Here is a 576,716-nt window from a genome sequence, read left to right as displayed (position 1 = left end):
GAGTATATGTTAGACTCTGAAGGATAACTTTCAATTATATGTACATGTTCTTAGGTTTCAAAAAAGATATCCTATTAATTTACCACTAGTCCTAGAAGGCTTCTATTTATTTTATTTACTTTTTTTTTTTTTTTTGGCCGCGCAGCCCGTCAGGTTCCCTGACCAGGAATTGAACCTGCACCCCCTGCAGTGGAAGCGCCGAGTCTTAACCACTGGACCACCGGGGAAGTACCCTGGAAGGCTTTTAAAGGAGAAATAACTTACTTCAACATCCACCATTTACCACCATAGGCTAATTACTTTGTCATATTAATTTCTGTTACTTAGGCAACCCACGGGGAATAAGAGAACAAAGACTATTCAAATACTAAGCAAAAGGTATTCTGAAACATAACAGGCTCCACCATAAAGTTGACTTAAATGTATTTATGTAGCTGGGCTAGTAAAAAATGAAGATCTATAGCATCTCAAAATATGTATTTCTTATATTTTGATTTAGGCTCTGAGTCAAACTTCTTTGGATTATAGTGTTTTTAATTGAAAGAAAATGTGCTCTTTCCTTTCGTAGCACATGAAATTTACTTATCCTCATTGTTTGCTCATCATGTTATTCTTAAGGCAGTTTTCTGTTCTTTCATATCTTTCTGGATATCACTTCAAATAAAATAAATAAGCATCTCTTCATTCTTGTTCAAAAACACAGACAAATACCATCTGTTCCTTGAACTGTTCCAGGTACAGTGACCACCTATTGCTCTCCATCTGTCAGATGTTCATTTATCTACCTCAGCTGTGCTGCCAATGGATTCTACGTTTTAACACAGTGAAAATAGTTTTTTACACCTCATTTTATGTTTGGTAGAATGTGGAATTTTGATTTACAATAAAATATGAAACTATAAAACAGTGAATACTGTTTTCTAAGTTGACTTGGACATTTCAAAGGAGAATTTTCAAAAATGGTTGCAGCAGCATTGGCGTATGTGTTTAGTCTTTCAAGTGAATAGTTTGGATGTTAGCACTCATTTGGATGTATACCGTTCAGTAAGTTAAAATTTTAAAAGTAAATCTATTTTGTCGTTATAACTCATACAAGTAAATACTATAATAGCAACTATATTAAATAAACTTAAATAAAGTAGGCATTTAAGTAGCGAAATATTAGCATTGTCCACCCCCACTTTTTTTTTTTTTTTTTTTGTGGTATGTGGGCCTCTCACTGTTGTGGCCTCTCCCGTTGTGGAGCACAGGCCCCGGACACGCAGGCTCAGCGGCCATGGCTCATGGGCCCAGCCACTCCGCGGCATGTGGGATCTTCCAGGACCGGGGCACGAACCTGTGTCCCCTGCATTGGCAGGTGGACTCTCAACCACTGCGCCACCAGGGAAGCCCTGTCCACCCCCACTTTTAAGTAGCTTTTATTGTAACAAAAAATTGTAATTTTAGCAACATTCATATTAAAACCTTTTGCCTCAAAATTTAAATTAAATGAAGATAAAGGGGGAGAACCCCCCAAATCATAGGGCATTTGACCACAAATACTAGGGTTTTAACTATATATTAAAGCAATTCTATCTATTTGTCTTTAGAGTTGAAGAAGTTAGCTAGGAATGTAAAAAAAAAATTACAAAATACACATTCATAGAAGAAGTTCCACAAAAATGGCAGAATAAGAAATCCTGGCCCTTGTTACCCAACAGAAGCACCAATTTAAAAATAATATATGGATCAAAATAACTTTATGAGAAGTCTAGAATCTAGTTTAAAAATTGTTATACTTCAGATGAGCATAAAACCAAGAACAGCCACATTGAAATGAGTAAGAACAGCAATCTCACTTTACTTCCATCAGCCCCTCCCCAAGATAGCACCTGGGAGGAAAGAGAGAATGGAATAAGTCTTTTGGTGCACTGCCCTATGGGCCAGTTTCCTGTCTCATCTCACATGAAGGACTGATGGAATTGACATAGTTCAGAGGCCTAGATTCAGTTAAGAACAAAGCAAAAAGAGCAGGTGACTTATTGTGGCTGACATGGCTCTATGAGATGGAGGTGAGGCACAGAACCTGAGGCTTCTTCCCCAGGAGAGAGGGAGAGTCGTGGAGCATGTCTCCACCATCCCAATCTTTCACTTCATTGTCTGAGGGGCTCACTTCTGTCTTGCCTCACCAAGAGCACTGACAGACCCTGCATAGTTTGGTGGAGACAGCTAAGAACAAAGGGAAAGGGACAGGAGACTTGTGACTGGGAGGATTGTGTCACTGGGTCCCTTAGGACATCTTCTACATAAGGCTACTCTTTCAAGACCAGGAGACATAGCTGATATGCCTAATACATAGAAATAAATACAGAGAGTTAGGCACAATATGGACACAAAGGAATACTTTGCAAATGAAAGAACAAGGCAAAACCTCAGAAAAACAAATAAACAGACCAACCATTAGTAATGAAATTAAATTAGTATTAAAAAACCTCCCAATAAACAATAGTCCAGGACCAGACAGCTGTACAAGTGAATTCCACCAAAAATTTAAAGAGTTAATACTTACCCTTCTCAAACTATTCCAAAAAAATCAAAAAGAAAGGAATGCTTCTAACTCATTCTACAAGGCCAACATAACCCTGATAACAATACCAAACAAAGAACTACAAAAAAAAGAAAATTACAGGCCAATATCCGTGATAAACAAGAGATTTTAAAATCTTCAACAAAATATTAGCCAACTAAATTCAGCAATAACATTAAAAGGATCATACACTATGATCAAATGGGATTTATTCCAGGAATGCAAGCGTGGTTTAATATTTGCAAATAAAAGTGATACACCACATTAACAAAACAAAAGTTGAAAATCATATAATTATTTCAATAGATGAAGAAAAAAATTTGACAAAATTCAACATCCATTTATGATAAAAACTCTCAACAAAGTGGATACAGATGAAGCATAGCTCAACTTAATGTAGGCCGTATATGACAAACCCACAGCTAACGTCACACTCAACTTGAAAACTTGTTCCCAAGATCAGGAACAACAAAGAGTACCCACTATCACCACTTCGACTCAACATAATATTGGAAGTCCTAGCCACAGTAATCAGACAAGAAAAAGTGATAAAAGCATCCAAATTGGAAAGGAAGAAACAAAACTGTCACTGTTTGCAGATGACGTGACTATATATATAAAACCCTAAAGACCCCACCAAAAAACTATTAGAACTGATAAATGAATTCAGTAACATTGCAGGATACACCATCAATGAACAAATATCTGTTCTATTTTTGTACACTAATAACAAACTATCAGAAAGAGAAACTAAAAAAAATCCCATTTACAATTGCAACAAAAATAATAAAATACTTAGGAATAAATTTAACCAAGGTGGTGAAAGACCTGTACTCTGAAAACTATAAGACATTGATGAAAGAAACTGAAGATGACACAAATATATGGAAAATTATACCATGTTCACGGATTGGAAGAATTAATATTGTTAAAATATCCATACTACCCCAAGCAGCCTACCAATTTGATGTGGTTCCTATCAAAATACCAATGGTATTTTTCACAGAACTAGAGCAAATAATCATAAATTTTGTATGGAAACACAAGAGACCCAAAATAGTCAAAATAATCTTGAGAAAGAAGCTGGAAGTATTACACTCTCTGATTACAAACTATATTAGAAAGCTATAGTAATCAAAATAGTATGGTTCTGGCACAAAAACAGACACATATATCAATGACAAAGAATAGAGAGCCCAGAAATGAACCTTCATAAATACAGTCAGGTAATTTATGACATAAAAGCCAAGAATATACAGTGGGGGAAAAGACAGTCTTTTCAATAACTGTTGGGAAAAGTGGACAGCTACATGCAAAAGAAGCAAACTGGGCCACTTTCTTATACCGTATACAAAAATAAACTCAAAAAGGATAAAGACTCAAATGTAAGGCCTGAAACCATAAAACTCCTGGAAGAAAACCTAAACAGTATTATCTTTGACATCTGTCTTAACAATAATTTTTTTGATTTGTCTCCTCAGGCACTGGCAGCAAAAGCAAAAATAAACAAATGATACTACACCAAACTAAAAAGCTTTTGCACAGTGAAGGAAACAAGCAACAAAATGAAAAGACAATCTGTTGAATGGGAGAAGATATTTGCAAATGATGTATCTGATAAGGGGTTAATATCAAAAATATATAAAGAACTGACACAATTCAATTTAAAAAATAAACAATCTGATTAAAATATGAGCAGAGGACCTGTAAATTGGTGAAGCCACTATGGAAAACAATATGGAGGTTCATCAAAAAATTGAAAATTGAACTACCATATGATCTAGCAATTCTACTTCTGGGTATTTACCTGACAAAAATGAAAACAATAATCCAAAAGGATACATATACCTTTATGTTCATTGTAGTACTATTTACTATAGTCAAGATATAGAAGCAACCTAAGTGTCCATTGATAGATGAATGGATAAAAATATATAGACTGGAAAGAAAAAACAAAGAAACAAACAAATTAAACAGAAACAGATTCATAGATACAGAGGACAACCTGGTGGTCACCAGAGGGGAGGGTGGCAGAGGGTTAGGCAAAATAGATGAAGAGGTTAAGAGGTACAAACGTCAAGTTCTAAATAAATGATTCACAAGGATGTAATGTACATCATAGGGAGTATAGTCAGTAATATTTTAATAACTTTGTATGGTGACAGATGATTGCTAGACTTATCACAGTGATCAATTCATAATGAATTTAAATTTCAAATCACTAGGTTTACTCCTGAAACTAATATAATATTGTATGTCAAGTATACTTCAATAAAAAAATAAAAAGGAATTAAAAAACAGGCAAAATGACTGAAAACAGTGAAGTAAGTCAGAGAAAGACAAATATCATATGATATTGTTTATATGTGGAATCTAAAACAATGGTACAAATGAACTTACATACAAAACAGTGTCACAGATGTAGAAAACAATCCTATGCTTACCAAGGGGGAAGGGGGAGAGGGATAAATTAGGAGACTGGGATTGACATATACACACCACTATATAGAAAATAGATGACTAATAAAGACCTACTGTATAGCACAGGGAACTACTCAATTCTCTGTAATGATCTATATGGGAAAAGAATCTAAAAAAGAGTGGAGATATATATATATATATATATATATATATATATATATATATATATATATATATATATATATCTGATTCACTCTGCTGTACATCTGAAACTAACACAACATTGTAAATCAACTATACTCCAATAAAAATTTTAAAAAAGACTCAAAACTGTAAAAAGGACAAAGGTTATTATATAATAATAAATGGGTCAATTTACCAGGAAGATATAACTATAATAAATACTTATGCATCCAACATCAAAGTACCCAAATATATGAAGCACATTGTCAGAACTGAAGGGAGAAATAGACAGCAACACAATAATAGAAGATTTCAATACCAAACTTTCAATAATGGATAGAACATCTAGACAGAAATCAGTAAGGAAACAGAACTCGGACAACTTGCAAATAACTATTCTGTATAGATTTTGCTGGAAATTTTAAAAGCTTGAAATTACTTCATTTATGTTTCTCCTTTGTTTACTGTCATATTCCACACTTCTCTCCATGAAATCTACTTTAGTCTTATACAATAAAAGTTGTTTCTCACTATTGTTGGTGAAAGTAAATAGTATTATTAAGAACGGCAAGTCAGAGTACACACAGTTCATCAAGGAATTTTGTTCCACTAGTTATGTACTCTATTCAGAGTCAAATCAATGAATTCCTATCAAACACTTCAATGTTAGGCCACAGGTTATCCAATTTGATAGGAGACTCTATTGACCTCATAACAGCAGGAGTTGCAATATAAAAGACATTAGGAGTAAACAGACAGTAATGTTATATTGAAAAATGTCTTAAGTCTGCCTATAATACAGAATTAAAAAGAAATTCTGTTATATTTCTTTTAGGCCTAGGATGAAATTAAAACCCCAGGGAATTTCAATTTGGTTTCAGTATCCTTCAAGAATTATTTTTTAATTAAAAAATATGTATTTCCTTCAGATCTTATCTTTGTTGTTTTTTTTGTTGTTGTTGTTGTACACGGGCCTCTCACTGGTGCGGAGCACAGGCTCCGGACACGCAGGCTCAGTGGCCATGGCTCACGGGCCCAGCCGCTCCATGGCATGTGGGATCTTCTGGGACCGGGGCACGAACCTGTGTCCCCTGCGTCGGCAGGTGGACGCTGAACCACTGCATCACCAGGGAAGCCCCTTCAGGTCTTATCTTTAAACACTAAGTGAATCCTTGTTACTTCTCCCAGAAATATTAAATTCAAATAAAACCATTATCTTTTTATTATGAAATCTACAAAACAAATTCTTTCTCAATGGATAGGTAAGGGACACTGGTATACCTATAAACAAATGTCTTTTTCTTTAAATTTCCTGTTTTCTGTAATGTTTAAAGTCAAGATCAACAGTAGGTCAACGTTTCAGTAGATGAGTCTGTTTCAGACTTCTGTTCTTAAGCCCTTGGAAAATGTTTTAAAGGCATAAAATATTTTATAAGGGCATTGCCTGTAGGATGATGATTTATCCAAGTATTATATTCATTTGTCTAAGAAATGAAGTTGTTGCACCATCTTCCTCAATTTATGATCTTCAGTCTCAGCATGGGATGACTAGGAAGACAAGTGTAAGAGGTTAAAAAAATGGATTGAGGATATTAAATGTCATCACAAAGAAAACATAAGATTATAAATATAGTCTGAAACAGTATATATAGAAAGTTCCTATTGGACTATTAATAATGCTTTCCAAGAGGCAACTTAGTCACTTTTAAATCTTTTAACTATTTCTTCTCTGGTTGTCTTTATATCTCTAAATAATATCCTCACATTGACATGTTTTATGTTATCAATTTTATGCCTCATATTTTGATTTCATGTTATGCTGGCTTATTTACACTATCTCATCCCTTTCTTCATTTATTCATTTAAGAAATAGTCACTGTGTGGATACTGTGAGCCAGGTTGTGGGGATACAACAATTAATGAGACAGATAAGGTCCCTGTTCTCAAAGAGCATATGGCCTTGTGAGGAGAGAGATCAGCATGTAAATGAATTAATGAGAACATTCAAATGTTAATGGAGTGAAATGATAATAAAGTATCATAATGCTAGGAAAAAATGTGCTTGGAACCACGGTACCGCTTTACATGGACTGTCAGGGAATGTTCTCTGGGGAACAGATCTTGAGTTGGGACCTGGGTAGAGGGATTCCCCTTATGGAAATGGGCAGTACATTCCAGGTAGTAAGAAAAGCAAAAACAAAGGCCCTAAGGTGGGAATTTTCTATCGTGATTATAGTTACCTACTACATAAATTTTAACACATTTATATACTTAAGCAATTGTTTTTTTCCATTTATATTAGACTGCATATCTTCATTTTTCAATACATAAGATAATGACTTCATTGTTTCAAATCTCTTTTTCATCTTTTCCATTTTAGGGTTTTGTCATCTAAACTTTTGAATTGTTAATGTTAATAATATCTAAATTATGCTCTATAACCAAAACTAGTTGTTCAATTTTTCCATAAGTTCATTCTAAAATTCAAAAGGAAAACAATGTTTACATTATTGTGAGTAGTAAAATCTTGCTCTTTAAAGAACCAGTGGTTTGCCATGAGCTTTTTTCCTTTTGTGTACAGTTTTTTACTTTTCCTCAAGTTTCCCTTGCTTTTCTCTTTTCCTTGTATTATTTAGTTTATCATATTTTCATTTTTTAATCTACCAGTCAAGCATTATATTAACTTCCCTTTTTCTCTTGAGACTCTCTTCTGAATTTTTTCTGGCCTTGTTTGCCATCTAGATCTTTTATATCAATGTAACTATTATCTTGAGACTTTCTCTATTTTTCATATTTTATCCCCAAATTTCCTGAATCCAACACTTTTTTCTTTGTATCACTAGAATAGTTTGGACTACAAGTAACAAATCCATACCCAGATGACCTAAGTAATCACAAAAATAATCACCTCACACAAAAGAAGGCCTCAGATGGAGTGATTCTAGGGTTGCTTAACTCAGTAACTAAGTGGAAACAAGGATGTAATTACTTCCCATCTTTTTGCTCCGCCAGCCTCAGTGCATCGTTTTTGTCCAACTGTCTTGCTGCTGTCAGGATGGCAACATGGAAGCCACAATTCTAAGTGTCATACATAGGTATGGAAATATGCAGTCTCTTTTTTATTTCTCTATTTCAGGCTTAGGAAAACTTCCTTAGAAGCCATTATGTAGACTTCTGCTCTTGTCTCACTCCTAAACAAATTATTGGCAAGGATAATGGAATTAGTATGATTAGTTTAAATAATCAAAATTTACTTAGGTAGGAGTTAGGATCACTATTCCAAGATCATCTGGGAGAAAGGAAGGCACCAACCCACTCCTTTCCCCAACCTCAAAGTAAGAAGAATGGAAAGGTTGGCTATTGAAATGTGTCTGTTGCACTTTTTTTGTTTGTTTGTTTGTTTCTTGGTTTTTTTTTTTTTTTTTTTTTTTTGTGGTACGCGGGCCTCTCACTGTTGTGGCCTCTCCCGTTGCTGAGCACAGGCTCCGGACGCGCAGGCTCAGTGGTCATGGCTCATGGGCCCAGCCACTCTGCGGCATGTGGGATCCTCCCAGACTGGGGCACGAACCCGTGTCCCCTGCATTGGCAGGCTGACTCTCAACCGCTGCACCACCAGGGAAGCCCTGCTGCACGTTTTTTTGACTGAGACCTTTTATGATGGGGCCCACATTGCCTTAAAGAGTGTCCTAAGGAAAAGTGTGTGGAGGTAAATTTTTGGGGTCCCTGAATGTGTGAAAAAATCTCAATTTTACCTTCAAAAATATTGGTAATTGCTTACTTTTGGACTCCTAGAATGAAAAATTGCTTCCTCAGGACTTTGAAGGGATTGGTCTATGTCAAGCAGGTTCCAGTGATGAGACTTTTCATACAGAACTTTGTAAGTGATCAGGTTAATCCTCTGTAGGTTTTTAAGATATGCTCTTTATTCTTGGTGTGCTACAGTTTCATAATGTAGTGTTGTGTTTTGTTTTTTCATTCAGTGCCGTTCACCTTTGAATCTAGGGTCTTATGACCTACTTCCACTCTGGGATATTTGGTTTTATTGCTTAAATGACAAGTTCCTCCCACTTCTTTTCTTCATTCTCTCTTTCTGGAATTTCTTTTAATTACGTGTTTGATGGCATGAATCGGTCTTCTAAGATTTTTTATTTTTTATCTTTACTCTTTCATTTTTGCCTCTTTTTAATTGTTATGATTTCTGGGAGGCTATCTTCATTTCTTCATCTAATTCTCAGCTGAATTTTTATTTCAGTAATCATATTCTTAATTTTCATGATCTTTTTAATTCACTCATATTATTACTTTCTTACTGCAGAGTATTCTGTTTCAGGTATAGACATAATATCTCCTCCAGGCTAAACTGCATTTATACTAAAGTCTACTTGTCTCATTATTTACTATTAACAGACAGATAATGTATTTTTTGCATTTCTGAGTTGACAAAAGGATCAAGGGGAAACTTTAATGGCTCTGTTTCTATACAGAGATATTGACTTTATAAAGCCATTACTCCTTAGCTGACAAGATTAATTCAGGCAGAGTGGAGAATGATATACGCAAGGACCAACAACATATGACAGCTGGGATGTTGATTTCAGCAGTGTGATCTTGGGGACACCATCAAGATTTGCCATTGTCAAAATTGCAAAGATGCTGGATTTGTGTTGAGTGTTCACCTAGTTCTCTTTCTCTTTCCTATTCTGTCTTGACATTTTCCCAATTTTCTCCAAACACAAATTGGTCACTGCTCTCACATTACCTACACTGAGACTCTATTCCGGCCTGTCTTTCTTCAGAGTATGTCTAGTTTACTTATACTCTTCATCTACTAAATCTGCAAATCTGTAACATTTCAAAATTAGCTGATTAATTCATGTTTAGATGTGAATGATTAATGGTCTAAAGAGAGATCTTGAAAACTCAATAACCTTTAATTGGCATAACTGAGAAGGAAGAATATTTTTGAGAGTCTTTCCAGGGCCTCTTGTTTCCTCTAGGCAGAGTCTCAGAAGCTCTAACCCAGGCACATTAAAACAGTAATCAGCAAGTTAATGTCTTAATTCTGAAGGAGTTTATTATATACCTAAAATGATTTGCAAATGTATTCACTTGATATAAATCTACATATACATTATATAGATAATCATAACCATCCACTGTTTTTAGACAGAAGAGTATTTCTGTCTTTCCATGTTTTTCAAGATCCAGATACAAATTTTAGCCAATCTCTACACAATAAAGTGTTCAGAGACAAAAAATTAACAGAATTGTTATACCTCATATGTTCCTTCCTTCTCAGAAATATCTAATGTCATTTTGACTGCAACTTGAAGTCCTTTCTCATACTGACTAAAGAAATTAGCTACACACAAATGAGGGTGTTGTACTTGTTATATATTGATTACTGATTTAAGAATATACTTAGAAGCATATACCTGGTTTTTCAGTCTGATTATTGTAAACAAATTTGCAATATATGAACCACAGCTGCAATCTGTGTCTATCAGTTCAAGGCCACTACTATATTTATGCTGGACATGCTGCTTAACTTGTCATATCTTTTGCTAATCATCAGTAAAGCCTAGTACTGGATAAGACTTGTGTTTTGGGATATCTATTTAATGTTCTCAGCCTTTGTGATCATGCTGTATGTTTAGGTACAAACATCTACTATTCATGATGTCTTTTGAAGAAAAATATGTTCAGGCAAACACACACATCCCATACTCTATTTGAATACAAGCACAAAAAAAGGAGCTATTGTATAATTTAAAGAATAAGGACTTTGGAGTTGGACGTAGGCTTGAATTTCATTTTTGTAATTAACCAGTGTGTACATTTTAGTGAGTTTCTTACCTCTCTGAATTTCAGTTTCCTCATTAGCAAGAAGAGGGTATATTAGTAATCTTAATAGACTATGGCAATTAAATGAGATAATTTATTGATGATACTTTAGTCTTGTCAGATAGTAGATTCTTAAAATACCTAATTTTCTCCTTCTCTTCATTTCTCTTGGGTCCCGCTTGGAAGTCTTTTCTGGCATAGCTGTTACGCTGCTGCACGTGCATGTATACATAAATGTACACAATTATGCACATACCCAATTATGCACTTAGATTTATTGAGGGGGTTTGGTGAGTATAAATAATGATGCCTGAATAAGTAAGAAGACAGAAAAAGAAAATTTTCTTTAAAATGTTAGAATCAGTGACAAGCAGTAAAATCAAGGCTAAATATTAAATAAAAAACCAAGCTTTTCTATTACAATACAGATGTCACAGGTTTGTGCTTTGCAAAAATATCTAGGTTTTTGTCTTGGAATAACTTTTAACCTTGCACTCTATTTCCATACATAACCCATTTGTAGTTAGATGTTAATTTCATGCTTTAGTCCCTCTCTGTATAACCTGGGACAGCCCATTGCCTGTAATGGCTTTTAAATGCCTGTCATACAACTATAACATGAGAGGTTTTGATAAAGAGATCTGTTTGTTTCTAATTATAAGAACCAGGGAATATCAACAAAAGGTGGAAAGAGTATTTGTTGTTAGTATTATTGAAATAATATCAGTGTTATTAATGTTTTTTGGAAAGGTTGTCTTAATATCACTTCCAGAGAGATCTAAATCTAAAAATTATAATTATATATGGTATATAGTGTAGTGCTTAGTGGTATGCTATTTATAATTTTACATATATGTGTGTATTTAAATACTTAATTATTTCCAGTTATAATTTTATCCATAATGTGTGTGTGGAACTATTTTCTGATAACTCTTGTATTAAAAAAAACACATTAAGTAACTTAATGAGGTATTGATTTTGACTGATATAGTGGGAATTCCAGCTTAAGTTCAAACGATACTCATATCTGGGAATCAGACGTATATGGACATCTCTGGAGAACTGGTGGGACAATCATATGGAAATCCATTTTTATGGATAGTAATTCAGCCTAAGAAGATGGAATAGTGCTTAAAATATTTGACTTAGTACGAAAACTTAAAGTGAGGGTGAATTCTTCTTTGTGTATCAGCAGATTACTATGGAAAGTTGGCATTTTGAAGACTGCAGTGCAGCTCCTTTGGTGGAGACAAAGTGGAGATTAGATACCTTAAGACTGTAGGAAAGACCTTCAAAGCTCATGTCAACTTAGAAGCACTGGTGAAACAAACACCTGCGAGGAGCACAGTGAGCATGACATGGAGTGGACTGATAATTAGGAATGAATTTTAATTGATTCATTACATAGATTGAATTCAGTAGGGTATGACCAGGAAACAGGGATTTTCTCCTAACACCACCATGCAAACACAGTCTCCAGGATCAATCTTTCCTACCCCTTCTTGATATTCTGGAAAGATTTCATAGTTTTCAGTCATTTTCATTTCAAAATGAAATATAATGTAAATCAAAATTCTAATTTTACCTACAACTTAAGGTTTCTCTCCTTTTCTTAACTCAAGCTTAACCCAAAGCTTAAGAACAGGGATGGAAAGGAGAACCAAAGAGAAAGAGCGAGCGAGAGAGAAAACGCCTAGGCAAGCACCTGAGGTGAGGTGACTATTTAAGAATCACAGATTCATGCAGAAAATCTTCCTTTAGAATGACAATAGACTGGCATTTACAGCATACTTAAAAAAAATGTCCAGACATTTTCTGGTTAAATCATAAATTGTAACAACCGAAGTGCATTTTATTTCTTCTCAAACCATTTCTCCTGTGGCATTGTGCAAAATGATTTAAATGAGTGATAATGAGAGCAGGGGGTTTTCATCCCAGATGTTTAGAATGTATGTGTGAAAACATAAATAATATACCCTCATCCCTGCAAAATTGAAGTGTGGAAACTGAGAGGCTGGAGTGTTGATATAGATTGAGGTTACCCTGGAGGGAAATAAGATATGCTAATGAATATTTATGTTCTCAATAAATACGTGAAGGATTTCTACTATGGATATATAGCTAAAATTGCAGTACTGAACTCAGGTTAGAGGTAAAAAGGAATTGAAACATCTGAATATGTTCAACATTCAGTTGGAAATAGCTATTTTACAAGCACTCTATGAGCAGTTCGTTTAGAAAAATCTTAATGGTTAAAAAAAAGTTAATGTTGATGTCATGATGCAAATATATTTAAACTTTTGCTGTTTATTGGTAAAACTTTGAATTAAAACTATTTATTTTTCTTCTTTTAAAAATTATACATAATGATGTATGTTATACTAATTAGAAAAAACTTTTAAGAAAAAAATCTAAAAACCCTGAAACTACCATTTAGAAATAAAAACTATTGATAAATGTTTGATTGTTTTTAGTTTCTTTTTCTATGCAAATATAAATTTATATATATATTTTATAAACATGGCATATAAAATATATTTTTAATTTGAATTTTTTAATCACATGATTTTTTAATAAGAGAATGTCATAATTTTTTGTTACTATAGTGTCACAATAAAAATCCTTGCACATTTATCTTAGGTACTGCTATGATCTGAATGTTTGTGTCAAACTCCCCACACCAACAGATTCATATTTTGAAATCCTAACATCCGATGTGATGGTATTAGGAGGTGGCACATTTAGGAAGTGCTTCAGTCATGAGGGTGGAGCCCTTATGAAAGAGGTTCTACTAAGCTACCTAGCTCCATCTGCCATGTGAAGATACAAGAAATCTGCAACCTGGAAGAGGGCTCTCATCCAATTGCACTGGCACTCTGATCTCAGACTTCTAGCTTCCAGAACTGTGATAAATAAATGTTTGGTGTTCATAAGCCACCCAGGCTATGATATTCTCTTATAACAACCTGAACAGATTAAGATAGGTAAATACAAGTTCATCATTTATATATATATCTCTCTGATACAGGAGTATTTTTATTTTTATGTGATTCTTTATCTTATGATGAATTTTGCCATAACATATTTTGTCTAAAATTAACATGCTACCTTTGCTTTCTTTTGATTAGTTTTTGCAAAATATATCTTCTCCCATCATTTTAAGTTCAATATGTGTATGTGTGTATGTGTACATATGTTTGTGTATGCCTGTGAGTGTTTTGGTTGTTTTCCTTGTCAGCAGTGTAGAGCTGGATTTCGTTAAAAAAAATCTAACCCAACAATCTCTTTTTTTAATAGCTGGATTTAATCCATTTACTTATACTGGAGCTAATAATTATAGTTAATGATTAATACAATGGCTTTATTTTTGCAACTTATCTTGTGTTTTCTGCTTTTTATATTTTTTTCCTTTTCTTATTTTTCTCCTTCCCTGCCTTCTGCTGGATAGTTTCTTTTTATTCCTCTGTTAATTTAGAAATTTTATTCAGTTCAGTATTAATTTGGCATTTTATGTATATTAGATGAATTATGTATTAACTAATTCAAACAGCTCCATGAATTATATAGTTAGTATGTTAATTTTATCGGTAAAGGAAAATGAGCCCTAGAGACATAAAATAATTAGCCTAAAGTTACACAGTCAGTAAGTAAAAGAACCAGAATTCAACTCAAACATTTTTGCTCCAGAGTCTATGCTTTTCCCAACCACTGGGCTAAATCAGAGCCATGGAGCAAAATGCAGAGTTTTGGACAAGGCTATAGGATATTTTGTGACAATACTACATACCATGGTAGTAAATAACATACTAAGAAAGGCTTTGTTAGAAAGTGATGTTTGAGCAAAGACTTGAAGGGGGAGGAGAAACAATTTATACAGATATCTGAAGAAAGAAAATTCCAGGTAGGAACGAATACTAAGCCCTGTGGTGGCAGCCACAAACAAGGAGGCCTTGTGTCTGTGAGCAAGCAAGTTTTGAATGATGACAGCGAGCAAACAAGAGGCTAGGTCATGTAGAGCCTTGTAGGTCATAGGAGAAACTTTTGTTTTATTGGAACACAGGCACACCCATTCATTTGTGCATCATAGAACTGCAGAACAGAATGGTTCCAACCAAGACTATATGGATTGCAAGGCCTAAAATATGTACTATTTGGCTCCTTAGAAAAAAGTTTGCCAACCTCTGTTCTACTCCAAAACTGTTTGAATGAATGAAAAAAAAGCTCAATTTTCATACTTTATCATAAAATTATATTGTTATAGACCACATAATGTATATTATATAATATATACTGTGTGTATATTAAATACATAAATGTAATGTATATATATACACACATACAAATGTATATTGTAAATATAATATTCATTTCATGATTAGATGCATATTAAAATTATGTTATATAATATATAAATAATATATAATAGCATAACTATCTACACTATATAATTATATATAACTGTTTAACAATATGTAATTATAGCTCTGTATAACTTTTATATAATACATACATATATATGTGTGTATATTAAAAATATATATGTCTCTACCACTTTTGTTCTCCTTTCTCAGCTAAATTCTAAAATAGGAACTGTGCCTTATAATTTCTTTATTACTTTGTTCCCAATTTAACCTGGTGCTAAACTGTTTAATAAATACTTGAGTTGGCATAAAGTTGTTTTAGTTATAGTAATTCTTAACCTACTGACCTATTATAACCGTTTGCTCTTAAATTGGAGGCTTATGTCAGAGACCTAGAAGAAAGATATGAAATGGAGTAACATAGTGATTCAAATATAAATCAGTAAATTATTGCTGGAATTATATGTTTGCAGGATAAATAAACTGTCCTTTATGAGGTGTGCTTAAGCAGTCTCACAGAGTTAATGAACTTCTTAAAGTGCCTTGTTAGCAACAAATTGTTACACATAGGGAGTATCTAGCTTGATGTACTATTGAGTCAGAACTTTCTGTGTTAGATTTGTATGCTTCTTTTCCACAGGGGTTTTGGTCCATTTTAAAAGCTATGGACATTGATGGATTAAAAAGTACCATGGCCAATATTGCGTGAAACCATGTAGTCCCAAACTATATGCTACACTGAAGCTGCTTAAGGAAGTGTAACTCTTGTTTAAAAAGAAAATGTAAGTGAGAGAAGTGAAAACAACTTGGAGGAAGCTAAATCCACAAGTGAAGGGCAGTGATGTGTGTTGTTTGGAAAAATGTCTTTGATAATGTGTTCTGAGAGCAAAAGTCTATAGTAGAGTTATTTTAGAGCTAGCTGTCTCTTCAATTATAATTTGTCACTAGCTGTGTGGAAGTTTTAAGGTATCATAAACATTGCCTGACAGCACACAAAATTTAAAATCTCTACATCACACAGTGGACACTATTTGTATCAGTTTCACTTATCCAATGACTCCACAAACCATATAAATGATATAGTTCATAAATGCACAAATATTTCACAAGGGAACATGAAATACTAAATTTTTATTGTATCAGTTTAAATCTGTTCTACCTTATTATGTGGCATGGTGTCCATCTGATTGATACTCCAAGGTTGCTATGAAAAAAGATGGAAATTTAAATCACAACTTATAGGTTAGAAGTTACTGATCCAATTATTTCCTTGAACTACAAATGGTTATATGCAGGACCTTAGGTCTCCCACTCCTTTGGCATATGCATTTATGTATTTTGGGTTGAGTAAAACCCAGTGGTCTCCTCCAGTGCTTACAACGCTAGTACATTTTCTCCTTTGCTTTTATGTAAAAAATACTGCCTGAACATAGTCTGTACAGTTTGGTGAGAGAACACTCTTTCTGGTCTTAGACTTTGAACATGAACTGTCAGCTCTGGATCCTATGTTCTTATATTCCAATTTTTATTAACAGTTCTGTCAGGCATGTAAATTTAAAATTTTGTAGAAAAATTGAGGCTGAGGAATGAGGGTGGGAATTGACAAGGGATTTGTAATAACCTTATTACTGGGAACAAAAGACAAAAATCATTTTTCTTGTTGAGGAATTGTACCCTTTTTTTCTGGAAACAGATGTGAGATTTATTATTTTTTTTACCTTAGGAAACAAAAAATAGAAAGCACTTTTCTTAATAAGTCTAGGGGTATGTGGGGAAAGAAATGCTGAGCCTCAGTATACAAGAAAGAAGAGGGAACTAATACATATTGAGAATTGAATGTTCATGACACTGATAGAAGCTTTAAACACATTATCATACCTTAAATTTTTTTTTTATTGAGTAGAGTTGCTTTACTATGTGGTGTTAGTTTCTGTTGTACAACAAAGTGAATCAATTATATGTATACATATATCCACTCTCTTTTAGATTTCCTTCCCATTTAGGTCACCACAGATCATTAAGTAGAGTTCCCTGTGCTATATAGTAGGTTCTCACTAGTTATCTATTTTATACATAGCAGTATATATAAAACATTATCATATTTAATCATTACAAGGACTTTACAGATCCAAGAACTGAGCTTTAGCTATATTAATGACATTCTCCAATTCATCCCATTATGCTTTGGTCTGCAACTATTAGAATTTATGATTCAAACTTACACAATAAAAATTCACATTGCATGAAATTCAAAGCTAAGGGTGGGCTTCAGTGTTGACAGCTTCACTGAACCAAATATGTTATCAAGGACTCAGGCTCCTTTGGTCTCTCTGTGCAGCCATACACAGTTTGGGTTTCAACCTGAGGCCAGTTCTCTCATGGTCATAAGATGCCTGCCAATAGCAATGGAGCATACTTCCTTGTTCACATGCAAGGGGAGTGACAGAGAACATTGTTTTTGGAGGCTCTCCCAGAAGAGGAAGGCAGACTTTCCCAGAACCTTCCAACGGGACAGCAGTCCTTTCCTTGAATTACATCTCATCTAATCCCATCATCACAGAACCCAATAAATCTCATCACTAGTCAAAGAGATGAGATGATCTTTAGTGGGGTCAGGCCCACCTCCAGGAGCTGGTGGTAGAATCAGTTCTCTTGAAAGTCAGGGACTGAATGGGATGGAGTGCATAAAGCATTAAGTTAAGTTCTGTTAGAGCCAGATGGCAGAATAGGAAGCCCCAAAACTTCCTTCCCCCACAGAGACACACCATTAACAGAACAAAGGATAAAGTCACATGGTCAATAGAGGAAGAAAAAGCATTTCACGAAATTCAACACACTTTCTTAAAGACACTCAACAAACTGTGAATAGAAAAATTTATGTTAGTATAGTAAAGGCCATAATAAGAATAACCCACAGCTAGCATAATCTAAATGGTGAAAATGTGAAAGCTTTTCCTCTAAGATCAGGAATAAGGCAACGATGCCCATTGTTACAACTTCTATTCGACATAGTACTGAAAGTCCTAGTTAGAGCAATTAGGGAAGAAAAAGAAAAAATCATCAAAATTGGAAAGTAAGAATTCAAATTATTTCTGTTCACAGATGACATGATTTTATATGTAGAAAACCCTAAAGACTAGCAACAACAACAAAAGCCTGTTAGATCCAATAAATTAATTCAGTAAAATTACAAGATATAAAATCAACACATAAAAATCAATTGCATTTCTATATAATAAAAATGAATAATCCCCAAAGGAAATTAAGAAAACAGTCCTATTTATAATAGCATCTAAAAGCACAAAATAGTTAGGTATAGACTTAACCAGGAGGTGAAAGATTTGTACACTGAAAACTTCAAAAATTATAAAAGAAATTAAAGACAAATAAATGGAAAGACATTCCATGTTCACAAATTGGAAGAATTAATATGTTTAAAATTTCCATGCTACCCAAAGTGATCTACATATTCAATGCAATCCCTATCAAAATTCTAATGGACGGGCTTCCCTGGTGGCACAGTGGTTGAGAGTCCGCCTGCCGATGCAGGGGACACGAGTTCATGCCCCGGTCCAGGAAGATCCCACATGATGCGGAGTGGCTAGGCCCGTGAGCCATGGCAGCTGAGCCTGCGTGTCCAGAGCCTGTGCTCTGCAACGGGAGAGGCCACAACAGTGAGAGGCCCACGTACCGAAAAAAAAAAAAAAAAAAAGTTCTAACGGCATATTTCATAGATAGAGAAAAAACAAGCCTAAAATTAATATGGAATGACAAAGGATCCTGAATAGCCAAAAGAATATTGATAAAGAATAAAGCTGGAGACCTCACACTTTCTGACTTCAAAACATATGACAATACTGTAGTATTCAGAACAGTGTAGTACTGGCATAAAGACAGACATATAAACTAATGGAATAGAATAGAGAGACTAGAAATAAATTTAGGTATATACAATCAAATAATAGTCAACAAGTGCCAAGACTACACAATGGGGAAAAGACAATCTCTTCAACAAATGGTGTTGGAAAAGCTGGATATCCACATGCAAAAGAATAAAACTGAACTCTTATATTATACCACACACAGAATCAACTCAGCATGGATTAAAGACTTAAAAGTAAGGCCTGAAACTATAAAACTCCTAAAAGAAAACACTGTGGCAAAGCTTCACAAGATTGGTCTTGGCAATGATTTATTAGACATGACACCAAAAGTGCAGGCAACAAAGGCAAAAATAGATAAGTAGGACTACTTCAAACTAAAATGTTTTGCACAACAAAGGAAACAATCAACAGAGTGAAAAGGTAACATACTGAATAAGGGAAAATATTTGCAAACTATACATATATATATATATATATATATATATATATATATATATATATATATATATATATAATAAGAGGCTAATATCCAAAGTATGTAAGAAACTCCTACCACTTAATAGCACAAAAACCAATAACCCAATTAAAAATTAGGTAAAGGACTTGGATAGACATTTCTCCAAAGAGGACATACAAATGGCCAAAAGGTATATAAAAAGATGCTCAATAACACTAATTATCAGGTAAATGAAAATCAAAACCATACAGAGATACCACCTCATATCTGTTAGGCTGGCCATTATAAATAAAAGTAAAATAACAAGCCATGATGTGGGGAAATTGGAACTCTTGTGCACTCCTAGTGGCAAAATAAAATGGTGTAGCCACTATGGCAAACTGTGTGAAGTTTCTTCAAAAAGTTAAAAATAAAATTACCATATGATCCAGCCCTATATCTCATTTCTGGGTATATTCCCAAAGAAACTGAAAGAGATATTTGCTTTCTCATGTTCATTGCAGCATTATTCACAATAGCCAAGATGTGGAAACAAATTAAATATTCATTGATAGATGAGTGGATAAAGAAAATGTGGTATGGGGCTTCCCTGGTGGCGCAGTGGTTGAGAGTCCGCCTGCCGATGCAGGGGACACGGGTTCGTGCCCCGATCCCGGAAGATCCCACATGCCGCGGAGCGGCTGGGCCCGCGAGCCATGGCCGCGGAGCCTGTGTGTCCGGAGCCTGTGCTCCGCAACGGGAGAGGCCACAGCAGTGAGAGGCCCGCGTACAGAAAAAAAAAAAAAAAAAAAAAAAAAAGAAAATGTGGTATGCACATGCAACAGAATATTACTGATCCTCAAAAATAAGAAAATCCTGTCATATGCTACAATATAGATGAAACTTGAGGACATTATGCTAAGTGAAATAAGCCAGTCAAAGAAGGATAAACACTGTGTTATTCCAGTTATATGAGGTATCCAAAGTAGTCAAACTCATAGAAGCAGGAAGTAGAATGATGGTTGCCTGGGGCTAAGGGGAGGGGGAGATGGGGAGTTGTGGGTTCGATGGGTATAGTTTCATTCATGCAAGATGAAAAAGTTCTAGGGATTTGCTGTACAACAATGTGTATATAGTTAACAATACTGTACTGTACACTTAAAAATTTGTTAAGAGGGTAGATTTCATGTTATATGTTTTTTACCACAATAAAAACAAATAAAAAAACAATTGAGTCCTGTTGAAAGGAAGAACAGAGTTAGATTCTGGGTAAGTTAAACAATCTACTCTATTAAAACAGGATCTTTGACTCCTGAGGAAACAAGACTATTTCAGCAACAGAGGCTGGGATGTGTTGGCCTATGACAACTAGTTTTCATTTAAAATAGAAAGCTTACTTTAGGAAAAAGGAATGTATGTTATATAGAGCATAATATTATTAACTACCATTTCTTAAGTACATGTCAAATACTTATCTAAGCTCTTTATGTGTAACCTAAAATGACCCTCACAGCAATCTTTTTAAAGTAGGTACAATTATGTTCATTTACTGATACAAAAATTAAGAGCAGAAAATTTAAGCAACTTGCTCCAGCTAGGGTGTGGAAGAATTCAAACACAGCAGCATAATTACAGAGTCCGCTCTCTAAAAACACGTGAGAGAAAAATCCAAAGAGGGCTCCACTATGAGAAAAATCTATGTTAGAGTTAGCCTGCCTTACATGATTGACAAAATCACTATAGCATCTCAAAAGCAATAAAAATATTAACATTGATTCACAGCATCTTGTGCGATTGCTTGAAGATAAAGGGAGCAACTAGAATCATTAATAATGTTCATATTTTGTCTCTCCTGATGCGACTCAAACATACGCTCTTCTTCTTAACTGTTTGTGTGGTATGCTCTTGACTTCCTGACAGAAAAATGTGAATTCTATTGTCCTTAGTTAATGCAGAAACAATTAGAGACCTAATGTTTGCACTCTTTTCTTTTAACTTCTGCCTACTTTGACAGACACAAAGTATTATTAAATACTTGAAGAGGTGGCCATAAATCATTTAAGGTAATAAGCTACTCTCCACAGAAAGTTCAGCTCTGTATCTTTTTAGAAGAAACTGGGAAAATTATCTTGATTGACTAGTACTAGCAGATTCTCCAGGGTATATTTAATCTCTTGGGTTAAATATTTCTTTTGTGCACTATGAGTAGCAGCAAGCCTGATGTTTTTCATCTCCATTTTTACTTTAGATTCCTTCCCTTCACATGTGACATGCTAAGGGTTGTCACCTACACTGTGGTGCAATCATAAAGAATCTGTAGTCATTTTCCTGTGTCACCCTTCACCTTATTATCATGTAAGGGCTGTAGTTGTGCAACATCATGATTTTCAAGGTCAAACTCTTCATTTTTCTCCTCAACACTATATTAAATTTTTACACATTCTTGGTTTTATTCTTGAATTATTTAAAACAATATATTCTAAGTTCCATTAAAGTCTTAAATTTCAAGTGTGCCAAGTCATGGTATCAAAGAATTTGAAAATAATATATTCAAATTGTATTTTCTTATCATTTCCCTTTTCCACATAGTTTTTCTTACCCATTGTCCTGAGAAGAAATTTTAATGTTTGCTTTTTTATGCATAATTTTCCCTTAGGCTGTTTTTTTGTTAGTCCATGGAATAATTTGAATAATCAGTGAACATTCTGAAAAGTGAAAGTTTTGTCTATTGAAAGGGGATGAATTTAAATGGACTATCCAGGTCTAAAACTCTAAGAACTATAATCTTGGACTTTCTCCAAAATTATCCTCTTGTCAGCATTACAAGGAACCATTTACTTGACTAATTTACCATCTATGCTTCCAAATGTGAGTTTCAAAATCCTCTTTATTTTCTTTAACTTTTCATTATGGGGATTTTCAGACATATACAAAATTAGAGAGAATAGCAAAGCAAAGTCCCCTGTATCCATTACCCAGTTTCAACAATTAACATTATCCCAAATGCTTTTAAACTTTCCACTAATCTCCATTTTTTTTCTTAGCACACGCTTTAAAGTAAATCCCAGACATCCTGTCATTTCGCCTGTAAATAATTCATTTACATAAAGCTCTTGCTAAAAAGTAAGAATTGTGCAAGAAAAACATTCAAACGAATATGAAAATCACAGCTGGGACTTCCCTGATGGCGCAGTGGTTAAGAATCCTCCTGCCAACGCAGGGAACACAGGTTGGATCCGCGGTCTGGGAAGATCCCACATGCCGTGGAGCAACTAAGCCCGTGCGCCACAACTACTGAGCCTGCACGCCTAGAGCCTGTGCTCCGCAACAAGAGAAGCCACTGCAATGAGAAGCCTGCTCACCGCAACGAAGAGTAGCCCCCATTCGCGGCAACTAGAGAAAGCCCGCGCGCAGCAACAAAGACCCAACACAACCAAAAATAAATAAACAAAAATTAAAAGAAAATCACAGTTATCCCTCTAGATATGCTCAAGTAGTAGAGAGTGAAAAGCAGCACTGGCAAGCTTCTAGTTCCCTTGAGTTACAATCCTGACTCAGACACATTAACAATAGGATTTCAGTCATGCACCTTCACCTCTGTGTCCTCAGTTCGTATTTCTTTTTTTAAAAAATTAATTAATTAATTAACTAATTTTATTTTTGGCTGCATTGGGTCTTCATTGCTGCCTGTGGGCTTTCCCTAGTTGCCGCGAATGGAGGTTACTCTTTTTTTGTCTTTTTTTTTTTTTTTTTTGTGGTACGCGGGCCTCTCACTGTTGTGGCCTCTCCCTTTGCGGAGCACAGGCTCCGGACGCGCGGGCTCAGCGGCCATGGCTCACAGGCCCAGCCGCTCTGCGGCACGTGGGATCTTCCCGGACCGGGGCACGAACCCATGTCCCCTGCATCGGCAGGCGGACTCTCAACCACTGCGCCACCAGGGAAGCCCTGGAGGTTACTCTTCGTTGCAGTGCATGGGCTTCTCATTTGCGTTGGCTTCTCTTGTTGCAGAGCTCAGGCTCTAGGCTCATGGGCTTCAGTAGTTGTGTCTCACAGGCTCTAGAGCGCAGGCTCAGTAGTGTGGCGCATGGGCTTAGTTGCTCTGCAGCACGTGAGATCTTCCTGGACCAGGGCTCGAAACCGTGTCCCCTGCATTGGTAGGCGGATTCTTAACCACTGCACCACCATGGAAGTCCCTCAGTTCTCATTTCTAAAGTGGAAATTTTAAAATGTCTTTTACCTCAGAGACAAATACTGGGTTGTTATAAGGATGTAACATACAGAGAATGCAAACTGACTTTGTAGACCTCAAATACAATGGCACCTTTTATAGAAAGTTAGCATAAAAGCAGTGAATAAATATGTGTCACATGGAAGAAAAAGTCTGTAAAAAATGAATTAAAGACATTATCTGTACAATGTCAGATTGTTGTATGAAATGTATAGAGTTGAGTCACTTCACCAAGTGTTTTGCTCAACTAATGTTGAGCAGGTAGCTATTTAGCAATCGCAATTGAATGTATAGCATATATAAAGTATACATTTAGACCATTTGACATTTTAGTATTTTGCCAGTAAAGCACCATATAATTGACAGACATTTCCTTTCTTCATTTAGAGGCTTTATCATTATGTAGTAATAGCAAGAAAAATACTCTATTTTCACACTACTGCTTAGGTTAAATGTCAGATCTTTGCATCTCATCTGCAACCTGTGTGTTTAGGGCATTTTTGCTGCCTAACATGGTGACTAATTGGATCTCCTCACATGAACTTTTGTTGATCACTTGTCATTCATGGTGACTGCAGTGATTTACTGTTTGCAAGGAATTATATTTTTCCTTAAATATTTTTTTTAAAAGTAAGAATATTTTGGAGTGGTTAAGTTAAACTTGGTTCAATTAGACACAAAAAAACTGAATTTTGTCTTTGGAGAGTACCATATCTTGTGGCTGCGAGGGATGCAAAGATGAAAAAGCCATGGTCACTGCCCTTTAAGAGCTTGAAATTCCATCATAGAGAAAAACATGCAAAAAAAGAGATCTGCTGCTAGACAGAATAAAATATATACTTTAATAGAGGAACAAATAAGCAAGGACAGAGGAAGGAGCTATTAAGACCAGAGGAAAAGAAGAGTGGGAAAGAAACAAAATGTTAGACTAGTAGGTGGCAGTTTGTGTCAAGAGATTAAAAAAAATCAAATATCACACTCTTGACCCGAGATACCACTAAAAAAATGCATGAAATAAGTATGAAGTCTAAAAAAAAAAAATCAACATAGGTTTTTCCTTTCTTCTTTTTATTTACAACCTCAAAAGAAGGTTGATAATATGTAGCATATTTGTAATTGATAATAGAAAAAATCTACAAATAATAAGAAAAAAGAGGGTTTTAATCAGCAGTTTTGCTAAATGCACTATGTAACATTGTAGAATTAAACAGTTTTTGTGGGGAGAAAATGGCATAGAATTACAATAAGCTTTTTAGTCAAAGCAGCTGCTCTCGTGGTTTGTGTGAGTGTTCCTGAATTCACACAACCCGGAGAGCTTACTCTGGCGCCACCGTGGTCGCTCTCGTCTCATCACACTGCAATACTCAATTGTCTGTACAAACCGTGAAAGGTTTACAGCAACTAATAAATGGAGCTGATCAGATTTAATGCCATTGCTCTCACACTCTAGTGCTATGTAACAAACTGTGTAGAACCTCAGAATTTATTTTTTCTGTTTTAAAAATGCTTTTGGGGAATCTTTGAGTGTATCACAGCAGCATAGGGAGGATGTGTTGTGGAATTCCCATTGCTGTGAGGGCTGGTGAGAGATACATCTACACCCAACACTTTAAAGGCGCATACTTTATGCTTCTGTCCTTGTAATGCACACCCCCTGGCTATAATGGGAGAAGGGGCCTCCTTTGCCCTTCACTCAGATGCTCCCCTAAGCGCAGGCTTCTTCCATGGAGAAGCTCTGGATCTCCCTGGGGCCAGCACGTTAGACACTTTCCTCTACAGTACCCTCCTCAGGCCAGCTGGTACCTAAGTGGAGTGGGGCATGAATGGTGTGCAGTGTCTGTTTTTCCCTTGGCCACACATTCTTTGGGACCATCCTCAGCTTTCTGGAACTTCCCTACAGTGCTGTGTGACATACAGATGAAGCACATCTCTCTCCCCAGCCATCTTCATAGCTCCATTGTCCTAGACAGGGAAGGGAGGATCATGCTTATCATACAGATAGTCAATTGATTTCCATTCAGTGTGAGTCATGTTTGCTTTAATTGGGACATAATCAATGTCCATTCTACTAAGACAGTCAGTATGCTCTTTGATGAATTGCTTTTAATTTTGCTCTGACAGTTTGTTGTAGATTCTCAAAGGTGATATTACCTTTTTCATTTAAAACTGGAAATTCTATATCTATAGCCACATAACAACATACTGACATTAAATCATACTCATTTGAAAGAGTATAATACTAACTTTTTGAATTCTCCATGCCAGCTTCTATATTGCTCTAATCAAAGAAGCTAATGTATAAAAAGTTACTAATAAAAGATACACAGTCAGAGAAAAAAGACCGTTCAACTGAAAAGTGAATTTCTATCTAAGATGGAATTCTGGTGATTAAAATTGAATTACTAAGAGCAGATTTAAGAGTGGGTTTCAAGACATCATTTAGAGTTGAGACAAACTTGTTTTCCACTTCAATTTTATTTAAGAATTAAATTTTTCATTCAGTAACAAAATCACAAAAACAAACCACTTTATAAAGAGAGTATGAAAGATATTTAATCAAATCATAGTGGCTAATAATATAGCCATTATATATTATAGCTAATAATATATACATTATTTCATTTACTCTCATTTTACACAACTGAAAAGAAGTAAACAAACCATATTGCTAGTTAAATAATCTGGGAAACATTTACATAGATGCTACCTACATTTAATGTTATTATCTGAGTAGAGGATTTTAAATTTGAAAGAAGTGTAAGAAATCATCTAAGTGAACACCTTTACTTTACAAGTGAAGAAAAAGTTGTTAAGAGATCTTAAATAATCTAACCTAATAACATAGCAAGTAAGAAAGACATAATTAATATCTGGTTTCTTGACTCAGGCATTACTCATCTAATTTCTACCATATAATTCACAACTCTTTTTCTTATCTGTTTTAAATTACTGTGATTATATTATTTTCTTTGATATATTTATTTGAGTTTTTTAATTCATTGAGAAACCTGGTATATTCTCTAAACCAGAAAACCAAATGGTGTTTCATTAATTCAACATGTATTTGTCACATCCCTACAAGACAAAGCCCTAACTTTACAGAACTTATGCATACTAGGGAACAGGATAAACAAGGAGAAAGCAGGCAATTACACTGGAGCATAATATATGATACAGTAAGCTTATCATACATTGTTATGAGTACAGAGTAGGAACACAGCTCAGTGGTGGACAGAGGTGGGTGGGTCGTATAATGAGGTTGATTTCAAACTGAGCCCTGAATGATTAGTGGTTGTTACCCCCGCAGTGAAGAAGAATAGAAAAAGCATGTACCAGGATTAGGGAGCAGAGTGTGGAAAGGCTCAGAAGTGAGACTGTGCAGTACTTTTAGTTTCAAGGATGTGCTAGGAGATTGATTTTCCTGAAGCTGAGTGAATGACAAGAGAAATGAGTAGAGAAGTATGCAAGGGTCAGATAATATTTGGACTTTAAACTGAGGGAAAAAGAGATCTGTTGAAGGGGCTTCAGGAGGGGATACAAAGTTCACTCTGAAGGGCAGAGACTGGCACCACTGTGGTTAGGGCAGTCATCTTGCTATGTGACATCCTGCTTTCAATTGTGTGATGGCTTCCATTTCCTTAGGACAGAGTCTAATCTCCTTACACAGTTTACAGGGATTTGCTTCTGTTTCTTCTACCTTAGTTCCAAATTTCAGCTGCACTGGAACAGAATGACTCATGCTAAGAAGTCTGGCTTCTGCGACATTGAAAATTCTCAGTATGTCAGTATGTTACAATGCGGCTTCTTACCTGGGACACTTCTCCTCTTCTTCTTTGTCCAAGCAGCACCTACTCATAATTTAGATTTCAGCCCAAATGTTACTTCCTCCAGGAAGCCTTTCCTGAAATCACACAGTCCTACTCTAAGCTGGTTTTAATCTACTCTGTGTCTTCAAGACCAACCATACTATCACTGTCATATCATTGTCATCCATAATATGATTGAATGAAAATGCTTGTGTTCTTAAAAAAAATCAAATGTGAATAATATGTGTGTGATATTATATGAAATAAGAATAATAAAGCCGACATTGTTGGAAACAGAAGTTGTGACTGCAAATTTTCTTATCTTTTTCCTCGCTGGCTATAACCTCTGCTCAGTAAATGCTTGTTGAATAAATAAATTGGTATAAAGCTGGGGCAATGAGACTAACATGAGGTGGTTACATATGTGATGTAACCAAGGGAATAGCAATGTCATTGGAAGGAAGTGGATGGTCCCTAGAGCTACTAAAGAGAAACGGGGGGGAATTCCCTGGTGGCAAAGTAGTTAAGAATCTGCCTGCCAATGCAGGGCACATAGGTTCTACCCCTGGTCCAGGAAGATCCCACATGCCGCGGAACAACTAAGCCCGTGCACCACAACTACTGAGCCTGCGCTCTAGAGCCCATGAGCCACAACTACTGAGCCCATGTGCCTAGAGCCTGTGCTCCACAACAAGAGAAGCCACCACAGTAAGAAGCCCATGCACCACAACGAAGAGTAGCCCCCACTTGCCGCAACTAGAGAAAGCCTACGCACAGCAATGAAGACCCAATGCAGCCAAAAATAAAATAAATATTTTTTTTTTTTTTTTTAAAGAGAGATACAGGGGAAGAATTGACTGAACCAAGGGATCGGTAGTGAAGGATAATGGCAGAACTGTGGCTGACCTTCAGGTTAGGCTTACACAGTGGCTTGATGGGGTTACCAGTCACTGAAATAGGGAACCCAGAGGCAGAGTACTTATGGAAGGTCAACATGAAGACTACAGTTTTATTCATGTTGCATTTTTAGGCTGAAGGATCTACAAGTAGAAATAAGCTCAAGACTGTGGTAGGTGGGTCTGGAGCTCCTCAGGGAGATTTGGATAGAGAGGTGTGAGTCATTGGCATAAGAATGGCAGGGGAAGTGTGTAGAGTGATAGGAAAGAGCTGAAAATGCAACCCTGAGGAACAGAAATGTTTTACGATTGGGAAAAGAATACTGAAACTACAAAGGTGCAGAGAGATAATAAGAATAATAATGGTTAACATTTGTTGTAGGCTTACCGTATACCATAGATGGTGCCAAGTGCTGTATCATTTAATTAATCCGACAATACAATGAAGTATATTACATCCCTATTTCTCACCTTGTCTTTCACATTTCACAACTATCAAAATAATGTATGCTTTTACAAAATTCACAATGATATAAATACATAATTAGAAGGTAACTGTATTATATAACCCATTCTGCAAAATAACTTTCAGTAAAGTTTAGTGCATATCCCTCTAATTTTTCCTTCTCTCTGCATATTTATGTTGTGATTGATAATTCTTTTTTTTTTTTAAAGATTGTGTTACCTTTGTGCAACTTAATTTTTCCAGATGATCACAACTGGTTTACTTTATATTTTAAAACAGTTGCCGGTATTTCATCATATGGATACAATAAGCAGTCCAGGTAATGCTGCAATGAGTAATCTTTACAGTGAAGAAAATTAGGCTTATAGGGAAAAATAGGTTTAGAGTAAAATTGTCAAGGGAAATGGCTAATAAGTGGTGGAAGCAGGACTCAGAAGAGAGAAGCCAAATAAATATCAGATCACAGAAGCCCAAAGATGTCTGGAGAATATGTCAAGAAATGTGGGGATATTAACAGTGCAAATATTCCAGAGATTAAGTAATATTTAGCAAGAATTTGTTCGTGACAACAACTAATGCCTGGTGAGCACAACTTTAATGGAGCAAGTCAGAGGGCAGGGTTGAGGGTGAGTGGAGGATGACCAAGAGGAGATGGTGACTTTAAACAGCCTTGTCAATGAGTTTAAAGGAGAGGAGATAGGGTGGTAGTCAGAGGTTTATGAGGTTGAAGAACCCCATAAACAATAACATTAAAAAATATATATAAAGCCATTTTGATAGCTCATCAAAATATTTTTCTTTGATTTGTAGTTGGATGAATATGGAAACATCAGAGAAGATGGGTGATTATGTGCCTAAAAGCAAAAATCATACTAAACAAATGTGCATCACATACCTTGACCTGTATATACGAGTCACCAAAGTATGTGTATGATTGAAGCAACTCTGATTTCTTCTTTCTTAAAAGCTTATTGTGAAACATTTAAGACATAGAAATAGAAAGCACATTATGAGGTAACCCTTATATCCACTGATATACTAAAAAATAAAATAGAGCCAAATTACTTAAAGCCCCATGATGCCCCTCTTTGATTTTATCTCCCTGCCTTCACCTGAACAGTTACCAATGTCATGAATTTGGTGACTCCTCTGCAGGAGATAAACTAAGAATACATTCTCATTGTGTCATTTTCATGGAAAATGACAGCTAATAGGGATTAGTATAATGTTGATCTATTATTTGACACTATGATAAATTCTCAAGTTTGAGTAAGTTTAAAATATACTTTTATACAAACAGTAAAGTGAATTTTAGAAGGTGGTTTAAGGAATACAAGCTAAGTAAGTTTTCATGTAAACCAGACAGCCTGAGCATTATCATAAAAGATAAAGCTTATGAGCTAAACTAAAGCTCTTACTTTGACTGATGTTCCTAATTTCATGCCATTTCCTTATTCTCATGGTGTCTAATATGGTATTTTATGCTCAAAATGATTTTATTCTGGGGTTAAGCATCGTAGGCTGAAACACCAGTCTTCCTTGTGAATGCTGCAGTTCACTTGGTGGAAAGGCAGTGCTGTTTATACAGGTGAGTCTCTCTGTAATACAGGTCAAGGCACTGGGTAGTGGTGTGAGATGAGAAGGGGACAGGATGGTACATAATTCCAGAAGCACATCACCAGATGGTAATAAAGTTCATTGCTTCTCCACATGGTACTCCTTACGCATCCAATGACTTAAATCCTGGTCACATTAAAATCACTCTGTCACCAGAGTATAGCTAACCATTTCCTATAGGACAGGAGTATTTGGTCTTGCAAAGATTTAGCTTCAATAGTTTTTAGTGTTCAAAGTGAAATATTTCAGCTTTATGTTAATAAAGAGATGCAATTGTTTCTACCAGATTACTTTCCCCCCTCTTTTTAAAAGTCTCAATTACATTTTGATTCATTGACTGTTTTTGAAACAAATATACAGTTCTTGAAGCTCTGAAAGTCCCATTTCTTGTCTTTGGAGAAAAATAATTTTCAGTCTCATAATCACAAAACATCAAATCAACATAAACATCCATGGCAGCTCCTTTGAGACATGATTGTATCAGAGGTTAGGAAGTCAATACAATTAAGATTTAATCCTTTTCTTCAGGAAGCCCAAACACCTCCCGTAGATGCAAGTGGACACAGTTGTGCCTGCTGTTTCCAGGTCCTTTAAACCACAGTGCGCTTCAAAGGCTGGGATTATACTCAAAAACACATTTAACTCAAACATCCACTGAGTTTCTCTGAACTTCTTTTTTTTTTTTTTTTTTTTTTTTTTGCGGTACGCGGGCCTCTCACTGTTGTGGCCTCTCCCGTTGCGGAGCACAGGCTCCGGATGCGCAGGCTCAGCGGCCATGGCTCACAGACCCAGCCGCTCCGCGGCATGTGGGATCCTCCCGGACCGGGGCACGAACCTGTGTCCCCTGCATCGGCCGGCGGACTCTCAACCACTGCGCCACCAGGGAAGCCCTCTCTGAACTTCTAATTCTCCAACCTCTCGATTCCCTTGCATGAGACAGAACAATGTCCTAGAGCCTCTGCCTTCCCTACAAGAGTCGAGGCAATCACTTAAGATAGACCAGATAAATCAAACGACGGGCTTCCCAGGCTGCAGACATGCATAGTGAATTCCAGTGGAAAATGCCTTCTGAATCCACTGCTCCTATTACCCACACAGCTACCCCACAGTCCTGCAGCCCACTCTCCTGCAGACATTGGATCACATGACCTGACGGGTGCAGTGCCATCAGTATGAGCCTGGTCTTACTCACCAGCTCCTTCCCTTATTTCTTCCCTGCTTCTATTTCTGGTATTGATAAAATAGGCCCTGACTTCTACTGTTAAAGTTTCTTTCTTCCCCTGTGTAGGCAACAGACTTTTCAACTAAGCCTACCGGATAAAATATAGGCTATCTGGTTAGATTTGGATTTAATTTTTTTTAGTATAAATATATATCAATTATTTCATTGGACATATTTATGCTAAAAATTTTATTTGTTATTTATCTGAAAATCAAATTTATCTGAGTGTATTTTGTTTTGTTTTTTTCTAAATCAGGCAACCCTACATTCAACTGGCTTTAGATAGCCCAGACCCCACGTGACCACTGTGCTTTTGGTACCTGGATGTTAGTCAAGCTCTAGCGAGTTTGTAGCTCCCTCTGCTGGCAAGCCAGGCCACATCTTTGACTTGAGCTCCACTATGAAGTTGTGAGCAGGAAATAACGGATGGCAATGGAAGAAAGTATAAAACAATTATGGGGGATGGTGAGCAAATTTACTCATTTGAAACAGGGGGTATCTTGAAGATTTGAGCCATACATTTTTTCCCTCAGTTGTTTCATAGTTTAGGAATTATTACAGCCATATGAAGTCACTTATTTTTTAATTTTGAGGGCTCCCCTGGTGGTGCAGTGGTCGAGAGGCCACCTGTCAATGCAGGGGACACAGGTCCGTGCCCCGGTCCGGGAGGATCCCACATGCCATGGAGCGGCTGGGCCCTTGAGCCATGGCCGCTGGGCCTACATGTCCGGAGCCTGTACTCCACAACAGGAGGGGCCACAACAGTGAGAGGTGATGGGATGGTGAGTAAATCTATTCATTTGAAACAGGGGGTATCTTGAAGATTTGAGCCATACATTTTTTCCCTCAGTTGTTTCATAGTTTAGGAATTCTTACAGCCATATGAAGTCACTTATTGTTTAATTTTGAAATCATGACATCAGTGTTTTATTTCTTCTGTTCCACAATGAATATACATCAAACTATTTTAATATTCCTTTGTAACTTGGGTCCTAGAAAACCTGCAACTATCTCTAGAGTCCTGTCTTGTAGCTTCTGGAGGGTTACGGGATCAGAAGATAGAAGTAAGATATTATTTTCAGTGATTAGTGTTCTAGCAATAGACAATTTGAAAATTCTAATTGGAGAAAATTGCTAACAGGTTTTTTTCTCATTATGATGTTATTTTCTTATGTTTTGCCTCATTGTGAGAGTTGTTCAACTCTTTTTCCATAGTAACTTGACAGGCACATGCAGCAAAGTTGCTGAGGTGTGGGGAAGTATTTATAGTAAAAATGTCTTTTAACCTTTGCAACCAAGTAGTATGAAAATGGACAGCTAACAGGTTGACTAAGCCAAATCCCAGTTTTACAGGGCAGCACATCTTGGCCTGTGTATTACAGATGGCTTTCCATCTGGTGGCCAATACCAAGCTCCCCATCAGTTTCTTGAAATATGAGGAGAAACTTGCATAATCCAGTGAGCGGAAAACAGAAGGCCTGTTCTGGCCTATTCAGGGTATATTTTGCCTTGAATTGTAATTTTGGTAGACTCAGGAACAATGTTGGCTGGAGAAAGAAGAAAGATGGAGTCAGAAAATCTGCTCTCTGAGATGCTGCTGGGCTCCAGCTGCTTCTCCAGAAGGGCCTATACCTTTTTCACACAGTGTTGGCAGAGAGATGTGCCCTTAGGTCCTGGTGCCTGGCTGCATGCCCAGGCAGTCAAGGTGCAGCCTTCAGTGCTTAGACTGGTGGGAGAACATTCAGAAGTCAGAGAGTTCCTGGTCAACTTCTGGAGAAGTTTTTTATTGAGGACTGATGCTTGGTTTCAGATACAAGGCAATGTTCTAGCCACAAGGACAGCAACCAGAACCAGCAAAGCAGAATAACAGATGGCTAGTCAGCATGGAAGTGTCTGGGGCATGTTTTGCAGTTCAATCCCATGGACTGGGTACACCTGTGGGTCAAATATGAGGGAGTTCTGAGGTGCTGTGACTTAGGGGATATATGGGAGTGAGCTTCCGGCACACCATGTCCCAGGGAGTTTGACTGCTAAAGCTGAAGTGCAGGGGAGGTCAGTGGGGCGGCACAACTTGAGGGTCTGGGAGTTGCAGTGAATGGTCCACAAAAATCTCAGGTTTGAAGCATGATAGAGGAATAGCTGAGGCAGAAAATATTAGCTTATGTCAAGGGATGCAAACTGGCAGCCCAGCAGATGTTCCGGTGGCTTGCATAGTGTGGAAACAAACCAGAAGGTCTGAACGTTGAGTATGCTTTCAAAATTTGCCACAGTTACCAACACTCCCTGTGGCCTTACACAGGCTGCTTCACAGTTTAAGATACCAGCTGCTGGGTCCCTAATGCCATTTGAATTTGGAAACTCTGGTTGACACTTTACTTTTGTTTTGATTGATCTGGGAGGCTGAGAAGGACCAGAATCTTCAGAAGCAGCTAACACTGGATTCAGCTGTGAGAAGCTGGGTCAACCCGAGACAGAGAAAGTAAGGTAGCTGCGGACATCGTTAAAGAGAAAACTACTACTACATCAAAAGTACTATCAGGGCTTCCCTGGTGGTGCAGTGGTTGAGAGTCCGCCTGCCAATGCAGGGGACACGGGTTCGTGCCCCGGTCTGGGAAGATCCCACATGCCGCGGAGCGGCTGGGCCCGTGAGCCATGGCCGCTGAGCCTACGCGTCCAGAGCCTGTGCTCTGCAACGGGAGAGGCCACAACAGTGAGAGGCCTGCGTACCGAAAAAAAAAAAAGTACTATCAAAGACGTCTAACTATTCAGATACAGAAACTAGCTAAACTTCACTTCAATTGATGAAGCCTAGACCAGTCACTCTTAATTACAGGGAGCCAACAGACACACTTTGTAAGGATCCCAGGTTGTATTCTTATAACTCACTCCTCTTTTATAATATACTTATTTGAGTGGAAGTATACTAGATAAGCGAGCTTTCCAGGGATTGCACAACACCCAAAGTTCTATCTTATTTATTGGTTCATGGGACTATATCTAAAATAGCTTGAGAAAACCTGTTTTGGATGGTTGAGAAAAATTTAGCTGCTCCTAAAGAGATGCTAAAAGAATGCCCTTTAGGTTAAGGTACCAATTTGAAAATCCACAGTATCCCCGATAGTGGTCATTATCCCAAAGGATTCTGTTTGAATTTATAGACCTGTGTCCATCTGAAACTAGAAAAATGACCTTTGCAATATAACCCTAAAAATGATGCTTTTGCAAAAAAAATCCTCTAATAGTTCAGATAATTTAGCTACAGTATATTCTACAGTGGTGAGCTAAAAAGGAAGCAGAAAGTTGCCTAGCATAGGGTCTACATTGGTTCTCAATAAATATTTAGTGAAGAATAAATGAATTTGCAAAGAACTGAAACTCCACTCCCATCTTTAAACATTTTTTTTTCAAATCATGTGAGGATCGGTCCATGACTTACTAGAATGATTTTTTAAAGCACTCTTTGTATCAGTAAGAGTGTCATCTTAATAAGCCATCAACACGTATCCAGCTGGACAGTTTCAAGACTTTCTTCTACTATATAAATCCTCTTTAGTAAGCCAGAAGATAAACAGTTTGGAAAAGTCACATGAATGTTTGCAACTGTAGCCTGAGAGGAATTGAACCAATGGAAATCTAAGGAAAGTACTTTCAAAGGATGATTTAACTGGACTGCAGAAGAAATCCTAGAAAACCACTTTATAACATTCAGGCAAATGTCAAAGACAACTGGTTTGAAAAATCTAAAATATTTCTCTTGTATATTATGTGCACTATTTCCACTTTAAAAAATTCGCCTATAGTTGGAACATGTAGGGACTTTTTTTAACTCCACAAGTTTTACTTTTCTTCCACTTGGGGCCTCTGGAGCATTTGATGTGTGCTGAGCACTGGGACTATAGGCAGGGCAAACATACATATGGTTTCCATGTGCTTGTTGTATAAAATTGACTTCAAACTTTCATGAAGTTTAGCCAATTATGTTCCATTAGAACAAACCCAGGTCCTATTAGATGATTATTAACAGATATGGTGCAATAACAGCATTCTCAATATTTTGGAGAACAAAAATGAAAGAGATCCAAGTTTGAGCAGTTGGTATGAAAATATGTTATAACTGAAATTATATGCCTCAAAATAAGAGCAATGAAGCAGAACTGAATTTGTTCTTATCTACTGATGAGACACTAGCAACAGGGTGACATTTAGTCACAGACATGTTCACTGCCATTGACAAGCCTGGATACACTGCCTTTATTTAAGAAGTGGCAACTCTGGGAAATTCAGCAAAATAGTAGTTTTCCACATTTTTTTAACTGAAGTATCTTCACCCTGATAGACTCTTTAGTATTCATATTCGGGGGACTCATTTTAAGGGTGTTAGTGTTGCTTATAATAAACTGCTGCCCAGGGAGTGAGCACCCAGCTGCTGACTGTATTAAAAATAGCTGAGGTTCATATGCATCCAATCAGACCTTCACACACACACACACACACACACACACACCCCTCTTAAACCTTTTATGGAGTGTTTTTCCTTGAGGTGGTCCTTAATGATTATTTTAATCTAGTTTCACCTGCACAGCTATATTGGAACTATTGACACATAGAATTAAGTGATCCAGGCAAATCCTTTTAGGAAAGCCTTATTTAAAGGTAGAGAGCAACTTTGCAAAATAAAATAAAATAATGAACAATTAATTTAATATAGATCTGTGATATGAAATAATAATTTAAATAGTTATATATAATATGTATTATAAATTTAATAAAACCTGTCAGGCTAATAATATTTAATGTAATCACCTCCTTGAGTACATTTGTTTCTCTGAAAGAAGGGAGAGCAGTATAATCACCCTCGCTGTATCAAATGGGGTCTCTGGGAAGCATTTGTATCATCAGGAGGATAGCTGGATCAATTTCCCATTACTGGTTTCTGTGAAGGTGTGATATCACTGGTAACACAACACTAAGATGAAATGAGAATTTGTCAACTACATCTGCAACACCTAGTCTATGCAATGCTATTAAAGGCCATACTCTTATCTGTAGTACTACCTATATGTGAGAAAAAGAGAGAGAGAGAAAACAAACAAGATAAACCTCTGGAGGAAAGAATCTTGCCTATTAACTACCTCAATAGAGATCATTGTGACAATGACATTGGAATGAGGAACAACAGAAGGAATAAATATGTATGTAAATATAAAGCAACAATTGTCAAGCTTTAGTGTAAATTATGAATGCCTGAAAGGCTGGCCAGATGACATTTTGAGATCCCTCGCCAGGATTTCTGATTCAGTATGTCAGGGGTGGGAATTTACATTTCTAACAAGTTCCCAGGTGATGCTAATGCTACTGGCCTGGGGCCCACACTTTGAGAACCACTGAGAAATATTAGTTGTATAAAACAATGATGTCTTGTGGGGCTTATAATTTATATAGAGTTAAAATCCATGCATATATGGACAGTTATTTTGTGACAATGGTAGCCCTTCTGCTCAGCAGGAAAAACAGATAGTCTTTTCAATAAATAGTCTCAGTAAATGGTGCTGAGTCAACTGGATACTCATATAGGAAAAAAACAATGGTTGATCCCTTTCTTACACCAGGCACTAAATCCAGTCTCAAGTGATTGCAGGTCTAAATGTGAAAGGCAAAAGCAGCAAAACTTCTAGAAGGTAGTATGAGAGAATATCTCGGTCACCTGTTTAAGATATTCTTGAACAGGACACAAAAAACAGTATTCATAGGGGAAAATTTTAATTACATTAAAAATTTTAATTATGTTAATCAAAAGACACTATTAAGAGAGTAAAAATGCAAGCTACAGACTGGAAGAAGATAGTTGTAATATGTGTAACTGACAAGGAGCTCATATTCCGAATCTATAAAGAACTCCAACAATAATAAACAATCCACTATAAAAATGGGCAAAATTCTTAAAATGACACTTCACAAAAAGGTTATACAAATGGCTAAATATATAAAAAACTAGCTAACCTCAGTAGTAATCATAGAAATGCATATGAAAGTCACCATGCAATTCCCCTGTTCAAAATCAGAACATGGATGCAATTAAAATACAGTTAAAATGATGGACACTAGTAAGAACTTATGAGAATGGTGGCACAGTGAGAAACCTCATACACTGCTAGGGGGAAGGTGAAATGGTGCAATCATTTGGATATAAATAAGTTGGCATTGTTTACTGAATTTGAAAATGCATATCCCACAAGACCCAGCAATTTCATTCCTAGGTATGTCCATGTGCACTAAGAGACTTGTACCAACATGTTTATAATCATGAGTCCTAAGAGCCCCAAGTACAAAACAACCCAAATTTCCATCAACAGGAGAATCGATAAGTATGTTGTTTATAAAATGAAATTCCATGCATCATCACTGATTATGGATGAACTAACTACATGCAACAAGATAGGTGAATCTCATAAACATAATACTGAATGAAAGTGGCCAATCACAAAATTACATATGAATGATTACATTTAGTTAACTTGAACAAAAAACTAATTTGTAGTGCATCGCTCCTTAGTTTGTAAATTTGTAAAGAAAAATGAGGAAGAGATTACTTTCAAAATGAAGATAGAATGTCTTTCTTTGTTGGGAAGAGAGGCCAGCAGTTATGAGGGGAGGAGATGGGGTTATTTTGGATACCTGCAATGTTCTCTTCCTTAACCTGGGTATTTACACAGGTGTTTGTTTTGTAATATATCATTGAACTGTACATCTTGTTTTTTGCCCCTTTTCATATGTATACTGTATTGAACAGCAAATGGGATAAAATGCTTTAAAGCGTAAATCACTCACTCTATCCATTTTTAAATACCGCAGTAAAACAAATTGTCCTTTCAGGTTGCTTGAAAACACCTGAAGTCCTTGATTTACTTATTTTCTGATTATGATTTAATTAATCTTTTTGTTTAACTAACTTATTTTCATATTCTAGTTTCTACATTACTTTGTATTAATTTGGCAAAGTGAGTTAATATTGAAGGAGAATCGAATGCTCTGGTGTCATCTGGATAAACACCTTGTTTAATTCTTAGACGGCTTTACATATTTAATTCAATTTCAAATGTACAAGGGAGACAGAATAAAAGTAGGATCATTGCAGGACTGAATAGTTTGTAAGTATAACTGACCAACTCCAACGATGCTACTGCATAACAGAAGCTATTTAGATCATATACTGATATGTTAAAATGAACCTTATTTGAGGCAATTCTATTATTGATATATAATGAAAATATCATCACTAAATAGAGGTCACACCATACCAATGACCAACAAGTTTAATTTTATTTTATAAACTCCTTTCTAAAGATATAGTCTAGTATTTCCATCTCAGAGAACAAAATTAAGCAGTTGCATTTTAAGCACCTTGAAGGATTTGAGATTTAACCCTATTTGTAAGCTAACAAATTAGCTGGCCACAGTTTCATGGATGCACAACTCCTGAGTTAGAGATGAAAGACTCAGATGCAGAAAGCACTCTGAGCATCAGCTTATTTGGGGCTGGTTTCCTGAGCCCCAATTCCCACAAGCCTAAGAGAAGAGGCTCAGGTTATATTTGCATACACAGTGGGTGGCATTACAGGAGAGTAGCTCTGAGTTGAAGGAAACCAAATAAGCCTGCTTGCCCTTTGCTCAGGAAAGAGAGAGAGGGATACTATCTTCTAAAGCTCTAAGCAAACCTACCCTTCGTTCAGATGGAGGTACTATCTCCAGCTGCCAAGGCTCTTCCAAGGCTGTTCACTATGCATACAGCCTTGAAAGGATAGTCTTGAAAAAAGGATAGCTAGTGCCTTGCTCATAAGACATGCAGAAACACAAGACCCTGGGAGAACTGTCTCTCCATATTGGTGATGGCATTTTCTTCAGTTAGAAACTGAATACTGAATACTGGTCTAAACTGAATTTTTCCATTTTTTTGAAATGGGAACCAAAAGTTTTTAACAGTTCATGTTGCATTCAGAATGCTTTTGAGAGTCATAATCACATGAAGCCCTAGAAGGACCTTGAATACATATAGTGCATATATATATAATACACATACATCTACATCGTTTGTTTTCCACCTCCCCCATTTAAAATGTAAATTCCCTGAGGATAATGACTTCGTGTGTGTGTATAATTTATTTTCTTATTCTGGTTCCTACATTACTTTGCACTACTTTAATTAATAAAGTGGTATAGGTCTGCCATCCCTCTTCTTTCTCTTTGTCAACACCATCACCTTAAGAACAATAACAAAAAGTGTGTGCCTGTAATCTGAAGGTACTAAGAGTCATCAAATATGACAATGTTTTCTTATCTTCAAGACCACCTATCCATAGAATCTAGGACAAGGGCTCACACACAGTGGAGCTCAGTAAATATTTGTTGCATTGAGTTAACCTGAACTCAGGACCCCATTCGACAGTCTGTAAGCCAAAAGTTGCTCTTGGTGACATGCTTGCTCAGTAACATGCTGTCCTTTGAAAATAGAAAACACTGCTTTTTCTCAAACCCGTAGACGGTCATCTCAAGCTCAAAGACTTCTGCTCATTTATGATGATTCTTGTGTACAGATGTATAAAACTGAGGGAACCATCATACGCATCTCCAGAAATGTGTGTTTTATTATGAGATGAGAAGGAAGTCAAGGAGCACCTGTTTTTTCTTCCTCTGAGAACTGCCCCCACCCCGTGCTCATTTCCATCCTCTTCAACAGGAATTTAGCAGCCAGAGTTTATGGTCGAAATTCTATCCCTATAAGTTCCTCCGGAGACTGAATCATCAGCGCAATGCTTTGGAACCCTTCTGGTCTTCTTTACTAAATTCAACCTTTCTGTCAACAACAAAATGTGGAAAGGACACAGTGTTTCCGTACTCCTTCCACATCAAAATTACCTCCTACCGGAACTAGAAAATATATGTCACTGTGAATTACCATCTGCTACAGCTCCTCGCCGCCGGGCAGCGCCGGGGTCTCGCACACAAAGGGTGAGAGCGGGGCGTGGGGAGGCTGCAAGGCGTCGCTGCTCCGCCCGGCCAGGCCATGTCCGCCCGAGCGGCCAGCCCGGCAGTGGGGACCAGGAGCCGGCTCAACTTGGGGCTCGGGATATCTGAATGCCACGGAGACTGCGATGCTACCTAAACGAGTCAGGGAGAGAGCAGCCGAGGGCGTGCGCGAGCTGAGTGAGTGCTTACGTCGCAGCGAGATCTGTGCTGGGATAATTAGAGAGGAGTTAGGCTGAGCCGCGTTTTCTTTGAGCAGCGGCAGCCGCAGCCGCCGCCGCCGCAGCAGCAGCCCGGAGGGGCGCGCCCGACTGCGGCCGCCGGGCAGCGCCCAGGGTGAGGCCCGCGCCCCGCAGCCGCCGCCCCGCCGCGCCCAAGGTCCCGGCGGCTCCGGGCGCACAAAGGCGTCGGCTACCCGCGTGGCCTTCTGCATCCAGGCGTTCGATTCTCGCTCCCTTCCTTCTGCTCTCCCGAAGGCGAGAATGGCAGAGCCGGGCGAGAACCTGGGGCACCGGTGGCCCTAGCTCTGCTCCCCCCACCCCTCCTGCGGGGAGAGGAAGCGGGCTGCTCGCGGACGATGTGGTCAGGGCTGCTCCCCAGAGCGTCTTCTGCTCGGGTCCCAGCTGCCGTCCCTCTTCTCTGCTCGCTCCAACCCACCGAGAGGGGCTGATGCTGCTATCGCCGCCGCCGCCTCCGAAGCCGCGGCCAATGGATGCCAGGGAGGTCCGCCTCCGGGTTTGCTGGTAGGAGCCGGCTGCTCTTTCTTCTCTCTCGCTTTGGGGTGTTATAGAAAAGGTTTTACCCTCCACTCCCTTTTCCCACCCTCTCCTCCCCCAACCCTGCATTTGCAATGTACCTTCCCGGCGAGATCCCTCCCCCCAACCTCTCCGCAGCAAGTCCGTTGAAATAAAGGGCTAGAGGAAGGCAGAAGTTGGGGGTGGGGTTGAGGGGGGAGCCCACGCTGGTGCCAACGCCACCAAAACCCCTTCTGTTGCCTTATGAGATCACGGTGCATCCAGGAGGGGAGGAGGGAATGTGCGCTATCTGCAGAGCCTCCGCCTAACTGGATCACAGTCATTTTAAATGGAATCCCACAAATGTCTTAGAAATAGCATCTTTGAATAAGTAGAAGGAGAAATAAGCTCCTTCCCCCCCCCACCGTTTCTCTTTCTCTCTTTTTCCTTCTGGCAAAGACGCTCTCTCCCCCGCCCTGAGCTCCGAACTGAAGAGCCGCCTTATTATTAATCAGAATTTCCATCGTTATCCCTGGCAGGAGCATCCTTCAGTAGGGACCGCAGAAGCATCACAGTGCTGGGGCTGAGATGTGCATGGGGGCTGTTTCTGTTACATCTCGGAAGAGAACAGGACAACACCAAGATCAGCACCACCCGTGCGGGGTGCAGTTAGGGGTGTTTTGTTAGCAGAGAAAAAGGACAAGAAGAGGAGTGCTGGCCTGCCAGAGGTCCGCATCTCTTTGAAGGAAAGGGACAAGGGAACTAAAGTGGGACGTTGTTTTTAGGGGGTGGGCAAAGAAGTTTATATCCTTCATAGAAAAGGTGTGGGGAAGCAGGAGCAACAGGGTGCTTGACTGGACACCAAGACAAATCGTTTCCTGTAAAGAAGAGGAAGCAGGCAGCAGCGAGGTCTGGAGGCCAGCGTGTGGTAGTGACCAGGGCCAGCAGTGCGGTGGGACAGCCAGCAAGAGAAAGGCAGGGCTCAGGAACAAGCAGAACAATGACTCATTTACAGGCTGGTCTCTCTCCTGAGACCCTGGAGAAAGCCCGCCTGGAGCTCAATGAGAACCCAGACACACTGCACCAGGACATCCAGGAGGTGAGGGATATGGTCATCACCAGGCCGGACATTGGCTTTCTCCGCACAGATGATGCCTTCATCTTACGCTTCTTGCGGGCCAGGAAGTTTCATCACTTCGAGGCTTTCCGCCTCCTGGCCCAGTACTTTGAGTACCGGCAGCAGAACCTGGACATGTTCAAAAGCTTCAAGGCCACTGATCCGGGCATCAAGCAGGCACTGAAGGATGGCTTCCCTGGGGGCCTAGCCAATCTGGACCACTATGGCAGGAAGATTCTAGTCCTTTTCGCTGCTAACTGGGATCAGAGCAGGTAAGTCCTAAATCCGAACTGGTACTAGGGCTTATTTTACTCTCCCATTTTCCAGAATTTATCTTGAGTAGTGTCATAGTTTTACAGCTTTGACGTTACTGTTTATTTGGCTCGGGGCGGGGGGTGGGGGCGTGGGTGGGAAGAGAAACTGGAACTAAGAAATGCGTTTTTGGTGGGCACCCTGGGGGTGGGTGGGACTCTTATCTTTACCTTTGAAACTCTTACTTCACTAGCACCCGTTTTCTACTGCAGCGTTAGGTGCTTCATGAACCATATTATTGTGCTGTATGATCTAAATCATTCGGCTTCTAAATAAAGCTGCTAATTTTTTCAACTCCTAAATAAGTTTACTGTTCTGTGGAGAAATGAGTATGAGAATGGAGACAACTTTCCCTCCTTCCTCCTAAAGAAATTCTTTTTTTTTTTTCCTAAAGAAATTCTTAAACTGGATTCATCACCATCATCGTCCTCCACCTCTTCCTCCTCATCTCTCTCTTTAGTACTGCAGTTTTATTTTTTTTAAGACTACCCTGGCATTCAATCAAGATCAAGTAGTTTTATTGCTTGGAAACTTTTCTGCTTGGTGATGTGTAGATGAAGGAATAATATGATGTGTGTCACTTCAATAAAAAGGAAGAGTTGTCCCCTCTGTTGCTGAGCAAGCTGCCGACCCTGAAAATAAAGTCTGACTTGTGTGCTTGTTCTACACCTGTCACTAATCTAAAGAATGTGTTTCCTGTCTGATGTGACTTTTCATCATTTGGAAGGAAGTGAAAAATGTTCAGATCTGTCAGTTGGTAGACTTTTTGAGCTCTCTGGCTTTTTAATGGAGGAGAACTAATATTCTTACTTCATCTACATTACAATAGAAAAACACCAGACAATGACTCTTCTCCTTCCTCAGTTGGAGGAATTATTTTCTCAGATTGAAAGATATAAGAAATTATAAAAGACCTTTGTGTAAGGTAGTTTCAATTAAGTTTGAAGTTAAATAAATGTCATGGAACTTAAAAGCGTTACCAGAATTATGAATCATAAGAAGCTTGTTGTTAAAACATCGTATTTTTAGTGCGGTGAATGGTGATTTTTGATGCATCTGGTTAGTTTAAACCATCTCTGGAGCAACTTTAAAAGACTTTTACAGTTACTGAGAAATCTTATGGATCTTATAGGTCTCTAGATAGGCTTCTCAGAGTCTTGGGATTTTAGAAAGCAAATTAATATTTTTAACAGGCGTTTAACCCTTCAGATGGTCTCCTTTTCCCTGTAATTCTATGTTGAGAACTACTCCAATTATTTTTTTAGGTAAATATAAAGATAAACTACTACCTGAAGAATCATAAAGCTAAGAAACTCAGAGAGTTAGCCATTGAGGGGAATGGAGTTCTCTTTCTGTCTCTTACTTTGGTTAATTATAGAGATTTTACTCTACTCTTTATCAGGTAGCAAAGTTTAAAGGCTCGTGAAATGCCATTCTTTGACCACAATTTCTCTTTAAAAAGTTTTTATTTCATCTAAGAAGTACATTGTAGGGTTATGCAAACCAATTATTGTGTATATCAAAGTAGAAAAATTTTATTCAAGAAAGAACCTAGTATTTCATGAGTTAGACTGGAACTTAGTTTATTGAGTTGCCATGAAATGGGAGCTGTGGAAATTGTATATTTAAATATGTCTCAAAGTCTGTTAAAGATATCATTAGGGAAGCAGATTGCCCTTAGGGAGACATGAACATACATCAAACCTATTTTCATTTATTTCTATAACAGCTAATATTGACATTGATTTATAAACCTAATTAAGATGAAAGCCACTTGTAGTTCTCATGTATGTGGAAAGGTGATTATTTTGGACTTACTAAAGAAACTATGTTTTAGTTGTCTATCTCATGTTTTCATGTAAAGGATAAGTTACTAGTAATCAAAATATATCTCCCTGGAAATCTACAGTGGGAGGGGACTTAACTGATATTAATTAATTTCTTTAAATCTACACAAAATCTTAAATATTAAAACTTTGTACATGAGACATTAAAAATGAAAAGCCGGGCTTCCCTGGTGGTGCAGTGGTTGAGAGTCCGCCTGCCAATGCAGGGGACACGGGTTCGTGCCCCGGTCCGGGAGGATCCCACATGCCGCGGAGCGGCTGGGCCCATGAGCCATGGCCGCTGAGCCTGCGCGTCTGGAGCCTGTGCTCCGCAGCGGGAGAGGCCACAACAGTGAGAGGTCTGCGTACTGCAAATAAATAAATAAATAAATAAAATAAAAATGAAAAGCCATGTCCTGTAAAAATACCTTAAAGGGCCTATAGACTAATAATTGTGAATTCAATTTCTGTGGTTAGAAATGAACAGGTATGATCAAGAAGTTTTAGTACTTCAAGATCAAAAGGTATACAAGTTATTTGGAGCTTATGTAAAATTCAGTTGAGTTTCCTCCTTCTATATATATATTTTAAAAGTCCCTCCCTCCTTTTCCCTGCCTGCGCCCCCCTATCCCATATCTACATGTACATATACAAGGACTAGTGGATAAGCAGGTCCACCCTCTTGGCATCCTCTGTAAACCTTTATCATTGGGAGATGTGCCTAAGAACTGTCTCTGCCCTGCTCTGAAACCAGCAGGACCACTGCCTGTCTGATAGGGCCCAGAGTGTCACCAGCTCTTCTCCTGCCTTTGGCCTGAATCCCCTTCCTTCCTCCACTATACATTTTCAAGGCTTATCTGACTTGACTCCTACAGAAGTCTCTGCCACATTCCCTAGGTGTTTACCTTACGATTGCTCTTTTAGCTGGATATGTCACGTGCCAAATTCTCTTGCTTCTCATCCGTCCCCTGTTCTGTGAGTGAGGTGCTCTCACCTTCCTGCTCTGATCCCACCAGTCCAAACAACCTGGGTCCCTGGAGAAGACTGCACATCTGAACATAATTCTAACCACCTTCTAGAGTTGTTCAGTGAATTATCTGGATTTCAACAACTAAAAATAATAATAATAACACTATTAAAAGAGATAAAATAGGGCTTCCCTGGTGGCGCAGTTGTTGAGAGTCCGCCTGCCGATGCAGGGGACACGGGTTCGTGCCCCGGTCCGGGAAGATCCCACATGCCGTGGAGCGGCTGGGCTCGTGAGTCATGGCCGCTGAGCCTGCGCGTGGCCGGAGCCTGTGCTCCGCAATGGGAGAGGCCACAACAGTGAGAGGTCCGCGTACCACACACACACACAAAAAGAGAAAAAAATAGCATTGTTTTAAAGAAAGAATAGGTGGGAATTGTCCAGGATTGCACACGGAAATTCCAGAAATGAGGTAGAAGAAAATGTCCCCCTTTATTTGGATAACAGGTTATTTCCAACTTCCCAAAGGGAATAATCAAGATTTTTTGTGAATTTTGAAAAACTTTGTAAAGAGTTTTGTATAACAAAAAAAGACTAAGCCTCATGTTATTATAACAGCACCTGAACTAGAGTTAATGTTCAGTAAATGTTTGTTGAGTTGAATTGAATTATGCATTATTTTAAAAAAGAATTCTAAGCAGGAAGTTATCTGATATATACTTTCTCCTATATTGAATTTTTAGGACAGTTTTCTGTGCTTCTCAGGAGACTGGAAACAGTAAATGTGTGTGAGATGGTGACTATAAATAAAATAGTGTCTCTTCCTATTGCAATATGGTACAGGTCAGTTTCAGGTTATTGCAAATAACTGGACCATTTCCAAAGCCTTTACAAGAAATATGGAATCTTCAGGAGACTGAGGTATAATATTTACAGTGTACCCACCTTCTAATACAGCTAAAAAAATATTTGAAATACTGAAATGTCAAAATGACTTTCAGTGTGGTCTGTGGTTCTTTTTTAAAAAAACACAGAACAGGTTTCAGATGATTTGTTACGTTTATTGAGCAGGCTATCCTTGGCAAAGATTCACACAATTTTATCTTTTTTTTTCAAATCGTCTAACATAATTTCTGAAAACAAAAGTAAATTCCACAAAATTAAAAACAAACGGATTGTTACCCTGCAGCACTGTGATGCAGTAGTCCTCCGTATATTACATGCTGTCTTGCTTTCCTGAGTGACAGTGCCCTGCTTAGGACTCAGCGGATACCTTCAAATTGTCCACCTGATTTCATCAACAGAGTGTGATGATAATCTACCAAGAAGCTAGAATAGATTATACTACCTTAAGAAAAGGAAGTTTGGAACGAAAGTAGATTGTGGTCTAGACCCCAGGGCGTGAGAGCAGGTATCTGAGAAGTCGAAATTCACTGGCATGTAATTATTGGGAATATTCATGGGTAAACTGTGTTACCTGAAACATAATGATGACATATATTCTGATATGTGGCCTGTAATATGTCAGTTATCCTGTAAGTAATATTTTACCTTCTTAGACTTATAAATGACTTCTCTATACTTAGTACCACAAACAACCAATTGTAAACAAACAATTTATCTGGAATCTGGTTAACAACCATTAGAAAACAATTAAATACAGCGACGTTAAAATGATTCTAATATAGTGGCAATTCAGAAAGTACTGACCATCTTGTACCATGTTTGGCTTGTCATAATGGACATTGATTATCACTTATAGTACTGAAACTCTGAAAGGGCTCAAAGACTGATTGGTGAGACAATGCTATGATCCTCTAACTTATCCTGGAATTTGCCTTAAAAATGTACTGTTGTCAGTTTGTTCGTTCCTATTGTGTGGCTTTTTCATACAAAGGAAAATATTATACAAATGGCCAGCTATTTGAAGCTTCAGTTTTAATTATGACTATGCTCTCATTTATTAAAATAGTGTGGCAAATCTTCAAATGAAAGAAGGTTATGATGATGGTAGCTTAAAATTTTTAAAAAATAGCCATAGATTATACATATTTGCTTTATTCTCAGCCACAAAGCTTTACTCTCCTGTGGAAGTGCACTAAAATAAAATAAAATAAAATATAAAATAAAATAAAATGATTAGAAATAGATTAAAACAGACAAGGGCAATTAACTAGTTAATTAGGGAGAAACACTCTTACTTGATAATTTTAAAAACAAAAAACAAGCCAAAAAAGAGGATTAATTTTTTTGGACTGATTTTTCAAATCTTCTTGGCTCTGTTTATTAAAATATTTAAATATTTCTCAACTTTTTGTTTCTTGGTGTCATATATCCTGGCAGGGTCAGGAATCCTTACCTTCGAAATCCTAGAGGCACTGCTATGGTGTATTATGGCTGATTTTGAGATTAGGTCAATACTAGGAATGCAGGTGTGGGTTCCATGGGGTTTCTGTCCCAGCAGGGCTTCTGTATTGCTTCCTTATAGGGCTGCTCTTTAAACAAATACTCTGGGAACTGCAGCTTACTTTAAAATATGCCCTTGGTTCATACCATGGAAAATGGGAGAGAAAAAAAAAAATTGTCCTGAGAAACGTTAGCGAAATATTGGGACAAATCCCTTAAAAAAAATAGGACAGTCTCTAAAAACTAGGGTAATTATGCAGTAATTAGTGAAATAATCCTGAAATAACAGCAATGACCAAGAGTTCCAAACTTCAGCAGGATGTTGATTGGGTCTGGCCCAAACCAGGCTATTTTCATGTTTCAAATATGCAACTGTAAACAAAGTTGAAAAGAAGCAACAGATTTGATGTTACTAAAGTGCTCTGAAAGGATGTCTCAAAAAATGTGTAAAGATATTTTAAAACACGAGCCAACAATTAGTAAATTATTAAATTATCCTTAGTAAATTACTATATTTCCTCCATTCTGGGAAAAAGATTGAATTCTTTTACATCATTGAAGGCAGGTACATATATTTCATTAACATAGTAAGTGGCACTATTGACACAAGGGAAAAGATGTCCCCATACGTTGGTTGGGTCCTTACAACATCGAGTAAAATGAGTGAATAGAATAGTACTTGATTCAAATCAATGTTTTAAAAAGTATACTTTTTTCCAGCGTTTGCTACATACATGGACATTTAATAGGTGCTAGGTGCAAAAAATGACACATGACACATTCTTTGTACCATCAAAGAACATACAACCTCTCTGGGAAGAAAATACACTAAAAGCAAAATAACTCCAGAGAGGTCATTAAGTGCTAAATGAAGGTACTGCTTGTCTGTGCTGGAAGTTCAGGGCAGGGGCAGCAGGCTGCTCAGTGTTGTATAGAAAGAAATTCACCTGCTCGGGTAATGTAATTCAACCTTTTATTTTTTCATTTTAATTAATTATTTAATTCATTCATTCATGTTAAAACACTTTTATAGCATATGCTATGTGTCAGGCACTGTTCTAAGCACTTTATAAACATTAATTTATTAAATCTTTATCACATACATACAAGGTAGGTTCTGTTAATATCCACATTTTGCAGATGCAGAAACTGAGGCACAGAGCAGTTATTACACCCATAACCGCACAGCTAGTAAGTGAATTGGTCAAACTTGTTTTTTGTGTACAGATAGTTAACCAGCATAAATCTGGGAAAGACAATTAAATATAATTATTAAAAAAGCAAACTCTGGGGCTTCCCTGGTGGCACAGTGGTTGGGAGTCCGCCTGCCGATGCAGGGGACACGGGTTCGTGCCCCAGTCTGGGAAGATCCCACGTGCCACGGAGCGGCTGGGCCCGTGAGCCATGGCCGCTGGGCCTGCACATCCGGAGCCTGTGCTCCGCAACGGGGGAGGCCACAACGGTGAGAGGCCTGCGTACCGCAAAAACAAAAAACAAAAAACACTTAAAAAAAAAAAAAGCAAACTCTGATAATTAAAAATTCATCTATGTTTTAGAAAATCTTGATTAAACATCAGAATGTAGACCATTAAGCACAGAAATTTAAGTTGGTAGAATAAATATTCTGAAGGCAAAGACTGTATTAAACAGCTGAGCAAACACTTATTCTGCCCTGAGGAAGAGTTGCCTTTTCAATGTTTGTATTTTTCCAGTACAATTTTGTTTTATTTCATTTCATTTTATTTTGGCGGCAGCCCGTGCACATTTTTTAACCTTTTTTTTTTTCAAAGAATGACATTTTTCCTCTAGATGCTTCATTTACAAGGATTGTTTTGCTCTTATTCACCTACATTTCCACAGCAGTAAAATTAAAGCAAGGTTGAGACCACGAATCTGTGCCTAGTGATACAAACCAGACACTTAATTATTTTGGATTTCATATTTCCTCCAAGGTTTGTAGACTTAGCCTGTTCCCATCCTGACTTTTACAAACGTCTTGTTACTTTTCTTCCGCCAAAGCCCCTTGCTGGGACCAGGTTGGAGCTACCCTGGTACCTGGCCTGGCGCCATGTTGGTATCGACTTTCTGATCCATCTTCTGACACAGAGTATGCCACTGAGACATGAGAAAGCAGAACAGCTATTCATCAAACTCGGTTCTAGGTCTAGGCACCATAAGGAGTGGAGAGCACTGGGGTGTCAGAAAGACCCAGCTTCTCATCTAGGCTTCCAGTTTTACTCCCATAGTGATTTTGGACAAACTGTCTAAATTCTCTGAGACCTCATCTGTGTCCTCATCTCCAGAATAATAGGAACTAAGCCAGGCACAGAGACTTTGGGCTTATTTTGAGATTAAGATAATACATTTGAAATTGCTTTGGAAATCTTAAACGATTACACATATAGAGATATTGTTATTACTACTCAGTAATATAAAATACCTTGGTGAATTCATTGACTTTAGCACTAATGATACTCCGAGGCATTAATAAAAGTAATTCTTCTCCTTTGTCTCTTCCCCTAGCACCTTTCTAACACAAAGTGCTTCAGACATTAGAAAATGTGGCATAATGAAAACTGAGGGTTGGGGGCAGCCTTAATGAAGAATTTAATAATGGCTGATTGATTTAGTGACAGAGGGGAAACTGCTTGCTCTTGTGCTGCTCAGTGTGATGCCAAGATGCCAGTTTTTCCTTGTCAGGCTAAAAGAAAGGGCTGGAGAGTAGGAAGGAAATGGTCTGTTTGTGATTTAAGTTGCTCTTTGCGCTGATTGTAAGCTGTAGTAGGGGATGAGACGTTGTGAACCCCAGGAGAGAAGCATAGGTTAGGTAGCTCCCCAAAACCTTGTAAGGCCAGAGGCAGGAGAAGAAGCTTCCCTGCTCTTGATCACACTGGTACTAAATAGAATTTTTTATTTTTTAATTTTTTTTACATATTATAGCAGCTTTGACTTCTTTCAAGAGCAGTGGTCTACATAGTCCCAGTTGTACTGGTGTCATTATTTCATCCTCTCCAAGCTGATTTCAGGTTCAGCCTTCACCTAATGCTGCTTTGGGAAGCACAGTCAGGAGCCAAGAGCCCCATTAATGGGCTAGTTTATTGTTTATAAACATATAAAGGGAAGAATAGCAATGGTAGAGCTACTATAATTGGGGTGTAAACCCCAAACATGAGCTTGTGAAATACTTATTGTAGTGACGTCTAATTTGTAAAATACAACAGTTCAAAAATAGTTTCAAAGAGAATAATGAAAGTAGGATTCCTGAAGACAGAAAATTCATAAAATGCTCCATTTCTTTGGAAGATATTTTGCGGACTTTGGCAAGATCTCATGTAATAATGTTCTGCTTAGGAATAACCTGCTGAGCTGCTAATGGTAGTAATGTGACATGTTGGACAACAGAGGATTGGAGTGTCAAGAGTGGTTTTTTTTTTTTTGGCTGAGTTGGGTCTTCACTGCTGCATGCGGGCTTTCTCTAGCCGTGGCGAGCGGGGGCCACTCTTCGCTGCAGTCAGCGGGCTTCTCGTTTGCGGTGGCTTCTCCCGTTGCGGAGCACAGGCTCCAGGCGCGCGGGCTTCAGCAGTTCTGGCTTGTGGGCTCCAGAGCGCAGGCTCAGTATTTGTGGCGCACGGTCCCAGCTGCTCCGTGGCACGTGGGATCCTCCCAGACCAGGGCTCGAACCCGTGTCCCCCACACCGGAAGGCAGACTCTCAACCACTGCGCCACCACGGAAGCCCTCAAGAGTGGTTTTGACGTGCCCTTTGAATTCAGTTAGCTAAGATGTTTTTATGTTTCTTTTATTAAACGTATACACTAGTATAATTTATATAAAAATCACTTAATTCTCTTTTGGGAAGAAGATATTAAATTAAAACACCATTGTTAGATTTACTCTTGAAAACTTTGCAAACCTGCTTTTCTCTGTTGGTGATCCTGGGATTTGCCTTATTTTCTTTCCTTTGGAATAATAATATGTATATAAGTTTCTCTCTTGATTTGACACAGTTTTGGAAAAACCGAACTTAAAATGTGTTGCTCAAAACAAATTGCCTCCTGTTTTCAGCCCTACTGGTGCCACGGCTTATTCTTCATGCATACAGTGCATCATTCTTCCAAAGCTGATTTCAGATTCCACTTTTACTTAAGGCTGTTTGGTATTAATGCTATTTGTCATTCTTATAGGAAATGTAAGAATGATCATAATGGGGGGAAGTTCTAAATTGGATTGTTCTAATTTTTAATTTTCTTAACTGTGATATTATTATGAACTTCAGAAATTAAAGTGAATACTTTTTTAGAGGGGGCAGCTCTACATTTTAACCAGAACTATAGCCTTCCTGCTCCAACTTTCCCGTCTGTGTAGGCTTATAGGCTTTTGGTCACAATACCGTGTTAGGCCATTATATTTAAAAAGGAGATGAGCCAGCCATGAAGTGACAGATAAAGGTATTCAGTCATTCATATTTCACAGATTTAAAGACAAGTAACAGAGCTCTACAAAAAATTTTATCTCATGTGCTTATGTAGTATTTTGGGATGCCATAGCCTTAGACCTATAAATACCCTGTATACTTTCCAGAGATTTAAAAATAATCTCTTGATCCTTGCCTTTCACAGTAGTAATAAGCTATCTAAAGATTATCATTAATTTTTAAGTAAAATTTACAAGCAAATATTCTTCAGTTCTGATTATACCCTGCCTAGGGCACAATGTCTGTGGTTACCGATACGGTAAAAAGTGTGTTATGTGTGTATTCCAACCAACATTTACTGAACAGATGCTATATACCTAGCATTGTGCAAATGCTTTCACTTGAATCATGTCTTTGACTTCCCTTCCCATACCCCCTCCTCCCACCTTGCCACTGCCAGTGAGATGCAGTGAGATAATCATAGATACTCTCATTTAAGGGAACTAAGCCTCAGAATGATAAATCATTGACATGTCCAGGGCCACACAGCTAATGAGGGACAGGAAGAGATTCCTTCTTGAAGTCTTCTGACACCACGCCCTTTGCTTGATTAATGCTGGGACCCTAAAGAGATTCTATTCCAAACTACTGATTTTACAGATGAGGAAATGAAGCCCAGAGAAAGTGAGAAATTGCCTGAGGTTTCACTGTTAATTATTCCTTCCTTTCTGAACTACTACACTTTCTCCATTCGCCTCCAAATGCTTTTAGAAGTCAAAATAGAACTACTCCCTCACATGTGCTCACTGTCTCATGCATCTTCCTGGTGAACCCATCGCTTCCACTGAATCCCAATGATTTCCACTCCTAATCCACCCCTCTCCGCACACCACCTCTTCCCTGAGGTCAGGATTTCTTTCTCTCGCTTTTCCCAGATACCTCCACCTAAATGTCTGAGCAGAAAAGTAAACTTGAAATGCAGGCTGCTAAAAATGGAAAATTGTTAACATCTTCCATAAATTTACTAATCCCTCTTATAATGCTGGGATTCCCTCTTAGAGTAATTATCTCATTTTCTTCTCAGCTCAGATTGCATTACCTCCTTCACTTCCTTGAACGTAGGATTGGTATGCTTTTGATTCTGGAATTTTCAATCTTGAGCTCTCTCCTGAGTTTGGAATTTACTTTTTCAGATGTTTACTTGATATATCTTTCTGGGTATACTACATATTTCTCAAGTACAACAGGTACTATTCCAAATTCCACATTTCCAGCCATCCTCAACTGTATCCTCTTTTTGCACTATTTATTTTGATGAAAGATTTTTACCATCTAATCAGAATGAAGCTAGAATCTGTGTGTCATCTTATACTCTTCCCTCAATCTTAGCCCTCACATTTAATTAAGTACTAAATTTTAAAAAGTTTACCTCTAAAACACTTCTCAAATGTGGCTTCTTTTCTTCTTACTTCTGCTGCCTTCGTTGAGGCAGTGTCTTAATGTACAATTAGTGTCTTTGCACTCTAGTCTAGTTCCATTTTAGAAGAAAGTAAAGAGCATTTATGGGGTTTTTACAGTGTGCCAGGCACTGTGCTAAGTTGCAAGGTAGAAAAAGATAAAGTCTTGACCCCTAAATTTGGATGGTCTATGTAATAACAGGCAGGTACATTTTCCCTTTATTTTCATTGATTTCTCTTTCTTTCTGTCCATCCCACCTTTCCTTTTTTCTTTTCCTTTCTTTTATCTTTATGATATAAACTCAGTACAATTAAAATCTGTTGACACTTTCAATCATAACTGTTTACATATAATGTTGTTTATTGATGAAACTCCTTCAAATCTCATTCTCAAATTTTCCACATGTGAAGATATGAAATGTCAGTACTACTGAGAGCATTCTTGAGCCATTTAAAAGTACCATGCCTAGTTTTTAGGGTTGTTGAAATGAGATTTTATAAACTCATGGGAAGGCCTAGAAAGAAAGGAAAAGGTTTTAAAATATGAAACAAATTGTAGTATTTTCAAAAGCATTGGAATTTGTTTTGGTAGAATGCATGTTAAATTCTAATATGTCCCCTGAGTATAGCGAATAAAGTAAACTTCATCTTAAAAGAAGATTTTTTTTTTTTTTTTTTTTTTTTTTTTTGCGGTATGCGGGCCTCTCACTGTTGTGGCCTCCCCCGTTGCGGAGCACAGGCTCCGGATGCACAGGCCCAGCGGCCATGGCTCACGGGCCCAGCCGCTCCGCGGCATATGGGATCCTCCCAGACCGGGGCACGAACCCGTGTCCCCTGCATCGGCAGGCGGACTCTCAACCACTGCGCCACCAGGGAGGCCCTAAAAGAAGATTTTTAAACAAAATCATTTCCTTAAGATTCCTGATGTATTTTAAAAGGGAATTTTTAGTATGCTTCACAACTTTCTATAGCTTCTACAAAAGTGGTTGTCAGATTTAATGCAGCACTTTTTTGTTGCTGATAGGTACACACTGGTGGATATTTTGCGTGCCATCTTACTTTCTTTAGAAGCCATGATCGAAGATCCTGAGCTTCAAGTGAATGGATTTGTTTTGATCATAGACTGGAGTAACTTCACCTTCAAGCAAGCCTCTAAACTTACACCAAGCATGCTGCGCTTGGCTATCGAAGGCCTTCAGGTAATGATTTACAAATTACCCAGTTTCTCAGTGTCCCATGTTTGGCTGATCTGTGGTAGAACAACAGAAGGTCTTACTTAAGGAATAATAAAAGCACATTTAAAAAACTAGTTTTCAAGCACAAACACTAACTGGACAAAGGGTCATAGAAGAAAAGCTAGAAGATGTGGGCCTTTTTTTTTTTTTTTTTTTTTTTTTGCGTTATGCGGGCCTCTTCACGGTTGTGGCCTCTCCCGTTGCGGAGCACAGGCTACGGACGCACAGGCCCAGCGGCCATGGCTCACGGGTCCAGCCGCTCCGCGGCATGTGGGACCCTCCCGGATCGGGGCACGAACCCGTGTCCCCTGCATCGGCAGGCGGACTCTCAACCACTGCGCCACCAGGGAAGCCCGATGTGGGTCTTTTAATGAACAGAAGATTGTGATACTTGGCGCTGAGCCCTCACTATGTCTATAAGTGCCAGTGATGGTCTGGGATTTTTAGCTTGACAATCAGAACAAGCAACATCTTCTGGATTTTCATTATTAGCTATCTAGGCTTTTGTTTGTTTGTTTTTCTTTCCTTTTCTGTGTATAGTTGTTAATTAGCTAAATGTTTGCTTCATTGTTCCATTTAGTTGCCCGACAACTGTTGGAAAGCCAATCAATCAATATGTTTTTTGTATCTAAGATATGGAATCACTGTTTTGAATTACTTCTTTAGACTTAATTGGGGTTTTTCTTTTTTGCTCTCTCTTTTTTTTTTTTTTTTTTTTTTATTTTTTTTTTTATTGTGGAAGGGCCATGATGTGAAGTTGACAGAGGAATGGTGCATCTTCCAATGAATGACATTTAACTGGTTGGGAATTATAAAATGGAAAATCAGTTATTATTTAGTGAGTTGTTATAAACCTAATATCAATGATTTCTTTTTAAATTTTAAGGTGTCTTTAAGGTGTCTAAATTTTAAGGTCTCCTGCTACTTTATATATACTATTTATGGAATGAAATTTAAATTCTTAAAAAGATTTGCATATTAACTCTTAAGTGATGTTAGTCAGTATTTATTCTCAGTATGTTCAACATGCTTTTTAGAAGTTTGCAGCAGTTAGTTTTTATAACGTTTATCACTGAAAATATCACAAAATACCTAATTTTATCATTGTCATTCATTAGTTCAGGGTGCTAGATTTTTTTTTTTAATAGAACAACCAAAATTATCTAGATCTCTGCTTCACAGTAATTTCTGACTGTGTCTATAGGCACCTAAATTGAAGGATGATGGCCCCCTAAACAAAGGTCACTTCTCCAAGCAGCAGGACATCTTAACCAAATTGAATTCACAGTTTGGGTTTTGCCTCTGGAGTGAATAAGACACACTGATCCTTTTCTCTGATAGGCTTTCCCTGATGCAGGTTTCCTGACTTGCTCTTGGTGAGCCAGCCTTGCTCCTACCGTATCTTGAACTACACTTTCTTTTGAACTCCATAGAGACAGTTAATAAAAGTTGGGAGGGCATGGGGAAACACAGTGTTCGGAAATGTGTGTATCATGTAGAATCAGTCTTAATTCTGCCCTCCTGCCATGAGCGTGTAAAGTGTTCTTCACTTTATAGAGAAAATTGGTCACCACCAACCATATTACTTAACACAGAATGGTAACCTAGCCTTTTATAATCGTGATCCCAATTTAACTGGCATGAGGCGTAGTCTAGGCCTTCAGCATATGAAGAACTGGAGAACTCATATTATTTCCAAAAAATTGAAAAAAACAAACAACTCAAGGATAGACTCAATATCTCGCTGTTTGCTAATTTACACACTTTATGGAGTCATTTAATAGTAATATGATAAGTCCTCGATGGAGGAAAAAACTGACCACTTGGACATGTTTGGGAACTGCCCCATTACCCATGGCTTCAATCTGGACTTTTTTAAGTGCTGAGGGTCAGCCCAACAGGAGCTACAGTCACGTTAAACCTCTGTGCTTGTGTTAGAGAGGGAAATGGTCCCCCTCTCTGCAGGGACCTCAGCTGAACTGCCTTATCTCTATTCCCCATCACTGTCCCGATCCCCTTTCCTTGCTCCCAGGACCCAGACTGAGTAAGCAGGGTTGATTCCTCCTGCTTGCCAATTGGGAAGCCACTTAAAAGAAGGGAGCTCCTCCTGGGAATAAATTTGACATGTTACTAACTTTTAAACTCATTTTTTCTCTAGTTCAAATTAATTTTTAAATGCTCTATATCTATATCTGTGTCTATGTCTATATCGATATCTATAAACAATGGTGATTCTGAATTGGAATATAAGATGTGTTAAAAATGTTCCATTGTGACATGTGTGATTTCATATTTACTTTCATACTGAAGTAACGTTTTCTGACTTTTCTAATTAAGACTGTTTTATTTTGCACTTACTAGGTGAGAAATATTATTGTGTATTGATATGTTTCACGCAGAGCATGAATAAACTTTTTTTTTGAGATTAGTGTGAAACTGTAAAGTGTTTGAAGTAAAGACACATATGCACAATTTTAGATTGTTAAACACAACTATCGCCATCACTAAGACCACCACCGAAACCACAATAATAAGCCCCTTCCAATTAACTCAGTCAGGGAAATTAAGAGGTGAGAATATTTTTAATAACTCAGTGATAATTTATATCACTCTATCATTCTGCCATAATATGTTACTTTTATTTAGGCAAACAAAAAAATATCCTAGGGAATTAAACCAAAAGTAAGAAAAGCTACCAGTGGGTCTAGTGCAAGGGAGGAAACTTAATTTAATGATGTGTATTATTAAGGGATGTAACTGTGTTTTGAAGAGGGCCCATCTCTCTTCCTTTATACAGAGGTGACTGTATAACCTCTCTACCTGCATACACCAATCCCCTTTTTCCTCAAGTATTTTGAGTGACCCAGCTAGAGATAGCACCTTATACTTTGGATAAAAACACAGAGACCATTGTTGTAAGATCCACCTGTGATCACATTGGAAGGCGAATAGAGAGACACTGTTGAAGGATGGAAATGGGCTATAGAGGCAGAGAGACCTGGGTTTGGATGGCAGCCCTGCCACATATCAAATATTTGGGCAAATTACTTAACTTGTTTGGATGTCAATCTATTCATTTATACCAATTTTGAAGTATTGCATTAGAAATAATATACCTTGCACCTAGCAGGTGATATTAATGATCAAAGTAATTGATGTGGGTAAGCTCATTTTTCAAGTGGCATATTTTTCTGGATGTGTGCTGGTTTTCTCACAATTCAGTGACTACCTAGGCTGTGAAGACTTAAAGATGATTGACTTTGGGAATCTGAAAAATATCATATTTTGCTTTTAGTGCTCAGATTATAGATACACAGATTCCATGTTTAAAAAATCACTTACTTTGTCGTTAAATAGCATCTAGATATTTTCATGTTAGATGCCAAATAATATACTTTTTTCTTGTTGGAAGCCAAACAAAACATGAGATTTTTTTTCACCTGGTGAAAATTAATCTTTGTTTCTTTTGGGAGAAACTCCAGGCACAGTTGGAAAGGTGGTGATTGTGGAGATAGCTTTGGCCTTGAGGGAGGAGCAAGAGTTTGCTATGGGAATAAGGACAGGAAGAGCATTTTGGGCAGGGAAACTTTGGGGGAGGTGACTTGAACAAACAGCTATAAAGCATTGAAAGTATGTGATAAATCAGTTTCGATATGGCTAGAGTGAGAAATGAATGGAAACGAATGACCAGAGGTGATCTGGGAAAGACAGACTGAGACCTGGCCCTATGGGCTGGGGGAAGGCATGCTGTGTGGTTTGACCTGGGTACTCCAGACATGGGGACATTTGGGACAGGAAAGTGACCTGGTCACTCTTCTTCTTTGGAAAGATCTGTTGGGTAGAAGAATTGACTTGGATCAAAGGAGAGGGCTTAGATATAGAGAACACCCACACTACCCTGGAGGTACTTATATTGATCCCAGTTTGTAGGACAGATAATGAAACTTCAGGGAGTTTAAGACACTTACCTGAATTTTCTCAACTGACCTCAAGGCTTGAGTCCAGGGTGTCTGATTCCAAAGAATGAATGTCTTTCCTGAATCTTATTGTGTCTGGTTTTATGTTAATTTTAAAAATTATACAATTTTAAAGGTTACTTTCCATTTACAGTGATTACAAAATATTAGCTCTACTCCTCGTGTTGTACAATACATCCTTGAGCTTATTTTACATCCAATAGTTTGTGCCTCCCATGCCCCCTTGTTTCTGTTGTTTCCAGGGCTGTGCCTAAGAAAAAATGAGTAGCCTCAGGTTAAAGTAACTTTCCTCCCCCATGCCAAAAATCCTCACATTTCAGTACAGGAGAAATTTCTTTGCTGGGATAGTAGAGTACTAAAATAGTCACAAATGGCTGACCTTGCACTTTTTTGGACACCAAGTGGCAGAACAATTTTCTTCTTCCCAGTGAGTGGTCTCTTTGAGTGACTACCAACCTCCCAGTTCCCTGTGATTAAGGACAAGGGCAAGGCACTTTTCTGCTAGCCAAAGAGAACTTTTATCCTCACAACCACAAATTGGTAAGCCACTCATTATACCAATCCAAGGCAATTCTGTACACTTTCTCTTTGCAGAATCTTCATACATTTTTTTAAATGAAAGGCATAAAAGATTTTTTACCAACACAATGCAGCTTCTTGATAGATAAGAGGCAACATCAGATATATTTTGTGGAAATAAAGTATTCATTCTTAGTCAGAAGTAAAAGAAAAAGAGAAAATTGTCTTGCACCTTACAAGAATTTAATTGATTAGGGTAGTCATAGTAACAGGAAGCATCTTAGAAAATCAATACAAGATTAAGTGGATGTGACTGGTTGACTCTAAGATATCTGTCTGGGAAGCCAATTAAAACATGAAATGTTTGGAAATACCTAGAATGGCTTAGACTGAACTTATAATGGAGCAGTATGCTTTTATTATTTTTTGGTTGCTATTGCTCTATTTTAATATTTTTCTTATAAAATATTACCATTCTTAAAACTCTTCGGTAGTGAAAAACTCAAACTGTCTTATGAATCCAGAATCTCTTATTTGTGATTTTTAAAAACATATCCTGACCCTACCTTTGTTGTTTGTTGCCCTTTGGATGTATTTACCTGTTATTCCCCCTTGGCTCTGTTCTGCCGAGTCTCTGTGCTGTTGCTTTCACAATTTCACAGGAATCCTCAAACTCCGTCTGCTGAAAAGTACATAACGTAGTCAAGAGTTAGCTTGCTGACAAGGGGTTTGGCTGTAACAAAGAATTGAATAGCTCTTTGAATTGCTACCTAACACTCAGATGTAGGGCCATCACAAAGTACCTAAATCAGTGCCAGATATTGTAAGAGCCCTTAATAAATAGGACTTGTGAAAGAATAAAGAATATGTAATCAATTCACAGTACTTAATGCTGGCCCTTTCTTTTGACTCAAGGATCCAGTGTTACTAGCAGCCACCAATCTGCTAGCTCTGAGAGCTCTGGTCATTCATGTGAAAGGCAGAAAGTGCTGCCACTACAAATTCTGGCTCTGACTGTTTGGAAGCCCAGTCCTACCCAGGGGATCTTGCCAAAAACAGAGGCCATGCTAATGACTTGGAACATCCCTGTCCAGGGCTAGCGGGTGAGGAGCGCCATTAACTTCAGTCTAACGTTAGCTTATTCAGTCTTCCCGATCTTACCTACAGTTCCTGCTAGCTTTGAAATTGCACATGTGTGTGTACATGTGTGTGTGTGTAGGACAGTTATCGGAGAATATTAAAAAGGAAGTCAGTGAGATATTGAGTAAATTAGGCTTTCATAATAAGACAAAAGGACTCTGCTTTGCAACAGTGTTTTTTGCAATGGTTGTTAACCTGCCAGTAGTTTTCAGGCTTATAATGCTTCTGACAATAGCAGAAACCTCTTGCATGCAAGCTGCCTTGTAAATTTAAGGCGGCATGATGGTGCATTGATGGTAGAGGTCTGAAACGATACCTGTCTTTTTGAAAATGAACACACGGACTCATGAACTGTATTTATTCAGACAGCCTGGAGGTGGGAGCATTTATTTCCACATTTTGTATGCACAGTCAGAACCATGTTGAGAAACAGTGACAAGGGCAGTGTGTAAAAAAAAAAGTGACATTTTGTTCATCACATGCATAGCTGTCTGAACTAAGTGTGCTTCCTTTCAGTTGTTTCTTAACCTAAAACAAAATGAGTGAAAACCCTAAAGTTGCCTGATTTCATGGTATGAGAATGTGGCTTGGCTGAGAGGTTTAGTCCCCAGAAGTAGGACATTGGAAGTCTTTTTAAAATCTGACAATAGACATGTAAAAGCTATATATAATATTCAGTTCAGCAAGCAGGCTAAGGATTATATAAACTTTGCTAACAGGCCAGGTTAATTCTGCATATATATGTACATATATACACATAACACATACATGTACCTACATACATGTGTATGTGCATATATCTCACTATTTTTTCTTGCATTAAAATTGCTGGGGTTTTTTTTGATTAGCAGCTAAATCCATTTAAAATGTCTAGTTATAGGAAGTAGCTGTCAACCTTGGAAAAAAATTAAAGAGATGAATGCTCTAGACTTACTTAACATACACTTACTGAATTAAAGTAAGGCGTATCAGTAATTATCCATAAAATTTAATACCTGTACACTTTCAGCCACTGAAAAGGAGACTAGCTATCATTTTTCTTCTAATAGCCAAATAATTTAAGCAACAAAAGGGAAGGAAGCAAATAATCTTTCTGTTTGAGTCATTGAGATAATGATAAATGAAAGTAACTACCTATAATGAAAAACTGAACAAACCATGTGAGCTATTCTACATTTCATTTTATTGGCTATGTTAAGACAAGTCCTTAACTGGAGAACAAAAAAGATGAGTAACTGCAAGTTCTCTCTTATTCTTTTTATTATCAATGTAAATGCATCTTGATATATTCTTCTCTCCCAGTAGAACTTCATTTTTTTCACTCTCTTCAAATCAAAATGGCAAAATGTGAACATTCATTTATCTTTAAAAAATTAGTTTAGATACAACCTTAAAAAACAAAGGAATCTTGCTGTTTGCAACAATACGGGTGAACCTTGAGGACATTATGCTAAGTGAAGTAAGCCAGGCACTGAAATACAAGTACTGCATGATCTCGCTTGCACGTGGGATCTACAAAGTCAAATTCATAGTAACAGGGAGGAGAATGGTGGTTACCAGGGGTCAGGAGGTTGGAGAAATGGGGAGATGCTGGTCAAAGGGTACAAGATTTCAGTTATAAGATGAATAAATCCTGGAGACCTAATGGACAGAATGGTGACTATAGTTAATAATAGTGTGTTGTATACTTGAAATTTGCTAAGAGAGTAGATCTCAACTGTTTTTACCACACACACACACACACACACACACACAATAAAAGGTAATTATGTGAGGTGATAGATATGTTAGTTAGCCTAATTGTGGCAATTATTTTACAATGTATGTGTATACCAAAATATCATGCTGTATACCTTAAATATATCCAATTTTTGTCAATCATGTCTTGATAAAACTGGAAAAAATTAATTTAAGACCCCAGTGCTATCAGATTTTCCTACAGATGTTGATAAAACTGACATGCTTATCTTTCAAGTGTTTAGTCATTTCACCTTCATAAATGTACCCTCCTGGACATCTAAATCAAAATCTTTTGAAATCTCAAATTAAGGTGTCATTTTTGTTTTCTTAAGTTTGAAAATTCTGGTACCATATTGCCATAATCTTGGAGGTGAGTGATTCTTCTGCCCCATCCATGAGTAGCACTCTTGTTATATTCTCTTAAGATTGATCTGGAAATTAAAATACTCTTTATTCTTCATTTTAACTATTCTGAGGATTTGTTTTTAATGGGCTTAATTTTCTTCATATCAGCAATTGGAGAAGTCGCAATAAACTCATAAGAGGAATGCCTCCTTGTATTAATCCTGGGCTTCTATTTGATGCACAATTAAAAATAGTGTGTTTCTATGGCTTGAGGTCAACTGCATTTTGAAAGGCCTCAGTCAGTTGGAATTTTAAGATGTGGGTGAGTGTGAGGTAGTTATACAAGGTAATGATAGCTGCTGTAACAAACAAACAAAAATGTGTGCATTTGCTCAACCATCTCACAGTGAAATCAAATAGGGTGCTTTGATCAAGGTATGGTGCTTCTCCTAGTGAGTCAGTAACCCATGTTCCTTCCACTTTGTTGCCCTGCCATTTTCTATGTGTGGTTTCCCGGATCACTTTTGTCAGTTTCATTGCATTTCCTTATAAGGTGAAAAAGCATGGAGGATCACGTATGATACATGTCTATCGGCCAAACCTGAAAACAGTGTACATTGTTTATTTGAATTTGAATTCTTTTGGCTAGAAAACTCAGTCAAGTCGACACCCATAACTATAAGGGAGATGAAGAAATGTAGTCTGTGATTCTAGGAAGAACAGGAATGGTGGACACCTCGTCATCTCCTTCACAATGCTGATTCCCTAAAATACCTATGATGACTCTTCTATCAGCTCTTTATAGCATGTTTGCTTATGTTCTCTGAAAGGAAGAGGTGATAATTAGACAGTGTTTCAAGAAAGTTTTATTCCAACATTTAAGCACAAAGAAATAAATGCAGTTTTCCTACAATCCATTCTGTGTACTTATTGCAATCTCTGTACCCGACTAGCTTTGCATAGGTAGGGATGCTGGCAATTTCTACGTACGTGGGTCACTATAGCTATATCCCCATAACAAAGGTAACACAGCTGCGATTCAATCAGTTCAGTGCTCCTAAAATCCCAATTTTAAAAGGAGAAAAATAGTAAATCATCTTCTAGCGTCTTAAGACTACATGTAAGACAGCTATAGTGATATTTTTGTTGCTTTACCTTGAAAGTTAGAAATCCTCTGAATTGGGGATTTAATTTTCATAAAATGAGAATATGACTTTTTAAAAAATTTGAGATTACCTACCTTGAGAAACTCCCCAAAAAAGAACACTAGCTGCTGAAACACTGAAAGGATTTCACTGTAGAGTCTTGTTGCATAGGCTTAAAGACTGAAATCAATGTCAAATTTTAGGATGCAGAGTCCACCAGCTTTCACCATTTTGTCAATATCTATCAAGTGCTTTAAAAACCAGTAGAAGTTTTACTTATTGTTTAGTCATCTAGTGAAAACATGCAAAAAGTCAATATAATTTTAGTACATAAATTAATAAAGTAAAAGTTATACTATCAGTACCTAATTTTTCAATCATATTGTATACTATAAGGAATCCACTTTCCTCTTGAAGGTATTCTAGGAGCTCTTTATTTCCTGTTTTGACTTTTTCCTCTTGTTTATTAGGTCTGTATTAGAGCTGTCATTCTATAAGACTTTCAAATTTCATTCTTGTGTAATATTCGTTGTGTCTTAGATTTCCTTTCCTCAAGTCCTTGAATTCTTTTCTCTCTTTTTTGTTTTGTTTACATATATCTATCTATCTATCTATATATATATTTTTTTCCACCTGAAGGAGTATGAGGGAGGTAAAGTTGCAGAACACTTGCATTCTCTAAAGTGTGTTTATTTTTTCACATCGGTTAATAGTTTTGTCTAGATATATAAATATAGATTCAAAATAATTTCCCTCAGTACTTAGAAATCATTATTTTATAGTTGTTAGGCATCCATTATTTCTGATAAGAAGCCTGGATTCAGACAAATTTTTGTTACTTTGTAGGTACCTGTGAAAGATTTTAGGATCTTTTTTCATCTTTGGCATTTACAAGCATGCATTTGGGAGCAGATCTTCTTGTGTCTACCACACCTTAATGAATCCCTCAGTTAGAAACAGAAATATTTTTGTTATTCTTTCCTTTCAATTTTTCTCTGATCCCTTTTCTGGTATTACTATTGCGTGGACATTGTATCTGTGGTCTTAATCCTCTGTGTATCATAATGTTTCTGGATCACATGTTTTTGAATTAAACTTTTCATTTTTATTTTGAAATTAATGTAGCTTCACGTGCAGTTGTAAGAAATAGTGCAGAGAGATCTCATATATGTTTTCCTCAATGGTAACATCTTGCAAAAATATTGTGCAATCTCACAACCAGGATATTAACATCGATATAATAGGGGTGAAAGTCCTGGCTACGTACTCAGTCTTCTCTTACACATGACCCTGGTGGGAGCTGGGATACCTCGTCACAGCTTGATGAGGGTGCTTTCATCCTTTGCTGGTGTGGGTGGGAGTGAGATCACATGTTTTTGTTTTTGTTTTTTTCTTTTCCTCTAGTGCTTAGCTGGAGTAGAGTAGTTATTGCCTAAAAATTGTGTGTGTTGCTAGTATGCATCTTTCCTCGTCCTTTGGCCAGTGAGAGCAAGCTTTAGTTAAGGCTTTCTTGTCTGTGCCCGTTTCCAGTTGCCAGTTTCCTGAGCTATAAATCTGGTATATCTGAGGCAAAATCAAGCCCGGGGAATGTGCTAGTATTTCATTCTTTGGGTCCCAAAGTCTCTAGCTGGTCTGCCTTTTTCTTTTCACCATTTATAGTCTTCTTATGTTTGTTTTATGTATACTGCCCAAGTTTTTTAGTTATACTTAATGAGAAGAATAGGGAAAAGTATGATTTGATTATCCTGTCTTTCTGGAAGTGGAAGTTAGAACCACATGTATTTTTCATCTTCTAAAATTTTATCAAATATCTGATTTAATAAAGTTACTTTGCCTCATTTCATTTTCAGTGTTGTTGTAAGTTTCTTATAGTTTGTACCGTTTACTGTCATTTAAATTTGTGGAAGGAGGTGAGGAAAGTGTGCTTATTCAGTCTGCCTTATTGACTTGGAAGCTCCTTAACTCCTTAAAGCAACCATTTTCTAGTTTATGACCACAAGACAATAGAAATGAAGGTCATGAGCCATCATTTTTACCTATAGATAATGATCTAAGGGAGAAATTCTTCTTCTTCTATGTAGTAATAGCTTTTATTATTATGTTCTTTAAATCCCCAGAGATATTTTTCTAGTATTAAATGTGGAGTAAATTTATTTTCAAAAACCCAAAAATATTCCAAGAGATATACCCATAATTATTTGCAAATTATTATGAACAAAGACGCTAAAGCTTAGAAAACCAGGTTTATTTTCAAGTAAGATGAAATTCAGGCAGATAGGCAATTTTATCACTTGGTTTTAAAAGAAAACCTCAAAAAGATGCTACCAGTCAGACCACTGTCTCTCCTAAGATGGCTAAGAAAAGCACATTCTCCAGCATTTATTGTTTCTAGATTTTTTTGATGATGGTCATTCTGACTGGTGTGAGATGATATCTCATTGTAGTTTTGATTTGCATTTCTCTAATGATTAGTGATGTTGAGCATCCTTTCATGCGTTTGTTGGCAGTCTGGGACTTGAGGATATGGGGAAGGGGAAGGGGAAGCTGTGACAAAGTGAGAGAGTGGCATGGACGTATATAAATACCAAACGTAAAATAGCTAGTGGGAAGCAGCCTCATAGCACAGGGAGATCAGCTCTGTGCTTTGTGACCACCTACAGGGGTGGGATAGGGAGCGTGGGAGGGAGGGAGACGCAAGAGGGAAGAGATATAGGAACATATGTATATGTATAACTGATTCACTTTGTTATAAAGCAGAAACTAACACACCTTTGTAAAGCAATTATCCTCCAATAAAGATGTTAAAAAAAAAAAAAGAAAAGCACATTCTACCCCACGTAGGACAATGATGGGCTGCAACAGAACTGGTAAACAAACTACATTTAGTGGTATTTGAGGCCTACTGTCTCAACGGGGGTAGATAATCAGCATCATAATGGGTTACTACTATACGCTAAACTTAGAGCTATAATTTAGTCAGTGAAAGGAGGGTAAAAGCACTCTGCTGTAAATCATAACAGGCTGTTTTCTAGTTTCATAGATATTTAGATCTGGAAAGTGCCTTAACTCAGAAAAGAGCTAATGTGACTTCAATGCTGCATAGAAACCATCAAAGTAGGCTTAGGCTGAATTGAGCAGCACCACGGAGAGCTCCCAGAAATTCCATTGCTGCGGTTTGTCTTTTCCGCTTTGCAGTTCTGGTTTTCTCTTGTCATCACTGCCTTTAAAGTAAGCCCCTCTACCTCTTAGAATAGGTCACAGTACTCACAGAAGTAGAGGTTTCCTTCATTTTCCCTGAGTCTCATAGTTTCTATGTTTGAGTCAAGGCTACATTTTTCACGTGGTCCAAGGTTTTCCTTTTAAGGCTTTCCCTTTATTATTTAGCTCCTGTTTTTTTGGAATTGTTTACTGGAAACTCATGTATCGGCATTGGAATTAGAACTATTGGAATTAGAACTATCACCTCTCTTTGCTTTATTCTTGGAATCTTCCCATAAGTTATTTATATCCTAATTTGAAAAACACAAAAACATTCCTAAGTTGGATATAGGGTAAGAGAAATGACACTGTGATTTGTGTTTCATCATAAGGTCATGTAAGGAAGAAAGAGATTGTCTTCTTTCACCAACGAAAACTGCTAGGAAAGTCATGGTTTGATTATATGCTTTCTTCATAAAGAGGTATTTGGACAAAAATTATATAGGATATAGTTGAAAGCAGAATTGTCTCTCCCCTGACAAGTGCTAGAATAGGTCAGACTTTAGAAGCAAGCATTCCGGGGCTTAAGTCTTGTCTCAGCCACATCCAGATTTCAACTTTAGATAGACTACTTAACTGATCGCAGTCACTGTTACCACATATAAAATGGGAGTGATACCTTCCACCTGGTGTTATGTTGAGGATTAAACAAGATAACATATATGAAAGAGATTGGCATGATACCTAGTCAGAGAAGTCACTTGGTTACAGTCAGTCCTGACCATGCACTTCTTCCCTGCCCCATGCTGGAGAAGATAATATAAATAAACTATGTAATAAGAAGATTACATCTTTAGAACAAAATACAGTGGTTATATAATATAATTAATCAACCTAACTTGGCAGATCATGCAAAACTCACCAACTAAAATTAGGTGGGAAGAAAGTCTCCCACCTCCTTTTTCTGAAAACAATGCATCTTTTAAGAAATTAAGTGGGTAATTTTCTCTTTGAAGTTTATAGTCACTACATTTGTTCTTCCAAGTTGTAAGATAATGGTTAAATGTGATAATAAAAAGTATTGTGATTTATAACATGTGGAACTCGTTGGTTTGTTCTCAGGATGTAAGACTTTGGGGATTTTCACTCTTGGGAATATCACAAATATTTTCTGCTGAAATACATGAAGAGACTTGTTTTTACATGATTAATATCCATATCTCTCCTCACTGTTTTCAACTAGATGAAGACTCCCTCAATGGCAAGATAACAGTTCCACTAAATAACTCACCAGTTGGCTGGCAAGGAGGATCGTATCATTGGTCCTGGGTGGACTAAAAGCATGTTATAGACCTGCAACTCTTAAAACTTTCGTAGTGGTGAAATAGGATGAGATACTCATGGGAGAACATACACTGGAGAGTGCAATATCTAAGAAATGTGAAAGCTGCAGGGGAATTCGTAATCAAAAGTAGCTTAAGCTGCAGTTATTATAATGAGTGGCAAGGTTGGAGTGGCAAACATAAGGGCCTGGCCCTAAGGGAGCTATGGATATGGTTATTAAACATGGTGTTCCTATGGGAAAGAAAGATAGGAAGACAATAAATATTGCTTAAAGTATTAAACGAGGGCTTCCCTGGTGGCGCAGTGGTTGAGAGTCCGCCTGCCGATGCAGGGGACACGGGTTCGTGCCCCGGTCCGGGAAGATCCCACATGCCGCGGAGCGGCTGGGCCCGTGAGCCATGGCCGCTGAGCCTGCGTGTCCGGAGCCTGTGCTCCGCAACGGGAGAGGCCGCAGCGGTGAGATGCCCGCGTACCGCAAAAAAAAAAAAAAAAAACACACAAAAAAAACAAGTTAAATGAGAAAAAAGAGAAAAGGAATGAAGGCAGCTATCCGAATATAAAGTTAGAATATTATGCCTAGTTTCCTGACCTGAGATAGTTCTCAGACTCAGAATCCATGAGCTGAAGGAGAATATAGATCCTTGTGAGGAAGAACCCTGCAACACCAGGATGTTTCTATGGTGGATGATCTTTCAACTGCTAGGAGTAATGTTTGCAAAGAGTTTGTGATAATATGGGCAATGATTATTAATAATCTTAAGTGTGTGTGATAGAAACGAATGTATGAAAATATGATCACATTTATGTTAATAATATGTTAAACAAAGAGGAGAAGAAAATGCATTGGAATGTAAGCAATGATTATATGAGAGTGGTAGGACTGTGGAGAAATTTTCCTTTTCCTACTTTCTGCATTTTACCATTGGGAACATAGTATTTTTATCATAAAAATTTTATTTCAAATAGTCATGATATACAGTAGAAAATAAAGCAAATTATTTAACAAATAAGTATACAATGTGTCATGTTAAAAAGGTTAGCTTCTATTTTAAAGTGATATTAACATAGTCTGACGAGAAAATTAATAGAATCAGGCAGCTGCAGCTGCTCATCTTAAGAAAATTATGCAGTGCTAACTCATATAGCTGTGATGGGTCACATTTGGGAACCACAAAGAAAATTTACAGCAAGACCTAGGAAAACAGAGTCAGTGGAAATGTAAATATGCTTCAGAGTTAAAGATCAGACATGCTTTAAAAAGCATGTTTTATGAAGCTACCAGGCTGATATATAATCCAAAATATTATGCTAATATACCTGATATGAACTAACCAGTGTTTGGTAGGAGAAAAGAAGGAAGTTGAATTTTTAAACAGCCATCAATAAGCCCCATTTAAAAACATTTTTATGCAAATCTGAATAAGATAGCCATCGATGAATTAAGTAAAAGACAAAAAGTGGACATAAATTACACCTTATAGGACAATCATGCTTTTAAACAGTACATCTTATTTCTGCCTACCAGTCATATCCTTATATTATTAAAATTGGTTCTATAAATGGCAAAATAAAGTTTTACAGACAGAAACTGTTTAATAGTTCAGAAGAGGGAGTTGTGGTGTATGGACTAAAATGCTATAAATGTTTTATGTAAGAGTTAAAGATTGAGCATATCTTCAAGGATGACATGATTTGGTATATAGAGATGCATAGGGAGGGAAACAGTGCAGCTAAGTATAGAGTGAAAATTCATACATTGCATTTTGGATATGTTATAAGTCTAGGCAGTCTCATGTGACGAGTTGATGTAAGGTAGGCAAGAAAGATACACTGGAGAAATCTGATAGGTTGGGGTCAAAGTGGGATGGACTTTGAATTTAAACTGTATTTTATGAAGACTGGAGAATAAATGAGTATTTTAAGTCAGAGAACAAATCATGGAAAATGGCCAATTGAAAAACTAATGTGATATAATTCATTTGTTCATGACTTCAGCCCACCAATATCTATGGAGTGGGATAATCTTAAAGAAAGAAGTTGGAAAAGTGGGAATTTAGGAGACAATTTTATAGCAATCCAGCCCAGAGATGCTGAAAGTCCGCATTAGCTCCGGCCAAATGATATGAAAAAGAAGGGGAGGGTACTTTTTTCTGTGTCCTTTCCGATTCACATTTTTTTCCTATCCTCCTTTAAATCTTTGTTACCTCTCACCTTTGTTATCTCCAAAGATAAATCAGTGGCCCTGCCTCCAACTGGACCCTGTCCAGTTCCTCCTCAACATGGACGTGGTAATCACAGTTGTCTTTCTAAAACGTGATCTAGTCACCAGACACTCTCCCCCAGCCCATGTCTTTGCTCACATTGGTCTCTTTGAACAGACGAGAAGTAAGGGTTCTGGCATGCTCCATAGACCCAGAGCTTGTCAGGCTTACCTTAAATGAAACAAACCAGAGGTTTTGGCGAGGCAGCGGTTTGGGACCCAAATTAGAATGCCATCCGGTTTGCAAGGCAGAAATAGAGACACAGATGTGGAGAACAAATGTATGGACATCAAGGGGGGAAGGTGGCAGGGGTGGGGGGTGGTGGGATGAACTGGGAGGCTGGGATTGACATGTATACACTAATATGTATAAAATGGATAACTAATAAGAACCTGCTGTATAAAAAATAAATAAAATAAAATTCAAAAAAAAGATACTCTTAAAACATTAAATTAGTTGTTACTCATGGTAAAGCCTTTTGTGGAAAAGATTTTCTTGAAAAGGTTTATACTTTCATTTGCTCAAGATCTGATTATAAACTGTATTTATGATATTGAATGTACAAAAAAGTGCATTCTGTTTTATAAGACTTTTTAATGAATTAATTTTCTTCTAAAATCTGATCAAATGTTGGTAAATTATAAACAACTATTCACATATTTTAAATATTTAAGGGTTACAGATTCATGACTAGATTCTTCTTTTTCCTGTAGACTTTCTAGACTAATACTAAGTACAAGTGAATGGAAAACCAAGTATTAAAATAACAGAGAGCAACCTAATGTGATCTTTCTTATCTAATTAGGATGCTATTTCTTGGCATTTTATGTCATTCTGTATTGGGCTCTTGACCATTCTATATATATCTAAATGAGTTTCAGCAGGTACACAACACAGGAGCACATTCTATGTCAGATGCTGTCATGAAAAGTTTAGTGTAGAAGTGGCTAGAATCTTTAGAATCTTAGCATTTGAAGGAAACGTAGAAGTCACACAGACAATCTTATGTAAGAATTACTTCTGTGGTAGTCTTAAGAGATGATTCTGCAGCTTCCGTTTATACACAATCTGAGCCTGCTAGTGCAGCACCTCAAAAGGCAGTCCTTTCCATCTCTGAGTTTGGCAACAAAGCTCTTTCTTAAATTCAGCTAAAATCTACTTCTGAATCTTGCACCCATTGGTCCTTATACCAACTCATGAAGACAGGATCAATGCTACTGCACCTAGTACCTGGCCCTTTACATAACAATATTTCAAAAACATAGAGTGTTGTTCCTTTGAACATTTGGAGCTATCTGATATTTTTTATTTTATGATTTTCTTCTCCAAATACCAATGACCTGTTCCTCCATCCTTTCTCTCATGACAAAGTTTCTAAATAGTGTATCACTCTAGTTTCCTTCTTCTAAATCCAAAACATTTTTTTTCAGTTTATCCCCAAGTAAAAAAGTAATTACTCCACATGTGTTTGGATCAGTGTGGCAAATATTTCCCACCATTAGTAAAGTATATTATTAAATAGCCAAAGATGATGTTAACTTAAAATCGCAAATGCTCTGTAAAAGTGCGAGTAACATACTAAAGAGGGAGAAAGGAAAGGGCAGTTATATTTTACTTAAGGAAAGGAATAAGAAAAAAGATATCCGTAGAAGGTCCTGGAAGGATTTTGAGATAAGGGAAATACATCATTAAAAGCATTACATGCTGAGGGACAGTTAGGGGAAAAAACAGAGACGAATATGTACATGATGTACATGATGGGTATTAGCAAGTAGATTAATTTAGTTGTATATTAGCATTCATGAAAAAGTAAAGTAGGAAATAACGTTGCAAAAGTTAATTGATACCAATAGTATAAGGTCATGAATGCAACTCTAGAGTTCAATTTTTTTTCTGTGGGTGATCAGCCAAGATTTTGACTTGACAGGAAAAGTGTATTTTAATAGAAAATCTGGTGGACCTGTTATAAAGGATGGGTTAAACAGAGGGCAACCCTGTGTAACAGTTGCAACATGCTGTTGTTTCACTTAAGCATATCATCAACTGTACTTATAGCAAATACTGTCTGATGATGGAATTCACAGTTAACAAGGAACCTGTGTATTAAAACACAGATTGATGAGGCAGTTTTTGTTAAAACTACTGTGAGACTAGTTCTCATGAATCGTCTTACATGGAGAAGGTTTTGGACTTGGAGATGCATCATCCTCGCTTAGCAAAATGCTCATAACCTCCGTACACCAGACCTTTAGCGAGCCGTACAGAGAGCCGAGTCAAAGCTCTGTCACAGCTCTGCAACACCGACTGGGAAAAGGCAGGAAGTTACAGTTTATCACCATCACACTGTTGCCTTATAATATCCCAATGTCTCCTTTTATGTCATTTTTTTCTTATTTCTTTGAAATAGGCTTTTAAATAGGCTGTTAATAAAAGTGCGTACATTTAGTTCTTTTCTTGTTCAATTCTATCTGTGTCTGATCTTTGATCTCTCTCTGGTCTTTGATCTCATCTCTGGTCTTATGGAGCTATTATAAGAGACAGGTAAGAGACTGGATTCTTGAATTCTTTGCATAATATTTAATATCCAGTGGAGTCCCAGTGATCCAAGAACCTTATTTCAGGTTCTGTTTTAATGTTCTCAACACTATGGGAGAGAGAAGCAGGAATGAGTCATGTTGAAGTCAAGCTTTATGCCACCTAAAACTGTATGTTCTTCAGACTCATATATGACTGCTTAGAGAATTGCTCACTCCCCGCTAGCTAAGCATGAAAGTCAGCCCTATCTTCAGTAACATTTTCTTTAGATCTGCTTCCCTTTGTCTTTTTCATAGCTCCAAACTGGACTTTGCTGTCCAGGTAGTATTGGAGTGGAACCAAGGTGGGCAGATCCAAATGACAGCACATGCTTTCTTCTTCATGTTAATATCTGAGACTAAAACTTGCTCTACCAAGCTAGATGGAGTAAATCCTAGGGCCTTAACTGCTACTTTGCTTGCTATGCATTAGGATGGGGTTGAAATCATTAAGAAATCATGGAGAATCTTAATCTTACCTGAAAGGTTATCATTCAGCTCATCACAGAGTAGAGTAAGGATGAATTTCTGTTGTGTTAGGTGTCTCTATTAGGCCACCTCTAAAAGTTGCTTGTTTTCACAAGCAAATGCCAATTCTAATTCCAGCTCACATGTCTACTCACAAATCTGATGAACTTCTAAGTGACTATTCCCAGAAGATTTTCAGGGATTATAACTTCAAATTCTGCTCCTAAAACACTCAGGGATATATCTGTACTAACTAGTTCTACATATACCTTACTGCATTAGTCTCATTATTGAGAATCTTGGTCTTATTTTTCCTTCTTTTATACTTAACTCCATTTAAAAATATTATATCAAGATATTTACTTCTTCATAAAAATAAAAGAGCTTATAACTAAAAGTAAAAGACCTTTTCCCACTATTCACTGCCAGTATCTTATAGTCATCTTTTCATAATATTTACCCATGAAATTCTTTTTATTCCTTTAAAAATCATTTTTCTTTTAGCCCAGTCATTTTCTCTTCTAAGTTGTCTAATTGCTTTCTAGTTTTGCTGCATGACTATCATACTGTATTGTTTTTCAGTGAATTCCTGGTTTAAATCTACGTTTCTTGTTTAAAATCTCTTTCTTCTTGTTCTCATACCTGTCTGTATTGCCTCTATTTTATTCATTAGACTTTTAAATCCTTCAACTATTCTAAAAATGCTTTGAAATAATTTAAGTGATCATGTTTTTTTTCTCCACTCTGCTCACTATTTATGGTTTCATTTCCTCAAAAACATTCCTTTCCCATCATTGTAATGAAGCCTCAGGAGTAAGGGAGACAAATGCACATGCTCAGTCTGTCATTTTAAATCAGAAACTACTCACTTTACTTTAAAATAAAGTTTTGTATCATTGTAAGCCACCAAAATGCTCTCTGGTAAAACATAGAATATAACATTTTAATTTCAACTAAATGGCAAAATCCATGGGTGGCAGAGATGGTATCTTACTCACCATCACTAAGGGAATGGCAAAAAGTAGAGCTTAACGAATATTCCTTAAATACATGTATCATCAATAAAATGTGAAGCCCTTTTTTGCTTAAACTAAGAAAATGATAAAGGTGTGTGTTGGCTGTAGAGTGACTGAAGCAGTGTCACTGCTACAGGAGTATGTGCAGTATTTTCTTAGTATGATACTTAAGTTTAATATTCAAAATTTGGTCTCTTTCTCACTAATAGACAAAAAATTATAGCAGAGGGGACTAAGAAGTAGATTTGAAACTATGGTAGAGTCCATGCTCACCTTAACTAACAACAGTTTGATTAGATCTTTAATCCTTTAAATTTTTAAACTTTCTGTGTCTCAGTTTTCTCAGTTATAAAATTAAGATTATGTAATGACAGACTTGTCCAAGAGGCTATGGGCATTCTGTATATCATAAACACCAAAGGTTTATTTGTTGTCTGTTGTTTCTTTATCTATGTCAGAGTTTTGCTTTGTTTTTTTTTGCGGTACGCAGGCCTTTCACTGTTGTGGCCTCTCCCGTTGCAGAGCACAGGCTCCGGACACGCAGGCTCAGCGGCCATGGCTCACGGGCCCAGCCGCTTCGCGGCATGTGGTATCTTCCCGGACCGGGGCATGAACCCGTGTCCCCTGCATCGGCAGGCGGACTCTCAACCACTGCACCACCAGGGAAGCCCCAGAGTTTTTTTAAAAATTAATTATTTCTTAGTTGTATATTTTTTCCTAGTAATTTTTCTCAACCTTTAGATATGTATTTTTATTCAAGTTTGGAGTTTATTTTTTTCATGTTGGCATATTAATCTTTTCTTGCTTTAACAGAAACATTTCAAACTAACATTATTTGTCTTATGAAATTGAAAGGTATAAAATGGCAAGTTAATTTTCAGCTTTTTCTAGGGATGGAATTGTTTCCTTAAAAATAAACTTTTATTTATGTTTCAGAGAACAACATAGTGATATATTTGGAAAATAGTTTTAATTTACATCTTGAGAAGAAGTAGATTTTGTTCTTTTTGTGTCAAATTTATATAGCTACAGTAATATTAGATATAAATATTAGAACGTTGAACTGGTAGAGGGATAAACACATAGAAAAATGGAGCAAAATAGAGAACCTAGAAATAGACTTACACAAATATGCCCTTGTTTTTTACAGAAATGTGAGAGCTATTCAGTGGAGGAAGTATAGCTTTTTCAACAAATGATGCAGGAAGTAACTGGACATCCATAGGCAAAAAAATGAATCCCAACTTAAACCTCAAACTTTATGCAAAAATTAACTCAAAATGGATTATGGAATTAAATGTAAAACACAAAACTATAACTTCTAAAAAATCAAAGAAAATCTTTAGGATCTAAGGCTAGGAAAAGGTTTCTTAGACTTGATGTTGAAAGCACAATCTATAAAAGAAAAAAAAATAAATTGAACCTCATCAAAATTAAAGAAATATTTACTCTATGAAACACCCTGTTTAAAGGATGAAAAGACTGGCTGCAAGCAAGGAGAAAATATTTGCAAACCACATAAGCGAGAAAGAACTTTTATCTAGGAAACAAACAACTCTTAAAAAGTCAACATTTGAAAAAACCCTCCAATAATAAAATGAGCAAAGTAAATGAACATATATTTCACTGAGGAGGATATACAGATGACAAATAAGCACATGAAAAGATGTTCAACATTTTTGCGTGTAGGGAAATGCAATTAATACCACAATGAGATATCAGTATATACCTACCAGAATTGCTAAAATAAAAACAAAATTAAAAACAGTGAAAATACTAAATGATGGTAAAGATACAGAGAAACCAGATCTCTCATACATTCCTTGTGGGAATGTAAAATGCTGCAGCAATTCTGAAGATCAATTGGCAGTTTTCTATAAAACTAAACATGCAACCATATCACCCAGCAACTTCACTCTGGAGCACTTATCACAGATAAATGAAAACTTATGTTCACACAAAATGATACACACAAATATTCTTAATAATAGCCCCAAACTGGAAACAACCCAAATGTCCTAAAAGGAGTGAATGGTGGTACATCCATACCATGGCATACTACTTAGTAATAAAAAGGGGAAAAAATGACTATTGCTACATACAACAATTTTGAAGTATATCAAGGGCATTATGTAAATGAGAAAAGCCAGTCTCAAAAAGTTATATACTGTATGATTCTACTTGTATATAAAATTCTCAAAATAACAAAATTATAGAGATGGAAGATAGATGAATGGTTACCAGAGATGAAGGGTTGGGGTCAGGTTGGGTGTGACTCTGGAGAGGTAGCAGGAGGGAACCCTGTGGTGATAGATCATTTAGGCATCTTGAATGTGGTGAGTTACGCAGATGATACAAATTGCATAGACGTACATACAAACACACTCACAAATGAGTATTTGTAAAACTGATGTTATCTGAGTAAACTTTGTGGATTGTACAAATATTCCATTGGGCGCGGAAGGGGGAGTGGTGCAGGAGGTCTCTCTTTCAGTTTTGCAGCTTCCTATGAGTCTATAATTAAAAACTTAAAAATCAGCGAGTAAATAGATAGATACAAGTACCTTCTGAATGGTTAAAAAAGTGAAAATATTATAGAGTCTGGATCTCACCACCAACATCGTACCAATGTATATTTAAAACAATAAATCCTTGTTGAATGAGAAATAAACTTTTATTACCTCTTTTGAAGAAGACCATAGAATAACATTCAGAATAACATTTTTATTTTGCATCATTGAAAGAAGTAGAATAGTTTTTGCTGTTTTGTTTTGTTTTTGGTCAGATCTATATGGCAGAGACTATTGGAGAGATAAAAGCAACACTTTTTAAAGTAAAATCTACTCCTTTGCTAATATTTACTTGTAAAGGAATTTTTTGATGACTTTACCTAAAGGTGGGGGTTATTTTTTTAGAGTTAATACATAGAACTTCATGTGGAGCTTTCCATCAAATACATACATATGTACATGCATGAACACAGATAAGACTCATGTTAAAGCAATTGTAAGTAGATGATAGAAAAAAAGGAATATGATCAAAACCTGATCCAATGACAAACTACATGGATGGGGTGGGGAGAGTGTTGAAGTTGGAGAAAAGGTGTAGCTGTCTGTGTTTTGTCTCCAAAATCTCTGGAATCCACCTAAATTGCAACTCATGGTTGAGCCATGGACTATTCTAAAGATTTGAGAGTGAGTTTTTTAAAATTACACTGAACAAAATATCAGCCTAAATATGTCACATACTTCAATTTTTTAAATGACATGCATTGCCCCAGTCAGATTTACACGTTATATAAAATGGATATCTACCAGCTTTGTCACTAGTTCAGAATTGTTGTGTTCGCTTCAAGGGCAGGTGAAGGGCAAGGCATGCAATCTCTTCTACTCATGAATTGCAAAGAAGAGGTTGAAGCTATGGAGCTTTCTTAAACACATACATCCATGCATACAGCAATCATTGGAAATAACTTTTCAGGAAATCTGTGCTTTCTTGAGGATTTTCTGCAACTTTATGTGGCTGGGCTAGAATTTTATTTTATTTTTTATGTATATACCATGACTGAGATTATAGAAAGAAAGACCACAGATGTGTGTGGTTGCCCTGATATGAATGTTTGGACAAATAAAGATGCTTCCATATCTTGTTCATGCAAATTGGCAGACCAAAGACTAATATGAACTCTCCAGTTCCTGTGCACTCAAGGAGGCCTTGAGTGCATAGGAATGCTATGGGGGGACAGTAAGTGCCAATCTTTGACATCTCCACTCCGATGAAATGCACCATGGTGCAACAGCTTGTTGAATACAACTTCCCAAGGAGCTTTATTTGTAGGAGGAGTTTACAGCAATGTGAAAGCAAACTTCCAGGGAATAGCTTTGGATGATTATTACTGCCAATAAAGTCACAGAAGGTAAAGCAAAAGGAATACGAATCCTATACAGAGCACATGAATTTCCTGTAGCTTTAAGTAGAATCGTCTCAAAGTAACCAAAATCGATAAGTATCTTTGATTTTGTAATAAACACAAGGAAAGCACAGTAAAATATTTGAAGCATTGAATTAGAAGTTCTTTTTTTTAGAGGTACATTCATTATGAGTTTTCAGATTTTGGAGGCAGTGTGGGGGGCGGTGACCATCCCAAGCTATACCCTTGCTTCCTTCCTGTTGTAAAACTAACAGGTAAGAGAATGTAAATATTCCCAGATTAGCTAAACTGAGGAATCATCCTCCTTACCCCTGGCCTTGCAGGAGACATTCAGAGACTAAATGGGAGCTCCTCATTAGCAGTGTCAGGCAGAGGGGCTGCCTACACCGTGAGCCTTGGCTGCGCTGTTTTTCATATGTGCTTCTTTGAAGGACACGTGCCTGAACATCTTTAGAACCTCTCAAGCTATCTTTATAATCCACTGCCTCACCATCCATATGGACACCACATAGTCTTGGAAGGAGTTGGTAGAGCTAAAAATGTTCTGGCAAATGATTGGAAAACATCACACTGGCTTCAGTGACCTCTTCCCTCCAATGCCGGCAACATGATAGTGGTCAAGAACTTCAATTCGGGAGACAAATGTGTATTATTATCATTTTAAAATTTACAGGTGTCTGTAGTCTTTTAAAATGTTTTTCAGTGTATTCATGAATCTCCATTTTTTGCTCTGTTTCTGCTTTTCTATATCTCTACTCCAGTCTGAGTTATCCAAACTTGGGGACATCTCCACATGGCCTACTGCCACTTGAAATTCGACATATCACACTCCCCCTCAAATATAATCCTTTTCCTCTTTCAGTTTCTAGTACAAGTAGTGGTTTCTCAACTAACCAAGATTAAAATGTGCCAGCCTACTTTCAGCCATTCTCTTGTAAGCTCCCTCTTCTGTCTTCGCCATATTTCTGACGAGTGTATCTTGTTTTCTCTTTATAGTTAACACCTTAATATGGCTCACATTCAGCTTTGTAACCTGCAGAGTGCTAATAGGCTTGACCTCATGTGTCCATCCTCCCTTTCTCCCTACTTGAAATCAAGTAAAGTAGGACATTTTGCAAGGCTTCACCAAACGAATTGGGCAAGTGAAAACATAAAAATCACTGTTTCATATTCCAAGAAATGTGCACCAGAGACACCCAGGACTCTTATTCCATCCTTATCTCCATTAGTTCCCAAGTCTTACTCCAGCCCTGTCCCATCCCTTACCCTCACCACCTTATCCCTGCTGCGGGTGAGCATGTGGTAGGTGAGCATGATGGGAGGACCTGGTGGATGGATGTGTGTGTCACACATCACTTGGTCATTAAAAAACAAAACGACAAAACTAACACTCTAGTTGTTTTTGATTTTTAACCTGAGACAGAATGTCTCTACGTTAAAATGGTTGCACTAAAACATAAATATTAAAATATCAATTTCCATAACAAACTACACAGCCCTGCTAGATTAATGTTCCCACAGCATGACTGCAACATGCCACTCTTCTCAAGGAGACCTAGTGCAAGGTACACACGAACTCTTTTGTGAGACAGCTTGGATGGCTCAGGTGGACTGCGAAACCATCTTGCTGACAGCCATGCTGTCAACACTTCTTCACACTTACCTTCAACTGCAGACAAACAGTCCTGGCAACTGGATCCCAAAGGTGGCCCAGTCTCCCCGTGTCTAGTCCCACTGCTCCTTCTCTCTGAGATGCTCTCTTCCACTCACTCTGTTGCCTCATCTACAGCGACCAGATTCTCACTGACACCCTAAGATTTATTCCAAATACCACCTCTTTTGGGAGTTCTTTCCTCATCATTCCAACTTCTGTTCAATCTGTCATCCTTTCTCTCCTTTAAACCTTATAACATTTTGTGAACATTAGCTTTCCTTGGTTTACATTACTTATTCTCTTTACCAAAATATAAATTCCTTCAGAGTAAGGACTCTGCTTCATTCATATTCCCCTTACGTTTCTTAGGCTTGAGCAGTTTTCAGTAAATATTTGTTAGCATTAATCAATGCTTAGAGTTCTGTGTTGTCTTTGTATTGATTTTTAAAAAATATTTCTCTAAGTGTGTATGTGTGTGTGTGTGTGTGTGTGTGTGTGTGGTGTATGGTCATTTTGGAACATTTGAAAAATATAAAATATACAAAGAATAAAATAAAAGTCATCTAGTATTCTATTACACAGAGTTAACCAGGCCAATATTTGATGTATATTTCTATTTCTTTTCTTTTATATTCTTTGTTAAAATAAAGTTTTTTCCTGGGTTATTGACTAATATTATATTTTGATTGTTTTCTGTTATTAAGAATTCTTTGAAAATGCCATTTCAATGGCTCTTTAGTATTATATATTATAAATACACTATTCATTTATTCACTCTTTTGTTAAATAAATTTAAATTGTTTCTGGTGTTTTCCTCATTACAAAGTATGTACAAAACATTCAAGTACAGAAAATTTTGCCCCAATTAATGATAATTTCTTTATAATTTATTTCTAGAAATGGTATTAGGAGAAATAAAGTACATGCTTTGAGGTTTCTTTCAGGAATGTTTCACCAATTTCTATTTCCTTAACAGAATACGACAGATACTGTCTTGCCAAACCCTTGCAGCACTGAGTTTCACCATTACAAACAATCTTGGCCAGTTTCACCTGCCTGATGTAGGCAGGAGTGTCCTGAAATATTCACTTAAGGACTTCTGCCTAATTATTTTTATAATTTGCTCTTCTGAATTCCTCTGGCTGAAGTTCTGCTGCTTCATTCTCCTTTGGCAATTTTGAATATGAGAACGTCAGCACTTCTGAATGTGTGTTACTAAAGTAGTTTAAAAGTCAAGTGGGAGACCTAATTCATTATTGATATACTGTCTGGGGGTAAAACTAAGGCTGTCTTGCTACAGCTAACACATAGATTGAAGCCACAAGACTCAAGGTACAGGTCATAAAAAATTACTATATATTCTATTTTGATTAGAAATGGCACAATTAACTGTTAACTTTGCTTTGTGTTCAGTTTTAATAAAAGAACCTAGTGCTTTTATAAGGTGGTAGTTTTGACTTTGGGTTCTCTCCTGCTGTTATAGTTGATTGAAATTGGTACTTCATGGATTGTAAAGAGGTGTGAGAATAGCTTTGTTTCCTGTCCTTTTGGCTGTCTCACCTCCTGCATGTACCAGACATACACCAGCAGAGACTAACTTAAATAAGTCTTGTGTCTCCGTGTCAAGGCTCTGTAGCTGTGATTTATTTCAATCTGTTTTCAACCTTCTCTGACAGAAAAAATAGCTGGGGAGAATACCAACTTATTTTGCTCATGAAAGAGAAATCTTCTTGCTCATTCAGTTATGTGATGACTAAACATGCTACAAATTAATTTTCAGTGTTGGTTATACTTTAAGAAACTTTTTTATCTAAGTAGTGCTCTTTCGAGGAGGAATATTTTATATAATATCCTACTTTAAGTTGTCTGTATTTTACTGCACTCAAGATTCAGACATACCCTTCCATGTGCAAAGTTGATGGCACTGTGTCACCAGTGTAATTTGAGAGTTTTATCTAGATATAGGGATCTATCCACTGTAATGTACCAACATTGTGTTCCAGGGTTCCTCACAGGATGGGAAGGGTTGTACTTGAACCAAAGTTAACCAACACCAGATGATCAACTATAGGCACAAGAACACAATAATAAAACAGTGATTTGTCTGGAATTAGAATATACCTGAGATTTTGAGAAAGATTAGTCAGTTCCAGCCCACAAATTTCAGAGACCCTGATCATATAGTCATAATGTACTCTCGTAGGCTTTCTCTCCATAGTAATCCCTCTGGTCTATTTAATAATTCTGATTATGTGTCTGAGAGGGAGGGACAGGAATACTTTTGCTGACAGAGACATTTACCTAATAGGTACATGGATTTATCCCTGGAACCTAGAAGCCAAGAGTGTTACAGATTACCTCAATACATGTGTTCAAAACATAGCAGGAATAGGAAAAAAATGGAATAACATTTGTGTTTTTTCCTGTAGAATTAGTGTATAACCATTATTTACAAGTGATAATTTACTCGTGAGAGAGGAAGTAAGGTTATTCTTTGTAGATTTAGGCAAGCAAACTATACTGTATTTAAGATTTTTATAACGAAATTAAAAATTGGGAAATGATGGTCTACATTAAAATTACAACAATAAGAATATTACAAAATTCTCATTTTCATGTGAGCAGATGATAATCATGTGCCATCTTGGATGAGGAAAGGATCACTCCTTCCCTTTCTCTAGGCCTGTAGCTTTGTGAGCTGGAGCAGTCCTTGGCCACCACTGGGTTCTGAGTGACCCAGAGAAGTTTCCTCCTAGTCCTCTGGAGTGGAAGTTGGAAGACTCTCTCAGTCCAAGCCATCACCAAAGCAATGCAGTCAAATGCCTCTGCCTTCAAAATGCTGGTGTGAGACCTGCTCTCCCTACAGCACATATCCACTCACAGTTTAAAGGACATGATAATTTAATACCTTAGAATCCTATAGTAGTTTTCCTAGTTATTTGCATTGAGAAGACAGAACCCTCCATTGAGCCCCTCTAAGTTTTCTTTTATGTTCCCCAGAAAGGAGAATATCAGGCAACATCATTGCACTTGCACTTGGGCATCATTTCAAATTAACTTAAAAAAACAAAACAAAACAGAGAACACTCTCAGACAAAACTGAAAAAGAACAAAGCTAGCATATCTCTATAGTGGGAACTGAATTCTATAAAAGGAGAGTGACAGGGCAAAAGAGACATTATTAGGAGTCGTGGTGCCATAAAATCTTCTTTAGCCAAATATTGATGCATATAGGATGAAGGAAAGTGGCTATTTTTTAAAATAGAAATGTCATAAATGATATGCATTTGCCTTTGGGTAGAGCACATTCTGTTGATCACCCTTAATAGAAATTCATGTTGACACACTTGTATTCATGATAGACACTTTAAACAATAGCTGACATTTTGCCAGAGGTCTTAAAACAAACAGATACTGTAAAGTTTGCAAATGCAAATCTAAGAACATCAATTTTCAAATTTAAAAATTTAACATAAACTGTTATTTATATTTTTAGTGTGTATTTGGATTTAAGATTTTAACCTTTATAAGGGTAAAATCATTTCAAAATATATTCATATCTCAAAGATTTTTAATTCTAAAAAGAATATCACTTATTAATGGGAAATTAATGTATCTTATTTATCACTCTTTTAAATGATCCATCATGGTTAATCCATGTTTCTTAAAACACTTATTAAAATTAAGACTGTTTTCTGAGGAATCATAAAAATTTAAATCTGTAATTTACATGCATTTTGTTTCAGAGATTGCTCATCAAACAAAAAGCTTTGCTAAGTGCTTATTTTGGAATACAATGTGATATATCTTTGAAGGCTGACTTGTTTCCTGAAACAGGAATTCACTGGTCATTTTACCAACCATTCGCTTATTTTTTTCTCTTTTCTCTGATGACAAACTCTAAATGTTAAACAAACTGGTTGTAGAAAATGTTAATCATTATTGTTTCCCTACGTATCAGAGCAATTACTTCTTTTTGGTGAAATTTTGTTTCTACACAATTTTTTTCATCTAAGTTCCTTTATTTGATGCCTATCTGGATAGCATGAGGTTTTAATGGACAGTTAGAAGTTAAGAGGATGGAGATGAAGCATCCTCCTGCATGTGTATGATTTCAACGTAAACTCTCTTATCTCCATACCAGGGTCAAGATCCTTTGTTTTCAATATGTCATTTACATTCATTTACATATGGCTTATTACCAGTCATGAGACAGGCACAGAAAAAGACATACCAATTAGCTGATAATTAAATAGTTTCCTGCCTGTCTTCTTGTAGTTTGGCAGAAGGCACTAGTTTTGATAAAAATTTTTGTTTCCCTTGTGAAAGTAGTTGGATGACTTGCCTGGATCTGTCTGTCCACTATTGATGGCGCTAAATATATGGGATCACAACTATAGTTCCATTCTTTTCAGTTGCATACGCTGCGCAGGGTGCTAGTGGTAGGGAATGGGAGCAGGGCTTTGGAACTAGAACAAATGTGATTTCATACAGGAATCTTAACCTTCTGAAGATGGGTACAACATGTAGACAAATAGCTAATACAACATTCTAAAAGACGTATATGAGGTATTAAAATACTATTTTACCATCTAGAAAGAATACCCTCAATATACATATTTAGCAAAACATTCTACGGTTAGCACGTCAAAGCAGACCAATCGTTTTTTTTTTTGTTTGTTTTTTTTTGTTTTTCAGATACAAGATGAAATTTTACTCATGATGAAGAAATGAATCACTATAAACTAGACATTTTAAGAAGCTGCCACATACCACAAATATCATAAAATCTATACAAATAACATAATATTCTTAATAACTACTTAACACCATCTTTTATATCTTTTTTCTCTTCATCTTTCAATTGCATATTTTTTATGCTTTCTTTTCAAAGTTTTTATTTTAATTTTTTTAACATCTTTATTGGAGTATAATTGCTTTACAACGTTGTGTTAGTTGCTGCTGTATAACAAAGCGAATCAGCTATATGTATACATATATCCCCATATCTCTTCCCTCTTGTGTTTCCCTCTCACCCTCCCTATCCCACCCTTTAGGTGGACACGAAGCACTGAGCTGATCTCCCTGTACTATGTGGCTGCTGCCCACTAGCTATCAAAGCAGACCAATCTTAAGAAGTTTGAACATATCTGAAGGAAGTTAATGTTGATCCTACCTAAGGAACCAGTAGTACCAACTGCTACAATAATCACCTACTTTCTATACCTACTCATACTTTTAGAGAAAGTGATTATTGTGTATGTTGCACATATATGAGCCATTATAAAAAAAACTATTATCATAATTTCAGACTGTTAGAGTTTCATGTCATCTATATAAAACATAACTGAAAAGAAATGGAGGCATACCCTCAAGATGCTTAGAGTATTGCTTTTGTCTCTAGGTGGTAAGGTTATGAGTGACTTTTTAAAAATTATATTTTGGGCTTCCCTGGTGGCGCAGTGGTTGAGAGTCCACCTGCCGATGCAGGGGACACGGGTTCATGCCCCGGTCTGGGAAGATACCACATGCTACGGAGCGGGTAGGCCCATGAGCCATGGCCGCTGAGCCTGCGTGTCCGGAGCCTGTGCTCCGCAACAGGAGAGGCCACAATAGTGAGAGGCCTGCGTACTGCAAAAAATAAATAAATAAATAAAAAATAAAAATTATATTTTATTTTGTGTTCAAAATTTCTACAACAAGCATGTTTTATATTTATTCTAAAACATCATAAAATAATAGTCCAATATTTTCGATCCTAGTGTAACTTCAGAGGTAGAGTTGTAGAATTAAAGGTGTAATTTCTAGGTGCTGGTGCTACAATGTATCACTAAATGCATTTTGCCATAGCGCATATAGTAGTTGAAACTAAGTGCTACAAAAAAAGCGCAAGAAAAGAGGAAAAGAAAAACAAACATTAAAAAAGGCCGAATAGATTTAATTCTGAAAGGGTGAGTTACAAATGCAATTTTTGCCTCTGTTCACATTGAGGACAATTCTTAAACCCAGTTGATAAGTTTAAGAAGAAGTTGAGAAACCCTAGACAGTCTGGTTTAGGAGTCCTAGACAGTCTTACTTGTGAAACAAGACCAGAGTTTTGATGTAATAATAGAAAAGTTCATTTTCCTCACATTTGTGACCTCAACCTTTAATTACACCAGAAACTATATTGATTTATGTTCTCAAATCTGACAATTTACTCATAGTAGTATTAATCTTAATATACAATTTTTATATTTCATCAAAATCAGTTAAAAATTTGAGTTACATGCTAATAGTTCAGATTCTCTAAAATTTTTTTCTTGAATAGCTAGATATTTAGGGCAAACGTATTTTTTTTGGCTAGAAATATGTGAATAATTCTCTTATGTATATTTGGTAGGTATAAATACGTTTACCTCTCTATATGGTGCCCATGGTGCCAATGTCTATTGTGTTCATAGTGTTTATATGCTAATGAGAAGATCAAGGCTTTGCTTTGATTGAACTCGTTTTGCAGTTGTTTGCCATGGCAGTCAACTCTTAAGGAAACCCACATATTACATGCTGGAAGTACTTCCAAATACATCTTCTCCCAAAGAAGGATATTTATTTGAGTTTGTGGTCAGCAGAGGCTTGGAGCGATGCTGAATTCCACTAGAGCTCTGGTGGGTCAAGTTTCCATTAACTGAAGAATTCAGGCCAGACAATCTGTACCTCAAGCACAAGTGTTCTGCTCAAGGAAAAATGAATGGAAGTAGGTGAATTGGCAAAAGCTTTTGGAAGGTAGAAATTCTATTAACTCTTTTCAGTCCATTTTGGCTATATCCTCACTAATTGCAAAGCACTTATTTCCTTGTCTCCAGTGAAGAGCAGTGTGGCCAGAGGCAATGATCAACATACTGTATATTCTTAATATTTTGATTATTATTTTGTACTATGTAGTATTATTTAGGGCCAAACAATTGCCCAATAAACTATATTATAAAATTACCACCGTGGTCATTTCCACGTGTGTAAAGTGGGAGTTAATATGGTAGCTCAGCACCAAGAAGGTGGGCTCAATGAGTGGCACCAATGGTGAGCCATTAGCAGTCCTGTTAAATATTTTTCCCATGTTGCAGATAAAGAAATTGTAGCTCAGAGAATATAAATAGTTTACTTAAATAATAAATATCAGAATGTATTTCATTTAATAAATATTCATCTAGCTTACACACACATTCACATACACAGGTTTTCAAAATGCTGGGAGTATAAGGATGAATCAGGCACAGTCTGGATCAGCATTCAGTGCACAAAACAGAAATCTCTCTAGATAGTTCAAGGAAAAATGGATTTAAATGCAGTGAGAGAGTGCTTAAAACCTCACTGGAAGAGCAGGAGGAATGAAAATAACAGAGGACTGTGACTGATCTCTTGGTTTTGAGGTCACAACCCTGCAGATGTGATTCAGAGGTCAAGAAACTGATGTCTTCACCCTCTTACTGCTGATGTCCCAACAGACTTTTACTTTCCAAGGGTGGTAACTAGAAAGTGGAAGGTGATGTGCAGATACTACTGTAAACAATTGCTCTTCTAGAGCTTGCTTAGCAGCTGTCATTGCACAGGAAGGTGACTGCTGCCTCCTTTTAGTCCTTTAAATCTTATTCAAGTGCTTCTCATTGACAGATCTCACCTAGTCAGAACCCTAGCTAACATAGATTCCTGTTTTAGCCCTCCATCCCCTGCTCTGTTAGGTGGGATGTGAAGTAGGTGGAAATGGATGCCAGGCCCAGCACCAACAGACCATATGGAACACACAACCTCTGCACTCAAAGAGCTCACAATTTAGTAGTGGAGGCAGACAAATAAAGAGACAAATTTAGTATCTCACGGCAAGTGCAGTGATGGACTTAGGCACTGTGATGGTAGAGATGGGCTTTGATGTGAGAGCAGTGGGATGAGAAGACAGGAAAAGGATCAAAAGGGCTTCCTGGAAATGATGTTGCCTGAGCTAATTCTTGAGGGATTAGTAAGAGCAGATGGTACAAAAAGGGAGGGATGCGTATGGGAAGGAACAGAATCAACAAGTGATTAAACAGCATGTGAACATGAACGGACATGAAGGGGATGGGGGGAAGTGACATGGTAATAAGGAGTGGAATGGATGTAGTTAGTTTCGGATTTAACTGTGATCACACTGGCATCATATGGAAGGTGAATGTGAAAATATGAAGCTACACAGAGGTGGGGGCATAAATACTGCAAGACTTGAGGTGTGATCAGAAATAAAGGGGATCAGACTTCTGGTTTCCAGTTCCTAATATAAACAGCTTGGAAGTCACCACTCTGTCCTAACAAGGAAAAAACTGAACAGACTGAAAAATCAGCAACCATTCTTAGATCTATAAAAGTGGTGTGAGGGCACAGGGCAATCCCCTACCCCCCAAGATTAGAGAAACAGGTGAATACAGGGAGTCTTGGCTTATTGGGGCAGAAAGTCATGATCAGAAACCTACGTGGGAACCAATCTGGGGAAGGACAACCTGAATTGTTAATGATGAATTGCTGGAGGCTCATTGTATAAAATGCTGAGAGTTAAAAGTTCCAGAGAGAGGAGCAGGTATAGGGGGGCCCTCCCCACTTTTGTGAGATTTACCTCCAGGATTTTGACCAAGTTCTCACAGTAAATATTTGAGAAAAATCTCCTTATGTTTGCATCAGGAGGAGGGGAAAAGGAACCATTTTTACATATGCCAGAGCACTCTGCTCTTCTTATCAAGGCTTGCTCTCAGGAGAAACCAGGTAACCAGAACCTAACCTGCTGGGGTATTATTAGAGCTTAACTGACCTGCGGGGGAGAGAAACTCCCAACTTTAGTCTTCCACATGGGAAAAGGCAAATACCCAACTCCAGGTACTTTAGCCATCCTGCTCCACCCAAGCGGGGAGAAAAAAAATCAAGAAACACTTGTGAGTTAACAGTCCAGAGGCACATGATCATTAAAAGCCCAAGAGCTAATCTATTGGACTATAGAATGCTTTACCTTCCCCCACCTCTTACCATTTTATTACTGAAGGCCTTTACAATAGTTCCTTTTATCTGGTACAACATGCCTGGCTATCAAGAAAAAATTATAAGTCATAACTGAAAAAAAGTAGAAAACAAAATATAAAGAGACAGGGTAAGCATCTGAATGAGACATGGCAGGGATATTGGAATTATTAGACTGGGAAATTAAAATTATGATTAATATGCTAAGGGCTTTAATGAATAACTAGACAGCATGCTAAAACAGATGGACAATGTAAGCAGAGAGGAGGAAATCCTAAAAAAGAACCAAAAAGAAATGCTAGCGATCAAAAACTGTGACAGAAATGAAGAATGCTTTTGATAGGCTTTTTAGTAGACTGGACACAACTAAGGAAAGAATCTCTGAGCTTGAGGATATATCAATAGAAACCTCAAAAACTGAAATGCAAGGAGAACAAAGGGAAGAAAAAAAAAACAGAACAGAATATCCAAGAACTGCAGGGCAACTACAAAAGGTGTACCATGTGTATAATGGTAATACCACAAGGAGAAGAAAGAGAGAAAGGAAATGAGTGATATCACAGTGAGGAAAGGAAGGAATCAAGTATTATGTCCTTGCTTTGGACTTTGATACTTTGATATCTTTTTAACACAGAAGTAGTGTTAAGTCAGAATTTTAACCTAGGTCTACTTGATTGCAAAGTCAGTGCTTTCCTTTCTCTTTCACACTGCCTTAACTGTGATTTGGTACTGACCAAGTCATTCTGTATTTAAAGATGTGTCCAAGGAATCCATGGCATCATGTATAAGTTATGTGTTTACATGTGTATATTCTTTGTTCACAGTAGAAGAAGCATGACCTTCAAGTGGTTCTCAAAGTTTAAAAATCACTGAGCTAATTAAATTTGTTATAAAGCAGAAAAAATAAATTAAAAAAATGACAAAAAAACAACTATAAATGTTTGAAGGTGTGTTCAGCCATGTACTCATTAACAAGATCACTTTTGAATGATTGAGTATCCTGATTATTTTGAATACTTCCAATGACTGGGATCCCAGGCACACCATTGAATCATTGCATGCCTGTCTATGTGCTAGGGATTTTTAAATCATTGTCTGAAACAACTGGAATCCATTTGTTATTGGTTCTATCACTGCCTAATAAAAGCAACTTGTCCCTAAAAAAAACAAAACAAAAAACAAAAAAAAACAAAAACAAACAAACAAACAAACAAAATCACTGAGCTAAGACTTCTGGCTTAAAAACCTGATAGTTGGTGTTCATTCAGTTTTGTTCTAGAGATCAAATGCTCACTCAGGAGTATATTTTAAAAGTGTACTAAGTAGCTCTGCTTTAGGTAGTGCTGTAGGTTAAAAATTCTTAAAGATCTCCCTGCCACGAAGCACCAAGGTGTTGAATAAATCACAATGAAAATATATCTAGATGCTCTACTGAACTCTGGTGAACATAAAAAAAGTCCCAACAGAGACAAGCACAGGGAGTCTACTGGAAAGAAACAGAATAAGGGAAACTTGAGTGGTTCTGGAGACCAGTGTTGACTGTAGGAACCTAGAATTTTGGAGAGTAATGATTGCTGGGGGTGTGCGGTGGGCAGGAGAAGATGTGAGGCCTGCACACACTGAGGGCAAGTTGGGGACTGGATGTGAGAACCTGCATTCCTCCAGGTGCTGCATCCTTAGGGAAAGGTTGTGCTGGGAAAATCCCTGCTGGCCAGGAAACGTTTAAGGAACCTCTCTGCCTCTCCCATATCCAGGGATAGAACCTAGTGGGAGCTAATATAGATCTTGTCGGGAGAAAAGCATCCTCAAACTAGCTCTTTCAGGATTCCCAAGGATTAATATTAGCCAAATATGATCCACCATAAACAAGGTATCATGAACAAGGTCAGCAGAGATAACAAATTCAATCCCTCAAGGACCCAGAAACAAAATACCTCTGTGTAAAATGGTTATATTATGAAACAATGATATTAATGATGGAATTAAAATAAGCAAAGACCAAGCAACTAACAAATTAAAGTGTCACGAGAATCTATTTTACACCCACTAGATTGGCAGAAGTTAGAAAGATGGATAATGCCAAGTGTGGTATGTGGAGCAGCCAGAACTTTCCTGCATTACTGGGGGAAAGATGAGTATAAATTGATGCAGTTTGCTCCTAACAATTTTGTAAAGTTGGACTGTATACACTCTATGACTCAACGTTAACACTTTTAGATAAATACCCTGCACATACACCTGAACATGCACAAGAGACACTTCTGAGAATGAAGTCTGCAGAGCAGCTGTGTTGGTGATAACACATATATATGGAATTAAAAAAAAAATGTCATGAAGAACCTAGGGGTAAAATGGGAATAAAGACACAGACCTACTTGAGAAGGGACTTGAGGATATGGGGAGGGGGAAGGGTAAGCTGTGACAAAGCGAAAGAGAGGCATGGACATATATACACTACCAAATGTAAGGTAGATAGATAGTGGGAAGCAGCCGCAGAGCACAGGGAGATCAGCTCGGTGCTTTGTGACCGCCTGGAGGGGTGGGATGGGGAGGGTGGGAGGGAGGGAGATGCATGAGGGAAGGGATGTGGGAACAGATGTATATGTATGACTGATTCACTTTGTTATAAAGCAGAAACTAATAATAATAAAAAAACCCCAAAATTTGGAAAACAATGTGCAGGGACAGAAGAAAATAAACTGTGGTGTTCCATACAATGGTATGCTATACAATAGTGACAATGAACTATAGCTATGCACAACGTGTTTAAATTTCAAATACAATGAACCGCAAAAACACTGTTATGCGACCACATTCACTATGACATTTTTATAAAGCTTAAGTACGTAAAAAACTTAACAGTATGTTTTAAGGGATATATATATATATATATATATATATATATATATATATAGCAAAAATATAAAATATGCAAAATTAAAAAATAAATATAAGATTTATATATTTATAAACTTTATAAAATAAAATATAAAATATTGATATAAGCAAGAGAAATGCTTATATTTGAAATACAATGTGAAATTTTAAAATGTGGGGGAAATGAAAGAATATGTAAATACAGTGATCTTCAAGGTTACCAATTATATTCTATTTCTTAAGCTGAATGGAGAGCACATATTAGTATTCTCTTTATTGTATATACATTATTTATCTTCATTTTATATATAAAAATGTCATAAAAAAGTCATAATTTTAAAAGACACTGAATCATATATACATATATGATTCATATATCCCCTCTTTTTTGGATTTCCTTCCCATGTAGGTCACCACAGAGCACTGAGTAGAGTTCCCTGTGCTATACAGTAGGTTCTCATTAGTTATCTATTTTATACGTAGTATCAATAGTGTATATATGTCAATCTCAATGTCCCAATTCATCCCCCCACCATTTCCCCCTTGGTATCCATATGTTTGTTCTCTATGCCTGTGTACAGTAGAAACTAACACAACATTGTAAAGCAACTATACTCCAATAAAAATTTTTTTAAAAGTAACCTGCTATGTGGAAGTCAGATGTATTTTTTCATAGGAAAATAAAAGCACATTCAGCTGAAAAAATAAAAATTAAAAAATTAAAAGACACTATGTCTGCGTTTCTACCTGATTCATTTCTGTTTTGTAATACTCTTGATGAATGAAAGCTACAAATTTATAAAAGAAGTAAGACACTGACATAAAATAAGACACAGCTTATGAATGTATTTATTATTTGAAGTACTGTGGTTTTTTCATAGTGTGTTATTATCAAAGATAGAAATTTTGTTGCAGAAAATGTTTGTTGACTCTAAAAATCAATATATAAAATCACTAATTAATTTCTAATGCTCATAAGTGTCCCCTAAAAACAAGATAACTTAATGATGTTAAACCATGTTTTTAAATCTTTTGAATCTTTTTCAAGAGAAAATTTAAATTAAGAAAATAGATTTACAATTATTTCAGTTTCTTCTCTTTTGTTCCTGTTTATGTTCTCAGTAGACTCCAGATGTATGCCAATTATTATGATGCCTCTCAAGAGTCACTTCTAGTGGTACAGTTTTTTAAAGGAGACTTTTGTAGTCAGTTCAGCATGGAATGTTGAACCAGTAGCAAAATCTAAGTCCATTTACATAGAATCCATAGCACTGTCAAATGTTGTAACTTATTTGGCTTAAGGATTCTCTTCAGATTTTGGGGTGGACTTGAGATGCACCTATTTAGTCACAGAAAGGAGGAAAACACCTCTACATCACTTCAGATGCAAACCTTACATGGTTGAGTTCTTGCTGAAGAAGAGGCTGGCTTTGTGATAGCCCCGTTTTCCTCCTGTTGGGTGAGCTCAGAGGGTTTAACTTTCATTTAACTTGGCAAAATGCATGTGCAAATTTCTAACACTACAATTCCAGGTTTTTATTTTGCTTAAGCATGTTTCTTTTTTTTGGTAGTTGGAATAAGGAAAGGAGAGTGTTTATAGTAAAGTTGGTAATAAAATAAAGAGAATAAAGTGAGTTTTGATATCTGACCGTACTCACATTATAGATAACTACATTGAAATTTGATAAAACATTTTAATTTAAATACATTTTAATATACACTTATCTAACATAGATTCATTATTTGACAAATTTCTAAAGTCTTTTACTTATATTTCTTGGTCTATAATGACTGTTAGCAGTTTGCAGGCTTAAAACGTGGCACTCCTAAAAATGCTGAAATTCCTATCAACAACCTATTCTTGAGAAAGATGTGCTTTATTACATATTGCTTCAGTTTCTGTATGAAAGTTACAGTGATTAATTGCAGTAAGCTTCTTCCTTCTTTCTTCTCCTTAGCTATACAGATAATCATTTAAGCGTACGGAATAACAAATTTGTATACCATATGGCCTTCCCTAAACCTTCTCAGTGTTTTAAAGCGTGTTTTGATTTTTTTTTCCCCGCCATGTTACTCTAGGATAGTTTCCCAGCACGATTTGGAGGAATTCATTTTGTCAACCAACCATGGTATATCCATGCCCTGTATACCGTGATCCGGCCTTTCCTGAAGGAGAAGACTCGGAAAAGGGTATTTGTTTGCTTCTTTGTTTTTTTATTTCCTTTCTGCTCCCCCATTCAATAAATTATGATGCATACTGTATGTATAACATGTGCTGTGGTAAAATGTGTTTCTGTATTGAATATAACTTCAAAAGATAACATAAAAGATATTTTACAAAATGTAAAAACTTGTGATTAATTCTGAACAGTGTATCTGTGAAAGAAATACTTAAAAACTAGCTCTCTTGCTTTTCCACAAATGGGGAGAACATTTTAGCACATTCATTATATATTAAAGCCTCAGTTTAAAAGTAAAAAAATATATACCATGTTACTATATTGTTATTGGTACACTTAATTTCAAGTAATATACAGGCAAAAGTTATAACTTTTTATGTTATAAATAGGCATTAGTTATTTCTCAATATGTATTACATTGAATATAGTGAATTTTGTGATCTCTAATATAATTTTGTAGTGATTGTCTTGATCAATCACATATTTTAGAAAGAATACTAATGTGTAGAAATTTTAATATCTCTTTAAATTACGTTACTTGAATTCCAAGATTCAGTTTTATCCAACAATGAGGATATTCAAGGTATGTTCCAAAATAATCATTTTTCTGAGAATAAGAATATTTATATAAATTATTTAATGCAGTGCATGGCACATTGTAAATACCGAACACATTTATCACTCTTGATAATATTTTAAAATGTATTTTAATGTACATTATTTCATTTTATCCTCCAAACATCTCTGAAAAGTAAGCTTAATAAGCATCATCTCCTATTTCAAAGCTGAGGAAAGTAAGTCTTAGGATGGATAAATAACTTGCTTATTCATTTACACAGCTGTAAAGTTGTAGAGTTAACATTTGAATCCAAATAGCTCTGCATTTAGAGATATTTTTACCACTGTGCTGTGACCAATTTTCAAATGATTAGTTCCACAGTAAAATATAGTTACTTCTAATCCATATGGAAGATAATTTTCCATGTTTCTCATGAATGAGAAGGCACTTCAGGTATCTCAGTGCCATAAAAGCCTTACTGTGAGTGTGAAAGTGAAATCATTGTTAGTATGTGTTGGTGTCAAACATTTGTGAAGAGAGTTTTCTGTTTATGAATTTGTTGAATATGCTTTAGTAATTTAGGAGGAATAATTCTGTAAACAATTATAATTTATATTAGGAATTATTTCTACCACCAAGATTCATATTAATTTACATTTTATAATTTGGAAAAAGGTATTGATGTGCCTCAGAAAAAAACACTTTCAGCATTGTTTTATGAAGGGATGATCAGGTGATCCAAAATACCTGCTGGGGCTTTTAGCACAAATTGTACTAGTGAATGCTTTTGTAGTGTTCAAGCTATGCCACGTGTTGTTCTAAGTACTCTTGGTATGTTAATTCATTTAGTCCTTCCAAACAAAGCTATAGGGTAAGCATTGTTATCTTCCTCCTTTTATAGATGGGAAAATGAGGCATGGAAGGTGAAACCATTTGCTCTAAATCACAGCTAGGAGGTAGTAGAGCTGAAAATGTGGATGTATTGGGAAGACTGTTCCAGGTAGAGGGACTAGCAAAGGCAATGGTCCTTAGGTAGAAAGAGGCCTGGAATATTTGACAAACAGCAAGGACACCAGAAAAGCTGGAGACGAATGAGCTACTGGGGAGGATATTAGGGGACTGGATGGGCAGGAACATAGTGTGCCCACTCATAGAGGGTCTTGTACACTATTGTAAAGATCTGGGCTTTCAGTCAGAGTGAAATGAGGAGCACTTGAAAGACTTTGATTGCAGGAGTGACTGGTTGTGACATGATTTTGACATGATCTTGTTCTGTTGAAAAGACTGAAGAGTATCAAGTCTACAAAACAAGGAAAGCTCTAGGTTTGGGGGTTATTTGATGGAATTTGATGATTTTGACAATGCCTACAAGAATGCATTGCTAGCACTATTCCAGATGGAATTGAGGTATTTGAATTTTACCATTTTAATTAAAACTATATGACTTGGAAATTTTTGTATGAGAAAATAATTATAGATTGAAACACCTTTAATTTTTAAGTATATAATCAATGCACAATACAACGTTATTATATTTCCTTACTGGAATCCCAAGTGATTCAGCATTACAGTATTACTCAAACAACTTATAATACAGATGCTGTAAATCTATGTTCTGAAAAACTAGTAAAAGGAAACCTAGGAAAGAGTCGTGAATCCTCTTTTACAGTAGACATTTAACTCTTCATTTTCTTAAATTAAATCAGACTTTGAGTTTCCAACACACTGGGCTGATGGAAATGTCAACCTTAGGTGTCACAGGGGTCCCTTCTTCTCAAAATTTCACCAGTGTCTGGAATCTTTCATGTAGAGCCTAACTTCCCATCCATCATGGCCACTTTTGACATGCTCACTGTTCAAGCTAGTATTAGTTCCTTGAATTAAGGTCTGCTTCTGCTCCAGCAGAAGGAGATGCTTCAGCATCTTTACTGAAGCCAGAACCCAATGGCTAGTTTTCAATCCACTACCCTAGTGCACTCTTCAGCTGTGGGTCCTGCCACACCCCAAGAGCTGGCAGGAAACAGGTTTGTCACAAATTTCCACTTCTTCCTCAATCGTGGGCTTGCTATTATATTCCTTGCTAATTCTTAAAAATATTCTACCCTCTTTCTACCATAATTATGGTCAGCTACCATAATCTCTTCAATGGCACGGTTTAGGAAAATAAAATTTAAAATTTTTTTAAATTTAAAAATTCAGCCTAAGTATAATTGTAAGGTAATCTGAGGCAAAGGAGACCCAAAGAACCAGACTTCTTGCATGAAATGGATGAAGAAAAAATATACACGGGGAGAATATAGTAAAACTTCAACAAATGATGAGACAAATGTGTGCATGGCATATTCCAGCAGGGTGTGAGTAGTAGGAGATGTGCTCACAGAAAGAGTTCATAGAGGATCTTATAGGACTTACTCTAAGAGAAAGAAGAAGCCAGTGGGGGATTATGAGCAGACTAATGTGACCCGACGGATGTTTTAACATGGTCATTCTGTCTGCTGTGTTGAGAATAGAGTGTTGGTGGCAAGAGTGGAAGTCGGGAGAGCAGTTAGGAGGCAGTAACACAGTGTGAAGGATGATGGGAGTTGAGTTAGTGTTGTAAGGGTGGAGTTGTTCAGATGTTTGAATTCAGGATAGATTTTGGAGGTAGTACCAAAAGAATTTACTGACAACTTAGATTATGAGAGAAGTAAAAGATGAGTCAAATGTTTTGGCCTGAGAAACTAGAAGCATATTTGTATGATTAACTGACATTGAAAATAGGGAGGAGTTGATTTGGGGGAGAGAATTATAAGTTCAATCTTGGATATGTTAAGTTCCAGGTGCCCATTTACCATTTAAGTGGAGGTGTGACATAGAGAGTAGAAATACCAATATGGAGTTCAAAAGAGAGGTCTGGATTCAAAATATAAATTTTCAGTGTATGGACAATACTTAAAGCCACTAGACTGAATGACATCACCAAGGAGTGAGTATAGTTAGAAAAGAGAATAAATCCAAGAACTGAAGCCTGGAGCTCTCTGATGTTAAGATGCTGGGGAGGTGATGAATAACCAGCAAAAGAGTCTGAAAAAAACGTCTATCAAATAGAAGGAAACCAAGAGATCCTGGGAGAAATTGTTTCAATGAGGAGAGCCATCTACTATATCCAGTGCTGCTGAGAGTTTAAGAAAAATAAGGACAGAGAATTATTGGACACTGAATTTAGCAGTGAGAAGGATCTTGACAAGAGCTATTTTCATGCAATGGTGGGAGGCAAAGTCTATTTGGATTCGATTCAGGAAAAATGGGACAAAAGTACTTGGACAATGAATATAGATGACTCCTTTGATGAGTTTTGCAATGAAAGGAAGGAGAAAAATAGGATAATAACTGTAGGTAAGGTCAAGAGAGGTTTTATGCATCTGTATGGGGGGAAGGGAAGAGTAGAGTTGGCATGTTTGTTCTTTGATGGGAAAGATACAGAAGAGGAGGAAATTTGATGATGTGAGAGAGACAAGAGAGAATTGTTTGGGAAATATAACTGAGTGGAAGAGAGAATGAATTCCAGTGCACAGGTGGAGGGGTTGGCCTTTGTAGAATTTATTCTTCCATTGTGCTGGGAGCAAAGGCAAAGCATATGGACACAGATGCTAGTTGGTGGGTCTCATCTGGTTGCCCTATTTTTTCAGGGAAAGAGGAAACAAGGCCAAAGCTGAAAGTGATGTTGAGGGAGGAGGGAACAGGGTGTTAGTGAAAAGAGAAGTAGTGTGAATTCCACTTACTTTTCTAAGGATTTATTACCATAACTCTTGCATGACTTGAAAGATAAGGTTTCTGACATGAAGTAGTACCTCTAATGAAATAAAGGTTGTATACCTAATAAAGTAGGGATTTCAGGTGCTAGAACTTAATTTTCCCAGGAAAATTATAGGAGAGAGAGAGAGAGAGAGAGAGAGAGAGAGAGAGAGAGAGAGAGAGTGTGTGTGTGTGTGTGTGTGTTTTCCTGTTGTGCTCTGTAAGTAGGAAGGGGAAGGTGTAAAATTTGCAATTAACCTGATTTAACTTGGGGCAGACAGTATCTTCCACATCTGTAAGCCCCACATTATGTATTCCACCAGCCACTTGCTGTGATCATTTTGGCCAGTGACCCGCTCTCAGGTGCTTTTATACTCTTCCACAATTTGTTGAAATTATTTGTTGACTGGTGACTCCCATTCCTCTCATTTTATTTGATATAGACTAGTCTTTGTTTCCCAGTATATTTACTTCTGTGGATTCTAAAAGTATGGAAAGCAAGATGAATGTCTTAGCCTGTTTATCTTGAACCTGAAGTATGAGATTTCTAAGCCACTTATAAATTATAATCTTTAAATAAATATATAAGTTTATATGAGGTGACAAGAGTACTTTATCAGAGAAGACTGATCTGAGTCTTGAGATTGAAATGAAAGAAGAGGAAAGAGGTAGCAATTTATGGAGAAACAAATCTTGAGTATGTAGCTTAAATAATTCTCCAGTTTAACAAAAAGCTCTATGTAGACAATGATAAGAATAATTAACAGATGCACACAGCTTTACAGTTTCAACTCATTATTCCATTTCTGATTTGAATGATAACCATGGAAATCTCTAGCAGAGAAGATGCTGGCAACATTATAGAACTTGGTCCTTTGGGATGTGAAACTTCAGTCAACCTTTCATTGTGATGATGCTAATCTACTTTTATTTACATCACATACTTTGTATTATAAAACAGTAATTTAGTGGTTACAGTATTCTTATTTTTACTGAAGATAAAGAGAAAGCCATACTGGTGACAGCTTTTGGGATTAATAACTTGAATGGGCTCAGCAGTTGCTGAGTCCTTATGAGAAGAGTTTTTTAACAGCATTCATTATGCATGTCATCAGCTTTGTACAGCTAACACCAGGATAATGTGCAGATCAACGTGCACATTAGATTCTGCTCATGTTCCCAGCTATGAAGCAGGAAACTAAATTTCTTGTTCCAGTTCTTTAAACCAATAACCATCTGACCTTCTAGAAGCTACTTAAAATCCCTGAGCCTCAGGATTTTTATATGAATTATTAGGATTACAGAACCAGCCTTCCTGTTTCACAGAGTAGATGAGGGGCTTAAATATTTAAACAGACATGGGAAACTCTTGCTTTGGCTTTGCTATCCTCAATCCTCCATCCCCCCACCTCCCTCCCAGTTCCCAAAATCTGGGTGATATTTATTCTCCTCTGTGTGTTTTCTCCCACCCTCCTCTTGCATTTGTAGATATTTTTGCACGGTAACAACCTGAACAGTCTACACCAACTAATTCATCCTGAGATTTTGCCCTCTGAGTTTGGAGGAATGCTCCCCCCTTATGATATGGGAACCTGGGCAAGAACACTGCTAGACCACGAGTATGATGATGACAGTGAGTACAATGTGGACTCCTACAGCATGCCTGTGAAGGAGGTAGAGAAGGAACTCTCCCCCAAGTCCATGAAGAGGTATGCTGGAGGTCTCTGGGAAGTGGGCTGGGCCAGGGTGGGGACACCTGATACAACTCCAGATTTTATATTTTTCTGAAGTAGATATTTGGTGACATTTTAAAGCCTTTCATGCTCCTGTGATTGGATGTCTAAGGAGTTTCAAGTCAAAGGTAAATTCATTCAAGGTAACCTCAACTCAGTGTTGCTCCAAATTCACAATCTAGCTGGCCCCTTAGAAGTCAGCCAATCCAGTGGCTTTTCAAACTGTTCTTTAAGGTTCTGGTTGAGTGTCTCAGGGCAAGCAGGTAGGGGGTGGGGACAGTGCCCATCTCCACTGCAATGAGACTGACTATCTAAACAAATTTTTGAACTTCTGAGTAAGATTTCATTTGAAGGAATGGATCCATAGAGTGCACACACACACACTTCAAACACTAACATTCAAAGCTTACGTTCTTTTTTCAGCATCTCTGCCAAGTTTCTGTCTAGCCATTCCTTGGGCAAAACACTGTATTTCCCTGCAGCTTTAATCTTTACAGAATTCATTGTTGAGTCAGAATCTGATTTCCTGCTTTGACTCTCATAGTGTTATTAGGCCTGTTTTCTTTCAGTCAGTGGGTATTTATTCAACACATGCTCTGTAATAAAAACTTTCCTAGGCGTTTTGTATCCAATATGGGTAAAACATATGTCGAGGGCAGGGGGGTTGCCAGACATACATTCTGTAGCACACCAGAAGAGTTTGCATTCTGTAGCACACCAGAAGACATCTAATTCTTATGCTACCCCTGGCCACACCAGCCCAGGGTTCATTTGGATCACAAATATTATTTCTTGGTTCATTTCCTATCCTGGAAATATAGGAACCACAGCTCCTACAAGTCTCTCTTCACCTAATTCAGGGAGGACACAAGGGCATCTCCCATGTCATTGCAAACACTATCTTGCATCCTTCTCTGAGGAAAGCCTTAGGGTCATTTGGTCACCACTGACTCATGCAGTGGCATCTTTGAGACTGGCCTCTTTTATTTGCTGCTGCAGCTCCTGCTGTTCTTGGGGGGTGGAGTGTGATGCCTTTCTCTCCCCAGGCTGCTCCACAACTCCTTGGAGAGAACAGAAAGGCCAGGAACATCTTCAGCTTTAATTTCTCCACTAATTGACAAGCTTATCTTTAAATCAAGTTTGGGCTTTTCAACTCCCTCCTCTTAAAACAAGGCTTCCTAATTTGAGTTATATGCTCTTCTCACCAAAGGGGTTCATTGATGGACTCTCAAAGTGGTCTGTAAAGTGATAAAAGTTGTATTCAAAACTGTGTGTGTATATGTTTGAATGTATGTATGTATATATAGATATATAAATGTATATATAGTGGATTTTTTTTCTGGAGAGAAGGCATATTTCATCAAACTCTCAAAGTTGTCTAAGACAAAAATGGTTAAAAGTCATTGCCTAAGAATAGGTTCCTGCTGATAAAAATTAAAATTCTAACAGTGATAATTGTTACAATCTACCATTTTTATTATTTTTTATTTTTTTATTTTACTGTTGGCAGAAGTCAGAGGTTTTTTTTTTTTTTTTTTTTTTTTTGGCGGTATGCGGGCCTCTCACTGTTGTGGCCTCTCCTGTTGCGGAGCACAGGCTCCAGACGCGCAGGCTCAGCGGCCATGGCTCACGGGCCCAGCTGCTCCGCTGCATGTGGGATCTTCCCGGACCGGGGCACGAACCTGTGTCCCCTGCATCGGCAGGCGGACTCTCAACCACTGCGCCACCAGGGAAGCCCACAACCTACCATTTTTAATAAACTTCTCATGAGCTAGGCCCTTACTAGGTACCTTTTTTGGTAACATTCACTTATTTAATTCTCACAGCAACCTTGTTAAACAGATATTCGTATCCCCAAAGTCACATAGTTTATATGTAATGGAACAAGGTTCCAATCCATGAGGTACAGATTCTTTCATGTTGTTGATATAAATCTTGTCTACTCTTCTGTGACAGCATGACACAGAGTGCCCTCACTGTAGAACTGAGCTACAGGAGGATTTGGAGACTGCTCTCATAGGTGTCCCTTAGTCTTTTCCTTTGCCAGCTAGCAATGCTCATTTCCTTTAGTCCCTCCTTCTGTGACTTGTTAACTAATGTGGTCCCCTCCTCTGAGCACACCTCTCTCCATATCCTCTACAGCCTTAGCTGCATCCCCATCATCTACACTTCCTCCAAAACTTCCTACCTGCTCTCTTTGCCTCCACCTTTACCCTGCTCCCCTACCTTCCATTTATTATATTATCCATGTGGCAATCAAAATAATATTTTAAAAATGTAAATCAGATCATTTCACTTCTCTGCTTTGAATTTTTAAGTGACTGCTGATTATACAATGAATACAATCAACTCCATATCGAGACTTACAATATGCTGCATGTTCTGATCCTGCCTACCTCTCTCCTCTCAGTTTATTTACCTTTTCTCTCCTCCCCTACCTTTCAGACACAACATCCTTCTTTATTCTCCTTCAGCCTCCCCAGCTTGTTCCTATCCAAGGGTTTTTATTCTGGTCACCTCTGGCTGTAATATTCTTTTCCTCTATCTTCCAATGGCTGGCCCCAATCAAAGGTCATCTCCTCAAGAGGGTCTTTTGGTCTTCCTCAGTCACCAGGTCTTAATCAGCTCTACTTCCTACTCATTCTAGCCACTTCCTATCAATCACCTTCTTCATTTTCTTCATAGTTCATTATTAGTCAGTGAAATGATTGATTTTATTTAGTTATTTATCCCCCTGTCCTGCAATGTAAGCTTCAGGGAGACTTTAGTGGCTTTGTCTATCCTGTTTTCTTCTGAATCCTCAGTGCCTGGAGTGGAGCCTGGCACACAAACCATGCTCACTAGGCACCAGTTAAATGAATGAAGGAGTCCTCTGTTGTCTGTCAGTGGCCCCTTTTAGGTGCAGTGTTTAGAATTGTAGAGGTGACATCTAATGTTATCATTACTTGCATAGAGGTTCCAGAATTCTGGCTTTGCAGTGTAGACCTCTTTGGCTTCCTTTAGTTGCTGTTGTTGTCACTGTTGCTGCCATTCAGGCAGCCAAGGCACATTGCTGACTCATACTGAACCCCTTAAAACTAGTCTCTTTACTTATAGATCCTTATCCTCATAATTCTTTATTTCTGTGTTTAGCTTTTTCCTCCAAGCACATTATTTTAATTGACATCACCTTGTTAGATTTGGTTCAGGCGATCCACCTTTTGAAGTCTTTTTGGATCCTGATCTTCTTCTCCAATTAATTAGGACATTTTGTCCCCTGAAGACTTGGCTTACAGCATGATGACCTCCCCAACCCTGAGTTTCTTGCTTCTGACATGGGCTGATTGAAATTTCAGACATCCTTTGTTTGGTGTAGGTTTTGTATCATATGAAGCTTATATGGTTCTATTTGAAAACTCCTGAAGAATGAGATCAGGAAAGTTGTTTCACTTTATTTTTATCTTCTCTCTGGCAGGGGATGGCAGTTCCCCATCAAGGATGGGAGAAAATTGTTTCTAGGTTCCACCCTTCCTCCATCTCCTTTTCCAGTTTTATATCATTCTTAGATTGAGAGGGGAAAAATCATTCCTTCACCAAAGAGTTGTAGATAACTGTTCCTTTGGGTGAATTTAGCTACGTGTATAGCTAGAAGATTATGTTCTTCTGTGTAAATTTGTGGAGAGATAGTATAATCATGTGAAAGAATACAAACTTCACTAGAGAATGGGTTCCTTAAACTCGGGGAATGTCTTGTACCTTATGCCTCTAGGACCCAGGATAGTGTCTGGCACACAACAGTTGCAGTGAGCATCAACACTAATGTTGTCATGGTAATATGCACTTCCATTTTATTAAATAATATTCAACACCTATTGTTACTACATGCCAAACCCTACCTAATGCTTTGTATACATCAACTCCTTTGCTTTTTCTAAACAACTAATAAGGTAATACTACACCCATCTTATTGATGAGGAGACCCAGATACAGAGAAGGTAAGTAACTTCTACATTTCACATAGCTACAAAGCTACAATGCTAATGTTGGAACACAGGTAATAGTATTCTCTAAGTTATTTCCTTAACCACTACCATATGCTATCTGCCAGAGTTAATGCTGGGGGTTATGCATGCATTATTGCACTTGATCCTCAATATGTCTGTATGATGTAGGTATTATTTTCCCCATTTCACAGATAAGGGAACAAAATCTTAGGAAGTTTAAATAGCCTTCCCTTGGTCACAGAATTAATAAATAGCAGAAGGTGGAATTGGAATCCATTTCTGTCTAAAATCTAGTCTCTTAAACACTAAGGTATAGCACAATATTATAGATACATAATAAATGAATAAATGATACCTGGATAATTAAAGTTAAACTATAGGTTTTCATGAGGAAAAAAAGTTATTCATTGAAAGACAGTAGAGGTTGGAGACTGCTAAGATGTATTATGAATTAATGTTAGGTAACTTCCTCTATTGCAGTTGAAACAGACCAATTTATTAACAGTTATGATCCTGCACAAATAACCCTGTTGTTTTGTAAAAGAGAGCAAAAAAGAAAATCTAGACTAAAACAACAGTACACTTGGGGCAATTAAATATCAAAAAAATCTTAATCAGAAATTGTTTCTGCCTGGCTTGCTTTATTGAGGAATTGTTCTGCATATTGAGCCAGCAACGTTCATCATCCAACAATTCTGACACGTGTAGTGCATGTTAAAAGCAAACTAGGACATATATACACTACCAAACATAAAACAGATAGCTAGTGGGAAGCAGCCGCATAGCACAGGGAGATCAGCTCGGTGCTTTGTGACCACCCTAGAGGAGTGGGATAAGGAGGGTGGGAGGGAAGGAGACACAAGAGGGAAGAGATATGGGGACATATGTATATGCATAACTGATTCACTTTGTTATAAAGCAGAAACTAACACACCATTGTAAAGCAGTTATACTCCAATAAAGATGTTTAAACAAAAAGCAAACTAGGAACTTAATCCCAGGTTGGATAGTGCACTGTAATTTAAACTATTTTATTAAAATTGCCATATCCTCTAATAATTTTATTTTATTTAAAAAAATTTTTTAACCTCTTTATTGGAGTATAATTGCTTTACAATGGTGTGTTACTTTCTGCTGTATAACAAAGTGAATCAGCTATACATATACATATGTCCCCATATCTCCTCCCTCTTGCGTTTCCCTCCCCCCTCCCTATCCCACCCCTCTAGGTGGTCACAAAGCACCGAGTTGATCTCCCTTTGCTACGTGACTGCTTCCCACTAGCTATCTATTTTACATTTGGTAATAAAAGTAGTCAAGGAATGTAAGGATTTAAAAGTTGTGTGTGCATGTGTATGTGTATTTGTATGATGTGTGTTTTCATAGAACATTATGACAAATGCTTATATTGTAGACTCTGTGCTGTCTGAAGAGCTTTGGTGTGTACTTAATGAATATTATTAGGATATGCCTCAACATTTATATATTTAACTTTGTGAGAATTTTAAAATAAATGTTTTTGTGAAGAATTTCTTTCTCCACAGGATAAATTGCTTTATCTTCATCACTCTTCGCTTTGAATGCTTGATACCCATCTTCTTTCAGTATGGAAACTATTTATTGGATAAAAGTTAAGACATTGAAATCCTACTGTGTAACAGACTCTGTGACACGCATTGTGTTCACAGCAAGGAGAGAAACTGATAAAGTCCCTGCTCATGGAATTTATAGTCTAGTGGGTACTCATTGTCAAGTAACGCTCTAGTGCAGGACATTAAATGAACCCCTGTATATTTTAGCATGGATTCATCTTGGGAAACCAATTATTTCAGTTGAGTCTAAGAAAAATAGTGTTACAGGTCTAATTAGTAAGTGCTTTGTGCAATTGTCAATTGTGTTAAAATGTATTTTATTCATGTACTTTTTTCTAAGATAAATTATCATTTCTCCTTCTCCTTCTCTCTCTCTCTGTCTCTTTCTCTCTCCTGCACACACACAGACACACACACACACACACACACACACACACCCCACATTCAACTGCAGTCAGTCTCCATTCTGACATATGCATCTAATACCTATAATTGAGGTAAAATAGTGAAAATGACTTAGGAAATAAACCTCCTTATTTTAAAGTTCTCACCTTCCTTTTCATTCTCTCTTTAGAAATGAATTTAAGTTTATTTAAATGAAGGAGTCAATTTATCAGTTAATTCTGTCATTATTTTTGCTTTGATAATTAGTTACATTGCTGTTCTTTTCCATTAGCATGTGTGGCTGTATTTAGCTTATAGTCTTTCTTTTTGAAAATTAATGAGGTCTGCGAAGAGGCATATTGCCACAGCAATAGCCAAATGGTTGGCTATTGCAGCAGCAGGGGAAAAATTCATTATGGAGGAGAATTTAAAAGGGCAGCTGCTTCTTTAACGCCATAGCCGCTAAGATGGCAGCTTCCTGCCACCACAGTAGCACTTTTCATTGACTTTCCTCCTTCCAAGTTTTATGTTGTTTCCTAGTGAGGAACTGAGATATAATTCCCACCTGCTATCAAAGGCATGTGTAAGGGGTTTTCACATTATTTGCTTTCCTAATCATAAAGTGCTGCTGACTAAACAAGAGGGGTTTCTACTTTTCTTAAAGTTTTCAAGAGTAGGACGGATTTTATTCAGATGTCCTAGTGGAAAATTTAACAAAACTCATATTGAAATATTGATTTTTTCCTAATGTTCTCATTAAATATAAAAAATGATGGTTAAAAATGCACATTCCTGTTGAAGTCATTTCATAGAGCCCTTTCAGACAGGAATCAAGGCTCCTTTTATTTCTACTTCTTTTCTTATAACAATAAGTTCACTGTAATAATTCTCCCATTTGGTGATCTCTTGGAATACATCAGTCCTGTACTAGAAATTCTCAGACTCAAAGAAAAGTCTCTTGCTTGACCGTAAAGAAGAGAACTTAAGCCTATTATTGTGTATTTAGAATCCTCTGCTGTGCATTATTCTATTCAGAGGCCAGAGGGGATTGTTTCCTTTGATGTAAAACATCACCATAAATGTATCTCTCTAAATGTGCAGCATTCTCAGTTCATAAGTCTCTTGATGTAGAAGAAGTTAATCCGCATCCATGAGAGAAGTAATAAAGGAGAAAAGACAGAGAAGAGAACGTGATTGTTTGGCAGTAATGTACTGATATTGGCTTTATCATTTCTAGATCCCAATCAGTTGTGGATCCTACAGTGCTAAAACGCATGGATAAAAATGAGGAAGAAAACATGCAACCTTTGCTCTCTCTGGACTGATAACTTCTCTACCCTCCCCATGGATTAGAAATGGAAGGTACTTTTTTCAGCACCAGGGCCAGCGCTGTGGAGGAATTACCAGCTGGAAATTTATTTATTCACGTTAATGTAGCATAATATATAAGACATCAGGATTTCCCATTTGCCTGAACCATGGGTGCCCTGGTCTGGATTTTTTTTAAAAAGTCAATAATTTATTCTGTAAGTGCCAAGTTCTTTGTAAATACAATGTACTCTTCACGTCAAGTTTGTAAATTTTGGTAGTAACTTAAATTGGAAGATTGGCTTATGAGTCTATGCCAGTGATATGAACTATAACAAGAACAGAAAGGACACATAAACAATCAAAGATAATTAAATGTAGCCCTGTTTCCTATGAAGCCATATTTCAGCTATCATAGTGATTGTTTCATTGTTTTTCTCTGAAACTCTGTTCTACTCAAATGTACATTTAATGGGCACAGGGAACTAGATGATTCTAGGAAATTATTATGATAAATGTATTAACTGTCTAGTGATTTTCAGTTCACAGAAAACGTACCCTGGTGACTATCACTGGCCTTGCATTTGGGAGACAAGAAGTGGCAAATGACCTGGTAAACTCAACACTTGAACTCTTCTATGTTGTTTAATTCCTGGAGTCTTGTGAAAAAATATGTTCCCCAAATTAAGATGTGGAATTCTGAAAGAGAGTGGATTCTGTTTAAACTGATGTCTTCACAATATGTCCTTTAGTCCAGACCCCATTTTATCCCTGTCTGATGTACTTTAAGAAACTTTTTCCCCCAAAACCCTTTAATCAAGAAAAAGAGAACTCATACATGAATAGTAGTTGACAGCTAATTTTGAACATAAAAGTTGCCAAGTACCAATAAGGGGCTGATTTCTAATTCTTGTGCACTGGTTGAAAATATATATATATTCACACACACGTATATATTTTTACTGAGCTCTAATAAATCCTCGATGTGACAGGCTTACAAAATAAATCACACATATTCAATGGTCTTAGAGATGTTATAGATTACTGTATGCAATGCTAACTCTGGAAAACCACTTCCATTAAAGTTAATGAAAATGAGGTATTGTAAAACAGACTTTCAATGAACTTATTTAAGGGAATTCAATTTAATTTGTAATGCAATCTTGACTCTGCCATTTTAGTGAAATATATTTTTTCTTCAAAAAAACAACAGGTATCAACAAAGGCAGTAGGCAGTATCAGGTGATAGAGAGTAATATTGTTTTCCCCAAATTCAAGTTATTTTTCCTAATGATCCAGTAAGTACACATTTTCTTCTCAGAAAAGATTTTAAGAGCATATTGCATCCAGGAGAGATAATGAAATCTTCTGAGGGCATCTGAGATACTATATTATAGTATAAATCTAGATTTGGAATCCTTATGTTAAAGTTTTCAGTTCATAAAAATTCTGCAATGATAGCACATTTTTAAAAACTTTAACTTTAAATTTCAAATTCTAGTGTGAAAAAGCAAGATTTTTACCACCTTTTCAGAGTGGTAATTTTTGAGACTGAGGAATTAACATTAAACTATCCTTTTGAAAGAAAAATGTCTCAAGGAACTTTTGGAAACCAACAGAAATAAAGGTATGTAGCAGCCTTCATATACTTCTTAGTCAAAAGCTTTAAAAAGTCCAGTTCTAATTCTACAGCTAAGAATCTTAAAATCAAGATCAGTACATGATTCTGCAGTGTCACCAATGGACTGTCTAGTATTTGTAAAAATATATAAATATACATAAAAAATATGAACAAAAGATACCTTAAAAATGCTGACCTCCAATCAAATGCAGAAAAATAATGACTGTTGGTCCTTTGCTCCACCCATAAATATTACAGAGATTGGAATGCATTGGAATAAAAAGCCACAGCAACTCTTAATCTAAGAACCTAACCAATGGTGTTCTTGTTTTTGCCAACTTGACATACATTTTTTAGCGTTGGGCTTTATATACTATACAAGCAAGTGTTAGACAATATGATGCATTGGAATAAAATGGAAATGAAGTAAGTACAGAAGGCCAGTCAACTTTGCATTTTCACGAGTTTCATTTGATATGCACCATTTATTGCCAATTTTCAGAATTCTACCAGCTTCAGATGTCAACCAGCATAGCCAGCTTATTTTTCCCCCTGTCATAGGCTAGTGTCATATACAAAAATAACTTGGAAGGCATATTTTATGTGTATACCTACCCACTTATAAGTATCATTCACACTCTCTCCCTACCCCACATTTGGAAATTGCATTGGCATTGCTGCTTGACTGCTCTTCTTCAAATGAGCAATTGAGAGTTGGCTGGATTGTGTAAAATACTTTTAAATGAATGAACAAATTACAACAATTATGTGTTTTGAAATTGCTGTATCTAGTTCGGTCTGCCTATGTCTTTTCAGTCTGGAAAAAATTTTTCCAGTAATGTTTTTGAAGCTGCTTAGAGAACATTTGATCAACTTCATGAATTTTCCCCTCAGCACCAGCTAACTAACACTGTTTAGGAATTTTCTTTTTCCTCATGTGACTTTCTGTGTTATGTAGCTATGTCTACTGTTACATAACATAGTAAGTAAACACCCTTATATTCTTTCAATTTCATTGAGATAGTACATCCCCACTCACACACACACACGAACACTAGGCTGTTTGCTCTAATGATTTGCCTCTCTATTTTGAGAGCTATGCTTTTCTTTTTCAGTTATCTTGTTACTTAAAATTTGTAGGCATCAAAAAATTACCACGTTTGATTTGGAATAGGCCCATAATTCATTTACTTCCTTCACTTAGCTTGCCTTACCTTCTATTTCTTGTATCATTTCTTTTCTCCAGTGTTTCAGGGGCAGCTGCTTCCAAAGCTGGTTTAAAAATAAGTAACTTCCTTATGTTGTCAGTGATATTTGCACACATTTTTGACTGATATTTTAAAAGGAAGAGATTATCATAAAAATATATTCTAAGAAATATGAAGAAGTGCCTCTTTAAAAATGGAACAAAGCAGTGATACTAGAATATGGATTCTATTTGTTCTCTCTTCCAAAAAGTAAATACATGCATCTATTATATTATAAGGGTGAAATATAGCTATAATTTGAAGAAGGATACTTGAGGTCTTGCTTTGACTATTCTCGTATAGTATTGTCTTTATTGTGTAAGTTCGATACAGTAACTTCAACATGTTTCTGACAAACATGGCACTATGCTAAAACAATATACAAATATTAAATTGAGTGTTGCAAGCAAGTTTTTGAAGTGCATGCATGATTACTTTTATTTCATTAATAGTTTGCATAAATGTAGACAGAGACATTCCTTAAGTGTTTTCATATAAAATGCTTGTTTACTTTACAGTACTGAAAGTTCATACATTCATAAGCAAGAAAGCCAAGCAGCTGGGTTCTCTTTAATATTAACTAGGTCACATTGTTAAATTAAACATTTGAAGTTTCCGTAATATTTCTGAGGGAACAGAGGTCCCTCTAATGCATCAAGATAATGCAGAATTGTTTTAAACATCAAGAAACATGTTTACTACTCTTCACAAAAAGAAACTTTTAGAGCTATGGCAGTGTGTCTTCAGGAACAGACTTCCTTTTCATCTACAAATAACCCAAAAGCGTATGGATATGCTTATGGTCCTTTAAAGAAGTTATATCAAGAAAACCTGCTGAAAGGTTGTACAATCTTATGTTATTTTATGTAAGCGTCTAGCTGGTTTGGTTGGTTAATAATTTCTTTTGCTTCTTATTTGGTGTGTATTTATTAGTGATTACTTGAAAAATTGCCGCCAGTTGTATGAGGACATTTCAGAATGACTTTCAACACAAAATAAAAGGAGCAGAACTCTGGCACGATGTGTGAACTTTCAGATATGGTATTTACATTTTTTGCATTAATCAGCTAATAGGGAAATCTTCCATTTTATATGTGCTATATAGCTATATAGCCTAAGAATTAGTGATACATTTTAAATTTATGAGGCTGTTAGATCATGTAAGAATCAGCAGATTATCTAAAATATATTGGAACAAATGTGGAGGATTGGCTAAATATCCATTGTGTGTGTAATTATCTTTAGTAGTGAAAAGGATTTTGTTTTGTTTTGTTTTAGTTGAAAAAACTGTTTTCCAATATGTTATTGGAACTAGTTAACACTATTACTATTTGAAAGGGAGAAAATAATAAATACATAAGGAGGCTTGGCTTTGAAACATTATTATATCACTTTAATGGCTTAAAGCATATAATTTTTTTCATGAATTGAAGTTTTTATTTAGTAAATATCCATAGATTAGCCCGGCACATGGACATAATACTATGGAACTTATTCTGCGCTGAGCGTGGGAATTTATTCCCCTATACTGTAAGAGAAAAATATGAAATAGCAATGCACTGGACTGAAACACTTAAGTTGTACTATTTTTTTTAAAGGAGTGCAAATGATACTGTTGAAATTAAAAATAATTAGAAAACAAATAAGCATAGGTCTTAAATACAATAAATGCACTTTTATAGTAAATAGTAGACATTGTTACAATTCAGAAGGTGTTTGGTCAGTCAGTATTTGACTTAGTTTCAAATTTCATGCAAATATTTTTTTCCTTAATGATATCAATGCATTTATTCTGTCAAAATTAGTTCTTGTGGTGAATGAGAGGGACCTAGATAAGAAGCGAACAAACCCTAAACCATATTAAAAAATTGCAATGCATTATAATTGGTTATATATAACAGAGGTTCAAAGCTTTGTCTTGTTCTTAATTCAGTTTTTCAGTTTTCATATTTGTGTAAAATATAAATAAAACTCCCCAAACTAAGTAGTTTTGTTTTCAAAACAGACTAAATAAGATGTCTAAGAGGTAATTATACAGTCTTTGATATGAATACTGAGCACACTGTTTACTATTTGGCTCAACTACCTTTGACCTTTTGAGGGAATTGTTTATTCCAATACAATATTACAAATGGTATAACATAATTTTGAATAAATATACATTTTTGCTTTAAAAAAGCCGTTATTTTGCATATAGTAGATGTAGAATTTTGTAGTATGGATCTTTGCATCTGTGAAATGGAGATTTCTAAAATGTTATCTAAAAATGGGCAACAGTAACTATATTTTGAGAGAAATTGTAGTTAGCTATTTTGGTTAGGACACCTGAAATTTTCTGATACTTGTATGTTTGGGGCTAAAGGGAAAAACACAATTCATTTCATCAAAATTACATTTTCAATAGTCTATAACTTCTAGACAAGTCTTCAAAGGAGAGCTTGAAAGAAGAAGTAAGTTAATTTTTAAGTTGCATGGAGCAATGGGAATGATCAATAAGTAAAATAACTCACATTTTCACATTTTCATGTAATGTTATTGGATTAGACAAGGAACTAAATTCAGAAATTTGAATTATAAAAAACATTGATTTAAATTCTATAAAAATAATTAAGTAAAATTAAAAAATATTAAGTAAAATAAAAAAAAAATTTAGCCTGACTTGAAAAAAATGCTTACTTAATAAATAACACACTTGTATCTTCTGCGAGTTTTCCTCACCTGTGGATGAAAAACCATCTATGGAGGGGCAAGAGACCCCTAACTAGAATCCTCTATAATTGACTTCATGACTTTCTTTAGCTCAAATGCAGATGATTTTCCCGTGCACAGCTTTTGAGGTTATCAAGTCTCGTTATTGCCGCCTCTTTCTAAAGCTCTGTCAGGAGGAACCCAAGTTTCTAGCAGCTATTGCAGAAGCATCCTGAGTAGGAATAAAACAAGGGCAACCAGACAATACACAAAAAGCCAGAGATATGGTCTGCACTTCTTGTCACTTAAAAGTGCATTAAACTGTATTACTAATTCTAAATACAGAAAATGATTTCAAAATGTCAAGACTTTCTGATATCAAGAGTTAAACATTCTTAGCCCAAGAACAGAGGCCACGGGGACATGATGGGTAGGGCTCTGGTGTGTAGTCTGTCTGCACACAGCAGCGACACCTAAACCCTTATCTCTACGTATCACTTTTCTCTAAAAATAAAATATGCTCTTATTCCCTTTTTTCTAACTGGAAACATAAAAGTATCAGTTGGAAACTGTAAATGCTTAGTTGTCTTTTAAGAAAAAAATGCTATGTTATACCCATATAAACACAACTCACTCAGTTGCATAGGACTGAAATATTTGCATCCTGATTTATAAATCCTTCCTAAAAATTTAAAAACATATATAATAAGACTTTATTGCTAGAAAATTATTAAATGTTCTTTGTATCTGGGATTCGTGGGGAAGACTGGTAATATCCTTTCTGTTGAATTCATATATCTAAACATTTTATTTGGATGTTTAACGGACATCTCACATTTAACATTTACAAAACCAAACTTTTCTATCCTGAACCTGTTTCCTCTTTATAACTTTACCATCTCACTAAGAGTCAACCCTAACCTTCTAGTTTCTAGGGCTTAAAACTTTACAGTCATCATATCCCTCCTCTCTTGATCTCAAAACCACATCCAATCTGCTAGCTCATACTTTTAGCTCCTTTTCAAAGTATAGTATCCGCACTCTGACCACTTCTCTAACCTTCATCATCAGTACCTTGCTCCAAGATTTCATTTTCCACCTGGAATAGTTTAATAATCTGAAAACTAGTCTCCTTGTTTCTGCCCTTGCCCCCTAGAATCAATTTATGACACGTTAGTGAGGGTGAGCTCAGATGATTTCATTCTTCTCAAAACTCTCTGCAAGAGTGAAAACCACAGTCCTTATAACGATGGTTGAGGAGGATTGATATGAAGTTTGTAAGCACCAGTATCGCAGAAGAGCATATTTTCTGATTGGGCTGGCATCTTTACCTGTACGATGCAAATGTAATTGTTAACTAATTTCTTGCTTCTAAAGTTCTAGACACTATACCCTCTCACCCCTGACCTTGACTTTTCTTAGATCATCTCTTAAGCTTTCATCTACTCTTTATTGTTTTGCTAAACAGTCAGCCTTGCGCTTCCAGGAAATTGCCAAGCATTCCTCCACTTCAGAACTTTTACTCTCTGTTCCTTCTTCCTCTTTCCCCCAGATATCCCCGTAGCTTATTCCCTCATCTCCTTCAGATCTTTGCTCAAATGACACCTTCTTAGAACTCTCTGGATTTCCCTATTTAAAATCACATGGCCCTGTGGTTCTTCACGTATTTTTTTTCTGCTTTATTTCTTCTCCATAGCTTTTATCACCTTCTAATACATCATAAAGCTTATTTATTTTCTTCACTTTGCATTTTCCCCTAATGGAATATGAACTCCACACAGGCAGAGATTTGTGTCTGTCTTGTTTACTGTTGTATTACCAGTGCCTTGAATAGTGACTGGAATTTAGTAGCAAATCCAAAATGACTGCATGAATATCTTAAGTTGTTTCAGCAAGTTTTATTTTAGCCAGTAGTATACATTTAAGGAGAGTCCTTTTTTTCTTAATAAGAAATATTTTTTTAAAACTCATCATCAAAGTGGGAATTTTTACCTCTCTGATGATGATGGAGTCACGTGCTGAGAATTCTCTTCCCCCTTCTCCCAAATCTGGTCTCTACTCCAGGGCCTAAATTTTACATAACTGTTTGAGCTTTATCTTTGGAAGTCATCCTAAGATCATTAGATGTTGTGTCTATATATTCATGGCTTATATTTACACCTAGAGAGACTACAAGATACCTCAGATGAAAAGTCATTTTGAGCTCAAAACCATAGTAAATTGTTCTTTGTTGATTATCCTAGTTAATTCCAATTTTTAAAAATTGCAGGAAGTTAAAAGACCGTAGTTCTTCCACTATAGAAGACAGATCAAGAGAATATGCCTATATACTTACTTTTACTGGAAAGGAGAGGGAAAAGAGCAGGAAGAAGGAAAGAGATTATGATCACCCTTTCTCAGAAACAATTATAAATGAGGAAGTTTTTTGGTGTTTCTAAGAGCTTCCCATGATCTAGAAATCTATATATTACAACTACTTAATCCATGAGCCCTCTTAACAGAAGTCTTATATCAAATGAGTCTTATATTTGATATCTTTATACATTTCTTATAGTCCTGACACCACATGCCAGGAATTGATCAAACTCATATAGTCTAACTGGCTTTCCAACTTTTTCCCTTCTCTGTACTTTACTTGCAGGTATCATTTTCTGAACTTTACAATCACATTTTTTTTTGTCCTTAACTATCCCCATATTATTTTTTTTACAATTTGGACACACCCATAATTTTAGTAACCGAATATCTTAGATATTGATTCTTGGTGTGACAAGTTTCTGATTTTCATCCTTTGCAGTTTATCTTTTTGTTCTTGTTAAACCTATGCTATTCCTTTTCCCCCACTATACTTTTGTGCCTTTCCCTACATTGTAATAATTCAATCCTCCAGTTTTATAATTTCCTACCAGGACTTCTATTAAGAAGATACTGAAAATAAAGGATTGACAGGTGGTACTGAAGAAGGAACTATAACTTGAAAAATAAGGATAGATGTTTGAAAGTGTTTTCAGGAGACAACCAGTCTTTAGTGACTTTGTGATGTATAGTATGTACATTGGTACTCAGTAATGATCATGTTTCTTGTCAGTTACATAAATATATTGCAATCAGGGTTAATGGATAGTTTGGAAAACCTTCTTCTATAGAGAAGAGATTAAATGGCTCTTGCTCAGAAACAAGGCAGGATTTTCTTGTATTTCTATCCTTGACAGTATTTGCCTCTGTGGCAACATTTTTTGCCAATCTTCAAGAATGTGTTTAGCATCACTTCAGAAATAAAGGATTCAAGCTCAAGTATGCACAGTACATGGAAGATACTGTAATTCATGTTACCTTTTACTCAATTTTATTTTTTTCATGAATTATTTTTATGATTGAATCCTAACAATATGTTCTTTGATAAATTTATTCATTATATCCACTTTTTAATGGACTTAGAAATTTTACAAAATAGGTCACTGTTTATTATATTCTTAAACCCATAGTATTCATGTTTCATTTAATGTCTAGATTATTCATGTCTGTTTATTTCTGAGGACAAATGGATTTCTGTTAAATAAAGTGTCGCTAAATGAAATTTCAGATTCTAAAATGTGGATGTGCGTATATGCCCTTTCAATCTTTTCGTCATAAGCTAAATTTCTGTAAATTTAGAAGACATCATATCAAATAGCTATGAATAACTTTGTCATTAAAAATGGAGACATATGAAATTGGTGTTAGTATTTAGAAGTATAAAATATTTTTAAAGGGACTCTAAACATTTGTGGGCATATTGTAATGTTATTTTGAATTTATTGTTGACTTGATACAATATATTTGATGAGATTGTTATAAACAGCAAATCACTAGAAAGAACTTAGTGACTTCTGGAATGACAGAATGGTGATCCAAACCAGTGTCAGCTGTAAAGTCCTCCCCTTGAAGCAGTGGAATGGACTGGATGATGATTTCAGTTTATTTCATTTTTAACATTAACAAACATTAATTGAGCACTTTATCTGTCCCAGTTACTGTTCTAAGCTCCAGAGGTACAGGAGTAAACAAAACCAAACCTTTGTCTTTATGAGAGTCTTATTCTGGTGGAGAAGACATGCAAAAAGTAGATAAGAAAAATTATATACTGTCAGGTAGTAGTGTAAGTACAATGAAGACTTAGTTTAATTTGTGTGACCTCTGGCACTCTGTTTCCTCACCTGTGAAATGAGACAATACTTTTACCAAAAACATGAGCTAGATCTTGTTATAAATCCTCTTGTTAATTTGGCCCCTTACCTTTCATGGAAAAATACAATATAATCTATCATTATCCATGCTATTTGGGGGATGGCTATCAGGATTCTTCAGTTCATTTCTGCTCAGCACTGGCAGTGGTTGCCAGGGCTGCAGATGCTCACAGAAAATGAATCATACAACCTGCATTTCAGGGTCATCCAGAGGTGCCAGCTCCTGCTCAGTTTTGTCCCTTTTAAGGTAAATTCCATACTGCTTTAATTCATTATATGTGAAAAATAAACATCAATTTTCATCAGAAAAGGAGACAAAAAGAACGAAAAATAAATGAGCGCTGATAGACTGCACAATTTCATCTTTCCATTTAATCTGTTATTTTCCCGCATCCACAGGGAGAACCACAAACCCATGGTTTTCCTGAAAAGATTTGGGTGTATTCTATGTATCAGTATCACAGTTAAAGGGAGCTCCAACCATTGTAGATCCAGAGGTGTTAATTTAGGTAGAATTAAAAGGATTACTTCCTGCTGGTACGTGAAACTTAGAAGTTTTGCTTTTTATAAAGTAGTCACATTATAAAATAATCAGAGAAACTTGTGAGAAAGTTTGGACAAAGTACAAGACACCATGAATATAGATTATAACTCATCTAGGAGGAGCCGTGAGCAAATAAAAGTTTCACTTATGAAATAGAGAGAAAAACAGCAAATGACTTCCATCTTAGGGAAACATAGGGCTTCTCTATTTCTGTTCATACAGAAAAATCACTAAAGGAAAGTGTCTATATTAGGGCAGGCTAGATGCCATGTTAGTTAACTAATAGAAAAATTGAGTCTTCTTTCACATATTGACTTTCATAAAGGAATATTTCAGACCACCAACAATTGATTCATTAAATTTATGGCAAAAAAACCAGATAATTTTTACGATCATAATAAAACATTCTGTTTTTGAGAGCAGGAAAGTATTACCTATTTTGTGAGTTGATGTGCTTCTGAAGTCTTTATAAATTTATTTCCCTCATTGATTATATACTAAAGATTTTAGCCAGTCTCTAGAAAAAAAAGGTGGGTTTTTTTGGGGGGGGGTGGTATGCGGGCCTCTCACTGCTGTGGCATCTCCCGTTGCGGAGCACAGGCTCTGGACGCGCTGGCTCAGCGGCCATGGCTCACGGATCCAGCCGCTCCGTGGCATGTGGGATCTTCCCAGACCGGGGCACGAACCGGTGTCCCCTGCATCGGCAGGTGGACTCTCAACCACTGCACCACCAGGGAAGCCCAAATAGTGGTTTTTATACAACTTACATACTAAAATGTATTTGAAAGCAATTTTTCTAGTGCAAAGAATTTTAAAACTTATTTTGCCACAGTTGCTCTTTTGACAGTTAATGGATATTATAAACATGTTTTAACAAACTTTTCTCAAAAATAGTAAAACAAATTATAGATATAATTCAAGACTTTAAAAAAATCTAAGAATCTATAGCATACATATTTTTAACTTGGAACGATTATGAGGATATTTGGTAATTATTCAATATATTTGATTAATGAAGACTGCCAAACAGACAGTTGTTAACACCTAAGGAAAAAAGCAAAAATTTCTCATTATCCCTCAGGCATGGCCCTCCTCACCACAATCAAAAACTACCTCTCTTTTTGTTTTCCTTGAGAATAATAGATGCTACTAGAAGATCCTTCAGAGATTAAGTAATCCAAATTGCTAATTTTATTAGTATATAAATGGAAACCTATAACATCTGTCTTGCTAGAAGTCACACAACTAATTAAGGGAAATGCTGGTACTAGAATGAAGATTCAACCAATTTGGTGATACTTTTGTTGCTTTTAATAACTTCTTCCTTGCTCTCCTAATCCTTTTCTATTAAACTCTCTTCTGCGTATGTCCCCATTTCATTTTTTTCATTTTTTTCCCCATACTTTTACTGTGCTTGGAATTCTCCACCAGTATTATATTAGGTAAACATCTACTAACACTAAGAGCACAATATTCAGGGATATTAAAATTAGAAACAGACTGTACATATCCACTATGTCCAGCCTTTGAAAAGATCTTAACAATCAGTAGATGCGACATAAGCCCAGTCCTGCAGGAAGATGAAATTTTATCAGGCCTATGACTAAGAAAACAATAGTCACTCAGTGAAGCCAACTATCTTGTGTTTAGAAGCATGTGTTCCTTGATTTCAAGAAGAAAATGGGATGGGGAGCAGCTCAGCACAACTACTCAACTTAACTCTTGACTATCGTCTCTACATTTATCAACGATTAAAGGCAAATCAAAGGCCAGGAGGTTGGTGACATTTTCTATCATGATGGCTGCCAATCAACTATGTGTTCTGTGGGAGAGCTGTGGTACTGTTTGGGAGAGAGCTTCCCACAGGCATTTCCCCTACTGTGTTACCTTATTGTGAGCTTTTCTCATAAGATTTGCTATAAGAATTTTATGGGCTGGTATCTTTCACAGATTGGATTTTCTCAAATCTTAAGAAAAAAATTGGACAGAACTATAGATATTAATAAATTGGTTAATCTAAGTGTACAAAAATATTTAATTCAGTTCACTAAAAAGGAGTAAAAAGTTCTGTATCAGATTTTATCTGAGATTATCTCAGCATTGCTATTGTTGAGTTTGGAAAATGGTGGCTTTGGAGTTACTTGGCCATTATCATTTTATCTGACTTTTTAACTGCATTTTTATGTTTTTTTAAATAATGTGTGAAAATATGGTATTAGACCTATACTGAGAACATAAATGCTACACAGGTTCAACTATCTTAAAATAATGCACTTTAGAAAACCCATAGTAGGGCTTCCCTGGTGGCGCAGTGGTTGGGAGTCCGCCTGCCGGTGCAGGGGACGCGGATTTGTGCCCCGGTCCGGGAGGATCCCGGGTGCCGCGGAGTGGCTGGGCCCATGGGCCATGGCCGCTGAGCCTGTGCTCCGCGACGGGAGAGGCCACAGCAGTGAGAGGCCCGCGTACCGCAAAAAAAGACAAAAAACAAAAAAACCCTAAGTACTTATAATACTATTGTATTCTAAGTTGGAAGTAATCTAATTTAAATATATTTCTCTTTGGGAAACAGAATTATAATTAAAAACAGCATAGCTTCATACATCATACCGTGTATTATCCTAAATTTCAAATGCAAGCCCTTTAAAAGTCAAAAGACAAAGGACAAATTGGGAAAAATTTTCAACTCATATCACAGATATAGAGCTAAGTTCTCATGTATTAAAAGGTTTCTAGAAATTGATGAGAAAAAGAAAAACCCAATAGAAATATGGGCAGCTGATATAAACATATGGTTCACAGAAAAGAAAACATAGTATCTCTAAAAATATGAAAAGATGCTGTACCATGCTCAAAATGAGAGAAATAAAAATTCAGTGGGGCAGTTTCAGGGCACACTCTCTTTTGAGGAGGCTATGGGGAAATCAGTTCTTCCTCACATTGCTTTTACGATGGATGACAGTTTGGCAATATCTATCAAAACTACAAAAGGAAGTGTACTTTGACTCAGACATTCCACTTTTGGGAATTTATCCTTCAAACATACTTGCAGACATGAGAAATATTTCATAGGATCTATTTAAATGTATTTCCAAGGATATTCATAGGATAATTGTTTGCAAGAACAAAAAATTGGAAGAAAAAATGTTTAAAAATATATGTTATATCCATAGAAAGGATACTATACAGAGCTGATATAATCTGCTTAAATAAACCAGAATACTATACAAACCTAAAAAAATTGAGGAAACACTTTATGTACTAAAATAGAAAGATATCTAAGATACATTGTTCAGAAAAACAGCAAGGTACAGAATATTGTACAGAATATGTTATAGTTAATGTAAAAAAGTGGAGAAAGGAATAAAATAAATATACGTATTTGCTTGTATATTAAGGAAATGCAGAAAAATACAAAGGACTTAATAACATTTGTTGTCTGTTGGGGGAGTTGGAAATTGGGTAGATTGAGCAAGGGTGGGAAGGAAATTTGCACTTTTCACCTTTCCATGTTTTTTTTAATTGAAATTTGTGCATGTATTATTTATTGAAAAATCAAATAAAAACTTAAGAAATTGTTATTGTCTTAAGCCATTCTGACATTGCTAATAGTTTAAAAGTTTGTAGTACATATACGAAATAACAGAAGGAGTACCCATATATCCATACCTCGGCTTAAGATATAGACCATTACCAATAGTTTTAAATCCTCCTTCACGTCTCTACATGATGCCATCTGATTCCACTTAAAGATAACTATCCCAAATTATGTTGATTATTAATTTTATTTTCTCTATAGTTTTACCAATTATGAGTAGATATCTGAAAAATATAGCATTGCAAAGAGCAAGATTGGATTTTCTCTTCTTTGAATGGCAAACTCAGTTAAAGTTATCTGGGACTGGTATTTTCCTTAAGTAAATATTTATACCCTTAATAGCACATCCTCAATGATTTCAGGACTATTACAATTTTCAGTTTCTAGTTGAGTTGGTTTAAGCTATTGTACAGGCATACCTCATCTTATTGTGCTTTTCTTTATTAAGCTTTGCAGATACTGTGTTTCCTTACAAATTGAAGGTTTGTGTCAGTCGTGCCTGGAGCAAGTCTATTGGCTGCATTTTTCCAACAACCTTGTCTTACTTTGTATCTCTGTGTCACATTTTGGTAATTCTTGCAATATTTCAAACACTTTCATTATTATTATATGTGTTATAGTGATCTGTGATCAGTGATCTTTGATGTTACTACTGTGACTCACTGAAGGCTCAGATGATGGTTAGCATTTTTTAACAATAAAATATTTTTAATTAAGGTACATACATTGTTTTTTAGACATAATGCTATTGCATACTTTGTAGACTATAGTATAGTATAAACATAACTTTTATATGCACTGAGAAAGCAGAAAATTTGTATTACTGGTTGTATGGCAATATTCACTTTACCTCAGTTGTCTGGAACTCAACCCACAATATCTCTGAGGCATGCCTGCCTGTATTTCTTTTTCTAGAAATTTGATCATTTTCAATAAACTTTTCAAAATTTTTTGCATAAATTTTATATTAATCTCTGTTTTTTTAAGTACATATGCTGTATTTGTATTCACCTCCCCTTCCTACTCTTCATATTATTAATATATGTCTTTTTTATTAGTATTGCCATAGGCCTTTGTATATCAATAGTTTAGTTGAAACTATTGTACTTTTGATTCTTATTTCACTAACTCCACTGTATTATATTTTATTTGCCTTTTTCTTTGTGTTAAATTTTGTGGATCTTTTTTTAAAATAGGAATTCTTAATTTGGATTCTAAACTATTAAGTCTTTCTTATTTTCTAATATTAAAATTTTTGAAAGCTATGCATTTTTTTCTTTAAAAAAATATATTTTCTCTTTTTTTCCAAAACATCTTACATTTTTGCCTCTCACATTTAATCCTTGACCTCTGTGGGACTGATATTTGTACACAGTGAATGATGGAGACCAAATATTGCTCTTTCCCCATCAAGCATCTAACCTTAGTCTTAAATAGCCCTGACTTCATTTACTGTTGTGTGTTTCAAATGTTCCAGCCTCATACAGGGCCCCTGCTTTATCTCCTATACTTTCAGAAACTATTCAAGCCAAAACTTCAGATGAAACGGGAATGGCAAAAGATCCCAAGTCAATGGCCGTCTTCAGTCTTTGAAATCCTTCCTCAGATTCTCACACCTGTCTTGTATTTATCATCTGAGGATTTCCCTTATTTTCTTGTCAGTTTAGCATTATTTAAATAAAATTTTAAAGTATAGCATTTCTTTTTATTTCACAAAGGGAGGAATTGTCACAGTACCTACATATCAATAGTACAAGAAGTCTTTCAAATTGATTGCCATTTTAAGAACTTTTAACTCCAGCAGAATAAAAGCACTGGAATAACAAACCTAATTTAGTTTTTTAAGAAATATATATTCTAGGAACTTTGCTACTCCCTTTGTGATGTGTTTTTTATCACCAATACTCTTGGCATGTGCCTCAATGCAATGTGTTTCAATATTGTACATTAAAAGAAAGAAAAGAAATTATCAGTGTAAGAGGCTGAATATTCACTGATTTAAGAATAAATGTCTAGACATTGTAGATGCACATTAAGTCAGGTATTCTATTTTGGTTGGAATTGACAGTAACTTTTCTTAGAATCACAATTGTTTAGTCATTTATTCTTCTCTTGTATATAATTTATGTATTGGTCTAGGCAAAAATCTTCAGACTTTACCTGCTGCCTATGCACTTTTCCATAAGTTTAGACAGGATTTTCTGAGGTCATGTATATACAGAAAATATTCAACAAGGAGTCTGTCATTTCCCATGGATTCCTTCTGTTTAAATAATCACCTAGCAAAGATGAAATCCTCTCTGGATTATAGGAGGCAATGTTATGGAAAGCAAAATACTCTAGTGGGATTCTTTTGCCTCTACTTTTTCTAGGGTTCAGAACCTCCAGGTTGTTTCTAAAATAGTTTCTTGGTAAAATCATTTTATACCTTTTAGAATGGGTGTTCCAGAGTCAGAGGTGATGTCTTATAAGATTTATCATTTGTGGACCAACAAGAAATCATCACAATTTACTCAGAACCAAAAGTGATTTTTAGATTATTAAATAACTCTCTACAATTGCCTAGATAAAAAGATTCAAAGTGGGTATTAAAAACATAGATAGATTAAAACAACTCATACATATTAAAAAATCAGGGACAAACAAAAATAACCATGTCTGCCATGATGCCCTAGAATAATGGTTAGCACTGTGGCCCCTCAGGTCAGACACTGAGTTTAAGTCTTTAATGTAAGTTTGCTAGAGCTGCCTTACCAAAATACCAGAGACTGGGTGGCTTAACCAGCAGAAATGTATTTCTCACCCTCACGGAGGCTACAAGTCCAAGATCAAGGTGTCTGCATGTTTGGTTTCTTCTGAGGTTTCTCTCCTTGACTTGGAGATGGCTGCCTTCTCACTGTGTCCTTACATGGTCTTTCCTCTATGCACCTGCACCCCTGGTGTTTCTCCATGTCCAAATTTCTTCTTCTTATCAGGGTACCAATTAAAATGGATTCAAACCTACCCTAACAGCCTCATTTTAATTTAATTACTTCTTTATTAAAGACCCTATCTCCAAATGCAATCACGTTCTCAGGTACTGGGGTTTAGGGCTTCAATATATGAATTTGGCAGGGTGGAGAGCATGGGAGGATACAATTCAGACCATAATACCCTTGTTTGTTATTCACCAGCTGTGAGACATCAGACCAGTTTTTATTTTATTTTTTTACATCTTCTTTGTACCATTAGGATTGTTGTGATTATTAAAGAATAAGAAACCTGCAAAACACTTAGGATAATGCCTGGTAAATAGCAAATGTTAACTATTAGTGTTAATTATTACAGAATGGAAACTATGAATTTTTACATTTAGGTAAAAAATTATGAAATACAAACTTCTCTGAGGATATCAAGTATGTCTAGTGGGTTTACAGTGTACATGTATTCTATTTCCTTGTTGATCTTCTGTCTAGTCATTCTATCTATTATTGAAAATGGAATTTTGAAAACACCAACTACTACTGTTGAATTGTCTATTTCTTCCTTCAGTTCTGTCAGTTTTTCTTTCATGTATTTTGGGGCTCTACTATTACGTACCTGAAGGTTTATAACTGGTATGTAGTCAATGGATTGACCCTTTTATCATTATAAACTGATCTTAGTGTTAAGGAAAACATCTATAAGTGAAAGTCATAAACATTATTTGCCTCTTTTGCTCCAGATTTCTTCATCTTTTATATTTATATGTGTAGTAGCCTTTTCCTGACCTTGGAGCCCCATTTGAAGAGAGAGGTAACTACTATGGTGATTTGACCAATGTCTCCTGCTACATCCATCCTTATGTGCTCTTGCCACTAATAACTCATGCCCATCAATTGAGAATGCAGCTTACCAAGACAAATGAGGAATTGGAAAATACAGGTATCATGAAACTGAACTAGAAGCCAAAGGAGACCAAGGCTTCTCAGTGTGCGTTGACAGTAATTAAACAAAACTGAAAATTATGACAAAGAAGAGTCTCAAAATATTGATGAATATTGAAATAACATTGATTATTATGTTTGTTGTCAATACTGTCAGTAGTACAGACAGTAAAATGATTATTGATTGATTGCTAAAGTTACTAAGACACTGAATTATATTACTTTACCTTATTTATTACTTAATACATAGCTTATTCTACTTTTTAAATGCTCTTAATAAACATGGAAGAAGAGAGAACATATTATGTACCAAGTAATTTTTTTCTGTAAAGAAGCTATTTTAACTCATACTTCAGTTTGATGAAAGTAAAGACTTTGTGAAGATGAGTTCAGAGTAATAAATGGAAGAAGCAGGATTTTAAAACTTGGGTATCTAATGCTCAGGTTATTTCTACTACAACTGCCTGCTACTTAAAAATATCTTGACATTACCCCAAATTAATTTTATCAGGATATTCTGCTTTTTAGAGTTCTCATTAATAAAAATGTAACTTAACATATGTTATAAAGTGAAGTATATCAGTCATGTCATATATAACATGTATTGTGTAATCCAAACAGATTGTTTAAGTGCTATTGAAATAGATTTTGTCATTTCATTTATAATAATAAAAAAATCCTCTCTATTATGTTTATTTAGTGCAATGTGGTCTTCACCATTGACACATTTGCAAAATGTGTCAGTAAAAGGAAGGTCGAAGACACAGAAGATCTCATAAAACAGAACTATCTGCAATGTTGACATACTCTTAGTTCAAGGTAGTGACTAATGGTGTGAAAGTTCTGGTGGGCGTATGTCACTATTTCTATGTCAAAGGCAAAGCTAAGTGAAAAATAGAAGTGGACATTCTCATAAAGGAGATTCATGTATATTATCTCAATATGTATGTATATTATCTCAAGCTACTTGGAAATGATAATCAATAAATGACTTCCAATGTTCCTGATAACTGAGAAGAAATGTGGCATGTGTTAGATGTGTTAGTGCTTTTTGAAGATTGGGTTTTAAGCAAAAGTATTTTATAAAAGAAGAAAAATATGAGAAACCTATGCTCTGATGACTCACTATTCATGAATGTGTTTACTTAAGATACATATGATCTCCTTAGAGCAGAGAATGGGGACACTGGAAGGGTCTCTGGCTGTCTTCTTTTCACATGACAGGTTTGTTGAATGAAAAGAAAGTCATAATCAAGTGCTTACTCTTATTCTTATCTCTTTTATTTTATTTTATATTTATTTATTCTTTGGCCTCGCCATGCAGCATCCAGGATCTTCGTTCCTCGACCAAGGATCAAACCCACACCCCCTGCAGTGGAAACACAGAGTCTTAACCACTGGACCGCCAGGGAAGTCCTCCTCTAATTTTAGAAAATCCCTTACACTGATTCCATTTATCTAATCCTGTTATGTTGCTTTTTCCTTGAGATGACATAGTAAAAAAAAAAAAAAAAAGATGTTTAACAGATTTCTGGGAACACAAACAATTGAAACAAACCTTTACTTTGTTGATTATATTAACCATATGGCATCTATCAGTTTTCCAAGAGCAAATGAGAACAGAGATTTTAAAAAGAAAAATAAGTGAAAATAGAGACATGAGATATATAAAAACCATTTTGGTTGATTTTTAAAAAATTTTCCTGGATGGTCTCTCTGGAATAAGAAGTGAGAAATTACATAGACTGAATCATCTGATTCTGTCTGTAGCTAGATAAGTGATATTAGGAGTAGATCAGCTGGGAAACTGCCTATAAAGATGTTCCATATGGGACACAAAAACATTATTGACATAAAATGGAAAAAATTAAATTGTTCCTATTCTCACTCCCAAGTGGTGGAGATGTGGAACATTTCTTTGTAGCATAATATCTCAGTTGGGTAATTGTTGGGATTTTTGTTTGTTTGTTTGTTTTAATTTACATGACAGCAGAAATCTGACAGCCTGTCACAGTAAGTTGAAATTCTGAAAACAGATAATTCATGATGCAGTGTTTTTTTATGGGAAATTAATCTGAATTTTAAAGACTTTGCTATACCTCTCAAGTGATTTCTGAATAAAAAATAAATGCATAATAATGCTGAAAAGAAAATAGAAACTATAAAACAGAGTTATTTATTAATTTTTTAGACTGTAAATCTTGCTTTATCCAATTAAAGTGAATCAGTAAGTGAATCTATTTGATATACAATACTTAGAAAAGCAGGTCATTCATTTATAGCAATATTTATAAGCAACAAAATAACTAGAATGATCACAATATTTTTTAATCCTTTTAAATGCATAGCTGGGCAAGCAAGGAAATAAGGGAAATACTCAAGATAAGAAAGTAAAAGTATTGAAGTACTTGAATTATACTGGGTGGTGGGTTTGTGGAATGGAGGGGTGGGAAGTATGTGGAGGAGGTTACTATTCTACTTTTTTGGGGTTGTAAAAGTTTAATGAAGATTTGGGTCCAGGGAAAGGGCGGTGAATCGGAAATAAGATCCTGCACTAAGCTAGCCCCCTCCCAAAGGGCTATATTCTCATTAAAAGAGAAGGAATAACTACTCCATCAGGAAATCCACCTTCATAAGGAAACTTAATAGGTAGTAGTCTGGGCCATGGTGGGAAAAAATAAGTGTTTCCCCTAAGAATTCATAACTATGTGGATTTGTGGTTCCAGTTTATTCTATATGAGTGGTCCAGAAAACCATAATCAGAAATAACATTTAAATAGTAGTCTTAGATAGGGGTACCCCAAGAGTACCTGGCAGAAGCAAAAGCACAACCACTCATAAGCCAAACTCACATTTTACCTTCACTTTTAGGGGCATATTCTTGATGGGGTTCAGGACATGCTACTCCAAAATACGGCACCTAGCATATTGACTATTTTAAGCTGAAAGGGTTTGAGAAAACAGAAAAATAAGGGAGGTCACTGTGATCTTCCCCCTGCTCTCTCCTGGAACAGGTCAAAAAGCCCTCATGTGTGAGGTGACTGACTTATAGCCGGAGAAAAGGAGCATCCTTATCTCTGAAGACAAAGGAACACCAAGAAAAATCCTAATACAGTCTTTCTAAGTTTTCCCCATTTTACTACACTTCCCTCATACTCTTTGACCTATCATATTTCTCCACACTGTCTACCTAGAATAAAATACTCAGGTTTAACCATTTCTTTGGGTCTTCACTTCCTTATGAAGACTCTCGTGTCACATAAAACTTATATTAAATAAAGTTGTGTGCTTTTTTTCTTGTTAATCTGTCTTGGTCAGTTTACTTTTCAGACTGTTCCAGGAGCCCAAAGGGGATCGAGGAAAACTTTTTCCTTCCCTACCTTTGGTAGAGAAAATTTGAACATTCACACAATGAGATAGGTACAGAAATCCTTGATTAGTGTTGTTTGTATTAGTCAACAAATTGAAAACAATTTAAACATCCATCAAGAGAAAAATGAATATTTACATTGTGATATAGTCAACCCTAGAATATTATACAACAGTTAAAATAAAAGAGCTGGAGCTAAATGTATAAAAGGAAATTTGGAGTTGATAGCTATATTACAATGCCACTTATGTGGAATTTAATAATAAGAAAAGCAATAGTCTATTTGTATGAAGCAAAAGTATAAAAATATCATGTGTGGTGGTGAAAAAAAAACAAAAAAATAATTACCTGTGGGAAAGGAAACAAGGCACAGTGATCAAGCAAAGATTCACAGGGGCTTCAAATGTATCTGTGATATTATACTTCTTTTAAAAGAACAATATTTCTTTCAAAAGAATTATGTTAAAAGAATTTGTTTTAATTAATTTGGATTAATACCTGAGTCTTCATTTTATTATTAATTAAAATTTCCTGTATATTTGAAATATTCCACTATAAAAAAGAAAACAAAATGTTTTATCCTACTCACTAAATCAATTATTGGTCTGATAATTAAATAATTTTGATGAAAAACTTCCATTTTGTTAACTTGCCTAAATGGCTGATACGTCTCAGTGTTTTCCAGGCCCTGTAAAATCTGATTACATTATTCCCTGGTCCCACCTATGGAGAACATCATACTCCTTGGAAGCTGCCTGTAGGATAATGTTCACTCTTCCAGTGTTCCACTCAACAGGGTCAGGGAGGTCAAGCCTCATCAAATGATTAGTCTGCAAGGCTGTTGTTATGGACTGAATTGTGTTCCCCCAAATTTCATATGTTGAATCCTAACCTCCAGTATTACACTATTTGGAGGTAGGACGTTTAAGGAAGTAATTAAGGTTAATAAATTAAGTCATAACCTCGGGTCCTGATCCAATAAGACTGGTGTCCTTATCAAAGAGGAAAGGATGCCAGAGGAAAGATCATGTGAGGACATGGTGAGAAAGAGTCTTTTTGCAAGCCAAGGAGAGGTGTCTTGGGACAAACCAAACCTACCACACCTTGATCTTGGACTGCCAGCCTCTAGAACTCTGAGAAGATACATTTCTGTTAAGTCATCCAGCCTATGATATTTTGTCATGGTAGCCCTTGCAAACTAATACAGCTGTCATAGCACGGGAAGACATGAGATTGGAAGCCCAGAAGTAGATCGAAGACCAGAAGCAGAAAAGTGAGTTCATCTATTTACTAAAGGAGCCAAAAGAACAGCAAATGGCCACTCCAGCAAAGTTGTGAGTAGTGTTGGACTAGTTAAGATAGAGATCACTCAGAGTGTGCCATGGCCTTATTCAAACATCAGGTGATTGCCAACCTGGCTGAAAACTCAAGTGTAAACCCCATCTGAATGTAAAAATAAATTTTGTTTTGGTTATTGTATGAATGGGGGCTCTTTTTGCTTTGAGTTTTGCACTGTATTTGTATAATTCTAACACAATGCACTATGGACTCCAGCATACTAGTAAATACTCTATGGTTTAGTTCCCAAATACCTAATTTTAAGTCTATTCATAATTTTAGAAATCACACACAATGACAAAAAGGACAGACAAATAAACTAAAACAAACACCACAGCCAGGTTGTAAATAGGCCTTGCGTTCAATCAATTTCAAATAAGTTAGTGTTTGAGTTTTTAAAGTAACATTAAAGTAATAAAAAAATTACTGCCTTTTCTCAGACATGAGTAAATTTTTATCTTTATTCCTTTTGGATGATTAGATTGTACTGAACTGCAAGTTAAGATATGATATCAAGGGTTAGCCTAAGGAGAGTTAAGCCAATAGAATGACTAAAAATAAAAGAAATGAATGATAGTAGTGACAGCTAAAAGAACATTGGATTATTATGGAAACAGACAATGAATATAATACCTTTAATAATATGTCCCAGTTACTGAACCATTATCCTGCACCTGGTTCTATGGTCTGCCTTTTATATACCAGATTCCATTTAATTCTTAAAACCAACCTAAGGGGTAGGTACGAAGATTGGCCAAAATTCTCGGATGAGTAAACTGGGATTTAGGAACACCAATTAATCTGCCAAAGGACACATAGCTAGTAAGTGTTAGGATCTGAATCCAGTTCTGTCTGATTCATTAACCTATGTCTTTAACCACCACAACATACAAGGACAGACATTACTTTTAAGGAATTATAAAAGTCAATGTGAATGACCTTTTGCACATTGTCAACAAGGAGAGGCCAACAAAGCTCAAGACTGGCTCAGTTTTGCCCAGCATCATTTCAGGGCACTTTGTTCTCCAACTCATGTCTGCTGATGATTCAGGGTCCTGACATCGCCATAACACACCAATTAGAACAGAGCAGCAGGGCTTTCTCGGAGCTGAAGTTGACCCTCAAGGTAGCGTAGACCAGACCTATCCTCGGAGGACACCATAATCAGATTTGGGAAGTCTGGAAGGAGGCCAGGCCTTATATTCAGCAGGAGTGGGCTGGGATTCAGATGAAATAAAAGAAAAAGTCTGCTGTGGCAGTGGAAAATAACTATGTAGCCCTGGATTGCCGATTTAGCATAAATGCAGCAATGATTCAACTCTGAGTTGATAAACATGTTTTCCAAAGTGAAAGGCAGTCAGGATGCTGTTTCCAGCTTGGAGGGCTTCATTACTGAAAGGTTTCTTGAGAGAAGCCACTCAGCCCATGCCTCCATAATATTGGAGATGGATCAGTGCTAGGGGCACAGTTTTTCCTTTCGATGAAATGCAGACAAGAGGGAACTCTAGCAGTTGAACACAGCATAGTTTGAGGTGGGTCTTTAGCCTTACTTTTCTTATAGTTCACATAGTGACACAGCCCCAGTGTCATTTCAGGACTCTCACTGACAATAGGCATGCTGGAAGTGCTCACTGACTCATTGATATGGTCACCAGTATGTTCCCAATCCTGGGAGAAAATAAAAAGGATGAAAGACCCAGAATTTGAAAATCTGTCTGGCATTGTTTACTCTCGATCTACATGTGGAAAGAAATACAAAACATAGAGCATACCTCTGTGAGGAAGCCTCGTTAATAAGAATCTTCAGTATCAAATCAAATATTGTCATTGGTTTCTCCTATTTAAACTTTTTTTTTTTTTTTTTTTTGGAAATAGCAGACTTAACAGGAAAATCTTCTTTTCCTCTTGATGCTTCTCTGGGATAAAGCATTAAGGATGCTCCCCCCAAAAAAGTGATAATGACACTAAAGCAGGATTCTAGGGTAATGAGGTGGGAGAGAAATGACTGAGATTTTAGGAGAGAATTTAATATATAACAAAATAATTGTATTAAAGTTTTTCAAGGTATTTTAAAAAGATAACTATTTTGATATTGGGGAAAAAAGGAAGTTCTCTTTTTAAAAAATTAACTATGAGATCTATGTACAATTTTAATAAAAGCTCATCCATGAAACATGCAAAAAAAAAATGAAATGAAACATATAGCTACCAGGTAGGCACAAGGAAACTACCGCACCTCAGTTATTAACATCAAGTTTACTTTACAGGTTCTCTTTTATGTGCTGGTTCAACCCAAGTTCACCACCACTACCACCCCAGTCTTTAAAGAATTGCTTTATAATTCACAGGGGAGAAAGAGCCTTGTGCTCACAAGTAAACAAACTTCCAAAGTCTGTTTGAAAGGGGAAACTGGTAATGAGCGTTTGAAAGGAGTTCAGTTACATTTGAAAATAATGAAAAAGCAGAGTGTTTTTCAGAAGAAGAGAGTACAGTACACATCAGGGGTCCCCAACCCCTGGGCCGCGGACTGATAGCGGTCCGCAGCCTGTTAGGATCCGGGCCGCACAGTAGCAGGTGATCAGAGAGCGAGGAAAGCTTCATCTGCCGCTCCCCATCGCTTGTATTACCGCCCGAACCAACCCCCACCCCGTCCGTGGAAAAAATGTCTTCCATGAAACCAGTGCCTGGTGCCAAAAAGTTTGTGGACCGCTGTTATAAATTGAAGAACTCTACAAGGGGCTGATGGCGGTTCAGGGAAATAAACTGAGTATTAAAAATATTGTGTTCATGGAGTTTTCCACTTTTAGAATTTGTGACAGGAAATTCAACTGATTGATTATGCATGAGCTAATTGCCTTTTTTATTATCTAACACTTTCAGGCAGACTGAAGGTAAATCATTAAGTTAATTAAATAAATACACAATTTAATTGTGAAATATCCAAGTGGTATATCATTAGGCATTTGGCTATAGGTCTAGGGCTTGGAAGAGAAGTTGTGATAGAAATATAAATCTGATTTATATTCATGATTTTAAAGGAATAGGAGAAAATATAAACACTTAAGGAAAGAAGATAAATTCAAATATGTAGATAGCTTAGATCTGAGCCCTACAAAATTCCAGTATTTAAAGGTCTGGTAGTTGGCAAGTATCACTAGAAGGGGCTGCCTGAGAAGCAAGAAGAAAAATAGGAAAATGTTCTGTTAAAGAAAAAAAGAAAAGGAGGTGTTTCAAGAATAGGAAACTTTTGGTTGGCTTGTTGAATCTGCCTGAAAAATCAAACAAGTTTTCCTGTAACTTAACTATTTGGGTGGCATTAATTTCATTTACAAGAGCAATTTTTTTAGAGCTTTAGGGTCAGAATGCAGATTGGAGTAAACTGCAGAGTGAGCTGAATGTGAAGAAAAAAGCTGTAGAAAGCTCTTTTAAGAGAGGTTCTATAGTTTCATCTAGAGCTGTGATTTTCTTGTTTGGCTATAATGATAAAGGAAGGACAGGGAAATTAGTTACATCTGCAATGTGGTAACAGAAATAAATCTATGTAGAATTGAACCTGGGTAGGGAAAGACTTTAAGCCCGAAAGTCTGCTAGATATAGTAAAAATGAGTGATAATGGGCTGGTGATCTCAATGAGTTATATGAATAACTGCTTCAGGGGACGGAGGGAGGTACCCGGCAAGTGGCTGGAAGATTGGGATGTCGTGGTCAGAGTGGGATATCTGAAATGGGTACTTTGGGAGTGGTTGAGTTTCCTGAGATGGCAGAGTTCAAGTTATGATTGAGGGGGCAGGTGGTTTAGGTGAAGTGGAGGAGATCATTAGGAAGTTCAGAGAACACAGAGTCAAGATTGTTGGATGGTTTGTCCATGTGGCCATTGTATTCACCTGGATAATTAAAGCAGCTAAGGTGAAGATGAAGATTGTGCTGAAGTCTTCAAGGAGGACTTGGAGGGTGGAGGAGGGGAGAGTGCTGAAGCTGGATGATATGAATCTGAAAGTTCCAGAATAGGGGGATTCAGATACAGCTATTGGAAACCAGGAGGAAACAAATCCCACTGCCTAGCCCAATGCTTAAACATTGGAGGTGTGAGAGGGAAAACAAACAAACAGACAACAAAATAAAAACAACTTGTCTGAGTAGGATAAAGGGGAAATTGTGTTTTCTGGGGACATCTAGATTTCAGTTAAGGTCATTTTTGAATAACAGATAATTTAGGGGAATATCAGTGGTCACCATGGAAGATTTGAGAAAGAAGATTAGAGTGAGACATTGGGTCAAGAGAAAATCTGTTTACAGCATTGTGGGGATAAGAGTTGAAGAGATGATTGAATGATCTGAAAGGCTTGGACTCTGGGCAGTGACTATATAAACAGGGAAGAGAGATATCATATCCTTGGTTCTGATTGTGTCCTTAAGGCAGGTGATATGAACTGATGGAATCAGCTGCAATCTGGAAGCAAGGCCTAGCAATTGCAATGTAGGACCAGGGTTATAGTGGCTGAGTGTTGTCCGCTGTGGTGGGGATAACAATGCCAGCAGCAGCTGTCAGTGGCGCTTTACTGGGAGTCAAGTGATTCTTACTGGGGGACAGCTTGGGTTTATATGTTGGCAGCAAGTGTAAGTGGGTTCAGATAAATTTCTGCATTGTGTGGACATCCCAAAGGATTGATCAGAACTCTCCATGGCTTTCAAATGGCTGGGACCAAATACTTCTTGAGGCATCCTGTGGGGTCCACCACAACCACCTGTAGTGGTTGTCTCCTGGGATCTCCAGCAGCATGGGAGGAAGGTTTCAGCAAACACAGGCTTAGCACTATGATAAAATATCCGTTTAATTTTACATAGTGCAAAACATGATTTTTGTTATATACGGAACATAAATTGGAGAGATATTATTGTTAATACCTAGAGCATAAGTTTTGAGTTTGAAATGTAGTTTCATCACTTACTTAGAGAGTGACACAAAGACACTATCTTTTCTCAGGTTCAGGCTTCCTATCTTAAAATGGGAAAAAATTAACCTGTAGGAATGATCTAAGAAATAAACGCAAATATTGAACATATTCAAGATATATATCTATATATGTTTCACGAATATACTATTTGTATATGTACAAATTTTATATAAATGCATGTACATATATATACACACATATATATACATGTATAACCTTGTACAGTTTCTGATAAATATGAAACAAATATGTCTTATTTTAATAAGATGTTATTCAGAGGTGATAGTCAAATTATTTAACAATAAGTGAGGCAGAGGTAGAGAGGCTGCCTAACTAATGAGAATGCATATTGGCTAGTTTGTGGTATCAAACCTGTAAAAAGTTAATAAACAGAAACTTCAAGTAAATAGAGTTGGGAGGCCAGAAGGAAGGGCTTTCACACCTGAAAAGATAGTAGAGCGCAAAAGGAAGAAGAAAGACTCTTCCTTTCCTGGCAACAGCTCAGCCAATGAAAAGCATGAACTCTTCGTTTACTATAGCCCTCCCAACTTCCTTTTCCCATCTTCCCTTGCCATGGGGCCCTTGCACGTGGCTCACCATGGTTGCAGACCCCACAATGCAATTCTTTGCTTATTCGGTAATAAACCCATTTTTGCTGGAGAAATGGCTGGCAGTCTGTTTGTTTTAGATCAGTGAAGCATGCCATGATGAGTATTGGTTCTGAAGCTAAGTACATTGAAATAGCAAGAACAGCTGGACAGCAGTCCATTCTATCATGGCCTCGTGGTCTTGTGACTTTACTCACAATGGTCTAGCTTCTCATTTTTACCCACTGAATTAGTAATACCATAAAATGCAACAGGAAGTTTCCTCTACTGAAAATTAGGGTCATTATTTCAAATGTATCTCATTGTAGTATTTAAACAGATTTGTAAACTAGTCTTTATGAGTGTAGAAACAGTATTTCACCTTCTACTAACAAGTTAGAATTGTTGAAAACAAGTACATGTGTCCCTCAATATCCATAGGGGATTGGTACCAGGACCACAAAAAGATATGAAAATCCACTGATGCTCGAGTCCCTAAACAAAATGGCTAGTACAATTGGCCCTCTGTGAAACCCACAGGTTTCACAATCTCAGATACAAAGAGCTGACTGTAATAGCTAAAAGCAATTGCTTCTTGATGTCTGCTTTGGAGAGGTCAGTGTTTTGAGGAGTTGGTAGCATTTAATTTCTTAAGACCTCTCTTACAAATATGCTTATTTCATTTTATAACAACTTACTTTCTTTATGATGTGTGAGTCAGTATTTAAACATTTGTTCCGTCAAACTACTGTTATTAAACTAAGAAGAAAAGGGTAAGAAGATAGTCCTTTTTTCAAAAATCGAAATGTTATTGAATTATGTTGTATTTATGTTATATGTTAAAATAAGGAATTTAGACAATTTAAAAAAATCCAGATCTTCCTTCTCTCCCAAACCCTAAAACATCCAAGGAAAAATACTTAGAAAATTGAATCCAATGTTAAGATTTAGACTGAATTAATAAGTGGTTCTCCATAGCATTTGAGGTATGGAAACAATATATATCTATATCATCCCTGGAAATATTGGAAAGCTTTAAAAGAATTCTCTCCAAGCTTTGATTAAAATTTGTTGAGATTTATCCAGGGCATTATTTAATGACGGCTCAATTTTCATTTACGTTGTCCAAGTAGATATTTTTCAGGAATGTCATAGAGGGATATGTTGATTTATCCATTTCTATATGAATCTTTAGAGCTTATAATCCTGGACCTTGAAAAATAGGAAAATTTTATTTCTTCATCTCACTCTAAGAAAGTATTTATTTCTCCTGGAGTTTAGGATGTCATTCTAAGTTTTGATTAATAACACTTTTATATTGGTAAATAAACACTTTTATTTTATATAATAATTCTAAATAATTTTTGCATGTGGCATTATAATAAAATTGGTTCTTTGCTAATATCTATCAAGTTATTTAAAATAATTTATTGCCCTGATTTAAATGATTTGGTCCATGAGAAATTAAAGAGCTCAAGGCCAGTGCCTCAGCTAAGTCTGTATTTAATAAATATTTATTAAATGAAAAAAATAGGTTTTAATAACAATTACATTATTATTATTATTTTAAAATTTGCTCTTTAATTATAAGTACCTTTTTAAAAAGTTATTTTATCAAATAATGGGGAAATCACAATACTAAATACATACAACAAAACCAATCTAGGTAACTTGCATATCCACTCCTGCTCATTTCTGTAAAATAATATTACTGTAGGGCTAAACTCCTTTGGCTTCCTTTATGTTTCATCTTTTATTTATTTATTATTTATTAATTAATTAATTTTTTAATTTTTTATTTTTTGGGGTACCCGGGCCTCTCACTGTTGTGGCCTCTCCCGTTGCAGAGCACAGGCTCCGGACGCGCAGGCTCAGCAGCCATGCCTCACGGACCCAGCTGCTCCACGGCATGTGGGATCTTCCCGGACCGGGGCACGAACCCGTGTCCCCTGCATCGGTAGCCGGACTCTCAACCACTGCGCCACCAGGGAAGCCCCCTTTGTGATTCTTACAAATTGTTGCATGATTTATTTCTCCGTATGTTATCAAAATAAATAAAACCCATGGGCACAGAGAACTCACTGTTTCCTCTGCGACAAGCTTTTGTTTCAGTTCAACTCAGCAGGTACTCATTGGACATCTAAAAATTAGTGGGTGTTGCTAGGATATGAATATGAATGAGACAGTTTTTATCTTTGAGGGTCCTATAATCCGTGAGGGAGACAGAAGCACAAGTACCAGTGAGTGCCATGCAGCATGAAAAGTGGTAGAGTCATACAATGGGAGGACTGATGAGGAAGCAATTTTTTCTGAATAAGATTGGAAGGTTGGCAATCAAAAGAGAATTACAAAAAGCTGCAGATATGAGATAATGTTTGTGCCAGCTCTTGAAGCCTGAGAAAATCATTTTCCAGGTAAACTAATGGAGAAAGACATTCTATGGCCAGGGAAAAGCATGGTTAAAGTCATGAAGAGAGGACCTGTGTGTGATATATTTCTTGCTGGGCAATAGTGACCCACCAAGAATGGTTATAAAATGAAGTTTGGTTGGGACAGTGTGGAGGCAAGACAGGAAAAGAAAACTGTAATGAGCTTGCGGGGGTAAATGGGTCAGATGGTGCATGGGGTTAGGGAGGTGGGGAGCAGTAGAGGTACCCTTCCTGCTCTGGAAGGTGGAAAGCAAGCAGAGGCTTTTAAACAAGAAGCAGATAGGATCTGAGTTCAGATACAAATAAATCATCTCAATCTGTTTGTTCTTCCTTTCCTTGAATTCTTTTGCATTTTCCTCTTAGAGAAAACCTGCTTTTCATATGGCTATATTTTACTCGGAAGAGCAATTACCTGGCAGTACTCTCAAAGTAGAAGACTAAACGTGGGAAAATGGAAATGGGAGAGTAATTTATACAACCAGGAATGAAAATGAACGTTGAAAGTTCATGTTCTGTCGTTTGCCTCTTGAGGCTAGTAAATCTAGACACAAAGGATCAGAGTTGACACTTCTTATAGGCTTAAAGGATAGTAATATTGAGATTCTTTCACAGCACGGGATGCCTCTCATTGTGCTGCTCGTGAGACAAGTCTCTTCCTCTGGCCTTCCTGTGTATGCACCCCTCACACAGTCCTTCATAATGAATTGCAGGACCTAGAATTCACTATGCTTTCTTTCTTCTATGCCTTTTAATATGCCAATCACTAAAGTTGTCTCTCCTCCAATGTTTTTTTTTAAACTGGATAGTTCTTAATTATTCTTCAAGATTCAGCTCAAATATAATCTGCTCCAGGCAGGCTTCCCTGTACGTTTTGAATCTGGTTTAGACCTTCCCTTATGTATCTCAATGTCATCCTGGGTATATTTTGATATTACCACTTTTTCAATTGTATTGAAGTTGTTTAACTTTTTCCTGTATGAAACTGCAAGCTTTTGGTAACCAGGCACTGTGTCCTACCTCTATATTCTTAATGTCATATATTGATACTTAGAAAATCCCCAAACATTTGCTAAATCTAATGAAACAGAATGGAATGGAAGAAATGAATAGATTAATTGAACTTGATTTTTTTTGTAAAACCTACACAACAATTTCAACTTTTTCTTTCATGTTACATAACTGTCTTTCTTTCTTTCTTCCTTCCTTCCTTCCTCTTTCTCTCTCTCTCTCTTTCTTTCCTTTTAACTTGATTCTTATACAAAGAAAAGTAAAAATATGATAAAGTACTTCTCCATAACCAAGGCTGGGATGTTTCTAAGCCAGTAAATTTGGGTGGAGCATAAAGAAAGCAGGTTTTCTGGGCAGTTTCAGATTTAAACATGCACAAGTGCACATACAAGAAATGCATGAAATACATGATATGTATATGTATACTAATAATTCAAAGAATAATGTATTCCTTTTGGAATAGAATCTATTTTTTTCTCCAAATTCAGGAATAGGAAGGCTGGATAGCTTCCCCTGAAATAAATCAACTAATATTTGTTCAGCTGTAATGAACCATCCAGAAACCAGGACCTTTGGGCCATAAATCCACCACACTGTGAGCTTCTGAAAGCTAGAGACCATGCTATACTGATTCGTCTCATGACCTAGCACCATGTCTGCGTTGTAGCATATACCAAATAACTGGTTGGAAAGGGAAAAGAAAAGGAGAGTGTAAAGATGGTTTAAATATTGTTTCCTGGTTCCCTGCTTTATGACATTTCATATCTATATATACTTTTTAATATATCACTTGGGGTTTAACTAGGTAATCTGTATCAAAAAATTGATTTTCTTTCTCTTCTATTAATCAGTTTGGGGACTGGGAACTTGAATCTCAATCGAAAAGCAATTAGCGGCATTTTATGAAATAAATATAAGCTTAATCACTTTTGGGACTGTATAACTAAATAATGTGCCTTCAGGAAACATAAATACTTGAATATATATTTACTATTTTTCATCAAATGTTCTGAAGTGAAAAATGCTACTGTTCTTCATCCCAGATCATATGATACAATTATAATTCAGTACTTATTTGTGAAATAAGTAAACATAATACACTAAGTTTAAGTTTTGTTATTTTTGAAGTGGAGTAAGACTTTGTTTTCTCAAAACTCTAAAAGACAATAACTTCTTCAGGAAATGATTTATTGAACTGCTTTCTCTTATTAATTCATATTGACTTTTACCATTGCTCTGATGTGCTACTAAATTTGAGGTAGCTTTTATTATTTGATTAATTAATCCAGGGGTCTAAGCAACAGCTCATCATTACCCATAAACACCAAAGTTCCTTGAAGATTTTTTCAGGATATGTATGTCAAATCACTTGAAGATTTGATTGATGATATTTTCAGGTCAGGCTCTGTCTATGCCATTCAAAAGGATTGATGTGGCCCTAGACAATGTTCTGGGCCCCAGCGGCTGCTGGTCCACCTTCCCTGCAAGTACACACACCTTTACCACTGCCCTCCCTCCTCTCTGCCATAGAGTCTTCCATAAACTGCGGCTTCTCATCCTTAATGCTCTCTTCACCTGTATACTTAAAACATATCTGTGGGTTTTCTACGGTTGTGTAACAAATTACCTCAAGTTTAGCTGAAAACAACAGACAGTTTCCAAGGGTCAGGAGTCTGGGCACAGTGGCTGAGTGTTCTGCTTAGGCTCTCACAAGGTTGCAATGAGGTTATAAGTCTAGGATATGATTTCATCTAAGGCTCAGGGTGCATTTCCAAACTCACTGGTTGTTGGCAGAATTCCGTTCCTTGTGGCCATAGGACTGAAACCCTCTGTTCCTAGAAGTCACCCACCATTCCCTTCCACATGGCTATATCCAAAGCATGGCTGTTTGCTTCTTCAAGGCCAGCAGGAGTGTAGCTCTCCTGCTTTGAGTCTCTGAACTCTGGACTCACTCTGAAAGTGCTGACCTGATTAGTAGAAGCCAGCCCAAGAAAATCTCCCTTTTGACTAAAGTGAACTGATCAGGGACTTTATTAATCTGCAAGATCCCTTCACCTTTGCCATCTAGGCTAACCTAATCAAAGGAGTAACATCCTATCATATTCACAGGCTCCACCCACACTCAAGAGGTGTAATGCTTTGGAGGTCATCTTAGAATTTTGCTCACCTTACTTAGACATGTAATGTCATTTGGGTTAATCTTACCTGATCCTAACATTTACCCAAACTGTAATCTAATCAGGGATCATAGCTCAAAATCCTACAGTGCCTGGAAGCTTTTGTTAAGGAATAAGGTGATAGTGGGGAATGGTAGAGAATGTGATTTTTCAGAGAGCCTATGATCATCTAAAGAACCAAACTCTCCTCAGCCCTAACCAACGACTGTCTTGCAGGAATGCTGGCCCAGTGAGTCATACCTGATTTTTTTCAGATAAACCGGGTATCTAGATTTCTGTATGTATATGTGTATATGCCTGTGTATGTCTGAGTATAAAATCTTAAACGTTACTAATTAATTCAAATAATAAAAACACTCTCCAGGCCAATACCATGCAGAACAAATTAATATATTTGCAGGCAGGATTTGTCCTTGTGCTATCACTTTCAAATTTTTTCTTAAGTGATTATTTGTGCCACTAGTTTATTTGTTTTTTTAATACATTTGACCCCTCTAGGTGATAAGTGTTTGAGGTCCTGGATCATGTCTGTCTCATTCATTCACACACTTCAGCACCTAGCACAGTGCATGACACATAATATATGATCAATACATATTTGTTGAATGGATTAATAAATGTGAACATTGTGAGCTCTCTCAGTAAGGTAGATCTGGGTTAAAATTTTGATTCACCAACAGGGCTACTTAAACCTTGACAAATGGCGTAACATTTCTGATCTTTAATTTCATCATTTATAAAATGGGGTTATTCATAACTACACTTGTGAGGACTAACTAGAATAACAAATATAGATTGTTTAGCACAGAGGCTGCTCATGACGAGATGATTTCTTTTCTTAGGGAAGGCTCGTGGATGTGAGTACCATCTACATTTGTATAATTTCCATGTTTACCGTGGTGGATGTATTTGACCAAATTCACATGTTATATAGAAAGCTTACGTATTTCAGTCTACATACCTGGAAGGCATATGAATGTGACTAATGTATGTATATATATGTGTATGTGTATGTGTATGTGTATATGTATGTGTATGTGTGTGTGTGTGAGTGTGTCAAAGGCTGACGTGTTTTGGTTAAGGGAAAAGAAATGGAAAAGTATACTTCATGGGTCCTTGGCAGGAAGAGCAGAGAGCAAGGAAAGGTATTTTGCCACATGGAGAAGGAGGTAAAATGATATTGTATGCAGAGCCCCTTCTCTGTCTCCCACATAAAAACTGGAAAAGGAGATTCTCCCTATTACCAATAAATATTTTAAAAGGAAATGAAACCGAATTTGTTTCTAAGGCTTTATTCCACAAATGCTAACAGGAAGGGAAATCCTTATTATTCCTGGTGAATAAATTAATTCTGGATTTTAGTATTATGCTTTTTCCAGGAATAGTTAAGCATTATTTTTAAGTGGTCGATTATAGACAGTTTATAGTTCATTATTAAAGGGTGATAAAATGGAGGTATAAAATAGAAAACCTATGTCCTCCTTTAAAATAATGAATGTTCTTGTTAAAATGATCAGATAAACCCACAGTAGCAAGGGAAAAAAAAGCTACAAGAAGAATCCCAGCTGAAAGACCATTCCAGAATTTATATATATTCAATGTTATGGTCCTTATTTCATTTTTTAAAATTTTATTGTATCTACAATGAAAGCTATTTTATTGTGTTGTACATCAGAAAGAGGTGAGAATGTGCTTAAGGGAATTTGACCCAATTAGTATTACATTGCTGACCTTTAGTAAAGAATACACAAAATGAATTCAAGGGTAGGGTTAAAATAGATAGATTATATATCACATGTACTCTAAAGGTTCAAAAGTGTAAAAATTTTTACTTTGTGATTACAAGCATGTGCATTGTAAGATTTTACAATCTGAATTGCTCATAGCTGTGGGACATCATTTCAAAAAACCATCCTTAGGGGAGAAATATAGTCAAATGAAGCTGAACCATGTAACAAAATTAACAATATGCATTTGATAAGCAACTTCCTTCTAAATGTATTAATATCATCAGGGCTTATGTCTCCTAATGTCTGAAGAAGGTAAAACCTAGAAGAGTAAATTACTTCCACAGTTTTCCAATTTGCATTATTACAGAACTGGTGAAATTATTTTATAAATCACTAAGAAGATATTATCTTCATAGTCATTAAAATTGTTACATGGCTCTCTGGTGTATTTTTTAAGTGAAATTTTAGGTGTAAAGAAAGGAAAAAATTCTGGCTGAAAAATAGAGCTAAGCAAATTTCTGGGTTTTTTTTCTCAAGGTCAGGATAATTCAGTTTTTACCCCTTGGGAGTACTGCACTAGAGCTAGGCCATGAAGAATGATTCTGAGTACATAAAATAGAGCTGATTTGGAATTAAGAGATGCAGAGCTTAACACAGGTATACCTTATTTACATAGTAAACGTGTTCCTAAAACTATATATGCATGTGAACCAAGTGGGAAATGATTTATGCATATAAGTGGTAGTTGAACTGGTAAGTGAATAATATTGCCATGGAATATTTGTACCCATCTTAGCTCCAATTGAGTTGTCCAAATTTATCCCTTAGTCAATGCAAGAAGATGTATCTACAGTGACCCTTGTTTCACTCACAGTGGGCTTAGGAAATATCTTTGGCTACTCTAAACTACACATTATTTTGGAATCAAACTTCTGCGGTAAGTTTCTGAAGTTATTTTTATGGGGTGGCCTATCTGATCCTTAGTTCTGTTTTGGTGGCTTGAAAATGTGACAGTTACTCATTCCGCAGGGTCTTTGGATCAGATCATCCACACTTTTAACATCTTTTCATGTCTGCTCAAGATCCTGGCATCTGTTGCCCTACTCAAGGGCTTCAGAGGTTTTACTTCTTGCATCATTGTCTTTTCCTCTACTGGATCATTCACATCAGCAAACATATATGCTATAGTTTTCCCCATCTTTAAAGCAAAACAGTCAAAAAACCCTTGACATCATATTCCTTTCATATGCTGCCCAATACTTTACTGTCCTTTATCACAAATCTTTATAAATCTCTTTTAAAATATTTGAATTTTTGTGGGCTCCACTTGTTTAATTACCTCTTGAACTCATCCAGTCTTTTGTCTCCACCTCTCTACTAAAGTTACTTTTGTCAAGGTCACCAATAACCTCCATAGTTATAAATCCAAACTTCAGTCTTCATCTTCCTAGACTTTTCAGCAACGTTTGAAATAGTCTCTCTCTCTCTTTTTAATCATTGTCTTGCCTTCTGAAATACCAGTCTTGTTTACTTTCAATAGCTTTACGTGAATCTGATTCATCTTCTCCACAGCTAAACGTGTGTGTGTTTGTGCACACGTGCGTGCTTTTTATCTGTTCAGGATGGAAAGTAAGCTAAATATATGAAAAATCATACTATTAGACTTGGCTTTATCAGTACATAATATCTATATTGTAGAATTTCACTGATACTAAGAAAGTTTCTCTGCCTCAAAATATGTACATAAGCATTCATGATAGTGCTAACTTGCACTTCTAGAAATGTTCTTTGGGAATTGAAGATTTTTTTGGTCAGCAAGAATCTTTATAATACTCCTGGGAGACATTACTATTTGAACAGTTGATATTTTAAGGGGAATTATCTTGCTTTCTCAATTAGTGACAGTTAAGAGAGCCTGCTCTATGGGGACTAGAAAGAAATATGCCTCAGGTAGAGAGTATAATTATTAGGAAGGTGGGGAAAAGTAGCAAAGATAACTATCTATTTCACAATTTTGCTTAGGGCTGGCTCTGAAAAACGGTCTGTTATTGACACACTATAATTCTTCAACATTAAGCTACAGTTTTAGAGGGAAGACCAGCATCCATCTAAGAAGGCACTACTCCTGTGTTTACATAGCAGAGAGGAGAGGAGGTCCTGTCCTTTATTCTGTAATGGGTTAGAGCACTTCTTCCCCAAGACTCTGACTCTCATATTTCTCACGCTTACAAAAGCCATGATACCCTGGTAAAGGACTATGCTGCCAAGAACCGTGTCATAACTTCTCTAAATTTTGTGTAAGAAAAGGGGATAAATATTAAAGTGCCTGAGAAAGTCAACACTCTCCTTGAATTCAGTAAATTCAACCTGTACTGTAGTTTACTTAATACTTTTTTTCTGATTTGATCTTAAATTGACTCAATTTCTTTACATAGTCTTACCCTAAGAATTAAGGACTAAGTGATTGCTATAAAATTATTAATGTGAAAAGCCATATATAATATATAAGAGGGACAATTAAATACATTAAAATATGTAAACTGATAAATGATCTCCTTTGAAAGCAAAGAATATGTCATACTGCCCTTCAGCAAACATTGTGCTACAATATACTACATTTAAAATATTTTGAATTTTTTCACACGTTAAACTTTTAGATTAACATTTTCTTCAAAAATCTATGTTCCCTTTGACTGCTATTTATGAGTTATTTAGCTAAAAATCAATTAGCAGTGAAGCTGTGCATCCAAGCAATTGTAATTCCTGGATGTAACCACAACCAATCTCCACCACCATTTTTTTCTTTTTTTAATTTTTATTGGAGTATAATTGCTTTACAATGGTGGGTTAGTTTCTGCTTTATAACAAAGTGAATCCAGTATACACAAACATATATGTATGTGGCTTTTCCCCCTCACTTTTTACTGCTTTATCCTGAAGCGCACTTCCTCAATAAATCATGTACATGCAAATCCCTGCCTCAGGCTCTGCTCTGAAAAGTCCAAATAAAATTTCTGGGTGACCAGAAATTGTTACAGTTTAGACACTTTTGCTTGTGTTTCAGAGGCCTAACTGGGGAGTGATGCTAAGAATTAAACTGAGGCGATATGGTCTAGAGAACACTAACGTTTTGTTTATCTTGCTTTTATTTACTTATTTTAGATAACATAGCTGTTGAAAATTTTTAAGGTGGATGAGGTTTAGTTACTTCTTTAAAAACCTCATTGTTAAGTTATAATTAACTCAAATCTCAATCTAAATTCTACCACATATCAGATATGTATTAACTAAATATTGACTAGCAAGCACACATACAGTATGAAAAAATAAAATTAACTATTTGTGAAAACTTTAAAAGTATTCTATAACTTTACAAATGATAAAATAAATAAGGAGTAAAAATATTGACTTATTTTGATTACATGAAGAGTAATATCTTCTGGCCTACCAGGATAAAAGTGGCAATACTTAATAAATTTGGATACATGGACAGAGAAACAGTCTTAGGGAACTATGGTGAGTTTAATAGTGTATCTTTGGACTATCCAGAATATAACTGGAAAAATACATGCTTAGCTCAGGCAAGGATTATGAAAGTGGTGAATGTTTCTGGACTAAAATATTTTCTCCCGACTTGAATCTCTGTGAGTGAGCTCAGCTAGGTAAAGTGTGTGAAATGAGAAAGGAAGATTAAACCCTGGGAAATATTAATATTATGGGGCTGGGTGAACCTGAGGAGCCCAAAAGAAGATCGATAAAGAGCAGGTTCTTATGCCAGATGGAAGATATACAGAGAAAAGTGAGGCAGGAATCAACAGAGAAAAGATTTCGATGAGAAGATGTTTAATAAATTTAAATTCTCCAATGAGATTCTGATAAGAGTATAAAAGTGTCTTTTTAAAGGTGTATCTCAAGCAGTGACATATAGGATAATGTGACAGCCCATCTACACATTGATTCTAAGTATATTTGACCAGGCAGTAGATGATATCATAAGTTCTCTGGAATTTGCCATCTCAGAATAAGTTTTCTTTATTTAATTCTTTTTCTCATGATGTTACTTTTTGTCTGTGGTACAGATCCTTCCCAAACTCCTCTCCAATTCTTTCCCCAACATAGAGTTAAGTAGACCATTTGTGATGTCATATTTACTTTATTTTGTGCATTTTTCCCATTGTAATCCCATTATGATAAGGTGAGGGCCCACTGAGAGAATAACCTTAAAAGGTTTACCTTCTAAAACCTTACCATCATCTGGTTAAAATCCCAGTGTATTCTTGGCTTACTTCACTTCCCACATTTTACTGATAGTAGCTAACCCAGATAATTTCTCCATCAACTTATAATGGCCATTCAGCAACACCATCATTATAAACTAACCTGCTCAGGGATCATCTATAGTAGAAAGTGAGGCCAGGGAGCTCTTATAGCTTACCATTTTATTGCATTGCCTTAAGAGTCTGTCTTAACATGCAATATAGTGAGAAAGCCTTTGTCTAAGGCTCAGAGGCCCCAGATTTTAGTTCCACTTCTGTCACATACCTACTATATGCCCTTGTAGAGGTCTTATGATTAAGTTTCTTCATCTTTAAAGGATCAGAATAATACTTGTCCTACTGAACTGATAAGGTTGATTGGAGACTACCTAAAATAATGTGAAAAGACTTCAAAAACTCTAAAATACAGTAAAAAGTTATGTTGTTGTCATATGTGAAAACAGAAAGGAAGCAAGCAGAACCTGAATCTCCTATTGAAATTGCAGATATGCCCAAATATTTACGATAAGAAGCTGAAGGTAAACTAAGAAAAAACTTTTTCTTTTTATATTTACCCACTTTATTTTCAAGCCCCCAGACTTTGGAAAATGGTGTTCTATTTCAACTGCTAAGTAATATCAGCTTTTCAAATGCCACATATTTTGGGGGCTCATCCTAACACTCTTTCTGAGTCTTGCAATTCCTGTTTTGGCAAACTCACTAATAGAGTCAACATAAAAAATGAATATAAAGGGAAATGCAGAGCAGGAAAAAAATGATAAAATATTAAAGTCCAACATGTGTTTGCCCAAGGGCAGGAAAGCTTAAATATGTTAAATCTAAGCCTGCTGTAAGGCTCAACTGTATTTTGTAGAATCACAGATCAATAGCTCTAATATGCATTCTCTTCTGTACTCTTAAAAAAAATAGCCTGATTTATCAACTGATGGTCAAACTTATTGAGGAAGCAAAATAAATTCATTAATTATTTACAGTAAAACATCAGATCTAATACTAAGGGACTTTGTGAGGTCACCTCACCCCTCCCCTACTTACTGGCAGAAAATGCCCAAATATGTTCAAAGTACAATGATTTATTTACTGACTGGTGTTTCTATTCTTAGTTCAGAATATTCCAACAGATGTACATTCCACAGTCTTCCCCTGTAACATAACTCACATTCTGAGATCACTAAAAGTGTAACGGCCTACCTTGATTATTTTATTGAATTTACAATTATTATTGTTAACAAATCGGTAATTTGGTGTAATAACAACCAAATTTGCCTTATCTCTTCACATAATTACCAATAATTTTGTTACATACATTATATAATTAACATTTGTATGATGTAATTTTATGCCTGTAATTACCTTGTATTTAGTCAAATTTAAAGTGCCATAGATAGGTATAAAGGTCAATAAATCATTTACAAAAATTCACATTTGAAATTAATTTGATAAAAATTCTTTAAATAAAATATAATATTTAATGTTTAGTATTTAATACTTGTTTTGTGTTATGTAGCCTCATGTACTCTATGATTTATAAATATCTGTCTCTATCACCAGATTGTGATCCCCTTGAAGTTGGAGACTCTTTCATTCATTTTTGCATTTTTTTTCTGACTAACCATGCTTGGCACATAGCAGGTGTCACCCAAAATTATATTGAATGAATGAAGCAATCTTAGATGTTGTAACAGCTCTTCCCACACAATAAATATTGCAATCAGATGCCAATTTTCCCTGCACCTAATCTAAACCAAATATGGCAATAAATTTCCCTTTTGACATTGATTGTTCTAGGAATGACTATGTGATCCAGTCCGAGTCAGTAAGTTATAACGAGGCTCCACTAGGATTCTTCTGGGAAAGATTTTCTTTCCTAATGAAAGAGGTAGACATCCAAGTAGAATGTTATTTATTCTGCTTGGCCTTTCCTTCGTGCTTGGGAAAATAAGTGAAAATGTGAAACTATGGCAACCCCGAGGGCAAGACCTCCCTGTTAGTATGAGGAGGACAGCACAGCAAGCAGAGAGGGCTGGGTGCTGGGAAGACAATGCTCCATGAATCTTTTCACCTTTTTGCAGAGGCTGGACTTCACAACTGAACGGCAAAGAAACTAGAGATTGAGGGTTGCTCCAGGGAGATTTAGACATTCATCTTCCCTGCACTCAGTTGTTTACATTTTAAGGATAATAAAATCTTGGAACCCTCCCCTCCTCTTCCCTGAGAGGATTTGTTTACATTCCAGAGCAAAAAATAAGGGGCCTCTGTCTCTCCAGAGAGGAGAAGGGACAAAGGCACCAGCGGTCCTATGTAAGCTTTGAGACATAATTTCCATTTCCTCTCCTGTGGTGCAAACACTCCCTTGTATGCACAGGTGGCAGCAGGCTTCATAGTGTGTTGCCTTATGAAGAATTGGGAGATGGGGAACCCGTGCAAGATGCTCTGTGAAGAAGCAGTGTGTTCTCTGATCTAGAGCCCTCATATTTCCTGTAGGGGTGAATAAATACATATACACATAGACTGCCTAATACTGGGTATTTTAGAACATTTGGGGTTACTATATCAGTCCTGGAATCTCTTATGTGAGAGAATTAGATGTCATTATTTCTAAAAACATTTTTAGACAGGTGTTCTCTTACATATAGTTAAAGACATCCTAACTGAAACAGAATTAATCTACTTCTTACTCAGAATCATGTGGTGTAGCAGTTTTCTCTTGAACTTGTTTTAGGATTACTTTGAAAGGACCTCTATCTAATGTATGCCTGGTTTCCTAGTTAGGAAATCCATAATATTCAGCCGAATTGTACCCTCTGTTTACCCTATCTATAGCATCATGTTTAAAAATATAAAGTTTGTATTCAGATAGATCCAGGTTTTCATTCTAATTCTAGAATTTATTTGCTATATGATACTTAATCTCTGTTTTAAGCTTCAGTATCACCATTTGTAAAGTAAGCAACACAATATTTATATCATAGGGTTTTATAAGGGTTAAATGAGATAATTTATGTAAAGTGTTAAATAGAATGCTTGGCGTAGAGTAAGTGCTTAAAGCAGGTAATCTCAATGGGCGAAGTAGAAATTCAACCACCACTACAATCACTGAGAACAGTGTGTCAATGTATAATCTAGTCATATTTTTCAAATCGTAAAGGCTTAGCCCCCACTCCTATCACTCCCACAAAGGGAGACACTAAATTAAACTTTCAGGTGATAATCCCTACCAGCAGAAGTCTCCATTACTGATGGAAGTGTGCCATATAGCTCCAGTATACAGAACCAAAACAAATAGCAGAGAATCATGATATTAGTAAATCTGCTTTTTTTTTTTTTTTAGGTCCTCTTCAGCAGGATGATCTTTATACGTTTGTTGACAAGCATCATGCTTCCTCATGTTTCTTCTTCTTCCTATATCTTTCCCATTTGCCTTGGTTTCTAGACTGGTCTTCCTGTACCCTAACTGTGAATGCCTTCTAGTTTGTTAATATCTTTTCAAAATATAGTACAGAGAAATAACACCAATAGTTCCTCTCTAGGTAGCATAAACAATGAAGATCGTAAATCCTAGTATTTTTCTTCATCTGAATGTTTTGTTTCTGGAAGTATGCCTACAACTTCACATACTCTTTTAGCACTGCTATAGTAGCCACCATTGGCTCATACTATGCTTGTATCCAAGTTTTTTTCTTATAGGTCTTCTTTAAGCCAAGATCCTATAATGCACATTAGGAATAAATGTAGGCATTTATCTTTATTTTTGTCATATTTAATCTTACTAGTTTTAATTCATTATTCCATCTTATTGAGAAATTTTGTTCATGTTTGTTTATATTTTCAAAAATGTATTTCTGATTATATAAATAATACTAGTGTAGGAGAAAATTTATTGGAAATATAAATATAGTAAAATATTACCAAATGTTTTTCTCAAAACACATCAATAAAATTTACATTGCCTAGCTATACATCTTTCCATGTTTTTATGCTCATATATTTATGCAATTGCCTTAATAGGTCACATAGTTTTATTATCCTCTATTTTAAATGTAACTGTTTGAAATATATTTTGGTACTTTGTAAGGCTATGTCCCAGCTGTGTGTTATAATCAGCTCTTGCTTTAAAGACAAATCATCCTTAATTTACCAAGTTCAAGTTAAGAAATACTGAGAGACAAGAATCAGATATAGTGACTTGTAACACACACTAGAGCACTCTCTTCCAGACTGACATCACTCTATTAATCACACTGCTTGAACACAGATGTGTTTTCACATAATTAAGCTGTCTTTCAAAATATACATCTCCATCATGTCCACAACAAAGGTTTTCATTCAATCACTTATTCATTGATTAAATTAGCTTATGAAAATGGAACATGAGAAAAGTCTATATATTATGTCAAACATTACACTCAGGTCCACAGGTACAAATTGAATAAAAACATTCTATATCTTGAAAATACAGTTCCCTGGGAAAGAAAGATATTTATACAAATATCTCCGAAGTATTCAAATGTACAAAATTCCGAATGTATAAAAAGTTATGGGAGTTATTCATGTTATTTCAGATACTTTGATCAAATTTCAAATTGAATTCTGGATATAGCTTGGGAGCAGAAGATGGCTGAGTAAAGGATTTTAAACTATTATTACCTTTGAGCAGGAAGAAAATGAAACATAAAGATTAAAAACTCCATCTTTATTGTAATCCTAACCCTAACCTTTGAAGAATAACTGTCAAAAAATCAAATTTGGACCAAACTTAGGACACTACAATCTGCATATATACGACTATATCTGCAAATCTTGATCAATGAGTAGAGGTCTCCAAAATCAAACAGTAAGCCCTAGGTTGAGAGATCAATGATGATTGATTTAAGATGTCAAGGTCTGAGGTGTAGGTAGGCTAAAAAGTATATCTGAGATCCCTTAGCTGGTCAGGCAGGGCTGAATAACAGCCACATGGATAAACGATTTTGCAAAACGTGGGCTTTTATTTTGACAGCGTGAAGGATATATGTGTTTGCTAATCACCTATGCAGATGTTGATCACTATCAATGGAAGAGAAGTTTATGCTAATTTGTTCAGAACTCTATTATGAATCTAGTAGAATTTCTCATACTCTGGAGATGAGATATACCTGCAAGTAAGAATTCTGTTAAGGAGTTTTTGGGACAAAGTAATCACAACCAGGCTGATATGATTCTTTCCTACCCACAGTTTTAGCAATAGATAGCTTAAACAGAATTGCCTTCATTCAAAGATAATCATCAGAAAGCAGATCATATAGGGATCTTACAAAAGTATTTTAAGAAAAATGGTAGAAATGAACTTTAAAATCCAGAGTAAAAGGGACATGAGAAAACTTCTAGGAGGTATAGAAAAGTTATGAATCTTATTTGTAGTGGTGGTGACTTCAGGTGGGTATACATCTGTCAAAACCCACTTCCTACTTACACAGTGTCAACGTCAGTCAATAGAAAGTGCTTAGCATTTTCTTATTTCCTGAGCTCACAACCCTGGGCATAGGCAATGAGGTAGCTGATATTGGAAACTTACTCTTAATGAAACTAACATGTATAATGAAGAAGTTACTTGCCCATTGCCACATAGCTATAAGCTGTAAGAGACAGATTTGGGATTCAAAGACAGCCTCTATAACAATGGTGAGTACCTCCTACATATGACCCACAATCACCCTGTAGTTCTTAAAGGACACATTAAAACTAGCAACTGTCTGAACTCCCTGAGGAAAGAGACAATCTAAGCCTTGATCATACCTATTTTGTGCTATATTATCACAAAAATACTTATACAGTTATTATTTTCTCTGACATTACAGTTGAGAACTCCTGTGTAGATTAATTCTTGGTTTTATATCTAGGGTCTTGAGTTGTTTGGAAATTTAAAAAGAAATAACTTTTCTCAGTAGGTTTTCTAGAAGCCTGGGGGTCATATGTAATACATTCGTCATTTCTAGAGCCTTCAGTGCTTGGTCATTCTCTGCTAAAATATTTGCAGCTCAGATGCAACTTTGAATGGACATTTAGGTAAACAGAACCTCCTGAATGTTGGCATAAATCTCACTGCTTGGCACTGTCATGGGGACTGAGAGATACGCCAAGACTGTTAAATACATTTATTTGAAGAGAGTGCTTGGTTTTTGATCAACTGTTGTAGGAATAGAAGAGAAAACAGCCACGGCGTTTTGAAAAGGGAAGAACTGTAATCTCCTCCTTTGGGAAAAGTGACTAAGCTTGTGGGAGAGGTATCAGATCGAGGAGTCCAGAGAACAACTGCTTTAACCTGCAGGCTTTTTGGCAGCGGTGACAACAGACCACCTTTCAGAAGCAGACAAAAAATCAAATTTAGATGGTCTCTCCTGCGACAGGATTAGATCATATAGACAACAACAAATAGCAGACTTCTTTTTAAGGAGGGAGCACCTCGGTGTTTGAACAAGTAGGGCACCCAGCACAGCAAGGCTTGAGTTCAAACCTAATTCTCCTGTCTCAACAGCCTTATGACCATGAAAAAGTGGCATACACACTCTGAGCCTCAGTGTGGTCATCTGTACAATGATAATAACTTCCCTCTTTCACATCATCTAGTGAGGTAAGATACATGAAAACAAAGGGCAGTAAATGATTATACAAATGTTAATTGTCACTATATTTAAGATGGGTATCTGTGATGGGATGATAATATATTTCATTGCTCTTTCACATATATGAATTGGATTTTGGATTCTGGACCAGTATCTAAATTTACAAGCTGAAAATCAGATTTTATTCTTCAATATGTTTTTTTCATCCCATTTAAAGTTTTACAAAATTGCATCAAATACCTGCATATATTATAGTTTGTGGAGATAGAGTGTAATGACAAAACTAGAAGGTTTTTTCTACTCACTATTACAAGTAAATTAGATCTTGCTAATGATCATCGGATTCTGTATTGAGCACACTGATGACCAAAGATCAGTTTTGTTGCATAATTAATACTCAATTTTTATTATAGTTCTAACAAACACAATCTTTGAGAATTTAAAAATGTAGTAAGGCATTTCTGGTACTTCCCTGGTGGCGCAGTGGTTAAGAATCCACCTGCTAATGCAGGGGACACTGGTTTGCACCCTGGTCCAGGAAGATCCCACATGCCGTGGAGCAACTAAGCCTGTGCGCCACAACTACTGAGCCTGCGCTTTAGAGTCCGCAAGCCACAACTCCTGAAGCCTGCGTGCTTTAGGGCTCACGTGCCGCAACTACTGAGCCCGTGTTCTGCAACTACTGAAACTCGCGCGCCTAGAGCCCGTGCTCCGCAACAAGAGAAGCCACCACAATGAGAAGCCTGCGCACCGCAACGAAGAGTAGCTCCCGCTCGCCGCAACAAGAGAAAGCCCGCGCACAGCAACGAAGACCCAATGAAGCCAAAATAAATAAATACATAAATAACTTTTGAAAAAAAATTTAAAAATAAAGATGTATTAAGGCATTTCTAAAACTCACTTTTGTATCTATAAATTGAAGATCAGGAAAACTGGTTTCCCTATCTCAAAGAAATTCATGTACAACATTTAAGAATGAATCACGAACAAGTGTCTAAACTTAAACTTGAAGCTCTTCTCTCATTATTCAAAGAACATTTACTGTTTCCTATGTAACAGGCCCTAGAATTTTTCTTTATTATTAAAAAGTTTGGTTTTCTTGATGGTCACTAATATTTTTACAACTAATTTTCTTTTCCCTCAGAAATTGGAAAGCTTATAATCTTTATGTCAAATTTGAATTACCTAGCTTTACCAAATTTAGTCTTATAAAACTGTACTAAAAATCAAAGTTCTGCACCTTTAGATCTCCTACCTTGATCTGTTGTTAACAGCAATAATAATAATAACAATAAAACTAATAAATAACAATTATAGCTTTTAGAAACATGAATTCTTCAAAAACAGATGGAATCATGCTGTATAAATTGTGAAATTAAATCTATGATTCTATTCATACTGAGATTACATATAACTTCTATAAAGACAGAAAAGAAAAAAAAATCTATGAGTGTTTTGGTAAATTCAGATAACAATACACCTATCAGGACTTCTCTCCCAGGTGGTACTCTGCAGGGCCAATTGTATTCAGTCAACAGAATCATCAGATACTCAGGAAACATCAACTCCCTGCCAGGAACTCTCCAGGTACTGGGAATGCAGCAAGGAACCTGGAGGAAAATATTCTTACCCTCATGGATATTACATTCTAGGAGGATAAGGTGGACAATAAACTAATACTAGCAATTTGTTCGGGTTTTAATTATTTAATAAAATCAGCCAGTTTGGAGGCAGGTACTATGTGAACACTAATAACATGCAAACAACACCTTTTTCTTTTTTCTGCCTGGAAATTTCTCAGTGGCTATCTAATTTTGAAAGCCCCGCCCCGTTTATCTTTTCTTTGTTTCTTTCATGCCACATTTTTCTTTTATGTTTTCCAGAATAGCTAGAAGATGTTAACTACCTCTGAAGTATGAAGAGGACAAATAACTTGTCGAGGCAACACAGACACACCCATGTCCCCATATCTTAGCACTCTTACAGCTATGTGCGTATTGGCTTCCTAACAAGAAGTGGGTGCAAACCTGACAGGGTGACCAAGGAGATTTGCGTGGTGTGGAGGAGGAAAGAAAAACTTTCCTCCTACATGAGGAAGTTTCATGCTGCAAAGTCATGTGGCTCCAGGTAATGGACCCACTTGATAAAGTAGAGGTGATAAACAAGTAGGCATGGAATGAACAGCCCTCCAGTGAGAAAAAGCAGTAAAATGATTGTATAAATTTAAAGGAAAAAAAATTAACTCAATTGTTGAATCATAGAAGCACTGTGACATGTGATAAACCTCCTCTTTAGTTGTAAATTGTTTTCTGAGATGTTTCTTTATAATTCTGGTGAATATAGAAAATTAGATTGGATCCATTGCTACAGTGGTGACAACCTAAGAGGAATCAGTGCTTCCTTTGCTTTGTGGCCCGAGGGAGCACTCAGGAGGCAGACCAAAAAAAAAAAAAGTCAACACCACATGGCTCCTGACAGAAATATGCTTAATCATTGAAAGGTCCCAAGGACAAACTCAAGGAGAAACTCTTCTGAAGAAGACTGTTACCAAGATTCCAAAACCCATCCATTCTGTGAGTCTTGTGTGCATGATACAGGCCCCATGACTTCAGCTCTAGTGGTTAGAATCTACAAATGGTTGTTTTCTTAGCAGTTTACTTTACTGCCTTAGGATACTTCTCTCTAAAAATGACCCAGAAACTTTAAATATGAGTAATAGGAAATATTTGTTTCAAACTTTAACATTATTAATGCTACTTGTGCTCAGTATCAAAATAAAAACATTATTCAAGAAGCATCCAAAACCTGCAATAAGAACAAAAACTATCTAATTTACTATTATCCTATGGCAGCGTATTGCATGTTAGGATGAAATGATACGATTGACGCACTGAGCTATGATCAGAACTGGGCTGAGCAGGTGGTCCTGATTCTTGCCTGGGGTTTGGGTGACGGTGGCTCAAGTGTATCATTAGCAGTGTCCTCAGTGACATGAAGAATTACAACCTTTTTAATGAGTTAATTTTGGCCTTAATAACAAAGAAATTAATCGAAACTTTATGGATTATTTAATCTGTGCTCGTACTGTGCTTTACACGCATTTCTAATTTAATCCCAACAAAAATCTCATAAAATGGTTTTTATCATCATCTTGTTCAGATGAGGAAATGAAGAGTGAAGTTAAGCATCTCACTCTTTTATTTTTTTTTCCAGGACCTAAACATTTATTTGACCTTAGGATGATATAGAAAAAGTTTTAGCATTATCTGTGTCATATGGAGACATAAAACATTAAAACTTTTTATACATTCAAACCTGTTCACTTTTTTTTTCCTTTATTATTTCCAGGTTTCCAAAATGTCTTAAAATTTTTTTCCCAACTCTGAAATTATACGAATATTCTACTAACTTTTCTCCTAATATTTTAATTTTTTTACATTTAAGTCATTGTAGTTAGAGATTATTTCTATACATGATGTAAGAAAGGAATATGACTTTTTGTCCCATATAAAGCATCTCACTCTTATTTACAAGCTGGTAAGTGGTATAACTCAGCCCCTGAGCTTATGACCTAATCACTGCCAAACTGCTATATCAGTTAGCATACTATCTCAAATGATATGTAACTTATTTACATGTGTTTAATCCTATTATATTTTTAATGTCAGATATTATTTTTAAAAATCAAATTTGAATCTGATTTATGTCCTGTCTCTAATATATCCTAATATACCCTAATATGTCTGCCTTCCTATAGCTAATATGACTAAAGGACAGCATCCAGCCCAGCTTCTTTGTGTAAAAATGTTTTTTCTATGTTTGGAATGAATGACTCAGTCAAGTTCTCATTCAAGAAAACTTTATTGAGTGCATATTATGTGTATAGAAATATAAGGTAAAAAGTGAACTAGACACAGATCAGCCCTGAAGAATCTTTCACTCTAATAATGGAGATGGCAGGAATACAGCCAACATCACCACTCCAAATGAAATAAAAGACCAGGCTAGGGCTTCCCTGGTGGCACAGTGGTTTAGAGTCTGCCTGCCGATGCAGGGGACACGGGTTCATGCCCCGGTCCGGGAAGATCCCACATGCCGTGGAGCGGCTGGGCCCGTGAGCCATGGCCGCTGAGCCTGTGCGTCCAGAGCCTGTGCTCCGCAACGGGAGAGGCCACAACTGTGAGAGGCCCGCGTACCGCAAAAAAAAAAAAAAAAAAAAAAAAAAAAAAAAAAAAATCACATTTCAGTTCTGCTTGGAACAAGCTTGTCTTAGGCAAATCAATAAACTATTCTGAGCTTTATCCTGTTTGTCAAATTACTGGTTTATCTCTTCAAACTCAAAGTTTCTATACTCACAATATTTTTCTCTAGGCATTTAAAGCTATTCATAACTACTTTATTGTTTTTCAAATCAATATTATTTTATAAGTAAGAAATACAGGGACTTTCCTGGTGGCACAGTGGCTAACAGTTCAAGCTCCCAATGCAGGGGGCCCAGGTTCGATCCCTGGTCAGGGAACTAGATCCCACATGCATGGTGCAACTAAGAGTTCACATGCCACAACTAAGGAGCTGGTGAGCCACAACTAAAGAGCCCTGGAGCCACAAATAAGGAGCCCGCCTGCCGCAACTAAGACCCAGCACAACCAAACAAATAAATATTTATAAAAAAAGAAATGCGTAATAAGCAAGTTTCTTAAACATTCATTTTTTAAAAATTTAAGGTAACCAATCATTTCTGAAAGACAAAGTTTCTTGTTCCTGTCATTATCAAGTTGATGTTTCATTTACAAAACAATCTCCTCATTAAGTATCAGCTAGTATCTTGATTCTTTTGATTATTAATTTAATTACTAATATATTATATTATTAATCTACTATGGAAATATTGTGATTATTTTAATCTGGCTTGAGTTTTACCCTCTTAGATACGTGAAAAGTGTCTTTACGTACGAAAAAATTGGCCTGGTAATCAAAGAATAAAAATCTTTCACTCTGTTTCAAAATTATTTTCTCTATTTCAAAAGGCTGCTCATTACTTGACTAAAGGTGGTACCACTGAAATTAAATTTCAGAAGATGTAACTATGTTGTGGTCCCATTTTCTACTGTAGACATTCCATTTTATATAAAATGTGCTATTTTTGCCCATTTTACACGAAATGTAAAGCACGATTTCTATATTATTTCTCAAAATGTGCTCTAAGCAATGATCACACTAAATATGCTTTATTTTTATTCTGTTTTAGCATAATGTTGTAGCAGAAAGTAATAGGAAATAACCAATGAGACAAATAACATTTACCAATTCCCACTCAACAGATGAAAAAAATACTTTGTAATTGGATTTATAATAGCAAATTTCAGTAAGATGGATATTAACAACATGGATTTAAGTCATTTTCAGCCCTTTCATTTTGAGCAGCTTTAGCAGAGGTAAGTGGTCTAGCTAAGTCATTTTAGGCATACATGTGATAAGTTCTTCCCTCACTAGACAAGGGGTTAGTTACAATCTCTAATGGAACTGAATAAAATGAAATGTGAATGGGATTTATCAATTTCAAGCAAAGATCACTTTGAACTAAGCAGAACTAAAGACTGCTTTACATCAAAGGTGCAGTTTTAAAGCTGAGGGTGTTAATGATGTGAATCATGACCTTTTGATTTCTTTAAAATATTTTTATATGACTCATAATGAGATTAAAAGTGGGCATTATTTCCAGATATCTGAAATGTAGGCACCAGACTTTTGTTATTCAAAATGACCCATTGGAAAATCTTTGCCTAACCATCCTCAGAATTAAAGAAAGTAACAGTTACAAATTAAAATTTCTTCATCTCTCAAAAAAGTTTGCTTAATTTCCTCATCCACACCAAATGAAACTTAACTTGAAAAGAAGCAAATGATTATTAATTATAAAAGTCTGTGCATTATATTTCAGTCATCAAAAAACTTAACACTATACTGGCATTAGCAATAGAGTACTGACATTTGGAACTGTCAATTTCATTCAATTTGTTTTCTAGTTTCAAAAATAATTTTATTTTCTTTAAATGAATGTTATTCTGGTTCTAATAGAAACATGATGTACGCTGAGTTCCAAATCTTGACACTTCGTGGAAAATACATGGAACAACTACAAGAACAAAATAAATGAACAAACTAAAAAGGTCCAAAATCTTGTATCTTCAGCAAAACGTGGAAACAAAGAAAATGTGAAAACTCAAAACTAGATCTATGTGAAGCCAAAGGTATTCCTTTAAAAAAAAAAAAAAGACAAAAATCTACTTAACAAAAGTCCACAAAATTTAAGCAAGTTTTATATAAAAGAGGATTTCCAAATGATCGATAAATATATTAAAAGTTCTCAACATCATTGGTCATCAGGGAAATCCAATTTACAAGAGTGATGACGTATGACTACATACCCACTAGAAGTTAAAATGAACAAAATGACAATAGCAAGTATAAGCAAGGATTGAGGCAGCTGGAAATTTCGTACTCTGTTGTTGGAGTGCAAACTGTTACAACCAGTTAGAAAACTGTTTGGAATTATATACTAAAAATGAACATTCACATACTCTATAAGTCAGCAATTCACCTCTGAGCTATAACCGCCCCCCGACCCATGTACATATGTATGCAATATAAGAAACTAACAAGAATATTTATAGCAGTGCTATTACACTGGACAGAAACTGGAGATGTCCAAATACCCACCCACAACAGAATGTATAAATAAATTCTTTGGTATATACATACATGAATACTATAAAACAATGAAAATGAATAAACTGCTTCTTTAGAATGTAAACAATAACAATATGAATGAGTCTAACCTGTGTAATGATAATTACATAGAATAGAAACGATATAAAGATGAATAATTTATGATTTCATTTATATGAAGGTCAAAACAGTCAAGATATTTCTTTGATGATAAAGTCAGAATAGTGGTTATCCAGGGGATATTAACTTGATGAGATATGAATGAGGCTTCTGCGGCACTGTTAAGGTTCTATATCTTGACCTGAGTGGTGGTTTCATAGATGCCTCCAGCTCTCCACTCAAGATGTGTGCATAAAATACATCTATCTATATCTGTCTACATTAATAAGGAAGCTCTGTATATACTGACATAAACAAATAATTGAAGATACATTAGATGAAGAAAGGAAGGTACAGAACAATGTTTATGATAGGTACTGTTTGTGTAAGAGAAGTATCAAAATGAGAACATGCATTAGTTTACCTTTGTATTTTCATAGGATGAATAAACAAGAATCTGTCAATGTGATTAGCTGTGGGAATTAAAGGACTGGATGGGAAACTGAAGCAACAGGGATGGGGTGAGATGATACTTTCGATGTATACCTTTAATACCATTTTGACTTTGAGCAACATTAATGTATTCCCAATTTTAAAAATATTTTTTCATGAGTAGATGTTCCAAAGATGAAAAAATTGAATTGTTTGCTACATTTGCCCCTCAAAATTGCTGGAATTCACAGCTGTCTTGTCTTTTCTATAAAATAGTACCTCTTTTTTAAAGAATGTACTTTCCTTTCAGATCATCCCAACTCTGTCCATGATGGCATCAAATATATACAGATATACAAATGATTTGCCATTGAATTCTGAATATGAGAGGGAGAGAGAGAGTTCTTCTTTAAGCCAAGACATATGTTAATTGTTTTAAGATGCAGTAGTATTTATTTTGACACTGCCTTCACTAACTTACATTGCTGAAACACCTTCAGACGTTCTAACAAATGTTCAATTCTGTGGCAGTGTCTAGGGTACAAGAGTCAATTGGTGTTCTGTCTCAGCTTTACATTCAGAGCACTACCTTTTCACAGATATCTTACAAGCTCCGTGGGTTCTGATTCAATGGTTTGAAGGATATTCTGCTGTCACTGATTTATAGCAGCTCCATGAAGAGAACACAAAACAGTGAATTTTTTTAAAGCAAACATTTTTTTGCCAGTGGTGATGTTCCCATTTTTTTTGTGTTTGGCTCATGCCAGTCTGGCTTTCATTTGCTGCTTTAGCTCATGACACTTAGCAATGCTAGGTCTCCAGTTCAGAGCATAGCTGGACCATTTAATAACAAAACCAGAAGGAGTTTGAAAGGTCTTAACAATATTACTTTCCAAGGTACTTTCCTGTAACTTTCCTCACCAAAGATGAATGACCTTGTGTGGCAGGAACATTTGTTTTCATTTCGAGATGAAGAACTGAGGAACAGAGGAGATGAATGACCAGAGTTACTCTAGAATTAGAATCTGACATCAAGTTTGAGGACCCTTAGGCCACAGGGCTCTCTATCACAGCAGACTTGTTCTGAAAACACATCTGACCTGGAAACTCAGAGAGATCCTGAGGGACCCCTCCTGCTCAGAGGGATCCCAACCTCTTATTAACTTATTTAAGAGAGCTTTGGATGTAGTGGGGAAAAAAGTAAAATACCCTAATGACCTAATGAAAGCAGTTAGTTCTTGCTAAAATTTCAACATGGAGAACTGACTCAGAAATTGATGATCTTGAAGAGGGCACATGGCATGGAACTGAACATGGCTGTGTGAGAAACCAATAATTTTTTTTTGCTATTACCACTTTATTAACGTGTACTTCTTCTGAAATTTGTATGACTCTAATTATTAATATGCACTAATTCATCATTTATTTTGAGCTTTCCTTTAGAGTCTAAATGTGTTTTTGTTAGAATCTGTTTTTCTTACTTATTTTGTTAACCTGCATCTTTGGATGCATTGAGATTAATTTAAAGAGAGTTGTTTTCTTTTTATTTGGAGTCTTTCAGTGACTTTTGACATTTTTACAGTTAAACTGTGTGGAAAAATAAAAAGGTTTTTATACACACAGGGAAGCATCCACAGGAATTTCTAAATGTTTTATGGACATATATGATTATTGAAGGGGAACAGGTACAGGGTAGCAGCAGTATTGGCCTGAAAGGAATAGGACAAAGAGTGTTGTCTGAAAGCCTGTTCCTGGAAAATTGTGCTGTTTCCACATCTTAATGAGTGTGTAAATTACATAAGAAGTTGATGAAGGTGGAGACGTATATGGAGTCACACCGGCTGGTTTATATGCAGCAGATTAGAAAACAGAAGATTCCAGTTCTCAATCTAGTTCTGTTACTAGCTAGCAATCCCTTTGGCACTTCACCTAACATCTTTGAGATTCAGTTTCTTTATCTCTAAAGCAAATGAATGAAACTCTTAAGGTCCTTTTAGGCTCTCATGTAGAAAAAAGCAAGTCTTTGCACACAGGATTGCATTTCTAACACTGTTTATAATTTAAAAATAAATTTTGAGATGCTGGATAAAGTAGCCAAGATTTGTAATAGCACCCTGAGGACAAAGTTAAAGGCATTTGGGAGCTAGCAGACTAATGTTCTAGGCCTGGCTTTGATGCAGTTGGTGACTGGGCAAATTTATGCATTTCTATAGGGACTAGGTTTTTTTTCTGTATTGCCAATTGGGCTAGATTGTCTCTGAGTTTTCAATCAGCAATAATATTGGCTATTCTCTCTGATTTTTCCAGTAAAGTAACTCAAAGAAATAATATGAGTCCCTCAATATACAGTTTTAGTTTCCACAATATTTCCATGAGGAGTTTTGACAGGGATGTACCAGAAGGAAACAATATACCAGCACTTTTCATGGGAATTATTTCGAAAAAGCCTTGCCCCATTATCAGGCTTTATGAAAACTAAACGTAAATTTAAAACCTTAGGTAGTTATTTTCTATAGACCTTCCTTTATTAATAAGAGGTAAAGTGTGGGGCAGAGTAAAGAGTTGGGATGGGTAGCTCATACCAATTAGACAAAATGAAGAACTGAAACAGTTATTAACTACTTACATATTCATGACCAATATGACATGAATTATAGGTGAACTGCTAAAGACAATGACTTTTAACCAACCATTTATCTTTTCCTTTTAAAATGTAAAGCACAAACATGAAAGGACTAGAAATACTTTATTTGATGGACTCGTACGTACAGATGAGTTTAGTTAATATTTTTCATGTGCTCTTATCATTGTAACTTAAAGCAGATAAACCTTAACAAATATTATTAATATCATTAACATCATAATTCATTCGCCTAATTCTAATTACAAGAAATTGTCATATTTTATTTTTTTATCAAATAGTTTTCATAATGAGCGTGAAAAAAACAATAAAATAATATAGAAATGCACTCAGAGGGAAAAGTAGTGCCACATCCTAAAGTATTATTTCAGAAATTTTTTTAATGTCATATCTATATTAAGATATTTTGTCAGTCTCCACAGTACATCTGTGAGGTATAAGGTTGTTTGTCCTGAAATCCCTATTTTACACACAGGGAAACAAGTGCAGTATGTTTAGCAAATTTTCCAAGGCCACATACTGTGTCAGGATAGCGCTGGGAAAAGAATTTATCTCTGATATTTTTCTTGTATAGTCCAGTGCCTAACACAGTGCCCTAGAAAGAGTAAATGCTCAACAGTCACTGAAGGAAAAGAATGAAACCATTCTTCTCTATGAAACTGAGAAAACTGTCATATTTGCTCTCTATTCCTTTAGTCATTAAATTGAACAAGCTGGGGCAGCAGTTGAGCAATAAGCTTCATCCACTGTCCTTTCCACAAGTTTTCATTATTACATGAAGAGGCTTTACAAGATGGTACCATCTGGTCAGTACTGAAGTTACACACTTCTAGGCACCCCACAAAAAGAGTGTCATTAATCTTGGTTCATTGTACCATTGGCTTTTGTGGTGTAAGTTAGGTCCACCAGCCTGTGGCCAAGATCAACTTTTCACAAAAGTCACTGAAAATTCATTATTAATAAACATGTTACTGATGCCCTACCCTAATGATATTCTAGTAAAACAGTTCTACATCTTGGACCTAAAGAACTTAGTTAAAGTCCTTGAAAATAAATGACTTGGCTAGTGTCGGCTCTGGTTACTTCAGACTTTGCTGAAGATAATTATAAAGCCAGAAAGAATAACTCAATTTATTTCCTGAGTTAATGTGTCATAAGTTGAATTGCAACTGTAAACATGATGAAGGTCACAGTGGCATGACTTCTACTTTTATTTATTTAATTATTTTGGCCACACCACACAGCATGTGGGATCATAGTTCCCCGACCAGGGATGGAACGCTTCCCCCCTGCAGTGGAAGTACAGAGTCGTAACCACTGGACCACCAGGGAATTCTCTGGCATGACTTTTAGAGTTGATAGAAAAATGTGGTAAAAAACACAAGTGTTTATATCACTGGGAGACAAAAGGATGGCAAAACTATAGTAGTTACTCCCAGTGATACATCATCAAAATAAGTGAAAGATTGTCATTCATTTCATTGACACTGGTAACCAATTACGTAAAAAATAAGTAAGACATCTCATGAAGCACTTATGGTTAAAACGTATTCCTTCACCTCTAATAACATTCATATTTTTCTGTTTTGAGAAATAAAACCTGTTTAACTCCATAGAATGATCCTATTAAAGTGAAATGGAAATACTCTTGTATCTGTCACCCGAATTTAGTGATTGATCTAAAATTTCACCCAGGTGACATTTTCATTAGGGCACAGTCTGGAGAAATCTGACAATTCTACATCTCATTTGCTTATACTTAAACAAATGATTCACCAGACTTGCCTAATTGGATGGTGTATTTCCACTGGAGTGAACGTCCTAATAGTAATTCAAGACAAATCTTAGAGATAAGATTCATCAAACATTTCTACTCCATCTTATCATGTCTAAGATCAGAGATATTTTGAGCTCTAAAAGAGCACCATGAGGAACTTAAAGCATTCTTTGGTGCAACTGTTACTCATTTTTAGAGCATAGTCACAACTAAAATAGAGATAGACAGAAATCAAATCAAACTATTAAACATCTTTAAAAAATGGTTCTGAAGAACCTAGTGGCAGGACAGGAATAAAGATGCAGATGTAGAGAATGGACTTGAGGACACGGGGAGGGGGCAGGGTAAGCTGGGATGAAGTGAGAGAGTGGCATGGACATATATACACTACCAAATGTAAAATAGATAGCTAGTGGGAAGCCGCCGCATAGCACAGGGAGATCAGCCTGGTGCTTTGTGACCACCTAGAGGGGTGGGATAGGGAGGGTGGGAGGGAGACACAAGCGGGAGGAGATATGGGATATATGTATATGTATAGCTGATTCACTTTGTTATAAAGCAGAAACTAACACACCATTGTAAAGCAATTATCCTCCAATAAAGACGATAAAAAAAAAACTATTAAACATCAGCTTACTGGGCAAATTGAGTTTAGATACCTACATGATGCAAAAGAGCAGCTTTTGTATAAGCTCCTCTACCCTTTAAACGTAAAGCATAGCCCGTGTTTTCACTTAAAAGTAAATAACTGAAGCCAGGAATTTCATTTTGTCATTGTGTCAATTATGTTTAAAAGACCATTATTAAGTAAAATTTAACTTAATTTGTGAACAACCCTACAGTGAGTGGAAATAGAAAACTATAAGTACCCACACCCAGCAACAAACAAATGACAGATTCTTGAGCGCCAGACCCTCCAACTTGTCTACTTATCATTCAATCCCTTTGCTCACTCTTTCTTTCTACACCAGGCAGAAGAGTAAAATATTTTCAGAGAAATTCCCTCGACTATATGATTTCAATTGCACGTGCCACTCTGGACAAACAGAAGATCCTATTTTCAAAGCCTTAAAGCACTTGTAAGGGCTGTGTATATGTGTCTTATTGTCCTTGTTGCTTCTGTTCTGGAGAATTTGGTTGGCCAGAGCTCTCTCCAGGGCGGTGTGCAGGAGTGACAGGAAATTGAAATCCATAGCCATTGTATCCATCCAAGTAGACACATTGGAAGAAGCTGATGGGGCCTAAAGAATAGAGGATGATGATTTATTAAAACAAGTAGAATGTGATTAGGAACAGAGGTAAAACACTGTGAGGCCATCTAATACAATACATATGGACATGGGTTCTCCAGCCAGATAGGCTTGGCAACAACCAGCAAGTTCCGCACATGTAAAATCAAGACAACAACAAAAACCTCACAGAAATATTGTGGAAATTAAATAAGTTCATATATGTGAAAAACTTGAAATCCTTCCTGGCACATAATAAGCCATTATTAAAATGATAATTAAAAAAGCCTGGCATAGAAAGTCAAAGTGTTTAGTTTATAGGAATCTAGGATGTGCACAGTATTTGGAAAAACTGTTATGTAGTAACAGGTTTCAAAACATGAGCTTATCAATATGCAAAGTAACCAACTCGTGTGTGTGTGTGTGTGTGTGTGTGTGTGTTAATAACACCACAGAGAGCCTTGTGATTTGTAAAGTCTTGAGGTTTTCCACTTGCACTTACTCTGGAGGCAAGCACTCTCCTTAGGTGGCACAGTTACTCTTTAGGGCAGTGCCTCCAGGTAGCAGCTCTGTTGTCAGAGTAGAAAACAACACAGGAAAGGAGTTAAAGCCCAGTGAGGCAGTGTGCGCATTGGATACAGCATGAGCTCTGGGCCCAGTGAGCCGAGGCTCCCAGGTAGCAGTTTTGTTAAGAGATGGTGAGTTTAGCCCCTCCTCACCATGATGGACCCTTACTGACTCTTCAGTGTGGTCCATTGTATCCATTTGCATTCTGTCAACCAACCACAGACTTCTTGCACATGGCCAGGAAAGAGAATGACAATTGCAGCTAGCAGTATGTGGGATATGGGGGTGAGGGGCGTGCTGGCCAAATCCATGTGAGCCTAAGGGCTTAAGAAGTAGAATAAAGCAAAGTGTGGGTAGAAAGAAGTCAAGGGAAGCAACAAGGGATTATTCTGATTTCATCATCCATGATGTCAGCTGACTTTAATCATTGGATTTTCAGTGATGAAAACAGTTTGGAGAAATCTTGAGTTTAGTTCTTCTCCTTTCCACTCTATCTCATCCAGAATTGTTTTCTATTTTGTTCTAGCCTCAGACAGAGGCAGGAACACAACCCCTCTCCCCACTGGGGGTTGGACGGTTACACAGAAGGATGGCAGTAAACGACAGCACCAGTACTAAACGGGGAAGAGTCCATCAGCAACAGGCTACTTTCCAGATGAACCTTCTGAGCCATAGGCACAGTTCTGACATTTATTTTATTGATGTCAAATAGTTATTAGTGAAAATATCATCATAGCTGCCTATTCCAGATCTTATATAAAAGGCTCATGAATATCAAACTATAGAACTGCTTCATGGTAAGATGAAAATAGAAAATATTGTTTTGCTACAAGTAAATCCCCAAATGAACTTAAAGTACTTGATACCTTGGTACTTTTTTACTAAAATAATGGAATTATTTTATTTATTTACTTCTTTTTAATTAAACCTTTTACTTTGAGATCATTGTAGAGTCTCATACAGTTGTAAGAAATAATGCAGAGAGAGCCCGCGTATCCTTCACCTAGTTTTCCCCAATGGTTAACATCTTTGCAAAACTATACTATAATATCACAACCAGGAAACTGACATTAATATAATCCACCTATCTCATTATGTTTTAATATTTATTTATGAAATAAGAGATTTTGAGTGTTATGTGATAAAGCCACAATTTGTTATGTGTAGGTTAACAATTGGGAAAGCATTACTATATAAATCAGAAACATGCCCAGATTGACTTTATGGATTTTGCAACCATATCTGAAAGTATTAAAACTGCTTATTTCTTTATATTCCACACAACCTGATTATATGAAGGGTTATAATGAGTTTCCCTCTTATCTGTTGTAGAAGCTCCAGCATCTAAATGGTGCTTAGAACATAGTAGGCACTTAACATTTGTTCAATAATTCAAGTATTAATACAGAACAGGAGGCATTTTCTATTATAGAGGGCATTTTTGTAATTTCCTTCAGAAATACATCTAAGAAATATTGTAAAACCCAGAGAACATTATTGACATCATTTCCTCAGATAAATGTCTATTCTTTACTTTAAAAGCATTATGTGAAGCAAACTTAGGTTACACCTATTTTAAAAATTGCTTCCTTTAGTCTGTCCAGCAATGACTTTTATGCATATGTGAATTCAAGACGTATTGCTTTACCATCTGAAGAAAAATATCTAATTTAGAAGTACTGAAATAATGAGAATCTTGGACATAGAATTTTGTAACTGCATATGAATATTGATTGCATTCTAAAATCAACGATCCCAAAGATCGAATATTAAGAGCCTGACATATATCGAGAACAATCCAAAAGAACTTTCATTCTTAGAATGAGTTTCTAAGCAACTGAATTGCTGAGACCTATTCCTACATTTTTTTCTTTTTGATATAAAAAATTTCAGCATATCACTTCAGCTGTCTTTTTATAAAGTAGACAGTAGCACGCATTTAAGCACAGATTCGGTTGGAGTGCTCAGGATCAGAGCTGTGTAGAATGGTTTGCAATAAGTGCCACTTCCATCATTACTTTGTAATTCCTCCAAATATGTGCCACTTGCCTGACGAAAAAAATGCAGAACTTCTCTTTGAAATATAAGAGAACTACTTTAATGTTATTCTTCATGTCTGTGCTAAAAATCTTTTTCTTCTAATACTGGTCTTCTTAAGGGAGTCTAAAGTATCAATTTATATATACCATCTACAGAATGCCTCAGTAGTTTTAATCTTTTTTTAAAAAAAACTTACTTCTTTGCTTCTTTGTGGAAGACACATCTTCAGCTTCTTCTAGGATACAAAAATATGAAAGTAAATAACTTGTACATTCACAGCTATTATACAAATACGTAGGGAACTGAAAAATGTCAAAAAATGCACAGTATGAAAGAAACAGGAGCTACTTGCCCTCCTTAGAATATACTCTATGTTCTTATTCAGATTCTGTTCAGCCTTTAACTACAAAATTTAGTAGGTAAGATCCAGGAGTAGAAGAGGAGGCAATGAAAGAAAAGAATGGGAAATGTTACAGGCAATTGTTCAGATAGAAACTGGTCCTGATGTTAATGGAGGGCTAGCTGACACCCATTCCTTTCTCAGAAGAGGTTTCTGATGCTCAGAGTTATAATATGGTAAGGATGGAATCTGGCTATGAAACAAACATTTTAGTCAAAATAATTTTAAATTTGTGAGAGACATAAGTTTTAATGATCATCCTTGTCCTGAAAGAATAGCAGCAGGCTAGTATTCTGTATCCTTTCCTTTTCTCATGTGATTCAAGGACTCTTTTGCTTGAGTGGTATGTACCATGTGTATATCTAACAAAGGATAATTTGACACTATCCATTTGAACCCTCTTTCCCAGGTTAGAAATTCTTAACTGGTGTCCACAGACGAACTTTTGAGAGTTTTCTGTAAAACTATGAAATGTTAAGATATGAGTGTGTGTGTGTGTGTTTCATCTAAAGCAGGTTTTAGATTTCATCAAATTCTAAATGAGTTCAAAAAACTTCCTTCTCAAAGTGTGATCCATGTGCCAGTAGTTTCAGCATCACTTGGAAAACTGATATAAACACAGTTCTTGGTCCCCAACCTCAACTTATTTCATTTTAACAAGATTTCCAAATGATTTGTGTATAAAATTGTTTGAGAAGTTATGGTCTAGAAATAAAAAAATATATTAAAATTATAGTTCTTAATAATTCAATTTTTTAAAAAATCTAAAAATTTTAGTATTCAAAAATATCTTAAGACGAGTGTAAATCATTTCATAAGAATCAGAAAACTATTCTCTTGTGTCTTTTCTCAAAGTGCTATTTTCCACACTGTTAATTAATTCCACTGCCACAAAACTTATATTTTGATGACAAGAACACCTCTTAGGCAAACTCTTATTGTCCACAGGCAAGTCTCGAAGTAGAACAGCAAATATCTATCATATAACAAGCCAAACTAGGAAGCCAAGAAACCCTTCAGGAAAAAAATGCATTAAATTAAATTAGTTGAAAACCTTACAATACAGATGAGGAAATTTAGTCCTGGAAATACTCGCCTAAGGTCATGTATCTTGTTGTAGTAAATTTTTTTGAGCTTTGAGATCTGTCTTCCTCCCTCCCTCCCTCCCCCCCTCCCTTCCTCCCTCCCTCCCTCCTTTCCTCCCTCCCTTCCTTCCTTCCTTCCTCCCTCCTTCCCTTCCTTCCTCCCTCCCTTCCTTCCTTCCTCCCTTCCTTCCTCCCTCCCTTCCTCCCTTCCTTCCTTCCTTCCTCCCTTCCTTCCTCCCTCCCTTCCTCCCTTCCTCCCTCCCTCCCTTCCTTCCTTCCTCCCTCCCTCCCTCCCTTCCTTCCTTCCTTGCTCCCTCCCTTCCTTCCTCCCTCCCTCCCTTCCTTCCTTCCTCCCTTCCTCCCTTCCTTCCTCCCTTCCTTCCTCCCATCCTTCCTTCCCTCCCTCCCTCCCTTCCTCCCTTCCTTCCTTCCTTCCTTCCATCTTTCCTCTATGCTATTCTTGCCAGTATAGGCAAGTTATCTTAATTTTTCTTAATAAACACATCAATCTCATATATGAACATTTATGTGAACTTCCTGCTGTCAAATAACATCTCCCCAATCCTTGGTGAAACGATAATTTTGAAATATTGCTCTTGTAAGCAGATTGGCCAAAAAATTATTCAATAATTACTTGTAAGTATATCAGTGTCCAGTTAGGCTTCAATATATGGAGGTATATATATATATATATATATATATATATGTTTTCCAAATAACATACAAAAACTGTTTGTTTACAAATAAGTCTACCTCTTAACATTGCTTAGGTAAAGCTGAAAACCAGATCAAGAAATAGTTAAATAAAACATACAGAAAAAATATTGCAGACTTAAGAGAAAACTCATAGTGAACTGAAGATAACAATCTTACCTTTAGCTTTCGTTGAAGCTGGTACATCTTCAGAATCTTCTCCTAGAGAGTAAAGAAAGACATATCAATTCATGATCTATTTCTCAGATTTCCCAAAGAGGAAATATTGTATTTAAAGTTTTTTAAGAGATAGAGGGTCTCTTAATCTATAAACTCAGCATGAAGTGTCTCTATGAATAAGAACTTTCTGACAAATAAGGCAACTTCTCTGACTTGGGCAGAGGGTGGGGAGGAAATAGATGCTGTGCCAGGACTGTGGTCAGCAGGCCAGTGAGGTCTGGCTAGGGCAAGGAGAGCTTGCAGTGACCCTCCCAAACATGCTTGTCCTCCTCTGACTCCTAAAACTGTTTCCCAAAACCACAATCACTTTTGGAATTTTGGGAATTTGAGGTAAATAAATTCATACACATATGGCAGATCAAGAGGAAAATCTCCGCCCATGTATTTTATGGGAGCAAGATCAGGGGAGGCAAGAAAGGATGGAGTCAAGGAGGAACATGGATCGATAAATCTTGGGAGAAGCAATGCTTCTTCACCTGAGCATGAGAGGGTAGTGGTGGGTAAAAAAGGGAAAAGATTAAAAGAGATTGTAATTTGGAGAGAAGGAAAATTTTAAAGAATCCACATCAATAGCATAGATTGTTAAATTTATTTTTCTTATTTTTACAGATAACATTTTCCTGTGTAGTGCCCAGTTTGCTCTGCATTCTCTTAGCAAACAGGATAAATAAATAAAAACTACCTAAATAATGCATGTTTATGTACCAGCAGTTACTGCATGTTTATTTCTACTGGCAGTCTATTCTGATTTGTGCAGAGTTTCAGGAAATACTCATAGGTAAGCATCTAGGATCCTTAGGCACAGACACAAAAGTAACTTAGCATGGATTTTTGTATTCTTCCTCACTCTTCTTACTTTATCTAATTCACAGCATCACCTTTTGTCTGCAGAAATACTGAAAGCTCCAAATTATTTTCTCAGCTGATTCATTGATAGATTATCTGTAAATAGCCTGATAGAATATTATGTTCTAAGAGTTTATGTTTTTTCAAGACATCCTAAGAATCTATAGTAGTTCAAGGCAACAGTTGACAGCCAGTCTATTTTAGCTGTCAGGTGTGAAATGCTCTGTCTATACATTCTATCATTTAAAATGATCATGAGTTTTAAAGAAAATTAACTGCTACACTGAGCAATATCCACAGATTCTTGGAATTGCCCGCAGGGAGTAATGAAGTATACAGAGACAATTCACGTTTGGACTTTTGCACACAGTGAAGCCAAGGGTATTCAATAAAGTTTGCAATCCTTTCTGAGTGTCTGTCCTGTCACTCTAAGGATAAGACACAACTGTTTTGAGGGTAATGTCAGAACAACTTACCATCACCAGTAAATGAACGTGGACACATTCCTGGTACCCGAAGACTAATAATGGACAGTGACAAACATTTCACCAACTATGCCTTATACACAGACTTTCTCTAGGATCTAACAGAAGGTGTGATCACAGGGGATGAGAACTGCAGCTAGTGCCTATTTAGAAGGCTTCAGCCAAAAGTAAGTGCTCCATTTTTTTTTTTTTTCTCCTGGAACAAAATCTCCATGAATTTAATCACCCATTTTCTAAAAAAGTAGGATTGTTTTAAGTCCACCCCAAAATAAGTGAGATTTTAAAATTATTATTTTATCTCATTGTTTCATCAATTTTGACACAAAATCTTATAAGCAAAGCCTATCTCTAACAAGGGAAGTAACCCATTTTCATCATTATCGCCATCATTATCATCATCCTCCTCACAGATAGCAATTAATGATCACTTACTATGCACCAGTCACTTATGCACTCTTTTTTATCTTACTTCATCTTCCCCAAATTTCAATTAGGTAATTTTATTATCACTATTCACATTGAAAAAAAATAAGACTACTAAGCACAAAGATGTTAAGCAATTTACCCAAGCTTTTAAGTCATGATGGGAACCCAGTCCATCTGAAACCAATTTCCCTGTTATCAGCCACTACCCTGTGAGAACTTTTGTAATTCTACATGTATTCATTGTTAATTTGTTTTTAACAAAAACTACACTGATGTTAGTATCCATCAACATTCCATTGCAGCAAGTGATATCCAATAAGATTCCGTTTCACCAAGGGGCCTCCAATAAAAATGGGAGTCAATCATTTTATCCTGAATTAAGTTTTCATCTATATACCACAAGAAGGCATGTTTTCCTTTTTCAAAGGTTTGTGTCTTTATGTATTAACTGAGGATGAGGATGGTTTGGTTTGAAAGAAGATTAAATTGAGGATTCTATGAATAAGATTGTCTAAAATTTTAATAACAAATTAATTTTATACAGCTGTCTGGAACGAAGCTATCAGATATTTTACTTTTTAATTTAGAAAAGTAAGGCATGAACCTTGGTTAAAACAAGATTTGTGGGTGACATTAAAAAAACTCTTAGGCACTAATACTTCTGATACTATGGTAGACAATAATGACAACTACAAAATCACATCTTTTGTTGTAGTGCTGGATTCAGAGGAAGTAAAGGAATCTCCAAACAGAATCCTCCCTCCTGCTCCAGGAAGGGGACAAAACTGTGCTGATACACGAAAAGTAGAGTCATCCTGAGGATAAGTGATTATATTAAAACTGGAACTCAAAAACTAAGTGTACAAGGAGCAAAGTGGAGGTGTAGGGGCTAAGCACCCTTATTAGGTCAGAGACAGTGGGATGAACATATGACTGTCCCAGGGCTCCTGAGAAGACAGAAGTTTTCAGATCTCCAAATCCCACCATAAAAACAGATAGCAAAGGCCATGGACAATATTTATTACAAAATGGAGTGAACCCTAAAGTACTTGTGAATGGGGACAATTGGTCAGTCAAACACCCACCAGGTATCAGTATTTGCAGAAGAGGAAGCAGGAGGAAACAATGGGGATTCTGAGATACCTGAAAATAGGGAACCCTACTACAGCCAACAGATATTTTCTGAAAAGTGAGTCAGAACAACTTGAGATCATCAGTTGAAACTGGGAGAGACTTTGCCCAGTCATTAGCAGGTGAGCATAAAGTGTTCACCATGAGGTCTGAGTGCTGATGCCATCAGGTACCCTATGACCTTGAGAAACTGATGAGCCAGTGTTGACTTTCAAGACAGGACCCCTCAAATGGTAAGAAGCTGCTAGGAGTGGAATAAAAGTTGAGCAGGACAGGGACAATAGAGACAAAGAACGATAAGGTCAGATAAAAATGAGGGAAAGAAAAAAAATGGGACCTCAAAATCAAAGTCCCAAACACAGAAAAGACCATCATGAGTAACAGTCTGAAAAAACAACAAACAACAAATTTATATCACAAAGTACTTCAAATATTGAGATTTTCAAATTCAAAATTTAATATATATGAAATGTTTTAAGAAATGGAATGTAAATTTATAAATAAGGACAAGCAATAGGAGATTGTGAAAATAACAAATAAGTTTTGAAAAGTAACTTATAATAAAAATATAACATATAAAAGCTCATTGGATTAGTTAAAATAATATAACTATTATTTGTTTGAAGTTTTATTAAAAAGTAATTAATTTCTATAACAGATTAAATTTTATCAGTATAGCTATAAAAAGTTAAATTCATTATTTTAGTATCAAAATTAGATCTCAGGGAATTTATAATGATCCAAACCTGTCTATGCAGATAATTTTGGTGAGGTGCTAACAGTAAAATCCTCCCTATTTACTATCAGAGAAAAATTATTACAGAAAAAGATGTCAAAGTTAAATTTCAGCACAGAATCATCTCAAGAAATGCTCTTACTACATCACTCCTTTTAAAATACTCATTTTGAGGGGCAAGCTAACCTAGCTTTACTTAAATGTTGACTATTAGATACTAAGAACAAAAGAACTATGGATTCCTATAAAATCTTTTTCCTTGATACCCCAATACCCACTGTGATAAATATATTGTCAGTGTCTTAGCTATGTCAAGAGCCTTGAAAATCTTCTAGGTGCAAACCTTCCCTTGGCACCATTTGCTTTTTAATAATGTATTTCTCATTTCTTTGTTTTATTTCATGTATTCCCTTTGGACAAGTTCCTGGGGAATGATGTTTTAGGATGTACAGGTTTTTTTTTTTTTCAAAGAAAAAGTTTTCCAAAGACTTAAAGTATTAATATCAATAAGAAATGGTTGCACTGTTTAAAATTCAAGAACATGAATATTTCTTTTGCTTTTAATTTTTAAGGTAATAGATCTTAAATATAACACAATCTCACACCTCTTGATGTCTTCCTGCAAACTCCATGGAAAGGTAATTATTAATTATATATTTATCATTATACAAAGAAAAAATATAGAATGAAAATTAAATGACTATTTAGAAATTAGAAAGCTACATCCCTTGAAAAAGTAAATCCACAAAAACAGGCATTGATTAAACCATAATAGTCTGTGAATCATGAAAAATTTGATTTTGCAATGTAATTTTCACGGATGTAATAGAGAAATGTTATTGCATTGCTGATTCTTTGTTATCCCTATAATAAAACCCTAGGTATTTGAGAATCCAGTCCCTTGGGATGGTTTCAAGAATCTCAATCAGAGCAAGCCACGAGAATTCAGAAAGAGATACTGCCCCTCTCTTTTACATCAGTCTTTTTCCACATATTAAAAACCTCCCCTACCCCCACCAAAAAATCTGGAAATGAATTACATTCTCTGTACATTCAGCACCAAAGCAGGAAAAATTACCTATCAGAGATGGAGGACCTAGTCCTGTTCCGAAGACGAGATACAGTCACTAGAGTAGAGAATGTGGTTGGAAGGAAGCAATGGGCTCAAAGCAGGATCTATTTCTTGAGCCTCCTTTAGCTAAAGACAATAAGTAACTGAAAAAGAAATAAGAAGTCTGACAAAAGAAAAATTATACAATGTTGGAAAAGGGTTCAGGAAAAGAACAATGGTTCTTTAGTTTAAATGATCTTTAGTATGTTCGATTTGATAAGTATCTGAGGCAGTTTTTGATAGTTGCCTCTAAAAAAGCATGTCAAAAAATATGTGCTATAAAAATATAATTTTCATATACTTAGAAACCAACTTATTAAAATGTATCATTCCATGATGCCCTGGACATTTATATCTTATTATCCATAAGAAGAAATATACTTTCTTCCTCACACCTTTCTCTTTTCAGTTACTACTCTTATTCTTACTACTTCTATTACTACTATTCTTGTGAGATTAGACTTTCTGACAATTCCTTCACATTTCACTCCTTTATATAAAATAAACCACTGCCTTCTGTGGCAATAAGTCTAAAGTTTTTTGGCTTGCAGGTTCTCTACCTCATAGTTTCACCCTACATATCCATACTTTTCAATACTTTCTAACACAAGCCAAAGCAATCTTAAGAAAGAAAAACTGAACTGGAGGAATCAGGCTCCCTGACTTCAGACTATACTACAAAGATACAGTAATCAAAACACTACGGTACCGGCACAAAAACAGAAATAGAGACCAATGGAACAAGATAGGAAGCCCAGAAATAAACCCACACACAAATGGTCAATTAATCTATGACCAAGGAAGCAAGAAAATACAATGGAGAAAAGACAGTCTCTTCAATAAGTGGTGCTGGGAAAACTGGACAGCTACATGTAAAAGGATGAAATTAGAACACTCCCTAACACCATATATGAAAATAAACTCACAATGGATTAAAGACCTAAATTTAAGGCCAGACACTCTAAAACTCTTAGAGGAAAACATAGGCAGAACACCCTATGACATAAATCACAACAAGATCCTTTTTGACCCATCTCCTAGAGAAATGCAAATAAAAACAAAAATAAACAAATGGGACCTAATGAAACTTAAAAGCTTTTGTACAGCAAAGGAGACCATAAACAAGATGAAAAGACAACACTCAGAATGGGAGAAAATATTTGCTAATGAAGCAACTGACAAAGGATTAATCTGCAAAATTTACAAAATGGGCAGAAGACCTAAATATACATTTCTCCAAGGAAGATATACAGATAGCCAACAAACACATGAAAGAATGCTCAACATCACTAATCATTAGAGAAATGAAAATCAAAACTACCTCACACTAGGGGCTTCCCTGGTGGCGCAGTTGTTGAGAGTCCGCCTGCCGATGCAGGGGACACGGGTTTGTGCCCCGGCCCGGGAAGATCCCACATGCCGCAGAGCAGCTGGGCCCATGAGCCATGGCCGCTGAGCCTGCATGTCTGGAGCCTGTGCTCCACAATTGGAGAGGCCACAACAGCGAGAGGCCCGCGTACCAAAAAAAAAAAAAAAAAAACTACGTCACACTGGTCAGAATGGCCATCATCAAAAAGTCTACAAATAATAAATGATGGAAAGGGTGTGGAGAAAGGGAACCCTCCTACACTGTTGGTGGGAATGTAAATTGGTACAGCTACTATGGAGAACAGTATGGAGGTTCCTTAAAGAACTAAAAATAGAGCTACCATATGATCCTGCAATCCTACTCCTTGTCATATATCTGGAGAAAAACGTAATTCAAAAAGACACATGCACTCCAATGTTCATAGCAGCACTATTTACAATAGCCAAGACACTGAAAAAACCTAAGGGTCCATCAACAGAAAAATGGATAAAGAAGATGTGGTATATATATACAATGGAATATTACTCAACCATAAAAAAGAATGAAATAATGCCATCTGCAGCAACATGGATGAACCCAGAGATTATCATACTAAGTGAAGTAAGCCAGACAAAGACAAATATCATACGATAGTGCTTACATGTGGAATCTACAAAAAGGATACAAATTAACTTATTTAAAAAACAGAAATAGACTCACAGACATAGAAAACAAACTTATGGTTACCAAAGGAGAAAGAGGGAGGAGGAATAAATTAGGAGTTTGGGTTTAAAATATACACACTACTATATATAAAATAGATAGCCAACAAGGACCTACTGTATAGCATAGGGACCTCAACTCAATATTTTGAAATAACGTATAATGGAAGAGAATGTAAAAAAAAAGTATATATATATATGTGTTGAAGTGAATCACTTTACTGTACACCTGAAACTAACACAACATTGTTAATCAACTATATTTCAAGAAAAATTTTTTAAAAACACAAGCCCTCAACTCCAGCCAACTCTTCCTTTGATTGCCTCTATATACTATTCTTGTTTGCCCACTGTGAAATAATAGAAAAATATATATATTAGTCTTTGCTCCTAGTTCCTGGTATAAAGCTTGTAAATCCCTTGGAATTTCCTGGGTGACAGGAGAGTCTTTTGTTCTAATTTGGCAATGCTTGGTGGGCCTCTAGATATGAGTTTGTCATCAGAAAGACCAAGCCAGATTAGAAATGTGGCACTTTCAGCCTCACACCCCACCTTCCAGGAAGGGGAGAGTGCTAGAGATTGAGTTAAGGATCCATCATGCCTATGTGATGAAGCCTCCATAAAAGTCCCAGAAGGACGAGGTTCAAGAATCTTCTGAGTTGCTGAAGACATCTACATGCCAGAAGGATGGTGTACCCCAACTCCATAGGGACAGAAGCTCCTGTGCTCGGACCCTTCCAGGTGTCGTCCTGCGTATCTCTTCATCAGGCTGTTCATTTGTATCCTTTATCATATCTTTTATTATATAATAAACTTGTAAACCTAAGTAAGCTTTCCCCTGACTTCTGTGATCTGTTCTACCAAATAATTTAATACAAGGGAGGGATGTCATGGGAGAGTCTAATTTGTAGCCAAGTAGGACAGAAGTTGTGGATAGCGAGGGGACCTACTATTTTTGACTGGCATCTGAATTTGAGGAGTAATCTCATGGGACTGAGTCCTTAACCTATGATATGCTAACTCCAGTTAGTATCAGAAATGAATTGAATTGTAGGACATCTAGCTGGTGTCACAGAGAATTACTTGGTGTGAAAACAATCCTACTTGCGTGGTGTCAGAAGTGTTAGGAGTGTGGTAGTAGTGTGAGAGTGATGGAGAAACACACAGGAGCAGTGAGTTTCTTTACACTCTTTTTTTCCAATTATCCAATCCTAACCATTTTTAAATACAAATCCTGGAGTTACCTCCTATATGAAGTCTGTCCTGACTACCTTTGGCTGTAGGGGAAGGGTATGGAGTGGGATAGTTTCAGAGGGCTTTCCTGAGAATGAAATATAAGCTTTGCTCTTGAATCAGTGAGACACTTCTGTACTCTTGTAATTATTTTCCTTTTTTTAAACGCCTAAAGCAAATCCATGTGGGGCTCTATTACTTGCAGTCAAAGAAATTTGAATGAGATATATGGCAAGTACCACCTTTACCAATTGTCTTGTATTGTCCTCAGTACTCACTAAATGTTGAACACAGCAGAAGCACTCAAGAAACACTGAGATCTGCTCTGCCCAATGCAGTAGCCACTGACCACCTGGGCTATAGGGAATTGAAATGTGACTAGTACAAATTGAAATGGGACTTAAGTGTAAAATACACACACAATTTCAAAGGCTCAATTAAAATTATGTAAATTATCAATATACTTCTATATTGATTACATATTGAAATAATATTTATATAGAGAGTTAAATAAAATTATTAAAATTGTTTCCGCCTGTTTCTTTTTACCCTTTAAATGTGCCTACTTGAAAATTTAAAACTATACATGTGGCTCACATGACGTTACATTATATAGCACTGATTTAAAATGATTTGTCTTCTTAAATCCAGAAACATGGGAAGGAAATTTGCTATTTCCCAGAATTTTAGAATTTATAGGGAAATTTATAGTTGTATCCTGTATAATTTGAGCTCTCCATACCCAGATTGTGGCATTTCAGAGTATTTTCTGAGAGTTTAGTCTCTTTATGTTATATACAAGATTAGATCCATTCCTTACTATGTATTCTTCTCAGATATATAATTATAATTAAGTTACTGAGCATTAGAAAACAACAGCAAAGGAAACATTATTGCTCAACCACATGTGCTCTGTAGCAAATTTTTAGTGATTGAGGGTTTAAGGCAGAAGCAGGATTATTTATTCCTTTCTACCTCAATCACTGAAAAGACTGATGTATTGAATGCAAGTCACTTTAATCTTCAGGTTCGAGAACATGTATTTCTGCTACAAGTTATCATTTCAAATAACGTAGTTTAGTTTTTTTGAGTTTCAACATAAATAAGATGAAAAGTTATCAAATTCCTGTCAGAGGGTATAGTATGAAATGACTCAATCTCTGAACACATTAAAAAATAAATATTTCATGAATTTCAGCTTGAAATTCATATTGTGTGCCAAAGAGAATTTATCATCAATACAAGCAGTACTTACTTGATACTCTTGTAGGTTTTTCTGCTAAAAATAAAGAAAAAAAGTCTTGCTTAACTCAGGTAAAATGCAAAGAAATTATACATCAATAGGCTATATAAATGTATCTAATATCTTTTGACTTTCTTCCTTATTGTCTAGGAGTTGGTGAAGAAATGTAGCTCTCTATTGCCTGATAACATGGATCTTTGTAAGCTGTGACAAAGTGAGAGAGTGGCATGGACATATATACACTACCAAACGTAAAATAGATAGCTAGTGGGAAGCAGCCGCATAGCACAGGGAGATCAGCTCTGTGCTTTGTGACCGCCTAAAGGGGTGGGATAGGGAAGGTGGAAGGGAGGGAGACGCAAGAGGGAAGAGATATGGGGATATATGTATATGTATAACTGTTTTAAAGCAGAAACTAACACACCATTGTAAAGCAATTATACTCCAATAAAGATGTTTTTAAAAAAAAGGATCTTTGAATAACTTAATCATTTTTATGTGAGACATCAAAAAAGCTATTAATCATTGGAGATTTCACAACATATTTATGCTTTTTAAACACTCATTAAAATCAGCAGGATCTTTGTTAAATTGCTTTGGTTTAACTATAATTACACCTAACTCCAGTGAAATTGCTTTGTATGATGTAATTAATCTAAATATCTGCTTTACAGTTTGCAAATTCCATAAAAGATATTATTGAGAATTATTTTCCTTTCACAGATGAATAAAGACAAATAACTACCCATTAGACTATAAAATATAAATCTTTTTTTTTTAATCAGAGAAATGCAATTTATTTATTTTATTTTTATAAATTTATTTATTTATGGCTGTGTTGGATCTTCCTTGCTGCACGTGGGCTTTCTCTAGTTGTGGTGAGCAGGGACTACTCTTCGTTGTGGTGCGCGGGCTTCTCATTGCAGTGGCTTCTCTTGTTGCAGAGCACGGGACCTAGGCACACGGGCTTCAGTAGTTATGGCACGCGGGCTCAGTAGTTGTGACTCGAGGGCTCTAGAGCACAGGCTCAGTAGTTGTAGAACACAGGCTTAGTTGCTCCGCGGCATGTGGGATCTTCCTGGACCAGGGCTCGAACCCGTATCCCCTGCATTGGCAGGCGGATTCTTAACCACTGCGCCACCAGGGAAGCCCTGAATAGTCCTTTCTTTGATTATCTGTGTCCTTCCCTGGAGTATAAACTCATGAGGGCAGGGATTTGGGTTTGTCTTGATCCTTGAGGGATCTCCAGTGCCTCAACTAGAGCCTGGGACACCATAGATGGTCAATAAATATTTTGGTGACAAATTTATGTGAAATCACTGTTAAGGAAACACCATGTCATTGGCTCGTGCTGAGTACAACTCTGCAAAAGCAAGAGGTATAAACATTGCCAACTGTATCAGTCTGCATGGGCCAATACCAGATACCACAGACTGGGTGCCTTAAACAACAGACATTTATTTCCTCACAGTTCTGGAGGCTGGAAGTCTGAGATCAGGGTGTCTGCAGGGTTGTTTCTTCTAAGGTCTCTCTCCTTGGCATGTAGACAGCAGTCTTCTCCCTGTGTTTTTGTTTTTTTGTTTTTTGTTTTTGTTTTTTGTTTTTATTTTTGGCTGCACTGGGTCTTTGTTGCTGCACGTGGGCTTTCTCTAGTTGTGGCGAGTGGGGGCTTCTCACTGCGGTGGCTTCTCTTGTTGTGGAGCACAGGCTCTAGGCGCACGGGCTCAGCAGTTGTGTCTCGCGGGCTCTAGAGTGCAGGCTCAGTAGTTGTGGTGCACGGGCTTCGTTGCTCCGCGGCATGTGGGATCTTCCCAGATCAGGGCTCGAACCCGTGTCCCCTGCATTGGCAGGCGGATTCTTAACCACTTCACCACCAGGGAAACCCTCCCTGTGTTTTCATAGGGTGTTTCCTCTGTGTGTTCCTCTTCTTATGACACCAAAGAATGACAACGTGAAAAATGTACAGACTTCCCTGGAGGTCCAGTTGTCAAGACTCCATGCTTCCACTGAAGGGGGCATGGGTTTGATCCCTGGTCAGAGAACTAAGATCCGCATGCTGCATGGCACGGCCAAAATAAATAAATAAATAAATAACTTAGGAAGGGGAAGTTATGAATGATATCATCTCTCATAATGTTGTTCTAGTGCTTTTCTGCTATTAATCATTGGAGATTTCACAACATATTTATGCTTTTTAAACACTCATTAAAATCAGCAGGATCTTTGTTAAATTGCTTTGGTTTAACTATAATTACACCTAACTCCAGTGAAATTGCTTTGTATGATGTAATTAATCTAAATATCTGCTTTACAGTTTGCAAATTCCATAAAAGATATTATTGAGAATTATTTTCCTTTCACAGATGAATAAAGACAAATAACTACCCATTAGACTATAAGATATAAATCTTAAAAAGCAACATGCAAAATCAGCTTAATTTTTCATAATCATTTATTAGTTTCAATGAGGGATTATAATTCTTCAAATGTTTTTCCATTAAACTGTATGAATGTAGGACAAAGATATAAAGTGGAATGATTGTCCCAAATACTACAGCAGACATTCTAACTTTCTGAAATAAAGAGGATTGGTAACATCTGTATTCCATTAACATTAGTCTCATTTAAAGGGCTAGGTTTGAAAATATAATTTTTAAGGAATCTGCATAACATGTTTTACTTTGAGACTTATAGAGTTTCTGATATAAACCTAAGAATTACAAATTTAGAAAAGTTAGGTTAATGCCAACAGAAAGGTTTATTTTTGTGGGGGGGATACTTATGTTTTCAGTGATATTACAGCAGCACGTGTATAAAATTGCAAAACAAACAAAATAATTCAGAAAAATGCTTTAGTAAAGCTAATGTTATAATTTTTCCTTTAAAAATACTAGCTTTGGCTAAAAAGACAAGAACTTAGAAAGGAATAAAATAAACATTTATTGAGATGCAATGAACCATTCGTTGAGTGAAGGAATGAATAAGAATGTGCCTGTATTCTCAACTAGCTCTAGGTTGGACTTGTGCTTTCACATATAACAATTTTTCCCTTCTGTGTATTCATAATATGAAGATCTTAGAAATAATGGACTCACAGAATAGAGTAAAAAAGGAGTATCCATCCAATGTCCAAATCCCTAGAATCCCTTGTGCAGCCCTCTAGTCTTAGCACTAATAGACAACATCCTTGGGGACAAAGTGGGGTACATTTTATCTTTGGGCTGCTCTGATTGGTAGAAAGCTTTCCCGTATATTTGCCACAGTGTGGTAGGATAGTGAAATGTAATTGAATGGGCTTAAGTCTTTGATGTCACATCCACTTGGAGGCAATTCCTGTCTCTATTATGTAAACACTGAGATGTTAGACTTCCCTTCATCTAGCATCAACTCAGCTTTAAACTGGGAATGATAATTGGTCCTGTACTAAGGAGGAAATTGAGCTAATAATAGGAAAGAGTATCTCTACAGGTTTTCAAAATAATCTATTTCTTTTCATTCTCTGGCTAAATATCTTAAAAGATATCAAGCTTTTGCAGAAAATTCCAATATAAAAATTGTGTTCCTGTATCTTTGTACAAAGTTGATATTTCTCTTATTCTAAATGTTACCTCTTAATACTACTGATAATTGTGTCTAGATATGCCCTGCCATTACAAGTATACATACTACAGTAAGAAACAACAGGGAACCAGTGAAAAACAAGATTCCTCCCCAACCCCTGCCCCCCACCCCTGGTACACACACACACACACTAGAGATCTATGTATTTACTATGAATGAAAATTCTTGCTCAATTATGGCATGTTTACTTAGCACTTTAAAATTTAAAGCATTTACGTTTTGTTACATTTTGGATTAGTTAGATTCGCCTAAAATTTTATGACCCAGACTACATAATTCAGCTGTACACTTATAGTTTTATGATAATATCACCAAAATAGGTCATCCTCATGTTAGGTAAAGAACATCTACCTGACATGTGCATGCTGGCATCTACCTTCTACTACCCACTTTGCGTCTACATTGAATTAATTTCAAGGACCAGTATATAAATAATAAAAATATATACATGATATTAGCTACATTTTATGTAGTCATAGATAAAATGAATCTCGGCATCTCGGCTTCCTCTTTTTACTACTCTCTCATTCTTGACCGTAGTCATGCTGCGAAAGTCTTTTGCAATAAAAGAAATTCTTCTTCCGATATGTACTCAAATATCTTATGAAGGTTTAAGTTGTTAATAGTTTCTATCTCCACATTTCCTAGTTTTCCACTGAAATGTAAGCTTTCTGCTAGATTTCCTACCTGTCCACTTCCTCTGCTGTTAGCAGTAGTGTATACCCACTAGACTTCCTTGCTTTAAAAAAATTGTGCTAATATTAAGCACCAACGTAATTCAGGCACCTCCACATCAACATAGCATTTGAATCTTTACAAAGTTCAAGATTACCTTTTGTCACATTGTGTAATTGAAGACTTTCTTTTCTAGTTGGCACTGTATATAAAGAAAGTGTAAATTAAAATATGAATTTTTAAAGAAAATTTTCATAAAATTTTGGTTCACTTCATCTCTAAGCTTTAGCAACGTGAGAATAATTTAAATGTCGTAAATATTTTCTTGAGGCTTTAAAAAAACTTTCTCTTCTACTAACACCTAACAAAAATGAATGATTGTTTTGTTTGCATAAACAAAGATATAACATAATCAGTGATTTCAGGGTACTGAAATGAATTACAGACCATGGACAATGGGTCATTATGATTAACTGAATTTAGGTATAAACCAGAAGAAAAGTGTCGTCTTTTGTTTTTAACAATCTTTTTAGTATGGCTAAGAATGCTTTCCTCATGACTCGATAGAGTATTTCTCTAATGATTAAGGTCTTTGCAAGTTTTTTAGATAACTACATGGAAATTAGTGATTATCATATTATATTATGTAGTTTACCAAAGAAATAAACCTAATGTTAAGGAAAAAAGCAACTTACAATGCAGCCTCTATCTAGTTGCTCACCAATGACCCAACACATGACTGCATACTGAAGGAGTGGCCTGCCATCCATTGCTCCTTTGACCCTGCCATTACCACATAGCCAGGATTATTGACCAAATTTCTTTTTTTAATCAGACCAGCAATCATCACATACATAAACAAAAGTTTTATTTAAAATTGAAATAAATTTTGACTCAAAATATTTTGACTTCAGGGCCTTTCAATCTTTTAAATATTACCTTTTTCTTCTTTAAGATGTTTCATTTCTGCTTTTTCTATAGAGATAAAATGGTAATTAGAGTCATATACATATTTATTCATAGGTCTTCCTAAGGTTTGGAATTACATATTTTGTAGTCAATATTTACAATTCAGGAGTTATATGAAAAGAACTTTATGGTGTTAATTTAGCAATAATAGGTGGAGTTTGCTTTGAGATCTAAATTCCTGTTCCCTTTAGACATCTAATAATAATGCAATACATACACCCGTTGCATGGGTAAACCCAAAATGAGCTGCAGTTCTGACACATGCTTTAAAATCAGTGTCCATATTTTCATGAATTGCTTTTAAGTAGTATAATTTGTGTAATTACATATTTTTGAATTCCTGTGCTTTTACCACTAATTTGATATACATGTCTTAAGACGTCTTTACCTTTACTTTCCTTTTCAGATTTTTCAATTTTCTTCTTCACTAGAGTGTAAAATAACAAGAAATCATTTGTTTATAAAACATAATTTTCTTACTCAATCTTGGAGTAAATATTTAGAGTTGAAATTTAATCCCATAAGTGAAAGGGGGTCAAGGCTCTACTTTTTCAAGATGTGAAGAAAAAGTCTCCCTCCCATGTGTGAGAACATATGTATTTTTGTTACCCTTGGTTACTTGGCTTTGTAAGGCAGAGCCCCCTCCTTTTGTTTTTGTTTTTTACATGCTTTGAAGTAAAGCTAGAGGAAGCCATGCATTTATTAATAAGTTTAAATGAGTAACAGAAAAAAAATCTAAATTTTTTATTGTTATCTGTAGGAAATGAGAATTTGATCAGTGCTATGGATGCTCGGTAAATAAACTGTTGAGTAAAAAAAATGTAAGAGTCACAACACATCTCTGGGCAAAATGTGGACACATGCTTTTTAAAGCAGAGTTTTGGTTGATTGATGCTTTTCTTCAACTATATTTATCTGACAAGAGTAAGAAGGAAACCAATATTTAATGATGACAATGAAGTATGTAGTGGGAATGTTATATATGTTATTTCATTTAATATTTATAACAAGTCTTTTGGGAAGTCATTATGCCTGGTCTAATAGATGAGGAAACTGAGAATCTGAGCTGTTAAGGTATTTTCCCAAATGTTACACAGCTAGACAGAGACTCAAATTTAAATACTTTTCCCACAAATCTATGTTACCTCCTCTGGGAAAGTAAATATTTACCTGATGCTGTTACTTCTGATGTTTCCTCTTTAGAAAAAAAATAGAAAAAAAGGAAGAAAAATAAAAGGAAAGAATAGTTTTGCTTTTCAGTAGCAGACAACTGAACTTCATCTGCATGTATTTCCTATTAAATTCCAATAATAATGAAAACAGACATATACTCAAAATGGCACAGAGACATACTGGTAACTAATATTTCTGAAAACTGTAGCTAGAATCTATTCTGGAAATAGAACCACTCTACAAATTAATCTTAAACAGTCGATTCATATATGGTAGAAAGAATCAATCTGAAGTTCTTTGGGTGGCTTTCTCAATTACAATTATAAATCTCCATTACATAAACTTTTAACACCATCTGCACATGTGCATGCATGCATTCATTTATTAAATATTTATAAAGCAACTTCATGTATAAGATGTACTGAGTGCAATGGGTGGTGTTGAGAGATGAGATTTTAAAATATCACAAAAGTAAACTCAACTCATGATGACTACAGTCAGAGTAGTGAGACAAAAAATAAAAATGTTATTTGTCTTAGCCTATGATAATGTAGAACCAACCCTTCATTTTGCCCTTTTAGTAAATTCATAGAACAATTATTTTTAAAAATATAACATGTCAGGCTTTGAAGAATATAGCTTTCCTCACAAATCAGTTCAAATGATAATATTTTCTATAAAACTGATACATTTAATTATCAGTCTAATATAACTTTTTTGGAAGCTATTTTCAAAGTTCAAGGAAAACTAGTTAAAATATTTTATAAGAATGAAGATTTAAAATAATGTTTCATAAACTAAACAGTATTTGCCAATAATTATGCTGATATTTCATATTAGTATTCTAGTTTTGACTTTCAGCCCTTAATTTTTGTAATACCCTTCATGTTAGTAACAATTACACAAACTAAATATACTAGAGATTTTTGCCAACCCAAAGGCAACATTTAATGTTTAACGCTGGCATCGAATCCATTCAGAAGAAAATCGTAGATGCATTTCTAAGAAAGCTGTCGTAACACTCTTAAGGAAACAGGTTAGTCCTTGGCATTTAAAAATTTAGGTTCAGCTTCTAGATACACTCTTGATTGATATGCAAATATTTCCCCCCAGGATAATGTCTAGGTCATAATTTTATGTACTAGTTTCATTTTTATGAAATTGCATAAAATTTCATAAATTTTCAAGAATTCCATAAATTGTTGCATTCTTACTACCATGTGAAATGCCAAAATAAAACAGTGATTCTGAAATACTAAAACAACTCACCTTCAGCTTTTGAAAAAATATGAAAATAAAAAGCTAATGTGTTAAGATTAAATATTTGAAGACAGGCACTCTGTGTTCTGAACTTTTTTTTAACCCAGCAGTGATGATAAGAGGAATCTCCAAACTGTGTTTACTCAATACACCCTAACAAAAAACTGAAAGTACAGAAAAGAGAGATGCAACCACCTTTTTTTTTTTTTTTGCACAGGTATTAGTTTTGGTAACTGTGTTAATTACACAGATAATGACAACACAAGTCATTTTAGGCATTTCTTCACATACCCTGGTATAGAGTAATGTATCTAATAGGCAGTCAATAAATACATGTTCAAGGATTAATGAATACAATACACACAAATATTCTTTGTCAGTAAGAATCATTTATATAGGTAATGGTGTAATATCTATTGCATTAATGATATACCATACTAATTTTTACTGCATGTACAATTTAAAGAAACTATAAAATTAAAATTAATTAAATAGCAAATTCTTAAAATTTTAGAATGGTACACTTACTTGGAGTTGGTTTTGGTTTGTCTAAAAAGTAAAGAAGAAAAGAAAGAAAATAAAAGAAAAAGTCAGTGATCATTTTCTAGCTATAGGTAAAATATCAGCCTTTTATATTTCCTAATTCTGTTTGTTTGAGTTAAAATAGGAAAAGGCTAAATTTATATTAAAATGAGCAGTAGGCAATGCATTTTGAGTAATTTTTAAGTCATATTCCAATGAATTCCTCAAAGAAGTTGTAAAGCTTGAAAGTATAGTGTCTTCTTGGTCTCTGCTTATCCCTGCAAAGCCTCATATTTCATTTTATGAAAAATGAATGCTCAGGATAATCTGAACTCCTTACTATTTCTGAATGGCATAAAAGGTATATTCTGCCATGTCTTTTCAGAATACATATTAATATTAATTAATATTAACTATTTAAACTCTTCCAATCCAGTATTTTTTTTTAATTTTTTAAATTTATTTATGGCTGTGTCGGGTCTTCGTTTCTGTGCGAGGGCTTTCTCTAGTTGTGGCAAGTGGGGGCCACTCTTCATCGCGGTGCGCGGGCCTCTCACTATCGCGGCCTCTCCTGTTACGGAGCACAGGTTCCAGACGCGCAGGCTCAGTAATTGTGACTCACGGGCCTAGTTGCTCCGCAGCATGTGGGATCCCCCCAGACCAGGGCTCGAACCCGTGTCCCCTGCATCGGCAGGCAGACTCTCAACCACTGCGCCACCAGGGAAGCCCCAATCCAGTATTTTGAATAAAGAAGCTGACTTTATAAAATCTCAGGAAAGATAAGTGAATGGTGGGTGAAAAACACAAAGCTATACTTTCTAAATACATGATTTCTTTCTCCAAACTACCTTGTCTTCTGAAATTATTAACTAAAAGCATGAGTTATGCAGTTTTACATGTAAATAGTCATAGAAAACTAGACAACATTTCATCATGATTGCGAAGAATTTGAATCATCCAAAATTAGGTCAACTAATTCATTAATGGTGGGAATAAAAATTAATATAATTTTTTAAAGAACAATTAGGGATGTCCATAAATATTACATTGAATGTATCATTGCACTCAAAAAAAATTACTAATTTTACCCCAAAGATAAATTTACAAAACTAGACAGGTAGGTATATTTTTTATTGTATATCATTAAAGAAAGCTTGTTAGATAACTTAAACATAGGTCAATCAGAGACTAGTTAACTGTATACAACTGTACAATAGAATACTATTAATGAAGAAATACTTTATGTACTGATATAAAAAGATCTTCAAAAATACATTCTTAAATAGAAAAACCTAGGGACAAAGTTATTTATAGTATGTCATGGTTTGTGTAAAAAAACTGGGAATATATATATATATATATATATATATATATATATACATATATATATATATATAATTCGTATATATGTATGTTTATATGTCTTTTATATATATTGCTAGAAGGAGACATTAAAAAATAACAATGATTACCTATCAGACATTTTTGGATATTTTGGGAATGGGAACTGGTAGAATAGGAAAAAAGAGGAGAGGGAGGGGTATTTTCACAGTTAGCCTCCTATATGCCTTAGTGTTGAACCATGCCAAGTATTATACATTTTTTAAATTGAATAATAGTTGTAAAAGTATTAAGCTATTATAGAATGGGATAACTTCTATTTTAAGCAATTAAACCAAGTTGAAATTCATGATTAGTTTTCAGTGAAATCTTATATGTGCAATTTGACAGGATATTTTACAGTATATAAACAGTGAATCAACATTACCAGTATGAAAATGATATTAATATTGACATCAGTGAAATACTGAATATTTTGGAAGGGTCTTATGAACCATGAAGGCAAATACTATTTTGTTAATACTGCTGTATTATAATAGAATGCTTAGCAATCCATATATATTGGTTATAATATTTAGGAAAATGTTTATCAGCACTATCACAGCCCTTATATTAGATAAACTAGATTCTACCACAAAACCACAAGACTAAACATTACCAGGAAATAAAATGAAAGGTACTTATACGTTTTGCTTTAATTTTCAAGTTTAATAAAAATAGTGAATTAGGTCAGAATATAAACCAGAAAGGCAAAAACACCTGTTTTTATAGATGGAGATTCTTTTTCTTGATGTTCAGCTTTTTCTAGAGAGAAATCAAAATTAACTGACACTCTGTAGATTGTTTGCATAGCAAGCAATTTAGTATTTACATATTTGCAGGTGATCCTCAGCATGCCTCCAAAGCCATTTGCATGTAACTTGGAACACAGAAAGCATATTACCATAGAAACACATTATAAACAAGGTCAGGTTCATTCTCAGGACATCCTGTAAGATACTTCAAAGGCGCTAGCCCTCTTAGGGCCATGTGGTATAAGAAGAAGATAGAATATGACAAAAAGGAGAATAATAATAAGAGGATTTTTCTTTCTTTGCTGAAGGTTGAATCATTCTTTGAGCATATTTCAAACCAGATGACATTTACCTTTGGCATTTTACAAGCTCCCTTTTTACCTCTCTGACTCCTACTTCCTTTCTTGTCTCATCAGAAGCAATTTGGTGCTGGTCAGAAGCAATTTGGTGCTAGTCATTGGTTTCTTGTTGAAAATGTAACCTAGACTTGCCTTATTCCAAAAGTGCAACACTTTGTATTTTCATTTTTCTGGAACACCCTCTCTTTTCAGGTTCAGTTAGAACTCTCACAGATGAATCTCAAGTAAATCTAGGACATGACGACTGTAATCAAAATGTGGAATTGATATTCTTCTCAGCCCTTTGAAAAATATTTGAATTAAAGTAAATTTTAAATCTCTCTCTTTCACCAAAAGTGGAATTTCAAATAAAGTTATATAGGGTAGGATATTCTGAATGGAGTTGAGAATATTTGGAAATACAGCAGATCATTGCCAAGTGTTAGTTCTTACTAATCACTTCCAGGTTTAGTCCTCCTGAACTGTTCTGGTTTACCTGTCCTTTCCTTCCCTCATCCTGAATTTGGAGGTTCTCTGAAATCACTATTATTTCCTCCCCATCATCTTGCACCAACAATGAAGTAAGTGGGGAGATGTGGGATCTATGTTGTCATAAGGTTTAATTGGATATTTGTAAATTAGGGATTGATAGCATTCAAGAATGAACGTCCATGAACTTAAGTTGTATAAATTCTAGTGTTAAATAAGCATGCACAATAAAAGAAGCCAATATTCAAGTTATTAAACTGTCATAATAACACTGCAAAAGTATAATAAATTAAAGTAAAAATAATATAAAATATATGTTCAAAATACATGCAATAGGTTCTGGGAGGTGATTATGTTCTTTTTAGCTCCATATATTTTGCCATATCTCCTGAATCACTAACATGACCTCCTAACTGGTCTCACCAAATTCATCTTTGGACCTTGTCAATTCATTTTTCATACATGAACCAGAGAATATTTGACAAAAGCCACTCATATCTTCATCCAAGCCTCTGTTTCACAAATATATGTATGAACCAATATCACAATTTTGACACAATTTTGGACATATTTACTACCTGCGACAGTGGGCAAATATTCACACTTTTCTGAGCCCAATAGTCACCTTTTAAACTCTCTACACCAGTAACATCTGTATGACTCCTGAACAATAAAATGGACAATCTTTAAAATCTATACTCATGAGAAAATTCCATGATTTTAATAAACAAATGGCAAAACGTTTATAATTCATAAAATTATGAATAACATTAATACCAAAAACTACCTACCATATAATTAATGCTGCTTATAGGAAACAAATTAAAAACAGTATGTGGTTCATAACACCAAAAATTGTATATCATTTCATTTTCCTTTGTTATTCATTATGTATCCTTAAAAGATTGCCCATTTACCCTAATTTCTTAGTGTTATTTTATAGCCTGTATGGACTCACTCTTTTAGTATTAATAATAGTGACACAACTTCCAAAGATTTCTTTTGTATAATTATACTGAATTATTAATTAGTAGTGAAAGATAAAGATGTTAAATCAAAGCTGTAGCAATAACGTTAATTTATCACCTATAGAGGTACTTTAGCCTTGGGCAATGCTAAAAATAACAATTGGGAAAAAAAAAAAACCCGAGCAAATTGTTAAAGTTAAATGGCCAAGCGATACTTTCCAGATTTTATTTTCATCTCTTACTTGTTGGTTTGGGTTTGACTGTGGAGAATGAAAGAAAGCAAATGGCATATGATGAATACAAACCATGGAAAAAAGTAACTCTTTAGCATTTGTATTTATTCTTTCTTCATTTTAAGTTCTCATCTTATCTTAAACTTAATCCATTCTCTCTGAACACTATTATTTCACTGTCAGCAAATACGTTAAACACGCTGCTTATTGAAAAACTAAGACGCACAAAATTTTATGTAAAATTTGAAACAATCTATATATTTGGGACACAAATACATTGGGCTAGCTTCTTCATAATCTCCAAATACCCATATAACTAACTGAGATGCTTAACACTTTAGGGTGCAAATTAGAGGAATGTTAACTAAAATTATGAGCTAAGGCAATGACTGGAATAGAGTACAATGGTTGTATGGGGTAATGTGAAAATAGGGTTTCTTTCTCATGAAATATAGTCTATAATTTCTATAAATAATTAGTTATCTCCTGAAATCTATTATATTTTCCTCTGAGAACTGTATTCAAATCCCAATTATCATGATTATCTCAGTTAAAAGGAAGAAATTACTTCACGGGCTTTTTCCCTTGGAATGATTTTTAGTAAGAAATGGGACTCCATTCATGGCAGAGGTAGGTAGGATTTCCATCTTGGGATCAAATGGAGGAGATACAGTGTTTCAAGATGTCAGTTGAGATGGAGACTTAATTTTGTTCATCCTTTTAGGAAATAACTTCAGAATTTCAAGAGTGTGTACACTCCTTTTTTTTTCTCACATGAAATGATGCTTTGATATTTTTGCTTTGATATTATATGTTCTATTGATCATTCTTCAAGGCAGATTTTAAAAAGTTACACAATCATATGTCTCTGCGGAGTTCTCATGAATGGAAATTATTCCATCTAATACATGAACAGCAGACAGTTTCAAATATCTGTGATTTTAAAATTTGAGAAAATGTGTTTTGAAAGTGAGATTAAACACCTAAAAATAGTACATGATAATCAATGCATGACATAAATTTCCTTGTGAATTATCTGTAAGCTTAGGTCAATCACACTTTAAAAAACTAAAGTATGTCACTCTAGTTTTCCACTGTTAATTTTTACTGAGTATAACTTTTAGTTATTTACAAGAATCAAGAATCTTAGCATTTATGGCACTAAGAGCACACATACTTCAGTAAAGATGTGTGTGTCTGTGTTTGCTCACGTGTGGGTGTGTGCCAACATAACATAAAACTGATACATAGAAGAAAAATCTAAAATAGTTCATTTACCTGTTTTTTCTACTGTGATAGCTTTTGCCTGCTTGACAACTTTTTCATCTGTGATAAGAAAAAATTTTAATGCAAGTGGAAATTTTAAATGTATCAGTACAAAACAGTGACACATTCCAACCTTGATATTTTGTATTTTCTTTGAAATAACACCAATACTGAGACAAGCTTAGCTGTTTTCTCAATAAAACAGCAAGTGATATCTTTTATTCAAATTGTATGGGAGCACACACAAAAAAAATTGTCCAGCTGCATATGTCCTTTGCAGCTTTCTTGCCATAAAAGTTTTCCTAATTCAAATGGTCCCCTAACCCCTAACCAAAGTATACTCTATCCTTTGCCTTCACTGTACTTCACTGTATTTATCTACACTGAAGTACACATAAAACATGTATTCCCTTTTCATTATTGAATAAGAATAGGAAGAAACAAGGTTTTATCTTTCTTGAGCAAGATACCTTCCTGAGAACCCAGGATTAGCCTGGCAACCCAAGTTTTTATGTTGCAAAGCTGGGGAAGGGCAAAGGTGGTACATTTATGGGATGTCTTCTGTGCTGTATGTTTTTGTAGACATAGTCAAATAGATTTGGGTCAAAGTAGAGGGATTAGTAAAATGATTCTATATAAAATTAAACTTTTCAAGTATTCAGCAGTGAGAATGAATCAGTTAGTCAAATATCCTAATTAGAAAGTTTCACTGGGAAACAGAATTTAGAGTATGAATGTGACCACTGAAATAAAAGAAAGATGTGGCTAGAGGGCAATGCCTTTGTTATACACTCAGAGACTAAATTCTCTCCTTCTCTCAGTATTTCACCTCAGAAATGGTTGATATTTAGGACAGAAAAGGAAGTAACAGGGTTTACAATTCATTATATCAGGAGGTTCTAAAAGTTGTTTCTAAAGTTTTGCTTATGTTTATACAGACTGCTTTTCTCACCTCCCCATAGTCTGCTTCTGCTTTATTTATTTCTATGGTTTCTGTTGCTGGTGTCTCATATTCTTTAAAGCATATACAAGTAAAATCAAACTGACTCAAATCCATTGAAAACAGATTGTATAAAGTAAAATTTTAAAAGTATAAGCAAAAAGTTTCCTAAGATACGTTTAAAGAAAGTATGCTTTAACCTTTGTAAAGATTCTGGCCTAACTATATTCACAACATCAGGGAAACAATAAAGGACAATACTCTACAGAACAACTGGGGCTTGACACAACCACAAATTTAAATTCATATTTAATTGGCTTAAATTAAAATTTAAATAAAGTTTCTATTCTTAAATAAAAACTAAGTATTAAGCTGGTCTTGGTAATTTCTCTATTTCTCCTTATGAGCAAAGCCCATTGGCTTACCTCTACTTTCTACAAAATGTAGGACCAAGAATAAGAAGAGGAAGGAAAGAAGAAGGATGAAGGGAAGCAGGAGGAAATATTGATTTCCTTTTCTTGGGATTTTTGGAATTCAAGATGATCATGTTTGAATGAGCCATTCTGAATTACAAGCTTTCTAGTGATGTCTTGTCCCAAACAGAACAAAACAAAATGAAATATAGAGACCATTCATCTGAATGCTGGCAAAGATGGTCTTTGTGCTAAGCTAAGTCTCTGATGGGAAGGGATCACGAGCTATGTAGTTATATCTGGCAGGTCAAGTTCTCAGCATGAACTATGAACCATCCCTAATAACTTTAGATTTGACTCTAAGCTCATCATCCTGTTAAAACTAGAACATTGAGAGACAATTTGATACTATTGTACAAATAACACCTGCAAAATACCTGGTTTACCATGAGAAACAGTCTTTTCTGGTTTCACTATGTCTTGTTCTGAAAATAATAAAAAGAAAATCTTTTCAGATATTTAGAAGCTTTATAAATTAACATATGGCGAATTTTCTGTGATGAGGTCCAGTGATTTGTTTAGTAGAAAAAAAATTGACAGATTTCAACAAATGTGTCCATGGAGAAAAACTGTTCCTTAATTTTCATGTCATTTCATGTAGTTTAAATAAAAAAACTTAAAGGTTTTGGTTGCATGAAAACAATATACAAAGAATTCTTATTTACATTTAAGCACCTATAATTTCCAAAGCATAGGCTGTAATAAAGTATAAATACTGAGGCATAGATTGCAAATATGTATTATTAAAGATATTTAAGTTTTTTGTAAAAATTCTATATCAACTTTATAGAAAAAATTCAGATACATACTGTGTATTTGAGCTTTTTCGGATGAAGCTAGAAAATAAACATTCAAAATTATAAAAATTTCAATTAAATCACCTGCAAAATTGTAGTATTTAATAATAATAAATGAAAGTTTTAAATATTACTAGGCCTAAATAGAAGTTTTAAATGGTATTGGGTTTCTGATTAAAAAAAAGAGGTAAAATGCAAAGTGTTCATATCTGGTAACACATACTCTTCTGCAGCAAATAAATGTACTCAGGAAAATAAATAATAAGATAGTAGTTAGGCATTTTTAAGCCTTGATACACTAAAAAGATACATTATTTACAAGAAAAACTAGAATCAAGCTTATGATCAGTTGTCAGGTAAGCTCTGGTAAGAATTAAAGGAATAAGATAGTATTGTATATACATCTAGACTTGGATTCTTGAATTTGTTTTTATTTAAGAATCCTGTTACATAATTTTTTTTTTTTGCGGTACGCGGGCCTCTCACCATTGTGGCCTCTCCCGCCACGGAGCACAGGCTCCGGACGCACAGGCTCAGCGCCATGGCTCACAGGCCCAGCTGCTCCGCGACATGTGGGATCTTCCCGGACCGGGGCACAAACCCGTGTCCCCTGCATCAGCAGGAGGAATCTCAACCACTGCATCACCAGGGAAGCCCTACATAATTTTCTATAATGAAGGAATAGCATCCATAGAGCCTGAGGGTTTTGTTGACTTGCCTCAGGTGAGTAATTAGTTGGTACCAGAACTAGGACTTACACATTAAATAGCAGTGTAAACTTGGAAAGATTGCCCTTATTTTAGATCAATGTTGCCTCTTAATAAAATGATTGTTAGTCTGGGACAATCTCTTAGTGATATCACCCAGGGTTTTTTTTTTGTTTTTTTTTTTTTTTGCGGTATGCGGGCCTCTCACTGTTGTGGCCTCTCCCGTTGCGGAGCACAGGCTCCGGACGCGCAGGCCCAGCGGCCATGGCTCACGGGCCCAGCCGCTCCGCGGCATATGGGATCCTCCCAGACCGGGGCACGAACCCGTATCCCCTGCATCGGCAGGCGGACTCTCAACCACTGCGCGACCAGGGAGGCCCTCACCCAGGGTTTTGAGTAAACCAGACCTGGGCACAATTCTAGCTCCAATATTTATTAACGTGAAAATCTTGGAAAAATAACTTTCTAAACTTGGTCTATTGAACTGTTTCCACAGATATGAAACATGGGTAATAATTGTCATGTTGCATGTCTCTCCTAGTGATGGGATGAAAATGGAATCTTACGCTATTCCTCAGCTCTAGAAGATGCTTGGTAAGTTCTTGTCCTTTTTCCCTTCAAATCTCAGTAGCCTATGATTTCATGATTTTATAACTCTGGTGTGTTATCAGAAATAAACCCACAGATTAAACATGATTATACTAGGCTTTGAAGAACTCCAAGAAATGTCTCCTGAAACCTGGAGTCTCTGCTGAGGTTCACTTAAAGCCATATTCTAGATGTTTTTGCCTATGGAATATTCCCATTCTCACCTAATCCAGTAGTGTGAAACCATATTGAGCAATGGAGTAGGGAAAATAATGAGGATCTGGGAGACTCTGTGTAACTCCCCATTGGTGGGTAGTAAGCCTTTTTTAGTAATAAAATAACAGCAACATTAGCTCTGTGACTAAGAATAAAAATATTGTTACCTGGCTTTGCTTCCTTTTTAACTTGCGACTCTGAAGGGGAAAACAAAAGATAGAAATTTTTAAATCTGAAAAAATAAACTAGAGCACAAATTCATTTTTGGACACTATTTTATTTCTTTTACCATAATTTGAAAAAGCAGAATTTTAGTAAAAATTATTTTAGTTTCCTACTGGCCTGCCAGCACTGGACTATTGACACACAGTAGTTAAAATCATGATATGTACTTGTCTGTCACTAAGTTATTGCTACTGCTAATGGATTTCAACATGAATTTTCTGTTTTCTCAAGATTATTGTTGTGGAGAATAGTTCTAATGTCCACATAAGATAAATGACTTGATGATAGGTGTTGGAAGAGTTTTTCTTAAATATATGTAATTGTGGTTCAGAAATTTAGACCATGTTATGGCTTGAATTGTGTGCCACAAAAAAATATTTGAAGCCCTAGTAGAAAATAACTCAGAATGTGACCTTATTTGGAAATAGGATTATTTGCAGATGTGATTAGTTAAGGTAAAATGAGGCCACACTGGAGTAGGGTGGGCCCTTAATCCAATCTGACTGGTGTCCTTATAAGAAGAAAAAAGACACAGATAGAGACACACCAGAGAAGATGGCTGTGTAATGACGGAGGCAGAGATTGGAGTGAGCCAACTACAAGCCAAGGAACACCAAGGACTGCTGACAAACACCAGAAGCTAGAAGAGATAAGGAAACATTGTCCTCTACAGGTTTCAAAGGGAGTGTGGCTCTGCTTCTATCTTGACTTTGGACTTCCATCCTCTAGAACTGTGAAAAAATCAATTTTTGTTGTTTTAAGCTATAATAATTAGTTAAGGTGTGGTTATATGGGGGTAGAGAGGATCCTTAATCTAGTAGGACTGGTATCCTTAAAGAAGAAGAGAAAACATACAGAGATAAAGACAATGGGAGAAGAGGTTCATGTGATGATAGAGGCTGAGATTAGAGAGATGCCTCTTCAAGCCTAGGAATACCAAGGATTGCTCACAAACACCAGAAGCCGAAAGAGGCAAGAAAGGATTCTTCCCTACACCTTACAAGGGAAACATGCCCTGCTGGCACTTTGATTTTGAATGTCTAGTTCCCAGAACTGTGAGAGAATAAATTTCTGTTGTTTTTAGCCACCTAGTTTCTGGTATTTTATTACAGCAGCCCCATAACACCAATTGTATAATTGGGAGACATGAATCAAAATTTTAACTGTTTTTAAAATCATTGCTCTGTTTTCTTTTAAAAAACTGTTTACTGCCTGCTATAGCCCTCAGAAATGTTCATCTGACTCAGGAGCCCCCCAAAAATAGAAGAGTGTGGGCAGCTTTTTTTCTGACAGAATGTCTGTGTTCTGTAATAATCAGCGAAAAATAGTCATTTGTTTCTTCTGAACTATATAAATTTCTCAGCGGTTTCACTTTGTAAATAGGGTTTTTTTTTTTCTAGGAACAGGTAGTATAGCTAAACATATGTTACGTTTGTTTTATTTTAAAAAGTTGTTCAAGAATAAAATTTTAGTATAATATTTGCACTAGAACACATTTGCAAAAAAGTATGCTATTCATTATAAATATGGAAGGAAATGTACATACCTGGCTTATCTTCCTTTTTTATTTGTGGCTCTAAAAACGAGTAAACATTAGTAATAACGATTATATAAAAATATTTATTTCCTGTACTCATGCATATTTCTTTTACATATTATTGTTCTTTAATCTTCCATATTAATTGTCTTCTTATGATTGCAGCAGATTAATACACACACAACTAAAAGTTCCTCATTACCAATCACAATAAGAATTTTTGAGAAAAACTGGAAACATGAACTAAGATTTTTAATGAGAAGTTAATGAAATCATACCCAGTGAATGAAGTATAAAGGAAAATATCAGCATAGAAAATTCTCAGAAAAACAAGTAAGATAACCAGCACATTATCTGCACAAAATAGTTAAACCTTTGACTTTATGCAAAATACACTCAACAATAGAATCAGAGGATGAGTAAAGCAGGCATTTAATATTTGTTTTTTGTTATTGGCATGTATAACATACGTGGAGACTTGGGCTTGACTTCTTTGCCTAGAAAAAATTTAAAAATTATTAAAAACTGAGTCTTTCCATTGCTATTGGATCAACATTGTATATGGTAGAATATTATATATTTGAAAATCAAACACTATAGAACCCAACTATCTTTCTTTATTGAAATTTTTACAGGATATGTAATTTAATGTCCAAGCCAAGTTACTAATTGAAAAATCATTTAAAACAATAACAGTTTAATTTCATTGCACCATTAAAAAATTTGCTCACAAACTCATGTGCAATGTTAACTGTTTAATCTAATGTTAAGATGGAACATACAATTTTATTTTGAGAATTACTTTTAGCCTTTCATTAACCAAGATGAAAAATTCAAGACTACTGTTTTCATTTCCATTAACATTATCAATATGTTATCTGTCCCAGTATAATACATTAAATAGCGACTGCTGCTGAATCTGGAATTCTTGATGACCCAAAATATACCATATGCTTTTATTGCATATTGGAGTCCTAGTTCAGGGGTTGGCAAATTTTCTCTGAAAGTTCAGATATATATATATTTTTACTTTGGAGCCATATGATCTCTGTTGCAATTATTCAGCTCTGTTGTTGTAGCACAGAGCAGCCATAACCATTATGTGAATGAATAGAAATGGCTGTGTTCCAATAAAGCTTTACTTACAGAAGCTGGTGGCCAGTCTGCAGGCCATGGTTTGCCAACATCTGCCCTATCCACAGTAAATTTTAACTTTCTTTCTTTTTTATCTCAACAAAGACCTTAACAGTAAACAAAGCACCTTTCTTTGATTCTGAATTCCTAGATTAATAACATCCAGTACCTTTCCATAACTGCTCTACTAAAATTCTTAAGAATGTTACCTTTACTTGTTTTTTCCATTTATTAACTCCCATTTAATCATTAATTCACTATCATCTAGCTTCTATTCCCAACATTATATTTATCAGGCATCTCTGGTCACTAACTAATTACCCCTTACTTTCCAGTATCAATGAACATATGTAACTATGTTGATCACTTTCTTCTTTTTAAATTCCTATTCATTTGGCTTCTGGGAAGGATGTACATAATATACTCTACTGTAATAAGATAAACATTTATACCATCCTCTTCATTGTCAAAAGTGTCCTAGTGACTTTCACTTTTAGCTAAATAAAATAGCAAGAACCTGATTAGTTTTCACACTTGAAACTATAGGAAATAGAAAAAACTATATAAAACATGGTTTTAAAGATATTGGACATCACACAATAAAGGACAGTGATTTTTAAGTAATGAAAAACAAATGAGGGGCACTCTATGATTATCCCAGCTTAATGCCTTAAGAGAACTGAAGGCTGTTAGTGCAGGAATAGAGCTGATTTGATGAGATTGAACTGGGAGTCTTGAGAGACCAAGACAGCGAGAGATCAGTGGTCAGAGTAATATAAAGTAGGAAGCTAAAGAGATTAGAAAGAGGGAGAAAAAAAGATTTTAAAAAGTTTGGAGAATTTGTGGAAGGCTCCCTCAAGTCTTCAGATGAGCACTGCCAGGCTATGTGCACAACGAAACTACTTAAGGTAGAGAAAGAAATAGTAATAATACTGTAGCAGTTTATAGTAAGTGTTGATGTTGGGTAGTGTCAGTCCTTCAGCTCTGTTCTTTTTTTTTTTGGTTTTGTGTTGGCTATTCTGGGTGTTTTCCCAATCCATGTAAACTTTAGAATCACTTAGTCAACATCCACGAAATAACTTGCTGAGATTTTGATGGAAATTACAATGTATCTATAGATCAAGTTGGGAAGAACTGACATCTTAATGTTGAATCTTCTACTTCACAAACATAGAATATCTCACCATTTATGTAGAGATTTTTATTCCTTGATTCTTTTTTTTTTTTATCAGAGTTTTCTTCCCTTCACTTTTTATTTGGCTAATTTCTATTTAGGGCTCAGCTATCTCTTCCTCAGAAAGCATTTTCTGATATGGTTGGACAACTTTTCCCCTTTATGTGCCAACATTATTTTTGTGATATCTTGATCATTGTTTTTTGATATCTTATTCACAATATACTGTAAATATTAACTTAAGTGAATACCTTCCCTTCTATACTGTGAGATATTTGAGAACAGAGATCATGTTTATCCATCATTGAATCCAGAGAGCTGGTGCAATACATGGTTACGTGATAGGCACTCAATTATTGTTTGTTCATTAGATAAATAAATGAAATAATTAATGAAAATAAGAGAAGGTAAATAAATGGAGAAGTTGAGTCAATGAATGTAGGAGAATATGTGAATTCAGAAATTACATTAGAACACAAAAAAAATGTTAAAATTACTACAGGCTTTCTTTGAATTGACATGACTATTCACCTCTCAGCTTTCTGGTACCCAGACAAAGATAAAATGTGCAATCAGTTATACAATTCACACTGTTTTAAGTTGTAAGCAAATAAGTTGTTTAAGAGAAGCACAACAATTCTTGGTAATATTACCTGAGATAAATTTGTTTTATGGGTTCTCAGAAAAAAAAACTGTAATGCAGTATAATGTAGCAGATAACATCTTCAACAATAGCCCTACCCTAATTATGTAACAGTTTTCATAAGACTCTACCTACTGCTCTCAACATGGACCAAGCACAGTTCAATAAGAGAACATACACACACACACCACACACACAAATTGTGTACAAATATAAGGATGCTCAGTTATGCTCTTCAAACCCAACCAGGTTAAGAAAATCTTGACTTAAAAGTTCTGCTAATTCCTACAATCAGGTTGTGATAGATACTGGATAACTATCTATTCCCACAAATCTGTTCAATAATGAAATCTGGGTTTCAGAGCTGGTTCTTCATGTGCCCTCCCATATATACTTATTTCCAAGTTTAATTTCAATTGCAGTCCTCTAACAACTGTCTAATTATTCTGCTGTTCTCCTGTATTCTGTGCTATGGTTTTAATGTGTCCCCCTATCAGAAATGTTGCAGGGCTTCCCTGGTGGCAGAGTGGTTGAGAGTTCACCTGCCGACGCAGGGGGACGCGGGTTCGTGCCCCGGTCCGGGAAGATCCCACATGCCGTGGAGCGGCTGGGCCCGTGAGCCATGACTGCTGAGCCTGCGCGTCCAGAGCCTGTGTTCCGCAACGGGAAAGGCCACAACAGTGAGAGGCCCGCGTACTGCAAAAAAAAAAAAAAAAAAAAAAAGAAAAGAAAAAAAGAAATGTTGCAGTCCTAATACTCAGTACCGCATAAATGTGATCTTATTTGGAAATAGGGTCTTTGCAGATATAATTAAGTTACATGAAGTCATTAGGCTGGGCCCTAACCCAGTATGACTGGTGTCCCTATAAAAGGAGGAGAAGAGACACAGAAATGGACATGCATAGAGGGAAGATGATGTGAAGATACAGGGAGAATACCATGTGATGACAAAGGCAGAGATTGGAATGATTCACCTAGAAGCCAAGGAACACCAGGAATTTCCAGCAAGACCAGAAGCTGAGAGAAAGGCATGGAACAGATTCTCTTCCAAAACCCTCAAAGAGAACATAGTCCTGCCTAAACCTTGATTTTGGACTTCTGGTCTAGGGAACTGTGAGAGAATAATTTTCTGTTTTAAGCCACTCATTTTCTGGCATAGTTACCACAGCCCTAGGAAACAATACAATACTTTAATCCAATCCACCATTGTTTCTGTTTGTAATTACCAAGAACATCCAAACTGGTCATGCAAACATAGGCTTTTTTGCATCGTTCTTTCAATTCTGAAGCCAGAGAGATTTTCTAGGATGCCTGTCTGGTTATTTCAGATATCACATCTCAGTGTAAATCACGTACTGCCTTTATTAACTCCAGCTGCCTCTGCCTGCTCTATAAGGCTACTGATGAATCTAATTGTTGCATATCTCATCACCCTCTTCTGTACTATTTTGTACTCTATGTTCAAGTTATACTGAAGTATTGTATTTCTAAAAAACATCTTAAGGTCTCTTTTTCTTCTGGGATGTCTTAAATGTTTATCTCTCTGTCTAGAACATTCTTCCTCCTTCTTCATCTGGCTAAATCCCATTTAGTATTCAGACTAGCTCTGGGGTTTGTGGTGAAGTTGGGTGCTCACTTCACTCTCCTTCTCCCATGAGGATGGTGTCTTTTTCTGAGCTGGGCTGCCTGGGCTTGGGGAAGGGGAATGGCGGGAATGCGGATCTATTTTTCCTACTCTCCTCAGTGTGTCTTTACTTATTTCTTTGCTTCACCCAGGTGTTTTAAGACCTCATCTGGAATACCTGACTCTTGTGAAGGTATTTGCATGCACAAAGAGTTGTTCAAATGGATATGTCTTGGGAGGAAATGAACACTGGAAATTCCTATATCACCATCTTGCTAATGTCAGTCCTAAATATTCTTTAGCTCTTTTATATTCCTAGTTTCATGATCTTATACATTCAGTTGTGAGAGTATATCACATCAGTTTAAAATCTGATGAAACTTCACAGGCAAACATATCTGCAGATACATGAATGAATAAAGTGTATGTAAATGTTTGTTTATACATGGTCTAAGACTATATATTTCCTAAGGTCCATATTTAGGCTGCAATAAACATAAGGACAAGTGTAGAATGTTTGTTGGAGGATAATTCTGGAAAGGCAGTAGTTCTCAAACAACAGCATCACCTGGGAACTTAAAAATGTAAATTCTTAGCCCCATCCCTGACCTTCAGAATCATAAACTCTAGGCACGGGCCAGCCCACCAGGTATATCTGACACATGTTGAAATTTGAGAATCACTGTTTGATAACCATGACATTTGTTAACAGCATTCATTTAACAAAAAACTATGGTTATTTTTTACAATTCTGAGTTCCATCTAACCGTGTATGTCATATTTCAGCAAATATGGCTTAATTAAAATCAGAGAAAGCCTTCAATCTACTGAGACATAAATGGATAAAGCTAAAAACAGAACATGCTTATGTTGATTATAGGGTGTCAACTTTTCAATACAGATGACAGTAATAGTATATTCAGATGTTTGTGATTGAGATCTGTAAAGTATGTGATGTGAAATCTACTTTATATAACACAAGAATATTTTATTTTTACAAAGGAAACCAAATCATTGTAACATTGATGTTCTCATGGAAGTGATAATTGACTCCACATTCACAGAATACATTTCAATAGTAAGTAGCAATATAATTAGTATATACATACATAAATATATTTGTTCATTTTAGTTATGGAGATTTTAGTTTTTTTCTATTTCTATTATAGCTTTTGTATTTTCTGTATTTTCTAAATATTTTGAATTGTATTAAAACAAAATGTCAATGCAGTATTTCCCATTTCTACCCTTACAATGCATAGACTTAAAAGAATAAATGGTCATAGTCAACAAACAAAAAAAGAAAGTAAAAGGAAAAAAATTAAGGGCCAAAATATTCTAAAATATTAGACACATGAATGATTAAAATTATAGCAGTTTAAAATTATATACATAAAAGAATAAATAGCCTATCTACATCTATATATATTAAGGAATTTTGAAAGTAATGTCGGACAAAATTAATAAAATTTTGACCTATACAATCAGAAACTACTTATTTCGTTGTACACTGCAACAAGCAGTAGATAAAGATATCTTAAGTGTTGGATCAAATTCTCATTCAGACACTTATTTACTGTGAAACCTTGACATGGCCATTTAACTTGTTTGGTTCTCCTCTTCCAAAATGAAAATAAATGTAAGAAGTTAGATTAGGTGATTTTTAAGATCTCATCCAGGTCTAAAATAATATATTTACACTAAATATTAATTTAAATCTAAATAGTAAATCATTTAAAAGGGAGACACAGTGTAGATAATCAACCTGAAATGTTGCAGCGTTAATTCCTCTTAGTTTTATTGCTGTTTAGTAAGTCTGTTTACTCAATTCCTCATAGATTTTCTGCTGTGGAAGCACGTTTTTAGGTCTAAGGCAGATTAACAAACTTTGTTTTTAAGACCTGTGAGTCTGTTTCAGATATATTTCTTTACACAGATATTTAGTACAGAGCAGAAGATGGCTCTGTTGTAGACGTATATCTTAGCCAAAAGAACTACTTAACAGGCACTTTACCTTTTAAATTGACTTGAAGATTAATAGCTAAACTTTGTGCCATACATATTGAATAAGCAATCCATTTGGAGGAAGCAAGGAAATATTATAAGGACTTTTATGGAATGCCTGCGTCAGTTCAAAGATCTTACCACATTTTACTAGAAGCCATTATTACTCGGTTACATGTTTCATGAAGTTTTCTAACCTTTTAATTATCAAAATTAAAATGGAAAAGTATAAATGTTAAATATATAAAATACGTTATAAAACTCTAAACGGTCATCTTTTCTGATTTGTATATGAATTTGAGTAAAAATATATCATTTTCACCCTCCAGTTTCCTTTCTCATCTGATGTCCTTTCCCTTCTTATCACCTTTCACTGTACCGCACTCATTTATTAAGACAGCTCAGTTGTTGTCTCTCTTATGAAGACTTTCTTGACCTCTTTCCATGATGGGTTAAATGCCCCTAATCTGTACTCTCCCTATCCAATGTAAATTATTATCCCTGTATATTGTAATTATTTGCAATACTCTGTAATTATTTACTCATTTGCCTTCCCCAAATAAATTGGTAAGTTCACTAGTCAGGGACTGCAACTATCACCTTAGTATCTTTTGCACTTGTTCATTGTCCACACATAGTCAATAATAATGAACAAGTGATAACTCTGTATCAATGGAGGGTTGCTCTCTTGAGTAATGCATACACTAAATACATTCTCACTGAGGACCCATCGAAGATGTTGCTAAAATATATGGGAAGTGGTTGCAAAAAAGAGAGAGCTTTTAACTCTGTGACCCTTCAATAAAACATATTAAACATATTATCAACAGAAATCTTCCATTTTTTCTCTACAGAGGATATTTTTCACAATTGTATTGTGATCACCTTGCTTTGAGATACATGAAAATAAAACATGGGAAAGTCTGTGCATGGGATTTCTTATTAATGTTGTGATCATTTCATCTAAGAAAAGGAGGAAATTATACTATGTTTAGCTGTGACTATTGTGCAGTTTTGGCCTGGAATATAAAATGCATTGGAGAGCATTTTAAATTGATTAGCACCACCAGGCACAAGCATGTTTTAATTATTAAGATTTACTATATTTCCCTAAACACCTCTCCAACACATCCTGATCCTTTAAGTGGATCTTAGGAAAAAATGAGACAATAAGAAATGAGCCCTCACTATGATGTAGGCTCAGTGAGATTCAATCCTTAGTTTAAAGGTCAGGGTTTTGATTAGGGCATGATTTAGTGGTGGAGGGTTTGTGAGGAGGAGAGCACAGTAAAATGTCTGAGTTTGGATCAGCCTCTTTAAAGTAGGGAGGCATGACCCTAAAGGAACCATTATTTTTGTCATGTTAGGTATTGGTCACATTTATCTCAGTTCCGAAGCTCTAAGATATTCTGTTCTGAAATCAGGATGTGAGAATAGAAGAGATAGTAATTAATATTATTTCTTTTCATTTCTACTACAGCCACATAAACAGTCTCATTTTCCTTTTTTAAGATGTTTTGTGTCATTGGGAGCTAAATTTGAACAGCATTTGAAAGCAAAGGGAAGATTCCTGATGTTTGTCCACAAGAGAGATCTGAAATATTTTCCTCTGGAATATGATTCAGTTATTAAATATACACCCTCTTTTAAGCATCCCACAGGTGTGGAACATTTCATCACTGGCTTGAGAAATATTTCTATATATAAATATCACTGTGTTAATCTACTAAATCAAAAAACAAAACAAAAATTAGCTAAGAACATTGTTTTTAAAACTGTACGATATATTGAGTGTTACAAATAGTATAAGAGCATGTTTATTCATAGAAGAAAGAAAAAAGGAGATTGAGAATAGGTTCAAATAGTTAATAAAGCTATAATTAATTAATTATAATTAATACAGCTAATATAAAGCTATATTTTAGAATAGCAAAGAAGATATAAAGTAAGCAATACATTAACATGGGGGAAAACTGAATTTTTGTAAATTTTGTAATATCAGAGTAACTCACAAATTAGCCTGGAGACAGAAACCATTCTAATCGAGCTGTCTTCTTAAAGGCAAGTGTCTATAAAGCTCTGGAGCTGTTTTTGTTGTTGTTGTTGTTTTTTATTTTAGAAGAATCAGATCATCAACTTCCTCTATGGCAAGTAATAAAGTCTTGGTTAGTGAATTGCTTTTGCCACACTGAAAGCTCTTCCTCAATTAGTTTTTAGAGTGGGTTGAAATTGGGAAGGAGGATTTTCAATGACAATTTTATATAAAGGGCAAAAAAAAAGCATTTTTTATTCCCATAAATTACAGAAAGAAGAAAATCTTTCTGAAAAAAACCTAAAAACTAAAAATTATGTCTTTTGAAGGAGTCTAAAATGCATACCATTGAAGAAATATCTAAAGGAGATGAAATATCTAATTATTGGCTCTTTGTTTACACTCATGCATAAGTAGTGTTTAGTAATTTTAAATGAAGCTATCATTATTCTTCCTTTTTCACTGGATAGAGAGGACTTTCCTAGGATTCACAGACCATGCATCTCTCCTTTAAGCCAGCTGAGAAAAATTGTACCTATCACAGGTTGATTCAGAAGCTACTAATGGGACTGTGCTTGACTGATTGAATTGGCTAAGAAATATTTCATCTCTAGAAGATACATTTCACCAGAAAAACTTAAGGCTACAGTACTCAAGTCATTATTATAAATAAAAAGAGAAGATTTTAGTACAGAAGTGGTCTACATTCAAAGGTCAAGCAGGAAAAGGGTTATATCTTTTTTCCACAAAATAAAATTTTTTCCACAAAATAAAAATTGCTTAAATGAAAGCCAATGATTTCATCTCTTTCAAATTTTGAAAAACTGTACCAAATTTTAATTCTGAAAAATTCTCATGAACCTATTAGCATAATTTATAGCTAACACACTAAAAGTTTATTTTGTGCCCAGAACCAGACTAAGCATATTAAATAGAATACTTTAACATTTATAGTAACCCTCATGAGCTCAAGTTCTCATTTTAACAAATTATTAGACAGGATTCCAGGTCCATTTGACTGAATAACTAAACTCTTACTACATTTGTTCATTCAAAAACATTTACTGAGCTCTTACTATGTGCTAGGAACTATTTTAGGCACAAGTAAGAATGAAATAAACCAACAAAAATCCTGCCCTAAGGAACATATGGTCTACTGCCCTGATTTGTTATTAGTATCATCCAGATTTATCTAAGAGTTACTCAGATAATCAATTCAGTTCAAAATAGGTGTATCACCACTCCAACATTTTTTTCCCACCACTGCCCCCATCATCTCTATTTATATTTTTCTGAGCATAGAATGATAATATTATAATTGAGGTTCTAAATTTGACAGTAAACTATATCCGTGATACATTGGCAAAAGGAAGGTACACTACATTTTATGTTAACTTGAAGTCAAAGAGGACAACTTGTGACATTGTCAGTCATTTGCTCACTGCCTTAGAAATCAAGTTGAGTATATGAATGTGGCCATTGATATGTTGAAAGAAGCTAGGTCATCCCACCTATGAATTTTGTAACCTGGGAATTCATTTCATCTTTATTTCAGTTTCCTTGCTTGTAACTTGCGCAAAATAATGAAACCTAAATCATAAGATCTTATGAGATCAAATTATGTATGTATGCGAATAAATCCTCTTGATTAATTGCTCTACCAATATTAGTCATTTTTTTCATTTTCCAGGATTTGTATTAGTTGGTATTCAATAAATACCCTTGGACTTACATAGTAAAATTTATTGCAATTTTCTTGGTTTATTGTAAATTTCTTTGTGGTAATAATCCTTCTCAGCATATTATAATGACACATACCTAGTGACTAATCAGCAAACACTAGTTTATAATAGAAGCAATGGTTGACCTACTGCATTTACATGGTTATCTGTAGGGATACTTATGAAGTATTTAACACCAATGCCACTTGCTAGCAACTACTCAATTTTCCATGTCAGCATAATTTTAATAAATTTTTTATCCCAAAAGAGAATGATTGCTTCCTCCCCCAAGAATTTACAGTAGAATTTTTTGTCTTCTTGTTTATGGGAAAAAAAATTAAAGGAAATTTTGAGATAGCAATGCCTGGGCATAAATTTATTATTCATGTTAGCATATCTTCATCATTCTAATTGCAACACAATCAAACATTGCTTCCAGTCTTCCTTATTTAGTTTTTCTTCTTTTTTAAAATATACGTTGTTATTAATTTAAAAAATTCTATCATCTTTGCTCTATTGCTTCCCCAATCTTTTAAGTAAGTAAATGTGTAAGACATCGTTTTTCAAAGTGTGTTCAGCTGAACACCACTATTATATTACAGAAAAGATACCATGGTCGAATAAATATGAGAAACATTGGGTGAAAAAACGTTCAGCAGGTTTTTTACTATCAGATTTTCATTATGTGTTCATATCTATGATGAACTCCAAGAGGTTTTCCCAGACTTACTTAACCTCAAAACTCTTTCATGTATCAATAATTATGGCTAGTCTTCTATGCAAAACACTTTGCAAAATACAAGTGTAAGAAATAACTTATACTGCAGGAACACTTCTCCCTTTACAGTTAGAAAGAAAAACTCTATAACAATAATGTTATTGATTTTTACTCTTAGCTGAACTGTATAAAATTATATGGTCTTTAAAGGCAGAAGGATTTAGTTCAAGGTTTTAAAATTAAAAGTGGTATTATTACACAAGTAGGGAAATATTACACAAGTAAACTTAAAAAACAAATGAGAGATCTATATTGAAAAGGAAATTGTTTGATCTCCATGGTAATTAAACAAAATGAAATCCTTTAGGTGTTATGAACATAAATTCCCTTATCTCTCAGGTGTTTAACAATGGAATTAGTGTATACCTTAGTTTTTAGCATTTTTCCATATATTATTGCCTTTACAGATACTGTAACCCTGTAAAGTTGTAAAGACAGTAGCTGTGAAATCTCTGTTTGATAGATTAGGAACCAAACTACAGGTTCCCTGATGTCACAGCTCCCATTCTTTTTACTCTGCCCAGCTGTTTTCTTAACTAAATACACTGTCTTTTCCCTTTTTCAGACAATATTTTAAACGAATAGTCTACAATGTATACAAAGTATACAATGTATGTTTTCTAGCCCCAATTTCTGACTTCCAACCAAAGGCCTCAAAATATAGTAATTTGGTTTTCCACCCATTGAGCTCCACCAAAATTGCTCATAAGATCATCAGTGACTCCATATTATATATTCCAAATACTTTTCAGTCTTTATCTTACTGCAAATTTCTGCTATGTTTGACATTTTGACAGTTTCCTCCTCCTTGAAATTCTTTCCTCCCTGGTTTCTGAGACAATGTCTCGAGCTTCTAAGAGAATTCTCCTCTTGCTCTTTCTTTAACTCCTTCAGAGTCTCCCTCTCCCCCTCTATCCACTCTTTACATATCAGTGTCCTTCCTGGTTGCTTCCTCAGTCCTTGCTCCTCCCCGACACACTCCCCTCGGTAGATGTCAATAACTCTCATCATTTAAGCCAGCACATCTTTGCTGGAAACTTCCGAATTAACTACTGTGTTTTCTCCCCAGCTGCCTGGTAAACACACTTCAATGCACATCCCACAGGTACCTCTAATTCGACATGTCTCTCCTGCACCTCTACCCCAATTAGATTATAAGTTCTAGGAGGACAGGAACTTGACTGTTTACTAATGGATGTCTGCACTTACCAAATTGTTACCGAACCCAGGTCTGGCTGCTTGCCACTCGAGAGCCAATTCTCTAGAGAAAATTGTTGGTAGGAAAGGAAAGCTTGCTTTATTTCGGAAGCTGGCAACCGGGGGAGAGGGTGGACTCTCCTGTCCTAGAACCAACTCCCGATTGCTGTTCAGGGGACAGGGGCTTTTAAAGGGGAGTTTCAGGGTTGTGTTGGCGGAAGGAGGGAGCAGAACAGCACAGGCAGTTCTGACAGCCATCTTGCAATCAGTAATGTGGTGGTCTGATCGGCCTCTCCCGTTGCGGAGCACAGGCTCCGGACGCGCAGGCTCAGCGGCCATGGCTCACGGGCCCAGCCGCTCCACGGCATGTGGGATCTTTCTGGACTGGGGCACGAACCCGCGTCCCCTGCATCGGCAGGCGGACTCTCAACCACTGCGCCACCAGGGAAGCCCCATCTTGGTTGTTTTAAGTACGGTTAGTCTTTAGTTCCAGGGTTTGTTCCCATTTCTCTGAGGCCAGTTCTTGGAATTGCAGCAGCTTATGTCATGGCTACAGCCTGGTCATCATGTAGTTAACTTCTTCCTCCTGGTAGGGGTGTCAGTATCTATAAGACAGCTCACGGGATATGGCTCAGAATATTATCTGTAGTCCTTAAGGAGGAACTAAAAGTCCTTGACTTTGCTTAATGATTAAACTGTTATTATTTGGTCTCCTTTGACTGTTTTCTTTTGTTTCTACATTTTCTCACTCCTCTAATTAAACTTATTCTTTGGCTAAAGTTTTTCCACAGACAAAAGGCAGGCCGAGGACATGAGTGGGGGCAGGACCATAGGGTCCTGCTCCGTTTCAATATCCCCTATAATATAATAACTGCTTGACAAAAATTTGTATAATAAATATGTCAAAACTTTACATAACACATATAGCTTCCTTTTGCTAAATCTGCACTTCTCTTGAAAATTCCAATCACAGAAAATGACATTACTGTCCACACACTATCCCAAGACAGAAACCTGGGAGTTATCCTGAATTTTTCTCCAATCCACCCCCTTTTCCATAGTATGGCAATTTTACTTCCTAAATATTTCTGTAATAGCTCTCTTCTTTTCCTTCCTACCAGTGCTCTATGAAAATCGAGTAACTCTAGAGGTATCAGTGCAATAGTCTCCTGCCCCCAACAGATTTCCTGAAACTATTGACATCCTCTTTATCTTCAGTCTCTGTAATTAGCCAGACTGAGCAATTTGAAATTCTTTTTTGTTTTTGGGGGGTGGGGTGGAGTTTATTAATTAATTAATTTATTTTTGCTGTGCTGCGTCTTCGTTTCTGTGCGAGGGCTTTCTCTAGTTGCGTCAAGCGGGTGCCACTCTTCATCGTGGTGCACGGGCCTCTCACTATGGCGGCCTCTCTTGTGGAGCACAAGCTCCAGATGCACAGGCTCAGTAGTTGTGGCTCACGGGCCCAGCTGCTCTGCGGCATGTGTGATCCTCCCAGACCAGGGCTCGAACTTGCGTCCCCTGCATTAGCAGGCAGATTCTCAACCACTGCACCACCAGGGAAACCCCAGCAATTTGAAATTCTAATTTAAGCTGTATCTCATTTTCCTTAAACTCTTGTAGTTGTTCCCAATTTCCCTTAGGAAGAAGGACACAACCCTTACTCGGGACACAGCTGTTCCTCTCAAGCCTCACCTACTCTTATCCTCCACACAGACCTTTTGCTGAAGTGAAGGTGAAATACTGGTGGCTCCCAATGTTCCTCACTGCTTCCCTCCTCTAGCCGAGGCTTCTGCTTACTCTTTCTTGTCTGCAATATCCTCCCCAGGCTTTCTTCACCTGGCTAATCTTTACCCATACTTTAAGACCACGCTTATATTCTCTCCTTTGGGAATTTTTCTCTGAACCAATAGGCTGGAAAAAGAAAACTTTCCTCTGTTTACAGAATTCACTCTGAACAACTTTTTCTTGTTTGTTTGATTTTAATTATTTATTCCTTTTTCTGCTAGTATTAGCTCTTCATTTACTGAACCCTGCCTAGATAAAATATATTTCTTGAGAGTTTAAAACCTAGCAAAGTATTTAATGCATGGTAGAAATTCTATAAATACTTATTAAACTAAACTTAGCCATGGATCCTACTATAACTTAGTTTAGTTAATGAAACTGAGATTTAATTATCTCTACAATTTATAGGAGCCCTGCCTATCCAAATATCCAATGCTTTCTGGTTAACTTAAAGATGTACATAAAGTATTGTGTGTGTGCACACCCGCACACATGAACATGTATGTGTGTGTGTGAGAGAGAGAGAAATAGGGAGAGAGAGAGAGGAGGGAGGGAGAGAGAGAGAATGTAAATTCTCTCTATTATCTATTAAGATCCAGTTAATAAGGTTAATACATATTTCTCTTGCAGGATCACTATGGTAAATTTTACGTAGATATTGAACTGTATTTATTTTATACTATGATAGACATAAATTAAATAGAGTAACCAATTGGAACTAAGTTCTTTAAAAGATATAGGCCAGAGATACTTTGATGACTGATAGGTGTAAGGGCATCCTGTTTTCCTTCAGTAAGTCATTCACCTGTTGTATCAGTATCTTAGCCAGCTGGTAAAATAAAAAGACAGTCTACCCTTGACATACAGGTACTTCAAGCAAAATACGTGTATTTATTCCTTTTAAGCTCAAATGAACACACAGGTACAAGCAGTGCCTGTTTGCCTGTTCTGTGTCATGAGAAAGGAAGGGTTGATTCCTCAGTCATTTCATGGATGACCAAAGTTCAGAAATCACCCAAATGAGACAGTGGATGGACAATGTCAACCAGTGCTTAGTTATTGTGAGGACCTTGCTTCTAGTTAGAAAGCAACCATTCAAAAACACATGTACACTTTGCATTAGCTAAATGTATAGAGAGAAGCTTGATATATTTTTCTTCCCTGGAGATAAGGGCAATCTTAGATGTTTATGAATTCTATAATTTTCTTTCTCAACTTTTAATGTGCATACTAATGACTTTGGAGTCTTGGTAAAAATTCAAATTCTTATTCAGCAGTTATTAATGGGACCTAAGAGTCTACGTATCTAACAAGCAACCAGGTGATGCTGATGCTGTTTTGTGGACCACCCTTGGAATAGCAAGGATATGGATGATAGCCTTTTATTTTTTTCTGCTTTCATAGCTCTTGAAGGCACTTTCACATACATTATATCATGTCATTTCACAATAAGTCTGTTAGATTAGCATGGAATACATTGTTGATGGGAACTTTATTTCATAGGTAAAGAATGAAGGACTCAGAACTTAAGTGGTTTGTTGTAAATCACTCCATACCTATTGTCCTAGAGTTCCTCTCTCTAAACCATCCTGCTTCTGTTGGTCTTTTACATTTAAAAAACTATCTCTGTGTGTGCTATACTGCAAATGCAAGACACATGTCAAAAATAAAGTTTTTAAAATAATCATTAACCAACGCCTCCCTTTCTATGAGGAAAATTTTGTTGATCTGCTGTGGCTATGGTGGCTTTTGAGTGATTTTCTGTCTCCTCTGAGAAGGAAAAGGCTGCATAGCTCACAGCAGAGATAATATAGGAGCTGAGACACAAAGTTAGAAGAAACCCATTCAACAAACATTGCTATCACATGATATGCTAGAGGAAAACATGTGCAAACAGACCAAGGCTGGATAATTCATGTTGTGTGTTTAAAGACAGAGAAAAGGGGGTGGGTGGGAAAGTAAGTTGCCAAGAATGGAGGGAAGTTAAACAGGTAAGATGTTTTTGATATGGACCTGACATGAAAGGAAAATATTGAAAAGTCACTGAATAGACGAAAATCCACAGAATTGGTGATCTTTTTAAAATGTCTTTGTGGGGGTGGATTAGACAAATGGAAGCCACATGAAGAAATACGCTGGAGGCAGTATAATGCAGTGGCAATGAACCTAACACTGTGCCCCTACACATACCCATTTAGAAAATGTAACTAGCATAGGCTTCTGGTAGATCTTTGAAGAGGAGATGGAAACAAGATGATTAAGTCATGGGTTTGTATATTTATTCAGGCAAGAGATGATGAGAACTAGAACTAGGGTCTTACCGAGAGAGAAAAAAAGGAGAGACCAAATTTGGGAAACATATAACTTAGTACATACTTGGATGTTGGGTTCTGAAAGAGAAGGGAAAGCTGTAAATGACTCAGATGATGTTTAAGTCAGTGTAACTGAATTCTGAGTCATGAGTCGCATTTTTTGGGATAAGAAACAAAAGGAAAAGAGAATGTTAAGGGATACTGAGTTCAATTTTAAAACAAAATGATGTCCAGGCAGATTAACAGTGTGAAGATTTTGATGAGGCAGTTAGAAATGCAGTTACAGAACTCTGAAGATTTTGTTTATGAATATCAATTTTCTTGATGAATAGGAAAAGTAAATTATTGCTTATTACTTATGCAAGTCTTTTTTGGTTTTAATTACATTACTACTTATAATTAATGTCCATTGCTTCCCGAAAAGAACACTTAGTTATTCTCCAATTACCTAATGAAATGCATGCCCTGTTTGCCATCGTTTTCATTAGGGGGTAAAAAACAAAGAATTTAGAGGCTAATAATATGCCATGTCAAAAATAACTAATTGCTACAATGTTGCTTCAGTTTTTTAAATTGTAGTCATATTTTGTTGTTGTTTTATTTTTAACTTTGTGGGTTAAATGTTTTAGTTTCTGTCAAAGAAAAAGATATTTTATTTGAGGAGTAAGAGATGAGGAACATGGTCAGATATTATCTAGAGGTCAGTGTAATATGAAGCAAGAAAACTATCCCCTGGGTTTGGCAACGGACATGTTAGTGGTCACCTTTGCAGAAGAGATTTTAGGAGAAAAGATTGCTCACCAGAAGCGTCCTCATGTACACTCAGCTTTAATTTAATCTATCCTTTCATTGTTTTTACAAAGCTCAGGGGAGAAATTTTTCTTCCTCATAATTAAGCTAACGTCCTCCACCTACAGTGTGTATCCCAACACTTGTCATATCTGGGGCAGTTCTCTCCAAATTCATATCTCCCTCCGGATTTCATGCTCCTCCTCTCCCTGGAATGCTCCACCCTATCACAAACGTGGAAACGACAAACCTAGTTCATTGATTCCACCTGCTGGAATACAGTATTTTGTCTCCTTTTTTTTTTTTTTTTTTTTTTTGCGGTACGCGGGCCTCTCACTGTTGTGGCCTCTCCCGATGCGGAGCACAGGCTCCGGACGTGCAGGCTCAGCGGCCATGGCTCACGGGCCCAGCCGCTCTGCGGCATGTGGGATCTTCCCGGACCGGGACACAAACCCATGTCCCCTGCATGGGCAGGCGGACTCTCAACCACTGTGCCACCAGGGGAGCCCTTGTCTCCTTTTAACAGCAAACTCCTGAAAAAAGTAGTTGCTGTTCTGCGTCCACTTATTACTGATAAATTCTCTTATTAATTCCTCTAAGCTTCATTCTACTTCCACCACTTTACTAAAAATGCTCTCCACTTGGTCACAAAATGACAGATTTTTGTCAGATATAACGGCTGTTTCTCAGTCATCATGCCCCTTGACTTTCCTGAGACATTGAGACTGCTGATTTTTCTACTTTTTCTTGAAAGTGTCCGGGCTTTGGGATACTGATACACTGTGTGTCCCGATCTCTCAGGTAACACACTTTCCGTTTCACCAGTTCTTTTACTTTTCCAAGAAGCTGCCTTTCATTCCCTTCTCTTTTCTCTCTATGTTTCTGTTTATTGAAGAAATCCTTTTCTCCTTTGGCTTCTAACTCTAAACCTCTAAGCTCATGGATACAAAACCTTGTGTGAGGATTCAGAGTGAATATTCCCGATTTCCTAGTGTCTCTAGGACACCTCTGTCCACACCACCTGCATTTCCTTTGCAACTTCTACATTTCATCACCTTCTTCGTCTTTTCGTGCTTGAGACCTTAGAGTCATATATAGCTAATGTCATCAGTTTCCAGCCTTTTCCTGTGAAACAGCTTGCCAATTACAAAAGCAGTGATACCACAGTACAGAGAGTATGATTGTGATTGCTGTATTCATATAACTGAAAGGGTATATAACAAGATGCTATTAGTATTTTTCAATGGGTTGCTAGGTCCTGTGATATTTAAAAACCTTAATTCCTAATGATTCCACACAGAATATTAATCATGGCTATAAATAATATTTAAAGTAAACAGAATTCACTTCCTTAATGCTGCCTCTCTACCCCTCCCTATCAATTTCTCCCACCTTTATAACACTTAGATTACTATAAAAGTAAGCTTAGGGGCTTCCCTGGTGGCGCAATGGTTGAGAGTCCGCCTGCCGATGCAGGGGACACAGGTTCGTGTCCCAGTCCGGGAAGATCCCACATGCCGCGGAGCAGCTGGGCCCGTGAGCCACGGCCGCTGAGCTTGCACATCTGGAGCCTGTGCTCCGCAACGGGAGAGGCCACAACAGTGAGAGAAGTAAGCTTTTACTCATATGGGCAGACGTCATCGCTGCAGCCCTGCCATTTTCTGGTCCTCATGTGGCCCCTGGAATCTCCTTTGGTCCTTGATCCTCTCCTCACTGTCTCCTGCTTCTGCCATGCTCATCCCTTCCTCCGGGCTAACTCCTAAATAGAGCTCCCTTTTATTGAATCTGAACCAAATGGCAAACATCAACTGGATTTCTTATAACAACCCTACCAGGTGAGTATTCAATAGACAAAAAAATTAAAACTCAGAAACGTTAAGGAATTTAGGTCACACCCCTAGCAAGTGGCAAAGAGAGTCAAATTCATGTTTTTCTACTATAAAGCTGACTTCTGCCATGCTTTATAATCACCTTCCTGCCTCAGATGCTCTTGCATATTCCTAAAATCCCAGCTTAATCCATCATCTCCCTGAAGTTTTCACTGATTGACACAGACTACAGGAATGTCCCCTCTCTCTAGACTCCTAGAGCAATCTTCACAAATGTAACTAATTATCTGGTAGCCATCTTTCAATAGTTCATGTCTATGTCCTTGATCATATTCTCTTGGGATGGAAACAATATCTTATCACTTGTTTCTAAACTTTGTATCAACAAGCACAATTCTTGACATATGGCAGTGATATTAGCATAATATATGTTGTCAATAAATTGTTAATTGATTATATTTTATAATAAAATAGCCCTTAGTGCTGATTTCTTTTCCTTTTAGGAAGAGAAAAATAAATATAACATAAAAACAGGCATAATTATTTAATGTCAACCAATAATAGGAAATTTATAGTGCATCTATTACTATTTTCCATTATATACCGAAAGTAAAATAAAGCATAAAATACAATGCTATGCTTACAGGAAGGGGTGACATCATGCACCTTTTATCTGGCCAGCGATAAACACCCAGTAAGTGTGCTAACAGCAGTAAAGTAATTTATAGGCATAGTTTTTCCTTTTCTTCAGGTATATCTAAAGTTCAATTATAACTTTTGATGTTAAGACTCAATGTATCATTTTGTCTTTATCATGCATTTTTCTTACTGTTTAAAATTGTTGATTTTCCCATTTACCTTCCAGAGAATGCATACTTTCAGATTTTATAAAGTCACTTAAAATGATTATTTCATTCACTAAAAATACAAAAACACTTAAACAATCCCTTTTGATATGTTGACAATACTTTTCGTAGAAGTGACAATAATTTGGGTTAATATTTAACCTATAAATAGAAGGGTGAAGCAAGAATTACTTAAATGTAGGTTAAAATTTGTAAAAATTAGTATATGCAAATATTTTAACACCAACGATATGAATGCATGTACATAGTATTACTTTCACTATAGGGAGAGATATAGATATAACCTTCTTTTGCATATGTAGACACAGACATGTAAATATCTTCATCTGGATACAAAATATTTGGTATAGGGTTAGCCCTAGAAAGACTGTAATTAATTGGAGTTCTCCTCAGGAATTTTAGTCTTCTTTTTTTTTCCGCACTTTATTCTATGATGATTCTTCTTCTTTCTTTTTTTTTTTTTTTTTTGCGGTATGTGGGCCTCTCACTGTTGTGGCCTCTCCCGATGCGGAGCACAGGCTCCGGACGCGCAGGCTCAATGGCCATGGCTCAAGGGCCCAGCCACTCCGCGGCATGTGGGATCCTCCCAGACCAGGGCATGAACCCGTGTCCCCTGCATCGGCAGGCAGACTCTCAACCACTGCGCCACCAGGGAAGCCCTCTTCTTCTAACTTTTAACACCTGTCTTAAAAGTGACCAGCTAATCTCTTGTCTTCCTTTCTTGCAGAACCTGTTTGCAGGAAGTCTCTTGTAAAAGTATTCCAATTTTCAAATTAATGGTCAGTAAGGCAATGGATTACTCCTCCAAAGAGTATTTGGATATTTAATTAGAGGGAAAGAAAATAGTTGAATCTGTTATGTTGAACTGTATGAAACTACTGTTTTCGAGGTAAAACATGTTCGAGTACAGGTGATTCCATAAGGTTCAACCAATTATAAGAATAAGATTTAGGCATTTGTCACAATCTGGCTAAATTCTCTGAAACTGAAATTGTCCCCTTAGCACTTTGTAAACAATGTTCAATTGCCCGGTAGATAAATAAGGAGCAGCATATGTTAACAGTTCCAATGCTTTGACAAACGTATCTGAAATTTGCTAACAGAAAACAGAAGCTATATTAATTTTAGCATACTTTTGTGTATGGCTTATTACAATTAAAATATTTGGGGTACACGAGTATTTTTTCAATGTTTTCAGCATTTCAAGGCCTTACACACCCTGATTGTAATGCCGGCCTTTTTCATTATAAACAGAATATATACTTATATGTAAATCTTACAAAGTATCCTTACCTGCTTTGGACATCTTTTCATCTTTTTTAATTTCAGGTTCTGGGGTGAGACAAACACATATACACACACAAACAAACAAATTGGAAAAAATAAGCATTTTTTAAAAATCTGTACTAAATAGAATAATAGGCAGGTTTAATAGATTTTTCTCATTTGTCATAAGTTTCAATTATAGTTACATACTTTTATCAGTATACAATGGAATATGTATTTATAGTAAACTATAAAGTAACTTAAGCAAAGGACATTGGTTTAAATTCCAGTTTGCTAAAAAATATTATACTAATCAAGCAATTTGGCATTTTGTCTTTCATAAGAGCCCATCTCTTATAATTCATAAATTCTCTAAGCATTGCAAATAAGGAAATTAGCCAAAACGGCTCAGAAAAAAAATGTGTTGTAATTTTTCCTAATTTGACCAATTTAAGCGATTTTCTACTTCTGACTCCATACGTTGAATTCATGGAGCTCCACCTGGTGGTTAATTTAATCATTTCAAACTGGTATAATTATTGTTTTTAGTAGTATTTGTTATTAATTTTATAAAATAAATTGGATTAACTTCAGTATAATAGTATAAACACATTAAAATAAAGTATTGTGCTTTCTTATTTCCTAGGACAATGGCTTTTGTCTAGAAACTCTGCATTCTAACTTAATATCAGTATAGGATAAATACATAGTTTTTTGAGCTACCTAAGTAATACTCATGACACTACCCCAACAACTTCAATAACTGATATTTTCACGCTCCCCAGTCCTTTCTCTTATTTAAACAATTTTGCCTTGGCCTCATAATTATACTCTCTCGGCATAAAGTCTTGTTTTGATTAATAGAAGGGCTCTGATACATTACAATTTTTCCTCCCTTCAAACAGCAGAAAAACTGAGCTGTGGTTAGGATATTACTGAGTACAGACTTTGTGTCAGGGGTAGTGCTAACCAGCTTTATTTGGGTCTTAGCCTAATGGAGTCTATTTCCTAGAGTTACAAGTTTTTATAAAGCTCATTTGCTTAACTGCAGAATTTTATGTAATAGAGAATTCCATAGCCATTCACACCGTACTTCCTGTACCACTTGAATGCATATCCTGTAAAAAGTGGTATCAGTGCTATTATTGCACTTCCACACTCCCTGGCACATATTTCTCTCTTTTTAATTGACACATTCACCAGATAGGACATATATTATTTTAATATTTTCTATGTGCCTTAATGTGGTATAAAATTTTTTATACGATCTTTAATTAATTTTTGTTTATTGTCTGTATCCCCTCTTTCGATTTTAAGTTCCATAGGGCAAGAGTTGTGCCTTGTTTATTACTCAAATATCAGCATTTGGTCAAATATCTAACATGTGGTGTATGATCAATAAATATTGTTGAATGAATGACTGAACAAAACAAATATAGACAATGAAATATAGAGCAAAAAATACAGAGAAATATGAAATGCTCCCTCCTGTGTATCTGTAGTCCTGGAAAAACTGATCCATGCTTCTAGAGTTAGAGATAAACATTCAATGTCCTAGGACAGGATCCATAGGCATTTTGCTCATCATGTACAGCTGTTTATTTAAAAGAGTTTTGCTTCTCACTCTACACCTGGTTCTCTCCCCTGTCAATCACATTGCCATGTAATCTTGAAGTGGAATCATTTTAGACTTAATGTTTGTCAAAAGACCTTCTGTAAAAAATAAAAGGTGTGGGGAATACTTTTATCAGCTATGAGCACAATACAATCAGAACCAACTTCTACATTGTTCATGAAATTTTATAACCATTCTTATTATCATTCAACATGAATGTGGCTGTGGACCCTCTCACGATGTGAGAACTACTGACTTTTGGTGTTATGTAAACAACACTAACATGATAACCACACAAATTATGAATTCTTGGGAAGCGTTGAAAGGAGGCTCTTGGATCTATAATCTGGCTTTTTAAAGCAAGCTCATTTACTTAGTTTTGTGACCTTGGGCATTACTTAAATCCTCAAGTCTCAATTTTGTCATTGCTGCAATGAAGAAAATAATGTTGTAAAACTGATGTAAGAATTCAGAGTGATGTGTAGAAAAAGCTTACTTATTTTAAAATTATGCTCATGAACTTAAATTACATGATCTCTCAAGGTAATTTTCTTTTGTTCTTACAGAACGGGAACTTTACCGTTGAATATGCAAAGCAGGAATTGACAGGTGAGGATTTCTAAGGTGGACATCTCTTTTATTAGCCTACTTGGTCACTAAGAACATGGTGCCCTCATTTTGTAGACAGCATTTCTACTGAAGTGCGTCTTTAATTTTTGAGTCACATATGGATGCCTGTTCTTAGTCCTATAAAAATGACAAAATATATATATATAGACATATTTCATGTATATATGTGTGTATACTCAAATAACAACAACAGTATATATGTCTATATATATATATACTTTTTTTTTGTTTAGTCAAAAGTCTTCACTGAGAAGTTTCAGGAAACTAAGGGCAGTATTTGATGCTGAAGACTGAGATCTGGAAGCCGGGAAATGAGAATGGGAACTTTTATTTTCACCCCGTTTATACTGCTAAATATTTTTAACCATTGATTATTATTGTATAATAAAATATCTGGTTTCCATAAACATTTTTCACTTGAGCCCTTCTTTCTGGGCTCGACTCACAAGCACTGCAGAAACATAGAATCAAGCAATCCCCAAGCTGAGTGTTTGAAGCAGACAGCCTGCCATTTCATATGCAGCACTGACTTTTCCAGGGAGTTGATTTCACTTATGAAATGTTAATTGCTGGTGGGTCTGGGGAGGAGAGCTTCATTAATGATTTTTCAGTGTCACCAACACTGTGTTCTCAAGTAAAGCAGGCCAACCAAAACTTCAACATGCATGTGCTTGAATTAGAGAACGGCAGCAGTGGGGATCAACTTTGTTTAGGAGTCTCTGCTCTGTCTTTATAAATTGAAAAGTAAGAAATCTATGCAATATATAAATCCCAAGAATGTGCATTCTTTTAAGAATATCTCCACTTTAAATACTTTGCAAGTTAGAAGCTGAATGCCACTGATTTTTCTTTTCCCAATCTTTTTTGTTATCATTATCAAATTGCTTCTTCAGCATATAGAAGCCTTATATGTGTCATAAAATATAATAATAATAATTCTTGGTTTTGCAACTAATGATGTTTTGTATTTTATATATGACATTAAGTAAGTGTATTATATGCATTATCTATAGTTTATTTATATAATATTAAATATTCATTGTTATTAGCTCTCTAACCCCAGTAGAATACAAATTTCATGAGTTCTGGGGTGAATTTTCATTTTCTCTGCTGTATGATAGTGTCTAGATCAGTGCTCTGCACAGACTAGGGATCAATAAATATCTGTTGCACAAAATTTGTTACACGAATGAACAATTACATAATCCTCATTTATCACTTCTATGAACTAAATACTATTATTACACCCACTTTACAGATAATAATACTGAGGCTTAATACTTGTCTAAGTATGTACTCCCTAGTAAGTGGAAAAACTGGTCTTTGAATATTGATTTATTCCAACTCCAAAGCCTTAAACACTTGTACACACACTGCTATAACTACTGTTGATACAGAATGAAAGTTTTTAAATATTTCATGCATAAAAACTACATAGTAAGTCACGTGCTACATCTTATAGGTACAAATTACTAACAGAGTCATTAAGATTGTAATTAGCATGAACGATAAAGCCACTGAGGTTTCTATTTTTTTCCAGCCAGTCATTAAATCATGAATCTTATAAACAGTTTCCTAAATTAAGCTGGTTAAACTAGGTAAATATACTGAACATGGATAGAAAATTGATAGTTATCTCACTCACTGCTGGAGTAGTATTCAATATTTAGTGGTGTGGGAAGATTTTACATTAAAAAGCAGGTCACCAAACCTATTTATATAAAATATACAAAGGAACATCAGCACTGTTTTCCCTAGGCAATTGTATGTGAGTTCTGGTCTGAGGGAATCTGGAAAGCCTGCTGGTAAAGGAGGCAGGTCATATTGCCAGGCGTGACTCCCAAATCAACCTCAGGTGGCTGTGTGACCCGGGCAATTCACTTCCAGTGCTTCAATTTTCACATTAATAAAAAAAAGGATTGCTGTGAAAATGAAATTGAACACTATGTGTGAAGCACTTAGCATCAGACACAAAGGCAACAGTGTAAGTCTCTTTACTGATATTTGAAATGATTTTTCTTATGTTTTTCTACCAAGATGTTCACTAAAATATATTTAAATATAAATATATTTAAATAAAGCAATTAAAGTTGTATTAAATGAAGTAACATTCATAAATTTATTGTAAACCCATGATTTTTATACCATTTGAGTAATCATTTGCATTTTTTGATGAAAATCCACTACTATTATAATTACATACATATATACATTTACACTTTACTGTGTCCTCATTGTATTATTTAACAAGAAGTGGTTTGCAAAACTCACACACACACACACACACACACACACACACCCTTTCACATTTTGTTTTCTGCATGAGGCTTTATTGGATGGGGTGGAGCACTACTGTCACTCCAATCAGCTCGCTACATAATTTGGGATTTGGAAGAACCGTCAGGGAACACATGTTTCTTCCTAATTATGTCTTAAGAGAAAGTGTTTTGCAAATAAGAGGTCTGTTTTAATAGGTAGCATTTGATTTCATCTGTTGTGGACACATTATTTTGTGACCCTGGTAAACACAACTGTGAGAAAGACAAGCTCTGATTATCTTTCAGTTTGATTTGAAATGTCTTCAGTTCACAGATTTCCAAAAGACAAAACTGTCCTGAGTTTGGGTGAAGTTACACAGAGAACCAACACCTGACAGCCTCTAGCCCACAACTTTTCATCTTATCTCTGCCTACATTTCTTTCCTTCAATACTCCATGGACTGTTAAATATTTTCCTTCCTCTGATTGAACCATGTTCATATGTTTATGAAACCTCATGCATTCTCTATGCTCCTATTTTTCCTGCTTGAGTTTCTAAATCAGTGTTATCTTTGGTTGTAAACTGAGGAATCCTTTCATGCATAATAAAGGGGCAAGGTGATGATGCTCTCAAGTAATTGCCCAACTTCATCCAAAGCAAGAGATCATTTTTTGCACTGCAGCTGGAGAAAAGCAGACAGACACAAACCAAATGAACAAAAAAACCCCTCAGTTTAAAATTTATTTCCCTATTTTAAAACCAAATGGTCTAATGTGAGGCATCTAAAACACTCTAAATTTTAATTTTCTCACCTTCTGAAATGGGAGAAATGATACTTAGCTGATGTATCTATGGCTGAGATTAGATTGAATAACTGAACAAATATTTCCTGAGCACTCATGTACTAATACCTATATCATAGATATCCACTGATTGGATGACAACTTTGGTTTGCTTTGTCTAAGTCACCACTGGAGGCCACTTCACTTTTACTCATTCCCAGCTTTCTTTCCCAAGTACTGTGAGATCTTTGAGGACAGGGATTTTGTCTTGTTCATCTTTGGAGCCTCAGTGACTAAGATATCCCCAGAATATTATACTAACACTCAAAAATTGTTATTGACACAAAACAATTTAAGATGTGGTTTCAAAATGCCAAGAAAATCAAATTTATAAGCTTCAGTTTTAGATGGTTTAGACCAAAATGTAAAGTGGAATCTTTGTCCCATTAATTAAAACCTTACCTGGGTGGAAAAGTCATTTAGAATGGACCCACCAGATACACAACATTGGTGTACATTATCCTCAGATAATCATCTGGTAATTTCACACCCGTTCTCTCTCTGTGTTTATGTCTGTGTCTGTCTGTCTCTCTCTCACCTCTCATTCCCTTTAGGTCAACAAGAAAAGCAATTATGCTTTATAAGCTTCTATAGGTATAGTGTTAAAATAGCTCTAGTTCGCAATACAAACACTTAATGCATGACTCAATGCTTTATGACTAAGTCCTGATTCTGCAACCCTTCCTTGGCAAGATTCCCATGGGACTTTGATGCTCACAAAGAAAGTTTGCTGAGTGGACAGGAAAAACACAAAATGAGCCAGAGGGCATTCTCTCTTTGCAGCACAGAATAAATGCATACATTTTCCGTGCCTCATTCTGTCATCATTTCATTTTCGTGATCCTTTGTCTTTTGTATATGCTAAATACAATGTCCCACATTCCTGATAGTGTCACTCTGTCTTTACCTAATCTTTCTTTTATGCCTTGCTATGTGTGCCTCATGATTCTATCCTTCCCTGAAGCTTCCCAACATGAAGAGCCTGCACTGAAAGAAGTAAGAAATAATTGGAGGAGGCTGAACATACTGTAGGTCACACAGAGAACAGTCAGTCAGAACAAGGTCCTGTGATGTTATTTGAAGATGGCAGGAGAGCTGGTTGGATATATTTCAGGTAATGAACCAGTTGACTTTACAGCCTTCAAGTGGTTCAAAAAGTTGTGCAAAAATCACTTGCCAAGGTAAATAAGCAGACAGTCTGTTTTTTTCCCTTATCAAGAGAGAGTCACCTTTTCTTACTTATGTTTCTGAGCACCAGAATTCATTTTCTTAAACTTGAAGTGAGAATAATCAATTACGTGAATAAAAGGTCAGAGGTCATAGGTATGGCTCATCCTACAACTGGTTAAATATATAAAAATAATAGATGACCTTATATGAAAAACTTTTTAAATTTAAATTTAAAGATTTAAACATTTAAATCTTTTTAAAAAGGGAACAAGAAAAATACAAAATAAAATAACAATTTTATTTAAATTTATTTCAACTAATTAATTATTTATTTAATAAATAAAATACTATGACATTTTAAAAAATTTCCCCTGAAGGAGAGAAGCACATTAGAATATTTGCATAATGTGGCTTGGAGTGACAAGAAAAATGAACATGCAGAGTGAAAGTGAGTCATCCTCTTGAGGGCTTAAATGGAGAGAATACCAAGGAAGGAATATTGGGGCTTTACAATTATAATTGTCCATATATTTTACATACATATAGTTGCACATATATTACTGCTGTACATTAACTTTTTGAATGAAAGAAATAAAATTCACAGTACTTAGATACATTAAATTTGGAAAGCCAATTATTAAGAGAAAATTCTGGCAGTCTCAACTACTTTTCTTTCCAAAATGTATCCCCTTTCCATTCATTCCATCAACTTGGCATTTTGGCCTGATGGGCACAACCGGAAAAGTGTTAGACTGTCAGTTGCTACTTTTTTACTTTTACTAGAGTAAAAGTGCTACTATTACTGGTATAATTTTTATCTAGACAATTCTTCAGGAAAAGAACTGTCAATAATTCTTCTTCAAATATTTGGTAGAATTCACCATGAAGCCTTCTGGTCCTGGACTTTCTTTGTTAGGAGGCTTTCAATTATGTTCTTACTTGTTATTAGTCTGTTCAATTTTCCTGTTTCTTCATGATTCAGTCTTGGCTATCATATGTTCTAGATATTTATTCTGATTTTCTAGGTTGTCCAATTTGTTGGCATATAAACATTTGTAGTAGTCTTTTATGATCCATTTTTTATTTCTGTAGCACCAGTTATAATGTCTCCTCTTTCAAATCTGATTTTATTTATTTGGCTCTTCACTCTTTTTTTTTTAATCTAACCAAAGTTTTGTCATTTTTGTCTATTTTTTCAAAAGTCAACTCGGTTTTGTTGATTTTTCTATTCTCTGTTTTGTTTAAGTCTGCACTAATCTTTATTATTTCCTTCCTTCTGCTAACTTTGGGCTTAGTTTGTTCTTTTTCCTCTAGTTCCTTGGAGTATGAAGTTAGGTTGTTTATTTGAAATCTTTCATCTTCTTTTTTAATGTAGATATTTATTGCTATGAACTTCTCTCTTAGAACTGCTTTTGCTGCAGTCGGTAAGTTTTGGTATGTTGTGTTTTCATTTTCATTTGTCTAAAGATATTTTCTAATTTCCTTTTAATTTCTTCTTTGACCTATTGGATTTTCAAGAATATGTTGTTTAATTTCTATGTATTTGTGAATTTTATCATTTAAATGTGCATGATGTTATCGCTCTGTTTGATGCTCTTTGACTGGATATTAAATAAAGACTTTTAAGACTCCCTCTGTTTACTAAAAGAAGATATGCTAAACTTTTAATCTAACAAGACTTCTTTTAAAATTAATTTCTTTTTTAGTAAGAATTTTTTGAATTGTAGCTGTCCTGATATATGTGAGATGACAGTGACCCCCTTTAAGGAAAGAAAGCCTAATGTGACACCACCTCTCAGAGGTGAAAGTGAAAGTCTGCATGTCATGTTACACTTTCTGTCAAAATGTCCTAGGACTGTCATTCACATTCAGCACCACAGGCCTGAATTTTGGTTGTTCGGTGGAAAACAAATGATGAAATTCAATTCATAAAATTGCAAAGCACCAATAATATTCTGGCACATTACTAAGAGAGATCATTGTTGCTTTAAATGGTAAAAGAAAAAACACATTAAATATACTCAAGTGGTTATTTGAAACATAGAGTAAAGTAGAAAATTCAATATTAATGAAATGAGAATATAACTTTAAAAAATGCATCTTTTCCAAATGCTGCCTTCCCCATCACCATTATCTGTGGCCACACACTGGCTGGTGCTACACTGACCATGTGGAATGGGATGGTAAAAAAACAATACCTGGAAGGATGAAAGTAGAGAGAGGAAACTCTTAAGTAGATATTTCCAGTGTTCAAAGACTCAAATTAGCATCACGTGTTTTTAGTGGAAACCTAAATTGTTTTTCATTCATATATACATTCCACACACATTTCTACTGGGGAAAATTTTGCACTGCACTTCCTAAGAAAAATGTGGAAATTTATAATATTCCTGTCTGTCCCTCATTTTTGATATTTCTATCTTAGTTTGGCAAAAGAATTGTAACATCATTGAATGAATTACTTGATGGCATCAAATCTTTTCAATTTAGATATTTATATAAATCTCCCTTGCAATCAACAGTCAGATCATGTTGAAGAAATCTACAGTTCTTTTAAAGAAATAAATCAGTTTAGCTTCATCCAAAGGAATGTCATTAGTCTTCACAATTAATTCATTCTTCAAATAATACGATGTAACAACATTTTGCTGCCTGTTGAACATTTAACATAACGTAAAAATTCTCTTGCAAGCAAAATATCCTAATTTACATATTATGCCTGAAAAACATAAAATTGTATATAGCACCAAAATAACTACTACCTAGGTGACAATAAAAATAAAGTTTGGGATATGATGATATTTTTCTGAAGTGAAACATAAATGCCTTAATAGGTTTGGAGTCCATGTTGCTTGAAATACTTTTTTAAAAAAATTAAGTACATACATGGCTGAGAAAAAAATCATGCTATGCTCTCATGTTTCACTAAATAACAATTTTGTTTAATTTAAATTTAATTGCATGGTTAGAAAAATATGACTTTAGGGTATTTTTTTATACATTGCTACTCTGACTAATGGAGCTTCTCCTTGTGTCCTTCATTGCTCTCACTGAGTCTCCTGTCAGCTTTCCCCTCCTACTACTCTCCCACATCTCCTCCAACTCCAGCGCATGCTTATTTTTAAACCCAAAAGTATTTTTTCTTTTTAATAAAAAATTACAGTAAATTGGAATTTTTACCACTAAGTCCCTGTATATTTGTCAATAGTTCACGTAGATCTTCTCTTTTGGGTAAATGTAGAAACAGGTTCTATTTGAACATTCAACATAGCAGGTATACATCATGGTTTTACTGGTTCACTATTATGTTCATTTTGACAACAAGAAATATTAGACAGTTCGGAGAATGACACCACACCCATAGAATGTCTTGGGATAATTAGAAACTAAATGTATTACATTGGACTTAACATATTTACTTATGTTTTAGGGAACATAACTTGATGCATGGCATATCAGAATCCACATTCCTCTGAGCCTAGTATAGTAGGAAGGCCAGAGGTGAAATAAGATGCCTTAGCAAGATCACAGTGCTTGATTTGGAGATCAGCGATCTCAGGCTGCCTCTGGGGCAAATTACAATAACTGAAAAGTTTCTTGACTATTTCAGTTTTATTTACCTACAAGATGATGGTTTTGGACTATAGTTTCTCGCTAAGTTACTCCTAGTTATAAAATTTGTTAGGATTTTACTGTATCTGAACTTACAGAATGGCAAGCTATCACTAAGAAATTTTAAGTATTTTTTTGTATCTTAAATCTTTGGTTTCCCATGGCTATTCCTAATAGGATTTACCCTGGGATATTTTTAAAATGTAGATTTTCCACTACAGACTCACAGAATCAGAATAGCATATGTATTTTTCAAAGCTTTCTTAGTATTTCTGACACAGCCACTCATTCCTTTGTTGTTTCATAGTACAATTTAGAATTTTTCCTTTGCTCAAAAACAGAGGAGGCCATATAAAAATTAGAGTTTTGAGAATATGAAAAATAATGATATACTACTTTATTTCAAATAACTGAATATACACTAGGCAGATCAATGTGTTTTCACATTTCGTTATAGAGTAATACCTTTTTCCTTTACAGAAGCTGGAACCTTCACTTCTTTTCCCTTAATAGGCTCTGGAAAGAAACATTGAACATTTATTTGAAACCAAGATCAAAAGATGTAAGAAGACACATACAATGGAGTCAATGAGCTATCGGTAAGGTGAACCTGGATGGAAATGATATGATATTTTCTTTCAAAAATAATTTTAATCATAGACAAAGAAACAACAGTATAGAGTACAACAAGCTGTTCTCTAATCATTTCTATTTAAAATAAATGTAAATTGTTGAGTGAGGTACAATCTATTTGTTCATTTAAGGGGATGTGTATTTGGATGAATAGGAACTTGCTTTATCTGTAATTTTAAAAAACACATGACTTCAGCATCTAGAAATCTTCCAAAACTGTTATAATCAGCACTAACTTAGTTTATTTCTTTCAGGCTATGTTTTTTCAAAAAAATAAACAATCAAATGGAAAACTCTGCATATATCATGTAAATGTGGTGTTTTAGTCATCAGACTCAAGTCAAACAAATTTCAAGAATAAGATTAAAATAAATTTTGAGACAGTTTCATCTGTGAACTCCCAATGTCTTAAACATGTGGTCCTTAGTTAAAGCAAATCAAGTAAAACTTCATTTATCCTACCAGGTTCAAATACAAAATGACTCTAATCATATCATGCCTTCCAGACATATATATGGGTCTGAAAGACATGAGAAATATGATAAATTTATCATATTTATGATAAATTTGATAAAAATATATGATGAAATATAATATATATTTTAATCTATTAAAAATAAAAGCTAAAACCAGTTTTCTGCTTTTTCTGCAACATTAAATCTCAGTATCTATTTTACTGACAAAAATGATTAATAATGCAGTGAGAAAGGAAGCAAAGAAAGAAATCTATCCTTCCAGCTCTTTTTTCTATTCTCATCTGAGGTTTGGGGTGGAAGGCAAAAAATACGGTGGTGGTGCTTGTGAATGGACATGCCACTCCAGGCAATCACTTAGAATCCACTGAGCTCAGGTGGATTTGGATTGTGTCAAGAATATATTCTGGTGTTCCACTGAAAATGCTGTGTCCCTCAGAGCAAGATTTTCTTGATAGATAAACTAGAGCCTTAAGTATCCATAGGCTTGTAGACTTTTTAAAAGTGGCTTTGGTGGCAAAGAGTGTCCGTGTTGCTATTTATTGTGTTAAGAATAAATAAGATCATTTTTTTCTGTGTATTTCAGCATGTGAAGATGAAATCAAGAACTATGAATTGAATAGACACACGGAGAAGCTTCATTAACTTTTTTTTTTTTTTTTTAGGCTGATGGGGGTAATTTACTGCTTTGCATTTGGCTAAACCAAAAGAATTAATGTATCGTGAAATGAGAAGTGGTGGTGGGGACAGATTCCTGGTGGGGTGGGAAAGCACAATGCCTGGAACTTCACATTTCAAGATTCAGCATGTTGATTTAAATGGGTGTCTTTACATGACTGTGTGAGATTAAAGTAGTTATAAAGAACAAGGCCTAAAGAGAGGGCTTGTAGAATGCTTCGATTTTGGTGGAGAAAGAAGGAAGGGGTGGAAAAACAAATATACTTTTATAGGGTATTTGAAGGTCATAAACCCATCACCTTAAATTTGAAGAAAGTCCTCAGAAAATAGAAATAATTTTTATTTCCTAGTTTGCTAGTAGGAAGATACCTTTGCTCCCAGGCTGGGTCATCTCCTGCACCAACCTTCCTGCATCTCATTTCTTCTCAGTGTCCTTTTGACTGGATTTAAGAAGTCCACAGACTGGTCTGAGCATCCCTAACTACCCAGGGATACCAAATATTACCAAAAATGTGGAGACAGTATTATATGGGAATTCTGCACTTCTGTATTAGCAAGGATTGAAACATCGTTGATTTAGGTCAGCTATTAAGGCATTTTTCAATGCATCTATCTTGTTTGTCAGGAGCAAAGCACTGGAGAGCACATTTTTTGTGTGTGTTGTTTTTACAAATATGGTAGTTTCTTTGTATTTGACCAAGAGCCTACAGGAAGGCTTATGAATCTTGATTATCAGGATCTAGAATATGTTTAAAGGTGCTGGGATATTTCTTGGAACTCTCAAAATAATCTGGTAGGAGGTTGTGATGGAGAAAATGTTTACAAAGAAATAGGAAGATCATTTCAGGTTTTACACCACTCCCAGACACAAAGGCAATAATGAACTAGGGTGAGTGTTCGTGATGAATAAATCATTGGGGGTCAGTTTTAAAGTCATCAGCTAACTTACCCTATTCTTAGCTCTAGCTTCTGTTTGATGAGTGGGAATGGCCAAGAAAAAGTATGGTGAAGACAAAGAGAAGTTGGGGGAATCAGCAGGTGCATGGTCCTGAGCATCAGAATATGAAAGAAGATAAGCTCTGCTCTGAATTCTCTGGCATTAGTCCAAACATATGCAAGCCTGAGTCACAAAGCTAGTCAATAATTCTAATGTCCATCATATTACGCCAATGCCAGAGGAACCTAAGGATGCTACTATTGCATTCTCAATAGAAGGTAATTAATTAACCTCTTGTTGCCTGGTTATGATTTGGTTTGCAGTTTCTTGGACCATGGGTGAATCTTGCAACCTCAGATAAGTCAGACTAATAAGAAGCAAGTAGCGAGAGGATAGTGGTGGATGCCAGAAGGAATATAACCAATAATAGGGCTAACTAATAGGGTTGTATGGTTTCTGGATGGTCAAGGCTGCATAAGCAGGGCTCTGCCCTCTTGAGTGTGTATAGAGGGCTTACATGAGTCCACTAGCCAAGGAAAGTCAGTAGTTGAACCAGCAGCAAAAGGCAACAAGATGTGTCTTTCTCTTACTCTTTTTCTTTGGAATAATCATCCCTAGCCCTCTCTATACCTCCTTAAATAAAGACACAAGCCTAATGATGTTTCTTTAAATGTCTAATTTACTCATGGTTATCACATCCCCAGTAAATATAGCCCCAAAGGATTTCCGTGTAATAATTCTGATTTTTGAAATGTAGCACTGCTTCAGTATGGGTTCTAATATATACATGCAGGTGGAGTCTATAAGAGACCAGCAAAGGTAGGCAATCTTTAAGCTGCTCCAGTGAAATAAGAGGCTATGTAGCAAGTGGAATTGCTGCATTGTGATTCCGCCACAGTTCAGCAGCAAGCTTCAATAATCCTCTGCAGAAACAATAACACTGCAGAGGTTAAAGTCACTGAAATTTTATAGGTAATACTACAATTTTTTCTTTGATTTTTGTATATAATGAAAATTATATTCAGAAAATAAAGGAAAGGTGACAATATAATTCTTCTAAAATTGTACCCAACTTGTATATAACAAAGATATTTGAGGGCATTAACACAGCTTGAATAAAAAAAGAGGTTCATTTTAAATAGTTCCAAATCAATAATGATTATGTAGTAGACCTTTATATACATGATTTTCTAGTGACCGTGGAGACATCTTGCAAATAGTAGAGAATTTAACATTGAGGAAAAAGTGTTCCCTAGGAAACTGTCTGCAATTGTACATTAACAACAACAACATCAACAATAATAGAAATTACAGGAGCCAACTTAGTAAAGTGGTCAGTGTGGATATAAATTCTCCCACATAGGGACTTCCCTAATGGTGCAGTGGTTAAGAATCTGTCTGCCAGTGCAGGGGACATGGGTTTGATCCCTGATCTGGGAAGTTCCCACATGCCACAGAGCAACTAAGCCTGTGCTCCACAATTACTGAGCCTGTGCTCTAGAGCCTGTGAGCCACAACTACTAAGCCCATGTATCAATAAATAAATAAATAAATAAATAAATTCTCCCAGATAATGTTTTCTGAGACAGATGTTTACAAGTACCATTTCCAATGAGTTTAGGCTTCAGCACAAGTGAAGTCTTTAAGTAGTAGTTTAAATTTTTGATAATCATCATTTCCTGAAAGGTCATTTTAGAGGTAAGACCCAAATTTCTGTTGAGTTGTTTTCATAGTGGACAATAATATATGGTCCAAGTATTCCTGTGAAATAAGTGCTCACCAAAATAAGTATATTTCATACTGCATTGGAAGGAGGGAAGGTTTAGATTTTGCATGTATATATGGATTTTCCTGGTAGTGTGTTTCAATCATAGTTTTAGTTCTCACACAGACAAGGACAATGTTTTTGTTAATTGTCAGATAAAATGAGAATGGAGGTGAGAAGGAGTCTTTCTCAAAGAACAAGTAATCACTGGTGAAAAATGGACTGAGCTCCTCTGTGGGAATTAAGGAAAGTCACCCCAATAGTCAAAGGACAAAGACTATTTTTCCACATCGCATATCCAGTGTGTCTATGTCAAATAGATTTTCTAACTTACGTAATGAGTTCTGCACTCAAAGCAAAGGTGCTTTGAAGAATACAAATACAAGGGCCCTATTTTAAGGAGCAAACAGTATCTGTGTTAAAATGAAATAAATGGGTGTTAAAATCCAACAGGCTTGACTTTGATTCTTGCCTTTGCCTCTTACCCATAGTGTGACACTGAGTAATTTAAATTGCATGTACCTCAGATCCTCCTTTACTGAAATGGTGATATCAAGCACCAACTTGCAGAAACAAAATATATAAAGTAGATTGCAATGTGTCTGGCAAAGAGCAGATGCCCTGCTTCTGTACTTCTCCCAAACAATCCTCACACCTTTGTCTGGCTAACTCCTCATGCATCATACTTGAATTTAATATAACTCTTCAGGAAAGTCTCCTCTGATTCCCCAGATTTGATTAGGAAGTCGATGGAGATGGCTTTATGTGGACATTATTCTTAGAAAGAGGCCTGGGATTTGAATGGTATTTAAATAAGAATGTCATGCTCTTTCATAGCAATAAGGAACCTGATAAGACTAAAGCAGACAGAGTATGACTAGGAGTCTTTGAAGACAGCAGAATTCAGAACTCCAATTCTCAAGTCTTCCTCTCTATTCCTAGCTTTGCCATCTTTGTTTTGCCAATGATTACCAAGTGTTTGGAAAGATTATGCACTAAATATATAGTTAATGAAGGACAGAAAGGAGAGAACCAGAGGGCATGGAAGCAAACCCTTCCTATACTCTTTATTTTCCTTCTAATCTTTTTTAGCCCTTCCATTCTTTGTAAAAAATCATTTTTCTGTTTTTTTCTTTCAGAAATTATAATGAGAGCACTTTAAGTCACAGTGAACTGAAGGAAAGTATTTAACAGACAGGTAAATAAATAAAAGTTTTCAAATATATGAGAGTGTCCTGTGCAATTCTGACCCACAAACCTGCAAAGAGGATGACTAATGTACTGTGGATGCATTCAGATATTTTTGCTAATAAATTTCTTGTGTTATGTTAACTTGACTCTATTACCTTTATCCTTCAGAACTGAAGATGTCTTTCCGGATTTTTCTTTTCTAATTTCTGCAAGAAGAATCATAGGGAGGAAAGGTTACAAGGAATAATGGAGAAAAAATGGCAAGTTCTTTATGTGTTATGTTTACTGAGGCTTAAAGAACCAGAGGGGCTCTGCTTTGGTATTCAAGATACAGGTGTCTACTGGGATAAATTGCTTGTAACATATTGAACTAAATATACGGAAGACAGAAAATAAGTCCTGAAGTTATTACAAGGGGCAGACTATGGTAGATACAAGAATGTACAAATAAAATACTATGGGCTTTGGAAAAAGAAGGCATGATAAGAGTTATAGCTAACATTGTCTACTTACTACGTGTCACAGGGAATGTTCTCTACTGTTTAGTCATTCAACATTCACAATAACCCTGTAAGGTTGGTAGGTCTTGTTATTATTGCTACTTTTCACATAAAGGGATTAAATAACTTTCCCAAGGTCATGTAGCCCTTAAACGGGAAATCTGGGATTTGAACTAATGTCTCTCTGAACTCAAACACAAAGGTATTGGCTCTGGTAGCTCAATGATGGAATCAGGAAAGGCTTTGGCAGGTGGTACTGAAGAAGAATTTGAAAGCTGGAAAGGAATTAGACCAACAGAAATGAAGCTGAAAAGACATTTTAGGACAGAAGAGAGAATGGGGAGGCATGGGCTGGACAGTCTGTCAGTTTGGGTGTGTGAGTCACTTGTAACCAAAAGAATACAGTAGAAGTGTTGCTGCATGACTTCCTAGGCTAAATCAGGAAAAAACATGTAGTTTCTATCTGCTTCTCTAGCTCTGGGGGAAGCTGGCTGCCATGTAAGTACTCCAACTGACACTGCCATGGTGGCAAGACCACATATAGGCAATCCAGTCAGCACCCGCAGCTGAGCTCCCAGCCGACAGCTAGCATCAACTGCAAGCCATCTAAGTGAGCCATCTTGGACATCCAGAAGTCAGTTACTTTAGATGTCTACAGCCCAAGCCTACATCTGATTATAATCACATGAGATATCCAAGTGAAAAACTGCTCAGTTTATCCCTCCTGAACTCCTGATCCTCTAAATCATGAGCAAAGTAAAATCAGCTGTTGTTTTATATCACTAAGTTCTGAAGTGGTCTGTAAGCAGAAACAGTACATGAAACAGCGAATAAACAACAAAATATTGTACCATGCACAATATAAGTTCTCCAGTAGAGCTATATAGATAACAGAGAAATGATTAATTCTACTTTTAAAACTGGGGAAGGTTTTTACTGCATTTGGGTTTAGGTTCCTCAGCTGACTAGAATTTCACTGGTCAGGAAATAACAATTTAACAGTATATCAGGGTGCAGGATGTAAGTCAGGTTTTTTTAAAAGCTGAGGATCATACAAAAAAAGAACTCCTGGAGTTCTTACTTGGTTCACAGAAGGATAATCTACCATCAGTTGACATATGAAATATAGGTAACAGAGTTCTTTGGAGGAAGACATTATCTTTGTTTTGAATATATTGTGCTTCATGTGTCAACAAGATACCCAAAAAGGAAATATCTTGCAAACAGTTGGAAATACAAGTGAAGTACATACTACATGCAAGTGTTGCAGAAGCAAATCAGCTTGAAGTTTCATTTACAAATGTAAGCTATCAATACAACCAGTAACATGATTTTTTTAAATGCCCCAAACAAATCTTATTTGCTTTGTTCACGTAGATAAACTTGATATAGTGAATAAACTAAGTATACAAGGGCAAAATAAACCAGAAAGTTAAAAATTGTTTTCTTAACAACATATGAAATTAAAAGAAAAACTGATGTCCTGTGTTACTTTTTACCTGCATGTTTTAAATCCAATCTCATATAATTTGCCTATATTGATATATATTCATATATTGGTAATATAAATTTTGTCAATTTTGCTATTGCCAAATGTTTAAAAATGAATACCACACACAAAGTGTGATCAAAAGAGCTATAAATAGTAAGCTAAATTTTAAATAATTTACTAGATAAAAACTATTCATTTAAAGTGAAAAATATTCAATTTCAATAAATCCAAGGTTTTTTTTAAAGTTAGGAACCTAAATATCTAACCAATAAAAAGAAATAGAAAATAGCATTTACTTTTTCTTCTAACATTATCCTCTAAGAGATAAAATGTATATATAATAATAGTGTTTCCGGGCTTCCCTGGTGGCGCAGTGGTTGAGAGTCCGCCTGCCGATGCAAAGGACACGGGTTCATGCCCCGGTCCGGGAAGATCTCCCATACCGTGGAGTGGCTGGACCCGTGAGCCATGGCCGCTGAGCCTGCGTGTCCGGAGCCTGTGCTCCACAACGGAAGAGGCCACAACAGTGAGAGACCCGCATACCTCAAAAAATAATAATAATAATAATAATAGTGTTTCCTTCTACAAGATTTTTGTAAAAGGCCTATGAAACAGACAAAACAACAAACTGAAATAATGGACAATCTTGTAACAAAAGAAATCAGCACTGGAGTTCCTCCTCAGCACATAAATATTTTGAACCCCAAAAACAATGTGTTTAAAGGAAAGGGTATTGATTAATGATTTTTTTTTTTTTTTCGGTACGCGGGCCTCTCACTGTTGTGGCCTCTCCCGTTGTGGAGCGCAGGCTCCGGACGCACAGGTTCAGCGGCCATGGCTCACGGGCCCAGCTGCTCCGCGGCATGTGGGATCTTCCCGGACTGGGGCACGAACCTGCGTGCCCTGCATCGGCAGGCAGACTCTCAACCACTGCACCACCAGGGAAGCCCTGATTAATAATATCTTTGATCTAGCTATTAGTTATTCCTCATTGCTCTGAATGATCAAATTCAATATCAATTTATTATTAGTGACATTAGGATATTAAAAAAATATTTCTGTTGAAGTGTTTTGGCTTGATGTCAATGTCAAGTGTAGCTAGATTGTGAAAAATGATACTGAAATTGGAAGGTGTAAAAGATCCTAACAGAATCATCAGGCAGCCCAGATTTCCTGGCTGTGTGAAGAATCAAACTCAAAATTCTTAACCTTTCTTTCCCAGCTAGCTCTACTGAAGTGTTCAAAAGTATCACTTCAAAAACTGTGTTTCTTTCTTCTTTTTGAAGATATATAATTTGCCTGCTGATTTGAGATATTGTTTCATGAGCATAATGAATAAGATCAAAGTATCAATTTTTTTTGGATTTTTCTTCTGATGGAAAGAATAGTTTTAAAGAACCCTATGGAGAGCTCTATCCGTAAGTTCAATGACAGATAATTCCTCAGATCATGACTATTAATGTACATCACACAGCACCAAAAATGTCAAAATTGTTTATAACATCTCTGTTGCATCCTAAAGTGATACTACCTTGTTCCTAGAGTGGTTCAATTGTGATTAGTTGCATGATTTTTAAATATTTAATATGTGAATGACCTACATGCATCTGTCATTGTTTTATGTTCATTTGGACATAATTTTGACAATCAGGGATATTTTAGAAAAGGTATTTTATAGCATTTTTGTAACTTTTTCAAACTCCAAAATATGTTTCATAAATAAATAGAGAAAAGAATTTTCAAGTAGTCTAAATGGTTTAGCATTCTATGTTTATAATCACCAAGAGAAAAAATAAAATATTTTGATGTTTTATGCAATACTAACTTTGAATGCTCCTGAAAAGATGTTGTCAGGGTTTAATTTTATTCAGGACATTGTCCATTAACTTTGTAATTAAGTATGACTTGGTCGGGATGCCATTTTTAACTTCCTTTTTGCCTTAGTGATGCATTTAATCATTTCCTGGTCTATAGACTAAATAACTTGGCACACATATTTTTAACATTTTAAAATATTTTTCTCTAAAAATCTGTTTAAAAATTATCAATTTAAAACATCTTCAATTCCATTATATTTATATGTTGGTGTCTTTTAAAAAAAACTTGGAACTTCATTGCATTTCTTAGTCTTTTTTTTAATTAAAAAAAAGAATATTATTTTGCAACCTGTCTTATCCTCTATCTCTAACAGGACATTCTAATTAAAGAGTATAATATAAAATTTCTTTGAATGACATCTTAACAGTGTTGTTAGTACTTGAAGACTATGGTAAGGTATTTCTCAAGAAACTGTAAATAAGGGAATTCAGAATGTTCTCTGAAAGTTAAGCTAATAATCAATACAGAATGTGGAGAGTTGGGGAGTTCTGAAAGCACCAATTATATAATACTATATAACACTTTGTATATGCATTTCTGAGAAGCTTCCTTCAATTACTCAAGCACTGTGTTGTTCTAGGCAAGCTGGGCTGTGTTAGCATGTTAAAACTGTGACATGGAGCATGGCATAGGAATTCAAAACAACTAACAGATATAGAACTTGTCTAATGTGTATCTTGCAATCACCACGGAGATGGAAGTCTTGTCCAATGGACTAAGTATTCTAGCCCTTTTGACAAACTCTTTCCTATAGAAATATAGGTCTTCAAATTACCTTAGCTGAGGTACTTCCTGAAATCATCTAAATACTCTTTTCCTTTGACTGAATTCTGATAAAACTTTATAATTATGATGCTTTTACGCTGTGTAGCTTGGCTGCAAGAAGAGAATACTCTTCAGAATTCTGGACTGTACCTCAGTGGGGTACATTTTACTTTATCTGTAATCGGCTCTTTTAGAAAGATCAGCAATATGCAATTATTTAAAAAATAAAATAAGCACTCCTTTTTATATTTGGGAGCTGAAATAAACTAGGACACCCTAGGCATATAATTTGCTTTCTAAGCCCTAAAGAATTTGTTTTTAAAGAAAACTTTATTAGCTATGAATTTTTCTCATGTAATCATGTTCAACTTAAGATGTCAAAGTTCCCATGTTTTCTTCAAGAAAAAAATCTTTTTAACAAGACTGTAATTTCCTTGAGGGCAGGCAAAGCTAGGTCGTGGTCATTCCTGTATTCACATATAATGATGAAGTGTTGTTTTGTATGGTTAGACACTTTTACATAAAATCTCGCTATGAATGGGATGTTTGTTTCACCCTGATATTCATATGTTAAAGACTAATACCCAATGTGATGGTATTTGGAGGTGGGGCCTTTAGGAGGTGATTATGTCATGAGGGTGGAGCTTCATGAATGGGATTAGTGCCCTTATAAGAAGAGACATGAGAAAGATGCTCTCTCTCTCTCTCCCTCACTCTCTGCACCATAGCAGGACATAGTAAGAAGACATCTGTTTGCAAACCAGGAAGAGTCCCCTCACCAGGAACCAAATTGGCTGGCACCTGATCTTGGACATCCTAAGCCTCCAGAAATGTGAGAAATCCATTTCTGTTATTTAAACCACCTAGTCTATAATATTTTGTTATAGCAGCCAGAGCTGATTGAGACAAATCTCTAACTCCTCACCCATTCCGGGAGGAAGACATTACCTAGATTTTACAGATATGATAATAGGATCTAAGAGAGGTAAATAACTTGCCTAATGTCATGACTACTAAATAGCAGTGGGAAATTTGAACCTGGACCAACAAAATTAAAGTTAGAGCTAAACTACTACAGTAAGTGCTGGGAGTACAATGGATTATAAAGTCGATAGCACCACAGATGACTTCTAGAAGTGAAGAGTGAGCATATTTGCATCACCACCTCACAGCAATGTTCTTCATAACTGCCAGTCTGCCATAGTTTTCCAAATTCTTTTCCAGAAGCAGGGACCATGTCATCTGGCAAATACTAGGAAGTCAATAACTATTCATTGAATAAATTAATAAATTTTCCAAATTTGTGCTGATCACATTTTATCAGAAAACTTAACTATTAAATTTTTACACAAAGGCCTAATAATCATATAATTGCCTTTCATGGTTAGTTATTTCCCAATTTTGCAGTCCCAACCTGGCTAAGGTATCAAAGTAAAATGAAATCGCTGGTATTTGACAATTTTCATGGATAAAAACCAAAAATGATATATATTTCAACCTAACTTCACATAGCATTTTGCTTTCTTTACCTAAGAAATTTTGGATGGTGAATTTCCAGTGTTTAATAATCTCACACACCTATATTTATATACTTAATTTTCAATTAATTTTTGTAAAAATCCCAAATCATCTCTTCATTTTAAATGTAACATATTCTTCTATTTTCTATGACAATCATAATATTGTATATATTCTATATTGTCTTTTGAAATTCTTTTCTCAGTTAGAGATCTTTTTCTACAAACACATTTATGTGCAATCTGAGAGATTTATCATTATAGCCTGTGTTCAAACATGAAACATTTTATGAGAGGATGTATATAGAAAACAAACCTAATTGAATATAAGAATATTAACTTAAAATTATTAATAAAATAAAAAAATAAATAGGATTTTAAAATAAATCCTTCTGTTATTCATAGTATGGAATATCATAGTATTTTGAAATTCACTTAGTGGATTAATTCTTTAAGATTTCCATGCCAGTTTTTAAAATTAATGAACTATAATAATTTTTAGAGTAGATTAAGGTTTATAGTAAATTGAATGGAAAGTTCAGAGGGTTCCCACATATGTCCTCCCCTAATATACCCCACCTTCTCCACATCAAATCCCTAATTAATGTTGTATGTCTGTTACAGTTGATGAACCAATATTGGTACATCATTATCAACCAAAATCCACAGTTTACATTAGGGTTCATTCTTAGTTTTGTTCATTCTGTGGATTTTGACAAATATATAATGACATATGTATACCATTATAGTAGGATATAAAATAGCTTCACTGCCCTAAGAATTCCCTGTGCACTACTTATTCATTCCTCCCTCCCCCCAAACTCCTGGCTACCACTGAACTTTTTACTATCTCCATAGTTTTTCCTTTTCCCGAGAGTCATGTAGTTGGGTTACATAATATGTAAACTTTTCAGATTGGCTTCTTTCACTTAGAAATAGAATTTAATGTTCCTCAATATCTTTTCATGGCTTGATAGCTCATGCCTTTTTAACACTGGAGAAAATTCTTTTGTATGGACATACCAGAATTTATTTATCCATTCACCTATTGAAGAAATATTTGTTGGTTCCAAGTTTAGCAACCATGATTAAAGCAACCATGAATAAAGAATATTTGTGTACATTAGTTTTCAACTCATTTGGGTAAATACCAAAGAGCATGACTGCAGAATCGTATGATAAGAGTACCTTTAGTTTTGTAAGAAACCACCAAATAATCTTCCAAAGTGGCTGTACCATTTTGCATTCCCTCCAGCAAAGCATGAGAGTTCTTGTTGCTCCACGTCCTCCCCAACATTTGATGTTTCAGTGTTTTGGATTTTAGCCATTCTAATAGGTGTGTAGTGGTGTCTCATTGTTTTAATTTGCAATTTCCTAATGATGTATGATGTTGAGCATTTTTTCATATGCTTATTTCCCATCTGTATATCTTCTTTGGTGAGGTATCTGTTCAGACATTTTGCCAATTTTTAAAATGATTTGTTCATTTTCCTATTGTTGAGTTTTAAGAGTTCTCTGTGTATTTTGGATAACAGTCCTTTATCAGATATGTATTTTACAAATATTTTCTTTTATTCTGTGTTTTGTCTTTAAATATTCTTGACAGTATCTTTTGCAGAAGTTTTTAATTTTAAAAGAGCCCAACATATCAACTTTTCACTTAAGGGTTGTGTCTTTGGTGTTGTATCTAAAGAGTAATCTGCAAAACAAAGATAAACTAGATTTTCTCTTATGTTTTCTTCTAGGAGTTTTATAGTTTTATGTTTTACATTTAGGTCTATGATCCACTTTGAATTAATATTTTGAAAAGGATGTAGGAATCACATCCAGATTCTTTTTTTTTTCTTTTTGCTTGTGAGTGTCCTAGTACCACTTGCTGAGAAGACTATCCTTTCTCCATTGAATTGCTTTTGCTCCTTTGTCAAAGATCAGTCGACTGTATTTTTTGTTTGTTTGGTTTTTTTTGCGGTACGCAGGCCTATCACTGTTGTGGCCTCTCCCGTTGCGGAGCACAGGCTCCGGACGCACAGGCTCAGTGGCCATGGCTTACGGGCCTAGCTGCTCTGCGGCATGTGGGATCTTCCCAGACCGGGGCACGAACCCATGTCCCCTGCATCGGCAGGTGGATTCTCAACCACTGCACCACCAGGGAAGCCCAGTTGACTGTATTTTTGTGGGTCTATTTCTGGGCTCTTCATTTTGTTCCATTGATCTATTTGTTGATTCTTTCACCAACATCACAGTGTGATGACGAATGTAGCTTTATAATAAGTCTTGAGTGTCAGTCCTCAGACTTTGTTCTTCTCCTTTAATGTTGTCTTGGCTATTCTGGGCCTTTTATTTTTCCATATAAACTTTAAGATCAGTTTGTTGATATTCACAATATTTGTTTGTCAATATCCATTGGAATTTTTATCATGATTGCATTGAATCTATAGATAACTTTGTAAAGAACTTACATCTTTACAATTTTGAGTCTGCCTATCCATGAACATAGAATAGATTATTCTTAGATTTATATCTAAGTCTTTCCTTTTTTTGGCACTAATGGAAATGGTCTTGCATTTTTTATTTTGTTCATTCCAATTTTTGATTGCTGGTACATAGGAGAACAATTGACTTTTGTAGATTAACCTTGTGTCCTGCAACCTTGCTATAATCACTGATTAGTTCTATGAGATTTTTATTGATTCTTTAGAATTTTCTAAATAGATGATCATATCATTCAAGACAGTTTTATTTCTTACTTCCCAACTGGTATGTCTTTTCTTTCCTTTTCTTGTCTTATTTCATTAACTAGTACTTCCAGTACAAAATAAGTGTGCTGAGAGGGGACATCTTTGCCTTGTTTTTTATCTTAGTGGGAAATCTTCTAGTGCCTCATCATTAAGTATGATGTTAGCAGTAGGTTTTATTGCAGATGTTCTTTATCAAGTTGAGGAAGTTTCTCTCTGTTCCTAGTTTGCTGAGAGTTTGTATCATACATGGATGTTGGATTTTGTCAAATGATTTTCTGTATCTATTGAGATGATTTTGTTTCTTGTTTATCTGGTTGATGTAATGAATTACATCAATTTATTTTCAAATAAAAAAACCAGTTTTTCTTACCTAGAATGAATCCTAATTGGTCATGGTATATAATTCTTTTATATACACTGTTTAATTTGATTTAATAATATATTAGACTTCAATGAAATTTTTTAGAAATCTTTAACAGCACTTTAAACTTTGTGATGGATATGTGCATATAAAAGAAAGTTGAGGTCTGAGACTCTCAAAAAGGCTTTGGTTAGAGTAAAAGCAAAAGCTAATGCCATTTTAACAAACTAGAAACTGTCCTTCTTACAGTGCTTAGCAGTGTGACAAAGTGATCCCCCTGCAGAACAAGAACCCCAGGTCTATTTAAGTTTCTTCACTTGGGAACAAAATGTTAGAAGAAGAATACATTTTTTGGTATTTTGAAAAGGTAAACTTGATTCATTCAATAAATATTTATTCAATGTCTCTTTTGGGTTCAGAGCTGAGAAAAAGAAGAAAAGATGGTTTCATGGAGTTCAGTCTATGCTGGAAGGCATCCACCTAGACAGATTAAATACAATGATAGAGACACATACACAGGGCTCTGAGCTCATAGAAGAAGGACTGACAAACTACCTTATGCAATAAGAAAAGACCTCACAGAGGTACTGGCATCTGTGATCAATCCTGAAACTGGATATAAAATTTGTCATCAAAGAAGAATTGGAGAGACATCTCCAACATAAGGAACAACATAAGGAAAAATGGAGTGTGAAAGTTCACGTGGCTGCCTCGCTGGATGTACAAAGTCGGGGAGAAGTATGTGAGCCAAGGCTGGAAAGTCACAGTGAGGGATGGTGATAAAGAAACCAGCAGTACCCTGCTAGAGAATTTGAATTTATATCCTTCCGATGATAAGGAGTCTTTAAAGATCCTTAGTCCAAACATTTTTTTCAGTCATTGTATCAATGAAATTAAACTTTTGCTCTTAAGAGAATATGATATGTACTGAACTGACTGACAATACTTAGAAAGTCATTGTTATTTTGTTTGGAAATATGCCAAAACTGAAACCACAATTCAACCACAGTTGTGTTATCCACACTCTCCTGTCTCCTGAGACAATACCTTCTTCTGTTTCATTTTTTATAAATTCTTTTGTACATCGTGTGTCATGGGCATAATTTCTGCATCCTGTGTTCCATTATTAGTGATCCCTGTAGCTAAATTAATATTTAGAGAACCTTCATGTCATTTCATTGGATATTCAATAGTATGCTTTGCTCCAGCGATGTACTTTTTGAAACTTAAGTATAATTTAAGTGTATATATTGAAATTCAAGTGAAGTAAATACTTCAAATATTAGAATTCTATTTAGTAGATTTATATAATACTTAGAAGTATTTTCATTTTAGATTCTGAATCTGACATTTCTGTTTATACTTTGGTACAGATTGTACTTGCAATCAGAAAAGTAAGTTTACTCTTCAGCATTTGGGTCAAAATTGGAAACGTCTCAGGCAAGGGAGACATTTCTTACAAATGAGAATTAGACAATATTAGGACTGGACAGTTCTGTAGAGAATGCTTAGTAAAATAATCTTGGCTTACAAAAGGAGATTTATGAAAAAAGTAAATACACTAACGTCACAGAATAAATTACTGGAAGAGACAGACCAAGTCTTAAGTTTTATTTTGAGATAACTGTACTCTATTATTCAAGCAGATTAATATTTCTAATCATTATTAGTTTTTATCAGTTATTTCTTTTCAAGGACCAGCAATACAAGTGCTAACTCCAAGCTAAGAATTATTGACCATGATTTTTATTGCCAAGACTTTTAACGAGACTATAGATGCTTTTTATGAGTTATCTGAGCTAGTATCTCTCTTTCTTATATAAAAATCAAGTGAAATAAAACCCAAAATTAGCAAGTCAAAATGATGAAGAAATTTTCTAACTTATATTTTGCCACTTCATAATTCCAAAGGAGTATCTGAATTGAATTTTCAGGTTTTAAGAATTGCTTTTTATTTAGCATATACTACATCATTCTATGAAAAACCAGGGCAGTAATAATCAATAAGGTGCAAGTAAATTTTATGTAGAATTATGAAAATTTTTTTCATGTTTATTCCTGAAATTATTTGACCTATAATGTGTACTTTAATTTACAATTAGAAGAAAGTAATAATGCATTTTTATGTAGGGCTAATGATTTAAGATAATATCTGCAATTTGATTTTTAGAGACTGTAGCTTAAACTCCATTAATTTGTTCCAGGATATAACTTGGCAATTGATTTTAAGCAATTTTCTTCAAGATTGTGTGTATTGTATTCCAACTATTTTTTCCCCTAAATAGGCCTCTAGTAGAAAATCAATTTATAAATGAAAGAAAAAAGTCAGTAAAAAAGGGATTAAAAAATTCTCCCAAAACAATCTTTGTTCTGGCCACTTAGCTTTGTAACAGAGCAGCTTATAATATACTTTCCATTAAAAATCCCTAAGGGAAAAAAGAGAATAAACCCATATGTGGTTTCAGAATAAAAGCAGGAGTGAAAGTAAATATTAATAGAAAAAAGAGACATAATTAGCAGTTTACTGTCCTTGAACTTGCAAGGAGGTGTTTTCTTTGTGTGTCATATGGTAAACACTACAATGCATTTCCTCAGTCTTTTATATAATCTAGCATAGAGTGTCAAAGGAACAAACAAAAGTCAATTTTTCTCTGTGGAGAACAAAATTGTAATCTTCAAATATCTATACTGAGTAATTAAAATAGTTTTTACTTGCCAAATCCTGGTTTTGGTGATCAAAATTCTCTATGAGGAAAAATAAGGCTTGTAAGAGTTTTCATTATAAAGAGGATGAAAATGGTCTTTCACAGATTTAAGGATTTCTTAAAGAACCACCAACCTAATATTAAGATGTAGACAATGATCAAAAATACACTTTATCTGAAGTGCATTGTCATTAAATTCAGAACTCATATGACAACTTTTCTTCATATTTACAGTTTGATTTGACTGGGCTTTAGGAAATGGTTTATAACTGCATTCCATTAGTTTACATAAAGATTGTTGGACATTACATCAAGACAAAGTTTTAGAATTATAAGATAGATGAAGCAAGAGCACATGCTTGATGTAAAATGTTTGTTACTTTTAAGAACCTAAAAGATGGATACAATTGCCATTAAGAAATTACTTTGATGAATCATGGAAGGGGTAGAATATAAACAGAGTAGAATAGGGTAGTAGGGGTAGAATATAAGCAGACACACTACCCCTATGTACATTGTCTGTTCTGGCAATGTCAGGTAACTTAATTTAGCTCATCTAACAGCCAGTTACTCTGACTCCAGAGTTAAAAAGTAACCTGGTGGTAAAAGTAGTGACCCCAGTATGAAGTGCAGGGGGAGGTTCCTGGGGTAATGTTATAGTTTTACTGTTCTTCTCCATGAAATGACCACAGTCTCCAAGAAAAGGAAAGAAAAAGATAGGCACAGAGGCCATATTAGGCAGAGGAGTGGTTCAGTTTCATGATAACTGAAAAGCAGAATTATGCATGACAGAAACTGGAATGTGGGCATTAAAATTATCTCTCTGTGTGACTTGTACTTGCCTATAGTATATACTGCATAAAATAAGAGTAATCAAGTTACACATTAGTTTATTAGAGAAAATGGATCATTAATACAAGAACCATTAATTTCTGAGGGAAAGGTACAGCATGAATGCACATCTTTTAGCATTGCCTCCAAATCTTGCCAACCTCACTGGCACACATTGCTCCTTTACTGGGCTGAAATTCTCTAGCGTTCAATGTCATTCCTACCAATAAATGAATCACATGAACCAAATGTTGCATGGCAGGAGGTGGTACCCTGTAGGAGATCAATGCAACAATACAAACTTTTTGAGTGTGTTGTGAATCAGCTGTGATAGGTTGGATTTATACCTGTCTATTTATTAAAGTGATGAAGGGAATGGGGAGGAACATGGTGAAAAAGAAGGGACTAGAAAGAAATTTCCATACATGAGATCAAATGATTATGAGAACATTCTAAAAGTACTAAATGAAATAAAAGTAAGAAGTAGCAGTGAAATGTGTTATGTGAGCAAGTGAGATAGTGGAAAATTGCAAAATGTTCTCTTGAAAATATATAAAATATGTAAGCAAGCAGAGTACACTCATTTTTACAAGTGTTGCATGAGCTCTGTATGTAGACCATCTTCTCTCCAAAGCCCACTCAATACTCCTCACACCCATTCCCAGCGCCTAGTCTGTTGTGGGCGCTCAATAAATATTAAACAACCAGAGCACAAACTATTGTCAAAAGTTTGGAATTCACAGGAATCAATACTATTGTTATTATACTTTAACATTTATTGAGGGTCAACAGCATGACTTAGTCCACATGTGCAAATAGGTTATTTTATAGCCACATATTAAGCAAATAATTAAATACAATATGTATCAACTACACCTTCAGTTTTACTACATTGATCTTAAATGTAAAATTGTTTCTCTCTTTTTTTATAGTGTTGACACATCATGAAGTATAAACATTTATAATTTAAATAAATAAGTTTCTCTCAGAGAAATCATTACTCTTAGATATTATTAACATTCACTTGAAAGTATGGGATCAATCTACAATAAATACACATTGTTGATTCTAAATAGACCAGTACATGTACAAAGAATAGAAGAATCTGAAAAGTGTCTGAGGACAATGACAAACATACAAACCATGTAATATCAGTTGGGTTTCACTTGTTGTTGTGACAATTTAAAACACTAATACAATTATGTAGGGTACCATTATTTACAAAATAGCAACAAAGGCAAAGAAAAACAGAAAGTCTTCAAGTGGACACAAATTACTGCACTTATGAATTTAAAAAGATTTCTTAATTTAAAGCAAAATATAAGTTTTATTACAGGAAATGAACTGCATTTGATACATTTATGATCCATATGCTCCAATTTTACCCTTAATAAAATGATTACTAATTGTGTTCAAATTTATTCTTGGTGGTTAATAGGTACTCAAATTCTATTTAATCATTTTTCATGAATATTTTTGTCATGTTTGTACTTAAGTGGATTTTGAAGTGATTTTTAATTGTTAAGAGGATGGAAAACTATAATTAATGTTTCTGTAATGAAATTTTCAGTTTAATTTTGGGATACTAAAATATCCAAGTTTATAAAGTGTGTTTTCCCTTAACATTTGAGTCTTAGAATCCTAGAAATAAAAGTCTTTCTAGACCAGCCTTCTCCTAGAGAAGGAAGAGACTTTATATTCTGATATAAGGGATATACTACTTAAAAACTTTGTTGAACATAATTTTTTTTTATGATTCAAAGGAATAGAAGATCATCTAATTCAGTTCTATAATGTAAAGCCAAGAAAAGTGAGGATAAGGCCTTACGTTTCTATATTTAGACATACATTGGCCTAATTGGGCAATTATTAAATTTTCTCTCTCATTTTAAGATTTTTTTTAATTTGCAATATAGAAGGTGCAATTGCTAAATTTAATTTATTCGATGTCTTTATCCATATGACGGTTCACCACATGCTGTTTTGTTATGTAAGAGTACCATCTACAAAGATCATAATAATGATATAATTAATGAATAATGCATATTTAATTATTAATTTGCCCTACTTTTTTTACTTTAAAATGAGAGTAGTTAGATGATTTAATCACTTATCCTTGTTTCTGAAATATTTGGCAATCTTTGCTATCATAAATCACATTTGATTTACTAAAATATCTTAATTGTACAGTATTTAGAGGCACAGATCATCGATATCTGGATCACCTAGTATTCTTTTCTTCAACAATTCCTCTATGTTTTCATTCAACCCACAAGTATTTATTGAACACTTCTTACATGCCAGCATTGTTACAGGCCCTTAGAACAAACTCTTAAAGAAAGCTTTAAGTAATATCATGCACAGGTGTGAATGAAAGAAAAAGAAAGATGATATGTGAATGATTTGATTTATTACTATTTTCTTCACCTTTTCATTGTTGGATTGAAATCACTTTGAAGGAAGAAAATTAGAAACAAAGAGATGCTGGGACTCCAATCTACAATTCAGATCATTAAAGTTAGTTGTCTTGACTGGTCTCCTTCCCTGCCACATTAAGTAAGAAGTCACTGGATGCTTCCCTAGAGTAACTGCTTTGATCCTCTGTCTAGTAACAAGCAAATACTATGAAAAATTTTCTTCTGAGAGAAAACAAGATTGAAAAAGAGAGAGGGAAATTGGATTTAGGGGGACAGGTCAATTTTGAAAAGTAATACTGAGGAAAAAGTACACTAAAAAATGAGAAATTAAATATCAAACAATAAATAAACCAAGCTTAATGAAATGTGATGTACTCTTTCTAGATATAATATATAAATATATAAAGACAAATCTTCATACAGTAGCACGTGTTGTGATGTTTTATCTTTGGCATTCCTTGGCTCGCACTATAAGGAGAGCAACATGTATTGTGGAAAATATTTGTGTCTCCTGATGCTTCTAGGTAATTGCTTTCTAAACAAGAGAAATCGTTAATGGTGTCTGTGGTGTGTGGGGGTGTGTATGTGTGTGTGTGTGGCTTTAGTGTGGGAAAATTTATAAAGAGTTTCTTAATACTCAAAATTCTGGTCTAGCCAATTTAAGATCTTTATGAGAAGAATAACTAAAAGCCACATGATCCATCATGAATTAAAGATAAAATAGAGATACTTTTTTGGACTTTTGCAGAGGTTAGATTAACTAAATTTCTAATTCTTAAACGTTATGAGGTCTAGTTCACTAAATTACATAAACATAAAATTTATTTCACCTTTCACTATATGAATTTTCCATAATGCAAAGTTTAGCTTAATCGATGTTTCCAAGTACAATTATAATGCAGACTAAGTTCAGAGGTTCAGTGTACACAGTTTTACATAGAACACACTGTGTATTTGAAATCTATTAAGAATTATGAGTGTCATACTTTTTCCCTAGTACAAGTCCATGAGTTCAAACTTAAATGAAAATAACTCTTTATAAACTATTTAACTGTACTTCAAAGAATTATGAACTAGTTTTAGATTATTTATACTTCTGAAAATAACTAAAAACTATATAAGGAAGAGAAATACACAATAGTCAAAGCATCATCTTATTATAAATATTAGAATATTATGATGAAATCTGTAGAATGTAATTGATTTATTATCACATAAATTCCTTGATTTATTAAAATCACAAAATATATATTTTCATATAAATTATTAGTCATAGATATACCATCACAAAAGTATGCAAGTTATCCAAATACCTTATTTCTTATGATTTGTATAGTTAAAAATGAGGTCATTGCTTTATGATATTTAAAACTGAAATGATTTACTAAGTCAATATAAAAAGTCATTGAAAGAATCTCTTATTGTTTTTACATAAGCCAAGAGCCTAGGTGTTTATAAAATAGAAAGTATTTTTGATAAAAGAATGAATTATAAAATCATCTGGAGGAGTAAATTCACATCCCTAAGAGCCATTTCCAGTCTCCAAACTATTTGAGGCAACATTATAGAATTAATGAAACTGACACCAACATGAAGGTAAGAAGACATGAACAATCTGTGCTTAATCAGTTATGTGTTAGGTACTATTATTAATGTGGACATTTTATATTCTAGTCAGTCTTCTCTTAATTTGCTGTGGCTATAAAAACAATCTGCAAATGCTGTAAGATGAGTAACCAACGCCTTTATACTAGAGGGGAGAAAAACTATGAAGCTTAGTGAAAGCAAAGTGTTTTGATTCTCATTTATATTGAAGCTGATTTTATAAGGAAAAATGCCTAAGTAAATACTATATACTTAACTAGGAGTTTATATTTTTTCATATCCTTTCACATACGTTTTCTTGCTTGAACTCCACATCTTGTCAGACAGGCAGGTCAGGTATAATTAACTCTATTTTTTAGAGAAGAAATTTAGGCTCAGAACCTTGTCTAAGTCAACAAGTTGAAATTGGGATCCATGCTGCTAGAGCTCTACTTTATAATTCACAGACTAAAGTATCCACCTCAAAAAGAAGTTGACAGAAACATTTTATTGAATTCTAAAAGTCGAGGTAGTCCACAGAAGCCAAAATAAATTTGAAAACTTATTCAATGTCATCTAATGTGATTTTTCTTTTGAAAAACCAAAGGAAATATATCCTTGATGAAGTTTTTAACCTTAGTTTACTTATCTGAAATGTGAGGGTTTGAAGGATTTTCTTGATATATTTATGTAAAAATATCTAATTTCTGATATTAGGAATTTGTCTCAAATTTAAGAGGGGAAATGATTTTGATTTCATTCTTGACAAAATTATTGCTAGTTCTGATTTCATCTTTGTTATAATAAATAATACATATTATAATATTATAATATATTAAAAACCAAAGAGTGGGGGGAACAAAAATTAAAATTATTAGCACTATGAGCTCTGACAGAAGGCCCAACATCACTTCAAATGCTTTTATTCTACTCTGCTGTAGCATTTTTCTCAAGCATATTCTAGAATGATATATTTATTATAAGCTGCATTAAAAAAAAGAAAATGCATTATTTATGGCATTATGGTTTATAACACTGAAATTGTAGACCTCTTGGGAGAATCAACTGCTGAAGTCGTAATATAAACGCAAGTAATTTACCTGTATTGCTGTTTTTTTTTGCTTTGTTTTAACATATTACTTTTCAAGCAGTAGAAATTGTTTTTACATAAACAGAATTGTGTCACCTCTATTCTTTAAGCTATGATCAGTCAGGTAGTGTTAAAGCCACAAATCAAACAGAAAAAAATGTCTACCAATTGCCCTGGAAGATTTCCTTATTCCCAACAATCTTCAGCGTTTCTCTTGATGTAATTAAGCAGTCTGTGGAGCTTTCCTGTTCTGAACTTACACTCAAAGTTTAGTTATACAAAAGAACAAAAACCCAGATTGCCACCTCACATTCTCCCTGGCACAAAAAAACATGCAAGGACAGTGAAAGAGAGCAATCGATTTAAAGGTTATTGTCGTCCGCCTGTCTGAATCCAGTGCTTTCCTCCTCATGTTGTTGTCTTTCTAAAGATAATGTCAACCTCCTTCATTTTTTTTTACCTTGCTCCACTGTCTTGGTTGTTTTCTCTTCCTTCTTTCCAGGTACAGCTGCAAAGCAGAGATAAGGTTTAAATAAAATTCCAGATGTAAATGCTGCTTCTGCTCAAAAAGGCATTTTGTAACTCATTCAATGCCAAAATTTTCTTCTAGCTTTTTCAATATTTCTCACTTCTCTAAAATCCAACTGAAACCTACTATTATAAATCTACTCTTAAAGAATTAGAGAAAAAATAATCCCTTGCCCTCTTCTTACTAGTCTTTGCACACTGTTTTCTATCTTATTCTTTTATACTCTGCTTTGATAAACAAGCTCTATGAAGAATTCTGCTTGACAGGATTATGATTAATCGACTTACATTCCAGGTAATTGCTGGAGCCACTTAGCGTCTTGAAAATGTCAACTAGATGCTCCTTAAATTCAAGCTTAATGTTGCTTAATCAACTCAAAGGACAGTGTAGTCATGTTTGAGATTTGCTTAAATATTAAATGAAGTCATTCCAAGTCACAAGTAACCAAAAAAGAAATAAGAATTATCACTTAGGTGCTGTTTCCCATGAACTACTGAGATTTTACTACTCTCGGTGGAGTATTATCTGCTTACCTTGTTATACATCCAAGAAATGGAGATGATTTATACAAAATCAGTGTATTGAAATAACTGATTCAAGTAAGGATCTTCAGAGGACATTAGCAACTATTAGATGAAGGATGAATGGGGAACTGGATATTGCCGTCATACCCAGGTATCACCCCCAAGAGTTGCATGGGGAGAACTGCAACTTGGAAATGAAGAAATGTGATTGTCACCAACTTAACCCACTGAGGAAACTTAAAGCCACTCATTCACAATAGGACACCCAGACATTCTGTGCTTCCTCATGACATGCAGTGTGATGTATAACTGTATCACCTCTGAAGTATTCTTGCCAAAGCAGCCAACTGGAATCAAGTTAAGCCAAAGATTAAGCTTTCAGGTTAATCAAATATATGATATAGAGTACATATTAAATAATATTCTGAAGAAACAATTACATAAATCAAGTGTCTACAGAGTAAATGATCATGATCTTTTCAAAAAGTTAATGACATGAACTAGAGACAGAGCAAGGGAAATAATGACTTTTTTATATAAAACTTGCTAAATTCACTCAGTTGTAATAGTTCAACTGTATATTCTTTTGAATTTTTCAAGCAGATAATTTCACCTGTGAATAGTTTTATTTTTTACTTTTTTATTCTTGTACTGATTAATTCTATTTCTCACCTTATTGCACTGGTTAAAATATCCAGTATAATGCATAATAGAAGTGCTGATAGCAGACATCCTTGTCTTGTTCCAATTCTCAGGGAGAAATCTTTCCATTTTTCTCCATTGAGTATAATATTTGCTAATGGTTTTTGTATATATCTTACCAGAATAGGGAAGTTTCTTTCACTATAATATGAAATATATCAAATGCATCTTCTATGATAAGTATAATTTCCCTTTATTCTATTATTCTGATTAATTACATTGAATTTTGAAATTGCAGTCTAGAAATAAAACCAACTTGATTCCATTTTGTCTTTCTTATATAATATCAGACTAGATCTGCTAATATTTTGTTTAGATCTGTGCCCTTATGTTCACAAGAGAAGTTAACCTGTACGTTTTCTTTCTTTTTTGTTCCTTGCTAGGTTGTTGTATCAAGGTTATTCTAGCTCCATAAAATGAGCTCCATAAAATGTTTCCTCTTTTTCTGTTCCTGGAAGGTTTGGTACAAGATTGGTGTTAATTTTTCCTTAAATGTTTGAAAAATATTCACTGGTGAAGCCATCTGGCTAGACTTTTCTTTGGTGAAAAATTATAATTAAAGATTCAAAATGTCAATTGTATTAAAATTTTCAAACTCACTGGGAATATTTCTATTTTAAATTATCTGTAGAATCTGTAATGATGACTCCTTTTAATTTTCTGATATTAATGTTTTGTGTCTTCTCTTTTTTTCTTAATAAGTTTACATAAGGGTTTATCAGTTTTTTCAGTTTTTATAGAGAATCTAATTTGGATTTATTGCTTTTTCTATTGTACTATTTGATTTCTATTTCTTTAGCTTCTGCATTTACATTTTTTATTTCTCTTTCTTCTACTTTCTTTGGGTTTCATAAAAATTTTAACATAAATTAAAAATTATTTTCTTCCTAAATGTTTGCTTTTCAGCCTTTCTTCTTTTCTAATGAATATTTTTAATGAGTATAAATTTCAGGTAAACACTGTTTAGCAGCATCTCAAGTTTCAGTGTGATATTTTCATCATAGATTAATTCAACATATTTCCAAAATTCCATTGTCATTTTTTCTTTGGCCCATGGGATATTCAGAAATGATTGCTTATATTTCTTACAGCATCTAGCATTGTTTCGGACCTAGCAACTGATCGATATACATTTGCTTGGTGATTAAGTGTATTAATTGAAAAATGAGATTTGATAATAAATATTCTGAGTTAGAGAGATCAGTTTTGGTATTAGTATATTTCCTGAAAGAGGAGAGATATTAGGTGTAACCAATAAAACATGAAAAAGGCAAAGAAGCAGGAAAGCCTTGTGTATGCCTAGAGGAAGTGAACAAGTGTAGCTGGAGCAGAGGGTTCCCATAGAAGAGATATGAAATAATCTAAAAGTAGATGAGGTCAATTGCATAAGCCCCTGAATTCCAAACTAAAGAGTTAGACTTTATTATAATTACTTTAAGGAGCTAGTAATGTGTGTGGTACATTAATCTCCTCTGTGAATGCTCTCTCTCAAATCAATGTGAAAATCAAACACTGATAATTTTTAATTATAGTAGAGCCCTGGGCATATAACCTTATTCATAATTCTTTTATTCTGAAAACTCATTATGAATATTGTATAGGAAATATGTATTTTTCAATTATTTTGTTTTAATCTTCTGAAGAGTAAATATCTTTCAGAAAACATTGGATTGTGACTTACACACAAAGACCAAGTTTTTCTTTTCCAGTGGTGAGTTAATAACTGCTTGCACTTATATTAAGTAGAGAAGGCTAGTCCCCTAAACCAGTTTTTTTTTTTAATTCAGAAAAGGTCACTGAAAATACTAATTATCTATACAGAAAAGAAAACATTTTATGTGAAATGACCCTTTCATTTCTGATTCTGATATAAAGTTCATCAAGCCTAATTCTATGGAGAGTAAGTATTAGGAATAAACAGTTCATCTAAGTAAGTGGATGTTCTAATTGCCTGTAATCAAAGGAAGACCTTAATCAAATTCTCCTTCTATGCTATAGGGTACCTGAAACCTCCTTTCATGCTGGAGATAAGAAATTCCATTTGTTCTACATTTGGATGTGTTTATTTTAGGAAAAAAATGTAGATTTGTGCTGCACTCCTTCAGTGACCCCGACTAATATTAAGGAAGCAAAGTAGCTAACATTTATATAAAATAATGCCTGGATTATGGATAGCCCTGAGATAAACTGTAAGGTGGATAAATTGGTTTTCTATAATTCCAGGTTTTTTTAAAAAATTCTTTATTGCTGTTTAATTTACCTGCAAAGTTGCAGCTTATACCAAACTTCAATCTCACTTTTATTACAAGGATACCAAAAAGATGCTTTCTCAAATTAAAATTATTGGTTTTAGTATTTATATCTTACTATAATATTATTGAGGTAACATTGATTAATAACATTATATAAGTTCCATATGTACCAGATTATATTTCTACTTCTATATACACTACAGTATGATTGCCACCAAAAATTTAGTTTCTATCCATCACTATCTCTTTTATTCATTTCACCTTCCCCTGCCCCTTTCCACTACTCTGATCTCTATATCATGTTGGGTTTTGCTTGGTTTGGTTTGTTCATTTATTCTGGTTTTCTGTTTGTTTTTTTATACTTTACATATGAGTGAAATCATAAGATCCTTGTCTTTGTCTGACTTAATTCACTTAGCCTAATACTCTCAAGATCTATTGATGCTGTCATAAATGGCAAGATTTCATTTTTATGAGTATTATTCCATTGTGTGTGTGTGTGTGTGTGTGTGTGTGTATACCACATCTTCTTTATCCACTCATCTGTTGATGGAGACTTAGGTTGTTTCCACGTCTTGGCTGTTGTAAATAATGCTATGACAAATATAGGGGTGCATGTATCTTCAAACTGGTGTTTTCATATTCTTTGTATAAATACCCAGAAGTGGGATAACTGGATCATAGGGTAGCACTAGTTTTCAATTTTTTGAGGAATCTTCATACTGTTTTCCATAGTGGCTACACAAAGTTACATTCCCATCAGCAGTGCATGAGGGTTCCCCTTTTTCCACATCCTCACCAACACTTGTTATTTCTCGCTTTTTTGATAATAGCCATTCTAACAGGCATGAGGTGATATCTCATTGGGGTTTTAATTTTATTTTCCCTAATAATTAGTGATGTTGAACAATTTTTCAAGTACCTGTTGGCCTTCTATATGCCTTCTTTGGAAAATTTCTATTCAGCTCCTCTGCCCATTTATTAACTGGGTTTTCTGGGTTTTTGTTGTTGAGGTGTATGAGTTCTTTATATTTTTTTTGATATTAACCCCTAACTGGATATATGATCTGCAAATATCTTCTCACACTTGGTGGTAGGGCAAGTTGCATTTTCATTTTGTTGATGGTTTCCTTTGCTGTTCAGGAGCTTTCTAGTTTGATGAGTCCCATTTTTTGTTTTTTCTTTTGTTTCCCTTGCCTGAGGAGACACATCCTGAAAGATACTGCTATGACTGATGTCAAAGAGCATACTGCCTAGATTTTCTTCTAAGAGTTTTATGGTTTCTGGTCTTACATTCAAGGCTTTAATCCACTTTGGGTTCATTTTTTTGTGGAGGATATGAGGTACTGGTCTAGTTTCATTTTTTTGCATGTGGCTCTCCAGGTTTCTTTATTCCTTTTTTTGTAAAATTTTCCACATATGTTTGGGTTTATTTCTCAGCTCTCAATTACATTGCACTGATCTATGTATCTGTTTTTCTGCCCATATCATGCTGTTTTAATTACTATAACTTTGTAATATAGTTTGAAACCAGTGTATGTGATACCTCCAGCTTTATTCTTTTTTCTTAGGATTGCTTCAGCCATTCAGAATCTTTTGTAGTTCCATATACATTTTAGAATTTTTTGTTCTATCTCTGTGAAAAACATCCTTGGGATTTTGATTGGGATTGCATTGAATCTGTAAATTGATTCAGATAATATGGACATTTTAGCAATGTTCATTCTTCCAATCCATGAGCACAGAATATACTCACTTTTTTTGACTATCATTTGCTTGGAGTATCATCTTCCATCCCTTTATTTTAGCCTATGTTTATATTTAGAGCTGAGGTGAGTCTCCCAGATGTAGGATATAGCTAGGTCTTGTTTTTTAATCCATCCATCCACTCTGTGTCTTTTGACTGGTAAATTCAATCCATTGACATTTAGGGTAATTATTTACAGAGGAGGACTTAGTTCTGCCATTTTATCTTTTGTTTTCTGGGTGCCCTCTTTTCCTTGTGTTTCTGTCTGCCATTTTGGTTTGATGGTTTTCTATGATGTTTTGTATCTTCTCTGGATTTCTATCTTTGAGTTTGCTAATTCTCTCTTCCATATCATATTCTCTTTCCCGATGCTTTCTAATGCATTCTTCATCTCATTTATTCAATTCTTCAGCTCCAAAATTTCTGTTTGGCTCTTTTTTAGAGTTTCAATTACTTAAAGTATTCCTTCTGTTCATTAATTCTATTCCTAAGCTCGTTGAACTGCCTTTCTGAGCTTTTTTGTAGTTCATTCAGTTTCTTCAATCAGTTAGATTGCAATATTCTGTGACTTTAAGTTTGGTTTCTGGAGAACTATCATTTTCTTTGTGTGGTTCTTCATGGTGCTTGATGTGTTGTTCCTCTGACAGTGCATTTGAAGTACTGAATATAATTCTTGTTTAGGTAAAGCTTTTTTTTTTTTTTTTTTTTTTTTTTTTAATTCTAAGGATTCTACAAGTTAGAAATGAGAAGGCTTTCTTTTGTTTTCCAGTAGGTGGTACTATAGAACAAGTTTTTGGTTTCTCTCACCTGTGCTGTCTCTGGTTTTATTTGAGAGTCAGCATTTTCTGCCCTCCACCACCTCTATCAGAGGTGTCACCCAGTGCCCTTGTTACTGTTGCTTGTGCCTCTGTGGTAATTGGTACCTTGTTGCTGTTGGTATTGCTGGCACCACCAGCTGGGGCATCAGGATGGAGGGTGCTTCTGCCACATCTGGGCTCTCCTTATTTGCAGGTTCCAAGGGGTGGGTGGGGTGCGGTTGGAGTTGCAAGTGCCTCTATATCAGGTATTGTCAGATTTGTGGGCTTCACCACTGCAGGCAGGGAACAGTGGGCTGGAGTCGTGGATGGCTCTGTGGCTGGAGGAACTGTGTCCCAGTTATCTGTGGCCACGGGCACCACTACATTCAGGAGGCTAGAGTCCTATGTATTGCTTCCCTTGCTGCTTTTGGGTTTTCTGGGGCTGCAGGCTTTGCTGCCACAGCCAGGGGACCACGATTGCAGGGACTGCCTCCACCGTTTCCCCAGTTCTACCTCCTCGATGTGTTCCAATCCATCCACCTTTAGATGTACAGATATGTGGAATTCTCTGGCATTCTGATAGGTTGGGCAGAGGATTATTGTTGAGTTGTTAATGTTTCACAGGTTGTAGATTGAAGGGGAAGCATCTTATCTGCTGTGATGCTGACATCGCTTGCTTCATTCTAGGCTCTTATTTCACTATGTTTCCCTCAATTTTCTTTGAGGACTCAATTCTTTCTTTCCCCTTAACACCACTCAACATATGCCCATTAGTTATAGGGGCTTGCCTGGGTACTGAGGCTTCCATGGAATTGGGGTATGTTAGAATTCTGGTAAAGAGTGGAGAGTGGTAAGAAAATATTGTGCAGTTTGAAATACTACCCATATGACACATACATTACTTCTGGTATATACATCTATAGGATTAACATGACAAACTATTATTTCCAAGGATGTAAGAATGTAATGTTACCTGCCCAAGGGTTATTGCCTGGAGATGTCAATGACTGAAACAATGGAATAAATCACTGATTGTGGAAGACAAAGTCTTAAATCTTGGATACATATTCAGGTGGAGAGACAGGAAAGAGAGGCTTCTCATCACTTCTCAGACAATGTTAACAACTCAATCTATTCACAAGGCCATCCTTTCCGGCTATCATTTTCCCTGAAGATTACTTCTAGTAAATCTGGAATTATAAACAATATGGTATTATTGTAGCATACAAAATATCTGAAGATGAAACTGGAAAAGGATATAGGAGCCAGATCTTGGAGGACTCTTACATCATTTTAACAAGTTTGGACTTTATTTTATAAAAAACTGGAGAAAAAATAGAGTTTTAAATTAAGTGTGGTTTATTCAGTTTTATGACTTTGATAATTTATGTTGAGGGGGTTCTGCTAGGATGAATATTAGTGATATAAAAATAAATATGTGAGGACAGTGTTTAGATCATTACAGTGGTTCAAGAAAAAGATAATGAGACTTGAATTAACATGGAAGTCATAGTTATGAATAGGAGGAAGTAAACTCAAGAAATATTTAGGAAACAAAATCAGCAGAACTTGAAGATTCTTTGAATAATCACCTGAAGGCTAGAAAGAGAAAATTTATCACCCTCAGATTTCTAGGGAAGTGGAGGGTGGATTGTAGTTTCACCAATGATAATTAAAAGCAAGCTGGGAAAAGGAAATGAAGAGTATAAGTTAAGACACATTGAATTTAAAGGTGTTTATTTGACATTTGAATATACAAGCCTGAAATTTTCAGGGAAAAGCTCTTTGCCAGAGAAGTCCTGAAATGAAGACATAGAATTGGAGATCTTCAGGATAAAAGGCAGAGTTTCAACCTTGAGAGTGTACATATCTCATGAAGAGAGGGTATAGAATGAGAAGTTCAGAGGATTAATGATGGAATCTGGGGAACACCAATAATTAAGGGGAAGCAAAGAAAAAACACACAAAGAAGTCAGAAATAAAGCTCAGAGAATATGGTAAGAACTAGGAGACTGTTGTCATGCTCACCCAACAGTAGAGAAGCTTAGAGAAAAGACAAAGTGGTAAATGCCACTGAGACATCTAATAATGTGAGGAGTGGAATGGTTCCATTGGTTCAGCAATGATAATGTCTTCAGCATTAGCCATATTATTGGAAGCACAGTAGAAACAGAAGCCTCATCTTTGTGGGAGATAAGAAGCAGTGTTAACACTCCAATATCCAGAAGACTGGCTAAGATACAGAGGAGAGAAAATAGTAGAGAGAGATATGGGAATCTAGAAAAAAGTAATTTTAAACTGAGAATAATTTTTCCAAAATGAGGAATAAAGTCAATAAGGAGAAAGAACATAATGCCACAAAATAGCATGGATGACTGATCAAGAAGGACCCAAATGGAGATACTGGTCTTGAAGAGGAGGATAAACACTTTACCTCGGAGATTAAAATAGAAATGGATATAGACTAAACAAGAACCTCAAGCTACTATCCTATTTATCATTTTATTCCTAACCAATATTCTTCAGCATCAGTGCCTGTATCTTTCACTTCGTCATCCCTCAATCAATTTGTCAACATTTAGCTTTTAGTTGTGCCACTCCCCAGAAAATTCTCTTTTGAAAATCATTAATAATTATCTAGTTGACAAATCCAATGACAACCGCCTTGTCATTGAAAGGGTTTATTTTCCTTGGTTACTATGAAATTATAACAATTACATTTTTTTAACCTCTGATCTTTCTAGTCACTATTTTCTGCTTTTTCTCTTTGACTCTCCTTGCTTTTCTTCCTGCAAACGTTCTCTAGCATTCCATCCCAGACCTGTCCTCTCTCGAGAACAGAGAACATCCCAGACCTGTCCTCTCTCGAGAACAGAATCCATGAAAAGCTCATAGATTCTAACTGTTTCCACCATTAACCCATGCAGAGGACACCCACAGATATATCTCCAGTTTTGTCATTCTCTGGAGCTCTAGTTTGACATTTAGAGCCACCTACTTGCTACTTGCATGTGCCACAGTACTATAATTTAAATATGTCTAAAAGTAATCTTGTCTTCTCTCACCAAACTATTTTTATCTTTCTTCTTCATTTTTATGATAAATACCAACAATATCCTCCTAGCACCCAGTCTGAAAACTTATTATTGTCATTAAATAATTTCTGACTTTTCCTCTTCCAAAGCTGGTCGATTGTCAAATTCCACTAATCTACTTTATAATAGTGCCTATAAAATATCCCTTCTTTCCAATCTCGTAACTAATATCAGGTCCTAATGCACGCTGCCTACATTATTGCCAAAGCTTCCTAACTATCCTGCCCTTTCCTAAAGCAAATACCTGAGTGTTATTTCCTACACTTACAATTTTTCATTGACTCCCTATTGCCCATGCAGTAGAGTCCAATTTTAAAATCAGGCCCCTTTACTGCATTATTAGCACAGGTTGTACGAATTCATACTGTGTTTTTGAGACTCTTGCTATTCCTCATACACATCCTGCAATTTCCCACCACTTTGCCTTCCTCTGTTACCTATGCCCAAGATACCCTTCCAACTAATTATTACATAACAAAATTCTATCTGTTATTTAAGGAAGGCTTGACTCTAAAGTCACCTTGTATAATAAATGTTTTGCTTTTCCTCAGGTAAGAATAATTTTTAAACTCCTACAGCTCTTTATCTGTATTTATCTCTTTACCCTGTTGGCTTTCAAACATGAACTAAAATTATATGGAAAACCTTTAGCTGATAGCAAAAAATGAGGTCCAAACTACTCAGGGACTCAATAAAGATTCATATTTTCCCCTATCTTTAATTGCTCAAGAATAGTATTAACATCTGAATATTTCCTTAAGTTTTCACGTAGTATGCGACCCATAAATATATGTTGAATGAAAGTGAAAATGCTTTGAAAGCTGCAAATCAAATATAAAACAGTAAGAGGATTATCATATTGATGATTAAATACTATATATCTCCAAAGAAAATATGACTTAAAAGCAAGCTTAAGATCAAATAATTATATTAGATATAAATTGGCACACTGCCATTAATTTAAAATATTAAATTATCTTTTAACTTTGAAAATTTTAAAACAATCAGAAAATCAGTAATTTCCACTTAACATTGCACACATGGTTACTAATTCAAGCTTCAGTGTAGAACAACAATTTCCAGTATCTTAAAAACAAATAAAGCAAGCCCAAATCACTTTCTTATTCTACTTATTTAAAAGGGACTAAAAGGTGGACATCTTGTAACATATACTGAGTTTTGTGGAGATTAGGGACTGGTTATTAAATGTATGTTAAAGTAATATATATTTTCATGTGTGATTGATTGTCAGTGAGGAGGAGGAGAAATGAAAACTACTTGACAAATGAGAAGCATCTCCTTTGACTTTTATATGTAACTTGTCAAATTGGTAAAGCTCTACCTGAGTTTCAAAATATTTATGATGGCTTTCGAAGGAAAATTGTTTCTATTCATTCTACTGTTGAGAGTAAACCTAATATGCAGAGTCATATTTAAATTAATGATTGAGGTATGAGATCTAAGACTAACTAGAGTCAAAGTAATTAATGCCAATAGTTTAATTTCATAAAAGGTTATTTCTCTCCTTATATTTCACTCTAAGTCTAGCAATCAGGTCTACTTAATCCCAACCAATATGTCTGGCTTACTAGAGACCATTCTTGGTTGAATATTCCAGCGAATTCAGTAACTGATGGTTCAATATCAATTCAGTATCTCTACTCACTCCAATTTGACTTGATTAAACTCCAAATTATGTGTGTTTGTATTTCTGCCCTAATATCTAGGCTCCAAGTGATTCAGAGTCTGTGCATTGGTCAGTTACTGGTTATTGAATCTTTCCTTTTTTTTTTTTTTAATAAATTTATTTATTTATTTTTGGCTATGTTGGGTCTTCGTTTCTGTGCGAGGGCTTTCTCTAGTTGCGGCAAGCAGGGGCCACTCTTTTTTTTTTTTTTTTGTGGTACTCGGGCCTCTCACTGTTGTGGCCTCTCCCGCTGCAGAGCACAGGCTCCTGACGCGCAGGCTCAGCGGCCATGGCTCACGGGTCCAGCCGCTCCGCAGCATGTCGGATCTTCCAGGACTGGGGCACGAACCCGTGTCCCCTGCATCGGCAGGCGGACTCTCAACCACTGCGCCACCAGGGAAGCCCCGGGGGCCACTCTTCATCGCGGTGCGCGGGCCTCTCACTGTCACAGTTTCTCTTGTTGTGGAGCACAGGCTCCAGAGGTGCAGGCTCAGTAGTTGTGGCTCACAGGCCCAGTTGCTCCGTGGCATGTGGGATCCTCCCAGACCAGGGCTCGAACCCGTGTCCTCTGCATTTGGCAGGCAGCTTCTCAAGTGCTCCATCACCAGGGAAGGCCCTGAATCTTTCCTTTTTAACTCTGTCTCCAGATCGTCTTCACAGTCAAGGATTCCCTGAGGCTCAGTATCTGAAATCTAATTCCAGATGAAACCCATATACTGCTATTTGGACATCCACTGGTCTCACCCATGGCTGAAGATTTTGAACGCAATTTTGTCTCACTTTTGTTCTTGCTTTCAACACATATAGATGTCCTGACCTTATATTCACTTGCTGGATCCATATACCCTGTATCCATGCTTAGATTATGACTTCCTCTGAATCTATATTTAGACTCTTAGCCTTGTCATTGATACCATGGCATTATCCATCCTGAAGCACTCAGGTTTTACCCACACATTCCATTTAATGTTGACAAGCAAAATTGATAAGACACCATAAAAGAATGAGATATATTAATATGGACTTCCAATAAATTCATGGCTCTGCCACTTATGGAAAAACTGATACCTAGTAAAAGATGTCAATGAAACATGTATCGTGATAACTTACCTCAAAAATGACATCACGCATATTACATCACTAAGAAAAGAACTATCTAGGAGACAGATTTTATTCCTATCTACTATAAATTCAGAATAATAAATAGAGCTGTATTTGAAAAAGGGAAGCAATTAATCTCAATAATTCAATTGCTTCTAATTAAGTATTATCTTATAGTGCAGTTTATATTTTCCTTTAAGTGTCATTTAATTTTTTGTCTTTCATTAGACGTACATGTGTACTAATTTATGCATTAATTTATATAACTAATGTATATTAATTTATATTTTAATTTATTAACTAATATATAAATTTATATCCATATATATGTTGCTTGGGATTGAGAATGTGGATATGCATCATATATATTTTATAACTCCCTATAGTCCTGATATATATTCTCTTATAGAGCATATGCAATAAGAGATTTTTTTTTTTCTTTGCGTTACGCGGGCCTCTCACTGTTGTGGCCTCTCCCATTGCGGAGCACAGGATCCGGACGTGCAGGCTCAGCGGCCATGGCTCACGGGCCCAGCCGCTCCGCGGCATTCAGGATCCTCCCGGACCGGGGCACGAACCCGCGTCCCCTGCATCGGCAGGCAGACTCTCAACCACTGTGCCACCAGGGAAGCCCACAATGAGAGATTTTTTAAGGAGAAAAATGTTATGCCATTTTTGTGGCGTGTATGTGAAAGGGTACTCCTGTTGTGTGTGTGTGTGTGTGTGTGTGTGTGAGTGTATGTTGAGGATAGGGTTGTTAAACTGTGTCTTGAGATTCTTCCAAAGACATTGGATACATTACTGATTTAATTTCTATTTGTAAAACAGAATCACAAATTTCAAAATTGTTCCAGTTTGTTTTGAATAGAGAATATGTAAATGTTTCATCATATTGAATATTTTTAACATGTATTAATGTTCTTAAAGATATTCTTTAGAGTGTCTACTGAGAGGAGTCAATATTCACATAATAGTTGCTTCTGATTAGACATGACAAGAGGCATAGCTTTGAAAACTTAAATTTAAACTTAAATTTGATACTATTCTTGCACAAAGCAAACATTGTTCATGTAAGTTCTACTAGTCAAAGTTTCGTTTGCTCAAACGCTAACCTTATAGATCAGTATATTGAATTTGAATGTTCTCCAGATGACTGGGATCCCATTGAGCTTACACAGCAGCGTTTCTTCAATTTTTCAAAAACTAACTTACAATTGGACTATAATTACTAGCTTTAGTTTATGACCCTAAAGGAATAAAACTATTGTCATTAGAGCACTGAAGACAAAGCCTTGTTAACATAGGTACTACAAATCTTGTGCAAAGTGGGTTTCCATATCAGTGAAATAGTAAAATCAATAAATAGAGCTCTTCTATAAGCACTAAACAATACATTGAGTTAGAAACCTTAGCATAAAGAAGTTATAGTCATGACATCTTTTGATTTAAGCTGCACTTACCTTTTTTAGTTGAGGCAGAACCAACCTCTTCTTTGGCTCGTTCAGTTTCTGTAAATTCAGAGATTGAAGAACGAGAAACGGATATCAGACATGTGAGGTCAATATCTTATAGTATTCTAAGTCAGACAAGACTAAAACTGCCCAAAGGATAAAACGTATGTGGCACCTGAGAGCAAAGCAAGCAGCAGAGAAAACCACGCTAGAATAAGCTTGAATTTTTTTTGTAACTAATGAACTTCCTTAAATAACAGTGCAGAAATTCTCTTTCAAGATACAATTCTGGTGGTACTAAATTTTATGCTTATATAAGTAGTGACCATAAAAAAGGCGGCTTATTCCACAGAATTACACTGGAATACTAATTTATTAGTTTATAGTCAAATCTTAAATGATGCATAAATTGTGGGGAAGAGCACTTGAAGGGCCTTCTTTGTTTAGCCTTTAACTATGGGGATGGCAAGCCATAACTGATCTCAATCAATTTGCTTTATATTATAAAATATTAGCCATAATGTTATAGAAAATTCCATTTGAATATTGCTTTGAAGAGAGAGAAAAAGAAAAAAAATTAAAAAGGCCAAAATGGCTTCTTGGAGTTTCTCTGAATATCTAGTGTGGAAGATAGGAAGATAGGAGAGCTCTTCCAAAAATATAATCTGAAATGCTGGTCCTAGTGCAAAATGTTAGACCTCAAATCAAGGCTAATTAAAGTGGAAGTTTCTTTGATCCATATGAAAATTAGAAAATGACAATGAGCTGGTAAATTTTTACAAAGTTTATTTACTCATTTTATTAGCTTTTGATTATTCAAGGCTGTTGCCCTTGGACATCTGTATTTGTATTTTTAGTTTTATTCTTACTAGTACATGTATATAATCCCTGTTACTCATGTGCACTCACTCAGCAGCTGAGGCTCTAGGAACAACCAGTAAACAGGGGTCTTCATGCCCCCTTGCCCTCCCTGTGCCATAGACCTTGGGCTGTGAGAGAGATCAGATGTCAGGAGACCTTCACGTCACTTTCAGGTTTTAATTTCACAATATTACATACCACAAGCTTCACAATTTGAGCCCAGGCAAGAAGTCATGTAAATAAGACTTCTTCAGGCTGTTTCAAGATCCGGAGCTCCAGGACTAAGCAGATCCCTGGCTGTTATATAGCTTTGAGGAAAGACTTTAGACCAGTGGTTCTCAAAATTGGCATGCATCAGAGTCACTCAGGAGGGCTGTTAAAACACAGATACGGGCCTGATTCAGTAGGTCTGGGGCATGTCCAAGAATTTACATTTCTAGCCAGTTCCCAGGTGATGCTTACACTGCTGGTCTTGGCCATATTTTGGAAACTAATTACCACACTTCCCCTAATATACAACCAGGACTAATGTCCCTGAAATCCCCAACCTTGTTCACCTCAGTTACTACCATGAGCCTAGGCTTCCAGCAGAAAACAGTCTATATGGCTTCATATTTCTCCTAAAACCAGACTCTTTTCCAAAGTCCTTCCACTGAGTTATCTCTATCATAGCACACATCCCTAAATTCTCAGCCTTTTCTCAAAATGTGCACTTTACTTTCTTCCTTTAACCAAACTAGTTCCCTAAGGACACTACATCCCCTACAAATGGTTTTCCAAAATAGAGACAGTTTATTTTTCCTCTATATACCAAAGTGTCTGGAAGTGATGTATATTTACCTCTTCTTTTTAACTAAATTAATAAATGCTGTTTATGACTTCTCCTTAATTCTTATTACTTCTGATCGATGGTTATCTCCTTGTTTCCTCCAAATCTCAGTTGTTTTGAAGTCCATAGTATCAAGTTGCACCCGGCTCTGTCTTGCTCTATTGCTGCCATTAACCAGCATTATGTCTGTGTCACATTAATTATTGAATATTTCTATACATAGTTATCTGCTCCACTATTACTACTGTGATTTTTCATTAGGAACCACTCTTAACCCAGGCTTCACACTAGACTAAGCTGGGGAGTTTTTATAAGCCTATGAGATTCAGACATAGTAGTTCTGGGGAGGACTACAGAGCTTTGAGATTCTGAGTTAATGAGTCTGGGATAAGGTAAGCCTGGCTATTTGTCTATTTGTAAGCTTGTCAGGATACTCTATTATTTAACCAGGATTGGGAGTCACTTATAGACACAGTCTATACAACCACGGAATCTCTCATTTCCTTGACCTTCTCACTTTTGAAAACTGGAGACCCCACTTCTCTGATCACTACCAAGAAAAAGTATCTTGGACTTTTTCTTTGCTGCCAAGACTTTGATTTCAAAATTCCTATTCCCTGGCACCACTCTTCCTGTTATAGTTCACTTACTCAAGAACCTCCTCTAAGTAGTTTCTGACCCCATCAATACTTTCATTCCTTTGACCTTATCAGTTTCTCAATGCTCCAGATCTTCCTTATGTCCTCACTTTTCTTCTTTCAAGCTTATATTTAAATAAGCCATGGTTAAATCATTCACTTATTGTTTGTTTTCATAGTCATCGGGTATATTAAGTTTCTAGGGCTGCCTTTAAGTTATTAGGTGGCTAAAAACAACAGAAATGTATTCTTTCACAGTTCTGGAGGCTAGAAGTCCAGCATTAAAGTGTTGCCACGGCCCTCTGAAACTTGCTCTGAAGGCTCTTGGGAAGAATCCTTCCTTGCCTCTTCCTAGATTCTGTTGGTTGCCAGCAATCTTTGGCATTCCTTGGCTTGTAGCTGCATCACTCCAATTTCTCCCATTATGTTCATATGGCTGCCTTCCTTCTGAATGTGTCTGTGTCTCTAAATCTCCCTCTCCTTAAAAGAGCATCAGTCATTGGATTTAGGGCCCATTCTAATCCAGTATAGCCTCATCTTAACATGATTACACCACTAAAGACCATTTTTTGAAATAAGCTTGCATTCACAGGTACTGTACTAGTTAGGATTTCAACATATCTTTTGAGGGGATGCAATTCAATCCACTACATGTGCCAAAACACCAAACCTACTCTATGCCTGCCACCTGAGCTGCCATCCAAACTGGAGGAAGGCCCCCATCTGCTGCAGATCTGACTTCAAATGTCTAGTCACAGTGTTTAACAGAGTGCTCAGCACTGATCAACAATACTACCACAGACTTAGTGAAGTTACTTTCTCATTTTTCTAGACAAGTGGTTCATGAATACCCCTCCTTTCTCAAACTTCCAACATCCTGTAACATAAAAGCAAGTTGCTGTTGGGATCTTCATAGAGAAAGTAGAAGCAGACTAGGCTATCTCTTCTTTTCACCACCTCACCAGCACATACCAGCACTATTCATCTTCTTTCCAGACCCATAGGATCATCATTCCCTATCTAACACCAATTCCTCCAAATTTGTCCTGCATCCCAACTCCTTTTGCATAGACAATGATGTTATGCTTGCAAGTACTGCCTCTCTCTGCTACTTCATCTGCTTTCCACTTCACTGATGTTTTCACATCAGCTCAGAAACACAAAATGTCACCGTGTATAACTTCAGACCACCACGGCCTTCACTCCTACGTGTCCCCTACCTCAACTACTTCATCTCTCTGTGGTCCACCATGGTCTCCAGAGAGCTGCTATGCTCAGTGTCACCACTTCTATCTTCTCATTCTTTATTTTTTAAGATTGTTTAATTGTGAAAGATATAATATAAATGAAAGGCATAAAGGTGTATAACATATGTGATAACATATATGCATATTTTAATGAGTGGCAATAAAAAATGCACATCTTTGAAACCCCCTGTAAACTTAAGTAATAAAACATCACCAAAGACTTTGAAACCTCTTATTTGTCCTATTACCACTGCATACCTCTCTCTTCATCTCAGAATTATCACTGTCCTATATTTTGTATTAATAATTTCTTTATTTTCCTGTACATTTTTTATTACATGAATTTATCTCTAAACAAAGCTAAGGCCATTTTTTACAGATTGAATTATATTGTTTAGTGATATAACTCTATAAATTGACTTATACTTTTTAATTCTTATAATTTGCTTCCTTTAAAACGTGTGCTGAGACACAGTTGTAAAACTGTTTAACAAGATAGCCATTAGACTTGGGTAGCTTTAGGGCCTTTCGTGGTCTACCTAAACAAACCAAAGCCAGAGTCAACTAGATTTATCTCAAATCTGAGTGATACTCAAAAGCAATTATCATAAGCTAAACAAACTAAATTATTTAGTTATTTAGCCAAATAACTAATTTTCCCAAATAAGACAATATATGTTATAGTCAGTTAAATATATATTTTTGCTTTGCTTCCATGTATTCTCTATAAAAACCTTTGCCCTACCCCCCAATGGTGGAGTGCCCCTCATCATTTATCAGTTTTGTCACTGCCCTCTTTGATTAATTGTTTACTTAAATAAATTGTTTAACTTTTTATACAAGCCACGTTGATATGAGGAACTGTAGTTGATTGATTTAACTGCTGTACAGTATTCCACTTATACATATTCTACAAATTATGTATCCATTTTCCTGCCAATGGATACTAGGTCATGTCCTGTACATGTTATTATAAAATAATGCTGCTATGAATATTCCTGTATATGAATCCTGGTGCAATGTGCAAGAATTTTCTTAGAAGTGAAATTGCTAGGATATAGCATGTGTCTCTGTTTAACTTCTCTAGATAAAAGCCATATTTTTCTCCCAAATTTTACACTCACACCAACACTGTATGTGAAAGTTTCTATTGCTTCATATCATCACCATCACCAGAATGAACATTTTTCTCCATTTTTGGTCAATTTGATATTGTAAAATAGTATTGTGGTTTTAAGTACATTTTCATTATTACTAAGAGGTTAAATATTTTTGATATGTCTATAGGCAATTTGTGTCTTGTTTTGTTTTCTTTTTGATCCTAACATATCTTTTGCTCATTTTTTCTATGCATTAGTCTATCAAGTTCTTTCTCTTCTTGTTTTTTTATTTTTAGAGTTATTTATTTTTCATTACTAACCTCTAGTTACTTATATATGCTACAAGTACCTTTTCCAAAATTGTAACTTGTCTTTTTTCCCTTTATGGCATCTATTTATGAGTTTTAAATTTTACTGTAATCATTTTAGTACATTAGATTTTTAATTTACAGCTTGAATTTATATATATAATTTTTGTGATCCAACCATACTTCAAGAAAATATATACATATACCTCCTATACATTTTTTTTAATTAATGGCTTGTTTTATTTTTACCATTTAAGTCCCTGAACCATCTGGAGTTGATATTTTGGAATTGTATGAAGTAGGAATAAATTAGATTTTTTTGGGGGGGGGCAATGAATACCAACTACATCAGCAACATTTTAAAATAATCTCTCTATTCTCTAACTATTGAAATGGCTACTTTTTCTTATATCAGATTTTTGCTCAAGTGCAATCATTTTAGGTCTCTTTTTGTTCCTGTTTGTCCTATTGGAAAACTTGTTTAGATCTGCACCAATACCATGCTCCTTGAAAACATAGTATCATGACACTGTTTTATTAATAAGACTCAGGTCACTAAGTACTTGTCTCAATAGTCATACTTCATACTTATTTTGCTGTACTCATTATTATACTTTCACAATATTAAAATTTATTCCTGATTTTCTATTTGAACTTCTCTCCTCCTCTTCTCTACTTCCTAATGTCTAAACTGAACTCAGATTCTACTTCTGCAAGTTCTCATCTATATAGCTTGGACCTCTTTGAACAAAACTTGATAAATGTTCTTAAGCTCTGAACCATGACATTTTTCCAATTTTGTGCTGGCACTCAGGACACCAACCTTGGCTCTATACGTGGGATTGAACAAGAAGCACATCTTGGCCTAACATCTAAGTCAGTCCCAGGTTTCTCACAGTCTACTTTTCCTGGCACTTAAACCTCCCCAAACCATCCCCTGGCATTGTATCGGTACTATTTTGAGTTTATTCAGTCAGCATCATCTGTGATTTGGGTAGTGATCATATAATTTATTATCCAAACTAAGCAGGTGAAAAAGGTGTTAGTAATAATTATTCCAGAATAATATGAATAAACCCAGATTTCCCTAAACAACTGAGATACCTGTCATATATGTCATCCAACCTGTGGTCAAGACACACACCCCTGATATCAGATCTACTAGTTCAGGCCCATAGATCTTTCCCCCTAGCAATTTCCATGACAGAATATTTAAACTATGTCCAAAAAGACATGCCACTTTCTAACTAACATAAGCTGTCCCCAAATAGTCTTCTAACATCATAAAACTAAATAAATCCAGGGCTTCCCTGGTGGTGCAGTGGTTGAGAGTCTGCTTGCCGATGCAGGGGACACGGGTTCGTGCCCCGGTCCAGGAAGATCCCACATGCCGCGGAGTGGCTGGGCCCGTGAGCCATGGCCGCTGAGCCTGCGCGTCCGGAGCCTGTGCTCCGCAACGGGAGAGGCCACAACAGTGAGAGGCCCCAACAGTGAGAGGCCGGCGTACCGCAAAAACAAACAAACAAACAAACAAACAAAAAAACTAAATAAATCCAAAGGAGTTTTATTTTTTATTTTTAAATTCTGCATACTGGCTTCTCCTGAATGATCTGACATATATTACTAGATCAAGAGATAAATATGTGACTCACAAATTTAGGTATTGAAATGTAGTTAAGGTGATAAGCAGAGTCAGGCTTGGTGGTTGAGCATACTACAAAAATCTAGTGTAGTGTTAAAACCAAGGAATGAAAAATGCCTGACCATTGTCATTTAATTCAAATTTAGGCCCACAATTAAAAATAACTAGACTTTGGCCCCTGACCTGGTCTTTGATGTCTTTTTCACTCAGAATTCAAACTGACCACAGGCTGGTCAAACATGCACATGGAATACATGATCAAAGCCCTATGGTCCTCAATATGAGGAACGAAGTAATGTATGGTAGTGTTTCCCAAGGTTTTGAGGAATACTGGTCCTTGAAGTGTTCTTTGGAAAAAAGAGAGTGATGTGGTCAAATATATTTGCTAAGCATTGTCTACTACATTCCCTCTTGATTCACCAAGAGGAGTGTCAAAGATCTGAAATGCCCATGAGTCTTGGTCCTCCTCCTCCTTGGAAATGACTAATCATATCATCAACCCCTCTGTCTCTATCCAATGTGGTGGTAGGGGTGAGGGAGTGTGTGTGCAGTGGACTGAAGGGAGGAGAACTGGGTGTGTTGAGGCATTTCTGTAAACAGGATGATAAAGAAATCTGTGTTGACTTGCGGAAATAGTAAATCTAGATTTGGCATCTCTGTTGGTCAAAGGCACTCTTCATCCATCCACATAATCCCTGACAAATAACTTTACATGTGGAGGCATTAAGTGCCCCTCCATAGTGCTTGCTACATCATTGAACATGAAGGCCTTCCCTTTTCTTCAAGCTCATGGTACCATGAGAACATCCACCCTGTACTGATACAATTCCCAAACTAGTCTGTGTCCTCTAGTGTTTTTCTTACAGTGATTTTGGTTTCTTAAGACCTAGAGGAAACAGTTCCACACCAAAAATTCAATTCACATTCTTGTTATTTCCTTTAATTGAGTGCTAAAGACAAATTACCTTTTACTTTTTCCATGGACTTGCTCTAGTCCTGTCAATTTCACCTATCCTTTTTAATTCAATACCATGAAATTGTATCACATAAATACTTTATTTATGTTAATTAAACTATACATCTCACTCTCTCATTTGCTCTCATAATTTAAGATAATGTAAAGTCATATCCTAAATATTCAGGTTATACACACAAAACTATGTGTCTTTACTATGTGGGTGACAGAAGGAATTTTCAAGAGTATTTGTAATGATATGCCTTAGGCATTAACTTTATAAATAGCTCACTGTATATAAAAGCTATGTAAATATTCTTCTGTTGTATGATTTCAAGACCAAAAAAAAAAAAAAACAGTTCTTATTTGGGGAAGTGGATGGTCACATTGCTAGCAGAGATTTTAAACAATTTATGAATTATCTCTATCTTTTGTACTGGGAGATAATGCCCATGTCAAGTCCAAATCATTCAACCATACAAGGAGTTGAATATTAATTCTTTTGAAACCTTTATACTGGGTCTCAGATGATTTGGCAACCTAAATTTGTTAATTTCCTGCAAAAGATGCTGATCTCTTCAAAACTTGATTGGATAGTGTTTCATAGCAGAACTTACAGGGTTTTTTTTTTATTGCAAATGAATATTTTTATCTAAATGTCACATTTTTCTAGGAAGAAAATTTTCATTTTCAGAGTAATCTTCAATCTAGAGTCCTCTACCAGTTCTGCAAAATTATCAGTTTTGTTTTATATATTTTCTTGATTATGCATTTCTACAGACTAAGTATTAGCATACTAAATACTCTGTAATATGAAGTTCTAATCAGCTTATATTCAACTAAAAATTGTCATGAAAATATAACTGGAATTTTAGATTCATGTTACACCTTTCCTTAAGGTCTACAGTGTCTATGTAAACACTTCCAACTGCAATTTTTTTAAAAAGACACCAAGCTACTCAATATTATATTTTCCAATTTTTTTCTGATATATTCACCAATGATATACCCTGTCTCAAAAGCCTGACAGTAAATAAAACATGCATTTGTTTTTTGTATTAGTACCATCATTAATACTTATGCAACACTAAATCAAAAGGAAAATATAAACATATTTACATAATGCACAGAAATGAGGTTTGATCTTAAATCTTATATACAAAGCTTAGAGAAGCTAAAAGAATATTTTTTCTAAACTCAAATATACGCCATTATGCCTAAATTTTCATGAATGGCCATCTGTTAGATACTTCATCAAATTGAGAAATACCAACAAAGAAAAAAGCATTTATCCATTAGCTTATTGTCAAAGCCACTATTGATGCAAATGCCATGGTATACTATAGTTGTCAGTCAATATTTATTCTAAATCTGAGGATAGAAGCCTTAAAAGAAAATTGTGATATTGCAAGGGCAGTACTTAATAAAATTGTTGGGGGTTTCCTTTTCATTACAGACACAATAATTTTCATAGTAGACAAATTACATTGCCTCCTGGTTTGATCAAGTGATTAATCATTAGGAAAATTTTCTAATGTGTTTAAGAAACTGAAAACATCACTTATCATTCTGCAAAATGGGAAACAAAAATATAAACAACTTAAAAGAGGTTATGACCTGGACAAATTAACATTTACAAGTGAAAGCTCTATAGATAAATTTTAATAAGAATTGATTCACAGAAGAGACAAGGTTGAGTAATTATGCATATCAGTTTAACACAACAAATAATCAGAGCAAGAAACATTTGATAAGTCAGCCTAAAATATTAGCATTAGCACTGTCTATAGCAGAAGTTAAATGAGTAAGCTGCTGAAATATGCTTTTCGTTTTCTCAAGTTTTAGTCAACATACTTGCTTTAACTTGTTTTTCACTTGGAGCTGTTAAGGACAAGAAATAATAAGATCTAAGTCAGTTACAAGTCTCCTTGCGTCTCTCTCTAAAATAGTTTTTTTTCAAAAAAACTATATTACAACCTTGGAAACTAAAGAAAAATGTAGGTCTGAGGAAGAAAAAATACAACACTGTGCCATTTTCTTTGATAAACTTTAAATATATGCCATGAACCATAGATTTCTTCTCTGATATTCATATAACTTCTCCCAACACAGAATGCTCATTCATGACTCATTCATTTTGTTTTCCATTTTAAATTGTTTAAGAATCTGATTGGTTTTATATATATGCCAAAGCAGTTTCATTAAAGTCTACAAAATGGTATGAAAGGAAGTGAATCAATAAATTATCCAATTGTTTCCATTTTAAAAATATAGTGAATTACAGCTAAGTTGCTACACTGTAATCACACCATGAAATGAACAGATAATGATTTCAAGAAATTTAAATTATTGTATTTTGTCAAATTTAATATTGGATAATAATGTTTAGCTATTAAAACTCTTAAAACTATTCTATCAAACATTTAGAGAGGAGCTAACAGTCATCCTTCTCAAACTCCTCCAAAAATTGCAGAGTAAGGAACACTCCCAAACTCATTCTATGAGGTCACCATCACCCTGATACCAAAACCAGACAAAGATACAACAAAAAAAGAAAATTACAGACCAATATCATTGCGGAATATAGATGCAAAAATCCTCAAAAAAGACTAGCAAACAGAAACTAACAGCACATTAAAAGGATCATACACAAAGATCAAGTAGAATTTATCCCAGGGATGGAAGGATTCTTCAATATACACAAATAAATCAAGGTGATACACCATATTAACAAACTGAAGAATAAAAACCATATGATCATCTCAATAGATGCAGGAAAAGCTTTTGACAAAATTCAACACCCATTTATGATAAAAACTCTCCAGAAAGTGGGCATAGAAGGAACCTACCTCAACATAATAAAGGCCATATACGACAAACCCACAGCAAAACATCATTCTCAATGGTGAAAAACTGAAAGCGTTTCCTCTAAGATCAGGAACAAGACAAGGTTGCCCACTCTCACCACTATTATTCAACATAGTTTTGGAAGTCTTAGCCATGGCAATCAGAGAAGAAAAAGAAATAAAAGGAATACAAATTGGAAAAGAAGTAAAACTGTCACTGTTTGCAGATAACATGATACTATAGGTAGATAATCCTAGGGATGCCATCAGAAAACTACTAGAGCTAATCAATGAATTTGGTAACATTGCAGGATACAAAATTAATGCACAGAAATCTCTTGCATTCCTATACACTAACAATGAAAGATCAGCAAGAGAAATTAAGGAAACAATCCCATTCACCATTGCAACAAAAAGAATAAAATACCTAGGAATAAACCTACCAAAGGAGGTAAAAGACCTGTACTCAGAAAACTATGACAGTGATGAAAGAAATCAAAGTTGACACAAACAGATGGAGAGAATTACCATATTCTTGGATTGGAAGAATCAATATTGTGAAAATGACTATACTACCCAAAGCAACCTACAGATTCAATGCAATACCTATCAAATTACCAATGACATTTTTTATAGAACTAGAACAAAAAATCTTAAAATTTGTATGGAGACACAAAGACCCTGAATAGCCAAAGCAATCTTGAGAAAGAAAAATGGGGCTGGAGGAATCAGACTCCCTGACTTCACACTATACTACAAAGCTACAGTAATCAAGACAATATGGTACTAGCACAAAAACAGAAATATAGATCAATGGAACAGGATAGAAAGCCCAGAGATAAACCCACACACCTATGGTCAACTAATCTATGACAAAGGAGGCAAGGATATACAATGGAGAAAAGACAGTTTCTACAGTAAGTGGTGCTGGGAAAACTGTACAGCCACATGTAAAAGAATAAAAGTAGAACACTCCCTAACACCATACACAAAAATAAACTCAAAATGGATTAAAGATCTAAATGGAAGACCAGACATTATAATAAAACTCTTAGAGGAAAACACAGGAAGAACACTCTTTGTCATAAATCACAGCAAATCTTTTTTGACCCACCTCTTAGAGTAACGGAAATAAAAACAAAACTAGACAAATAGGACCTAATGAAACTTAAAAGCTTTTGCACAGCAAAGGAAACTATAAAGAAGACAAAAAGACAACCCTCAGAATGGTAGAAAATATTTGCAAACAAATCCGTGGACAAAAGGTTAATCTCCAAAATATATAAATAGCTCATGCAGCTCAATATTAAAAAAACAACAACAACCTAATCAAAAATGGGTGGAAGACCTAAATAGACATTTCTCCAAAGAAGACATACAGATGGCCAAGAGGCATATGAAAAGTTGCTCAACATCACTAATTATTAGAGAAATGCAAATCAAAACTACAATGAGGTATCACCTCACACCAGTTAGAATAGGCATCATAAGAAAATCTATAAACAATAAATGCTGGAGGGGGTGTGGAGAAGTGGGAACTCTCTTGCACTGTTGGTGGGAATGTATATTGATACAGCCACTATGGAGAACAGTACGGAGGTTCCTTAAAAAACTAAAAATAGAATTACCATATAACCTAGCAATCCCATTATTGGGCATATACCCAGAGAAAACCACAATTCAAAAAGACACATGCACACCAATGTTCATTGCAGCTCTATTTACAATAGCCAGGTCATGGAAGCAACCTAAATGCCCATCGACAGATGAATGGATAAAGAAGATGTGGTACATATATACAAAGAAGTATTACTCAACCATAAAAAGGAATGAAATTGGGTCATTTTTAGAGATGTGGATGGACCTAGAGACTGTCATATAGAGTGAAGTAAGTCAGAAAGAGAAAAGCAAATATCATATATTAACGCATATATGTGGAATCTAGAAAAATGGTACAGATGAACCAGTTTGCAAGGCAGTAATAGAGACACAGATGTAGAGAACAGACGTATAAACAGCAAGGGGGGAAAGTGCAAGGGGGCGGCAGATGGGATGAATTGGGAGATTGAGATTGACATATATACACTAATATGTATAAAATGGATAACTAATAAGAACATGCTGTATAGCACAGGGAACTCTACTTTGCTGTACAGTAGAAACGAACACAACATTGTAAAACAACTATACCACAATAAAAAATTTTTTTTAAATAAAAAAAAATTCTTAAAACTGATTAGACCCATAGTCATTCTTTATGCCTCCCCGTGTTTATACGTTTCTCTGATGTATGCTCTCTTTCAGCTTTCTGTGTATGTACATAAGTGAGAATATGTGTTATGGCCCAGTTATGGGAATGTTACCCCCAAACACATAATCTGTTCTCTGTTCTTTGTAAGGTAGACAACAACATTCATTCCTTCCCAAAGGTAAGTAGTATCAATGTTAATGTGAAGTGTGAAATGTGTGATTATTTCATATTGTAAATTATTTAAAAGTCGTTCATATTTATATTTTTAAAAAAATATGATTATCCTATTTGATATTTCTCTTTTCATCCACTCAAACATTTTCAAGTTCCTAAAATGTTCCTGACATTATGATAGGCACTCTGGGATAAAGATATAAAAAACAATCTTCATATTCTAATTTCTGACTATTTAAAGTGGAAAAAAGAAAAGGTAATATGATTATAAGAGTATGTTAAGTGTTTTTATATAGAAAAGAAAATGATGCTATGGGAACTAGCTGGAGAAACTCTTAAATGGATTTGGGTTTTCTGAGGAAGTTTTACAAACCTGGAAGAAGAATAAGAAATGTGGTTTCGAATCTGCAGTTTGCTGTGGTCTGTGACAGGGGTGGGAGTATAGTTGAGCTAGATTTGCATGGTTATTTACATAATATTGTAATTGCTATTTTAATGTATTGGCAATGCAAATGCTATTTCCATTTAAATATAATATGATGGGAAGGGTGACTAATGGACATTATATGAGGCTATGACTGCTTACACACATACACACACACACACACACAATCAGTAAAGTTCCTTGAGCAGGAGTTGCATTTATTTTCATTTGAAACAACAAATAGGGCAAGTTAAATGCCAGAAACCTTTAGGAAAATCATTTGGTATCTACAACTACTGCATTCTTAGTTTCTGTTTGTTTGTATATGTGTTTTTCTGCTTGTCTGATTGTCAGTTCACTTTTTTCCCCTCATTCGAATGTAAATTGACTGAAGACAAAATCTACTTCTACTCTTATTGCAACTCCCCTGAGTACTCAAGATGTGTCATTAAATAACATTTTGAATAGAGAGAGAATATTTGCCTGAATTGAATATTTCATATTTCCAAAACAAAGCAATGTCAGATGCACTTATAATAGAAAGGGTTTTGTTTTTGTTTTTGTTTTTGTTTTCTACCCTAAACTGTAAAATAGTGCTTCTCAAACACTGCTTTGACTAATGCACTGGGGATCTTAGGAAGTTGCAGATGCCGATTCAGTTGATCTGGGGTGGGACCACAGATTCTGTATTTCTAACAACTTCTCAGGCGCTCCTAATGCTGCTGGTTCACAGAACACACATTGAGTAGCAAGAATGTAATGTACTATTTGGCCTCCATTTTCTAACATGGCATTGGTGTTAACTGTATGACAAGAACTTGGAAAAAAGACATCTCATAAGATGGAAGGGTTTCCTGCCCTTTCCAGTCATGGCCCTTACCCCCGTCTGAGGGTACATCATTAATAAACCTTGGACATCAGGTAGAAAGACCCCAGCAACCCCAGTCTGACTCACCTGAATGTTCCTTCTTTGGTGACATTGCTGTATCAAACAAGAAAAGAAAAAAATTCAACATTTTATACCATTTGATCACATTTCATTATTCAATTGCAAGTTAATATCTTGAAATTAAGAGGATAGAGGAATTTTAAAAGTTACCTGGTTCTACATGTTTTTCTTTCTTTTCCTGTTCTGAAACATATTATTTTTGTTATTATTATTATTATTCCAATTTTATGTGTCACAACTTAATTGTCCTAACACAAAGAAACATATATGCCTAGTGCTGTATTGAACCAATAATAGCTGTCATGAAAAGACTAATATCTGACGTATATTTAAAAAGAGTTTTTCCAATCTTCCTCTGTTTTCCCTCACAGAACAGCAATAAAAATTATTCTGGATATTAGAGGAATTAAATTTTTCATGGATAATAAACTAGAAAGATAAAGTAGGGTCTATAAAGGATGGAAATTTTTTAAATTTCCTTTCTTACTAGATCAACATGAAATAAATTTGGGATAAAAAGTAAGCATAAAGGATAATTATTACAGCTGTTTTAAAATAATTCTCAGATAAGGATGAACAGATTTCCTCTGGACTTTCTCTTCTAAGGTGAAATTTTCTTATATTGAAAAGGTATTTGTTTAGCTAAGACAAAGTCTTTGCTGAGGCAGATTTAAGACGCTAAAAATAGACTAAGAATTTTCAGGGGGAAGCAAAACACACTTCCCTGTTTTTAGGACAAATGCTCCTTATAGAGTATTTTTCAGATAGTGTTCCTTTTTAAGAACCCACTTTTGCCAATGTTATATGAGATAAAGAATCATTCTGGCCTCAAAATTAAGCTGACATTTGTATTATAATAAGCACTAATTTTATATGAAGTGTAGTACTAATTTTATATGAAATGCTATTTTCTACATTTCTATTCTTACTTATTTTGCCTTGACAAGCTTGTCAAATTAATTTAAATGATTTTCAAGAAATACTTTAACATATACACATTATTATCTGATTTTTTAAAGAAAAATAATAAAGAGATTTCTTCAGGTTTCATTTAATGAATATATTTTGGAGACTAGAAGATGTTTATGCTGAAAGAATTCTAAGAACTATATTTTAGAAACATAGAGTGTCATTGAATCTCCTATGGTTATCTCATCAGTCTCTCAAGTGTACAATTTTGTTTACCACACTTGTACTTGTGAAGGTATAACGAGCAATTTATTCACTCCCAAGATAGCAGGCAGGCAATAAAACAAATAAAGTGAATGGCTTGACCAAGTGTTACAAGTCAAAGGGAAGAAGCATACGTGACTTAGCTAAAATTAAACACAGGTAAGAACATTAACAAAAACTGTCTGGGAAACATGGAGTAATTAAATGCATTGCTTAATTTATTGCTGAACTGAACCACCAATTATCAAAACATTTCTAAGAAATTTGTAAAGTAATAACAATCAAAAAAAATACTGGAAGTAGCTTTGGGTATGCATCAAACTCAATTACCAACTATCTGTTAGATTTCAAAGTTAAAGTAAGGATCTTCCAATCATATCAGAAAGTAATTGTATAAACAGAAAAATACCTGTGCTAATTTGGGATGATGTGCAAGAAAAGGCTGTCAAGTCCATTTATTATATGGGATAATTCAAGATGTAATTATTGAATTATCTTAAATACAAATTAATTCATGCTTATATCTACAGGGACTGCCAAATCATACTTATAATTGATTATTTTATTTTATTTTATTTTTTATTTGGAAAAAATTATAGCTCACTAGAGTTAGCAAAAATATATACAGGAAGGTCCCATGAACTCTTCTCCCTGTTTTTCTACCATGATTTGTTTTAGACTGCAAAAAAAAAAACAAAACAAAAAAACAACCAACTTTTAAGTTGTAGTAACTAGAAAAGAAAAAGCAAAATAAGAATATAGGGTTGGAGATGTATTGAATAAAGCAATCTTAAAGTAAAAACAACAACAACTGAATCCAGCAAATTCAAAGATGTGACAATATCAACAAAAGCAAGTCCAGATGATAAACTAGAGCAAATAAGTTAATTTGAAAAGAATTAGTAGTTGTTTAGAGGAAAATTCTTTTTCTTGTCCTTATTACTGCCCAAGTCAATCCACAGAACTTCCCAAGGAGGGAAGCTGTTCGAATGTTAAATGAATGCCTGGGAAGGCATGTTTATTTATTAAATATATCAATACTCTGAAGATTGTCAAGGAGCTGCAGTGTGTCTGTGGGAAATTTTAAATCATATAGACTGTAATAAAGCAAGGGCCTTAAGGTTACATATATATTATTTAAATACCATTTTTCAAATCTCCAGTTGTCCTCCATTTCCCTGCTGGTGCAATGGTTTATAGAGTGGTTTCTGTATCAGTGTGCCAGTGCCCATCAGCAGCTGTGCACACACATAAATCTGGGATCGAAATATCACATAGTTCTCTATAGACAGATTGCTCCCCTTGGCTGAGTTGTAGTGTAACTTCATGATTCTCTCCGTAAGACATTTTAGAGCACTTTTATGACATAAAAGGTCTCAATGTCCTGACCTTTGCAGGACCAAAACGCATGTAAATCTTTTTTTAAAACTGGTATATATTTTAAAACATGTTTTTAATTTCACTAGGATTTTTTAAAGCTCTGCATACCTGGAAATTGAATGATTATTAATGGCTAATTGAATAAGGTTAAGTTGATATTTTTTGTTTCTGTTTGTTTTTCTTCAGAGAAGAGTATACATTTGCAAAAGACACAACCTCAAAGCATCAAGCTTTACTGAATTGTTAGCAAGCAAGCTTTAATAATGTGTTATAGCAACAGTGGATGCTGCCTAAGTTATGCATCCCAAGCAATGCAGTTTCACAGAGCTCATAGTGCTTGTAGGGAAAAAGGACATTGTTATGGACAAAATGTCATATATCATGTGAACATGCCAAAATATTTATGGATTACAAGAACAAAGAAAACAGAAAAGAGATTGTAAAACTAACCTGAAAAAGAACTTCTGTTCTATATTCTAGCTACAGAACTAACCAGAATACAGAGACTAAATTTCCACTAACATAATACAGTTTTGGTTAATGGAATGAAGTTATATTTTTTGGTTAAGACTGTGAATAATGTTATTAGACGATTGCATGAATTTGAAAAAGGACTCTAAGAAAGAGTGTCATGCTTTTCAGTCCACTCTGACCACCCCCTTCCCAGGTTGTATATTCTTTCATTCTGACCAAAAAAATAGAGTTCACATGCATAAAACATAGAAAAGGGAGATTCAAAACCACAAGTCTAGGTATTTCAGCAGGCCAATAGTAGCAGTAAATAGAAAAAATATATAATTTGCATGCCTTTCCTTACTTTTTCCTTTGGGTAGTTCTGTTGAAAGAAATATAAACAGAAAGCCATTGCTCATGAAAGTTTCAAAGATAAATTATACTCCCTCAACACATTGATTAGACTGTAATGTTTCCTACGCCTCCCCCCATTCTCTCCCCTTAATTTTCTCAGTGTTGCTCGGAGTTATTGCTGATTATCATAGGTGTTTCCATAAGTTAATTGTAAAACATTATTTGACAATGAACCTAGGATTATACTGTTTAACTATTTAAAATGATTTATATCTTGTAGTTTCTTAAATGTATGTGAACACATAAACACCCTGTACACATAAACCCTTATGAACAAATACAAAAGACACAGGTATACTTGCCACATGATTTATGATTTTACTCAAGACTTAAAGGAACTACTCAGTTCCATCGATGCTGGTATATCCAAGATTAATTAAATTTATGCTTTTTAGCAAAGTAAATGCTTGTTACTGAACATCGTTCAATTTCTTGTCCAGCAAACATTTCTTTGAAAATAATTACTGTGAAAGGTAAACATAGGCAGTATTTATTTTTATTACTGCCAAATATTTCTCATAGCGTTATTGTCTGGAAAGATTTGACTCTCTCTCTTTTTCTTTCTTTCTCAATATTTCTCTCTTTTTTTATCCCATATTTAGTTTTTTCTTTTGTGTGACTCCTTTAAAAAGGAATGCTGCTTGGGGGTTCATTAAATATAAGACAGAAAAAAGAAATATTCCCAATACCTTCTGCAGTTGTTCTTGTTTTCTTGGAATCTGAAAATACAAATATAAATTACTGACAAAGCAGATAAGAAAAATCAACAACTGAGAAGCTCACAACAAAATGTCCATACACTCTGAAATCATTTTCAATGAAATGGATTGATTGCATGTTGTATTTTTAGAATATGGGGCTTAAAGCTAAATTATTCTGTTTTTGAGAGGAGGAGTATTAGATTAAGGCAAGAAGTGAGAAACTTTTGATGTATAAATTATAGAAAAAATACAAAGGAAAATATCCACATCTAATTTGCATAGAAATTACATTGTGTCTATAGCAGCTAATGACCTTTTAATAAAATGTCAAACTGGGCAGATATACTGTCTGTTTCTATAGAGATGCGTTGGAATCCATGAAGTTAGTTGGCAATTTCTTCATTTGTTCAATCTATAGCAATCCTGGTGAAATGTATTGTACTCTCCTTGAATAATTGATGCATTTCCAGTACAAACAATAACTTATTCATATTATAATGAAAAAGAAACAGGTGATGATGGCTCATGGGTTACTGATGAACATATAATTTATTTAGTAATTGCTATGTAGTAACACGCATTCAGTGGTCAAAAGCCATCTATTCAATTTTTAGTCTTTTGGGTGTTCAGCCTATATCTGAGAAATTTATTATTTCCAGTATTTTTATACCATGAAACTCTCTATTCCTATCACTTGAAATTAAAAACAAGTGTTTTTTTAACTTGTTTATTTTAGAATGGAGGTATCTTAAATTTTTGCTTAGAATATTTCATTCTGTATATTCTGTTTTCTTCCTTTTACCTCTTCTGTAACTTAGTTTTGAAATTATCTGAATATTACTGAAATTAGAATCAAAATAATGAACTATAAATTTATACTTGCAAAAGATAAACTGTTCTCTGGCTGACAATTATATGGCTTAGAACCTAGAGCAATAGATATTCACTAACAATTTGGAAGTTAATGAATCTGTGTGCCTTATAGTGATGTAGATGGATCATGATTATAGTTCCACAATGAAGTAATGGACCTAAAATGTTTGAAGATGACAGTGAGTAGGAGACTGTTCACAAAAGACAGTTAGATGGTCAACTGAATTGTTTTATGAGAAAATGATAATCAGTAACAGGAATAGTGTGGTGAAAGTAATAACCTACTTCCACAGAAGTAGAAGCTGAAAACACATTTTAGGAGAGCAACTTGGGAAAAAAAATCTAGAAAGTCATTAAAATGGGCATACTTTTTGACACAGTAGTTCAACTTCTAGATTTCCAAGGAGAAACATGCAAAATTGTCATAAGAAAATCTTATACGAAGATGCTTTGTTTGTGACATTGTTTTATACCTCTAAATAAGGGGAATATTAACCAGTACCCTCCGTACAGTAGGGGAACTGTTCATAGGATTCACAGTATATCCACATAATAGAAAAACATAGTCATTAAAATGATGTTTTGCAATGTCTTCTTTCTGAATTTCTATTTTTTCTGTAATTGGGTTATGTTTCACGTTTAAGAGAAAAACAAACCTTATTTTTAAAAATAATATATCCTTGAAATGGAACACTTATTTATTGAGTAAACATTTATTAAACACTATTGTGTCCAGCATGGCTTAGTGAAAAGAATTTTTGACTAAATTTTTCTTAATACCTGCCACCTCACCCCAAAAACCCAATCTTTTTCTTGCTATTCATTTTCTCATCAGGAACTATAATGAAGTGGACCAAATTCATGATCTAAAACAAATGTGCTTTGCAAGCAATTTCTCATTTGTTTCCTTGATGAGTAATTATCCTAATTAGGTAAGCAGGTAATTCAAATAGTAGAAAAATATTATATAAAACAATTCCATATAAGAATGAGATAAATGTCATCTATCATCTTACTCATATGTCTAGCTATTTATTAATAATATACAGTGGCCACTCTTTTGGAGATACAGATTCTCCTACCAAAACAGATGAAAGTATTAAGTGGATAGTTCAATGGCTAGCACGACTTATCAATTAGTTTGGCTGCAGTATACTGGGATAGGATTTCTGCCTGTCCAAGAGGTTCTGTGATCCTTGTTGAGCAATCTTTTGAGCCCAGAGTACAGCCAATATGCAAAACACAGAAATATTATGGTGGGCACCTACAGTTGAAATACAACTGAAGGTAATGTTTGGGAGGAATGTTTGAACAGACAGAGGCTAAAATGTGGCATATTAGGACAAGATTATTTCCAGCCACCCCTATTTTTCAACTAGATGCTGGTATGGGGTAGAGGCAAAAAGCTTAATACAATATATGTAAGTCTGGAATGACTGTTGTTTTTAATCGTTTTTCTTTTCCCTGATAATAAGAATTGATAAATATTGTATTAGATATCCATTGTTCTGTAATAAAAGAATAAAAATAATATGAAGTCCAGGGTCAGGTAAAGTACATCACTTACTGAGATAAAGAAAAGTATTTCACGAAGTAGAAATGTAAAAAAATAATTCATGATCTAATCAAGCAGGTCTTTAAAGTTCAATATATTTGCTGTAAGAACTGGAAACTGTAGTGAAATGTACTTAAAATGTCATCAGAATTTCACGTCTTTTGGTTAGGAGTCAACAGAACAGCAGACTTACACAAGTAAATACCTAAGCAACCAAAAAATATAATGCTTAAAATTGAAAGATCACATACTGACCCTAAAGAGCTATTAGTCCCAGCACTTAATACTCATGTTATTAAACTTCATTATGCGCTCCCAGCACTCTGCTGAAATGGCTTAAAAATATTACAAGGGCTTGCTTGGTGAATACACCTCCCTAAAGGCCATCTGCCCAATAATCTGAACAACAGTCTTCTATTAAGAACATCAAGACCCAGAGCAGCTGATTGAAAAGCAGTGATGTGTTTGCAATCTGTTCAATTCATCACTCACTCAACTTTAGCAATGTATCAAGTATGGTCTATTATGTTCATGAATGATGCCAGAGGGAAATGAAATACCAATCCATATTGAAGGGAAAAATTAACTCTCTGATAGTCTAATAAATCAGGTAATGAAGTATGCCGTGTGTGTGTGTGTGTGTGTGTCACTTGCCAATTGGCATCCTTATTCAATTACAATAACAGAAACTTTGCATTGTTTTTCAGCATGATTCCTCTTCAGATCTCAATGATGAAGCCCTAGAATTTAGGACTAATTCTCACATGCATTCAACTCTACTTGGACTTGCCCTAGTTACAGTAAATAATAAATCTCATCTGGCTAGTTCTCAATGGAGCTGTATCCTTCAGAAGATAACCTGTGTTGAAAAACCCACAGGCTTGAGGACTTCCCTGGTGGTACAGTGGTTAAGAATCCACCCACCAATGCATGGGACATGCATTCAATCGCTGGTCCAGGAAGATGCCACATGCCACAGAGCAACTAAGCCCATGCACCACAACTACTGAGCCTGAGCTCTAGAGCCCGCGAGCCACAACTACTGAAGGCCACGTGCCTAGAGCCCGTGCTCCGCAACAAGAGAAGCCACCGCAATGAGAAACCCATGCACGGCAATGAAGAGTAGGCCCTGCTCAGCACAACTAGAGAAAACCCAGGTGCAGGAATGAAGACCCAAGGCAGCCAAATATAAATAAAATAAATAAGTTTATAAAAAAAAAAAAAAACACAGGCTTTCCAACCCCTAGAATTTCATCAACGAAGCTGAGGTTAGTTGAATGAGATCTACCTAGATCTGCTAGTGTAACTCAAGTAGCAGCTAACGATCATATACACTTAAGATAAAATTGTTAGTAATTGACTATAAATTCCCAGACCTAAAAAACTCACTATAATACAACTCCCAATTTGAAAAAAAAATCGTTTCTTGCCTGGGATATGAAAATTTGAGTTCCTACTCTTACTTCTTGTGGCTATAATATTTATCTTAAGAGTCCTAGATATTACTGATTCATTCACAAAATAAATATTTGTTGAGCAATGTACAAACTAAGGAAATGTGTTAGTTCCTGTAGGGGATAAAAGTGAATTAGACATGGTCCCTTTAGTCACAAGTCTTAAAGTCAAGTAGAATAGAAGGAAAATGATGCAAGTAATATGAAGTACAAGGGGCATGAAATAAACAATACTAAGGAAGTACACAAATATTCTGAAGGGAGATTATAAATGAAAGAGAAAAAATATTTAATTGGGAGGGTCAGAGAGACATCCTAGAACAGTGGTCCCCAACCTTTTTGGCACCAAGGATGGCTTTCGTGGAAGACAATTTTTCCACGGACAAAGTGGGTGGGGGATGGCTCAGGCGTTAATGAAAGTAATGGGGAGTGGTGGGGAGCAATGGGGAGTGGCAGATGAAGCTTCGCTCACTCGCCTACCGCTCACCTCCTGCTGTGCAGCCTGGTTCCCCGGGGCGTTGGGGACCCTTGTCCTAGAGGGAAGAGAATTTATCTTGAGCCCTAAGAACACTGAGTATTCATAGAAGGAAAAGAAAGGGTAAGATCTATTATGATAATAACAGGGACAATGGCTAGACAGCACATTGTATATGTAAAATTGAAAGTGACTTAGTATGGATGAAATACATAATATATAAAGGAAGAAACTGGGTGGGAGAGTTCCACCAGGTTCCACCACGGTGCCCTGGTGGCTTTGCACTAGCCATATATGCCATTCAGGCAAAGATCTGAACCAGAGCTAATTCTGAGTCTGGCAGGATGTCTTGTGATCCTTCAAGAACGTAAGGGGATGGGAGGCTTATGAGGATTTTCTATGAGGTCATCTTCCACATGTCTCTCTGTCTCTCCTGGAGGTTGTCATGAGACAACTTCTCATTGCCTCCTGGGTTCTCCTGCCTAGAGCCCTTTGAGAACAGACCTGCAGACCACTGGCTGTAGTCCAGATTTGAGTCCTCAGCAAAAAGGTGTCCCTAACTTATGTTGAATTATCTGGTGTGTTGAATTTTTGGTGTGTGGGACAAGGACAATCAAGAGCTGGCACCTTTAGATACCCTTGCTTTTGCTGGCCATGAAAGTAATAAATTGTCTCAATCTGAAAAGAGATCATTGTATTTCTACTGGTGGAATTTGTCAGTCCTTGGCTTTGCCTTTGCCTTGATATGTGCTTGATAGGAGGTCAGGAAACACTCTGTGGGGACTTAAATTACAGGTTAAGGCTTGTAGACTATGTTCTGTGGTCAGTGTGGTGCTACTGACTATTTTAAATAGGTAATGACATAAAGTGTTTCATGAAGTCAGTTCAGTATTTTGGAAGAAAATATTTAGGGAAAGCATTACAGGTAGAATGATTATTTAGGTCAGAGATACTCAAACTTTTTTATCTCAGGACTCCTTTAAAAATCTTAACAATTGTAAAGGACTCCAAATAGCTTTTATTTACGTAGGTTCTATCTACGACATTTATAATTAAAAAAAAATAAAGCTGATAATATTTTAAATATATAAATATATATTTATTAATTACAAAATTTAAAACCTGTTACCTGTTACCATAAATATACTTTTTATGACAAATATATTTTCCAATACCAAAAAAATGATGAGATGAAGGACTTTGTTTTACACTTTTGTGAATCTTCTTAATGTCTGGCAAAGATAGTTGGATTCGCATATCTCCTTAAGCATTCATTCTGTTGCAATATCACACATTATGTAGCTTCTGGAAAACTCTAGTGCACACTCATAAGAGAATGAGAGTGAGAAGGAAATGATAAATCCATATTTTTATAAATATATTTTTGATCTTGCAGAACCACTGAAAAGGTCTCAGGCACTTCCAGTAGTTCTTGACCACATCTTGAGAACCTCTGATTTTCAAGATCGTTTCCCTGGTTCACGCAAGAAGTTAGTAAGACCAACATGAGGTCACAAATGAGGATGTGAGATCGCAACTGAAGGAATGGAGGCTGTGAGTGAAGATTAGCTTTTCTAATTACTTTAGGATGGATTAGACAAGATAATTTAGTCAAATTAAAAATTCCAGAGGACTAAATTTTAGTGGCAAAGGAAAAACAGGAGTCAAAGTTTACACTACAATTTGAGTCCTGGTGTCTGCAAAGAGAATGGGATGACTCTATAAGAAGAAATAAAGGAATAAGCATATGTTTATAAAGAAAAATATAATTTGATTAGGACTTTGACTTTGGGAACCTGATGGACAGTAGGAACGTGTGTTAATAAATCACAAGGAAAGTGTCTGCTGAGGGAGAAAGAGTGGCAACTTCAGTAGAAAAAGTCTTGTCACAAAAGGACCTCAGCTGAACATTTATTCAGAAACGTTACTCTACTTAGGCTAAGATATGCTTGCTCTGACACCGAAACTGCTAACAACAGTAAACTTGATGGGCAAAGCTCAATGGAGCCAAGGGTCTCTCTTGCTAAGTTTTGTGAAAGAGATTTGATGAGACATGCTGTAATAAGATCTTAATATGAACAGCAAATCTTCAGAGTTCACTAACGCAAGAAGCTCTTTGTGGCCTGATGCCTGCTTATCATAAAGGAGTTCATATGCACTTTTATTTCTGTGTTTTAAAATTCACCACAAAAACTTCTCAAGAGCATTCTAATTAAATCCCTGAAACCCCCCTTATTCTCTTTTTCTTCAGGAAAGTTGTCAACCTTTAGTATCTTTGACTATATCCAAAAAGGTTGAACGTGAATAAACTTTGTGTAAAATAAAATACTGAAAATCCAAATTGTATGCCACCTGATGATTGGTATTAAACTTGCCTCATTTGAGGAAAAATGTGCTTCCTGCCTCTACGGAAAAGATTTCTATAATCTTTACTGAGATCATTGAAAATAAGAAACAAGAGCCAAGAAGCTTAAGTCCATATACCTCCTCTGCTTTGCTTAACAGAAGATACAGAGAGGGAAATAGCAACTCATGAAATGTAAAATCAAGCCACTGCCTAGAATGGCTGGCCATTAAGCCTATTCTCCTACTATACATTGAGAGAAATGAAAATTACGCTGAATAGTTTTTATCTTAAATATCATCATCTTACCAATTTAAAAAGTTTTCCAAACAAGAGATGAGAGATAATCTATGAAACCCTTTGGAAATGACAATTTAATAATAATGATGATGATAGTGATGGTAATATTAAGAAATAGTCAGGAGTATATGTTTTATATATTTCACAGCTGGTGATGCACACTGGATTACTTGAGTCTCCAAGGGCAAAGCTCTGCTTGGGCTCCCCAGGCTCTTCCAAAAATTGTCCATCGCATATGGACAATTTTTCAGAAAAGTGAAAAAAGCCACATAATTCAGGAAAAACAGAACCAAGCATAGCAATGAGGGGGAAAAATACATATAAAGCTTATAGCTGTGAATTGTAATTTGACTGTTTCATATACCCAAAAGTCTTCTAATACTTTGGTTTGAATGCCAATGAATGGAAAAATAACTGTTCATATTACTCCTTTACCTAAATCAAATGGTAAATTGTTCTTTATTCAGAAGAAGGAAGGATGGAGGGAAGATAAACATCTTTGAGTACTTACTATCTGTCAAAAGCTGCGTCAGGAACTTACTATCTCTTTTTTCTTGTAAGGTCTCTGTATACACACCACAATGTTGATCATATAAATGATATAATTTCCAAAATGCACTGAAATATTTGCTATGTGTATATGGGGAATTAATACTGATTTCTATGCCTTTATAATAAACACAGTGATATGTATTAGTTGACTTTTATGATACTATGTTTTGTTCTCCTAGGTAAGTAATAACCAACTAAAATATTTTCTCCTTCTCAGATCTATTGACTCTTAGATTCTTGTTTAACAGAAGCAGAATGTGACTCCCAAGCTATCAGGACTATGTAAAATTCTGATGATATTAAATATAAAATATAACACTTGTTTTCTTATTTTTTCTCAGATCATATGAACACTAATGTAGAATATAATTGTCATTTTCAAAGTCATAAGTGCTTATATCTACATGCCATTTTTACTGAGAAAATAAACTAGATTCATAAACAGTAATGATAGCTAGAGACCCTATCTAAGAGTAGTCAGGCTCTTCATTAGAAACATCTCTAAATAGAGATATTAGAAATATCTTTCTCAAGATCTGCAAGACATCACTTTGAAACATAATCATCAAAAGACATAGCAGTCCCATATCCCAGTATCTGTGGAAGGGTAGGAGCCTAATTTCATAGGAAATTAAAAAACCCAGATGGCCTCATCACATTGACCAGCTCCCACCCCAAACCCACCAACACCCTCCAGTGCTTTTCTACGAGCTCACACCAGAACTTTAAAACTCTCATTTTTGTTTCAGCGGAGTTGAGTTCAATTTCTCCTATTGTAAACAGACTTGACTCCTATCGCAATAGTCTTGAATAAAGTCTCTCTTGCCTGTATAAGTCCATCAGGTGCAGTCTCTTTTTGACAGCAGGGAATAAATGACTCCATATCAAGACATCATGACAAAGGGAGGTGGAGTGCAAGTGATGGACTATGACTTATTTTCAATATAATCGAACAAAAAAACATCAGTTGCTTGTCAGTGTCAGAGATATAAGTAGTCAATACAAGAAAATTGGTCTGTATTTTATGTATTTTTGAAATTTGATAAAATTGCTAATGAAATAGGAGGCCCAGGATTTTGAGAGGCTGTGTTTTACCCCCTGTATATTGAGAAAGATTAGATTAAAATTACTTTTTAAAAAAGTAGTTCACCCTTTAGTGTGAAGTGATGTTCTAGGAAAAACACGTTCACACGAAATGTATGCACATAATGGATCCAAAGCAAACACAGACAAGCTGACAGTCAAAATTCAACTCTGATTATTGGTAAATTGTTCACACAAAAAGCATAGTGGAACTTTGCATAAAACATACCTTCCTTCTTTTCATCTTTTTTAGTTGCTGCTGAAATAAGGGAAAGAAAATAGTGTTAAAACATATTAAATAGCCATTCCTCAGAAAACTGAGACTATGAGGATGTAGTGCATATATTCATAAACTTAGTGGTTATCAATGCACAAGTTAATTCATCCAAATCTGAAATAAGAGAATAAATTGAAAATATTATTTCATATGAAGTTTTTCTTTTAATTCAGATATAAACATAAAACCAAAAAAGGAGAATAAAAATATATTGTTACACAGACAAGAAGTTAAAATAATAAGTATGTGTTTAGCATAATTACATTTTAGGTTTGAAATTGTTATATATGACCAAACAACAATCCCTTCTAAAATAAAAGGAATAGATCTATGCAAAAAATAGAGTCCATAAATTATCTGTGCCTAGTTACCGAAGAATTATATACCAGTTTATTTTACATAGTTACAATAACAGTGTATAAAATGTATCACTTCAGAAAGTTAATGAAAATCCCACCCTCCTTTTAGCAAATGTATATCATCATTTACATAGAGAAAAGGCATGGCACACCTTAATTACCTTTGAATTCTGACTTCCTCTGTGGTGGAATTCATCTAACCCTCATGATCAAGATCATGAGTCTAAACTAGGATCCAAGTTGTAGTTTATGTGTGTTACTGGAAGGGAGCATTTGGGGGAGGCTCAGTCATCTTGGAATTGTTCCAAGCAAACCTATGATGTCTTAAGCCACATTAACTGAATCAGAGGTCATGTACATCCCTTAAGGTAATTCCTCCTATGTGGATTAGAATTTGGGGGACCACTGTCAACCAACATCCAGGACTACATTGGATCTATATTCTGTTCTACAATTGCCAAAACACTTTCATGTACATCCTCTCTTTGGTCTTCATAGCAACCTTTTAAAAAAGGCAGCCCAGAGCAAGAAACTAAGCCTTAGAGACATCAAATGATTTACAGATGTTCACATAGTGAGCAAGAAGCAGAATTGGGTATAAAAATCAGGAACAAAAGACTGAAAAGAAATATATTTAAATTTATTATTTTAATGTATTACCGGTCTTCTAAAATCTGTTTTCTAAATGTTATTAATATACCATTACTTTCAGAGTAAAAAAGTAAATTTACAAGCAAATTAATTCTACTTTGTCACATTTGTTTCTTTTTAATGGAGTTTTAATTAATAGCATACAAAATGTAGAGAGGATTTATATCTATAATGTTTTTAAGTTAAGAAATTTGCCTATTCCAATGATATAGTGAGGAGAGTAATAAAGATAACTAAAATGAATTAAAGGATATGGACACTGTCGGACAGATTTCAAAGCCACCAGGCATTATTTCAGCAAACCCTTTGAGTTTGACTCAATAGACGTATTTGTAGTTAGTTCTTTGCTTTACAAATAAGAATTTCCTTCAAGAAGCATCATAATTTTCAAAATCACCCATCATGTATACATTTGATTCTGGAATTCACTTGAAATTTCGCATTTCACCTGGAGCTTGTAGAATAAGGACAAGAATTGAAATGGTGCTGTCCTTTCAGATGTTGCAAAAGAGGATTTTACTTTGTTTTTCTATGGGAGGTTATCTCCACGATATCTCCCATAATTTAAGTCATAACCTCTCTCAAGTTGGGTCAAAGGGTGAAGGTAGAGGGCTCTTTCAATAAAAACAAAATAAAATGACACAAAATCACAAATTAAAAATTGCTGTGGTCCTTTCCAGGGTCCTGGGAGAGTCTCTGGCAAGGGAGTGGCCCTGGTACCTAACTTCATCAGTTGAGCAATAAACCCGAGGGGCAACCAAGGCCAGAAAGAAGACTAAGAACATGAACACACTTTGAAGAACCATCATCTCTTATGAATTCCACAGAGAAGAAAAGCTCTAAAACAAATTTCTCAAAGAAGTGGCAAAATCTTTTGCAGCTGCTTTGAATTTTTTTGACTCCTAAATAATATAAGAAGAACAATGTGCACATGTGCACATGGTTGTGCAGGTATGTGGGTATTACACACTTTCCTCTTCCCCATTCTAACATTCTTAAATAATTTCAGCCCTTAACTTTACAGTAAGAGAGAAAAGAGCTGAACTAAGGAGTTTGACTTATTCCTTCATAACTGACACTGGCTTTGCTTCTTGCCCTGTATCCCTTGAAGGTTGATGGGTTTTACTCACTGTCATCTGGAAAGCCATGTGATCTGTCAAGCTGGATTCTGGCCCAGAAGTTAATCAAAACCAGGGTTTCAGGGTCCAACTGTTTCCAGAATGGTTTTGTAACTTTTGTTCATGTATCCTACTGCTGGCACTCAATTCAGCTCACCTGACTCTAATCTATTTAACTGCATTACAATGGCTGGATGACTGATTTACTGAGTGGGAGTGATTCTTAACTATTTAGCTCTTGTTTTTCTCATTGTAGTGAGACTGTAATGAACCCTGAAATCTCCACCAAGAAACTATCAGAACTAATAAATCAGTTTAGTAAAGTTGCAGGATACAGGATTAATATACAGAAATCTGTTGCTTTTCTATGCACTAATAATGAACTATCAGAAAGAGAAAGCAAGAAAACAATTCTGTTTAAAATTGCATCAAAAAGAATAAAATACCTAGGCATAAGCTTAACCAAGCAGGTGAAAGATCTATACTCTGAAAACTATAAAACACTGATAAAGCAATATGAAAATGATACAAAGAAATGGAAAGATACCCCATGTTCTTGAACTGGAAAAATTAATATTGTAAAAATGTCCATACTACACAAAGCAATATACAGATTTGATGCAAACCCTATCAAAATACTGATGACATTTTTCATGGAACTAGAACAAATAATCCTAAAATTTATATGGAACCACAAAAGACCCCGAATTTCCAGAGCAATCTTGAGACTGCAATGGATAATATTTTAGTTATTTTGTTCTTTTTGTTCTCTAACAGATGGGATACTTTTAATGTTTGCTTTGAGACCAAAAGGAAAAAAAATACACCGAAATACAATAACACAGATGCCTATAGACCCATCTTTTTTTTAAATGAGAAATAAGTTTACTGTTTAAGCCACCCATGATATTCTGTTATAGCAGCCCAAACTAAGATAACATGTGAATCTACAATTATCTCAGTAGTTGAAAGGAAATAAAGATACCATTTTCCTGGCTCAGTGTACTGTCCTCCTTTCCAAATGTACACCCACCCACCCACAGGACTCCACAGGCACATCCCTAGATTTATGCACAGAGTAAGATCCAATACCCTGGTACATCATGAGAGATAAGTGGCAGCACCACACCAGAGTATCAACTGCAGTATCTTGAGATGGGAATTTAGGAAATATTTGATGTAGATCCATCTTTTAAAGCGAGTTCCATTATGGTTCCTGTCCTCACTCGGGCATTTCATTCTCAACAGGTGTCTTCCTAGCTGTTACAACTAACTGATTAAAAAATGATTCCTTATTTCTCTCCTTCCTTTCGCCATTTTGGTCTATATTCCATTCCTGCACCACAACTTATTGTGGAATATCTATTAACCAGATTGATATCCCATCTAAGTTCTAACTGGCTACAGAAAAATCATTGCCTGGATAACATTCCGTCTGCTCAACATAAACCTGCCCAAAAGTGAATCCTCTTCTTTTCTCTTAAGCTCATTCCTTCCCCTGGGACTTATCACTATGACAATTATAATGATCCTATTCACCAACGCTCGAAAGCTCAGTACCATTTTATTTTTTCTTTGTTTCATCTGTATAGTTTATCAAATATTATGTCTTCAAAATGTTCACCTTATTTGCATTTCTCTGGAGTCATTTGCGCCATCCTAGTTGAGGTTATTGTCTCATGTCTTGATAGTGACAACAACCTTTCATAATTATCGCTTTTTATATCGACTTAAGTCATCCGCTTACTAGCAATGCTGTTTTTTCTTCCAGTTTATTTTTTAGTCATGCTACAAACTCAAGTCACCCCTCATCCATGAGGAATCCCTCTTACTGAAAATCACTTTGTCTTAATTCTTTGGCATTTATTATCTCTACCATTTAATTCAGCACTACAAGATATTCAATTTGTGTTGTTACTTAAATTTCTCGTATCTCCAAATTGTAATCTCCTGTAGTGTAAAGACATTTATGTCATTGTCTTCTCAGTGTCTCCAAACTCTTTGTTAAAATAATTTTTTAAGTACTTCCAAAAAAGAATGCTATATGTTAATTATAATTAATATGTACATATATACATAATTTATATAAAACTAGGGTTTAAATAGTTCCTTTGTTATAAAAGTAAAAATAAATAAATAAATGAAGAGATATACTCTAACTTTTACTCCACTATAAACATCACTGTCAATTTTGTCACTGTATCTATCAAAATTATCAGTCTCTGCTATAGTAATATTGCCATTGTGTTTAAGCTGTCTCCACATGGAGTACTTGCACATATCAATTACTTCTATGCATAATTTAATTATGCAGCTGTGGTGTTATAAAACCTGTCTACAAAAGGTCTACTGAGTATGTGCACAACACAAGTGACATTTATCCCTGCTTGGTGTGTCCCTGCTTTGATGTGTCATTACAATTTAGTGAACATATATATATAGCCCCTAACTCTTGCCTTGTACACTGTTCTCAATCAGCACTTTCATCTAATCTCATAAAAGGATAGTTTTACAAGCCTTCAAAACTCTACCTGATTATTCACTCAACAATAAATGCTTTATTCTGGAAGCATTAAGTTCTGAGTCTGCCTAATCCAATGTACTTGGAATATAAAAGTGAAGAGCCCATGGCCCCAGGCTCAAATCTGAAGCAGATTTCCAAATATCTCTGCAATTCTCTCCCCTGAACTCCTCTAATAGGAGGCTGAAGTAACACGAAGTGCCTGCCTCGAGTCATAGTTCCACACCTACCATGACCTTCAGAAGCCTCAGTTAAAACAGACTGTGCCAGGCTATTGTGCTTTTTTATGAGAACATATATGCATTAACTGCAATAATTCTTGAACTAGGTAGTCATTCACTTAAGGAATCCGCTCTGAGCTGCGTTTTCATGAATAGAAAACACAAAAGTGATGATAATATTTGCCCTGCTTTTCTACTTCCCATAATATTAATGACATTCCTGATCAGAACTCTTCTAAAGAAGAATCAGTTTTGTTGATCAACCCAATGATCAAATGAAAACTAAAACCTTGTATCATAGTTCTTAACCATTCTAGCACATATACTTTATAAACAACATGATTGGGTCAAATGGCTAGTCAACCCATTTTACCAATATGTACTAGGATGATTCTGTATATTGCTGGGTCCAGGATTAAATGTAACAGAAAATTTTGGATCAGATGGAATCATGTCATGTGCTGAGAAGTCTGCTACAAGGGGCTTCTGCACAGAAACAAATGTACCACCACCTAAATGCATCTCCTTTATTGGTCAATGCTGTATAATATGGCAAAGGAGAAAAAATAAAGATTTTCTCCAGTAAATATTTTACTTTTTCTTTCCTGAGTGTTCTATAAAGTGAACAATGGAGTTAGAGTAGCTTTCTCAAAGGATGTGATTTCAGGTGATAGTTGAAAAATAACATTACAGGAAAATTATTTTAAAGAAGTACTTTTCCCAAACTGATGATTTAAAGAATCAATATATTTTCTAAAGTTCTCTTAAACAAAACCACTTTTGATGTCCCAAAGATATTAGTGAGTGAGAAAACAAACTTTCTCAGATGGCTCATAAAAGCTAGGATGATTACTTTGTAGTCATATCTGATTTTTGCAGTCTCAATATACAGATGAAGTAGTATTAATTTAACAACATTCTGACTGAATTTTCTAGTATGACACAAATTAAAATGCATAACTAAAAATATTGGAAACTTTATATATTTGTGTATCTCTATCTGTCCATCATATTATCTTCTATGTATCAATTAATCTATGGTTTATTTTTGGATGTACAAGTAAAAGCTCAATGACAAACCTGGAGTCAAGATACGAATTCTTGGGTCATTCAGTGTCTCCTCTGCAAATGTGGCATTACTCTCAGTTGCACTTTCTCCAATTACTAAATAAATTTTTGAAATGTGCATCTTCATGCAACAACAAAATGTTTTCTATAATAACCCAGCAGATGGTGCTATTCTGCAATAAACAGCTTTGGCTATTGTCAAAAAAGAGCTACTGTAAGTTTTTTTTAAAAAAGCAATAGAATTTTTAAGTGTTTTATTGCCTACCTTGTGCTGCAACTTTTATTGTCCCTTGTTTGGCTTCTGGGACTTTGCCAGGATCTTATGGAAAAAAAAAAAAGAGACATAAATAAATTACCATGAAGTACTATTTCAGAAGGATATATAACAACAAAAAAAGGAAAAATTATAAAAACACAAACATAAAAACACTGCCTTTGGCACTCAGAATTTTTGTTAAGAAATGAACACAATTATTAGGAGAACCACTGAGAATCAGGCTTACCGAGACAGAAATAAAGTAACTGAACCAAATAAAATCATAAAATAAAGTTTCCCAAAACTATTTTGCTTCACTGTTAACTGACCATGGAATACTTTGCATTCATTTAGCACCTGAATTTGATTTTTTAAATTAATTAATTAATTTATTTTTGGTTGCATTGCGCCTTTGTTGCTGCGCGTGGGCTTTCTCTTGGGGCGACCTAAGGCTACTCTTCATTGCGATGTGTGGTCTTCTCATTGCGGTGGCTTCTCTTGTTACTGAGCATGGCTCTAGTTGTGCAGGCTTCAGTAGTTGTGGCAGGTGGGCTCAGTAGTTGTGGCTTGCAGGCTCTAGAGTGCAGGCTCAGGAGTTGTGGCGCATTGGCTTAGATGCTCTGCGGCATGTGGGATCTTCCTGGACCAGGGCTCAAACCCCTGTCCCCTGCATTGGCAGGCAGATTCTCAACCACTGCACCACCAAGGAAGCCCTTAGCACCTGAATTTGAAAATCTCAGAATTCTTCATATATTATTTCTGTATGATTAGCCCTTTGAAATGCGTGGAGCATTAAGACATAAATAAAATGGCTCACTGAAGGTCACTGAGTAACTAATAAGAGAACAAAGCCCAGAACAATCAAATTCCAGGATAAGCTTTTGACCTAAGATGTCATTCCCTACACTGCTGTGGTGCCCATCAACTATAACCATGGCCCTGGACAACAATATGTGTTGTGAGAGTATGAGCAAGTTTCATTTTGAATCTTTCTTCCCTCTTGTCTTAGGGGGGTTTTGTTGGTTTTGTTTTTTGTTTTTTTTCTTTGTTCAGAATGTTCTCTTAAAAGAAACGGGGTACCAAAAAAATCTAACTTATACCATAGACATTTAAATATATTATTTGATTAATTAGCATGAAAATAAAGGAGAAACAAAGATTTTTAAAAGCAATGGATCATTTCACATTTCACTAAATAATTGTTCATGATTGCCTTTACTAAGTTTTCAATAATTGAATTATCATTTAACAACATGGGAGGGAAGATTTGGTCATTTGTTTTATGTATTAATCTTTATTTGCTCATTTATCACATATTTATTTAGGACCTATTATTTGTATGTACTAAGCTAGGTGTAAATGTAGTAGTTGATACACATATATATTATAATCTTTCATTTAATTATCATCAAATGTTGATTACAGGTTAATATTATAATCTTAGTTAGAATTATAAAATAACAAGATTACATCAGAATAACTTGGCCAAGAATCATAAGCAAAGAATCAATGTTTCATTGGCCAAACACCAGAGGTTTAATTTCTAATTCATGCTTTACCTCTTGTTGGTGAGATAATTATTCATTTGTATTATAATCATGATACAAAAATAGTAATTTTTCATTCTGTTTTTATATAAAAGAAATATTATTTATCCACATATATGGTTTACGTTATTCCTAAATTTATTTCTTAAGACAAAATATCTTTTGTCAAAATTAAATGGAGTCCATTCTACCTATGATCTTTTTATTATTAATTTCTTTTATTCCTGGAGGAACATGCAACTATCATGTTAGTGCTACCTTTTTCACATTTAGAATAGTTGGTTTCAAATCAGAATTAATCAAGATTTACATATAGATAGTGAATTCTAACTAATATATTTCTAAGTATTACTCTACCCTATCACTAGCATTTAGTGGGTACTTAATAAATAATTGGTGAATGAAAAGGTGGATGAAAGGATACAAGAATACATAGGAAAGATCATCAAAAGTACCCTAAACTGCCTAAGCGTTTTACTACTTAAAGATCTCAACATATCAGAGAACTGTAGAGTAGTTCTGATTTTAAAAAAAAAAAAAGATTTTAAAAATAGTTGTCAGTAAAGTACCTTAGCATTTTTATAGTCAAATTTCCCCCATCTTTTCTCTTTTATGTCTTCTTAGACCACTGTTTCTTTTTTTCTTTTTTTTTTTCTTTTTTTTTTTGCGGTACGCGGGCCTCTCACTGTTGTGGCCTCTCCTGTTGCGGAGCACAGGCTCCGGACACGCAGGCTCAGCGGCCATGCCTCACGGGCCCAGCCGCTACACGGCATGTGGGATCTTCCCAGACCGGGGCACGAACCCGTGTCCCCTGCATCGGCAGGCGGACTCTCAACCACTGCGCCACCAGGGAAGCCCTAGACCACTGATTCTAAACGAGTTCTCCATGCCTACGATTCTGTTGGACCACCCGGTATACCCTATTGTGAATTATGGAGAGCTTTTCTTAGAGCCTTATTAATAACTTCTCCCATTGATCATTCGGTTCCTCTGTCAGCCTCTAATCTATGGAGGGCACATGCAGAGGTGAGCAAATTTGACATCTGCTAGTGTACAGTATTTCCATGTTCAAAACCAACGCTTTAAGAAGGAAGCAACTCTGAAACCATAAATGTACATTAAGAAGGCCAGACAAAAACTACACAAGGGGCTTCCCTGGTGGTGCAGTGGTTGAGAGTCCGCCTGCCGATGCAGGGGATGCGGGTTCGTGCCCCAGTCCGGGAAGATCCCATATGCCACGGAGCGGCTGGGCCTGTGGGCCATGGCTGCTGAGCCTGTGTGTCCGGAGCCTATGCTCTGCAACGGGAGAGGCCACAACAGTGAGAGGCCCGCGTACCACAAAAAAAAAAAAAAAAAAAAAAAAAAAAAAAAAAACCTACACAAGAGTGAAAACACATTAAATCTTTACAGTCAAGTTTTCAGTATACATAATTTCTCTCTCCTTTTGATTACTGCCAACTGCAAATGAAACTAACCTTTTACTAGAATAATTTTTCCTTTTTTCAATTTTTTATTAGATAATTTTTATAGTTACGTTTTTGAAATAAAATAGTGATTTAAATAAGAACACAGGACAATAAGAAAATTCAACTGAAGTTTATAATAATTCTGAAATCCATAAATAATATTTTGGAGCTCAAAATCAGAGACAGGATGGACCTAGATTTAAGTGTCAGTATACATCTCCTGGGAATGTTTTAGCAGGAAATTATCAGAATAGTTAGTATTCTTAGCTTCCTGAAACATGTTGTATTTATATAAACAAATTGTCATGAATCAGATTAGCCAAATGTTTTAGTGTCTTCTGATTCCTTAGGCATGAAACAGTCTGACTTAACAAACTGAAAAAATATTGTGAGTCTGCAAATACTTTGTTAAGAAATCAATTTTTGCATATAGGTTTAAATATTAGTTTAATATCATGAACTTTTCATCTACAGGACTCTGTTTATACTCTGACTTCTTTTAATATGAAGTGTGAATCCATTGAGTTTTCAAATGTAGGGTTCACATAACTTTAACAGCAAGTAGATTGCTGCACTGTGAGTCTAGTATTGGTCTTTGACTAACGGACAGCAGATGAACAATAATAGCATTGTAGAGAACCATACTTACATTTTAAATATGTTCTAAGCAATCTTCCAGTTCTTCCCAACCCCAAATCACTGAATTTAAAATATTTTCCAGAAACATTTCTTTAAAAGCCATCTCTTGCTAATTCTGCAATGGTACAAGGCATTTATTTTTTTATTTTTATTTTATTATTATTTTTTTTTTGTGGTACGCAGGCCTCTCACTGTTGTGGCCTCTCCCGTTGCGCAGCACAGGCTCCGGACGCGCAGGCTCAGAGGCCATGCCTCACGGGCCCAGCTGCTCCGTGGCATGTGGGATCTTCCCGGACCGGGGCACGAACACGTGTCCCCTGCATCGGCAGGTAGACTCTCAACCACTGCGCCACCAGAGAAGCCCCGGTACAAGACATTTAGACTGTTCTTAGGTGAGAAAACTAAATATAGAAAAGCTGAATGACTTTTACACAAACCGGAAGAAAAATTAATATTTATTGATTCAGCAGTAAACTTTGAACCAGCAATATAAAAACCTCCTTGATCGTTCAAAAGTATACATCCTTTTTAAATAAGATACTAGAAACTAATGACAAATTATCCTGCAATCCAATGAGCTGCTAAATCAAGCTCTAAATTATTGTTTTCTAGCCTTGTAAAATCCAATATTATTTTTAGGTGTACATACTCCCCAAATAGAGAAAGGTTAACAATTAAGCTAAAACTTACTATATGGTTAAAAGCTCTTAAACTAACTAAGCCTCTTGTGCCTGTAGCTCCAGGAAAGCATATTTCAGGGGCATTGCTAATTTCAGTATAATAACCCCACTGAGATGAAATTAATCATGAAGCAGCCTTTGGCCATCCTGTCTGACCAAGGGGACTGAAGCCTGAAAAGAGAGCCTATTTGCTGCCAGATATGCAAATTGCAAAAGGTGCACAGTGCAGAAATATGAATAATTTATCAAAATAATCTGTTATTGCTAGAGGTTAAGAATCTAAATAAGCTGGTAGCATTGCTTACAATAGGTAGCATAATTTAGCTAGACTATTTTTTTCCAGAAAATCTTCTGATCGAGGAATGTATTTTGTACATTGCATTTGCTTTAGAATCTAAATAGCCTTTAACTTAGTATCATAGCATTACAGAGTTTAATTCAGAAAAAAAAAAGATTCTTCAACGTTTGTTAAAATATTCTCCTGATTTTTTTCTCAGTCTTTAAGAGCACAGACTATGTTTTCCATTAAAACTATTCTAAATATTTCTTAATTTGAAAAAAATAATTTTGATGTTTTAATTAAATATAAGTCAAAATCTACCTACAGTTTCTACACATGGAATCACATTTTTCCTATATTATTTGAAGAGAAGTAAGCTTAGGGAGAAAAGAAACTGGAAAACATCAGTGAGAATATTTACAATTAGAGTAACGGGCATTTCCCCTCATGGCATCATCTAGCTCTCTGAATGTCTAAGAATGGCAGGTTTCTGAAACATTTAACAATTTAGAATTTAGAGTTGAAGATCAAGGTATAGATTTATTTAAACAATTAAAAGAAGGAAACTTTTTTTTAATAAAAGAGAAGTATGAATGTGACACAGATGATTTGGCCTTTCACTTTAAAAATATTTGGCATGTTAAAGGGAAGGCTGATTCCATTTACATTAAGAAAAAGCCTTCTGCCATACAGCTAATAAAACAATGAAATGTGATACCATGGGAAGATGGGAGGTCCCATTCTTGGGGTTGCCAGATAGATATCTGTTTTCAAGGGGTCCTCAATGTATCTGCTTAAAGCAAAGAGGCAGCCCCAGATGATCACTCCAGGTCCCTTTCTACTTCTGTAACACCTTTCTAAAATCCGTGACTATGAGCAAAGATATGCGAATTTGAAAAAATTACCTATATTATGGGTTTTTTTTTTTTTTTTTTTTTTTTTTTCGGTACGTGGGCCTCTCACTGTTGTGGCCTCTCCCGTTGCGGAGCACAGCCTCCGGACGAGCAGGTCAGCGGCCATGGCTCACGGGCCCAGCCGCTCCGCCTCATGTGGGATCTTCCCGGACCAGGGCACGAACCCGTGTCCCCTGCATCGTCAGGCGGACTCTCAACCACTGCGCCACCAGGGAAGCCCCTATATTATGTTTTGATGGAAAATTTCTTGATTATTTATTTTTATTATTGAGGCTTACCTTGGTAGTCCTCCCTTACCATAAAATAATTACCCCCTTTTCTTTGATCATGTTTTAAAAGCAAGCATTTTAACCACCAAACTGGACGGATTCTCTTAGGAGAAACATGCTTCCTAGAAGAATTAGGACTCAAGTAGAAACCTGACTTTTTATTGGAATAAATGTTATGATTTGGAAAAATTATTGCATTCCCAATATGAGTGATTTATTTCCTTATCTAAGATCGATTTGGGCTCTTTAAGTGAAACAAAATGAAATTTAAAGAGTCAAGAGTTTATTTTAGAAAACAAGCTATTTTATTATGTATATTATATATACATATCAAAAAAACAAAATTTCTGACTGTTCAATCATATTTTTCAGGTAAATTTTCAGTCTTAAAAATTAAGTGATATGCTGTTGGTAGGTCCCTTAACTCACAACTTATACATACTATGAGGAGTGATTTCCTCACTAAATGATATCATAGAGCATCATGATCTAATTCAGCCCTTAAAAACCACCAGCCCCTATTGTTCTAACATTAGTAAACAGTGTCTGTGAATATTACCATTCTGTTTTTCACTTTTCTAGACAATAAGAAACACACACATACCCCTTTTATCTCATTACCCAATTTGGGAATGTTATAAACAAACAGAATTGTTAAGCATAAAAGTAACCGTATAAAAATGCAAAAAAAAAAAATGAGGATAATGGAAGCAAAAACTGAGAGCAAAGCATGGTTTATTTTCATTCTCTCACACAATTCTTGGCACTAATAAGGCATCCAGTCAATGTTTTTGCATGGGTACATGAATAATGATTAGGAGAAAATGTGTTTAAAAAAGTCATTGTTATCTGCCTGAAATTCTAAACCAAATAGGTAGCAATTATCCTCATAAAACTATTCAGACTCACTGAGTCTTTTTTTTCTCTATAATACTGCACATGTCAAAATCTGAAGATGTTATAATCAGCTTCAAAGAGCATCTACATTTCTTGAAAAAAATGGCTAGGTTTATAAAATGCAGATCTACTACACTGGAAAATTAGCATGATTTCCTAAAAGAAGGAATCCTTAACAGAGAGTCCTAAATCAAAGAAATCTAAGGAAGAATTCAGGGTTATATTTTTAAAGAAACACTTTCAGCTAAACTTTGTCCTCAGGTTTAACAGACAATTTAAGGTTGAACAACTCAATTTTATTAAATGAGAAAATACTTCTCCAAATAATTACTGAGTTCCATCATTCATTCTTGCTTCAGTATTTTTTGCATTCATGCTTACTGGGGGCAGGCACGATACTTAAATGTAAGGACTATTTCCACACACAGTCTGGTTAGGGACACTACAGGAAAAATGTCAAATGAAGGGCATAGTAATCTGAGTTTTGGACTTTGGCAATTTTAAAGGAGGCAGGATAAGTAAGGCTTGAAGGAGAGTATAGAGCCACAAAGGGGTGAGGGAAAGAAAGTTACAAAGTGAATGACTGATGCAGTATTCCCGTGGACTATGGATCTATCTGGCTGGGGAGCAAGAGTCTCCTTTGTGTTAATGAGAAGTAAAAATGAAAATTTAAAAATTGTTTAAAGTAAATTATGGCCAAAAAAATTAACATTGAAATCTCAGTGAATGAGATGTACTTTTTTCTTAGAACATTAAGAGCCATTACACTTTTGAGCAAGGGAGTTACACAGCAATGTTTCGAAGAGATAAACTTTCCGTGATTGTCAGGAGAAAGGGCTTATTCTGGTAGCATAGAAACCAGGTAAATTGTCACTGAAATACTCTAGTTGTAAAATGATAATGTCTAAGACTAGGCAAGTGTTCATGGAAATGGAAAGAAAATAATAAGTTAGACATTTAACAGCTTTCTTTTTCCTCCTCTGTAGATGTGTTTGACATGTACAGAGGAGGAAAAAGAAGGCTGTTTATTCAAATATGACAGGTTCGGGATCTGATAAACAGAATTTGTTTTAACACAATTTAATTGAAGTTTATAACAGAAATACATATTGCGTTTGAGAAAATGGTGTAACTTCAAGTGAAAATATTAAGTAGACATTGGGAAAAAAATATGGCCTTTGAAGAGATATGGAGATTCTCACATCATCCACATAGAGGTTAAATCAACATTATGAGAGCAAGGAGGAACAGTTTTTCCAAGGGACAAACAGAAGCCCTCAAGTTGGCTTGAGAAAAATATTGGTTGAAAAAGTATAAGAAAAATTCAGATGTTAATTTCAGCAAGGTCAATGAAAGAGCGTGTTTAAAAAATGAAGAAATAAACCTCAGGATTAAACACAAAGAGAGTTTGTTTTTATATCTAGAGAGTCCCTGGCAACATTTTTTAACATGATTTTGGAATTGGGATGCAAATAGTAGGAAGCCTATTGTTTTGTGCTGATCTCAGCCTATCAATAACCTATGTTGTATCTGGACAGGGTCTTGTATTCTTATTATGATTGCAAGACACCCTCAGCAAAAAAAAAAAAAAAAAAGGTCACTTACAGGTCCTGGAAATTACATGTCACACTGGGAGGCCACAAAGCAAGTTTTTGAGGGGAGATGGAGAGAAAGAGAGAGCTAGCAGGCCTGGAGTTCTGCCTTTGTTGGGGTCAAGGGTTGGGCCTAGGGTTTTGAAGACTCACTACTGGTGAATAAAAAACGTAAGAGTGGGAATTTAAAGCCTGGGAAGAGAAAAAGCAAGTGGCCCAAGTGGTCAGTTATCAAAATAAACCAAGATCTCTCCAAAAAAAAAAGCTTGGACTATGGAAGGTGGGGGGCTGGGGCAAGATGCCTATCTGAGACAGCCATCTAGGAAGTGGTCTAGGTGCCTATCTGAGACAGCCATCTGGGAAGTGGTTTGAAGTGGATGACTGTGAAACCAAAGCTTAAGTCAGGCACTTGCATTAAAAAAAAAAAAAAAGCCAACTGTCAGGGTTTACACTACATCTGTCTTTAGGGGCTTAAGGTGGGCAGTGACTAAATCGAGGTGGAGGGTGTAAGTCATTTATTTGACAAGTGTTGTAAAAGGCACTAGAAAAAAAGTGGCTTGAAGGTAGCGGGAGAATCAAGCAAATGCTGTTTTCAAAATAGGAAACTCCTATTTTATTTGAAGAGAGCAGAAAAATACCTGATGGAGAGAAAAATATTAAAAAGTCTGGGAAGTGGGAAAGCTATTAAGGTAGAAAGATCCCAAGATGTGAGAGAGGGAACAGTAAAAAGCACTGGTGGAGAGAAAGGCATCTTTTCCTCTGGAAATCAAAATTACCCTACTGAAATGCCAACAACACCCAACTATTTCCTGTAAGGGTAATATTGTGATCAATGACGAGTACAAGGAAGACATCCAAATTCAAAATACATTCAATTTAGCTGAAAATGGAATTTTATTAAATAAAGGAAAAATATGAGAGAGAAAAGGATAAAGAGAAAAAACTACTGGAGAGAAGAATTGAAAAAATGTAAATACAAGCAGTAAATTGTGATAAAAAACAATGACAGTTGAGGGAAAAATGGGAAAAGATATTTGAAATGAAATTTATTATTGAAATGACTCAGGTTTTCTAATGCATAAAATTGTGCTATTAAATATTATATGTAGGTATTCTGATATATCAAGATTATAGGGCGAACTTTTTTTTCTCTAAAACTAAAGAGGACCATTTGGAAAATAGTTGACAGATCTAATAAAGCCAGAAAGCAATATTTGATTATTTTCTTCTATCTGACATCAAGATTTCAATCTTCTCCTTGGGCCTTTACTAACATTCATGAAGAACAAAATACTTGGATGAAGTGATCTAATTTTTGAAGCTATGTACTAAAATAGATGCCACATGTTTGAGGTTTTTTCCCCTAATCTAATATGTAAAGTATGCAATTATTTGTTTAAACATGAAGGTGATATTATTTGCTGTTTGTTACCTCTGGGATGTATGGGAAAATATGCACTACATATTTAAGATGAAATGTCACTGAATGAGTCATAGATAACAGTCCATATTTATTCCTAATTTTAGGGATTGTGGACTTATTGTAATGTGTGATGATCTGTTTTTTAGCACAAATTTGTGTCACAGCTCTAAGAGTTCAAATGCTTTAACTGTCAGTTCGCACATGATCGATCTAGAGAAATAAATGAGCTTCACAATGTTGTCCTCCCAAAAAGGATATTTCACCACGTCGTGCTCTCCTCTCCATCAATGTTAAAGGGAATTATGTACACCTCTCAGGAAAAGTAGTCCCCAATGTCAAGCATGCAGACTTAAACTTAAATTGATATTTAGCAAGAAGCCTAGAGGTTCTCTTAACAGCAAAATGACAAGCTGAGGTTACTAAGGACTGACATTGCTCTGAAGCCCACATTTTCACATATTGCAGCAAATGTACTGCTTTCCCTGGGACCATACAATGAAGCATAATAGGTTACTTTAGCAGCCGGTCTCTACCTTCGAATATTCAAAATCCACGCTCATATGCACAAATAAGGGAGTTAATATTTCAATTACTGGAGCCATGTGCACAGAAGCATTTGAGAGCAAATGAGTGAGTGCTAGTACATGAAAACACCTTCCCACATACTTTGGTAAAAGGCAAGGTATTAATCTTCTTCAAACAAATGACTGAACTGAAATCCACTCTTAGAACTATAAGGTTTCCAAGTAGCCCATCCCCAGCATCTCACAGATGGACTGGATTCCACATGACCCATGTGAAGGCAGTGGAAATTTTACAAATATGAACTACTGTACACATCTGAGTTCAGAAACCAAAGAAGAGTTTGAAAAATCTGTTAAGAATGAAATTACAATTGACTATGGAGCATGAAATATTTTTGAGAGGGCTTCCCTGGTGGTGCAGTGGTTGAGAGTCTGCCTGTCGATGCAGGGGACAGGGGTTCATGCCCTGGTCCGGGAGGCTCCCACATGCCGTGGAGCGGCTGGGCCCATGAGCCATGGCCGCTGAGCCTGTGCGTCCGGAGCCTGTGCTCCGCAACGGGAGAGGCCACAACAGTGAGAGGCCCGTGTACCGCAAAAAAAAAAAAAAATTTTTTTTTTTGAGAACTTTAACATTAACAAGAAATCTCAAAAGCAGACAGAATGAGTTCCAATACTACACGATGAGGCTGGAGGGAGGAGGCCAAAAATAAGGATGCAACAGAGGTTACCATGTTAAATCCTCAGACCAGAGACTAGTAAATAATCAAATATCTCTCAAACAAGCTAACATGATGATGGGAAATGTTAAAAGTCAATTTAGTTTCAAAAACACACTGATATCATGGCAAACTACTGCAAAACGCTATCACAGGAAGGTTGATCATTCCACCAATGGTCCCATACTAATTGCAATCCTCATATATATCTAACCCAAGTATTCAAGCACTAGAACCAGAGAACACTCATTAGATGACTAATACCAAGAAGGATGTTCTATCTCTTGAACAGTAAGCAGAAACTTAATGGTGGTGCCTCAGTATTTTGTGCTGAAATGTTTAAAATACTGACTTATCTTGTGACCATACTTGACTCTTTACATTAGTCCTTGGAATATATATGTCTACTCAAATTTCTAAAAATTTTATTGATTCCTCATCCTTCATTTATTGAATTTTCTAGAAAATCAGATAACTACAAATGTACAGATTAAAATTTTAATCAGAAAAATTTTAAAACCAAGCAAAAAGCCAAAATCGAATAATGGAGGACCAAAAAAATAAAAAATCAAAACCCATGAATATTCTGCATAAATATTCAACAAAAGTGTATTTCACAGACATCAAGATTGTATAACACATTAAGTTATAGAAAGTCCTCACCAACATACTGAAAATCTTACTCTGAGCTATTCTGTGTTTGAATGAAATTTTTAATTTGTATGCATCCTTAGAATTTCCAAAGTCCTTTGCATAAATTATTTCACTTGATCTATGTCATAACCCTATCAGACAGGCAGGCAGGCCTAGGCTAAGTCATAAATATTCGGATTCCTAGTCCAGCATGTTTCCAACATAGAAAGCCTTATCAACTCTTTTCAAAATAATGTCATTTTTTCTTGATAGCCATATATAAACGTAAGCAAATCTTTTAATAAAAACGGTTCTGAGTTTTAAAAAAAATAACAACAATGGCAGTACTAACAGCTAATTTCTATAGAGTAATGTATAGAAAATCCTATATTATTTGACTTAAACAAGAAAGAAATGCATTATTTCATATAACAGGAAGACCAGAAAAGAAGGATTCCAAGGCTGCCCTTTAATTACTTATCTCGGGCACAGAAATAGTGTTAATATTGCAGTATCATGGTAAATTAGTGTATTGTATTACAAGAATATTAATTATAAACAAAAACAATGATATTGATAGAGAATATATTTACCCCAAAATTCTTTAAATATTTAAAATATCAACCCTTATAAAATATTCAAATAATAGCAATAAGTATATTAACCAAAAATAGAAGAAAAAAATCTAGTTCTACTGTTTTTTTTTAGTTAACTTTGGATTTATAATTTTTTTACTTTTATTGAGTTTGGTTGCCTTTATGTGAATTTAACCTTTGAATTGTTCTCAGAATTTTTCTTTTTAAACATTTAAAGTCTTTAATGTATTTTAGTAATTTTGGAATCAGATCATTTAAAGACAATTTTTTAAAAATCTAGATTTTGTTATATGTTAGAAGATTGTCAAAGTAGTGAAACAAATTAATTTGGTCTAAGAAAAATCATTCCATGTGATTTACATTCAGTATTATAAACTACTGTCTCAGTTAAAAGGAACTTGCTGGGCTCAAAAACAGGAACGGAATCTTTCAGAGTCTCTCCTGAGAGCTAACACTTTAGGAATAACTGAAAACAGAGAACGAGTTTCTCTTGTGTATTGATAAGGACAATGGTACCTATGAATTCAACAAATGGCAAATAACAAAGAAATGCATGCAGAACACAGCATGCTACACACACAAATGTTCATAAGTTATCCTACAATTGGGGCCATATAGTTGATTTTAAATTAAGATTTTTTTTTTAGACAGTTTAGATATGAAACAGATCTAAAGGTAGTAATATATATATTTGATGTTCAGAGAATTTAAACTGTGGCATTCCCAATCCCATTCGAGCAGGCATTGGCATTCTTTTCTAAAAATTAAATTACATGATGGTTTTAGGTGGTAGTTAACCCCTGATGTAGTTATGTCCCTGATTATTCCTAAAGTTAAAATGTGTATATTCTTTTACACAAAAAAGATAAAATGAAAAAGGCACAGTCCTAAAAATAACATGCATTTGTTTCAATTACATGAAAATTTTATCCTGAGAATTTTAGTGTTAGAATTATTAAATTAACTTGTTAATGGTATAATTTATCTTTGGTGTGCAAATCAGTTTTGGACACCTGACACTAGGACAGAAGGCACCAAACTCAGGTAACACTTGAGCCAGTCAAGTTAGATTGTATCCCTCATCCCTGCTCCCTCCCCGTTGCTCTTACCCTGGAGGTTATGGTAATCAGCTGCCTGGGAACAGAGTGAGGAAAAGGGACAGGAAGCCCAGGACACCCCACCCACTTACAGGCTTCCAAGCTCAGGGCAAGCTCAAGCTGAGCAATGGGAAACTTTTTAACTGGGATGAATGTTGGGAGATTTGATATTACATTGGATTTGGAAGTTTTAAATGCTTGGGGGAAAAGACCATTGTTTTATTATCTGAGCATGACCAGGAAAAATATAGGGTCTTTTTCAGATTTCATCCAAGGGGTGGAGAAAAGCAAGTCTAAAGAGAGAGGTTTGCAGTGGTAGTCACTGAAAGAACAAAGTTGCTTTCTGCTTACACCCAACTGAATACAGCACGTTTTAGTAACTCCGGACATGAAATTAGCACTGGGGCTCTCCCCATGCCTTTATTTGTGCTTGTCTGCTTCTCTCTTTATCTTCACATCCAACTGCGTACTCTTTTTCATCCAACCTCAAATACCACCATTTTCTGGAAACTTCCCTGATCCCCCAGGTGCAAGTCCTCTCTCTGTCCTTTGAGCCAGCATGGCACCTCACTAGGACTTTTCTTAAGGCATCTATACCTTCTATGTGTGCTTTCATTGTTCACATACATTTCTGCCTCTCTCCTTAGTCTACACATGCTGTGAGGACAGACTTTCCAAATGCATCATTTTTCTTCCCTCATGCCATCCCCTCTCTGTGGATATGCATAATATATCCCCCACAATCTAAATGATGGACTAAAATAGTAAATCTGTTGAATAAAAACAGGTTATTTTAAAGGATGAAAGAACATGGGAGAAGCATGGTAAAGTATTAATTATTTGGTAAAAATGAATTGTTAGGAGGGTAAAAGTAAGACTGCTACCTTTTATGATTACTTCACTCAAAATTGCTGTAAGTCTTGAAAACTATAGCAATACAAGTACACTTTTGTACAAAGAAATTATTTTTTCCACAAAGACTTCCCATCAGAAATCAGTAAGAAAGTGGCAATATTGTATCACATAGGGGTTAATAACATAAGCCCTAGAGGCACACAGCCTGATTTCAAATCCAATCCCAACCAATTTTTAGTTGTGTGACATTGGGAAATAATTCAATAGCTCTCTTGCTTGGTTTCCTCATCTTTAAGATGATTAAAAATGGTACCTGGTTTCACATTAAGACAGGAGCTAATACTTTGAAAATGCTTAGAAGATGGCAGATAGTAAGTGTGTAATTCCCATGTGCTCTGTGCTGTTCATCTGGTTCATCACAAAACTGTATGCACAATATTCAATCATCAAAGTTTCTGAATTTAATTGAAGCATCTCAGTATGCATAATACTAATTAGGCACGCAAATAAGAAGTCATATTTTATATCCTCTAATATAAAGTGGGAAACTCTCATATCTATTTCTTAGAGGAGTAACTTAATGAGTTATTTTGCAACCCACATATATAAATTAACTTCCATACTTTACCATCTCAGAAATAGCCATCCAGGGGCTTCCCTGGTGGCGCAATGGTTGAGAGTCTGCCTGCTAATGCAGGGGACATGGGTTCGAGCCCTGGTCTGGGGGGATCCCACATGCCACGGAGCAACTAGGCCCGTGAGCCACAACTATTGAGCCTGCGCGTCTGGAGTCTGTGCTCCGCAACGAGAGAGGCCACGACAGTGAGAGGCCCGCGTACCGCGATGAAGAGTGGCCCCCGCTCAACGCAACTAGAGAAAGCCCTCACACAGAAACGAAGGCCCAACACAGCCATGAATAAATAAATAAATAAATAAATAAATAAATAAATAAAATTAAAAAAAAAAAAAAAGAAATAGCCATCCACAATCCTTGTTTGAATTTACATGGCAGAACATATTTTTAAGAGTAACATTCTCTGATGAGTAATTTTACATCTAATTTACAAGTGGGATCCATAGAATACTAGTTCTGACAGATGCTCTTATCCACAAAAAGAGTTCTGGGTCAAGAACTCTGAAAAGCATGCAGACAAGATGTTACCTTTCTAAGATTTTTAAATGGCAACATACTCCACACTGAAATTCTACCGTAGAGAAACCAATTTAAGCTCATTGTTTCCTAAACATATTTGATGATAAAACTCTTCTCTAATATAACATTCCTCTGTCTCCCAGAGGAATACACACTGGGCGATGTTACTCTTAGAAATAAAAAGAATAAATGTTTTCTGCTTCTCTCTAACACTTATGACGCTATTAATACTGTATAGTCACTTAGTTATGTATTTAATAGATGCTTAAGGAATACCCATAGCTCCCTGTACCGGTGTAGAATATTTACAGTTTACAAAGCTCTTTAATAAATATTCCTCAGTTCAGCCAACAAGATGGATAGTAGTCAGCAGTTCAGCTTTCATAGACCCTCAAAAGCAATGCGAATTGGTAAAAAGAACATAAATATTGTATTCAGAAAGGTCAAGCTTTGAATCCCAGCTTTGCCACTTAGTATTTTATACCCTTGAGCATGCTTAGGTTTTCAAAGGCTCAAATGCTGTAAGGATTAAATGAGGTGACATATGTAAAGTATTGAGCACAATACTTTGAACATAATAGATACTTGCAAATGTATGCTTTCTTCCTAGTCACTTTTGAATACCAGCTGAGAAACAAAATCTCCTAGTTATGGATAGCATTTATTAATTCTCCCTAATTTTGAACAGAGGCATGATATTCATTTTACATTGTACCCAGCTCTGTCAGTTAAAATAGAGAAACCTACTTAAAAAAAATAGGACTCAGATCTGGTGAGATACAGTTAAATACCCAGTACTGTGCACTATGTTCCATTGTAAGAGATGGATACTTAGTGGGAACTCTTGGAACAAAATACCTATCTATCCAGCGGGGCAAGAAGGGATGATATTTTACAGAAGTAATAACTGGATACTTTAATATGAATAAAAGGTATTCAAAACATAAGCGACAGAGAGGTGAAGATAAGGTTTTCAACAAAGAAAGAAGCCTCTGAAAGAACAGAAAGTGTAACAGAGAATGGAATGCCTTTAAATGATTGGAGAGAATTTTGTGTGGCGAAGCAGTTATCAAGAGATGAAACTAGACACAGAGCAGGAGAGGCACTGATACCCTTAAATTTGAACTTTATCCTAAGGACAAAGTAAAGCTTCAGCAGGTTTAAAGTAGAGAGTAAAATAACTGGATATGTAGGCTATGAATCCACGCACTGCAAAATATGTGGTGCAAATTATGGGCTATGCAGAACCAGTCAAGAAGGATAAAACAGTGTTCCAGACTAAAGGTAATGGCAGCCTGGACTAGGACAGAGGCTGTGGAGGCCTAAAACAGTGGGAAGGTGTGAGAGACAGACTGGATGAGCAAGGGTATTAACACAGAACACTGTATATCCCCTCTTCTGCCACAAGCACCTAGCATCGGGGCAATAAAATATTGCCCAAGGTACTTGCAAAATTTACCTAATAATATTAGAGTAAAAACTGAAAGAATGATCAAAGAAAAAAATAAGCCAAAATATATTATTAAGCATAACTACAGCACTTACTGTATTTTTCATTTATTGTAGTTTCTCATTCATTGAAAGCAAAAGTGTTTTCAGTGCATATTTACTGTGTACCCACAATGTACAGCTAGTGAATTTATAACAGAAGCAACAACAACAAACAAATACAGGTCAATGGAAAGATATGCTTGTATTAATTAAAAATGTACAACTTTGCTAAAATGATAGTGGATTACATCATTGTCTCTATACATCTGAGGGTCATAAATATGACTGAAAAGGCTTTGAGGTGGAATAGGATGTCTAATTATGGGGAATAGATGAAATAAAGAAATGAAAAGATTAATATTTCTGAAGATCACATCCTCTATTTCTTTCCCTTAATGTTTCTAAATAATTCTAAATTTTGCTTAAAATATATATAATAACATGATATCTATTGAATGCCAACATATTTCAGCACTGTGCTAGGCATTTTGACAATGATTACACTCACTACTAATGTAATAGAGGGCCACATTTGATATTTACAGCCAGAAGAGTGCCTGGCACATTATCAGTATTCAATAAATAATTGTTGAATTTATGAATAACTGCTTTATAAGGAAGGTTGATCCTGGGGCCCTTTAAGCAAAGTGATGAGTTTGGCTGCTAAAAGGAGAGTCTCAGAGACTGGAAAGACCTAAACTGCTTTTAATGACAATGAGAATTTTAGAATTCCTGGGGGCAATCCAAAAGTAAGGAGGTGAGGACAAGTGAGGAAAAAAAGTCGGAAAGAAGTCAGAGAGATGACCTGAGGCTGGTGACTACCTGGGAAAGGAAAACAGACAATATCCAGAGAGCATTAAATAGCAAAGATAGCCAATATTCAATCTGTATTTGTTACCATTGATCATACACACACACACGCACACACATACACACACACATATGCTCTACCATCCATAAACTCCTTTTTTTAAAATTCAACTCTTTACATAAATAGTTTGTGTGAATGGATTTTGTGCAAGTTAAAGACAAGTGGTGGTGAGAATAAAGGACAGAATCAAGAGGATTAACAAGCCAAGCTACTAACTGAACCAATTAAGTAAGAGCAGGGCTCAAAGCCAGAGGTGATCTTGAGCATACAAAGCTCTGGGACTTTGAAGCAAAGGTGGGAGGGCTGTGGACTTTCACAGGGCATAAATACACTAGAACCAGTTCGTACAGGCTTGTGAGAGCCACTAGTCAAATTTTTAGAAATTTCTCCAGCTGGGTGATTTCATGTTGGTAGCTTCAAAATGGTCATGGTGGGATTGTTTACACCATGGAAATGAACAAATGCTAACTCGCTGCTATACTTTTCTTCCCAAGAGCGAGATTACCAGCACTCCATGGAAACTTACCCAGCTCTTAGGAAGCATAGGAATCCTAACTGACCCCTGTGTTAAGTAAAACTACAATTTATTTTCTGCGTCTGGGCTCTCAGATAAATAAAGGAGTGGGGAGGGGGTAAAGGAAGGACCTAGTAAACTAAAAGAGTAGGTTGTGCTGGCCAATAGGGCACCATTAGCCACATCTGGCTATTCAAATATAAAACTAAATAAAATTTAAAACTAAGCTTCTCAGTAGCACCAGTCATACTTCAAGAGTTAGAAAACACATGTGGCTAGTAGCTACCATTTTCAACAATGTGGATATGGAACATTTCTATCAATACAGAATGTTTAGCTGAACAGTGCTCATAGACTCTCTAATTTGAGAAACGTCACATTTTTCTTTTTAGGTTTCAAAATCCCCCAGTCATTGTGGTAAGGCTTCCTGGTGAGGTTGTAAACATCCTTCTTAGTCTCCTAATATTTGAGCAAAATATCTGATCATTATTGATTACATCTCTTTACTAACAGATCGTGTGCTGTTTTTAAAAGGCTTCAGCCAGAAACTAACAAAACTCTAACATACTTCCATGAATGGAAACTTCCATGAATGGAAATTTTGTGGTAAAAATTTTAGGAGTTTAAGTAAAATAATACCATTAAAAAATTAAATTATGATAAATCAGAAAAAAAATTTAAAGTTTATATAATGTGAAAAACCTTAAGAAGAAATAAAGGGCTTCCCTGGTGGCTCAGCGATTAAAAATCTGCCTGCCAATGCAGGGGACACGGGTTCGAGCACTGGTCCGGGAAGATCCCACACGCCGTGGAGCACCTAAGCAGTAGTGCCACAACTACTGAGCCTGCGCTCTAGAGCCCATGAACCACAACTACTGAAGCCCGCGTGCCACAACTACTGAAGCCCACGCACCTAGAGCCCGTGCTCCGCAACAAGAGAAGCCACCACAATGAGAAGCCTACGCACCGAAAGGAAGAGTCGCCGCCGCTCGCCGCAACTAGAGAAAGCCCGCACGCAGCAACGAGGACCCAGCGCAGCCAAAACCAAATTTTTAAAAAAGAAGAAATAAAGAAAAAATAATAATTGTGATATTAGTAACTAGCTAATTTAAAATTTGACTGCTTCCAGTAGGCTAGAATGCAAAAAATGTCTAAAATGTTTAAAACATATCATTGTGTATGTTTATTTGATGGGGGACGGGGTTGGGGGATAAAAAAATCACATTACATAGAAAGTAGCACAGAAAAAAAGAGTAAAAGAGTTAAGAAATCAAGAGATAATAAATAGTATTTCATGGAGGAATGTGTTTTAAAAAATAAAAATCTTTACAAAGTTTGTCACCTATGCAATGAGACTCTGAAAACATCATTTTAAGGATTTTATCACATAGTGTTCAACAAATTCTCAGTGCTAAGGGCGCTGGTGGAAGTAATGGCAATAACACAAGCACCCCAGGCTCCTATATCAGGGGTCTTGGAGGAAGAGCTGAGCGAGGGGACAGTGTGCTGAGTTGAAGCTTGGACACACCATCCTGCATTTGCTCCTAAAGGGATTATCAGAAGTGCTTCAAGTGCAGAGACCTGTATATATCTATACTTTCTGACATCAAACCATCAAATTATGGGCACCACTTTAATTGAGACTATATCTGAAATAATGACTTGGTGACGTACCAGACAATATTGATTACAAAAAAAAAAAAGAGAGAGAGAATTTTCTTTTAAGAGTACAATGCTGTGACTTGAGATTATTTAGGAGTAACTAAAGCACTGAGAAAGAAGCATTAATTCTTTCTGATACGACTGAATTGATGACTTCACAGCTTTGAAAAAAGTAAATCCTGCAAGAATAACTAAGGCACTGTACAGAAAGCACTCAACAACAGACAGAGTGGTGTTTGATATAGCCAGCTGGCAAGTGAATATAGGTCCCAGCAAGCATTCTTCCACATGAAATTGTTATAAATGTTATTGACTTTGAAGACGTCCTGGCCTAATATGATAGCAAATGTATCATAAACCATTGATGAGTCATGAATGAGCCTCCTACAAATAAAGAAATACGTAATAGTGCCACAATTCGATCTTTTTATCAAGGATAACTAAATCCAGAAACTCTCAAGTAATGGTGCAAGTCTCTACACATCCCTACAGATCTCTGCCAGGTTGAGAGTTGTTTATTATTGAGTTGGTAAGTAGAAGTCCAAAGGATTACTAGCTGTCCCTTGTATTCAGTCCATTCGCTCCCTTTTAATCACATATCACAAGGCACCTTTTCAAAAGATTTGCTACACATTCACCAAGTGTACATAATCTCTCTAATCTTCCAGTTCACTATCAGATAAAGAATTAAGGTTAATTTAACATGCCTTATTTGATTTTGGTGAACCCATGCTAGGTTTTTGTGATTAGCACTTCCCCTAGGTCACAATAAATAATCCTTTCCTAATACTTTCTGAAATATTGATCAAGGTTAACATTAAGGTTACAAGATCCTTTTTATTCAGAGTTTTAAAAAATTCTAGACCACTGAAGCATGATTAAAATGCAGAATAAGTACTGTATAAGAAACCACTGTAGAGGATCTGCAGGAGTACTTGGAAAATATGTGAGTTAAAGTATAAAAATTTTCACATTGCTTTGATAGTCTGAAGTTCACTGTTTAAAAGGGCACTTCATGGATATGTGTTGAATATTAGCAAGTAGTTGATGCTGTCCTGAGATTATTTAATAGATAGTAAATGTATATGCAAATATCAGCTTTTCTTAAGTCTCAGAAAAATGAATCCTTGAGCGCATATGCTGTGGAGATGAGTTTTGGCTGAATAGGAAATAAGAAAGTATACGTGTGAGTTACATTTTAATACACATGTACATATTAGGGAAAAAGCCAACATAAACAAATTGAGTAATTTGCATAATAGTTGTACCAAAATTCCTCTCTTTAAGGATCCTTCTCCCAATTAGTAATGCAAGAATCTTTTGATCATTGCTGAAAAATCAGTACCTCAGGATAGTATTAAGACTGATATCCTTCTCCTAGGGAAAAATATAATGACAATAATATAATTTTGCTCACATTCCAGTTTTGCATACATCTACGTACAAGAAACCTTAATTTATATCAAGTTCCTTTTTTAATAGTTACATGACTAAAAAGTAAAACTAGAGAGTTTTAATGTTTATGGAGTTCTTTTTCATTCATTCATTCAGCAAATATGTATTGAGCATCTACTCTGTGCCAGATGCCACTCTAGGCTCTGGAAACATAGTGAGTAAACCCCCAGAAGCTTGCCATCATGGAGTTTTCCATTCTCCTTAGTAAAGCCCATGTTTGTTGGACATGCCAGAACAGTGCTTACTACAAAGAAGGTATTCAATCAAATGCGTATTGAATGATCCAACTAAACCATCTTTAGGAGCTACTTATTTTTTCCACACGTAACTTTTCCATGAAACATAATCTGACCTTCAGAATGTCAAGCAGAATAAATAAAACTCATAATAATGATAAATATAGGAACTATGTATTGACTGCTTATAATATACCAAATACTGCACTAGGCGTCTGACCTACATTTTCTCATTTAATTTTCACAAAAACCTCATGAAGTGAGAACTGTTAGTGTCTTTCCAGATAAGGAAACTAAGTTTTATCCATAAGGTCATATGGATGACCTTTATCCAGGCAGCCTGAGTCCACAGCCCTTGAGATAAACCTCTATGTAACATTAAAACATAGTTATTTATTTCCTATAAATTTATTTATATTTATTAGGTGAACACTATGTAAAAAAGTCCATGTGCTAGCCAAATAATCACACTCCAACAATAACTACTACAATAAATAGAACACGATATAGTCTCTAGCTGGATTCAAGGGGATTATAGTCATATACTTAGGAAAGGTAGATGGTATGTCACTGATGAATATACATTAGATTCATTTCAACTGAATAAGAATTTGTCTAATACCAACTATGTGAATGGAATTACATATATAGACAAAAATAACTATCAGTCGGACTCAACTAAAAGATTGCAGGTAGCACAGAATAGCATCAGCCGCTATTTTAGCAGTTTCTAAATTCATTCTAGTATTATATGTACTCAATAGATACATTTACCTAGGGTGATGAGTATTATTGAAAGCTTCCTTACCCTTCATCCTGAATGCTTTCATTTTTGCAAATACTCTAAGATAGAGACTGATGTTCACAAGTGTGGCCATCAGATGGCACTAGCCTTTTCCTTTTCTGAAGAGAAAAATTTTGTATGCAAAAATCAGACTACAATGTCACTGGAGGCAAGGGGGCAGAGCAAGAGGCAAATTAAACGACTTTTCTAGCCAACAGAGGACATGACTAGTATGTTTATCATTCCTTCTAATTTTTTTTTCACTTTTGTAATTGCTTAAACTGATCTGTACTCAGACCTTTTGAAAGCTCTCCACTGGACTTGGGATTAAAAACCTTTACAATCCAGATATCCACAGCTTGGTGATTTCACCTCGTATTACTCCCTCCTTGCTCACGCCATTCCAGCCGCACTGCATCTTTTACAGTCCCTTGATCTCTGGGACATTTTTTTTTTTTTTTAATTGCGGTACGCGGGCCTCTCACTGTTGTGGCTTCTCCCGCTGCGGAGCACAGGCTCCGGACGCGCAGGCTCAGCAGCCATGGCTCACGGGCCCAGCCGCTCCACGGTATGTGGGATCTTCCCGGACCGGGGCACGAACCCGTGTCCCCTGCATCGGCAGGCGGACTCTCAACCACTGCGCCACCAGGGAAGCCCTGGGACATTTTCAGTTACTCTTTCTTTCACATGGAACTTTTTCCACTGCCTTGTGCTCAGCTCACTCTTTCACTTCATTCAAATCTCTGCTCTGATAGCAGCTCCCTAGAGAGGGCTTCCAGACCACCCTGTGGAAATAGGACCTTCCTAACTCTCTATTCCCTTACCCTCATAATTCTTCCTAGCACTTATCACTCAAAGATGTTATAACACATACCACTTATTGTCTGCTTCCCTCACTAGACTGGAAAGTTCTATAAGGGCAAGAGCTTGGTCTTTTCACTGTTACTGCCTGGCATCTAGAAGATTGACTCTCATGGTAAGACTCAATAAGTGAACACATAAACAAATGAATGAATGAGTTAACGAACATCTAGAAAGAATTACAGAAATCATTTGTCAAGAGTGTAGATTTGCACCAATGCCATCAACAGGTTTACTTTTACTTTTACTTTTACACCTGTTTCATTTTGATTTCTTAAAATTTGAAAATTTCTAGGGCTTCCCTGGTGGCGCAGTGGTTGAGAGTCTACCTGCCGATGCAGGGGACACAGGTTTGTGCCCTGGTCCGGGAAGATCCCACATGCTGCGGAGCAGCTGGGCCCGTAAGCCATGGCCGCTGAGCCTGTGCGTCCAGAGCCTGTGCTCTGCAGTGGGAGAGGCCACAACAGTGAGAGGCCTGCGTACTGCAAAAAAAAAAAAAAAAAAAAAAATTAAAAATTTCTAAATTAACCTGAGGTAAGCAGGTTAAGCATACATTTCAGATGCAAGTATTGTTGGTCTAAACTCCTATATATGAAATTGTGGCTTTGTTTTTACACATTTTTACAGATATTAATTTTTTGACCCCATCACCAGCATCACAGAACCCGATTTGATTTTACTTTCATCTGAGACAGGAATGGCTGTCTTTAGAGATGAAAATTAGTCTTTATATTCTAATGCATGAAGGCTAGGAGGAGCAGTGTATATAAATAACATTGCATGAGGAGTTATTTTTGTGATTGTTTTGAAGATTGGAAATACGGTCATAGGGGTTCTTTTAATGTCTATATAAAGCAGAGCCAAAAGGTCAACCAATGGGGAGAGAGAAGATTTTTTTCCCTCATTCCCCCATGTATCTTTGCCCTTTTGTACTGTAAATTGCATAGGCTGGTATTTAAATGTGCAATGTCAAAGGCAAAGCGCTTGCCTTCAACCTATGCTAAAGGACAGCTGACAAGGGACAGAAAGAAAAATCCTGCCAAGAGCTTTCAATGCTGAACTTGCCTATTGCACATACCGCCTCTCCAGTTTCTCATATTACAGTATTTACCTTCTGGACAAAAGTCGCCAGAGGAGCGAATTTTCTTCCAACAGAGCAACAGCTATATTCCACCTCTGAGACCAATAACCCCTCCTAGCCACCTCTGTTAAACAAAGACACCAAGGATGATGATCTGAACCATTTCGGCCCTTAAATCACGTTTGTAACAGCAGCTATTTTTGTCCAAGGCTATTTCTACATTCTGCTTATTTGGCTCTCACAAGTAAAATTACTCATCCAGGACTGGGTAGGTGTAATGCACAAATGTAAGTGGAGTTCAGACACTAATAAGGACATGCTGTAATAATTTCGACCAGAGGCAACTTGTCATAATGGGTAGTGTAATTGTGGCAGTTATTTTCCTGGTCTAGGAATACAAGCCAGCTGGCAAGGAAGGGTGGATGCTCACACTATTGTCTTTCAGCAACTCAGTAGGAAAGGGACTAAAAAAATCAGTTTGTGCTCACATCATCAAATATGTCTTCAGCTATTGTTCCACATATTGTGTGTGTTGTTTGTCTGTGGGTAGTCAAACCAAGCAGCTGACAGACAAGTTATTTAATCAAGAAGTTGCTAAATCCAATCATACAGTTTTAAAAAAATGTTTAGCTTTAGAAAGAGAAATTAAAGATTATCTATCCAAGTTTTCAAATTTTTCATTTTCCAGCTTCAAGGTAAGTGATGATGATGACATTCTTCCATCACCAGCACTGGCACTCTAAAAGCAGTGATGGTCAAAGAGAAACCTCTTCATGCATGCCCAACTTCCACAGAGGTGCCTACTGGAATCTCGTGTCATTTGACAGAGTGTCCTCTCCCAAGATACTCCTTTCCCCAGGCTGGCCCCCAATCTCAACCAAGAGCCACGGATGCTATTCCAACTCCTTGGTTTAAAAAGAAAAAGCAAAAGCCTGGAATGATGAGGCACTTGTTCAAGGTCATGCAGCCAGTGGCAGGAGTAGACCTCACATTTAGTCTTCCAACTCCCAGGAGAGTATTCTGTTTCATTGCTTATGGCTACTTCCTTCATGGGCCTTAATGAGTGCTTTCTTTATTTGGTGTTATGGACTGATGCTTATGCCTCCCCCCACAAATTCATATGTTTAAGCTCTAACCCCCAAAATGTTGATATCTGGAAATGGGGCTTTTGGGAGATAATCGGGGTTAGATGAGGTCATGAGGTTAGGGCCCTGATCTGAAGGGGTTAGTGCCCTTATGAGAAGAGACACTAGAGAGCATTCTCTCTCCATGTATATGCACCAAGGAAAGGCCATGTTGAGCACACAGTGAGATGGTGGCTGCCTGCAAGCCAGGAGAAGACTCAGAATGAAATCTACATTGCTGGCACCTTGATCTTACCACATCACCTCCAGAACTTTGAGAAATAAATTTATATTGTTAAAGCCATCCAGTCTATGGTATTTTGTTACGATAGCCCAAGCAGACTAATAGATCTGGCAGCACAGAATCATCCTAGAATCACCTATGGGCCCCATACCAAGCCAGCTGAATCATAATTTCTAAGGGGGTGATAGAGTCTGGTGCTCAACATATCTAAATCTTTCGGAAAGTATGATTTAAAAACCTGCCTAGATGGGGATGCAATTGTCTATACTGAATATTTTTGAGAATGAAAGGGAGTGTGATTAATAACTATACCATTACAACAGATGCAAACTGATATGTATGTCACCTTGATCTTGAGTGATCCTGAAGCACCCCCTTGCTCCCAGCTGCTGACCATCACTGAAGCTTTGACCCTGGTTTTGAAATCAGAACAGAGTTCAAGTTCTGATCCCTTCTTGTATAAGCAGTAGGATCTTTTACTCTTGAAAAAAAATGAATATGTGATTCTCTTTGCTCATCTGTGAAATGTGGGTAGTAATTTTCGTCTGTTTGTCTTTAGTACCTGAGTGGTTAAAACATTATAATAGAAATGAATGTTGAAGTGAATGGGCCAATCTCATATAAAGGGGAATCCTGAAGTTTTAAGGCAATAATGCAAGCAATAATAATGTGTGGATATAAATGTTAGCTTCTCTCCTCTTATGGCTTTAATATATAAAATTACAACTATCTCAAGCAACCTAATTTCTATTGTGCTGCTTTTGGACAGAAATCATTTTTAAAGTTAGTTTTTATAGTTGTAAGAAAACAAATGGTTTCGATAAAGTTTAGAAGTGACTCTCCTTCTGTCATGTAATGATGGCAAAGGGTGGCAGCTCAGATACGAGTATCTTTTCAAGTCTTCTTTCTGGTTCTACTGTTTTTATAGAGGAGATGCCATGACTTCTAACAGCAAAACTGTCTATTATTCTCTCAAAACAATTAACAAAAAAACTTTTGAATTCAGTGAAGGTCAGAGGATTAATAGGTTTTATCTGCAATGTGTTTGAGAAGCTAATTAAGACTCCACATACAGCAGAGGAGACTGGGAATACAATATTTAGCTTTTCTCTACATGACCACTGTGAGCAAAAGTGAATAGAGAAAGACACAGTGATTTGCCTCATTGACAGAAGGCAAATCCTTTTTAAAGGAAATAAAACTAAAAATACTTCTCTTTGACAGAAGATGCTTCCTTTATTTATTGAACAAATGTATTCAGCGTCTGCTTTATACTGGCATTATTCTAGGTTCTGCATATTCAGTATTGAACAGAACAGATACGGTCTCTATTCTTTTTTTTTTCCTTTTCTTTTTTTAGCTTAGAGGCAACCTGATTAACAAAGAAATCACATTAAAAATTAATGAAAAGAACTTTAATTGTGGTCAACTAATTAGAAAAGGAAAATATTCTTTGGTTCCCCAAAACAGTATTTAACAAAACTGACTTAAACAGCCAACTTAAATATTGACATGAAAACAAGCGTGCTATTTAAAGTCATCATAATGAGAAGAAATCCATTTCCCTGTAATTATTTTATATTCATTTACTACAATATTCTTCTTCCAGTTAAAAGAGAGGAAATAACAGAGACCCCAAAATTCTCTAGGGGACATTATCTGCTAAAATAATGTTTTAGCAGATACGGCTTTTTTTTCTTCCTCTGAACCTTGGTTGCCATACAATGTGTCATTTTCCTTTATAGTGTTTTGAATGGCTATCTTCTCTGAATACATCATGTTGGGTCAGGTCCCCCCTTATCTCTCACCAGCACTATTTTAATAGATTTGAAGTCTATAGTATTTATTAAGATCGTTTTCCAACTAGTATTTCTCTTGGTCTTTCCCACTTGACAGGTTAATATTTGTATGTTATGTGTACATGCATTTATACACACACACACACATACATCATCATGTCAATCCCTTGTTTTTACATTTTCAGTGGCTCTCCATTATCTGCCAAATGAAGTGTAAATTAGGTATGCCCTCAAAGCTAATAATCAGCTTCCTTTTTAATCAGTACATGGCTTCCCAATTTTACTTCCCTTTCTTCCCCATTCTGCTCTCTCTTCATGCTTTATATGGACTTTTCTCCATCTTCTTGCCACCTAACCTATATTGCCCCTTTCAGGAGAACTCAGCCACCAGAGGGAAACACATAACCCAGTTCTGCCCACACATCTAGCATGTGACCCAAGTTTTGCCCATCAGTATATTCCCTGGGAATTTTGAGTTACATGATTTTCCTTGGGATTCAGTGTTTAAAGGCAATATAAGCCTTAAGCTTACAAAAAATAATCTTGCAACAAGGTGTAGAGAGATTACATGAGACTATAGGTGAGCAATAAGCTGCTGAGAGATGGGAAAAAAGAGATCAAGAGAGAAAGCCATGATAATATCCTTTATTCCCCCCCTTGGACTCCCAAGGAAAGTAATCCAATAAATTATAAACTAGTTTGAATTGAACTCATCATGATGAATCAGAATTAAAATACTCCCCACAAAATAGTGGGTTCTCCAAATATTTTTAAAATAATTCAAGTCCCCATGATCTTCACATGAAGATTGTAATGGCAAATCATTATTGCTCACAGTTTACACAGGAGTAATTTAAGATAAAATAGTTGAATAAAATTGTGCAAGGTTATGTAACAAAACTTAGACCTAACAAAAGAAGCATTTGATGTTTTCAGTACTTACTTCCTAGATTACAAACCCCTCTAATTTCCTCTGTTTACCTCAATATTGCCAATCATCATAGGTTTTAACACCTCCTGGATCTATAATAGTGCAAATTATAATAGAGAAGGTATGTGTTTTCAAGGGGCTGCCAGGAAAAAAAAATAGCAAAAAGACGTAACAGGAATAAGTACAAATTATTATATAACAGAAAGGATAGTGAGCTCTTTCTAACTGCAGTTACTAGAGAAGCTAATAAATGTAAAAGCATTATGGGATGTTGTATTATCTCTAATTTGTCTTGGGCTGACTCACTGTGTTTATTAATAGTTTGGAGAGAGAAACATGTTGTTCATTTTATACTCCAGCTATAAAATGACATCTTTTCAAATTGAAAATCAAAAAGAAAGGCAGGTTTAAACTCGGAATAAAATTAAAAGAATCATTTGGGCTTGTTTTATATTTTATTTATAAAATAAAACAAATGAGAGTCACCCCTACTTTTAAAAAGAAACAATTTTAATTATATTAACATGATATTTTCTGGCAAGCAAGTGCTGAGTAGACAAATATAGTTTCCTTTCTAAGTCTGGTTAAGTATATACGTATTGTTTTCCACTCTCTAAAGCAGACTACCATAAAACAAGCACTTAAGAAATATCAGAGAAAAATTATTTTTCTCTTATAAGAATTCATGCAGCAAACTGAGATCCATCAAACACAAAATCCTTGATACAATTTATCTACCTGCTTGATTTGATAGCTTTTATAATGCTATACCTATTCTAAATCTGTATGGAAATTTCATTTGGTAATGAACATATAGGTTGGAAATAACAGAATCCCAGCATAAACTAACTCGGACAAACAGAGGAATTAACTAAATGATATAACCTAATGGCAGGAGGTCAGGGGATGGTAGTTTCCAGGGACACGTGGATCATAGGGTTGAAATACCATTAAAATTCTACCTTCATCCTTTGCTTCTATGTGTCAGCATTATTTTCAAGATTGGCTGTCACAACAAGGGTGTAAACATAACCAATTACATTTCCTGGACTCACATTACCTAATCTGACCACCTTAAAAGAAGAGACTATCTTTCTTTTGTCCTTTGTAAAATGTCCATGGACAAGACTCTGGTTCAGCTTGGATCATGCATCCACTCACGGGTAGAGTGGCAGGTACATCAGTGATGATGATTTGAACCCTCATTTGAGCTATGTGATCAAAATTAAAGAGGAGAATCATTCACCAAATGAGCAGGGTGAGAAGAAAAGGTTTATAATTGTGGCTTTTTTCATCTGCATTATATTTTTACAGGCTCTCTACAAGTAAGGAAGAATAACTCATACATTAATTGTCTTTCTGTCTGTGATTGTATTAAAACAACTTGCTAGCTAAAAGACATCACATGTTGATTGTAGCTGTCTTTTTTTTTTTTTTTTTTTTTTTTTTTTTTTTTTTTTTTTGCTGTACGCGGGCCTCTCACTGCTGTGGCCTCTCCCGTTGCGGAGCACAGGCTCCGGACACACAGGCTCCGCGGCCATGGCTCGCGGGCCCAGCCGCTCCGCGGCATGCGGGATCCTCCGGGATCGGGGCACGAACCCGTGTCCCCTGCATCGGCAGGCGGACTCTCAACCACTGCGCCACCAGGGAAGCCCCTGTAGCTGTCTTTTTGACAAAAACTTGAGTGAAGCTAAAATTCAATTGAAACCACAAATTAAAATTTGCACATACTTGTAAAACCCAAATGCTGAAACTGTTGGAAATGAAAGAAATTTATTCAAAAAACAAATGATTAGAAATGGCAAGAACATGTGGTTAGAACCTCAAGTTAATTACCTTGCTGCACAAAAGGGCTGCCCTGGAGTTATCAGCAGCCATCAGTTCATGAAGCCTTTTACAGCATTGTGGAGACTTTAGATTTTACTCTGAGTGAGATGGAAGCCTCAATAAAGGTTGAAGCAGAGGGAGGTAGGATCTCCATTGGCTTGCGTGCCTCCACAGCTATAATGAGTTCAGCCCCTTTTGACCATAAATAAACTTTGTCAAAGTTGCTGAAATTTTTCGGTTTTCTGTTGTTGTTGTTATTGTTGTTGTTACAGTATGACCTTGCCTACAGAAATAAGAGATGATGGTAACTGAATGAGCGTAGTTCTTAAAGATAGTGAGAAAGGGTCCTTTATGTCAAAGGTGAAGGTGACAGGATTTAATAATAGGTTGAGGAAGAGAAATAAAGGAGTCACTAGTGATTAGAGACATTTGTGCCTAAGCAGAAAAAAGAATGATATTATCATTTATGGATAAGGGGAAGAGAGCTGAGTGTAGGGAACACATTCTAGGGTATGTGTATATGAAAATTTGAGTTTGTTTTTTATAAACCATATTAATTTGGGGATGTCTAATAGATATTTAAGTGGGGATGTGGAATAGGAAAGTGGATAGATGAGTGTAGAGTTTAGGGAGATATCAGAACTGGAGACATACATTGGAGACTCATTATCTTAAAGATGGTATCAAAACCATGGGACTGTACGAGGTTACATAGGAAGTGAATACAGAGAAAGAGACATAGGATTGAGCCCTGGGTTGCTTCCATTTTTAGATGCCAGAAAGAAAGGGAGGAAACAAGCAAAGAAGACCAAGAAAGAGTGACCAGAATGTTAAAAGGAGAAAGTATTGTCCAAGAGGCTGAGTAAAGAAAGAGGGATCAACTGTCAAATGCCCTTGAGTACTGAGAATTCACATTTGGATGTGGTATTGTGGAGGTCAGTAGCACCCTTGACAAGAATTGTGTGGGTTCAAAAGCCTAAATACAGTGAGTACATGAAAGACTGGGAAAAGAGTGTAGAAAACCCATAAAGAGTTTAGCTCTAAAGGGGATTTGAGAAATGGGACAATAATCTGAGACAAACTGCCATCAACAACAGGACGCGTGTTTTAATATATAAGAGATGTTATAGCACGTTGTACGCTACTGGGAATGACCAGTAGAAGAAGTCAAAATGAATTTGCAGAGGAAAGAATTGCTGGCGAAACATTCCTGAGTTACCAGACGGAAATAGCATATTGTGCACAAGTGAAAAAATTGTTCCTGTAATTGTATTGTATTGTATTGTATTGTATTGTATTGTATTCAGCCAAGAAGGCAGAGACCATAAGGAGATGTCAGTGGATTCCATGGTCAGAGCTCATGAGATCTGTCTTCTAATTTTTATTTTCTAAGGGAACGAGGAAGCAAGGTATTCAGCTGATAGAGAAGAAGGGTGAAAAGGTGAAGAAAAATTGTAAAAAGGGGAACAGGGAAATAGTAGCCTCAGAAAGGAGAGAGTGAACTCTTAGGTTTCTATTCCTAAAAAGTAATAGAATCACTTGGCAGCGCCATTTCAAAAGACTCTATTTACTTGAAAAATGTCCACTAAGGCACTGCATATGAGGAATAGTGGAGCAATAATAACAAGTAATATAAATTCCTAGTAATATAAATGTACATGTAAATTTAGTGAATATACTTATTTTTAGGGAGAAGAGGGCCCATTTCATCTATTCTTTGATAAACTTATTTCACATGTTCAATGCCATGTTTGTTTTTTTTTGTTTTTTGTTTTTTTTATTTGTCCTTTGATTTGTATAACTTGAGTATCTACCCACCTCTACATCACCACAGTACCTTTCAGGACAATTATTTTTATCTGCCTCTGCTTCTGATGTATTTTAGCATTAGCTTTTACATTCGTTCATCTTTTTGACTTTATGTTCTAAGATTAATAGAGCTAACAGGACTATAATTGACTAAGATAATTGCTCCACTTTTTTTCCTGAAACTGAAATCATTTCTGGAAAAAAAAAGCTTCTTTTGATTACAGAAGTATTATATATGCTCCTCCATGCCTCCTTCATAAGTAACAGACAAACTTCCTAAAACATAATCACAATTCTTATTTTCCAGACTGAAAACTTTTGCTGTCTGAAAGCTTTTTTCCCTGACTTTTGCATCTTAAGTAATTGTTGTACTGTCTCTTCTACTTTAAGCTCATTGTCATTGGAGTTTTCCTTCTGAGATGTTTCAAGATATTTCTTTACCCTGAGGGCAATTAATCATTTCTCAATATATGTTACATATTTTATTTCCTTTTCTCATAGTGTCCTGGGTTTATTCAGACATTAATAAAACATGCTCTGATTAGATTCAGAATAGTGTTTTATGCTACAATAGATAGACAGTAGAAAGAGTGTGAATTTAGGTTATATACAATTAAAGACAGTGAACATTTACTCTGGAATCAACTCTTGATGAGTCTTTTTTTTTTTTTTTTTAATAATCAGCTAGGAGTTTGACAAATGGCCAAATTAAAATCACAATAATAAAAAGACTTCATTTCAAAAGTTAATCCAGACATCAGTTTCATTTAGCCTGACATTTAATTTTGGAAAAATACAGTCTTATAAGTCTCCTTAAATTTAATATAATTATTCTTCTTATAGGATTAAATCTCAGAGAGATACCCACTCTTCTGCTTGAACACTTGGAATGGTAGACTTCACTGACTGAAAAGATTCCCTATATAATCTTGACCATTCCATAGTGTCTTTTAATTTCAACTATTGAGTCCCAACCCTCAGGGATAATAAAGAGTAAGTGCACCTAAATAAGTGGGCACATCAAAGTTATAAACATGTTGATGCCCACCCTGGTATCTCATTTCCATATTAAATATCTACATTTTCAAAGTACTCCCTTCTGAATATAATCTGGTTTATTTTTTTAAATCTTTGCTTAAATTAAAGACTCTTATCCAAGTGAGATTCTAAAACTACAAGGTATAGTGGAAAGATTTCACTCTTTAGACCATAATTTTTTTTTTTTTTTTTTTGCGGTACGCGGGCCTCTCACTGTTGTGGCCCCTCTGGTTGCGGAGCACAGGCTCCGGACGCGCAGGCTCAGTGGCCATGGCTCACGGGCCTAGCCACTCCGCAGCATGTGGGATCCTCCCGTACTGGGGCACGAACCCACGTCCCCTGCATCGGTAGGCGGACTCCCAACCACTGCGTCACCAGGGAAGCCCCAGGACCATAATATTTTGTTTAATGAAATCTGCAATTTCATTTGCTTTTGGGGGGGGCCTACATTATATTACATTATCCTATGTTGAGGTGCTTTTCTAAAATACTTAAGTATTTTCACCATGGATGGTAGCTTAAAAAGTTGTCCCTTATACTATTCTGTAAATAAATTTTTAAAAAATGACTTCTTGAAAAGAACTCTTACGTTGTTGGGTTTTTTTTCCCATGTAGTAACAATTCCATTTTATTGTGGTTTTATTATACTAATTTAACTTTGAGGGAATCAACTTTACCCTTCCAATTTCAGTCCAAATATCTTGGACAAAGTTTATTTAATTGTTCTGCTTAAAAGATAGGACCGGGCTTCCCTGGTGGCGCAGTGGTTGAGAGTACGCCTGCCGATGCAGGGGACACGGGTTCGTGCCTCAGTCCGGGAGGATCCCACATGCCGCGGAGCGGCTGGGCCCGTGAGCTGTGGCTGCTGAGCCTGCGCGTCCGGAGCCTGTGCTCCGCAATGGGAGAGGCCACAACAGTGAGAGGCCCGCATACCACAAAAAAAAAAAAAAAAAAAAAAAAAAAAAAAAAAAAAAGATAGGACCTATGGCCTAAGCTAAGACAATCAGATTATTCCTTTACTCTCACCACAAACGTTAGCTCAGGAACCAGTCCACAAGGACCAATATGACTCAATTCAGGTTTTCAGTTTGAGCTCTCAGGAAGCCAATCTATTCTTTTCCTCATAGGACATGAATAAGAGAGGATGGAGGGCAGGCAGTACCTGATATGGCCAATTTGCAATCACATGGGCCAATATCAAGAAAACAGAGTCTAAAAGTGAGGAGAGATAAATCTCATCCTAATGATATCATTTGACCCCTGGGTCAAGATGAACTCGAAGATACTTTACTCTAGAACTGTATTTGGATAAACCAATAAATTCTTTATTTTAGATGGTCTGCCAGTTGTGAAAGCAAATATCTTCAGTGATAAAGCACTGTTAAAATTTTATGAGTTCCAGTTTCCAGCCTGTTTAAAACTATGTTAAATGCATCTAGGTCAAATACCTTATTACATAAGTCTGTGTCATCCCTGTTCTAAATTTCTAAGATACCAACCTACCAAAAGAGACATAATTTCTATACTCAAGCCGTGATCTTAGTGTGAGCCCTTGTACATGCTCTATTGTGATAGTGGACATGGTATATTATAAATGTCTATCTGCCTATTTTCTAAGGTCTTTGAGAGCAAGTGCCATGTCTTTTATACTGACCTGTCTCCAATATTTAGCAGATTTACTTGCAAATGTTACGCACCTATTAAATATTTGTTGAGTGAAAGAAGAAGGAAAGCATAATTTCTACAAGAAAAAAGAGAATCAGACTTATAGTATATCTTCTTTATTTCCTCCTTTCTTATCCCTGTCTGCAATATGATCTCAAAGGAATTAGGAAAAAAAAAGAAGCAAAAAGAAAAGAAAAGAAAAGAAAAAGACACTAAGGCAATCTACAATCTGCGTTTCCTAGAGTTGGAAAAAAAACGTTTGCAGGTTGCTAAAGACAGCGAGCTTTATTTGGTGAACTTCTTACTGCCTTTGCTCCATCACTAACTGGTAAGCATGGCCAAGATACTTAACTGCTCCAATCTTGAGTTTCCCTTTCTATAAAATGGGCATTATAATATCTACCTCAAGAGTTGTTGTAAGTATTAAATGAGAACACAGGGAATAAATTTAACTGTTATTACTATGACTTTAAAATATCTTGATAAAAAGAATTCATATTGGCACGATTTGCTAAATTATTTTTTAAATATGCTTTTGGAATCCCAGGAGAGGCTGGGATGGAAGGAGATATTATTTGGAAATTTTTTAAGCTTTACTTTTACTGAAAGAAAAATCTTGTAGGCTTTTAGGATACATAATACAAAAAAATTACTGGATATTTTGCTTCTATATGCTTAAATGTATATCTCAGGCCACAAGGGAAACTCAGGCTATGTAATTCCCCAACAAATTGGTCAAAATCCTCCCATCTATTAAAATTAAAAAAAAGAAAAACTTGTTTCTAATATCTCACTTCCTGTCCCACTCTGTGTAATCTTCTCATTAAAATTTAATTTATGGTGTTTGCAAGAGACCACTTTGTTTTAATGTTAAATTATTTTGTTTTTTATTTTTTTTCAGAAAATACTTCATTCTGAAAATAAACTGCATAAAATAATTTATCTAATATGGGTACAGGAAATACTTAAGTATCATTATGGATGCATACAGGGAAGAAATAGTCATAGTCTATTTACTCATTCTTCCTCATATGTATTTCAATCCTCCTTGTTGAAAATACTTCACAAATCATAACACAACTCCCTCATACTCACATATGAGGGCTGATTTTGTTTCTGTCTTCAGTGGGAGGGCGGTCTGGATTCTCCATAATAAGCATTAAAAAGACTATTAAAATAGTCACTTTGTATACTAGTTTACTTTTTCCAGGCCTGAATAATTTTTAATATGAACACTTTCCCTTTCTGAATTTTAAAATGTATTTTAAAATTCTTTTTTAAAACAAAATGCCTTTATGTCCTTTCTGCATTGAGCCCAAACACACTTTTGCATTGTTCAAACCCAAAGCTAGAACATGGGGGATTATCTCAGAGATCCCACAGCACATTATGACATTAAATCCCTCTTGCTATCTCTGAAGCATTTTAGCTTCTATCCGGCTAATCCACATGTGATATAAGAGGTAATCAAGGATCACAGTAAGTAACAAGTCAGCTGACTTTCTTGTATTGTTTCATTACAAAATCTCTTACCCTCAAAAGAATAAGCAACTATTGTCTTACATGATTTCTATGACTACAAAACACTTGAAAATGGATTCTCTTGCCTTCACAGAAATTCAAGCATTGTAAATGTTTTTAATATAGTCAAGCTGCCATCATCTGAACTCTGACTTGCAATCTAGTCTATCTGGGAACTAAAAGCTAACTTGAAAGTAATCTACATTTGCCCTGTAATTTTGGAGCACCCCGAATTACTAATTAGATCAGGTCCTTTTTGTGCCAAATTCCCGATTATTTACCTGTTGAACAATTTTTTAAATAATTTCATCTACAATATACATTAATATAATTGCTCAATATCACTAAAAAGTGTGTGAAGTACCTGTATATTAAAATTGATATTAACTGGGAGATTACCACAGAATATGTAGAATCCCCCACAAAATTATTCTAGATTTCAAAGGGTCTAACAAATAATAAGCTGATGCATTTGTCAAATCTTGCCCAAATGCTTATGCACAAAATTCAAATACAAGATAACTTTCTACAATCAAGTGCTTTTCAAATAGAAAAAGATGGAATGAGCATAAAAAGCTATAATCTTCTCAAAATACAAGTTTGGAAAACAGAAGTTTGCTCTTTTAAACTGAAACTTAACAATGAACACATATGAAAGATACTATATATTATCTTGCCAATTATATCTGTACATATATATATTTCAAAAAGTTACTTTTAAATACAAATCAATGTATTTTCATGGTCTGTAATCTGCCATGTAAATTATTTTGAGCTCTAGTAGCTAGAACAACTTATTACAAAAGTTTTATAAAGTAAAACAGATGATAGTCTATGTCTGGTAGGCATAGAATTTAATGATATGTTCAAAGCTATAAGCCTCTATAAAGGATTTTTTGCAATGTCTCAATGACAAAAGAAAATACTATATAGAGGAATCAAGTAGCTAAAGGTTTCAGTTTTTCAGAATTTAATAGTATGTGCCCCATACAGTAACTGAAAATATTCTATGGTAATAGATATGATTGTATCATTTAAACAGCACATGCTTTATGAGCTTTATACTGGATTAATCCGATCTGGTTAACTTATCACCACAAAGATATTTTAATGTAAAGTTCTAATGGGGTATTTTAACTGAATGAATGATTCTTTAAACACAGTGCTACAATACACTCACAAACTTACCTTTTGCCATTCAGAGAACATCAAGAACACTTAGATATATCTTTTTCTAAAACTGAGCCTTTCAATTCAGAATGTATTTAGTATTGGAGTTTTAGTTTTATCACAACAGCCTCTTAATCTTATATTGTATATCTTTCTAAGGTGATCTAGATGAATTCCTCTTCATAACTGGAAAACACCAACTTTTTACTGTTGGAGTGTCTGTAGTGTTACCTCAGAAAAATGCAGATTATTTTTCCCCCATGAGCTCATCAAACAATGAATTCTAAATTATCTCTTATATTTCCACTTATACTTCATCCCTTTAAGCATCAATCTCTCACATTCTGTTTATGTTTATCAGACACTAAATTCACCTTCCAAAGCAAAACTAAACAAAAAACAAAAAAGACTCTTTACTCCTTATACAGCCACACACACACCAAAAAAGAAAGAAATTCACTACTTTCTTCTCATTTTTGGATCTCCATTCCAATCTGGCTTTATCTCTTCTCTGTGCTTGTCTTTTCTGCCCTCACATTACAACTTCTAAGTAATATTCACCAAGTGGATAACTTCTTGCTTCTTGAAACATACATTTCTGAAATGTCTCTATTACCAAACTCCTTTGCTTTTCCTTTAACCCCTCTAGCAATTCCTTTCAGCCCCTCTTACTTTATTTTCCATTACCTAATGTCTAGATGTTGGAATTTCCCAGGTCTTGATTCTGTATTCTATTCTTTTTCTTCTGACACAATCTCTCTGGGTGATCTCATCTACTCCCAGGACAATACCTGTGATCTATATGGATAACTCTTTCTATGGTTTCACTTCAGAATCTCCTCTGAGTTCCAGACCCATATTTCTAATTGACTGTTCAGAGTATGTGGCTGTGGAGCCACACTACCTGGGTTAATGTCCTGGCCCTGACATTTACTACCTCTCAATTTTATAATGAGGGTTATAATAGCTTATTTCCTGATTTATCATAAAGATTGAATGAGTTAGTATGTGTAAAGCACCTAAAATAGTTCCTGATACAAAGTTTGGATGATGCATCACATACACCTGAAACAACACACTCAAAAGGAAGCTCTGAATTTTTTCCATCACAGCTGTTCTCGTATAGGCTTCCCCATTTCAATAAATGACACCATCTTTTCATTGGTGTACCTATTCTCTTTTCTCTGTCTAACCTATTATCTAAATGAGAATATACTTGTATTAAACACAAATCAAAATATTTTCTCCACTGCTGATACCCTTCAAGAGTTTCCCATTACAATTTTAATAAATTCAAACACCTGCACACGTCCCTGCATATCCTGACCCCTTGTATGTCTTCTCATACAAATCACACATATACACATACCACACACACATGCACATACCATATTCACACATCACACAAAGATGTCCTCACCAATGGCTGGATCCTTCCAATACATCCGATTCCAATTTCAATGTCTCTGAGAGAGCCTGCTGTAACAAGCTTTCTATCTAAATAGCTCACTGTCCCCACCTATTGTTTCCATTGTCATTGCCCCAACTTTGTTTCCTCTGTGTCCCTTACCCCGAGTTGTCGACATTATGTCTTCTTAGTCACTGTGTGCCTCCCGTATCAAACTGCAGGTCTCGTTAGACTAGGGCTTATGTTGGTTTATCCACCTTTAAGTGTACTCACCCCCTAGCACAATATAATAGGCACTTAGTGACTATTTCCTGTAGGAAAGCATGCAAGAATAAAGGAATGAGTGAATTAGTCCTTTTCTAGCAGCTTATTTCAGAAAAACTAGTCTGGTTTTTCAGGATCCTTCTTAGCATTTATACTTTTATTTAGCTAATTCTTGGGGAAAAAAATCATGCTGCTACAGTTCAGGTAAAGAACAAAGTAAACTACATTTGTGTGTTTTTTGGGCACTTTAAATTGCCAAATTGTATCATGTTGCTTGATTGAGCCATCTTTTTCAACTTTTAGGGGAACTCAAAGATAGGTTTAGTCATTGTACAATTCAGGTCTTCAAAACCATTTCGTATATGAATTTTATCTTCTAAAACATTTCTGAAAGTGTCTTTATTATAGATACCTTGGATAGCCTCTTTCTACTTCCATTCTACCCTCCCTCCTGTTGGAAAAATTGCAATGCCAAAAACCTGTCTTCTAGACTCCCAGCATGTTTAATTTCATCATTTAGATGCACCTATAGGAGACTGCAAAGCAGGAATGCTTTAGCAAACAAGGTTGCTTTGATGTGAGTAAGTGGCTGATGTTGGCCTCAACATTTTCAGTATCTAGTCTGTGGGTGCAAAGAGGCAGGTGTGGAGGCAGTTTTGAAGAACAAAGCAGCTTCCTGGCCAATTGATAGTCCTGGGTGCTCAATAATCCAATGTAGTCTCCTGACATCAATTCTTCTAGTCCTTCCAACAATTGTGTGTGCATCCAGTTCCCTGTACAGAAGTCCCTCTGCTTATATCATCTAGAGTGGTTTGTATATCTAGCACAGAAGTCTGATACAAACATAGGAACATGTTTTTAAAAAGTTTTTGTTTCCTTTCTTGTTTGTTTGTTTTTTTCATAGCATTTCTTCAGGGTAAAACATACCTCATAACATTGTAAAAATATCTTGGTGATTTTTTTTTTTTCATTTCTCTCAATGTTTTTAAATGACATATTTGGGCTTTTTTTTCACCATGGACAATTTCAAATATATACAAGCAACAAATTATTATAATGAATCTCAGTGTACCACTTACCCAGTTTCAATTCATGGACTGGCAATTTTATATCCTATAAAACCCCACCCACATTCTCCCTAACAGATCACTAACAAAGTGTGATTTACAAGTTTCATGCAGCAGAGGCTCTTTTATCAAACCTTAGAACTTAAGCCTTAGACTCATTTGCACCTATATAATAATAAAATATAAATATAGTAAAATAAAATAATATAATATAAATACATTATATGTTCTATAATCATAAATAATATGAAAGTTATTATAAATGTACTAAAATGCCATGATAAGACCCATATATTAAATAAGCATCTAGGCATATTTTACGTCTTGTAAATTTGCTACTATTTGGGACTACAGTAATGATATCAGATGTTCTGCCATATTCCTCTGACTACTTTAGGAAGAAATAACATATGTATCATGGCTCTTCAAGATTTCAGGTAATTCTCAATTTTCCCACATAACCTCTAGAAATTTTTACTATTTTCATAATAAGTTTCAAACTGGCTATTTCTAAAGCATATTGCTCTCACATGAAAATATTGTTGGAGAATTATTAAACTCTAAAAAGAAACATAAGTTAGAAATCAACACTAATTGAATCTCTCTGTCTATCTCTCTCTATACACACACATACACACACACACACACACAATTTTGAGTACTTGGAAATTAAGAGCTTGCAAACTAATAATTTGTGCATATTTTAATCAGGAATTTGAACTGATTTGTAAGAGCCAATGGTTTTGTGTTTTTAAAAGTAAAAATGACTTTTTTTAACAAAAACAAACTGAACTGATTATAAACTGATTATAAACAAACTGAAAACTGATTCCAAGAAGGACAAGCTTGTTTTTCAACACTTGCTGAGCAGCCCTCCCCCGATGTGCTGTGCTATGCAATCACCCAGTTCAGTCTCTGCTTCAATGGCTGAGGACTGGCCTTGCAGGAAGGGATATTGGCATAATCATTCCTCTTGCCAGTGGTGCACAATCTCACTCTGACATGACTGCTGGGCTAATAACACAGGTCTCCCAGTAGCAGAGAAGTATCAGATTTTCCCATCACTCTCTGAACAGAAAAGTGTTGTGCCCTTCCCCTCAAAATCAAAATTCAAATCAAAACAACCACCACACACACACCATTGTGTTTTACCAAAAGCATTTTTCATGATTTTGCATTTTCACAACTATAATAAATACTTTGACAATTACAATTCAAAACTTTCCTCTGCAAATACTTTAGTAAAACTGATGGCCCAGGAAAAACTTGTTTCTCTTTAGCACTCAATTATATAGCTGTCACAGATACATTGACCCAAGCAACCAGTTTCTCAGCATCATCACGTGGTCAGAATTGTGTTTTCACTTTCTTATGATAAGATACATATTTCACCAGGAGAATAAAGAATGTTTTAAATAAACAAAATAAATGAATGTTCAATAATAAAATTAATAATAATTCAAATGCAAAGTAATCAGTAATCAAGTCCCAAACTCAAGAGAACACATGGTTATCTCTTCCTGGATATTTTATTAGCCATGAAATCATGTAACTCTCAGTATTTTACAATATTTTTACCCCACTTATAGCATGATGTAGGGATTTCCTGTAATTCCTATTTGCTACTTACTAAGAGTAATCAATGTCTAGTTTGTCATCTTATGATCTTCTTTTTCAGCATCCTTCACCACATTTTTTTTTCCAACATATGCTATTACTTCCTAGGAAGGGAAGTTTTCACTAATGGCATCCAGCCCAGTCTGCTCTCTCCACACCATGTCCTACCTTGAAGCTCTCTTTAACTTCACCTTCATTTAAGCTTATCTATTGACTCAGTTTCTATGACAATGTTTTCAGCTTATTATCACACAGGGAAGATCTAGAAGTCTCATTCACTTTAAGTGTTAATAGCTGAGAGGAATTCGTTTGTTACCCCATGCACACAGGCCCTAAGAGATTTACATTTTAATAGAGGACAATTCTTTCATAACTCAAAGGAATGGAATATCTCTAATGGTGGAATTTCAAGCATCACTGACACTAATGGAGGAAATATTTGGGGTGAAAATACTTATCACCAAACCATAATACTTGAGACAACTACATATCTTTTCACCTAGATTTAAGCTTAACTTGAGTAAAAGCAGATATTCATGCTTGAACAAGAGTAAAAGCAGAACTAAATTTAAAGCAAAAATCTAAGCTGTTTCTTAATGGAATGCATTATTATCTTTGCATTCTTTGCTTCTTATCTTTGCAAAGTGAAGTTATACCATGTATAACTCAATTTCATTATGTCTTGAAAAAGATGGCCTTAAAGTTCTCTTCACCTTCACCAAACTTAGACAGGCGTCTTCTTGTCCTTTGGCTCCTGACCTCCCTTTTCTTAGAGCATTTACTTTAGAAAACTTGTACTTGTAAATTCTCTCTCTGATCTTTCAAGATATAAATTTTCTTAAAAGCCTCCTGCCAGTTTTACAACCCATGTGTGCCTTTCTCAGAGGCCTGGGAGCCGCCCCTTTGAAATGTAATCATCAAGAAAGATAGTACTTCTATCTCCCAGTTTCTGTGGGAGGGTAGGAACATAACTCCCTTGGGTGCCTTGCTCCAAGTTGTAAAACTACACTCTTGACATGAAAATAAGAGAAAATTTTCTCTTCTTTTGAGTAAGGCCAATCAGCAAACACAGATGGCCTACAATCCTCCCACCACTTTCCAGATCTTAAAAACTCTCCTGCTTTTTGTTTCAGTGAAATTGAGTTCAGAATGAGTTCTGGTCTCTCTCCCCTATTGCAATAGCCTTGAATAAAGTCTGCCTTGCCTGTTTAACTTTGTCTAGTGCAAGTTTTGCTTTGACAGCCTGGACGTGGACAGACTTAAGTACCTATATTCAATTTGTTTACATTGCCCCAAGATTCCTTTATTAACAAACATCCTGAACATAATCTGACTAAGGAAGCAAAGAAAGTACAATACCTTTTTTCTTGACATCCATGGCAGTTTCCTTCTCAGTTTTCATTTTGACATCTTCTTTTTCTGGTAGTAAAATGAGAAAATTATAAACATCTGTTTAATTATCATATATTTCAGGGCACATTTTACTGCCATTAACATCCAGTTCATCTTGTATAGAGTGATTCTACATTAGAGTCATAGTCATGTCAAATATGAGTGAACTAGCACCTTTGTAACAGAACAGTGGTTTTGATGTGCTATCCCTTCAGGGAAGGAGCAAATTTTTGCTAAGGTAAAAAAAAGAAAAAAATTTTTTTTCATGACAGTATGAACATTAGATGGCATTGTTAATTATTATACAATTCAATAGTTTTTCTAAAGGACATTAAAAGGAATATATTGAATGTTTCCTGGGCTATCAGGCCACTGCAAGCATGTCAGAAGCTGAGAAATCTCTTGGGCTCATTTGGGACTTCATATGTACTATTTGAAAATAACCATTCAAAAAAGAACAAAACATATCAAACCAATTAACTACTTTCTTTCCCATACATTCAATAATTTGCTCTTTTGATAGACAATTTTATTAAACTAAATTAATTGGATAGTAAACTTCATATTCATATACGTAATCAAGTAAAGTAATGAAGTAGAATTGAGCACCACTCCTAAGAAAGAAAAAAAATAATCAGTAACAAATTTTAAAAGTGTTTAGGCTTGAATTTTCTTTTAAAAATTTATCAATCTCTACTTTTTTGGAATACTTATATTTGTTTGTTAGTAATAATGACAACAAAATTGTTAAGGGGATTTCTTTCCTAGAAAACAGTAGCTTTACCAGTAACATTACAAATGGATACTAATTAATATATGTGTTAGTTTTTAAATTCCTTACCTTTCTTTTTTGTTTCGGAAGTCACTTTATTCTCAGTTTTCTTCTTTTCTTCTTTTTCTAGAGAAAAAATTTAAAGTATTTCCTTTAGGAAAATTTAGTACAAAAGGAAAATGAAGTTTTGAATGAAGGATTACCATTAAAGTCAATTTTGCCTCCAGATAGTTTTGTGACTTTGAGCAAGTGATTTAATCTCACTAAGCCTTATTTTCTTCATTTGTAAAGTAACAGTACTTCCTTCAAAGTTAGATATGTTTTCAGAGCATTCTGCACAGTGCCTGGCTCACAGTAAGTGCATAAAATTGTGGGTTGCTAATACTGTTTACAAAAAATGAACAAGATAGTTCAAGCTTTCTGAACCAAACAATTGTTTGTCTAGTGCCTAAAGTAAGATATTAATATTGAAAATTAAAATATAATTTCTGAGAAACAATGCTGCAGGTAAGCTAAAAGAATTATTTTTTGTTTTCTTTTCATATGTTCAGTTTCATTAGAAATAATACATTAGGCCATTAACAATATCTATTTTGATTTAACTGTTTTTCAGATCTGCCTCTTGTCAACAGACATTTGGATTCTGGTGACATTTATCTGGCACCATATTGGGGACATAACTTCCACTGCCCTTTCTGAGTGGCCATATCAACCAGCGTGCTCAGACTATATTTGCACCCAGAGGTTGCTGTTAAGTCTGGATGACACATAGAACAGTTTGACAGTTTGTGGTACCTCTAGACTTCTTTATGGAAGATTTCTTTATGGAGGATTTCAGAGATCTAAGAAAACCTTGGTCTGAGGGGCAGAGGGAACTTTAAATGTTGCTCAGCAATAGTCATGTAACAACTAGACATCCCCGGACACTTTTCTGGTAAGTGTTCTCATTTTAAATAACAAAGTCATGTAGAAGTACACAGTTGTTGAAATGGAATATTCAGTACTGTTAGGTTTGAGGCAGCTACAAGCACAGTTAATGTTGGAAACTGACTGATTTTTATCTTCAGTTAGTAATGTGATTTACCTTATATTTGAAATACTTTTCTCTTTGTCATTTGTCTCTCCAACTCAAGTATAAATGCCAGGCATTCAAAGATGTTCAGTACCCAGAACTATTATGAGATTGTTACTATGCTGAAGAAATTCAATGTGTACTTCTAGTATCAATGCTTAAGTTGCCTACTAACACTGGCATCTTATTAAATATAGGAATTAATTCATTCCCTTAGGTATAGAGATTTTTTACCTACGAGATCAAAGCCAACACTTTCTTGCAGTCTCAGAAGTATAATTTACAAAGAATCTCTTTTCATGACTCCTAGAGATAAGTTAGTGTTGTAGGGAGAAATATATTCACACTCTGTCCGAATGTGTCTACAATGTACCTTTACAGCTCATCCAGTCAGAAGTAGGAAATCAAGAAGTCAGATTTTGATAGTTCTAGAGTTAGAAATAAACCAATGGAATTCTACTTTGCCTTTTCCTAAAGGTTTATACATACTAAATATGCAAAAATCTTTAAAATTCTGAATAAAGATACATTTTTTGGGGGGGGCCTCTCACTGTTGTGGCCTCTCCCATTGTGGAGCACAGGCTCCGGATGTGCAGGCTCAGCGGCCATGGCTCACGGGCCCAGCCACTCTGCCGCCTGTGGGATCCTCCCAGACCGGGGCATGAACCCACGTCCCCTGCATCAGCAGGTGGACTTTCAACCACCGTGCCACCAGGGAAGCCCTAAAGACACTTTTGACTTAAGTATCATTACTTTCAGCTTCTCTGGGAGAAATTTTATGTAGCAAGGACTTTTCCATCTTATCTAAATAAATGCATATGCCAGACAGTTGAATTGGCATTTGCTAAACATCACCATCTGATGTCATGTGCTAGGAAAGGAGTTAATTAAAATACAGATTAGTTGTAAATATTTCTTAGCCTATATTAAAAATCAATGCCATAGTCACGATAAGATCACAACTTAGTATCCAACTTAGTATCCGAGTCTCTAAGTTTCATAATGTAGATGAATAAATATTTCATTTAAAAGTTCGTGCCAATTAGTTAATCTTATATTAAACTTCAGAAGGAAAGTAGGTATTTGAGGCCAGAAGATGGAAGACATTCTTTTCATTTTTTTAAAAGAGAATTGTCTTGTGTAATAAATTCTACCCTTTATATTAATATAGCTGGGACTTTATTGTGGTGATACAGTATTCTTGCCTTAGTTCAGATTGATTAATGCTTCCATTATACACTCTGCCTGTGATTATGGCCATACACTGAAAGAGTCATGAATAAGAACAGAAATCCACAAAAAGCAGGTATAAATAATGTACTTTAATAACATTTTTATGAATTAGACTTTTAAGCTGTCATTATGGGGCTTACTTTATTCGTGGTTAATTCATTTTAAAACATCAACTTCTGAAGATTCATGCATTTCTTCAAGAACAACTGTCTATTCTTTAGGTGATTTGGCAGCAGTGAAATTAAGCTTTTCATTTATAAAGGCACAACAATTTAATTATATCCTACTTGGATATAAAAGTAACCCATGTTTCTTATATGAAAACTCTCCTTCCCTTGACTTTTGTCTCCTTCAACAGTCAACAATACTGCTCCCTTTCCACTTGACTGTGCACCCACATATCCAATTTCCTCCTCATCCTCTCCTCCAATTTGTTTGCTGTTTTGTTAGTAACAACTAGAGAAGAGTTAGGACACTTTATATCATCGATTTTCAGAGCGTTCGCAATTAAGTGTGTCTATAGAGTGTGAACTTATCAGCATACTGCCTTTCTCTGAGAAACGTGTCATAAGCCCGGAAATGACGGCTCTATCTGGCAGGGATCACAGGAAAGGCTGGCTGAGAGAGAAATCCTCTCCACAATGAGCAGCTCTGAGCCACAAATATGTTATTAGCTTCTGCATAAATTAACATCAGATGAAAGAAAAATTAAATGACTTACTTTTTACTTTCTAAGCCCTTACAATGGGCTTTTCTCTTGCTTTTAAATGTTTTTATGCCATCTCAAAGCCAGAGAATCCACAATAGTTAATTATAATTGTAAAGCTTTTGAAGATGCCTGTTCCTAGCAAACCGAGCAAACAAATGCAAATGCTTCATTTTCATCTTATGTTTGTTCCTCCCCTTTTTGCCTTTCTACTGTAGAGATTATCCAAAATTTACATGCTCTTCTTCTAACTCTCTCTGGCCAGGGTTCATGTATTCTTGGTCCCAGTCATGTTTCTTCATAACAACTCATTCTAGCACACCTCGTCCCTGTCACCTTGTTTGTAAAGAGTGGCAGAGGCTGGCCTGGAACCCCAGTCACAGTATGATCATGGAAAATTTCACATAAACAGATAAGTTCAATTACACCAATGATTATCAGAGTTCTCCACTGTTATCTACAGAGGGGAATGGAGCAAGAGAGAAAGCACTCGTGCTAGCATGGGTGACCTTGGTCTGAATTCTGTCTCTGACCCCTTCTGGTTGTCACATTGGCAATGTGCTCTGACACACTGAATTTCATTTACCTCTTTTAAAAACTGGACTAGTAAAATCTACCTTGCTGGCTTATTGTGAAGAAACTGAGCAAAAGTGCCTGGACCAAAGTGGATGTTCAAAAAAAATAATGATAGCAATAACTAGCTATTACTATATTTTAGAAACAATCAAAATCTGCCTACATATACTCTTCAGTAATTTTTCTAAGTGTGACATTTATTAATCTGAGTAAATGCACATTAATTCTTATTTTTCCGTGTTGAGGGAGGCTGTATCAGGAACATTTTATATTGTGAAACTTTAAGAAAAAAACACTCAAGTAGGAATTAACATGTTTATGAAGGGGCACTGTGCTGGAATGAAGTGGATTCCAGTTTCAGTTTTGCTGTAATTAGTAGTTTTTGCCTAATGCAACTGTAAGGGAATCTTCTGTCTTCAATCACAAAAGTCAGGGGAATGAGTAGAATGTAGTTAAGTCCCTCTTCACCTGTCTATTCCTTTATTCCCCAAATGCAGTATTTATTTCCTAATTTTTCTGAGAACAGTTAACATAAAGAGCTTTAAATCTGTAAATAGCTGTTGTACATTCTCTGGCTTTGCTATGGCTTAAAAAATTTTAAAGCTAGAGAAAAGTCCATTTTTAAGCCTTAAAAATGAATATGTTTATATGCATATGTATGCATGGATATATGAATACGTATATATGTGTATATAATGTCAGGTGATAATAAGGGTCAGAAAAAAATAAAGCTTGGTTTAGAGGAATAGAGCATGCGGGAGAAGATCAGAAGTGGCTTTTTCTTTTAAGGTGGAACAGGGGTAAGTCTTTCTGAACGAGTACCATTTGAAAAGATTCTTGAAAAAAAGTAGAAGAGTTTTGGCTATTGAGGAGAAGACTTCTCCTGCAGAGGAAAAATATCTGCCAAGACCTTGAAAGAGAAGCGTTCGAGCCCTATTCAAAGAAGAGCATAGAGACCAGAGTGGCTGGAGTGGAGGATGCAGGAGGAGAGTGAGAAGAGGGGTGACCAGTGATGTAGCAGGGGCCAATCGCACAAAATCTTGTTCATGATATGAATTTTCCATTTTATTGTGAGTGAGGTAGGAGGCTGCTGAGAGGTTTCAAGCAGAGTAATTATATTGTGATAAATTATGTTTTAAGAGGAACTTTGGCTGTTGCTGCCTGGTTGGAGCCAAGTACCCCATTGGATTTTGTGATCACACTGTGATGAAGAAGACTAAGAAAGTAAAAGAAAAAGAAAAAAGAAAAAAAAAAGGAAAAAAAAAAAAGAAAGTAAAAGGATTCAGTACAAATATCTTTCTTCGTGTTTTCCTCTAAATTTTATTTGGGACTGAATGTAACATTATAGAAACACGGTGGGAGTACCTCACTTTACATTGTGCTTAAGTTGCTATAACAGCAAAGCTCTTCAAGGACTTCACTTGAGTTATCTGGCATAACTAAACTGGTTTTTCAGAACCTGAATCCAGTCTTTGCCTTGACTTTTCCTTTAGTGAATGCTGAATTATTCTGAGAAGTCAGCTCTTCTCATTATCAGCTACTAACAACAAAAAATTCACAACCAGAACTTGTATAGCATCTTCCACTGACTACCCAGAGACTTTTACATAAACAATTTATTCACTTAATCAACACATGTTTATTTAACCTTATGTCAAACCCTTTGCTGGGGTCTAGAGTCTTAAACTATTCCTTCCAGGAATTTTAGGTATGAGACTAAGAAGGGGTAAAGTTTACAATTACAATATGGACTTAGGGGCATTAAAGTCGGAGTCTAAGGGAGACAGTAGAGGCCCAAACCCAAGAGCAAAAAGTGTGAAAGCTGCTCCAGGGAAAAATGGTATGTGAATTCTGAACTGAGTACGGCACGTGTTACTATCAATGCTGGCTGGAGGGACTGAGGTGCCTGCTGAGTGCCCAGTCCTGTCCTGCAGATAAAGGCTGACAACTCTTAGTGATACAATACCATTCATGAAGTAAACGCCCCAAAGAACTCCAGAGCTAATCAGTGTAAATCCAAACTTTTTCAAGATACCAGACTACATACAGTTCTTTAAGCTTAAAAAAGATTGTGGAAAAGTGATCTCAATAGTTATTTTATGTGATCAGAGCAAGGAAGAAAAAAAATGTATTAGTTTTGGTTTAATCACACTGATTTTAAGGTGATAGGAAATTATACTGTAATAGAATGTTATAACAGAATACAGCACATGACCTTACATGCATTAGTATATACTTAGTTCTCAGATAAAAGTCAACACATCCTTCAACCCATGAGAAAATGGGCTCAGGAAAGATGAGTAACTTGCCCAACTTCACATATCACATAAGTGACAGAACAAGGATTTAAAACTAAGGAACACTGCAAACTCTGATCTTTCCCCTACAACATGGGATAAGAAGTTTGAGGTAGACTTATTCTAACAAAAAATTGCAAACGAACTGAGGCACAGAGAGAAAAGTGCCAATTTCTACCCTCTCTTTGTGACACTTATCTTTCAGCTCTCTCACAGCCAAAGTTCTCTGATATAACAACAATTTTTTTCTGTTTCTGAATTTAGTATGCAAAAAGGAATGCAAAGAGAAAGATTATTTGATACATTTCAAATTGCAAAAAAAGTTTCTTATGTTAATTAAACTTCATATTTAAAGTGGATAAGGTAGATTTCTCCCAAACCTTTCAAAAATGATAAAAGCTTTTTAGATAAGTGACTGCATTACTTTTGAATGGATTAAGTTTATATAAATGAAGGTGGCCACAGCTCGTCTTTTTCTTTCTGGTATTTATTTTTCCTCTCAGTGCTTTTACATTTCAGAAAGCAAATGTTCAATTAAAGTTTATTGACTTTTACACTCAAGTGAGAAGCTCTCCATCCACACAACTCATCTCTGGATAGCTCCAAAGAGAGCATTTTGTATTTTCTTTTTTGTTTTTCTTGGATTTTTTCTTTTTTGGGTGCTGCAGCCATTTGGAGATTTTCTAAAAACTCTTCTAACCCTATTAAAATTTACTTTTTATGCAGGATCGTTGCTTGCTCAAGATCTTTTATTGTAAACTTTTCTAATGCATCTTTCTACAAGGGTAAGGAAAATATAAGATTCATTTCTAATAGCTGTTCATTTTCAAAATCATATTATTTACATATAATTACTTTTTTCATATTTTTATCTATATGCTTTTTCTACATTTCTCTATATTTTAAAATGAACTGCAAAAGTACTTTGTTGCATTTAAAATGTCAAGAATGACTAGAAACATCAGAAAATTGAGACTTTCCTTTTTGTGACTAAATTATTGATATTTAGGGAAAAAGTTGGTTATCATTCAAAATCAAAATATACATTACTCTAAACCATCATTTCAAAGATATGGCTATTTTTATAACAGGTCGTTGAGAACTTAGGGCTTGAGTTACTAAACAAATTAGAAAGACTCAATTACCAAAAGTTACCGGTATATTGGGCACATTTATAAGTCTGATTCTTAATTGAAGCCTTTTATCTTAAAAATATGCCCAATAGATATCAATATTCATAAAGGAAATAAATGCCCATTCAAAGAGTACAACTTTTCTAGTTGTAATTGTTTTAATATATTGAATTCAGGTTTATTTCAAATGATGGACTACATAAATTCCCTCATCTTTCATAAATTATACCAAACCATTAACACAATTTTTGTCTTCTTCCTAGTATAAGGTCTATTCTAGTAGATTAAAAATTTTTACACAAAATTCTCACATAATTGAAACAAATATCTGTCACTGTTTATTATGTGAACAATCGCCAAGACCCCTTACTCCATTTGGATAAAACAGATCTGGCTTTAAAGATGTAGCCCCTTTTCTCATCAGTTCTAGAGAGGATGAATAATTTCATTGGGAATTCTAATAAACTTATATAATAGAAAGAAACATTTAGGTCAAGCTGACACAAATAGTAAATAAATGTTTTATAAAGAAAAACTGGTACTTTTAAACTAGAGCTTTGGAGGGACCTGGTCCTTTCTTATAAAATAGTTCATGAGAAAAGTTTGCTGGCACAAGAGGGTTCCAACAAGAATTTCATAATAAGAAAGCTATTAAAAATCACATTCACTCTTACTCACAAAACTTCTCATCCCTAACTTTCTCTTTTGTCAAAATATAGGGGAAAAAAACCCTAATTTTTAATACCAGCATGAAAGTTATGAAAGATTTCTTAAGAAGGAAGCTGGCCCTGATCAACAGAAAGCTCCTTACCCTTCCCTGATTCTTGTTTGTCATCCCTTGATCTCCAGAATAAAAATTTATTGCAACTAGACAGTTAAATCAGACAGACATCCCTTGCCATATTGTCAGATGTATAGGGGAAGAAAAACAAAACTTCTTTCTCTTATTATGGGAAAAAGCTAATGATGTCCCCAAAAACTATTTTTAATCTATAATGGAAAATTGAGACTATTATAACAAGAGAGAAAAGTTCTAAGTTTGGAGATGCAAGTTTCTAATGAAATATATTTAACGTCTACTAAAATGTATATTTCATAATCTGTGGAATATTTTTCTTTACATTTTCCTTTTTCTTGACACTTTTCCGCCTATTTGTCTTTGTGTTTCTTTTTCCCCCTTAATTTCCCAACAGTCATTTGTTAAGACTTACCTACTTTTCCATGATACTAAGCTGAATTACCCTTGTTCTAACATATTACCCCCAACAGAGCTGAGTTACCTCATGCCTAGCTCTGCACAGTGCTGCAATCAAAAGAAATGAGAGTCTAAAATTCCAGGGAGGTTTGAAGATAAGTTTAAATCTTTTTTGAAGTCTCTCAAATAGCTAATGTTGTATGACCCAAAGCAAAATGTTCTAAAGGTTCTCTTCTTACTGGAGCTTCCCAATCCATCACAGCATTTCCTGCCAAAAGCTTCTCTCTCCCAAGGGCACGCTAAAAACTTACTTCAGCCCATGCTGACTCTCCTATTCCCTTCTCTTGACCTTTTTTCTCACTGTTTAAATCTTATATTTTCTTCTGGGTAATAACCCTTCCTATTCAAACATGAATTAATTTAATTATTTGAGCCCCTTCCAATTTTTTGGCTCACCCAGCATATCCTGAGTCCTGAGCAGAACATAAACACTCAGGAGTTGACCAGGCATACCTAGAATATTCCTTAGGCAATAAAGTGGAGGAGAAAAGCTGTGAATACATATGTTAATATCTGTGTCCTCATCACACATGTAAGAAATAAAAAACACTTTTACAAATCACTGAAAGGTGAAAGCTAAATATAGTTTGTAGTTTAGTTACTAGTGTACAAAAGTTAATCTCTTAGTCTTGGTAGGTGAATCATGGTTTTATAAAATCCTAACATTAGAGGAAGCTTGCTGAAGAGTGTATTAGAACTCTGTATATTATCTTTACAACTCTTCTGGCATTGGCTAGCCTTGGGGTGCTTCACCATAACTCTGCTCAAACCTTTATAAATACTACATTCATTAAATACTCTTAATCAGCGATTTTGAATGTTCCAGGGACCCTGATGCACCTAGCAAGTCTGAACTCATTATCATCTCCCCAAACCTGTTCTTATTCTTAAGTGCCATTCATTTATCCAGGTCAGATAAGACTTTAGCAATTATGTTCAGCTCTTTTATTGCTAGTCTACGATAATGGAATAGACTGATCCTGGGAGTGAGACACCTGGATTCCAATTTCAATTATACCACTGTTAGGACTGTGTTAACTTGGGCAATTTACTTGATTCCTCTGATCTTCTCTGTAAAATGATATAAATCATATTCACTGCTTGGAATTGTTTTGAGGGTTAAATATGATTGTTTAAGAGAAAAGTCACATAATTTTCCCCCATGAGCAGTAGCCTCCTAAGTTTTTCTTGTCTCCAAACCCCCAAGCCCCACCCCTCACCATCTACACTTTCTATAGCTGACACAATGATCTAAAATGCAAATCTAATCATACTACCCCTCTGCTCAGTTGTTTTAGCAGGCTCACGCAGTCTCTGAGGAGGTGTAAATGATTCAGTTGTGTGTACAAAATTCTTTAGGATATGACTGAGGTCCTATATTAAGAAATTATATAGAGTTTCACGTTTACTGACTAATGTCATTAATGAGATTACCATATTATCTTTACAGATACCAATAAAGAACTAACAAAAATTAATGATTTACTATATATACAAGAGAAATTTCCTGATTAAAAAAATGATGATAATAATAGTAGCTAATGGCTGAGTACCTAATTGTGCTAAGTTGCTATATACCTTGTTTCATTCACTCCTCATGGCAACTTTCTAAGTAAAATAGGTACTAAAAGTAGTATGGTTTACCTATATTATCAACATTTATAACTAAAGGTCAATCCCATTAAAAATTGCCCAAGGGTATGAGTTTACTTCACCTCAAAACAAAGAAAAATATCGCATTGCCCTAAAGTTCAAGATTAACTGTGTCATAGAGTTAATGGAATAAGAACCTGGGCCAAATTTCAATTTTATTATTTTATGCTTTTTGCTTCTCAGGATATGTCTCAATGAAGAGCTAAGACAATATGGTTCTCAGTTTCATAGAATTGTAAATAAAACGTCACTAGCTCCTGTAGAAAACTGTCTTCGAATGCACCCTATGGTAAGAAATCATCTTATAGTAAGTTTCCTACATTGTTCCTTTCTCCTCTGCACAAATCCTACCAACTTATCTTTATGGCCCAATGCAAATCTTGTGATTTCACCTCATAGCCTTGCTTCACTCGTATCTCATCTTTCTCCTAACTTTTATATCCCTTATTATCTGTACCACACACTTTTGAACTTCAGAAAATAATGCTTCATAGTATTATCCATTTCATAGGGACATGCCTGGTTGGCCCAAGTGTGACATCTCTATCTAAGCCATGGCCATACCTTCCTTACACATCTGTGGTAGCTATTTAAACACTGTGCCAAGCCATGGAGTCTTCACTATGCTCTTAATGTAGCTTACTACTAATGCACCAACCTGAAAAAAATAAGCTTGAAATATCTGGGTGTGAAAGCAGAAAAGACCATTTAAATTCAGTCCCCACACTTGACAGGTGAAGAAGTGGAGGCCCTAAAAAGTGAATCGATTTATCAAAGATAATACAACTGATTAGTGTCAAAGTTGCAATTGGAAGCTGGGATTTTAGTCTTCTCTCTAGAGCTCTCTTACCCACTGTTGGGTGATGGCATTTATATTACTCACGACTGCAATACTAAGTTAGTACCAGTTACATGTTTATTCAAGAAGATGATAGGGTATACAGTATTCATTCACCTTGCTTTATTTGGCTCCATTAATGCTAACTATACGTTTGTAATGGAATATTAAAAGTATTTTAAGTATAAGATATATACCTAACAAGAGATCACATAACCTCTTCTTTCCACATCTTTGCCACAATAGATGAGGTGTGGCCATTTTACATGAAATGTCCAGTAATCACATGTAGATGGAAGTCTTTAATTCTTCAGGAATCAACAACATAAAATGTGGTGTTTGGTAGTGGGGCAGGGGGTTGTGTTGACTAGGAGGAAAGAAAAAAAATTTCCAGCGTTGTTGATTACAGGACAACAGGATGATATCCAGTAATCGTACTTATACAAAGATTTAATGAAGCAGCTTTTTGGATGATTGGGGAGGGGATGGAAAATGTTGCCTGAAGCTGTCTTGTTTAATCACTGAGGACTCTCTCCAAAAGCAGTCAGGAACTAATCTCTCCTAAGAAATACAGTTCTGACAAACATTTGCTGATAAACGGGCTCTCACGCTAAGGGTTGAAACCACCTGTGATGTGAATATAAGGCACCATTTGATGAAGGGGGCGAGGTACTAACACAGATCTGTCTCATTTGTGGAATATATGGATAACTATAGTGGCCTTTTGAACTTGCAAGCCTTTCAACACCAGAGAGCTCACAACAGACAGAAGAATTAATTCGTCACAAAATTTAACACTGTTGTGAAAGATCATAAGAATTACTATTATATTGAAGGTAGCTCTCTATTTAAGTTAGTTCCAGTTAAGTTATGTCCATAATCAAATGCAAATTGACAACAATGACCAAAATGATTTCCTGAGGTGGTTGGTCATTATACAAGATCTTTTCAATGTTATTGTAGCCAATTTCCCTGGCCAAATGCCAAACATATTCTAAAACATACAGTAGTAGGAGTCAAAGAAAACAACTGATTTAATATACAATTAGTCTTTATACCCAAAGATTCAAAGCAATAGAATTTCATTATAGTGTACAAAGTGTCTGGTATGGGGAGAGGAGTGAAATTCTAGGAAGGCCAGACACAACTTCCAGGCATTAGATAAGTGACCCAAGATAAGAAGTGCACAGATACTTAACAGAATGAAGCCAGTGTTGTGAGAAACTTATTGTTTTAAGTGCTATGAAAGCACAAGGGAAGCTTTTAAGGGCTTCAGAGATGTGTAGAATGCTTTCACCCATAATAAAGTCCATGATTTTTTTTAGATTTCTGTTGATAAAATCCTAAATTGTTTCCAATCTCCTGTGAGCAAACTTAATAATCTAGTCTATATATAAGCCCTCCTTTTCTTTAAAACATTAAAATGCAAAATACGTTTAAGTTCCTACATTTTGACCTGTCATAACTGTATTCCTCAAATCAAAGAGTATAAGTTAGTGCCACATGTAAGTTCCTTTTTACATAATGCCATTTTCTTGCAACTTGGTCCTAAGGAAGTTCCAGACTAAAATAGTGCATCAAGGACTGTGCATAATCAGCCTCAGTAAAAACAGCTTGATTAATACTAAATATGTCCTAGTTCCTAATCAATTATGTTAATGAAGGCACAGGCAGCACATCTGCAAGCCCTGACAAAGCCCATGATCTCAGCATTGCCTGATAACATGGACTCCTTGGGAAGCTGCTTAGTACCAGCACTCTTAGGGCAGACTGTGTCTTTCTGCAGATAAAAAGTGGATACTACTAACAAAAGCCTTGTAATCCTGCAACATTGTTAGGTTTTTACTTAAACTGTAGTGTTGGGCTCCAGGATGAAATGTCAAATAAAATTGCTCTTTAAATATAACAATAGAACCTAAGGGTCCCACTTAACAAATGACAGATTCTTTTCCAAGTGACAGACTGATAGGCAAAACATTTGCTACAGGGTGGTTTATGAACCTCTTCCAGGAGGTAAACTAGGGTCAAACATTTGAATAATCTATCAAAATCTGCCCAAATTGGGGAATTGGAGCTCCCTGATTTATGTCTGTCTCACAACAACAATGGAATTAAAATCTGATGAAACTTAAAGGTGACAGTATTATTTATAGGCTATCTCTTGTTCTGTGAACATTTGGGCAGTGAGATGGTCACTTGTCAGTTTTTTGTCTAATTATCTAAAGTCACATAAGCTATTATAGTCCAAATGCCAAAAGAAATATAACTCTGATCTCTCCCTCTCTCTCTCTCTAGGACTATAAAGTTTTTCCAAGTCATTTACTTACCAGCTAGATAAATGATACACGTCGGTAGTCAATAATGAGAGTACTTAGAGCTTTTGTTGTTTTATTACCTTCAGTATAAGCTCAGTTATATGTGATTTCAGTTAAGAAAAATAGGTAACTAATACTAAAATTTTTTAAATATTTAACTCTTATCAATTATAAGCATGTACAGAAGATGATGCAAGTTGGGAATTCATGGTGTTGGAAAATCAGGTATCACAGAAATGAAAAAGGCAAAATCATTCATTACTGAAAAAGAAATATTTAAACAGCTTATTAAACTAAACAAATTATATGAGGCAAACATTTAAGCTGCTTTACTTATACATTAACTAAGCTTAGAGGTTACCAAGTGTTATGGATTGAATTGTGTCCTTCCAAAATTCATGTGTTGAAGTCCTAACCCCCATGTAACTGGATTAAAAGATGATTAAACTTAAATGAGATCATAAGGGTGGAGTCCTGATCCAACAGAACTGGTGTTCTGCTGAGAAGAGGAAGAGACACCAGAGTGCTCTCTCTGCTATGCGAGGACACAGCAAGAAGGTGGCCATATACAAGCCAGGAAATGATCTCACTAGAACCTAATCATGTTGGCACCCTAAGCTGAGACTCCCAGCCTCCAGAACTGTAAGAAAATCAACTTCTGTTGTCTAAGCCATCCAGTCTGTGGTATTTTACTATGGCAGCCCTTGCAGACTAAGACACCAAGGTTGATCAGGAATTTAAGAAATTATTATGTTAGGAAGAAACTATCTTTACATAATTGTCACACACAGGAAGTAAGTCTGGACCCAAGTGAGTGAATGGGAGAAGGAGGGGTAACAGTCAATGGAGACAGTGGGGAGCTCACCCTATCCAAGATGATCACATTCAAAAATCAATAAATAAAAGACCCGTGTGGGGCAAATAAACGTGTCTTTAGCTGACTTGGATGGGAGACAAAAGTTTCAAACCTTGGACTATATCTGGACTGTTATCTAAATATTCAAGAAGCATTGTTGGTTTGGACTCTTGGAGCGAGACGTTACGTGAACTTTTCATTAAATCATGGTCTCTAATAACCAAACAAATTCTTTTCTTCAGATTGGTATTGACCCAGTACTAACTTGCAGATTGTATGGGATTTTTATTTGAAATTTGCAACTACTAATTCATTCAATTTGTAGCTGACCAAATCAAAATATTTTACATACTATATAATAGGTTATTACAATTTACAAGTATAATGTAACCTTTCCCCCAATTCCCAGTGGCATTTCTCTTGCTCTCTTTTGAGCCCTTCTACAATGCTTAGTTAGGTATGTGGCTTGAAACCTTTTGCTTTTTCCCAGACAATTAGCAGTCAGAATTTCTCCATGTGTGTCATTCCAGTCATTCTGAAGGACATTTGGCCAACAATAGGTCATTTAGGTAACTAATACTAAATGGAAAGCATTTTTAGGATTATTCAATTGCTCTCCACCTTCCTCCTAAATCACCTAGGGATTTACTATACAGATGAAGTCCTGGACCAGTAGCAGCAGCAACACTTGGGAGCTTGGTAAAAATGAAGAATCTAAGGCCCCACCCTTGACCGACCAAATCAGAATCTGCATTGTCAAAGATTCCCAGGTGATTTGTGTGCACATTAGATTTTGATAAACATTGCTAGCGTACTCTTGACTGACATCAGAACATGATACTATCACAGAACTGCATGGAATCTAAAGCACAAAATGTCATGTCTTCATTTTACCAAAGTTGCTGATGTCTCAGAAGACATGAAGTTAGAATCCTCAAACTCCAAAGTCTGCATAGTAATATGATAGAAGGATCTCTGGGTATAGAACTAGAAATACAGGGCTAGAATCCCAGTCCTGCTGTTCACTAATTTAGCAAAAATAAACTCAAGCTTAGATTTGTTAATCATTAATAATATCTACTTTAAAGCGTTTTGAAATGTCAAATGTGAAATGCATATATATAATTAAAGCCAACATAATAATATTCTAAATAAATGTGAGTTGAAGAGAGCATAGCCACAGGCATAATTTGGTCAGGATCTGGCCAGAAAAGTAGATAGAATATGCTGGTATTATAATATAAACTTAGAAAAACTTCACCTGCTCAGCTACTAAAATCCTTCCCTGGCTGCTGACTGTAATATAAATAAATGTATTGCCCGAAATATAAATGTATAGCCAATCAATTGTTGGGTCTGTGGTCAATGAGACAATGCATCTCTTACCAAGTCATTCAGATTTAATTTATAAATAAATAAACTATTTGAAGCAGGCTACCAAATTCAGATGTTTGGTGTAAAACACTTGGATTTGTAATAATTTTTACACATAAACATAAATCAAAGTTTCTTAACATTTAATGTGTACAAGCCTCAACTAAAGAGTTTGTTAAAAATATAGATTTTCCTCTCTGAATTGCCAGATTTGATTCACTAGATCTAAGATGTGGCAGGAATATGCATTTTTTAAACAAGCTTTACAATTGATTTTAATGCGGTGATCTACAAACTATTCTTTGGGGACAGTTGTGTTAAGCCAATAAAATACAGTTAAAGAAATTCCTAAGTTCATCAATATCAAATATAATAATAAAAATTGCAATTGTTATAGTTTTATTCTACATTTACAGCACCTCTCTGTGGTAGTATTATGAGTATCAGTATTTTACTAATAAAGAGCCTGAAAGTTTAGGTATCACATTAAGGTCATCCAGGTAGAAAAGGGTAGAACCAGAATTTGGACCCAGATCTGTTTGATTGTAGAACACAGGCTGTTAATCACTATATTATTTCCAAGGCACAGAGTTACCACCATCTTTCTAAGAAACAAGAAATTATCAACAGGGCTTGGGTCATCTTTATAGGAGGGGTTTGGAGGATATATGAGATGATCTGAAAATCTCAGCCGTTTTCTCGTAGTTATTGGAGATTCATTTGGGAGTGGGTTTAGGGGAGAGAAGATAAATAAGGTATAGAGGAGAGAATAGGTTACATGAGTGTATGATTCCTGATAATGACCATATGACATTTTCTCAAGTTCTATGTACAGGAATTGCAAGGCATATCCTTGTCCATTTGTCCCTATACTTTCTGGCTTGATTTCCAGGGTATGAAGCAGGTCATCCTTCTGGAAGCTGATGGTCACCAATATAAAATCTTAGGAGGAAATTTTTAGTGTTCTAAAAAGGAGCAAATTGTAATTTTTTGGAAGAGTAAACTGTAGCTTAGACATACTAAAACTATTTGAGAAAATATTGATTTTGTTGTTTCTGCTATTACTATTTTGCTTTGTTTCTCTATATTCTATTTTATCTACAATAGAGATGATCTTTCGAAAAATAAAATAAATACTTGCCTTCAAGAGTTGGTGATGCCAAAGTGGGTCCAGAAGCTTGTTCTGTTGGTAATGGAGGTGGTATGGCTGGGCTTTGTCCTGTGCACACAATGCAGGAGTAGGTATTGAACAAAAAGTATTAATAAATTTAATATACACAACTAAAATAGCTAGATCTGTCCCCAACATGCATAATTCATAATCCAAAGTATAAATTCATATTATTATGCAATAAGAAAATTGTTATTAAGTGAGATCTTTAAGTGGATACATACAAAGATTCAGTTATCTTCAGAGCCATTTCTGAAAATATTTCTTTTCTTAGATATATACACAATGTCAAATATATCTACAGGACTTCATTAATGAAAACATACATGCAATCAAATAAAGCAATTTATTTTCAATATGCACTTCAAATTATGGAAACTAAAATCACAGAAGCTAAGAGGAATCCTAATATATAGAAAAATCACCATTTTCTTCATTTAGCTAAAAATTCTCAAATGATACAATAAAGCAATGAAAGAAGGTTAAAATTCATAGGCCTTTTGATATTGAACGGGTACATTTTCTCCTGCCAAAATAAATGACCTGCAGTTAAGTAAATAATGGGCTAAAGGGAAAATATATTCAGTTTTATAGAAACTTGAAAGCCCGCCTCAAGTCTCTGGGCTTCTTATGAACCATAAAAACCCACAATCGTTTCTGAGTAATTCCTTATCCCAAGTGATTTCTTTAATTAACCAAAACCATCCCAGCCATGAACTGTAAACATTAACTAACATATGATCTCATATGAAATGCTTGCAAAATGTTTTATCATTCATTTTCATTCCATAAACTCCTGCTGTGTGTTTCTTTTAAGTCCAAGAACCAACGTGGGCATATGCACCTTCTAAAATCTCACTGACAACTAGATATTATCAAATATCAGCAGACCTGCCTGCTTCCTGGAAGTCTTCCTTTTTTAGAATTTGTCAAAATTAGTTTGCTTTGGTGAACTGTGGATTAGGGACCTGAGTTACGCACACACCACCTTCTGTGGTGGCGAGAAGGGAGGAATCCCAGGCTGTCAAGCTGAGTAGAAGAGGTTAGTCTCCACTCATCATAGAACTTTCTTCTAGCTGTTAGACCCATCCAGGTTGATTCTTGAGCATGTTCAAGTATGCACAAAAGCAAAGCATATTATTTCATGACATGCAGGCCATATACCTAGAAAAGTATCCATCCATATTAGTATTAATTATTTTCCTCATGAAAGCAAAGATTTGATGGAAACATAATGCAACATGGAATTTCCTTTTTCAGTAAGCAAAGAAAAGGTAAGGATGGGCAAACTAAAAAAGGAGTTTGATCCACATTGTTTTTCCCTGGCTAACATTTATATAGTGCTTACTATGTGCCTAGAACGATCCCAAACAGTTTTGATGTACTAAGTCATTTAATTTTTATAAGATGCTTAGGATGTAGATGTAATTTTCATTTTGCAGTTTTAAACTGAAGTGAACAGGGATTCAGGTGCTCAGCTCCTAAGAAGTTTTGAGGTGCCAAAAGCTCCTCTCAGACTGCCTAAGGCAGGCAAAGGGTCATCATATGTAAGGGGCCATCACATATAAGGGGTTCTGCAGCTGGAGAGACACAGAGGCGTGGAGCTTCCACCCCTAGTTTCCACTGTCTTTGTAAGTCAAATGGACGTATACTTGGGAAAATTCACTCCCAAATCTTTCTTGAGAGCTGTTCTTGAAAAACTGTTTCTAAAATAGGATGGTATTTTGTAGTTTGCAAAACCTAGGGATAATCTATCAAAAGATTGAGGAAGGAGTCAATTAAATAACTAAAGCTTAAAATACAAGTGACCATGAATATACATAGTTTCTAAATACTAAGGCTTTCAAAAATATCTTCATGGAATCCTGCCTGTTCAAACTAAACTGCTTTCTCTCTTGTCAAATACTTTCTTGAACAGTACTGATGTATAATCATAGTCTTGATAAGCAATTTAGGAATTTATTTTAAAATGTATTCAATTCTTTCCCCAGGGAATAATTCATAATTCAGAATACAAAATATTCTTATATTTTCCTGGAGGAACTATGAGGTCATTATTTTATATATTTTTTTAATTTAGTGAGCACTTATTATATCCCAGCACTGAAGAACCATTAAACCCCAACTCTGCCTATAAGAAGTTCCCAATATAATGGCTAAAATAGACTTACAGACAGATCATTATAATACAGTGTGAAGATGGGAAATAATATACACAGAGGGGATGTCACAGAAAGATTCTCGCATTTAAAGGCCTAAAAGGATATTCCCAGGTAAAGAATGGAGGAATAGCGGGAGGGAATCCAGACAAAGAGTATCTGGTGAAAAAAAGGCCTGGATGCCAAAATACATAGAACTATTAAAACGATCAAACTGGTGCTTCTGCAGCATAAAGTAAAATATCCAGTTTATATCAGAAATTCTCTACGATTGTAATCATTCGTAGAGAAATTCTCTCGCTGTAATCAATGATATTACACTCCCTAAAATGGCTAACTGCATGATGGTGACGCAGTGGATGCAGTCGGGAAGTAGCACCACAAGAAATAGAAAAAGCCAGATGTCCATTTGCCTCCATAGTGACAGTGCTAGGTAGCCCTGGCAGGGGAATTACTAGCTCAGGAAAAGTTTTTGTTTTGCTAGGGGTCACCAAAACAAATCAGGCATGTCATACTTGAGAATGACACATGACTCTCTAGTACTGACTTATAGAAAAGCCTTCTTTTAGAGAATGCTATTGAAGTCAGAGAATGCTATTGAAATCAGAGACCATTTTGCTATATGAATGAATATATACAATATTATATGAATATAATAATTTATGAATTTATATGAATATAATGTTACATTAATAATAGAATTTTATAATGAAAGCAATGTTGTTTAGTATAAAGACTACATGGTTGTAGTCAAATAGATAAATATGAGAGTTTCAGCTCCATCACTTACAATCTGTGTGAATTTGAAAATTTCATCAAGTACCCAAGCATCATGGCCTTTATAAAATAAGGAGAGTTTTCAGGGCCGTTGTGAGGATTAAGTGATGAAGCATCTAACACATAGTAAATACTCAAAATATTCTTTTTCCTACAATATATTTACAATTTATATTCCATCTAATTACACAAGAGGACTTGAAACACACTTTTGAAGTAAGAAAACAAAGACATAACAACAGATAAAATTAAACATGACAGAAATAGCAGAACTCATTTATAGGAAAAAGGCTTATCATTTTATTAGGAATATATTTCTTTGGAATTCCTGAAGATTGTTACTCTCTGAAGGGAGAATTCAGGTTGTTGAAATTTACATTGGAACTCTAAAGGTGCCCTTCATTTTACAAGCTATTACCCGAAAATCCCTCTGACATTCAAACATAGTGAATTGGCTTTTTGTTCCTTGAGTGATTTTGGCTGGCTTATTTCCATAATACCTGAATTGCATGTTTGTAAGCTGCCAATATTTTACTGTTCTGAATTTTTTGTCACCCAAGTTGTTATGACTGTTTAGTCAAATTCCACTGGGGATAGTATACAGTGTGCATTCCTTCTAATATTCTAAGTTACAGATGTTTTCTTTACTTTGCTAGAAATGATGAATGGAATTACTCAGAATCTCAAGTCAAGAAGGAGGCTGTGAGCAGAATTCAGGTAATGTGAAGGAAAAAGCAATTCACTATACTAAAGTTTAATTTACCTAGTTTTTTATCAAAGGAGATTTCCTGGTTCTAAACCATTTCTAGGCAACTAAAGTCTAGCAACTAAATCTTGAAACAAATGTTGAGGAGATTTTCTATGCTAATGCATGAAAGCTACTTTTTCCTTGGGCCTCCACTGCATTTTCCTAGAGGTACTGAGTTCACCCAGAAGACTACAAACTCTTTGAAATTCCTCCTGTGCTGAAAACAATGAATGGCCATAGATCTCGTGACAGAGAAGGTGTCACTCTAGTAAATGACTGCTGAGTTAAAATTCATTTACATCTTGAAAAATTAAAAAGTATGAATAATTACAAATTCCTATCCCAACTCATTCTGTCAGCATCATTAAAAGAATTTGTGAATCTGTGACTGAACATAAAATGGGAAGATCTGAATTTAGTAAGAAAATTATTGTCAAGTGTGTTAAAGCAATAGTATTACTTTTATTTATTGGCACAAGGTTCCTAGACTGACATTTTTTGTAACATGTAGAATAATATTTTCAAAGTTTAGCATTGAACAAATACTAAAATAAAATGAAAATACGGTTTATATTTTAGACTGATACATGTAATTGTGCTAGCGTCCTTATTAAAATAGGGACATGTTGACCTTCAAGTTTCCTTACTGAGTGTCTCTTTCTCTGCCTTGGATTTTTGGACCACTTACAAAATGGAGAGAAGGGACCATTTTGAAGGGAGGAATTTAGAGAGTCAACCACTCCTCCCTTTCCCACACTAGTCATTTAAAACAAAATTAAGACACCACTAATATAATAATCCCAGACTTGTGAATTTGACTATGAAATGAGGAATTAGGAATCTGAAGTTCAGGAGTTTGTATGGGGTGGATGGATCAAGGTTTTTACTCCAGTCATAGGCATCTTTATACCTTTATACCACTTATGTACTGATAAATTCTAAACATGTACTTTGCATCCCTTGTACTCAATCTTGTGAAGGGTATACGTAAACAGGCAATCATCACTTAACTGAGGTCTCAGTTGTTTCAAGGTAAAACAAGAACAGTAATGTCTCTTCCAGCTGGGTTGTTGTGAGTGTTCCTGGGCATAACGGTACAAACGAAATCAGTGAGGGACCATAGGGAAGACAAAGAAGGACCCTGTTTTTATGGAGCTTACATTAAAGATGAAGGGAGACAGGCAATAAACAAGGAAGACAGATAATTTCAGACCTCAGAAAGGTAGGGACATCAAAACAGAGTGGTGAGGCAGACAATGACTGTGGGAAAGAGATGACACTAAATTGATTAGAAAAGGAAGAATGGGGTCAGTACTGACCAGGACTCCACTAACCTATGAAGATTTGTGCAAATTAGAAAAAGTCTCCTTTCTGGGTATGTGCTGTCCAAGGTGACAAGGTCTGAACAGGAGGGCTTGCTTAGTGCAAAATTAAGAGGCAGCTCTTACCCTGGTCAGTTGCAGCTCCAGTCTGAGTCTTGAGGAGGAGAGAAGAGCAGGGGGCCTTTGTGGAAGTATACAAACTGCAGGACAAGTGCGTAATGTATGAAGTGGCTCTGTCTCCAAGGGGGAGACACTTGAGTTCTGACTTGAATACAAAGAAGCAAACCTCAGAAGAGGTCCGATAAAAAGATTCCTGGCAGGGAAAGGCAAGTCAAAATGCCCAAGTTAGGTGCCAGCCTGGATTGCTTAAAGGTCATTGGTGCTGGAAAGCAGAGGCAAGCTCATATCAGAGCACTCTCGGCTGTTCCAGTGAGTTTGGATTTGTTCTAAGGGCAGCAGTAAGCTTTTGAAGTGTTTTAGTATGACATGTAGGTTTTTAAAAGATCATCGGCTGCTGTGTGAAGAGAAACAATGTTTGCAGAGGAAAGCTTGTGAGAGGCAGCAGAAGATCAATTGGAGACTATTGAAATAACCCAGGTGAGAGATGACATGAGCTTGGTCTAGGTGGTTGCAGTGGAGATTCAGTTGTTTGCGTGAAAAAATGTACATGAGTTACTCAGTACTAGGCACTTTCCTAGGATATGGAGTTATAGCAGTGACCAATATAGACAAAATCACCTATTTTGTGGAGCTGAGATTCTACTGGGCAGAGAGAAAAAATATCAACTAAATAAGTAAAATGGAAATAAGTATCCTATTAAAAATGTATCAAGGAAGGGTAATAAGGAATGCTATTTAGAGTAACGGGCGACAGTTTTAAAGATATGGTCAATGAAAAACATAGAAATTATAGATAAGTGGATGGACTCAGAGTACATTTTGACACAAACCCAAAAGGATTTTTAAATGAATTTGATATGGTAAGTGAAGGAAAGAAATCAAGGATGACTGACAATTTGGCTTGAGCATCTGGGAATGAATGAGAAAAGTAATACTCAAATAAGGGCAGGAAATTTCCTGTTTACTCAGCTAGATGCTGTTTATGGACTAATTACTTAGTCATTGTTGTCACTTGAATTATGTAGTTTTCAGTTTTGCCAGAGGACTTATATAGAAGACACTGAAGTTGAAGCCATAGTTACTTTGTTGGATTATTGCAAAAATATATCATATTGGTAATTAATTTTCAAGATTTTTTTCATGATTTTAGAAAAATTTTAAGCAAATGGATTATTTAGTATAAATTGGCTATGCAACCCTACTATAGGGTGTTTAAAACACCATAAGCTTCAAGTTCTTAGATCAAAGAGCATCCTCTAGGCCAAAATGTTTCTACTGGAAAGGTTTCTTTGCATCCTGATAAAAAGCTTCCCTAATATTTCCATGTGTTATTATATATTTGCATATTTTCTTTGATGAAAAGCAAGGAATAGCAGCCAAATACATATTTCATACATTCTTTTGATTAAAAATGATAAAGGTAATATTAGTATGTTTTCTTCTTCATCTCCAATTTATAAGGTAGAAATAATTCTTCCATGGAAAAGCCAACTAAAGAAAGGAAATAAGATTGATTCAAGATCATATCATTGTTCTATTTATCCTTTACCTTGATTATGACAGAATACCTGATGTCTGGGACTTAACAAAAATAAATGCACAGAATCAAAACCATAGAGTTTTGGGGTGTGGAAGAGATCTTTGAAATCAGCTATTACAACACCCTAATGTTTCAGGTGGAAAAAAATGGTATCTAGAAGGAAAAGCAGCCTAACCAAGGTCATGCTTCAAGAGCATTTAAGATAAAGGTTTTTCACTCCATTTCATTTTTCTATTTATTGAATATTTATTTGGAAGGTGAAGATAAATGCTAATTATTCTATCTATTTTCATAAATGACTCATAACTTTTAGAAGATCTTTAAATATTCACTTTCTAAGATGAAAAGTCTCATAGTTTTCTTCAGTGGTCAAGTTCTATTTAATTAGATACTAAATTGACCTCAAGTAGCACATTTAGTTACCTGACCTCATTTTGACAATTCTAGATAGACACGTGGAAGGTTTTCAAGACTTTCAGAATTACTATTTCTTCACTTTTCCTAAATAGTCCCTTCTAGCTACCCAAATTATATCTCTGTCAACCCCAGAGCAAATCATATTTATACATAAGGTGAGGCAATAGGCAGACAGTAAAGATGGAAGAAACAAATAGGTAATATGAACTGTATGTTTCTCTTTTAGTACAAACGCCAAAGCTGATAGGAAAAGAGCTTAATGAGGCATATTAGATGGACTGCAGTCTCAATTTATAAAAACAAAAACTATCTCATGTACTTAGGATGCAAATATCCTACTTGCCATGGAGTCATCCAATGAAATGTCTTTTATCCCTTCTTTGATTCCCTTCTACCCACTCCCTTCATAACCTTTATGCTCCCAGAGTACCCAGAGTACACTTTATTGTCTGATTCTCAATACATTTGTTTATTTACAAGTCTGTGCTGAGATGTTTTGTTATTGTTGCTGTTTTTGTTTTTTTATCCTCATTCAACTAGAGCAACTTGAGAACAGAATCTGAAATGCCAATACATATTTGGTAAAGGAAAATGAATAAAGGAGAAAATGAATGAATAAATGAGTGTTGCTAAATGCTTATCTGTTATACTGTTTCTAGAGTGTTTGAATATGAACAGAGCAAATCACAGTATTTTTAGTTCTTGGTAGAGTACAAAACAGTTTCAACAAAATATTAAAAATAATAAAATTTTACTTATTTATTTTTTGGTTTTCTATTTTTCAATTATTTATAGCTCCAGACCAAAGTATTCATTTTCTTTCTGTGAGACTCTTTACCAAGTTGTTTATGAGTACCAATCTTTCAATGAAAGTGAAACATTAACACTGCTATCGACGATTAGTGGGAAAAACTGAGCTGAAAGTTCAAAGATGTAGAAAGGTAGCTTCATTAGTTAAATAGTCCAATCAAAATATAACACTTGCAATATATTCTGAATCTACAGTTACCCTCAAGTGGAAAGACTATGAAATTACCCATTGTGGTATATTTCAAGCTTAAAGAATTATGTCCCTACGTATGTAACTTGAATAGGATTTTAGTGCCAGAAGAAACAAGAATTTACTGAGAACACTGAAACCTAAAGAAAATGAACAACTTGCTAAATTCACCTAAATGACACATAACTAGGATCCATGAGTGTGGATTCCCAATGTAGTGCTCTGCACAGCAGCATGTTGTCTTTCTGTTTGAATTTATTTTAGAGATAGCAAAGAAGGACAAGCAATGAACAAAATATATGATGAAATCTAGAATAATATTAAACAATTTCAATTCAGTAAAAATGTTATGTTGTTATATTATGCTTTAGAATTCTATAGTCAATGACATTCATAATAATTAAAAGAAAATAGATCTTAAGTGCAGTATCCTATATTATGGTGTAATGATATTTTTAATGGATGTTTTAATCCTTGTTTCATTTGAAGATGTTTGAAATACAAATAACACATATTTTTGACCATCAGTTATGTCAATTCAATTTTCGAAGTTACAGTTAATTCAAATTAGGTCTCTGAGATGCTGTTCTCCAATGTCAAACATGTTTAACATTCTTTATCAAAATGGAGATGCCTATTCTCTAAGTGAGTTGAGTGATAGAAGTATAACAGTGGCTTATCTTATTAGAAATCAATTTTTTCCATGACATATATTCAAAATATTATATTTATGTTTAAAATTTTAAGGACATAATTGAATAGAATTAAAAATGGATATTTTTTAAGAAAAATTACAAAATTTCAATAAAATTTTGAGTTAAAAATCTCGTTTTATTTATATCCCTAAGCATGCCCCTAGCCCCATCACATGCTAACTTTCTGACTAATGAATAATGAGCTATTATTCACTTAATTTAATTGATCATTGCTACTAAAACAAAAGTATCAGTTCTAATAAGGTTGTTGTTTACCAACCAGGTCATTATAACATGTCATATCCCTAAATATGAGTACATTAAATATATAATAGCTCTCAAGTCAAAATTTAATACTTCAGGTTTTATATTCGGTTTTACTTTTCAGAGATCCAACACACTTTATTGATCTATTCAAAGACTGAAAATCAAGTCACAACAAATTTTTGATCATTGGGACTGTGAGTAGCAAACAGAAAGTTGAGAAAATAAGAGAAAAGATGGCTCCCAAGACAAAATCATTACATTTACAAAATGCATTAAAATAACTTTCAAGTAGAATAACAAATTCACTTCTTAAGAGGTAGGAGGCTTGACATTTTTGTAAACTATCTAAACATGGAAAATAAATAATGTCTCCTTCCGTCTCATATCTTTTATGGTTGTTTGACTTGAGGATTCTACCAAAGATGTTATTGACAGAGAATAGCTGGCACAGTCAATTGCTAAATCAATTCCTAAACTACTAGAATCTGTTGTTTTCATTCTCAATAACATCAGGACCTACCAACAACCTTAGAGATAAATCTACTTTATGTTCTCTTCCATCTCAATTTGCTGTCACTCTAACCACTAAGAATAAAATTCACCTAAAAATCTAATGATGGAATTGGATGATATTTTATCAGGGCTTATGGCCAGCTTAATAGACACCCAGGAAATTTAAAAGTAAACCATAATCCAAGATTCCTCCAGTAATTTTGGTGAGAAGCCATCTGATCTCTTGAGTATGGAATCACAGTCCACTCTGCTTACACTTTCTATACCAGATTCCCTTCATTGACAAACCAACAAAGGCAGCTAATAGTTAGCAGCAGATTGCCTGCTTTCTTTGGCAGTTGTGTTGGCAAGATTTAGGAGTACATGTCAAATTTACACTGTAATGGAAATAGAAATTGAGTTTGTTTTAAATTACATCACTCAAAACAGAGTAAAGAAAAGGAAGGGAAAAAGAAAACCTAAGATGCAGTGACCCCCTTTTCAAAAAATATTTATATTCTCCCTATAGTGCTGGAGACAATAAGCATCTATCTGAGCAAATTCTGCAACTTCCTCTAGGTTCCATTTCCTAATCTATGAGGTGGAGAACTTAAACCCACCTCCTAGGTTTTGGTGAGAATTCAGTGAATTCCATGTGCTTCACTTAACACAGTGCCTGGTACACTGTTAACTCTCAGTAAGTGGTAAATCTTTTCCATCATCAATGTTGTCATCACCATCTCTAATAGTCCCCAAAACTCTTTTAAGGTTAGACACAGAATAATGTCTGTATGACTTCCTGAGTTTTTCTTCAGCTCTAGGCAAGCCATGTTTTTCAAGGTTCATTGTTTATTTCCTTATCTTCAAATACAGGGAGGTACTTTTTAAAGCTATTGTATGGCATTTGAAAAACAGTGTTGCTTCCCTTTTATACAGAGATCTCATACATACAAAATAGAATCAGTCTGATACCTTTCAACCACCCCCTATAGCTATTTCCACACCACACAGAACTTGGCAAAGGGATGGGATGCTGCCATTGTCCTATTCTTTATATACACCTGTAGGAAAATTTCTTTCCTTTTTTTCCCCCATATTGTCTCTAACACATGAAAGTATTCCATGGTTACAAGCATTTCAAAGAGATATGAAAAGCCTAAGGAAGAACCTACAGTCAATTAATAAAGAATCTTCTGGTTTTGGAATTTACCTCAGGAAGAGAAAAAAGGGGTTGACATTTTGTTTTAGTAGAGAATTTTCTAATGGGTGCTTTAATAAAGATGATAAAACCCCGTATCTTTTCAACTACAGGCAGATAACATAAATTTAAATATTTCAATGCTTGTGCTTAATAGATAAAGGATAAAATGGGGACATGTTAATAATTATTATGTAATAGGCTTAACACCACAATTAAATTCACAAATACATTCTCACCTGAATGACATATCTGGAAATCATCCAACTTCTCTTCCTGTTTTAAATTGTGTATAACTGATATTATTTTGTCATTAAAAAAATACACACTGCTTATCCAGTGTCTGCCAGGAGGCTATTTATAATTTACACAAAAAATATTCCTCTGGGAAAAAATCATTATTAATGTAATCATTGTCATGAATAATAGAAAATGGAAAAGGTTTACATCTTATGTAACCTCCATATAAGAGAAGATTAAATCATCAGTTTGTTTTTCACCGGATGTTTCAATATGAGAGTGTTGGTGCTTTTTCTATGTCTACTTCTAAGAGATTCCAGTTGTTACAAACCTTGTCTACCAAACACATGCTCATTACCTAAACAATGTGAGTGGTTGCAAAAAAAAAAAAAATGATTTATAGGTGACAGTTTTTTCTTCAGGAGAGCACCATGTCAACCACAAAGCAGAAATATTGAATAAAAGAGAATAGTGGGGATTTGAGAAATGTAATATAAATAATTAAGTGTGCATGACAAAGGACAGACACTAAAGTATAATGGGGTCTAATCTGGAAAGACACAGTGCGGTATAGATAACAACTACATGATGAGACATTACTTTGTTCAGTTCTTCTCCTGTATTTATTTCTCACTAGGTATTGTAAATAAAAAAGTATACCTAATTATATCACTACGTTTTCCCTCTTGGGTTGAAAAAATTGACCACCTAAATAAGGATAAATACTAAACTCATCGTAAGCAACTAATAATAACAATCAGAATAAAGCTGAAGATAAACATTGATGAAATACTAGGACCTCACCTTTATCAAGCCTGTTCCAGCCTCTGTGGCTTTCTTCTCTAGGTGTTTATAGTGAGTATAATCTGCATCATATAGTCTTTTTTTTTTTTTTAGTTTAGTCTTTAATTAGTACCTTCTTCCACTTTTCTCCCCAAGCTTCTTTATACTGTTCATTGTTTTATTTGTAATAACTTCTGACTAGATCGTTACCTCCTTCTACTTTGAAACTTATGTTAATGACCACCAGCACTGAGTACATACTAGGGGTTCAGTAACTGCTGGGAGACTGACAGGACGACTTTCAGCGTATCAACTTGGATGTTGAGGAGGAGATAAATAGGCAAAACATACTATCTTCAAATGTGGAATAATTATTACTACTATGTGGGAATAAACAGTACTAGTGCCTCAACATAGAATATTTTAGAAAACCAAAACATAAAATACATTAGGCTAGAATAGCAGTCATAGAACTGATCAAAAAATCCTGAGTGACTGGTTGAACAGTCTTCAGCCTATAACGTTAATGTTAATATTGCAAAATTCATTATTGTCTTCATCTTGCACAAACATCCTATATGGGAATAAAAGCTATGGACAAGGAATATTTGTTTACCAAATTAGGTCTCTCTGAAAGTAGCTATATCAAACTACTTAGTTTAAAATTAGTTATATCAAAATAGGCATGGGACATACTTATTTCTATGTTTAAAATAGGGCTGCTTTTAAAACTAAAAAAATAAAATAAGACTTGCTTAAGAAAAGGGTTAAGAACTATGCATTTAGTTGAATGGTTCGAAAGCCCTAAACCCTATTCTTTATCTTCTGGGCCACCCAAATGAACCTTAGAATAGCACTAGGGGAATATATTTACATAATCACTAGAATGCTTTTTAAATCTGCGCTCTTGCATATAAACGACGGATAAGATTATTAAAAGACATGACACATTAATAAATAACACCTAATTAGTTCGATAATTCTTTGATTAAGCCCTAATTTTCCTTGCTTCTCATTCAGCAATTCAAATTACTCTGTATTATTTGTTCCTTTTCAGACTATTTTAGAACAAGCTTTGAATAGTCCCAGTAGGCTACCTGAGAAGGAATTTATTCTTATCTGACAGCAGGTCTATGCCATTAATAGTGACAAGGCCAGACCAAAATGACACTGTAATGAAAGTTCCCTCACAGCAAAGACATTCCTCTAGAATCTGACACCTCTTTCAAAAGGGCTGGAGACAAAATTCTGAGAAAGCAAGAAAAATGAAATGTTAGGTCTTCAGTTTGTCCTCCTTACATGTACAAAGAGAAAGTAAAGTGATATGAACATTATACTGTGGGGAGAGAATTCTTCTTATTTACTGGCCTTCTCCCCAAACCTAATGCCCTTTATCACAATGAAGCTGACTGAGAGAGTAGTAGCAGCATCAGAGGAATCATGGCCACTCAGAAGTGCTTGGATCTATTTCTGAACATTCTGGCTATTTATAATGACTAGAATGTTTAATGGATTGATTGAGACAACTATGAAAATTGGATACATTTATCTTAAATAGATTCCCCATACTTCAAATAATCAGAAGGCAACTTTCATGGGGCCAAGTCCAGGAACTATGCACGCCTGTAATGAAGTGTAGGCTTTCTCTCTTTTTTTCTCACTTCTGTGTAATTCTATATGGTACCTGCAGTTTACTGACCCACACAGCAAACCCAGCTTTGTTAATTCTGAGCCTCCGTCTCTAGAGATACTACCAATAACTCCTTTAAGAATCTTTACACAGGCCTATTTGCAATGCTTAGAAACCCGTCATCTTTCTAAAAACAAGATTATTTCTAGGAATGAATAAAGAGGGCTGCTCTGAGATGATCATCAATAATTTTTTTTTAGTGACATAAATATTATACATCATGAATTCAATTCAATAAACATAGTATGTATCTGGCAAGGTATGAGGCAACAAGGATTTCAAGGAAAATGTTTCTTGAAGGTGTATATAGGGCAGTAAAGGAAGACTTGCTAGGGAGAGGATGATAATAATATATGATAAATTGGAAAGATAATAAGAAGTAGTGGGTAGAAAACCATAATTTTGCTATATTTGAGCACGACTGCTACCACTATACATCTAAATAGTACATATTATAGTCAGGTAGTGTTCTAAGTATATGTGTCTATGCATGAATTATTCCATTATTACCCTATAAAGTAATATCTATTACCCTATTTTAAAGGAGAAGTAGGCATCACGCATACTTGTTCACTGCTATATCTACAGAATCTAACATGGTTCGCAGAACTCATCTAGATGACACTTAAACCAAACTCATTAATTCATATAATGCAGGATTTTTCATATGAACCTCAATATAACACTATAAATTATGTATTATTACCCACATTATATAGATAGTAGAACCAAGGATAGAAGACATCAGATGACTAGAATGGTCAAAATTGGTCTAGTATGCTGTTGATGTGATTCTAAAAAACTAAGCACTTGGAAAGCTTTGGCCTTTCAGTGCACTTTGACCATCTGCTCATGTATTCTGCAACAATCCCATTATCCACCTCATTTGACAGGGGAGGAAATGGAGATTTAAAGAGATTGATTAACTTGACTAACGTTATAATTTCAAGCAAGTGTCAGGGCCTAGATTTGAAACCATGCAGTCTGGCTCTGGAGTCAGTATGCCTAACCACCTGTTCACACTGCCTGTAATGTTCATGCATTAAATGGCTACTTCTGAAGAACCAAAATAAAACAATGGAAAACAACAGAAATCAGCCAAAGAAGAAAAGGAAGCAATTACTGTCTGTTAGGTTATAAACAGGTCTGGTTCTAGCACTTTCCTTCATACACTGTGGTTTTGACCAACAGTCACACATATTTCACTTTTCTTATTTATATCTAGACTTCATTTAAGTTTCTACCTCTTGTGTGAACTTAAATTGTCAAGATAGTTTGCAGCATTTTGAGTTGCAATGTTAATTTCTTAAGTCACTTATACACAGTTCCCATCACCACCCCCGTGAAAAAATGGCTTGTGAAATATGCCCCAACTTCCTTCAAAACCATGTCTTAGACTCAACAGCTTTATCACTATTCCACAAATTTTCTTGTTTTCAATACCTTAAGCAGAGGGCTGCCTGATCACACTCTCTGAAATACTGGTTTTGTGTCATTGTTCTTTAAATCTTCTTTAAATCTTTTCTTTAAATCTTTAAATCTTTCAAAGATTCTCTTCATGTCAGATATCAGCCGTGCCTGATTGACCAAGTGTCTGTAATCTGTCACCACAAACATCACTTCTTATGCCCCAATGTTTTCTAATCTTAATTTATCCCCTATCCAGTCTGATGTCATCATTGTCATATAAACATATCAATTTCACATGCCCTGCTATGTCCTCATTCATTTTCTCTTTCATTCATACACAAAGCAAGCCCTATGTATTCTTCAGCAGTTAGTCAAATAATATCCATTTTTCAAGTTCTAGATGCACATTATCTCCCCTGACACCAGAAATCACGGGATGTCTCTCCTCTGAAACTTGTAACATTTAGTGCCTGTATTATGCAATCTCTCAAGTTTAAACGTTTTTCTACTAATTAGTTCCTTTCTTCTCTTTCAAATGATCATCTACACCACTTGTTAAAAGAGAGATCATCTTTTAGTATTCTTATGTCCTTTATTGTGCTCAGTTTGGGACTGCTGAGCATGCAGAAGATACTCAGTGCCTGTACTTTGACTTACTTCATTCTGTCTCCTGGCAACCTCATCTCCACCACTGACCTCTCCCTGAAGCTCCACACTTGATTCTCTAACTGCCTACTTCAGAGCTTTCTGTGAGAATTAAATGAATAAAGTATGTGAAAGTATACAGAATGAACCTTAGTATTTAGCAGATGCTTATCAAATGACATCTGGATTGGAATTTTCACTTATTCCCCTTTTGCAAATGAATACCATATGTGGCTTTAAGAATAAGTGAATTCAGTCTCCTACCTCTCCAGCTCTGCCCACTCTAGTGGGCACTCTCTTCCTTTACTTCCTATTTAGGGCATCTTTTTGGGTTTTCAGGCCAACAATCTCTGAATAAGCTTTTACTTTCCTTTCCTATGGTATCAATATTAATAAATCCCATAAGTCTACTTTTGTGATATTTCTAAAATCAACTTAGTTACCTTCATACCACCTCCCAAGGTCAAGCTTTACTTCCTCTCCTCGGACTTACCCTAATTGGTCCTTCCTATTTCATTCTCTGAACCATCTTGCACAACATTTCCAATCTTGTTTCTCTTTCTAGGTCCCTGAGTACCAATCAGAGTGAACCACTGACAGTTCCCTAAGTCTGGGAAGCTGAGAGATTTCATCGTAATCCTGAGGGCCTTAGAATTAGGCTGACCTGGGTTTAAACTCTCTGTCCACACAGTGTATGACCTGGACAAAACACTTGAACTCTCTGCCTCAGTTCTCTCATCTATAAAACAGGGATGATAACACACTACTCTCAAAGTTTTATAAGGATTAAATAAGATTTAGCAAAAAGTAAATCCTCAAGAATTGACAGTCACAAAAGAGCATTTCAATATATTGTGATTCTGTGCCTTAATTATTATCACTTCAGCCTTAAATGTCTTTATTCTTAACTTGATTTAGGCATATCCTACCAATTTCTCAAGGTCCATTACAATTTTTACCTCTTCCATAAGATTTTCTCTGAACTTTCACACTAGGAGCACTAACTTTTTGCAGTAAATTTACATAGTAAAAGAGAAAGCAAAAATATTTGGGGAAGGACATGTGCATATATTATCATTTTAAGAATCTTAATAAATGAATTTTATAAAGAAATTCTCCAGACTAAAGACCACCCCCCCAAAAAAAAAACCCACAGCAAAGTATCTAAATCCTGGCTTTTGTGGCCCCTACTTTTACATTCTCTCCATTGGGTCTCAGTGTACTATCTGGGTCCACTGAAGCCAATCTTAGTTTTTTTGTTTCTTTTTTGAGCTATTCTCACTATTTGTAGAGACTAATATTCCTTGTCTTAGTTTTTCTTATAGAGCTTCCAAAGAAGATCTATAATTAATTATTTTTAAACAATAATTAAAATTAATTATTTTTAAACAATAAAACTCATTCTATCTTGTAATTATCACGTAGCACCATTGGACAGTTTTAAAAATCACACATTATGGGATATTCATGATCTTATTTTTCTCATATCTTGAACATTTTCTATTTCATCAACTTAGGAATTATTTCATCATTACTCGTCAATTATTCCCAGCAATGCTAAGGAGAAAAAAAATTAAGAAAATAGAATAATGATGGAATTGTCCAGAAGGATGATGTAGTTGTAAGATAAATCATCATTATCTCATCATTCAGTTTTTTCATTGTGTTGACTAAAGTTTTGCATCATCATTCAAGATGTTATAAAAGCCTGGAGACATTTTTACAGTCTACTTTTAGTTTCATTTAATACAGTTTAGAATTTAGAGTTTTTATTTTCCATCCATTACTGCAAAGAGAAGAATATTGACACACAAAGCTTTTTATTGGGTGAATCAGAAGATGAATGCAAAAAGACAGACAGCAGTACACTAAACCTTAATGATTAGGGTGAAATTGAAATTGACTCTTCAAGTGAAATTTTAGACTATGAATCTTCACATGAATTTTCAATGTGAATTCAAATGAATTTTCTCAAACCCAACAATCAATGAGTGAACAATATATTTCAAAGGACAAAAAGGGAATATGGTATTCTCATCTGGTTAGTTCTTCAACTGGGACTTTATCATGCAATATTTTGTGGCAAGAACGTGAAACATCTCATTTCATTAAAAGGTTATGTTATAGTACTCATTCGTCTTTTATAAAATCTGAGTGCCAAAATTTATGTTTTTTAAGTGTACAAATGCTAAGGAAGTCAGAAGGATTAATAATGTATAAATTTTTAAATTATTGGATTTATCATTCTAATTAATGTTTATAAATCTAATAATAAAAATGTTTTACAATTATGGAATCAAGATGACATCTTCTTTGCAACAAAATTATGAGCCATCAAAAATTTCAAAACTTCAGCTGTTGCATTTTGGTGATGCAAGTTCTGAAAGAATGTGAAGTAATAACATCCTAGAGTCTATTAAAGATGTGTTTGAAATCTGGAACTGGTATCTACAAGTTGGATACATTGTAGGTTTATGCATTATAGTGGACAAGAGGTTTTAGTTCCTTTTGTAAGATGTTCCCAATTTGGAGTGTACACACCTTCAAAACCAGGTAATTGATGAAATAAACATTGAACTTTGCTATGTTTAAGTTTTTATCACAATTTTCACCATTCCTTTAATCTTACTTTTGTGAACAATTTTTAAATGATTTAAACTATTAAAAACATTAAGAGGTCCAAATGATAAGTGGAGATAACTATTTGTTGTAGTATCCTGAGATTAGCTTGTACATTTTCTGAACCTCTATTGCATACCTATCAAGTTTTCCTTAGTTATAAAATTATTTGTACTATGTCTTATCTCTTTTCTGGATTATCAGCTTACAGAGAGGATTCAACAAATGCTTACTGAGTAAACATCAAAACTTCCAAAGCTTTTGTTCTGTGAAAATAATTAGATGTTTGGAACTAAAGTGAGTATGTTTTTTAGGAGCAGGATTTTTTGCAGAAGAGTAGAGCAAGGCTAAATTTTACCTAGTTTTCTCCAATACAGCCAATTGAGCTCTGAAATACACTAGATTAAACCATTGAATAACAGTGACTATAATGCAATTACATTTGACCTCTTCTCAGCAGGATCAAACCAAAAATGCAGTTAAGCACCACTGAAGTCAAGAAAAGGATCATAATAAAATGAGAGTACTAACTTATTTCTTGAGGCTCTTTCTAGCTATGGACTTAAAACCCACAGAATTGGAATGTGGGCTGCCAAAGAATGCCTTATTATAGTGAGAAAAAATTTTGATAGGTGAATACCTTCAATTTTAAGAGAATAAATGACACAGAAAGTAGAATAAATTACCTTGACATAAATTCTTGGCTCAAGTAAAAGTCAGACAGTAGCTGGAATTTCAATAGTGGGATAGCTTCTAAGGGATAAACTTTAGCTTGTATTGAACTTCAATCATAATGGCTACAGAGATGAAAAGCTGAAAAAAAGTGTTAAAATTACTAAGCGAAAGCACACTAGCCCTGGTCCTTGTACTGGACATTTAAATTGATTTCTTTATCTATAGTAAGTATAAAGGGGTCTGTGAGCCATATGATTTCTTACTCATAGAAATGTGTCTCTTGTTTAATTTGGTTGACTCTGTCCAGTAATGCATGCAATTTATTTGGCCCAAGTGGAAGCTGATGAAGAAGGAGTATGAAAATGCCTAGCAAAATCATGATGTCTCTTTTTAAGAGTCTACCTAAATGAATGAAACTATCAGTAAGCTGTCGCTTAAGAAAAATGTGCTTAGCCACAAAGTATGGAAAAGGAAATTGGAATTACTGGAAAGTTGATAAAGATTAATAAATCTAAAGGCTTCTATCTTGACCATCTGTATGATAAATTTCTAAAACCAAAAAACAAAAAGACACTGTAAATTGAGTCTCAGAGTTGCCACCAAAATCTGCTCTGACCAGTTTTAATAGTTCTAAGATTATTAATTTGTGAAGATGTATGCACCCCTATGTTCACTGCAGCACTATTTACAATAGCCAAGATATGAAAGCAACCTAAGTATCCATCAGTAGGTGATTGGATAAAGAAGATGTGGTATATATATATATATATATATATATATATATATATATATATTCAATGGAATATTACCCAGACATAAAAAAAGTATGAAATCTTTCCATGTGAGGCAACATGGATGGAACTGGAGTTTATCATACTAAGTGAAATAAATCAGAAAGAGAAAAACAAATACCACATGATTTCACTTATATGTGGAATATAAAAAACAAAACAAATGAACAAACAAAATAAAACAGAAACAAACTCATAGATACAGAGAACACATTAGTGGTTGCCAGAGAGGAGGGGTTTGGGGGATGGACGAAATAGTTGAAGGGGATTAAGAGGTACAAATCTCCAGCTATAAAATAAGCAAGTCATGGGGATGTAATGTACACATAGGGAATATAGTCAAAAGTGTTGCAAAAACTTTGTATGGTGATGGATGGTAACTGGACTTATTGTGGTTATCATTTCATAATGTATAAAAATATCAATCTCTAAGGTGTACACCTGAAACTAATATAATAATATTGTGGGTTAATCATAACTCCATAGAAATTGAAAAATAAAAAATAAATTAAAAAAAAGAAAATGACAACTAGACACTTTAGCCCTAGAGGAAAAGTGGGGGTCATCAGCTTCAGGACAGCCCCCATGTGAAGATGGGATCTCTCTTTCTCCTTCTCTCTGAGTCTCTCCCTCTCTTCCTCTTCCCCTCCCTCCTCCCTAAAGTAGGTTAGGGGCTATTCAAAATGCATCCTATTACATTGAACATCTACACATTCAGGAGATCTAATGATGGGGTTGTTAGTTATTGAAGGGCAGCAGAGAAGGTATTTCTTGAAGAAAGGAGCTCTTCAATGTCCATAATATCCTTAAAATTACACATTGTAGACACATGTCTACTCCAGTTGTTCATAGTTTTGGCCTTAGTAGCATACGCTAATTTTCCAGGTTTAAACGGAATTTTCTTAATTTTTCAACTTAATATAGAGTGCGTCAGTATAAGAGAATTTTAACTGGATACAACAAAATGATCTGATCCCTATAGTTCATTCTGCCTAATTAAGATGGTCCCTGTGATTGAGGTGAGGATTGTTTCTGGCCATAGAATACTGCATATTTACTGTAGAGAAAGAGCAATTCGGTTCATCTTCAGATAGCTAAAAAATTTTAAGACAATATTAGTCAGAAGTACTTTATTTGATGAGATAAAAAAGCAACATGTGAGGGCTTTCCTCGTGGTGCAGTGGTTAAGAATCCGCCTGCCAGTGCAGGGGACACGGGTTCGAGCCCTGGTCTGGGAAGATCCCACATGCCATGGAGCAACTAGGCCCGTGAGCCACAACTACTGAGCCTGCGTGTCTGGAGCCTGCGCTCCACAACAAGAGAGGCCGCAATTGTGAGAGGCCCCCGCACCGTGATGAAGAGTGGCCCCGGCTCACCGCAACTGGAGAAAGCCCTCGCACAGAAACGAAGACCCAACGCAGCCAAAAATAAATAAATAAATAAATTAATTAATTAATTAATTTTAAAAAAAGCAACATGTGAGACATCATGGCATTAGCACATTTAACAAGGTTTTTCAAATCTGAACTGTAATTTGGGCTACTTTTGAGGGTAGGACAATATTATCCAAAAAACAAAAAAAAAAGGAAACTTCATCCCGGAGGGTAAAATCAAGTTGTAGTTTTAAAAACTCATTACCAATAATTAATAATGAACTCTAACTAAATAATAACAGGTGTTCCACTAATCCCAAACAGAAGCAGATGGAAGCACAAATGTTTTATAAATACTGGATACATGCAGAGCAATAAATTTGGCAGGAATTGTTTTATTCTGTAATTGTCAGTCAAAGTCTATCACTTGCATTTTCTCTAAATTAATATGCCCAGATTAAATCTTGTTTCTGATTCCTTATTTTCCAAAATGCAAGCCATATTTAGTGCTTTCTCACTTCATTTTATGTATTGTCTCACCAACAAAAATAATATTATTAATTTTCCTTCTGTACACTTATGAAGCTTTATATAATTTTTTATATGAAACAATGGGCCTAACATACAGGCTTCCATTCTCTAACTTCTTCCATTCCACCCCCCCAGATAAGATATACCAATCTACATATTCTTTTTCTTTCTTTTTTGCATCTTAATAATTACATATGCTTTAATTTCTTATACATTATGGCAACAAACCTTCAAAATCATGAATGTAGGTAGATGAAATAAATTATGAAGGCAACTAGAAAGTCAATAAATGGTATCAAGAAATCTAAAACCATGGCACTTGGGAATTATTTTCAAGAGTTTGAATATTACATAGTGCTAGAGATTTGAACTCATGACTGTTTAGAGAATGTTTACATATGACTTTAGAAGGGACCTTTCTGTATGGCTAGTAGTGTGGAGGCTCAGAGCAGACCTCCCCAAGATGTACCCCTTCGGCATGTGGATTATTTTGAGCTAGGGCAACAGAGATCCTACAGGCTCAAGAGAAAACGACTGCCCCTCCCTTAACAACTTATAGGGATTTAAATTGGGATTTTTTCCCCAGAAAAAGAGTTATTTATAGTAGATCATTTTTATCTAAGTGTCCTCATCTGTATGGCAGGACAAACACCTAATTACCTAATACCTGCTTTTCTTTTTATTGTGCTGTGAATTACCCTCCTGTCCTTGAGAGCCCCAGGTCCCTATCCTATTCCCTAGCTCAGGATGGCAATATATAGCTCATTTTACCTTTCTGTCTGTGAACTCTCTGGTATGTGAGGTCCCTGAGCCTCTTGTGTTGTGTGTGTGTGTGGCAGGGCAGGTAATTCCTGTATGTATGAAATTAAATTTGATGTTTCCCTGTTAATCTGTCTCATATCAATTTAATTTTTAGAACCTAGAAGATTAGAGGGAAGTTTTCTTCTTCCCAGACAGTTGGTTTAGTTGGTAACATAAACTTCCCTTGCTGGACTGTGCTCCCTGCAAGGCTGCTGCAGCTGAGATATCCTGGAACATCTAACAAATGGTAAGACTCTTTTAAAAAAAAAAATTTAATTAGCCGGAGAAAATATTTGTAAAGCTAGTTCCTTGTACTTGGTGACCAGTAAATTTGGCAGAGAACTCTTGACTTTATTGATCCATTTCCTCCCAGAGACGGGCGCTGTTTTAATTTTAATTTGTATCTGTCTTCTTTTGTCTTGTTCTCGGTCCTGAGAGCTCATTTGGCTTTACGACCAGTGAGAATAGTCTCTCTGGGTTCTGCCATCTATCAATATAAGGTGGATGTGCCTACATGCATTTGCCAGTCAGTCAAATAGACTAGGATTTAGAGCAGCTGTAGCCAGTTGGTCCTAAGTACAGGCATCAACCTTGGCTTTGACTAGCATCTCTTTGTCCAGGCATGCCAGTTCTCAGGGGAGTTTATCATAAGTGTCCCAGTCCATAAGGAGTCATTTTCATCTCAACCTTTGTTGCTTTGTTAGTGCAGGCACTACATCATCCTTACTGTCTGTGCAACAAAGATCTTTGCTTTCTTAGATTATTTTTGGGAGTGAACTTTTTGGATCTTATGAGGGTTGTATCTCTTTGCACTCTCCTTTGGGGACACCTCTTGCATCTATGGTTAAACCATAGAAAGACTTATTGGTTTGAATCACTATTAAGATCCTACTTGCCAATTATGGGTCCTCTGGATTGGAAAAGCTTCTAAATTGGTAAATTTTTAGAGAGCTGTCATCATAAACAGATGTTTTATTGGTACCTATGGAAAGACCAAATTAAAAAGTGAATACAAAGAATATAATGGCTAGCCTTAAGAACTCCCCTAATTTAAAAAAAAAAAAAAAAACAGTTTCAAGAAGCCGTCTCAGCTTCCCCTCATGGATCTTACAGATGCTAATAAAAATATTATGTTAATTAACAAGATAATGAAAAGAGGTTGAGGGGAGAGTCAAGGGACTCTTCCCAACAAGGTGACATTTTTAAAAGTTATTAAGAAATAAAGTAAATAAAGCAAGTATTGAAAGAGATGGAACAAGAGAAATCAGAAAGAGAAGAGTCACAGGACTCATCCCTGCAGCGTGGAAATCTTTAGATGGTTATTAAAAATGGGATTGAGGCAGGAAAGATAGGACTGGGCCCAAGGACAGCCTCCCCATGTTAGAGAAGGCAGATAGCTACATGTGAACAGAGAAAGGGGGACATGGGCCAAATGGCAGGAAACCATACATCTTGTAAATAATAAACAGTGGGGGTCCTTGAGCAGACAAAGAAAAGCAGGAACCTCCAGACTGACAGGAAACCACACATTTTGGGGTGATAAGTGTCCTGGAGGCACACAAAGAAATGTGGGAAAAGGCGGGACTCTCTGGCATCCCAAGGTAACCTTTTGCTTAGTATGTTCTCATCACAATAAAATTAGCCTTGCAGATACGAAGTTCCCATCATGCACCAATGCCATGACACTCCCCACCAAGACTAAATAAAGAAAAAAATCCCTCCTCCCCTCAGGAATGAAAATCAGGGAATAAGACCCCAAAACCCTCCCTCCCCAATGAATATTCTGCCCCTTCATTTCTACACCCCACATAACCGGCTTGCCAAAAGAAGCTCAGAGAAGCTACTCATCTGATACTGCCTGCTCTCCCTTTGAGAGTATCCTAAGCATCCTATCACTTAAATAAAGCCTTGCTTTGTTTTCTTGACCTCCCTGTCATCTCTGAATTCTTTCTGTGATGAGACAAAACCTACCCTCCAGTAACATCTCTGGCAAGGAACAGCCAGGAGAATTCGGTAAGCCTCAGCCTCTTGCCTCCCTTGCGCTTGAGAGGCTCTGCCTGACTTCCCGCCATTTCTCTCTCTCTCTCACTGTCTGTTGCATTTTCAGACCAATTGCCGCCATGATGTGCGCGTGGGCCCAGCTGTAAAAGCCACTAGGACACTCACCACGAGAACTCTCCCGCAAGAGGATGAGTCAGACGTGGAACGGACTGGAGAGAGGATAGGTCTGTCCGCCCACCTCGAGGCAATTGCCACGCAAGGCTTTTCGGAGCCCAGGTAGAGGCATAACACCGCCCCCTCCCCGCGGCTCCCCTTACAGGATTACTACCGGTCCACCTACGCCTATCGTCTCTGCCTCCCTATCTCACTCCTTCCATTCTTCCTTCTGCGCCTTACTCGGCCGGAAATGGGGGGAAAGACATCTGCCAGGCACTTTTCCAACCTCACCGCTAGGTCTTGCACTTCTCATCGTGCAGGGCAAGTCAGGAAAAGTTTCCGGCCCTTCTCACAGGCAGCTAGCGACCCGAACCACAGGAGCTTTGCCCTCTGGGTTTGCCTTATCCACCATTTAACTAACGGTCCTCGGGTTCAATTGTGTGGCGATATAAAATGCAGCCTCACTCAGACTGTAGGAGAGTTCGCACAGAGGCGGTGCCGCAGTCCCCTCGGGCGCTCCCTCGGCCGCAGGCGGTCTGGGTGTCGCAGGTGGCGCTTACTGTGGTGGGACCGCGTCCAGGCCGCCAGCGTTCGCCGCCGCCTCAGTGCGCGCTCCCGGGGCTCCGCCCCCTCCGCTAAACTGGGCCTGTCCCTGCCCCCGCTCCCCGCCTCGCCCAGGGGATACGAGCCCCAGCGGTACCCGGTGTCCCCTCTGCGCTTGCCTCCTCCGGGTTGATGGATTGGGAGTGTCCTCACAGGGCCGCCGGGCCCTCTGTCCCCTTAAGTGCAGATATAGTGCCTCTGCCTGGTGCTGCCGAATCCCGCCCTGCACCACTCCGCCCTGGCCCACTGGATGGAGGGGGCGGGGGGACTGAGACCCAGGGACGCTGCCCACAAAAGGGAAGGGAAGGGCTTCCCTGGTGGCACAGTGGTTGAGAGTCCTCCTGCCAATGCAGGGGACACGGGTTCGTGCCCCAGTTGGGAGGATCCCACAGGCCGCGGAGCGGCTGGGCCCGTGAGCCATGGCCGCTGAGCCTGCGCGTCCGGAGCCTGTGCTCCGCAACGGGAGAGGCCACAACAGTGAGAGGCCCGCGTACTGGAAAAAAAAAAAAAAAAATCTATAGAGAAGCCTTTGAGGAAGGTCACTCATCCTGGGTACCAAGGATGCCAGGATAGGACACAGGCCCCAGCAGGACTGCCATAAGGGGGCTAGCTAATCTCCATTTTGGCTAGGGTCCATGGACTGTGTGGGCTGGGAGGCCTGGAACCAGCTCTGTCTTAGGGAGCCCCCATGGGACCTCCTAAGGCTAGTGCTTCTCTTTGTTACAGGAGCACTCTCTCCCTGAAGGAACTATGGGAAACACCTCCTCCATCCCCAAGGACTCACCCCTCAGGTGCATTCTGAGTCACTGGGGCAAGTTTTCTTTAGATGCTTTAAAACGAAAAAAGCACATTTTCTTTTGTAACACAGCTCTGCCCCATTGAGGACGATGAGGCCTGGCCAGAGAACGGAAGCCTCAACTATAATACCACCCTACAGTTAGACATTGTTGCAAAAGGCAGGGAAAATGGGTAGAAGTTCCTTAGGTTCAGGCTTTTATGGCCCTAAGAGAGAACCTGGAGCTATGCAAGTCCTATGTTAGGGAACCTTCCAGCTGGGAGCCTTTCAGGCTGTACAAATGCCCTCTCTAGTGGCACCCCTGGAGGAACACAAGCCCCAGGCAGACGACCCAAGCCCCAACACTCTTTTACCATCTTCAGCCCCTCACCTGCCCTATAAGCTTCTTGACCCTTCCGTACCAGAAGTGCAGCCAGAGCTGCTTTTCCCCCTTCAGGAAGCAGTAGGCAGGCCTCAGGGAATTACCAGAGTCCACACCCCTTTTTCTTTGGCCTCAACCAGTGCCTCACGTGCTTGGGCAGATTCTGGGAGGACCCCAGCTGGTTCACCAAAGAATTCCAGGGACTGACTCTCTCCTTTGATCTTACCTGGAAGGACCTAAATATTGTCCTTTCCCACTGCTGCCACACTGAGGAAAAGACCCGGTATTTGGGCACACGGTCAAACATGCTGATGGATTATACGTTGCCCAACTTCATCAGCACCCTGTGGGCATGACAGCCGTACCTCTAATGGATCCCAACTGGGAACCCAATTGGGACTATCAGCCGGGTCAGCCTGGAATCACTAGAAGGGACCACATAATCCTTTGTCTTACTGAAGGGATGAATTGATGCATAATTAAACCTGTTAACTATTGTAAGGTCAAGGAGATAACCCAAGGCCAAGATGAAAATCCAGCCCTATTTCAGACCCAATTGGTAGACACACTCAGAGGGTATATGAATGTAGACCCAAACACTTTTGAGGGACACATTGTATTTACAACCCACTTCACCAGCCAATCAGCCCCTGACATCCATCAGAAGCTTCAAAAGCTTGCCATGGAGCCCCAAACCCTCTCAACCTTCTTATTGATATGGCCTATTGATAGAGACCAGGCTGAGGAAGAAAGGAAGGAACAGCATGACTTAAGAAAGGAAGGACGGCAAGCCAGGCTTTTGGCAGCTCTCATGACAAGACCTAACCACCTCCTGGTCACCCCAAAAGTACTCCCAGAAGACCCCTGCCAGGAAAGGGAGCCTGTTTTAGCTATGGGAGCCTCAAACACTGGAGCAAGGAATACCCGGGAAACAGTTCCCAGCCTCCACCCAAGATGCCATGCCCACTCTGTAAGAAGATGGGCCACTGGAAGAGGCAATGCCCCCAGCTCCGAAGGGAGCGAGGAAATTCCCCCATGCCGGTCATGGCAGTGGTTGATTGACGGGACCTGGGACCTCCCAAGGCTCCCGAGAAAACAGTCATCATCGCACGGGAGGAACCACGGGTGACCACTGACGTGGCAGGTCAGTCTGTCCAGTTTCTAGTGGACACGAGAGCCACGTACTCTGTCCTGACTTCTCACACTGGGCCCCTTGCCCCCCAAAACCTGCTTTGCTGTTGGGGAAGAAGGAAGGCCAAGGCTAAAACACTTCACCACCCCCTCACTTGCACCTGGGGAAAGACCCTTGTAACTCACAAGTTTCTTGTCATGCCTGAATGCCCCAGCCCATTTATTGGGAAGGGATTTTCTCTCAGTCTTATTCACCCTAAAAATTAAAACCAAGGCCTATTTAAGGCTGGATTATGCCTTATGGACAGTCCAGCCCAAAATATTTCCCCCAAATTAAAAAACAAAAAACAACTTATAGATCCACAGGTCTGGGATCAGGGAACCCCAGGGAAAACAAAGTTTGTCAGTCCTGTAAAAATCACCTTAAAAGAGGCTAATAACTTCCCTTCCAATTGTCAATACCCTCCCTGTCCAGTAAACTCTCTTTTTCTCTGCTCTTTTGCTTCTCAGGAAGTCATGACTCCATCCTAACGGTCCTCCTGGTTATTCACATTGTCACAGCTCCAGCTTACAAACGTCCACTATCTGACACCATGAATGTCACTGCTAACGGAACTAACTCATCTGACTGCTGGATCTGCCCCACGACCACACCTCCCCAGAGGACCTACGTACATCTCTTCTAGGACTCCCCACCCCTTGAGGGACCTGATGGGGCTGAGAGCAAAATACGCTGCGTTCTTATTTACCACCCAGTGTGGTAAGGAAGGAAGGAATGTAACAGGAACCACCTGGAAGCCAAACTCTCTGGAACAGACCCCCTCCTCCAAATCGGAGGGAAGGCCATTTCAGCTTTTAGGCGAAGCTAGCCTCTGTGTTACTGGTATTAGCATCCAGGGACAAGAATTACGATGGCTGAGTGAAACATACTACAATCAAACTCTAGTTTTCAGTAATCACAGTTGGGTAACAGACACCAACCAGACTGCCAATATCCAATATGTAGGGGATGTCACTGTCTGGTGGAAGAACCTAGTGACTGGAATAAAGAAAACTAAAACTCACAATAAAAGCATAATATCAGGGCTTCCCTGGTGGCGCAGTGGTTGAGAGTCCGCCTGCCGATGCAGGGGACACAAGTTCGTGCCCCGGTCCGGGAGGAGCGGCTGGGCCCATGAGCCATGGCCACTGAGCCTGCGCGTCCGGAGCCTGTGCTCCGCAATGGGAGAGGCCACAACAGTGAGAGGCCCGTGTAACACACACACACACACAGAAGCATAATATCAATAATAGTTAACAATACACAAGAGAAAGCCAGCATAGGGATTAGACAATATTCAGGACTAATGTTTAATATAACTAATAACTATACTCAGATATACTCCAATTTCTCCCTGCTAACAGCTGCTGTATCGAAACCTGAGGTGCCAAGGGGAAAAAACCCATGGCTTCAGAAAACTCCAACTTCAAGTGATGATGCAACAAGGATTTCAACCCATCCCACCTGAAGATGAGGACAATCAACATCCACTGGACAAGGTTGCTGCCTCCTTCTACTCCCCACTCTATCTCCACCACTGGAAAAACCCCAAGACCCCTATCTCTGACCGATAGCAAGGAGATCTGCACCCACAGGCAGCAGGGACAATGCCCATGCTCAGGTTGAAGCAGTTACAGAAGACGGACCAACCCTTTACCCCTTAAAAGATTTTAAGGGTCCAGACTCCTTGAAGGGGTAATGTTAGAGAAGGCAGATAGCTAGATATAAACAGAGAAAGGGGACAGGGGCCAAATGGCAGGAAGCCATACATCTTGTAAACAGCACAGCTACTCAACTGATACTGTCTGCTTTTCCTTTGAGAGCATCCTATCGCTTAAATAAATCCTAGCTTTGCTTTCTCGGCTTTCCTGTCTCCTCTCTGAATACTTTCTGCGATGAGACAAGAGCCTACTCTCCGGTGACACTCAGTATAGGCATTAGGCAAAAAGGCAAAGCCACCTCATTGTCTTGCACTTAATGAGATCATGAAACATGGAAGAATGGCATCAGCCAGAAGAACATAAATTAGATTTTGATTAAGCTTTGTGACATCTGAATAGGGAACCCTGATCACAAAACCTGCAGAGCAAGACCGAGCATGTGCAGTAAAAATGTCCAGGCTTCAAATGACCACTATACAACGTTCCACTGTGGCGCTCAACTGGTAAGGGAAACCTTAAGGGAAAATAGCTCTCAGGATGCACGTGTGGTGGCTTCAGGAGCCCAGTGCACAAGAATGGATGGATGTGATCATCGCCCCGCCTCAACTTTCTCATCAATGAATATTCTGCACCTAATAGAAAAAACTCATGCCTATTCAAAGGTTAAGATGAAATAAAAAGGGAAATAAGAAAACCCCCAGGGCGCTCCTCACTTGCGAGGACACCCACATTCTTCTCGGAGTGCATACTTTCGCTTCTTAATAAACTGCTTCTTTGTTTCTCTTTATGCTTCAGTCTCTGTGTGTTTTCCATTGCATTCCTTGTCCAAAATTCTTTTTGGACAGGTAGAACAAGACCCTGAACCTTTAATAAAGCCATCCAGCATCAGGATGAATAAAACAGACATTGATGGGGTTACCATAAAGGTTTTTTATGTTTTTGCGGTACACGGGTCTCTCACTGTTGTGGCCTCTCCCGTTGCAGAGCACAGGCTCCGGACGCGCAGGCTCAGCAGCCATGGCTCACGGGCCCAGCCGCTCCACAGCATGTGGGATCCTCCCGGACCAGGGCAAGAACCCGTGTCCCCTGCATCGGCAGGCGGACTCTCAACCACTGCGCCACCAGGGAAGCCCAGTTTTATCTACTTTTGTCCTTTTATAATGTAGAAACTAAAGATGTTTGGGTTTCTTAGTAAACATGTCTTCTGCTTTATCTAAGGATTGTACTATAAAGTAGCATACATCTTTAGAAAATATGAAATATATTCATAAATTTGCCAATCCACAGAATGTTAATGTAAAAAAAAGACCTCTTTTTGCCAGAATTTTGCCATTCTAATGTCCTTGTACATGCTAATAGTTGTTCCTGAATCAGAGAAGTAAAAATGGGTAAACAATAGTTGTAAATTTTATAAACATTTAGGGCTATGGGAAACTCAGAATGGCCACTTGGTACTTTGTGGCTCTGTGGCAAACCCCATTTTTTGGTTTCTGTATTCCTTCACCCACCATAGTGAATTTAATATTACTCAGATTGTAAATACACATTGCTTGGGAGACTTCTATGAAATTGTGAAAACAGTCTACCAGCAATGTCTGACCTGTCAGAGGCCTCAGACCTCCTCCCACTGAACCCTTGAAACATCTGCAGCTGGACTTCATTCAACTGCAACTTAGTATGGGTTATCAGTGTATTATTGTTATTGTATAATGTTTTCAGGATGGGTTGAAGCCTTCCCTTGGTACAAGGCTGATGCCTTCACAGTGGCAAAGAAAACGTTAGAAAATGTGTTTCTCACTTGGGGTATACCTTTCACAGTCTCTGGTGATCAAGTGATTTGTCCACTTCACTGGGCAAATCATTTGAGCCTTAGTGAAAACCTTGTAAACTTCTTGGAATTATCACCATCCCTATCACCCTCAATCATCAAGCAAGGTTGACAGAGCTAATGGAACAACTAGACTCAAGCAGAGCATGAATTAATTACATAGGACTGAATGAGCTGACGAATACGATTATAATTTTTATGATTTTTTGTCTAAAATGTTACTGTTTTTTAATCATTTGTCTTCCAGATATAAAGAATTTTTTAACTTTGCTACCTATGACTTACAGCAATTGGTACATCATAAACAGAATTAAAACTTTTATCTTTTTCTCCCTACCTAATCCCTCCAGAACTTGGGAACTCTTAGCATTTTAAGGATTTTTTTTTTTTAATGGCAGTATAGTTATTTGCATAACTTCAATGAGAATCTTTTCTCTTTCTAACAGGACAAAATTGAAAACATTGGTTATATTATCAGGGCTTTGACTGGAGTGTCATATTTGAGAGATACATGCATAGACTCAGGCCACTTGAAGGAGCTAAGATTTGCTTTAGGGAACCAGTAAAGCTCCTGATAACAGCCTGGTGCTTTACTTACAGGGTTGTCAGCAGCCTCACCGGGTGAGTAAGGAAGGTCACTTCCTGGCAAGTGCAGGAATCTCAAGATATTTTGGGGACCTTGAGAAGAGAGGAGTTCACCCAAATCTATATTTGATTTCAGGCGAAGGCTGATGACAATTTCCTGGCTTGACTATCCTAGCTTCAAGAGGCCTTTAAAATTTCAATCTTGAGATTTCTCATGAAAAGTTCCAACAAAGCAGTTTAAAAGAGTCTGTATGACCACTCACTATTCCTGTACTTATGTAAATAATCAGACCAAGTTTATTGAAACTAGACTTATTTTGCAAACAGATTAGTCTTAATTTGTCTATATTTGATAGATATGAGGGTGATTTTTAGAGAGGAAACTCATGTTTCAGTGACACACTTTTGTGGTTATTAGATTCTATTGCTGTCCATTGTCTTTTAAAGTTTTGTTTTCTACCTGTAAACTTGACTGCTCCTGAATTCTTCTAGTTTTCACCAATATTTGGCTACAATTCTCCAAACTAAGGTTTCCAATTTTCTCCCACCCTTTTGATTTGGAATCATTGAGAACTAAAACTGCCCTTTTCCCAAAGCCATGCAAACTAAAGTTGGACAACTTGATATAAACTTCACAGAAATCACCATAACAGCTCATGCACTGACAGTCTTCATGCCTGTTGCTATGGCCAATCAGAAAGATTGCTAGACATATTCAAACTGCAAACCTGAAAAAATCTATCAGATTGTCACTGCCTGTCCCCACTCCATCTGAAGATGCTTCAAGTTGGATGCCTAGAAACTTTCTCAACTGCTTGCATTCAGAAACTGGGCCGATAGTCTACTCCAGTCACTAACTATTATTTTTCTTTTGTTTCTATATACTTGTCTCATTAAATATCTGATTGATTTCACAATAGGCCTAACTTTAGGAGCCTCATGAAATGAGACACAACTGTTTCACAGAGATGACCTATTCTCAGGACCAAGAGACTGGTTCAAGGAGATAGAGCAATCTACCAACTCAAATTCTGAACTGTGAAACTTCTTGGGGAAGTTCCAAAGGAGGGAACCCTGGGGGTTCAGAACAGACCTCTCCAAGATGTGCCACTTTGGCACATGGATTATTTTGAGCTAGGGCAACATAGATCCTACAGGTTCAAGAGAAACTACTTCTCCTCCCTTAACTACCTACAAGGACTTAAATTGGGGATTTTTCCCAGAAAAAAAAAAGTTATTACCAGAACTTTATGTAAGTGGTCTCATCTGTATGGCAGGGCAAACATCTAATTGACCAATATCTGCTCCTTTTAAAACTGTCCCGTGAATTACGTTCCTGCCCTTGAGAGCCTCGGGCCCCTATCCCATTTCTTAGTTCAGGATAGCAATGTGTACCTCATTGTACCTTTCTGTCTCTGACCCTCTCGTGTAGGGTTCCTATGCTTATGAAGTAATTTGAGTTTCTCCTGTGAAGCTCTCTCATGTCAATTCAATTCTTATAGCAGCTAGAAGAACCTAGGAGGGTAAAGGAAAGTTTCCTCCCTCCCCAACAACAGCAAAATTATCCTTTACTCATGCAGACGTGTTTTTTCTGGTCCTTCTGACCTTAATCCATTGTTGAATTTTCAGAAAGAAATGAATGGCATTGTGATAATGCACGGGTATCTGTGCCCTGTGATTCTCTTAGAAATTGTATTGTATAATCAATTAGTAGCTACTATGAATAATTTAAGTGGAACAAAGAACACATTATTTTCTTCAGATGATGGAATTTAAAAACTCATGCTCATCAAGAACATAGATTCATCTTGTGTGTAAGTAAATAGTTAATTGATATCTTCAAGATTTGGTCTCTTAAAAAAGCAAAATATGTATAGAGTATGAATTTCTTAAACCATCACAGCTGAACAAAATGGGCAACAACCTGCTACCTAAAACTGAGTTAATGGTATATAGAGATAGGGACTTGTCAATGTTGATGCGTTCACTTTATGTGGGATGCTCGCCCAGACGGGCTGCGGTGAAATAAATGAATTAGAGAATAAAGCTATAATAGCACTTTGTTGTGCATCTATTATATGCTTTATCAACAACTTTGTAAGTTTATTACTGTAATCCCAATGTATGAACTCTGAAGATCAGATGGAGTTCAATGATTTGCTAAAGGTCCAATTATAGAAAGGGATGGGGTCAAGAATTATATCGGTAATTTGTGTCCAAAGCCCTTTCTTTTCACTATATTAAACTACCTTCCTCAATGCTTCCATCTAATTTTATTATGACACTATACACATACGTTAATATTAATCATTTCTACCAAATGAGTGATTTTATTTTTCAGTGTTTTTCTCCTCATTTCAGTTTCTAACCCAATAAGAAAGTTAAAAAAGAAGGATAAGAAAATAAAAAAAGAAGTAGAGAAGGAGGAGGAAATTAACTTCAATAAGTTACTAAAATTAAGTTTTCCTGAGAGCCAAAGTTCTCATGATCTTCTAATTTTCCAGGACCTAGATGTGTCATATATATATTTTAGGTATAACATGCCCGTTTGCCATTATATGCATGAATTATAATTGTACATTTTAGAACGATTTCCATAAAAATAGTTAAGAAACCAAAATATAGTTTGCTTTAAACAATCAGCTTCAATTATTCTAATGTAAATTAGTTCCTAACTTAACAATACCATCTTCCTAGAAATGTTTCCCCAAACATGAACATAGACTATCAGTTTTTAAATCAGAAAAAGGCAGAGTACAAGCAATCAAATTAATTCTTAATTAAGATGTTAGTAAAGAATCCCCTGTTACACTCTGGGCACCATTTAAAGACAGGAGAGATGATAGATAAATTCATTTAAGTAAAAATACTTCCCCACTGTGTTGACTATCTCCATCAATAGTAGTTCTCTGGAGTGGTTAACCCAAGATCATATGCAAGTGAGAAAATCAAAAAAGATTAAATATTTGAAATATGATGGATTTTAATGTGAATTGTGTTCACTACCAAAAAAAGAAGAATGCTTTCATTGTCACATGTCTTTTATTCTAAGCTTACCAAGAATAAAATAAGATGATTCACCTCTTCACTCTAAGATATTATTAAAGATATTAGCATTTTTTGTATATAAAGATATTAGCACTTTTTTGCTTTCAACCGACTTCATTTGCAACAGGCCATGCAGTGGTAGCAAGTAATATTAAAGGCCCTAATGCCAGTTATTACTTCTGGTTTTCATGGGTTTTATTCTAGGTCTGCACATGCATTATGCAATGTTTTATAAAAATGAGCATAACAGTTTAGTACATAAAAAACAGACAACCTTAGAAACAGACTATTAAAACAGACAAATACAAGGACTGTTTGAATACCTGGTTTTAAATCCCCATGGACAAATATGTCAATCATATATCGACAGAATGCATACTGATCTGACAAAAGTAGAAAGAAAAAAAAGCAGTGAAAAAAATGTCATTGACGCCTTTCTTTTTTCCTAGGGAAAGATGGCTTAACAAAACAAAGTAGCATAATTCTATTTTAATTACTACAATATGTTCTGTGAAGGAATAATTTGCACATATATGAATACGTGGGGAAAATAATAAACTTAAACTTCCATTTATTCCATACAAAAAGAATAACCTTAAAAATTGAAACAGACTAGTTCAGAGTAATATTATAGTGGTTGTTTTTAAAAATCAAAACATTTTTCATCAAATTTATTATTAGTCATCAATATTTAAGCAATTTTTCTCATTGTCTGTATATATACTTCCAGTAATGAAACAGAAGTTCCACAAGAGGAAATTGTTTCCAACTTGGAATGTTTTACCAAATATTCACTCCCAACCCTTCACCTCATTGTCTAAATGAAGCCACAGAATGTTTCTTGAAAAGGCAAGCAGGAGGGCTAACCCCTTTGCAACTTGTCAGGGGTCTTCTACGTGGAGATTCTCTTCAATTAGAAGAGGAAATCCAGAAGAACAGACTTACAGCACTAAATAACATCATTCTTAAGGTAATTGATTGGGTAATCATTATTAGAAGATCATCTTATGATCTTGATTAGTATATGGTCCACGGAAAAAGTAAAAAAAAAAAAGAGAGAAACAGCATAGGATTTGAGTTTTTGAGGCAGACTTTGTCAAAAATGATTTCAGGAGTTTGTTTTTTCATTTCCTTTTAAATTAAAGACATTGCACTGAACTTTAAATTTTCATATAACTTTAGATTCTGCCGAGGTCATTCCAATCCAAATTTCAATTGATGAATCATTCTATAAGCTTTACCGTATCTTCTTTAAAGCTTGCAGATTATTAAATGAATCTTGTTCAAAATGATTTACAGTTTAATGTTTCTAAATAGGCATCTTATTAATTCAATAAATCCAAAGGCAGCTTTAGGATCAAGAGAGTTTATTGAATTTATACAACATGACATACCCTTAAGTGCTTTAAATTATGTATATCAAACCTATGAAATAACGAAACCTGTTACTATATAAATACACACACAAGGATTTTTGTAAACCTCATTGTTTTTAGAGTATTTACAGTATTTTTAGAGTAATCCATTTTATTATGAGACTCCACCTTTGAAAAAAATGTACTTATTGCAGAAGATGTAAAAATATAATTCTTTTCATTAGTACCTAAATGAGTAGGCCAAAACTCATAAAGTTTCAAAAATTTGCATGAATTTTGATTGTTGAATTGGGTCACCCTTCCCCACGTGTGAGGTGGGGAGTGGGAGGGAGTTAGCTCTCGGATCAGCCCAAGAATTTATTTGCTCCTCAGTGTACTGGCAGTTATAACAGGGGTTTCTGATCCCAGGACCTGGGAATCCTATGATACAGGAGAGAAGATTAAGGTAGAGAGTATTTTCTCTTTTCTGGGCATAACCCTTTTCCTTAGCAAAATTGTAGAATGAGCCATTCGACTCTAAGATGAAAAACTGCATTTCCCTTAAATGGCAAACTTGAGGTTGGGCAAGGAGGACTTCCTAAACTCAGCAGGCTTTCCCCTTTGTTTCAGTAGTTAATGTGACTGATCATTTTAGATGTGCCCTGCCTAAAACTCTAGAAGTAGTTCTCAAAGGGCAATTTAAATATCAAAAAGATGAGGAATTTGCTAAAATGCAGATTTTTTTTGCCTAGTCGTGCAAAAAAACACACCTTACAATTCGATGGGTCTGGACCCTAAGAATATGCATTTTTGACCAACTCCCCAGAGGAATCAGATTAGACCACACTTTCAGAATCACTGATCTAAAATTGCTCAAAATTTCTTTTCTCACAACATTTCTAGTGGTACCATAGCCCTCAGCAACAGCAATGGAGAAAGTATGTACCTTAGAAGTTTAGAATGCAGGGACTTCTTGAAATTTGAAGGGTTTGGACTATCCCCCAAAATGAAATATTGTGCTCTGCCCCAAGTTGTGATAGAATGTTTATATACATAACATGTGGAATAGTTTATTGAATTAATTAAAATCTTCATGCTTCAGAGATTCTTCTTTAACTGAATGCTGAGTGTAATGATGCTATTACCAAATTATTACCAAGTAAAATGCTTATATTTCTTATACCAATATTTTCTGGATCCAAAGTCATTTGTTTAATTAATGCACCAGTAGTCCTACAAGTTTCCAATTTAAAAAAGAAAATCTCTTATGAACTCAAAGAAGGTTAATATTTTTAATCTAGAAAATTGAGTTACACCACGTAGGAGGTTTCTTTTATATTTAAATAATGCTGTGAAGTTGCATTCTAATGACACCGACATATCAATAGGGAGATAGAGAGTATTTTTACAAAATTTAAAGTTAAGAATTTTCTTTTTTTTCTTTTTTGGCTGCACCACAGGCATCCAGGATCTTAATTCCACCACCAGGGAATTCTTGCAGTAGAAGCATGGTGTCCTAACCACTGGACCACCAGGGAATTCCCAAAGTTAAGAATTTTAAAATATTTTAAATTAAGATGCCCATTTCCACCTGTCTTGTGTGTTGACCTTAACAATGTGTAAGAACTCTAGGCAGGTATGTGTTGGGCAGTCCCCAGTGTGTCTGCTTCACCTGTCTAAGGATAAAGCAAAACCAAGTCTTCCTGACTTTGGAAAATTCATTTTAAAGAAATGCTTCTTTAAATCCAACTCAAATATTCAAACAGGACATTTTTTTCCTAAAGAAAAACTGAACTGTTCTATCATTCTTTCATTGTTATGTGACAATAATTCACATAAGGTAATTTCATATCTCGTCACCACTTCTTAGTACTTTTTTCCCCAAATGAACATCTTTCTAGGAATACCACATGCTGTCCATCCCTCCCCTTCCTGATCCTCAGGGAGCAGTGATGGATGTCATTCAGCTGCTGCCTTATTGGTATTCCCTGTGGAGTAGCAGCTGAGAGAAAATGCATTCAGGGTGTAGAATGTTAACAGAAAATAAATTTTAAAAAACCTCTAATGAGAACGGGGCATATGTGGTCTGGTGCTCTATGGCAGATTAACATTAGCTACAATTTCTCTGCTTGCCACAAACAGTTGTTAAAAAAATAAGAAGGAAGAAAAGAAAGAATGAGCATAGCAGTGGGGAGGTTTGATTTTTTCCTTCCCCACAAATTTGCCATAGACCATCAGAAAATCAGAGAGCAATGCTTGATCGTGCTGACCCTTCTTACCCTACTTTAAACAGATTAAGAATGGTCCATAAAAAACAGATTATGCAATATATAAGAGTGTGTTTACAGTAGGCATGTACAAATATGAGTCTTATTCCTGATGCTTTAGTAGAAATAGTGTTTATATATACAATGTTAAAAATAACCATACATGAATGTATATGCATGTATACTATGTAGTAAAATAATTGCCAATAAGTGTATTGTTGCATGTAAAAATCTGTGTCCAGTGAATAAAAGGCCTATAGAAGCTATTTATTTAAGAAGAACTATTAGAAATCTATAGGAAAAGAATGTTAAATTCATTAGGTCTAACTTAAGCTAAGCAAATAAATAATCCCTTGCCTAAAGGAAAACCAACTCAATTTTACTAAATCATCAATACAAGAGTCTCAAAATCAAAGTCACCTCACAAGTAGATTATTTAGAAAACACTATGTCTTTATCATGTCTGAGTTAAAACTATAATGCGATTAGGTTTTTTATAAACAAATGCTGTTAAATCATAGCTTAAATTTTTAAAATGACATATTTATGTGTCTGATCAGCTATTTGAGGTAACATTTTCATTATTTACCTAATAATACATTTATCTAATTGATGGTAGATCTCAATAGAGAGCCTTAATTTAGCAAATGCATTTGTTTAGCTGATAAAATCACATTTGTGCTTTTATTTAACTCTAAGTGATATCTGAATGTCTTTTAATAGATAAATAGCTCTTGATATGAAAATGAAAACAGTAGATTGAAAATGGAAAAGTAATATAATGCTATCTTCAATACTGATTACTGATAGGAATAAAATATAGTATATGTGACCCAGAAAATACATATTATTTGGAAATATTTTAGTAACGTGTCTTCATCAATAAGATATGGCCCCCAAATAACTAAGATACTAAAAATGAACATCCAAAAGTGTACTCATATTCCTAGTTGCTAGATAAGTATTTTGGTACTCCCATATATAACTGGAATGAATTTTTACACACTGTATTTATGGACAAAAAACAAAAATATGCTTGGTACGTTTAATCTGGTTTCATGTGATTATTTTCTTTTTTTGTGTGATTATTTTCTTTTTTAAAAGGCAATCTAAAATGCCAAGTATTTTACGATCTTGATAATAATTTTAAATAAGCATATAAGTGAATTAGAAGATTAATTTTCCTGTCTTCTATCACAATAAAATAGTCCATTCAAAATATTTTTCTTTTTTTACTATATTTTTCCTACCCCAATTATTGCATAAATAACATACAGCTTTGTTAGAGATGATAATTAATATTTTTAATTGATTCAAGGCAATATAATCATCTTTAAAATTGAAGAAAGGTTTTTGGGCTCCAAAGATTTAATTCCACTCATATGCTTTAAATATCAGTATTACTTTAAAATAAAAGATAAGATTACTTAAATTAAAAATGTTGTGGACTACTACAAAAAAAACTTCCTTTCTTCTTTCCCTCCTTCTTTTCCTTTTTAAAATACGTTTTCAAAAAATACACCTTTTCCTTTATATAAATAAACGTTTCCAAATATTACTTGTGAATTCAGGGGAAAAAGTGATTCAAAGATAATATACAAGAGTGGATTGCAAAGACAAATGCCATATAATTTCACCTGTATGTAGAATCTTAAACAAAAAGAGAATAGATTGCAAATTTCATATCTTGTTTGTACCTTATAGTGGGGAAAATTATCAGTTTCACTGTCCAAATAGCTTACTCAGTAACAATATTTTTAACTTCTTTAATGCAAATCTTATGGAAACAATTCCTTAATTTTAGCCCTCAAATAAAACTATTAAAACTCTCAGAATAAGGACAAATTTTATTTTGCAACACCCCTAAAAAACATTTATAGGAATAGTCTATACAGAGCAGATCCCACATTCTGTGTGGGGAAGCTCAGGACTGTGTAGCAACTTGGAGCCAGGGGTGGATTTAGGGAAGGAAAGATTCAACAAGGGCGGGAGATGTGTGACAATACAGCCCTCAGCTGACCTCTTAAAACTCTACCCTTTTATGCTTACAAGCACCTTTCTTTAAAGAATATCAGGTTTACATTCCACCTCCATGTAAATGCTCTATTTCCGTGAAGTACGGATGTTAAATTTGACATCACTCTTATAGAAAAGCAGCACAATATGTAAGATACAGAGCTTTCTAAGGTGATAAATTTAGTCATTGGACAAACTGGATTTAATAATTCAATGTATATTCTAAATTATATGCTCTTGCAGAGCTCAGGAATGTATGGATACTTTTTATGATACTTCTTCTATATGATTTGAACATCCACCCCTTAATAAACTCCTTGAGAATTGTCAGTTTCCTGTATTGCTGTTCTTCAAAGAGTACACAAAGGACAGAGTATGTGTCCTTTAAACAACTTCAGATACTAACTCAAATCCTCTTTTAAAAATGCATCAAAATGCATCTTTAGATATGTGAACACAGTTTAGTATTTCTATAAATAAATTTTAACCCCCAAATTATTGTATTTCCTTTCAGGTATATTCACTTATGCAAGTCTTTTACTCCCATGTAAAGTCTGATCTTGGTCTTTTATCAGTTTTTAATTTCACTGCATCTGCTTCTTGCACAATACTCTCTTAGAACCTCTGGCCACCTCCTCTGAATGTTTACCTTTCTGTTCATTCTTGGACACCACTGCAGCATCTTTCTTGTCCTTCTCTTTGGGTTTAGGTGATGTTTTCTGTGCTTCTTTTACTTTTGCAGCTGTTTGCTTCACCTTCTCCTGTTTCACACCTTTCACTTCCTTTTTAATCTTTTCTTCAGTTTTTTCTCTAGTCTTAGCTTTCTTCTCTTCTGTATGGAGTTAAAGAAAAGTTGAATTTTATATATATATATATATATATATATATATATATATATATATATATATATTTATTTATTTATTTAACCAATGCAGCATTTCATATTTCATTGGTTGTTAAGAACACTTTTAAAAGAAAGAGAACAGAAAAACAAAAAAATTGTGTCACTGACATAAATACTTATGACTATCATTTGATTTTTATATAGTTTATGAAGTGGCATGTTAGATTACTAAAAAAATGTAACTAACTTGAAAGTTGGACTCTTTCTTAATTTGTACATGAAAACATTACTTTTTAGGTAGTCAGGAACTAAGTATATCAACAAGGAAGGATTTGGATTCTGGAGGGAAGTATATATATAGACATGTTCAGTGAAAATCCATGTCCATACCAAAGAGCCCAATAAGAGACCTTTTAAAACGATATGATCATTTTTGTCCACAACTGAAATATCATAAAAGTCATTTAAGAAACTGAATTGTCAACAAAATATTTTTTAAATGTAACTATTATGAAGGCGAATGGAAAATTATTTGCACTGGTAATGACTAATAGAAACAAAACAATAAAATCCATTAAGGGATAACTCAGACATTCAGTCTCTAATGATGTGACTTTAAAGAGATGGAAAGAAAGTGAAATTAAGATGTTGGCTCCTGCTTATTTTAATTGAAAAATAATAATTCAGGTGACTTTTAAAGCCCTTAAATATATCCTAGAAAACAGAAAGTGCTAGAAATTAGCATATATGTGAATATATATGAATTATGATACATACACATATATTCTATACATTCATATTTTATTCTGATATTATTACATGTATTGGGGGAAGGGAACTGGGAATGTGAACTAATCAGTCTGAGAATCTTTCAATTATTTTAAAAAAGCAATAATAATATAGTACACATTTGTGGAAAGTGTTCATAATAGAAGTTGCATATTGGACGTTATTTATTCTCTGGGATCACACATAATCATTAGACTTCATAGTAAGTCTGCTATAGTGTTGGACCCTCTAACGTCATTTGTCCATGTAATGGGTAGCCTTTATTGTAACTCATGTTGAAGAATTTGATGAAAATATTATAATCAAGTCTCTTGACTTTAGTACACTAAGCTAGGATTTGAGACTAAGACAAGATAATATTATGAAGTCCTGCAAAGAGAAGAATGAAAATGCTAATGCTTGATGCTTGTGAAACCACAGTATCACCTGTGGTACTGCATTTAACTGAATGGACTAACACCTCCCAAAGCACTGTTAAACTTCGCAGGGAAATCTTGATGCTGTGTTAGGGGTAGGGGATATTTCTATCAAAATAAATTGGGAAACACTTAAGCTACACTGGTTTCTTTACTATGGAATTTATCAAAGCTAAAGTGTATTAAGAATCTTCAAGGAGGGGGATAATGCTACCCACTGTTTCCCAAAGTTACTGACCATAAACTCTCATAGAAGAATCACCCAATTGCTCCACAAGCTTCCAACATCTTTGTGGCTTCTGTGACTACAATCAACTGGGGATTTTCTTCTACTCCCTTTAAACACTTTCTAAGTTTCCTTTACTGCTTTCTGCTCCTTCCTACAGCAGACACATACATTTCTATGACTGAAACCATCAGCTCTGTGCAAATGACTTTAAATCAACATCATTCCAGGACCCCACACCAAAATATTTATTCATGTCCGCTTGGAGAGAAAGTTCCTCTGAGATGGCCAACAGCACCTCAGAGTCATACAATCCACATATGTTCACCTAACAAACCCATCCAGAGAGCCTAGCATGACCTAGGCCCAGAGCCTGCAGCCAGTGCTCTGAAGATTGGCGGGACAATGTTCCTATCTGAGGAGAGCTGACTAAAAGCCTGTGATACCCAATTAAAAAAAACAAAACAAAACAAAACCACAAAACCCTGTGATATCTGGCTTCATCATTTCTCCTCTCATAGCATCTTTCCAAAAGTTTCTTCCTACAATAGACTACTTTCTTTTTTAAAAAATATCTCATGTATTTTCCACATGTCAAATACTACCAAGCTATATTGTCTATGTTTTTCATATTTTACACACATATTAAATCCCTTTGTGCTCAATTCATATGCAGCAAATGACTCTGCCATTGGAATTAATCATTTCTTCACCCAAGATTAAATTTATCTCAACTTTTTTTTAGGTACATGTTATTCCCTACTATTTATCTTGTACTACAGATGGCTGTTCACATATCTGTCTTCCCTACCATACTGAAAGCAACTTGACAATAGGAACTATATTATTCATTTTTGTAGCAACATAATGTCTAACATAGTGCTTTTTTCAGAGAAAACAAAGAATAAATGTTTATGAATGAACAATTTTGATCGAGAAAAAAGTAATTGTTTCACTGTATTCAGATCATGTGTACAACATACTGACATATAGATTACATATGTAAATATGTAAGTATGTGATCTGGCTTATGAATTTGCTGCTAACCCACAGTATGTGGCTTCCATGATTACTTTACATAAGATTGTTATTTCTGTCTTGCTAGCTAATTTGCTCTCTTGCTAGCTGATTCGCTCTTGCTGGGTTTGATGAAGCCAGCAATATTGGTGAGACTCATGTGGCAAGAAATGAGGATGGCCTCCTTCCAAAAGGCAGGAAGAACTGAGACTCTCATGCAACAGGCCTTGAGGAACTGAATCTTGCCAACAGTCATTTAAATGAACTTGGAAATAGTTCTTCCTCAGCTGAAACTTCAGATGGGACTGCAGCCCTGTCTAACACATTGATCTCAGTTTTGTGAGACATTGTAAGACAGAAGGCTAAGTTGAGCCATGTCCAGATTCTTGGCCCACAGAAACTGTGAGATAATATATGTGTGTTGATTTCAGCCACTAAATTTGTGGTAATTTTTTACACATCAAGAAATAATTAATACAGTATTAAATAAATATTTGTTGAAGGAATAATGGATGCTTGAAGAACTTTATTTAATTATCTTTGGAAAGAATACTTGATTTATACTCACGGGGTTTGTCTTAGTTCAATTACATACTAGCTTTATAATCTGGACAAATTGTTTTCTCTCCCCAGAAGTAAATTTCTTCATCTGTTAAGTTAGGTAATTAATTGGAATAATCTCTAACATTCCTACTAGCTTTAAGTTTCAATTCATCCATCTTAACTTCAATAAAATGATGTTTGGTTACCTCATGGAAAAATTTAGTAAAAAAAATATATCTTCCTCAAATATCTAATTATTTTACATTGTGTAGGTAAACACATTAAATTTTGAAAATACATTCCAATTTTTATCTACATGCTTAGACCCTTGAAAATATACTAGATTTCTAAAATATACTGATCACATAAAACCTATATTTTAAAATACGAGGAGGGAGCAGGAGATAAAATGGCCAAGTAGGAGGACACAGAGCTCACTGCCCCCATGAACACATCAAAAGTACATCTACATGTGGAGCAATTCTCACTGAAAACAAACTGGAGACTGGCAGAAAGACTTTTTTACAACCAAGCCTCTAAGAAAGATACACACAAAATCAGGTAGGAAGAGAAGCAATTAGGTTGTGAGCTGTACAAGAAGGGGACACAGAAGAGGAGCAGGATTAACTAGGCTTGCAGATTCCCCCCTGGGGAGTGAGCAGTTTGAAACACATATCAGTCACCGCAGTCCTTGGGTCTGACACCAGGAGTACAAGTCCCCTTAGCTGGTTTGAAAACCAGTGGGACTGACAGCAGGGCTGTAAGAAACCTAGACTCTGCTCTGGAAGAGTACACACATGCTCACTTACTCCTGAAACAAAGCAGAGGAAGCAAACTGAACTGTCTGGGATTCTAGCCAGTTTCCAGCGACTACTCCAGCTCATGCCCCAGCCTAAGCTGAGCACCCACTCTAGCCAAGCTTGCTCTGTGGTGCAGTTCTACCTAAGGCAAAGGCTGCCACAGCTGAGGAGAGTGCATGGTTATAAAGGATAGAGCCGGCTCATCTTAATTGGGTGACAGCAGTCATTCCTGGCACTTATGGAGGCAGCAGATGGGGAGTGGACCAGAATTCTGAATGGGGTGCTGGGAGCACCCCAGCCTGCACCCTGAATAATGCTGAGTACACACTCCAGCCCCTCTTGCTGCAGTACTGCTCCGCTCTGTGCTGAAGGTGCCAATGCCCAGAGCAGGAAGAGCACACACTTAGAGGGAACAGAGCCAGCTTGGTCCCAAACATCAGGGCTTCTCCTCCAGCAACTTGGGACCTGATCCAGTCCCCAGTAGGGCAGTGCTAGCCTCTGAACAGAGGAGAAGCCCAGGCTCACACCTGGCTCTGGCCCTAGACCCTCCGTCTCCAGCTCCACATCCTACCATGGTGAGAGCTGCCTGCACACCATGAGGGAAGATGAGACTCATGCTCACGTCAGATCCAGCCCTCCAACCAAAGCCACTTGGCACATGAAGACTATAGGGGCACTCCCACATAAAGACACCCCTTCAAGATGGGGATAGATTACTGTTTCATCTAATTTCATAGAGATAGTTGAGAAAACTGAGAAGAGAGAGGAATTTGTTTTAAATGAAGGAACAATAAAAAAAACTCTGAAAAAACATCAAATGAATCAAAGATAAATATTACCAGATAAAGAGTTCAAAGCATTAGTAATAAGAATGCTAACTGAATTAGTGAGAAGAATAGATGAACACCATGATAATTTTAGCAAGGAACTAGAAAATATAAAAAAAGAACCAATCAGAACTGAAGAATATAATAACTGAAATGAAAAAACATACTAGAAGGAATTAACAGCTGACTAGGTGATACAAAATAATGCATAAGAGATCTGGAAAATAAAATAATGGAAATCACCCAATCAGAACAGCAAAAAAGAAAAACAATTTAAAAAAATGAGAACAGTTTAAGGGACCTCTGAGACAACACTGAACAACCCAGTGTTCACATCATAGGGTTCCCAGGAGAAGAGAGCAAGGGGTCGAAAATGTATTTGAGGACATTATGGCTGAAAACTTCCTGAACCTGAAGAAGGAAACAGATATCCAGGTACAGGAAGCACAGAGGGTCCCAAAGAAGATGAACACCCAAACATATCATAATTAAAATGGAAAATATTAAAGACAGAGAATTCTAAAAGAGCAAGAAAAGAACAAAGAGTCATACAAGGAAATCCCTATAAGGCTACCAGATGATTTTTCTGCAGAAACTTTGCAGGCCAGAAGAGAATGGCCTGATATATTTAAAGTGCTGAAAGTGAAAAACCTACAACCTAGGATATTCTATTCAGCAAGATTATCATTTACAACTGAAAGAAGACAAAGAACTTCTCAGAAAAGCAAAAACTAAAATAGTTCATCAAGACTAAACAGGCCCTAAAAGAAACATTGAAGGGTCTTCTCTAAGTGGAAAAGAAAAAGCTACAAGAAATAATAATCTATAGGAAAAGAAAAATCCCACTAGTAAAGGCAAATGTATAGTAAAGACTGTGGATCAACCACTTAAATAAGTTAGTACAAAGATTAAAAGACAAAAAAACTCATAAATTCATCTATAACTGAAATAAATGGTTAAGGTATAAGCATGAAGATGTAAAACATGACATTAAAAACACAAAACGTGGGGCACTCACAGATATAGAGAACAAGCTAGTAGTTACCAGTTGGGAGAGTAAAGGGAGAAGGGGCAAGATAGGAGTAGGGGAGTAAGAGGTACAGCCCATTACATGTAAAGTAAATAAGGTACATGGATATAATACAGGAATATAGCCAATATTTTATAATAATTTTAAATGGAATATAATCTATGAAAATTTTGCATCATTATGTTGTATACCTGAAACTAATATAATATTGTAAATCAACTATACTTCTATAAAAAAACATTAAATTTTTAAATTAAAGTTAAAACAAAATATTAAAAAGACAAATATTGTATGACATCATTTATATATGGAATCTAAAAAATAATACAAATGAACTTATTTGTAAAACAGAAAACAGACTCAGTCATAGAAAACAAACTTATAGTTACCAAAGGGGAAGTTGGGGAGGGATAAATTAGGAGTATGGATTTAATAGATATACTTCTCTCTATAAAAACTAGATAAACAAGGATTTACAGTATAGCACAGGGAACTATAGTCAATATCTTATAATAACCTATAATGGAAAATAATCAGAAAAAATATTTATATATTTATAACTGAATTGCTTTGCTGTATATCTGAAACTAATACAATATTATAAATCAACTATACTTCAATAAAAAATATATATATAAATAAAATATGAGGAAGCAATTTGAATTTAGTAGATAAGACTGAACTATCAGAACCTGTATTTTTCTAACATCAAACGATTTGTAGACAAACTTAGAATAAAAACTAGTTGATGTAATCTTCCAAAGTTTATAACATTATGTTGATATTCTAACTGATTTTTTCTTTGGTGTATTATCAAGACAGTTAAGGCCCTCAATGCTTAAAATATTGATCAAGTTGATGCATTATCCTTCTTGGAAAAATAAATCCTTAATTTTAGTGTTCTAAAATTAAATTCAAGGTGTAATACTGATCCAAACTATAAACCAGATATGTTGTACTGGTTTCCCCTTGTTATAGTAACTACCACAAATTTAGCTGCTTAACCCAGCAACCATTTAATATCTTCTGGTTTCCATGGTTCAAAAGTCTTGCCATAATGTGGCTCAAATAGGTTTTCTGCTTAGGGTCCACAGTGCTAAAATCAAGTTGTCAGCAGGGCTGCATTTCTTACTGGATACTCTGGGGAAGAGTTGGCTTCCACACTTACTCAACATGTTGGCAGAATTCATTCCCTTCTCACACTTTCCATGTACCTCCCTCAATTTTCAAGCTAGTAGTGGGGGCCCAAGGCCTTCTGACACTTCAAATCTTTCTCTTCTGCCACATCTCTATGTTTTTAAAGGTTCGCAAGATTACACTGAGCCCTGGATAATTCAGGATAATCTCCGTATTTTAGATCCACCTTAACTACTTCTGCAAACTCCTTTGACCATGTAATGTAACCTAGCTAAGGGGATGCCACCAAGGGATGAAGGTAATGGGGACCAAAATTCTGCCCCCCACATATGGGAAAGTTCTTCATTTTCTTCTCACATTTGGAGATGCTCTATTATTTTAAGTATTCAGTTTTATTATTCTTTTAGATATTAAATTTTAAGTGTAAGGCCAAATTAAATTTTATGTAAAGGAAATGGTGAATGCTTACAATCATCCAGCTACCTGTTACTCAAAATGTAATCTTTTAAAATAAAAAGTATAATTTACCTTTTGCCGTTGTCTTTGTTTCTGGTTTTTCTTTTTTCTCAATTTTTTCCTTGTGAGTTGCTTAAACAGAAAATTTTATATTAGTACACACTCTTAATAGATTTTGAGCTTTTTCTTTACCTCAGTATTATAGCCACCAAAATCATAAGCTAGTTTGAAGACTGATGACATTAATGAGCCCAATTCAGGAATAAAATATTACTAATTTAATAAAAACTGTATAAAACTTAATTTAAAAGACTTGGCATTAAGACTTAGGAAAGCATTTTGAAAGCTAGTCTCACCCTCCTGTTTAAAGTTATCATTCTAAGTAGAATTTTAGAATAATAGCTTTCAGGAAAGACAAACAGAGAGAGTAATTTATAAGAATTTGTTGGGCTTCCCTGGTGGCGCAGTGGTTGAGAGTCCACCTGCCGATGCAGGGGACACAGGTTCGTGCCCCGGTCTGGGAACATCCCACATGCTGCGGAGCGGTTAGGCCCGTGAGCCATGGTCGCTGAGCCTGAGCGTCCGGAGCCTGTGCTCCTCAACGGGAGAGGCCACAACAGTAACAGGCCCGCATATGGCAAAAAAAAAAAAAAAGAATTTGTTGAAAGATATATCATTTTATCAGGAGGAAGCACTGTCTTTACAATTAAAAGAAATAACTATCAGGACTACAGCTTTGATTAAGAACACTGTGTCTTAACAAGGACACAATTGACTTTTAGGGAACAATTTCTCAGTATGAGGGATTGTCTTATGCACTGAAAAAATGCTTAGCTTCCCTGGTCCCCACTTACCAAATGCCCGTCATGCCAATGACATTTTAACAACCAAAATTTTTCCAAAGACTTCCTAAGGGGAGCACCTATGGTTGAGAACCACTAATGGGTTATAAAGTAACCATCAAAGATTACTGATTGAGTGCAGCTTCTTAACTGAATGGTACTTGACATGATATCTGAAACATTATACCTTGTAGTTGTTTATGTAATAGATTAATAAAAATAATCAATGATTGTTTATAAAACAATATAAATTTATTTTATCAACTTCTATTTTACTTACATAGACTAGTAAAATCTTGTGTCTCTTAATGGTTTAAGTAAAGGACTTCTGAGAAGTACAACAGTATGAGCAGGTTATCCTCATATTTCAAATGTATTAAACTGCACGGTTTAGTAGTTTCCCAAATCACTATACATATTTCAACATTTACATAGTATTTATTAGAGAATAATAATGAGAGTTAAAGAAATATTGGAAAATTAAATGATAAGAGATTTTAATTAAAATAGTTGGGTTAAGGAAAGAGCCAAATTATTAGAGTAAAAAATTGGAGCCCTAATTATTTTCATTTCTCTAACTATATAATACAAATATTAATGTCAATCAGTTTTACTTGTATTTTAAAAGGAAAATGATGTGCTTAAAATATGTATTTAAATAATTATTCTTTTAAAATACAGTCTATGAATGGTTTCCCCAGAATTTTGGAAAGATGATGCAAGCCTCATAGAAAGCTTAGGGCACAATGTCCAGTTGAAGTCCATGAGATCATGGCAGCTGCAGAGTTACCAAGACAGCAGTTTCCTTCCTCTCCAGGGTTTCAGCCTTTCCACTTCTCAGCCTGGCCTATAGTCATCTCCACTACCATTTGGGGTTATGAGTAACAGCTTGGACAATATTCGCTGAAGGAGGGCACAATTCACTCAAGGTCATTGGGCTACAGTATAACTTATAAAAAGCAAACTCCTTTAATTGGTATACAGTAAATAAAAGGACACAAGTGTTTTGTTTCTGCTTTTGAATTTGGACAAATTTTCTTCAAATGTATAATTTAGGGGCAACAAATTCTCAATTATTTTTCAATGAAAAGTATTTAGCCATTGTAAAGATGGAAAGAAATCACAAGAAATATCAGATTATTTCATTTAGTCAGAGTACACAGAACCTGATGCCAATAATTCTATATAAGTCAATAGCAGGTAGGAAATAGACACCTGTTTCTAGAACAAAGAAGATGGCTGTATTGAAATTCATGGATATTATCACAAAGTAAACATTAATAAAAGAACAACTATTTAATTCAAATTTTAAAATGTGAGTTTAGAATAAGGAAGAATGAAGCATGTTTCAACTCATCTGATTCCTAAGCATTGTAAAACATTCTAGCTAAGTGGAATGTTTCACAAAATAAAATTTCTCAGTAGGCTATGTGTATTGTGGATACATAAATCAGCTGAAATTTAGCCTAAATATCCTAGACATGATCCATTCTAAAACAAGAGCAAAAAAATTAAGTTAGAACTTTATTTTACATCATATGTTAAAATAGACTTTTTATGAATTAAAGTTAAGTGTTAAATATGAACCTAATTTTTTAAACTTGAGGAATATTAATAATTACTGAATTAATCCTTGGATTAAGACTCAAGAGCAGAAATACCAAAAGAAAATATCAACATATCTAGCCCCACAAAAATTCAAGAACTTAAAACACATACATATATCACACATATGCACTCACACATGTTTATTCACACAGACAGAAACCCTTACATTAACTACAAAACTAACTATATAAGAAATATATTTGTAAACGTAACAGATCAGTGATGTATACCCAAATGACACATACATGTATCATCAGGCGAAATGGGCAGTGAGTGTGAAGAGTTATACAAGAAATATGTATCACTAAAAATCACATTCAGATCCCTCAATCTACAAATAACAAGCAATTAAAAGATATAGTGGAAGAAAATATCTCTATTTAAATACTATGCAGCTTTTTAAAAAGAATGAGGGAAAAATCTGTTTACTGATATGGAAAGATCTCTAAGGTATATTGTTATAAAGACAGAACATAGGACTAAATTTTGTGTAAAAATAGGGAGAGACAATAATGTATATTGTCTTCTAAATGCATAATGAATTTCTGAAAAGATGCACACAGAGCTCATAAAAGCGGTTTACTGTGTGTATGTGTGGGTAGATAAGGAATGGCATCAGAGGGTGTGGGCAAGGCAGGAGAAAGCTTTTTGCAAGGTACCTTTATGTGTTAAACAATGAGTGTGCATTGCTTATTCTAAACAAATAAAAACTAAAAAAGTTTTAAGTCCAGTCTAATATATAATCACAGAATGCAAGTTAAGGTAATGAAGTACACTTCCTTACCTATCAAACTGGCATTATTTTCTGAAATAATATCCTCATTGTTGGCTAAAACAATCTCAGAATTGCCAGGGGAAAAATTGATACATTTCCAGAAAGTAAATTGGTAACAGTTTGAGAGTCTTAAGTATTTTATTTCCTTCAACCAAGAAATTGTTCTTTTCACATTCAATTCTAAGGAAAATTATCATAATATAATTTTTAAAAATTAATTCATGGTCATCTAAATTCGGACATAAAGAAGAAAGGGTCAAACGGTGACAGACCAATGAGTAAAAACCACAATAAGAATAACTCCATACCTTTCTTTTCAGGTTTTCCTTTTTCTTTGTCTTTTTCTTTCTCTTTGTGTGTAACTGGAAAGAAACAGACAATACCTTTCATTTAAATAAAAAGAATAAAAGATGAGATGATTGCATGGCAGTCTTTGATGTCAAAAACTTATCTACTGCCTTTGGAAATCTTTAACTAGCATGAGGTTTTACACAGGTTTAAATGTTAAAATAATTATAGATATTTTAAATTTCTATTTTTATTTTGTAACCAAGGACAAACTCATACCAAAGCCAGGTCTGACTGCAAAGACTACCTCTCAACTTTTCCAAATCTTTAACTTCAATTTAATGAATTAGAAAAGTTTTTAAATGTCTTATGCTATCTGCCAAAGAAGCCCAGCTCAATACTGAAGGAACACCAAAACTGTGAAGACAAAAATACAGAGAGAATCTTTTGAACCTGAGTCAAAGAACACTCAATAGATAGTATATGTTAATATACTATAGATATATACAATAGATATACAATAGATAATACACAATAATATACAATGTTAATATTCTACAGGAGATTTCCATGCAAATAGGTTTTGAAAATATACTGGAATGAAACTGGAATGACATGAAACCCTTTCAAAGAAAACAAAATTTAATTCAATATGAGCTATGATTCAATTAATTAATATAGTAGGGCTCAAATTTAAGTTATAATCTTCCCCCATAATTCAGTCATAACTCTTATTAATGGCACCTCCAATTATCCAAACTAGAAACTTGGGACTCATCCAGGATTCATCTTTTATTTTTCATTTTTGTCCATTTGCCAAGCTTTTGCAATCCTACCTATTAAATATTCCTTTTACCCATCTTCTTCTATCCAATATTACACTCCCTACTTATAATTTATTTACATGAAACTATAAAAAGAGCACCAGCTATGTGCTAAAGACTTCGCTAGGCAAGAGAGACTTCATCCCTATCATTATGATGTCAACAAGCTAATGGATGATGGATACCAAACAAATAATCCCAAAGGTAGTTAATTGCAGTTAGAATAATTGTTGTGAAGAAAATATTCAGGGTAGCATATCAATGTATAAAATGAGACCTAATCTAGTCTGTGTGCTTGGGGAAGGTCTGTTGGTAGAAATGATATATAAGGATGTGAAAGATGAGAAGAAATTAACCTAGTAGGGGAGTAGGAAGGAGAAAGGGGAAAGAGACCATTTCAAAAGTGGGACTATGATGTCCTTCTTGGGCATATTATTATTATAAATATTATTACACTAATATCCTGAATAGTGTCTTGAACACTTAGATTTTGAGTTTTCTGAGTCTCAAAGTAGCCTTTCTAACATGAAAATCTGATCATACCATTGATCTGATACAAGTGTTAGTATCTCCCTCATTGCTTAGCATAGTAATCTGTCACATGGTAGGTGCTATATCAAATATAAAAATATTTCATTGTTTTAGTGATCTGACATTTGCTTATCAATCCAATCTTACCTACCAGGAATTTCCCCTTGAACTTTACATTCCATTTACAACAAAATGTTTGGAATTCCATAAACATGCTACATGCCCTCCTAATGCCTTTGCATCTCTGTCTGCTTGTGCCTTCACTTAGATTTCCCACACCCACATTTCCTATGTTCCATGTACCCTTTCAGTCTTGGCTCAAATGTCTCTTCCTCTGCAGAGGGTTGGTTGATCTCTACTTATTCCATATGCCAACTGCACCATGTGCATAATTCTATCTTGTCAATTAAGTAATAATACAGCAATTGTTCATAAATCTGACTCCCAAGAAGGTGAACTCTCTTTAGGGGCTATGCCATATTATTTTATTTTTGTATCCTGGCTCATCACATGGTGTCTGACTCACAGTGGACTCTTAATAGATATTTTTGAACAAGGGAAATTCTAAAATATTATAAGAAGAGCTACTTTCATCTTCTAGTACAATTCTATTTACTGATGATTTGTATGGATATAATATGCACTGCTTGCTTCCAATCATTTAAATATTTTACAATTTGTTAAAATTTCCTAAATAATTAAAACCCAGTGAGAAACAGAAGAGAAAAAAAATCATAGACCATCTAGACATTATTTTTTCTTTCCACATTCAATGGTTTTTCTGGGTTTTCTAAGTTTCTAAGTTCAATATTAAAATCTCACAAAATAAGAGTAGGACATCAGCACTCACACATGACCACAGATAGCTTATTTCGGTTCCTTTGGATCACTATTAATTAAGCTGAAAAGCAAAAGAAAACCTTGGCAAAAACAAAGCCTCTTTTAAAGTTTCTCTAGGGGAAAGGAAGTTTGCATGAGATAAGCTGTGCTTTTGAAACCCTGATTGGCAAGACCCCCAGGAGAAAACCTAATCTGTGTCTCTGCCTCTGTGAAGGACCAGACCTCAGCCACCTCCGACAGCTGGTTGTCCATTCCACTAAAGGATTTTCCAATTGACGTGTGCATGGGTATAAATGGGAGAATTAATACAAAATCAAAAAGCAAGGGGTCTGAATTCAGGCTCAAATTAGCATATGTATGCCTTATTCCTGTTACCCTGGGGAAAAATCCTGTTCCTCGCAGTCTAAGTTTTGATTTACAGACACAGTGCTGTATGCTGGAATTTCATTATCCTCCTCAGAAATGGTACCATAATACTGCTTAGTGAAGCAGCTGGAACCACATGCTCTAGGGAGCTGTTCAACATGGCAGGGAGCCACTGAAGCTTCTTGGATGGAAACTTCAAACTTTGGCAAGACTGAGCTCAAACACTAAGCTTTGAAATTGCTTTTATCAAAATAGTGCCACCATCAATAACTGCCTTAATAATCCCTCTAAAACAAAAATAATTTGCTGCAACAATTACATTTGCTCATGCATCTCTTGGCTTAGAACTCACAGAAGTTTTCATATGAAAGAAAAAAAGTACCTTCCTCGTCACCAGCTCTGTTTGGTAAGTTACATCTTAGCTAGGATAGTTTTAGCTCAGGACAAAATAAGCTTGATGCACCTGCTAGAGCTTAATTTGCTTGTCATCCTTATTTACAAAAAACAAAATTCCCTTTGGCATGCTGATAATAAAAAACAAATGGAATACACAAGTTGGAACGGCCCTGATGTTTGGTATCTGAGTTGGCATGGCCCTACTGTCCCTGCACTTGCCCAGACTCTGACCTTTCCCTGGCCAGAACACTCAGCTCAGCTGAACTCCGAAGCACATCTCTTGCCCTCCCCATGTGTTCTCTCTCCAGTACTCTGCCAGCTGTGCTCTGTGCTTTCACAGCTCTTGGCCATGGCAACACCCCAGGCGGGCTCTGTGTCCTTTTCTGAAATGTATCAGAGTTCAGAGTGCACCTGACCCTGGGTTCCTAACGGGCAAAACACGCGCAAGGGGCCAAGCAGCAGGTATTAGGGGCCAGGTTGTCAGAATCCTTTGCAGATCTCTCTGCTCTGAGTTCAAAACTCAAAAGTTTTGGCATTAAAAGTTTTAAAGTACTGATTTGTATAGGCTACTCTATTATTCAATTGATGTAGCAAGAAAATTTAATTAAGTGTAACTCTGGAACCTCATACTTGACTTCAGAACTATTGGACTGGACTAAGCTTGAGGGTCTGAAGCAAAAGGAATTGGATAGATAAGCATGTAACAACTACACCTTTGCATTAGAAAACACTTTGGGGAGCACAGCTACCTGTAATAGATTTTGCTGATTTTTCTTTTAATTAATTTCTCTATTTCTCAGATTTCTGGCACTGCTGTTGAGAGAGATATTAGCCCTGAAGTGGTCTATAAATTTTAAATAGGTCAACATTTTAAACAGTTTCATAAAATTCATATACACCCATATTTCAATTCATCATTTTTTATGAAACAGCAAGATACATATTCATTTTAAATCATTTTAAAAAATTATCCTTTAGCCACCACTAAACAAAAATGCCAGATGTACTCTTGGTTAGTGTATATCTCTGTGTCTCTTTTTTCTTTTTTTGTAATTTCAATTTGTCGAATTTCCATTCTGTGCTAAGACAAAATGATCTACACACTTTATATGATAATGATGAATTCAGTAGAAAAGCATTCTTGAGTAGAGAAACTTCTCAAAGATTATATTATTCATTCTTCTTTAAGGAAGAATTTATCATTTTTACTTTAATATAAGTACACAATTTTAGAGCTGATAGGAACCTAAGAGATCAATTAGCCTGAAGTTCTTTGTCCATTGATAAGAAAATACAGCCGCGTAAGTGTCCATGGCAGAGTAGAATAAGAATTCAGTTATTATGTTGTTAAACTAGTACTCTCCCCACAAGATTATGCTGCCTTGTCCATCCCACATCCTGTGCAGACTTGTTCTTATGAGCCCAAGTGTACTAACTAGATTCTCCAAGCATGTTATCTACAATCTATCCTACAATAATGCACACAATTCTTTTTCATAATAAAATTACATTTATTTATGTATTAAAGTGAAGATTAGGCAAATTACCTAAAGTTACAAAGCTCATCTGATACATATGCTTTCAATCACAAAATAGATTTTTTTAATTCTAAAGGATTAGTTTTACTTTCAAGTCTGATTTAATTGTATGGGTAATTTCCCCTTCACCTGGGGCTACATGGCCATAGTCAGAACCATAATGATTTCCTCATAAGTGAACAATCGCTATGCAGAAGGAGATACATAGCTTTGTATAGGGCCTTCTGTTCTCATTTTACAGGTTTATCATTCACAGCAGCCAAAGAAAATAAAATATATTTTGTACTTCAAGGAGACAATTAAGTACAGCTGAGAGAAGGCAAAAGTAAATTTATACAACACAGGCTAACTAAATTAACCTGTGGGCTTTGAGAGCATTTTCACAAAGGGCTCCAGGATATTTAGATACATTTTAACGTCCTGCCCTCTTTGGGTTTTGAGTCTCATCTTCAGCCCTATGTCATGCCAGCCTATGATTCCGGTCCTATAATAGTTTCTCAGAAAGGATCCTAAACCAGTCAATCAGGATAATTGTTCTCTATTAACCCTTTTAAAAAATGTTCCCCTGACTTTGTGCATGTGATACTGTTATGGGTTTAATTACGTTAGCGAGAAAAGATATGCCAAAGTCCTAACCTCCTGTACCTCAGAATGTGATCTTATTTGGAAATAGGGCCTTTACAAGAGGTAATCAAGTTAAAATCAGGTCAGTAGGGTGGCTCCTAATCCAATATGACTGGTGTCCTTATGAAAAGGGGAAATTTGGACACAGAGACAAATATGCACAGCAAGAAGGGACAGAGATGCAGGGAGAACACCATTTGAAGGTAAAGGCAGAGACTGGAGTGATTCATCTACAAGCCAGTGAATGCCAGCAAACGCCCCTGAAGCTGGGAAAAGCCTGCAGATTCCCTCACAGCCCTCTGAAGGAACTAACCCTGCTAAAACCTTGACTTTGGACTTCTAGCCTCTCTAAATGTGAGACAATACATTTCTGTTATTTTAAGCCTCCCAGTTTTTGGTACTTTGTTACAACAGCCCTAGGAAACGAACACTAACACTAGTCACTGGGCTTCTCTTGTGTTCCTTTAACCAAGTTCCCACCTGGTTCCTTGAGGACTGACCCCTGACCTAGCTATCGTATCTTCCATTTTAAGTTCCAGAGTGCACACCTAAATCCCAAATTAAGGCCCTTCCAGAAAACTGAGGTCAGACCTACTCAGCGACTAGGGCAGCCAGATGTCTCCTCAAACAGCATCTCTCGTCCAGGACATCTCTTTGCGGAGTATTCACCACATGATGACGTGACTGTGTACTTGGTTTTTAGATCTCTCATTGGACTGGGTCTTACTCTTCTTAGTATTCTTAGTTCCCAGTATGGTGTTTGGCACAAAGTAAGTGCAATAAATAAATTAATGTGTTATTATTGCTTAACAGCTATAGCAAGTTTTTCTATTTACACCAACTGTCTGCCAGGACACTCCCACATTCCCACTAACTGGCCCCCTCAGACGTTAACTACATGCCATTCATCAGCACCCACTCTGCTGTGTAAATTTCCTCACTATACCTGAGGTCAGCTCTTCAGTGAAACACCTGATAACCCAGGTGGATGTAGCAGACACCTATTGCTCTGAATGCCTACAAGGCCCTCCTTTTGGCTAGGAGCCATCCTAGAGAGACAAAATTCTCTCATCTAGTTATATGTTTATCACCAGGTTCTAGTCTTTTCTGGTTTACTCTGTTCTATGAGGATACTGACATGTTTAATAGTTAAATAGAAGCCTAAACGGTGTCTGAAACCAACAATAAAATTTGCAATTGAAAAAGAAGCAAGACAATATGCAATAAAAGAGTAACCACATGGAGGGAAAAAGCAGAGGAAAGTAAAAAAGTAAATCACTATTTTTCTCTGGAGAACTGAGTTTTGCTTGTATCTTTCTTTTTCTGCACTTTCCAAATTGTCCAAATTAATCTGTATTACTTTAACCTATACTATTATACATTTATTGTGGGTGTTTCTGATTACATGTTACAGATAGTTTTTGTTTTAATATGGAGCTCACTGTCAAATTCTTCAATTGCCTCTGACCAAATAAATTTGACATTACAATGGCCCAATTAAAGCCGCATAATTATATACACTTGAAAATAAACACAGATTGTCAAAGGAAAAGTTCTCTATAGAAATCAAGTAAATATTAACAAAATAGAGAAAATGAATGCTGTATTAATTAATTCATTAATTATTTCAACATGCATTGAACGTGTTTCGTCTGTTTGGCACTTTGCTAGATATTAGAATGATTTTTAATTTAATATAAGGACACAAATTCAGAGCTGATAGGAAGCTGAGAGACCACTGAGCCTGAATCTCTTTGTTCACGAATAAGGAAACACAATCATAAATGTCAACACCAACCTAGAACATATAAAAAGACAAACACAGTTCCTGCCCTCAGTGAGCTAGATCAATATACTCACAATTAAAATTTGGTGTCAAAATGCTTTAAAGGCTGAAAGCAAGGATGTAACTGTAGCAAGGAGGAAGTACCTGAATGCCCACAGAGTGAGGGACAGCAAAGGAGGCCTATTGAAGGAAGGGATGTTCCATCTGAGAATCAAAAAAATGAGCAGAAGCCTGCCAAGTGGCCGATGGTCAGAGAGAACAGGTATATAAAAGCACAGTTATGAGAGAGCAGCAGTGCTGGCTTAGGAACTGCCCAAAAGTTCAGCCTGCCTATGGCATGGGAGGTGTTGGTGGATGTGGAGTGAGGTGGTGAGGGGAGCAGGGGGAGAGCTGGGAATGCAGCGGGTTGATGAGGAGCTTGCAGAGTAGGGAAGGTAAGTGGCAAAGTGGACAAAGCTGACCACTGGCTATCTATCAGTGATCATATGATGAGGGCCTTTTATGTCATTACAGTGTGGCTTTTATCTCTAAAGCACTGTGAGCCCATGAGCATGATTAACATGGCTTTCAGGGGTTAATGCAGGGAAATCAGTTATGAAGTAACTGTCATAACCTAATTGGGAGATGACTGTAGAGGGGATAGTAATGGGAGAGGAGAGGTGAGAATAGACTAAATTATAATTAAGAGAGAGGATGACAAAGGGCCATTCAGGATTGGACTTTGGTATTGAAAGAGACCAACAAGTCTATGGCAGGGATTGTAACTCAAATGCCTTCAGAGATAAAGCAGATAAATAAATGTCTACTCCAGTAGTGATGAGAGTGGAGGAGATTGGTGCAGGTCCCACCTAAAGACATCCAGGTAGAAGTTATGTTAACATACTGGTTGGTCAAAGAGAACCTCTGTGGGATATACTTGAACCCTAGGCTAGGTGTTTCATTGAGAATATTCATGAGATGGCTACTCATCTGAAGAGGCTGACTTGAATTCTAGCCTCACCTCCCAAACATTAATGGAACCAGGATGGAGTCTGCACATGAATATATATATTTAAACCTATCCAGATGATTCTAAAGTCCAGTCAGGATTGAGTACCACTACTGGCCAAAATGACTCCTAGCTTTTTAACTTGAATAACTTGGGTGAATCGTGATGTTAATTTTCAGGACAAAGAATACAGAAGGATGTAGACATTTTGTGCGACAGAAATTAATACATCAGCTTCTGCATAATCTCTTTATACTCTGATATTTGCTGGCTTCTCTATAATCATTTCAGGCTACGATTACCTTGGATATAGTGTATCTTTTCTTATAAGAGTTCAAAATGCTTTGATAACAATTTAAATTCCTAACTATCTGTCATATATAACCATAACTGACAGAATGTGGCATAGAGAAAACATGTATTTATCTAGACATAGGAGCAGCTATAAAACCACATTTATTTTCACTGAACTACTTGGGAATAGAAAGCAGGCATTATTCTATTCTACCTGGATGAGGAAACTAAGCAGTAAAATGAAATCTTTTGTTCATATTCACAAAAAAAAAAAAATTGTGGAAAAAAGTATCTCTGAAGCCCATTTCACTGTTGAACAGCTGAAGCTCCATTTTCTCTTTCTTGAGAAACATTCACTTTCCCAAACTATATTTGATCTATTCAGGAAGTATATTCAGGTACCAATCTCTAGCCCAGCCTTTGAGGAATTTATTTTAAACTTCAGCCAAATTCACTGTTTTAATTATACAAGACTCACTAGTTTAAAAAACCCACTCTACAGCCCACTGCTCAGTCTTTAACAGCAGGATTCTAATAGAGCCAAGTCCAAAACGCAAATGGTACCATCTGCATCACAATATCCACTCCAGGAGCACTGCTATTAAATTAGTAGTACAGTCTGCAAGATAAAAAACAGCAGACTCCCCAATCATGTGGAACCAGTTGAATTTCTGTTTAACCTCCAGCAGATAGAAACACATAACCAGTTCAGTGATGGCTAGCTTAGTCAATCCGTACCCAAGAGCTGTGTCCAATTTCCCTGACCAAAGGAATTAAGAACAAAAAAAGGGAAAGGGAACAGAAATAAGACATTAGTTCCCTGAGTACAAATATAAATAGGTTTCAGTTGAGTAAACTTCATTGTCCCTGGTTGTATAAGGATTGGCTGATCAATCTGGAACTAATTCAAACATTAGGATTAAAGACATAATATCTGCAGAATGATTTGAACTCTTCACAAAAAGGAAGTTCATGAAGTATATTAAAAAGGAAAACATGGTATTTTAATGTAGATTCACATATTGGTATTATTTCTGGTTAATTAGAACTTCTATTATTTGAAACTGTTACTGGCAACTTTGAAGTTTGTGCAGGTAATGTTGTACTAGTCAGTTTTTGACATAATAAATATTAGACAACATTCAATTTTTATCCTAGGAAAATTCTTTCATTTTCAGCTGTATCACACAAATACAGTAATAATGAGATTTTTATTTTTGCCTTAACTCACCCAGTATCATGTGAGACTGATCATTGGGGAAACTTGGGCATATTTAGAAACATGTCCTATTGAATGTTTGTGCTTCTGGTAAGTTTTCTTTTTAAGTTTTATGACTACATGGGTCACTCCTAGAAAAGTGATGCTTGTAAGATGAGCAAGACACTGCTGGCCATTAGTAATATCCCTCTAATGCAAGGTTTCAGTTACTAGATTTAGTTGATTTGAAAAGGATATTAATCATCATGTTGTCATTGTCCATCTACCCCTTGAGGCTGTGTAATCAAGCTCTGAGGCCATAGCAGTCTTCAGTGAGATAGTATAATGACTGCATTTCTATGACAAAGATTTTAAAGGTATAGCATGGCATAAAAAAAATTCAAGTTAAAAAAATTGAACTCTGATCTATTAACTGATTAAAGAAGGAAAAATATTTGCTAATAAGTCAAAAAATACGTTTGTGGTACTATCTCAGTAAGCAAAAGCCAACTGTATCAGTAAATAACTGAAAGATTGTAACACATTTTGAAGTTATTTTGATTCCAGTAATTAAATATTATACATTTATACTTGGGGTTTACTTAGAAGTAAACTTACTTAAACACTATCAACAATTAAAGCAAAAGAGCACTAAATATGAAAACTTTCCATTTTCTCATGTAAATATACAAAATATATATCCTGAATAAAAATAAGAATAAACACAAAATTTAACACTTACCTTTAGTTTGTATTTTCCTTTCAGTTTTCTCCTGCTTTTCAGTCTTTTCTTTGTGTATTTCTAGGAAAAAATAGGATATACTTTTAAAAACTCTTTTTGAAAATGTGCAAAATATAAATCATAGCTATGACCTAAACATTATAATTCCAGCATGGTCTAAATTATTTTAGCCAACAAATTTAAAGGTATCTAAAAGGAAAGAGTCATTGTAACATATTGCCACATAAATCCCTCATTTATTGAAATAAGGAAAAAATTGGAGTTACCTAAAATTTAGTTATTGAAAAAGCTTAAAAACTTAAATCAATAAATGTTGCCACTGTTTTCAGTGCTAAATCTGATCACAAATTATAATTATGTTTTATTTCAATTACTCTCAATGCATATTAAGACTCCTTAGTAAAAAATGTCATTTAGATTTAGGAAGATTTAGTTTTTACATATTAAATTAAGAATTTGTGAAATGAACTGTAACAACTATCTAATAGGAAATATATCTCAGAAGTATTGACTCTAAGCTATGTTTATAATCAGAATTTGGCCTTGCATTTAACCAATAATTACTGCATGAAGATATGACACATTTCATAGAATGTTAGTTGTTACATTTTTTCTAAATATCAGGTTTTAACAAATATATTCAATTTGCTGCTAGTTTCAGTAAACATACATTGCCAAGGCTTAGAAAATAAAGTTAATTTTGAATTTGCAGTTAATTTGGATAGAAGTAAATTTGAGATTAGAGTTTACAAATATGATTACTACCTCTGAAAAGTGACTTAATCTTAAATACCATGGTTTTTCTTAGAAAAATGCTAATGAGTTTTACTTATTTATTTATCACAACTTTATTCCACAGATGGTTTGAGATGGTGCTAATTACTGTACATATTCTAAATTCTCCATTTGTAGATTTGAATTTGCATTTTTATAATTTTTCTAGAAGTCTAAAATCAAGACCAACTATAGGAAAATCCTAAATATCTTCAGAAAAGACAGTTACTGACTTTCATTCACCAGTTAAAGAGATAATCACCACTGTGAAGATTTCCTCCCCTCATTTTCCCCATTAATCAGTCATACTATTTATAAGGCCACTCCTCTACCCTTATCCCATTCGTGACCTTGAAAATGGCAATGGAGATACAAAAGAGTTAAGATATTCAATTGCATTTGTGAAAAAAAGGCTTCAAGGTACAAGGAAAGATATCCCAAGGGCTTAGGAAACATCCAGCTTCCAGCTTCTCTCCTCCTCCTCCTCCTCATTATTTTTATTATTAATCTCCTCCCTATGTCTCCAAATCCTACTCCAAAGCATGATTCTTCATCTTAGCATTATTGACTTTTTAGATTGGGGAAATTGTTATTTGGAGGTGGAGTGGGGCTACTCTGTGCACTGTATTTAGCAGCATCCCTACTTACTAGATGCTTCTAGCCCCCATCCCCATCCCCAGTCATGACTATAAAAAATGTCTTTAGATATTGTGAAATGACTCCTGTTGGGAACTTGTATCTTTAGAGCAACAGTCCAATCACTCTTTGGCACTGTCTAGACCTACATTGTCCAATGCAATATCCACTAGACATGATATGTGGTTAGTCCAAATTGAGATGTGCTATAAGTGTAAGTACATAATGAATTATGATGACTTAATATTAAAAAGAATGTAAAATATCTCATTAATAATTTTTATATTAATTACATATCAGAATGATATTATTTTGGACATATTGAGTGTGATGGTTTTATTTATGTGTCAACTTGGCTAGGCTACTATCCCAAATCATTCAAATGAACACTAATCTAGAAGTTGCTGTGAAGGTATTTTGCATATGTAATTAAAATGCCTAGTTTATTAGCGTTAAATAGGTGGTTCTGGATCATCTGGGTGGGCTTGTCTGATTCCACTGGAAGGTCTCAAAAACAAGTTTGAGGTTTCCTGGGAGAGGGAAGAAATTCTTTGGGTGGATGACAGCATTGGTCCATGCCCATGGGCTCCAGCTTGCCCATGATCTTCACTTCTTGACTGCCTGTCCTATGGGTTCTCATTTGCTCAGCCAGTCCCCACAATCACACAGGCCAATTCCTTGTAATAAATGTCTTAATATATAAATATATCTGCATAATTTCCTACTTTTGCTTCTTTGGTTGAGCCCTGACTGATATTTGGGGTTAAATAATACATGTTATTAAAATTAATTTCATATTTTTCTTTTTACATTTTTTTAATGTGGCTACTCAAAAAATTTTAAATACATATGTAGCTCACATTCTACTAGTTTTAGACAGTACTTGTCTGGTCCTAGGGGTGGGCAAATGACCTTTTCAGGTCATCTACAGGGTTAAATCTTCTACAAGTTAATTTAAAACCCCCCTCAAAATTCTCTCCTGCCAATACCATTCTGCTTCCTCCCTCCTATTTAAAAAAACAGAAGATATGGAGAAGATTGTGGCCTTGTATAACTCAGCCTGATAAAGTAAGTAAAATGTCAAAGATTTAGAGTAGTCTTTGCATGTGCTAAGGGAATCATCCTTAAGAAATAATTTCTTACTCCTGATAGGGATTAATTTGAATATAGAAATGGGATGAAATTTTCTAAATTAAAAATTTATATGAAACGTTACATCTATTGTGATTGAAAAAGGCCTTAAATCTGTCATTGAGAATAATATTTTTCCTTTAGAGGTGTGTGTGTGTGTGTGTGTGTGTGTGTGTGTGTGTGTGTATGTGTGTGTGTTTATATTCCACCGATATCCACTGGCTACTCAGAGGAATAAAAGAGGGATTCTAGAACTCATACAGGAGGATCAGACACGAGTTAGAATCTTCTGCAGGATTAGGTTCAAAAGGCCATTCTGCCTGGGTAAGCCTGTCAGAGCCTCCTAGCCTAACTTAACTGGGGAAATACACTGTTTAGACAAGGTGGTGGTTTATGGAATTAGACAATCCATGTTGGTTCATGATGGGGTTTCCTGCAAGGTAGGTGAAAGCTTGCACATCAGAGAACAGAAAAAATAACAGTAGTAGAAGAAACCTTGGTTCCCCTTAGCCTTAGCTCTTGTGCACCCAGCAGCAGCCGACCAAAAGGGAATGAGCTCTAGATTATGACCAGAATTGTAATGAGCAGGGATCCATCCTGGAGGGGAAAAAAATAAAATGAAAGAAGACAAATCTCAAAAAGATTGGGATGCAGATCACCACTCAGGAAAAGGCAGGAGGGAAACATATTCCCTCCATTTTCCCCCAAATACAAGAAAGGTAGGTAACCTTAAAGTGGGAGGTAAGTCCAGGAATGTTGGTTACACTTCATAATAAGTTTCACTTAAGCAAAAATAAAAATAGATGAAAGTAAAGGAGAATTAGACTTAAAAATGATGATAATTTTTATGTTCATTTGTGACATTGGCCTGTAATTTTCTTTTTTGTGGTATCTTTGTCTGGTTTTGGTATCAGGGTGATTGTGGCCTCACAGAATGAGTTTGGAAGTATTCCTTCCTCTGCAATTTTTTGGAATAGTTTCAGAAGGGAAGATGTTAACTCTTCTCTAAATGTTTGATAGAATTCGCCTGTGAAGCCATCTGGTCCTGGGCTTTTTTATGTTGGGAGTTTTTAAATCACAGATTCAATTTCAGTACTTGTAATTGGTCTGTTCATATTTTCTATTTCTTCCTTGTTCAGTCTTGGGAGATTGCACCATTCTAAGAATTTGTCCATTTTTTCTAGGTTGTCCATTTTATTGGCATATAGCTCTTTATAGTAGTGTCTTATGGTCCTCTGTATTTCTGTGGTGTCGGTCGTAACTTCTCCTTTCTCATTTCTGATTTTACTGATTTGGGCCCTATCCCGTTTTTTCTTGATGAGTTTGGCTAAAGGTTTATCAATTTCGTTTGTCTTTTCAAAGAACCAGCTTTTAGTTTAATTTATCTTTTCTATTGTTTTCTTCATCTCTATTTAATTTATTTCTGCTCTGATATTTATGATTTCTTTCCTACTACTAACTTTAGGTTTTGTTTGTTCTCCTTTCTCTAGTTGTTTTAGGTGTAAGGTTAGGTTGTTTATTAGAGATTTTTCTTGTGGGATTAACAATATACATACTACTATATATAAAATAGATAACCAACAAGGACCTACTACTGTATACCATGGGGAACTATACTCAATAGTTCATAAAACCTGTAAGGAAAAAGAATCTGAAAAAGAACATGTATATGTATATGTGTATATATATATATATATATATATATATATATATATATATATATATATATAACTGAATCACTGCTGTATACCTGAAACTAACACAACATTGTAAATAAATTATACTTCAATAAAAATAAAAATAAATAAAAAATGATGACAATATATTTCAGTGTTTATTTTATTTTTTTGTTATATCAAAATTCTTTAATAAGATTTATAAAAATGAATATTTAAGAATAATTTTTTCACCTTGAATTGTTTTCCTTTTCCACTCCCAATGAAAATACAAAATTATCAGCACCCACACACATATACACCCAAAACTACAGTGACATTCTCTACACAGAACTACATTATAGTTTAAATTGCTGAAAAATCAAGACAGTTCTAAGTGGTTGCAGGGATGGGTTTTTCTTCCAAAAACAGCTGATACATAGGGAAGCAATTTACATAAAGTTCTGGTCAATGGTTGTCAAAAGTTTCTTAAAGGTTGCATTTCAACTAAAAGAGGATCCAAATTAAGGTTCTCCCTACCCTCACCTCCCTTTGCTAACACCCTTTCAAGGAGTATTTTCTTCCTGCTCCTAAGAGAAAAAAAATTTGAATTTTTAAAATATTCTGAAGTTTTCGTGCACAGTTGAAATTTGGGGCAAATGTGTCCAGACCAGCCAGCATTTCCTATAGACATCAACAAAAGCAGGCACTGGGGATTCTGTGCTTTGGGTACAAACCACGGTACAAGGATCCTGGCAGGAAACACATGCTGAGATTCCTTTACTCTTTCAGAATTTTCGGGGCTGGGGCTTTTGTACCTCAAAAGTTCCCCCAGGGTCCTGCTCAATTTCACAGTCTCAAGAATAAAGTCCCAACTTTTTATTTTCCTGATTCTGCACTTCAGCTTTATATAAACTAAGACAGCCCCACTGCTCTGGGCAGATCCACTCAGATCTCTTATAAGTGTGAGTCGTGGATTAAAACACACACATACACACACACACACACACACAAATCTCTACAGCTCACGATGAAATATAATGACTTACATAGACGTTGTTTTGCAGGAACATCATCAACTATTTTTAACTGATGATCACTTGAAGACTGTTAGTATCTCTGTACAGGTAAGTGCAGACAAGCACAGCTAACCTTGTAAAGGCATACACACATACATTTCTTTGTTTATAGAAGACAAAAGAAATTTATTTCTGATGATTCTGAAAAGGAGCAGATTTCACTACCTCAAAATATGTCTCTTTGGCATAAGGATTATTTTTCAGCTAAATGCAATCAAAGCCCAGCAGGAAAAGCTCTTTACCTTCCCCTCAACTGCCTAAATTTACATTGGAAAGGGGGCCTGTACCAAGGAGAGAGCTATTACCAGAGATACCAAGAAACTTATCTGCATAACAGGACACTCTGTTTTCCAAACGTCTACTCTCCCTTCCTGTGAATAGCCTTCCTTCCTTTTGTATACTCAGACCCCTCTCTTTTCCTTAGCTCAGGATGTTATTTATATATGTCTCAATTACCTGGCTGCCCTTTGAGTCTCATATTTTTATGGGGCTCCCGTATGTATGAACACTGTTTATTTTTCTCCCATTAATCTGTCTTCTATCAATTTAATTATTAGACCAGCCAAAGAACCTAGACAGGAGGAAGGAGAATTTTTCTGCCCCCACAATTCAAACTTAAGGATAAATTAAATGTCTCTGCATGTTTTATTGCAACATTACATTTTCTTTGGGGATTGTATTCCATCACTATTGTCACTGTCTCTGGCTAACAGATGTCCAAAGAATCCAATGTAGCCTCTACACAGTGTGCTAGTTCTATCTCCTTACACTTTAGCCAGGAAATGATGACCATTCAGGCTCCTGCCCAATTGAGTAACAGCATGATACCAATTTAGACTTCAGAAGGATATTTTTCTCATAAGCAGATGATGCCTAATTTTTTTACTCTCAATTACTCTTGCCCGCAAAGAACTATTTGTGTAAGAATGGAAAATTAAATGTAAAAGAGTCAAGTCAGTAAATGGAAATTTATTGCCCTATGGTTTTCAGCAAACTTCAAAGAAAAATAAAATTTCTTATATTAATACTATCTTCTAGTTATTCAATAATTTCTATAGACAGGTAAATGCCTCTACCTTATGCAACATAACAGTAATGTATAGTAGCAAAAAATTTCATTTAGGGCTTCCCTGGTGGCGCAGTGGTTGAGAGTCCACCTGCCGATGCAGGAGACACGGGTTCGTGCCCCGGTCCGGGAAGATCCCACATGCCGCGGAGCGGCTGGGCCCGTGAGCCATGGCCGCTGAGCCTGCGCGTCCGGAGCCTGTGCTCCGCAGCGGGAGAAGCCACAACAGTGACAGGCCCGCATACCAAAAAAAAAAAAAAAAAAAAAAAAAAAAAAAAAAAATTTCATTTAACCTTTTGCACTCTTTAAGAAGAGTTCACTTAAACTGAACCAATTCTGGATACAAGGGACAAAGAAGGTCAAAGTAGTCATTATTTACCTCCAAATGTATGTGCTTTGCCAATAGGTTAGAGTCCAGCCTGAGAACCTGGTGAGTCTCAGCAACAGATTCTAGTTGGAATGATAAGCCATTCTGGTAACAGTAAACCTCAAAGATTGTTTTGTGGCTTAGAAAACACAGAGGTCAAAGTATCTCAATCCAAGTGTGAGACTGTCCAAGGTCCTTAAAGGTACAATTGTCAATTTGAATTTTGATAACTGGAGAGGGAAAAATAAATGGAGAAAGAGTGACAGCTCAATGTGTCAGGAAGCAATGAAAAGGATCCCTTTGTTTTCCTGAGTTATTGGTAACCTTATCTAATGTATCAGTTCTCCACTAGTGTTTACTCTGTCCATTATGATATGAGGGGCACTCAACAGAAGGGGCAAGTTACTTCCATAGAAGATGGGAAGTGTATTCTGACTTCTTTCACTAGTCCTGGTTTTCCCCTATCCCTTTTCTCACTATCTGTAGGGAATTATGTGTGAATATGAGAAGTGGAGAAAAGAGAAGAAGTCTCCTTTTAGATTCTTATTGTTATTATTCATCTCGCATTCTAAAACCAATACTTCATCATGCTAGGCTTTATTTTATTTTATTATTTTTTAAACATTTTTATTGAAGTATAATTGCTTTACATTGTTGTGTTAGTTTCTGCTGTATAACAAAGTGAATCAGCTATACACATACTTATATCCCCATATCCTCTCCCTCTTGCATCTCCCTCCCACCCTCCCTACCCCACCCGTCTAGGTGGTCACAAAGCACTGAGATGATCTCCCTGTGCTATGCTCCTGCTTCCCACTAGCTAGCTATTTTACATTTGGTAGTGTATACATGTCAGTGCCACTCTCTCACTTCATCCCAGCTAACCCTTACCCCTCTCCATGTCCTCAAGTCCATTCTCTACCTCTGTGTCTTTATTCCTGTCTTGCCCCTAGGTCCTTCAGAACCACTTTTTTTGATTCCATATATATATATATATATGTGTGTGTGTGTGTTAGTATACTGTATTTATTTTTCTCTTTCTGACTTTCTTCACTCTGTACGACAGACTCTAGATCCATCCACCTCACTACAAATAACTCAGTTTAATGCATTTTTTTTTAACTGAAAGGAACTCAAAGAATTTAAACTCTGGTTTTCATGCTTTATAACTCAACAGTGATAACCAAAAAATATGCCCTCCTAAATCAGGTGGTTTTTCTAAAGTCTAATGCCAAATAAGCAATTGGGTTAGAGTCCAATGTCTCTGAAGAGGTATTAGTCTCTGCACTAGACTTGTGAAGTGCTGGGAAACATGAGAAGCAGATATAATAATGTATTATTTTGCTGAGAAAAAATAAAAAATTAGAATTATTTAGAGTATTCATTATTTCTGGATTGCAATGGTCATTAAATGATTATTTGAATAATTGTCATACAAAAGATGGCATAAATCAATAGTATTCTAGTGTAATTAAAAATGCATTTTGTTAGGAAAATCTAGACATACATAAGCTATTAAAAGATCTATACAAAAATATTGTCATCCCAGGCATGTATTAAAATGCAGCTTAGTGTTTAAGATAACTAATGCTTGAGTCAATCTGCTTCATTCAAATCTAATTCTCATACCTACTAGTTGTGTGAACTTCACTTCCTCATCTGTAGAATGAGGTTAATAATAGTACCTACCACATAGATTTACATGAGGATTAAAATAAGTTAAAATGTAAAGGATTTAGAGCAGCACCTGATATCTAATAAGCATCATGTAAAATATTGGCTATTATTATTATTACTTGTCTCCCTCACTAAATTCTAAATTTGATGAGGGCAAAAACTATGTCTATTTTGTTCCACAGTAAATTTTCAATAATAATTGGCATATACTAACTACTCTATAAATATATACTGAGTTAAAAAATAAGTGTTTAAGCAAGATTATAAGCTATTAACTCTTGCACAATATAGAAAGTTGTGGTGGAGAGTATCTCACCTGTTCTTTAAGACATGACACACAAATGATTTAAACACTAAAATGAGTGTGGTTGAAAATTTGGGACAGTAAAATGTTGCATTTCTCAACCTTTTTACTTTCTATTAGAAATGCTGGAGAAAGTTGCAGAATTTTACTATTTGTGGAAATTTAAAAATGTATGTGAAAGGTATTATAAACTGCAACACTTGTACAAAAGGTAGTAGGGTATTTTTTTGTTTTTTTGTTTGTTTAAAGGAACTTTATTCATAATTGCTAAACCTTGGAAGTAACCGAGGTGTCCTTCAGTAGGTGAATGAAGAAATACATTGTGGTACCTCCAGACAATGGAATATTACTCAGCACTAAAAAGAAATACACTATCAAGCCATGAAAAGACATGGAGGAAACTTAAAAGCATGTTACCAATGCATTTTTAAAGCATTTCTTCCCACAGTGATCAATATGGGTATCAATAAGTTAGGGTTTTTTAATATTGTTTTTCTGGAACACTGCAAATCTAAATAATAATAAAATTTAAAACACTGTGCATTTTTAATACTTTGCCTTAACTTATCCACAGATGTTTATATAAAATATGTCAACTATAAATTGACATTATATAATTGACAATTATGCCTATAATAAAATATTGATAGTCAAATATCATGTTCATTTCAACAGAAAAATATTGGGACAGGAGTTAAAAGTGGGATATGCTATTCCACCTAACTTGAAAGTGTTCAAAATTTCTATTTCTTTTGTTCTAAATGTTAGGTAGTAAAAAAAAAAAAAAAAAAAAAAAACAGAAAAATTACCAGGGATTCTCAACTCCGTGCATCAGATTCATATGATGTCTTAACTGGACATACTTTTTTCCACAAGAGACCGAAATCTCGTGATTTTGAAAAACAGAACGTACAGAGTTGAAGAGAATCTGGAATACATATAAACCTAACAGCTTCTCATTCACACACCCAACCTTATTTCCAGATAGGAATGCAGCAACCTTGAGATTATTCTTTTTTTTTTTTTGGAGTACACGGGCCTCTCACTCTTGTGGCCACTCCTATTGCGGAGCACAGGCTCCGGAGGCGCAGGCTCAGTGGCCATGGCTCACGAGCCCAGCCGCTCCGCGGCATGTGGGATCCTCCCAGACCGAGGCACGAACCCGTGTCCCCTGTATCGGCAGGCGGACTCTCAACCACTGCGCCACCAGGGAAGCCCCTGAGATTATTATTTTTGCTCCAACAGGAGCTACTTAAAATGGTTGGGCCTGAGTTGAGCTGTCTCAGCCTTTTTTTTTTTTTTTTTTTTTTTTTTTAATTTATTTTATTTTTGGCTGCGCTGGGTCTTTGTTGCTGCACGTGGGCTCTCTCTAGTTGGGGAGAGTCGGGGGCTACTCTTTGTTGTGGTGCGCGTGCTTCTCATCGTGGCTGCTTCTCTTATTGCGGAGCACGGGCACTAGGCACGCTGGGCTTCAGTAGTTGTGGCACGTGGGCTCAATAGTTGTGGCACACATGCTTAGTTGCTCCGCGGCATGTGGGATCTTCCCGGACGAGGGCTCCAACCCGCGTCCCCTATATTAGCAGGCAGATTCTTAACCACTGTGCCACCAGGTAAGTCCTGTCTCAGCCTTTTTATTCTCCATGTTGTTGGCACCAAAATTTAATCCCTTGCTTTCATCAGCTTGCTCCTTCAGGCTCCAGTGTTACCAGCATTATTTCCATCACTCTGGTTCCAGTTTGCTTGCCTTGATAGAAATGAGCTCTTTTGGGCCCAGGGTTCACTACAGCTGCAGCTCCTTAGAGAAGTAAGTCTCTGGATCATTCATCAAAACTCTCCTCAGCCTTTTTCATTCTGATCCCATCACCAAGCCTCACTGTCTGCTCTTTCTGCGTTTTGCCCCTTGTCCTCACAGGTCTGATCAATATTGGGAAAGGCAACCAGAAGATAAAGCAGTGAGTTCCTTGAGCAGCCTGAGGGCAATATGCAGCAGTGCAGTTATGGAGCTGAGTTTTAATCTAGTCTTATTTAGAGGAGTAGTCCAAAGATTAACGTATCTACTTAACAGTGTTACTAGGGCCAACCTGGTAACCAGTATTCTGAGGCTACGAATTTTAACAAGTTTAGTCACCTTTCCATTCTCCCTCCGTTTTTCACTCACAGTATTTTTCAGACACTTAAAGTTCTGCCTGGGGTAAGGCACCGAAGCTGCCAACAAAGATGGATGTAATGAAATCTCTGGCACAGAAACATGTCCATCTATCTTACTCCCAGTGACGTGATACAACATTCTGAATGGCCTAATCCTAAAGTCTTGAATATTTATGATGCTCAGATTCCCTGGTTCTTCCTTATTCACCCTGACTGCAAAGAGCTAATGTGGATTTCAATAAAGTGAGAAAAATACACAATGAAAGAACTGAGTTTAAATTTGCTGGGCTCTTTTCAACCCCAGGAGCTTTAGGGAAATCTTAAAACACGATTATAAGGAGAATGTAATTTGTTTTGCTCTAAGTTAAGAAGAGCTTCTTCCTCTGCCATTGGCATGCATCAGGAACAATTTCACAGAATATCAGCCTTCATATTTGGGTCCTGTTCAAACTTCAAGGTGGTCCCTTAGTTCAAAGAGCAAGTAGTGGGAAAGCAAGGAAATTCAACATAATGTACAGGGGATTTTGGCTCTTTCCACAAAGGCAAGTGATAATTTATCTCATAAGGCCACCATGTCCCTAAAACTGAAGATCAATTTTTCCTTCCCCAAAAAATGAGTATGTATGGGTCCGAAGGACTAAAAATATTCTTTCTTAACTTTAAAGCTAGATGTCAGAAAGTGACATTATTAAATGTAATTTCTTGTTAAGAGACTATTATTGTCTCCTAAAATTACATATTTCAAAGAACATAAATGTTGTAATGATTATTCTTATATACAGACTTATTGTAGACTAAGGTTTAAGTAAGAATAAACTGTAAAAAGAGATAAGTATATCCATTATGTTGCACTTAGAAATGTTAGTACAAAAAATTAAAAAGCTGTATCCCCAGTAAAAATTATACTTTTATGAATGTTTACATAATCTGAAAAGTCCACACCACATGAATGTTAATATAGAACTATGAAAGAAAAATCATATTAAGTTTGTGAGAAACCAGTATCCTTTTTTGGAAAAAGAAATATGCTAAGCTGCCTATGCTGAATAGACATATGTGTGTATATATATATATATATATATATATATATATGTATATATATATATATATATATATATATTTTTTTTTTTTTTGCGGTATGCAGGCCTCTCACTGTTGTAGCCTCTCCCATTGTGGAGCACAGGCTCCGGACGCGCAGGCTCAGTGGACATGGCTCACAGGCCTAGCTGCTCCACGGCATGTGGGATCTTCCCGGACCGGGGCACGAACCCGTGTCCCCTGCATCGGCAGGCGAACTCTCAACCGCTGTGCAACCAGGGAAGCCCTAGACATATATTTTTAACATCGTTTTAAAATACACTGTTTATTTAGCTCCTCTGCCAATTTTTTAATTTGGTTGCTTGTTTTTTGTTGTTTCTGCTTTGTTTTGTTTATTTTATTTTATTTTTTAGATTCCAATAGATACAGAGAACAAACTGGTGATTGCTGGGGGGGGGTGTGGGGAGAGGGCCAGATGAAATAGATGAAAGGGATTAAGAAGTATAAACTTCTAGCCATAAAACAGAAAATCACAGGAATGTAATCTACACATAGGGAATATAGTCCATAATTTTGTAGCAACTTTGTATAGTGATGGATGGTAATTGGTTTTACTGCAGTGAGCATTTCATAATGCATAAACATACTGAATCACTATTTTGTACACCTGAAACTAATATAATATTGTATGTTAATTATAACTCAATAAAAATTGTATAATGTAATAATGTAGGATAAAATGATATTGCTTTATGTTTCAGTTGTAATTCTTGCTTTAGGTATATTTCATCTAAACTTTGGTGCTGCCGCTCACTTAATTTATGGAAAATGTTTGCCATGTTAACTAATGGGCAAAGCCAGCCTTTGTTTTCAAATTTCTTATGTAAATCAAACTTACCCCTTTTCAAAAAAATATAATTTTGCTCTTCAGTTCAAAAAAATTTTTAGTGTGTATTTTGAGGAAATTATTATGAAAGTAATAAATTTTGCAACATATTTAAATTATTTGGATTTAATATAATACATTTATTTTACAATAAGTTATAAAACAAGACAAACCAATATTCTGCTGCACACTATTTTACTTGAACTAATGTCAGGTACCATATAAGTAAAATTTTTAGTTGTTTATGGAGCTAGGAGTATTTTTAAAAGTTTGATATTCCTGAAATATACATGTTAGGGGGATACCAAATTTTGAGGTTTTACTTTTGGGAATAATTTTTAAAGTTGCAAATATAAAAGAAATAACTCTAATAATTTTGTTAGATATCATGATAAAAATTTATAATTTATAGGCAAAGTAGAATATATATTAAATCTATACATTTACATATATATGTTTATTGAGCAGCCAGCTAGCATATAGTGGGTTGTTTTTTGTTAGTAGGAGGTAGAAAATACATATAATAAAAAACATATAATGAATAAATGGTACATAATATATTATGTATATATATACATAAACACATCTCTCTCTATATATATATATATACATACACATAGTGAACTAGTTCTGCAAATAGTATATAATTTAATTTTTTGTCAATAGGAGGTACAAAATATTAAACATTTTATATTAAATGATGTATGATAAGGTTTGATATCAGTTAGATTATGTATTTCATAATATAATTAATTACATAAGGTAAGTTTTAAATTTCTTTTTGAACAATACAGAATTAGTCTGAAATGAATCACAGAAATGTGACATCCATGGGTTTATTCAATGCATCTTTAACAGTCTGGTTGCCTTAGAAATATCCCAGTTATATTTAAAAGAATTAGTGTCACTAACCTACACTGCTTTGATTGTTTCAAAGTAGTTTCAAACCAGTGACACTTCCTAGGAACAAATATTGAGAATAACTGAAAAGAACTGCTTACATTTAAATTTTTAAAAGCCTTTTTTTTTTTTTTTTTCAATACGCGGGCCTCTCACTGTTGTGGCCTCTCGTGTTGCGGAGCACAGGCTCTGGACGCGCAGGCTCAGCAGCCATGGCTCACGGGCCCAGTGGCATGTGGGATCTTCCCAGACCGGGGCACGAACCCATGTCCCCTGCATCGGCAGGCGGACTCTCAACCACTACGCCACCAGGGAAGCCCTAAAAGCCATTTTTAGTTTTCAGTATTTCCTATGGATGTTCTTTCTGTTTTGCTCTCAAGGGAGTCTCCCTCAAGAGCAATGCACTCTTTCACATTATTCAGCTAAATAAAAGGCAAAATCATTAAATGAAACTTGCCATTGTTCCCATCTCCCCACTCTACCTTATCTCTGACTTCAGAACATCCCATCATGACACAGAACACCTGAGTATCAGCACCATGCCTCTCCTTTAGCAGATATATGCAAGATAGGACAGGAAGGCTTATTGGTCTCTTTGGTTGGCATTCTAGCAATTTGAAGATGTGTGAAAGACACTTCTTTATCTCATAACATAGAAGAATTACTATGATAACCTTGGATATGTTCTCAGGCAGATCAATTTTAGGAAAGCATACAAATGTAATTTGATTCCTTTGATGCTATCCTCACTCGTTTATCCCTTGGAAAGTGTGGTGTTAACATGTCCATGATAGGTACCCTGGTGTGAAGAAAGCTACTCAACAGGCTGATTCTAGGTAAACAAAGCACACCCACCCTACATAGCAAAGAATTGTTCCAGAATCTATAATTTACAATGGTATTGGTTTTCATAGTTATGTTTTAAATAATTATACAATAAAAATGTAACATTTTATAATGATTCAGCGCCTTCAGCCTGCATCACGGAGTATTTGAAATAGAATTTAATATTTAAAAATTTTGACAAGTTGGTAAGTAAATATGCATGAAGAATGTAAAGACACTAGGTACTACACTTAATACCCTAAAGCTATATTTATATATAACAACATAAGCCACAGAAGAGCAGATTCAAAAATTTCATCCATATTAATAATCTGTTTAATAATCAACTGGGCAACCCTGAGATTATTTGACTGTACTGTTATTCCATATCAAATTAAAACTGCAAACTCCACCCATAAATAACAAGGTAGCTGAATTTTTATTTTGGTAAAAATAGCAATAACTGGACAAATGAAACCAACATTTTAAGCACATTTAAATAAAATGCTTCATATAGATACAGGACAGTCAAATAAACAATGTCACAGCCTGATAATTAGGTAATATAAAATGGTTAAATATCATTGAATGTGTCTGAATGGGAAAGAGTACTAATGAAGAGACTAATAAAGACTCATTTAGACAGGTGAAAATCAAATATTTTAAGAGGATATAATTCTAGATTATCAAAAATAACCTAAAAAACTTCTTAAACCACAATTTTAAAATATAGAATTTATAAAATAATTCATCATAAGATAGAGATAAGCTCATGGAATCTCTTCCCTAATAATAACATTAAAAATGTACTTTTAAAAGCAGAATATGTATTAAAAATGCTTTGTAAAATATCACATACTGATTTAAAATTCATTGTTTCTATGACTCTACAAAAGAAAAGGTTTTAAATAAAAAATAATTGTAATTAAATATATTTCTTTTGTAACTAAAGTTTATTACAGCCTCTGTACCCAAGGTAGGATGTATAAGATGATGCTTTAAATGTCCATTTTCTCATGTAACTCTGTAAATAATAATATTAAGAAAATATATTCAGGTGATTTTAGTCAATTCTCCTTTAAGACATTAGTGTACATGGTTTTAAATGTATATATCCCTTAGACTGCTTTAACTAATGATCATTACTGACATTTTTTAAAAGTATCTTAAACAACTATTTAATAGTTTTTCTGTTGATTTCATAAAGCAATACAATAATTTAAAAACAATAATTAAACAGTTTTGCATGCATTTGCAACTTATGCTAATCATTTCATAAAACTTAATTTTAAAATAATCCCACCAGGAAATTCAAATAAAAAGCAATGAACAGATTCTATATTAAATACTAGATATTGAATTATGGAGAATATGATCTTATATGATATTCTTGTAGAATTTAATTTATAAATAAGAAAATACTTGTTTTTCACTCTTCCATATCCAAATGGAATATATATATATACAAGCTGTAATTTCCAGACCATGACTGGTAACTCATTAGCTTAAACTTTGACTATGTTCTGGGCAGTATCCATTGGAGAACAGCTATAAAAAGACTCTGCTTTTTACCTCAAGAAGTTTATAAACTAATTTAGATTCTCTATACCTGGATTTGATGACTTAAGAATGTCTTGAGTTCCTGGGTTCCCATCATGGATTTGTGAGTAGGACAACCCATCCTTTCTGCTCTCAATAGCTTCATAAATATTTTCATTTCTGAATGGCAGTCCCACACTTGAGTTTCACTACTTTACCTTTTACTGGGTTAGTTACAGATTCAAATTTTCCAAATTAACATACACTAAGTAGATTTTATCGCAAACAGTGAGGTTATCATCATCTATCAGGCAAGGCCGAAGCTCCAAATTTGGATCCTACTGTGTGCATTCACAATAGGTCTAGGGAGATAGCAACAGAGGCCAGCAAGTTCTCCTCTGTAATAAATACTCCCAAGAGCTATTGCCCAACGTGTGCATCAATAACTAACTGTATTGTCTGGCTTTTATGTTTCTATCTCATACCAAATATATCTCAGGATGGTATCCTTTGCTCCCTATTATTCCTTCTAGACATAATTCCTACCCCTTCCTGTAAAAATCTCTGGGGCTTTTGCCCTACAGTTATAACCCCTTTTTCCCAGTCGTATTGCTCCCATCTTTTGGATTTAAGATCATTCCATTCAGTGACTGACGACGTTGTTTATTCCTTCAAGGAATCCCTGTAAACCACAGCCAAGCACACCCAGATGACTCTGCTGCTTTGGGATGACACATAATACATAATGACTGCATATGCCTGTGCCTTCAAGATTATTATCCTCCACACTATCTCAGCTACCCTCTCCAATGGATATCACCTAAAATAGAAAAATAATACTGACAATAACATAAGAAAAATAATAAAAATTTAAAATCGATATATCTGGCCACAGTGAGAATAATAAAGATCATGGGCATCCTCATCTTCTGGGTCATTTAGAAAACTATAGAATTTACCCCTCATTCTTGCAATTCAAATTCACATTGATCAGTGTGTAGATTGATTTGCACATCTACTGAAGAAGGCATTAATTAAATAATCAACTTAAAAATGATGGGATTAGCTTCATTGGAAAGAATCGAGTATTTCTTTTCCTAACTATAAATCTTAATCTAACCATTAAATAAAAACTCTACATTAAAAATAAATTGTCTGTAACAAAGTAAAATCTATTTAAATTATGGTGAAAATCAACATTACCATAAAAGAAAAATACTTTTTTTTCAAAGGTCAACACAACTAACCTTTTTTTTTCAAGGGAGGCTCCTCTATTTCTCCTAAACCAAGGCAAAAACAGTAAATTAGAAAAACTTTCAGCAGAGCATAATATTGCCTCTCTATTTTCCCATTTTCTTTCATTCATTTTAAAAAAACCATCTATTAGTTTTGATAATAGTAGTTCATATATTACTTTGCCTTCCAAATTCCAATTTTTAAATATACACTTTGCCTATGTACATTTATTTGAGATAGTTTCACTTTTATGAGTTCAATAAAATTGTGGCAGTGATCCAAGTTATACATTATAGTTCGTATATCATGTTCATTTCAGTCCTCTATTGTTCATCTCGACCTCTCACAGGAGCCAAGAAATACAAATTCAGACAAAGTCATAGAAAGGACTAAAATAATAAGAGCTTTCCTGGTAGCCAAGGCTGAATATGTAATTTCTGATGAGTAAGGCTGATCTTAAAAATGCCATCTAAAAAGCAGAATTACAATGCTTTGTTCTTTTCACGTCCACTCAATAGCAGTTTACATGTGGTTTAAGTTGTTACATGTGGTTTAAGTTGTTATTTCCTTTTGATCATCAATACATTCTAGAGAGTAAATAGTTTAGTTGCATAATTGTTGTGACATTTAGAATGTGTCTCCGTTCTACACCTCCATTTGATTCAATTAATTAACTTTCATTGTGGTTTTAGTAGGACTGCTTTCTCTATTTGACTGTAAATATGAATTATATGTATAACATATTTATACGTATATTTAGTTTTCAAACTTGGGAAATAGCAGCCATTTTTTGTTCCTGAAGAAGCATATAAATGTGAGTTTCTATTGTGGTTCTGTAGGATTGTATAATAAGTCCCTCTCTACTATAATGCTACTCTAATGTAGCATTTAATTTTGACATCTTTGCCATAATGGCAGATAAGCTATAAGATGAAAGCCATATAGAGACCAATTTACTGAGTTTGGCAGCCTGTTGATAGGCTATTTGCACTCTGAAGTGTATTCATTTTGGTTTAGCCTGACCCAAGTGCTCATTTGTGCTTAAACTTAAGCAAACTATTGTAATGTGTATCAATCATCGGTCCTAGCAGTTAGATATATCTCTATGCTCTTTGTACCTTTATCAGTGTCCTTGTCTCCATCATCATTATCTTCTTCATCACCCTCAGACGAGATGATGTCAGACAACAAAGAAAAGAAGCCATAGACCCAGTCCGTGGTTTCCTCCACAGCATCATGTACAAGTTTTAGAGGATCTGAGCCAATCTTGGAAATAGAGCTTGCTAAAAGTAATTAAAAACAAAGAAAAGTTTTGTAATTATTCCCAAGGAAACTAAGAAAAGCTGCTTTTCCTGATTTATTCTTTTAACACATTTGAGTTACTTCTAGTAACTTCAATGGATAGAATTAGGAAAAACTGAAGTCTGTAAATCTTCCCTTTCTTATACCCTAGGAGATATAAACTGTTTGTGAAATAAAAGATTAAATAATAAAAATGCAAGCAAGAAAACAGACATATTAGGGATTTCCAACATGTTGTTATTCTCATTCTAGTTACATGAAAGTCGCTCTGAAGGGTTAAGGGTAGGCTTTAAGATCTGATTGAAGAGGTGATATATCTAGAAATATGGTCTAAATTGCACCTGATTTTTCATCAATCTGTAATTAAATTTTTAGATTTATGTTTTCCTTAATTTTAAAAACTAAGCTTTTCAGGGATTCTTCTCCCTATGACATCTTAAAGGACTAGAATTATATCAACATATTATACTTTCTAAGGGTTAAGTATGCCAAAATTAGGTTTTTACTCTGATTGAGATAGGAAGTCATTGGAAGGTCTGAGCAGAGGAAAAAGTGATATGATTTATGTAAATTCATTTGCCATGTTGAGGACTGAAAGAATGCCTGGTTGGAAACAGGGAGATCAGTAAGAAGCCAAATGAAATAATCCATAATCCAAGGGAAAGAAGATGGTGATTTCTATGTGGGTGGTACCAGTTTGTGTGGTGAGGTGTGATCAGATTCTGAGTGTATCTAAAAGATAGAATTAATGTATAGACTGACAGTATGGCTGTTGGATGTGAGAGAAAGAGAGGGGTATGGAATAACTTCAAGGTTTTTGGTTTGAGAAACTGGAAGGATGAAAATACCATTTACTGAAATGGGGAGGACTGGAGAGAAACAGGGTTTGTTGCGCAGAATATTTAGTAGCTGAGTTTTAAACTTGTTAAACTTGAGTTGTCCATTAGACCTCTATGTGGAGATGTAGACATTTGTATAGCTCAAGTATGTTCTACAAAAATGAAGTTCTAGCTGAAGACGGAAACTTGGAAATTCAATAAAGAATAGAAAGCATTCAAAGCTATGACACTGTATGTGATCACTAAGGGAGCGGACCTAGGAACACTCCAACATTTACAAGACAGTGAGATAAGTCAGAGAGATAAGGAAGAACCAGCAATGGATTCTGAGGAGAGAAGAGAGACAGACAGAGACAAAGAGACACAGAGGGAGATTAATTGAGAGGCAGAAGAAAAAGAGTATAATGTACTAGATATCAAGTCAAGAAATTGTTTCTGTGAGGATAAAGTGAGCAGTTGGCAAATGTTGCTGATAGGTCAAGAAAGATGAAGACAGAATAGAGCTTTAGATTTAATGATGAGGATGTCACTAGTGACCTTCAAAGGGCAATTTCAGTGAAATACGTTCAAGACTAAATGGGAAGAATTTAGAGGTAGTAAGTATATTTTACTGTAAAGTAAATGACAGAGATTGGGCGATAGTTGAAGGACTAGAATCATAGTGGTGTTTCCATTGCTTATGTTGTTCAAGTGGGAAGAATGTTCCATTTTTATGTTGATGGGTAAGATGCCATAGAAAGGGACAAATAATATTAGAGATAAGATTTCTGGGGAAATTTTTAATTTCAGAGGATTCACAACCCATCACAAGGATGCCAAGTTACAACTGGTCTCAGGGAAACCTACCTCCATGATTCAGTGACAACATAACTTTACTCTTTGGACCTTATTTCACTGTATTCTGGAGAGTGTCATGTGAGCAAGATATGGTAGTCTGAAAGGTGAGATTAAACCTTAGAGAAAGGAAATGAAGTGGAATTTTATAATTGCCTTTGAGAATTTTAAAAGAATTATATGTAAGGAATTGGACTGTACTGGTACCATTACAGGCATTTTTAGCACTAGTATATTTTATATCTAATGGAAGAATATTGCAAATGGGATTTTTATGATCTGAATAGATTGAGACCATTTCCCCATTCCTCTTCTTTCTAAGTGTTCACTGAGGAACTTAACAATAAAATACAACAAAATAGATATCAGTTTAATTATCCTTATGCTTAAATGCATTATATATACACTTTGCAGACATGTATATTGCCTGGTTCTAAAATAGTCAAACCAGGTTATTTTCATGAAAAAAATATTTTGCTATCTTGAGACCAGCTTTTGATTTTCAGTCACATGGAAAACAACTTTAAAAACATATAGAGATATGGATATAGATATATCTTTAAAAAGATAGTAGTCCTCAAGTTAATTCTTATTCCTTCTCTCAGACATCACATCCAAATTATAACAGTGGGGATAATATTATACAAAGCAACTAAACCTTTTATAGATGTTTTCTTTTTTAATCATACTTTTCTACCTTTCATGTTTCTATGAGTTAAATTACATACATTAAAATGAGGATCATCATAAAAATGGTAGTAGCTAACACTTTTAGGGTGTATATTACCTGCCAGGTACCATTCTAAGAATTTTATGCATACTAACTCACTTTTTCCTTTCAAAAACCCAATGAGGTTGACATCTCCATTTTAAATATAAGAAAACTGAGACAGAGGGAATTTAAATAAAATACCTAAGGCTGCATAGCTAGTAAGTAACGGAGCCAGATTTTGCACCATCCAGAGTATGACTCAACTACTGTGCAATACTGCAATCAAAAAACAAACAAACAAACAAAACAATGAATTCACAATTGGTTCTGTAGTAAGATGTTGGATGAGAAATTCTGAAAGGGCTTTTCTTGCCGTTAAAGTGGGGAACAAGGACTTTGTTGAGAATATAAAGCCTGGAACTGCTATAGCATCTTATAACCATGAGGACTGACTCACTGAGGAAGGCAAAGGCTAAAAATGAAAGAACTTGAGTCAAGTGCAGCTCTCCTACCTAGTACTGAACCACGCCATTTTGAAGCCAGAGACAAAAGGAAAAATCAGTAACAATGTTTCTGTCTTCATTAAAAATTTTGTTCATCCCAGATTTTTGCATTAGTTTTTTTTTTTTTTTTTTTTTTTGCGGTAGGCGGGCCTCTCACTGTTGTGGCCTCTCCCCCTGCGGAGCACAGGCTCCGGACGCGCAGGCTCAGCGGCCATGGCTCACGGGCCCAGCCGCTCCGCGGCATGTGGGATCCTCCCGGACCGGGGCACGAACCCGTGTCCCCTGCATTGGCAGGCGGACTCCCAACCACTGCGCCACCAGGGAAGCCCTTGCATTAGTTTTTTTGTTTTTTTTGTTTTGTTTTCGCGGTACACGGGCCTCTCACTGTTGGGACCTCTTCCGTTGCGGAGCACAGGCTCCGGATGCGCAGGCTCAGAGGCCATGGCTCACGGGCCCAGCTGCTCCGCGGCATGTGGGATCTTCCCGGACCGGGGAACGAACCCGTGTCCCCTGCATCTGCAGGCGGACTCCCAACCACTGCGCCACCAGGGAAGCCCTCATTTTGCTATGTTTAAATGCCTTCTTTTACAAATGAGTGAGTACCAGGATATTGCCATACTCAATAACAGATGTTATATTTTAAAAGGATAAAAACTTTTTAAAAAGTTGTATGTAATCACCTGCCCTGAATTACATAAATGATTTAACTTCAAAATCAAGTGTCTCTGCATAGATTTTCCTTCCACTAGATTTTTAACATAGACCATATACAGAGGTTGAAATTCCCTGTAACCTTTTATCCTTACCCTCAGTGAACACTCTTCAGAATATGGCAAAATAAAAAGCCAGATTCATAAAATTCCCATGGTACTTCTAATATTCATCACACTATGAAAGATTTTTACTTATGTTTGTGATGTTGGGGCCTGAAGACAAAATAAGAGGCACTCAGGAAGAAAAAATGGGTGAAAAGTAAAGGAAGCCATGGAATCTGGAGCCTGTGAGGGTTGAGAGAACACACTGGAAACTGCATCAGTCTTAAGACCTCCAAACTTCCCTCTTCAAAGAGGAGAAGCTGTCACCCTTCTCATGGAGCTAAATATGTACCTAGGCCAGGAGTGAAGAAGCCAAAGGAAGCTCTGGGAGGTGCTGGGGTCGCTGCAGGAGCAGCTGCTGTCCCATGCCAGCAAGGTGAGTCAAGGGATCAGTGACAACAGGCGTGTGCAACTGCACGTGGTCCCCTGCAATGACCTCCCTGGTCCTGCTTGCCTCTGCCTCTCAAATCTCTCACACAATGATCCTTCTGGCTCACACAAACCCACAAATATGCAGGGGAGGGAATTCTAGAAAACATGGTTTTATCCTAGCCAAAATGACACAATACAAATCCACCACACCTAGCTTCAATAGTTATCATTTTACCAGTTTTATTTATATTTCTTCTCTCCCACATTTATCTTCTTTTTCTAGTTTAGTAAATATTTTAAAGCAAATCCTAGATACTTAAATTCTTAATCCCAGATCCATAAATACTTCAATATGCATGTCTGTTCCATAATTTGTTTGATAGTTTGTCTGAGGCACAAAAAAATGTCCAAAGTAAGTTTTGTGTCTTTCTTTTGCCAAGTATGGAATCAGCCACTTCTTGAAGGAATCACAGTTCCTTTTATTGGGAAATGGTATTTTGAGACTAAAATTTGGTCAGCAGGGGTGCTCATTGAGTTGGATTTGGCCAAGAAATATGAAATTTCAGTCATGTGTTTACACTGATATTTCCAAATAAAATCTGGAATTTTCACACACCATTTTTGCTATTAAACTCACATTTCTTCTCTTCTGTTGAAAATCTGATTTAATGATATCAACTTAATTAATCACTTCATTTTTTTCTACAGTATACCAATAACAATTTCAAATAAAATGACAGCAATACTACTAATAACAATAAAAGCAGTGAATGGAGTCTTAGATCTCTTTTCATTTCTCTTCCTCGTTGAACTATATCATACTAAGGACAGAGAGTCAGAATTGTATGTTTTAAAGTTATTTAAAGTAATTATTTTCTCTGGTTATGCAAACAAGTTGATATAGATTTAGGTTCATTTGCTTCAGTGCGTTTTCAAATTTTAGTGATTAATTTTAATTATTTAAAATTTTTATAATTATAAAATGACATTTACAAGTTCCCTAAGTCAAAACCATTTAAGAGCACATATTAAGAAAAGTTTTGTTGCCATCCTAATCCCTTGCTATACTGTCCTCTTCTTTTGACAGCTACCTAATTTTGTTAATTTTGGCTTATACTTTCATTATTTCATATAGTTATTTCATATACATATTTGTATTTAAAGGAAGACATCTAAAATTTTAAATAGGGGAATAATAAAATGAGATTTGCCATTTACAGTAATCTGGCTACAGAATGAGAAAGGAGGCAGAGGCAAGATTAGAGGCAAAGAGTAAATATATGGCTAGTGTAACAATTTTGGGGAAACCAAGGCAAGAGTTCTAGAGACAAGGTACAGAGTATAGAACAGAATCAACAGATGTTTGGAAAGTTGAATGAGTTCCTTTTGATCACTGAACATTCATGGGTAGTGGAGAAAGAGGAAAGTATGTGAGGAGTCCCACTTTTCTGACTTAAGAAACTGGAAACTGGATTTGTAATCTAGGAGGCTGACCTGGAAAGAAATACTGGGTTGGCCAAAAAGTTCGTTTGGGTTGTTCGTAACATTCTATGGAAAAACCCGAACGAACGTTTTGGCCAACCCAATATAACCAGCTCAGTTAGGAATTTTGAGTTTGAAGTTCCAACTGAATGTCTTAACGCAATTAGAAAAATGGAGAGAGATTAGGGTTAAAGATATGGACTGGGAAGTCATTATGTGTGAAAGTCAGTTATAAACAAACTTCTGGGCAAGTAGGTCAATTAAGGGGAAAATAAAAATGCTGATGAGGGGCCTCCCTGGTGGCGCAGTGGTTGAGAGTCCGCCTGCCGATGCAGGGGATACGGGTTCGTGCCCCGGTCTGGGAGGATCCCATATGCCGCGGAGCGGCTGGGCCCGAGAGCCATGGCCGCTGAGCCTGTGCGTCCGGAGCCTGTGCTCCGCAACGGGAAAGGCCACAACAGTGAGAGGCCCGCGTACAGCAAAAAAAAAAAAAAAAAAAAAAATGCTGATGAGCTGATTTTTTTTCAAAATAAAATAGCTTACTGACTCCCATGGTGGGAAAAATGCATTTTCCTAAAACTTATCTTGCATGCTTTAATTGTTTCAAACTGTGTCACTGTTTTTGGCCTCCAAATCTAACTATCTGGCCATTTTAGAAAAGGGTTGATCCTGTTATTAGATTGAGAGACATATATTAAAGATAAGCAGGCTAAGTATGATGGCAGCTTACTCATCACTTGTATGGGCAACACAAAGTCATCACAGCTAAAGCAATGGAACAAGGTGATATTGTCTAACCGGGGCAAGAAGCTCATGGTGTCAAAGAAGAGTTATAAAAGTCATAAGAGGACAGGTTTTTTTTTTTTTTTTTTCAGTACACAGGCCTCTCACTGTTGTGGCCTCTCCCGTTGCGGAGCACAGGCTCCGGACACGCAGGCTTAGCAGCCATGGCTCACGGGCCCAGCCGCTCCGCGGCATGTGGGATCTTCCCGGACCAGGGCACGAAACCATGACCCCTGCAGGCGGGGACAGGCAGGTGGACTCTCAACCACTACACCACCAGGGAAGCCCAAGAGGACACGGTTTTAATAAGCAAGTGCCAGTCAGCAGTTCTAGTGCTGAAAAGTTTAACCAAGATGAAGATGTTAAGTATGCAATTTGTTCTTTTGTTCATTTTTTCAAATTTTTTCATTAAGAAGTCAAGTGTGTATTTGAGACACTTCAGCAGAGTGATAGAATAGTGTCAGATTGTCTCTTTGAGGGGCTTGGCTAGAGGGATAGAAACAAAAAGGTTTGTAGCTAAATAGAGATATAAGGAGGTGAGGGAAATTTGCTGGGTTTTCCAAGTTATAAAACACATAAACATGTAGAAAGGAAGGAGGGAATAGAGGGGAGATTGTGAAGATACAGGAAGGAGCCACATTGAAAGCATACCTTCATGAGGCCCTTTCCTCTCAGACACACATATTTCTTTTTTTTTTTTGCGGTACGCGGGCCTCTCACTGCTGTGGCCTCTCCCACTGTGGAGCACAGGCTCCGGACGCGCAAGCTCAGCGGCCATGGCTCATGGGCCCAGCCACTCCGCGGCATGTGAGATCTTCCCGGACCGGGGTACGAACCCGTGTCCCCTGCATCGGCAGGCAGACTCTCAACCACTGTGCCACCAGGGAAGCCCCCACATATTTCTTTAAGAGTGATAAGCCCTTTTATAAAACAAGATCTTCCTGAAGCAATAACTTGTACTTCTCTGTTAAATTAATTAAACAAGGAGGCCATTAGACTGAGGTGGCTCTAATACCTTAGCAGCCTTTGACAGCAAAAAAACCCTAAGCCTTTAAGTGTCTCAAGGTTAAGAAATCAAACCTATGGACAACAAGTCACAAAGAGCCAGCTAGCGTTTCCCAAATAAGGCAAACACTTAAGCTGTAGCCAATCAAATTATTTCCTTGCTTTGCTTCCGCCTCTTCTCTGTAAAAGTTTTTCCTGAACTCCTGTCAGCAGAGTGCTCCTAAGCAGTTTGGGTTTGGTGATGCCCGATACAAATCAATTTTTGTTTATATTCTTAAAATTTTGGATATGCCTTAGTTTATCTTTTAACATCCCAGATAAACATAGATTCCCAAAACATTGTCATTTTCTCTTTCTCTCCCTTTCTCTCTCCATCTCTCTTATCATCTTCTTCCCCTCTCTCTCCTACCTCTGATCTCCGGATACTGCCCATATTAGATTGCAATGATCAGACTTCTCCATCTTTTAGTGAGAATCATGCAAAAAATAAAATAAAATGAAGGGTGAACACAAAGCTCTTGAAATGCATCAGATTCTAAAAGTTAAAAGCCATTTGAATTACAATTTTGAAAAAAATATTGCAGATGTTAGATATTTAGATGAATTTAAAGCAAAGAAAAACTAGGATCCTGATTTAAAAGCAGTTTTGGTGAGCTAATTGTTTTATTGACTGCACAAGGAAATGACTGTCAGTTTTCTGATCTACATTTGAATAGTCATAGTGTAGCTCCAATCCTTGCCATTCAACATCTGAGGCATGAGCATTTTCCTTCTGATTTTTAACATTTTCTCAATTGAAATTTTCCCATACTCATCTTTACTATTAACTGACTTCAGTATTTTAGAAATGTGCACTTGTGTGGAACCCTAATGAAATTAAACACAAGCATCTTTAGTTTTAATTGTGTGACTATTTCAATATTTAACAGTTTCAAAATATGTTTCTAAGTTGACCTTTGCTGTTCCTCAACTGATACTTTTTGAGGCAATAAGAAGCATTAATGCAAATAAATGTACATTTCACCTCTCTTTCTGAATATGACCCCAATCAACCAATTTTTTGCTGGCAAAATTGTGTTGCAGGTGTTTAAGCCTGGAATATTTCCAGCTAGCTGGAGCTAGACCCATGTCAAATAAAGGGCATTTTACATTCTGAAACAAAAACCACAAACAACTTTTGGCTTCTTTTATTCATGTCAAGCATCTATATAAAAATGGAAGAGTCTTACTCTAATTTTCTTAATAATCATGGTGTGGATGTTATTATATTAATTGAAAAATTAACTTTCCTTCCTCCTCTTAAAAATGTATATCTTAAGTATAAATATAATCCCAATGTTACATGTATTAACAAGGAATGAGAAAGCAAGTTTTCTGTAGATTTATAGATTTCTATAGATTTGTTTCCAAGCTAATAAGATTATTTTCCTGGTAGCACAAGAACAGTCAAAATATCACAGTATTCCAGTTAGATGACTTACTTGGATCATTATGTTATAAATTTAGCAGACCAGTGAAAAAGAAAGATATTAGATTTGGGATTCATACAGCAGTTAGCATATCCTGACTATGTACTGAATAAACATGTATTTCATCAAGTCAAGGTTTGGTTTTGGAAACTCTTGACTATATTATATATTCTCTTTAGCTATTCTATTGCTCAGTGTTAGCCAAAAGAATAATTTTTAAAAAATAAATAAATTTATTTATTTATTTTTGGCTGTGTTGGGTCTTCGTTGCTGCGCACGTGCTTTCTCTAGTTGTGGAGAGCAGGGGCTAATCTTCATTGTGGTGCGAGGGCTTCTCATTGCAGTGGTTTCTCTTGTTGCAGAGCATGGGCTCCAGGCACAGGCTTCAGTAGTTGTGGCATGTGGGCTCAGTAGTTGTGACGCACGGGCTTAGTTGCTCCACGGCATATGGGATCTTCCTGGACCAGGGATCGAACCTTTGTGCCCTGAATTGGCAGGCGGATTCTTAACCCCTGTGCCACCAGGGAAGTCCCAAAATAAATAATTTTAAAGTTTTTAAAACCACATTAAAATGGAGCATGTAGGGCCATGAATTATGTTCTTACTATATCATATAAAAATAATAAGCTATTTCAGAATGGCTAGAACATTCCCTCACTGTGAAAATAAAATAGAATACTTTAATCATTGGATTACTATTGTATAATTGGTAGAATCTATGTATATTCAAATGATATTTAAAATTGGAAATCATGTAGTCAATTCATCTTTTTGAAATATGCCTATTCATCTTTCTGCAACATTGAATAAGCTTAAAGTCATGAAGAATAAATTAAAATAATACTAACTACAATTTATCTAACAATTACCATGTGCCATTCAAAATTCCAAATGTTTTGTATATATTAACTCATTCAATGCTCACAGAACCATATGAAGCAGATACTCTTATTGCCTACAGAGAATGAAACTGAGGCACAGGGAAGTTGTGTTCCCAAGGTTACACAGCTACTAATTGGAGTAAGGACTTCAACCCAGTACTTTAGCCCCCAGAGCCTGCATTCAACTACTTCATTTGGGTCTTGAAGTCCATGTGTTCTTTTATTATTACTGTTGTGTAGTTTTGCTTGTTTGCTTGCTATATATGCTTAGCAAATAACTCCTGCTAAGCTCATACAAATTTTACTAAACAATGTGTGCCAGGCAATAAGCAGGTTAACAGGAACATTAAGATAAATGAGACAATCCTACCTTTGAGACGCTTAAGGTTCAATCAGAGACATAGAGGTTTAAAAAGTGAATCTTAACACTATCAAAATCATCATAAACTATAAAGAACGACTGCTCATTACTTAGCATTCAGAGTGTAAAAAACACTACTACCTTTTCCTTTATTTATTTACTTATTTATTCATTCTTTCATCTCAACATTCATTCAAATGTTTATTGAGCTCACAGTGCTAAACACTTCTAAGCACTAGAAAAATCAAGCAAATAAAATAGATGGACATTTTCTTTGCAAACATAACAGATCAGTAGAGAAGAAAGATATTAAATAAGTAACCACACACAATCAAATGTATGTAACTTGTAATAAGTGCTGTGCGTAAAGAGTAAATGATATAATGGGGAATTAGGATTGAGTGACTTGATTTACACTGAAAGTTCAGGAAAGGCTTCTCTAAGGAAGTGAATCCAAGCACAGCACTAAAAGATGTTTAATAGCTGGACCATCAAAAAGTGGGGTATTAACGTACGGTATGATTTATAATTGTATCCATCTAGATACATCTATAAATATAAAGTCTCCTTTGCTAAGGTTCAAATGAGTGGTATAGAGCATTGGTATCAAACTTGGATTTCTTGACCTTGAAATCTGCCACCAGCAAAAACCTGGAGCCCAACATCGAATTACCAACTTTTTATTTTGTAAGAAAATGCCATTTAAAAACTGTAACAGGAACAATATCTGTCAATATCATCATTTCAAAAGAGAATTTTAAGACCAAAAATGTAGGAACAATAGAATTAAGGACACATCTTTAAAGTGGATATATTTTTCTTTATCTTTTTCTTCATTTCATGAAGAATCAACAAACTCTGATTAGGATCTGGGAACCACTGCACTATAAAAACTTCTGTTTCCTTGAGGTGTTTATAAGCAGATTGGAATTAGGTAATGAAATGCATCCTTATAGATGTAGTGACCAAGAAGACCAAACAGGCCTGGGACATTGAACAGAATGTGGGATTTCTGATAAGACTTGAATCAGAATAAGAAGCACAAAAATGTCAGCTATTCTTGAAACCTCAGTACACATGAGAACTGATAAAGTCTAAAATGTTGCATTTAGTGTCCCAGTTTTCCAAGTCTCCTAAAATGTAATAACATATTCACACATAGGCAGTCGCACAGGCATTTCTATATATACACACACACACACACAGACACATATACATATATATATATATAACTATTAAACGTTAAATTTAAATATTCTGATTGACTTTGGGTCTTCCCTGAATCATTTCGCTCCTCTAAACTCACAGCCTGACAAACAGTGCACCTGTTTTACTGGGCTAAGTGCCAGGGGAAAAAAATATCAGGGAAATTAATTTTTAAGAGTAGTAGAAAAATGGCACACCTCATTAGAAAGTCTATTTAAAAGGCACATCAGGAGATGTCTGCAAGACTTTCATAAGAAATTGATGCTTCCTACCATCATATTCTTGCTGGCTCTCTTCTCAGATTACTGATCTTACTTCCTGGTAATAAGACTCAAATTCAAGTTGCATTTAATGAGTGCCTCCTATGTGCCAGGCGGGTATGTTTTACATAGATTATCTTATCTAATTCTTTCAAAATTGTTTTGAAATAAGTATATTTTGCAGAATGCCTGCAAGAATTACTAAATGTGCTTTGAGACCCCCTGGTACAGACATATAATGATTTTCCCTTCTTATGGATGAAGATGCTAATAAATTATGACCCTTGTTTTTAGGTAAGAAAAGCCATGAATTACTACAATTTATTCACGTACATTCTGACCTAGAGGAAAATCATTAACATGCACTAATAACTAAGTTTGTAGTCATTTCTTTAGAAATCCTACTTGCTCGCATTTATTGTTTAGAGAGAAAGTTGTCTCTTTGTAAATAAGGCAAAGAAGTCTGTAAGGAATGTCAACAAAAGACCATGAATTCTGACCCTGCAAGAATCATTAAATTATCACGGCACCCCACCGTTTTCTGGAAGGACTTCCTGGCTGAGTCTACAGAAGCTTGGGGGCGAGGCCTCTAGCAGCCTTTGTGACCCACTAGGCTCAGTTATTAAGGAATGAGGGCTTCCCTGGTGGCGCAGTGGTTGAGAGTCGGCCTGCCGATGCAGGGGACACGGGTTTGTGCCCCGGTCCGGGAAGATCCCACATGCCGCAGAGCGGCTAGGCCCGTGAGCCATGGCCGCTGAGCCTGCGTGTCCAGAGCCTGTGCTCCGCAGTGGGAGAGGCCACAACAGTGAGAGGCCCGTGTACCGCAAAAAAAAAAAAAAAAAAAAAAAAAAAAGGAATGAACATTACTCTGCCCCTCCACCCCAACTTGGGGTTTCGGAAGACATAATATCCAGGTGATCAGACACCTTGGTTTGTGCCTATTGTTCTGAGGTAAATATTCATAGCTGTCCATTTCACACTCACAAGTGTCCTGTTTTGGATGATAAATTATATAGTCATCCTATGGGGTGGTTTTGTGTGCTGTCAGGTCACTAAACTTGACTTACATTTCCCAGAATTCCCTTACATGAATGTTCCAGGTAACAGTTGGGTACAGGAGAAATTTGCACAAGCTTTGGAAGGCAAAATAGAAGCAATAGCCATTGTTTATTCTCTGAAGGTTGGTATAGGGCAGGTGCTGTCAACTCTCATGCATATTGTGGCAGGTATGCTGGCTAGTCTTGACGTGTGACAGCAGCGGGCTGCATCTCTTCCAGTTCCCACTGACTGGCCCTCCTCCTTCAGCATCTCCTTCAGCAAGTGGAAGGCACCAGCTTATACTGCAGCTCACCCATGTCATCGTAATTTGAGGTGGTGAGAGTCAAATGAGGGTTCCAGGTTGTCCTTTGTCTCCCCTATTCTATTTCCATCTGCATTTTTCAGTGATGGGGTTCAGGACATGCTACCCCAAAATGTGGCACCTTAGCATATTGAATATTTTCAGCTGAAGGAATGGAAGAAATAGCATGTGCAAGAAGAACTTTCTGACCCTTCCCTAAAGCAGGTCATAAAACCCTCCTGTGAGGGCCTCCCTGGTGGCGCAGTGGTTGAGAGTCCGCCTGCCGATGCAGGGGATACGGGTTCGTGCCCCGGTCTGGGAGGATCCCATATGCCGCGGAGCGGCTGGGCCCGTGAGCCATGGCCGATGGGCCTGCGCATCCGGAGCCTGTGCTCCGCAACGGGAGAGGCCACAACAGTGAGAGGCCCGCATACCGCAAAAAAAAAAAAAAAAAAAAAAAAAAAAAAAAAAAACCCTCCTGTGAGAGAGCCCCTCCCTACACCCAGAGGAAAGGAATGTCCTTATCCTCAAATGCACAGAGGAATCTGAATGAACAGGCCTTACTGTGTCCCCCAATTTGCTATACTTAGCTCATACCTTTTTGTCGTGTCACATTTTTTCACCACTTTCCACTTATCACCAAACCTAGCATAAAAATGCTCAGGTTTAACTACCTCTTAAGGGCTTCACTTCCTTATGAAGAAAGGCTCCTATGTCCCATAAAGCTTATATTAAATAAATCTGAGTGCTTTTCTCTAATTAATTTGTCTTTTGGTAGAGGGGCCCCAGCCTAGAATTTAGAAAGGGAGAGGAAAAAGATATTTTTTCTCTTCTACACTATCTTCCACTCTGCTGCCTTCTGACCCTGTACCAGATAAACTGCAACAGCCTCACCTAGACTGATTAATCAGCTCCCATGAATGCATAAGCAATACAAAATAAATTCCCTATTTTACATCACTTACAGTGACTCTACTCTCATCAAAGTCTGACAGATAGACCACAGCATTGTTCGAATAGTATTTTGGCATTATGTTTAGTAAGAAATGAAGGGTAGGTGAAATCTCTTTTCTAGTATCTGATTTTTGTGTCCTAAAATTTGTTTTATTTGAAAAGACGAAGTAAAGTCACAAATTTTGCAGACCAGGAACCAAGCTGCCATCCCCATTTTACAGACAAGAAAATATAATTTATTAGTCATGCTAACTTGTAGGTTATAGAGATATGAGTGAACCCAAGTCTTTTGAAATAAGCCAATTCTATTAGTGCTTCACAAGTAGATTATATACAGCTCAACCAGATCAAATTCCGAAAATAGGGAGTTGTGAAGACTGGCCAGAGGAGACTCATTCTTCTCAATCCAGTATAGTACTTGCTTATGAAAATAGGTTTTCATTTCTCTGTAAACATTTTTTAATATCTTGGAAGCATTCACCTACTCTTCTCAAGTGTCAGAGCCCAAGGACAGGTGCTCTCTCTGGCTTTCAGAGAGACTATTTCTAGTATGCTTTCTTGTACCACCAACCTTGTTTTTTAAATATTAACAATACATATTTCGAAGACTACTATGTGGTACAAAAGGCTCATCATGGTAATAATATTAATCCCTGGTAAATGTTTGAAATGTATCAGTTAAAAATAGCATTAGAAACACAAGAGGATCATTTACATTTTGAAACTCTTAATGAAGCAAATGGTTTCTTTTCTATGAAAAAAAACAACATTGAAAAGGCAAGTTAAAACATAATAAATGGAGAAAAGAAACTAGAATTTTAATACAAGTTGATGTATCCCATCCAACCAGTGGTTAATACAGGTTTTATGCTATAATTTTACAATGTCCTTGAATTTATTATACTCTTTTGGTTATAGAAGTTGATCATTCAAATTTTAATTAGCAAACAGTACTTGAATTTCTTATTTGAAGAATTAATATATATGTCTGGAAGAATTTTAGCTTTGAGACTTTTTAAAATTTCAAATCCATTGGAGAATATTTGTCTTCTGAAATATGGCTTCAGGTTGCCAGCCATCCCAACACACCATCTTTCTCTTTGCACCTGTTGTAATTACAATCTCTCTTTGTCAATTAGAGTACTGAATGGTACTTCCTTAGATCTAAGTATTTATCTTAAGATACATAACTTGGCAATATAACTTTCTGAGAGTAAAATACGTGGTAGCCAGCCAGCACAGTGGCCCCCAGTGATTCTTGCCTGTGGGCATTCCTATCATTGTAGAGTCTCATCCAACACTGAATAGGGTTGACCTGTTATGACCTAAAGGATTTTGCAGAAATGGCAGTGTGGGATTTCTAAGTGTAGGTCATAAGGGGTATTGTGGCTTCTGCCTTGCTCTTTCTCAAATCACTCAGTCTAGGCGATGCCAGTTGCTATGATGTGAGGAAACACCAGCATTAACTTAAAAGCCGAATAAGTGAGACATCTTGCCAATTGGTCTGCAACCCCAGAAAAAAAATTTCAGATGTCTGCAGCCCCAGCCAAGGTCTTCACTGCAACATCAAGATATACCCTAAGCCAGAACCACTGACCTAAGCCATTCCCAAATTCCTAAGCCACAGAAACTGTGTGGAGTGATAGATGTTTATTAATTTTTTAAACCTCTTACTTTTCCGGTAATTTATTATGCAGCAATAGATGACCATTACAAAATATGACAAGTATCATTTCATAAACATATTTTTTTCATTCTAATTTTATTAAATGTACTTATTAGTTTTTAAAGTGGGTCAAAACCTGTTTGACTGGATGAAATAAAAATTTTATAATAAATATTTCTTTTGTCCTAAGGTAAGGAATTGTTTCAAAATCAAAATATCAGCATTATTCATTCCTTTAAGCAATATATAGCAGAAAACTTGCTATGTGACAGACACTCATGTACAGAGATGAATAAGATAATTTCTTCCTTGAATAAGGTTAAGTTTCTGAGTGAGATGGACAAGTAAACAGATATTAACAATACAACGTGTTAACTGATGATAATACAGGTGCCTGTAAGGGACTAAGAAAATGAAAGCACGGTACAGTGAATTTTTCTTAGGAAATCTGGAATTCTTTCACAAAAAAGGGATGAATTCATCCTTCAAGAAAACTGAGGAATGAATCTCTTACTAGTGATATTCAAATGTATACAGGGGAGACCTTCAAGATGGAAGAGGACTAAGACGTGGAGATCATCTTCCTCCCCACAAATACATCAAAAATACATCTACATGTGGAACAACACCTACTGAATGCTGGCAGAACACCTCAGACTTCCCCAAAGGCAAGAAACTACCCACGTACCTGGCTAGGGCAAAAGAAAAAACAGACACAAAAGAATAGGGACAGGACCTGCAGCTCTGGAAGGGAGCTGTGAAGGAAGAAAGGTTTCCACACACTAGAAAGACCCTTCACTGGTGGAGACAGGGGGCGGGTGGCAGGGGGAAAGCTTCAGAGTCACAGAGGAGAGCACAACAACAGGGGTGCAGAGGGCAAAGTGGAGAGATTCCTGCACAGAGGATTGGTGCCGACCAGTACTCACCAGCCCGAGAGGCTTGTCTGCTCACCCGCCGGGATGGGTGAGAGCTGGGAGCTGAGGCTCGGGCTTCGGAGGTCGGATCCCAAGGAAAGGACTGGGGTTGGCTGTGTGAACACAGGCTGAAGGGGATACTGCACCACAGCTAGCTGGGAGAGAGTCCAGGAAAATGTCTGGACCTGCCTAAGAGGCAAGAGACCATTGTTTCGGGGTGCACAAGGAGAGGGGATTCAGAGCACCGCTTAAACGAGCTCCAGAGACAGGCATGAGCTGCAACTATCAGCGCGGACCCCAGAGATGGGCATGAGACGCTAAGGCTGCTGCTGCAGCCACCAAGAAGCCTGTGTGCAAACACAGGTAACTATCCACACCTCCCTTCCCAGGAGCCCGTGCAGCCTGCCACTGCCAGGGTCCCGCGATCCAGGGACAACTTCCCTGGGAGAAGACATGGCGCACCTCAGGATGGTGCAACATCATTCCGGCCTCTGCTGCCACAGGCTCACCCCGAATTCCATACCCCTCCCTCCCCCTGGCCTGAGTGAGCCAGAGCCCCTGAATCAGCTGCTACTTTAACCCTGTCCTGTCTGGGAGGGAACAGATGTCCTCAGGCGAACTACACGCAGAGGTGGGGCCAAATCCAAAGCTGAGACCCAGGAGCTGTGCAAACAAAGAAGAGAAAGGGAAATCTCTCCCAGCAGCCTCAGGAGCAGTGGATTAAATCTCCATACTCAACTTGATGTACACTGCATCTGTGGAATACCTCTAGAGACAACGAATCATCCCAAAATTGAGGCAGTGGACTTTGGGAGCAATTGTAGACTTGGGGTTTGCTTTCTGCATCTAATTTGTTTCTGGTCTTATGTTTATCTTAGTTTAGTATTTAGAGTTTATTATCAGTGGTAAATTTGTTTATTGATTTGGTTGCTCTCTTCCTTTTTTTATATATATACATATATATATATATATTTCCTTTTTTTCTGAGTGTGTATATGCATGCTTCTTAGTGTGATTTTGTCTGTATAACTTTGCTTTTACCATTTGCCCTAGGTTTCTGTCTGTCTGTTTTTCTTTTCATTCTTTTTTTTTTCCAGTATAGTTCTTAGCGCTTGTTATCATTGGTGAATTTGTTTTTTGGTTTGGCTGCTCTCTTCTTTCTTACTTTCTTTTCTTTTACTACTTTTGAATTTTTTTATTTTTAATAATTTTTTTATTTTTTATTTTAATAACTTTATTTTATTTAGTTTTTCTTTCGTTCTTTTTTTCTCCCTTTTCTTCTGAGCTGTGTGGCTGACAGGCTCTTGGTGCTCCGGCCAGGTGTCAGGCCTGTGCTTCTGAGGTGGGAGAGCAAAGTTCAGGACATTGGTCCAGCAGAGACCTCCCAGATCCACATAATATCAAACAGCAAAAGCTCTCCCAGAGATCTCTGTCTCAATGCCAAGACTCAGCTCCACTCAATGACCAGCACAATCCAGTGCTGGACACCCTATGCCAAACAACTAGCAAGACAGGAACACAGCCCCACCCATTAGCAGAGAGGCTGCCTAAAATCATAATAAGGTCAAAGACACCCCAAAACTCACCACCGGACATGGTCCTGCCTACCAGAAAGACAAGATCCAGCCTGATCCACCAGAAAACAGGCACCAGTCCCCACCACCAGGGAGCCTACACAACCCACTGAACCAACCTTACCCAGTGGGGGCAGACACAGAAAACAATGGGAACTACGAACCTGCAGCCTGCGAAAAGGAGACCCAAACACAGTAAGTTAAGCAAAATGAGAAAACAGAAAAACACACAGCATATGAAGGAGCAAGGTAAAAACCCACCAGACCAAACAAATGAAGAGGAAATAGGCAGTCGACTTGAAAAAGAATTCAGAGTAATCATAGTAAAGATGATCCAAAATCTTGGAAACAGAATGGAAACAATACAAGAAACGTTTAACAAGGACCTAGAAGAACTAAAGAGCAAACAAACAATGATGAACAACACAATAAATGAAATTAAAAGTTCTCTAGAAGGAATCAACAGCAGAATAAATGAGACAAAAGAATGGGTAAGTGACCTGGAAGATAAAATAGTGGAAATAAATACCACAGAGCAGAATAAAGAAAAAAGAATGAAAATAAATGAGAACAGTCTTGGAGACCTCTGGGACAACATTAAATGCACCAACTTTCGAATTATAGGGGCCCTAGAAGATGAAGAGAAAAAGAAAAGGACTGAGAAAATATTTGCAGAGATTATAGTTGAAAACTTCCCTAATATGGGAAAGGAAATAGTCAGTCAAGTCCAGGAGGCACAGAGAGTCCCATACAGGATAATTCCAAGGAGAAACCCTCCAAGACACATATTAATCAAATATCAAAAATTAAATACAAAGAAAAAATATTAAAAGCAGCAAGGGAAAAACAACAAATAACATACAAGGGAATCCCCATAAGGTTAACAGCTGATCTTTCAGCAGAAAATCTGCAAGCCAGAAGGGACTGGCAATACATATTTAAAGTGATGAAAGGGAAAAACCTACAAACAAGATTACTCTAACCAGCAAGGATCTCATTCAGATTTTATGGAGAAATTAAAACTGTTACAGACAAGCAAGAGCCAAGAGAATTCAGCACCACCAAACCAGCTTTACAACAAATGCTAAAGGAACTTCTCTAGGCAGGAAACACAAGAGAAGGAAAAGGTCTACAATAACAAAACTATTAAGAAAATGGTAATAGGAACATACATATCGATAACTACCTTAAATTTCAATGGATTAAATGCTCCAACCAAAAGACATAGCTTGGTTGAATGGATCATAGATCAGCCAAGTGTAAACAAGACGAAAAGACAACCCTCAGAATGGGAGAAAAGATTTGCAAATGAAGCAACTGACAAAGGATTAATTTCCAAAATTTAAAAGCAGCTCATGCAGCTCAATATCAAAAAAACAAACAACCCAGTCCAAAAATGGCAGAAGACCTAAATAGACATTTCTCCAAAGAAGATATACAGATTGCCAACAAACACATGAAAGGATGCTCAACATCACTAATCATTAGAGAAATGCAAATCAAAACTACAATGAGGTATCACCTCACACCAGTCAGAATGGTCATCATCAAAATATCTACAAACAATAAATGCTGGAGAGGGTGTGGAGAAAAGGGAACTCTCTTGACTGCTGGTGGGAATGTAAATTGATATAGCCACTATGGAGAACAGTATGGAGGTTCCTTAAAAAACTAAAAATAGAACTACCATACGACCCAGCAATCCAACTACTCAGCATATACCCTGAGAAAACCATAATTCAAAAAGAGTTATGTATCACAATGTTCATTGCAGCTCTATTTACAATAGCCAGGACATGGAGGCAACCTAAGTGTCCATTGACAGATGAATGGATAAAGAAGATGTGGCACATATATACAATGGAATACTACTCAGCCATAAAAAGAAACGAAATTGAGTTTTTTGTAGTGAGGTGGATGGACCTAGAGTCTGTCATACAGAGTGAAGTAAGTCAGAAAGAGAAAAACAAATACTGTATGCTAACACATATATATGATATTTAAAAAAAAAAGGTTCTGAACAACCTAGAGGCAGGACAGGAATAAAGATGCAGACGTAGAGAATGGACTTGAAGACACGGTGAGGGGGAAGGGGAAGCTGGGATGAAGTGAGAGCGTGGCGTTGACATATATACACTACCAAATGTAAAATAGCTAGGGGGAAGAAGCTGCATAGCACAGGGAGATCAGCTTGGTGCTTTGTGACCACTTAGAAGGGTGGGATAGGGAGGGTGGGAGGGAGATGCAAGAGGGAGGGGATATGGGGATATATGTATATGTATGGCTGATTCACTTTGTTATAAAGCAGAAACTAATACTCCATTGTAAACCAATTATAGTCCAATAAAGATGTTTAAAAAATAATAAATAAATAAAATTAAAAAAAATAAAATGTATACAGTACTTGTGATAAACCAGGTTCTGTTCTAAACACTCCAAATATATTCATTTGTATAATTCTCTTAATCTTATTACATATGTACTAATGTATAGATGATGAAACTGAAGCAAAGAGAGACTAAGTGACTTTTCTGATATCACAACGGCTAGGAAGTTGCAAGATCTGGATTTAATAGCAAGGAAATGCAGCACTAGAGTTCACATTTTTAACTACTTTCTTATACTTTCTGCTATACTGGATCAGGGAATGAGGGAAGGATGGTATGAGCAGAGGCAGCGAGGAGTGAGAGTGTATGTTTTCCTAGGGAAAGAAAACAGGTGAGAGCAATAGGAAGTATGGCTGGAAAACGGGTGCATGAGTGGAATTACAAGATGAAAATAAAGGGCTAAGCCAAGGACTTGAATTTCATGCCAAGGAATTTGTAGTTGGCAGAAATACTCAATGAAATTTACGTTTTATGAAGATACCTTGGGAGCAATGTTAAAGGAGAGAGACCTGGATGAGGCAGACAAGAAGAAACTGCATTAGCCCCCTCAGAAGATAATCAAGGTCTGAAGTGTAGTAATGGAGACTGTGGTAATAAGAGGAGGGAGAAAATTTATGAGGCATAAGAGGGTTGGCTGGCATACAGTGTGGTAACTGATCAGGTGCCCAGCAGATTTAACAGATGACTTGCAGGTTTCTTTTTCAAGGAAATGGATAGATGGTTAGGTCATTAATAAATATATAGCACTGGACGAGGAGTCTTCACAAAGATGATACACTTAGCAAACACTTCTTGAAAGAAGAAATGAAGTAGTAGTAATACAGAAGTTATTTTTCCCCTATCAAATGAAATGCCAGGAACATAGGCATTATCCATAGTACCTAATTACAATGGTCCAAGGAAGCTCTACTGTGGACAGTGTGCCTTACATTTAAGTAATCTAATCTGAAAATTTAATTATAGGTAGCTGCTCATTTTATCAAATAATTAAGAACAAATTCAACAGTAATTTATTTAGTATACTTATTAAAATATTAACTTTACAAATATTAGATTTACACACAATTCTTAAAATACATCTAGTGTAAAAATTGAAGAACTACATTATATGATGATATTTGGTTCTAAAATTTGAATGAATGAAATTCTAAAAAAGAACAGATGAAAAATATCAGTCAATATAGGCTCAAGGGAAATGAAATTTCCTAGAGTAATGTAACCAACTGTTTTTCACTTAAAATTCTAGGTCATATTTTATATTATAGGCATTTCAACTGTATATTCTTTTAAGAGTCTGCATTACACAATATACCAACACTACTTCCTACTTAAAGCAGAGGTTTATGGCTCTGGATAAATAGCCCTTTTGCTTTGGTTGACATCATGAGACTTAGCTCTACCTGTTAGATGATGCTCACTTTAACCCAGCTACCAACGGTACAGGGGGCAGAGTCATCTCAGTCACACCTCCATATCAATAAACGCAAACTATATAGTTTTTTGACTTTGTGTTATTCATACTTGCATTTCTTTTAACATAGCCATTTCCTGGCATATGTAGTAGATACTTGACAATAATTATTGAATGAGTAAAATACCATGATGAGAAGTAGAGGATCTCTCAGTATATAGAATGCAACTTACAGTATTTATAGTTTCTGGGTTCTACCGATTCCACTCTTACTGAAGAAAGATCAGGTAGGTTGGAGGGTGCACAGTGCAAATATGAACGATCACATTAAGAGGCTAATAAAATGTTTTTGCGGATGATACAAAGGCATAAGCATAAACTCATTCATCTATTTCCTTAATACTTATTGAGCAACTGACCGATTCCTTCCCTCAAGGAACTCACATGCTCAATAGAGCATGTCAGATGTGGAAATAGACAAATATAATTAAAAAAAACAGAAAGACCTTGAACAAAGAGATGAACAATATACTCAGAGATTGGATAGGCCAAAATGAAAATCTAAATTTCCTCACTTGTGATAGTCCTATTTCACTCCGAATCTATAAGAACACATGGCTGGCCGTAGTATCACATTAAAAGTAATTCCTGGAAATTCCTTTTATCATTCTTTATTTTTAGGAAATCAAAATAGGAATGTTTTAATGGGAGGAGCAAAGAGAATGTCTGGGAAGGGAACTTGGAGCCAGATAGTGGGGGACTTAAAAATACACAATTTTCCATTTGTCCAAGAGTGTTTTATTTGGGTTTGGTTTGGTTTTATATAGCCGAGTGTAAAATCTACAAATTATCCTTTATTAATGATTGATAAAGTCCCTATTCCCAAACCAAACATCCACCAAGCTTTGGAATTGTTATCCTCATGAAACTATAACATCGAGCTTTTGTTCAGCTCTTCAAATCAGGTTGCATTTCAAGTCTATGAGAACAACAGGCAAAGATTAGAAGGAAATGTGAAGATGGGAACTAGCCCTTAGTGGCCCTCAAGCATGTTTGTGGGATGCTTTGTTTATCTGCAGGGTGAAGAGTAACAAAGCCAGAGCTGGAGAGAACTCTGTTTCTCTCCATTTAAAAGCCAAACTTCTGCGGTACGGCAGACACCAACACAACATTGCAAAGTAGCTATACTCCAATAAAAATTAATTTTAAAAAAAAAGAAGGAAAAAAAAAAAAGAAAAGCCAAACTTCATGGATCTTACCTGAAAGGTTTCTGTAATCCACTAAGTCAAACATAACAATGGCCACAGCTGACCACGTGATGATCAGAGCAATGACCAGAAGCCAGGCTGCTGGGGAGCTGAATGTCGTCACTATATCTTCTGTGACTGTCCTCTTTATCACTTTTCCAGGGGATTTGGGCACAGATCCATTCTTGCTGTCTATCACAGTTGTGGTCGTAGATGTATTTCCTAATCGAACATTGGAAAAGAAGAATTACAATTTGGAATTTCATGTCAAATATTGATGACAAAAGCCCCTTCCCCACAAAACACAGACTGTATAGGTATATATAGCTCTTTTATAGCATTTTCTATGGCAGAATACACCTCTTTAATGGTAAAGCCAACCTCCCTGCCCACTACCACATTTCACTTTCTCAGCATTTTCCCTCCACCCTGATACCCATAGGCCCTCATAATCAGCATCCCTCATCTCCCAAGCTCCGTAAGTACTGCCATCCAGGCCACAAACTATGTCATAATCTTCAATCATTTTTGCATCTCCCTTACTGCCTCATATACCCAATACCATCAAGGGCAATGGCTTTTTTGGTCAAGTTGCTTTTTAACACCTTTCTCTTTTATTTAGGTTCATATGTCAGGTCTAAATGCAAGCAAAAATATCCCCTCTTGGAGAGAAACAAAATCGGTGATAAAATAGTTCAAATGGATGAAATTTCTTTTGGATATTCTGGTTTAACAGAATAATTGACCCTCTGTTAAAGCCATTAATTTTTATTTGTGAAAGGGGCATAGAAGATCTAAGAGATTAATGTTGGAAAATCTTATTATATCCAGAAACGTTTTATTCCTGCTTACAAAAGTCTACACATTCAGTTCATGACTGAAAATTCAAAAAATATAAAAAATAACAAAATAAATAAATAGATAATTATTTGGGGTTTTTATTAAACAATAGATTTACCATAGATAATTATTTGTATTCTCACCACGCAAAAACAACTGTTGACGTATTATTCTATTTATACCTACTTTTCTGTACCTGCAAGTAAATACATAAATATGTTTTATTTGTTTCTGACAAGTCATGAACACACTCTCCGTTAGTTTTTTTTACTAGGCAATATATAATAAACATGATTTCTTGCTGTACATATTCCATAAAATACCACTTAAGTGGCTGCATGGCATGGCATTCCGTGGCTATGCATAATTTAGTCGAACAGCTTTCTACCCTGGGACATGGCAGAAGTTTTCTCAGCACATATTGAGTTTTGTATAAGGAGAATTTCCTAAATATAGAATTTCTGGGCAAATAATATAATCACTTTTATATCTTTTGAGAATATATGTATATATTTGAAAATTAGTTTATTTTTGAAAATTGTATATGCCAGCAGTCTCTCTTTCCTTATCCTTGACAACCCTGGGTATTACCGGTATTCAAAATATGTGCAATCACACAGGAGGAAAATTCTACTTCATTTGCAATTCTTTGATTGCTAGAGATAAGCTTTTTTATATGTTTATTTTTCATTTATATTTCTTATCCTGTGAAGTTTTTTGTTCATTTTTCTATAAACTTCTTTCTGGTGGTTTATAAAATTGTATACACATATACATATATACATAATGTATACGTATATATTTTGTATATGTATATTTGCATATACATATATGCATGTGTCTATGAGTAAATGCACTTACATGTATGCATGTGTGTATACATGTATGTTTATAAATAAACACACACATATAGGATAGTACCACTTTATCTAAACTTATGTTGTACTTTTTTCCTTCAACTGTTTACTTTTTCTTTTTATGATATTTTTATGTATAGAGTAAACATTTTAAGTTTTTAACTCATTTTTCTCCTGTAAAGTTGCTGCCTTTGCATGACTAGAAAGCGTCCCCTCAATGGAGAGCAGGCATATATGACTATATTGACAAGCCTTGACTCATAGAAAGTTATCTCTAGAGGAAACTTAGAGATTATTTGGAACAAATATATCATGTTTCATTTAAGAACAATTGAAGACCAACCAGAAATTACACAGATGTGGAGTAAATAACTCAGTACTAAAGAGAAAAAATACCCCTAGCAATCTAAATATTTTTGCCAAAATTACAGCTTAACAATATATTTCATATACTTTAAATATGAGCTACTTTGTCTACAACAATTAAAGAATTACATATAGGGAGGAGAAAATTTTGATTAATCACATTCTAATATACATCAGTAAATATTTTCAATTTTATCTCTAAATTACATTCCCAAATTTTTTTTAAAAAGCAAATTTTCGAACTTCCTTGACATTAAAAGTTAAAAAAAAAATTTTTCCACTCCCAACTGGAAACTTCTTTGACATGTTTTACAAAATGAATTTCACCTAAATGGAGTTATTCTTAGAATAATCTTCACCATTATCATCATCCTTATCATTGTTACTTTGGCCACTACTTCTACAGGTAGGACTACAACCACTACTATCATTATAAGGAAGGGCTAGAAGTGCAAGATTAACCTTAGAAACAAAGGCTGAGGGACTACTCCTCGATAAATGCAGACATTTATTTCCACTTAATAAGCATATACATTAGGCTAAGACAGTGTCAGGGAACCAAAAAAAGAATGCTATGACTTCCTCAATGTCTTTCCTAATCAATTTATTTCTTGTAATACAGGAAAACAGGGACTCATACTGTAATTTATTCATTTTAATGGATCCTGTTTTGCCCCATTAACAAAATTAAGAGAGATGATTGATAACAAATAAACTTATTTTGTTATTGTACAAATGTTGTCAATGTAACTGAATTCTTTAAAGTACAAAAATAAAGTTTGAACCCTGAAACAGATGTGTGCACTGGGTACTTAAAGTATAAATTCAGTTTATAAGACAATTTTTAGTTGTCGACAGAAGAAATGAAAATACCACATGCAAAATTAAGTACTCTAGTTAATAAAGTTTTCCTCTTTTGTTTCTTTACCCATAAAATGGTACTTTCCTCCCCTATATAGAAATAAAATAAATGACATAAAATTCTAGACTGACTAGGGAAAAGAAAATCAAATATATTCTAGTGTATATATTAGTAGGTATTAATAATAACCAAACATAACTAATACAACTATTTTTTGATGACAATGGTAAATCTAGCATATATTTTTAAGAGTAAAAAGCTGATGAGAAACATCAGTGGTAAAATCATTTAATTAAAATTTTAAAACAACTTTAGGTATAAATTAATAATAGTAACAATGAATCTCCTTTCTTCTCTGAAAATCTATGTGAATACATATCCCAAGCTCAAGAATTCAATTTAGTTGAAATGATACCAAGATGGAAAAATAACTTTAAAAAACAGATTTCACAGTTTGTACCTGAGGTGGTGCTCAAAGAAAGAAAAATTAGAAAGAACTCATATCATATCCTCTCACTGAATTTGGTGCCAAATTCCCATTCTAATGGTAGTTCTGAAAATGGATGAATGATAGAAATACTTTGAAATGAGATTCAAGACTCAAGTGGGGCTACAAGTGAATCAAATCATTCGCAGGAGAGTAAGTGAATTATAAGTGTTTAGGAGAGGCCCACCTGAAAGCTGATATGTTGCTACACTCCAGTTTTTTAACTTCTGGAAGGCTTCCTACTATCACTATATAGAGAACATGGGAAGAATTGCTTTTGCTCTTCAGATTCACTTCAGTGAACTGTGTATAAGAGAGTATTTCTGCAGACAATAACATACACACCTGCTTGGTATCCTGAAACTGAATAAATAAACTTACTGAAATTTGATACAAAATTAGTTGAATCCTGGTCCCATTTTTAAAAGACAGAAAATTTTTTATGGGATAAGAATTTCTACATTTTTTCCCTCTTTTATCAGGAAAATTAGAGTATATAAATTCAGGAGGTAATGCAAGTTCAGAGTTAAGATATGACTGTTAATTTTTTTAAAGAACTGATTTTAATATAAATTCCAAATTTTATTTCACCTTACAGTCCTGCCAAAACAATTATGGTACAATACTTTAAACAAATAAAAATGACAAAGTTAACACTAAACAATTTTTTAATCTTTTCTATTTTTTTTTCATCCTCACATCCTCAAAAATTCCACTTAAGAATTAATCAAGATTCCAAGGTGATGAAAACATTCTGAGTATCCAACAGCAAAACCATAAGCAATTTGAAAGTAACCTGAAGGTTATCCTGCTTCAGGTAAATTATGTGTTGCCTTTGTTATGGAAACACACTAGGTTGTAACTTTCAATTTCCATTCAGATTTACTTATAGAAGCCACACAGTGCCAAGAAGAATAAAATTGAGGGGAAATAAATTGCCTTCTCTGACAGCTGGTCAAGATATATGCAAAGAACAGAGTGTGTAATCTGAGATTATTTAATGTTTGAGAAGCACTTTGGAGATGAAACCAGCTAGTTATTGATATGGTGGAAAAAATGAGAGGTAAATATTACTGAGAAATCTGATATGGGTGATGTTTCTTGAAAGTTGGTGTCTCACAATTGGAGCAGAGCAGCGAGGATATGTGACAGTACTTTCCATGCTTACTTTTTCATTCCATTCGTTTTGATTTCATACAAATTATTTTGATTGCCAGGTAGCCAGAATCAGCTTCAAAAGAAGTGGGGATCTGCACTGCTATATTTAACATGGCTAACCAACAAGGACATACTGTATAGCACAGGGAACTCTGCTTAATGTTATGTGGCAGCCTGTATGAGAGGGGAGTTTGGGGGAGAATGGATACCTGCATATGTATGGTTGAGTTGCTTTGCTGTGCAGTTGAAACTATCACAACATTGTTAATCGGCTATACTCCAATATAAAATAAAAAGTTAAAAACAAATAAAGAGACAGTTCAAAACAAAACAAAACAAAACAAAACAAAAAAACAACAAAAAAGAAGTGGGAATCTGGCTGAAGGGCCAAGAGACTCTGCTCCATAAAGTGAAATTGGGGCTGTTTATGTAGTAGCTCCAAAGACCACAGCCAGGTTATGCATTGGAGAATAAATCATAAGTCTCCTGAAAGAATTCACTTAACCTCATCATGCCTTATTAATCAGATGAGGAAAGTGCCATGCCCACTTGCCCATTATTATTCCTGTGGGAATAATACAATACAGTCTCTTCTAGGATGCTCAAGGAAGACACCTATATTCTAGAATGGTATAAATAAAATATTGCATATTCATTTCATAAAAGCATTAATTTAAATTTCACATTTAACTGTGCGATGTGGTTTGTGGAATACTCTAACGCTAAATTTTTTCTTCAAAAATTAGAGAGCAAAGGAGAGCAGGGCAGTATATACTATCAGTGAAAAAAAAGTTATTTCAAAATTATATTAAGAATGTAATTCCCAGTCACAAGAATGACCTTTGCTATATTTTTAAGTGTTCCAGAAAACATGCATATAAGTAAGAATTTTGGAGAAACTCTACTGAAAAGATCTTTAAGCAAATAAAGTTGAAAAGTGAAGAATCCATCTTTTAACTTGCATATTTTATTAATCCTAGTGTTTGAAAAATGTCTGTGTATCGATAGCAAAAACACACTTATAGTTACCAAATGGAAAACGTGGCAGGGAGGGATAAATCAGAAGCTTGGGATGAACATACACACACTACTATATTTAAGATAGATAGTGAGAAGATAGCACTGCTGTTACAATAGCTGTTTGCTTAGACTGCCTACACCATTTTTATCAGATAAATTATAGGTAGCAAGTTATAAGAGTATCAGTGAGGGATGAAATTTTCTTTATACAGTTTTTTTTTTTATCTCAGCCACTAAAATATTTTTATTTTACAGGAAAGACATGAACCTATTGATGTGATGCAATCCTTACTTGTAGTGAACTTTGCAGAATAAACAGGTAATAGGATGCTTCTGCTACATTTTAGGATCACATACTCTTTTGCCATTGCTGTATCTCCCCTGACAGATGTGATGAATCCATGCTGACAAAACAGTAGTTTACGGACTTAAAAAAATTAGTTTTATTTTGAGAATTTTTCAAGTGCTCTTTTCTTGTTGTATGAGAAAACCTAAATGACTAAACTATTGATTTTAGGAAGTCAACCTCTGTAAGAACTGATAAACTTTATGAAAATAAATGATAAAAAAAGATAGATAATCAACAAGGATCTACTGTATAGCACAAGGAAATCTACTCAATATTATGTGGTAACCTATATGAGAAAAGAATCTAAAAAGATAATATATGTATATGTATAACTGAATCACTTTGCTGTACACCTGAAACTAACACAACATTGTAAATCAACTACACTATAATAAAAAAAAAAGAATGTCTATGTATCATATACATAGAAATCTGTGACAACTAAATTATGCTTTTTCTAGTATAAACTGAATGAAAATAGATTTTGAGAGGCAAGTTAAATCATGAGAATTCACAAAAACAATCTTTATCAAAATAATCCTAGACATTCTAATTGATATATATCTAATATTGGTAAACCATAAGAAGTAACCTAGAGAAATTTTTAGAAGAATCCAGATTCTAAGCACTTTAAAAAAAGCTATTCACTCTCTTTCAAGGTAAAAATTCCTTTTGCCTCAAACCGGAAATGGACCCCCTGCCAATCTCAATGAAAGCCCTAAACTACCATCTCTTTCCCCAGATTTGGGGTATGTGATTATTGTAATATTTCAGAGCATGATTTGGCCACCTATTCTACCTGCAAAGATGAAGAGATATACACCTATATTTTGCGTTATCTAGCACTCCTTGCTACCCACTTGCTCCCTCTACCCTTCCAGGAAGTGAATTTCTTTTTCCAGTAGTGGGATTGGAAAGTGAACACTCCCCTAACCCCCAGCCATAGGAATGGGTCTTTAAGACAAGCCTGACCACTTAGAACTTCCTTCTTGCCTAAGACTGTGAAGGGATGGGGCAATCAGAGTCCTCCTCATTTTTCGTGGAACTATTGGAGTTATCCTCTCTTTCTGCTGGGTTTACCAAGCTGGTGGGGTCTACCAGTAGCCCTCTAGCCCACCAGTTGAAGAATCTGCTGCAAGATAGAAAGAGGTAGAGTCTAGATACCACTGTGTGGGTTCACGGAGCCAGCTGTGTTTACAGTCAGATTTATCTCTGGACTTCCAGTTATAAGAGAATACAAAAACTCCTTTAATTTGGTTGTGTTTGCATTACCAGCCGTCAGAAGTTCTGACTGATGCTCTTGCTTCTGTTAGGAATGTAAATAATTATTTTCCTTCATCTCTGTCATGAGGGGTGACCAGTCAGATTGATCTAAATAACCAGATTCTTTTTTTAAAAAAATATTTTCATTTCTGGAGGAAAATCTCAAATCTCACTCTTATTTTTTGAGTGGCTGTGTTGTCTTGGTCGTAAACGACATGAGGTTTTTTGGGGTTTTCAAGGTCAGATTCTAATATTGAAGTGCTCCTTCTAGGAAGAGCTCGCTTGTGTTCTGGTTGAGTGAGAGGCAGGATATCTCCCTCCCTGGGCAGTGGGCCCTTGCTGTGACCTGCTAGCCACTTCCCAGTACTCCTTACTGCCAAGTAATAGATGTCTCTTCTTGTATTAGTTCCGGTAAGCCTAGTTTTCCCCTACCTTTTGAACTTTTCATTTTCAACTTAGCAGTTACTCCTCATTCAGGATAATTGTTTTCCTACAAATAGTAAACTGGATTTAAAGGTGAAAAGCAATGGTAAGTGTGTAACTAGAATTCACTTTCTGAAACAATATGTATTGAACTCTTAACACATTACAGGTAAAATACACTGGGGTTTACTAATCTAACTTGGGCAAGGATTTCTGATGAATTCCTTTTTTTTTTTTCTTTTTTTTAAAAAATGGTCTTACTGAAACTCCACTTTTAAAAGCCAACTTTTCTTTCAAGAATTGCCTCAAATGCCTCACTCCTTTTGAAATGAACACTACTGTTCTTACCTATCATTCTATAACATTTTTTGATTAATACAATGATATGGGTGAAATTATCCCAACTCTTGTATAGTTCTTCTTTTGTTTTCAACAAAGCTCCAGGTTGGAAGCAAGTCATTTACCCTTTCATAGAACTTAGCACAGCACTTTTTTACACAGCGAGGCCCCAACAAACACTTATTAAATGTGAAAAACTTCCTAAGTTTTGCTAAGAGAATCAGCTAAAGAAAGTGTCATGTTAAATAACATGTATTTCTACATATAGAAGCATGTGTGGTATGCAGTGATTTCTATCCAGAAATATAAATACAAATGAAAATATATTTTTATGACATGATAAAATGTTGAATTGAGATATATGTTTACTGATAGAAGTAAAAGCATATCTGTTCAGAAATTTTGCCATTTGCAGCAACATGGATGGACTTGGAAGGCATTATGCTAAGTGAAATAAGTCAGACAGAGAAAGATAAATGCTGTATGATATAACTTATATGTGGAACCTAAAAAATACAACAAACTAGTGAATATAGCATAAAAGAAGAAGACTCACAGATATAGAGAAACTAGTGGTTATCAGTGAGAAGAAGGGCAAGAGGGGCAATGTAGGGATAGGGGAGTGGAAGGCATAGACTATTGGGAGTAAGATAGGCTCAAGGTTGTTTTGTGCAACATAGGGAATACAGCCAATATTTTGTAATAACTATAAATGGAGTATAACCTTTAAAAATTGTATAAAAATTAAAAAAATTAAAGTTAACAAAACACATCTGTTCAGGTACCTCTCATAAGAAGTGGCAAGTTTAGCTGGTCAACAAAATTAAGTCTTCCACAGAGGAGGAAAGACTAGTGGGGCACAGAAAAAGATGTGCAATCTCTTTGACTAAAAAAAGCATATATTTACTAAATAATGCCAATAATTAAGCAGAGACTTTCCTTTCTAATGCGGCAGTTAAAACTAGCATCTCGAACATTATTAAGGTTGATAAATCTCCAAAAGATGCAACATCTGGAAGAAGTTTCTACAACCAGATTAGGCAGCATAAATGTGCAGATGAATAAAAGTTCTGAGGATCAATTTACACACGTGATGGTGCATTTTCTTAGTCAGCTGGGGCTGCCGTCAAAAAATACCACAGACCACAGATGGGGTGTCTTAAACAACAGAAATTTATTTTCTCACAGTTTTGGAGGTGCCAGCATGGTCAGATTCTAGTGAGGACTCTCTTCCTAGCTTGCAGATGGCTGTCTTCTCACTGTGTCCTCACATGGTGGAGAGAGCACAGCAAGCTCTCTACTATCTCATGGTATAAGGGAACTAATTCCATAATGAGGGATCTACCCCCATGACCTAACCTAAACCTAATTACCTCCCAAAGACCTCATCTCCAAATACCATCACACTGAGGAACAGGGCTTTGACATGTGAATTTGGGGGGGGACACAATTCAGTCCGTAGCATGCATGTTTCTGTTTATTTAAAAACTGCTCAAAAGAATATTAATATATTTAAGCGTAATAACCATAGTTATTTTAATAGAGCTATATCTTTCATACTAAATTAAAGGAAATCATGGCCATGGAGCCATACTACCAGTACATGCCCAAGTAGCCCAAATCAAAATGTCAGTGTGTACTACACATAGTGGGATAGTTTAGGGATGGACATTAATTAATAAGACCCATGATATGACTTTTTTTATGACAATGATTTTGACATATTCAATCAAATTCATTTTAGGAAAATAATCCATCCTGACGTCATGAACCCAGAAAGTCTCATGCAAGAAGATAAATCATTTTAGGGCCTGATTTTCTGAGTTTGAAGTTTGGGGATGGAATTGACAGAAAATCTCCCAAATTCTGTGGATTCAGTTTTAGGCAAAGAAAAGTTAGACACTGGTTCTTAGCAAATATGATTTGAATAGGACAGACATAAGATCCATGAACTATATTCAGTTCTTTTGAGAAATTAACTTTCTAGTATTTTACATTTGGGTTGACACATTTTCTTCATGCGCTAAATATACATAATTGAAACGCTTTACCTAGCCCCAGCAGTCTTCCTGCTAAATTGCCCCATTGTCATTGAATTACAAACCCAGTGAAATAGAAAAGGACTGAGTAATGACCTGCTATTTCAATTTGGAAAAAAATTCTAAATTCAATGCTTCACAATCATTAGCTTTCCATGATTTGTTGGCTCTAATATGTGTTTTTTACTTTCTTTTCCTTACAGACATTTTCATGGAAATCAACTCTTCCTTGAGAATTAATCATCTCCTGCTGCTCTTACCCCAAAAGGAGTAGTAATCCTGTCATTCTGGTGTCACAATAGCTTCTACTTTATTTCCATTAAGAGAGTGTGACAGTCCCCCCAACCCAAAAAGAGCACACTGCATATTCATACTCTTTTCATATAAATGTACTCGGTAATAATAATAAGGACTTCATGTATTGTTTCTGCTTAAAGCTATAGTCATATAAAATGATTGGTTTCTCATGTTGCATCGACTACTTTCCAGAAATTTAAGGAAAAGCAAGAACTAAGACCTAAATTTCTTTCAAGTTTACTTCTCTGGGTGAGTTTTTAGGCATTTGTTTCATGAATCAACCTGCTTTATTTTTGATATACTTAAATATAAATAAAATTAGACTTGTGCTTTCTAGTTATAAGGAAATTTGTATCCATTGGATGGAAAAGTAGTGATAATTCAATAATATTTTCATAATATTAAGTAATATTTTCATATGTACATGAATATGAACAAGGATATTTTAGAGTATATAACCATTAAGTAGGGACATAACTGATTTCATTGAGTACCCCAGGGGCTTTTAAAATAAATAAAACTTATAATGAAATACCTTTATTTTCATTAGTAATATAAATTGACACTTTCTATAGTCACTCCAGAATTAATGATATTGCCATAATTGGATTAAAAGCAGACGTATAGATTTTAAAAAAATTTTATTGCAGTATAGTTGATTTAAAATGTTAGTTTCTGCTGTACAGCAAAGTGAATCAGTTACATATATATACATATACCCACTCTTTTTTTAGATTCTTTTCCCATATAGGTCATTACGGAGTATTGAGAAGTGTTCCCTGTGCTATACAGTAGGTCCTTATTAGTTATCTATTTTATATATAGTAGTGTGTATATGTCAATCCCAATCTCCCAACTTATCCCTACCTCCCTGCCCTTTCCCCCCTGGTAACCATAAGTTTGTTCTCTACATCTGTGACTCTATTTCTGTTTTGTAAATAAGTTCATTTTTACCACTTTTTAGATATAAGTGATATCATATGATATTTGTCTTTCTCTGTCTGACTTACTTCACTCATTATGACAATCTCTAGGTCCATCCATGTTGCTGCAAATGACATTATTTTGTTCTTTTTTAATAACTGAGTAATATTCCATTATATATATGTACCACATCTTCTTTATCCATTCTTCTGTCTAGAATTTTTAAATATCTAATAAAGTAAAATATTTAAGAAGTTTTGTGAGAAAAAATATATGCTTAGACTTGGACACCATTATAATAGGATATTACTATATTTTGTTCAACTTGAATGCAAATCTTCATGAAGCTATTTGAAAGGTTTAGACAGATCAGAATAACCTAGCTCAAACCCTCATTTTTCTGAACGGAGTCTGTATATCTCATGAATAAGATACACATATTGCATGAAGAAAATGCAGCCTGAAAATTTAGAGAGAGAAGATTTGCTGTGTAGTTTTTTTTTTAATCATCTAATCTATAGGGAAAAAAAGCAGCTTCCTGTGCCTTTCAAAAGACTTCCAAATGAGCTTGAAGCTCTTTTATGTATTTCTGGAAAGAACATTAAGGTATCCATGCCCATATTTCAAAAATGCAAGCAATTAGGTAAACACAAATAATACTTTATACAAATCTTTCTTCTAAGGAGCTCATAGGGTTTTTGAAACAGCTGATAAAGCTGCACACATGACATGAAAGGAAACTGAAACAGAGGAGTTAAAGAGAACCAGTTTTCTGAAGTCTACTCATTATTGGAGTTTTCAAAGTATTATGTATTGCTTAGTCCCTAACATCTGCAACCTCTGAATTGTTTGTCCAAATAGACTTAAAATTGATCTTAAATTGTATGTAAAGAAGGTGCCACTCATTGGCAACTAATAAAAGACTTTTTCTCTGGGCAATTAAAGTTCTGATACAAAACAATTTGAAAAAGCAAACAGATAAACAAAATGATAAATGGTTGAACTTTTTCCTTCTAGCCCCTTCACACCCATCAACATTTCAGTTTTTATTGAGCAGAAGAGCAGTCACTTTGTTGAGTATTCTGGAGATAAAATTATATCCTTAGCACCTCAAGGAGTAAAAAATAAATGGAAAATTAGGTCATTGTCCTCTAAGAACCTACTTGGTATTTACTGTCAGGTGGACTTGACTTTGGTTTTGGTGCTAATCACTCGGAGAGTGGAGCCACTTCCCTCAGAGTCAATCCAGGGTCAACTCTAGGTGTTGGAACTGTCAGTATTACATGGAACAGTGAAATTCCCTAACCTATCATTTGAAAAGCTTATACGAATAGGATTTTACTATTGACAGACACATATTTCTGACCTTAGATCACCCAGAGCACTTATTTCTGTGGAGTGAGCATTTTTATAGGCTTTATTTGACTAAGCTTATTCAAGCATTACAGCTGCATTAGTATTACCAAGTCATAGCAAATTTGGTATAATAAGCTTTATAAAATTGTGTTTGCCCTATAGCATGTGTTTTTAGAAACTACTAAGTGGCTTTCCCTTGAGTAACATAGCTCTACAGTTATGCTCTACAAGATGCTTGCCATCCAATGTCTCCCTCCGTTGTAGAAGAGAAGTGAGAAACAATTTAGGGATCATTTTTCTTGCATAAAAAAAATCACTTTCCTCTTTAATTTTATAACAAAAAGGAAATGCATTAAATATTCAAATATGAATATTAAACCCTTTGATTCAGTATTAAAGGAGGTTCTTCAAAGATGGCATCAATTCTATTCTGCATCTTACTTCTGAGGAAATGTGCCTCCTAAAAAGGCTCCACAGATTGTAAAAATAATCAGATCATAAAAAAATTTGCTAAGGCAATTTTCAGGAGAAAGTCATAATGGTTACTACCCTAGTCCTAAAACTGATCATAATTATGTTGCTTTAGGCATATATAGCATCTCTTCTCCAGGGAAATTAAAGATATTCTAGATCAAAATAAGTCTAGAATAATAAAGATAAAATTAAAGATACTCACACAAGCCAGATTTTCTGGATATACATATGTATGTGTGTGTGTGTGTATGTGTATATATATATATATATATATATATATATATATATATATATATATATATATATATATATACATAATTTCCTGTGGAAAACTCAGTCATTTCAGAAGCCACAGTGACTCAAAAAGAGCACTTATGTTCCAAAGTTCCAAAGGTAACTGTGAAATTATTCAAGTGATGGCTTCTGGTAGTAATGCTCTCGATTGTTTTTCTTCTGTTATAGAAATGTTAAATTAAAAAATATATGTATGTGTATGTACTTTGAAATTTGTATGCACAACTAAGCACGCACACACACGCACACACACAAACATGGTAGCTTAGGCAAGCATATGCCATCTACATATATATATATATTTTTTGTGGTATGCGGGCCTCTCACTGTTGTGGCCTCTCCCGTTGTGGAGCACAGGCTCCGGACGCGCCGGCTCAGCGGCCATGGCTCACGGGACCAGCCGCTCCGCAGCATGTGGGATCTTCCCGGACCGGGGCATGAACCCGTGTCCCCTGCATCGGCAGGCGGACTCTCAACCACTGCGCCACCAGGGAAGCCCCCATCTACATATTTTAATGAAATGATAGACCATCAAAACCCAAAGTAACTGCAATTAGGTCAGATACTTAATTACTTGTCCAAATTATTCATTTTTCCCTAACTTGAAATATTAGATCCCTTTAATCAGATATTTAACAGTTAAATGATTCTATCCTTTATGCCTTAATCCATAAACTATAATGTAAATAAAGACTACACATTTTATGTTTTGCCAAAAGAATCAACATGTATGAATGTTACGCTCTCAGAGAAAATTTTCTTGTCGATTATAGGCTTTGTATGATTTAATTATAACATGTCATAAAAAACTTAATGATTGCTAAATTAAAATATTTACAGTAAAAATGTTTCTTCAAAGAATAACCCCTTCCTTCACCAATCCCAGAAAAAGAAAATATTCGCTCCAATAATTTAAAAATGCCGGAAGCATAACTGCAATTAAGCAGAATAAAATCCTGGCTGTAATATTTGCTGATTGATCCTAAGAAAATTACTCAACAAAATCTACCACCCTCAGTACTCACAATGTGGTGAATCCTTTAAGGTTAATAAACAGCTTAAAAGTCATACAGTGGAAGGTCAAAAAATAGATTTGAACTTCTTTTAGTATTATTTAGATAACATATCTTTAGTATTAAAAAAACAAGCTTTTCAACTTATCACTCAATCATGAAGAATTCTCAGTTGCCAAATGATCAGATCCCATTCTCTAACAAGAAGGCCTAAAAATCGCAAAACCCAAAACAAACAAACAAGAAAAATAAGTCTAGAATATGATCCCAGCCCACAATATGCCTCTGTAATACAGAAAGTGTTAAGGTACACAGTCTGTGAGAACCACAGTTCCTTATTCATAAAAATGACAATTTTTGAACCCATAGACTCCATAGTACTACCAAAATGTTTATAGCAAAATAGCAACATTTCCTGGTGTCCTACAAATTGTTTCTCATGAAATTGAAAATAATCTATAAAGTTTGTCTTAATTATGTAAAGCAGAACATTTTAATGAAATCACTTATTAATTTATTCAATTGTTCATTTGTACTTCTCATAGACCTTATGAATAAAAGTCTTTTTTAAAACTCATTACTCTGGTGCCTCTTACGAAATAGTATTTTATTATTTTTCATATGGCCCTTTCTATGGTCACATAATCCTCAGATTCTATGACCTGTAAAGCAAGCCATTAGTGAATGGGACAAAATCAATTTGCCCTGCAATGGATCCTGATGAAAGACTGAATAGCTGCTAAGGAGATTTTCCATAAATAGATTTGCAAACCTAAATGAGAAATTAAAAAGCACTTAAGTGTTCTTTTTGTGTGTTTTTTTAAAGATGGCGTTTGTTCTTCTGAAAGGAGAGAGTAATCAGAAAAGGACTTGTCAGATTATTATCTTTTTAAAGACATAAAGAATATACCACAGGTCAATAGCAAATGGTTGGGGATGGAGCATGAACTGGGTACTGGAGCAGAGGTGACTGAGGGACCTCTTGGGTGCCACTTCACCTGTCTACAAGGCAGTCAGTCTCTGCAAATGTAAATCAGGGACTGCCCTGCCCTTTCTACAATGAACAAGACCAGTTGAGAGTGAAAAAGTGATACTCTTCAAGGAAAACAGTAGTGCTCAGTAAGTACCATGAAGGGAATGTGACCTATAGCATAGTCCTAAGTGCAATAAAAGAGCTTTTATGCAGGTGACACAAAACCAACAGATCATATCACTGTCACCTCTACCTCTGAGGCTCTGTTATCTACCCTAACCCTAATAATGACAAAAAGCATGAGTACAAAGAATCGCACACACCAAGTCTTAGGCAACTCTGTCTCACATCACTCAATCCCTTCCATTTATATACTATGGCCAACCCAAAGTTTCTGTGATTCCTGGGACACACTGTGTCTGTTCTTTCCTCTGTGAATGTGAGTAGTCTGCAGCCTAAGACAGAAATGACTTTATCTAGTTGTCCACCTTACCCCCTACTCCCTCTGCAGGACTCAATTTTATTGGAACACAACCACACCCATTTGTTTGTGTGTTGTCTTTTGTCTATTTCTATGACTTCCTGCTAAGGTAGCAGAATGGAGTAGTTGTACCCTAGACCATTTGGCCCACCAAATCTAAAATATTTATTATCTGGCCATTTATAGATAACATTCGCCAATCCCCTCTCTTTGAGGAAAGTAACTGACAAAGTAAGAACTTAAAAATATATGTTAAGTGGTTTTAAAATCAGGAAGCAATTTAAGCTAGCATTTAAAAAATACTAATCAAGCATAGGGGAGGCATATGACATAGTGACATAAAAGTAGGGTGTAGATGGAACAGTACTGGCTTTGAATCCTGGCTTTGGTCTTTACTGGCAACTGTACTTCAGTGTTCACCTATAAAACCAAAATCATTAAAACTACCTCACAGGATTGTCATGAAGAATAGAGTTTTTAGCACAGTGTCAGGCACAATAGCTTACTCTCTTCCCTCTATAACTAACCTTCTTTACTTTAATGTATTGTTGATAATAGTGATAAATATGTTTCCATAAAAATATGGCTTCTTAAAATGTCTCTCTTAGGAGGAAAATTATTTCAGCTCCATCACTCTTTTAGCTCTGTACATGGCATTCTGAAGCACTGAGATTAAACCACTTTTTCATGTATATGATAATTGGGGTTATATAACTGGGAATGTAAGCCCTGGAGGCTTAGAGGTTCATTTCTTTGAAGAGACTTTGCATTGCAAAGTATACAACTGATGTTCAACTCATTCATAGCTACCATTATAATAAAGCCAAGAGATGTAAACAATTCAGAAAAGTATTTCTCCAATGAATGTTCAGAATGCATAATGGATAAAATCATGCATTTTCATTCATATGAAAACCCATAATGTTTTTAATGCATTCACCACCAATTACAAAAAGCACAGTATTGCAGTTTTTGTTTATCTCTGACATAATTTCGTGCTATTCTTTATTCTAAACAGGCATTAGGTCCCAAAGGATTTTTTCATAAGGTGGTTATTTGGAACACAAATGTGTTTCCCCATTTTAATTAAAGAATATTATGAAGGTTGGTTACGGTCTCAGTATGCCAATCAAAACCTTTTTAGTATTATGCAGCTGAACTGTTATACAAATAAAACCATAGACATCCTCATGCTTTTTAATGTGTTTGTATATTACCTACATGAGGGCCTAGTCAGTTTAAGCCTCAGATCTTTCAGAAAGCCTTAGATATCAACTTCCAGGGTGACTTAAGTGTCCCTCCTGGATGCTTTCAGACCACCCTCTTTGTACATTTATCTAAGACCTACTTATGTTATATTGCAGTTGCCTGTTTATGTTTCTGAGTCCCCAACTAGAATGTAAGCTCCTTGAAGCTTCTCATATTCATTTGTCTACTTCTAGTGCCCAGTGCAATGACCAGCCCTGGGTAAGTATTAGTGAATTGATGTGCCGACCTGAATATCAAATGCCTCATGGTGCTTTTTACGTTGGAGATGCTCCAAACTTGTGTGCTGTGTGAGAGAATGAACCCCTCTGTGCCCTTTGTGTTCTCAGTCCCAGGCTATTGCTCCAAAGGCACATTTTGCATCTGCTCCTTTATCACCAGATTATCACAGTGTCTGAAGCCTTGTTGCCACGTCAAGAAACAATGCCTTCCCTTCCCCCTGAATCCACAACGGGTCTGCAGGATGAACACAGATGAACCTCAGCCATTGCCTGCAGTTCTCCAGGAGGAAGGACCCCAGAACAGTGGAGTGTTTTACTGGAAAGGGCACCAGTGGGGGTGAGGAGGGGGACAGGGAAGGGATTTAGGATCAGACAAAGAGGACCAACAATGGGTCAACAATGGAGTGAATGGGTGGAGAGTCCTAGCAGTGGGGGCTAAGGAGAGGGCAAGGAGGCTTTGTTATGGGAAAATGATGGAGGGGTGGAAACAAAGTTTGGGGGGACATGAGGGTGGTAGCTGTTCTCAGCTCTTTTGCATCCTGAGTCTTGTTTAGGTGGAGACATACATATGGGGATGGGAAGAAAACTCAGAGTTTTGTGTAAAAAATATTAACCAGTCTAGTGGTGAAGAAGATGGCTGAGGAAAGAGAGCAACTACCATCATGTTCACAGATAATTATAAGTATTGTTGGGAGGTGTTCATAAGTACAGAACTAACTCTAGTGCCCCTTTTTTGCTTTCTAAATATAAACTCTGGAGAGTAGAATTTTCAGTTCAGCACAGTTGTGTCTACTGAGTATTATTATATGCATGTATGGCTCTTTATAAATTTTTTTTTTTTTTTTTTTTTTTTTTTTTTTTTTTTTTTGCGGTACGTGGGCCTCTCCGTGCTGTGGCTTCTCCTGTTGCGGAGCACAGGCTCCGGATGCGCAGACTCAGCGGCCATGGCTCACGGGCCTAGCCGCTCTGAGGCACGTGGGATCTTCACGGACCGGGATATGAACCCGTGTCCCCTGCATCAGCAGGCGGACTCTCAACCACTGCGCCACCCGGGAAGCCCTATAAATTTTTTTAAAGACTAAACTAATTTATTATTTGTACTGCACTTATCAGTTGAATAAACGAACACAACTGAAAAGTTCCAAATATGAAAATATTTTTTAAAAACTGTGCTACATCCACTTGATTCCTTATCCTTTCCTCACTCTCTTTGCTAACCATACTTGAAAAGTTTATTTGCATTAGTATACAAGGCTGGTTATGAAAGGCTATTTGAAGTATAGCATAATCAAATTTGAGATGATGAATATTAAATATTTGCATATAGACTTTTAATAAAGATCTTAGTACTAAAATTATATATTTCCTGGATGTACAACGTAGATAGAATTCTCATTTTGTAAGTAACAAAATGCATTGCCATTGGCAATTCTGACTTCTAAGGGCCAAAATTGATCAGTTCTTTAAGAACAACATAATGTTTTGTTACACCATCATTGACATTTCTGCTCACCCTTGCTGCAGGCCTAGCCACAAGGATTTAAGAATAAAGTTGCAGCCCTTTCTGTACCTTCGAAAGCAGGTTTCATCATGATAGGGACTACGTTTCTTCAACATTAAATCAAGTGTAACAGAATCAAAGAATGGTGGTCTTGGCCAGGGCCCCAGCTACTCTAAATGACACATTTGTGCTAATCAACAGAAGTGTCCCTTCTAAGCATTCACAACTGCTACACCAGAGCTCAGGGCACACTGAAAAGAGAACATGCTAGATTTATCCTGTGAAAGGAAAATCAAAATGGAGTTGGTATTGGTAAGAGAGCTCTCTAAAAAGGAGCCAGGAGGCCACTGAGGAAGTGTATGACTTATGCACTTCTCAGCCTGGATGGAATCTGAGCTTTGTCCACTTATGGTCTTAAAGCAAGCATCCAGAACATCTGCCTAGTGTTCCAGATACTTATGGACACTTACCCTAAATCACTCATCACAATCTATCCCTTAAGGACAAATATGTCCTCTCTTGAATCAGAATCAATCGTAATTCTTGTCAGACAACTTTCACAACCTTGTGGCTTTTGCCTTTATAAGCCCCTCACTCTTTCTTCCCCAGAACACTCTTGGTTTTATCTGATCTGTATTTCCCAAATTGCAATTCCTAAGACTATCAAATAATTCTTTTCTTATTTGCAGCCTTATGCGTTCCTTGGTTGATAACACCCTTTCTTGCTTCTTCGACCTGGTATTCTTCTGCAGGGCATAACTTGTGGCAGTCCCAGTCTTGGTCAATATGGATGGGGAATTGTAGGTCAGAGGTAATAAATAACCATTCAAAAAGTTTTTATTTGTTTGTTGAGCTAACAATATCATATTTTGTGCAACACTTCAGAATTTGTAATGCCAAATTCACATGTATTATTATCAACTGATCTTCCTGAGGGAGACTGGGAAGCTAACCCCATTCTCAGTTGAGAGAAGAGAAAACTGTTGCTCAGAGAGATTATGTGATAAGTACTGCAAAACAGTGGTGCCAAGACTAGAACCCAGATAGTTAGACTAGTTCTATCAGCTTGAACTAGAGTATCAACAATAATAGCAAATATCTACTGAGGTAACTCTATGTCAGGCACTGGTTCTAAGGGCTGGGAATACAGTCCTTGCTCTCTCATGCTGTCTATATTCTAGTGAAGTGAAAGTACGTTTGAATATGTTTGCAAGGTCAGTATGAATAAAAAGAAGAGGTTCAAGTTTAACTAAACCTATTGCCCTTCCCCAACACAACTAACTCCAGGAGCTACCCAGTGTCAATCTATTGCCAAATGAAGGAAAAGGAATGAAGATGCTGTTGGCAACAAAGAGAAAATGGGCTTCATAAAGTCATAATACTTACCATAAACTTCCCCCACCCAGCACTTATGAAGGTAGACTTTGGAAAGGGCAGCTTTCAAAACAAGACTCTCATGATTTCCATATGCCCTATGGACTGGCGACCACAGTCCAGGGTAAAAGTCTCAAAATAGCAACAAAGGCAAAACTTAGTCATTATATTATTTCTCCCATAACAATGACTTCAGACTATTACTTTAGCCAAAGAACAGTGATTATATTTAAAATAGGCATGCAATTTAAATTTATAAAATTATACAGCAATACAAAATTAAAATTTGGCTTTAGGATGTATTATTCAATTTAGCATCACTTCTTATTTAAATTTCAGATATCTAGAACTCAGATCTTTGTTATTCGAAAGACTAATGTATAACAAAATGGATAGCTCGTGGGGCTACTGAAATCCAGTCGCAACCATAATCCTATGCATTTTGACTTTTTTTCTTGTATGGTGAATCAGCACAAAATAAATTAGAAAGGTATTATAGAAAAGAAGCATGCTTGTGTTTCTGTCCAAATTTGATTTTTCATGAATTGTAAACATAATCTAAACTAAGATCACAGACACACAACTGGAACTAGGAATGAACAGCCTTATTTAGTCTTATCTGTGAGGTCGTTAGGAAAAATGTAACCACTTGATTTTGTCTTTCAGACCAAATTCAATCCACATCTTATCTACTACTAAAATTTTAGTACAATAAACTATGTTTAAAGCTATTTCCCTCCTTCCAAAATTTCTTTCTTTGATTTTATACTTGTTTCTTTCTGTATTAAGGTCTGTCATGATTTCTCAAGCTGTCTTACTTTGATATTATATTTGGTTTATTTTACCTCATAGCTTAATATTATAATATGAGCTTAGTTCACTCATTCATTCAATTATTCCCCAAATATTCTGTGTTTATTCATTCGTACATTCATCCATCAAATGTCTGTTTAGCACTTAACTTTGTTCCAGGCATTGTTCTATGTTATGAGAATAAAAAAGATGGATCTAGACTCTGCTCTCCCTAATTTGTAAAGATTTGACATTTTTTACACTTTTCTTATTGCCATTGTCCATCTTCCACTGATTCTGAACTCCTTGCTGAGATGGTAAATGGAAACTTCCTTGTATATCTACGTTGCAACTTTGTTTAAAAATTTGGATCTTTTCAGAAATATTTACCTTGAAGCACACATTTCTGAAAGTAACATTGGGAATGAACTGAAATTATCAATTCAAATGTACCTGGTATTAATTTTCTTAAATTCATCAACTGCAATAATGTATCCACCCTACTGATATTCTTCTATATCTTATTAAAGAAAATGAGACTAGAGTTAATGCTTTTGTCAAAAGAGTAAACACTGCATCTATCTGAAATAAATTGCTGAGTTCTCAGAACACTGCTAAACAAAGTTAACTGTTGAGTGGTTATCATAATTTCCTCTGCTTTCATTGTTTTGATAAATGTATATTGAGCATTTACCATGAGAATCAAGTGTTAGAGATAAAATCAGACAAGACCCAGTCCTGTCCTCCAGTTGCTTAGAGTGTTGAGGAAAACAGACAAGGAACCAGAATCACAGCTCTGCTTTCTAATTGTGGGAAGGTGTCTTACACAAGCCACTATGAGAACTTAGTGTGAGAAGGACACCTGAGCCAGGCAAAGGGACAGCATGTGTAAGGCTTAGAGGATGAAAGGAGGCTATACTTAAGAAACTGCAGCTCTATTCGTGTAGCTGGAGGCAAAGGCACTCATAGCAAAATGAAGAGAGAAGAAGACAGAGATAGGAAGGGAAAAAATACATTTACAATGTCTGACTGCCCAAATAAGGAAGCTGTACTTTATAACAAATAACACTGTAGGTCAGAGCTGAATTTTACACAAAAGGCTCTTGATCATATTGGCATTTTGCAAAGTTTATGTTAGCAGGGCACAGGATTTGAGGCAAGCCCCAGAAACTGAATGAAAAATTTTATAGAAATCCAGGTTTCTTTGAAAAGAGGCTGAACTCTGGGGATGGTATGAGGAATGGAGAGAAAGGGAAGGAATTCAGAAATATTCAGGAAGTAGTATCTGCATGATTTGACTGCTTTGGTGGTTAGAGTCGTGGGGAGGGGAGGATTAGAGGGTAGGGAAGGCCAATGATTTGATTATTAGAGTTCTAGCTCTAGAAAGTAGGTAGATGGTGTCAGCCACCAAGACAGAATATTGAGAAAAGAAGCAGGTTTGCTGGGGGAAATGATGCATTAACTGTCACAAGAATAGCTTGATAACTATTTGGAGAAAATAATGGTCACATTTTAGCTTTTAGCGTTTTATAATTATTAATGAATATGCCAAACATTTACACACATACACATATATTTCAGTGCTCGTACAAGGGGATGCAATGTATATATCATTGTTGACTAGATTTATGAAGATTTGTTTACAACAGGGTCCCCAATCCCCGGTCCACGGACTGCTACGAGTCTGCGGCCTGTTAGGAACCCGGCCGCACAGCAGGAGGCGAGCGGCAGGCTAGGGAGCGAAGCTTCATCTGCTGCTCCCCGTCGCTCCCCAGCGCTCGCGTTACCCGCCTGAACCAACCATTCCCCCCACCCCCCAGCACCCCATCCGTGGAAAAACTGTCTTCCACGAAGCCGGTGCTTGGCGCCAGAAATGTTGGGGACCACTGGTTTACAAAGTTTTAAATTTGAGCGGTAAAACACCATCACTGTGACTCGTAACCAAGTAGCCAGATAGTATGCTGCTTTCTATTCCAGTTTCATTCTAAATGACCCTTTATCAAAATAAAGATTTTAATCACTATTTCTATTAAAGTCATGCAGAAAATATGTATGTATATATAAACACTTTTCAAGGCTGTACAAAAAACTCCTTTGAACATATTGGAGAGTAATAAGCTGATATTTTAGAAAAGAGCATGAAATGATTGATATAATACTTTAGACTATTAACATGCTTCAAAACCATTTAATGATGACAGTAAAAATAAAACCTACTTAATAAAAAAGAAAAAAGATTGCATTCTAAAGAAATAAGTAATTGTAAATTCTGACCTTAGTTTAAATAAACTTTTATGCCACAATATGTTCTAAGCCTCCTATTTTATTTTTGATGGTTATTGTCATTGAGTAAAACTTTCAATTATAACTTTTGGTGACACAGGGAGAATGGGCTAATTATCACTGTGAAAGACAAAGTCCAGAAAAAGCTCATTAATGGAAAATAGATCCTTTCAATAGTCATGGTCATAGGTCAATGTGACCAAACTGAAGTTTATGTCCAAGTTTTCCATGAATAAGCAATTTGCTGAATGTATTTATAATGTAAACAAGACAAAAAGGGGATATTTAAAAAAGAAATCATTTAGTGTTAACAGAAAAAGAAATATTTTAATAATTTAAATATAAGCTTTATTATTTTAAACATAGTCAACTACTTATTATATATCTGAAAAATATTTTAATTTAATTGTATAACCCATCCATACATAAACATGAGTTTTACACAAATGCATACACACATTTGACCAAATCTAGACTTTTATTAAATACAGTATGTTTTTCTCTTTGCTTTTGTTTTCCTTTTTACTTTGTTTGTGGTATTATTTATTGTCTCATAGATTTATATATATATGAATATGAATATGTCCACCTTTTTAAAAAATAAATTTTAGATTTTCAGTCTTAGTTAGGAAGTTCCTCACCACTAGGCTTTACATATAGTTTTCTAGGTTTTCGATCGAGACTTTTTGTTTTATTTTTTATATTTAAGTCTTTAGTTATTCTGAAATTTACTCTTGCATATAATATAAACAGAGGGTTCATTGATATTCTGCTGGATATATAACCATCTCCATGTATAATGTATAATATTATTTACAAATATTTTTACGTGTGTAACCCAATTTTTCAAAGAATATAGCTTCATCTAGCTAATCAAGTCTATAAAATATGAGTTAGATGTACTAGCCACATTGGCTCTAATAGGTATTGTAATAAATGTATGACTATTAAAATAGACATGTTAATCTTTATGTAATGTAAAATCATCTTGTGTACCATTAGTGGTACAAGTGCCACATACTGCAAAATACTAGACCAGACACTAAGATGCACTAGAACCCTGGGGTCTCTGGGAGTGCCCCAGGCAGCACTGGATAAGCTTGTGCTCTGCCTCTGCCTCCACTGAAAGGGTCTGGAGAATTCTCTTCTTATAAAATAACTTCAAACATCACAAAGTTTTTAGAAACAGCCACCAGTGGTTTCTTAAAAACAAACTATTTCAGTTATAGTACTATTGGATTATTATATTAATTAGAGATTACTTAACTGATTCATTTTTATGAATTTTTCTTTAATGTATTTCTGCTTCTGTTGTAAGGTATGTGGTTCCAAACCCTGCTAATTTGGAAATCAGAAAGTAAATATGGTTGACAGACTAACTCAACTGGACTTATAAAAGGAGAATCCATGCTAGATGGATATAAACTCCCTATTGTTGGTAAAAGATAAATTAGGTTGTCAACGTTGATATATGCCTATGGAGAAGCTCAGAAGGACCTCAAAAAGGACTCAAAACTGCTATCATATTCTTGCTCTCCACACACAAATTATATTGATTTATAAAAATATTATGTCAACATATACGGAATGTAGTTTCAGGATAAGGCCACCTGCTATGACAAGCAAGCATCAGTGGTCTCCCACAGAGCCTGTAATCTCTCTTTACATGAATTGTGTTTGAATTCACAAATATCCTATTATATTTGTCTTGTTTCAGCAAGATTCTCAAAAATATCACATGCTTCCCATATAGAAATGACCTCTTACGAATGATGTTTATACACCAATATCATAAGTTCCGATTTACAACCTGAAAATATTTTTATTTTTTAAGAAAATATTGAATCCTATTTCTTGTTTACTGATAAGTTGCTTGACAACTTCACAGCCTATTATTGGGTTGGCCATAAAGTTCGTCCAGGTTTTTCTGTAAGATGTTACAGAAAAGCCTGGAAGAACTTTTTGGCCAACCCAATATGTTCTAAACATCTAACTTCATTAGGGACATATTCAGGTCCATGCTTTCAAGATAGCTTTTACTATAAAGAGGTAAGTGCCAATAAGATGCCAAAATATACCCCCAAATTTACTGACTGCAAGTGAAAATAATGATGTTGAACTTAGAGGCCTGAGATAAATGTAGTATTTAAGAGCACAAGCTTTTATCATTTAGGCAAGTCATCGCACCCCTTCAATATTCATGCTTCTGGTGTGTAAATCATGACAATAATAGTAGCTATCTTATGGAGCTCTTACAAGGATTAAATGAGACAATATCTAGTAAGTTGTTAGCACAGCATCAGGTACATCATAAGTGCTCAAAATAGGATTATTATCATTATTTACTGAATCAGACATTTAACTAATCTGAGCTTCAGTTTTCTTGTCTGTAAAAAAAGTCAACATAGGAGCTTCCCTGGTGGTGCAGTGGTTGAGAGTCCGCCTGACGATGCAGGGGACATGGGTTCGTGCCCCGGTCCAGGAAGATCCCACATGCCGTGGAGCGGCTGGGCCTGTGAGCCATGGCCACTGAGCCTGTGCATCCGGAGCCTGTGCTCTGCAATGGGAGAGGCCACAACAGTGAGAGGCCCGCGTACCGAAAAAAAAAAAAAAAAAAAGTCAACATAAAAATACCCATTCTATCTTACTAGTTCATTGCAAGTACTATCAAAAAGGGCCTTATATGAAAATGTCGGGGAAAGCCCTTAAGTGACATATAAATACTGTCACCATTAGGTTATCATCACTAAATACCAGTGAATCCATGGGAGAGTATCGTCCAGTGGAGAGTCACTAGGTCATTCCTTCAAGACTTCATTGCTTTCATGTTTCAAGCATTTAGTAAATGGTGATTTGCCTATACTTATATTTTTCCAATTCTAACTAGTGTAAACATTACCTATGGACTGGTGTTCAGAAATACGTGAAGAGTTATTTCTTATATTCTGTCTTCCTTAATACAACTTATATTTAGTGTACTTGATTATCACAGAATAATGAAGAATCAAAGTATGTTTTTTAAAACATGCAAATTTGAGGGCTTCCCTGGTGGCGCAGTGGTTGGGAATTCGCCTGCCAATGCAGGAGACACAGGTTCGAGCCCTGGTCCAGGAAGATCCCACATGCCGCGGAGCAACTAAGCCTGTGTGCCACAACTACTGAGCCTGTCCTCTAGAGCCGGTGAGCCACAACTACTGAAACCTGCGCGCCCAGAGCCCGCGCACCACAGCAAGAGAAGCCACGGCAATGAGAAGCCCGCGCACCCAAGGAAGAGTAGCTCCCACTCGCTGCAACTAAAGAAAGCCCACGCGCAGCAACGAAGACCCAACACAGACAAAAATAAAATAAATAAAATAAATAAATTTATATTAAAAAAAAACCCTTTAAAACAGGCAAATTTGAAAAGCTTTAGAAAACTTCTCAGAAAAAGTTCCAGGGTAGAAAGTTTAGAGAAAAAATTATATTTTAAAAATTGTTCTTTTAAAGACCTAAATATAAGACCTGAAAGCATAAAATTCCCAGAAGAGAACGTAGGCAGAACACTCTTTGACATAAATTGTAGCAATACTTTCTTGGCTCTGTCTCCTAAGACAAAAGAAATATAAGCAAAAATAAACAAATGGGGGCTTCCCTGGTGGCACAGTGGTTGAGAGTCCGCCTGCTGATGCAGGGAACACGGGTTCGTGCCCCAGTCCGGGAAGATCCCACATGCCGTGGAGCGGCTAGGCCCATGAGCCATGGCCGCTGAGCCTGCGCATCCAGAGCCTGTGCTCCACAACAGGAGAGGCCACAACAGAGAGAGGCCCGTGTACCACAAAAATTTAAAAATAAATAAATAAATAAATAAATAAACAAATGGGGCATAATTAAACTTAAAATCTTTCACGGCAAAGAAAACCACTGACAAAACAAAAAGACAACTTATGGAATGGGAGAAAATATTTGCAAATGATATGATCAACAAGGAGTTAATATCCAAAATATATAAACAGCTCATATAACTCAATATCAAAACAACATACAACTCAATAAAAAAATCGGCAGAAGACCTGGATAGACATTTTTTCAAAGAAGACATACAGATGGCTAACAGGCACATGAAAAGATGGAAATCAAATCAACAAGTTATCACCTCACACCTGTCAGAATGGATATCATCAAAAAGTCTACAAATAACAAATGTTGGAGAGGGTTTGGAGAAAAGGGAACACTTGTACACTGTTGGTGGGAATGTAAATTGGTACAGCCACTATGGAAAACAATATGGTGGTTCCTCAAAAAACTAAAAATAAAACTACCACATGATCTAGCAATTCCACTCCTAGGTCTATATCTGGAAAAAATGAAAACACTAATTTGAAAAGATACATGTACCCAAATGTTCATAGCAGCACTATTTACAATAGCTAAGACATGGAAGCAATCCAAGTGCCCATCAACAAATTAATGGATAAAGAAGATGTTGTATACACACACACGCACACACACACACACACACACAATGGAATATTAGCCATAAAAAATGAAATTCTGCCACGTGCAACAACAAGGATGAACCTAGAGTGCATTATGCTTAGTGAAATAAGTCAGACAGAGAAAGACAGATACTGTATGTTATCACTCATATGTGAAATCTAAAAAATAAAACAAACAAATGATTATAACAAAACAGAAATGAACTCACATATATAGAAAACAAGCTAGTGGTTACCAGAGGGCAGAGGGAAGGAGGTGCAACTTAGGGGTATGGAATTAAGAGATACAAACTACTATGTTTAAAATAGATAAGCAACAAGAATATATTTTATAGCAGAGGGAATTACAGCCATAATTTGGCAATAACTTTTAATGGAGTATGAGCTGTAAAAATACTAAATCACTGTGCTGTATACCTGAAATGAATAGAATATTGTAAGTCAACTATACTTCAATTAAAAACCTGGAAAATATTAGAACTAACAAAATGGGATAAGAAATAAATCTATAATACAATAGTTTCCCTCAAAAAATTAAAATAAAATAAAGTTGGATTAAGTGAGGAAAATGTGTCAATATACATCAAAAGCTTAAAATTACATACCTTTGAACCAGTAATTTCAATATTAACAAAGGGATTAATTATGAATTATGCTGAGCAAAGATATGACTATTTCCATATTGTTTATAATAATGAAAAAAATGTAAGCAATTTAAATACCCAACATAAAAGGATTGGCTAAATAAACAATGTAATGAAACACAATACAGCCAAGCAAATGCTGATGAAAATATTTACTGAAAGAGAAAGATGCTCAATACATTTTTATGAAAGAAATCAAATTACAAAACATTACTCAAAATATTACCTTTATTTCCTTACTTTTATACCTAAAAATATATTACTTGTATACTTAAAAAAAGAAATTTACCCTGCCAATGTCAAAGTATTATTTCAAAATAATTAAAGTGTTTGATTGACACTTGAATTATTAATTATATTAGAGGATTAAAAAATTGATAAGACACAGATGAGGCAAAATTGGGAAATCAATCACTTCCTCCTTTGTTCTTCTCCCAGCTGACTTGTAATTGGTTCTTTTAGATTTTCCTCAAGCATCTCCTCTAAATGGAATCCTTTCCTGGGAATGTTCCCACTTTGGTCTCTGGCTATACTATGGGCTGGTATCTCATTTATATGCTATCATGGTATTATATGCAGAAATCTTAATTGTTCTTATATAAAGTTCATATTTCTCATTATACTACATTAAAATTCCTGTTTGTTCTCCCCATTAATCTCTATCACTATCACATTCTACAATATCTAGTTTTAAAAGAGGTGCTCAATACATGATTGTTCAAAGGATAGATGAAATTTAAGAAACTTTGAAAAAACAGAGCAAAACTCATACTAGAAATCATGAAAATAACTTCTTTCAATAAGTTAAAGTCACAAAATCAGTCAATTAATTAATGTTGCAAACCAGAGAATAAAGGGTTAAGTGATAACCGTAAATGGTCTTACACACAGCTTTAAATTTTATTTGTCTAGTTGATTCTGTCTATTAACAGAATGATTACTTACATTACAATGATTCCTTGTAATGATTCATTACAACTAATGATGTAATAGTTATTAAAGATATCCAAAAATATACTAAAGTTTAACAAGTGCCATGTCTAACAACACCTTGGTAAATGCCAAGGTATTTAAAATGTTAAATAAGAAAGAGTTGAAAATGAGCACATCAAAGAGCACCATAGCTAAGTTATAGCCAGGAGCCCATTGTCACTGTGATTCTCTTTTTCCTTAACACAGGTTTCAGCTTCAAATCAGGGCCCCTCTGTTGCTTCCTGCAGCTTGATAACATCACTCACTGGCATAGGGAGAGCTTTCAGTCTGATAACTGTCGTTCCAGATGCCCACATATGCATTCACTCTGCAATGATTTATTGAGTGGCTACTGTGTCAAGCATTTTGTTGGGTACTTGGGATCAAAAAGTGAGCAAATTTCCTTACGGTCTCTGCCTTCATTGGGCCAAGACTAGTAAGTAATAGAGGCATCTATTAGATAACCATACAAATGGAAAATTGCAACTGTGATAAGTGCTACAGAGGAGACATAGGAATGCTGTAAGACCCTATAATGTAGACATAATCACAGACAGGGACAACTGAGATAAAATCTGAGGGATGAGTAGAACTTAATTCATAACAACGACACAAAATCCTACTTTTTCTTTTTACCCAAGTATGGGGACTTTCTGGGAACAAGGTTAAAAGTCTAGTCCTTAAGGCTTTTCATAGTATATGACAAAAGAAAAACTCTGTTAAGCTCCCCTGACCATCCAGGTGGGACTCCTGGAGTCCAAATACACCTAGGAAATCAGATTTCAACTTGAAAATGTGTTGAAATATAAATGTTGATGAAATGATCCACGAAACATTTGATGTGGTAACCAGAAAAAGTAGAGCAAGAAAAAAGTTTTCCCAGTTAATTCAGCACTACATAATTGTAGAGAACTGGCCAATCCTCACAATTAGGTCACTGTAGAAACTGTATTTTAGTGGTGCAAGTCCTAATCCATGAGAATCTCACATTTCCAGAGTGAAACATCCCTTGGAACTGTGAAAATTCCTTTGTCCTATTTCTAGCACTAAAGTTTCTTTTAATTAACTTTTCCATGTACCTAAATGTTGGAAGGGACTGAAATGAACTGAATCCAAATATTATGGTCCCTGGAAAAGCAAAACCATTTATAGATAATTAAACAAAAGCATATTTCATGTCTTAACTCAGCCTCATAAGATTTAAGTCTTTCAACTAAGCCTGATTAATAAACAGGTTTCTGACTTATTCAACTGAAGAGCAGATCCTGAACTGCAGAGGCTGTGGCAGACAGATTCTAAGATGGCCTGTGTAATATCCATCTCCAGATAGTCAGGCCCTTGCATAATCTTCTCCTGTGGAGTGTAGACATGACCTGAGACTAACTTCTAACCAACAGGATGCAGCAAAGTGAAGGGATGTGTACATTACTACCTTACATAAGATTGTGACACCTGACTTGCCTAGGAGACTGTCTTTCTTGCTGGTGGTCATGTTGTGAGTCCTATGTGGCAAGGATATAAAAACAGCACCTAGGAATTGACAGCAACTCCCAGACAACAGGTTCTTCCAGGAACCAGCAAGAAACTGAGGCCAGTCCTGCAGTCATAAGGAAGGAATTCTGCCAATAACCTTGTGAGTTTAGAAATAGATCCTTCCCCCATTTAACCCTCAAATGAGACCTCAGCTATTGTTGACACTTTTATTGCATGTTTGAGAGACCTTGAAGTAGAAGATCCAACTAAATCATGCCCAGACTCCTAACACAGAAACTATGAGATAATAAATATATGATAATTTAAGCCACTTTGATTGTGGTAATATTGTTACACAGCAGCAGAAAAGTAAAACAAGGGCATGCTAAGCCGAATTAAACCTAGAAAGATGCAATTTACCTTAGTTATTTGTACAAGTTCTTAGAGCTGGAAGAATTAAATTATTTTAGGAATTTCATAATTCTTGTGAAATATGAAAATGAGATTAGTATGTGAAAGAAAATTGAAATGTCAAAACTTTATGTATAATTGTAGGTTTTACTGTAAATTTCAAGTCTGAAAAAAATGCCAATAATTTTAAAATTGTCAAGAAAACCAGATTGAGAAGAACAAAATTTACACTATATTCACAAGATGTGAGAGGGGGAAGAAAAGAACAATGAAACAACTGTACCTATTGTAATCTGTATAAGTTAGAGGAATATTATAATCTTTATTATCTGAGTAAATAGAAACAAAACAATTTTTAAATATTATTGATTGCATGTGTGTATGATTCATACATATACCAACACAGATGTATGACTCTTTGGAGCTCCAATAAAGTTGTTTGATCGATACAAGAAAAAATAAATTCATGTTTATATTGTCCTAATATGTGTCAGGCAGTGTTGGGCACTTTCATATACAGGCATACCTCAGAGATATTGAAGGTTCAGTTCCAGACCACTGCAATAAAGCAAGTCACACAATTTTTTTGGTCTCCCAGTGTATATAAAAGTTATGTTTACACTAAGTCTATTAAATGTGCAATAGCATTATGTCTGAAAAAACAACGTACATACCTTAATTTAAAAAGACGTTATTGCTAAAAAATGTTAACCATCATCTGAGTCTTCAGCGAGTCATAATATTTTTGATGGTGGAAGGTCTTGGCTCAATGTTGATGGCTGTTGATTGATCAGGGTGGTAGTTGCTGGAGATTGGAATGGCTGTGGCTATTTCTCAAAATACACAACAATGAAATTTGACCAATCTATTAGTGCTATCTTGCACAAAAGATTTCTCTGTAGCATGCAGTGCTATTTGATAAATTTACCCACAGAACTTCTTTCAAAATTGGAGTTAATTCTCTCAAACCCTGCCACTGCTCTATCAACTAAGTTTGTGTAACATTCTAAATCCTGTGTTGTCATTTCAAGAATCTTCACAGCATCTTCACCAGGAGCAGATTCTATCTCAAAAGACCACTTTCTTTGCTCATCCATAAGAAGAAACTCCTTTCATTCAACTTTTATCATGAGATGGCAGCAACTCAGTCCTATCTTCAGGCTCCACTTCTAATTCCAGTTCTCTTGCTATTTTCACCACATCTGTAGTTACTTTGTCCACTCAAGTCCTGAACCCCTCAAAGTCATCCATGAAGGTTGGAATCAATTCTTCCAAACTCCTGTTAATGTTAATATTTTGACCTCTTTCCACGAATCACAAATATTCTTAATGGCATTTAGAATGGTGCATCCTTTCCAGAAAGTTTTCAGTTTAGTTTGCCCAGATTCATCAGAGGAATAACTATCTGTGGCACCTACAGCTTTACAAAATGTATTTCTTAAATCATAAGATTTGAAAGTCAGAATGACTCCCTGATCCATGGGCTTCAGAATGGATGTTGTGTCAGCAGGCATGAAAACAACATTAATCTCCTTCTCCATCTCTCTGCACTTGGGTGAACAGGTGCATTGTCAATGAACAGTAATATTTTGAAAGGATTTTTTTTTTTTTTCTGAGCAGTAGTTCTCAACAGTGGGCTTAAAATATCCAGTAAACCATGTTGTAACAGATGTGCTGTCATCCAGGCTTTGTTGTTCCATTTATAGAGCAGAGGTAGAGTAGAGGTAGCATAATTATTAAGAGACCTAGGGTTTTCAAAATGGGAAATGACCATTGGGTTCAACTTAAAGTTACCAGCTGCATTAGCCCCTAATAAGAGAGTCAGCCAGTCCTTCGAAGATTTGAAGCCAGGCATTAACTTAATCCTCTCTAGCTATGAAAGTTCTAGATGGCATCTTTTTCCAATAGAAGGCTGTTTAGTCTACACTGAGAATCTGTTGTTTAGTGTAGCCACCTTCATGAATTTATCTTAACTAGATCTTCTGGACAACAGCAGCAGCACTTCTACACTTGCTGCTTCACCTTGCACTTTCGTGTTATGGAGATGGCTTCTTCCCTTAAACCTCATAAATAACCTCTGCCAGCTTCAGACTTCTTCTGCAGCTTCCTTACCTCTCTCAACCTTTATAGAATTGAAGAAAGTTAGCACCTTGGTCTGGACTAGGCTTTGGCTTAATAGAATGTTGTGGCTAGTTTGATCTTCTAGCCAGACCACTAAAACTTTCTCCATATCAGCAGTAAGGCTGTTTTGCTTTCCAATCACTCATGTGTTCACTGGAGTAGCACTTTTAATTTCCTTCCAGAACTTTTCCTTTGCATTCACAACTCGGCTGTTTGGTGCAAGAGGCCTAGATTTCCACCTGTCGTGGAATTTAATATGCCTTCCTCACTAAGCTTAATCATTTCTAGCTTTTGTTTTAATGTGAGAGACATGCAACTCTTCCTTTCACTTGAACACTTAGAGGCTGTTGTAGCATTATTAATTGGCATAATTTCAATATTGTTATGTCTCAGAGACTGGGGAACAGCTGATCAGTGGAGCAGTCAGAACACACGTATTTATCAATTAAGTTCACCATCTTAAAGAGGTGCTATTTGTGGTGCCCCACAATAATTACAATAGTAACATCAAAGATTATTGATCACAGATCACCATAACAAATATAATAATAATGAAAAAAATTTGAAATATTGTGAGAGTTACCAAAATGTGACACAGAGACAAGACATGAGAAAAGGCTGTTGGTAAAATGGTGCTGATAGACTTGCTTGATGCAGGGATGCCAGAAACCTTCAATTTGTAAAAAATGCAAATTTGCAAAGGGCAATAAAGTGAAGCTCAATAAAATGAGGTATGCTTGTATACACCCTATAAACTGTCATTATAATCATTCTGGTGTAGATAAGAAAACTGTACTTCAGAAAGATGAGTCACATTGTGAGTACAAGGGAGAGTAAGAGTTTAAATCTATGACGCTCTGATCTTATACAGTTTTTTCACCAAACATTCTCAGTACACAGAGTTGGTAGTTAGTAAGCACAAACACAGCATCAAGGCTGACACTCCTTCTGATTGGCTTGGGGTGTTCATTTTTATGTCAGTGCCTTTGCTTTGTCTGTAAATAAATGTTTGAAATATCACATCTACACCTTCTCAAAAAATAGTTTTATTTGAAATTTACAGGTTAGAAATTAATATGACTAAAAGGCTGAAAAATAATGTACAGCATATGGAGAAACATGTTTTTCTCCTCTTGGCTCTTCCAACTTAAGTAAAAAGCCAAGAACAATGTAAAATTAGTGTTCTAAAAGACAAAGTGTCACTATAAAGAGAATGGTGACCTGCTATATTCAAGTTCAAAAATAGAAGAGGAAATTGTGTTAAATCTTAACAGGAGAGATTTAGGTGAGGACATCTTGACACAAGTATTATTATAAAAATAGCTAAGGAAAATGCTGAGTACCCTTTCATGAAAATATTTAACTATAAGATAGATATTCATTTTCTTTGACATTTCTTATAGTATATTTCTGCTTAGGGACAGGAGAAAGACTTGAAGTAGTTTCCAGGCACATAATTTTATAACAAGAAAAACTCTTGTATTTTAACATGAAATTGCTTGAAATGACCTTGAAAACTGTTTCAATTCTACTTTCTTACAATTCTATTTGATCATAATGGTATTTCTTTCTCATCATAGAAATAAAATCAATAACTGAATCCAGGATAAGGGTAAAATTAGATGCACTGAATAACAAGGAAAAGTGGTACATTTGGTGAATAATGGCCTAAAACAAGTATGAAAGGCAACAGCATCATCCTTCACTTATGGAGGCATTAGAAAAAGTCAGACAATGAACAAATCTAAGGCTCATATGGTGCCAACACATGAGTGCTAGAAAAAAGACTCATGATTTGGGGATGGGCAAGTGATGCCAGAATTTACATGAAGAAAGTCCCAATCTACATTTATATCAGGAACATTTTTAGTTCCAATTGAAATAAACTTAAGAGATTTCCTAGCATTCATTTAAATAAATGTATTTAAATATATATTTGCAAGTTTTATGTTTCCTAATTATTATAAGGAATTCAAAACCTATCATCTTAAAGAGAAAACATAATCTCTTTCAGCACTAATCAATTAATGTCATCAACATTATTAATCAACTATTTTATCTGCTTAATAACCTCATTTATTCAGTTTGATTGAAACTCTTAAAAAAGGTAAGCATGGAGACAGCTTACAGCGCATTATAAAGAGACACATGTCTAATCTTGTTAAAAGTGTGAAACCTAAAGCCAAACACCCAGTGATATTCAATAAATATAAATTGGTAATAATTATTAATTTTTAAGTGTTAAAAAGCGTCTAAATAAACGTTCATGCAATTTGTATCCCTTTGTAAAATCTAAGTCATCATAAACAACATAGAAATATCATTAAAGGGTGAAAAAATTATTTTTAAGATTTGTCAGGTTTGAAACTATTTGGCATTATATACAGATAATAAATATGAGTTGTATGGCACACAAGCAACCCAGCATTATGAACCTTTCTTCTTATAAAGATTCATATGCACTCTTTAAAGAGTCAAATAAAAAATAAATTAAAAAAAATGCTTCCTCCTTCTGGTCTTCTCTCACAGGATATCCATTGGTTTATTCACTTCAGCTGAAAATTAGATGCTAAAACCAAAAGCATAGTTTTTCTCTAATCATCCCTTAAAATACTCTAGATCTTCTTATGCAAAGTGAGGTCCATGTACAAGCAGCATCCTCATCATCTGGAGCATGTTAGAAATGCAGATTCTTAGGCCTCACCCCAGCCCTACTGAGTCAGAATTAGCCTTTTAATAAGATCCTCAAGTGACTCATACACACATTGAAGTCTGGGAGGCACTGGCTTAAGTGTGTATAAATCACTTCAAACTCTCCACCATTCAAAGAACATACGAATGTTACCATGGGACAATAACTGGATTTTTTAAAAATAATCTCAAGTTGACCCTTTTAATATTAATTCAAAGATAAGTGAAAAAATTAGAAAAATGATGTATATTTACAAAATTATTCTAAAATAAAAATATTTTACTTGCTTCTGAACTTAAGCTACTATTATATTTAAAATAAATGTTTTAAATACATTTATCAAAGAACATCTCTCTATCATGAAATTATAATTTTTTATGACACAGTTACCAAATACTTTCTCTTAGTGCTTCATGCACAGTGTTGCATGAGACACTAGGAACTCAATATTAATTAAAATTAAAACTTTAAACTCACATTTTATTCTCTGCATCATAAGATAAATACATGTACACTTTGTATTTATTCCTATGAATTTATACTGTATAAATTCTGTATAAATATTATGTACTTATGGTTTCTCACAACTTACAATTTTGCTTTGCTGTTGCTTTCTTTCCTTTCTAAAATGTGTCTTTTAATATTTATCAACAAAGATACATCCACCAGCATTCTGCCCTTTAATGAACATTCAGTGTCTTCAGGTCAAACTAAGGAAAACTTTGTTTTCCTGCAAATCTAACTTTTGTTTACTTAGTTCCATGTTTTAGTTTTCTAACTTTTACAACTTCAAGAACTTTAATTACATCATTTTTAATATATGCTTGAATCCACCATGTGATCACATTTTTTCTTTAATGGGTTTTATTTGGAAGATGTTTCAGCACAAAGATTGTGTCAGTAGTTTAAAATCTGCAGAAACTTTATGCAAAGATACATTAGAAGTCTCAAACGAAAGAAGGAAAGTTTTAAAATCCGAATATAAAAGGAAGACATGTTTATTTTAGTTTGGACAGCAAGTGGAGTAATCTCACAACCTACCTCAAACAGATCATGTTTAGCTGACATGACTGTGGGTTCCATGAAATTAATCTCTGACCTGAGTCTTTTTTTACTGCAGCAGTGTCAGCTTTCTATCCTGTGGAAAATGTAGCTTCCTAGTGTGTGCAAACCTGGAAAGGTGAAGAATACCCATTCCAAAAAGGGCAAAGTGTCCTGATTTAAGAACCAAGAGAACTCTTTAAAGAAGTTTACTTTATAACTTTCAAGTTAGTGTGGACAATATGTATTACATATTGTGTGTAGGTAATTAAATATACATACATGCAAATGCTACTGATTATAGAAAAAGTCATAGTTTGTGTTTCACAAATGGCATAGAATTGAATGGAAGCAGACTAACTGTACAGATTTCAAGAAGAAATAAATATTGCAAAAACTATAACCCTCTTTCCTAAGATTTTCAATTATCCATTTCTGAAAGATATGAACCAAAATGAAGTGCCTCTCTATATTTGCTGATTATTAGAGGGAAAATATTACTTACTAGAAAACTCCATTTATTGGAAGGAAAGTCAGCATACATTTCTACAGGAAGGATAAGCCAGTTAGTCATTAACAGAAATAAGCCAGTTAGTCATTAACAATTGTTAATTGTCCCAATAATGAGCTCTGTAACCTTGGAAAGAGGGCTTCTTTTTAGCCTCAGGTTTCTTATACAAAAGGGAGACCTATTTTTTTAATTTAAAAAGTGACTTTTATAAAAAATTTTCGTGGAAAAAATTTGCAGTTATTCTATGTCAGTTTTTTATAAGCCTTCTGAAAATTTGTTTCTTAGTGCATAAGAGAGAGTTGCAGTAATCAGATAAACATGGTATATTAGGTTTCTACTGCTGCCATAATAAATTACCATAAACTCAGTGGCTTAAAATAACACAACTTTATTATCTTAGGGTTTTGTGTCACAGAAGTCCATCATGAGTCTCCAGTGGCTAAAATCCAGGTGTTTGCCGGGCTACATTCCTTTCTGGAGGCTCTAGGGAAGAATTCATCTCCTTACGCTCTCTGGCTTCTACAGGCTACCACATTCCTTGGCTCATGGTCTCCTCCTCCATCTTGAAAGCCAACAGTGGCTGGTCAAGTATTAACACCACATATCCCTCTGACCATAACCAGGAAAGATTCTCCACTTTCAAGGACTCATATGATTAGATTAGACCCTCCCAGATAATACAGGATAATCTCTTTATCTCCAGGTCCCTAATTTAATCACACTTGCAAATTCCCTTTTGCCCAGTTAAATAACATGTTCACAAGTTCTGGGGATTAGGGCATGGATATCTTTGAGGGACATTATTTTGCATACCATAACTAATATTCTCTCTACTCTTTATCAGTAGACATTTTGTGAGCATTTCTCAGTACAAAGTGTCGCTTAGGCCTGCTTAGTAGAGCAAAGTATTGTGTGGGGATCTTAAACATTGAAAGTTGCTTAAATTCCCTGGCCACAACCAGTACAGTTTTTAAGCATTTTTGAGAGTTTCAGATGACAAAATGAACATGAAATGGATAAAATTAAATTTCTGAAGCAGACTACCTTTAAAGACAGGAGGTCCTGATCTAAAAGCAGGAAGAGTAGAACTGGAAACTTAAGTCTTGCCTGAATGTGAAAAATAGCAATATCTGAATAAATGTCATTAAAGACTAACTAAAGCTTGTGTCCATGAATAGGAATGTACTAGGAATCCTAGAAAAAGGAAGCCCAACCAGCAAGAATTTCGTCATCCTCACCAGTGCCAGCAAGGAGATCAACATGCAGAACCTGGTGAGGATGAGTATTCTGGTCATCAGACATAAGTTTTCTATGTCAGCATAAACTCTGGGAAAACAGGGACTATTTTTTGTTGTTACTGGCCCAGCTCCAAGCACAACGATTGGCAATGAGGAGACATAATATTCAATAAATATTTTTGAATATTTTTTATGCCAGGTTATACCAGGTCTAAATGACAATTCTTGAGTTGCTGCTTATACAATCTCAGATACATTGGGGATTAGTACTTTTTTAAATTTTAATTTATTTTTTATTGAAGTATAGTTGAATTACAGTGTTGTGTTAATTACTGCTGTACAGCAAAGTGACTCAGTTATACATATATATATATATATATATATATATATATTCTTTTTCATATTCTTTTCCATTATAGCTTATCACAGGATGTTGAATATAGTTCCCTGTTCTATACAGTAGGACATTGTTACTTATCCATTCTATATATAGCAGCTTGCATTTGCTAATCCCAAACTCCCACTCCTACCCTCTCCACCCCCCCACCCCCTTGGGAACCACCTGTCTCTTCTCTACGTCCCTGATTCTATTTCTGTTTCATAGATAGTTCATTTGTGTCATCTTTTAGATTCCACATATAAGTGATATCATATGGTATTTGTCTTTCTCTTTCTGACTTACTTCATTTTGTATGATAATCTCTAGTTGCATTCATGTTGCTGCAGATGGAATTATTTCATTCTTTTTTATGGCTGAGTAGTATTCCATTGTATATATGTACCACATCATCTTTAGGGGATTACTTCTTTATCTCTGAGAAGTCCTTATATTCTATTTATTCTCTCCCTGCTCCTCCAAATACCCATAATATATATCTCATAGGACTAGGTCAATTTCTTCTGAAAAACAAGCTGGGGCATTTCTAGTAGATGCCCATTGAGGTCAACCTTTCTCCATGTTTTTCAATTAGATAATAATAGAATTTGATAAGCTAAATGATAACACTCATGCTACCCAATTTTAGTGAACAAGGTATCTTCTTCATTCCTAATTCACTTTTTCATTACAGAGCACAGTGCCCTGAAATAAATATACATTGTCAGTAGAACCATAGCATAATAAAACTAAAAAAACCAGAAATGATCATAGCAGTATTGCTCATAAAAGCAGCAAATTTAAAAAATTCCAATGGATAAATAAATTATGACATTCATACAATGGAATACTGCGCAGCAAGAAGAATAACATAAAGTACAGTTACATACAACAAAACAAATGAGTCATACAAGCAGTGTTGAATTAAGGCAGCAAGACAGAGAATAACACATGCTGTGTGGTTTCATTTATGCAAAGAACAAACATGGAAGACTAAATTATATTGTTTACAGATGTGGAGGTTATAAAACTATAAAGCAAAGCAAGAAGATTTTTTTTTTTTTTTTTTTTTTTTTTTTTTGGTACGTGGGCTTCTCACTGCTGTGGCCTCTCCCGTTGTGGAGCACAGGCTCCGGACGCGCAGGCTCTGCGGCCATGGCTCACGGGCCCAGCCGCTCCACGGCATGTGGGATCTTCCCGAACCGGGGCATGAACCCGTGTCCCCTGCATCAGCAGGCAGACTCTCAACCACTGCGCCACCAGGGAAGCCCAAGATTTTTATTAAAAGAGTAAGAATAGTTTTTCCTTATGGGAGAAGGGCTGGAGAAATAGAAATAGAAATAGAAATAGATGGGAAGCAAAGCCAGTGAGAGTCAGTCTATTGGTGGGCAGATTGGACTATGCTTCAGAGGTGATGGCAGTATTGTTTTCTGATCTGGGTGTTGGTTTTGTGGGTGTCAACTCCATTAATGTTTAGTAAATGTTATATAAACATATGATTTATGCAGCTTTCCGTGTCTATATTTTAAAAAAGAATTTTAAAGAAAAAATTAAAAACATTTAAAAAACTGTGATGACTCATGTTATTTCTTTTCACACTGAAAGGATGAGATGGCGTGTCTTTTGAAAACCAAGTGGAACAATATTTTTCAAAAAATTAAGTCAGAAAGAGAAAAACAAATACCGTATGCTAACACATATATATGGGATCTAAAGAAAAAAAAATGGTTCTGAAGAACGTAGGGGCAGGACAGGAATAAAGACACAGACGTATAGAATGGACTTGAGGAAACGGGGAGGGGGAAGGGGAAGCTGGGAAGAAGTGAGAGAGTGGCATGGACATATATACACTACCAAATGTAAAATAGATAGCTAGTGGGAAGCAGCCGCATAGCACAGGGAGATCAACTCGGTGCTTTGTGACCACCTAGAGGGGTGGGATAGGGAGGGTGGGAGGGAGACGCAAGAGGGAAGGGATATGGGGATATATGTATACATATAGCTGATTCACTTTGTTATACAGACAAAACTAACACACCATTGTAAAGCAATTATACTCTAATAAAGGTGTTTAAAAAAAATTGCCACAGTTACCTAATTATTTATTCACCTGTAGATAGTGTTGTGCATTTTGGCTTCTAGATCAGTGTTATGTAACAACATAATTTTAAGTGAGTTCTTACATGATTAGAAAACACATTTGTCCTTTTGGTAGTGTAGCAAAGGATTAAAAAATCATCAGAGGTCCCTAAGCAGACTCAGAATTCAGTATGCCACAATGTAGGGTGACTATCAGGTAAAAAAATGCAATCCACCCTTAAGTTTATAATTTAGCTTCTGTTAAACTATATGAGGCAATTTGCAAAGTACTGACTTTCAGTTTACCCATTAGAGCTGCTTCCACCTGTGCCTCTCCTCAAATTATGCTGTCATTTCTCAACTCATTAGCTCAAGGACACACAAAATAAGCCATCACCTTTCACTGATTCTTCTCAAGGGGAAATTGTGTTATTGCATTTAGTTTGTGAATCTCTTTGCCCCTCACTTCCTTAAAATTATCCTGTTTTTATCTTTCTACTATAGAATTACAAATAGCAAATCAAGGCAACCAAACATAATTCCTTTTCAGAAAGGATTTCATTCTATTCCAAATAACTTCTTAATCATTGAACAAGATGGCTATCTTTAATACTGATATAATAACTCTTAGTTGGTAACTGATTAAAGACTATTAAGAAAACCTTCCTAGCAATGCAAATCCTTTATACTGACCTAAAAAGAATCTTCTGTATAAAATTGGAAGATAACTAAGCCAGGAATTTCTCGTAATTGAGTACTTTGATGCTAGCTCTTTCACAACTATTAGCACCTTTTGCTCACTTTTGTCTTAGATTCTTGTTTGTTGTTAAGTGGGGCATGGTTTAGCATCTCTATTGGAAAAAGTTTTGGATTGTTTGTTCAGTCAAAATTATGGTGAGGGGTGTTACTGTATGGTAACTGCAGTGTCTGGGAGAGACATTTCCTGCCCAAAATGTCAGTAGAGTGTGTCTTCTCCAGCTTTGATTCTCCAGCATAGATCATGAGGGCAAGATGTTAATTTAATGAAAATAGATCAAATAATTGTTTGTTAAATAAATTAACCTGGGACTATTAGCATCTAGGGATTTTGGTGAAAAACTTAATTATTTGCTTTTCTTTTATGTTCCTGTCCTTTCCTTTAGAAAGATCTTTCAAGTTTTAAGTTAAACTCTACTCCTTTTTAACAGTCCCTGGTCAACCAAGTCCATCTATTCTCCTGCTTCTCAGATTTCCCTGATAATCATATCTCATAACCCTAATTTGTTTATTTGTTATCTATTAATTTATTCTCTAGCTGTTTCATATGTGTAAATATTGTCTACTTTAAATCTGAATGATAAGAAACCAAAAAATCTATCTCACAATTTTTATATTTATAATTTTATCTGTACTTCCTTTAGGCAACTTAGAACTTCCGAACTTGTATCATATAGTTACTTACACAATTATTTCATCTTTCCTTGAGCACTAGATTTATATATATTTCACATTTCACCCTCAGACCTAACAAAGATACCCTAAATATATACAAGTAAGTACTTCTTAAATGAATGAACATCCTTCAAGATATCAGAAGTTTTGCCCCTCTGCATCCACAGGTGAATAACAGAGTGATGGGACAAAGATAAAATATCCTGTTCCAAAACACCTGGGTACTGAGAGCCTGTGTCACTCAAAGATAGGGACCCATGATAGAATCATTCTAGCCAAGACCTACAAGACATTTCAAATCTAGAGAGACTGGGCAGAAACTTAATAGTTAAACCTGTCTACCTAATTCAAGAGATAGCCAAAATGATCCGGTAACTTTCAAAACTATAATATTATTTCTAATACAACTCTTCCAGTCACTATGAACAAAGTCTCTAGAGGGTTCTGTGAACTTATTGCTTCAATCTAGTTATATCTAGATTAAAGATTCCTGGTCACATATTCTGAACCTCGGACTAAGGATCATGTCTCTTTATCTTTTCCTTGAAAAAAGCTTTTCCCTAGCATCTTTAAAACCCTCTTGCCGGGCTTCCCTGGTGGCGCAGTGGTTGAGAGTCCGCCTGCCGATGCAGGGGACACGGGTTCGTGCCCCGATCCCGGAAGATCCCACATGCCGCGGAGCGGCTGGGCCCGCGAGCCATGGCCGCAGAGCCTGTGTGTCCGGAGCCTGTGCTCCGCAACGGGAGAGGCCACAGCAGTGAGAGGCCCGCGTACAGAAAAAAAAAAAAAAAAAAAAAAAACCCTCTTGCCTCGCTTCAGTGTTTAATTCATTGGCCTTATAAGACACCTTGACAAGACCACCGGTCTATTAACACTAGTTCTTATAGTACTTAGAACAACACTGATCATAGAATTAATTCTTTACAGCTGATTTCTCATTATTAACCTGAAGAAACTTATTTAGTTAATACCTGTCTCACACTTAGCATTATTCCATTGTTTCTTCATGAACTGGAAATAGGGCTCCATAAATACAACCTAAGCTCAAAGTGGAGTGTTTGAGGATCAAAAGCAACAATGGAAATACAAACAGTGGGAGAACACTTAAATAGGTGAGAAAAAAAAAACCCCAAAAAACAGGGATCAAAATAAACAACTAGTTTAAAATAAATCAGGCACGTGAGACATCCAACTTTTTCAACACTATAGCAATAGGGTCCCTTAACAAAAACAGAGGATTTTTACCAAATTTCTTAGCCAGGTAACTCCACACCTTGGTCATCCTAGGGTTTCATCCCGCAAACCACTAATTCTCAACTACCACCCATTTCTTTTTCTCTTCATCTCTACATTGAGCAAACCTACTCTTGATCTCCTTACCCTTTGGCCAGCCATTTCACCTTCCCAACAATGGCATGTGCACTGTAAATGATCAGAGTCAAGAACAGGACGCTGTCATCCTAAAGTTATTTTCAGCAAGATTCAATGTGTGCTCACTAATCATAAGATCTATGAACAATAGCATGACTTTGTTAAACCAAATTAAACACTCATCATTCATAAATCCTTACTTAAGTCATATGTTTTTAAATCTGTCTACTCTTAGTTTTTCTCTTTCCTGCTTGTTTTTTGTTTGTTTGTTTGTTTGTTTGTTTTTGCGGTACATGGACCTCTCACTGTTGTGGCCTCTCCCGTTGCGGAGCACAGGCTCTGGACACACAGGCTCAGGGGCCATGGCTCACGGGCCCAGCCGCTCCACGGCATGTGGAATCTCCCCGGATAGGGGCACAAACCCATGTCCCCTGCATCGGCAGGCGGACTCTCAACCACTGCGCCACCAGGGAAGCCCTCCTGCTTGTTTATTAATCTACTCTGTTAGAGTCAGCGACCTTGTGTTATTCTTCTGCATGTCCCCATTGTCTGGCATTCAGCCTGGTATGTAATATGTGCTAAAATATCAACTACAACTGAGCTTTCAATATGACCTACTGCTTTATACATCTACTTATAGGTTGATAGTTAATACCATAGAGTCTAAAATTTTGTTACATTTCAAATGAATGTACTTTGTTTGCTTTTCTCTAAATGCAACTCCTAATACTTCTACAGATTTAAATTAATAAGCATGGAGTTTTACCATCCTATGGTAACTTATAGATTTTATAGTACACTCTTTTTCCCCCAGGCAATTATACATAAGTTAAATAAGAATAACCACAGACAAAAATAATAGCTCTAGCACTGAATGTCAAAGAGTGTCACTTAATATTTGCCATTTTTTTGTCATGACATTGTATCAAATGTCTACCACAAACAGAAAATTCACTTAATCACATGACGATTTTATTTTAAAAGGCAACAATAAGATTTCCAAGGAAACCTTGCTAAAAATGTACTTTGAAAGTAGTATAAATAATTGGAAACTGATTCTTTCACATCCACAAGCTCACTAATGCCCTCGAACATTTTTAAAACAAGATTTTAAATATTAAGAGCTCTTTCTTTCTTAAATTTTTCTCAACGTTTCAGTAACCTGTGTTACTGAGAGGAAATGATGCAACAAGGATAAAACAGGTCTATCACAGTGAGCTCTAGCCTCATGCTGTGTGAAAAACAAACCAAGTTTCCCCTGTACAAAGCAGGTTGCCAAACAATAATTATCTTTGTTCTTCTAGGTTAAAAGATTGTATCTTTAACTTGTTTAAGGAAAGACCACATGCCCCAGCCCCTGTCACAGAAACTAAGTTAGAAACTATCTAAACGATATATATTTAAATGTAATATTCAACTACTTTATAAGAGAGACAGACTCTGTGGTTTATGAGGAAACAGCTCATTTACATCCCAAAGGATCTCTCAAAATCATAAATTCCATGAGCCTTTGACAGCTTGACTTCAGGCATGGAGATGTGGAGATGTTTGATCTTTAGCGAGCATAACTTGTAGAGAGAGAAGCAGGACTTTATTCATTACACATTTGCCAAGGATATTCTTTTCAACTTCCTTTGAAGATGGAAAATACTATGATTTTGGACGAGGAAGTTCATCTATCTCTGCATAACCCTCACTTGGGGCAATACATTTTTATGTGACATTCAAATAAGTGCTTTCTATCAGAAATTATGCATGGTACTCATATTATCCAGAGAAAAGAGGAACTGGGGAGAGCAAAAAACTTAACTTTGATGGATCTTCCTAGAACTTTTAAGTTGAATAGAACCTAAACTCCATAAACTTGGAATTATTGTATGATGATAATGCATAGTAACCAGATGAAGTTTTCCCCCTAATTTACTCTTTCTAAACGTGTTACTTTAGATAGCATACAGTTTTAAAATACATTAAGCATATCCACAAAGGGTTTCTTTATATTTGAAGGAAGAAAAGAAAATAATAATGCTTTAAACTCTGTAAATATAAAACTGAAAACTTAGCTGGAAGACCTAAACTATCTATGCATTTTCTTTCAAACTGATATATTCAACCCAAAGGTCAATGTAGATGATTTTAAAATTGCTTAGTTGTACCATTTTAGGTTTCTCTCATCTTTAACATTGTTAACAGATTAAAAATTAATGCAAACAGCATTGGAGGCTTTAACTCTCTAAGGATTCCTAAGCCTTTAGAATAATAGCTGGAATAGCCTCAATTCATTTTTGTATTGTAAAAGTAGAATGATTTTTAAATTATAGTCCCAATGATGACCAAAAATAAATAGGAAAAAAATTAAGAAGTGTTTAAGCTAACAAACAGAACATTTTCCATGGGTACTGTGTGCTTAGGAATGGGCCGGGGGGAGGGGGAAAGAGTCAATATTACAAATAATAACAAAAGGAAGGAAAGGAAAAGCTATACGGAAAAGCTTCGTAATGAAACCCAATTAGAGCTAACACTACAAAGATATACTTTCTGTCCACTTTCACTACCTATTTTGCATCATGGATGCTTTGAACAGCTAAAATATATATACATAATTTGCCAATTAGCACGACCGTGTAAAAGTTGGAAAATTTCCTCTGGTCATATTATTCACTATTAACCGAGGTTAGCCAACTAGTGTATGTCCCCTCCCAGACCACCTATGGTTAAGTAGTGAAGCTAGTGCTTAAACAGGATTTCTGACTTGAAACTCCACACACTTCCTACTTTATCACACTGCCTTTAATTATTTTAATTCTGACTTCCCTCAATTCTGCACTACATTTACTCTCTGATTTTTAATTAACTATATAAGTCACTGGCTTTCACACTCTTTCTTCTCTTTTCTAAATTCAACTTGACCAGTAAAGAAGATGATGTTTAGAGTCAGTCTGATCAGGTTTATGTAATATCTGCCTTTCAGCCTTTCAGAATTTCTGTGATATTTAAAATAAATATTCTTGCAAGACTTCAGCACTTAAGACCCTGATAATAAACATGATGTTCCTGACCATAGCAATTTTTAGGACTATTTTTCTTGCATCATATTGACTCCTTAGGTTTTTAATTTTTCCTCAGGTTTTCACATGGACCATCTCAAAAATGATCTGTTGCTCACTAATTTCTCTAATTAATGTCACTAATAATATTGAGAAATGTTATGAAACTAAGCAACAGATTCCCACATTATAATGAACATATTTGAAAATCATTATTTACTGGTCTGTTGTTACAAATTTAGATTTCTGGACCCTCTGTCTAATATGAGCATTTTTTGGTTTCCATTTCAATAACTACAGACTGTTCAATTAGGGGGTAATTTGCACTTATGAATAAATTTGGTGGCCAGTAGAGTCACTGACCTTACATGCATTACAAAAAATTTTTTTCTTAAAATTATTTACTTCACTAAAAACGTCAGCTCTGTTCTTTTCCTTTCTAACTATTATGGAGAAGCTTGAATATTTGCAGAAGTAGATAGAAAATTATAATGAAACTCCATGTACCCATTATCAGTCCCAATGTAATCAATTCCTGGCCAATCCTACCCCACCCACACCTCATCTATTTTATTCTCTGGCATACTCTGTAGAAGCAAATTTCAAGCATCATATCATCTCATCCATATTTGAGTATGTGTATGTCCAAATAATAAGCAGTTTTAAAATATAACCACATATATACACTAGTATGTATAAAATGGATAACTAATAAGAACCTGCTGTATAAAAAAAATAAATAGAATAAAATTCAAAAATTCAAAAAAAAAGAATATAAGAATCTGGCTAAAATCCTTCTTTTGACATGATTTGAACTTATTCTGCCAAATAAGAAGTTTTGTCAAATCTTGACAAAATATGCATAAACTGAAAATGTGTTTGCTTGTTAGAAACATATATGCTCATTTTGGAACACGTTGGTATTTTTCAAGAAGATAATAAATCATTTTGACTATTAAAAAAATATAACCACAATATTATTATCCCACCATAAATATCATAATTTATTAATATCATCTAACATCCAGAGTCTATTAAACTTCCAATTATTTCATAGATTTTTTTTTTTTTTTTTTTTGCGGTACGCGGGCCTCTCACTGTTGTGGCCTCTCCCGTTGCGGAGCACAGGCTCCGGACATGCAGGCTCAGTGGCCATGGCTCACGGGCCCAGCCGCTCTGCGGCATGTGGGATCTTCCCGGACCGGGGCATGAACCCGTGTCCCCTGCATTGGCAGGCAGACTCTCAATCACTGCACCACCAGGGAAGCCCCCTTTTCATAGATTTTTTAAAGTTTGTTTGAATCATGATCTAACAATTCTATACCTTGTAATGGGTTGCTCTGTTCTTACGTTTCTTTTCATCCACAGGATTCCTTGGCATCTCCTTATGTTCCTAGTAACTTATTTGAAGGAACTGGGTTGTTAGTGCTGTAGAGGTTACCACAGCCTGGATTTTGCTGACTGCATAACATGGTGTAGTTTGTAATATAGTCCTCATCCTTCTATTGCTTGAAAATCCAAGTGTTATTGGTGTTATTTTTCTTTCATTGGTTTTCTTTTCTATTTTTTTTTGTTTTTCCTGTTTTGTTTTGAGTCAGAAGAGTCAGTTCTAGATATTATTTCTTTTTTTGTTTTTTTTAAATAAATTTATTTATTTTTTGGCTGCATTGGGTCTTCATTGCTGTGTGTGGGCTTCCTCTAGTAGTGGCGAAAGGGGGCTACTCTTCATTGTGGAGCACGGACTCGAGACACATGGGCTTCAGTAGCTGTGGCGTGTGGGCTTCAGTAGCTGTGGCACGTGGGCTTAGTTCCTCTGCAGCATGTGGGATCTTCCCGGACCAGGGCTCGAACCCATGTGCCCTGCGTTGGCAGGAGGATTCTTAACCACTGCACCACCAGGGAAGCCCTAGATATCATTTCAATGGTTGGTTATGTTTTGCCTTATATTTCACCAACATTTTGCCTTTTTGTGGCTTCCAAACTTTTACCCATGGGTCTTTGCATTGCCCTCTAGTGCTACATAATGAGAAAATCCAATCTTAAAGGACCTGAGCACAAGTCTTTTCATTTCACTGTGCCTCTTACCATCATGGTTCTCCTCTTCTGAATGTACTGGCTTGTCAATGTCAATTTTAAAATGTGCTCCTGGAGCTAAAAATGATATTCTGTATGTGGTCATTGCTTCTCTTGATCAGGAGAACATAACCCAGAAGTGATTAAGCTTTGAACCTAGTGCTTCATCCTCTTCCTCCTCCCCCAGCTTCAAGTCACCTCCACTTAGGCCAGAGTAGCCACTTCCGGTTTTGGCAAGATAAACACAGATATGGAGGTTGCATCTTCTCCTGGTCTTAATTTCATCATCTGTTGCTCTGGGTTATCTAACTTGTGTGTATAGTTATTAAACATTCTGCCTGTGTATTTTTAAATTTTTTTTCTTGAGAGCAACAATGGGTACTCTTATGCAAAGCAGAGCAGTACATAAAATAAATGACCATTTTTGCTCTAAATTTTGAACGTCAAACCCTCTCAAATGTTTGTGACAGAAGCAGTAAAATGTGGTTAAACTAATAGGAAAGAATTCCTTACATAGTACAATAACCCTTCTGAACCCTGAGGTTGTATAACAGTTTAGAAGTTGAGAGTTTGACATCCCTTCTCTAACTTGAAAAAAAAAGAACTTCCTTTAACTACTTATTCTAGTAAATGCTAATTTAATTGTATATAGGCTCTCTACCAACTTGAATCTATTGCAGAAAAATTTGTATTTTCCTATATTCTGGAGGTAGTTGGACCCAGAGAACACAATTATATGAATGTTATTGTAAAACATAATTTGACTGTGTGTTAGTTAATTGGCAATTTGAAAACATTATCTATTTTCCAACTTTTAAAAAAGTCTCCATGTTTTTAACAAAGCTATTAAGAATTAACTAAATTTTACTGTCATCAAACTTACTCAAAAAGTATTTTTACATAGTGATATATTCTGTCAAATAGATGATGAAATTGGTAGTCGAAAGTTCATATGAACCTCAGAAGGGGAAGCTAACTTTGGCATTTGTCTAGGAATAACTGGGCCTCTGGAAAGAAGGCAGAAGGCTATTTATAACTCAAAACCTTAGTACTGTTTGAGTCAGATCCAGTCTGGGGCCTGATCTAACCTACCCAATGTAGCAGGGGCCAAACCAGAACAGGGGTCTAGTACAGGTCCCTCCCAACCTCTGAATTAACACCAGGCTGACTATTAGTCTCACGCAGCAAAAGGAAGTATTTAACATGCCTCTGGAGTCAGAGATCTGAGTGTGAATCCTAGCTACACCATAAATAGCTGTGTGAATTCAGGCAAATTTCTAACCTCTCTAAGCCTCAGCTTCCTATTCCATAAATAGCAATAATAAAAGTATCTATCTCATTTTGCTGTCCTGAAGATTAAATGGTCATGTTACCTTTGACATATAATGTCTTCTGAATAAATATCAGTGGTTATTATCATTATCATTATAATTATTAATTTATCATAGCTAAAATCAAAGATATTGTTTCTCTAAAGTCCTTTGCGGTTCAACTTTGTTCTAATTTTAGTTCATCTGTTGCTCTGTACCTGAAACACAATTCCATATCTAACATTACTTCCTTTCTTCTGTCAGATGAAGTAAGCCAGCTTGGAATATGCACTGAAAATCTATGTGAGGAACTCAGTAAGGTTTACAGATATGCCGTGCATTATAGTTGAGTAAGCACCACAAGAAACACTAACTCTATCCTCAGACCTCCCCCAATTATCAGTGACCACGAGAGAGTTGTATAATCTCCATGACCTTCAGTTTTATAAAAATTGAGGTGAGGATGGTGGACTTAAGCTTTCTAAGGGACTACTCTAGCTCTGTCTTAAGTACTACAAGGTGTCTGCTTGCTTTGTGATCAATGGATGAGAAGAATAATCAGTATATGTCTAAGGCTACTGATGTTGTGCTTACATTTCAATAATGTGTCCAAAAGTGGCAGCAAAAGAAATAACAGATGAGAGGAAAGAATATTCCACGTTGACGGAACAAGTTGTACCAAGGCTCTGCACAAAAGTACACCTCTTATAAAACACTGAAAGAAGGCTATTGTAGCTGGGGCACAAAAAGTGAGAATCATGAAGACAAAATGAAAGGTGTGTAGTAGAGCAGCATGCAAGAAACTTTGGATGAACAGAGAATGACTGTGGTGCTAACCTTAAAAGGTAAGCTCATCTGAGTTGTCAGTCTAATTATCATTTGAGAAATATGATTAATAAATCATTCCAGAAAAGGAAAAAAGTAGATAACTAATGCGATGTTCAGATGACATATATCCTACGAACTGTTAAGGCCAGGGAGTAGAAAATGCCCATCACCTAGGAACTAGATGGCGTTTTTACATTTTTAATTCATTACTAATTCAATGATTTTTTTTTAGAGGTGACAACAAGAGGTCGTCCAAGCTCCCTTTAAACTCTCCATGGGGAGAAGACAGAAACATAAGTTCTATTCCATAATCTGGAATTTTCCTGTAAAAACATTTATGAATCAAGTGTGAAGGTCTACAGAGCATAATCCACAGGCAAGTGAAAAATGTTTTGGCCAAGTGACCCGAATCAGCTGGCAGTTCACGCCCCATGCAGAGGTAGGGAACATATTCACAGGTATCTTAATAACTTGTGCAAGGCTAAGTGAGACATTTTTATAGATAGCTGTCTTTAAGACCATCTAAAGGTCACATGATGCAGAATATCTAAGGAATAAGAAAAATGCTATTTATATTTAGTTAGCAAATTCTGAACTAAAATTGGTAAAGAAGAAACCTAATATCCTCTTAGAGAAATGAAAAAACACAAACTAGATTTAAGGGAGCTGGCTTCTAATCTTGGCAATGCTGTGGTTTTGAGCAAGTCTCCAAATATCAGAGTTACAGCTTCTATTTTTGCAAAATGGAGATAATAATGCTAACTTAATTGAATTCTGTGAGGTTTAAATAAGTACATACACATAAAGTCCTGAGCAAAATACCTGATACATAGAAATCTCTCAGTAATTATTTCTATTAATTTGGGGTACTAAATTTCTTAGTGGAAGATGCAAGTAAGACAATTCTCCTTGTAAGTAGTGACTGAAAATCTTAAACTCTGAAATGACCATGTGCCCATACTAATATCTACCCAAAGAGCCAAAACCACACATTCTCTTTTTTCAGTTGTCTGATTAAAAACAAACCAGCTCAGCATTAGACTTGGAAGCTGTGGAGAGCACCACCTGTCTGATTTGCTTACAGCTGTCAGAAGCAAATTTTAGATCCACCTCCCAAATTTTACCCCAGCTAGAACTGGATTGTGCCTGTATTCAAAACACTTTAGTTGTCTTAAAGATAGCAAAAAATATATATATAATTATATATGTACATATATTTTGCATATATTATATTTGGACGAAATGATTGCTATCATGGTCGAATAATAAAAATGTTTTAAGGTGTGGCACATACCTTTTCAGAATAAGCTTTAAAACAGAAAAGCATATAGCTTTTCAGAATAAGCATGAAAACAGAAAATATTTAATATAGATTCATCATGTAGAGGTAAAAGACATGAGTGCATGAAAAGAATCAGAATCAAAAGCTTAATTACTCTATTTTTAAAACCATACTGATTTAAAGTGATTTTGTGCAATTCCAAACCTTGTCTCTGAATACCCACCAACATACATATAAAATTTTTAGGTATATAAATCTTATATGTGTGTGTGTGCATATATTTATATACTCGAGTTAGAAAGGAAAACAAATTTAAGATCTCCAATTTGATATGCCATAAAGCAAAATGCTCAAAATCAGTTCTCTAAGTTTCAACATTAAATGCAACATTTTAAGTTCATCGTGGTCTCCAGCCTTGCATGCAAACCTTGTAATTTTTGCTAGGTAAGATATCAGCCCTAACGTTGCATGACCATAGCTATTTATAGAGGTATGGGTAACAACTGTTAACTAGTGGGGCCCTTGGCATCGCAAATAGCAGTTTCCACATGCAAAATTTCAGAGAAACTCCTTTTCACTCCCCAACACACACATCTGCCAGCCTCTCAGCTCCCAAACCCACTTCTTTGATCCCATATAGAACCATCCATCAAGATAACTATCTAAAAGCAACATTTTAAGAGGACACATTGACCATCAATGGGACTGTCAACTTCCACCTTTTTCGTTTTTGTTTTTCTAGTTGATACTATTGGAAAATGCTAGCAATACCTTCAGCCGTGATCTCAGTCATGGTGGTTGGAGAAAGGAAAAGGCAGGCAAAAATTCCGGTCAAGTGGCCCTTTGCAGAATAATTTAGGTTTGGAGAACTCTGATAGGGGGCTCTGTGTGAAAGCGTGAGGGCTCTTCCTTTTCCTGGCTGTTTCTGCTGCTCCTTTGTTGTCCTGTTGAACTTTGTCTCTTCTCTGCAGAGTTCTCCCCCCTGGAAACAACCTGAGCCCTTTCCAAGCAGCACTTGTGGCTCAGGCAGAAGTATCAGCTTCGAACAAAAATAGCTTCATCTCCCTAGGACTCTTCAGCACTTTTTTTTTTTTTTTTTTTTTTGGCACTCTAAGGGACACACACACCAGCTCTCCAGCCCCAAAGACAGATAGGTCAAGAAAAGGCAAAGGAACCAGAAAGTACCGTCTAAGCCCCTACAGTTTCCCTAAGATAATTACAGATTTGGGGGTCTATGTCACAAAACATGAAATAAAGAGTTGAAAGTAATCTTATCCATGATAGCTCAGATTTATTCTTAGTGCCCTTAAAGCTCAGAACATTCCTCATCCCCTTATTTGGTGTGGGGAGGATCCTGTAATGTCTACCCAAGGCAAAGGGGAGGGTAGTCTTGTCATTTTCTCCAAGTTGATTCCCTATTGGTCTAAATCCATTTGGCAAGTGCAGTTATTTATATTGGGCTACACTTAAAGTTGCAACTATTAAATCCTAAGGCTTTCCTGTAGGAGATTAAGATTGTCCAAACACTGGCTAATAAGAAATATGTAATGTGAAGTTATATTGACACTTGAGAACTGATGAATTACTAGGTTCTTCATTCTTTTTAATACTTTCATGAAAACGAAGTACCTGAATTTATCTATGAAGTAAAAGAAAGGGAAGGTGGCATAAAGTTTAGAAGCCTACAGCTCATATTTTAGTAAAAGATTTCAACTTTTCTCTATTTCAACTTCAAAAAAGTAAAATAAAAAGGATCATAGCAGCTAACAATTAGCCAAATTGGCTGATTAGCATTTCACCTTCCCACTACTAGACAGGTGTTAATGAGCAGAGAAATATTCAATAGCTGGCAGTTAGAAGGAGGAGTATCAAAGGGCATTGATAATCACACACTCTAGCCAATCTGTGAATAATCAGGGGTTGACTACACTTACCTTTTATTTTACTCTCATATTCAACCTAACAAATGTTTGTGGTTTAAACTTTTAGCCTTAACTTGCTGGCTTTGATTGTCAGAACCTCTTGAATTTGCATGGTACTTCAGAGATCAGAAAACAAAGTCACCCATGTTGTTTTAATATTTGAGACTCAGAAGAGTGCTACAACAGCTATTTCCTTTGCCTCTGTGTTGGCAGCTCTGTATTTGCTGCCCCAATTCCTACAATAGGAAGTGCTCATATACCAGCTGAATAAATGGGTTAGGAAGTAAGCAATCTTAATTCACAAAAGAGGAAATAATTCTGGGTAGCTCTCATGATTTATACAAGATTCTACACCTAGGGCTGGGCTTGGGGCTTTTGACTACAAGTCTGATATCTTTCCAGGAAGTGAGACTTTGTTGCAGACAATGCCATTTGTAGGCAAAGGGAGGACCACAAAAAATTAGGTCCACCAATGGATGGAAAGATGCAAACTCCTAGCAGCATCCCCCTGGAGCCCTGGGTTGGTGCCTACTTTTTAAGGTGGGGAAGAGGAGCCCCCCAAAAACAGAGCTCTCCTCACTTTGCCCCCAAAGGCATCTCCATTCAGTATCACCACAGTGCTTCCAATTTGAAGAAAACATTGTGCTTTGAATCTCCATTTGGCAGTCACTTTCATAGTCTTTCACTGTAGTTAACTGATGAAATAGTAATTCCTTATGTAACTCATTAAGAACTTACATTAAAAAGTTGAAACAAGACTAGAGAGCAAGACCAGTGATTGATGTTACTCTTAAATTCCTAATCACTAATTTCATGTCATACATACTAGAAGGAAAACGAAGAGTAAAAATATTCTAGCTAAACATGTTTATAGGATAACAATCTTTTAACCCATTTATTGGATGAGTTTATGAATTTTCTTAGACATTAAGAAATCAGTATATTTCTCATTTTGAAAAGTTACTAGAACTCTTTCAAATTATTTGAAACCCAATTCATAAAATGTCTTTGCGTTTCAAATGGAACTCTGAGAAGCTTTCCAAAGTGAAGCAACTGACATTCTTCTAAGGCTACACATCTCATTTTTCAGGACAAAGAACAAAATATTACAAATAATACATTTGCCTTTCTTCATTTTTTTGATCTTTTTCATTTTAAACAGATATTCACTTTAAAGGAACAACCGTTCACTGGAATCTTTCAACATGACCTAAAAGTGGTGGTTCTCTCTTCTCAGTGATAGCTTCTGATGTACTTTCACATTTTCCATTGCTGTAGGATCAGCACAGATAGGCTTATCCTGGTTTTGCATATAGGGACCCTTGTTCCTGTATGCATTATTAACTGGCCTGGTCTCTATAAGTCAATGGCAAACCATGAAAGCTTGTTCTCCTAGAAAATGTTTCATTTTGTCCAAGCCACTTCTCCAACCTGATTATACTGATCATTATGCCTTGTGATTTTCACTAGATATTCTAAATATTCAAGTTAGCAGCCAAAAACATTCATTCTTAGAGCATTTAAAAAAAGAATCTGGCTTCTCTGCCAGCTATTATCATAAACTAACAATCAGTAAGACATATTCTATATTTGACTATGAACAAGATATTTTCATCCAAACTGAATTTTAGAATGTAAAAAGATTCAGGAGGCAAGGAGAGAAGTGTTTTGATGATTTTTGGTTTCCACCAAAAAAAAATCATAAAATAAAACAAAATTAAAAAAAAATTAATTATTTTAAGACCATACTACATTGTTTTGTTCAGTGCCAATTTGTGTTTTTTATAGAGCAGTGAGGAGAGATGTAAATAGAGGTAAATAGCTATTTATCATCAGTCACCTATTTTTCAAGGACTAGGGATTTTTAAAAGAAAGCAAAGTTTTAGGGCTACTTCTCAAGATCTTCCATTTATTAATTCACAGACATGAACAGCTTATACTTGAAAAGCCTATACCTAAATTTGTGTTAAACAGAAATAAAACAGTAAGAAATGTGTATAATATTATATGTTTAAACTGAGTGGGAGTAAATTTATGGGTATTTAATTAGGATAGAAAGTGCTCATTCCTTGGATCTTAAAATAATGATAGGTGTAACTTTTATGTGTGTCTAAGTTTTCAGGTTCATTTTAATAGAAGACAAAAATAAATAACCAACTAGAATGCTTTTGGGAAAAAAGGGGGGCAGCTACTGTTATACTTCTTTGGTTGAAGTAGCTTACAGGGGAAATATACAAAAGAGAAATCCTTTCTTTTAGCTTTGTAGGTGAAGAAAAACAGCAAAAACAAACTAGGTATGGAAAGAATAAATACTGGCTTATTAAACTTTAGAATGAACAAATATAGAAGAAACTAGGATCATTGAAAGTGAACTTAGGGACCATTGGATTGTATTTACTTTCATCTGACCTTGAAATCCCATCACATGACCAAGAAATTCCTCTGAAGCTCACTTGATAAACAGTCTTCAGAATCACAAGAAAAGCCTCAATTGAACTATTAGTTCATTAATCTTACTTGATCTCAGCATTGCTGTTCACTTTATTTTAAATTGTTTTGTGTTCTGTTTGTGCCATGGAAAATCTCCTTCTGTCCTCATTACATTCTCTAACTGGCCTGTGCTCACTGCTTTAACCAAATGCTGAAAGCCATTCCATAGGTTTGGCTTTACCAACTGATTATTTAGGAACTGTGTAATCCAGCTCGTTTCAAATGACAAAAGGCTTTCCAGTGCAATTAAAAACTTTCCTCTCTTTAACCCTGACTCATGAATAGCTGAGTCTCCAATATCAGGCTTCACACACATTTGACTCTGTCCAACATTTCTCTCATAAATTTGCCTACGTCAATCCAGTCTTCAATTAAGATGCTCCTTTGTTATTTTTTTTTTTTTTTGTGGTACGCGGGCCTCTCTCTGTTGTGGCCTCTCCCGTTGCGGAGCACAGGCTCCGGATGCGCAGGCTCAGTGGCCATGGCTCACGGGCCCAGCCGCTCTGCGGCATGTGGGATCTTCCTGGACCGGGGCACAAACCCGTGTCCCCTGCATCGGCAGGCAGACTCTCAACCGCTGCACCACCAGGGAAGCCCTCCTTTGTTCTTAAAGACTCCTTTCTCTGAAGAGCTGGCTTCTATCCACTACCACTGTCCTCTTTATGAGGACTGACAACATCTCATAGTAGGTGGCCCCTGTGGAGTCCATAATTCAGACTACTGCTTGCTGCTCTGTAGTCTATCACACATGACCTTCACTCTGTGGTCCTGGTTGCTATTCAAAAGCAATTTATGATTTATATATTTTTTGTTTTCTTATAAAAGCATCAATACTTTTCTTATAAAAGATAAATTATTTGCTGATCAGTTCTTAGATACAAATTTTTCTCTGAAAATAATATAAATGGATATTTCTATTTGCTAATTTTGAAAAAATTCACAATGTCATCATCTTGTTCTTTACATTTTGATGTTTTGCATTATCAATGATATAATCTGTTATACCTGTATATCACAACTGAATACCAACTAGAGTCACTAACTTTGCGAGCTTACTTAAAAGTAAGGAAATAACATACTCATTAATTCCATTGTGCACTCTCTCTCTCTCTCTCCACACACACACACCCACACACACTCTTTACTGTGTCCTGAGCACTAGGCTAGGTTCTAGTGATATCAAGATGAGCAAGACAAGGTTTTGTCTTCAAGGAACTCACAGTCTAGTAGGAGAGTAAAAAAGGTATACCAAAAATTATAGTGCAGACTGGTAAGTTCTAAGTACAGTAAACACTATGCATTGGATGACAGAAAAGGAGTTTCAATGCAACAGGAAAGGCTTTAAGAGTAAGAAATACTAGAATTGGGTCTTAAAGTGTAAGAAATTATTTAAATAAATGATCAATTGAGGACATATCAATACTTTCCAAGAAGATGGAACAACTCCAAAAATATTATAAAGGTTTAAACATAATGAACTTTAAATACTTCAGTAATCCCTTCACAGGGTACTTAGAAGGGAGCTCCACAAGAAAAAACAAGAGAATAAAAAAGAGCCAGATACTTAAGTGTCTTATAAGCCATACTAAGATTTTTGGACTTAACTCTAATTTAGTATGACACTGAAGTATTTTAAGCAAGAACATGAAATAATCAAAGTTATCTTTTAGAAATACTGGTCAACAACAGTGATGATTACAGCTTCCTTAAGACAATTTCAAACGAGCCTTAGAAATAGAAGCCAGATTACAGAATGTGGGGCAAATGAGAAATCATAAAATAAAGAGAGAATCTAGAATATACTTCAAAGAAGCTTATATAAAAAGCAAAGGAGTGAGATGGATTAGGAATTAGAGGGGGACACTAGGTACAGTAGGAGATTTTTTAAAGATCAAAAATATATTCATATTTTCAATCATATTTTCCTTTAAAGGAAGGAATACAGGAATGAGGGAGGAGTGATTAATGATCTAGGAGAGGAAAGATAAGGAATACAGAAAAATCTTCAAGCAAATGGAAGGGTAAAGTTAGAGCTCATGTGGACAGTACTTACAAAAAGAAATAAAATTCTTGGTAAAGTAAAAATAATTAAAATGGGACAAATATGGATAATTTTTGACTTACGAAAGGGGAAAAATGAAAGGAATTCATGCCTGATGGCATTGTTTTCTCTGTGAGCCAATGTCATCTGCTGAGAAACAAAGGGTTAGATGTTAGAATGACATCTTGAAGAAAGTTCTAAAGGTTTCAAAAAGCTGCAGAAGTAAAGAGAGAGGCAGCTTCTTAAGAAGTGCAGCGTTCTACTGAGAGGCCAACGAGGTTTATAGACCATAAGTTTGTAGTAACAAATCCATTTATATTAGTTAGTGTAATCAAAGAGGGAAAAACAAAAAGAATTCCAAATACACCTCCTCTAAAATAAAAATAAAAACATATCCCTCTCAGGTTAACAGTTCCATGTTAGTGGGCATCTATAATGGCAGCTCTGTCATCTTTATGTGGCTTCCATTATTGTTCTGATTCTTGGTACTCCAGCTGGCAATGAGAGAAAAAGCTTGCAAGGCTATATGGGTTAAGGCTGGAGGTAGCATGAAGCACTGCTGTTTCTACTCCATGGTGAGAACCTAATTCTTGGTCATACCTAACTGCAAGGGGGTAGAATTGGGGCTGGCCATGACATCCTTCTAAAACCCTATTCCTTGGATTGGATTTCCACCACAGGACTATTTTTGAGTTCTCCGGAGCCATGTTAATAGTTGAGCATTGGAGCAGAGAAGGTAGGTAGTTGGACTGAAATCTCTGGGCAAGTGTGGCCTTAAAGGAAAATTTTAGCTACAGTTAGGCCAAGGCAAGGATATGGAAAGAGCAGTACAGAGATGACAGTTTGGGAGAAAATACATGATTGAAAAGGCTTTTATTTTAAGTAGTGTCTCAGGATTACAGTACATGTTTATAAATCAATCTTTTTGCATTCAGAATGTGTATTACCCTTAACTGCTAAATACATGAAGAGTTGTGACATACTATCAATATTCATGTGAATGAAGTACAAAGACATACCTACCAAGAATTAAATCATTTCAAAAGATTGTATATCAGAGCATTTGACTTCCATTTTGATAAGCAGTTTTTAAGCATTTGTTTATCCAAATCTCTTCTCTCTCTCTCTCTCTCTCTCTCTTTTTATTTGGGGAAGGGAGAGTACTACCATCCAAATGTGCCCCTGCAGAGTATTTCATCAATTCAAATTAAAGATGTATTTTACAGTTGTCACTGATATATGACTTTGAGAATATGAACTGCTGTATAAATGTTAAATGTTCCCATCCTCATGAAAATCACATTTCACCTCAGAGCCATGTCTGGTTTTGCTATTCATTATTCATTTGAAGTCAGAGCTTTCCATTTCCAATATTATAATTAATCTGAATATTATTAAATATTGTCACAAATAGCAGATTGTCAGCTTTCCTTGACCTCCTAACGTGCATTCACTCTCATTTTAAATATTTTATTTTTATTCTTAATCTCCTTCAAAACAAAACAGAACCATTTGCTCTGTGTCTCTAAAAATTCCATTTAACAAAATAGATCCATTCCTCTTTCTTCACTCCATACCCTTTTATTTAACAGGAGTTATTTTCTGTCTTACACGCCCCCAACAGTGTCAGCCTGACTACCTGAAAACCAACGCATGTAGGATTTGCATTAGGAAAAAAGTACGTGTTTTGTCAACTTTACACCCTACACAGAAATCGTGGGCTCTAAGTTTAGAATAGAATTTCAACCAATATAAGTGGTATTTCATGCTGGGTACAAACTGGAGTTGTGAAAGACACTGGGGGTATAAATTCATGCTGTCTTGGCATAGTCAGTAAGTTGAATATATGGCTGGATATAAAGAATAACATAGGGGCTTCCCTGGTGGCGCAGTGGTTGAGAATCTGCCTGCTAATGCAGGGGACACGGGTTCAAACCCTGGTCTGGGAGGATCCCACATGCCACGGAGCAACTAGGCCCGTGAGCCACAACTACTGAGCCTGCGCATCTGGAGCCTGTGCTCCGCAACAAGAGAGGCCACGATAGTGAGAGGCCCACGCACTGCGATGAAGAGTGGCCCCCGCTTGCCACAACTAGAGAAAGCCCTCGCACAGAAACGAAGACCCAACACAGCAAAAATTAATTAATTAATTAATAAACTCCTACCCCCAACATCTTCTTAAAAAAAAAAAAAAAGAATAACATAGAAAGTATCCTGGTCCCAAAAGGTATCACCCAGTAGGGAAGCCTGTTATATACAAGTCAAAGGTTCAGTCCTATCATTTAAAATTGAATTTAAAGTTTTCTATTAAAAGGCAAATAACATTTGGAATACAAAATTAAGTTAGCAATTGGAAAACACATATCCGTCATAGTCAGAAAAGCCACATTTTTTGACAATTGTGCCATTTTGCAGCCCCGCTTATTTATCAGAGCATCTTTTCCCACAAGCCTGGATACAGTCTTATAACCCTCTCCAATACAGCATTCCATGTAGCCACTACAGTTTATCCTAGTTGGCCCCACTTATGAACTTAATAGCCATGCCATGAGCTTGGCAAGGGATTCAGAGGGATGGACTGAGAGGGTTGAGACCCCACTGGAAGGACACATAGGGGCATTTCCAATGCCAAACTTCAAGAACCTCTAAATTTGGTTTAGGGGCTTCTGTACATAAGTGTTCAGCATTATAATCTGCAGAGACAATCAATTCTGACAATTCACTATTTCATTGGAACTATAAAAATCAGCAGTTACTTCAGCTGGTTCAAATTAGAAGGATATATAATTTTGTTTTTGCTTTGGAAATGTTGTGGACTACAGACACGTTTGATTTAGTCACTGATTGCATTTACATTCCACTGGATTAATCTAGTAGCATCATACTTTTTATTTTTAACAGAAAGCTTAAAAGCAAAGGAATGGAAAAGAAAAAAATGTTATTATAAGAAAAAAATTATTAAGCAGCTATTCACAGGCAGGGCACTTATTTCAAAGTGTGATTAGTTTAGTGGTGTCTAGGACAAGCAAGTTAGTAGTTTTAAGGATCTTAGAAATAGCTGAAGCTAATTTTATCATTTTATAGAGGAGAGAACTGAGTGTTGGAAAGACTGAATAACTTGTTTACATTCACATATTTTATGACTGAAAACCTGAACTAGGATCCAGTTGTCCTCTCAGCCCAGAGCTACCTACATTATTCCTTATCCAGGTTTTTTTTCCATATCTAGTCTTTTGGGATTTGAACTAGAACCCCATTTACCATAAATCCTAATTTCCTCTGTCTATTCTGAATCCTAAAAAAGAGGTGGATGGTCTTACATATCTTTGAATCCAGTAATGTAACAGTATCACCAATACTTTCACCATTTTTCAGTTCTGTTCTTAAACACATATTTACTTCACTCTCATGTGATCAAATGGGCATTTCCCACATGGGCATGGCTGCAAATAGTCCCCACTTTACTCAGGTCAATCAAGATATGACCCCAGAAGAAAGACAGTTGTCTTTTCCCAATGTGTGTATATAAATATTATAGGGAAGGGCTCTTATTGGTCTGGTTTAATCACATCCTCAATTAATCTTTGTGATGAGGAGAATGGGACACTTCGATTGCCCCAAAGCAATCTTTTGTGGTTGGAGTGGCTCAGTACAATAATTGGCAACCTCATCAGAAACCTCCAGGATATGGGAGGGGAGGGGACAGAAAGGAGCAGTTGCCCAAGGAGGAGGATGCTATTATCAGAAAATAGTGAGGAATACTAAGCTGAACAAAATAAATGTCTCCTCTTACTCGTGACTATGACTGCAAATACACACACACACACACACACACACACACACAGTCATACATACTTCTTCCTAGATATGCATACCAATACAACTATTCCATGTACAAGTAAAAATACACCCACCTCTTACTCTAAACAAAAAAAAGCATGTAACTTGATTCATCTCCGGTTGATGAGAAATATCTTAACCTGGTCTATATATGTTTTTTAATAATTATGAGTCTAAAGTTAACTAATAAATTTAAATAATCTATACTCCATATATAATGATGGGAAGAGAATAATCTCCTTAAAATGAAAAGAAGTAACGTAGTTTGTCCCTGGTCCAGAATATCTTGCACACTTTGGAAGGGAAGAAGGACTAATTTGTTGTTTCCATTTTCCTTGAAAATGACCACTAATGGTGCCATCATACCATCTTAAAATTGTAGTCTCTCCTTAGCAAAATCCTCAACCTCTTCTCTGTATTCCCTTTACCTTTGTGCTTTCTCAAGGATTGGTTTTCCTTTGAAGACACCTTTTCTCACACAGTCTGTCAAGTAGGGGCAGGATTTTCTCTTGGACCTCAAGGCCTGGAGGAGTTTTGGGTGTCCTTCTTACTTCTCATAATTTTTTCCAAAAGTTTTCTCCTCCTTACTCCAAAATGCATGCTTTTACTATCCCCTTTCTTGTCTTACCATCATTTAATGTCCCAGTAAGCTTCCTCAAGAAAACAGGACTATCGGGCTTCCCTGGTGGCGCAGTGGTTGAGAGTCTGCCTGCCGATGCAGGGGACATGGGTTCGTGCCCCAGTCCGGGAAGATCCCACATCCGCGGCTGGGCCCATGAGCCATGGCCACTGAGCCTGCGCGTCCAGAGCCTGTGCTCCGCAACAGGAGAGGCCGCAACAGTGAGAGGCCCGCGTATGGCAAAAAAAAAAAAAAAAAAAAGAAAAAAGAAAAAAAAACAGGACTATCTATAAAGCCCCCACTGCCTCATCTATTTGCACACTATTGCTTACCCCAAAAATTCCACCCAGTAGGAGATGCCCACAGAGGCCTAGGAACTGCAGGCTGTTGGGAAAAGACTGTGTGTATTAATAGAAATAGTATTTGAACATGTATTATACAGCAAGAACTGTGCTGAGCACTTTTCACAGATTACCTCATTTTATCCTAGGTGTCTTCTCCACTTTTCTCTAAGGTTCATTAGAGCAAGGGCTCTGTCTATCTTGCTCATATAGTCATATTGTATCTCTATTACCTAGCATAGTGCCAGGGCCTTGATATGAGTAATAATGGAAATAATATAAGGATTGAAATAAAACTGAAAATGAACTTTGGTTAAAAATATAAAATGACATCTCTTTCCCAATATTTACTTGAACCTTTTAAGCTTGGATTATTTTGAATGGTTTTATGTTTGTCAAAAGGCTTCCCTAATTGAATTAGAATATTACTGTTAAATAAACATGCCTCAAGAAATTGGATTCAGTTTCAGTGGTTTTCTTCTTTATCTGGTATAATGGGTTTATATATGAAAAGTAATTCCACTTCTAGTAAGGTCAGATGAGGTAATTTGTACCAATTCTCCCACCAAGACAACAAGAAAGGCTGGACAAAGTATTTTTAAAAGCTTATATTTTAGAACTAATAAAACAATGAAGATTGGTTAATACAGTGAGGATGGAAGCTCAGCTTATGAGCTTCTCTTTCCTTCAGGTTATTTGTTATTTCAGAAGGGGTAACTGAAGCTTAGGTTGAGCTCCACTTTTGACAGTCTTCAGGCACTAGGAAAATGGAGATTTGGAGCACAGGCTCTCATGAAAGAAAATAGACTTGATGAACACCCCTCACTGAAAGGCAGTACCTGCGAATCCAAAATTCACCAAAGGGTGAATCCAAAATAGTCTTCCACAGAGACTGCAGCTCAGCCTCATATAATATTAAATCTAAAAATTATATAAAGATAATTCTGAAAGGCTATTTCCCCAAGATACCTGGCCAAAGCAATAATAAGTAACAAATCCTTTCTGGAAGAAAGTAATATCCTAAGGCATAGATTATTGCTACCAAGTGTTTGCAAAGATAGTTGGAAGACATAGTTAAAAATATCCAGGCAAAAAGACAGAAGACAGCACGAACCAGCAGAAGCAGAAACAACAGGCATCAGTAAAAGTCTACAAAATCCTCTGATATTAGAGATATCAGATATTGATTTTAAGATAATTCTGTTTACTATGTTCAAGAAGATAAAAGACAAGATGGAGAATTTTGAAAGAGAACAAATAACTATAAAAATGGAAATCATAGAACTGAAAAAACACAGTAACTGAAACTAAGGACTCATTTGATAGGTTTTAGAGCAGATTAGGCACAGCTAAAGGCTGAAGTCTGGAGAAAAGACTGGAAAACGTAAATGATGCTGTATAAGACAATGATGATTGAGAGAATGTCTATTAGGTGTACAAATGGAATTCTCAAAAGACAGATAATATTATAAAAGATAATGACTGATAACTTTCCAAATTTGAAGAATGTCATCAAGCCATAAATTCAAGAATCTTGAAAAACCTCAGGCAGAATGAATGCAAATAAACCACTCTCTTTAATGGCTGAGTAATAGGACCTAGTGTATAGCACAGGAAACTCTGCTCAATATTATGTAACTACCTAAATGGGAAAAGAATTTGAAAAAGAATAGATACATGTATATGTAACTGAATCACTTTGTTGTACACCCGAAACTAACACAACATTGTTAATCAACTATACTTCAATGTGAAATAAAAAGTTATTTCCTGAAAAAAAAGTAAATAAACCACTCTCAGGCACATCAGTAAAACCAGAGATTAAAAATGGAAAAATAGTTTTAAATATAGCAAGAGAAGACTAGAAAGTTTACCTTAAAAGATGCATCAGCTGAGACTAACAGGTAACTTTTATGTATAAAAAATTTCATGATAACCATGATATCAAACCAGACATGAACATTACAAGAAAGAAGAATTACAAGTTAGAAAATTTCTTTATAAATATAGATGTGAAAATTCTAAACAAAAATTAATAAACCATCCCAGCAATATATAAAAGGATAATACAGCCATATCCCATTTGGATTGATTCCAGGAATATAAATTTGGTTTAACATTTGAAAATCATTGATATAATTTATAACCAAATAAAGGAGAAAAAGTATATGACCATCTCAATAAACACAGAAAAATTATTTTATGTAATATAATATTCTTTGATGTATGTATGGGTGTTTATAATATTAAGCATCTTCTTTAATCTAACAAATGACCATTACACAAAACCTACAGCAACCAACTCATCTAACTGTGAAATGTTGAAAGTTTTCCTTGCAAAAGTGGGAATAAAACAGAGACATTTCTATTTAATATTGTACTAGAGCATATAATAAATAATAAGGAAATAAATAATAAAATGTTAAAAGATTTGAAAGGAAGAAATATAGCTGTCATTAATCATCACTGACATGATTGTTCACATAGAAAATATACAATAATCTGAAGATAAACTATTAGAATTAACAAGTGAGTTTAATAGGTAAAAACCTATAAAATCACTTTGGCAAAGCAGTATTATTACTAATTCTTCTCTGAAGCACATACCCAATATAAATGCAAACACATGTACCATATGTGCCACAAGAGATTTCTATAAAAGTGGTCCTAGCAGTATTGTTAGTAATAGCCAAACACTGAAAACAAACTCAATACTCATGAACAATAGAATGGAAAAATTGTGGTATATTTATACAATGGATTACTGTTCAGTAAGGAAACTGAACAAACTACAACTATGTGCAACAACATGAATAAATTTCATAGCCTAATGTTCAGTAAAAGAAGCCAGACAGGAAAGACTACATAGCATATGGGCATCATTCTATTTGTATAAATTTAAAAAATAGGCAAGTGTAAATTATAACACTTGAGAAAGCATGCTTAGATGGACAACTATCAAATAAATCAAGGAAGCAATTGCCATTTAGAAGGAGTCTATCTTTTAGAAAGAGAAAAGGATTACTATGGACAATGGGGGGTGGGGTATGAGATGCTGGCAATGTTCTATTTTTTGATCTGGGTGATCACTGCATGAGCATTTATTTGCTTTGTGTTAAATCACATGTATATTTTTTCTACATGTACTATGTATTTTATAATTATAATATTTTTATTAATTTTTATTGGAGTATAGTTGCTTTACAATGTTGTGTTAGTTTCTACTGTATAGCAAAATGAATCAGCTATACATATACATATACCCCTCTTTTTTGGATTTCCTTCCCATTTAGGTCTCCACAGTGCGTTAAGTAGAGTTCCCTGTGCTATACAGGATAATTTCATTAGTTGTCTATTTTATACATAGTACCAATAGTGTATATATGTCAACCCCATCTCCCAATTCCTCCCACCCCCGCTTCCCCCTTGGTATCCATACATTTGTTCTCTATGTCTGTGTCTCTATTTCTGCTTTGCAAATGACATCATAATTTATACCATTTTTCTAGATTTCACATATATGTATTAATATACGATGTTTTGTTTTTCTTTCTGACTTACTTCACTCTGTATGACACTCTCTAGGTCCATCCACATCTCTACAAATGACCCAATTTCATTCCTTTTTAGGGCTGAGTAATATTCCTTTGTATATATGTGCACACACCTTCTTTAATTTTTTTTGCGGTATGCAGGCCTCTCACTGTTGTGGCCTCTCCCGTTGCGGAGCACAGGCTCCGGACGCGCAGGCTCAGCGGCCATGGCTCACGGGCCCAGCTGCTCCGTGGCATGTGGGATCTTCTTAGACCGGGGCATGAACCCGTGTCCCCTGCATCGGCAGGTGGACTCTCAACCACTGCACCACCAGGGAAGCCCCACACACCTTCTTTACCCATTCCTCTGTCGATGGACATTTAGGTTGCTTCCATGTCCTGGTTATTGTAAACAGTGCTGCAATGAACATTGGGGTGCATGTGTCTTTTTGAATTATGCTTTTCTCAGGGTATATGCCCACTAGTGGGATTGCTGGGTCATATGGTAGTTCTATTTTTAGTTTCTTAAGGAAACGCCATACTGTTTTCCATAGCGGTTGTATAATAATTATAATATTTAAAACAAAATAAATGAGAATTTTTCAAACTGGACCAGGGGCATCAAGAAAGCTAGTAATGGTAATGATTTAAGGACAGGACCAGGATTAGGATGAGGTGAGCAAGGCACTCACCTTGGGTGCAAACTTTAAGGGAGGGCAAAAAACTCACTAACTGTAAGTAAATAATCTTTTAATGTATTAAAGAATTAATATCAATGCAAAAAATTAAGGATGAATGAAATATCAAAAGGATAGATAACAAAGAACAACTATGAAGGCAGGATCAATACAGACCAGGCACTGTTTTGTGCTTTGACCTATGTTAACTGATCTAGTCCACATAGAACTCTATGAGGGGGCTTCCCTGGTGGCGTAGTGGTTGAGAATCTGCCTGCTCACGTAGGGGACATGGATTCGAGCCCTGGTCCGGGAAGATCCCACATGCCATGGAGCAACTAAGCCCGTGTGCCACAACCACTGAGACTGCATTCTAGAGCCCATGAGCCACAACTACTGAGCCCGTGTGCCACGACTACTGAAGCCTGTGTGCCTAGAGCCCGTGCTCTGCAACAAGAGAAGCCACCGCAATAAGAAGCCCGTGCACCGTCACAAGAGTAGCCCCCCGCTTGCTGCCCGTGCACAGCAACAAAGACCCAACGCAGCCAAAAATAAATAAATAAATAAAATAATTAAAAAAAAAAACAAAACTCTATGAGGTAGACTCTATAATTATCCCCTATTTTACTAAGAAGGAACCTGTGGCACAAAGGAAAGTATTTATTTTCCCAAGGTCATCCAGCCAACCCATGGTAAAGCCTGAGTTCAAACCCAGTTCAAACTCAGAAGCCATGCTCTTAGAGACAGAACTACACTCCACCTGCCCATTTGCAAGAGTAAGTGAAGGCAGTCAGATCGTGACAGCCGGTGATTTCCCATGGGTGACATTAGCTCTGACTCCTTCTACTGAGCATATGCTCTCCACATAATTGTGATTATTGTGTTCAGAGGACAGATATAATTAAAGGAAGAAGATTAGGGAAATCAGTATAATTGGGGACCTTACAAAATTGTCATGAAACCTCTCTTTTCTTAAGTGTGATTCCTGTTGTGTGGGATATGCCAAGCAGTCAATAAAACCTCCTAGAGTTCTCGCACTCAAATGGTTCTGTCTCACTACTGTAATTCACGCTACTCTAGGACTCCTGTGAGGGTTAGATCAAGTAAACTTAATATCTGATAAACATAGTTGAATAAAAAATACAGATTTATATCAATTAATTTGAAAATTATACCACAGTACGTTGCTACACTTTAAAAGCAGCTTAGAACTGTACAATTTTTCAGGTCTTTTTTTATAAGAATGAGGGCCAGCGTGGGGAGTACATGGTGTAAGGTTTTATTTATCTTCTGAAATGCTAACTCATTAAACAAATGTCATCATTTAGACTGTTGTTTTCTGTTGAAGTAAGCTCAGTTTGAGCCAGAAAAAAACAAGTCACAGAATCAGTTTGGGGAAAGTGCACAAAGCAGCTTAAATTTCAAAGGTAGCTCAAAAATTAATGACTCTTATTTCCCTCAAGGTTCAACACTATGCTTTGAGAACAGAGAAAGAAACAGAAAAAAAAAAAAATTAGGGAACTAAATAATTCTAGTGCTCACTGTTGTGGCCTCTCCCGTTGTGGAGCACAGGCTCCGGACGTGCAGGTTCAGCAGCCATGGCTCACGGGCCCAGTTGCTCTGCGGCATGTGCGATCTTCCCGGACTGGGGCACGAACCCATGTCCCCTGCATCGGCAGACGGACTCTCAACCACTGTGCCACCAGGGAAGCCCCCAATGAATATTAATGAAAGATGGGCACTTTTCAGGCAGAGCTTTGTAGGTAGAAAGGAAATAGAATTTGTAAGAGAGTAGAGTTCAGTAAACAGTTATTTATAGATATGGGGAAATGAGTTCTGCTGAATTTCAATCCTTCTTAAGCTGTGATAATGTCCATTTTTTTCATACAAGTCAAACTTTCTGAGAAACAAAGCTTGCTATAGGCTACCAATATATCTCACTAGAACATAAAAAATTCCATTAAATAACCACTTTTAAAAATCTTTTCTAAATAGTCAGTTTGATGTTTTCACAGAACTATAACTCTGAGCCTACATCCAGAATCTTAAAAATTGCCATTAAATCTTTAGCCATCCTGCTTTCTGTTTTAATCAAACTATGGCATAAAGTATCATTGCAAAAAAATGAGAGTTCTGTTGCAGAAATACTCTATGACAATGATGAGAGTAGAGTTGAGAAAACTGAAAAGCTGATTTGAAACTCTCTGCACTCCATCTAGAAAGGTGGTGACAGAGTTAAGGTAAGACTCAGGGTATCAATCACAGCAGGAAAAATTATAATTAAATGTTTTAAAGTACCATTGTGAAAAAGTCACAGTTTTCTATTCTAAACTTAAATTAGCAACCTGTGAAGAAAATTTCTCTGAAGTTCATTTTGAAAAATTTTAGAATGAAAATTAGTAGACAAAATGTCAGGTCCAAAACTTTAGAAAAATCTTGGTGATACTCAGTTGGGCCCCAAAGCCTTTCAATTCATCTCCTCCTCATTATTTTTCTGTAACGAAAGGAGTTATCTTTGACTGTTAGTGTTTCCATGCAACCATCTTTGACTGTTAAAGCCAGAGATGGGTCTGTCAGAGCTGTCAATATCTTTCTGTGTTTGGGATTTCAGCCTTTCATCCATCTGAACATATAAATGTAGAGCTTTTGTGCTTTGCAGTTCTGATTTTTCATGAGCATGAATGCAAAAGAAACTGAGCTAAGAATGGCAGCTACAACTCTTCTGACAAAAAAAGATAATGCAAAAAGGGCCAATTTTTAAAAGAGGGAAAATGTTTGGGACATAAGAGGTTTTGTGACTCTAGCAATATGTTCCTCTTTTCCGAATTGTTACTCATTACTGCCAATCACCATCCTATCTTAGAACGCTAGATCCTGTCACTCGCTTTTCTAAATGCAAGTGAAAAAACATACAATCTTCAAGTTCATTTTAATTAGTTCTAGGTTTGGTGTTTTTTTTTTTTTTTTCTTCCCTGCAATGAGATCTAAGTACATACAAACAAAAGCAAGTAGTTACCTAGTCCTGGTTCAGAAAATGAAAGCTCAAATCTTCCAAGGAGATATGGTAATTTGTCCTGAATGCTAGGAGACTGTAATGAGCTGCGACCACTCTTTCCAGGAAATGGGTGATGGTCACTGGGGTGTACAAATATGAACCACCATGAAGATCCAAGAGTCCTATGGAGAGACATTAAAATTTCCCACCATTCTACTTCCATAGATTCTCCTTCCTTCAGCAAAGAGTAGTTGAGTCCTATTCAGGTACTGTGCTAGGCCTGGGGATAAAATGGTGAACAAGTCACAGTTACAGCTTCAAAGAGATGAGGGCCTGTGAAGAAGCACTAGACTAACACTGGTGAAACCGGTGAGGTTCCCTGTGCCATTACCCCACATTCACTCCTAGAGGGCAGGAGTCCATTAACATAAAATAAAAAAGAGTCCATTTTTGAGAAGCAATTAGAAATTCAAAGTCTTTCAGCTGTTTCATTTTGAAGGCTCAGAAAGACTTAGAGTTTTAACCACACACTGACTATATGGGAGAGGATAGTGTGTGAGAACATGGGGGTCCCCTTACCCCACAGAAACTAATGCACTGGATCAAACTAGATCACTGTCCAGCCCAAAGCCCTCGATGGTTTCTCACTGCAACCAGAATAAAGTCCAAATTCTTTCCCTGACTATAAGGCTCTGCATGACATGGCCTGAATACCTCTCTGTACTCCTCTTTTTTATCCCTATGACTAATGCTGCTGTCATGAGAGTTTCCTTTCTGCCTTCAAATATGCCTGCCTTGTTCTCATGCCAAGATACTAGTGTGTTCTTTTGGCTTGGAATTCTCTTCCTCCAAATCATTGTATGGTTGCCCTCTCCTCACCATTCAGGCCTCAATTCACAATACCCTAAACTAAAATAACACCCTCTCATTTTCTTGTTTGACTGCTCTTAGCATTCAGCTGTACCTGAAATTATGCACATGTCTGTGTGCTTATTGAGTGTCCCATAATCCTGTAGGCATTCCATCTTCTTCACTTCTCTATTCCTAGAGCTTCAAGTATTGCCTGTTCTCATAGTGGGTCTTCCAAAAAATATTTGCTGATTGATGCACTGACTCATTTATGAGAGAAGAATGATCAGGAGAGTTTCTATGGGTACAAGTGTTGGGCAGAAACAAGAAATGTATATTGATGTCACTATAACTTCATTGTAAACGGCCTAAAGAAACTCATCATATATGAGTTATGCAATTCACTATGATACGTGCTACAAAGGGAATAAATTCAAATTTTGAGAAGTGAGAAATACCCAGGAAATAATGATATCTTCGTTGATATTTCAAAGATAAGTAAGATATAGCCAGATTCTGGAAGAATAAGAGATGAAGGAGAAAAGCCAATCCCAGCCCCTCCCCCCAATTAAACTGAATATATAAAGCTCAAAGAGGTTTGACATTTACCAAGAAAAAAATGAAAGACAGTGAAACACAGAGTAATGGCATCATATTTGCATGACAAATAAATGGAAGGGTTGAGACTGAAAGCCGGGAATTGAGTTAGAGCGCTGTTGAAGAAATCCAGGGGAGAGATAACAGCATTCTTCAACTGGGGTAGATCCACAGGAGATGGGTGGAATTGGATAAACCAGGAGATTTAATGGTGTTATAGAATCAATAGGACTTGGTTGAATAGGCGTGAGAATGAACAATGGGAATATTTTTTACCCAATTTTCCTTACTAAGCATTTGGATGCATGGTGGCTTCAGTAACTGACAGAGGACCTTGGAGGAGAGGCAGGTTTCAATGGACAAGATAATGTTCTTGTTGAGCTTAATTTGTCAGAGGAACAGCCAAGTGGAGCCAAGGGGGCTATTGGATGTACATGTCTGGGAAGATGCATTTGTGAGTTGGCCTAGAAATGATAATTAAAGTCATTGGAGTTGATGAGGTCATATAGCAATAGTAAACAAAGGGATAAAAGAAAGCAAACTCAGGTGGAACCCTATAAAACACCAATATGTAATACATTTTTTTTTTAAAAGGAGAAAGGGCCAGTTATGATGTCTAGTTAGAGCAGCCAGAAAGATAGGTGGAAAACAAACTGTGTGAATTACAAGAGCCAATGAAGGAGAACATTTCACTAAGAGTAACTATTCAACAGTGTCAAGTGGTAGGGAAAATCTCAAATTAGATTAGGTTTCCAAAGTGCCCATGGTATTTAGTAAAGTTGCTGGTTACAATCACAAGAACGTTTTAATGGAGTGGCGAAAATGAAAGTGGGTTCCAGGAAGTGATTCCAGAAACCTGACTAGGAAATGGGAGGCAAAATACAGCCATAATGAGTGGAGAAAATAATGAGTGGAGAAAATTCTTTAAAGAAATTTAGTCATTGTTGTGAGGCAAGTGAAAGACTGGAGTAGAAAGAGAGATGGTGAAATATTTCGTTTATGTTGGAAAGTAACTTAGAATATTTAAATGCTGATAGAAGAGAACCAATGAGGGGAGTGGTTTTGAAGATATAGGCAAAAGATAATTAATGGGGCAAGATTATTGAGAGGTGGAAGGAAAGGCTATGTAAGACTGAGGCAGATGAATTATAAGAAGGGACACTTGTTTCTCATGAGAGGATTATAAAAGGAAAGAATATGTGTAGACCAAGTAAATTATACATGTGTGGAATAGGAGAGAAAAATAACCAGAAGAACACAGGGAGAATGATGGTATTGATGATATGAATTTTTCAAGGCACCAGCCTATGTAAGTCTGTCGCTTCCTTCAGTAGGGCTCATCTGCCTGAATATAGAAATAAAAAATGGTAGTTATATTGGACAAGATTTGGGGGTTTTTGAGTATTCAAATGAAAATGCAAGATAACAAGCTAATTAAAACTGGTTGGAAACTGTGATCATATGGTGGACTGAAAGTAAAGTAAGGAATAAAGTAAATGTTAATGTAAAGTATAAGGCAGTTAACAGGCTGGCAAAATTCCAAAGAGCTGAATATTCTGACTTATCTTACTTCTCATTCTCTCTTTTTAATTCCTTCCAATAAGGTTTCATCCTCACCACTCCATAAAAATTTTCCCTGTGAAAACACTCACGATTTACACCTTGCCAAGTATCAATGAATAATTCTCAGTCCTCATTTTCCTTGATCCCTCTGCAGCATTTGACACATGTTGATCATTCTTTCTCGAAATTCTCTTTTTTACTTGCATTCCAGAACTCCACACATCTTTAGATTTGCTCCTACCTTATCAGCATCAATTTCCCACTCTATCACCTCTATTTGAATGAGAATTTTGGAAGCAACCAGAGCTGAATGATTAAACTTCTCTTTCCTTATTCCTTAAGTGATGTCAACAAATCTTAAGGGTTTAGATACCACCTATTTTCTGATAGCTCCCAAATTTACATCTTTAGCACCAATTTATTTTATTCTCACTCTCCCAACACTTAACCAATTTAGATGTTTAAAAAGCATCTCAAATTTAAGCTATGTAAAACAAATTCTCAATCCTTACCACCAACCCCATTCCTCCTTCAGTTTTTCCAAGTTAATAAATAGCACACCAATTACCAAGTTGCTCACACTAAAAACTTAGCATGTCATCTTTGAATCTTCTCTTTCTCTCACATCTCATATCCAAACCATCATTATATAATATTGGTCTTTCCAGCAATGTGTATTAAGAAACACGTGGTGCCCATCCAAGGTGTCAGGCATTATTCAATGAGTTCTTTTTTTTTTTTTTTTTTTTTTTGCTATACGTGGGCCTCTCACTGCTGTGGCCCCTCCCGCTGCAGAGCACAGGCTCCGGACACGCAGGCCCAGCGGCCATGGCTCACTGGCCCAGCCCCTCCACGGCATATGGGATCCCCCCGGACCGGGGCACGAACCCATGTCCCCTGCATCGGCAGGCGGACTCTCAACCACTGCGCCACCAGGGAAGCCCAATGAGTTCATTTTTATATGGTTAAGCTGTTCCCAACATAAAGGGGCTTTGGTATTTAGATGTCCATAACCCAGAGTTAACCATATGAACTTGCCTTATATTGGGGAATAGTACCCCCTAAAATATAAAACGTGACATTTTTCAATTCTGGTTTAGTTCTTCCCTGAGATTGGACCTTGGTAACCCTAAGAGAAAACAAATACCGATGTCCAGAGTCATTTAAGGTTTGGTTGATGGGCCATTCATGTGGGTTCCAAAGTGATAGCTCCAGTTTCTGAAGTTCCACTGGCATTTCTTTCCTCTAAAATGAAATATCCTAAAGCTCATCAGTTGGATCCTTATAGTGGAGATATTAACCAAGGTAGCCCAGAAGTACTGAACAAGAGCAATTGTCCACGAATTCAACAGTTGGATTCACTTTTTAAATTTGAATATGACTGTGCCCATAGGAGAAAAACATTTGAATCAAAAGCATTGGTATGTGGAAAGAGGGAAATAAAAAGAAGGATTATAGAGTCCTAGTCCCAAATCTTGCTATCCAGAACATATATAATCTGCTTCATTATCCTGGCTTTTGTCTGGTTAATTTTAGTTTCAGGTCTCTAGATGATTGTGAAGTCCAAGTAGGAGGTGGAACCTTCTTTAAATGAAAAACATGAATCTATGAGTCAAGGTCCATTGGTTTAGTGGTGTAAGAGTTAGTTAACAATACCTGGTAAAGTCCCTTCCAAAAAGTTTGGAGGGCATCTTTATGAAGATGTCATTTCCAATAGACATAGCCTCCAGGTTGGAGACCATGATGCTGTATGTCTTTATCTCCCAGGAGCACAGTGTGGAAAGACTTCTCTATAAGCTGTGAGTTAACTTTAAGGCCTTGATAAGTTCCATATCGTAGGGTAAGAGGTTTCCTTTTAACAAGTTCATACACACCTTCATCTAATCTCATGGGTCTGCCAGTAAAGATTTCAAATAGTGTTAACCTAATTTTCCCAAAGGGAATATATCTCAGATTAAGTAAAACTAAAGGCAGTGCTTCTAGGCCAAGACAGCTTAAATGACTCAACAAATTTAGCTAACTCAACTTTTATAATTCTATTAGGGTGTTCCACCAGTCCTGATGACTGGAGATGGTAGGCACATGGAAATGTTGTAAAGAAGGCCAAATTTTACAAACTGATTTAATCACTTGTCCAGTAAAATGGGAACCTCTTTCACTGTGGGGTTCAGAGGGTATTCCTCAAGTGGGAATAACTTTTCCCAGTAAGACTTTAATTACTGCTGTGGCCATGGCTTTGTGCCAAGGAAAATCTTCCATCTAATGAGAAAACATACAAATCATTACCAATACATATTTATAACCCTAAGATGTTGGCAACTGGATAAAACCCATTTGTCACACCTCAAAAGGTCTGGAGGGTAAGGAAAAATAACCCATGGAAGTTGGATGGGTTTTCCTGGGTTATGTTTAGGACAAACTTGACAACTTTGGTATATGTGGCAAGCAAGCCCTTTTAAGGGATGGTTTCCAATGGTTTCTCTCTCTGTACTGGGAACCAAGGTGAGGTGTTTTATTTTTTGTGAAAATATAAAATTATGTTCTTTCGACTGGAAAAAAATTGTTTTCCCCATTGAACCATCATATTAGTGTTCTAGTGAATCAGATTATGAATATATTCTAGAATAATTTTTTACAAACATTTAGGGAGAACAGGTCTACCATTTGGTCCTAACCAAAGGTTTCTCTTGGAGTCATGTGTAAAATCTTGTTTGATCCAATTTTTTAAATCTTTCCAAATGGAGAGTTGTTTTGCTTCTAATATTTTAGTAATTAATTCATATTCTGAATTTACAGGTAAACAAGTTATGATTTTGGACTTTTGGAAGGCTGCTATTTTGGCAGCAGTGTCAGCCAAATGGTTTCCTTTACTTTCCTCCATGTCTGTTGAGTTTTAATTTTTTAAACTGTCCATGAGTTTTAATTACTGTCAAGGATTTAGGCAGTTGCATGGCATCTAAGAGTCTTACCACGTAAGAACAGTTGTGAGTTTCTGTCCTCAGGAGGTAAAAACCTCTTTGTTCCCAAAGTATGCCAAAATCATGGGCAACACCAAAAGTGTACCTACTGTCAGTATATATATTAATAGTTTTATCTTTTGCTAAAAATCAAACTCAAATTAATGCATAAGGTTCTACATGTTGTGCAGAAGTAGCTTCTGGTGTGGGGTCAGCCTCAGTGACTTCAGTTAAAAATACTAGAGAATAGCTGGCTCAGCAGCAACCAGACTCATCTTTTATTTTTTATTTTTTTAAATATTTTATTTGTGTACATTATTCTTTTCAAAGCTTTTCTACACATTATTTAGGTTGGTCTTCAAAATAGTTTTAAAGAGGCAGGTAGCACTGTTATTTGATGTCATTTCAGAGGCCCAGATATAAGAAGTCATTTTCACAAGGCCACGCCACTATTTGTAGTAGAGAATCTCTGACTCCTGATAAGTCTCTTTCCATTCACCTCTGTTTTTCTGATTTATATAAAAAGTTACACAGGCACAAGAAACTTCAACAAAGTCATGTCAAAGAAGAAAGGAATTGATAGTCCTATAAAGGATGTGAGTAGTAAGAAATAAACTGGAAATTTAATTCATAGGAGTCAAATTGGTAAATCATTTATGCATACTTTTTCTCATGTATTTATTTATTTTTTTAAATTGGGTTATAGTTGTTTTACAATGTTGTGTTAGTTTCTATTGTACAGTGAAGTGGAATTCCCTGTGTGCTATACAGCAGGTTCTCATTGGTTATCTATTTTATACATATTAGTATATATATGTCAGTCCCAATCTCCTAATTCATCCTTCCTCCTCTTCCCCCACTTAGTGTCCATACGTTTGTTCCGTATATCTGTGTCTCTATTACTGCCTTGCAAACCAGTTCATCTGTACCATTTTTCTAGATTCCACATACATGCGTTAATATATGATATTTGTTTTTCTCTTTCTGACTTACTTCACTCTGTATGACAGTCTCTAGGTCCATTCACATCTCTACAAATGACCTAATTTTGTTCCTTTTTATGGCTGAGTAATATTCCATTGTATATATGTGCCACATCTTTATCCATTCATCTGTCGATGGACATTTAGGTTGTTTCCATGCTTTGGCTATTTTAAACAGAGCTACAGTGAACATTGGGATGCATGTATCCTTTTGAACCATGTTTTTTCCCCAGATATATACCCAGGAGTGGGATTGCTGGATAATATGGTAATTCTATTTTTAGTTTTTTGAGGAACCTCCATACTGTTCTCCATAGTGGCTGTATCAATTTACATTCCTACCAACAGTGCAAGAGGGTTCCCTTTTCTCCACACCCTCTCCAGCATTTATTGTTTGTAGATTTTCTGATGATGCCCATTCTAACTAGTGTGAGGTGATACCTCATTGTAGTTTTGATTTGCATTTCTCTAATAATTAGTGATGTTGAGCAGCTTTTCATGTACTTTTGGCCATCTGTATTTTTTTTTTTTTTTTGAGAAATGGCTATTTAGGTCTTCTGTCTGTTTTTTGATTGGGTTGTTTCTTTTTTATTTTTTATATTGAGCTTCATAAGCTGTTTATATATTCTGGAGATTAGTCCTTTGTCCGTTGTTTCATTTGCAAATATTTTTTCCCATTCTGAGAGTTGTCTTTTCATCTTGTTTATGGTTTCCTTTGCTGTGCAAAAGCTTTTAAGTTTCATTAGGTCCCATTTGTTTATTTTTGTTTTTATTTCCATTACTCTAGGAAATGGGTCAAAAAAGATCTTGCTGTGATTTATGTCAAAGAGTGTTCTTCCTATGTTTTCCTCTAAGAGTTTTACAGTGTCTGGCCTTACATTTAGGTTTTTAATCCATTTTGAGTTTATTTTTGTGTGTGGTGTTAGGAAGTGTTCTAATTTCATTTTTTTACATGTAGCTGTCCAGTTTTCCCAGCACCACTTTTCTTTTTCTTTTTTTTTTTTTTTTTTTTTTTTTTTTTGTGGTACACGGGCCTCTCACTATTGTGGCCTCTCCCATTGCAGAGCACAGGCTCAGTGGCCATGGCTCACAGGCCCAGCTGCTCCGCGGCATGTGGGATCTTCCCAGACCGGGGCACGAACCCACATCCCCTGCATCGGCAGGCGGACTCTCAACCACTGCACCACCAGGGAAGCCCCAGCACCAATTATTGAAGAGGCTGTTCTTTCTCCATTGTATATTCTTGCCTCCTTTGTCAAATATAAGGTGACCAGATGTGGGTGGGTTTATCTCTGGGCTTTCTATCTTGTTCCATTGATCTATATTTCTGTTTTTGTCCCAGTACCATAGTCTTGACTACTATCTTTTAAATAGGAACAATCAGTAAACTAGATTGGTTCAGTGTTTTCAAGAGGCTTCTCCTGCATATCATCAGAAGTTGGTCAGTCAGCATAAGCCATGAGGGCTTTCATCCACTGGAGAGTGTAGAAGGGTAGTGGGATTCAGGGTATTGCAGTGGGGCATAGTCACATTAAAAGGAAACAGCAGAAGAATTCACAGGAGGTTAGTCTGCTAGTGAAAAGATGCTGAGTATGGTGAGAATTAAGCAAGACTTCCATGCAATAAGGTACATAAATGGTCAGCGGAGACCCACCCCATTACAATTTCTTCTACATGTTGTAATAAATTGGCAGTGGCCACGATGGCTCTCATTCAAGACAGAAGACCTTTAGCTACTGGGTTTATTTGTTGACTGTAATATCCTATAGGTTTATGGTGGTCCCCATGGCATTGAGTAAGTACACTGAGGGTATTTCCTTTTCTTTCATGGACAAAAAAGAAAAAAAAGGGCAGTTATTAATTAGGGTGACCTAAGACAGATGGGTAATGAAGGCTGCCTTTAATAAGGTAAAAGCTCCTTGAATTTCTTTTGTCCAAATAAGAGGTTTGGTCTGATCAGCCATAAGGAGGGAGTATAAGGCCTGAGCCATGGCAGAAAAAATTAGAGATGCAGTTTCCACAGTGTCCTGCCAGTCCTAAAAAATCTCTGAGTTATCTTTTGGTTTTGGGGCAAGGAAAAGTTCAAATACTCTGAATCATATCTGGATCTAAAAGGAGATCTTGCTCAGTAATTAAATGGCCTAAATATCTGACTTTATGTTTACAAAAGTGGAATTTTTTCTTGGACAACTTGTGTCTTTTTTGCTAGTTCTCAGATGTAATGGAGGCTATTCTTCAAGGATGCTTCCTCTGAAGGAGAGCAGAGAAGAAGATCATCCACATATTATAAAAGGGAAGGTTTTTGAGGGATGGTGACATCAGCAGTATCAGCCTTTAAAATTTACAAAAAATAAGTTGGGCTTTCAGTGTAGCCTTGAGGTATAACAGTCCAAGTGAATTGTTGGTTTTCCCAGGTAAAGGCAAACAAGTATTGACTCTCGGGGTCAACATGGATGCTAAAGAAGGCAATATGGAGGTCTATCACTGTAAAGGTTGTGCTCTTTGGAGGTATGGCTGAAAGTAGGGTATGAGGATTTGACACAACTGGGCATCGGGGTATAACTGTGTTAATGGCTCTTAAGTCCTGAACAAACTTAAGAGAGGATGAGAGTGGTAAAACAGCTTGTACGTGGAACAATCAAACCTTGTTTAATATATTCTTTAATTATGGGTTTGAATCCTTGAATAGCTTCTGCATTCATGGGACACTGGTGACTATTTAGCAGAGGCTTTCTTTCACCTACCTGAATCTTTATGGGTGTTACAGAGTAAATGTATCCAATGTCAATAGCATTCTTAGACCAGATCCAGATCATCAAGGATGGTATCTAAGAGAGGGTTAGAATCAGCCATAGAGACTAAGAAAACTGGAATTTTAATAGATGAGTCTCCTGGAGAATTGTGAGAATTGGGGTCTCCTTCAATATGTAAAAATATTTCCCCCTTTTGAAAGAAGGAAATGTAGGCTTTATGAGCCTCTAAGAAATCTCTCTCCAATAGGTGGATGGGGACAGAAGGGACTAAGAGAAATGGATGAGTCCCTTCAATAGTCTCTAATTGAAAATGGACTGGAAGAGACTTGAAAACAGTCATTGGTTTGTTAGATACTGCCACCATTTTCACAGTTTCGGTATTCCAAGGAAGGGGAACAGACAGGTTGATGGGGTTAAGAACTGACAAGGTGGCCCCTGTATTTACTAAGGTCTTAGTAACCTCATTCCCAATGGTTAAGTCAATTTTTCCCAGAGAATTTGTTAGGAGCATGGGGAAACTCCCCCTTGTCCTGAGAGAAGCCCTATTGTTGAGAACAGCCAGGTAGGAACTTGTGAGAATGCCTGTCATTTTTAAGCTATTGATTTTCCAGTAATTGTTTAAGTTTAAAACAGTCTTTTTTCCATTGGCTGAGACTTTTACAGTAATTGCAAACCTCCTTTATTTGTCATTTATTTTGGGGACAATGAGGGTTTGATTTAGCAGAAAGTTGTAGTTGTAAATGCATTATTTGGGTTGCCTGAACTTGAGCATTTCAAGCTTTTTCAGCTTTCTTTTTTGTATCTTTCTGAATAGCTCAGGAGAGCAGTTCAATCGCTTCTTGGCCTTTTGGCTAAGATCAAGTGTAGGAGAGCAGTTCAACATAGTTTACTAAATCATGAGGTTGCATGGTGGCCCAATTAAGGCATAATTTTCTAATTTGTTGCCCAAGATCTTCCTATTAACCTTCAAGGGCAGAATTTAAAAGTGTTGAGGTTTTATCATTAATTTTATCTATGCCAGAATAGTGTTTAAAACCTTTCTCAATTGTATTATAATAAAGTCGGATTCATCAGGTTTTTGAATAACTTTTGGATTTTTTTTCAGTCAATAATTTGAGAGAAGCCCTCAAAAATTTTATCATGAAGCTGTTTTGTTAATTTAGAGGCTCATGCATAGCAGTTTGTCCCTTACAGGTAAAAATATTTGGTTCATCCCCACCACCTAACAAAATCCATTTTTTAGCAAGACCTTCCCTACTAATATGTGGATAAGTTGATAAAGATCAGAAAATCCTGGCTCCTAAGTCCAAACCGTAAGAAGGGATTCCTGTGCAAAAACCCACTGGATCTTCCTTGGGGCTTAGGAAGTCCTTAGCAATTACATGGAGTTCAGCTTTAGTCCAGGCAATGTAAGAAACAAGTGGTGACTCTAGTTAGGGCTGTAGACTGGCTTGGTTAGGGCAGGAGGGTCTAGACTGGCTTCAGAATCATCTGGATAGGAGTTATAGAAGGGAAGTCTGGCAAGAGAAGGTCAGAGGGGGAAGGGGCTTAGAGGAGCAAGGCAGGTGCAGCATTGGCAGGAGTAGGAAGTAGCATCAGGGAAGCATTAGGAGAACATTTAGAAGTTTCTTTTAGTTTAGTCAGTCACTGAGACAATTCAGAATTAGCCTCAGATAATTTGGAATTAATATCTTGGAGGGAAGCAATTTTGGAACTGCAACTTGTTTTGAGGGCTCAAAATGCCAACTGAAATAAGCTTCCCATTCAGGCTGCTTTGTCTTACACTTTTTTCTAATTGTCTGTGCAGATAAACTAATAAGGAATTTCAAGGAGGCCTAACTTCACCAATTTAATTGTAAATCATTCTGGATACTACAGTCCAGTGAGACAAATACTTGTAGGACAAGGGCCCATAGTTCTTACACGTAAAACCAGCAGGAGTTCCAGAAGGATGCTGCTCCACAGCCCTACCCTTAGAGAGTGAACTTTCTTTTTTCCAAGAGTAATTAGTCACCAGGCCAAAATGGGAAACAAAGTTCCAAAAACAGAAGCCAGCACAGAGGACACCCAAATAAAGTAGAACCTCTACCAAGACAGAGGGTTCATTCCACAATCTGGGACCACCAAGGAAATGATAGGGAACAATGGATTATTGTAGATACCTTACTTGAATCCATGGAGTTGCCAGAGGTTGGAGGCAGGGCTGGTGGGGGGGAGGCAGAGACTACACAGGTTGATTTGTATCCCACTTCTGACACCATGTATTGTCAACTAAAAATACAGAAAACTGCTAATAAGAAAAAAGAATTTATTTGGGGTCTTAAGAATTGCAATTAAGGAGAGACCATTCAAAAAGCAACTCAAATATGCTCTGAAGGGTGTAGAAAATGACAGAGGTTTATAAAGACAACAGACAAAAACATTCAGGAGAAATTACATAGGAGGTTACATTTACAGAATTACAATTGGTGCTGGCAGGCATACTGTCACTTGTCAGTAGCAGACTGGTTGCTAAGCTGCAGTTTCTAGGCAGTAAAGAAAATGAGTTCCAGATGGCCTGAGGATGACCAGGTCAAAAGTTTATATTGCATCCACTGGTGGATGTGTGTAGGCTCCGTCTCCCTAATGGCCTTCTAGCTTCATTTTTGATTGCTTTGACATAAGTGACTCCACTTTGTTGTTCATAGTCCACAGTAGGCAGAAAAATTGTTTTCAAAGTATTAAAGACACCAAAAATAGCTAACTAACATAATAGATAAGTTGGGGAATTAGTTTAGAAGAGAAAAGGGACACTTGAAACTATAAGAATCATAGGAAAATTATTTGAATCTGTCCATTAATGTTAATAAGTAATTTGAGTGAGTAAAATTTCCTCTTCTTACCTATTAACTTTTTACAAAGTTACCAGCTCAGAACATCTGCTTGCATAATGGGTCTTTCCAGTGTTCTTGAACTAAAATGTCAATTGGCAGGAAATATTTAACATTTTTAAATGCCTTGAAACTAGGGATTTGTTAATTATGTCTCCATTTTTCTGTGTTGTTACTATTTTCTTCTTTGAATAGTTCATTTTCCTGAAGGCTATCTAATTAACAGTCAGGCATTGAATGTGCGCTTAGTATTAGAGTGATATAAAATCTATAATTCTGACAGTAACTCCCTAACATCTTTGTGCCAGTGCTATTGAAAGTCAGCTTCCAGAACTCTGACTGTGGTTAGAATGAATGTGCTCTGATTTTTTTTCATATGCTTATGTCTCTCCAATCAAAAGTTGAAGTCACAGAACACAAGTGCCATTTGTCCAGGCTTTGGTTAGTTGTCCACCATGCTTGAAAAGAACAGGGCACAGACTGCTCACAATAAAGACCCCAAAATTATATGGGGATGCAGCTCCTGAAAAAAGGGAGAAGGCCACTGCATGATCAAAAAAAATGAATGTTCACCATTCTCATGGAACTCACAGTTCTTGTTAATGAGTCAATTGCCATAATATAGCACTCTTCACAATTTGCAGCTTAACAAGTATTGCTTGCTCTGGACATCGGAATCTTGATTTTCTCACTAAGGTCGGTTTCAAGTAGCTCAACTCTCAGATATAACAAGGCTTGGAATATTTTCTTAACTTGTAGTTTTTATGAAAATGACAAATAAATGTCTTGATAATGAGTGAAACAAAACTCTGGCTTTATACATTCTACGTTTTTTAGCAAAGGAAATTATGGAGCTGTGTATGTATGTGTATACACACATGCACACATATAATTCCATATATAAATATTTTACAAAATTATGCATCTATAAATCAGCATAAAAATTCTTTAATGGAATTCTGATATAGACTCCTATTCTCCTTTACTAATAACTAGATGATAGTTGTTAACCAAAGTGCATCGGGGTTCGCTACTCTGGTTCAATTTGGACTCCTAGTCCTTTTTCTTTGCCTTTGTTTGCTGGTCATTTTCAGTGTATTATCAACATTGAGTCCCCTTTTGTTTTGCAATTGGATATCATTCTCTTCTGAGGCCAGTTGCTAAGATCATAGTCTTTCATCAAAATTTATTTTAAATACTGGATCATTATGAATTGAAGTGCATGAAAAGATTTTCTTCTTTCCAGTCCATTATGAATTGCTAGGTACTTGCTTTATTTCTTAACAAAAATGGGTATGCGATGCTACAGCTCTGTCTTTTTTTCTAGCCTGAGCAACCTATGATCAATAATTTAGCATGCCCAGTAGTATGGGTAAATCATTTAACAATCTTTGTTTTAGTAGAACATTTGTTTCCATTTTTGAGTTCCAGGTTTAAAAGTAAATGTATCACTTGCCAATACCATAGCACTTCCAACAAGTGCCATTGAATACTTTCCTAATCAAAGTACTCAATGGTAGTATAGGTAACTTAATTCATTCCCAGTATTGAATGTCCTATAGATTGTCTATTATCATCAAATACTACTTAAATTATTCAAAATATAAAGGTATGATAGGCACCTCTCAGATTCTCTCCAATTTTGCTCATGCAACTTTCCCTTTGATAGTCCATAAGACTATCAATTAAACTCAAGACATTCAGTTTATAGCTACACATTAAAACTTATCTGATTGAATCACCTTTTCCAAGAAACAAAAAAGAAGAGGTAAGCCAAACTCAGGCACTAGGGTTCTAATATCAATTTAATTTTTCACGTGCAATAGTTTATTCTGTTATCGTACACAGTCCCAATGTTTCATGTATAAAATGCAACTGAATGGATTAGATGCATTGTGATTTTCCATATGTTTTAGCCCATTTTTAAAGTAATCTGATACTTATAAAAGATTCATTTTAATTGTAGACTATGGTTAATCTTATCTTTTTACTTTGCAAACATTAGGGTATCTGGTCAGTAGGATCTTAAAGCCTACCATAAATTGTACCAGATGACAGCATTTGACACTTACTGGTAAGGGAATAAACATATTTTTAAATATAAAAATAAATAAAAACCCATGCCAAAATTTGCAAATGTTCATTATGGCATGATTTTCAGGAAAATATTCAACATTACAGTGGCCTAAAGTAGGTATGAATTTTCCTAGGATTAGATGATATAAGACAAAGGATCCTGATATACATATTCCCAATTTTTAGCAAAACAAAACTTGCCAAAACAACAACAAAAATTACAGTGGAAGCAGTTAAAAGCAAAGTATCTTATGTTGATGGTCCTTCATATATAGTGATGTTAATTGCAGCATTAATACCAGTTTTGGACCAGATAAATGTTCAAAACTATATGTATTTGTAGAATTGAATCTTTAAGGACTTTTAATAACATATGTGGTACAGGAAAAATAATAATATGAGAAAACATTCACAATTATATTAAGTGAAAAAAAAGCATGATTAAAACAATTTCTACACTACCAGTATTTATTAAATAGATTACACATTTACTTAGGAATAAAGGCTGATGGGAAATACATTAAATAACTAAAATAATAATTATTTAAAATAAACACATCTTTCTGTGAATGGGATGTATATGACTTTCATTTTATTTCTAATATTTTCCTAATTTTCTATATGAATGTAATTTTCTGATGTGAAAACTACAGAGGACATTATAAAGCAAATAAATTCTTTCAATTTTAATTCCTAAACGTTATACCTCTATAATAAGGTTTATATATAGTACATAAAAATGTATTGAACTACTTCTCAAATAAACTTAGGTCTAAAAATAATCTATCTTTTAAATCAGGTTTCCCTTATGACACAAAACCTTTCATTACACTCAAAAATAACATCAGTGAAAGCACTTCTAAATCGACCCCCTCTCAAAAAAAAGGGTGAAAATACCATTCATTATCTGTTATATACATGTTAAAATGTACTAAAAACAAAACATATACCTGTGACTTTCCTTAATAAGAACCAGCCAACAGAAAACCCCTCTAAGGTATCTTTAGACATATTATTTAATTTTTTGTTAAAACAGTTTAAAACAGAATGTAGAATTCTCAAGATTGCTGGCAAGACAGAATTATTTCAAATTCTTTTTATAGTTCTTTGAAATAAACATTTCTTATCCAAAATATAATTGTTTCAATCTGGGATCATTTAGATGCAAGCAACGAGAACCCCACACAGCTTGAAAGAGCGGCATTTATCTGAAAGATTTTAAGTCACTTTCTGAGAGTCTAGAGCAGAAAGCAGAGGTCTGTTTAAGGTGGAGGGAGAGGGCAAGTTTGGAGGAATTGGCAGTGCAGAACTCTCAGCCCATCTGCTTCCCAAAAGCCTCTGATCTCTGGTTCTCTGCACACCCACCTCTTGATTCTTTCTCTGCCAGCAGATTGACAGTATCTGGTTTTCTAAGTACAGTAGCCTTAAATGGCCTGACATGTTCTTAGATTTTAAATTCTCATGTATACTGAGTTCCAATCTCAAATTCTTAGGTCCTCTTGCACTGTTAGTGGGAACGTAAATTGATACAGCCACTAAGGAGAACAGTATGGAGTTTCCTTAAAAAACTAACAATAGAATTACCATATGACCCAGCAATCCCACTACTGGGCATATACCCAGAGAAGACCATAATTCAAAAAGAAACATGCACCCCGATATTCACTGCAGCACTATTTACAATAGCAAGGTCATGGAAGTAACCTAAATGTCCATTGACAGATAAATGGATAAAGAAGATGTGGTACATATATACAATGGAATATTACTCAGCCATAAAAAGGAACGAAATTGGGTCATTTGTAGAGACGTGGATGGACCTAGACACTGTCATACAGAGTGAAGTAAGTCAGAAAAACAAATATCGTATATTAACACATATATGTGGAATCTAGAAAAATGGTACAGATGAACCGGTTTGCAAGGCAGAAATAGAGACACAGCTGTAGAGAACAAACCTATGGACACCAAGGGGGGAAAGCAGGGGGGCGGGTGGTGAGATGAGTTGGGAGACTGGGATTGACATATATACATTAATATCTATAAAAGAGATAACTAATATGAACCTGTTGTATAAAAATAAATAAATAAAATTAAAAAAAGATTGCTTTTGCTTTAGCTTAGCTCAGAACCAGCAACTCAGCCATGCAGAGAATATTCTCAAGATCAAAGACACAGAGTGAAGCATCTCCATTGTCTAGGGGCCAATGAAGCCCACACAGACTGGACAATCCATCAAGACAGAGGAGTCAGAACCAAGAACCACCCTCCAGCTGTGATGATCTGGGAGCAGAGCCTCAAGTGCATTTCCAGCTCCTTCTGTGTCTTATCTATTATGGGACCTCAGCTGGGTCCAAAGGCATCTTTTAAGATAAAGCTTTTTCAAAATGAAAAAAAAAAAAAATTCTTGGGCTGAGAAACTGATTTGCACTGCATGGGTAAGGTTGCCCCAGGGACACACTCATGTACAGAATTAGTTCACAAAACAGGTGGAGCTTGCAGGGTATTTCTAACTCTGCAGAATATCTGTGCATGCAGAATATTTTTATGACATTTGTTATGAAATGATGACTAATAGCCAAAAGCAGATACAATAAATGTATTATGTGTATGTTTGTATGTATGTACATATAAAATATGTATATAGGATTTATATAATTTATTATTGACAAGAACAAAACCAACTCTTGTACAATTCTTATATACTTTATATGCAAACAAAAGCACCAAAAATTAATGTACATCATAAAATTTCATAATTGAAAAAAAATTTTTTTCTAAATTTTTGCTCTAAATTGTACTTGCAAAGATTTGAGAGTTAAGAGGTACGGACAGTTAAAATGTGTTTCTACAGTTACACTGCCAGAGTATGAATCCTGACTCTATCATTAATGTGCTGTATAAACCTTCAATAAATTACTTAACCTCTCTGCCCCTCAACTTCCTCATTTGCTAAATAAGGGTAGTGACAGTCATAGGATTGTCCAGAGGATTAAACAAGTGACTATATGAAATACTTAGACTCTCCCATCTGGCACACAGGAATTTAGTATATTTTAATTATTAAAATTTTGCTGTATACTTTCTTTTCAGATGCCTGTGATCTCAACTTTCTCTAGATATGGACTACTAACATGTCCATTGTTTGTGGCTATAAAGTTGATTTCATGGAAATTGTTTAATAAAATAAATTCTGGGGCTTTCCTGGTGGCGCAGTGGTTGAGAGTCCGCCTGCCGATGCAGGGAATACGGGTTCGTGCCCTGGTCCGGGAGGATCCCACATGCCGCGGAGCGGCTGGGCCCATGAGCCATGGCCGCTGAGCCTGCGCGTCCGGAGCCTGTGCTCCACAACGGGAGAGGCCACAACAGTGAGAGGCCCGCGTACCGCAAAAAAAAAAAAATAATAATAAAATAAATTCTGTAATTATCTTCAGGCTCAATATAAATATTAATTGTAAAGCAAGTATATATATAGAAATTTGAAGCACAAATTAAACTAAATTATTTATTAAATGCTTTACTGAATCATTATTTCTGACTCTTAAAACTAATACTAATTTTAGATAATTTGAGAAATAGTATATAATTAGGGAGCAAAGCAGGTCACTGATAATCTCAATCCTCAGAGAGAATTATTGTTACATTTTCCATTTAGTCTTTCATCTATACATGTTTATAATTTAGTTGAGATCATTTGTACATATAATTTTGTCTCTTGCATTTTCACTTAATATTAATAATGATTTAATAAAGTAGAATAATGATTTATATAATTACCTTATAATCATATTTTTCATGGATTTGTAAACAGTCCAATTAATGAATTGTTTAGTTTCTAGGCACTTTCTAGGCTATTTGAGGGCTCATGAAAGTAATGAAAATATTTATACACTTTAAGCAGTTATTTATTCAATACCAAATCCAGAGAGCCTACAAGAGTACTTTATGCTACTAAACTTAGCTTATTCACATTCTCAGAGGTTCCCCAAAGACTTCTATACAAGATATTCCTCACCCTTCTTATTGCTTCCTGACTTTCTAAGACATTATTACACATATTTTATAAACAGAATACTGATGATCTCCCCAAAGAATTCTTGCACAAATATTAATTTTACACATACTCAGTTATCCCAGGATATTCCTGTGTGAGAGGAGAGTTGGTTAGAAGAGTAGAAAACTTCATATTTAAGACATCACTGACATGCTTGGGTATATGTTGTATTAGTTTCCTATTATTCCTATAATAAATTACTACAAACTTGGAGGCTTAAAACAACAAAAATTATTTTTCTACAGTTCTGGGAGACAGAATTCCAAAATTAGTTCTTAGGGGTTAAAGTCAAGAAGTCAGTAGAGCTGCTTCCTTCCAGAAGTTTTGAAAGGAGAATTTGTTTCCTTGCCTTTATTAGTTTTTAGGGGCTGTCTTTTTTCGTGGACTTGGGGTCCTCCTCCATCTCCAAAGCACATCATTCTAAACATTTTTTCTGTGATCCTGTATCTTCTTCTCTGTGACTCCTTTCACATCCCTCTTATAATGACCTCTGTGATTAGATTGGTCCTTCTGCATAATCCAAGATAACCCTCCACCTCAAGATCCTTAATCACATCTGCAAAGAACCTTTTGCCATAAAGGTAACTTCCACAGGTTCTGGGAATTAGGAAGTGAACCTACTAGGAAGAGGGCCTTTCTTTAACCAACTACATATTTTAGTGACTTATTCTCTTAGCTAATTCCTATAGTACATTTATGAACTCTTTCTGCTGTTAATACATTGATTTTTCTTTTGGTAATATCCATATCTTTACCCCAACTATTCATTTTGTTCTACCAAATGCAAATTTTAATTCATACACCACACCCAACAACTACCAAAAAAAGAAAAAAAAAAAGAGAATGTAATATATTATACCTATCTCCCTGTTTTAGAACAGAAAACTATTTCCAAAGTTCAAATATTTCAAATAATGCTGCGATGAATGTCTTTGAGCAAAGAGCATCTGCATTTTAAATTATTCTCTTAGGGGCACGCAATGTATTTTGACATAAATGAGAAAAAGTATTAAAATTTTAAATCACACCACATTGTGGGTCTCTAGTTTACTGTTTCTTTATCATTGGATTTCTGCAATGTAAAAGGCCTATTCAAAATATTGGAAAACATTCTGACTTTTCTAAGACAACATGTTCGATGGTTATTTATTTTGTAAAGAGATTGAGAAAAGTTTACTCACTAGGATTCCCTGGAGATGAGTGAAGAATGTGGACATTTGAAAAATCCTCTGGCTGACAACTTGTCTCTAGGGGAAATCAATTGTAGTGCATAGCTTGACTACAAATTCTAGAATTATTTATATAGCAAGAAGGGTTCTATATTAGGAGTGGGGCTTTTGAATGGTTATGGAACTATCTAAACCATGAGGAGGAGACCTGCCACAACAGATAGAGGAGCAAAGTTGAAGTCAACTGGAGGAAGGAATCAACATACCTTGCAAAATGCTGTAAGACAAAGAATATTGCCTACCATCTGGCTAGCTCTACAAGGATTAAGTCATTACCCACTGCAGTCCCTGACCTACAGTATACCTTGAAAGGAATTCAGGATGAAGGATGAGGTACTCTGTGCTTTGGGAAAACAGGCAAAATAGGCTCCTTAGACAGTTAAATAAATTTCAGGAAAAAATTTAATGAACCTGGATTTCTTGCATCTTCTCATACATAGAAAAGTACTAAAATCATGAACCAATATACCTGCTGCTTTTGAACTGGCAGTAACTTTCTACTGAGATGTATGCTTGACTGCACATATTCCTTAGCTAAAATCATACATTTAAAAAAAAATTTTAGCCCACATGATCTATCTGCTACCGTTTCTTGCAAATATTCTATGAAACCTCAAAAATCACAATGTGCCTGAGACAGAGTATCTGCCAAGTTCAGCAAGAGGCAGATCTAGTCAGTCTGTTTGGACTCAGGGATGGAGACACTTGGGAAGCTAAGAAAGTAAGATGAAATAGGGGATTTAAATAAGCCACCACATATCCTTTTCTCTGTGGAGAAATCAAACCATATCTGAGTAACAATCTGCCTTTCAAAGCATATAAAGTTGCTGAAACTAAGAATCATAGAATGCAAAAACCATCAAAAGAAACAAAGGTTTACATTTAAGAACATTTTTTACAAAAAAAAAATTAATGCAGTATTTGGAAGTGAAAAGGAAAAATCATAGACTTGTCATAAACTATCAGATGACTATAAGCAATAAATTTTAAAAATGTTCAGGTTACAAATAGTACTTTGATATATTAGTTAGGAGGAAAAAATATATATCCATGGAGCAAAATGCAGATTGAAAATACATCTCTAACCATACCTGAAAATAAATAAATGATAACAACTTGAGATGTCCTGTAGTTCAGGAGTCAAATATCCCTTTCACAATGGGTTTGGAGTGTTTCCCCCATGTTATAATGGGATTCTTGCAGTTCTGTTGTTTTTAGAAAACTAAGAAGGTAAATAAGAAATTGGAATGAACTTCATTCACTAGAGGACCTTCAGAAACTTTACTTAATATCACTAGATTAAGGTCTTTTGAAAAAGAACAGACAGTTACTAGGTTTACTGTTTGCTGATAAGAAAAGAGGATTGCCATTTCATTTGCTCTATTTGCATTTTTCTTAACTGGTGCACTTGAAATACCCACAGCTGAGAACGTTTTGCTTTCGAATTCAAATAAGAGGAGGAACCATATCTTCCTCATCCAATATTCATTCTATTCCTTTATTGACTCCTCTTTCTAAATAGCAGGTCAAATTAGTATCTTTTGCCCTTACACAAAAGAAAGGGATTGAAGAGTCAGAAATTTACTGCTGATCCATAACCCAGGGATCAGAAAACAGAGCCCTGGTAACTCTTAGGGGTTTACACCTGCCTCTAATTTAATCACCTACTGTGACTGTTTTTCAACACCAAAATAACTCAAGTAGTCTTCATCTTCAAGGAAAAAAAGAGGAATTTTTAAAAAGGAAGCCTACTAAGAGAATTTCAACTACTCTGACACATCTCTAAGAAAAAAAAAAAAAGAACTTAAAAACTATTTTCAAGTGATTAACATTGATTAATTCACAACTAAAAAGATCCTTTGCATAATTTTAGAATATATAATTAACTCCATGATTTGTCTGAATACTTCAGACATAAAGATTTCAGTTTTTTGAGGTTTTTTCCCCCCATGAATCAACTTACTACTTATACCCATACTTAATGTAGCTGAACCAAGGTGCTAGTGGTCTGAGCAATGCTGGGTAGACGGAACCCAGAGAGAGTAGAGGTTAGATCAAGAGCTTTGGGGTCACAGATCTGAGTTCCAGTCTTGACTCTACCATCTACTTTGTGACTTTGGACAAATCGTTTAATCTCTCCAAGACATTGTTTCCTTAGCTGTAATTTGGGAATAAAATTCCAAACTCACAAGGTTTATAATTATCAAATAACATCATTAATGTAGGCTATACACTAAGCCTATGACTGAAACAATAATCCTTTTCTGGTATAATTACTGTCATGATAATGATGTTCAATGTTTTTATCATGGAAATTATATAGATTTCAAGATCATGTTAAATTCATAGAACACTAAATATTTTATTTCGTATCACAAATGGTAGACTGTAGAAGCAGTGAGGGGTGAAATGAGAAAGGCAACTAGAGGACCTATTTCTCCAGAATGTCTGCTCACTTCTCAAAAGCATGTGCCTACTGACAGCAGGAATAAAAATTCATGTATGTTTTGCAACTCACATTTGACAAAGCCTTTTATGTATATATCTCTGTTTAAGTTAGTGTATAGTTAGGAGAGACTTGCGGAGAGTACTGGGTAAACAAAGAATCATCAGAAGGTACATGGGGCTGGCAAACAAGCAGAAAAGAGATGAGTATCTGGGAAGTTACAACATCAGCACAAACAAACTCCATGAATATTATAATAAGTAGTAAGTGGGATTATTATAATGGTAAGTGAATGCTTACAATAATAAGAGCTAACATTTATTGAATGCCTAGCAGAGGCAGATCCAGGTTTAGTGAGGCCAAAAACTTGCATGATTTGTGGAACGATTTGTAAGAAAAGAAATGCAAAGGTATAAATACAGGTTTAGGGACAGAGCTTTGAAAGCAGTCCATACAATTGAGGGGTCCTGAAGCTTAGCTTTCTTAGCTTCTTGGTAAATCCACTTCTGCCTGCTTACTATATGCCCAAGTCAGTGAAGAAGATGCTATAGCAAATGATATGAAATCAAACAGCTTCAGTCCATATCCTGGTTCCATCTATGAGCTCTATCAATCTGGGCAAGTTTCTTTCTTTTCTTTTCCTCTTGAGTCTAATTGCATTCTTTCACTGTGATGCCCAGGTAACTCTGCTGTAGTGAGGTTGAAAATACATTTTATATACATAGTAATATATACATAATAATTGATGAGTAAGCTTAATCATCATAACTATTATTATTAAGAGTTATTTAATAGTTTTTATCATTATTAATAGTTTTTATCATTTTACTTACAAGGGAAAATTATGAAATTTGACCACCATCCATATAAAAAGTAAAATCAAAATTTATTTTATAAATTTTTGAAATCTAGTGCAATTAAAATAATTGCAAAGCTAAAAAAAAAAAAAATTCAAGCAGATGCAGTCCCAAATTTGACTGCAAATTCCATGCCCTTAATCATGATACAATACTCTCCTCTCTTCAGAACTCAGAGTGGAAGTGGGTCTTCTGAAAATATCAAAAAATTTAAACAGGAACCAAAACAGTGTGGTTTTATAGCACTCTCCTTTGTTTCTGTGTAAATAGTTTCATATAACTAAACCCTAGAGAAGATATTGCCAAGTTGCGTTCTCAATTCATCAACCAAAGCAATTCTAAATACCAAGAAAATATGGCTGTAGACATGCTTAGTGAAAATTCAGATACTGCACTGCTGCTGAAGAGGTTTTCTTGAATCTCTATGTATTCATAAATTTCACTGAGGTCCAGAGCAGTTCTTTCCCAGCATTTCTCCATTAAGGAAGATCACTTCAGTTCTAAATAAGCTTTCTTAGAAAATTGGCATAAAATATTTTTAAAATAGTAAAATTTTAAGTTGTCTTCAGCTTAGGAGCAATGCAGAGAAAGTATAAGAATGTATGTGACTATTGTATAATGAAAGACCCCTTACCCAGGTCAAATCCAATATAGAATTTTGCATTTCCAAGCTTCAATATTGTCAAAAGGGCCAAAGGTAAATATGTGCTCATAAAACTTATGAGACCTCTTAGAAAGGAAAGAGATTCACAAAGAATGGAGGGTTTCATACAGCTTGTGATACTTGTAACAGATAGCCTTGAACTCTATCGCTTAAAACACTTCAGAACCACAAATTTTATGTGTTTAGGGCAGTATCTGGCATGTGGAGTGAGCACTCAATACTATAAGTTATAGTGTCTATCTTGCTACTTTAAATGTACTGTTCCTTCCATATACTGCCCTAAAAACACAAAGCAGTTCCATGATCAATATTCCAGGTAATTGCTTTAGATTGGTTCTCTGCTTATTCTCTTTCTGTGGTGTCTTATTAATCTTGCTTCTTGGTTCCCAGGGCCTATATCCCACTTAAATCTTCCTTGATGGCACATTTAACTCCTATTCTTGGCTTCCAGCAACTCTAGTTGTACACTTTTGTCCAATCCTCTTTTTCTCCAAAGTTTTTTAAGGAATTCAGAGCACAGACCACAAGGTGATGTCCAAGATTTTCTAACTCTTATCAAGTCTCTGTCCATCAATTGTACTCATTGTCTCTAACCAGGAGAAGAAGCCATCGGGTCCTGGGCTTTTGTTTGTTGGAAGATTTTTAATCACAGTTTCAGTTTCAGTGCTTGTGATTGGTCTGTTTATATTTTCTATTTCTTCCTGGTTCAGTCTTGGAAGGTTGTGCTTTTCTAAGGATTTGTCCATTTCTTCCAGGTTGTCCATTTTATTGGCATATAGTTACTTGTAGTAATCTCTCAGGATCCTTGGTATTTCTGCAGTGTCAGTTGTTACTTCTCCTTTTTCATTTCTAATTCTATTGATTTGAGTCTTCTCCCTTTTCTTCTTGATGAGTCTGGCTAATGGTTTATCAATTTTGTTTAACTTCACAAAGAACCAGCTTTTAGTGTTACTGATCTTTGCTATCATTTCCCTCATTTCCTTTTCATTTATTTCTGATCTGATCTTTATGATTTCTTTCCTTCTGCTAACTTTGGGGTTTTTTTGTTTTTCTTTCTCTAATTGTTTTAGGTGTAAGGTTAGGTTGTTTATTTGAGATGTTTCTTGTTTCTTGAGGTAGGATTGTATTGCTATAAACTTCATTCATAGAACTGCTTTTGCTGCAGTTCCCATAAGTCTTGGGTTGTCATGTTTTCATTGTCATTTGCTTCTAGGTATTTTTTGATTTCCTCTTTGATTTCTTCAGTGATCTCTTGGTTATTTAGTAGTGTATTGTTTAGCCTCCATGTGTTTGTATTTTTACAGATTTTTTCCTGTAATTGATATCTAGTCTCATAGCATTGTGGTCAGAAAAGATACTTGATACAATTTCAATTTTCTTAAATTTACCAAGGCTTGATTTGTGACCCAAGATATGATCTATCCTGGAGAATGTTACATGAGCACTTGAGAAGAAAGTGTATTCTGTTGTTTTGGGATGGAATGTCCTCTAAATATCAATTAAGTCTGTCTTGTTTAATGTATCATTTAAAGCTTGTGTTTCCCTCATTTATTTTCAATTTGGATGATCTGTCCATTGGTGAAAGTGGGGTGTTAAAGTCCCCTACTATGACTGTGTGTTACTGTCAATTTCCCCTTTTATGGCTGTCAGCATTTGCCTTAAGTATTGAGGTGCTCCTATGATGGGTGCATAAATATTTACAATTGTTATATCTTCTTCTTGGATTGATCCCTTGATCATTATGTCCTTCTTTGTCTCTTGTAATAGTCTTGATTTTAAAGTCTATTTTGTCTGATGTGAGAATTACTACTCCAGCTTTCTTTTGATTTCCATTTGCATGGAATATCATTTTCCATCCCCTCACTTTCAGTCTGTATGTGTCCCTAGGTCTGAAGTGGGTGTCTTGTAGACAGCATATATACGGGTTTTGTCTTTGTATCCATTCAGCCAGTGAAGACTGAATTTCTTAGGCACTTGTGGTCAGAATGCAAACTGTCACAGGCACTTTGGAAAAGAGTTTGTCAGTTTCTTGAAAAGTTAAAAATAAACCTACTGTATAAATATAGGTTCATATAAAAACTTGTGCATTAATGTTCACAGAAGCTTTATTTGAAACAGTCCCAAACTGGAAAAGACCCAAATATCCATCAATAGGTAAGTAGATGAACAAATTGTGGTATATTCATTCAGTAGAAAACTACTCAGAAATAATAGAACTAACTATATTGATACATGCAACAATGTGGACGAATCTCAAAATCATCATGCTCATTGAAAGAAGCTAGACAAAAAAGAGTATATAGTGTATGGCTAACTTTCTTAAGATACTAGAAGGTGTAAACTACCTATAGTGACAGAAATTAGATCACTAGTTCCCTCGGAATTGGAAGTAGAGGAAAGTTTTGGGAGGGTGACAAAATGTTCACTTGATTGTGGTAATGAATTCATACAAATGCCTGTATTTGTCAAAACTCACCAAATTGTATAACTTACATATGTGCATTTATTATATGACGATTCTACCATAAAATTCAGGTTATATGACAATTACTTGAAAATTCCACAAGAGCTACCAGATTAAATGTATTAAAAAATGTCTTTAGGAAAACTCAGCCCCATCTTTTATCTCCTTCTGATGATGAACTAGAAATTAAGATTAAAACTACTAAAATATGTAGTTCATGTATATGAAGTAGAAAACCTTACAGACATTTTCCCCTTGCTTCTTTAAGGCAATAAAAGGGTTTTTGGAGAAGTTGGTTAGGGGCTGGAAAGTCGGAGCAGAATTGAGAGAGTAATGTGATTTAAAGTGGCTCTTTGAGAAAGCATTGGAACTCCATTTCTGCAGAGAACGCTGGGACACATTCCAGGAAGACCTGGAAGAGAAGGAATAGAGAAGAGATTTGGATAAAGAGGACAGGAAAAATTGTAGGATTCTGATAATTTGGCCCCATCTCTGAAAGCCATCCTAAATTCAGTCTGTGGATGAAAAAGTGGCAGAGATCATAGATCAGGAGAATTCTGTGAGGAGTCAGTGTTCAAGTTCCCAGGAGCTGTGTGCATCCAGATAAACCACTTATGTCCCCAAACACGGAAACAACTAGTCTGACCCAGCTGCCTGTCACACAGTGGAACCAGGGAGCTACTAGAGCCTTGAAATTTCACTCAGCTATAGTATGAGTAAATAACCACTTGATTGGTTCTCTGTGTCTAAGATGTCATTATTTTTCAATCACATCTCAGGATGCTCAGAAATACTGTGGGAATCACGAGGCACATATCAGGGTGGTGGCAGAGAAAGCTTGAATTACCTATATATTAGGGCCAAACCGGGACAGGCTAGAGCATTCCAAACTTGGAACAAGGAGTCCTATATAAAACTAATATATAAAACAAATTATATATAAACTATATATAGTTTTTCAATCTAAAGTGTTACTTTATTTCTAATTGTTATTTTTATTTTATAAAATACTGAGTTATGTTGATGTCTGGATCTGATGGACTTAATCCAACTGGTCAACTGAAATTAAGAATCTAATGGTCAAAATGGTGAGACCAGATAAGCAGCACACCTTGCAGAGTCCTGTCTGAAGCTGACTTCTGTCTAGTTCTAGTTCAGCTTCACATTTCACCACTGTATGATTTTTCTTCGTCCTCAGATACAGAACACTCATTCTTTTGGGTTAAAGTAATTTTCCAACTCTTTGGAAAATTCCATTTTCAGTAGGATTAAACTAGATTTATCAGTTTACTCTTACTGCAGGGTTCTATCTTTGCAATGAAAACATACATACACAAAACAAAAGCCACTCAATCAAAGAAAATTCCATAGAACAAAATTATGGGATGAAATATAGAAAAATCAGTCAAGTGGAAAGAAAACATACATATCAGAGATCAGAGTGGATAAAAAGGTAAAAATAAAAATAGAACTCTAGATTGATGAATCATGAAAATGGTAGATCACGTATTGTTTCTGTGGTTTTCCGTCTTCAGAACAATGATTTCATGCTTTTATATCATTTTATGCTACTGTGGTTTTGTTTTGAAAGAACCATTCAAGTTTCTTATTAAAAGGTTTAATATAAATGGGAAAAAAAACCCAAAGGAATAACCCTATTCTCACAGGTGTTTTTACACCAAAGTTATTGGCTTCAAAGTATTACTGAAGTATAATTTTACATCAGTTAAACACAGTATCATTTAAGTATGATATTTGAAACTGGGTGAAAGTGTTTGGTCTCTTATAATTAACTACTAACATAGCACACTGTTTTGGAAAGTGCATGGGGATTTAGATGTATACAAAGTAGTCATTTTAACTCTGAAGTTCATTGTTTGATGACTCAAGGCAAATTCATATTTTTTGAATCCCATTCATAACCCCAGGATAATACTACTTATGAGATGTGTCGTGAAATTTTAAGGTGATAACATACCAAACGTCTACCAGTGTCACTTCCTACACCCAGAACTCAGATTTACGTTTTTAGAATATTTGTTGAGGAGTTTTTTTATGCTAGAGAATTAGAAGAAACTTATTTTTAGAGACACTAGGAAGGCCAGCATGTACAATTAACTATATTATCCATCATGAGAGGTCAATGAGCATTTGGGTTTTTTCCTCTTGTCTCAAAGATTAAGAGGCTGTGTTGCTTGCCTCCTTATCATTACAGAGGTGTAGAAATAGCAGCCATTCTTCCATGATTTCTAAAATTGCACCAAGATGAGAAGGGACGTCAGTACAGAGTGGTAAAGTACACAGCCTCTAGAGTTGGCTGCCTGGAACTGATTACCAGTTCTATCATGTGTTAACTCTGTGACCTTGGGCAAGTTTCTCCACCTCAGTGCCTCAGTTTCTCATCTCTAAAATACATCATAGTATTGTTTGAGGTTTAATTAGTTAACATACATAAAGCATGAATAACCATGCCAGGCACAAAGCAAGCACACAAAATATAATCGCCATTATTATTTCTCTTGTAGTTTTCTTAGCCTCAAGCCAACAATTAGCTTTCACTTGAAAAAGGAATGTAATATCCTACCTCCAGTCTTAATATTAGAAATGTCAGTGTAGATAGGAGATGCTAAGCATGCAAGTGTTCTGTCCTCAACCTTCATTATTCATTCATTGTGGAAGAGGAGAGCCAAACTAAGCTTTCAAGGAGAAAAAATGTTGATAAACACAAATGGTTTTCTTTGCTGATAGTACAAAAAGCATGTTTTTTTAACTTGCCTTTTCAAAAAATTTTGAATTCTTGTACTGTGATGTCCAAAAACAAAGCTAAGAAAACAGGTCATGGAACCAGTTAGGGAAGAAATGAAAAGTGGGGAGGAGGAAAGAAAAAGCTACTTCTCTATATTTAATATAATACTTCTGAAAAAAAAGTGAGGAAAGAGTGGTGAATAGTCGTGATTCTTTTCTTGTACAGTCTATTTTCTACCCATCAGTATGTCCTGTCAGCTCTTCCTCTGAATAGATTCCACATATGCGGTTTCCCACTATACTATCTTTGCTACTATTTCTCTGGTCCGTACCTTCATCATTTCTCCCTGGATTTCAGTAGCACCACTTACTGATCTTCTTGACTATTCTTGCCCCCAGAGTATGTCTGCCACACAGCAGCCTGAATGATCTTTCTAAAGTATAAATTATATCATTTCACTACCTTTTTTTAAACTGCAGTGGCTACCAGTTACTATTCAATAAAAATCTGAACTCTGTGTCATGTCCTACCAGGTCCTCTGCGATCTTTTCATAGCCATTTTTCTGGCCTTGTGCCCTTCCACACTCTTCCTTACCTACTTCTCTCCAGCCACTGGCCCTTTCCCTCATCTTTGGAACACATCATGCTGTTTCCTGGATCAGGGTTTTTGCATTTGCTGTTCTTCCTACCTGGAATTCTCTCTCCCAGTTCTTCACGCAGCTACCCATTTCCCATTATTCAAACTCTTAGTTGTACCTTGTCGGAGAGGCCATTCCTGATCATCCTAACTAAAGCATCATTCCTTATTATTATTTATCTTCTTCGTAACACTTTTCAGTACCTGAAATCATCTTATTTATTTTCAGGTTCACTATCTGTTCCCTTCAATTAGTTAAGCAGCTTAGAAAGAGAGCTCAGTCTGTTTTATTTCTGTATCTCCAACACCTAGAAATAATACATATTTGTAGCCTGACTGGTCGACCCCAGGTACCAAGAGCCTGAGACTGATGGCCGCTCACTGTTGGTGCTATTACATCATTGAAGCCCAGGCTCTTTTTGACCTTTACCATCTCTTCTGCCCTTACACTTATTTTTTAACCAAATAATTACTTTAAAATATATGTGGGCTCACTTTTAGTAGGAGAAGTAAAAATACTGTATGTTCTCTTAAACATTATACGGAAGTCTGTGACACAAACCAGATGGATCTCAGTGATTCTGTGTCCCTGACCTAACAAGTTATCTCCATTCTTGGCTAAATGCTTATGTCGAAGGTATGAAAACTAAGTGTTAAAATTAAAACTCAAGAATTGATTGTACAAAAATAATTTAGATTGCGTGGAAAAATACACTGTTAGAAAACAAGAAATTTCTCCAGGAAAAAGAATAACAGAAGACCAATAGAAGGAAATTGATTTGAAGCAAAGCAGCTGCATCTTCCATCTGCACTCTCACAAGAGAAAACTCTAAACACTACATCGCAGCAGAATTTTTTACCTCTCAGTTATGAACACAAGAAACGCAAATCCTGCTTCTATAGTTGGTTTATAAGAATCATTCCTTCTGATTTTAATGAGAGGATTTTAGGGAGGAAGTATCAGACATTTAAAACAATTTAGCATACTGAAGCAAGGATCCCAAGGGGTAGAGGGGTCTTCTGCAAGTATACAGTAATGTCAGCACCAGAGAGTAGAGAGCCTTTAATAATAAAGATCACAGAATTTTAGATACAGTTATTAGAATGAAGCAATAGAAGATGGATATTCCAATAATGATATGAAGAAAACACAAGTAAAATGATCTATTATCTGTTCTGAGATATAAAAATATTTGTTATGTAAATATAATCAAATGGGCTTGTGAGTTGAATTGTAGGATTTATTGAAATTAAAAATAAATGAATAAAGTGATTAGGTAGCCTGGATTACTTAGATTTTTCTGCTTATTCCAGGGATTGTAGCATATCTTGAGTGGTGAATTAGTGCACAAAACAAGGTTCCTAGCTTCTGCTTGGTAGCACCAAATGGACGGGACACAATATTATGCCCTTGGTCAAAGTGAAGTGGAGGGAAAGATGTTTAAAAATGTCATGATACAAGTTTGATGGGAATGAAATAACAAGGTGATGTAATACTGAAGAATCTCTTTTAACTAACCAGTATTACCCTAAGTCATGAAGAAGAGAAGTTTTGGTAGAAAATGAGGTGACTTGTTACAGGTAATTTTAGTTTGAGGTGTCAGTGGAGATTTCAAACTGTTTGTCCAGGAAGAGCTGGAAATGAACGTCCACAGAACAAAATCAGCAAGTAAGTATTTTTAATAAAGATTTTTGGATTGCTTTGCATATTAAGCATATCATAGCTACCATATGTGAGCATAGGGTAGGTTGGAAGCTAATTTCAATACCTCTTTTAATCATCACAAGCATCCTGTAATTTAAGTATTATCCCTATGTCACAGACAAAACTGGGACAGAATAAAATGAAGAGTCCTTCCCTAAATCACACAACTAATAACTAACAGAACCTAGAGTTAAAATCAGGCCTTCCCATTCCAGTTTCCTGCTCCTTCATTTACGCTACAGCTTATGGGGACAAAGAATGAAGAGAAAGAAAGGAAGGTCAAGGGAAAAAACATGGACAAATTCATGACTCAGAATTAAGTTAGCACGAATTTTCAGTCAGCATAATTTTGACAGTTTATCCAGCAAAGTCTGGCAACCTGGGAATAAAATCTGAAAAACAGATAGTGGAGTGATTTACTGTTGAAGATCAGCCAGTTGCCACAAATCAAGGTTAAATATACGAGGATTTTTTTAAGGTGGTAACAAGTGCATCCCTGGAAAGTTAGTCTATGTTTGCACAGAGGAAGGTAAATCTACAAGGTGACTGATAGACTATAAGAGTTTGAAAAAGCTTTTACTGCCATCTTCCCACTATCGAAGCTCAAAATATCCGATTTTCATTTTCTTAGCCTCTTTGGATTCTAGAGCACAAGATGCAATGGAGATTTCTGAAACTGGTTCTGCAGGATTTAGGGCAATTCTGCAAGCTTCCTAATATCTTCTCAATAGGTTTCACTTCAGCTTAAATTAATCAGAAATCTGTGGATTTGTTTCCTTTCTCTTATTGACTAATACAGTATTTGATCAATTTTGGTTTTATTTTTTTCTGCCCTTCCTCTCATCCTAATCCCTTAAAATTACAGAAAGTGTTTACAATCAATAAAGGATGTAACCAACATCAAATAAATTAGGAAATATTCTTGGAAGAGAGAAAATTAAATGGCATTGGGTTGATAAGAGTAGAAGAACCCATAAGCTTAAATGATGCGCAGGAGGAAACCATTAGAAATGTTCACAGTAAGAGCAGATTCAAAGATGTTCATAGTTAAGAGCACAAGTGGAAAGAGAACTGGCTTTTGAGTTCAATCGTCTGAGCAATTAATAACTGCATTTCCACAGCAAAACTGTTAGGCCAAGCAGTATTTCCTCTCCTTCCTCACATATGAAACACTAGCTGTTAGGAGTTACGTTCATCCCCAGGCTAAATAATCAGACCCGCAGTCTAGAGTAAGTGAACTAACCATCTGGAGAGGGCTTCTTAGGCATGTGGGGTCTGGGAGAGGAGCAGAGGAGAGGCTGGCAGAACGCTGGGCCTCCACAGAGGGAAACATATTACAGACTCAAGCTGAAAGTACAGCAGGGATATAGCTTTTCTGCTTCCTCCACACAGTCCCCTGAAAATGAAGCTGGACTGTCAATATTCCCCATCCAGTTACCCAAAACCCATAGTCAGTTCTTCATCTCACCCAGAACATCAATCTGGCTGTTGAAGCTAATCCATTTAGCCAAGCACAAGTCCAAAGAAAGCATAACATGTCTTTGTAGTGTTTGTATGTAATCTGATACCAGTTATTTATACTTTATATCTAACTATTGAATGAATGACCTTTTATAGAAGAGTTTCTGGCATTAAAAAGCAGGTTTAAATCTATTTAATGCTCAAAGGGATCTTCCTAATTCTTCTGAAATTGCCCAAGATCAATGTTTTCTAGATTTGCGTTATCTCAGTAATCACCGATGGAACTTGTAGGGACACACACACACTCCTGGAGTCCACTCCCGACCTACTAAAATCTTCATTTTGAGCCCATTGAGGGGTTCAGAAATCTAAATTTTAAATAAGTGGTCCAGGTAATCCTGTGATCTTACAAATTTGGGGAATACTGCAAAATATGGTACTATGTACAACCACAAGCAAACCTATTCACCTGCCCGTCACATACCTATACACAGGATTTCTGCTGTATAGAAACTAACCTTCAGTGAATTTTTTCATGTCTGCAGTTTATTAATGGTATAAAGTGTTTAAAAAGTAGGTGTGATAACTTCTAGAGGGGTTTAGAATTTAAATTTAGATTTCAATTCTTTTGTTAACCATTACTATTGTTCTCAAACTTCAGGAGGCATAGAATCATCTCAAAATGATTAAAGTAGAGATGCCCAGGCCCCCCAGAGTCTCTGATCCTGTCTGTTAGGAACAGATGGAATCTACATAGGCAACAAGCAATCCCGGGTGATGTTATCGCTTTCAGGCACACTTGCATCCTCCTACCACTTACTTATCTTTTTTCACCTTATTTTCTCTTCTGCTTTTCCTGCCTTATCTAGTTCTAATTAAGTACAGAAAATATGATGTAACACCTAAATGTCATATGTGTTTGGGTGGAGATTATCAGTACTGTTTGCAAATGCTCTTTGGTTTTATCACCAGCAAAATAAAAAACATTGAAAGGATATCCTCAATGATTTCCCTTACTTGAAACAGGAAAACAAGTGAAAACAAACTGGCTAAGAATAGTATATCAAAGGCTCTCATTCTTAGCTTCACATTAAAATCATTTGAGAAGCCTTTAAATCCACCCCCAGAGATTCAGATTTATTTGGTTGGGTATGGTACCAGAAATTGGTATGGTCTTTTAAGTTCCCAGGTAATTCCAATGTGCAGGAAGAGCTTAGAACTTCCAAATTAGGTTCAGTGGAAGCCTATGCAAAGGTAATGACAAGGAAAGATATATCTCTGAGATCTAAAAACAATGGAGGGAGAAAGGGACTTTAATGAAAAGACAGAAGAAAAAGATATAATTATATATAACTAATGGAGGGGAAAATCGAGAGAAAGAAGGGTTGTCAGGGCAAAGAGAGAAAGAAATCAATGAAAATGAGCAGTCCTTCCTTAATACCAGCTAAAAAATAAGGAGAGTTTAAGTGCAATTGAGGGTAAAGTATTTTAGATGGATTACAGAGGAGGTAAAAGGAACATTTATTGCTTCCCACTCCAAAAATAATGGAAAGATTAGAGCCCATTTCTCCTTCCAGACTAAGACCCAGAGAGAAAAAGAACAAAAGTCAGAGCATAATTAGAAATGTTTTTATGAATGCCTAAGCAAAGTGTGAAAAAAAGTGACCAGCCGATAGATAAATACTTTGCAATAATAAACCTTGAAGCTTGGAGCAGAGAGGGACAAACTAAACCAAAGTCAAGAGCACAATTAAGGGTAAAAAAAATCACTGCCAATAGTATTAGGCCTGAGAGGCCTCTAGAAAAGGTCATAGAAGGTTTACATTAAACATAATCAGAAACAAAACCAAAGGAGAAAATGAATAGAAAGGTTTGCATTGCCAGAGTAAGGGGAGGTTAGTGCCTATTGTTTTGGAAGGACATGCAGAAAGGACATTGCACAAATATTCTTTGTTTCAACAATAGAGATATTTCTAAATTGGTGGACATTATTAAGTATAAAAAGATAGAGAAAGGACAAATATTGTTTAAAATCTGCAAAAAAAAAAAAACAGAAGAGCAACCTCATTCTTGGAACAAATACAGTTAGGAGAATCCATGAATCCAGGTAAATCAAATTATTTTGCCTTATGCAGGAAGGCAAGATGACTAATTTTTAAATTCACTCATAAGAGGACACTGAGGACAAATATTGACTTTTCAATTCTGGAAAATCAACTCTTCTGAACAGGTCAATTTGAGATGACTCTCCCAGAATAGAACTTTTAATTCTAAATTAATTACACTCTTTAATGCAATGCAACAGTAGTGCGCACGCACACACACACACACACACACACTCCTTTGCCCATCTATTAAAACCTTTTATTTTCCTGCTCTTCACCACCCTTAGCCCTTTATTCACAGTCTGACGTTTTGAAAAGAGAGTATTTGTAACAGTATGAAATGTAATAAAATATAAAATTCAATAATGCATCAAATCAGCTGAATAAAACTGTGTTACATAAGTTACAGTTCCATTTGTTAGGTGACTTTGTAAAATTTTTTCATCAAGCTAAAAATGTAAGAAAAAAGAAATAAATGAAAAAATGAAGAAATATACCATTACCACATACAGTTTTAGTCTTCCAAATATAACGTTTTTGCTTGAGATATCAGATATATGGGATGAGTAGGGCAAATGTATGTGGAAAGGTGCTTGTTTTGAATTCCTTAGTGTGTCTAACATGCCTTCTGGGGCTTTGTTCTCCATTTCCTCTCTTGTCTGGGTTTAGAAAAACCACTAGGTCATTTTTTAAGTCCACCTTTTACTTCACACAATGACTATTTGGCACTACTGACCACTCCATACTTAAAACTCTTTACTTTCTTGTGTTTCATGGCAGTTCTTTACACTGACACCCATTTTTCTTCTCTGGCCATTCTCTATCAGTCTCCTTCCTGATTTTTCTAACTTTGCATTTTGTGGGCAATATCATTTATATCAATAAATTCCACTACCACTAATGATCATCAAATCTATACCTCCACTCTAGGCCTCTCTTTTATCTCCAGACCCACATATCCAGTTCTCTATTGAACATCAGCACCTGATGTGGAATTCAGTAATATTTCTTTGAGCACATCCTCTTTCCTCCAATATTGGCTCCACTTAAAGCATATCTCAATAATATTAATGACTGTAATCCAGTTTCCCAAGGTGAAAATCTTGCAGTCACCATATGCTGAAGTTGACCATATAATTTAATTTTTCATTTGAACTAGGATATGTTTGATAATGAAATGGGAACTCAGTAAATATGCTGGTCAATTAGGATGTTCAGTTACAATAGAATTGCCCTCCCTTTACTTAAACTAATTGGTCACTGAGTCTGGAAAACTTCTTGATATTTTTCAAGCCCATTTCCTCTTATTCAGGTCCTGATTATCTCATCTCTAGACTATTTCAGGCTCAACTCATCTTTCTGCTTCTTACAATAAGTGCTTTTAACACTGCTGTTGAGGTTAGTTTTCTAGATCCCAAATCTGATTATGTTATCCTTGTTTAAAATCCTTTGCTGTCTCCTACCTGCCTTTCAGGATAATATTGTACCTCTTTAATATAATATATACATGTAAGCCCTAAATTATCTAATTCCCAGCTACTTTTGAACAATAGGTTGCATAATAGTTTAAAAACAGGGCCTGGTGTGTGTCTAGGTTGCAGAAAGCTAGAATGAGCACTGTTCTCTCCCAACAGTTAGAAAAATCTGGATTAACTACAAAGTCATAGCTTTTATTGACTCCGTCAGATTGCTGAGGTTATGAGGCAATGATGTAATCTGAATCCCAAAGAGAGGCAAGAAGAAATCCAAGAAGAGATGGAACGTAAGGACTTTCTCACCTGAGGAATAGCACGGGAGGAAGAAGCATTATTTACCATATAAGAAGATAAGAAGAAATCAGGTTAAAAAAAAATCAATGAGTTCCTATAATCAAGTGTGGACTACTGTGACAATATAGAATCTCTGGAAGTTCTAAACCCAAGTGGAATTTGCAAACATCATAGTTCCTTTTCCATGGACCTTCATTCATTGCTTGTAAGAAAGATTGGGAAACCAAAAAAGAGCCCCCCAAGGTAGTGCAGACATGAAGAAGGAGATTGGCCATCACTGAGGGAAAGGTATGGAACCCTACACCCCTACCCTCAGCCTTCTCACATATGGAGCAAAAGTCTAAAGCCACTGGGGAAGGCCAGCAAACTCTGTCACCTTTAGGGTACAGGTGAACACCCATTGATGTTACAGGAAAAAATTCCCTCTACATTAGAGAAAGCAGCAGAAAAGAGCCTGAGACCCAGCATCCTATTGTAATACCACTAGCAAAGGGGGGGAAAACACTCCTAACAGATACAAGTTAGACTTTGGCTGATGTGGGGAGAAGGGGCATAAATCCTCCCCTGGGCTCAGGCACACAGGATCTGCTTAAGATTGAGATTGGACTGGAACGACAGAGAATATGTCTATCCCTATGTCTAAGCCTAAACTATACCAAGTAACAGGCTACAAAAGTCTGTTGCTGCAGTAGGGGAAGAGCATGTGGAGAGAGACAGAGAGAGAGTGCATGCACTCCCTTTATTGTACAGGCATTCAGAGAACTGAGGGTAGAACAAAATCACTGAGGGAGGAAATAAAACCTTGTGGTACTCTAGCCCGCATTAGCTTTATTAACTTGGTTTAAGTTAGACTTGGTCAACTTAAGCACAAGGCAATGCTAGAGAAAATTGAAGCCTGTGGTACACTGACAATAATCAAAGCCAAAACAAAATCCAAATTTGGCTCAGCTTCTTACTGGATTGACTCAATACCCACACTAATGGCCTGAGAGGAGAGTGCCCATTTCTTCTTCACATATAACATTTCTCAGGTCTAAATGTTATTTACCTGAATCTCTACTGGTTTACACATTATGTCCATCATGTAATAAATAATTATGAGACACACAAAAAAGCAAGGGGAAAAAATATAGTCATTGTCAAGAGACATAGTAATCAGAAGAACCAGACTTAAAATGACCCAGATGTTGGAACTATCAGACATAATATTTAACATAATATTATTTATAATAATCAAAAAGTAAAACAAGAAATATGTCTACCCACCAGTGAACAGATAAACTGATTATGAAACCCACATAATGGAAGCTATTGAAGCAATAGAAAAGAAAGAACTTTGGATATATGCCACCATATGGATGAATATCAAACGCATTCATCGAAATTCCTAGACTGTCAACACTTAAAAGTTGAATTTTATAATATGTACATTTTACCTCAAAAAAAGCTGAATTTGAAAATAAAATCAGGGGAAAATTTCTCTCTGCCTGGTTTTGAATCTGATTCTACAACCTATTAACTCTACAACCTTTATCAATTTATGTTGCCTTTCGCTGCCTGCATTCCTACATCTATAAAATAGGGAAAACAGTGAAGACATGATACCTACCTCACAGAGTTCCTGTACAGAGTTAAAACATGTAATATACATAGAACAAACTACCACTTAAATATTTGCTATTATTATTAATTTTCCAACCTCATCACCTACAAATGCCATGTGGTAGCATGAATCTAGACATTCTAATTATTTAAGATTCCTTTAATCCACCCTACAATTTCATACCATGTTTTTAATACTTCTTGGAATGTGCTTTATCATCTTACCCACAATTCCCAGCAGTACAAACTTCTCATCATTAAAGACAGAGTTTATATGTCTTCTCTGTAGGCCTTCTCTACCATTTTCCATTGCTATCCAAGTGAAGAAGATTAATTCCCCTCTTCTTTAATACATATCTCCATTTTTACACTAATCACACAATACTGTAATTATTTTTTGAATCTTTTTCTCCTCTCATATCATGTTATTGAATAAAAGCCAAATTGTATTTAATATTATGTCCCAGATCTTAGTTCAGGGCATGAC

The 576,716-nt window shown here is 35.8% G+C and overlaps 2 protein-coding genes across 2 annotated transcripts; one reads left to right on the top strand and one right to left on the bottom strand.

The window, feature by feature from the left end:
* Positions 1–42,565: 42,565 nt before the first annotated feature.
* On the top strand, positions 42,566–108,150 carry CLVS2 (clavesin 2; the record flags this gene model as incomplete). The annotated part of the gene is made up of 5 exons (XM_082634114.1): positions 42,566–43,074; positions 55,207–55,381; positions 94,700–94,810; positions 100,622–100,842; positions 108,063–108,150. The coding sequence occupies exons 1-5, from the start codon at positions 42,686–42,688 to the stop codon at positions 108,148–108,150; spliced, it is 984 nt and encodes a 327-aa protein (XP_082490240.1). The 5' UTR covers positions 42,566–42,685.
* Positions 108,151–167,211: 59,061 nt separating this feature from the next.
* Positions 167,212–467,283, bottom strand: TRDN (triadin; the record flags this gene model as incomplete). Its single annotated transcript, XM_082633775.1, is given in 37 exon segments — positions 167,212–167,351; positions 170,143–170,181; positions 172,305–172,346; positions 181,658–181,681; positions 186,099–186,143; positions 186,881–186,916; positions 187,299–187,337; positions 189,872–189,892; positions 195,307–195,354; positions 197,085–197,132; positions 199,183–199,212; positions 200,787–200,816; positions 201,248–201,274; positions 221,959–221,997; positions 232,525–232,575; positions 237,892–237,942; positions 256,075–256,122; positions 269,509–269,556; positions 278,934–278,960; positions 283,730–283,756; positions 283,874–283,906; positions 287,094–287,111; positions 287,833–287,862; positions 296,710–296,739; positions 302,961–303,014; positions 346,031–346,090; positions 346,905–346,959; positions 363,280–363,362; positions 398,141–398,200; positions 404,105–404,287; positions 411,613–411,672; positions 415,074–415,127; positions 425,181–425,240; positions 442,453–442,485; positions 443,560–443,724; positions 466,770–466,979; positions 467,139–467,283. Coding segments are annotated over 37 exon segments (2,193 nt in total).
* Between the last annotated feature and the right edge of the window lie 109,433 nt (positions 467,284–576,716).

Source organism: Mesoplodon mirus, assembly GCF_964341445.2.
Source record: "Mesoplodon mirus genome assembly, chromosome: 10".
Classification (NCBI taxonomy): Eukaryota; Metazoa; Chordata; class Mammalia; order Artiodactyla; family Ziphiidae; genus Mesoplodon; species Mesoplodon mirus.
Note: the sequence above shows the minus strand (reverse complement) of the source record. Positions and strands in the feature narration are given on the sequence as shown.